The 576,716-nt window shown below is 39.4% G+C and overlaps 1 protein-coding gene across 10 annotated transcripts; it reads left to right on the forward strand.

Moving 5' to 3' along the window:
• The first annotated feature begins 26,149 nt into the window (after positions 1-26,149).
• On the forward strand, positions 26,150-462,821 carry KLF12 (Kruppel like factor 12). Of its 10 annotated transcripts, XM_032315082.1 has the most exons (10): positions 26,151-27,133; positions 172,147-172,210; positions 229,755-229,844; positions 259,978-260,038; positions 278,241-278,279; positions 323,391-323,937; positions 351,988-352,123; positions 393,613-393,675; positions 435,075-435,232; positions 453,996-462,821. In XM_032315082.1, exons 3-10 carry the CDS (start codon positions 229,792-229,794, stop codon positions 454,175-454,177), a joined length of 1,239 nt encoding a protein of 412 aa, XP_032170973.1. In that variant the 5' UTR covers positions 26,151-27,133; positions 172,147-172,210; positions 229,755-229,791; the 3' UTR covers positions 454,178-462,821. The 10 variants fall into 10 exon arrangements, with proteins under 10 accessions (XP_032170969.1, XP_032170973.1, XP_032170975.1 ...); XM_032315078.1 differs by lacking the exon at positions 259,978-260,038 and having other exon boundaries at positions 26,150-27,133; XM_032315084.1 differs by lacking the exon at positions 278,241-278,279.
• The last annotated feature ends 113,895 nt before the right edge of the window (positions 462,822-576,716 follow it).

The following is a 576,716-nucleotide window of genomic DNA, read 5'->3' on the forward strand; positions in this document are numbered from 1 at the left end:
GGTATGGGTCTCTTGGCGGTAGGATCAGGTAAGCCAGTGTTTGACCATCTGAACTCTGCCAGTTCCACTTTAAAGACTTGTCATAAAGAGGTAATTGGGGGAAAAAAAAAAAACAAAGATTCATGTATGAGAGTATTTGTTACAGGATTTTATACATTTTAAAAACGTAATGAATAAACCAAATGTCGATTGATAAAATATTAAACATACATATCATAGCACACTATGCAGTCATTAAAAGTACGTATATTTACTCATTGATAAAGTCCCCTGTGATTCATTGTTAAATGCAAAAAGAAAGTCAAAAAGCAACATGTATGATCCCATTTATGACAGGTATATACTGGCAGATATACACACAAAGGGGCTAATGAAAATATTGAACATTCGCTATCCAGTTTCAAAGTGGAATTTCAAGGTGGTTTCAAATTTTCCATTTCTATTTTGCCATTTTTTTTTAATTTTCTAGTATAAAATAAATCATTTTATAGGATTGGGGGAAAATGTTAATCAGCTTTTTTTTTTTTTTTTTTTTTTTTTTTTAAGAACAGGAAAAGGAAAATGTATGGCAGAAGTATTTTCAAGCCCGGACTCACACTACCTGTGTGACCCTAGGCGAGTCATTTAACTCTGCTAAGCCTCATGTGTTCACTTATATTATCACTCCTTACTTACCACAAGTGTTGCTTCAGGATAATATAACATAGCAGGGCAAAATGTTTTGAAATATTATTCAATGTGTCTTTCTCCCCTGAAGCTCCTTTTTTATGCTGGAATGCTTGTACTACTAAAGCTAGTGGAGAAAGCTGAGGCGGATGGCCCCGGAAAAGAGGAGACCTAGGAGAAAAACATGGGGTAATCAACAGTCACATTTTTGTTTTTGCGTACTAAACTACTGAAGTTTTGAAGAGACAAGGGTCTTGAAAAACAAACTAGTGTTAAAAATTTTCCTTCCAAGCTTTATGTTTTTGTATTATGATTATGTCTTTAAAAAAAAAAAAAAGATAGTATTTATTCAGAAGAGTGAGAGCAAGAAGGGGGTGGGGCAGAAGGAGAAGAAGAAGCAGGTGCCCCGCTGAGCAGGGAGTGGATGCTGGGCTGGATCCCAGGACCGTGGGATCATGACCTGAGCCCAAGGCAGACGCTTAACCAACTGAACCACACAGGAGCTCCATGAGTATTTCTTTTGAAATAAAATTCTTTAATTTTAAAAGAGTGGGTGAACCTCAAACTCCCAAACAAATTTCCAGATTAGCCAAGTTCAATTATTTGTTACAGAGTACAATACTTCATTCATTCATTCAATCATTCATTCATTCATTCATTCAACAGATACTCTTTCCAGGCACATGTTTCTAGGCACTAGGACTATAGCAGTAAGAAAACAAACAAAAATTCATAGTTGGTAAAATAAACAATACATTCTCTTTTTTCATTCTTTTTTGCTTTGATCAATAAGGACTCATTAAAAACATAGTACATAATCACCAATGTTAGATTGTACCAACAAAGTTTTCTTAGGCAAGTCTTTTACAATTTGTGACCTCTAAAATGTGAGGAGTCATTTGAAACTCTTTTATTTTTTAAATGTAGAACATTTACCTGTTTTTTATTTAGCTATAAATGACCTACACATTATATATTTTTTAAAATATTTTATTTATTTATTTGAGAGAGAAAGAGATCACAAGTAGGCAGAGAGGCAAGCGGGGAGAGAGGGGGAAGCAGGCTCCCTGCTGAGCGGAGAGCCCGACGGGGCTCAATCCCAGGACCCCGAGATCATGACCTGAGCAGAAGGCAGAGGCTTAACCCACTGAGCCACCCAGGTGCCCCATGACCTACACATTAGATTAGTTTCAGGTGTGCAATATGATGATTCAGTATATGCCTATATTGCAAAATGGTCACCACAATAAGTCTAGTTAATATCCATCATCACACATAGTTACAGTTTTTTTCTCATGATCAGAACTTTGAAGACCTACTGTCTTAGCATACGTTCTTATGATACATCATTTGCAAAGGGGGAGGTATAAAGTGGAGAGGATGTGAAGAAACTGGAACTAATGTATTTCTGGTGGGTGATTCTAAATTGATTCAACTCCCGTGGAAGAGTATTTGCTATTATACTGCACAGTGGAATATCTGGGTACACTATGACACAATTCACTCCTACGTATATTCCCAAGAGACATACGTGCAGGTGTCACAAGACTTATGCAAGAATACTTATAGCAAAAACATTCACAAGAGCAAGAAACTAAAAAAGAACCCAAATGGGACACCAGAGTGGCTCAGTCATTTAAGTGTCTGCCTTCGCCTCAGGTCATGATCCCAGGATCCTGGGACTGAGCCCAACGTGGGCTCCCTGCTCCGTGGGAAGCCTGCTTCTCCCTCTCCCTCTGCCTGTCGCTCCCCCTACTTGTGCTCGCTCTCTCATTCTCTCTCTCCCTAATAAAATCTTTAAAAAATAAAAAAAGAACCCAAATGTCCATGAACCAAAGACTGGATTAATAAACTCAAGCATTTTCAGACAGTGAGACAAATAAATAACTACGGCAACATTCAATGTTATGGCTGAACCTCTGAAAGATAATTGTGCCAAATGATATTTTTCCAAAAATGGCCACGATGTATTTCCAGCCTCAAATGTTCTTCCAGAAATTTATCATTCCCTTCTTCACAACCTCCCATGTCAACAGGTAGAGTCTGTGTTCCTTCCCTTTGAATCTGGGTGGGTCTTTTTGACCCCTTCAACTCATACAGGACAGATGCTGTGTGACTTCTAAGGACAAGTCATAAAAGGCACTACAGTTTCTGCCTGGCCCTTGGAAAATCGAGCTGCCTTGCATGGGGTCTGACAACCCTAATGCCACCAGACCCCACAGAAAGAGATGGAGGGAGAAGCCCAGAGAAATTCTGCTTGTTTCAGTCCCCAGCAGCTCGGTGTAACCAGCTCAGGCACTAGAAATATGAGTGGCCATGTCTCAGAGATGACCCCAGGTCCAAAAGCCCCATGGCTCCAAACACATGGAACCAGAACCCCCCAGCCATGCATTTCTTGAATTCCTGATTCCAGAGACACCGTGAGATATCCATTTGTGTCCATCAACTATCAACTATAAATGATGGTTGTTTTACACCAAGTTTTGGAGTGATGTGTAATACAGTGATGAATAACAAGAATGACATTGGCTAAAAGCAAAGAAAAAATCCCAGGAAATTATTATAGTCTGATATCATTTTCTTAGTGCTCAGAAATGAGTAAAATGAACAAGAAAATTTTAAGTCATTGAAAAAATACAGTATTTTCTAGATTTTGATATTCGTTTCTGATTTTATTGTGCTAGAATTAGAGAATTATTTGTATTATTTCTACTTTTCAATATGCATGAAGGTTTTCTGTGTAGCATAATACGTGATCAATTATTGTAAATGCAACTTTTATATTCCTATACTACTGAAATCTTTATAATTACAACAACATAGTATCAGCAGCCTTCCATTTCTTTAGACAATATCTATTAACTTTCTATTGTGAGCAATGATAAAGTTAGCATGCTTCCTCCTTCCTCTCTCCTACTTCCTCTTTATCTCTGTTGTCTTTTCTAATGTTTAATAGTATGGCTACAAACACTAATATTCCTGTTACTTGATCTGTCAACTTTAAATGCTATCTCCTGATTCTTAGCCATTACAGATGAAGCAATCGATAGACTTATTCTAACTCCCATTTCCCCTGCTTTGTCTCCAAAGTTGCATTAGTTATATAATGTCTAAATGGCCATATCTGTTTGATCACCACGTTCCCTCACATTTGGTTTCACCCTTGCCTACAGCTAAATAGATTAAGTACTACCTGCCCATACACCAGCCAGTTTCCAAAGTCATCTCCAGGGATTTCATCAAGAAGAGTTTATTCAAACAATATTCCCTGTGCTCCTGCATGTTCAGGCAGCCTGGACAGACTTTGGTCTTTATATCTCAAGGATAGTTTGGCTGGATATTTAATCTTTGGCTGACACTTTCCACTAAAGATACTGTATAAGTGTTTAAAATATTGACAGTTTGGTGCATGCTGTTTATCTGCTGGGAAAACTGGCTGTTCTTATACATATTTCTGTCTTGTAGAATATCTTTTCCTGATGCTATAGCACTTGGACATTTTGCTGGAGGTCATGAAATCTAGAAGGTACACCGGGGGGCCCTCCCAGCAGAAATCTTTTTCCTCCTGAACTCGCACAGAGGTTGCCAGTGTTCTGCAATTACCGCTCACTGTGTGACTCCTTGTTTAGCCCTACCTCTCCTGCTTAGCTGAACCAAATGGATCTAGAGGGCCTCAATGAGAGCCCTGCTCACCCCAGTTCCTGACCCCCATTCTTGTAAACAAGTGATGTAGCATTTGCAATTAGGGAGAGCCCCTTATCTTCGGGAGGTGGTTCCAATCTGAGCTCTGGCATACTCCAGGCTTTCTCTCTACTTCCTCCTGTGGCTTTGGCCATTCTTACATAAGTTTGAAGCCGGTAGGTTATACATATGATTTCACGAAAAGGTAAGCTTTGCAAGGTCCATTTTTTCTTCCTTAGGCTTTTGCCTTTTTCCTAGGAGAAGGGGCAAAAAAAAAAAACCTGAGTTGTGGGACCCTTTTATGTCAATATAGTGCAAAGTGTCAAAAGCACTTTTGGTTTATAAGAACTGGACTCAATGAGGAAGAAAAGGGTTTGTGGGTCCTAAAGATCCAGAGACTGGTTCCTTCAGAGCATCGATTTTAACTATACATTATATGGTAGAAAACACTCTCTGATAATCACAGAGCAGGTTCCCTCATTTCAAATGATGTAAGAGAAGAATCAGATGGCTGGAATGAATTGATTTGGAGGAAACATGACTAGATCATACAGAGCCCTCTGAGAAGTGCCCAGAACTCTGTCCCAATTTGGAAACTAAATTTTGAATAGAAATAGCAACAGAAACCCTCTGTTTGTGGGGAGAGTCTCAGAGAAGAGAGGACTACAGTTTTGCTTCCCAAGATATAACTTGGGAAGATACATTTTGGAGCAAGTCTCCAACATAGCATCTGAAGAGTGGGAAAGAAAGGACAAGAAAGTTTTCTATGCAAAACATTCCCATATGAGTGGAAGTGGCACAAACAAGAGAAAAACAAGAATGTATAGACTCTGAGGCTCGAGGTCACAGACGTCAGTCATAGATGCCCCAGGGCACTGCAGCAGAGATTACTCAGGGGCACTACAGCTCCCTGGAGGCCAGCAAGTTCAAGAGACATCACTTGGACCAAACACGCTTCACCAATGACAGGACAATGCAAAGGCAACAGCCTTCTTCCCAACATATATATCCCAAAAGAGATGGAAGGAGAGAGAGTGAATATAAAACCGACTGAATATTTAACTTGATTTGGCCACATGGAAGTTGTAAATAACTGAGTCATCTTGAATTACTCAGATTATCTCTTTGCCATCTCCAAAATGGGAGGTACACAACTGAGTTAATTTCACTTGCAGAGAAATAAACACTATTAGAATTTTATACACATAGGTTAGCGACTGTGAAACTTTAAATCTGCTACATGTGGGGCCTTGCCTGAAATTCCAAGGAACACTTGTGCAAGGCATACTTGCACCATGAACTAATTCAAACCCTAGACAAGAATGGAAGCAAGTCAGAGCTTCCATTCTGATGCTATGAGAGAACCGTGTGCAGAAAGCCAAAGTCTGGCCCCCCAAACTGATATTCACTTCACTGAACACCTATTGATAGTCAGCAGAGACAAAGAAGAGGGAACATCATGGAGAGTTATACTTGGGGCCATCAGCTCTGACTCTGAACTGCCAAAGAAATAAATCTCCTACTCACAGAGGGAAGGTTGATTCTAGGGGTACCAGCTTAGGCCATAAAGGTGGGGATGGCAGTATATTTAAAGAGTTTAACTTGGAAGAAGAAACAAGATCCCATGTTTAAGCTGTGAGGAGTACCCATAACTAGTGTTGTAGAAGCTAAATAGGCTAGGGAGGAACTTGAGACCTGCAGAAAAAAGAACACCATGATGATGCAAGAACCAAGGAGTGGTCAGTTCCTATCATCCCTCTAGCTGGACTGCCAGGATGCAGTAAATAGGATAGTCACTATTGCCGGGAACCAGTGGACATCCCAAGAGGCTTAGAGTGGTGTTCCATACATCATTTCCTACAACCCTCGGCAAAGACCTATCCTTAGTCCAGCTTCAGGGTAGCGCCTTCCATAGCATAGTCTACGCTGGAGGGGAAAGTGAACAAAGAGAAATCTTTGGGACAACAGTGATAATCCTATAATAGAAACAAGGATAACTTCACCCATGATCCCCGTGTAACTGCATAATCTCAGAAACTCTGAGAAGTAAGTCATGGGTAAGCAAAGTTTGAACAGGGACTTAACTATGATATTCCTGGCCAATATTTTCCCCCCTAGGGATGCAAATATTTACTAGGAAGATGAAAGAAGATAATATTTTTGGAAATTAACCAATGCAATTTATTTTTGCAGTCATTCTTAAGTTCTTAATGTTTTCAAAACTCTATGTACTGAGTAAATAATAATTATTTCAAGAGGGGGTCAGATCCAATTTAGAACAACAAAAAAGTCACCATTTCATTTTAAGTTTGAAAGTAGAAGTTTAAAAATCCAGAGTGAGCAAGGAGGAAATTAAATTCACAAGGGTCATGTCTAGAAACCCAAGATGGTAGGCAACAGGTTCATGGAGATTCTAAAACAAAAGAGTAATAACTCGGCTTTCCCAGGTAAAGCCCACAACACTACAAATGTTCTAGAAAAAGCTTAAATCCAGCAATGACCCAAATGCTATTAACTAACAAAGTTGAATAAGGTCTCTGAGTTCTTGAGTTTTTGACCTGAGTGTGGTGTAGAGAAAGATATAAGAGGCTTGCACTGAGAGAACAGGTGGATCAAAGGAGACTTCACGTTTGGAACAAAGAAGATAAAGAAGGATGGTCTGACAACTTGAGACCACTGGAGGGGTATGGACTTAACGGTGTATAGACCAGGTTTTCAAGTTCAGACAGGACTAGCAATAAATTGCACAGAGGATACCACATGGATCAGATGACTCATCCCTAGGCAGAGACAATTTCTTTTAAAATATTTTATTTATTCATTTGACAGAGAGAGAGATCACAAGTAGGCAGAGGGGCAGGCAGAGAGAGAGGAAGGGAAGCAGGCTCCCCGCTAAGCAGAGAGCCCGATGCGGGGCTCGATTCCAGGACACTGAGATGATGACCTCAGCCGAAGGCAGAGGGTTAACCCACTGAGCCACCCAGGCAGTCCCTCCCTGAGCCCTTTTTTGACCAGGATTTTAGTTCAACTCCTGGTTTGAAGTAAAAAATAAGGGAGAATCACAAACTGATTTGAAAACTTATACTGACCACATCAAGTTCAGGAAATTACTAAGTAAACTTGAATTGGCAATACAGAAATTTGCAGCATCAGAAAGACTGGAAATTCTTAAGTAGTTTCAGTTATCCTAGGAAAAAAGCATTTTCATTTTTAGCATCCAGATTTTGTGACTATGTGAAAATTAAGCACAATATACATACTAAGAGTAACAGGTATATAGCAAACATTTAATAAATGATAGCTACCAGTTATTACTACATTATTACATCATTCCACTTTCATCTGAACTTTATGCTTTGTTTTTTTTTAAGATTCTGTTTATTTATTTGACAGACAGAGATCACAAGTAGGCAGAGAGGCAGGCAGAGAGAGGGGAGGAAGCAGGTTCCCTGCTGAGCAGAGAGCTCAATGCGGGGCTCAATCCCAGCACCCTTAGACCATGACCAGAGCTGAAGGCAGAGGCTTAACCCACTGAGCCACCCAAGCACCGCTTTATGCTTTGGTTTTATCAACTTATAGGTCTTAAGAAGCAAACATCTTTAAAATATCCTATTATTTTATCAGGTGGCACAAAAGTACTGGCAAATAAAATCCTTGGTTCTGAAGGAGGTAATATAATTATGGGACTGTGGTGAAGTAAATGACTAATGTTCAAGAAGGGAGCATTCTAGAAGAATTGATTAAGTTCGTAATTTTGCCTGGAAAAGAAAACAAGCTCATCTAGCCCCCAAGTCACACATGAATTATTTGTACCAGGATGACATTTAAATAATTAATAATGAGAAACTTAGCTTAATATTCCTGCCAACCAGCCTGTATTGAGGAACCAAATTTTTTAAATATGGCTTGGGAAGTCTGGGATCAAGTAAATGTGTTGGGTGGTCTTGCAAGCTATTTTCATCACATTGTAGGAGCTCAGTGGACTGCTTTTCTCTCCATTAAAGGACTGTACCAGAACATCTATTTATATTTCCAAGTCAGGCCACCCTCTTTCTTGGAAAATACTGTCAAAAGTGAAACACTCTTCCATTATGAACTGCCTGATTTTACTCTCTAGGGGTGCCACAAGTCTTACTTTGTATTTATTTCTCATCCTTTTGAACATGCATTTTTATAGCATTGCAAGTTAATTACAGATAATTTTTTAGTCCTCATATTTTGGATTGGTAACTTTTATTAGCGTGTAAAGAGCTATCTTCATTCTTCACGTCACTGCCGCAATGACTCCAAGACTCACCGGGGGTGGGTTACTTCTTCCTGAATCATGTGTTTATGAGCTTCAGTCATTTCCTGGCCAGAATTGCTTACTGTTTATTTTGACTTTCTCCTCCATTTGAAGATTCTTCTGAGTTTGTGGCAGGTTTGTCTATTGACTATAAGTGCCTAATCACATTTTTTTTTTTTACCCAGTTGGAATTATAATTTTACATGTAAATGGTGATGTGAAAATGCCCCAACGTGCCACTTTTTTTGTGCTCTCAAGACTATTTCTTAGAACTACTAGTCTTTAGTCTTCACTCATCCCTCAGAACCTAAACTAATTCCCTATCCACACTTGTAAAATGCCTAAATGAGTTTATAGTCATATAATTGTGAATAAACTCATCACCTATTATAATCCTAAAATTATTAATCAGGACAAGCACTATTGTATTATATTATAACGGATTAATAATGCTACTAGGTATTTCGTTTTTTCGTTCATGAAAACAAAGCTTGCTTATTAAAGACACCAGTGTTCAATGTATGAGTGTTAAGCCTTTTCATGTATGATGATATTTGGGTAGACGAATTCCTTTGCCATATATTAGAGTGGTATTCATTAATTCGTTCAATAAGTTTAGTAGATAGTTATCGAGTGACAACTATATTCCAGGCACTCTCCTAGGCAATGTGTGTACATTAGCTAATAAAACAACAAAAGATTTATTCTTATTGAGATTACAATCTAGCTAGGGGAGATAGAAAATAAAAAATAAATTGTGTTTACCGTTGATGTTAACATATGGAGAAAAATAAGCCAGAGAAGGGAGATGGGACAAGGTAGGGAAGAAGCTGCTATATTTCAAAAGGTTTTAAGAGGGAAGGCCTCATTGACTAGGTGAGGAGACTACCAGAGGAGAGGATATGCACAGGCCCAGATCTAAGGGCCAAGACTATGAGGCAAAGAAACCAGCAAGTGCATAGCCTTGGGGCAGGATGGCCTGGCGTGTTCAGGAACAGCAAGGAGGCCAGAGTGGGTGGAAAACTGGGAGGGAGAAGAATGAGAGAAGGGATGTGGAGAAGGTAGCAGGTAACCCTGACATACTATTTAGAAGTCTCTGTGGAGGCTTTGCTTATAAAGAGTGACACGCCATTGTGCGGGCATTGAGCCAAAGAGTGATAAGATCAGATCTTCTGTTTTAAGAGGGTATCTCTGAATCATGTCCTGAGAAATGTGTGTAAGGAGGGGATGATAGAAGCAGGGAGTCAGTGTCAGAGGCTTTTGCAATAAACTAAGTAAGTAAAAGACGAAGGGTAGTACCAATGGACGTGGGGAGAGCATACCAATTCTAGATCGAATCTGAAAGTTGAGTCAATAGGAATTGCTGGTTGACCATAGGACAACTCTGAGACAGTGAGTCAAGAATGACACTGAGCTTTTTACCCAGTGAGGGGAAAGAAGTAATTGCCATTGGCTGGCATGAAGAAGGCTATAAGGAATAGATTTAGGGCTAGGGTGGGGTCAGGTAAGATCTGGAGCTTAGTTTTAGACAACTTAATTTTAGGTGCCCATATGCATAGGAGTTTAGCTATAGAGTTGATAGTAGAATATATCAGTCTGGAGTTAAGGGTCCTTCCAGATATCACCGTATTGATAGCCTTTAAAGCCATAAGACTGGATGAGATCACTAAGGGAGTAGGCAGAGATAGTTAAGAGATCCAACAGGGAATGTGGGCACTCCAGCTTTGGAAAAATGAGCTGGGGGAAGGGAGAAAAGAATGAGAGAATGTCTTGCTCTGGAAGGCAAGGGAAAAAAATGTTTTAAGGAGGAGAGGGTGTTAAACTCTCTCTTTACCCATCAGTTGATGTCAGTGTTAAACTTCATCTTATTGACCTATCTGTGCCAAGTTCTACTGATAGGTCAAGTTAAAGACTGGGCATTTGCCACTAGGTTTATTTTTATATTTTTTAAAAAGAGATTTATTTATTTATTTGTAAGATAGAGAGGAAGCACAAGCAGGGGGAGCAGCAGGCAGAGGGAGAAGCAGGCTCCCCCCTGATTAAGAGGCCCAGTGAGGGGCTCCATCCCAGGACCCTGGGATCATGACCTGTGCCAAAGGCAGACGTTCAACCGACTGAGCCACCCAGGCATCCCTTGCCTCTAGATTTAAATCCTACATTTAATTTTTATTGACCCTCGTGAGTGTAATTTTAGTAGAGTGGTGGGGATGGAAGTGTGAATTGGTTTCAAGAGTGTGGCAGAAGAGAAATGGAGTACAGAAAAAAGTGGGCACTTCTTGGCAGGCTTTTGTTATCACAAGCATAGATACGGGGCAGGAGCTGGAGGAGACTATGTGGTCAGGAGAATGATTTTTAAACTTGTTTTCTAAGACTTGGTAGGTGATAGGATGTTGTGTGTTGAGGGGTCATGACTCAGTGGAGGAGGAAAACCTGGCGATGCAGAAGTGAGGAAACAATTCCTGGAGGAATATCTATGATGGGGTGAGAAGACAGGGGTGTAATGCCGGGGCGAGGAGCTGACTTTAGAGAGGAGAACTGATGGCTTGTTCATGGTATCACAAGGGAAGGTGGAGCCATAAAAACATGGGTAACTGTGGAAAACCCACTCTTGAGGGCTTCTGTTCTCTCAGGGAAATAGGAAGCAAGGCTCTATCACCAGACAGTGAGCATGGAAGATAAGGTTTGGAAGTGTGAGATGAGATGGGTATAAAAGAGTCAATGGGTCAGGAAATGTCTAAGATTACCAGGCAGTGCTTATGTCCCAAGTAAGCATTGGGGGACTTCTATTTCTTGGGAAAATATTCCCAGATTATTAAAAAATGTGTTTGGAAAAAAATGGGTTTGATGGAATATTTTGGGGAACCATTGTATACTACGTTGGCTCTCTCTGCTAGAGTCAATGAACAGGTTAACAGCTGCTACCACATCCTCTTTAAGGAAAGATGTTTAACATTATACAACCAAGTTTTTTCCAGATGCTTGAGAGCACTGAAGTCTTAGTGTAGCACCACCTATTAGCACCCTCCAGAACACCGTTCCATGGAATCCAGTTTGGAAAATCACTGCCACAACTATAGCACCACTAAGGTGCCCCCCAGTACCCGACAGAAGCTCTGGAAGTCACCCCTATTCCATCCGCAAGGGGCAACATCTGAACTAGATGCAAAACTTAACTCTCTAGGTAAACCATGAGGCAAGAGGCAAAGAAAGTAGCAAGTGCATAGCCCTGGGGCAGGATGGCCTGGTGTGTACAGGAACAACAAGGAGCTGTTCTCTGAAGTTCCTCATCCATGAACCATGATGGGGTACAAGAAGCCTTCATGACAATTCAGGCCCATGGGAAGAACAACGTGCTCAGCTCCAGGAACTCAAACCTGACATGCACAGGCTGGGAGATCCCGGCAAGTCTTTCACACTTCAGTATCTAAGTGTCCACTGAAAGATTTCCTTCACAGTTGTGGGAACAGAATACACAGTGATTAAGACTGCTTACCGGAAGTCCATTAACGTAGGAGCAAATCTCAGCTTCATTTCCTCCTTGCCGGGTCACCTTGGAAACAGGTTAACCTCCATGGATCTCGGTTTTCTTCTTTGTAAAACAGAGAGGATATCCCCTACCTCACTGGCTATTGCAAGGATTAAATGAGATAAAACACATCAAGCACTTAGCACATTGATTTTTTTACATGCATACTGTAACAAGAGAATGCAGTAACTGATATGGAGCACTTCTCTAAATTAAAAGTCCTTTGAAATTGTAAAGCAGCAATGTTGGTTCTTTATTAACGGTGTGGGAAAAGGAATTAAATTAAGAATGTTTTTAAAACAAAACATGTAATACAAATAGATTTGGTTCTTAAAAGTACGATGCAAACCCACTACTCCTCACTGATTTTCTTCATCTGTTTTCTCCCCAAGATTTTGACGACAGTCTACTGTAGAGGTTTATCAAACTTGCGCTGCATTATTGCAGAAAGGAATGGCTTTTCTGTTGGGGATAATAATAGTAACAAAATAATATCATTTTAGATTTGTGGTCTCGCATTTCCTTTCCAAGCAGGTATTGCTCCTGATGGGAAAATAAAGGTTACTAAAGGGTTAACTGACTGTAGTAAAGGTCAATAACATGGCAAAATCATTCCACTCCCGGAGCAGCAGGAAAGCATGTTTCTGACATATTTATAACTCCATGGTTAAGATGTTCGTTTAATGTGCTTTTTTATCCAAAGGTCTCTGACCATTTAAACCTTTCCCCCCTTTAAGTTAGATGTGACTTGCTAGCTATTAATGTCCTTTAAGTACCTGGTTTATGCTCACTTTAAGATCTGGCCCTAAAATTTTTCAAAGAATGCTACCTTGACAAAATTCCAAGATAATTACGGCAATTGTGTGTGTGTATGTTTTTTTTTTTTAAACAAACAAACATGTTTGAGTTAAAATTAAAACCTCCCTTTAGATTTGAAGTTTAAAAGAATTAAGTTTGCTTGCTTGTTGTAAGAAGATATTTCTGAGACTTTGTGATACAAAGAATAAGAAGTACATTTTGAATATAGCTTTAAAATGTGCTTGAATATGTCTGCTATGAATCTTGGAAACTGATCCAAGACCAGGTTCAGAAATAGGAGCTAAAAACCTGAAGTCTAGGGCTTGTTGCCCAATCCAAGAGGACCGCCTTTCCCCTTTCTAAATTTGATGCTTCTAGATAAAATGGCATATTTCCTTGCAGCTTGATTACCTGTTAGTAAATAAAAGTGGTATTTATAAGTATTTGGGGGGTTATATTATATAAATATTTTCATTAGTAAGAAATACAGGTCCTAAATGTTGATGTGCACAAATGGATACAAGTCAATACACGTGCACACGAAAGGATAGAATTACGTGTGGTGTGCATCTAGATTTTCGCAGCAGACCCAGCCATATGTTTCTTGTCTAGGAGGCTGCCCAGTGAACTCATGCATGTGGATAACAGTTCTAGCAGGCAAAAAGCCATATAAACAATGGGCATAACTCATAATGAAACAAAGAAGCATGCTAATAGCAAATTGTATCATTATAGAACACTACTCAACCGAACTTTTTAATGAGTAATTTTGATAAATGAGCAAATGAGATGTTAATATAGCCATCCCACTGAAAAGAAATCGAATGTTTGATGGTGAAGGATCACATAGCATTTTGCACTGTAAGATGTGACAAGTCACTTCCTCTCCCTGACTTTTGCCTTTGCTTATCTTCTTTGCAACCTTTCTGGAGTCAGCCAGGACAGTACCAAGCACAGTGCCTGGAAAACGGTGGTTAAGTTGTATGAGATATTTTGTTTTGTCATTGCGATTGGAAAGAACTGCTTCCAGTTTCAGAGAAATAAAGAACGGGATTTAAATTCTTTGTCCTTTTATGTAATAAATAGAATGTGTACTTTGTGCTTAGGGTCGGGGTGGGAAGGGTAGTGTAATAAAACTAAGGAATTTCACTCATAGAGGAGCATTTTTGTATGTTGAAAGTAAGCCTTATGTTTCACCTGATGTTTTCTCCTGAGAAAATACAGTTGCCCTGCTTAATTCAATGAGGAAAATATTTAATAATTGATGAGGATTTGTGGAGTTGAAAATTGTAAACAAGGCAGTATTTCAATACAACAGCTCTAAAATAACTAAATAGACTTCCTCTGTTGTATTTATTCACCCTTTCTATAGCACCTATCATCTTAATACTTAGGCATAAAAGTACCGGGCATAATGTGAGGATGAAAATATTATGATTCCATCTCATTTTTCTCTCTCAGTAGTTAAAATATTGACAGTGTTCAGCCATACATTTATTCCGCCATGTTACACTGCTCGGTTCCTGAGACTAAAGAATTCCTTATGTACAACGAATATTTCAGTGATTGATGTGAAAGAAATACGAAGGCGTGACACTGTATTTTAGTTAAACAGTCAGTCAGTGGTTTATTTAAATAGAAGTAATATACAGATTTGTAGATACAGTAGCAATAGCCAATGGCCCTGTATTCAGTGTTCTTTGCCTTGGTTTCATTCTCATTTTCAAAGAAGCTCTCTCTCCTCTCATGATTCCACACCACCCAGTTAAGTTGCTGAGACCCATTTTTAGCTGCTGGGGCTGCGGAGGTTATCAAGCTCTTTCATGTTAATGAGCTACACAGACATGATTTATATCATAACAATTGATGACAGATGGCACAAAATCCTTGTAATTGTTGTTTTGAAGATAAAATGATGGGGCACCTGGGTGGCTCAGTCGGTTAACCCACGGACTCCTGAGTTTGGCTCAGGTTATGATCTCAGGGTCCTGAGATGGAGCATTGCCTCAGGCTTCATGCTCAGTGGGGAATCTGTTTCAGTTTCTCTCCCTCTTGCCCTCCCTCCCCCGGCTCATGCATGTGCATGCTGTCCTCTCTAAAATAAATAAATAAAACCTAAAAGAGAGAGGGAGAGAGAGAGAGAATGATATGGAAGCACCAGGTGCCTCAAAATCCTCATCTGTGCTGTGGGAATCATATTCCCTTTCAAGTATTTATTGAGTGCCTACTATACCAGGTCTGCAGCAGCAAATACCAGAGAAAAATCCTCTGCACTTTGGAACTCCCAGTCTTGGGGAGGTAGGCTGGAGAGGGATAGGCAGAAGCAACGACAATAAAGCAAAATGTACAGTGTATCTGATGGTGATGGTGAGAAGTGGTGTATGGAGAAAGATAAAGGGGAAGGAGGTTAGGAGTGCTTGTGGGGCTTGCAACTTAAAGTGGTTCGACAAGGCCAGCCCCGAAGAAGTAAAAACAATAGTAGAAGTTCATAGAATTCTGTATGTAAAATGCTTTGACCAGTGTGTGGCACATAGTAAAGAGTTAACAAGTGTCGGTTTCAAAAAGAGGTAGTGATGTTTAGTGTTGTCCTGAGAAAGGTTTTTGTTCTGTTCCTTCATTTGCCATGGCCATTTTTATCTGAAATTAGGAATGAATTTGTTTTCAAATTTTGTATAAAAGGTTCAAAAAACTAATTTGTAAACTAGATAAAAATTCAGAACTGGGAAACCTAAGTCTTAGTGGATAGATTATCCACAATTTGTCCCTGTCTTAAAAAGGGAGAAGGAGGAAGAGGAGGAAGGGAGGAAAAAGGGAAGGAGGGAAAGAAAAATTCTTTATTTAATGTCTATTTTTCAAAGAATAAAATTGTTTTAAGTCATAGATATAGTTTAAATTATTTGAACTTTATATGTAGTCTAACTTGAAACATAGGTCAGTTAAAACGGATGTATCCCAAATATGAGAAAATACTAATCTTTGCTAATTGAATTAACGGGGTTCAAACATCTTAGTCAATATGCAGAGATCTTGTATGTTCCTTTAGATGATTTTTCTTTATAAACAGCTTTACTATTCTTGTAGGCGTACTTTAATAGTAAATGAAGAATAAGTTATTTGTATTAAACAAGCTAACAACAAAGCTAATATAAAAGGAAAATAAATAATTATAGGGCACCACTTTCACCACTGTTGTTCAACATAGTACTAGAAGTCCCAGCAACAGCAATCAGACAACAAAAAGAAATAAAAGGTATTTAAATTGGCAATGAAGAAGTCAAACTCTCCCTTTTTGCAGATGACATGATACTCTATATGGAAAACCCAAAAGACTCCACACCCAAACTACTAGAACTCATACAGCAATTGAGTAATGTGGTAGGATACAAAATCAATGTACAGAAATCAGTTGCTTTCTTATACACTAACAATGAAAATATAGAAAGAGAAATTAGAGAATTGATTCCACTTACTATAGCACCAAGAACCATAAAACACCCGGAAATAAACCTAACCAAAGAGGTAAAGGATCTGTTCTCAAGGAGCTACAGAACACTCATGAAAGAAATTGAAGAAGACACAAAAAGATGGAAGAGCATTCCAAGTTCATGGATTGGAAGAACAGACATTGTTAAAATGTCTATACTACCTAGAGCCATGCATACTTTCAATGCCATCCCAATCAAAATTCCGCCTTTTTCAAAGAGCTAGAACAAACAATCCTAAGATTTGTATGGAACCAGAAGAGACCCCCAAATTGCTAAGGAAATGTTGACAAAGAAAAACAAAACTGGGGGCATCATGTTGCCTGATTTCAAGCTTTACTACAAAGCTGTGACCACGAAGACAGCATGGTACTGGCACAAAAATAGATACATAGACCAGTGGAATAGAGTAGAGAACCCAGATATGGACCCTCAACTCTATGGTCAAATAATCTTCGACAAAGCAGGAAAAAATATACAGTGGAAAAAAGACAGTCTCTTCAATAAGTGGTGCTGGGAAAATTGGACAGATTTGTGTAGAAGAATGAAACTCGACCATTCTCTTAAACCATACACAAAGATAAATTTGAAATAGATAAAAGACCTCAGCATGAGGCAGGAATCTATCAAAATCCTAGAGGAGAACATAGGCAGTAACCTTTTTCTTTGAAGATATGTCTCAGCATAAAAAATTATTAAGGTACGCCTGGGTGGCTCAGTTGGTTAAGTGGCTGCCTTCGGCTCAGGTCGTGATCCCAACGTCCTGGGATCCAGTCCCGCATCGGGCTCCTTGATCAGCGGGGAGCCTGCTTCTCCCTCTGCCTCTGCCTGCCTCTCTGTCTGCCTGTGCTCACTCGCTCTCTCTCCCTCTATCCCTGACAAATAAATAAATAAAATCTTTTTAAAAAATTATTAAAAAAAAGATATGTCTCAGCAACTTCTTTCAAGATATGTCTCCAAAAGCAAAGGAAACAAAAGTGAAAATGAACTTTTGGGATTTCATCAAGATCAAAAGCTTCTGCACAGCAAAGGAAACAGTCAACAAAATAAAGAGGCAACCCACAAATGGGAGAAGATATTTGCAAATGACACTACAGACAAAGGACTGACACCCAAGATCTATAAAGAACTTTTCAGACTCAACACACACACAAAACAGATAATCATGTCAAAAAATGGGCAGAAGACATGAACAGACACTTCTCCAAAGAAGACATACAAATGGCTAACAGACGTATGAAAAAATGTTCATCATCATTAGCCATCAGGGAGATTAAAATCAAAACCACATTGAAGACCATCTTACACCAGTTAGAATGGGCAAAATTAACAAGACAGTAAACAATGTGTGTTGGAGAGGATGTGGAGAAAGGGGAACCCTTTTACCCTGTTGGTGGGAATGCAAGTTGGTGAAGCCACTTTGGAAAACAATGTGGAGGTTCCTTAAGAAATTAAAAATAGAATTTCCCTATGGCCCTGCAATTGCACTACTGGGTATTTACTCCAAAGATACAGATGTAGTGAAAAGAAGGGCCATCTATACCTCAATGTTCATAGCAGCAACGGTCACGGTCACCAAACTGTGGAAAGAACCAAGATGCCCGTCAATGGATGAATGGATAGGGAAGATGTGGTCCATATATACTATGGAGTATTATGCCTCCATCAGAAAGGATGAATATTCAACTTTTGTATCAACATGGACAGGACTGGAAGAGATTACGCTGAGTGAAATAAGTCAAGCAGAGAGAGTCAAGTATCAAATGGTTTTGCTTACTTGTGGAGCATAAAGAATAACATAGAGGACATTGGGAGTTGGGGAGGAGAAGTGAGTTGGGGGAAATCGGAGGGGGAGACAAACCATGAGAGACTGTGAACTCTGAGAAACAAACTGAGGGTTTTGGAAGGGAGGGGGTGGGGGTTGGGTGACACTGATGGTTGGTATTATTATGGGGGCATGTACTGCATGCAACACTGGGTGTTTTGCATAAACAATGAATTTTGGAACACTGAAAAGAAATAAAATAAAATGGAAAAAATAATTATAGGGCACCCACTATGTGTGGGTATGTGCTAGATAATTTGGAAGTTGCTTTCATTTTTCCTTCATAAAGTTTTGAGGACTTGTGTTTTGGGCATTGCCCAAGGCACTGGTGGGACATCTGAGAAGTGTTTGGACACAGTTCTTGCCAGATCTCATAGAGCTTACAGCCTTATAGAGGAAGGTATGTACGGCCTCATTAGTTCTTCATCTCCTTATAAAGAAGGTACTGCCCCACGTGAATAGGGAGGAAAACTAAAACCAAGAAAAATGAGGTGAGCTGTCAAGGGCCACTCAATCAAGTGATGAGAACCAGAATCAGTTTAGAACATTCTGTTCACAGGTGCAAGCTCTTTCACTACTGACTCAGTAAAATTTGAGTGTGAAATACAAATACAGTTGGTATTTACCTTTCTAATTACAGCCTGTTTACTCAACTTTTAAAAAATTAATGTTCATTTCTCGATGTAAATCGATGCAGTAGGAAGATGAACCATGACCAGACTACGCAACTAGGTGAGGCAGAGCTGGGATTCACATTTTGCCTTAGGTAAATCATACATGGATTAATTTAGAATCAACTACATTATGGTTTGTGCACCTCAATGAATTTTTAAAACCACATTACGGGTAAAGAAGCATCTTTTTTTTTTTTTTTTTTGGTAGTTTATGAAATGATGTTTTTACAATGATGGGTCAATAACTCTTAAGCCGAATGGCATGTGTCTCCTTTTTTAGCTATCTGCCAGCAACAAGTCCAAAGAGACCATCAGCAACATAACGGTATGCATCTTGCAACTAAAACATTCTGCACAATTATGTAACAAAAAGGCAGACACTGCCCGATGAATGTCCCAGATTCCATTTCTCCTTGCCTACTTCCCTGCGATTGGTTTCCATGAAGCCATGTGACCCAATTTTGGCCAATGAATTAGTAGCAGATGGTAACAGGTGAGGCTTCTAGAAAACTTTCTAAAACTTGGCCTTCACCTTTAGCTTTTTTCTTTCTTCCTAGTGGGGCAGGAAAAAGAAGTTACACTTTAATAAGGGGAACAGGGAAACAAAATGAGCTTTGGGGCCTTGTGGCACCAAAGAGCAGCTGTACAGTCCCCAACTGGAGCTGCCTCCCTTTGGCTTCTTGTTTTGTTGAAGGAGAAGTTGAGACCAAAAGTATGTATCTTCAGCCACCATTAGTCAAGTTTTCTGTTCTTTGCAAAGGAAAATAAAGCGATACTTAATCAGTGATCTTCTCCCTTCCCTTCCTTCTCTTTCCTCCTAGATCTTCCTTTCCTGTTCTGTTATTCCCAAGTTTTAGGTTTTAATTTTTTTCTTTCTATTCTTTTCTAATCAGTTCTTTATCTTCCAATTGGATAGAATGAATGATCTATTCACATGACTTCCAGTGTTATCAGAACTGTAAACATGCCCGAACTCCTGAATTTCCTACTCTTCAGACCTTTCTTTTCACTTCTTACCAAGACTTGAAATATGAGACGTTGTTTCCTATTTTCTTTCCCTTGTACCCCTTTCCCAAAATAATAGGTTGTTGAATTTTAGTCTGAATTTGTAATATCTTTTGCAGCTGTTGCGTCATTGGTTTCCTATAGTAGCAAGTTGTGGCAAGAGCAGTTTGACTCAGCCCAAGCTTTCTACCTACCAGTGTTACCCGGTCCTAGAGTTCAGTTCCTACTAATCAAAGAATTAAAATGCAAGCCATTTCTGTTTGCTAATTTAAAGTTTGTTTTTTTGTTTTTTGTTTTTTTTCTCTGAAGCGCCACTCAACTAACCAGAACACCTTAGCCAGAACACAGGGAAGATGGTACTCTCAGATATATGATGTGGTCATTGTTAAGTTGGTAGAATAATTTTGAACAATAATCTGGCAGTATGTTTCTAGAACAGTAAAAACGAATTCATAATCTTTGTTTTGGGAACAACTTAGAGGAGACTATCTAAAAAAAAATTTTTTTTTTTTTAAAGAGAGATGCCAAGATAGTCACTATAATCTAAGTATAATTGTAAAAATTTGGAGAAAATTCTTGTAGTGGGGATAAGCTAAATAAATAATGGCAATTCACTACTAGGACAAATAATGATTATGATGACTTTATATCAAAATAAAAGATATAAAAAATTACAATAAAATTATGAACCCCAAGTCAGAAAGTACAGTAGTTACCCCTGTAGGGCTAGGAGAGGGATGTGACTGGGATGACCAGAGTGGGGGCTTTGAGTATTGGAAATATTCTATTACTTAAGCTAGGAAGAGGCCACAGGAACGTGCCATAACATATATATGTTATATATTATTTTACACACATGACATAGTTCATATTATTAAAAAATAAAAATGTCTTTTGAAGAAATTTTTAACCTCCACAAAGGCTCTCTCTCCATTCTTCTTAGTGTTACCTAACAGATACAACTTTATCCAGAGTATTGTAACTGTATTTTATATTATAGTTATTCATTACTTTTATCTAAGCTCATCTTCGTATGCTTATAATACTGAGGCTAGTGTCTTGTATATAGCATGAAATTAAAGTGGTATTCTACAAACTATGTACACTTTAGCTGAATTAAATTATTTCCATGGGGCATAATTTCTAATTATAAAAATAAAAAAGGCAAGGATAGCTATATTTCAAATCTGATAATGCCTCAATTTGTTATATTTTAAAAATGCAAATTATCTGTTTATTACATTATATCTCTAACATTTGCAATCTAAAGACTTGCAAAGTGCCTCTTTTTTTTTTTTTTAAGATTTTATTTATTTATTTGACAGAGAGAGACACAGTGAGAGAGGGAACACAAACAGGGGGAGTGGGAGGAGAAGCAAGCTTCCTGCAGAGCGGGGAGCCTGATGGGGGGCTTGATCCCAGGACCCTGGTCATGACCGGAGCTGAAGGCAGATGCCCAATGATTGAGCCACCCAGGCACCTCACAAAGTGCCATTTTGAAAAACAACTTTTCCTATGAATTTTCACTCTGGTTATGAAAATTAAATTTTTATTTAATACAATTCTACTTAAAAAATGAAAAAATAGTATAATTGATTGGATCATTTTTAAATGATTAAATATGATAGGGACAACAAAATTAGATAAATGTGTTCCAAATCTGATACATTTCTGTATGTAAAGACTTCTAATTCAAAAGAAAGTTGCCAGAATCCATGTTCAAAAGGTGTTTATCACATTTCAGTTTTGCTTGTTGTTTTTATTATGTGCCCCCAAATGGAAACTCAGGTTTTCAGCTATATTGTGTTTTAACATATGTCACTCCAATTTTGTATGTTATTCTAATTGGCTCAACAAACATTTCACTAATCATCTACCATGTACAAAATACTGTGATGGGGAAAGGCTAAAAACATGGTTAAGGTGCCTCTTCAGTTTTCAAATGGGTTACCTATCTAGGAGCGCCAATAATATTTAATGAAAGCAGGAAGGTGAAAGTACCCTAGTGATAAGTGAGGGAATTAACACTTGCTGGATGCCTACTTGGGCCAGGTTATCTCCTGCTGTGTATCTCATACTGGCCCAAGTGAGGACCCAATAAACGTTAATCCTTCGAAGTATGGGGAATATCATTTAAATGGGTGGAAAAAATGGAGAATCAAAAAGGTACTCTTTCCATTACATTAAAAGAAGCCTCAAGAGGGGAAGATAATTTTGTGGTGAGGGGATGGGATATGTATATCTGTGTGTGGGGTGTCATGGAATCATTTTGGGAAGATTCCACAGCGATGATGGGGCGGGGGGGGGGCGGGGCACGGGGCGGTGAACCATCTATTAAGGCAGCTAGGAAGGAGAGGGCATGGCAGGGTATCCACCTGGGTTTGAAGTCTGAAATACATGAAAATCTATGTGGGGCCCTCAAATGTCATGGTTATTGTATTGATGCTAATTTGTGTCACTTTGGGTTTTTAAATGTAAGTATGCTCTAATTAAGGCTTTGCTGGAGGTGAGGTGGAATGGACCTGAGGGAAGGAGGCCAGAGTTTCAGAGCTGCGGGGTGGGGGGTGGGGAGTGGGCTGGGTGGGGGGGGGATGGGGTGGAATGGGGAGGGGCGTGGGGGGGATGGGGAGGGAGGGTGGGAGTAGGAGCGCTGCAGGAGACTTGACTAGAAAAGACTATGCAGGAGCTTGGAAAAGAAGAGATACGTCTGAGAGCGCAATAAAGATATTTAAGCTAGAAGGACCCAAACTGTATTGATTGCAACAAAACAAAGTTATAAAATGTCATTTTCCTCTAATTTCCAGACAGCTCCTCACTTAAATCAAAACATGTTGTTTACCATGTAATCACATAATATCACCAGCTGTTTGCATTCCTAGTAAGGCTTTTTACATGCCTTTCTCAAACTCAAACAGGAAAACTTCCTTTTGCAGAACATCATTACCAAAATACGACATGTGAAAAAAATGGGCATGGAAACCTGACAATACACGTTCACTTCTGACCGCAGGGAAAAGTCAAAACTATAGTTTAAGATTTATTTATAGCTTTGGAAGTCACATTTATTTTGACTTTGAATCAAGTCTAGTCTTTCAACACAGCTTTTACTTCTGAAAATGGACTCAATTTTCCCCCATCCCTGCCTGAAATTGTATTAGTGTTAAATCATCCATGCGATCCTTGGCATCACTAATCCAAAGGCTTAAGAACTTTAAATATACACAGATACTGAAGAGAGTCTTTACCTTAGAGAAATCAGGGTGTGGTACAGATAATACTCTTAATACTGTAAAAGATTTTTCTATCATTGACACTAATTTTTCAGAGTATTACCACTGGTGAAGTATAATTAAGAAGATCTGACAAAAAGTTTGCAGGTAGGTAACATTTATTTTTACATTAACAACTTAAAATCTCTAGTTGTGAGTTCTGCCTTATCGTTTACACTGAGTGAGATATTACTTGCCTTGGGGGTGCGTGTATGTTCTTCTCTTTTCTGGGACAAGATGTTAGGTAAAAGAATACCAAGTTTAAAAAACTCAGAATACCAACCTCTAGCAGCCTTGTTAATCCATGCACCTTTCGGTACTTGTAATAATGAAGACGAAGTAAAAGAAGTATATGTATTTAGGAAAATGAGTCATCTTTGACCCAAATTATCTTGGTTTTAAACAGAATTGAAGTACCGTAAAGAATGGGATATGAAAGATACTTTCAACCCTGAAATTTTATGATTCTGTAATTTCAAAACATTCTTGTATGCGGTTAGAATTATACATTCCTGGTGAAAAACTGACATGTTTACATTCTCTGACTTCTCATATCCCTGCACACAAATGGAAGCGAAGGGTAAGGGACAAAATGTAAAGATGTGCACATATTTTTGTTAGGCTATGGGTACTATTTTTCTACCTTTTCCCCTTCTGTTCACACGTTAGTTGGCTTAACGCTAAGTTTGATACAGGGAATGAGTAAATGAACTGAATTGGAACTTCAGTTCATATACACAAATGTATGTACAGACACACACATAATTTACTGCAGTATCCTAACTCTCAGTTAGGATAACCATCTTCTTTATTCTTTGGTTTTGCTCTTCCCCACCCATCCCCAGATCATACAATGAAGTGATTCTGCCTTTTAATTTGTATCTTTTCTTCTTTCTTCCTTTCCTCTAAATCTGGGGAGTTGCCTTAATGGAACATTTCTGTTCTTTCTCATCTGTCAACAATTAAAAAAAATTGGCAAGTACTTCCCCCCCCTAATATTTGATGTACTCCCTTCTTTTAACCACATTACCCAGATTCTGGATATTAACACTGATCTTCCCCTAATTTCCTTATCTCTCCGGAATGGAGTCTTGTACTTTTCGATCTTTTGTCATTCTATTTACATGCCTTTGGCTGTTGCCAAAGGAAGGGAGTGCAGCTTGGAATGCTTTTCCACGTGCAGAAAAGCACTTGCTACAGAACATATTTATGGTCGGTCCGCCACTCAGCTTTGAGAAAGAGCTGTTAGTACAAGAACTGCCACAATGACATAATTTCTTACAGCATCCTTCCCTCTTACGGTTAAACTCACTTCTTTCACTCCCTGCCCCACCTAGAGGGAAACTTCACAGTGTTTCTAGTAGAGGCAAGTTTTTCGTTTAAACACTGCATTTGTTGATAGTCTACCGTTTTCCAAACACGCCTTTTCGTGTTTCTTCCAGATGTAGTGCAGTGTAAGGGACTGTTAACCGCGATTAGACCAGGGGGTGGGGTCCGGAGCCGCTTTCCCGAAATAGAGACCCCACCCTGCAATGGCCCCTCCGCCTCCAGGTCCCATTTTCTTTCGGGGCTCCTGATTCCTGCCGCACCCACACCTTCAGATGTGGGCATCCCTCGCCTTCCTGCTCTCACAGCTCTCGTCTTCTAAGACGACTTTGCTTAAGGAGTGGTCTGTGATTTTCAGACACTGTCACACTTAGGCCATTTGTGGTTCTTCGGAACCCCGAGAGCAGGGCAGAGCCCTCCTCTCAATACTGTCGGATGTCTAAGAGGCAGGCCCGCTGACTCGTCCAGTGAGGATCAGAAGTGGGCTGTGGACTCATCGTCCAGGCTGGACCACCTTTCCCAGCATTCCTCAAGCACAGACTGTGGCAGGTGGCAGAGACCGCACCAGGCGGTACACTGCCTTTGTTTTCATTAATAACGCACACCGGGCCTTTAGAGATGTTTGGAAAATGCCACACAAAATGTAGAACACGGCTTTTCCTGGCTAGAAGTCGTTCCTTTGCTCTCATTTCCTGTTTCTCGGCCTCTCCCTTCTCTTCCCACCCCACTTGGTGCCACATTACTTCAAATCTTGCTCTCCTAACATAAACTTCCCCTTCGCAGCCTTCCCACCGCCGGGGCGGTTTCCCGCGCGGGGCGGGCTCAGGGGCACCGCGCAGGGGTGTCGGCGGGCCCGGGAGCCCCAGCGCGCTCACCTAGGTTTGCAAGAAAAGTGGCGCTCGCATTTCCACCGCTGACCGCCGCGCCCCGCCAGCCCCCCCTCCCCACCCCGCCCGTCCGCTTCCGCCCGGTCTCCTCCCCGCCCCCGCCGACCCTCCGGCGCGGCGCTGACCCCCGCGCCCTTCGAGCCGCGGCGGGAACGGGCGCCCCGCCGCTGCCTCCTCTCTCCCGCCCCAGAATCCCGCGGATCTGCTCCCCCGGGCGCGGGGGCGGGGAGGGAGGGGCCGCTCGCTTCTAGTGCCTCCCTCCTGGGGCACAGGGTCGGGGGCTGGACTCCCCGACAACGCGGGCCCCTCAGCCCTCGGGGCCTCGGCAGGGGTCTGCAGCTCCAGCTTCCTTCCGCTCCTGCAAGTTCGCCTGCTTTCGCGAATAACTAACACGGGCTGGCGCCCCTTCTGCCGGGTTTCCCAGGCGAGGCATGCGTCTTCCCCCGCCCCCATCCATCCCAAGGTGAAGCACCGGGAGGGAGGACACCCCCGCTTCGCCCGCAACGTGCGCCGCTCCCGAACCCAAACAATGATCCCGCTTCCTTCCTCGCCCAGCCCTCCTCCCGCCCCACCCCCCGCGCGCACCCCAGCATCCAGGGCACCGCCCGCCCGGACTGCCCCTGCCCGGACCCCATTGTTGCCCGACCCGGGCGATGCCCGGCGCCCGGGGGCGGTCCCCGGGAGCCGCCGCGCCGCCGCGCCCGCAGCCTCGGCCGGCCGCTGGAGCCGGCTCCGCCCACACCTTTCCAAGTTAGCTGGCGGGTGAGCCGCGGGGACGGCTCGGGCGCCCGGCCCCCTCCCTGCACGCCCCCACCCGGGCCGGAGCGGGGAGGGGGCGGGCGGCCGAGCGGGCTCCGCGCTCTGTTTGCCTCCGAATTCTCTTCCTAAGGCTGCCTTGCGCGCTCTGACACAAAAGAGGGGACTTTCTCGCGGCTCAGCGCGAGTCCTCGCCTGGCGAGTTGCAATCCGGGGGCTCCACCCGCCGCGAGGCCCCGCGGGCCCCCCTCGGCCGGCGGCTCCCAAAGCTCCGTTGGCCATGTGTAGGTTATTTTGGGTGCCGCAGCAAGGTGGTGCAGGTGAAAGGGAAGCTCGGCCGAGGCCGGAGGCCGGGGGGCGGGGGCAGGGGTGGGGCGGGGTGGGGCGGGGTGGAGGCTCCGCGGACCCACCCCCCAGCCCGGCGGCCCGGGCGGCGAGGCGAGGGCCGGGCAGTGGGTGTTGCCTTCTACCTCTGCGAGCGGGGAGGGGTTAGTTTCCCACAGGGGATTTCAACCATCACACTCTGAGCCCGCCTCCTAATCCTCGGGCGGAGCGGCTCGGGGGCCCCATTTTATGGCAATAAAGCGACTTAGCGCCTGCTGAGCGAGCCCCTCCCCGCCGCCGCCCCCGCCCTCGGCCCCACCCCGGGGCTCGCCCGCAGCGGCGGGGCTTTGTTTCTGGGGAGGAGGACCCGGAGCTCTTTTGTTTGGGGGTTTGGTGTTTTCACCCCCCCCACCTCACCTCACCCCACCCCACCCCACCCCCCCGCGCCTCTCCGGTTTCCTGAGCTGCGGGCTGCAAGGGAGGAGAAGCGGCGTCTTGCAACCCCCTCGGCTGGGCCCCGGGGTAATTCGATGCGGGCCTGGCGAGGCTCCCCACGCTAGACCGGGGCTCGCGTCTCGGCAGCCTCCACCCACCGGCCCACCCTACATTTAGCGCATCATGTGATCCGGGTAAGTCATTTGCAAGTACAACAGTTCCCTGGGTTGCCCCCCATTCATTTCCTGAGAACTGCAGAGAGCAGCTGAGAGGCTCTGCCTGTGCGTGTGCGAGTGTGCGTGTGAGTGTGCGCGGGTGACGCCGTGTGTGTGCGAGAGTGAGTGTGTGCGCGCGCGTGTGTGTGCGAGAGAGAGAAAGGGAGAGAGAGGGGGACTCTGTGTGAGGGAAAGAAAACAATTTCTCCTGCTCTGCAGCTTCTGTTCAGGTCTGTGCCGATTCCGTTTCTTATCAAAATAAACAACCCCCTCCTTTTTTTTTTTTTTTTTTTGCCATCCCAAATCAGACCGTATTCTCTTAACATGTTTTATTTTCCTTCTGTCATCTGCTCAAGTTAAATCATTTTGGTTGGTCTATGTTCTTAAAGGGGGAAAGTGTTGGGAAGCGGGAGGGGGCCGAGGGAGGGCGATGCTATTGCAGAGCAAGTAGCGTCGGTCGGATATGTGGAGAAGAAAGAAGGACGTTTCTCCCCCCCACCCCCAAATTCTTTTTTTTTTTTAAACTTATCAAGTACTGTGAATTAAGCAAATGTTTTTCTACCCCTAGTGGAATTGTTGGTTGCAGTGTTTGCCTGACAGTTGCCAAGGATGAGAAATAAAACACCAGGGCTGAATTGGGGGGGGGGTGTTGTGGAAGTAGTTTGCCCCCGGGAATAGAGCGAGTTCGGAGAATAGCCGCCGCACCGGGGCTGTGTGGGCTGTGGGTGTGCACCGGAGAGAGTGGAGGGGAAGGGGTTAAGGCGGAGATGACACTGCTGGCATGAATAGTGGTCCTGGTGCTACATTCATTATTGTCTCTGGTCGTAATGATGTGTAACTGTCACTTGCTACGGTGCCTGGTCCATGGAAGTAGCCAGGGGCTGGCCCGTGGCTGTTATTTTCAATTACGGGGGAGCCGGCCGGAGTTGACAAGGGGCAACTTTGCACGTCCACGCGAGCCGGGAAGCCCGCGGAGACGGCCTGGGAGCCACTTCTTGCTTAGAAGCTCGCTCCCAGGACTCGGACTTGACCTCCGCGACATTAGTTGGTGTTCACGTTAGATGCTCCCCTGCGGGGAGAATCAATCCTGCTTTTGTTGGGTAGAGAACTGCCTATTAGAACTTTGAAAACTTTTATCTTTGGGGAAAAGGGTGGGGTGCACTCAACAGTTCTGTTTCGAAGTGCATTTGAGGCAAACGCTTGGAAAAAGTACCAATTCCTTTGTTATATGCCCTGCAGCTTCCCAACCCCCTTCCCCCTGCGCTTCGAGTTTTGCATACTTTAATAGTAATACCCTTAATTCAGCTGATAAAAACTGACTGTGTTGAGTTAAAGAGTATTAGTACAACGGAATGTGTAATCTGGATAAACAGTTTGTATGGTTAATATTGTCAGCTCTCTAATTTAACCGTACAGATTTTAAGTATCGTTCTGTATGGATTGTTTTAAGCAATTCCACTGGCTAATAGAATTCTCCGCCGAGCACTCGGGTATTTTATTTTAAATCAGCTTTAATATTCTGTTTCTCAGTAACACTGGGGAGGTGAGCAGCTCTATTTACATTTACTGCATGTGCATCCAGTGGCTTCAGTAGACATCTGTCAATCAAATAACGTCATTCTGCAAATCCACGAAGACGCCTGCAGGCCCTTTTCTTACTGGAGGATAGAGTTGTTTGGATAAGTAAATGCTTTGAAATAAATTTGGTGGCGTTTAACAGGGCGCAGCTCGTGATGGGAATAGGAGTGGTCACTTTGAAGAGTGGGTGTATTCCATCATCTAAGAAATGCTCTTTGGAATTGGCATTTAATAAAACCGCGACACCCCTTCCCCCCCAGGAGCCGGGCTGTGCTGTTTGTAGACCTCATTCCCATGTTGTTTACATTTGTTTAGAACCACATAAAAATTGGTTGTGATAAAGGGGTATACTTCCAGGCTAGAAAATGTTTAACTGTGGAAGCTCAGTGGACATGGGATGTTGAAGGACAAACATTTCAGTTGCATAAGTTGTATCTCTTGCTGCAGGCAGGTCAATGTGAAGACTAGCTTGAGTCTGGTAAGCTGCTTTGGGTTGGGGAGAGAGCAGTTAGAGCATAGAGGTATAGGCAGACGTTTGTCGTGTATTTTGGAGAGAGGTTTAATTCTGCCTTGTAATTCATAACTATTATAAAATATACGAAGGCTGGTAAATTTTGGGACTTTTAGTTTATGAAATAAAACTGTGTGACGAATACAGTTCTGCCAGGCTTGTCATTCTTGAGGGATTTCTGTTTATTTTTGAGTTGCTTCAGTTGATTTATTACTTGGTAATGCCTATTTGAAAGAAACTTCGTTCAGATAAACTTTATTTTGGAATGCTTTGTCTTACTATTTATTGAATGAAAATTGTTGTGCCGGTGAGCCCTTAATATATATATATATTTTCTCCAGAAAGTTCTTTTTCAGTAACCGAATGTCCTTTGGGAGAAAACTGGTCCTGCTGTAGCATTTGAGACCTTGACCTTAGCAACTCTTGGCTGGTGCTTGTTTACTACAGCTGCAGCCTATGTGTGTACAGAAAGGGAAGGCACTGCAAACACTCGTGGGCTCACTCTCCCCAGGCCAAGGGAAAAACAAATCAGGATGCTTGACGTTCATTCATTACGAAGAGTGTGCATCAGGCATAGAATAGCAATAGTGTTCTGGTCATTTAAAAATACATATATGTTCCTAGGGGATTACTTCCCCACCTCCTGTGAAAAGTAAACAAGTACTTTCACAGACTGAGTGAGTTTTACATGTTATATCATGAAGCAGGCTGTTAACAGCTTAATGAAATAATTTGATCTTAAACATAGGTGGGGTTTTTTTTGTGTGTTTTTTTTTTGTTTTGTTTTTGTTTTTGTTTGTTTTTCCTTTCTGCAAAGAGGACACAAGTGCTTAGACCTTTAGGCCTACATTGAGGGCATCTTGAACTGCAGCCAGTATTGGTTAATCTAGACTATTGAGTAACCTTACCAGTGAGGTGATATTGTTAAATAGTTGAACATATAAAGGCCCGGGATGTTTTTACCATCGCATGAGATGGAAAGTGTGGAATTTCATATTTATGTGAATTTCATTTGTACAATTCCATTGAATTGGGGGTGCTAAAGGTTTTCTTTGTATATAAGAGAAACTATCTTCTTAGAGTGTTAACTCCATAAATGCAACTGTCAGTGATTTGTGGATTAATGCAACATAGTTGTATCCTACAATACTAGAGGCACAGACTCATTTTTAAAGTTACTCTTTTTTTGGATAAGGAAGTCCCCCCACTCCTGCTTCCATGTTGATTAATGAACAGGAGCTAACAACCCCACACTGATTTATTTAGAATCCACACCCATGATGGTCTTATTCTTTGTTGAAACAATTTTCATTTTTATAAATAATTCCTAAAATAGGTTGCAGTTGCTTACCTCTATCATTTACATTTTGAAAATACTGTATGCCAGTAGAGTAGAAATATATGTATTTTTGCCTGGTGTCCGTTTATTTTCTGTGTGAAATTTTTCTTTTTATTTATTTTTCAGCCTACAAATTACGCACAGCTTTCAATCTTAAGTATGTACAAAATGTAAGGGGAAAAATATTAACATTAAATCACTGGCAACACCCTATAAACCACAGCCTTAACTCATCCACCACAACCACAGCTCCCAAAATCAAAATGCTAGTAAACAGATGGGCCTTGCCCTGTGCCCAGGAGGTCAACAGCCTTAGGCTCTGTGAGATCTGCTGTGTTTCTAGATCCCAAACCGGTCCAGAGAACTGTTTGACTTCAACAGACCAGAATTCATTTCCAGGGCCTAGACCGGCCACACCCCATCTGATGTCAGCTTTTGAGTTCTTGTGGTGGAGAACACATGCTGTGGATTAAATGGTTGCTTTCTCTATATATTCTCAGTAATTATGTTACAAAAGGATTTTTCGGTTTTGGGTGTTTATTGTCATAAAAGTGGCTACTTGAGTAGTCCTGTTGTTCCATAAAAATTTGTTTTGGTCTGGCAGTAGATTGCAGGATATTCACCCAAAACACTCTGCTCTGGTATGGCCTTTCTTCCTGTCTTTTTTTCAACTTAAAGTCCTGCTTCTCTTCTGTGGCTAATTCCATGGTATATAGTTCTGGATATTAGCATAACTGGACTGGTCCAAACAGAATCACTTTTTAGGTACAGATGGTGTAGTAGAAAGCCCTTGCCGCACTGCCCTCGTGTGTGGAAGGCGAGAACCATTTGCAGAGCTCTGGGACAGTTTTCCCAGTCCCATCAGAGTAACAGAGGCCGCCCCATTACGGCAGACTGGCCAAGACAGCCAGGAATTGTGTTTCCAGTGCTACATTCACCACACTTAGGGGTTTTCAGAATAATTCCTGTCATGATGTATATGTGTAGTTATATACGTGTGTGTGTGTGTGTGTGTGATTGCTATTTTATGTATGTACCTGTGTGTATACATACACAGTATTTATATTTATGAATGCGAATTTTTATATTGTCTTTCTATGTTGGTATATATATCCCCCATGCCACATACACTAAGACCAAGAATTATAGTAAAAAGCCCCCTCTCCCCATCATCGAATAAAGAGGGAAAGCACACAATTTGTTTTCTCAAAGCCTGTGTTTAGTAATATTATTCTCACTTGTTTTTTTTTTTTTTTTTTAATTTTAGCAAGCAAACTTACAGCATGAAAACAGCCCTTCCCCAAAGAAAACAAACCAGCAAAACTAAATGACAACCAGGAGGAAGGATTGTAAAAAATGAAATAAATAACTCTAAAGAAAATGTTTATTCATTTCCCAATCAGGTATCTGCTAAGGGTATATCTCCTGTTGTCTGGACGGATTTAAGGGGCAGAGATACTACAGTTTGAATTAGGGGCTCTTGCCTTCTGACTCTGAATGGCCTTGGTCACATTTCATAACCTCTCCGAGTCTAGAAAATGGGAAAAATAATGTGCATTTTACAGGGGTATGGTGAGGGTGAAAGGGGATAGTGTGGGTACAAATCACTTTGTAAAACTGGAAAGTACTGGCGTGGCAGCCGATTGGACGGGGAAACCACTCCCTCTCCATCCCCCGCATCCCTACGAGGGATGAACTTTCCAGCCTCTCAAAGTGAGCATATAAATTACACTTATGGAGAAGGAATTTCCGAGTGTGGGTAGAAAACTTCTGGCAGTCAAAGGTCATGAATTCCATTCCTGTCTCACCAGAGATTTGCTCTGTGACCTTGAGAAAGTCATTCTTAAAAAGTTTCTCTAGCTGGTAGGAAAGTCACTGACTATTAACATTTATATAATGCAGGTGAAGTATCCGAATAGGTTTTCTGAAGAAGGTCCATGAAAATACAGTTCCCATGATCATTTTACAGAAAATAGAAAATAAAGATCAACAGTGATTATTTAGGGATTGGAAACCTCCAGGCTATTTCTTCAGTGAGTCAACTGAAACTTCTATCAACTGGTCATTAAAAATCCTTTTAATTTTTATTTTTAATAGAATCATTACATTCATGCTGTTGTACTATGATTTAGAACAGTCTATTGAACTGCAAATTCCTAGTTAAGCCAAGATTCTGTTGATTAAGCTATGTCTGATTTATGGCTTAAGGTGTCTTGGTTAGACTCAAAACATTGTAACACAATACATGCACAGTAAAGAGAGGTAAATGATGGAGATATTGCATGGATATTTGAAAATCTGTGGAACACATTTTATATGCACACCTTTTCCTGCCACGCACATTTCTTTACACACATACATTTGAGAAAATTAAGAACAATTTTAATTTACATAATTTCTCCCCAGCTACATTTTCTTCAGTTAAGAAGCAAAGTATGTTTCACACTGTGTAAACACTATTCTTGCAAGAGCAAAGAAACACTCAAACTAGCTCATCGATATAACTCGTTTCAGGCTCTTTCCATGTGGCACAAACACCCTAACTCCTGTTCATGTTACAGCTATTACTGTAAACATCACTTTCTGTGGGACTCCATTTACCATCCCTTGCTTTGAGAACATGCAGGGCTCTAGTCTGTATTCTGGGGCCCTGGAGTACATGCTGTTCCATCTGCTTGTTGCTTTGCCTTGTCTACTCCCAGTAGTAAGCCCCTTGAGAGCAGGAAATGTATCTTCCTCAAAGTTGCTGTCCCGGCTTCTCACCCAGTGCCTACCATTGTGACTTATCATACAGGGCTAGGGCTAAAATACTCATGGAAAAAACAAATGAAGGAGTGCAGCCCCACGCTAACCCTTCAGTAGCTAAAGGGCAGTGTCATGGATATTTCCTACCTACATGTTTTCTAGCTATGTATATTCAACTCTCTTAGCCATTCTACAATTCACAATATTTTCTTGAATTTTTAAATTTTATTTTTGCAAAATGAAGCTTTGTAGTGGAGTCGAACAACACTGGATTTGAAACCTCAGACTGCTCAGGTTTTGGCTGTCTAACAGGGCAAGTTAATTCTCCAAGTCTCCGTTTACCCACAGATAAGTAAAAACAAGAACAAGTAATGTCAGCTTTGTAGATATGTTTGAGGACTAAAATTGTGGTGATGTCCATAAAACATCTAGTATATGTACCTTGTTCACATTTAGTGCTCTACACATATTAGTTTGTTCCAGGGTATTGGTGCCTCTCTCTCTTTTTGTAAGTTTTTAATTTCAGTTAGTTAACATACAGTGTTATGTTAGTTTCAGGTGTAAAATACAGTGATTCAGCATTTCCATACATTACTCGGTGTTCCTCACGACAGGTGCACACCTTAATCCCCATCACCTATTTAACAAAACCCCCCACCCACTTCCCTTCTGGTAACCATCAGTTTGTTCTCTATAATTAAGTCTGTTTCTTGATGTGTCTCTCTTTTTTTCCCTTTGCACGTTTGTTTCTTAAATTCCACATATGAGTGAAATCATATGGTATCTGTCTTTCTCTGACTGATTTCACTTGGCATTATACTCAGTAGCTCCATACAAATGGCAACAGCTCATTCTTTTTTATTGCTGAGTAATATTCCATTGTGTATTTGCGGCCTCTACTCGTATATCCGTGGACACTTGGGCTGTTTCCGTATCTTGGTTATTGTACATAATGCTGCTACACCAGGGGGCATGTATCCCTTTGAATTAGTGTTCTTGTATTACCTGGTGATGTGATTGCTGGATTATAAGGGATTTCTACTAAAAGCAGACAGTTTAGAATCATTGGTTTATAAAGTAATCCATTCGGAATGAAGGGTAGCAACAAAATAAAGTAGCTGCTCTTTCTTGTGCAGAAGTTAGGCGCCATGTTTCTCATGTGTTGGCTTATTTAGTATGTACTCTTTAGTATACAGGTATGTGTAGGTTGACTTCCAAATAATTTATACTATGAATATACTATGTTTATACTATAGTATGTGTGGAGACCCCTAGAATACCTTTTATACACTGGATCTTGACTTAGGAACATCAGTTCACGGGTGGTGTTTTTTTTAAAGCTATTGTGTGATGGTGCTTACTGCCAAGTAAGAGTTCCTTCCCAACCCCCGCCCCCACCCCGTGACTTTGCTACTTTTGACAATAATTTTAAAGATTATTTGAAAATTGTACTACTTTTGCTTTTCATTAACAAAATAAATGGAAAAAGGCAGAAAATGAAAGGGCTGCTTCTACTTATAAGAAACAGGGTTTATCATCTTGATACACAGTTGAAACAGAAATCATTAGATGTGTTGAAAAGTGACTCTTCGGAGGTGATTTAATGGAGTTAATCTGATAAATTGTGAAAAATAAGATTATGGAATATACAGAATACTATACATCTGTTTTTAGTACGGAATTTACTAGATTACATGTAACTATAGAGTCTGTAATTTTTCTTTTGTCTCTGGGTGTGGATCTCCTTTAAAACAGAAGTCTGGTCCCTTGACTTAGACTTACTTGGATTTTGTGTAAGTTTCCAGGAGTGCATTATATATTGAAAAACATGAGATTACTCTATTTAATATTCTTTGAGTACCTATATATGATATTATGGTTTCTATTTTATAGATGTAGGAACTGATTTTCACCAAATTGGTGCAATCGTGGTCAACAGCCAACTAGCGCCAAAGTGAAGATTTGAGTGCTGAAAGCCTTTGTGTTACTCTTTCCTCCCTGTGTTTCTCTGCTCTCCCTTTAGCATTAAGTATGCTATTCCAGAGTTAAACTTGTTGTAGAATCGAGCAAAAAAGGGGAATATTATACAAATATTGTGTTTAGAGGCTGTTATTTTATTTGTAGATTATATTGACATAGTACACTTACTAGAATACATTGACTAGAATATTTACTTTAATACAGAAGCCAGTTCTGTGATGGGTGATCCGTGTACTGAAACAAATTATGAGACCTCATCCAAAAAATTATTTTAGAAGGCAACAGCTACAGGATGTTTCCAAGTGATAGCAGTCGACCAGTAACTTCTGGCCAATAGACACTGTACCGTTTGATAAGGCTGTTATAGTCAAAGGTGTCATAAAAGTAAGAAAAAACATAATCGCTCTAAGAAATGCCTTACCTCTTTTGACATATATGTGTATATATATATTCAGTTCCTATCATGAATATGGAATCCTGTATAAAAATGGGTAGGACATCATCATTACTGAGCTGAAATCAAGGAGAGGAGGTAAGACTTAATGTAGAAAATTATAATAAAGTAATTTGTGATAAATGGACCAAGGGCTGTAAGTTACTTAAAGGAAATGCATAGGAAAAAATGGCCTTTATCTGCGAAATCAAGAGTTTCAGGTTTTTCATGGATATGTCAATAATTCTTTGTGGGAAACATTTACTTTCTATAGAAAAGAAAAAAGCAAACCTACAAGAATAAGAAAGCAAATTAAAACCGTATTTTGGCTACTGTGGTGATTTCACACCTCCTTTTCTGTTATCTTTTAGAGTTGATGGCTTTATGGTGTTTTATCATTTGCCTTATCACCAGAAAATTGTGATTCCCAAAAATAAATCCTGGGAAGTGCTTGGCTAGTAGGGCATGCAGTGTTATAATGAGTTTAGAGAAGGTTTATTTGGGCAAAAAAAAAAAAAACAACTTCACAAAAAAAACTCATATGTATGTGTGTTTGTGTGTGTGTGTGTGTATGTGATGATTGGTTAATAAAATTTTAAAAATACCCCTTCTGTGAAGCTGTCTAGTGAAATTTTTTCATATTGCTGAAGATTTGATGTATGATAATTTATGAATGATGAGAATTTTACCTTTGACCAAAAACCTTGAATATGAGAGTAAGATTTTTTTTTCTAACTTAAGAACAACAGAAAGAAAAACTTGAAAACCAATCAGTTTTACAGAAGGTCATAGTCAGTTGTAATTTATCAGAGGTGTGGCTTGAAGGGATATTTAGGAAGAAACTTTACATTAAAGTGGTTGGTTGTTCAGAGTGACACCCTCTGGAAAGTGCATTAGCTTTCTGCTTTAGGTGTAACTACTTACACTTAAGGAAACACACATTTCATTTTGAGACAATGTATAACAAGAAAGAAATCCACTCTTAATGAGTCTATAAAGGGCAGTGATAGAATTCCTGTTGTATACTGAGCTCTCTATTGAGTATATTGGGATCATACCAAGGCACTAGGCTGAAGCAGTTGTTTTCATTTATAAATAGCTCAGTAATTAAGACACTCCAGAATACTTGGGAAGTGTGGGCCTAACAAAAAAAAATTTGTTTAGTGGTTGGTGGTTTACAGGGTGGTTTTAGTTTCATCCTGACAATCCTATAAGGTAGACAGGACGCATGTCACTTTTTTTATTCGCGAGGATATTAAAGTCATATGAAGGTAAAATAACTAGAAGGTGGCCAAGCCAAAACTAGAACCTTGATTTCCAACACCAGTAACATAATTTTTTCCATTTCATTCCACTGCTGTCTTCCTAAGTTTCCTTTAGTCTTAGATTTTGAAAGTCTACTTTGCAAAAAAGAGGTGCCTGTGTCTAGCATCTAGCTCATGTAAGATAGTCAGTGAATATTATTGGATGAATTCTATCCCCTTCCAAAACGTACTTTAAAGGGGCATAAAAAAAAACATATACAATAGCTCAGATTTTAGAAGAGACTGTGCAAATAGAGGCATTTCTACTCTGAAGAAAATGAGACTATTCATCACTTACCATGTACCAAGGCTTGTGCTAGATGCTGAAAGTGCAAAGGTACTCTCTGTCCTAAGTGTGTGCAGATCAGGAGGAAGCCTCAAAGCTACAGCCAGAGGGAGGGCCATACTATACTATATTTCATTTTATTTTATTTTCATGTAGATCCTTAGTGTGCCTAAAAATAATACCTAGATATTTTTAGATTCATGTTTTAGTTTCTTTTGAGTACTTTTCATCTTATCAGAAAATCTTTTCCATTTAAGCATGTGATTGTTTTAGGTTTCTTTTTCCTTTCAAAAAAGGTATATTTTGTGCTTGCTGTACTGAAAATGTGTATGGTACACTTAAAAAGCATTATCTCATTTAATGCTTATAACCAACTCAAAGCGAGCTATTTACTTAAATGAATTTATTATTACTATTATTACTTTTATGAGTAAGGTTTTCAAAGGACAACTTAAGATCTGTAGGAAAGAAGTGTTTCGCCTAAACTCATTGAGCAGTGTTTAGAAATATATCTCTCTGATAAAAGTAAGTATGTGTGTGAAGACTTTAAACTTCATTTTTTTCTTTTTTTTCCCCTACTTCTCCCCTACTTCTTATAGCCAGCAATAACATTCCATTCCCCCGTAACTCATGTCATCAGAACTATGTGTCCTTTTACATTTTTCTCCATATCCTAAACATCATAAACACATTTGCACAAAGTTTTTTGATCACTGATTATAAAAATGGGATTAGACTATTGTCAGATTTGTTTTTTGGTTCAGTATGGCTTAAGGGAAATACTTGCACTCAACTGCTGTATCTCTACTCCATTAAAAAAAAAAAACAAAAACAAAAGCGAAAACAAAATATTGCCTGATATTCTCAAGTACGGTTACTTCATAGTCTACTGAACCATTAACTTATTGATGGGCAATACTTTTGTTTCTAGTTTTTCCACTAATTACACTATAGAAACTAATAACAATATAGAATAATTTCTACTAATAATATAGAAACAATAGAGAAATACCTTTATATCTACACTTTGACAGACCAATGGGACAGATTCCCAGGGTGGGATTATTTACTGCTTCAAAATGGTGCCACATTGCTTTGAAGAAAAAGGCTGTAGCAGTTCTTTTTACCAGTAATGCAGGCAAAATCCTTAACTTGAAACTCCATTAGGAAAAGTTGACACTTTACCAGTCTGATAGTTGTGCAGTAGTATCTCACAGTTACTTTAAATTAGTATTTCCTGACTGTTGGTGACATTGAACATCTTTTTCTATATTTGTAGGTACATTGGAGTTGTTCTTCTAAAAATTGCCCTTTCATACTCTGCTCATTTTTCTACTTGGGTTAATGTCCTTTTGTGGGAGTTCTTTATATATTATAGCTATTAACCATTTGATATCTGTATTGCAAAGACTTTTGTCAAAAACTGACCTTTTGGGGTGCCTGGGTGGCTCAGTTAGTTAAGTGTCTGCCTTGCGCTCAGGTCATGATCCCTGGGTCCTGGGATGGAGTCCTGCAGAGGGCTCCTTGCTTGGGTGTTGGGGGAGTGGGGAAGGGAGGTTAGGGGAAGCCTGCTTCTCCCTCTGCCTACTCTGCTTGCTACTCTCCTTGCTTGGGCTCTTTCTCTCTCTGACATGAATAAATAAAATCTTAAAAAAAAAAAACAAAAAACCCTGATCTTTTGTTTGTTCAAGAGGTATCTTTTGATGTATAAAATTTTTAATTTTTATATAATCAGTTCGTTCTGTCCTACTTAACTTTTTTTTTAATGTTTATTCCATTGACAAAACAGATGTGTAATCTACACTTACACTGAATTTTTCCCTTCCACTTTGATCTTATCTTTAGTAATTTTAGTAATTTGTAATTTTTAGTTAGATGTGCTATAGAAGAGGGATCCACTTTTACTTTCAGATGCATATTAGCATGATTTTTAAAGTAATGTATTCTTTTACCAGTAAATATAAATTCTGCAGTTGTATTATGTTCTCAGCTATCCTATGATAGTACCAGGGTTTTTTTTTTCCCTTTTAAAGTAGTAAAGTCCAAATCTAAGGAATGTGTCATCTATTGTCCCAACTCCCCTGGACAAAAAAATACACAAAAACCCTGTTTGATTCTAATGGGAATTGCATTATGTCGTATATACTCTGGGGACAATTGACATTTTATGAGACTGACGCGCTACCTACTGCGCTAACGAGGCACCTGACAATTGACATTTTAATATTTTTAGTTCAGTGTGTCATCCCCGTTCAAGAATGTGGATGTCTTTCTGTTTATATAGTTTTTTATGGTTCAAAAAGATCTTAGTATTTTACTTGTAATGGTTGTTTTCTCTTAAATTCTCGTAAATCTAAGTACTTTCATAGGTTTTTGGCTATTTTATATTTATTGAGATGATAAGATTTTCTGTTTTAGTCTGTTGGTATGGTGAATTAATTGTGTGGCTTGATTTTTTAATGTTGTGACACACTCTCATTACTTATAAAAGTCTTACTTGTTCTTGGTGCATTATCTAGTTATATATAGCTATATTTGATTTTCTAATATTTTGTTAAGAATTAAGATATGTGTTGGGGCGCCTGGATGGCTCAGTGGGCTAAAGCCCCTGCCTTTGGCTCAGGTCATGATCCCAGAGTCCTGGGATTGAGCCCCGCATCGGGCTCTCTGCTTGGCAGGGAGCCTGCTTCCTCCTCTCTGTCTCTGCCTGCCTCTCTGCCTACTTGTGATCTCTCTGTCAAATAAATAAATAAAATCTTAAAAAAAAAAAAAAAGAATTAAGATATGTGTTTATACTGTTCAGTTCTTTTTATTTTTTCTTTTAATATTTTTATCTGATTTTTGCTTTCAGGTTATTCCTAGCCTAAAATAACAATGGAAGTGTTCTATTATCTATTTTTTTGGAATAGTTTGTGTAGAATTATTTCTTCCTTAAATGTGTGGAAGAATTCACCAGAGAATCCATCTGGATTTAAAGTTTTTTTCCCCCTTTGCAGGAAGACTTTTAACTATAAATTCAATTTATTCAACACATACAGAGCTATTCAGATTATATGATCCTTTGTGAATTAAACATCTTGGTTTGTGTTTTTGAAAGAATTTGGCTTTTTCACCCAAGTCACAGAATTTATCGGCATAAAGTTGTTTATATTGTCCTGTTCTTTTAACGATTGTAGATCTGTACTGATAACTTGTTATATCTGATTTAGGTGACTGGTCACTTTTCTCCTTTTCTCCTGATCAGTCTGGCCAGGAGTTTAGTAATTTTATTGATGTTTTGAAAGGGCCAGCTTTTGGTTTCATTAATTTTTTTTTCTAATTTTTACTTTTTTTCTAATTCATTGATTCCTGACCTTTATTATTTTCTTTATTATGCTTGTCACAGGTTTAATCGGTTCTCTTTTTAGTTTTTTTAAGATGGACACTTAAAGTGTTGATTTGAGATCTTTTTTTTCTTACATAAGGATATAATGCCATAAATTTTCCTTTGAATATTGCTCCTTTAAACTTTAATTCAGTTAATATTTTCTAATTTCCATTGTGATTTCATTGTTTGCTTTGAATTGTTTAGATTGTGTTGTTTAATAGTCAATACTTGAATTGTTTAGATTGTGTTGTTTAATAGTCAATATTTTTCTGATACTGATTTATTTTCAGAGTATGTATGATTTTGATTCTTTAAAAATTTTCTGAGATTTGCTTTATCACTCAGTATATGGTCTGTATTGGTGAACATTATACATACAAACCATGTGTCCTGTCATTATTGGGTGGAACATTTTATAAACGTCAATTAGGTCTATATTTTGTAAATATTAGTGAGCCAAGTTGGTTAATAATGTTCGAGTCTTCTGTATTGTCAACTGATTTTTTTTTCTCTCTTTTAATCTCTCAGCTATTGGGAAAGAACAGTTTAGTATTTAAAATACAATCATGAATTAATCTGATTCTCTTCAGGTCTATTAGTTTTTGCTTTATGCATTTTGAAAGCTTTGTTATTAGGTGCATACATATCTAGGATTGTTGTGTTTTCTTGGTGAATTGACCCCTTTATCATCATGTAATATCCCTGTTTTTCCTTTATAGACAACATACAATTGTGCGTGAATTTTTAATCCAATTTTATGATCTCTAACTTTTACTTGGAATGATTTGTTTACTTTAAACATTATTTTGATATGATTGGATTTCAATATAGTAACTTGCTGTTTGTTTTCTTTGTCTCACCTAGCTTTTTTACTCTTATTTTTCCATATCTTGACTTTTCTGGGGCTTGATTATTTTCTAGTAGTCTATTTTATCTCCAGTAATTACAGGTCTTTGTTTTATATTTCTAGTGGTTACTCTAAGGTTTACAATATATGTCATTAATTTCTCATGGTCATATGATACAATACCACTTCCTGTATTTTGTCAGAAAGAAAGTTATAACAGTATACTGCCCTTTTTTTCTCTCCCACTGTTTGTTATTTTCTTAATACATTTTAACTTATACATATTATAAACCATATATTTCCTAGGTATTAGTTTTGCTTTAAAGATTTAGTTCCCTTTAATATGGATCATAAATCAGAATAAAAGGTCTTTGTTTGTATTTACTGATGTTTTTTATACTTCAAAGATTCTTTATTTCTTTGTTCTAAATTTCTGTCTGGTATCATATTATATTTGCCTAAAGAAAATATTTCTTGAAATGTAGGTTTGCTGACAGTGATTTTTCACAGATTTGTTTATTTGAAAAAGTCTATTTGCCTTTGTTTCTGAAATATTTTAGCTGGGTTTGAATTTTAGTTTGACAGTTTTCTCTCCATTCATTACTTTAGGTATGTTGCTATGCTATATTATCCTCTACTTTGCATAGTTTCCAAAGAGATGTCCTTTGTCATTTTGATTTTGTGGCTCCATATGTAACGTTATTTTTCTCTATCTTCAGGATATATTTTTTATATATCTTCAGGATATATATTTTAACTTCGGTTTTCAGTAAAACCAAATGTTTTTACACGTATAGGCTTGTTATCATTTGTAATTATCCTGCTTAGGAGTTCTCTTAGCTTCTTTGATCTGTAGTTTATTGTCCTTTCTAATTTTTCACAGGTTTTCCCCTCTATTTTTATAAGTATTATTCTGCCCCCTTTTTTCTCTTCTCTCTTTCTGGACCATTTGGACAAGTACATTTGTTTACTTCAAATTGTCCCTTAGGTCTCGGGTCCTCTGCAACTGCCACCCCCCCATTCAGTTTTCAGTCTGAATAATTTTTCTTGATCTATCTTCAAGCTCACTAATTCTTCCTGTTGTGTCTTCCTATCTTCAAGTTCACTAATTCTTTCTGTTGAGTTTTTTGTAAACTCAGTGAAAGAATTATCTTTGATATAAAGCTGCTTCTTTAGTGTTTTTATATCACTTTATAAAGTGTTTTTATATCACTTTAAAAAAATTACAGTTTACTGAATTTCTCCATTTATCCCTTTTGTCTGTCTTTTTTTCTAGATTCTTTTACATTTTAATTGTAGTTATTTTAAAGTATCTCTGGTAGTTTCAATATCTCTGCCATCTTGGGATCCAATTATATTGATAGCTTTATCTCTTGACAGCTAGTAACTTGCTTTGTTTTTGTGTCTTACAATATTTTGTTGACTGTGACATTTTGTATAAAAGGACAGTAGAGACTGAGGTAAATAATTATGCTAACAAATGGACATGTCTCTTATTCTGCAAGATATTAGTGTCTGTGAAGAGGGAAGATAAATTGTTTTGGTCAGTAGATGTGTTGAGTTATTACTTTGTTGTTGCTTTTGAACTGTCATATCACTGGAGACTTGAGCTTTCTTTAGGAATGCATTGCTTTTACCTTAAGACTTCAGTGAGACCTGAACTGTCACAGTGTTTTTCTTCTCAGTGTTCCTGCTCTACCCTCAAGTTTCGGTCAGCTCTGAACTCCACTGTCACAGGGGGCCTCCTTTTGTTCTTTTGCCTCTATCCCAGCAGTAGTCTGGGTGTACTTGTGGGTGGGTGAGTGGGTAGGATCTCAATTCTCTTATTCCAACAGCAGTCTTAGGCGAGCCTGGTGTACCTAAGTCTGAGTTGAGACTTTGATAGCATGCCTTCTTGTACCACAAGAAGAGTCAGACTCTCTTGTGTCAGTGGCAGGCTTAAATGTTTGTGTGCGCTTTCTGATTTCTTTTTTGTATTATTTTAGAATTCTGGATCTGGGTAAGTTTTCTGCCTTACCCCAGGAGCAGATGAGTTTTAACCTACTGTTCACTGTAAGGTCAAATGTGTGTGATTTCTGTCTCTCATCCAGTGGCTGTTTTTCTTTGAACTTGGGTAAAGAGATAGGCAGAGTCTCTCTTCTGGAGGCAGATAAATCTTCTCCTTCTCTAGCTGCAGTTCACCTTTGCATGGAGGAAGCTGGAGTATTTACTGTTCTTGTTCCTGTGGCAGATGGCTTTTGCTTCATTTGACAGTAGAGTCTGGGATGAGGCCAAGTTTTATCCTTGTGTTCCTGTGATAGCTGATGTCTACCTTTGTACCCCCTTTTAGGGTGGGGGCTTTCTTACTTCTCTTGTTCTTTCATTCTTTTGTCCTAGCACCTGGAGGACGCTTGGAAAAGAGCAGGGTGATTGGCTGTGGGGTGTCCTGGCATCAGGGGCTTCCTGGGATACTGACTGACTCATCTAGCCCACATTCATCTTTTAAGAATTTGTTAAAATGTCAGTGTTTTTGTTTTTGTTTTTTAATCTGCTTAAAAATTAGAAGAGGGGCAATTGGGTGCCTCAGTCATTTAAGCATCTGACTCTGAATTTTGCCTCAGTCATGATCTCAGGGTTGTGAGATCCTGCCCTGTGTCAGGTTCTGTGCTGGGCATGGAGCATGCTTAAGATTCTATCTCTTCCTTTGCCCTGGCTCTTACCCCCTTCTCTTTCCCACTCTTAAAATATTTTATTGCAATAAAAAAAATAAAAAATTTCCATATTAACTGTTTTTAAACCTACAGCTTAGTAATGTCATTTATATTCACATTGTTGTGCAAAAGATCTCAGACTTTCTCATCTTGCCAAACTGAAACTGTATACCCATTGGACAGCGACTCTCTATTTTCCCCCTTCCCTGGGCCCCTGGCAACCACCATTCTGCTTTCTGTTTCTTATATGCTTTTATGACCCTTCATTCTATTTCCATTATCGTGGTCAAAGGCAATGTCCTCTTTCTCTGTGAATGGGCTTGTTACCCATTGGAATTTAGTTTACCCTGTTGCCTTGTAACTTAAAGTCTTTGCTCTCAAAAACATGATTTTGTAGGATAGTTATCTTAAATATGTATTTTCTTTCTACCCTTGTGTAGCTTAAATGTGCTTAGATTTCTTCCCCCCCGCCCTTTTTGGACTGTTTGTTGAATTTTATGTAAGTTTTTTAAAAAATCATCTGATAAATCATCTTTTTTTCTTCTTTAGTTGACTGTTATAAAGCTTTTTATTAGAGGATTCATTAATATTGAACTATCTTTGCATTAGAGATTAAACCCTGCCTTTTCATAAGTTATTAGTTTTGTATAAATTTAATTGATTTTATTTGATAAATTAGTATGAAGCTTTGAATGAATATATATATATATATATATATATATATATATATATTTTTTTTTTTTTTTCCCACAAGTGGGGTTGGTCTATAATATTTTCCTTACTACTGAATCATGTTTCTGTATCGATATTTTGGTGGATATAGAAATTGAGCAAATATTTCTGTCTTTCTATGAGCTATAGTTGAAACTCACTTTCTTTCTTTCTTTCTTTAAGATTTTATTTATTTATTTGAGAGAGTGAGAGCCAGAGAGCAGGAACAGGGAGAGAGAGCACGAGCAGGAAGAAGGGCGGAGGAGAAGCAGACTCCCCACTGAGCTAGGAGCCTGATACAGGGCTCCACTCGGGCTAGATCCCGGAGTTCCTGGCTCATAACCTGAACCCAAGGCAGAGATACTTAAGGGACTGAGCCACCCAGGTGCCCCATGAAACTGTTTCTTATAGGCTAATACTTAGGTGTCAACTGTTGGGTCATGGTTTTTTATTTTTTCTAGTGGCAGATATGTAATCTTTTTTCTAGTTTCTTCTATGTATTTGTCCATTATTTTTGGATCAAGTTTTGGCTAGCAGATTGTCCATTCATTTTTTAAAAAATTGATTGAGATATAATTGACATATGACATTCTGTTCGTTTTAAGTGTATAGTGTATGATTTGATGTGTGTATGCATTGCTTAATGATTAACACTAGGTTACAACTGTTACTACACGGTGATAGTTGTTTCTCTTTCTAGGGATGAAACTTTCAAATATACAATACATTATTGTTATCAGTAGTCACCATGGTGTACATTACATGCCCAGTACTTTTATTTATCTTATAATTGGAAGTTTATACATTTTGACCATGTTTATCCCTTTCACCCCCCACCCCCCCACACAATACCCTGCTCTGGCAACCACCAATCTCTTATTTGTATCTGTGATCTTTGGCAGCCACTGATTTGTTATCCATATCTATGATCTCTGTATCTTTGTATATACCCATTTGTTTGATAAGTTTTTAAATTTGTTAGCTCAGGATAAAATGTAGTATTCTCTATTATGTAATTACAGTTCTACTATAAAGCATTTGTAACTTTTTTATTCCTACAACTGTTTATTTTTTTTACTGTTTTTTTTTTCTTAAATGTTCCATAAATTGCTTTGCTATTATGCTAATAATTTTAAAAAAGCTTTTGAATTTTTCATTATTTCTACTGGTTTTACTTATTTTCTCTTTTGACTTTTAGCACATATTTTCTTTTTTTTTTTTTTTTTAAGATTTTGTTTATTTATTTATTTATTTGACAGACAGAGATCACAAGTAGGCAGAGAGGCAGGCAGAGAGAGAGGAGGAAGCAGGCTCCCCGCTGAGCAGAGAGCCCGATGTGGGGCTCGATCCCAGGACCCTGGGATCATGACCTGAGCCAAAGGCAGAGGCTTTAACCCACTGAGCCACCCAGGCGCCCCTAGCACATATTTTCTTAATTCTCTTTTTTTCCTTTTGCTTAGTTCTTTTAAAAATAAATCTCCTTTTAACTAGGAAGGCATTGAAGTTAGATCTAAACATTTGCTATATTCTGTACTTTTTAGGGGAAGAATTATTTCCTTTTTCATTGTACCAAATTTTTGTGATTTTAATTGTAATTTTACTATAATTTAGTTTATAATTTTATTGATTTCTTCTTTGAGTCAAACATAGTGTTTCAGTGGGTTGTCTCTCTATCGGATGGGGTCCCTCAAATGTGGGGTGATGATTGGGTGGAAGCCAGTGACATACAAGGTGAAAGAATTTACTTGAGGTAGAACAAAGGAGATAGAAGCTAATTGAATACATTTTAAGGGAGCAGCGGGTTGGATGGCAGAAGAGAGGCTGTCTGCTGTGAGGCAGTAGGTGGGGGCTACTTCTGAAGAGGGAAGATGAAGAGGTATGGCAATGTATGGAATCTTCCCTTTTTTTTTTTGTAACTGTGACTAGTTTTAAGTGGCCCGTTCATTAATTAGAGCCTATGAATATTTTGAGGTGGATTGCCTGATGGACTTGTCTGTCCTCAGCCAGGGGGTCACTGTGGGTCTCCCCCCTTTTCTTTAAATTTTTATTTAAATTCTAGTTAGTTAATGTACAGTACCATATTGGTTTCAGGAGTAGAATTCAGTGGTTTGTCACTAATATACAACACCCAGTGCTCATCATAACAAGTGCCCTCCTGAATACCCATCAACCCTCAGTTTGTTCTCTGTTACAAGTTTCTTACGGTTTATTTCCCTCTTCCTTTTTTTACCTCCTCTTATATGTTCATCTGTTTTGTTTCTTAAATTCCACAAAGGAGTGAAATCATATGGTATTTGTTTTTCTGAATTATTTTGCTTAACATAATACCCTTTAGTCCCATCTGCATTGTTGCAAATGGCAAGGTTTCATTCTTTTTGATGGCCGAGTAATATTTCATTGTGTGTATATACCACATCTTTATCCATTCATCAGTCGATGGACATGTGGGCTCTTTCCATAGTCTGGCTATTGCTAATGCTGCTATAAATATCAGGGTACATGTACCTCTTTTAATCTGTACTTTTGTATCCTTTGCCTAAAAATACCTAGTAGTGCAATTGCTGGGTCATAGAGTAACTCTGTTTTTAATTTTTTGAGGAATCTCCATGCTCTTTTCCAGAGTGGCTGCACCAGTTTGCCTTCTCACAAGAGTGTAAGAGGGTTCCCCTGTCTTCACACCCTCGCCAACACCTGTTGTTTCCTTTGTTGTTAATTTTAGCCATTCTGACAGGTGTGAGGTAGTTATCTAGTCATGGTTTTGATTTGTATTTCCCTGATGATGAGTGATGTTGAGCATCTTTTCATGTGTCTGTTCATCATCTGGATGTCTTCTTTGGAAAAATGTCTATCCATGTCTTCTGTCTGTTTCTTAACTGGTTTATTTGTTTTGTGGGTGTTGAGTTTGGGAAGTTCTTTATAATAACCCTTTGTTAGATATGTCATTTACAAATATCTTCACCCATTCTGTAGGCTGCCTTTTCGTTTTGTTGACTGTTTCATTCACTGTGCAGAAGCTTTTAATCTTGAAGTCTCAATAGTTCATTTTTGCTTTTGTTTCTCTTGCGTCTAGTCACATGTCCACTAAGAAGTTGCTCAGGTCGAGTTCAAAGAGGTTGCTGCCTGTGTTCTCCTCTAGGATTTTGATGGTTTCCTGTCTCATATTTAGGTCTTTAATCCACTTTGAATTTATTTTTGTGTAGGAAAATGGTCCAGTTTCATTCTTTTGCATGTCCAGTTTTCCCAACACCATTTGTGGAAGAGACTCTTTCCCATTGAGTATCCTTTCCTGCTGTGGGCCCTTTCTACATTCAACGCTCAAGCCTGTTTGCCTAAAAGTGGCCTCTACATCAAGGATCTCTGAAACTGTGTTTTTAAATTTCTGAGTATTAACTATTTTTAAGTCTTTATTTTGTATTTATATTTAAATTTTGATTTATATTCAGAGACTAACTTTGTAAAACAGACTGATTTTTTTAAAAGATTTTGAGAGAGAGAGAGAGAGAAAGAGAGAACACACACACACACACACACACACACACACACACACGGGGGAGGAGGGTGGTGGGGCAGTGGGAGAGGGACAAACAGACTCCCTACTGAGCAGGGAACCCCATGTGGGCTCCCAGGATCCCAGGATCATGAACTGAGCCAAAGGCAGATGCTTAACCAACTAAACCACCCAGATGCCCCTGAAACATTCTCATTTTTAAAGAACTATACGTTCCTTTTCCAGTGATTTTAAATAACTATACTTTTCTTTTCCTATGATTTATTTTTATAAATGTTTTATAGAGACTTGAATAAGATATCTATTGAGGAATGTGTTATTCCATTTTTCATGTGCTAAATTGAGTTTAATGATTTTTTAAAAATTAAAATCTGTTTAAAAGATTTTATTTATTTATTTATTTTTTAAAGATTTTATTTATTTATTTGACAGACAGAGACCACAAGTAGGCAGGGAGGTAGGCAGAGAGAGAGAGGAGGAAGCAGGCTCCCTGCAGAGCAGAGAGCCCCATGTGGGGCTTGATCCCAGGACTCTGGGATCATGACCCAAGCCGAAGGCAGAGGCTTTAACTCACTGAGCCACCCAGGCGCCCCTTTATTTATTTATTTGACAGAGATCCCAAGTAGGCAGAGAGGCAGGCAGAGAGAGAGTGGGAGAGAGAGAGACAGAGAGAAGAAGAAGTAGGCTCCCCATGGAGCAGAGAGCCCGATGTGGGACTCAATCCCAGGACCCTGGGATCATGACCTGGTGGAAGGCAGAGGTCTTAACCCACTGAGCCACCCAGGCGTCCCTTGTTTTATTTTTTTAAAATATTTTATTTATTTATTTGACAGAGAGAGAGAGAGCCAAGTAGGCAGAGTGGTAGGCAGAGGTAGAGGGAGAAGCAAGTTCTCTGCTGAGCAGACAGACGCTTAACTGACTGAGCTACCCAGGTGCTCCTATTGATTTGTTTTAATTATTTTATGTTCTAACAGTTTTTTCTGTTAAATTTGATTAATTCAAAAAGTGGTGTATTGAGTTCTGTATTCTAGTCATATTTTTATATCTTTGGGTTTTTAAAATTCATTTTTTATTATTTTAAATTACAAAATACAAGTAACATAAAATTTACCATCTTACGCATTCTTAAGTGTAGAGTTAAGTGGTGTTAAGTATATTTACATTGTTGTGCCACAAATCTCCATAACTTTTTCATTTTGCAAAACTGAAACTGTGCTCCTTGAACTACTCCCACTGCCCTTGCCCCACCCCTGGCAACCACCGTGCTGCTTTCTGTTTCTATAAGTTGGGCTATTTTAGGCACCTCTTATAAGTAGAGTCATATGTTGACTTTCTGTGACTGGCTTATTTTAGTTAGCATAATGTCTTCAAAGTTCATTCATGTTATAGCATGTGTCCAGGTGTCCTCCTTGTTTTAAGGCTGTATAATGTTAAATTGTATTTATACCACATGAGCATGTGTGTTCAAATGTCTTCTTTGAGTCTTGGCTGTAAATTCTTTGAGCTATATAACCAGAAGTGGAATGCTGTATATTGTTGTAGTTCTGTGTTTAATTTTTTAGGAATTTCTGTAGTGTTTGCCACAGCACCTGCGTCATTTTGCATTTCCACCAGCAGTGCACAGGGGTTCCAATTTCTCTACATTCTAGCTAATGCTATTTTCTGGAATTATATTTTTTCTTTTGTTATTAGCTATTCAAAGAGGGGTGAAGTGGCATCTCATTGTGGTTTTGATTTGCATTTCCCTGGTAATTAGTGATGATGAGCATCTTTTCATGTGCCTATTGGCCATTTGTATATTTTCTTTGGAGATGTGTATATTCAAGTCCTTTGCTGTTTTTTTTTAAGTTGGATTTTGTTGTTGAGTTTTAGAAGGTCTTTGTATATTCTGGATATTAACCCCTTATCATATATACATGATTTGCAGATATTTTCTCCCATTCTGTGGGTTGTCTTTTCACTCTGTTGAAGTGTCCTTTGATGCCCAGAAGCTTTTACTTTTGCTTTAGTCCAATTTATTGTTTTGTTGTTGGTGGTGGTGTCCTATCCAAGATATCACGGGCAAATCGGTTATCCTGAAGCTTTGCACACCTATGTTTTGTTTTTAAAACTTTTATTGTTTTATGGCTTCATTAAATTTTTAATAGTTTTGCATGCATATTTATCTGTGTATTGTTTGGGTACATACAATTCCATGACTTTTCTTATAATTATCCTTTTTTTTGTATAGAATGCCTTTCAGATTAAATACTGACTGACATTAATATGTCATACTTGACTGACATTAATATGGTCATTTGTGTGCTTTCTTTTTGAGGAAGAGATTAAGTATATCGGATTTTATTCTACCAATCTATCTAGTCTGTCATTAGCTTTTCTTTTTAAATTTTGTTTTGTTTTATAAAGGAGTGCTTTTTTCAGTATCTAGGTGTTTATTTTTTTCAAACCCATTTTATTATCTCTCCTCTTTAATAGTTACATTTAACATGTCTGTATATTGTTTTTCTTAATTATGATTTTTTTAGTCATTTTTCCATCATAATTCCTTTTGTGAATGTAATCAAAGTGATATTTATTTCCTTTTATTTCTTACATGACTCCCATCAATTTGGGAGATACTCTGCACATTTGACTGATGGTGAGTAGTCCTTTCCTGGCTTGATGTTTGTGCCACCATTATTATTCGCTCATATAGTTCTAATGTGTGAGAAGGAAAATGCATTATTTCCTTAAGACTACTCTGACAAAAAATTGTTGTAATAAACTGCCATCACCAGAACACTTTAGTAACAGATGCACAGATCTCTGATGTCTACAGTGTGAAGGGTTCTCTGTTAGATGTGATGCCCTTTGCCAGATACAACTTGCTGTCCGTGGTAAGAATAGGGAGAAATAGATTTTTCACTGCACCTTGCAGCAAGGTGGCTGCCATCTTTCTTACATTTTTCTTCTGTGAATTTTCATTATCTTTGTTCTCTGGTATGGTGAGGTGTCCTAGGGATGCTTTATTCTAAGAATATGATCCTATGGATATTGTATTGCTGATAATTTGTGAGATTGCTGTTTTGATAGAAGTTCATTGGTGTCTTCAGTTAACAATGCAGACCTTGAGCAGAAAGATTATTTCAGTCCCAATTACACTTCACAGAAGGTTTGAAATCATTATCTTAGTTTTTAACCCTAATTTGAAAAGATGAGCAATCTTTGATTTCCAAATAGTTTAAGTATTTTCTGAAAAGTCTTACTATAAAATCATAAACTGTGTGCTGGCAACAATCCAGTCATGGAAATCAGCTAATTTTCATTTATTTATAGTAGTGTTCTTAGGATTGTGTTTAGATCCTGTGTTAATTTGCTTGGGCCCCCATAACAAAAGACTACAGACTGGGTAGCTTAAAAAACATAAATTTATTTTCCCACAATACTGGAGAGTAGAAGTCCCAGATCAGGATCAGTTTCTGGTGAGGACTTTATTCTTGTCTTGTCTTGCCATCTTCTTACTGTGTCCCCACATGGCAGAGAGAGAGAGAGAGAGAGAGAGAGAAAGCTTTTGGTATCTCTTGTAATTAAAGCCCTAATGACCTCATTTAACCTTTATGAGCAGGTCATATTTTCAAATACATTTTTCAAATACATTTTTCACAGGTCATATTTTCAAATACATTTATCACCATGGGGGTTAGATGTTCAACATAAACATTTTGGAAAGACAGATATTCAATGTATAACAGATCCGGAGCCTAAATTCTTTAAGAATAAGGCATTAAGTCCTAAATTTCTAGTAAAAGTGAGTTCTTAGTAGTTTGTACCACTATAGGAAAATTACACATTCATGGTGGTATGTGAAGAATTTAAAGAGATCAAAACCTCATCCAGAGAACATCTTTGCAGAATTACACTATGATCAAGAGTATTAGTTTGTGGGGAAGGAGATAAAACTCTGGGATTTATTCCCACAAGTGAAGAAATGATCTCCAAAGATACACTGTTGGGCATCATGTAGAATAATTCTTAGGGCTCGGCAAGGAAATGCTATTCAAGCTTCTGGCTGTGCCTCAGTGGTTGCTTTTCAAACAGGAGTTTGGCAAAGAAGGGGAGGAAATAGGATGCTTTTCTTTTTCCATATTTTGGGGGGGACAGTTATTTAGTGTATGTTTATTTTATTTGGATCTAAGGCAAGAAGAATGAACACGGTAGTTATTGAATATGCACTATAATGGGTTGAACGGTGCCTCTCAAGAGAGATATGTCCATGTCACTCTCTTGAACATGTGAATGTTACCTTTTTTTGGGAAAAAGGGTCTTTGCGGATGCAGTGAAGAACCTTGAGATAAGATCATCCTGGACAACCTGGACGACCTGCCCTAAATTCAATGGCAAGTGTTCTTATAGGAGTCAGAAGAGGAGAAAGCCATATGAAGATGGAGGCTGAGTGATGTGGCCACAAGCCTAGGGACACTAAGCAGTGCCAGCAGCCACTGGATGCTGGAAGAGGCAAGGAATGGACTCTCCCTTAGAACTTCCTGAGAAAGTGTGGCCCTAGGGGCATCTGGTGGCTCAGTCCGATTAGTGTTTGCCTGTGTTTGCTTTGGGCTCAGGTCGTGATATCAGGGTCCTGGATTGAGCGCCATGCTTCTCCCTTTCCCTCTGTGGCACCCCCTGCTTGTGCTCTTTCTCTCTTTTTCTGTCAAATAAATAAAATCTTTAAAAAAAAAAAAAAAAGAAAGAAAGAAAGAAAAGAAGCATGGGTCTGCCGTTACCTCAATTTTGGGCTTCTGATCTCCATGAAAGAGTGATTTCTGTTTTTGGCTACCAAGTTATTGGTGATTTGTTAGGTAGCCACGGGAAATGAATCTCTACCCGCTATGGGGAATTTGTTCTGCTGAAAGTGAGGGGTCCAAAATGAAGCAAGACAAGGTCCTTGCTACCAGGAATTCAACCTTTTCTTGAAAGTAGACAGAAACATAATAACACGTTACAATAAATTGTATAGTAAAATTTTGTACAGAATGTTCTGAAGGCCTCGAAGGGTACAGCTAACTTTGGGGGTTCTGGAGGATTTGTTGAGGAAGACACTTTGATCTGGGTTGGAATGAGGAGTAAGAAAGAGTGTCCTTAGAGGAAGGGTCTGGAGGGAGAAGTGTGTATGAAAGGGCCTTTCCCGACCCTTTCAACCCGGCTGGGAGATGAGCACGCCATCTGAAATCCCATCATCTTCACTTATGTAGAGCCGTTTCTTGAAGTCGCATTGTCAACTGGAGGCTGCTATATCTCAGCCTCCAGTCATCTGGCTCAGTGGTAAATAGAAAATGTATTAGAAAAAAAATCACTGTCCACCCATGCTTCATCACTTCATCTTCTGGGTCAGTACTTTTGGCAGCATAGAGTACAGTATGAGGTCAGTGGTCTACACATGAGGCCACAGTACAGTTTCTGAACTCTGTGATTGGGGGGTGGGGGGTGTGGAGAGTTGGCGAACTTCTGTGTAAAGGGTCAGAAAGTAAATGTTTTGTTTGTTTTGTTTTATTCAGTTATTTTTTCAAGTAAATATTTAAGATTTTGCCAGCCACATAAGGTCTCTGGGTGGGTGTGTGTGTGTGTGTGTGTGTGTGTGTGTGTGTTTGAACACCTACATATATTTACAACTCTTTAAAAATGTGAAAACTTTTCCTGGAGAGCAGGCCTTATAGAAGCAGGTCATGTGCTCTATTTGGCCTCTAGGTGCATAGTCTAGTGCATAGACCCTTATTCTATGATATATTGAAGTAGGGGTTCTTTTTTCTTTGTAAAGGACAGTGAAGTATTTCTGCTGTAAAGAACCTGTATAAATATGAACAACTTAAAATCTGAGCCAGGGTATTATTGATTAAAATTTATGATTTTCAAACCTTAAGCAAATATTGAACAAGTTTAGAAATGGCCAGAAAATGCTTAAGTTTGCTTTAACATCTTTGCCTCTTTTATAAATGGAACTTAAAAAACATTTCAAAGATTCAAAAAAAGAGGAAGCATGCTATCTTGATGATTTCTCTAATTACACCACTTTAAAAGGCTTTATTTCCAGTTTAGTAATAACATTTTTAAAAGATCGTTTATTTTTCATTAGCACAGTTGTGCTCTTATGTGAGTTGTATAGTATTTTTAAAGATATTTCAACAAAATTACGTTCTTTAGGACAAATGATTAATTGGGCATTTCAGATCATCTTGTGTGGGAGCTTTGTTTTTAGACTTTTTTTTTTTTCAACTAACAACTCCTGAAACTATTCCAAAGTGCTGTAGTTTTAGAAACTGTCAACAAATTATTTTAGGATTATTTTCAAATTTCTTAAGGTAAGCAAGTGTAGGTATTTCAAAGATGCCTTATTTTTAGTTCCTACAAAGCATTACAAATTAGGTATTATAAAAACCTTACACTGAGCTTAAAATAAAGAAAATATTAAGGATACCTCAGAAGATGTCTTACTAGTCAAACTTTCTTTCAGTCCGTGGTACAGTTCCCACCTGTTTTTTTTCTGCACTGGGTCCATAGAATTCAAGTAGATCAATAAAATTTGCTGAGGCAAAAGGTAAATTTGAATACAGATTGTGTTATAGAAGTCAATCTCAAATTGAAAATTAGGATCCCTTGTAGTTGGTCTCTTACGGTTCTTATGGCATTTATATTCTATGGTAGATTGTGAGCCCCAGATCCTACATTCAGACTGCTTGTTTTAGCTGTGGCTCTCATTCCACTGAGCTCCTTTCAGAGAAAGATTGATCCCAAGTCATGTCCTTTACATTCAGACCAACTGTAATATGGTTGGTGAAGTCTGGCAGAAAGAATCAGAATCCTGTTTCTTCCAGAGTTTCGTTATTGAACCCCAATACGTCAGCTGTGGAATGGGGTGAGTACCTGTTGTGTGCTTGTTGAGAGGGTTACAGAAACTGCAGGCCGTCCGAAGGTGCTTGCTTGGCGTAGAGTAGGCCAACGGGTTGGAGCAGGAGTTGTTGCTTGTTCCCATTCCCCAATGTAGGGGAAGGGCTAGAACACTTTGGATGACTTCTAGAGATAAGCTGTGATAAGAGCTGTAATCCTGGCCGGTACACGAAAAGTAATGGCAGTTCCTAAGAATGCTCCTTGGGATGGCCTACGAGCCACACCTTGATGGGTGGGTTGCTTTTCAATGGGTGGAGGGAGAGGAAAGGGCTGTCCAGGCACAGGAAGCAGCTTGAGCTCAGGGTGAGGCAGGAAGTGCTGGGTGTGTATAGGGCTGAGGTCCACTGTGGACCCACAGAAATGCTTTCCTTGGAAATATACAATGCTTTCATAGATTTAAGCCAAGAGAGAAACTTGAGAGATTTTGTTTTAAAAATCTAGATTTCCAGTTTCTTTTGAAAAATTTGAAGATCTTATAACCATTGTTTGAAACATCATCATTCCTTATTAATATAGTGGCCACATTAATGTAGTGACTATATTTCAGATGTTTTGGTATAGTTTGTTTATAGTATGTTTTAGAATAGTTTAGTTCAAATCTTCCATTTTTTTTTTTTTTTTCCTGAAATGTCTTGGCTACAATGGCCACTTTATTCCATATGACTTTTATAATTATATTGCTTCCATAGAAATGTGGTATGCATTTACAGTTTACTCCAACTTTGTTTTATGTTGTTTTTCAGTAAAAGGGCTTTCATGATTTGAGTTCTATAGATATTTTATACTTACAGTTGCTATTGGGAATGTACCCCACGACCCTTTATATTTTTTAACTAGTCATTGTCGGTATGTTTGTAGGAAATCTCCATTGGTTTGGGATGATCTTTTTATCATGTTAAGGAAGTATGCTTCTCTTTTTTGACTAAGAATTATAATCAAGAATAGATCTCAAACTTTATCAAATACTTTTGGGCATCTCATGTTATGATATTCCTCTTTGACATGTTCAATCATGGTAGGTGGCTTTTTAGTAGTAAGTAAGTTTCCCATTTTTTTGTGTGTGTTCTAGAGTAATCAGAGCATCTGAATGATGTGTTAAAAGTATTTGTAAAATATATTTTCTATTCTTTAAATATTGGGAAACTTGATGTTTGTACAAGTCCTTTTTTTTTTTTTTTTTTAAAGATTTTATTTATTCATTTGACAGAGATCACAAGTAGGCAGAGAAGCAGTCAGAGAGAGGGGGAAGCAGGCTCCCTGCTGAGCAGAGAGCCCTGTGTGGGGCTTGATCCCAGGACCCTGGGATCACTACCTGAGCTGAAGGCCGAGGCTTTAACCCACTGAGCCACCCAGACGCCCCTGTACCTGTCTTTTTAAAATAAATTACTTAAGTTCTCCTCTCCCCCTGCATCCCATGGAATCTGTTCTTTGGCATTCATCTGGTCAGATTTCCTACTTCTTTTAAATCAGTATTGATATTCCTGTTTACCTCCAAAATAATTTTGTGGTTTTCAAATTTCGTAGCATAAATGTAAATATGTATTTAAAAAATTTCCATTTGGTGGTTAAAAGCAATTCTTCATTTCATGGTTTGTGTGTTTTATATCTGAAAATTAGTTTATGATTTATCATTTACAAACCCTCAAGTTTAGTACTGTTTCCTGTTTTCTGTTGCATTTCCTAGTATATGTGCTGCCGAAGTGAGCACTCTGTTGCATTTTCTAAGTGGTTATTTGAACATGGTTGGAGTTTACATTTAGTTGTTCATTTTTAGTTAGAAAAGCTGATAAACACTTTTTACATTTTAGAATTTATTGAAAATTCCTTGTCACACAGTATGTGAGTAATTTATTATTTTTTAAAATATTTTTAAAAGATTTTATTTATTTATTTATTTTTTGAGAGAGAGAGAGAGAGAGAGAGAGAGACAGAGACAGAGATAGTGAGGGAGAGCAGGAGTCTGGAGGAGCAGGAGAAGCAGACTCCCCACTGAGCAGGAAGCCCGACCTGGGGCTTAATCCCAGCCCCCTGGGATCATGACCTGAGCAGAAGGTAGATGCCTAGCCCACTGAGCCACCCAGGTGCCCCTGCATATGAGTAGTTTGGAGAAAATTTCCACATATATTTAAAAACAGTGTATTAGCTCAAAGTAAAATTTGATGTGAATGTGTTAACTTTAGTCTGTTGCTCATAAGGAGTTCTACTTAGTTTCTGGAAGAAAGATATGTAAGTGAACCATTAGTTTCTCAAAGAGTTGCAGAGCATTCAGTAGGAATTCATCGGCCATCTGATTTCCTAGTAGCACTGAAAAGACTGATCTAAAGAGATTCTAAGAAAACCAGTAGGTAAATGATTATTGTTCCTGTTGCAGAGCACATAGCGAATACTTGAGGAGATGAGGGGCATACTGTAAAACAACGTGGAAAGAGACTTTTGAGACAGTCCTTATTAAGTGTCTTTGATAGATGCATTTAGTTTCTGAGATGACTGATGCTAAAAACAAAAAACAAAAACACCACATAATACATTGAGGATTTAGCATTTTTATGGAATGGAAATTAAGGGAACATATATATAGTGGATATGCTTGTTTAATTAAGACAAATAGTCTAACCAACTAAATATATTTGTCTTAACAGTTGCTTATTTCCCCTGAAACTTCTGTAACAATGTATCTGTCTTGACCATGTGTTGACTGTAGAATCTTGGATGCACCATCCTAAGATTCCTAGTACAGGGCAGGTCTTCATGGTTTTCTTTGGCTTTCTTTGATCTCCAGTTTCTGATATGCGGCTTATGTCTTTAAGCTATTTCTTATTCTTTAAATTGATACACAAACCTAGAGACCTCAAAGTCAAACAGGTAGAACGTAAAATGATCTAAACAGTGGCGAATTAACATTCCTTTTTACTTTTGTTTCAATGGAGATATTATTATCTTGAAATTCGACTTATTTCTTTAACTTAGTGATACTGTAATTACAAATTTTGACTGGAAAATTTATAGAAAAATCACAGAGAGACTCCCAGAATATATGCTCTTGGAAATGGAATCCTGAATACATGTGTGTCCCATGGAGGTATCTTTATCTTTTTTCCTTTGCGTTGTTTTGCATTGGAACTAACTCCCTTGGCAAGACTTTACTGTCATAATACAGAAAAAAGATAAGAAAATCTTTCTTGAATTGTTTGGCTTGGCTGTATTACATAGTTAGTGGAGAGCTAGATTTGAGTTGCTAAAACACCTTACTGTCTTTATCGATAGAGAAAAATGCCTCACAGTACTTGAGTGAGAACATCGATAGAGAAAAATGCCTTACAGTACTTGAGTGAGAACAGATGTATAATATTTATTTGCTTAGCATAATTAAATTATTTTCCACACAGTTATATTTTGTTGAATATGACTTAATTTATGGCCTTGATTACCCAGTGAAAAATGCAGAATTCCTATGAGCAGTTTTGTAAGTGTGCATTGATTTTTAACTCCAGAAAACACCATTGCTTATCAGTAATGTGAATATTTTGAAAAAATTCTGAACCATCTGAAAGTTTAAAAAACAAAATTTATGTCTTGAAATGTAGTGTTGAGTGAAAGAAATGGGAATTTATGAAGTGTCCTAAATTAGTCTCACTCTTATTATGTTAGAAAAATCATCAGTTTCCTTTTATAGTGAATGTACTCATCATGGTATCACCAAAATGTAAAATAATAAACAAACTTTACCAGAAATTAAATGAAAATTTTATGTTAAATACTTAAATGCAATTTTAATGTCTAAGATATCCAGTTAAAAAATTGGTACAGCTGTTGAAATACCTGTATTATCAAAACAGTCTCAAATGTGAGTTTGGATAGATACTTGTTTAAGACTTGCAAGCATTTCCTATATCCAGGTAAAGCATAGATGAAGGCTTTAATAGCTAGTAAGCACCAAATGTGATTATGAAATATAATTGACTATGAGTGCCTTGAGGACAGGAACAATGCTTTATAAATAGCCTTGACTTCTTAGCTACTGTGTGGTACAAGCTATATAGAGTAGGGGCTCAATCAAGTGTGTGAAATGCAATTACACCATTTCTTTTTAAGGCTGACAAGAAGTTGCTATCTCATAACTACCTTAATTTTATTACAATAAGAGATGATGCTGAGAGCATCAGTGTCTGGTCTTGAGTTTCTCTCCTTTCTTGCCCCTCTGCACACGGTGTCCTTACACATGGTATGAAAGGCGTTTTCTCCCTCTCACCTCACAAAAGCCTCCTTCCTCCTCTCCTTGGGAGATAATTAGGCACAGTGTGTATTAGTTTTTATCCTTTTATTTTCAGAGCTTGAGTATTGAATTATTTGAACAAGCACTTCATCCTCTCATAGAAGAGGTCCTTGATCGGAAGCTCTGTATCTGTTCACAGGTTGGAAGCCAAGTTAATGCTGTTCCCTCTACTTGTACCCTGGGTGAGAGAAGCCAAGAATACAGCCTGTGCGTTCCATTCCATAGGAATCTGTGAATTCACCCTTTTGCCAAAGATCCTTTCCTTCACTTGCTTTCTCAGTATTTTTTTTTTCCTCTTCGCTTTGTCAATAAACCTACAATACTGTCAGATAATTCTACTCTTTATTGTATGATGCTTCCAGTTATACTGTTTCAAATATGATATGATTTTAGTGTTTTTGAGTTTTAGTGTTTAGTTTTGCTTCTTCCCATTTTCGCTTCATTAATCAGATTTATATTTTTCAAAAAAATTAAACAGTCTGGTAGAGTTAGAGATAATTTGGGACAAAACTCAACTTTGTTTTAGAGATATGAAAATCATTTAGTTGTATTTCTAGAAAATACTGGCGTTTTAAGAATTCTGAAATGGCTAAATAAGTTACTTTTTTTTTTTTTTTTTTTTGGGGGGGGGGACACTGTATCTCCTGACCTTTCTCATAGGCCACTGGAGCTGCATAATGGTTATCAACTTTCTTTAGAAATTTATAAATACACTTTTCCAATAAACCTTGTATTTATCAGGTTGCTGACTGGCCCTGAAACAGTTATTTACTTATGCTGTCTTTGGCCCTGGTGATGTACCAAACAGAATGGTGACCCAGTCCACTGTGAACTGCGCAGCTTATGATCTAGAAGAAAAGACAGACATCCAATAAAATAATTTCAGAAATTAATTAAATGAATAATAGTGGATAGAGATCTATAGAGGAGAAGTACCCAGTGCCACTCTGCAGCCTCCACAGAGCACAAAGGGAGACCTAACCTACTTTAGGAATGTTTGTGCACCAAGTGTAAGTTATGAGTCCCTCTCCCCTTGCCCTATTTCATCTTAAAGTCACCAGTGCCTGTTAGTTTCCTATGGCGGTCCCCTTTTATGTTCCTAGTCTGTTGCTTCTTGAAATAAATCCAGTGCATTCAGAAGTCAGTAGATTTAAATCGGAACACTATATATGGTTATGAACTTCTGTGCTAAACTAGGAGAATTTTTTTTGATAGAACATTATTGACTCATGGACTCATATACTAGCTATCTCTAGCTCTATTATATTTTCAATCTGGGCGACTGGGAAAATGGTGCTGCCACGAACAGAAATCAGGAGGCTAAGAGAAATATAGGCGAGCTGGAGACAAATAATGGTAAAAGCCATACCTAACTTGACAAAGAAGGTGAGGTCCTGGTCATTTGGAACTTCAGATACATAGATTCAGCAGAACCAAATGATATTGAACAGCATTTAATCTTTAATGATTCAGAGGACATGCAAGTCAAGAAATTTTGGTACCATATTCATCTTTATGAATCTCAATTTATGTGAATGTGCAGAAATGTCAGGCTGTAAAGTTATGGTTCAATAAATGTCGGATAACAGAACATGAGTTTAATCATTCAGTGAATATCTCTACCTGTCCACAGAGGAATAATGATGCAGTGCTCAAAACTGTCTAGAAACAAAATGTACAAATCATTGAAGTAATGTACTAAAAATATGTTCAACTGTGATGATTCACCGGCCCAAAAAATACCTCATCTGGGAAATTTCCTTATGTATATACGCTTCTCTCTGTTTGAATGGGGTGTGCGTGTGTGTGTATCTATGTATGTATGTGTTTTAATAACAGGGTAAAATCAATTTTGTAACTCAGTTTTTGAAAGGTAATTACATCACGGGAAAAATTGTTCTGACCTTTCTCATATTAAATTCACTTTTTAGGATCTATTGCAATGATATTGTTTTAGCTAACTCCATCAACTTCTAATAAAACTTCTATCATTTATCTTTAAACCATTATATAAACTGTGATACTATGGTAAGGTTGGTCTCATTTGGTGATGATGAGTTATTTATGTAATCATTATACTTTATATGATAGATTCCTAGTAGGTCAAGCCCTTTTGAAATTTGGCAGAATTGAATTATGGTTCATCAATACATTTTGGTAGTGATTCTGAGGTTGACTCTTTCATTTCAGATCTTTTAAAGGAAAATTGAAGTGTTTTCTTAATTTTGATTATTTTTTTTTCCCTCAAAAAGATCTGTAAAATCAAATACAAATAGCGCATTATAACTTAGCCAAATACCTCTAATTAAAGGTGTGGACTCTGTTCTTCAGAATTCTCTGTGGGGTGTAGGTGGGCCACTTTGGGGGTTGTCTGCTTGTTAGTGACTGCTGGTAGCTTACTTATCCCTGTTTCTGCTCCGTCCTGCTGTTATTAGATCCAGGGGGCCTCCGAACAGGCATTTTCCATGTTGCATTGCTGATGGTATTTCTTAGCAGTGAGATTAACATCTCTGAAATGACAAAATTTTCGGATCACATCCTTGTTTTAATTTGACATCATGAAGAAGCCCTCAGCTGAAAGGAAACTCCTATTTACTATTCTTAGCAAATTTTAAGTGAAAAAATTTTAAACATCTGGAATGAAATTGTACAGTGGCCTAGAAGTAGTTTTCCAGTAGAATTTTTAGAAATAGTAATTAAAAAAAATTATTAGAAATGACTTTACATTTCTAATAAGTTGTATAAGCAGGGCAGTTGTTAGCATTTCAGCGTGTTTGCTGTATCATACACCTCTCCCATTTTTATTTGGTGTCTTAATGAAACATTTGAGAGCGAGCTTTGGACATGATGCCCCCTTACCCGTAAGTACTTTAGTGTATGCTCGCCCCAGATAGAATACTCCTATATAACTAGCATACACAGAAGGCCAAATCAGGACGTCCACGTTGATACAACACAGCCATCTAAACCACAGACCTCATTCATATTTCACCAACCACCCCCTTGCTTTTCCCTTCTGGTGAGAAACCCGTCCAAGGATATTCATTACAGTCGGTGGATATATGTCTTTGACTCCTCCAATTAGGAATATTTCTTAAGTCATTTCTGTTTTTCATATCTTTGACAGTTCTGTAGAGCACAGGCCTTACATTCGTTAGGATGATTCTGAGCCAATGATGATGTCAGTTTTGTTCATTGGGTCACGTCAATGGCTGCCAGATTTCCCTTCTATCAAGCCCCCCCCCCCCCCCCCCCCCCAACGCTGTGTAACTGACTAGTGCTGTGTAACTGACTAGTGCTAAGCTTACACCGGTATCCCTTCCCTCATCATAGTCCCATCCACCAGGTGTGTTTTCCATCGACTGCTCCGCCTGAATCAGCCCCTGCAGGGATAGTTGTTGCCAAGTAGTGATTTTAATTTTGTGTTGTTTCTTCTACTGGTAATCCGCTTTGTGGAAGAGCCTTTCCTCCTCCCTCCTTGATTTATTTTTTCATACATCTTAGATTCCTCGTTTATTCAGTGGGTACAGTATGTTGTTATCCTTACTTACTTTGATGCTCGTATTATCCCAGATTTGGAAATGGAAGCCTCTTCAAGGTAGCTCATGTATCTTTCAGCACACGCTGATCAATTTTGGAGCACTTCTTGATTTCTAGGACTCTAGAAAATGAGTCCTAAAAGCAGCCTTTTCTAACTTCAGGAAGTAAACACATGTTAATGAAACCTCAGTCATTTGTGTTATATGACATGGCCTATGCACGCAACCTTATCTTATTATAGTCTTATCTTGTACGTTCCTGGCCCCTTCCTTTCAATACGTTCTCTCTCTTCAGGCGCCTCTGGTTCCTTTTAGTGGACAATGGTATTTTGAAAGTCAGACTGGGGTGGATAGTTGTAAATAAATGTGGCTTTTGCTGTCCACTCTTTAAAATAAAACACAACAAAACAAGGCACAATTAAGTGGACCCACACAGTTCAAATCCATATTACTCAAAGGTCACTTGTACTCCTGATTCTAGTGCAACACTTCCAAGTTCTTTGTAGTCTTTACTCTTGCTGTGTTTGTAAATACCTGCTCCAGCAGAAGCCTGGACTTTATTAGCCTCGGCGCGTGTATTTATTTGCACAGTCGTTTTACCAATGTTCCCTATCCTCTGCATGTCTCCTTGCCTGGTATCACCTCACCTTCTGCTCCCAGGGCCCTGTGTCCTTGGTCTCCAGCAGGCAGCCTCCAGTGTGCCTCCCTGCCACTCCCCTCTGTCTGTCAGCACTCTGGTGCGTGGTCCCACTAGGCATGCTTCCCTGCCCGTGACATCCTCCTTTCCCCCACAGGACTCTGTGTCTTCTGGTGCCACTGCACACAAAACTGGGTTTTATGGTTGAATTGCACCATTTTATACCTTTAACAGTGTTGTTAGAAGATGTGTATGTGCTTTGTTTTCAGTTTCAGTCCACACTCAGCCAGCCCTGCCTGTTCTGTGTGCGGTGCTGGGCTAGGTATACTGCAGAAGTGAAGAAGGTCAGCAGTGGACAGTCTCCACTCAATTGGAACCATCACTGGGGGGTGAAACCACTGAATTACAAGTAATGAATTTTACAGAAAGGGGAGAATGAATCTTACGGAGAGGTACATTGGAAGTGCTTTCATGGTACCCTGTACTTAGTATTGTCTGTCTCCCAAGATTTACTGAATGAATTCCTTCGTATTTGTGGTGTGGTTGTACATCTATGGCTAAGCTCAAAGAAAGGCTCTGAGAGTTCCAGAATCTGCGTATAAGGCCAGCACTCTGATGTTATGGTTTCACATCGTCTTCTCTTGGTCAGCGGGAACAGGGCTCATGTTTCTGAACAAGGTAAGATTTGTATTGTAAAGGGTTTGTATGCTTATATGGCAAAGAGATTCCTTTAAAACCATTTGTAGAATAATAATTAGGAATAGAAGTTCAGCAGTAGAAAATGAGTCCTAAAAGCAGCCTTTTCTAACTTCAGAAAATAAACACATGTTAATGAAACCTCAGTCATTTGTGTTATATGACATGGCCTACGCACCCAACCTTATCGTTTAAAGATTTGAAAATATTAAGAATTCTGTGTGAATTTATTTGTTTGCTTAAAGATAAACCTTTTTACGTTTTGAATATACTTGCTTAATAATAGTGCATTGCTACATAAAGTGCCCAGTGAGGTATTTTCCAAAAAAAACATTAAGCCAGTGATGAAGACTCCTTGCATAAAGACTAAAAAACAAAGGTTACTAAGGTCTAATTTTTATAATGGTTCTTTCCTGCGGTCTTGACTAAATATCTGAGAAGTATGCACTCCTGTCTTGTGGCAAAACCTACATATGAAGCTTGATAAAGCCATTCACTATTCAGTCTAGCGACTTTAGGGCAGTAGGCCTAGGGAGTCGTGGAAGCTTGAAGGAACTTCAGAAAGTGTCTGTCTTAAGTAGACAAAAGTAATGACTTTACAGAGCCTGGATGCAGTGTACCAGGGTCCCGGATAGGAATATAGCTCTCGGGGCTCTCAGTCACTCAGTGCTTTTGGATGTGGCCATAGTTCTAATAATCGTAATTATAATGATGATGATGATTATAACTATTATTATTCGATTGACCTAGCAGGTTATAGCACCAAACTTCTGCCAGAAGGTAAGCAATACTGACAGTTAGTAATTACCCAGATTGTTTTTAGTACTTGATTAAACTGGGCCCGATGTTCTCTCATGGTGTGTGATTTCGAGATTCTGGGCAGTGAGTTCAGCATTAGCTGTGGATGAAAAACTGAACATCTGGAGACGCCTGGGTGGCTCAGTTGGTTGGACGACTGCCTTCGGCTCAGGTCATGATCCCGGAGTCCCGGGATCGAGTCCCGCATCGGGCTCCCAGCTCCATGGGGAGTCTGCTTCTCCCTCTGACCTTCTCCTCGCTCATGCTCTCTCTCACTGTCTCTCTCTCTCAAATAAATAAATAAAATCTTAAAAAAAAAAAACTGAACATCTGAATTACCTTTAGTATTATGGTTGAAATGGTTACATTCCTGGGACCAAGATTTCTGAGATTGTGTGAAGAGGTGACTGTTACAGAGAGAAATTTAGAGCTCAAGTGTGTAAGTATCGTTTGATAGTAGAGGCTAACTGGTTTACAAAAAGTCATTTAGCTGGTTGGTTATTTTCATTTCTTAGTTTTTTCTTTATTGGGTTTATCTGTATTATAAAGGGAAGAGAATAGAAGATTGAATTCTGAATATCTATGTAGTAGGCCAATAGATGCACCTAGATGTCAAAAAGAATATTTAAAAAAAAAGTATTTTGGGGAGCAGTTTGCAGAGTTGGGGCCTGAGTATGGAAAAATAATGAGTTACTGCTTTAGAAAAAAGTTGCTTTGCAGACATTTAAATCATAAAAGCACATGAATATATGTATAACATTTATATTTGAAAGTATGCTGTGTAGTGAAGTGTTTGTGAAAATACTGGAAACTTAAAAATGTGTTAAAAATGTTGGGATGTAGTGTCTGAGTCTTGTTAAGCAGCAAAACTCAGCAGCATATGTAGCGTTCGATCTTTGGGCCAGGGTTGTGATGCCTTACGAGTTACTGCGATTTAATAATGATTTTTAGAAATATGAAACTGTTTAAGCAAACTTAACTGTGCAGTCATATTTATAGCTCGTCCGTGCTGTGATTTTGTGCCCTGGTTTTCCTCCTGTATTTGGTTGTTAACTAAAGAAAAAAGCCAGAGCAGGCTTTAGTATGGTGGACCCAGCAAAGACAACCAGTACATACCAATCCCATTCTCACAGTGAAGAGTTCATTTACAGATGTTTGGAGAAGTGATGCTTCATTGTACTTTCTGAAAATGCCAGGTGTTCACGTAAACGCCTTAAGATGAGAGCTCCACAAGTAACTCTTTTACGCTAGTCATCTAATCTTTGAGAAAAGACCTGTTCCGCCATCTTGGAACATGACTCTTGGAGACTCTTCAAGATAGGAAATTAGTCTGTATTTCGCATTCATCTTTTAATCGAATTCTTATTACCACAATGGAGCTATCTATGTATTGTACTTTTTTGAAGAGGTAGAAGCTCTGGTTCAGGGAATTGAAGTAACTTACTCAAGGAAAGAGATTTGGAATTTGAGCTCCAAAATGTCTGACTTGATGTTTCGAATAAATCCAGGTTTTTCACCTTTTTTGGTCTTCCCATTCACATAATGAATTAGGCTAAGGCCACAGACTATGTTGGGTACTTCCTGAACTTGTTCATAAACCCCTTTCTAGTTTTTCAGAGCTCTCTGGGCAGGCTTTTATACTTTTTTCTTTTCCTTCACGCCGCTGGAGAAGAAGCAGGCTGAGAAGGTGGCGTTTTTGGCTCCCTTGCTTTGTTGTGATTTTTTCAGTGATACTGGAAGGTAATTTTTTTTCTTTTAATAAGCAGTTACCACATGTGTGAGCCAAGGATAGAAGGAAAAATGACACTGGTGGAGTTTTCTTGCCGTAGGTATAACCTACTTAGTTGCCTAGGAAACAGAAACATGATTTACAAATATTGATTTGAAAAAGCTTGTAGGAAATCCTAGGCGTCCCTGCCTTTAAAATAGTTTTTCTGAAGAGAGCAAGTTAAATAATCGAATCCTGAATGATCACATTTTATTTAGATTAGAATGTATTTTACATATTGAATGGTTCTCTAATTTAGATTGAGGTTCAGTATGGTTGTAATATTTGGTACCCATTGCTCATTTATGCGTGCTGGAGGAATCAGTGACCTTTTTCTCCTGTAGCTGGGTACAGTCTGCTCACCCACCTTTTGCTTTTCTGAGTACTCTGCTGAACGCCAAGGAAAGGATCCAAAGGAAGGTAGACTCCAGATGGAGCTAAGAGTTTAGTTAGAACAATGAACTCTCGTCGTCCATTTTGTGGAAAACTTGGAGTTTGAATTCTGCTGCTTCCAGTATTACCAAATTAAATGAAAGTTTTCTCAGTTTTATAGCTTGAAGGGGGAAAAAGAGAGCCACCAGGAAAAGCCTGTGAGCCCTTGTCAGCAAATTAACATAACTAAGAGGAACTGCTCAGAATGTGTGTAAAAGTTGAGGCTCTTCAGACAAGAAGAGCTAGTTCGGAACATGATGAAAGATGGTAAAAATCTAGATGGGGAAACCTACCTTCATCAGAGGATTCCGTGATGGTGTAAGAGAGATACAGGGTGTATTTTTGTGTGTTGCGGAACTGTGTGTCCTTGATGGCGTCCCTAAAACCTGCTGAAGACAACTCCGCACACCCAGTGCTGTCCTGGAATCTGATATTTGCCTTGGCAGAGGTCGTTCTCAAAGTAACCAGTATGCAAAGTGGTAACCTCAAGTCACTAAGAATAGTTAGTTGTTTTTAGCACATTCTTTGTAAGGAATTGAAACTGAATGCACTTTATCATCATTTAAAAAGATGACAATGACGGTGATGATATGCAAGTGTTCAGTGTATCAAAAGTATTTGGTATATCACTCTACCAAAGCCATTTTGAAGGTCATATTCTTTGAAGATTCCAAATAATTGAGGTTTTATGAAATACAGTTTCATTGTCATCAACCCCTGACATTTCTAATTTGAAATCCCATATGGGGTTTTCAGTCATATCCCAAGAATCTGAAAAAAGGGGGATGAGCTGATCTTTGTTCTGTCTGGAGATTTGAAAAAATGCAAACTTTTCAGGCTGAGGGATGTATGATCAGAGTCTATGAAATGTAGATTTTATGAATCACATCTCAAAAATCTGTGTTAGAACTGAGTTCTCCCATGCAATCTGAACAATATTAAGTGTGAAAACAAGTGAGAGGAAATAATGCTGCATCCAGTAAATATAATATTGTATAAAATATATATGTGAGGTGTTTTATGCTGATAACTCTTCAAAAATACTTTAACAGGGTAGCCAAATCAATAGGACAATGGACATAAAAGCTTTTCTGGTTGTAGGAAAAAACAGTTATTGAGTCCCTCCTATGTGACCAATGTTGTGCTTCATCTGGGGGTTCCTTAACCCAATCCTTTCCCCTTAGAAATACACAAGCTGGGAAGGAGACAACCTGCGATATGTATGTGATACATACATGACATATAAAGGAAAGGAGAGGGGGCTGTGGCAGCCCACTGTGCTCAGATCCTTTTTTCCCCCTCCATGAAGGCATGTGTGTGCTATTTTTTTTTTTTTTTTTTTTTTTAAAAGAGTGCAGTGCTTGTGAGTGGGGCCTGGTGGAGAGGGAGCTGGGGGGAGGGGGGGTGAAGGGAGGGAGAGGAGAAAAAGAGAGAGAGGGGAGAGAAAAAGAGAATCTTAGGCAGGCCTTGTGCTGGATGGGGTCGTATCTCATGACCCTGAGATCAGGACCTGAGCTGAAATCAAGAGTCAGATGTTTAACCAACTGAGCTACCCAGGCACTCTGCATATTCTTTTTTTTTTTTTTTCCCAAAGATTTTATTTATTTATCTGACAGACAGAGGTCACAAGTAGGCTGAGAGAGAGGAGGAAGCAGGCTCCCTGCAGAGCAGAGAGCCTGAGGCGGGGCTCAATCCCAGGACTCTGGGATCATGACCTGAGCCGAAGGCAGAGGCTTAACCCACTGAGCTACCCAGGCACCCTTCATATTCTTTTTTAAACCTATAGTTTCCAAGTATCTGCAGAATGTGTATTTTATATTTAGACATAACGAAACTACTGTCCTTTGCTTTCTCAAATGGTAAAGGATTTGATGATGGATAATTTGAATGAACATGATTTTAAACTTTTCATGCTATGTATGTGTACATAAGTGCATATGGCAAAGACTTATGAGTATGGTATATATATTATGTGAGATGTACTTAAAATATATAAAGTTATATATGTCAGAATCTATAAAATATACTGATTTAAATTCTGGAACTACATACTTGTGTAACTTAAACATAAAATACCGTATTTTTTTTTTCATTGCTTTTCACTTACACACCTAATGAGCTCTGAAATATTTGAGATAAATTGTCCTTCCTCAAGGAGGGAATGATTTTCAGATGTTTTTAGTTAGTAACTTATGTTGAAATCAAAGTGGTTTAAACAGTGGATTGCTATTTAAACCAAAATGTAATGCTCCTTTACATTAATTTGTATTTTTATTTATCTTACATACCTGGAGAAGTTGACCTGAGGAATAATGTATTGATTATAGGCCCTCTCACTATATATAATCTTTAGAGTCCGTTTTTTAAAAAATATTTTATTTATTTGACAGATCACAAGTAAGCAGAGAGACAGGCAGGGGGTGGGGAAGCAGGCTCCCTGCTGAGCAGAGAGCCCCATGTGGGGCTCTATCCCAGGACGCTGGGATCATGACCTGAGCCGAAGGTAGAGGCCCAATCCACTGAGCCACCCAGGTGCCCCTAGAGTCCATTCTTGACTACATTTTCTTTTTTGCATGTGATGATATATTTTGAAAAAACTTGCAATTAGAACTTTATAGCTAGAATGCTCTTTAAAAATTAATTTCATCGAATTCCTTCATGTTATTTACAACCAAATGACAATGACTATATTATGGTTATTTATAGTTTACAAAATTTTGTTAAATGGAACTCCAGCTTTGCCTAAACCTATGACTTCCACATATTAGTTTCTTTATTCTTTGTTTCTTGTTTGGGGCATTCATGGCGGCAAAGGCAACTTCAAAAAGTTGCAATTTAATCTCCATGAGATCTGGGACACTTTTTAGATTTTTGTACGTGTTCATATTCAATATATTGATAAATGGGAAGTAATTGTAAGAACTGAGAAACTGTATATGAATTTTTTTTATAGGTGCTAGAGGGAAAAGGAAAGACCTGGTTTTGATGAAGGAAGGACATGAGCAAAATGAGAAAAATAACAGAATATTTCGTGTTAAAGAAACATTAGGAGACAGAGTTTATAACCCAGAAGTCACTTTTTTTCTTTTTTCTTTTTTTTTCTTACCAAGTTTTGGTTATATGCAATCTGTCCCCAAAAGATTATTTCACCTCCTAAAGGTGTCCATGGTGTTGTCTTTTTGTTTGTTTGTTGGTTGTTGTTTCCCAGCTTCACTAGCGCAAATGAAACTACACTGCCATCACTACCATTATCCAGTTTACTTTTTAGTAGGCATTTAATTTAGGCTGGTGGAACTTTTCACTTTTCAAGTACAGCAGCAACAATGGTGAAGTAATGCAAAAAGCTTAATCTGAACAGCATGCAGATTGGATTTAATGGAGGAGAAGCTAGAGTCAAGGAGACCAAGTAGAAAGTAAAAATTGTGGTCTGCACTAAAATAAGGATGTTTTGGAATGCAAGCAGTAGGTAGAATTAAGAGCATTTCCCGAAGAATATTTTGATGCCAGAGAATTACAAATGTAGAGGAAGAGAGAAAGAGGATGCTGAAGTTTCAGGGCTCGGTGATTTGGAGAATGAAGATTCCATTCCCACAGGATCATTGTGGAAGAGGTGATTTGGGGTCATATTCTAAGTTCAGTTATTGCTTATATTATCTATAAGTTGATAGTAGGGCATCTGGGCGCATGCATGTGTGCTCACATTATTAGAATTAGGGAACTGGAGCTCAGGTAAGATCTTTGAGCTGGAAAAAGATTTGAGTACAGAGTTCTGGATGAAGCATTGAGACATGATTCAGTACTTGAGGGAGGAAGGTAGTTTGCCTTTCGTCAGAAACAGCTATTTCTTTTTTTTTTTTTAATTTATTAATTTGACAGAGAGAAATCACAAGTAGACGGAGAGGCAGCCAGAGAGAGAGAGAGAGGGAAGCAGGCTCTCTGCTTAGCAGAGAGCCTGATGCAGGACTCAATCCCAGGACTCTGAGATCATGACCTGAGCCGAAGGCAGCGGCTTAACCCACTGAGCCACCCAGGCGCCCAGAAACAGCTATTTCAACACTTGCCTCCAAGATTATATTTCTGTTACACTTATTCAGTAGCATTTCCTACCGATGTCATTCAGTCATTTAAGATGTGTTTGATTACAAGAAAATGAACGCAAACTGACTTTAATAATAAAAGGGACTGTGGTCATCTGATAATAGGAAATCCAGAGGTAGGTAGGTCTTCAGAATTGGTTTGGTTTAAGGGCGCCTGGGTGGTTCAGTTGGTTAAATGTCTGCCTTTGGCTCAGGTTGTGATGCCAGCGTCCTGGGATTGAGCCCCGCATCGGGATCCCTGCTCAGTGGGGGACCTGCTTCTCCCTCTCTCCCCTGCTCATGCTCGATCTCTTGCTCGCTCTCTCTCTCTCTCAAATAAATAAAATCTTAAAAAAAAAAAAAAGAGTTAGTTTGTTTTAACATCTCAGGATTATCAAGGATGGATCCAGTTTCTGTGTCAGCTTTAATCTTAGGCTGGCTCCTGAAGTTACAGGAATGAGAAGGGGAGGGTATCTGTGTTTTTCCTTGCAGGGTGAGAAGAAGTTGGCTTCTGGAATCTCTCTCAGAAAGTTAGGAAGTTTTCTTTCTCAGGTGCTACTTGTGACAAAGATGCCATAGTTCACCATGACCATGAGATATTTTTCCATTCATATGGGTCTCTAATTTCTTTCAATAATGTTTTGTAGTTTTTGGAGTTTAGGTTTTGTAATTCTTTTGTTCAGTTTATTCTTAAGCATTTTATTCTTTTTGATGCTATTGTAAATAGAATTTTTCCTTTAGTTGAGGTGTAGTTGGCATATAACACTGTATTATTTTCAGATGTACAACATAATGATTTGATGTTTGTGTATTCCAAAATGATCAACACAATGTCTAGTTAACATTCCTTATTACGCATAGTTATAGAATTATGTTTTCTTTTACAGATAACTGGTGAGATTTACTTTGTTAGCAGTGTTAAATATGCAACATAGTATTAGCCAGGTAGAATTATTTTCTTAATTTCATTTTTGGATTGTTTGTGCAAGGGTATAAAAATAAAATTGAGGGATGCCTGGGTGGCTCAGTTGGTTAAGCGGCTGCCTTCAGCTCAGGTCATGGTCCCAGCGTCCTGGGATCGAGTCCCACATCGGGCTCCTTGCTCGGCAGGGAGCCTGCTACACCCTTCGCCTCTGTCTGCCATTCTGTCTGCCTGTGCTCCTCTCTTTCTCTCTGTGACCAAAAAAAAAAAAAAAAAAGATCCTCTCTCCCTAGAATAAAATAAAATAAAATAAAATAAAACTGATTTTTGTATATTTATGTTGTATCCTGCAACCTTGCTGAACTATTTAAGTCTTTTTTTTTTTTTTTTTTAAGATCTTATTTATTTGACAGACAGAGATCACAAGTAGGCAGAGAGGCAGGCAGAGAGAGAGAGGGAAGCAGGCTCCCTGCTGAGCAGAGAGTCCGATGCGGGGCTTGATCCCAGGACCCTGGGATCATGACTGGAGCTGAAGGCAGCGGCTTTAACCCACTGAGCCACCAAGGCGCCCCTATTTACTCTAAGTCTCAAGATGAGTTCTGTAAGAATTTTGAATATACAGGCATGTCATCTGTGAATAGAGTTAGTTTTACTTCTTCCTTTCCAAACTGAATGGCTTTTATTTCTTTTTCTTACTTAATTGCCCTGGCTAGAACTTTTAGTACAGTGTTGAAGAAAAGTGAGAGCAGACAGATGTTCTTGTCTCTTTTTGGATCTCAGGGGGAAAGCCTCTAGTCTTTCACCATTAAGTATGATATAATCTGTGGTTTTTTGGTAAATGGCCTTTATCTTGTTGAGCACATTCTCTTCTATTGCTAGTTTTTTTAATGTTTTTATCATAAAAGGGGGCTGGAGTTTTTCAGATGCTTTTACTGCAGTTATTGATATAATCATGTGGTTTATAGTTTTTAGTCTGTTGATATGATGTGTTACATTAATTGATTTTCAGATAGTAAACGAACTTTGTTTTGTATGGGATACATATCATGACGAAGTGGATTACATATCATCACTTGTTCATGATACATAATCCCACTTGGTTATGATATGTAATTCTTTTTATATGTTGCTGGATGTGGCCTCAGTAGTATTTTTTGAGGATTTTTGTATCTGTATTCATAAGCAATAACACTCTGTAGTTTTCTTGAAATGCCTTCCTTGCAAACAATTTTTAAATGTCTAGATGTTTGGATTAACTGTGGAGTTTTTAACATGTAATCGATTATTATTTCTTTATGGGCTTATTAAATTACACACTTACTAAATAAATTGGCATATGAATTAATAGTGTCTACTGTTAATATATTTTGAAGATAAAAGGATTGGGAAGAGAACATGGTAACCTCTATTTTTACAGTGGAATGAAAGAAACTATTGTATTTATGAACCTGGTGTGTTTTCTGTTCTCTAGTTTTTTTTTTTTAAATATGGGTGGAAATGTTTATTGGACTCTGTGTGTGTGTGTGTTTATAGAACTAATTTACCCCATCATATACCTGAAAAGCAGTGAATATATTACAATATGAATAAAGTAAAAATGGATGTAATGGAGATTAAACTCGGAATTGTATTTAGAATTTTACTAACTTTTTTTAGTGATTAAAAGAGAATTTTATAAATGATAATTGCACAGTTCTACTAAATGTAGAATAATTGCACAGATTTCTTATTTTTTAAAAGCTTGGGACACAATACAGTAGTTTACAGTTTCTGTGGTGGATTAAGTTTCTCTGAAGAGATGGTATTTAGTGGAATTTCTGAACAGGTTTACCAAATAGTAAGAGTTGTTTGTTCACCATCTTCCATGGAGTTTTTAGCAAACTCTTTCCTCTTAGGGTCCCATGATGTTGAGGGAGATCGGGGCCATGCTTTTGTCTCCAGTCTGTAGGGTACCACGCCCTCCTCCAATCACTCATCCCTGTGAAGTTTCTAAGAATAAGGGGTGTACTGGTAAAACTACCCTGGGTCGTGCCCTCATTGTGTTCTCCTTGTGAAGAACGCACCTGGGTGTACTAACAGGTGTTTCTTTCTTTTCTGCTCACTTACTGTTCGTGCACTCAATGGGGCTTCCTATGTAGCCCACCTCGGGCGTCCTCTTCACCATGCACTGAGATTAATTACCAATTAATTATATAGTGGCACCTCACACGTGACAGAGATTCTCATTTGACACTAATAACTGAAGAACTTATTACCTCTACTTTACAAATAAAAAAACCCCTGAGGCTCAGGAACTTAAATGACGTGACCAGAAGCTGACATCAGCTGGGGCTGGAAGCCTCACTTCTGTCAGATTATAAGCTCCTTGAGAACAGGGAGGGTATTTTAATTAGTGATTTAGCTGCAGCATTTAGCACATATCTTGGCCTAGGCATGTGTTAAATAAATGTCAAGTCCCTGCTTCCTTCCGAGTGGCTGACCCCAACTCTGCTGTTGTGGGATTGTGGGGTTCTGGACTCCTCCAGAAAGGCCGAAGCTCAGGGACATCAGCTACTCTCAGAAGTGAGAAGATCCTCCAGGATTTATTTATTTATTGATTTATTTATTTATTTATTTAACCACTTTGCTGTTCTATCTCTGACCTGCATTAACTTCTGATGCAGGATCTCTGCCAACATTCACATCATGTGGTTTCTGGTCGCATGTGTTTCTGATGGTAGAATTCATGTGGCTGCTGCTTCCTGTCTGAACTTATACCTTGGGCTATGATCTACTCCTTATTCAACAAGTTGTGTTGTCACAATTAATTCCAAATGAAATTACTGCCTAACTATGTCACAGTTCCTCTCCAGCATCCTCAGTGGCACAGAAGTAAAATGTTCTACACGGTTACATTTGGAAGACACAAGGAGAGATTTACATCTCTATATTTACGCCTTTAAAACAAAAATGCTACCAGGTAGATCGTCAGTCTCTCCCTAGGCTTAAAATATCAGGGATTTATTTAGCTAATAATTTTCATAAAAATTGGCTTCTAAAATTTAAATCTTTTATTTTATATTTACATCAAATATTAAAAACCTCAGTGTTACTTCCATAGTTTTTAATGAATAAGAATATAAAGCAAGCCAAAAATAAAATTTATCTTGAAATCTATTGCAGCTTTTCCTCACTGAGGATAATCATTTGCTCAAATGATGGTCTTAGCAGGCACCAGCAGTTTCAACACGGGTACTTGGCTCCTGGCACGGATGCTATACGGAATTGTAGTATCTCTCAGTGTTTGTTCCGCGAACAGTTGGCACCAGATTTACCAGAAGTGTTTGTTAAAAATGCAGACTCCTAGGCATAGCCTAGGATGATGATTCAATCAGAACCTTTGAAAGTGGAACCCAGGAATCGGCATTTAAATAAGCTGCTTGTTGACTCTGGTGAATTCCAAAGTTAGATTCCCCTGGGCTGGCCAAGAGTCAGAGTCACAAGAACCTGGGTTTAGTCGCGCCACCAGTGAAGGCTGTTTGACATTTTATGCTGTGACATTTATATCTGAAAATAGGAATAATGGTAACCACGGTTAGTTACCTCAAGGAGGTGCGAGTTTTCAGGGAATTTTATGTAAAATAATTCCTGCAGTGACTGGTACATAGCAAGTGCTCCACAAATGCTACCGGTAGCAACAGTCAGTGTGGTGCTTGTTACTATTATCATTGCACCCAAACACTATAATAGCACTAGGACTCCTGAGCCCTTCAAAAGGAGGCTGTGAATGTTACTGGAAAAACAACTTTCGAGAGTTGAGAAGTCAGGGCCAGATGTTGGCAAACTATGGGCCACAGCCTGGTTTTATAAATAAAGTTTTATGGGTGCACATCCCATTTGTTTAAGTGTTGTCTGGGGCTTTTTTGGACTCTGGCCTATGAAGCCGAAAATACTTTCTGGCTCTCAACAAAAAAGGTTTGCTGACTTTTGCTCTGTACTAATGTGGATTTTGGCCAAAGCTTCATCTGTGTGGGTCTATGGTGCAGGCAGAGGCAGTCAGGTGTTGGTTATAAAAGTGAGTGCTGGTGACAGTGGCCAGTTTTCCTGTTCCTGGTTTCTGCTCCTACTACACCTGCTGTTCTAGGTCTTTCAGACGAACCAGCCCTTCACGGTGCCTTTCTGCCACTGCCTTCTCCGTCCACCTAAAAATCAGTGACAAGGTCCTGTACCGCTTTTGCATCTGGGAAGCCAGCTGGGTGACTACGTTGGAGGCTTCTTAGGACTTAGGTGGTATAGCCCCTACAAATAACAACCTGGAAAGTAAAATAGTATGTAGAGATCATGTAGACAAAACACAGTCACGTGCCCTGGTGGGTTTCCTAATTAGCAAGTTTGAATTCACATTAACTTCTAGAAACATCTTATCATTCATCTCTCACCACCTCTAAGTTAAAAACCAAAACCAGGGGCTCTGTGGTGGTTCAGTCGGTTAAGCGTCCGACTCTTGATTTCCGCTCAGGGCATGATCTCAGGGTCTGGGATCGAGCCCCGTGTTGGCCCCTTGCTTAGCAAGGAGTCCCCTGGAAATTCTCTTTCTCCCTCTCCCTCTCCTCTTCCCCACCATGCTCATGCATGCTTGCGGAGTATCTAAGATAGCTAAAATAGATAAATCTTTAAGAACTAAAACCAAACCCAGCTATCAGACCGTAAAAAATAAATTGACATAAAATTGTGGAAGGATCTTGTAAACAATCACAATCTAATTCTCTAAATCTAAAACTCTAAATGGAGATAAGACTGTTGAAATTTGTGGTTACATTTCACAAATTAAGCCTACCTCCTCTAACTTCTATGATCAAACTTTGTATCATGCTCAAGCATACAAACAATGATTAATTTACCACATTTTGTTATTTTCCAACATTTTCAATAGGAATATCCCATTTTCCCCAAGTACTAGCTATATTCTTCTTGCATTATGCCCTAATGTTTTCATGGGCTCTAGCTGAGAAAGAACCTTTAGAGTCAACCCTTAATATAATTTTATATGGTCTTTGATATATATCTATATATCAAAGATATATATGTGGAGATATATCAAAGATATATATCATATATATGATATGGATATATCAAAGATATATATATATATGTGGAGATGGAGATAACTTGTATCTCTGATATCTATGTCTTCAATATCTCTCTCTCTCTCTCTCTATATATATATCTCTATATATGGAGATAACTTGTATCTTTGATATCTACGTCTTCGGTATCTCTCTCTCTCTATATATATATCTATATATGTATCTCTATATATCTCTATATATATAGAAGACGTAGATATCAAAGATACAAGTTATCTCCATTTTTGCATATATTCATGAAACTACAATAGACAGCTAATAGACTTAAGCAAAAATGTTTTGAGAGATCAAGCAATGCTATTCTATGTTCTTGTGGGTTTGATCATAGGTGCTTTTCTCTGTATTTCTTTCTTTGATGTGTTCTGTCTTTCACTGTATGTGTGTCTTATTCCTTCTTCATGTGGTCCCTTAGTCTGTTCTTCCTCTTGTCCTACTCCTTTAACCGGTTGTGATCTTAACTGATTGTATCTCTTGGGTCAAATGTTTATGCAGTAGAACTAGCACAGCACCTAACATTACTCTTTAAAAAAAGTCCTGCCAAACAATAATTGTTTAATGTGCTCTTTGATTAATATTTTTATTAGCTTGCCGACTTTTCAATAAGAAAAAAATTCCCATCCCCTGTTTTCTTGGCCTCTCTCTGTTGCTGGCTCAGAGTGTTTTATTGTTTGATGGAGTAGATAAAATTCCCCTGAGGTTTCCTACTCACTCTAAATTTGGAATACACCTACAGTATTCTTTTAGGCTTTATTGTTTCCTAAACCATCTATTTAAATACTGTCCTAAAGCTTGAACGGAACACTGTTATTGTGGCTAAAAATAATATGTGTAATGGAGCAGTAGATTTGACTTCATTACCATCTTCATAACCATGCAAAAGCCAGCGTTCCCACAAAGCACTCCATAAGGTCTAGTGATTATTAAATTTTGCCAGTTCCATGGCAAATGTATAATGGCTACTTGTAGTGATTTGTAAAATAGAATGGTGGGAAGAGTTTGACCTTTAAATCCAGTGGGTCTTTCTAAAACCCTGGTGTTTGGAGGAAAGGCAGAGGCATCGATAAGGCCACTAGTCAGGGGGAAAGTTCTTGCTCATTAACGAACAGAATAGAATTCAGGGCACCCTTGTGCTGCATCTGTAGCAGAACAGGAGGAGCTTTTAGTCTGTTATTTTATATTGAGACGTCTATGAACTGGAGACTGTTCGCAGTTCTTTTGTCGGGGATGGTTGATTTGACGTTCCTATGTAACTTTTCTATCATTTATCAGAAAACCTTCATATTATTCTAGGTTTTTTTTTTTTTTTCTTTTTGAGTATAAGGACAAATCTGTTTCCCAGGTGAATTGAATTTAAATTTTGTTTTAATAAAGAACTTCACATCCTTGTTCTATGATATTAAAAAAGATAATTTTGCCATTTGAATTATTCTATTACACTTTATGATCCTGTACTTATGTTCTTGCTTTTCCCCCAGTCTAAAATTCCCATCTGCCACTTCCTCCTCACTATATTCCCTCTTCTAACTATTCCAACTCTCAAAACCTGATTCCTAGTTCAGATGCCATCTGCTTCAGGAAGCTGTCCTGCTTTTGCAAAGTCAAATGAATGAATTTGGGGTTTTTTTTTCCTTTTTTTTTTTTTGCATCTTAATTTCTGTACTTTTAGAGACATTTTGCCTAGACTTCTATTTCATAGTTATTTTGTTAACTTCCAAAGATAGGTGTTAGGTATCAAGTATATGAAATTACCATTATTCAACTGTTTTTGAGCTATAAACATGTCACGTTCATATGTCAGAACCTAATACTTATTTCAACATTAACTGCACAAATCTTTGAAAGTAAACTATGGTCTGAGTTCATGAAAACACATTTTGGACTGGGATTCATGTCTCTATCCTAGAGGACTTACAGAGTTTTATACATAACAAATGTATTCAAAAAATGTTTGTCAAAATCAGATTATCCACATTCCTATCACTTTGTATGAGATAACTAATAATTGATCTAGAAATGATACCTTTTCTGTGGGTCACACCGTTTGAAAACTGGGATATCTGAGTCCACTGTGCAGATCTGTCTATTGTCCACTCATTTCAATATTGTCAGATACCTAAAGTTAAACTTCTTGTCTGAAAGTTCCTGTTCCTTATGTTTTAGTTATATACTATATTAACTTTCTTGAAGCATTTTATTTTTACTTCATTGATATTTGCCTTATTTTGCTTTACTAATTGCAAAAGTAGTTCTTTTATTTCTAATTTTCCTCTCTCAAACTTTTTACCAACTTAAATCTTGGTTTAAGGACTGTTAGAGCCCGCCCCATCTGCACTGCCCCCCCCCCCCCACGCCCGCCCCGGAAAATATTCCCTGGCTTGTTTTGTTTTATCGTGGGGGGAAAAGAAAACTTTCCTTTGAAGTTATATTTTGTGCTTGCTAAAGGTCCAGTTAAATCACAGGAGATAAAAGTTGTACTGACAACCTTGGACATTCACTGTCCTTTGCCAGAAATAGCAAACTAGATACTCATCTTGTACAAAAATATGTGCATATTCATCCTTACTTCAAAACATCTTGTCTTTGGTTGGTCTTACAGTAAGCAGTAGAAGTCCCAGTCAGCTCACAGTGTGGAATCTGAGGGTTACTGGGCAGGAGGTAGGTTTGGAGGGGAACAAAATGTGGTGTGGAACAAATAGAGAAAATTGTGTTTTTTTACTGTGTTTTTTTACTTTACTGACAGGCTTTTGATTTTGATACCATACAATCTCTTTCTTAGCTACTTACAATACAGTATAATTTCCTCAAAACAGGTTTTTTAGCTCACTTAGACCTTTTTTCCTAACTGGAAGAAATTCTGCATGAGAAAATGAGATTTTGGAATTGTAGGCAAAGCCCAATTTGTGAATACACTGAAATATTTTATAGCATCATATAGAGATACATTTTTGTTTTAGTGATTTCTTTTGTCCTTGAATCAACAGTTTTGCAGTATAATATTTTTAATTAGGTGAAATTTGTGATGGGCTCTTCTACAAGTTATGGAGCATGGACAGACATTTTTTATATTTAGACCCCATTAGTTGAGGGTTTTGGAACATGAGACTCTGGTCTATGCATGTTGAAATCGGTAGTTATAATAATTAATTAAGGTGACTTATTTTCTTATATTTTTCCAGTCGGAGTGGAGTAGGGGAACAGGTTATTGTAAATCTATGGGAGGTGACCTTCTCTGCCTGTATGTGGTGATTTACACATGTGCATGTTTCTGCTGTTCCAATGAATAATTCAATAAAATGGACTAGATCTTACTGATCATGGTTTGTAAATGCAAGGGTAGAGATCAGTATGCTGTTCCCCATGCCGCGGATGGTGTCTTGCACATGACAAATCTGTAATTATCTGTTGAGTGAATGGTTGCGTTGATAAAATATCTACTAGTTGCTTAATACCATGTGTTGAACTCCGAGGAACAGAGAAGAACCATGACATTAAACATGGTCTTTAAGTCTGTAAATTAGAAGTAGAGACAAAAAATCAATGCATGTTAATAGAATGTTTAGTACTGAAATCTGTAGTACTAAAAGTAATTTTTAAATAAAAGCAGAGATAGACGAAAGAAGCAACAGTAGTGATGTCATTTTCTAATTACTGAACACCTACTTTGTACCACTTATTGCATAAGGTGTTTTACATGTGTTATCTCAGTAAAATCTTCATGGCAAATCTGATTATTATCCATGTTGTTCCTCCATGAGGTCATCGAGGTTCAGTATCAGTCTCAAGATCACATAGCAATTAAGTGGCAATGTTGGGGGACGCCTGGGTGGCTCAGTTGGTTGGACGACTGCCTTCGGCTGAGGTCATGATCCTGGATTCCCGGGATCAAGTCCCGCATCGGGCTCCCAGCTCCATGGGGAGTCTGCTTCTCTCTCTGACCTTCTCCTCACTCATGCTCTCTCTCACTGTCTCTCTCTCAAATAAATAAATAAAATATTTAAAAAAAAATTAAAAAAAAAAAAAGTGGCAATGTTGGGCTGTAAGACCTGTTCCGTCGGCCTCTAACAGTACTGTTACTTCATTGCTTTGTTGCTTCTCTGGTTTTCTAGAGCTGTCTGGCCCAGGATTGGCCCAGGGTGGTAGTTGGTTACCAACGGCTCTCTAGATACTTGCAGACCCAATATAAGACTTGGTGCTCTTCCTGAACCAGAAATTTAACACCCATACTATTGTCACTGGGGCCCGGCTCCACCCAAGGGGCTGGTTCAGTGATGGGAGGAGGGAATCCTATACAGAGACTTTAAGAGGCTTCCTTTGTCTCTGCCCTCATCAGTATTGATGTTAAAATCCATACATTTTTTAGTGGTATTTTCAGGCTCTTCAGTTTCCATTATAGGACATATTTTATGTATACCTATAAACAGCTGTTGAAAACAAAGTGCAATATCCATCATGGCGGCCGTCGTGTTTGAGGTTCTTAAAATTAGAAAACTGGTGTAATTGATGGGTCTCTGCCTGTCAGTTCTAGGTCTCTTGCCTGGGGAGCTTTTTACAAATAACAGTTGACACCCTTGAACAACATGGATTTGAACTGCACAGATCCGCTTCTATGCAGACTTTTTTTCGATAAATCAGTGCAGTTCTGTAAATGATTTAACATTTTCTTTTCTCTAGGTGACTCTGTTATAAGAATAAAGTGTATAATAAGCATAACATACAAAATACATGTTCATCGACTGTGTTATTGGGAAGTCTTCCAGTCAGTAGCAGGTCACTGATGAGTAGTCGGGTTTTTCGGGTAGTCAGAAGTTATACTTGGATTTTCAATTGCATGCGGAGTTTTTACCTCTAACCTCTGGTAGTTCAAGGGTCAACTCTACTAGTATCTTAGCCCAGTCTCCAGAATATCTAAGTCAGTAGGTTTGTGCTAGGGCTCTGGAAATCAGTCAGCCTATCTATCCATCTGAATAATCATTTGATTCTTTTTTCCTTTCTTCCTTCCTTCCCTCCGTTCCTCCCTCTCTTCCTCCTTCTCTCCCTCTCTCCTTCCTTCTTTCCTTTCTCGCACCATCTGATGGTTTTTAAGCGTATGGGTCACATTCTCTCCAGTTTCTTCCTCACACTTTTTTAACATCTCTGAAGACAACTTAGTATTGGAGAATATTTTGATTGACAGAGTTTTTGTTTCTTGCACATAAAATAATGGTACATTTTACGACCGATGGGAATTTATTTACAGTGATGGCAGGGTAAGGTGATTTCTATAAGGGAAAATGATTACCTAGGAAACATCCACTTAGGGATGCCCCTATGATTCCCAGAGTGTAAATGTTTTAATTTAACTAAAGAACAGAGAAGCTATTTGGTTTCATTAATCAGTACATTCGAATCATTACTCTGAATGATTATGCTTCATTTATTTTGTGTCAGAATGTTTTCCACACAATAATAGAGAATAAAAGTGCATCATTAATTATAGTTGAGCAGCTCACACATGTGTGGGTCTATATATTTCCATATCGTCACACAGTGGAGGAAATTTAATATAAGAAATAATTAATCCTTACAAAAGAATTGAAGATTCAATTAAATAATAGTATTAAATTCATGATCATTTATAATCATGCCTTATAACAGTTTTAAGTAATGCTTGAAAAAGTTTGGAGGAACATTTCCATTTGCCCATATCTTCCCTTTTTAAACCAAAAGCTTTTGTCATAATCATATGGTTGTTATCCTGGGGGCCTAACAGTTACTTGCTTTAGAGAAGAGTGTAACTTTTTTTGAAATGGAATTAACTCCTTTGCAGGGCTTCACCGTGATGGGGTTTCTGAAGGAGAAGACTAATTACTGTAAAAAAGTGGTAGTTGTGTGCACGGAAATTTGGATTTGCTCCTTGACTGTAAATAGGGACCCTTCCTGATAAGAACCTCTGTGTCAGTCTGCTCTTCTGGTTATTAGAACTTCCGTGCTCCTTCATAATGTTTCTTCTGGCTCTTTTCCTTTCCCCTGGCTGGCTGGGACTCTTGTTTAAAAACAAAAAACAAAACACAACAACCAACTACTGAAACCAACTATTATACAAAACCCGCTTACAGTATATAATTGCAATATCATGAAAACCCACTGTATCTTCCTGGGTCCAAAAGGGGGCGAAGGAAGTCAGTTGCCAGTTTGGTTCATTGACTGAATAAAGTAGAGGACTTGCTTTATAGTTCAGTAACTTTTTTTTTTAAAGGTTTTATATATTTATTTGACAGAGAGAGGGATCACAAGTAGGTGGAGAGGCAGGCCGAGAGAGGGTGAGGCAGGCTTCCTGCTGAGCAGAGATCATGACCTGAGCGGAAGGCAGAGGCTTAACCCACTGAGCCATTGGGTTAAGTGGGTGAACTAAGCACCCCAGTTCAGTAGCTTCTTAAAAAGGCAAATATGTCTCTCCCTTATAGAGGAGAAAATATGGAGACAAGAAAAATTTGAAGAGTTTAAGAGATGCTACAGGGAAAAGTGGGTGGAGAACAAAATTTTAGAGATTCTTGGAACACATCATAGTCTCTCTGAACTCCATGATCTCTCTTTTTGCAACAAAGCCAAAATAATTTCAACACTATTTTTTTCAAGCACCAAACAGTTTTCAAATGGTTTCTTAAACATTGCTTCAGCTTACTCTTAAAATGAATTTCTGACTTGGAGTATTTATGGCAATTTTGGGTAGTTTGTCTAAGAATACTTCACAAATGATGGGGTCAGATCTAGAATTTGGGATTTAGGACATGTAGGCCCATATCATTTCCACCACATCACACTTAGTGATTCATTAATAACTTAATCACATTTTATTCACTGCTCCCCGATGATGGTATCATTAATTTCAGTATTTTAGTGTTACTTTTTATAATTTCACGTTGCTTTAGGCTGTGATTTTCAAAAGCAGTTGAAGCCAAAATTCTTTCAGTATGGATTGCACCCTTGATTTTGGAGAATGTGAAAAAGAAAATTTAACATTAAAAATTGATTTATACTAATAGTTTGTGGAATAGCTACAGCCCGTGTACAACTATAAAAAAATTCAGTTTTAATATAATTGAGAAAATCTACTTAAATATTTCTTTTATATGTTTAATAGCTTTTTTTAAAAAAAATATTTACATATTTGACAGACAGAGATCATAAGTAGGCAGAGAGGCAGACAGAGAGAGAGCAGAGAGCAGAGAGCCTGATGTGGGGCTCGATTCGAGGACTCTGGGATCATGACCTGAGCCGAAGACAGAGGCTTTAACCCACTGAGCCACCCAGGCGCCCCGTGTTTAATAGCTTTATTGAGATAAGAGTCACATGCCAATTTAACCTGTTTAAAGTATACAATTCAGTAGTTTTGGTATTGTCAGAGAGTTGTACACTGCTCCACAATCAATTTTAGAACTTTTTTTTTATTTTTTAAAGATTTTATTTACCTATTTACTTGAGAGAGAGAAAACATGAGTAGGGGGGAGGGGCAGAGGGAGAGGCCAGCTCCTCACTGAGCAGGGAGTCCAATGCTGGGCTCCATCCCCTGACTCCAGGATCATGACCTGAGCGAAGGCAGATGCTTAACCAACTGAGCCACCCAGGTGCCTGTGGGGAGAGAGAATCTTTTATGTATGTATGGATGTATTTATTTCAGTGTTCCAAGATTCATTGTTGATGCACCACACCCAGTGCTCCATGCAATACGTGCCCTCCTTAATCCCCACCACCAGGCTCACCCAACCCCCAACCTCCCCCCTCTCCAAAACACTCAGTTTGTTTCTCAGTGTTCACAGTCTCTCATGGTATGTGGGGAAAGAGAATCAAGTCGATCTCACACTGAGCTTGGAACCAGACACGGGGCTTGATTTCACGACCCTAATATCATGACCTGGGCTGAAACCAAGAAGACGCTTAACTGACTGAGCCATCCAGGAGCCCCAAGAAAACCCATTTTTATAAAGTGGAGGTATTCAGGGATATCCTGGTTCTGTTTCAATTTGGGGCTGTTATGAATAAAGCTGTTTTTTTTAAAAAAGAGGTGATTTTAAACAAAATAAGTAATCTTCAAATTAATGTCAGAATCCTGTGTTTGAAAACCTTTAATTATATTGTAATTATTTCTGAGCTATTTAGAGACATTTTGTGCCAGTGTGCTGAGCTGGATATCTAAAATGGTTTTTTAAAATTAAAAAAAAATTTATTTTTGGTTTTATCAGTGTCCTAGTGTTTCTCCATTGCTGTTTTTGGTCAGGAGAGTAAAGTAGGTGATTTTTGCTTAAACCAATGAGTCTCATTTATTGCTGTAGAAGCTGTAAACATACTCATGGCTATTAAATGCAGCTTAGCTTTCTGGTATAGCTTACCAAGATCATAATAGATCCTGGGCTGAAAACTTTACCGTTATTTACTGAAGAATGGTTCTCATAATTTGATGCAGATTAGAATCGCATGTGTATTTAAAAATAGTAGTTATCTTTACCTGTTCCTTGGAGATTGTAATTTAATTGGTGATTTAATCCCACATGGGACCCAATAGCTAGCAAATTTAAGTTTCTTGCATGATTCTTATGTGTGGCCAGGGTTAAAAACTTGTTTTAGTTTCTTGTTTTCAGAATTTTAACAACAAAAGCCTGCAGCTTAATTTTTCCAGACTAGTTTAACTTTCATTTATCTGTCTGATGTCTCAAGAAGAAGAGCTCATTAAATCAAAGCTACTTTAGAAAATGGGTGGGGGGGGACTGATTAAATCTCTAGCCAGCACCTCTGAAATTCATTTGCTGAACTGTTGATCTTCGTATCCTCAGCACCAGCAAATGCCCACTCGGCAGAAGTTCTTTACCTGCCTGCCTCCCTGCCTTTTATCTTTTTCCTTTCCTCCCTTTCTTCGATATTTATTAAGTGCCTACTGTCTGTTCCAACACTGTCTTATATCCCAAGGATATAAATATAATTTGGAGTCCTTTCTTACGTTTGAGTTGGCAAAAGATGCATCATATTTGTGGAATTGAATAGAATCGCACCTGAGCCCTCTTGGCAAACTGCTGAGCTGTGCCTCAAATCCTGTCGAAATTAGGCCTTTCTGATGTCCAGGAACGCTCTAAGCCTCGTCTGTCACTTCCTTACTGGTTTGCTTCCCTGTTACATTGAGGGACATCCCAATTCTAGCCAGGCTTACGCCATCAGGATCACGTGGGCTAGAGCTAGTAACTTGGGTCTGACTTCTGCATGCACCACAGACTCACCTGCGTCCTACCAATGCCTGAGTCTGGGGTGAGCTCAGAGTCAAGTTAGGTCATAAATACAAGGGACACTGTGACTTGTGGGCTGTAAGTCATCGGAGCCTCTCCCCAGAGGACTCGTACAGTGTGACTGCCAGGTCTAAGGACCCAGCCTTTTTTTCAGCCCATGGCACATTTCATTTTATTTTGTTTCAGTTTTTCATCCATGATTTTGCTTTTCCTTGTTATTTGTGCTTTTTGCAGCCTCTCAGCACGTAGAAAATACCTTCTGAATGCGAGTAAACAGGTAGGGGGAGCTGGCGGTGGATCCTGCTGTACTGCTTCCGATGGAGATCTAAACTGGGGGAAGAAAGGCCCACTGCGAGGTTTAACAGCACAGTTCTGCCTGTTGAGGCTTTGATGCCACTCTTGGCAATGATAGATTATCCATGTAGTACTGAGTATTGTTGCCAGAATCATAGCAAGCCCCATGTTCCTAGGAAGGTATTTTAAGACATACATTGTGCTTTTTAAAAAAAATTTTATTTATGTGTTTGACAGAGAGAGATCACAAGTAGGCAGAGAGATAGGCAGAGAGAGACAGAGGAGGAAGCAGGCTCCCTGTTGAGCAGAGAGCCCAATGCGGGATTCGATCCCAGGACCCTGAGATCATGACCTGAGCCAAAGGCAGAGGCTTAACCCACTGAGCCACCCAGGCGCCCCAACATTGTGCTTTTAAAAGGAAGTAATTAAAGTTTAGGCGTTTGAGATGATTCTCCCCTCTTACTGCATTCCCTTCTGAATTCTTGTACTTTTTATTTGGGTTCTTTGGCTTGCTTATTTCATTTTGCAAATAATTTATTCTCTGGACCTGTGTGTATTGGTGTGTGCCTTTTAAAGGCTTTGGTTTGTTTGGGAAATACAACTCTACCAAAGGAGCCTCTGTGGCCACCATTAGAACAAAGCTTCCTAATTTCAATGTCATTAAGTGAGCAGCTGGTGCAGCTGAATTCAGAGGCACAAGCATGGTTATTGACTGTTTTCTCTGAAAACAGTCTTGAACAAAGCATTTCCTTAAGCAATGTTGAGCGGGATTTGGAACTTCCTATGCCTCAGAAATGTCTGAGAAAGGGTTACGGAGTTGCAAAGGTCAACATGACTGCTTGTGACTCCTCACCTCTACCCCCAGTCCATGGTATTTGACTCCTTTAAAAAATCTTGTATTTTAGAATCATATGGTCAGAATGGCTAAGTTAAAAAAAAAAACATTTAAATATATGATGTATCAGTTACTCTTCAATGTGTGATAACACACATGCTAGTTAAATTAAGAACAAGTGGGGCGCCTGGGTGGCTCAGTGGGTTAAGCCGCTGCCTTCGGCTCGGGTCATGATCTCAGGGTCCTGGGATCAAGTCCCACGTCGGGCTCTCTGCTCAGCGGGGAGCCTGCTTCCTCCTCTCTCTGCCGCCTCTCTGCCTACTTGTGATCTCTCTCTGTCAAATAAATAAATAAAATCTTAAAAAAAAAAAACCTTTAAATTAAGAACAAGAAAATTTTAAAAATTGGAGCTTGCATTAGAGCAGGAGTATGTTATTTTTACATATTATGGTATTTAGTTTCTTGTAGATAGTTAAGGAGAGTAATCTTTTATATAAATTTGTATATCTTCTGTGAATAGGTTGGAAACAGAGATTAGGAGTTGGCCCGAGTTTATTCATGCTTTTTTTTCATAATGATTTTGCTTTCATTATTTTTTATCATAATGTTTTCATTAATTTTTCCTTAAAGATATTGAAATATAATTGATATAACATGTTAATTTTAGGTGTATGACATAATGATTCAATATTGTCCAATATGTCCAATATATAGGGACACCTGGGTGGCTCAGTTGGTTAAGCGTCAGCCTTTGGCTCAGGTCATGAGCCCAGGATCCTAGGAGGAGCCCCTGCTGAGAAGGAAGGCCTGTTTTTCCCCCTCCTCCCTGCTCGTGCTTGCTCTCTTTCTCAAATAAATAAATAAAATCTTTAAAAAAATTTGTATGTATATTGTACACACACACACACACACACACACACACACACACACACACACATATGATTATCATAATAAGTATAGTTTACATCCATTAGCACTTACAGTTAACAGATTTTTTTCTTGTGAGAACTTCTAAGGTCTACTCTTTAGCAACTTCTGAAAATACAATTATGGATTTTTTTTTGAGATTTTATTTATTTATTTGACAGACAGAGATCACAAGTAGGCAGAGAGAGAGAGAGAGAGAGAGAGGAGAAAGCAGGCTCCCTACTGAGCAGAGAGCCCAATGTGGGGCTCAATCCCAAGACCTTGAGATCATGACCTGAGCCGAAGGCAGAGGCTTTAACCCACGGAGCCACCCAGGTGCCCCACAATTATGGTATTTTTATCTCTAGTCACTGTGCTATACATTACATCCCTAGGACTTATAACTGGTAATTTATACCTTTTAACCCCTTTTACACCTGTTTCCCACCCCCATGCCTTACGTTTTCTTTTTCTTTTCTTTCTTTCTTTTTTTTTTTTTTAAGATTTTAGTTATTTGACAGAGATCACAAGCAGAGAGAGAGAGAGAGAGAGAGAGAAGCAGGCTCCCCGCTGAGCAGAGAGCCGGATGTGGGACTTGATCCCAGGACCCTGGGATCATGATCTGAGCCGAAGGCAGAGGCTTTAACCCACTGAGCCACCCAGGTGCCCCTTAAATTTTCTTTTTAATGAACATCCGCCATATACCAGACTCTGTTAAGTACTAAGAGGTACAAAAGATAGGCATGATACTAAGCAAATAATTTATAATAAAGGTGGGATATATTTTGGTGAGAAGGTGGGTGGCATAGATGAGCTTTCATCTGTTTTATTTCCAGGTAACTTTGTATTTTCAGGGAAAATATCCTTTATAGAGAGAGAACTCAGGTTGAGTTGAGAAGGTTGAATACTACCCCCATAGTCCACTGATGGCTTAATTTCATAAACTCTTTTTTTCTATTGAATCTGTTTTATTTTGCCGTCCATTAATTTTTTAAATTTATGCAATTAAAGAAAGTTTACTCCCAGAGATTAAGGAAGTATTTTATGTGGGTTTAATACCTGCCATGTAAAATCGTGATTTTTCCTTTTCTTTGTGTTATTTCTATTTCTCTCAAGTTTTTTGTTTGTTTGTTTTTTAAATTTTATTTGTTTAACAGAGAGAGAGAGCACGAGCAGGGGGAGCAGTAGAGGGAGAGGAAGAAACAGACTTCCTGCTGAGCAGGGAGCCTGACGTGGGGCTCAGTCCCAGGAACCTGGGATCATGACCTGGGCCGAACGCAGATGCTTAACCAACTGAGCCACCCAGGCGCCCCAGCACCATCTTATTTTCATATAGCCCTCCTGCATTATCATAATCATTAAATTGTAATTAGGTGTCGTCTTTAACATGCATTATTTAGTAAGGTCTGGTGGTTAATATAGCTCTGCAAAGGTAACGTTGTATGCTTTATTTTCAGTTCTACTTGGTTAGTGTTTGTTTTTTTGATGTTTTATGTGGTTAAGAGTATATGAGAAGAATGTCTTCTGTAAGTTGTTCATGGTGACTTCTGGGCCTTAAGTTTATTAATAGCTTGTCATCCATGATCCTATACTCATATAAACTGATAATTCATGACTCGAATAGTCTTTTCCTTATCCATAAGGAAAATATTCCAGACCCACTCCCAGAGCCTCAGGACGTCCCCTGTATTGCCCATGGGGAGAGTTGTAAAACTTCATTGCTTTTCTCATTCCTTCTACTGAACAATGCCATTGTCATGGTCACCAATTAATGTTTGTGTCACTGAAACAGTAGGTGTCTTCCTCAGCTTCTCACCTGACTGGTTTGTGGCCCTATCTCCAAGGCAGGTGAGTTCCTCTGGATTGGGACTGTGCTGACATTCGGTCCTCTTAGAATAGGATTCCTTCTTGGCTTCTCTGAAATCAGTGGCCTCACCATGTCTCCCATGCCCATGCTCATCTCCACTGACTCCGCAACTGATAAGAATTTCTAAAGTTATGTTGTCTTTAAAAAAAAAACAACATCACCAACTTTTCTTTTACTTCGTTCCATTCTCAAGGAAATATCCTCTCTCTCTCTTTCTCTCTCTTTCCCTCAAGTTATAGGATAGCTTCTTAAAGTAATTTGTTTCCACTTCTTTATCTTCCAATTCCTACTCCAACTTAAGGCTCCTGAGTTTACTCACCTGCCTGCTACTGAGTTCAGACTTCTTTTGCTAATAGTCTCTTAACTGCTACATACATTGGTTTCACTAGTGGTGTCTTATTTGACCTTGCTTTCACATTTGATGTGGTTTACTACTTCTTTAATTTCCTTCCTTTCCAGTACTATTCCTGTGCTCCTGCTTCTTCCTTTGGGTTGATTCTTAGTCTCCTCTATGGGTTAATTCTTAGTTGCCTTTTCTTTTTGGCTCTAAAGCTCATATTTAGAAGTGTTTCCTCATTCTCCCTCCTTTCTTAGTGTGCCCATTTTTTGCCTGCGTCTTCAAATTCTATTCATGTATTCATGAATCCTAAAAAAAAAATCACCTCTTGATTGCTAGACCTAGATGGCCAACTTCCCATTAAATTTTCCAAGTGGATATATAATAGCATTTCAAAATCGTCATGTTCGCAACTATGTTCTTTATCTGTTTCTTCAAATGGCCTTCACTTCAGCTTTTTGTTAATTCATCTTTGACTGTTGATTGCTAAATTTCTGAACCTTGGTTTTCAGTTTTTGAGTCATTATCACTCACCCCTTAGATATCTCATCAGTCAGGCTGATTTTACCTCCTCAGTATTGTTGTTCTGTTATTTATTCAGTAGACTATTTTCATATTCTCATAACTGGTGTCTTGTATTACTTCCATTTATTTTCTAAACTGCTTAAAAAAGATGCTTTGCTGAAATGCAAGTATGACTCTGTCATTCTTTTGTTTAAAATATGATTCCCTATAATTTATGGTCTGATACTCAGATAACTTTGTCCCTCATGGTTCAAGCCCTCCCCTATCTTCCTAGTCTCTTTATAATTTGAAAACTTTGGTATCGGGGACCCCTGGTGCTTCTTGGTGCTACCCAGCTTTTGTACATGCGCTCTGTCAGAACTTACCTTCCTGCCTAATACAGGTGGTTTTTTTGTTTTTTGTTTTTTTTTAGACACTTAACATTTACTTATGATGCTTAGTATTTTTAAGTAGGCTCCACATCCAGTGTGGAGCCCAATGTAGAGGTTGAACTCACAACCCTGAGATCAAGACCTGAGCTGAGATCAAGAGTCAGATGCTGGGACGCCTGGGTGGCTCAGTTGGTTAAGCAGCTGCCTTCGGCTCAGGTCATGATCCCAGCGTCCTGGGATCGAGTCCCACTTCGGGCTCCTTGCTCAGCAGGGAGCCTGCTTCTCCCTCTGCCTCTGCCTGCCATTCTGTCTGCCTGTGCTCGCTCTCTCCCGCCTCTCTCTCTGATAAATAAATAAAAAATCTTAAAAAAAAATTAAAAAAAAAAAGAGTCAGATGCTTAACTGACAAAGCCACTTAAGCCAACTCCCCCTTTTGATGCTTAGTATAATGGATATAACGGATTGCTAATATTTGTTAGCATATCCTTCTATCCCATTAAATTTTGACTTTTTGGAGGGCTAAAACCTTTTTCTTTGTATTCACAGTCCCTATCATAGTGCATGGCACATAGTAGGCATCCGAATATATAGTGTAACCTTATCAGTGAGAGAAATAAAAATCAATAGTTCGTCAGTTAGTCAAAGAAGTTATAACAATAGAGGAGCATAAAACTGATGTATGCATATCTTACATATTTTATTCAAACATAAAACTTATAAATACATGTGTTTTGACAGACCTTTGTTATAAGACCTACACTTCTTTTTCCAGTATGGATCCACAGATGGGTTCAGTGTTTCTTACCAAAATCAAACCCATGTGGATTGCCTAATTTTTCCTGATTTGATTCTTTGAAGCAAAACCCTGGACACACTGTTACGGTTATTTAGGGTTTTTTCCCCCATTATTGTATAGTTATGATGCCCATACCCTATTCAATGCTAATTTTTAAAAATTCAATTTTTTATGAATTAATCTTTGAAAATTTTCAAGGGATTCAGCTATTTTGCATCATTCCATCCTCCTATTTCATTTATTTAGGTAATATAACACTTAATAAAATCCATTATAATGAGATGTAACTGCATCAACAGGTTTAGGATCAAAATCACTCTGACCACAAATGTAGTTCAGGTGACTGCAGGAGAGGTGCTGTTTGGAATGTTCCAGGTGCATCCGTCAGTATGATATACAAAATGAAAGGAGATCGCTGGTTAATCCAGACCATTGGTTAAGTGGAAGTTGGTTAAAAGCATTCTACCGTATTTGTCAGATTGTGCTAAGCGATGGTTATCTCTGTTACTTGGCATTTTTCTAACTAGAAAAGTTGAAAACAAACTTGCCTTCTTTCCAGTGCATTTTCTCATCCACATCATTTATAAAAATGTTAAATAAGACCACTTTGAGCACCTGTCTGCTGGAAGGGCTCATGCTTCTGTGTCTATTTCTTGGTCATTTGTCTACTGCTTTAACCATGGCAAAATGTAATTTTTAAAATTGGTCTTTGATTGCCATCAAGTAGAGTGAGTGCTCAAGCATATTCTTTCATTAATTCCTGTTTGTTTTTGTCCCTCAATATGTTGTTTTCTTCAGTGTTTGGAAGGCCTTCATTTTGACAGTTCTGAGGCTGGGCACCCTATTAGCATCCTTTCCTTGGAGTGGCTGATTGTAATCGAAATTTTATATTTGAGCCAACAGTTTAGAAATACTACCTTGAGTCTTTAACTCTGATAATGCCAATCACATTTTTGTCATATATGGTTTAATAATTAGGTCTAGGCTCTCCCTTACATTAAGCACTGTTTGATTTAGTTCCTGCAACCTGTTTCAAAATCTAAGTTGGGATTTGCAATATTCTTAATACTTTTCCTAATAGACACCAAGGAAACAGTTACTCAGTCTCTCTCTCCCTCTCTCTTTCTCTCATCTAAAATACATGCTTTACAGAAAATCTTGCTGTATTTCCAAAGGTTTTATCTTTTTAAGCAACATTTTTTTATTTGCTTTGGAGCACTTTGAAAGGTTATTCACGAATTCCTTCTTGTCAGGCCTGATGATTAGTTTGTCCTTGAACTGCTAATATTTGAAGGTTTCCCTATATTTCTTGCTAGGGCTCCCCTCCAGTTTTTGAGAAGCAGTTAGGTATTTATGTCCCCTCTGACTGTATCCTTTACGATCCTACACAGGACTTGGTCCTTTTGATCCATAGCAGATGTGGATCTGGGCTGGGGATGAGGTCTTCATGATGGTCTTCACTGTACCTGTGGTTTATTTTCTTAAAGCTGCATATTTCCTTTTTTGGAATCAAGTGCCGTTTTTAAGAGTTAACTAGTGACCTGTTAGAGCTGTCTTTCAAGGCCAGGGTGATGGTGCTATCTAGTTTGACGGACTTTTTCCCAAGGAGCAGCTGGTTTTGATTTTTTCAGTGTTAAGGGAAACTCTCCTGCCTGACAGCAGAGGTGTATACGCAGATTACATTACCATTTTCTTGGTGTCTGTGTGTGTGTGTGTGGGTTTTTTTTTTTTTTTTTTTAATTTCACTGTCTTAATTGAAACCTTGAGCCTATTATCTATAATGATTGTAAAAGCAGTACCTCATAGTTTGTCTATATCGGCTCTTTCAACATAATGTGTATGTGAGTTGGTAATGGCTCTATTTCATAATAAAGGGAAATTATTTATGGATAAAAAAAGCATACTAGACTATTAGAGCAAGTAGCTTAAGAAAGCAAGTGTTCAAAATATTCACCATCTGCTTCAGTAGACTTTTTGAGAATAACAGTACAGTCTGAAACCCCCACAGGCATCTCTATTTTCTCTTCAGAGTCTCTTCTGCTCAGCATCCTCTCTGGGTCCACCGGCCGTCCTAGCCTGTGGATGTGGACAGCCCACGTCATCCACCACAACCCATATGTTTTGTTTATGCACCTCCCTGCCTCTTGCAGGACTTCCAGCCCTTTTAAAATCTCCTCTACGGGTTGGGTCCTCAAGGCCGTCTTCTCTGTATTGATGAATCGTTCTAACAGCTAGTTACTGTGGTCTCTTCTTCCATTTTAATCTGTACTCAGGGCACAAGTCATCTCTTAAAAATGGGGCATTATTCAGAGAAGGAAACATACAGCTCTAAGAAGATAAACTATGGGTATTTTGAGGACCTTATCCATAGGTATTCAGGGCCATTTTGTGTGTCCTGATGAATCATCCCATCAGCTGGTTACTGGGAAGAGTCCCGAGTTGCTTGCTTGCCCACGTCCCCTCTTCTTAAACCTTCTTAGAGGGCTCACCATTGCTAATTCTAACTCCCCAGAGAACCCTGATTTTGTATATCTAGAGGGATCATTTCAGAGTTCTCTTGTATTGTGAGCCCTTGGGGGAATGTTCCTTTAGGTTGTACTCTGGAGCTGTGGTCCTAAGCCGTGTGGTTCAGGTCCTTCCTCTACATAACTCCTGCACTGCTCACAGACTGGAGATCTGTGCTGAAGCAAGGATGCGTAATACTGTGCTTCATCTCTGGGCGCTGTGCAAACCCACCCCCTTACCCTGTAATATGGAAATCAGTATAACAGAAACAATACCGAAATCTTCATCCTTGAGCCCAGAAGCGGAAGTGGTCATGCACATGGGCACCTGAGGGCTCACTGGATTTCTACATCATCGTATACACCTAGATACGTGTTATTTCCTGTGTAGTCCTTAGAGACTCTGACAGAGGTAAATGAGAGTCCAGATAAATTGCTATGTAATATAAATTACAATAACTTTGAAATAGTCACACGAGTGTCTTTCACATTTGAATTTCTATGTCTATATGTCTATTCACATTTGAATATATAATTTTGAATATGAACAGGATTTGCTATTACACATTTTAGTGTGTGTATAGACCAATATGCGAGAATGTGCATATAAATCAGATACGCAGTGAAGTGTGTGTGTATGTATATGCAGATGATGCAAAATAGAATGATACATACATGAGTAAGTTGTGTGTATGGATCGAACAGTATGGTGTACATACATTTATATATGTGCACATGTGTGCATTTGAATCAAACACAGAATAGTATAAGGTACATGTATATACGTGTGTGTCAGTAATGCAGTATATATGTGTGTATGGGTGTATATGAACCCCACACAGTGATACAGTGTGTGTGTTTGTGTGACTCAGACACAGAATAGTATATGTGAATGAATCAGAGGCAGGTGTGTATGTGTGCATGTATTTTGTGTATGATTTGGACACATGGTACTATAATGTACGTGTGTATGTGTGTGCATATGTGTGAGACAATTTCGGACACACAGTAGTATACTGAAAAAAACACAGGATAAATAAAACTCATGTTGATTCCAGAATAACATGTGACTCTGCACAAATCACACAGTCTTCCCAGGCAGCTTTAGTAAAAAGTGAGATCTTTAGTAGCTCTCAGTTCTTTCATGGTTTTGAAATTTGATGGTCACAAACTATCTAGCCTGTTCCATCACTGTGTGAATCATTATATCTGTAATGACATTTATAGTTGACCTTTTAGCATTCAGAATCTCCATTGTACCTCTGTTTATTAGCCTCTGCAGGAGAGCGACATAATAACTCTAATTTCATCGTTATTTCTCTGAACTATGCCCAAAATGGTCCTGGCTTTTATAATTAAGGGTATCGAATACTTCTTTGGCTGTACTATCAAAATCAAATTTTCTAAGTCATTGGATTAACATAAAGAAAAAATTGCAGCAATCTATGTCTCATCTTGTTAAGACTTCGTTGCTATATAATACCTAACTAAAAATGATTGAGTGAGGGAAATCCTTGAAGGCAGTGTTCGTCCCTATTGGCAGTAGATAGTACTTGCCGTATGCCAGATACTCAGCAAATATTAATGGAATGAACAAATCATTGGAAATTGCATTTTAAAAATTCATTCTCATATATGTACCCATGTGTTCTCTGAAGATTCCTGTGGGATGTTTTGGTTGGGACTGGTGGAAGGAGGTGATTTCCCGCCATCCCGTTTGCAAGATGGCGGTGCCATTGAGATGCTGTTTGTGACGGACACAGAGGAACTGAGGGGTGGTGGGAAGAGAACGTTAGTGCTTTTCTCTCTTTTGGGAACAGTGATCACACCCCTTTTAGACGAACCCTCTTAAACCAGTGAACCAAATTATTTCATTAGCTCTATGTCCATACCGTCATATGGAGCTTTTCCTCCAGGCATAAATCTTGTGTCCATTGGGCACTGAAGCAGTTAATCTAAATGTTCTCCTTCGGAATCAAAGTGCATTGTGGACGTAGCACTGAGTTATGATGCCAGAACATCAGAAGGTCCTATTTTTTTCCGTAGAATATTCTCTTCCTAGCATGTGGTATCTATAAAAGGAAGTGAAAAATTCTCTAAAGGAAAATTATAAACATCATAAAAAAATCGGGTGTTCTGATACAGAATGCCTTTTCTGTTGCGTGAATGCCTTACATATTATTATTATTTTTTTTTAATTTCAAAAATCATTTAAGCATTAATCATTAGCTGTAAGGGTAATTAACTTTTACTTTGACACCTTATGCCAGCCTTCTTGTGGAAAAGCAGTAAACATAAGAAATAGTACTTCAAAAAATTTGATTATCTGTTATCACAAGGATTCTTCAGGAAGACATTCGGCCCTAAAATGAGTGAAATAAGAAAATGTTATGTAAGGTTGGGCTACCTAGCAGTTTGGATGTCCTTGATGTTGAGCATACAAAATCCTAATACAGACTCTGGATGCTTGCTACTGACTATAGCTTAGCTCTTTTGGTTCCGGTCTCTTTGCAAGGTTTTGACATTTTTGCATGAGGTTTGTGCTGAATTTAACCTGACCAAGGAGGCTTCCTCTAGAGTCAAAATGAAACTGAATATTCATATTAAGGTGGTGGGGAAAGAAAAAAAAAAATGTCCTTCCATCAGAAGCAGACTGCACGAGCCTTCTGCCAACTGGCCTGTTTGTGAGAACTAGTGAAGTCACCAGTCCAGAGCTATTTTCATACACTGACACGGTGCTGCAAGGCGGCCGGAGGTGCCACACAGAGGAAGCTCTGAGAGAGAGGTTTTCAGAAGCAGAACATTTTGCTGCCGACGGACAGCCTCACCGTTTCACACCGGCTGGGACTCTGACATCTCTAGGAAGCAGGAGGGCTTGTGTGATGGCCCAGGTGGGAGGAAGGTGAAGAGGAGTTTTAGCTTTCACGGGCTCTCTGAAGCCGTGTCTCAAGATCTAGATGCCGAGGCCGTCCAGCAGAAGGGGTTGCCACCGGGAAGGGGAGTGGGATGGTGGAAAGCTGGAGATGAGCTCTTTTGTCTGTCTGTCGAACAAGATGGTTTCTTTTCCCTTTTTCTTTTACTCAGAAAGGTCGCAAATGGAAAGCCTGCTCTTTTGCTGACACAATCCTGTAGGAGATCATGAGCAAAATAAAGGAAGTGGGACTTGGATCATATATAATTTATCAGTGTGTGGAAAACAAACTGAACACTGTGCTGCGTGGTAAATTACTTCAGAACAGGCCCAAAGTGGGAGACTATCCTGTGAAGTTGTATTTTTAAACCCTTAAGAGAAAGATCTATCCCTTGTGAAAAAAAAATTTTTTTTTAACCTGAAATACATAAAATAAATGAAGTACATTTATTTTAACCTAAAATACATTATTTTAATTTTCTGATTATGGACTCTGGCCGGTGAACTCGGTCTTGAAAGATCCTTCAGGAAAGCCCAAGTGAGTCTTTGATTAGAGAATCATGTACCAGATGCTGTTTTAACCAGTTCCAGAACCATCCAGAAGTACACACAGAGCTTCATCCCTTCAGAAACTTAGAAGTAGTCCAAATACATCCACCAAATGGAGGTAAATTTGGAGATAATGAGATACTGTGTTTGAGTGTAAGAAATGAACTCTTTTTCTGCTTCATTGATGCAAGTATTTTAAATTGCCAAAGTAAGGTATTCTCTGATAAGTGGCTTCCTCCAATGGGGAGCAAATCAAAGCAGATACACTTTAGCCTGAGTGCACTCAGGGGTCATGACTGTGAAAGCTGCCATGATTCAAACCCTATTGAGCAATGGGAAGCCAGAGACAGGAAGCTGCCTTGTTTATTAGAAGTAGGGTAACCACAGTCTCAGACAATGGAGGAAGATTCTGGTACTTTCATTCTGAATAGCAAGCCCTAGTGCAAAAAAAAAAAAAAAAAAAAAAGGAAGAGAGAGAGAGAAATAAAAGAAAAAAGGAAGAAAGAAAGAAAAGAAAAGGCCAAAGTATTTGTCATGGGTGTTTCTCTATTACTAAAATGTACAGAGCTCCTGTGTACTTCTTAAAATTTTTGGTTAAAAAGGCACAGCCTTAACATATCTTATTCACAAACAGTTCAGAGTTTCACAGAGCTCCTCTAAAGTCAAGGTTGCAGTGAGTGCATGGCCTTGATTTCTGCAGTGTGAATTCAAAGTAACCTAACCATTATTAGGGGAGTGCGTCCTTCAGACTATTCCAGAAGACACTTATTTAGAGATTTCTATCATGTTTTCAGCAGGAGAAAGATCAGAATTGCTTTGGGATTGCTAGGAAGGTAGGAGAGGGATTGCAGGGTAATTTTCTATTTGATAAAATTTGGAACATCGTTTGGAACTTTTTCAATTACACATGAAGAAACGGAGACCCAACAGTGTCTTCCTTACCTGAAATCTAGGAAATATTTAGATTTCTATAGGAAACATCATGGAAATTAGATGAATGAACTTAATTGAGAGTTACTGTATGTCCCGTAATAAAATTGCCATTTTGAGGATTCATGAAATTTGATCTAGTTTTTAAAGGCTGGGCTTGAAATCTAACTCACCCATTGTCGCTGTGGGACCCTGGGTAAGTGACTTAACGTATTTGGGCCTCATTTTCCTCATTCATAAGATGAACTTAATAAGAGAACCTATCTAAAAGGATTATTGTGATGTTTTGAAAGATCTTGAATGGCTTAGCATGATGCCTGGTTTGTAGAAAGAGCAAAATAAAGGTAGACTGTTGTCATATGACTAATGCTGTTACTTTGTTGCATGTATCCTTCAAGGCCCTTATTTGAAAGATGCATTTTCATTTGTGTCAGCCACAAATGGAGGGACCAAGGACGAGAACTGGCCCACTGCCCTCAGCCCTGTGTATGGGAAAATCGTGTTCCTTCTGGTGGGCTGAAATACATGCTCTTTGAGGAATAAATTTCAAGATGTTAAAACCTGTGTATAGGGATCAGTGAACATTTCAAAGAGAGTAGATATTAGGACTAACAACTCCCAAGTTCATAGTAGCAGGTTTCATTTATGGTCCTTTTGTATGTTCTGAGTTCCTGTTTCCTTCTGCATCTTACTCTGGGCTGTGTGTGGCTATGCACATACTTTCATATGTTTTTAGAGGTTACTTTTGGTACTTTTGCTGTTTTTGATAAACTTATGAGATACGTTTCTTTGTATCTGTTACAGAGGAGGACACTGAGGCTCTAAGAAATTTATCAAAAATTACCTGGAGTTAATTTAACCACTTTTTATTTCATTTTGAAACTTGTCTTCCTTCGTGTGTCCCTGTATCTCCCCTCATCCCCTCATCCCCTCCTCCCCCTCATCGTACACCCTTGGCTTCCTTTTTTACCCTTCGTAGTTCTCTTTTCCCTTTCCATGTTACCATTCCTCTCTTTTATTTTTCCTAATTTCTCTGATGGATGGCAAACATAACTTTTAAGAAGTTGCTGTCTCTGATAACTTCTGAATTTTTATACCGATAATATGTTTTCTTTTCAAGGTGTTGAATTAAGTTGCAGTCTGTGGCCGGTGATTTAACTCGTCTCTCCTGTGTGTCCGTGACTAGCTGACAGGAAGAGTAATTTGCTTCACTTGTGTAAGAGATGGAGGCCACCCATTAACATATCTTGGGAATTACCTTCTTCACTGATGGATAATTCAACTTATACTGAGTATTCTGGTTTTGAAAATTTGATTAATTAATTAAATTTTAAAGATTTTATTTATTGATAGAGAGCGGGAGAGGGAACACGAGCAGGGGGAGTGGGAGAGGGAGAAGAGGCCTCCCACGGAGCAGAGAGCCCCAGTGCGGGCTTGATCTCAGGACCCTGGGATCATGACTCGAGCTGAAGGCAGACTCTTAACGACTGAGCCACCCAGACATCCGCAGGTGTTCTGGTTTTAAAAGGCCTCATAGCAGCCACCATTTTGACTGCTTTAAACCTGTCTTTTTGGTATGAAAGCTGCTGTAATCTACTCCCAGAGAGTCCAGTGAAATGAGCCCCTTTTCAGAGGTAATGGGGGTAGATCAGACTATTCTCTTGGTCTGTGGGGATGGGACGGAGGTTGGGGACAACTGGCCCTTGAGCTCTGCTTCTGTTTCAGCATCTCCAGCTGGCAGGCCCCGTTGTACTTTGGACCCACCTACACAGGCCCACAGCCCCTTGCCTGGCTTGCTTTTTTTTTTTTTTTTTTTTAATTAAAAGACCATGTGGAGTTAGCTTTAGCTTTATGGAGATAAGGGAAAGAGAAAAGTTGGAAGTTCAGGAACAAAGAAGCCTGAAATTGGATCCTAGCCCTGGTGTTTTAAAAATTCCCTCGTCAGGATTCAACAACTTGCGCCTGGCAGCCCGTCGTGGTCTGGAACTCCCTTTCTCGCTCTCATGAATGGCTCCCAGCGACTTGAAAAAATAATTCTGAGCTCTTAAGTTATGCAGGGCACTACACTACAACTTTTCTCTGGCTCTGGTGACCAGACCCAGTTCTGGACCTCCTTTTGCATGTGTAAAGACAGTATTTTCTAACTCTTCCATTTCCCCGTTTTTCACTAGGCCCCACAATGGAGGGGAAGAATGCAGGATTTTGTACATAGAGTTGAATTTCACTCCCCTTCCCTCCCAGAGGAGGCAGGCATGGCTTCTAAATATTTTTCCACTTCTCTTTACATGTAGGATTAAAGCCAAAACAAATTACGGTCATCTTGGCTTTTTGGTTGGGTAGATTTTTGATGAGTTGGAGTTGACTGTAACTTTGAAAGCACGTTTTTTAGTTTCACGAAATAGTTGGGTAGTGCAGTTTTTGTTTTCACAGATTACTTTTCTGATGCTATTTGTAGACCAAAGCATGGCAAATACTTGAATAAGTTTCACTTCTGTGTAGGAAACTCTTCATGTTAAATAGGATTCTTATACACTCAAAGGGATATACTGCATAATTTTACACCTAGTGCTATATAAGTTGGATTTCTTATTCATCACACACCATATGCAGTGTTATTAATCTTTACTGTAAGTAGAATGACAAGTGAGCAATAAAAGCAGGCCTTAAAAAAAAAAAAACTACCAACAAACATACAGGGGGAAAAAAATCTCTAACAGATGCTTCGGAAAGAAGTGACAGTCAGTGAAATGTGGGTTACATGTATGTTGCATAACTGATGCACTGATGTGTACGCTCAGTGCGGTCCTTGGTTTTCACTTCCTATCACAGCGTGGTCTTCGTTCTTTTCTTCTCTCGCCACCCTCCCTCCTTCCTCCCCCGCACCTCCCACAGCTCTTCGGTCCTATTAACACGTCTTCTCCGGGTGGGAGGCAGGTGTTGTATTTGACTGCGTCTCTGATCCCAAGCCCACCCATCTTCGCTGAACGGGGCGGAGGATAACCTTTGGACGTGGTTGGCACCGCTCATGCGATGGTCCCTGTTTCCTCTGCCTTTCTTGCCCATTTGTACGATCCACTGTTGCTTGCAGGGTTGTTTTGTCTGTCGTTATCCATGCTTGCTCCGCCAACTGCACCTGGAACTTGTTCCTGGAACTAATGCATGCAGCCATGTATCCTGGCCCTAGGCTGGGTGCTTTAGAGCTATTGCTTACTGGCCGCCTACTGCCTAGAACAACTGTGTTTAGGGTAAATTGATGCTGTTATTTTTCTTCCAACTCTCACCATCGCTTATCCATACCCTCCTCTGTTAAATGAAAAATATTCTGTGGACACGCCTTGACTGTTTCCTGTGCTGAGCCTTTGTGAGCCCTGCCTGCAGAGACTTAAGACCAGCAGCCCAGAGGCAGGAGGACTTTGTTTCATCAGCCATGGGTTGCAGGTTAAAGGTGTTGGTTATGCCTGCAGTTTGTTCCCATGCTCTGGGGATGAGCTTCCTGTGTTCACAGTGATACAGAAACCAGCCCAACTAGGGCATTGCGTAGAGAACCAAGAAAATACAACTTACATGTATCCTCCGATACTTTGCTGGCAAAGTAAGTGCCTTGCGTTGATTTGTTACTGTAGCCCGTCAGCACAAGGCATTGTTGTTGTTTTTGTTTTTCCTGCTAATCAATTACTTTGCAGCCCGGGTTTTGCTTTTTAGAGACATTTACGTGAAGGAACTGGGTTTGAGAAACTGATGTCTCAGTTTCCGACTTTGCTGTTGGTAAGACCACAAGGCATTTTGGTGGGAAAGTAAAGGCAGAATTTGACTTATTAAAATTTCAAATTAACTTGCCTTTGGTAGTTTTTTGTAACATGATTTTTCTGTGGCTTTTTAAATATTTAGTACTGTTGTCAATGGCTGGTGTGCTGGGACTGGAGATGTCTTATTCACTGTTGCCCATTCTGCTAGATGCTCTCGAGGAAGAAATGTACCGTCTTTTTGTCTTAACTTCCCTGTCCATAAGATGTTAATTATTATAATTATCCCCCACTTGCTTCATAGGGATGTCAGGATGCCTTGGCATAAATGCTATGTGTAAATACAAAGTATAATATCATAACGGGCTTTTAATTTTCTTTAACGTCAAATCTTTGCTCACTAATTTTTAATTAGGATGGATGTACATTGAAAATGTTCTAAGCTTCTGAGCCATTTTTCTTGATAAGATCATAGTCTTTTGTTTTTGTTTGGGGAAAGGAGGTAAGAAGCATTTCTCTCGAGAATGGAAAGCAGTCTATCCAATGAATGAAAGGCCCCAATGTTAATGCAGTTGGTAAAATATATAGGCACACTAATATGTCCAAAACATCAAAAAATTGCAGGAACAAGGCCACACAGCTGGGAGGAAGGCCTTGGCAGGGATATGGGGGCTCTGATCTTGACGCTGTCTGCCTTTAGCTCTGTGCTTTTAGGTAAGTCATGGGTTGTTTTCTCCTTGGTAACCTGAGTCCCTTGAGTTTGCTAATTTCAGGGTTCCCTTGTGTTCTGTCATTTTAACCCCAAGTATCCATTTCTTGCCCTTCCTTGCCCCCTTCTCCTGTCGGTGTCAGGTCTAGCCCACCATAAAGGAGCTGATGCACTCCTCAGTGAGTGGGACTCTCTGTGGGACTTCAGTTGCCAGTGAAAAAGTCCAGCTCCTGACGATAGAGCTCTTCCTTAGTGTTTGTTTTTTTTTCCCCCAACAGTAGCAAGAAATACAGATTTAATCACAAGAGAACTCTATGTGTTGGAACTGTCCTATACATAATACAAGAAAAACACATACAAAGTATTTAAAGAAATAAAGGATGCATTTAAAACTGTACTTCTACAGTGAGGGATTTGAACAGATAAGTTTGGAAAAGAACATTAAAATGGAACGTTAAAATATGAAAATTAAACACCTGTTGAAATAAAAACTCAGTGAACAGATTGGATGGCAGATTAGACACAGTTGAAAAAAGAATTAGTGAACTCAGAACCATGTACACATAATCCTAAGAAGGTAAGAAAACCTGAAGGAAAGTCAAGGAAGTATGAAGCATGGAGTAATGGCTACTTGGGGTGCTAGAAGAAGTGAGAAGAGAGAACTTTTAAACCATTATAGCAATATTTATAGAAAATTAAAAAGAATAATCCATCACGCAAGGAATAGAATGTAATTTTTTTAATCATAGGAAGATATACATGTCATTAAATTCGCCATTTTAAGCATTTTCAAATGTACAATTCAGTGACATTGGGTACATTCACAATGTTGTATTAATGTATTAAAAGATTATAGTAAGGCTCTGAAAAGGTCATTCTAATCTTTGTATAAGATTTACAAAGAATAAGGTAGTAGTAATAGTTGTTTACAGTTATTTAAAATTTTCAACAAAATGAGCAAAATTAATATTAAGTGTATTCAAGTTTACTTTCACAAAACACATTTTAGTAAAGAGAACTTAATTACAATAAAAGATATGCAAGTATATTTAAAATTATTACTTATCCTAGTATATTTTTTCATCTTCAGACCTTTTATTTTTTAATTTTTTAAGAATTAATTATTTTTATTAACATAAAATGTATTATTTATCCCAGGGGTACAAGTCTGTGAGTTGTCAGGCTTACAGACTTCATAGCACTCACCAGCCATATCACATACCCTCCTAATGTCCATAACCCAACCACCCTCTCCCTACCCCCCCCCCCCCACGCAACCCTCAGTTTGTTTTGTGAGACTAAGAGTCTATTATGGTTTGTCTCCTTCCTGATTCCATCTTGTTTCATTTTTTTTCCTTCCCTACCCTCCACAACCCCCTGCCCTCCTTCTCAAATTCCTCGTATCAGAGAGATCATATGATAATTGTCTTTCTCTGATTGACTTACTTCGCTCAGCATAATACCCTCTAGTTCCAACCACATCTTTGCAAATGGCAAGATTGCATTTCTTTTGATGGCTGCATAGTATTCCATTGTATAGATATACCACCTTCATTCATCTGTTGATGGACATCTAGGTTCTTTCCATAGTTTGGCTATTGTGGACATTGCTGCTATAAACATTTGGGTTCATGTGCCCCTTTGGATTGCTACATTTGTATCTTTAGGGTAAATATCCAGAAGTAGGTCTATTTTCAACTTTTTGAGGAACCTCCATGCTGTTTTCCAGAGTGGCTGCACAAGCTTGCATTCCCACCAACAATGTAGGAGGGTTCCCCTTTCTCCACATCCTCTCCAACATCTTTCATTTCCTGAATTGTTAATTTTAGCCATTCTGACTGATGTGAGGTGGTATCTCATCGTGGTTTTGATTTGTATTTGCCTGATTCCAAGTGATGCGGAGCACTTTCTTATGTGTCTGTTGGCCATCCGGATGTCTTCTTTGCAGAAATGTCTGTTCATGTCCTCTGCCCATTTCTTGATTGGATTATTTGTTCTTTGGGTGTTGAGTTTGGTAAGTTCTTTATAGATTTTGGATACCAGCCCTTTATCTGATATGTCATTGTCAAATATTTTCTCTCATTCTATCAGTTGTTTTTTTGTTTTGTTGACTGTTTCCTTTGCCATGTAAAAGCTTTTGATCTTGATGAAGTTCATTTTTGCTCTTGCTTTCCATGCCTTTGGCGATGTTTCTAGGAAGAAGTTGCTGCCCCTGAGGTTGAAGATGTTGCTGCCTGTGTACTCAAGGATTTTGATGGACTCCTTTCTCACTTGAGGTCTTTCATCCATTTAGAATCTATTTTTGTATGTGGTGTAAGGAAATGGTCCAGTTTCATTTTTCTGCATGTGACTGTCCAATTTTCCCTGTACCATTTTTTGAAGAGACTGTCTCATTTCCATTGGACCTTCTTTCCTGCTTTGTCGAAGATTAGTTGACCATAGAGTTGAGGGTCTATTTCTGGGCTCTCTATTCTGTCCCATTGATATATGTGTCTGTTTTTGTGCCAGACCATACTGTCTTGATGATGACAGCACTTTGTAAGAGAGCTTGAAGTCTGGAATTGTGATGTGACCAACTTTGGCTTTCTTTTTCAACATTCCTCTGGCTAATCGGGGTCTTTTCTGGTTCCATTTAAATTTAAGGATTATTTGTTCCATTTCCTTGAAAAACATTGATAATATTGTGATTGGGATTGCATTAAGTGTGTAGATTGCTTTAGATAGCATAGATATTTTCACAGTATTTGTTCTTCCAATCTATGAGCATGGAACATTTTTCCATTTCTTTGTGTCTTCCTCCATTTCTTTCATTAGTACTTTATAGTTTTCTGAATATGGATTCTTTGCCTATTTAAGTTTATTCCTAGGTATTTTATGGTTTTGGGAGCAATTGTAAATGAGATCGACTCTTTAATTTCTCTTTCTTCTGTCTTGTTGTTGGTGTATAGAAATGCAACTGATTTCTGTGCATTGATTTTATATCCTGACACTTTACTGAATTCCTGTAAGAGTTCTAGCAGTTTTGGAGTGGAGTCTTTAGGGTTTTCCACAGAAAGTATCATATCATCTGCAAAGAGTGAGAGTTTGACTTCTTTGCTGATTCAGATGCCTTTTATTTCTTTTTGTTGTCTGATTGCTGAGGCTTGGACTTATAGTACTGTATTGTATAGCAGTGGTGATAGTGAACATCCCTGCCGTGTTCCTGACCTTAGGGGAAAAGCTCTCAGTTCTTCCCCATTGAGAATGATATTTGCTATGGGTTTTTCATAGATGGCTTTGATGATATTGAGATATGTACCGTCTATCCCTATACTTTGAAGAGTTTTGATCAAGACTTGTCTAATTCTTTTTCAGCATCTATTGAGAGTATATGGTTCTTGTTCTTTTTTTTATTAATGTATTGTATCACATTGATTGATTTTCAGATGTTGAACCAAACTTGCAGCCCAGGAATAACTCTTTTAATGTACTGTTAGATCCTATTGGCTAGTATTTTGGTGATAATTTTTTCATCCATTTTCATCAAGGATCTTAGTCTGTAATTCTCTTTTTTGGTGGGAGTCTTTGTCTGGTTTGGGATCAAGACGATGCTGGTCTCATAAAATGAGTTTGGATGTTTTCCTTCCATTTCTATTTTTGGAACAGTTTCAGGAGAATAGATATTTATTCTTCTTTTAATGTTTGGTAGAATTCCCCTGGGAACCCATCTGGCCTTGGGCTCTTGTTTCTTGGGAGATTTTTGATGACTGCTTTAATCTCTTTACTGGTTATGGGTCTGTTGAGGTTTTCTGTTTCTTCCTGGTTCAGTTTTGGTAGTTTATAGGTCTCTAGGAATGCATGCATTTCTTCCAGATTGTCAAATTTGCTGGCATATGGTTGCTCATAATATGTTCTTATTAATGTTTGTATTTCTTTGATGTTGGTTGTGATCTCTCCTCTCTCATTCATGATTTTATTTATTTGGGTCCTTTCTCTTTTTAATAAGTCTGGCCAGAGGTTTATCAATCTTATTTATTCTTTCAAAGAACTAGCTCCTAGTTTTGTTAATCTGTTCTGCTGTTCTTTTGGTTTCTATTTCATTGATTTCTGCTGTGATCTTTATTATTTCTCTTCTCTTGCTGGGTCTTTCTCCAGCTTGCTGTTCTTTCTCCAGCTCCTTTAGGTGTAGGTTTAGGTTGTGTGCTTGAGACCTTTCTTGTTTCTTCAGAAAGGTTTGTATCACTATATACTTTCCTCTCATGACCGCCTTTGTTGTGTCCCACAAATACTGAGCAGTTGTGTTTTCATTTTCATTTGTTTCCATGAATTTTTTCAATTCTTCTTCAATATCCTGGTTGACCCATTCATTCTTTAGTAGGATGCTCTTTAGCTTCCATGTATCTGAGTTCTTTCCAACTTTCCTCTTATGATTGAATTCTAGCTTCAGAGCATTGTGGTCTAAAAATCTCAGGGAATGATCCCAATCTTTTGGTACCAGTTGAGACTCGATTTGTGACCCAGCCCTTAGTGGTTTTTAAAAAATATTCCATGTCACGTATAAATTATTTGGGGCCAAAGCATCTAGAAGTTTAAATGATCACCCTGAATTAGTTGCTTTGAATTCTCTTTATGAATTGTCTTATCTGCTCTGACCACCCTGGTGGTGTTCAGTTTTTGGAGTCAGGGGTCAACTTCGTAGGTTTTGTTTTTAGAACATTTCGGTCTAAGAATTTTGATACTGTGAACAGCCTGAAATACCTCTTGAAGATAATACGGGAACAGTTTCAAATTCAGCATACCTTAATCTTACTTTGTGATGGAATACATGGAAAAGTTGACTGGGATTGGAATTTTATTAAAAAAAATTACGTCTGAAATTTCTTATAACTAACAAATAAGCCTTCCAACATTCATAGCAACATTCTATAACTGTTATTCCCACAAAGTGAATTGATCTCCAGTTTCTCCATGCATCTGAGTTTCTAGGTCCCATTTTACATTTCATCCTGACTGAAAAGCAGAGATGCCAAAAGGTTTTCTCTTTTTCCTGCATGTCATTTCCCCCTCTCAACAATAGATTAATACAATTCTAAGCAATATTTTGAACGTGTTGTTTTTCATCCAAAGAGATTTATATGAAAATTTTAAGCTTTACGGCCGTTCATGTTACTTAGGGACCATCTGTTGTGTGCCAGGTCCGGTACCCAGATGTGAAGCCTCCACCTTTAATAGAGCCTTCTTTCAGCTGTTCCCAAAGCCAGTGGAGGCAGGATGTTGAATGGTTAACAGCACCAGCCTTGGACTTCTTGGCCTTGGGTCCCATTCCCCTGCCTTCTCAGCTTGTGACTTTGGGCACTCTGACCTTCCCTCTGCTCTCGTTGTCTCTTCTGTGAAATAGGGACGGTGGCTCTACCTGTAGGACTGGGGAGAACATTAAATGAATTAACACATGGAAAGGATTTAATGTCCCGTGCACAGTAGTCCTTTTCCATTATCACAGTATTAGTAGCAGCAGTAGGTAGTGGTACTGATAATGGTAGGTGGTATCTCTTGCCATCCGGGATTCTTAGAGTTTCGTGGAAAGTTGAGAGTTGTATCTCTTTCAAGGAATATGTACTAAATGTAAATGAAGTATGTTTAGAATACAGTCAGTTTTTCACCACAAAGGCCCAATGAAAATTTTTTGCCCTATAAATATTTTATTTAATAGCTTATATGGGAAGTGTGCTTTGATGCTTCATCTTTAATTATTTTAGGTATTTCAGTTTATTATAGTGTGTAATTTCATTGTAAACATATGCCCCCCCCCCAAAAAAAATCTAGAGTATAGAGTTTCCTGATTGATAAAAGGGCTTTCTACTGTTAGATTTAGGTTAATCTGCATGTACTTTTTTAATGGTTGTTGGTGTGGCTGTGGTGGATGGTAGGCAGGCAGGGGAGACTTTGGAGAAGGCAGGCAGGGGAGACTCTGGAGGCTTTAGAGGGAAAGCAAGACTGCCGATTAGCAGGGATGATGAAGAAGGGCCTAGAGCCAGGAAGTGGAGGATATTTGGTAGTTCATGAGGCAGAAATGAGCAGAGTACATGAAAGGGAGGGAAAGCCAGTTGCCCTCCAACTTTTATCTAAACTGTGGTAATGAACGAAAAGTACAGACAGCAGGCGGGGTGACTTTATCTAGAGGTGGCACATTTCATTCTGTCTCATTCATTACTCATGGCTGTGATGTCCCAGTGACATTCACTTGAAAATTTTGGAGACTGGAATGGAAACTTGCTTTGGGGGAAGAATTCTTCCTTTGAGTAGTGTGTGATGTGGTCTGGTCAAGATGTTGGAGTGTGGTGTTGGGCAGGGTCAACAGCCTGCTTCCTTGGCTGGTAACTTGATGCTCAGCTTTTTGATAGATGGACTCCTTGTTCTTTCCTTTCCATGGAGTGTCAAAAAGCTTATTTTTAGTAATAGTCTTCTCAAGAGTAGGGCTAGTAGCAAAATTAAAAAAAAAAAACTAACTTGGAATAATTGATTCAAAAATATAATTCTCAGAATGACCCAATGGGCAGCAGGTGGGCAAACCATGAGAATACCCAAGTGTGGTACCATATCCTGGACTTACACAGTGTGTGGCAGGTTTCTGATCTAGTTTAATCCTCATAGTCACTCTGAGAAGTTACTGCATCTTCCTTTTTTAACACATAAGGAAACAGATATAGAAAGGTAAAATAATTCGTTTTGGGTCATACAGTTAGAAGGTTTGGGAGTCTTTACCTTCTTGTTACAAATTCTGTTTTCTTTTTATATGACCTCACATTTATTTCTCTCTACTTGATTTCAATTCTTTTTCTCTTTGTGGGTGGGTTTGGCGTGAGCGGTAATGGTGCTTTTGATCTTCTGATGATGGTTAAGGCCATCTCACTACTCAGTCTGTGTTCCCCCTTCCTTCTGGTACCCTAAGGCTCCTCTCCTGTTTTGCTCATTACCCTTGCTTTTTCTTCAGTCTCCACTTGCACTCCTCTTTCCATTTTCTGCCCTGCTCCTCACCATCAGCCAAGCATAACTTCCCCAGGTCCCTAAAATATGTCCCTTGAGGGGGGGAGACTTGCAGAGTCATCTGTGGTGTTCGTGTATGTGTTTATAGCGATTCTATGCTATACAACTCATTTTTCTTACCATTTTCCCCCAGTACTGTACTTTAAGTTCTCTCTGTGTTGCTATTAGCTCTCAGTTCTGTGTAGTATTCTGTAACATTTACCAACCACCGTTAGTTTTTTTCATTCCCTAGTGGAAATCTTGAACGCTTTTAAGTCTCAATACCACAGTGTTGCCTTGAACATTTCCAAAAATGTGTACTTAAGAAGAGCAGAGATGCAGGATCATACTGGGCATAAACATACTTCATGTCACTAATCACTGCCGTATTTTTATTTTTTTCATTATTGCTGTGCTGGCTTAAATATCTACAAGTTGTCTGTAAAGTTTTCCTTTTCCCCTAACCACTGCCCGAACTTAGTATTATTCTCCTAATTGTCATCATCCTGATATGTATAAAGTCATACCTTGTTATTTTGATGTGTCTTTACTTAATATCTGGTGAGTTTTAACCTCTCCCCTCAATTTCTCTCTCCCTCATTATAACATCCCTTGCCATTGTGGAAATTCAGACCTTTATGAATTCTTACTTTGAACTATTGAACTATCACCTTGACTGGAGTCTCTGCCTCTCAGTCCCCAACTTCCCCTGCTTGCTAAGATTCATCATCTTATCTTAAAATTGTCACATGGGTCCTCTTCTCAAAATCTCTGATGGGTTCACATCCTCTTCTTCTTCTTCTTCTTTTTTTTTTTTTTTTAAGATTTTATTTATTTATTTGACAGAGAGAGATCACAGTAGACAGAGAGGCAGGCAAAGAGAGAGAGAGAGAGAGGGAAGCAGGCTCCCTGCTGAGCAGAGAGCCCAATGCGGGACTTGATCCCAGGACCCCGAGATCATGACCTGAGCTGAAGGCAGCGGCTTAACCACTGAGCCACCCAGGCGCCCCACATCCTCTTCTTGTGTAAATTGCTACCCCCCCCCCCCCCAACCGCCAGCTCCCACCACACACACTGTGGTGGGTTCAGAGTGTATTTTTGGTCTTGACCTCCCACAGCCCCGCATGGCCCCTGATGCCCTCCTCCTTCCGTCAGAAATCCTTTTCATTTTGTCTTTCAGTGTTGATGTTCATCACAATTTTGCATGCACACAGTTTAAAGAGTCAAACTGACCAAAAGAGCTTGTGAAGAAAAAAGCAGCAATTCTTTGCTTGTTTTCTCCTCTCGGTTTTCCCATCCTCTGAGGAACTTTTCTCAACTGCTCTTCAGGTTCTTTTGATTTTCAAGCATCGTATCCCTAGATAGCTCATATATGTTGCTATTTCTTTCTTTTTATTTCCTTTAGTGTTAACTCTTACCCGAGGGCTTGCCCATATGCAGTATGAGGACTTACCTCATTTCCTCTCCATGCCCCCCTGCCAAAAACACACAGCTTCTCTGTCTCTCCAATGTAGTTGTTTCAACGCTGATTAAATCAGTATTAAATGTTCACCTAATTATACCTATGGTGGTGTTAGTCACAGTTGTGCCATGTACGTTGATTACTTTTCCTTTCCTGTAAATTTTATTGCCTGATTTTTTTTTTTTTTTTTTTTGGTTGAGTTTTGAACATTCTCATTCCTGCTTTACTCTGGGCATTCCAAGTCATGAGAAGAAGGTTGTGTCCAGGTCCTTCTTGGGGCCTTCAGCCCCGTTCCAACTTGTGCTCAGCTCTCATCCTGGGGTCCTGCTATCATCCTTTCCCTCCTTGGGCCCTCTGTCTCCTTCTCTCCTCTTCCTCCTTCTTTATTTACCCCCTTCTTTCCTATGTATGTCCTCCTTCCTGAGTAGCAAGGTTGTAAGAGAGGAAAGTGTTTGACATCTAGCATGTTAAGAATATCTTCACCTTTATAATTCATGGATACTTTAGTTGGGTCTAGAATTCAGGGTTGAAAATAATTTTCCTTTGGGACTTTAAAAGTATTCCTCCACACCACCTTCTGTGTGGATGCCATTATGATTCCCAGTACTTTTGTGAATGACCTTTTCTCCCCTGACTCTTGAGTTTTCAGTGTCTGAAATCTTGTAATACGTGAACAAGTGTTCTTGTTCCAAATGTTCTGAATTTCCCAGTGATGTGCTTTGTGTGGTCCCTTTTCATCAGGTTTTGCAGGGTACTCAGCTGGCCCTATCATTTTGTAAATGATAAACTGTAAATCCTTGTTTTAGAGACTTTTTTTCCCCTCAAAACAGAAATCTCTTGTCATCAAAATTCATTCATTTCCTGGGTTCAGATAGCAAGCAGGCAGATAGGGACATATCGCAGGATCCAAGGTACTGTTCCCTCCAAAAAGTGCCATCTCAGAATTTATTTTGATCATCTATTCAGTTCTTGACGTAAGGGAATGAAAGTGGGGAGCGGGAGTGGGGGTGGTTCTCTTTTGGTTGATCTCCATTTTCTGTTTTCTTAACTCCCGTATTCCGACGTCAGATATTCTGGGATGAAATGCCAGTGTTTTTATTATTCTGCTTCTGTTTTCTGTCTTCTGTTCTGCTTTCTCAAAGATTGTCTTCATAGTCTTCCTATAGTTTTCTTATCTCACTTTTTTTTTAAAGTATGTATTTATTTTAGAGAAAGAGAGCAAATGGGGCGGGGGGTAAGGAGCAGAGGAAGAAGGACAAGCAGACTTGGCACTGAGCACGGAGCCTGAGCAGGAGCTTGCTGCAGGCCCCTGAGATCATGACTTGAGCTGAAACGAAGAATCAGGTGCTTAACTGACTGAGCCACCAGGAACCCCAATCTCACTTTTTTACTATCCTATTTTTAATTTCTAAAATATTTTTTGTTTTTGTTCTTACAGTAATCCTTTTAAAATGACACCTTCTTCTTGTTTTGAATGCATTAATAGTCTCTGTAATTTCTGGTTGGAGCACTCAGTAGCTTCCTGGATATTCTGAGCTGATCTGTGAGCATTTCAGCAGAGTCGCTGGCTGGGTTACTGTTTTTTGAACTATCTTTAGGCTTGAATCTAGGGCTAATTAGGTTCTCTATAGAAACACCACCCAGACTCCTGCTGATGGGTGTAGGTCAGGGATGTGATTCACACCCTAGGAAGAAAACTGGACATCTTAATAGACTGTTCGCTTTTTCACTCTGTTCTCTCTGTGATTCCTTCATCCACACCGTATCCCTGATGTCTCAGGAGCGGCTCCACGTTTTTCTCTCTATGGGGAATAAACTGCTGGTCTTCCAGGATGGGGATGGGTAGACATCTGCGTTCACTAAGGTAGTGTATCTGGAGATCTAACAAATTCTTAGAGAGATTGTCAGCCAGTCTCCCTTATTTTAGCTAAATCTTACCCCATTTCTAGAGTCATATGGAGCTGACAGCTTCCCAGATTCTGGAAGGGTTTTTCTGGGGTAAGTCATATTGCTTCTCGGTTTTCCTCACAATTGGCTTAGTTTTATTCAGCTTTCTAGGGTCTGCTAAATCATTTACCTTTCTTCCATCTGCTTTTTGCCTTTCCAATTTTTTTTTTCCCGTTATTGACTCATCTCACATTCTATGCCTAAAGAAAAATCTATTCCCTCTCGTTTTATTTGAATTGGGAAGAGAGTGAAAGTCAATGTATGTGATTGTCCTGCTTTTTTCTTTACCCAAAAGTCATATTCTTCTTGGTCATTTAAGTTTCCCTTTCTGCCAATCATTTATCCATATGTTTTACCAGGTTTTTCTATTGAGTTTCTGATTTTTTTCTTTGGAGAATTTCTTTATATGGTCTAGATTTTAATCCTCATTGAATTTCTTTCTTTCTGTTAACAACTTTGGGCCACACGATAAAGCTCTGCTCCCAGAATTTGAATTTTCTGAAGTGTGAAAATAGATGTTCATATTGCTGGACTCTAATTATGTGTCATTGTTGTGTGGAATATCCAGAACATAAGTTCTACAATGATTTGATGCCTTAAAGTTTCTCTCACTCCTTTTTTTTTTTTTTTAAAGATTTTTATTTTATTTATTTGACAGAAAGAGATCACCTGTAGGCAGAGAGGCAGGCAGAGAGAGAGAGGGGGAAGCAGGCTCCCCACTGAGCAGAGAGCCCGATGCAGGGCTCGATCCCAGCACCCTGGGATCATGACCCGAGCCGAAGGCAGAGGCTTTAACCCACTGAGCCACCTAGGCACCCCTCTCACTCCCTTTTTAAAATAATACAGTCATTGAAAGAACACCTGTGATGTAGCCATTGGATCTGTGTGAGTTGTTCTGGTTGGAAATTTTAGATACCCGGCTGCAGCTGTGGCAGAAGCTGATGGTCCTGCATTATTTGTTCTTTCTTTTATCTGTGGTAATGGAGTTTTTCCTTGTGTGCCTCGCTGCCCAAAGTAAAGATGACATTTTGTAGCCTTTATGCATAGCCGGGTGATTCCAGCCAATGTGATGTAAGTGGATGGAAGCTTCTATAAGCCTAGCTTGAAAGTCTGCCCATCTCTTCATCCTTTATTTCCATTGCACGGAAGGTAGGTAGATCTGGTGGCTGGAGGTCTGGCGGTCCTTCTAAACGGATAACATAAAGCCAGGCTCTGGGAGTGTGTTGGTGTGCATGGTGTCTGTAGCACTTAGGGGAGCAGAGCTTCTGTGCAGTTGTTGACTGTGCCTGACTTTGCATTCCGAATGTTAGAGACAGAGACTACCGTCCTGCCTAAGCCGCTGTCCATAAGGCTGCTGACCTTTGCAGCTGTATCCCATCTTGACTGACGGCCCAACTCAAACTCGCCCCATCAAACTCACCCCATGGTTTATTGGCTTATGAAGTGGGTTCATCCAAGAAGTGAAGCTGTTTTTAGTTACTGACGTATGCAGTAGTTGAAATTATGTCATGGGTACTCTGTTTCTTTCTGCACTTTTCAGTGCTCTATTCTCAGATTATTGAAGTACGGCAACAGTATGGCTGCTGGCTGCCTATTTTATAGACATTTTGTATTCTTAGAGAAAGAGCAAGCAGTTTTTTTGATAACAGTTATCTTGGTCACCTGTTCCCTAAATCAGCCAAGGTGACGAGGGGCAGAGTATTCAGATCGGTTAGACCGGGGTCAGATGCCCACTCCTGGGTTGGAGGGGAGGGGACTTTCTTACCCAGACAGGTGGACTGAGCAGAATTTTTCTCAGAGGAAGAAGAGCTGATTTTGAAAAGATGCTGGGAAGATAAGTGTATGTCTAGTTGCATTATATACAATTAAGCTTCATATGGCTATGATTTTCAAAACCAATATATATGTTAATTTCTTGTTTTTTTCTGTTTTTCAGTAGCTCTTTCCAAAGAAGATGAAGAATGTTTAAATAACTTACAGGAGAATCAATGACAATAAAGAGATAAAAAAAAAAGAAAGAAAATTAATACCAATAATGGTGTAGCAAGGGAGATTAAATGTATTCCTTGCTTATGTAGAAATAGAGTAGTAAGATAATCAGATGAAAATACCTGTGGTAAAAAAAAAAATTACAATAGTGTTTTCTAACTAGGGATGATTTCCACTAGTGATAATTAAGCATTCCTTGTTCGAGTGTTTACAGTGTATCTCTGCAATTGATCTCAGCCATAGTTGAAGAGTGAACATCCTGACGTGATTCATTTCCAGTTTGTTATTTCTTATGGGTAACTTCTTATTCTCCTCTGAGCCTCTCTGAAGGACCTATCCAGTGTCATCCTCGTTTCTTTCTTCAGAGGGGACATATATTTCTGGGAGTCCTTCAAAATAAAATGGAGTAGGTTGTTGCTTTTGCAAAACAAATGGGGAAGTAGGTTTCTTTTTTTTTAAATACATTTTTGTTGTTGTTTTTAAAGATTTTATTTATTATTTTGACAGACAGAGATCAGAAGCAGGCAGAGAGGCAGGCAGAGAGAGAGGGAGGAAGCAGGCTCCCCGCTGAGCAGAGAGCCCGATGCGGGGCTCAATCCCAGGACCCCGAGATCATGACCCGAGCCAAAGGCAGAGGCTTAACCCACCTAGCCACCTGGGCGCTCCTTAAGTACATTTTTAAAAAGAGGTATTGCAGCCTGTGAACAAACTGAGGACTGCCATGGACTTTTCTCAGACCACTATTGATATATATAAAAAGCTGTATATAATAATTTGCTGAATTTTGACATCAGCATCCACCCGCAGTACCATCACCTCTTGATCACTGTAATAAATTATCTATCACGTCTGAGAGATTGTGTCTCCTCTGCTTTTTTTCCCCCTTTGTGGTAAGAACACTTAAAATGAGCTCTACCAGGCACGTGAATGGGTCAGTGGGTTAAGCCTCTGCCTTTGGCTCAGGTCATGATCTCAGGGTCCTGGGATTGAGCCCTGCATTGGGCTTTCTGCTCAGCAGGGAGCCTGCTTTCCGCCACCCCCCCCCGCCCCCCCCCCCCCCCCCCGCGCTTGCCTCTCTGCCTACTTGTGATCTCTGTCTGTCAAATAAATAAATAAAATCTTTTTTTAAAAAATGAGCTTTACCCTTTCAGCGAATTTTAAATTGTATTTCTAACTGTATTTTATCATTGTACAGCACACCGCATTGTTAACTGTATGCACTAGGGGGTAAGATGTCTGGAATTTACTAATCATGTGTAACTGTAACTTTATGTCCGTTGAACAAAAACTTCTTCCATAAATTATTTAAAATTTTTAGCCTTGTTTAGAAGATGAGGCAGACATTTAAAAAAATAAACTTATATTCTTTTTTTACGTTTTAGATTTATAGAAAATTGTGAAGATAGAATTCTCACATGCCCCATACCCACTTCTCCTTATTACTAACATTTTGCATCAGTATGGAATAGCTGTTACAGTTAATAAACCAATATCGATTAATTTTTATTAATCTGAAGTCCATACCTGATTCACATGTCTTCAGTTTTTACCCACTGTCCCTTTTCTGTTCCAGGATTCTATCCAGCATCTCACACTGCATACTGTGGTCATGTTTCTGTCTTCTCTTGGCTGTGACAGTTTGTCTGAATTTCCTTGTATCTGATGACCTTGATTCCTCTTATCGGAGAATGATTTTAAAAACGAAGATCTGGGTGCTTGCTGTGCTTGATGCTGGTGAGATGTTGCAAAGTGGGCATTCGTTCAATGATCCCATTTTACAGACATAGAATTAGAGATCCCAGATAACCCTGCTGGTGAATGAAGAGGGCAGAAGTAGTTGTGGTCAGATTATGGAACAAGAGACCTTATTTCTGGGTTGTTTTCCTTTCGTTCCTCTGCAGCTCGGGGACTGATAGTTTTTCTCAGTCACTGATCTTTTTGTGAGGTGGTTTATTTTCCTGGGCAGTATGATGAGTCATTTATCTAAGGGCAAAGTATAAGAAGTTTTTTATTAATGTTCTGACTGGAGAAGTTACTCATTTATTGACCACATCTTTTTTTTTTTTTTTCCCCAGTTTGCCAAAAAGACACAGAAATGAAATATGATCTGCTGAAAAGTATTGTATATTGAATAAGAATAGACGCAAAATTCCTTGCAAGATTGTCTGTAAACACAGAATCCTTAAGGAGTGTTAATGGATATAATGTTCTCCCACTCTTTTCTTTCAGCCTAAACAGCAATTGCTGTGAGGACTTGCCAGAGTTATTATAACTAGATCCATTGCCCAGTTTTTACAATTTTAGTCTTCATTGAAGATATAAATATTGCCTTGAATAGAGAAATACAAACCTCCCTCAAGGAATTCTTCCCAAGTGAAAAATCTAAACCTGGGGCACCCAGGTGGTCAAAAGTCAGCCTTTGGCTCAGGTCATGATCCCAGGGTCCTGAGATCCATCCCTGCTTTGGGCTCCCTGCTCAGTGGGGAGAGTGGGGAGTCTGCTTGTCCTTCTCCTTCTGCCCCCTGCCTCCTCCCCAGCTCGTGCTCTCACAACTAAATAAAATCTCAAAAAACAAAACAAAACAAAACAAAACAACAAAACAACTAAACCCACAACAACAACAACAACAAAACAACTAAACCCACCATGTCTTTTACAGTATATACTACTTTTTTTTCTTTGCATTAACTAACCAGTCAGTTCTGTTTAGAAATGGGAGCTTGGTAGATTTTGCTAGTTGTCCTGGTTGAGGACCAAGATAATTAAATAATCTGAATTTACTATATTTTAGTAAAATATCAAGAATGACTGAAACTGTTACGAAAGCCCGAGAGTATGTGTGCGCACACACACACACACACACACACACACACACAGGTCAATCAATGTTCATGTTTCCAGTCAGGACTGCCACATGTTTATAGGGAAGTTGGAATGATTTTTGGAGTTGTCTTGCTCTCATTGCTCCTGTGTCGTCCCCGACAGAATGGCCCTCGATCAGGCTTCTGTGAATTATCTTTTCCTTGTCCTTTCCCACACCCATATTTAGCCAGCACTAAACATATTCTATTCTTTTGAAGCATTTGAGTGCATTAATTTTTGATGTTTGAAATGGTTTAATCTGTCAGAAGACGAGGGTCTTAATTTTATTTTCCTTCTGGCCATTAGTGGGATAATTAGAAGAGCTTGAGCAGCACTAGACCCTTATTTCATCCAATCTTTCAAGTTTATAGACTTAATGAAAAAATAATATTTCACGAAGGAAATCTCAGTTTAACCTTGTGGAAAGGTTTTTCAGTCAATTCGTCAGACGTTACTTATCATGCATGGAATCTTATTTACCTTTCTTCATTTTTCTTTTTCATTTTGCATTTGGATAATCTTGAGAAAGATCCTGACTAGTTTTTGCTGCTTTCTTGAATCTCAAATTCATAATTTTACTCTCTTTCTTCTTACTTCGCCTTGTATCCTGAGATACCTATGTACTAGAAAGTCTCCTTACCAGTGGAGATCATTGTGCTGTCTCAGTTTTAATTTGTGCCTCAGTTAATGCTTTTCTCATATTCATTTAAATGCTTTATGAGTTCCTTTTCTGTGAAGCACAGATCCTATCTGTTTGAGTGAATGACACATTGCAAATATTTGATGTTACATATTTATGAGGTCCTTCTGAATTATTTTATTACTCTTTTGGACATACTTATCAGATCTTACTTAATTGATGGTAAGACTCAGCAATCCATTAAGTCTTTCAGTTAATTCAAACTCTGGCTATAACTAGGATTCATAGAACCCTAACTCCAATATTGTTTAACGTAGCTGAATCAAAACAGAGATCCTATCCTGGGCTGGCTTCTTTTGAGCGCTCTTTTGGACCCCCTGGCCTTCCGATATCATTGTTACAGGAAAAACATGGAGATGCTACCAGGTCAGATCCCTTTTCAAGATTGGGTCCTTGTGCTGTTAATTGCACATGAAAGCCTTTCTGTTAAGAATTAGGCAGTAGGGGGGCGCCTGGGTGGCTCAGTGGGTTAAGCCGCTGCCTTCGGCTCAGGTCATGATCTCAGGGTCCTGGGATCGAGTCCCGCATCGGGCTCTCTGCTCAGCGGGGAGCCTGCTTCCTCCTCTCTCTCTCTCTCTGCCTCTCTGCCTACTTGTGATTTCTCTCTGTCAAATAAATAAATAAAATCTTTAAAAAAAAAAAAAAAAGAATTAGGCAGTAGATAAACTTATTCTCAATACTGAAGGAAGTTGTGAATGAACGATTATAAAGTACAGAAGATAGTCATGGCCAACGCCTATATAGCACTAACTCAGCACATAGATTTTTTTTTTTTTAAAGATTTTATTTTTATTTATTTATTTGACAGAGAGAGATCACAAGTAGGCAGAGAGGCAGGCATAGAGAGAGAGGAGGAAGCAAGCTCCCTGCTGAGCAGAGAGCCTGATGCGGGACTTGATGGATCCCACGACCCTGAGATCATGACGTCAGCTGAAGGCAGATGCTTAATTGACTGAACCACCCGGGCACCTCAATGTGCAGAACACAGTAACAAATGTGTAGGCAAAATCAGGCGTTCTGACTTAAGCCATTCAGCTGGAAAACATTACTATCTTGCCTTGGGATCTCCCTACCCGACCTTTGATGTGTGTGTGTGTGTGTGTATGTGTGTAAATGATCTGGGGAGTTTCATTGCCATATCTTTGATTTTTTTTTTTCCTCCTTTTTTAGGAAGTTGAACGTTGGATGCTTGTGAATTTGATAATGACTATTAGGAAATAACAGTTGCCATAATCAGCTGAACTGCTAAAGTTCTGTCCTCCTACTCATCAAAACTTAGCCATGTTTACACAGTGCTTGCATTTGAGAGTAAGTCAGTATCTTAACATGAATGTTCAAGGTCAGTTCCATCTGATAAATGTTAATTTATTATCTCCTGTGTATAGTGTCCTATCTGAGGCGCAGTACTCACAAAAAAACAAGTAAGATATATCCTTGAACTGGGTGGGACAAGGCCAGTCTTCTCCTTACATAAATACTTACATAAATTCTTCTATACTCGTGTGCCTATAGTTAGGTACCCAAGTAACTGCACTGCAAGGCATATGAACAGTACAAGGCATATCATGGGGGTTCAGAGATGATAGAGTTAGGTTTCTTTGAGGAGGTTGCCTTAGACCTCAGTTGTAAAGATGGGATTTCTTTAGAGAACTGAGGTGGGAGGAACAGTGTGTGCACAGATGCTAAGAAGGAAAGGTATACAAAAGTGGTATGAATATGGTTGTTGGGTAAGATGTGTACATGGTAGGGATTTGTTTTCGAGATATGGTGTAGGTTATGTTGTAGATTTTATTTAAAGCCATTCTGGACGTTGTGGCAGTGCAGATAGAAAAGAAGGGCTCAACTTGAGAGTGATTCTCAGAACCTATAGGACTTGGCCACTAGTAGAATGGGAAAGATCTGGGTGGACGAGGAGGGGTTAGGGGTGACATCAAGCTTTTAAGTCCAGGAGATTTTGGAGATGGTGGAGGGAAATCAGAAGAGCTGGTTTTCATTCTGGTCTGCTTTGCTGAAGCAAAGATTACTGTGATAGTTGGCATAAACCTTTTTTTTACAATCTCAGCTATTGAAAACCTGGGTTGTATGACTTAATATTATATCTAGGGTGTGTTTAAGGAGAGAGGACAGCTCTCAAAAGAAATTGTGGAGAAAACGTCTATTAATAACCATAGCTTTGTTGTGTAGTGCAGTCTGTCTATCTAAATGAAGTACTCAAGGAGTCTCTTATTCAGTCTTAAGTGGTTTGAAAATAAGGGAGAGAAGTTGTAGGCATACTGATATTTGTTCTGAGTGTAAAGTACTGGAAGTCGATTTCATTCTGAAACTGTTCTTGGCTTGAGGGAATTCCTGGGGTAGCTGAATTCTATGACCTGGTCTGGGATTGTACCATCCAGCGCATCCACTCAGGGTGTCAGTGTTTTTCAGGAGGGGTGGGTGATCCGATGGCCCAGGTCTGTATTCCGTATTCGAACGGCATGAAGCACACCTTGATCTTTTCCTCACAGGTGTTCTCTGTGATGGCATGAAGCCCGTCGATTGTGGATGACCTGTTGGATTTTTAGCACTGGGCATTATGACTGGTACTTAGTAGACTCAAAAAAATAAAATGAAGTGGTGATGAATTGTTTTCATAGTCTGTGACAGGTTAGGTTTTCAGAGACATGGTCTTCTAATGGCTGTTTAGTAGGCAAAGTTTGAATCAAGGGACCTGTATGCCTGGCTTACCATTTATATATTTTAATCTGTGATACCTGTAGTTGAATTCTTCCAACCAGAATGTCTGCTCTGCACCACGGTCAGGTTTTGACACTGATGAGTTTGGTTTTTGAACAAGCCATACTATGTACTTTATGCAATGACTCATTAGGTAAGGCACAATTTTATATTGTATTTATGGACAGTAGGTCCTATGTGAAAATTTTGTGGGCATCACAGGGTCTTGCTGGGGTAAAGCAACAGTTTCATATAGTAATGTTTCTGTCTTTGCCTCCCCTTTTGAGTCTGGTGATCATCTAAGCTAATGCTAAAAATACATGTAGAATTTTCATCTTTATCTTAATTGTATTACGTTTTTGAAACCTAACATTGGTCCTTCATTTTTATTTTTGCCTATTTCCGAAAGTAATACTTTGTAATAAATCTGTATTGATCTTAATGCATAATAGTAGTATCATTTCTTTATTTTTAAGTTTTTTACAGAATTATGTTTTCTTTTGTAGGATTTTGCAGGTATAATATTAGACGTTATGAGGGAACCCAAAGATCTGATTAGACCAGCTTGACAGAGAGACTGGATAAATGAAAACTAAAGTGTTGAGTGAAAGAAAAAAATTGAAGTGTTGAGATACGTTAATTCAAAATTAATCAGAATAAAGAGAAAGTATCTCTTACATAAAAGATCATACTAATTTAAAATGAAGTTGCTTACTTTTATAAAACTTTTCCAAGGAAACACATGACGTATGAAGTGAGTCCATGGCTGTATTTTTTTTTTTTTCCAGATTTATTTATTTGAGAGAGAGTGAGCGGGAGGTGCAGAGGGAGAGGGAGATAGAATCTCCAGTAAATTCTGTGCTGAGCTCAGAGCCCTGTGTGGGGCTTGATCTCACGACCTGAGCCGAAACCAAGAGTCAGATGCCCAACTGACTGTGGCACCCAGGCACCATCCCCTACCCCCAATAGCTATGTTTTGAAAAACAGTAACCTCCGTTCCAGGTTAATGTTCTTTCATTAGTTATAGATGTTTAAATTTTAATATCAAGCATTTCTATATCCCCAGGGAGACTATCACTCCTCAGTTTTACATGCTTTAAGCTGTAAATTTTCCTTGAACAATTTTTAATAACATTTCAAAGATGTATCTCAAAAAGGAATTTAAAAGAAACATTGAGCTTTTGAAGTCAAACACAACGCCTTGTCTTCTGAAAGCAGTCAACTTATTGTAACTCAACATTCTTTGCTCTTAAGATAGAAATACCTTCAGCAAAAAGTTCTCTTAAGGGTTGAGATTTTTAATGATGTGAACCTTAAGGTTAATATGACCATTTTATATGGACCATACATAATCATTTGTTTTGTGAATAGAATGGTGATTGGCAAATACATTTGCTTTCTCCTAAAGCTTGACTATGACGTGGGCCAATTACAGGCTGTCATGTGTCTTTTTCATATGGAGCATAATTGTATCTTCTCTTTCCTTTATATATGGCTTTTGTAGTGGTTATCTAAGCTGTGAGCTCCTAGAGATCGAAGAATTATTTTAGTGTTTATAGCCCCCAGCTATATAGAACAATGCCAGTTGCTTAGTAAATGTTGGTTGAATGAATACATGGTTGGCTAAATGTATATATGTATGCATGGGTGGACTGTTGGATGGATGGACGGATGGATGGATGGATGGATAGCAAACAGAGTTTGCAACTGACAGGTTTTCTTTTTGAAAAATTTATTTTTAAGTAGTTGTACATTCACAGGAGTTCTCCCCCTGTGCCCCCCACCACCCAAATACAGGGTGATCTCATGTCTTCTCACCCAGTTTCCCCCAGTGGTAATTCTGACCTCCTGCAGAATCAAACTCAAAACAAGGTACAATCTGCAGAACTTCTGTAGGTTCCCATAGTTTTATACTCACTCATTCATATGTGCTCATGTGTATAGTTCTGTGTGGTCTTGTCACGTGTACTCATGTTAACAATCACCACAGTCAAGATACAGAATGGTTTCATCTCTCCAAGGCTTTTTTGTGCTGCCCTTTTATCTGCCGCCCCCCATGCTGGGTTATGATAGTGCTGGCTTGGTGCTCTGTATTTGCTTATGGCTTAACTATGGTCTAGAAAAGAATTATGTTTCTGGGAAAAGAGAACAGCAGTGATAGCATTTGTGGCTGTTCTCCAGTCTGTAGGTCATCCCTCGCTCGTGACTAGTTTATATATATTTTCTTTTTTCTTTTTTTTTAAAGATTTTATTTACTTATTTGACAGAGAAATCACAAGTAGGCAGAGCAGTAGGCGGTGTTGGGGGCGCAGAATACTGGCTCCCCACTGAGCAGAGAGCCCGATGTGGGGCTCAATCCCAGGACCCTGAGATCATGACCTGAGCCAAAGGCAGAGGCTTTAACCCACTGAGCCACCCAGGCACCCTACACATTTTCTTTTTTAAAGAAGCATCTTGAAGTTGGCTTCTCCAAAGTTGTGAGTTATCAACATGATCGTAACGGGAGTTTACTCTCATTAGTTGGAACACAGGATCTCTTCATTACCCAGAAAACGCATGAGGTTCCAAAATGAAAAGAGAAGGCTAAAAATGGGGATCTGCAGTGTTAATGAGGTAGATATTGACAAGTACATCGTAGGAAGTGACCTCAAGAGCAGAAATTGATGCATTTTCATATGCAGTGAATTGGTGTGTCCAGTAAGTTTTAATGACCACGACTGTGGATGTCTTGTGTGTAATTGCGGCAAGAAATACAGAGCACCAAGTCAGCACTGCATGCGGGCTCCAGCCGGCCAAGTGTGTCTCACTGTGACTCTTCTGGGTTGAGAGGAAATCTGTGTCGAGGTGAACATACCAGGTTGGGTTGCAGATATAACCGCCCATATTTACATACACACATGGAGGACACTTTTGATATAGAAGGAGAAAAACAGATGCTAGTGGAAGGTGTGCTTTTGGGAAATAGTTTGGAGTTCTGGAAATGAACATCTTTTACTCACATGTCTCAAAGGTAAAAGTAGACCCTGTGACAGAGTTGGCACTTGGGCTATAAGTTCATCCACATGAGACCTGTCTTGTCTTGGGAGAGAAGGTACCATCTCTCCCTCTTCCCTCACCCACTTACTCTTTTACATTCCATGATGCCGGAAGACAGAACCATGGAAGTTTCTTGGGAGTTTCATCCTTGGGCGTGGAAGGGCCCTTCCCAGCTGTCTCTGTTTAGCACTTTCCTTCCTTTCTGCCCCTTCCTGCCTCACCCTGGAGCTCCTGTTGGGGCAGAAGCTAACGTGAAAAACCTGTTTTGTGAAGAAAAGCCTCCAAATGCCACTCCTCAGGTCTTGGGAGAGGAAAAATATTGCCACTTCCCAGTCCACCTTGGGAACACTGTGTTCCTGTTGGGCGTGTTCTGCGTGTGTGTGTGTGTGTGTGTGTGTGTGTGTACCCTGTGGGTGGATCTGGGAGCCTGCAAGTGGGTGAGGGGACACCGGGTCTGGGATGGTGTCAGGCATGGCCTTTCAGAATAGCTTGTTTTCATTTTTTGGGAACATAATCCCCTCTCCCCCCGTTCCAGTTTATTAACAATCAGTATTGAAGACTTACCTTAGGCACTGTGGGAAGTTAAAAAAGCTTTTATCTTTGAAGGACTAGCAATCTCTTCAAAAGATTTATCTACAAGTGGGAGAAAAAGAGGTTTGCCAGTAATGCAAAATAAGAGACTGTGGAGTATTTGAGCACGACAGAATACCCTGGGAACGCGGTTTGAGTGCAGTCTGTGAAGGTTTAGAGAACATGTGTTTTGGGATGTTTCCTAAGGAGGGGCTGGACATCACCTAAGGTGGACATGTTCGTAAGGTGCACGCTGGGCATCAAGAAGGGAACATTCAGAGAGGCAGCAGGTTGGGGTTGGGCTGTGTGCCTGGGCAGCTAGATGCACCCTGGGCAGGCGACAGGCATCCTGGGATCAAGTTCCTCCACTGACTAGATTGGTTCATTCTGGTGGAGTTCCTTCCCTGACTATAAAATCTCTGTCCTACACTAACATTGCGAATACTCAATAAAATAATGTTTATGACATACTCTGTAAACTGCAAACCCTACACGGATTTGCATTACTACTCTTCTTCGATTACCAGTTTTAGACATCAAACGTTGATCTCGTTTGTGTATGATTTAAAACTGCAGAGCATCTGAAAGGCTGCTGATATTTACCTATTTTTAAGAGCACAAAATGATACTGAAATAACACAATTCAGCGGATCATTTTGGGATGAGATATGTATTTCCTTTTCAACCCATCAGGAATGAATTTTTAGCACGATGATGAGCCTCTTCGGCTTTTCTAAAACTGTGTGAGGGAAAGACTGATGACTTCCAAAGCAGGACTGTCTGCCAGCTTTGTTTGGCTTCAATCTGACTTTATATTTTTGTTAGAAAAACAAACAAATGTTCCCTAACAAGACAAAAAGCTATATTGGGAACTTCCCTCTGTCCCTTGAGCACCTATGTATGTGTCATGCAATAAGGATCAAAAAAATAGTCATCTCTGTTATGGCTCAGGTAATCAAATTAACAAAATAAATGTATCCTTTCCAGCTGAGATCGGCTGTAGTATAAAAGGAAAAATTCTGAGTGCTTATAATAGGCACCTTGTGAGGCCATTTTCCCCAAGGAAGTAATTTGAGTACAGATGTGAGGTAAGCTGTGGGATAAATAGGCCTGGAAAGCAGAACAGAGGTATATGGATTGGGATAAAAATTAATTGCTAAAAATATGAAGCCAGTGTATATGACGTGCCTTTTTATAGTATTTTCCTCTGGGAGCTTAGATAAAGCCGCTTCTATATCATCCTTAATACAGTGGTTTGGCTAGGCATTATGCTTTGTCCAACCTGAGGTATTTTCAGAAATAATATGCTAAGATTTCAAATATATCTCCCTAAATACTTTGCCTTATAAAAACTGAATCAGAGTAATATGGAAAAGGTACTAAGGTAAGATTTAGGGGAGTTTCTTTGATAAATCTGTATGGAGGAGACATTTCTAAAGCGTGACGCCAAATCCAGAAATCCTAAATTGGAAATAGATGCGTTTGACTAAAAAAAATTAAGCCCATCTTTATAATAAATATTTGGCAAATTTAAATGACCGGGTATCAGCTGGGGAAAAAAAAAAAACCTAATTGTAATATATGTGAGAATGAGAAGTTCATATTCTGAAGGAAGAAATCTCTCAACCAGAATAAAACAGCTGCCCCAGTATAAAGATGGGAAAAGACCTGTACAGGGATTTCACAAAAGAAGACATAAATGAACAGTAAACCACTGACTTGGTGTGTAATCTTGCCAGTATTCCAAAAAGTACAGATTAGAACCATTTTTTTCCACTGTTCGATTGCTTACGATAGAAGATGGCCTTACCAACTGTTGGGAAAGCTGTGGTAAATATACGTGTATGTTTGTTGTGGAAGCATGTTGTCAACTTCTGCTTTTCTGTGGAACTATACATAAACTCTTCAAAAGTGAGTAACCTTTGGACCACAAGTTTTACTTCCAGGAATTTATTCCAAAATACAGTTTTGCAAAGAATTGGCTACAGTTAGGTTCACTAGGGTATTGTTGTCATTAAAAATTGTCAAGCAACCAAAATGCCGGATAAAGAGTTAAATAAATATGATACAGTGATAGCCTGCTCTTGAATTTATTGGTAGGCAAGTCTGTGTATGAAGTGTTGTCACCTCAGGGAAATAGTGGGTTACAAAATGGCGTGTATGTCAGGGATATACAGTTGACCCTTGAACAACATAGGATTCAGGGGAGCGATACCCTGTGCCGTCAAAAATCCATACAACTCTGACTCCCCTAAAACTTAACTGCCAATAGCTTCCTGTTGCCTGGAAACCTTACTGATAACATTAATAGTCGAATAGCACGTACTTTGTATGTTAATATGTGTTTTTCCCAGTGTATTCTTACACTAAAGTAAGCTAGAAAAAAGAAAAGGTTATTAAAATCTTCTATATGTACTCTACTATATTTATTGAAAAAAATTTGGAGGGCTTCTGGGTGGCTCAGTCGACTAAGCCAGCCAGCTCAAGTTATGATCCCGGGGTCCTGTTATCTAGTCCCACATCAGACTCCTTGCCCAGCAGAGAGCCTGCTTCTCCCACCGCCTGCTGCTCCCCCTGCTTCTGCTCTCTCTCTCTCTGACAAATAAATAAATAAAATCTTAAAGGAAAAAAAAGAGAAAAATCTATGTGTGAGTGGACCCATGCTGTCTAAACCCATGTTGTTCAAGGGTCAACTGTATAGTAACATTGAAATTTGCTATATTTTAGATGCTTTGTGAAGTGCTTTACATTGGTCATCTTATTTAATAATCACTGCATTCCTCTGAGGAAATATTATTGGCCCCATTTTACAGATTAGTAGACAGAAGCATCAGGAGGCTAAAGAGCTCAAGGTCACACCAGTAATAAGTGTGGAGACGGGACTTAACGGAATGAGCAGCTTTGGGAATTCATGCTTTTTGTATGTGTGTATACATGTATGTGAGGGCATATACCAGGTGTGGTAACAGTGCTTGCTATTTTGCTACTACTATTTCAAGTGATTTTAATTTTCTTAGTTACACTTCTAGGCATTCTTTGAGGGTTTTAGAATATGCACATTATATTTTCTAATCAGAAATAAAAGGGCCAAACTGGGGCGCCTGGGTGTCTCAGTTGGCTAAGCTTTAGACTCTTGATTTCGGCTCAGATCATGCTTTCAGGGTTGTGAGATGGAGCCCTTTAGGGGACTCTGGGCTCAGCGTGGTGTCTGCTTAAGTCTCTCTCTACCTCTCTCCCTCTTTCCCCCTCCCCTTTCTCATGTGCTCATGCTCTCTCTCTCTCTCTCAAAATAAATAAATAATATCTTGAAAAAGAGTCAAAACTATTTTTTAATGTTTATACTATACAATAAATAACAGTTTTTAGAAGGGCAGGCAGCACTTGTTTTAATTTGTGTACAGTGTGTGTCAGGTTTTACTTAATGAGGAAAAGATAAAATATATGAATGATTAGCATATATAGTTGACATTTTTAATAACACCCACAGGGCACTGCATATTAGGAAATTAGTAAATGATGTTTCCTGAGGCATGTTTAAGGGTAGATACACAAAATTGAGTTTTAAAGAATGCAAATAATGAAACATTAAACACCTACAGCAGTTTAAAAATTCAAATCTTTTTTGGAAAACTGAAGAAGAAAAAAAAAGTTCAGATAAATGTAGTTTTATCACTAAACCATCAAGTATTTACCAAATACCAAGAATTTCCGGACATAAAGGAGTACCAGATAGAAAATTAAGAGTCGAGTTGCGGAAGCAAAACTTCAGAGCCAAATAGTCCCTGTTTAAGAGAGTATATATTTCAGGAGGTAAATTGTAAGCCTCAGATGAAAATACTGAAGAAGTAGGTCTGAGTCAGAAAGGTAGGGCTCCACGTAAGATGGGTAGGGTTGAACAGTACTCAGGTGTAGTAAGTCAGTACATGGGGAAAGTATCGAACTGACACTGCACACTGGAGAGTTGGTGGCCGAGGGTGACAAGTAGCCTGAGCAGAAAGCAAGAATGAGCCCATTGGGAACAGGCAGTAGTTCAGTCGTGGCCAGCTAGGAGCCATGGGCAGTGCAGTAAGGTGAGGTCAGATTATAGAGTGCTTCCATCGTGAAGCAGTAATGTAGAAAACTTGACAGGTAAGAAAAAAGTTGTCAAGGCCTTCTCTAAGGCTTAATTATATTGGTTTTCCAAAGTTTCTCTTCAGTTTCATAGATATAGTAAGGAAGGTCCTTTAATCAGGAAACCATGCTTAATAGACTTGGAAATTCCTGTCACACATACTGTGTTTTTAATTTTCAGTTTTCAGATTGTATTTTTATAATATATTAACAGAATTCCGTAGATTTTTACATAAGAAATAATGAAGGCTATCAGTTTGATTGGGTTTCTACACACTTGTGACAGAGTTCTTAGTTAAGAAACTCTTTATTGGGGTGCCTGGGTGGCTCAGTGGGTTAAGCCTCTACCTTTAGCTCAGGTCATGATCTCAGTGTCCTTGTTCAGGTCGTGATCCCGGGGTCCTGGGATCAAGCCCCACATCGGGCTCTCTGCTGCGTGGGGAGCCTGCTTCCACCTCTCTCTCTGCCTGCCTCTCTGCTTACTTGTGATCTCTCTGTCAGATAAATAAATAAAATCTTAAAAAAAGAAAGAAAGAAAGAAAGAAAGAAACTCCTAATTAAGAAACTTTGGATGGGGCTTTGGATGTCATTTGGTTTGAGTTCCCACCTCAATAAAGAGATTTCTTGTGTAAAAATCCCCAAAGGTGATCAATTATTCCTTCCTATTTGCCTAAAATAATGACTAGTAGGAGGAAAATGAGGATTTGAGTTTGTTGCTTAGCCCAACATTAAAAGTAACCTGTTTTATCTGTGGAAATATATATTTATAACAGGATAAAAAATTTAAAAGCACACATTTTTAAAATAAGATTTGTACTAGGGCGCCTGGGTGACTCAGTCGTTAAGCGTCTGCCTTCGGCTCAGGTCATGATCCCAGGGTCCTGGGATCCAGCCCCACATCGGGTTCCCTGCTCAGTGGGAGGCCTATTTCTCCCTCTCTCATTCCCCCTGCTTGTGTTCCCTCTCTCACTGTATCTCTGTCAAATAAATAAAATCTTTAAAAAAAAATAAGTTTTGTACTTACTGGGATATGATCATGTGGAATTACCAGTTAATTTAATCTTTGAAATGCTTTTAAAAAAATTTATTTTTTTATTGCAACATGGAAGAACATATTTAATCTCTTAATCTGCCAAATTGAGAGTTTTTTTTTTTTTTTTTGGTCAGTGACTTCATAAATATTTTAGTTAACTTTGTTAAGTAACATAAATGTCAGTTTTTTGGGGGGTATGACTATAAAAATAATGTATATTAAGTAATATTTATATTTTATTGATATTAACTGTTCTGCTATTTTATCATTTTATAATGTTCTTTTTATAGATGAAAGAAAGTTACATCTGTGAGTCAACAGGTAGCATATTAAGGGTATATACGAAATGTAATAAATTCTGATTTGGTAGACGATCATATTTGTGCATTGCAATGATTTAAATCAAGTTGATTATGTTTATTAATAAAGTAACGAATGCTTGTGTGCCTCACACAAAAATTAGATTACTACCAGTAACCTGTACACATTCTCTTAGTAAAATAAAAGAGACTTCTGATGATAGTTTCTCATAAACCTAGAAATAAGAGTAATCCAGTTCTCTGCACCCGAGATCCCCCTGTCATATGGAATTTAATCTCTGCTTAATACTCAATATATAGTGTATCTTAGGGACAACTGGTTACTTAGAACAAAGTAAACCACAACCATCTCTGTATGTATCAAATGTAAGCTTAATGTATGAAGCCATCCAAACAAAAGGAATTACACAAATGAATTGTAAATCACATACAACATCAAATACAATAGCATTGCTGGGCCAATTGAGTAAAGGAGAATTAGTTAAGGTAGGCATTGTGGAGAAAGCAAGCAAGAATTTTGAGAGAGTTGGGGTGCCTGGGTGGCTCAGTGGGTTAAAGCCTCTGTCTTCAGCTCAGGTCATGGTCCCAGGGTTCTGGGATCGAGCCCCGCATCGGGCTCTCTGCTCGGCGGGGAGCCTGCTTCCCCTGCTCTCTCTGCCTGCCTCTCTGCCTCCTTGTGATCTCTGTCTGTCAAATAAATAAAATCTAAAAAAAAAAAAAAAAAAAAGAATTTTGAGAGAGCATAAAGATGGAGATTGGTGAACCAGATAATCCTCTAGAAGGAATGTCAAATTGTTGGAGTCTATGAACCCATCAGGACTTGGAACACTACCTAATCCATTGTAGTTCTGGGAGGTAGCATAGCGCCTTGTACATGTTGGTACTGAGTTCTTCCCTTCTTCCTCCTTTCTTTTTGCTAAATATAGTGCTTTCAGATATTGAGAGGGTAGGAAGTAGATTTTAACAAATTACAGTAGAGTGTAGCGGTTCAAAACCATAGTTGCGGATTGTGGTGAGTGAAATTGAGCCCTGCCTTAATCACTTGCTTCTGTTTCTGGGGTGTTAGGCAAGATTTGTACCTTCAAGTTACAGTTTGCTCATCTGTAGAGTGGTCCGAGAAGAGTAACTATATCTAAACTTGTTATTTTAATGAGATGAATCTTGCAGAAGCCTTTAGTACTGTATTAACTTCAATGTTGCCCATATAGTGACTTAGGGGGTATGGTGGATGCTACTTTTGTGGTTAACATTAACATATAAATGTATTCTTTCTGGTCTGCCATAAGCCTCTAAGATCTGACACTAAGTGGGTTAAGTATTATCTGTACAATATGATTATTTTCTCTGGAGTTTCTATCAATTGGAAGTGGGCCAGATATGGGGAGAGTGTGGGAGGTGAGCAAATGACAGCCAGGTTTTGTTCTGGAACAGTGGAGCTGTTCGGACTTTTTGTTTCTTTCTCATGTAGGTATTTAAAAATGTTGTGGGCCATCTGAAGGGGTGGTGAAATATCCTTTTACTAATGAAAGGAACTGGCATTGCACTGGACTAGAGATTGACACAAGTAAAGATACAGAGTGGAATCAGGTATAAGAAAAAAGAGGTGATAATATGGCAGGGAAATCGTCTGGGGCCAGACAGGCATTGGCTGCTGCTCCTAGCTCTTTTCCATTGACTTCTTTTTAGAAGTCTCTTTCATGCATCATCCCAGGGAAGCAGCCTTCTAATCTTCAGGGGACTCTTGTTGGTAATCTTCTCTTCTGTTTTCCGCTTTCCAGTAAGCCCTCCCCCATCCTGGAAAAAGCGAACACACCTTCCCCTCCCCCACCATTCAGCCCTGGCTTGGCTTCATTCTAGTGTTCAGGGTCCCAATCTCTGAGGGCATCAATTGACTCAGGGAATTTAAGACAAATAATGACTTAAAACATTTTAAATGTAATATAAAAAGATCTGCAGAGTTTTATGGAGAAAATTCACATCTATTTTTGAGGAAATACAGCATTTTAAGTAACTTCGACCCTTCCATGGATGACTCAGGTCCTACCTGCAGCACCTTCCTTTCCCGGCTTCCCTTCCCCCTGCCTTTCCCACCGGCCCCCGGTTCTGCACGTAAACTGTGTTCTAGAGGTAAGATTTGGCAAGCTATGCTTTTAGGGGATTACATTACAGAACTGAACTCCTAAGGAGCCACACATTTTATTCCAGAAGGGAGCTGACTGCTCAGGAGCTGGTTGGAAGGTGCTATTAACATCAGAATGCAAGGCTCTTCCTAGAGGCTCAGATGCACCTGGTGTAAAGGTGAGACAGGTGCGTAGAGAAATACTTGAGGACAAATGGTGGAATGATACTGGGCGCCCTGGATGCCCACATCCATTAATAGGTCTTCCTGAATACTTACCAATCACGAGTGACTTCACACTAAATAAAATAGATATATTCCATCCATTATATTCTGGCAGATTATTCATGATTTAGCTAAGTCTGACCTAAAGAGAACATGATCAGGAAACATGCCTGTATTAATTTTATGATTTTTTAAAAATTTTATGATTTTTAAGGATCAAGTTTCTATTTAGTTGGAAACATTTAATAGGAAACACAGTGAAAATGAATGGATGAAATTTTCTTGTCCTGGAGATAGCAATTCTTCCATTTAAAGGGGCTGATTAAAACAATGGAGGAAAACAAATCTAGTAGGATTACATAAAGAGATATAAGTAAAAATCCTGGTTTATATGGTTTATAAGTTTTTTTTTTCTTCTTCTCAACTTTGGAGAAGAAAGGCAAGAAAGGATCAGAATTTGGTTCAAGTCCCAGGCTTACCATTTATTATTGCTTGGATGTCCTCCATGTAACCTTGGAAAAGTTTTATTTCCTATGGGACCTTCAGTTGCCTCATCTGAAAAAATGCAGTTACTAAAAGCATCTAGTTAGTGTTGTGTGAGATGATAACTGGATATCTAGCAAGCTGTCTGGAAATCAGTATTCCACGGATGCTAACTATAAATAATAATAGGGAGAATTGCAAACTCCTTTTGTATATGTCATCTATGATCTCAGGCTATTTCTTTAGAGTTTTGTCATTGGTCATATAACATGTACTCTTTTTAAAAAAATATGAAAATGCTCTTTTTATTTTTCTTGTATAACGTAAGCTTATCTTATGATGCGGTTCTCATATATGTTGTACTTCTAATTCCCATTAGCGTAAGGAATAATTGAACATTTTTAAACCTTCAAACATTTCCATATAAGAACCGTGTTTATTGTATTATTTATCATATTAAGACAAATTCTAGGAGTGACCTTATTAATCTTTATAATCTTTTCAATAAATGTTGCTGTTTGAAATCTACTAATATTTCAAAATAATATGAGGAAATATACTTTAAAAATTTGTATCTGTATTTCTTAAGGAAACATTATGAAGTTTTATCAGGAATGCAAATGAGATAGGGAAAAATAACCATACTCAGAACACACACTAAACTTTTTCAGCAAATGTTTTCATATATTTTACTAATTGTTCTTCATATGCAGATCATTTTTACTTAATATTGCTTTTTATCCCATTTTTCTTTTTTTTTTTTTTTTTTTAAAGATTTTATTTATTTATTTGACAGAGAGAAATCACAAGTAGATGGAGAGGCAGGCAGAGAGAGAAAGGAAGGGAAGCAGGCTCCCTGCTGAGCAGAGAGCCCGATGCGGGACTCGATCCCAGGACCCTGAGATCATGACCTGAGCCGAAGGCAGCGGCTTAACCCACTGAGCCACCCAGGCGCCCCTCCCATTTTTCTTAATTGTAGTTTATAATGGCAACATATAATACGCTATTACATTGTTTTATTATAATCATATTGGCCATTTCCTTTTGATGTACTTGTTCTAGTTTTTAAGATACAAGTGGTGTTTCAATGAGCTTTTTATGCATAATTCACCTCCACCTCTGCCCCTTTTTTTTTTTGGAAGGGGGGAGGATTAATTAGGGAGCGTTACTAGTGTGTCAGATACTGTCAACTGTTTTGATTCTTGAAACATAAGTGCCTTTTAAAAGGGTTCTGGTTAGTTGGTGTTGCCAGAGGCAACACAGGAGTAAGGTCGTTTCTATCAGGTCTTATCAGTGGATGTAAGGCATTAGTTTTAAATTGGCTGATTTAATTGATACCAACCATCTCTCACCTTTTCTTATTTCATTACAGACAACAGATACATTTTAAAATCATCGATGATTAACAAACAGAACAAAACCAACCTTTGAAAAGGTATTTCTGGCTTATATATAACCAAGTACTGATGGTTTGACTTACTGTAACATTTCCTTTAAATTCTTATTATCTTAAGCCCCAGTCACCGAATGAAAAATTGGAAACCACTGTTTTGGTTTTACGGGCATTTAAAAATAGCCTTCGGACATCTTTATCTTGAGTTTTGCTATTAAAACAACTCTGCGAAGTCTTCCTTCGCTTGCTTTCTCTTTTACCAGAGCTGTAGGAGGACACATCTTAGTATTTACTCACTGCACCCCTTCCCCCCAAATGTAGGCATCATGAATGAATAGACAGAAATTTCCTTGAGATGCATAATTAGATGTGAAAAAAAGGGGGGGGTGTAGAGAAAAGTGTGAGAGCTAAAGAGAAAAAAAATAAGCAAATTAGGGAGGAAGACACGAAGGTATGAAGGGACTAGATTTACGTTGAGTTTCCATGTGTGAGTCGCTCTGTAGTCTGTAGGAAAAGCTATGCTTCTGGTTCACTGATGCGCAGTTGATTGTAATTTTGGTCCATCTAATTCTGTTGTCTCTTTCCCATTGCTCATTTCTTTTCTGAGTCTTTATTCCATTTTATTTTGAAGCAAAGCACTTTCTGACTTGCTGGTTCTGTTCCGTCTCAGTCCTGCAGCTTCCCCTCTGTGTAAATTTGCACTTCTGGGGCACTGTTTCCTGTCAGAAACCCAAGGCAGGCCCCTGACCTTTCTAGGTGCCGATTCACACAGGAAAGAACCTGACAAGTTTCCCAGGGCACATGACTTCACTGTGAGAGCTGATCCGGGGTGGTGCACAAATGGGCCCCCCCTTCCGATACCTCGTGGTCTCCCAGGGGTCCTAGACTGATTAGAAAATTTAAAAATGGACATAACCCTTTCCCAGCACAAATGACAAAGATTAGAATCTGAGATTTAGATTTGCCCGGATAGAAATCAATCAAGGCCAATGATAATGCTATTTGACTCCAGGATCAGGTGATATATTTTTAAAGATTGTAATAAAATATCCTAATATAAGATGTACTGTTTTCAGCTGTTTTCTTTCCATATATTTGGCAAGTTCCAAGTTTTCACACTGTGCAAAGCACTTTTCGAAATACCGGAAATTCAGAGATGAAGAGGAGGTACTTGTCCTCAAACAGCAAAAGTTGAGTTAAATCCGTATTTTTTTTCACATGACCATATCTAACTTGGAAATATGTGCAAGCATATGTAAGTTACAGAGCTGAAAACCATTCCTTCCCTATTTTGGGAATAGAAGAGCCTTTAACCCTTGCTTTATTTTTATTTTTTAATTGTGGTAAAATATACATGACATGAAATTGACTTTTAGGCATTTTTAAGTGTACAAGTCAAGGTGATTTTTATTCACTACACAATTTAAGCTTCAAGGAGCATTTATGTAGAGCTTTATTAGAGAAGTATAAAGCTGTAAAAGAAGTTGATGTGCAAATCTTCCACTTTTTTTTTCCTTGAATTAAAATAACTGGTTTTCTTTCCTCTTCCGCCTTTCCTCATTTTTTTACACATATATTTTGGTAGTTGAACTATTGCCAAGTTCCTTTAAACCTGTTTTTCCTCTAATGTAGAGATCTTTTTTTCTTTTTCCTTTGAGTCTTAAAGATAGTTTTCTGCACTGTATTTGTAATCCATGTTTAATCATTTGTACTAGTTTTATAATAATAAAAATGAAATTGGCATTTGTTTCATCTGATACGAGTTATAGTTCTTAATAAGGTCAAGTTTGGAATAAGGGTATCCAAACTTCAGCTCCTTCACTGGGAAAGGTTTAGCAAATCTACTTATTTTTAAAGGAAGTAACATTTATATTTTTCCAAATAATATTTTCCTCCCCATCACAGGGACTCTGGAGGAGTGATTTTATGTGGCAGTAGTCAGATTGGATGCCTGATATGTCTTCTTGGTGTCTTCATTTAATTCTATCTGTAGACCTTTCTTTATCTTGTCACATCAGTCTAATCTAATGAATTTCATTGCTTTATTCATGGCTTATTGATTGATGATATAATCTACATTATTTTGTATTCATGACGTTGACTCTTTATAAAAAGGCAGAGCATGAACTTGTGTTATTCTGAATTCCCTTGAGTATCATTCTTGCTCAGAATATGTTAGTAAACTATTTAGAGGCTAATAGTCCTATGGAAATGAAGTGTCAGAACCTTTGTAGCTACTTAGACTATTCGTAGATTTTTTTTAAAAACCATGAAGAAATTGAAATGTTCAACATGTATAATTTACTAAGGTTCATCATTAGTTGCATAATTAAGAATGTTCAAATTGACTTTGAAGCTATAGCTACATTTGATGGGGCATCCAATGTATTTGGATGCTTTTCAGGGCAGATGAGCAGCAGAGATTTCTTGGAAAATAGAGGTAGCTGGGATGGAATGACATTTGCATAAAGACCCTTCCTTTTGCTACCTTTGTTTGTTAGTTTGTTTGTTTTGTTTTGTTTTAGAAGCTTGGCTTCATCTTACTTGAGTTACTGAACTGCTTTAAGCTTCTTTCCGAGTATCACAGCCAAACTGAAAGATTTCCTCACCTGTATTTTAAAACACGGCTGTCAGACTGAGCAAAGGCAAGCAATAGAGATGCCTTTTTCTTGTGTTTTCAGTTTATTTGCATTTGTTCCTTACTTCTAAGCTATTTTATATCCCCGAAGGAGTTTGCTTGCTTTTAACTCTTTCATATATATATGTATATGTATATATATGTTGTTACCTGAAAGGGTCTGTAAGAGATCAAAGTAAACGTCAGCCTGGTAAATAGAAGAGATTTTTTTTTTCTCTCTGAGCTATGTTACAAAGGGAGATTTCTTTTGCCTTATTTATGTTGAGAACTCAATGTGGTTAGGAAGACACTGAGTCATTAAAGTTTGAGAAGTGCCAGGGAGGCCAGTCCTGTTCTGTGTAGAGTCTCCAATATTTGAAGTTTATTGGAACTGAAATAATTTAACCAATACAAATCTATAACTAATCGGAGTTTTTCCTAATTTCTTAGGATTTAGAGAGATTTTGTATTTTTCTTTCTTAATGCATCTTCACTCATGAAAACAAAATTTGGCTCAAATAAATGATTCTGCTCATCTTTTTAGTGGTTGAGTGATCAACACTAACTTGTTTATACTGCCAGTTATTTTATAAGATACTTATAAGGTCAAAGGAGATGAAATATATCTGGGGACCAAACTGATTTGTGCCTGAGGAATTATGATTATGGTCAGTAATTTTTGTACTACATGTATACTGGATGTGTTTTCTCTTTCGGATGCCCATTTATTCTGCTGTAGTCTAGCCGATTGCTGCTTTTATCACTGGGGCTGCTAGTGTATCACAGAGTGTTTGAGTGTGACAAAATGATACATGTACCCATCTATTTATTTGGTTATTGGGGAGCGGGGAACTTCTGTGCCACCCACCTATAGCTAGCGAGGACAATTCAATGTATAAACCATTAGGTGGACCACCAAGGCACTAAATCAAGGAGAGTTTACTACTTTGCTGGGTATTTGTTAGAATATGAAGTTGGGGGCACCTGGGTGGCTCAGTTGTTAAGCGTCTGCCTTTGGCTCAGGTCATGATCCCGGAGTCCTGGGATCAAGCCCTGCATTGGGCTTCCTGTTCCGCTGGAAGCCTGCGTCTCCCTCTCCCACTCCCAGTGCTTGTGTTCCCTCTCTCACTGTGTCTCTCTCTCTCAAATAAATAAATAAAAAATCTTAAAAAAAAAAAAAGAAAATATGAAGTTGGAATTCAGGAAGTATTTTCTCTGAAATACAGTTGGTGGTTGGGTATGAGTTTGTTAGAGGTAGTATATTCTACAAAGTCCATTTCCTCTAGAATGCGCCTTCCCTAGAACATGGTACTACCAGTATAATCCTGTGTGTGACAGTGTTACCTATTGGAAAATGCTTTTTCAGAGCATTGCTATAGCACCGACAGCAGAGATATGAATGTAAAAACTTCTAAGCTGTAGACAACTTGTTATTTTAGAGGCGGAATGTTGGAAGAAGGGTTCTATTGCTTTGGTGGTGATAAACTGTCAGGGATTGGAATCCCTTTCTAGATTAGTCTCTTAGGGACACTCTTGACTCTGACTATAATTTCCATACTCCATTTATTTTCTGTGAGGTTCCTAGAAACTTGGTTAATCGACTACCTATTCACAGTCAACACCGGATGCTTCATACCATAGTTGCTGTTCTCCGCTCCCTGTACCTCCTTTCTGCTGTATGGGGTTGAATAGTCTTCCCTCCCAAAATTCATGTCCTTCTTGGCACCTCAGAATGTGACCTTATTCTGGAACACTGAAAACGAAAAAACTAAACAAAACATGACCTTATTTAGAAATGGGTTGTTGCCGACGTAATTACTTAAGATGAGGTCATACTGGAGTAGGTTGGGCCCTTAATCCAACATGACGGTGTTCTTAGAAGAGGCATAGGCTACACAGGGAGAATGCCATGTGATGGTGGAGACAAAGACCAAAGTGGGGTGTCTTCAAAGCAAGGGACGCTGAGGATTGCTGGCAACACCAGAAGCTACGAGAAAGGCGGGAACGCTTTCTCCACTGTAGGCTTCAGAGAGAGCGTGGCTCTAATTACACCTTGATTTTGGACTTCTAGCTTCTGGAACTGTGAAAGAGTAAGTAACTGTTATAAGCCACTGAATTTGTGGTACTTCCTTACAGCAGCCCTAGGAACCTTCTACATCCGCCAGTTAACAGGAAGGTTCAGTCCTGGGTTTGTTTTGGATATGAGTGTTGAAGTAATTTTAATGTTGTTCCTGAAAGGTTAGTACTACTAGAAGTGTACTAGAAGTAGAATTGAATATAAAATCAGGAAAGAAATCAGAAGTTGAATATAAAATCAGGAAAGTTATCATAGTTGAGGGAATTCCAAAAATGAAATTTAGAAAGGATAAGGCGCAAAGGGCATTAGTTTCCTTTTCTTTCTTTTTAAGATTTTATTTATTTATTTGACAGATAGAGATCTCAAGTAGGCAGAGAGGCAGACAGACAGAGAGGGAGAAGCAGGCTCCCTGCTGAGCATAGAGCCCCATGCCGGCCTTGAAATCAGGACCCTGAGACCATGACCCGAGCTGAAGGCAGAGACTTCAGCTGGGTGGGCAGAGCCACCCAGGCGCCCCAAGCATTAGTTTTCAATCAGCTTCATTGTAGTCTCCAGAGAAAGTGTTTCCATTCCCCTGAGATGGTAATTGTGTTGTTTTAGGGTGGGGCCCCGGCATTTGTAGGTCTAAAAGCCTCAGGAGGGAATCTGGGAGTATATGACCAAGGTTGAGAATCACTCATGCAGAGTAAGAAGACAGACTTGTTAGGTGTAGGGCACGGGCTCTCGGGTCTGGCTGCGCACTGGGGTCCGCTGGATGGCTTTTCAAACCTATGGCCCACTGAGCGCCAGCTGCAGACATTCAGGGGCCATTGGTCAGGGGTTCAGATGGCTCAGAGTTTAAAAAGCTCCTGGTGAATTCTGATGTGTAGCTGACATTGAGAAATTTGGTCTAAAGTTCTTTATATTCCACTGAATAGCAGGGATACTTAAAATTTAAAACTTTTTGAGACTTGGTGTGTGTGTGTGTGCGTGCGCGTGCAATGGATAGATTTAGATATAGTTAGTTTCAGCGAAACCGAAGTCTGTGTCCTGATTCTAACTTCATATTGCATGGCTTTCCTGAACATCTTTGACAGAGAGGGGGCCGGTGAGGGGTGTGTGGGTTGGATGTGTTGGGGGATTGGTGTGGTCACGAGTGGTTGCACCTGGGTAGTGCTGGGGGTTCATGTGCTTTTTCGATTGACTTTTCTGCCTCCTTTTCTCTGCATCGTTCCTCGTCTTTTCCACTCTTAGAAAACCAGTCTTGGGCCTAGCACATTATGGAAACGAGAAGGAAAATGTAGACGTGAAAAAGCATAGAAGATGAGTAGATTCTAACAGAGGGGAAGAAACAGAATAGGAAAAATGTCGTCTGGCAGAGGTGGGGAGGCAAAGAGGTCCTGTAGCCAGGGGTGGCTGTTTAATTATGAGTGTGGGGAATGCCCACTGATTTTGTAGAGAGGGGACTTGATGTGTGTGGATGTGGATGTATGGACAGATATTTATCTAACGAGGGAGCGCTGTTCTTCTGTATGTAGAAATGTGTACATACCTACAAATGTGTACATAAAATAAGTTGTATTTTTTTCTGCATTTCTCTTTGAAGTGGATGTCATTGCTGTGTTTTGTGATGGTTTCATAAAAATGAGTTCCTCTTGGTCTTGCAGTTCACCATCTTCAGTGTAGACTTGACCGTTGGGTTGTACTCTCAGCGCTGATGGAGAGCTACGTTGTTGTTCATACCCCCAGTGCTTCCTAGTAACTTGCGTGACTTACGTTATAACTTCCATTGTGACTATTACTTATAGAGTGACAGCGTATTTGAAATATCTATGAAGACATTAAAACATCAGATTTAATATAGTTAAATTTCACATAGAAGGTTTGGAATGAATGTCCCTGTGTTGAGTTTTCATTTTGCGTTGGTTTCTTGTCAAGTTTTAGTGCTTTGCTCGCCTCCCTGTGATCATAGCTGTGTCCCTTTTTGTTTATTTATTTGTTTCTAAACTTCACTACTGATCTGGCTGCTGCTCTTTCAACTATTCTAAGCCTGTGGTCTGGCTAGTGCTACCATTAAGGAGAACATGGCTATCGGTGAAATTCTTAGAAGTTGGTTTCTATACTTTGCACTTAAAAGTGATAGCCATAGCTATCTGAAATTCTTCTATGCCTTTTATGCACTTTGCACTCTTGTATTTAGCTTTCATATGGTCCTTTGAGGTAGATGATAGCATTTCTGGTTTATTGGAACAGGACTGTCACTTAGCATTGTACTTTGGATCTAACCAGGGACATATTGGTAAACAGTATTTGGAGTAAAAAGCCCTGGTTAGTTGCATCTGCCAATTTCCTTGATACAAATACACTGACCATTATGGACCTCGAGCTACAGAAGTGCAGTTATGGGGTCGTGGACGATGTCCATGGTCAGCTCTCACGTGCTGTACTAGCCAGCCTCAAGCTCTCTCTCTGGGTCTTACACTAAAGCTGGTGTTGTTTCTGTTATCTTTCCTTCTTTCCCTCCCCGCCTCCGCTCCTTCCTTTCCCCCTCTCTCTTTCTTCCTCTTGGAAACTTCCCCTCCTGCCCACCCTCTAGTCATTTTCCAGTATCATTATCTCAAGGATATCATGTCTTGTTTGTAGCTTCTTCTATTAAAAGTTTCTTAGAGACGTGGAATTCTCATCAACCGTCAACTTTCAGGACCCTTATTTCCTTAGACCGAGGTAGAATTAATAGACGAGGATTTATTATATTAAGTCGTCTCTTTTTTATTCTTGATAACAATGTATCAAGTCAATTGCTATCAAGTCAATTGCCTGATCATTCCAAATGTGAGTAGCAATTTTGTAAACTTACTAGTAAGAAGTCAAAGTGATTTTACTCCTGACACCCAACTGATATTTCTGAGTGTAATTCAAAATGCTTTTTTCTTTTCATGCCTCCCTTTTCTCTGCAATTCCCTTTACCTGAAGGTACTTTTGTTCTGAGATATGGTTTGCTTGACACAGTTATGTAGTAGCAGACTTGGAAGGTGCTGGATCTTGATGGTAATGAAAACCCACGAGAATTGTCAGTCATCTTTCTTCACAATTGCAAAGGAAGTGGCAGGTGTTAAAATCTTTTTCCCATTCCATATTTTGATGGAAAAGTCTAAACACTTGTCTAATCTCCTTCGCCTTCTCTATCTCTACCTGATTATAAATCTCAGAAAACATGTGTCTTAGAAAGTTTTCATTTATCCTGTTTCTGGCTCTAACACTGACTTCCTTAAAAATTGGAGTGCATTCTAAATCATTGCATCCTGTCAAGTGTCCTGCCTGTACCCAGACCTCCAGTGTGATGTATTAGGCATCTGTAAAGTGCTGCTGCCTTTGTGGGATTTGTCCAGTAGTGATTAGGTACCCATCTTCTTTCTTCAGACACGGATAGGCTGAATGGGAGTAGAGCACTTGAATCCATCACTGGCAGGGGCCGCTTGCTTTTTTGTGTCGCTTTGACTCGATATAAGTTGCTTTAGTCCACGAGAACTGTGCGATTAACAAAGAATTGCTAAAATTTCTGGAATGGCTTCTTCAAAGTTTATATATGCATGAAAAGATATTTTAGCCAATATAAATAGGAGGCTTGTGAAGTGTTTTTTTTTTTTTTTTTTTTAAACAAACAAATTTCATGTAAGAATGACCTCTTTTAAAAGCAGGCTTTGTTTTTCTTTTCCAGCATGTCAAACCCCTGGAAGACATGGTCATAGGCCATGGGATTTCCCACTCAACAGAATGTCATTTTATGTTGATCCCCAAAGAGTTCTGAATTGTTGAGATTTTAGGACTGCCTGACATTTGTATTTAACGTATAGGCCATGACACTGAGCAGTGAGAGCTGATGGGCACAGGGACCAGCGACAGAATTTCTGTTACTATTACGGGGGAAGCGGAAAGAAAAGACCAGAAGGTTTCCATGTGGTCTGTAGTCCAGACCATTGTTTTTGCCTTTGCTGAGGACATAGTTAAAGGAGCAGATGTTTATTTTCCTAAAAATGTTAAAATTGGAAGCATTTTCCACCAGAAAAAGAAATTTCCCAGAAAAGAGGGAATTTTATTTTGCGATCTAATTACATGAAGAGATGCAAAGTTATATTGATCTGTTCCCTGCTTTGATTTAAACATACAGATCTTTGATTGCAAGGGACTTGTAAGTTAAAAAGACCTATTTTGAGTAAGCTTTGGACAGAGAAATCCAATTTTCAACACGAACAACATAGCTTCATTCTCTGTGTGATAGTTCTATAGTAATTGTACTGATTTATGATGAATATATTTGTCATCTGAAGAGAGTTTACAATGAAATAGAATTACTCTATAGCCAAAAAACTCTTTATAGCTTGAAGTCTTCATATGGAGAGTTAATAGTATGGGAATAAAAACATATATATATATATAAATAAAATGGATTCTGTTAGATGAATGAAACATGCCTGACATTGGTTTGTTTTTGTCGTTGGTAAAGAATAAAACATCATGTGGCTTCTCAGAGCCATAGGTCTTACTGAATGATCTGTTATAAGAGCAGGATGATGCCTAAATATTTGAATGTTAGGGAGTTAAACATAATTTCCAATGAAACAGACAAAATGTCTGGTAAAATCTAATTCCTGAATGTTTGAACAGTGACCTATTCCCAGAGGAGGATTTGCCTTCTTGAAATGATATGTATGGATTTATTTTGTATACCTTTTCAGCAGTGGTGAGCTCCCCCTTAGGGCATTTCTGCATATTAAGTCACTTTTGCAGGAGATAATTAGCCATGTATTATGCATAAGAAGGCAGAATAACCGGAGAGAGGGAGGGGAGGTTGGGAGAGCCTGAGAAATTTCTAGTGAGCAAGGGCTTGAAAATGAAGAATTCATGATGTAGCCCCATGTTACTAATTTAAAATTGGTAAGATCCTGTTGAAGTTTAACTTATGGAGGATGTTGCCTTTATGGTTCTAATTAAAAAAAAAAAGCAAAAGGCAAGAATTATAAGTACTTTCAAAGGCTTTCTCATAGCCTGGGCTATTCCAACCCCAATTTCTCACGTTTTTCCTATGCTGGCAGGTGCCACTGGATAATCCGGAGCCCTGTGCCCCCTCCCGGGCTGTGGCTGAGCTGGCATGCCTCCTGGTGACAGCTCTGGAACTGCCAGCCCTGAGGCTTTCTTATCCCTTCTTTGCTTCTCCCCTTAGCATAGGCCATCTTTGATACTCCAGTGCTCTGCTTTTCCAGGCCTTTCCCTGCTCTTTGGCCAGTTACTTCCAACCCAGACCATTTGTCTGAGATGTTTGTATAAGTATAAATATACATACATAGATGTATGTGTCTATCCATTTTCTCTCGTGACCGTTGCCAACTCATCTCAGGAAAACCTCCTCTTCTTCTTCTTCTTCTTTTTTTTTTTTTAACTTTGCAATAAAAAGATCATGACCCCGTTTCCGCTGTTCCATCACTTTTTATGGCAATAAACCTGTGTGTATGTAGTCTATATTTAGCAAACAGATTAAAATAGAATTCGTCAGGAAAGAGAGGAGTTAGAAATAAGATCAAGATGAGATCTCAGGTAGAATCAAGTGACTAGTCAAGTTCAGAGGATTTCAGACTTCTTGGAGTTGTGTGAATCATCTGTGTTGACTTCTTTTTTTTTTTTTTTTTCGGTGGAGGACCTTTATTTATTCATTTATTTTTAGTTCGCCTTTTCACCCAAGTGCAGTTCGCATGCAGAAAAGGGCACATATTACAGGGGTACAAATGGGTGAGCCCCCACAAAGTGAATGTCTACGTCCTCTCTCATTTCTGTTGCCATACATAGCTGTACCCCTCAACACGAGTATAACAGGTCGTCTTTTGAGTTAAGCTTCTTTCACCCAACAGGATATTTTTGAGATTTATCCAGAGTGTTCTTTGTTTCATTGCCGTATAATGTTCCAGTGTATGAATTTATTGAAAACTTCCACAGATTGATTTATCCACCTGACTGTTGGTGAACATTTTCCTGTTTCTAGTTTTCAGCGGTCAGGGATATTCTTGTGAAAGCTTTGTGATACGCACGTGTGTAATTTCTGCGTGGCGTATTCCTGGAAGTGGGATTGCTGGGATTGCTGAGTCTTAAAGAATATGCTTTCATTCTAGTAGATGCTGCCAAGCAGTTTTCCTAAGTGTCCCAATTTAGGTGTTCATCAACAGTATATGAAAGTTCCAGATGCCCCATGTTCTTGCTATTACTCATATTTTCTTGCTGTGTGTGTTTGCCATTTTGATGGCTGTGTCTTAGTGTCTCATGTGGCTTCAATTTACATTTTCCTAATGATTAATGTTGGTGCAAAGCTTTCATACATTAGCGGCCATTTGGCTATCTTTTGGGAGGAATTTGTCCAAGTTTTTTTTTTTTTAAAGATTTTATTTATTTATTTGACAGAGAGAGAGAGATCACAAGGGGGCAGAGAGGCAGGCAGAGAGAGAGGGGGAAGCAAGCTCCTTGCTGAGCAGAGAGCCTGATGCAGGACTCGATCCCAGGACCCTGAGATCATGACCCGAGCCGAAGGCAGCGGCTTAACCCACTGAGCCACCCAGGCGCCCCCGAAGGCAGAGACTTTTTAACCCACTGAGCTACCCAGGCGTCCTTGTCCACGTTTTTTGTTGTTGTTGTTCACTTAAAGAAATTAAAGAAAAACAAAACATCCTAAGTGTCTTTCCCTTTTTGTTCATTTCTAAAATTGATCCAAATACCAAATCCACTCTGATATTTGTTAGGGAGGATGGGAATCATGGAAATGTTACTCAGTAGTATGTATTTGTTCATTCATTAAACAAATGTTTTTTTGAACATCTCTTATGTTGTATATCTTTACAGTGGTAAATAATGGTGTCTACCTTAAAGAGTTTGCAGTCTAGTTGGGTATTAAGGAAAGTTAAAAAAAAAAAAAAACATCAAGAAGACTTGTTGTTAAGTGCTTTGACAGTTAGGAGCAAGAAGAGAACCCAGTGAAAAAGCATAAGCAGACACGCATAATGGGCTCTCAGCTTAAGAAAAGACTTCCCATAAGAGAAGAAAGGGAGCCAAAACTTAGACGAAAAGTAGGAGTTAGCCAGACGAAAATTAGGATGGGGAGTTGTGTTTCAGGTAGAGGAAACAAAAACACATTTGAGAGATGGCAGTGCTGATAGAGAGAACCCCTGTAATTTGCATGTAAGGGATGGGGGTAGGGGCAGGGGTAGGGAGTGTTGTTTAAAAAGTCTTAATTAAAAAGTATTTCTTTATTTAATTATTATTTACTGAGCCCCTCTCCTGTCCCAAACCCTGTGTAAGTCACAAGGACAAAGGGTCGGTAACACTATTATCAGCAATAACGACAATAATGACTAACGTTTACTTCTTCCTGTGTGCTGGGCATTGGGATAAGCCCTTCCCTTACATTTTTGCATTTCATTCCTGGAGCCATTCCAACGTAAGCGCTGTTATTATTCCTGTTTTATATTTGAGAAACCTGGGTCCTAGACAGGCTGAGCAACTTCAGTAAGCCTTCGAATGCCCCATGCCCATTGAAAATGCAGTCTAGTGGGGACTTTCAGAAATCGCACAAGGAATTATATGTACAAATTGTAATTGCTTTGAGGGTTACATACCATTAAGTTAGCCATTAATAGGAAGACTTGTAAGATATTGAAATCTACAAAGTGGATTAAAATCATAGGGAGGAGGGCCTGGCTAACTCCGTTGGGGGAGCATGTAACCCTTCATCTCATGGTCCTGAGTTTAAGCCCCACATTGAGTATAGAGATTACTTAAATAAATAAACTTAAAAAAATAAAATCAGGGATGCCTGGGTGCCTCAGCTGGTGAAATGGCTGCCTTTGGCTCAGGTCATGATTCCAGGGTCGTGGGATCGAGTCCCTCATCGGGCTCCTAGCTCAGCGGGGAGCCTGCTTCTCCCTCTGCTGTTCTGCCTGCCGCTCACCTCGCTCATGCTCTCTCTCTGGAAAATAAATAAAATCTTTAAAAAAAAAGATCAAATCATAGGTATATAATACGTTATATGCTATATATGGTATATTAATACTATGTATAAATTACTATCTATACAAATATTTTTATCAAATTATGATAATGCCAGGGCAATAAACTACAATATTAGGAGCATGAATCTGGAGTGAAAAATCCCTTGGTTTGATTGCTGGCTCCACTAGCTATTATTTCACTAATTGTGGCAAACTCTTGGCCTCTCTGCTTCACTTGGAAAAACCTTGTCTTAAATCCATCCCATATTCATTTCAAAATTTGGTAGTCCTGTGAGGAAAACCGTTCATATTTGCCATTGGTCTTTTCCCAGGAAGTTTGAATGTGCTGAACAGTACCAAAAAATCATTGGCAGACTGAGACCTTATAAAGTACATTACTTTTGGGCCTGGAGAAAATTTTTGGAGTAAACTGAAGGCACTGAAAATAGAAGGTTATAATTGAAATGTCAGCAAATATAACTTTAACAATTCTAGTCGATGCTACTGGAATATTAAATATACCTGTTAAATACATTTTTCTTTTCAGTATATAAATTTTAATATGCATCCCATATCTCTCCAGCCATATTTCCTATATCAATAGTCCCCTGTGGCAACTTTATCTTTGAATACAAACTATTCTTGTTCAATATTTGAGTAGTGATAATGGGTTTTATTCTATAAATAACAGCCTTAGTACCCTAAACTACAGCCAGCATAACTTTATCATTTGCAAGAATTACAGTGTTTTATATTCCAAATAGCGATTTTAATGTTTTATTCATTACCCATAAACAAATGCAGAACACACGAAGAAAACCATTTACTGGTATAGAAGGGGGCAAATTTGGTGCTGCAGTGGGGTGCCCTCTGTCCACTGGGCTTGCAGGCCTGAACTGCTGAAATTCAGTCTTCCAGGAGCCTTCTAGAACATTCTGAGGATTCAGATTACATTTGAAGTAGCAATCTAAATAGCCCAGGGCTGCTTAAAAACTTCAAGCTATGGAAGAAACCTTGAAAATCACTGTATTCAGAACCAATTTAAGAGGTTCTTGTCCTTTCTGACGGTTACCCAGTAGATTACTTCTCAAACTTTTTCCTCAGGAAGGAAATAATCCCAGGTATGTGGTTGAAGGTAGCCTGCTGCAAGTAGTAGATGTATTCTGACTCTCTTGTTTTACGTTACATTGTATAATTTTTGACCTGTATTCATAACATTCTCTGTTTTAATGTAAATTTTCAAAAAACATCTACAAGTGAAAGTGATGCTTCTGTAAGAAACACCGTGTTTTATTATGTGAATTTCTGTTTTTCTTGGCTCACCGTGGTAAAAGACCCCCACCATGGCAAAAGACCCGGATAAATCGAGGGTCTCTGTAATTTGTAATTCTTGGCCTCCTAGGCATTTTGAATCTGAAAATTAGATTTTGCATCTGTGTGCAACACATCTCATGAACTGGCCGATGTGTGGCTGTTGTTTTTGTTTTGTCTGGTTTTTGTCAGTTAAGAGGTGCAGCCATTGTTTTATTTTTTAATTTTTAATTTTTTATTTGCTTCTTTTGTTTTTAAGATTTTATTTATTTGACAGAGATCACAAGTAGGCAGAGAGGCAGGCAGAGAGAGAGGAGGAAGCAGGCTCCCCGCTGAGCAGGGAGCCCAGTGCCGGGCTTGATCCCAGGACCCCGAGACCATGACCCGAGCCAAAGGCAGAGAGGCTTTAACCCACTGAGCCACCCAGGCGCCCCTGTTTTATTTTTTTAATTAGAAAAGTTTGTAAAGGGCTACAGCGTCTTCATGCTGTCAGAAGTTGAGTAGCAGTGGCCTTCTCCAGAGAGGGCATCCCTTTGCCCTCCCATTTCTAGCTTTTCTGGAAAAGCTACACTCCTCTGTTTGAACCTTCCAGCTCCCGTTAGCAGTGAGACATGTAACTCCCTCAGTAAATCGGCCCAGAGCTTCCCAGCTGGCGTGCTGTGGTTGGTCACAGGTATACCAAGACATTAATGTCTTCGGACGGTTTGAGGATGATTTGAAAAGTTTGGGAAGCGCTGAATTCGCCTTTTGGTAACTTCATGCACAGCCTGGCATTTCCAGGTTGCCCTACGTCATGGGTTCAGAGAATCCTCTCACATGAGGGCCTCCCTTGTGTTTATATCAAGCTGTAGGGATCAGTCAACTCTTCAAGTCCTTCTGCAGATTCAGAAGAAATCAAGCCATGTGCTTTTTACTGGGTAGATCCCCTCTCTGTTGTCCAAGGTTTATTTCTGAGTGAGCCTTGTCTCTCGAGTGTAGCCCTGCTTATGTTGCCTGATAGGGATGGGTCCCCGCCTGAGCAGGGGAGAGATATTTGGTGGAGATCATGGGATTGAAGACATTGTCTCCACAGGCAAATCTGTTGGGGGGCGGGGGGAAGAGGTTGGGAAAAGCTAATATGTGATTGTTAGGTACTGTCACATTTAAAAGAGCTGTAAAATTTTTTATATGTACAATGAATTCTTTCACCAATTTGTACATTATGAAAATTACAAACTCTGTGATTCAAATTTGTTTACTCAGAGGGCTGCCTGAGAAGAAACATAGAAGGAGCAACAGTAAACACAGAACGGATGAAAATGTTATTGTCAGTAGGTTTGACATTTAGAAATTTAGGAGGATTGTTTGGTCTGTGTTTCCAAATGGTGCGTAATGTCATTTACTTGGCTGTGTTTGGTTTAATGATGTATACCATTCGATGTATTGCCCTTCCGCCACAGAGCAGATATGTGATGTAGAATATGTTACATTGTATTTTACCAGTTGAAATACGGCTATTTTTCTGGACATAACAGTGGATGCAAGGTTATATTTCTGGTCTTCTGGGAATCTTTTAGTTTTAATAGGCCTTGAGTGCTATAGAAAGTCCTTGACACTTGAGTTTGGGCATGGCTGTACACGAATGACCGTGCTTCTGGAAGAACACACAAAGCTTCTGAGATCACTTTGCAGAGTTTTCAAAGAACTGAAGATTAATAATCTGGTGAGATAAAAATCAGGTAGCAGCAAACATCAGATACATTCTGCACAATCATAGCTTTCCGAGGGGCTCAAGATTTTGCTCAATTAACAGTACAATGCTGTGATCCATTTACATCCAGATACATGAAACACTAGATTAAACAAGAAAACATACCTTTGGGGAGTTAAGTGGGCAAAGTAGACATGTCATTAAGGTCTATATAAAATATAATTAGAGGCCGGGAAAGTTACAGTGTGTTGTGCGAGGCTTTGAAATGTGGGACCTTGACCACTGCCCAGTAGAAATATAATGCATGCTACTTAAGTAATTCCTAATTATGACATTACAAAATAAAAAGAAGCAGATGCAATTAATTTTATTTTATTTAGCCTAGTATATTTAAAATATTACCATTTTAACATAAAATAAATATAAAACAATAAGTGAAATATTTTAGGGTTTTTTTGTTTGTTTGTTTTTGTTTTTGGTAAAAAGCCTCCAAAATCTGGTGTGTATTTCACACTTAGAGAAGAGCTTAATTTGGACCAGTCATGTTTCAGATGCTCAGTAGACAGACTCATGACTGGTGTGACTTCTATCAGTGTTTGGCCTTTAGTTTCTGTAGTACTGCAGGCAGAGATTTTATACTATTTCAATTCATACTTTCATGGCAGTTTTCTTTATTATTTTGCCGAAGTCTGTGCTTTCTGAAACCTGGCATCCTTTATTTTTAACTAGACTGGGGATTTAGTTGGAAAAAGGAAGAAGAAGGATAAGTCCTGTTGACTCAGTGAACGAGGGATTAAAGTTCATAGCGAAAGAGATCAAGATGTGGATTTCCTAGTAAGGGAGAAAGACCAATGATATTAAAGAGGCAATAAAAGAGAGAGTGAAGAAGTTATTGAAAACCAAAGTCTGACTAATTCTGGAATCGGTATAATGTTAAGTAATTAAGTTTTTAAAAATAGAGCCAAGTAATCTCCAGAAACAGGAATTCTGAATGATAGATTTTCAGAGTGAACTTTACCTCTGTGGGATTTAGTCTATTTGGGTCATGATATTATGAAAAATTATAAAGCCATCTTCTGTTGCCTCTGTCTCTGTAGACAAGAGAGTAGTAAGACATATTAATGTTTTCTGGGAATCTGGTTGACTTTAGTAACTACTTTTTTTAACTGGCATGATATAATAATAATAATAATAATAATATAGGATACCCAAGAAGTTCATATGATTTTTTTTCTCTGATCTGCTTTGGGCTCCAACACATTCTGTGGCTTAATGATATGACGTACTCCTGTGCTTTTAAAAACCAAAGTAGTATTTCTAAATTAAAAAGAGAATTTAATACTAACTACTGTTTTTATGGAGTGCCTTTTGCAAATTGCATTTCTTAGATTATCCAGACATGACAAAGATCCTGCAAAGTAGACGTTAATATTAGCCATTTCTATGGATGTGGAAAAGCTGAATTTTAGAGAGAGATGACTAGTCCACAGCCCTATAACTTGCTGGTAGAAAAGGTAAGAGCTACAGAAGGCTAAATCTAGCATCAGGTGAATAAAATGATTTAAGGAAGTCTAACTGGCCCCATGAGCTCTGCAGTTACTGTTTATGGTCTCACAGCAGGAGGGTTAACTTTCCAGTAACTTCTGGGCTTCTGCGATGCGTGGAATGTGTTTGGGTGGGTTCTTACATGAAGCCTCAGAGAAAACCTACATTAAAGACTAACCACCCTGGAAGATAAGAACTCTGCCACACTTTAAGTTAGAGCTCTTTTTTTTTTTTTTTTTTTTAAGATTTTTAATTTATTTTTTTGACAGACAGAGATCACAAGTAGGCAGAGAGGCAGGCAGAGAGAGAGAGAGAGAGGGAAAGCAGGCTCCCTCCTGAGCAGAGAGCCCAATGTGGGGCTCCATCCCAGGACCCTGGGACCATGACCTAAGCCAAAGGCAGAGGCTTTAACCCACTGAGCCATCCAGGCACCCCTAAGTTAGACATTTTAGTCCGTAGACCAGACATGGAAGAGGCTGCCCGAGCAGCAGCAGCAAGCAAGACTCACGCCATCAGCCACTCCTGCTCAGAATGGAGACGGCGAACAGAGGTCTCTCCCGTGGCTGCTTGATCCGGCCCCAGGAGGAGGCCGCCGTGGCGGTGTGTGCCGTCCCTGCGCTTGGTGGCACGCCTGAAATCTGGCCACGTCTGCAGATAAATGGGGTCTGGCCTAGCATGTCCCTCAAACTCATAGCTCAGAAGCTTCTTGGGGGAGGCACTATAGCGTGAGGAAAGAGTATGGACCTCGGGCTCAGACAAAAGTGCGCTCAGCTGTCGGCTGTGCCGTCTGATAACCATCCAACTCATCCCACTCCCTTTCTTCACTTGTGAAGCGGGGGTGAGTCATCCCCTCTCCACGGGGAGCGTTACCGAAGAGAACGTGTGACGTGCCTGCCACGGTGCCTGGCACATACCCGATTTACTGATTAGATTTTTACCGCAGACGTACTATAGTAAATAACATACTCCTTTAAATTACACGAGACAAAGTGGCGGTTTCACTTCTGGCTGTGCTAAGACTGTAGCACTAGAGATTGTTTACAGGCGCAGATAAAGTTGTTGCAATGCTCTGCTTTATGGAACTGTGCTTGGAAAGGAAAGCCCTTCGGAATTCTCCAAGGGCACCTCCGGGGCATCATTCATTCACTGCTGCTGTGTCCACGGGCTCCGCTGCAGCAATAGTGAAAATACTTCACTCTGTTGTCCCCTTTTGATCTCCTAAGAATTTCTCTTCAGAGTGCCATCTAGTAAAGCTATGTGGCATGCTAAGTTACAGTTGATGCATTAGTTACCCATTGTATTCCTGCGGAAAGTGGGGTCAGAGCTACTGGGAGTGAGCAGTTTGGTTAAATTTTCTAAGTTCAACCAATTCAGAGTTAGAACTCAAACTCTATCAACCAATATTTATTTATTCCATTTCATAGCTTTATGCCTTGGAGACCTGTATTTTCTTTTATCTTTTCTTTCTTTCCCTCCCCTCTCTTCCTTTTCCCTTTACTCCTCCTCCGTGCCTTTCTCCCCTCCCCTCCCCCCTCCTCTCCTCTTCTTTTCTTTTTTTTTTTTTTAAATTTGATTTATTCATTTGACAGAGAGATCACAAGTAGGCAGTGAGAGAAGGGGAAGCAGACTCCCCACTGGGCAGAGAGCCTGACACAGGGCTTGATCCCAGGACCCTGAGACCATGACCTGAGCCAAAGGTAGAGGCCTAACCCACTGAGCCACCCAGGCGCCCCGTCTCTTCTTTTCTCATAAGTAGACTCTACACCCAGTGAGGTGTCCCACGTGGGATTTGAATATATGACCCCAAGGTCAAGACCTGAGCTGAAATAAAGAGTTGGACACCTAACTGACTGAGCCACCCAGACACCCCTATGGATTCTTAAAATATAGGATTTGTAGGTTTGCAACCCTATAAATGGAAGAAGACTTGAAAATCTTTTCACCCTTTCATTTGAGGAAGCTGATGCCCAGACAGGTTAGCTAATTTACCAGGTGGTAATAATAGTTAATGGTAGTACTGCAGTGCTGTAAAGTTAAGGAAGAAGGGCTGTATTTTTTCTTCATCTAATTTGACACAAATCTCACCAAATGATGTTTGGTGATCAGTGACAAGATTTCAGCATAGTGCTGAAAAATGCACCGTAAAATTTGCTTTAAAAAAATTGCTTTTAAAAAAAATTTGCTTGCATTAAAAACTGCCACTAGGTGTCCAGGTTATTCAAAGAGAGTTGGACTGTCAGGTGTGTTTCTAATTGCTTGCTCTCCTGTGGCCAAGAATGCCTCATGTAGCCCTCTCTTAATCATTGATTGGTCTGTAGGTGATATCTCACTTTAGAGTGACTTATGCATACACTGGATAGCACCCGATAATAATTTGGATAATCTGACTTAAAATTATGTACTGGTATAATCCAAAAAGTCAACTTTTTAAATTTTTTTTAAAGATTTATTTGATAGAGAATACACGCCTGTGTGTGAGCTGGGGGAGGGGCAGAGGGAAGGAAAGAAAGAGAGAGAAGGAGAAAATTTCCAGCAGACTTCCTGCTGAGCACAGAGCTCAGTCACCGGAGGCAGATCATAGGATCCTAAGATCACGACCCAAGCTGAAATCACGCCCAACTGACTGAGCCACCCAGGTGCCCTGTAAGTTAGTTTTTATGAAATGAAAGATGTATATAAATTATGTTAATCATAAGGGTGTGCCTCAGTTAATTTTCACAGTTGGACACATTGATAAACCTACCACCAAGATAGAAAATTAAAACATTATCAACCCAGAAGTCTCCCCTGTATCTTTCTTTAGTCATTAGTACTCTCGAAGTATAAGTACTACTTTGACTTCTGTCACCATCAATTAGTTTTGTCTTTTTGAATTTTATATAAATGGAATCATGCTAGAAGTCCCATGGTAACAGTTTTTTTAAATGGTTTAATTTTATTTCATATTGTGTAATGAATTTTTTCCATGTTCCTCACTTCTTATTACTGTTGAACATACCATTATTTGAATATGCCCCAATGTATCCATTCTGTTGTTGATGGGCCTTTGGATTGTATATAGTTTTGGCTATTACACATAGGTCTGCTGTGTGATCTTCTTGTATATGTACTTTGTGAATATATATACTTAATTATGTTGAATATATACCTAGGGATAGATAGTGGAATTACTGGGTCATTAGATATGTGTATGTTCAGCTTTAGAAGACTTCTAGTTTTCCAAATTAATTTTACAGGTTACCCTTAAACCATCAGTATATGAGACTTTTAGTTCTTCCATATCATCACTAGAACTTGGTACTGTCAGTGTTGTTAATTTAATTTATTGAATTTTTTTTTTTTTTTTTTGAGAGGGAGGCAGTGAGCATGTGCATGGGGGTGGGGCAGAGAGAGAGATGGGGATTGAGAATCTTAAGCAGACCTCACACCCAGCACAGAACCCAGTGTGGGGCTAGATCTCATAACCTAGATCACAACCTGAGCTGAAATAAAGAGTCAGATGCTTAACTGACTGAGCCACCCAGGCTCCTCAGTATTGTTAATTTTAGGCATTCTGATGGATTTACAGTGGTATCTCATTGTGGTTAAGTTTACATTTCCTTGATGACCAAAGAGGGTGAGAATATTTTCATGTGTTTATTCGCCATTTTCATTGAGTCCCTTTTCAAATTGTTTGCTCATTTTTCTTTTCAAATTGTTTACTCATTTTTTTCTTTTGTGCTTTCTACATTTTTTTAAAATTGATTTGTAGAAATTCTTTATATATTCTGGATACTAATATTCTGTTAGATATATGTATAGCAGATATCCTCTCTCTGTATACAAGTTGCCTCTCCATTCTCTTTATAATGAATTTTGATGAAGATTTTAATATTATTCATTTTATTAGCCTATCACTTATGATCAGTGCTTTTGGTGTTCTGTTTGTGGAATCTTGGCCCCTCACAAGATTATGAGGATTTTCTCTTTTATTTATTCTAGAAACTTTATTTTTCTTACCTTTCATATTGACAACTATATTTATCTGGAATCGATTTTTGTGTGTGTTGTGAGGTAGGGGTCAAAATTCACATTTTTTCCAAATATGGTGTTCTTTTGACTAGCATCATTTATTGACAAAGCCCTCTTTTTCTGATTGCAGGATAGTGCCATCTTTATCTCAATCAAGTGACCAATTATGTGTGAGTTTATTGATTAGTTTATTTAGACTTATGTGTCAATTCCAAAATATTTTAATTATTAGGACTTTATAAGTCTTGATATATGAAAATATAAGTCCCCCAACTTTGTCCTTTTCCTTTAAGATCACCTTGGCTATTCTTATTTCTTTGAAATAAGAATATTGAATATTCTTATTTCTTTGAAATAAGAATAAGAAGGAGCATGAGAGGAAGGAAGGGCAGAGGGAGAGGGAGAATGAGCAGGGAGCCTGATGATGTTGGTCTCCATCCCAGGACCTTGAGATCATGACCTGAGCTGAAGGCAGTTGTTTAACTGACTAAGTCACCCAAGCACCCTTAAAGGGAATTTACATTTTAATATTGAGTTTTCCCACTCATGAACATGGTATAGCCTTTTTTTTTTTTTAAGTACTTCTTTAATTGCTCTCAATATTTTTTTTTTCAGGGTGTGTGAACATCTTTTATTAAGGTTATTTTTTGATGTTTAATTCTTTAGTATAATAAATTTTCTTGGCTTTTGATTTTTTGTTATAGTTAGATTTTTGCGGGTATATTTAGCTTTGTATATTGACCTTACTAAATTCATGTGTTAATTTTGTGCCTGTATGGTCTTTGTATTTTCTATTAATGCAATCATTCTGTGAATAATTATTCTGTGAATAATCACAGTTTTACCTTTTCCTTTTATTAACTTTATTTTTTTATTTTTAAAGATTTTATGTATTTATTTGACAGATGCAGATCACAAGTAGGCAGAGAGGCAGGCAGAGAGAGAAAGAGGAGGAAGCAGGCTCCCTGCTGAGCAGAGAGCCCAATATGGGGCTTGATCCCAGGACCCTGGAATCCTGGCCCAAGCTGAAGGCAGAGGCTTTAACCCACTGAGCCACCCAGGTGCCCCATCTTTATTTTTGAAAATTATTTTTTCTTTTTGATACTGGCTGAAACTTACAGCATAAGTTGAATTGAGACAGTGATAACAAATGGTCTTCTTCTGATTGCAGTGGGGAAAAGCTTTAAAATTTTACCATTAAATGTGATGCTTTTGGTAGATTTTAAAATAGCTACTCTACAACAAATTAATGCGGTTGATTTTTTTTTTTAAAGATATTTTTATTTATCTTTAGAGAGAGAGACAGCGAGGGAGAGTTGAGAGAGGGACAGAGGGAGAGAATCTTAAGCAGACTCCCCATTGGGCGTGGAGCCTGACACTGGGCTTGATCTTGGGACCCTGAGATTCTGATCTGAGCCAAAATCAAGAGTCACGCACTTGACTGCCTGAGCCATCCAGGTGCCCCTAAGGTTGATTGTAAAAAAATGATTACTATGGGTTCATTTAATCAAATATTTTTTTGTGTTTATGTGAAGAGGTGATAATGCTAGGAATTTGCCTGTTGAGAGTGATGAAACTCTTCATAGAGGAAGGAGGAGAAACTTCAGCTTCTTCTGAAGGGTCACGGTCGTCAGCAGGGGTCCAGACATTGCAATTTTAAATGGCAAGTTCTTGAGACCAGGAGTAACATGATGAAATTTTAAAAATATGTGTCTGTTTGTAATGTGCATTGGAAAGAGCAGAGGCTAGCGACAGATAGATTAATAATAATCCAGACTTGTTAAAGAGAGGTGAGGATGTGGAGGCGGTGAAGGAAAATTAAAGAAGTGAATCAGAAGTGGTTTTAGGAAGCATAAATATGATTGTTGTTATATGTATTAGAAAATAATCTTCAAATTGATTCAAAGATAAGGTTCCAGGGTCTAGATGTTAATGGTTTTCACAGACTGCAGTGGGAAACTGGGAAAAGGATTTTTTTGGGGAAAAGAATAAATCATGACTTCAGTTTTGGGTGCTGGTAAGTGAGGCTTTTCCCCCATGGTAAGATGGTAAGCCATTTGTGTGTAAGGGAGCTATCTTGGCTGCAAATCTCCAGTCTTTATCACAGTTCCAGACTTGATAAGACTATCTGTATAAAAATCACAGGAATCTAAGTGTTAGATTGTTCAGTGATAATCTAAGTGGGACAAGGTAGAGTGAGATTTAGGAGGGGAAATTAGGTTTAGAGATATTGATCTGGGAGATAATAATTGAGTCTCTGGTAGTTGAACTTCCTGAGAGATCAAACAGAGAAAGGACATCTTAAAACCATTGAGAATTCTGGAAGATCCCCCTCTGAATGTCATAAAATATTTTATGAACCTGGAAGGTGAAGCATATTGAAATTGGAGGTTTATGAGTGAAAATAAAAGAAACATCCTTATGGAAAGTAGGCAACCAGCAACCTTCAAGATGAAGGAAATGACAGTATCTTAGACAAAGTTTGCCATCCAGAAGGGTCGCCAGATAGCAGCGTATGGCTTGCTCTCATGTGACACTTGTGTTCATTTAGATGCTGGTTGAAAGCTGTTTTCAACTTAAACTACAGATTTGTGCATGTACTTCAGAGCCCTATTCTTGATGACTCCAGCAAGTTGTCATCTACTTGGTCCTCATGAACAAAAATGCAATTATTTTCATCCTCCAAACCATGGCGTTTTTGCAGAGATGAAGTATGTGTCAAACCACAACACCTGGTATCTACTGTTCCCCAGATTTACCAATGCTTTTTTAGCAGGCTCAGTGGTTTCCCAAATAGCAGCATGCCGCCTCCAACCTTTTTTTAGTCTTAAAATATATGATCTATGACGTCTTTTTCATTTTTGAATCCCTAGTGATTGAGAAAGTTATTTTTTTTTATAAATGGGAGCATTAATGACTACATATGATTAGGTAGGGACTTTATAGTTCCTTTATATTATTTTTTCTTTTCATTTTAATGGAAGTTTGGAAAATTAACTGTTTGAAAGCATAAATTATTTCTGCTTGGCTTTATTTATGTGGGTAAAGTCTTTATTATTTGGTTAATTTATTTAGATTGTTTAGTATTATGTTTCTGTCTATATCTTCGGAGCCAGAAAAGATTCTGTAATTTCATTTGAACACTGTGAGCTGATGGAAACATATTTAGCCAAAGTTAGGATAAATTTATTTTCTAATTAAGTATTTTAATAGCTGTTTGGGCTAACGGCCTCAAGCACAGGTCAGAAATACTTCTTTGAAATGTATTTTCAGAATTGGCTGTTTTATATTGAATGCATTATCAGAGAATACAGGTTATTTCTGATATGAAAAGTTAAGGGTTTTTTGTATCTGTGCATATGGTTAGGTCATTGGGAAGGAAAAGGAAGAAAGGATTTTCATTACATGAATCTTGTATTTCATGTAGAAGATTGTACAGAAGTTCTAAAATCTTAAAATCTCTAAAAACTTAAATGAGTTAATGAAAGTGTTACTTTCTAATTAGGGGGAAAAACCCTTTTAAAAATTGGCTTTAATGGGGTGCCTGGGTGGCTCAGTGGGTTAAGCCGCTGCCTTCGGCTCAGGTCATGATCTCGGGGTCCTGGGATCGAGTCCCGCATTGGGCTCTCTGCTCAGCAGAGGGCCTGCTTCCCTCTCTCTCTCTCTCTGCCTGCCTCTCTGTCTACTTGTGATCTCCCTCTGTCAAATAAATAAAAATAAAATCTTTAAAAAAAAATTGGCTTTATTGTAGTATTGGGCAAGATTTCAAATGACCTCAGATTTGGAATATATTTTCTTTCATTGGAGAACGGTCTAAGATTATGCCTTTAATTTAGAAATAACTCATTTTAGTCTGTTTAAGAGGAAAATACCAAAACCATCTTGTTTCATTTGGCTTGCTTGTGTATTTTGCACAAATAGAGATGCCATTGCACACAGAATGATAGCACGATTATTGATAAGAATCAGTATAGCTAGGTACCTAGGTGGTTCAGTGGATTAAGCAGCTGTATTTGGCTCAGGTCTTGATCTAAGGACCCTGGGACTGAGCCCCCGTTGAGCTCCCTGCTCAGTGGAGAGCCTATATCTCCCTCTCTCTCTCCTCCTCCTCCTGCTGTGTCTGTGTGTCTCTCTCTGTCTCTCAAATAAATAAGAAAAATTTAAAAAAATTTATCATCATAGCATAATATTTAAAATCATGAAGGCTAGATTTCAACGGCCTATTTTAAAATCATCCTTTTGCTGCTTATTAGTCAAGTTACCTAACTTCTCCGTGTTTCCACATCTGTAAAATGAGAAGAGTAATACCCCCAACCTTGCAAGGGTGTGAGGAATATACACGTAGGGTAGTTAGGAGTTAGAACAGTTAGTTCCTCCCCTGTGGAAGTCCGTGCGTTTGCTGATTCTGAAGCCAGTCCTCTTCCTCTTCCTCCTCCTTCTCCTCTTCCTCCTCTTCTAACTCCTGAGAAGTAACACCTTTCTCCTCAGACAACAGTATGAATTCCGTTCTCTGGCCAGCAGCTTTCCCTCATTGTATCTCCCAAGATGTATTTAGCTGCCTTTACGCATCAAGTTAGAGAATTTAAAGGACTATCTTTTAAAAATCAGATGTTTTTTGGGCGCCTGGGTGGCTCAGTGGGTTAAATCCTCTGCTTTCGGCTCAGGTCATGATCTCAGGGTCCTGGGATCGAGTCCCGCATCGGGCTCTCTGCTCAGTGGAGAGCCTGCTTCCCCCTCTCTCTCTGTCTGCCTCTCTGTCTACTTGTGATCTCTGTCTGTCAAATAAATGAATAAAATCTTAAAAAAAAAAATCAGATGTTTTTGAGTGATACCATATTTAAATTAAGAGTTAAAAATAGGGGCACCTGGATAGCTCAGTGGGTTAAGCCTCTGGTTTTGGCTTGGGTCATGATCTCAGGGTCCTGGGATTGAGTCCCGCGTCGGGCTCTCTGCTCAGCGAGGAGCCTGCTCCCCGCCGCCCAACTCTGCCTGCTTGTGATCTCTCTGTCAAATAAAAAAATAAAAGGTAAAAATACATTGCCCATGCATATTGGGGAAAAATACCAGTGACCACTGAACCTGCTTCCTCATGATAGTATTTGATAGTTTTCACTTGTGAATGTTTCTTAAATATTAGAATAGAGATTAATCTATATTTATTTATAGGACTAATTCTAGTTCAGTATTTTACTTTAATGTATGTCACCAAATGGGGTTTTAAGCCTCCATTTGACCAGTCTTTGTTTTGAATACGCTTTTGATACTCGTTGGCTGCTGCTATTTTTGAAATTATTCTAATTTTCTGGAGTATTAAAAAAAAAAGATAAACTTACTCATGTAACTTACATACACTTCAGGAATATTTCTCTAGTCTTTAATTAGTGGTGGGCTGTGTGTGTGTGTGTGTGTGTGTGTACATGCTCACACACGTATGTGCACGTAAATGTACTATCTGGGCATATTTTCATTGAGAATGAGTAATATTTTGAATATTGTCTGAACTTATTTGAATTTGAATAATATTTTGAAATATTTCATGTATGAAGGTTGGGAATGTCAGAAATATCTTAAATCATGGACCATAACAAAGTTTGTGAGAAAGGTCTTCTATGGTCAGTTTTTCTTGGAATGAGTTAATGAAAGTGTTACTTTCTAATTAGGGGGAAAAACTCTTTTAAAAATTGTCTTTATTGCAGTATTGGGCAAGTCACTTTAGTGTTCCTGATTGAGTACACCTAATATAAATCCCTTTATACTGTAAGACAGCCTACGTAAGACACTAGAAGTCACACTTTTAGGATTGTTTTTATTATTTATTTGCAACAAATCATCTTTCTACATTGTACACTTTTTTTCCATGTTAGAGCCCCTTTTTAGCTCCTAGAATGCTCTTTGGTGTGTGTGTGTATCTGTGTGTGTGTTTGTGTGTGTGTACCCACACATAGTAAATTTTTTGTGTTTGTACACACACACACACACACACACACACACACGAATGTTCTGAGACTCAGATTTAAACGTACTGATGACTGCCTGCATACCGAAATGTCTCTTCTCCCCCACTTTTCAAGGCTTCACTTTATTTCATCTTCCTCTGTGACACCTAGGTGGGCTCCCTCGACTTCCCACTCTGCTTTGTTCTTCCACAGAGTTCCTGTTTTGTTATGGAACGTGTGACTTGATACAGGCTAGAGAATACGGACTTCAGTCACAGTTATTTTTATTGTAAAGTGTGGGTATTTAATCCTAGGTCATCATGCTTTGTACATGAACTTATTAGATAATACAAGCAGCTAGTCAATGTTAAACTTATGGTAAGTAACCAGTAGATGGTAGCTATTATTGTTATACTTATTCTACTTATTTATATTTGTCTCACCTTCGTGAGCTTCTTTAAATTAGGTATTGTGGCATAGGGTTTTTAATGTCCTCAGTTCCTGGCATATAGGCGATCCACGGGTGAATTAACAGAATATATATACCATGGAAGGAATATCGCAATTACACATCAGCAGACCTTCATCATCTGCTAGCAATTACTTGGATTATATTTGCTTTGACTCCCAATATCCGTATTTCTCCAGCATTTAAAGGAGTCTTTGATCCTTGTAAACAAGAATCAACCTAATATATCATTTGTCATTCTCAACAAATAGTATTTTGATTTTCTGGTATTATTTAGTCATGAGAGAAGCATATGGTTATGCAATTTATTTGACGGTCTACTAATTTGCTCATCGTTGAGAAATACTAATTGATAATGTATTTATGATGACAGCTTGCTATCTGTGGTGGGCCAGATTATGAGCTACATAGGGTAATGATTGTGATGTCTGAATGCGCAAACTGAATTGATGAGTTCAGCCGGACAAAACTGTTGTTCAGTAAGGCACTTGGCAACCCGTAAGACATTCATTAAAAATATCAGATGAATCCTCTTGTTTCTGTATCATTGTATCAAAATGTCAGTAAAACAAATCTATTAAGCTCTCTGATCCATCCTTCAAATTCTATTTTAAAATCCGCCTATGTTAAAATTCCTCTGGGTTCAGATATTTGAAGAGATTGAACATGAAAGTACCCTAAAAATATCTTGTCTGATATTTTCTAATTGTTGTTAAATATTTTGAGATTGCAAATTTCATTTAAATGTCAACTGTAATTAAATGTGTGCCATTTGTTTTTCCACTCAGGTTTTGCAGTTTGATGAAATGTTTTCCCCCACAATTTAATAAATATTTGTTTTATTTCACATGAATTAATTCAAAACTGGATAAGAGCAACATATTTTAATCAACTATTGTTGTGATGGACTAGAAAATAAATTTACTCCCTAAGCACACTGTTTACTATGCACTTGAATGTAATTTATCTTGCTTAGTATTGGCAAGTTAAACATAGAAAGCAATAATTAATAGGAAAGCCAAATACTGCATACTGCATACTGAATAAGGCAACTTATTTTTCTTGAATATATAAAATTTGTAATTACCCCATAATATATATGCCTCGCTATGTACAGACAATGCTCATTGAACTAAAGTAGTAGAGAAATTATTAGGCTTGTGTGAATTATGCATTTTTAATTGGTACCAACTATGTGTTGATCATGATTGTATTTTCAGTTGTTTTCAAAATTGGAAGCTTGCTTTTTAATGTATAAATCACACTACCACATTATACTTGCATAATGTGTTAGGAAGGGAACGGCGCCCTATTATTTTGTTCCTTCCACCAGCCCCTTGGAAACTCCAAAGATTTGTAATATCTTTAGTATGATGGTTTAAAACACATCCTGATAGAAAGGATTGAGAGAAAGTCGTCAGTGCTCTTCACATGGGAATGCAAACGTGTGTGTGGCCAAGTCACTTTTGGCAGAATGTGGTGTTGTACGCCATCATTTCCCATACAAGTACGAATTGCATGTTCTCCTATTTGTGTTGTAATCTAAATCACATAAATTAGACATATGAAGACAAAATTTAATCATCTTGTCAGTTCTTTGCAATACAAATCAGATTTTTGACTGTGCAGCCCCAATAAAGTGGCAATTACACTTAAATATGAGCATAGCATAAATTACTTTTCAAACCATTATATTGAGCACACTGTATGTAAAAGAAATGCTTAATTCATTTGCTATGGTTACTTTCTTTTAATGGTTTATTTGTTCTCTGTCTGCAAAGAATGTGGGGATGTAATGGAAGCTGAAAACAGATTAAAAGAGTAATTTCCATGTCGGTGTGCTTTTGCTTTACCTCCTCCCTCTGAAAATGGGCTGTTGATTCAGTGAACTCTGTTCTTCAATGTTTGCTCAGGCTTTGGGCCATACCTCACTCCGAGTGAGACCTTAATTCGTAAAGTTTGCTCTTTCTGTGTTGTCTGCTAATAGTGAAAAATTTTGGGGTGGAAGCATAATTTCAGAGAAACATAAAGCTGGAAATAGGGAAGAACTTTTTTTTTTTTTTTTTTTTAAATGGAGCATTTTCATTTGATTTCTGTGTAACTAATAGAATTCCATAAGATTTCTGGTTGTTAAGGACCTGAAATTCCCTGTCTCCTGTGTCTCTTAGCTGTTACATCATTGAATTCTCTTAATGGAGGAATTGGGGACGCCGTACTTTGAGAGCCTAGGTGTGTGATCCTGTCGTCTGTCCTAGGACCCTACTATAAAAAACACACAACCAGGACTGACGGTAGTCTTGGGGAAGTGTAACTTGGATTCGAATAGGTCATTGTTTGTTCCCAGTTCTCAGGAAAGTTTAAGTGGAAATTAAAGTCTGTGCTTGACCATGAATGTAAGGAGGAGGTTTGGGACTGACATTTGTTGAATAACTGATAAGTACCAGAGTGTCTGCTAAGTACATTGTACATTCTCCTTTTCAACGTTCATAGCCGCCTCCCCAACGAGATTTTATTTATTTGAGAGAGAAAGAGTGCGCACAATCACAAGCAGGGAGTGGGTGCTGGGAGGAGGAAGTAGTAGACTCCCTATTGAGCAGGGAGCCCCATGGACATGGGGCGTCATCCCAGCACCCTGGGATCATGACCCGTGCTGAAGGCAGATGCTTAATCAACTGAGCCACCCATGCATCCCGTGATACAGGATTAGTAAACGAGGAACAGGGCACACAAAACTTAAAACAGCTTGCCTTAAGTCACATTATTGCCAAGTGTTAATGCTGGTGTTCTGCTGTTTGGTATTCATGTTGTGATCTTTTTTCAACGTGAGAAAGCACACAGTCCTTCTCAGATGGAGTGAAGTGTGTCATTTATTCATGTGAGATCCTGAAATTGTGTGTGTAGAAGAGTACTTGGTGTTTGTATATCATCACCTGAATTGCCTGATGGGTCAAAGAAAAGGGGTGGAACTTTGTGCCTGAGCTTTTGTCTCAAGGAAGTGAGGTAATACTAGAAAGTAGGTATGTAATTACAAAATATATCCAGGAAATAATCTGCCTTGAAGTTTTTTGCCTTATCTTTTTTAATTCATGAGGTCTTTGCTGTGATGGTTTTGTGTTAATAAATTTAATGGAAATTGGATTACTTATTGTAAAGATACTGCTCTCTCTGTGGACTCTACCTACCCTAGTTGAAACGATTTCTGTTAAAACTTGGGGAATTGATGAGATACAAAGAATAATGGTCACTCTTTAATAACAAATCATGAAAATTATATTTATTTCATATGTAGACATTATTTAGAATGCAGAACCACATTTCCCAAGTGGAAAATAACCAACTGTCTTTTCCTATTTGTGGTGAGAGGCATCTCTAAAATTGGATATTCGTATAGACATAACTTGCTGACTACTTACGGCCTATGTTAAAGAAGAATATCTGAGGACTAGTTTGCTTCTCTGTAGAAAATGATGTTTGTGCCATGGAAATCCGTGTGTCTTTTCTCAGCAGTGAGAAGTCTCATGCTGTACAAGTTCAGGTAGGTGTCACCTGTCACCTAGCAACAAGCACATTGCTTTGTATCTTCAGCGTCTCTTTTCATTTTTAAGTCAAAATAGCTATGAAAATGTAGCACTTAGATATGCATTTATCTCCAGAAATATTTAGATTAACCTTCAAATATTTTTAGTTCCAAGATAACTCACTGCGACAGGTAAAACAGAAATAACTTTAAATGAAGGAAGGCAATGTATATATTAAAAACCTTGAGGCACAGCAAGGCCAGGGTGGGTCTGTTACATAATACCATCGACTTAAATTCACAAAGCTTGCTTGTTGGAGTCCCTAATTGGCTTGAAAAGTTTTGTGAATATGTATATAAACCTTTGTTACCTGACTTTTTTTTTTTTTTTAATCAGCCCTTGAAAACACAAGATCACAGCTAATGAAGTAGTGATTTGTGAAACTGAACCTAGAAGACGGAATTCCAAATGGGATTGCAGTACCATTACCAGAATTCAATTTACTTGAAACAGAGCAACTAAATTACCTTTGGGCAGAGAGTAGAATACCCTGAGTAGTCAGATGTCTATAAGCACCTTTAAAAGGTGTCTTGCTGTCTCTGTTTAAAGATACATAAAAGGATTTTCAGAGGAACTGGCAACAAGTGTACTTAGGGTTCCTGAAGTATGCAGAATGTATTAAACACTCACCTTTAGAGATGGAGAGCATAACAGATAATTTCAAGTGTGACGAAGAGCTAGCAACCTGTTACTACAGGTGATGAGTTAGGGCCTGTACTCTAAAGTGTAACTCCTTCTTCATTAAGCTGGGTAGTATCCACGTCCGTTCTGACCAAGGACAGTTCTATTGTCCAAGATACTTAACTGTCTTCGAATTACAAAGGACGCTTAGAATTCCTTTTAGGAAATTTTAGGGGAGGGAACAAGTTCAAAAGGAACAGAATTTAGAAGACGATTCCCTATTGCTACAATTTCTCCAGACTCACCATTAAAACAGGAGTATTTACGAACAATTTGCTAGGCAGCAATTATTTTTGTTTAAAAGTAAGTCTAAACTTCTTTCCGAAATGTAATATATCATGCCTTTTCTTATTTCTTATATTTACTTTGTGTTGAAATAAGGGACCAACCCTTTGCTTTTTCTTTACCTGACAATTGAGAATCATTTTTGGAGCCAGGAAAGTAAGCACCAAAACATGTGTGATGAATTTTTGATGAGGACAGTGGCCTTTAAAACTTCTGTGCTTTGAGAAGATTTATGAGATAATTTTACAAACCTATTTGGCAGACTTAAGTAATATTTTAATTAGGAAATTGATGAGATATTAACTGTTGCTGGAAAGGTGCCATTTTCCCATTTTACATCATGGCTTGATTTTGATGGGGATTTGGGGCACAACACAAAGGCCCCTTAGCATGAATCAAGTTGACATTCATCTATTTTGTGGTCTCAATTTTGAGAAGTCCTGTTATTTTCTTGCTTAATTTGGGCCACTGATGAAGGAGTGAGAATTCCTGTGTGAATAACAGGACACATTGCTGCATAGACATGACCCTAGTTGGGGTAGGTGGTAGACAAACCGGTGTCACTGTTGCCCCTGCTTCTGTGGAGAAGGAAATGGGGAGGCCGGTTGGATGAATTGTTTCAGGTCAAATGGCCAGTGGGAGACAACGGTGAGCCCAGGGATTGGTCTTCTCAGCTCTCAACCGTGACTTCATTTGCTGTCACATGTGCTACTTAAAGTATTGGGGTACTCGAGGGGAGCTGCCGGTCAGGAGATGAGCTTGAACACTCTTTGAAGAGTGTGAATTAAACGGAAAACGAAAGTTAGCATTATATCAGGCTCTCAGGTTTGAAAGATACAGAGGTATATACATTGAAGTTATAGATGGTTGCAAAGATAAACCAAAAATCCATGCTCAGATGTGGAGCTAAGGAGTTCTAGAAGGACCCTGACATTATCTAACTGGTTAACCTTGGGCATGAAATTAATCATCATTGTCAAATCGATCTTAAAATAGTTCATGGACTCAAGTTCATAACTGCTTTCGGTACAAATTATATCACTAGGCTACTTTGTAAATCTCCAAATGCTGTCAAAATGTGGGATATTATGTTGGGTATAGTTCACATTATTTAATGCTTTAGTCAGCAGATTAATTTTATCTAAAAATACAAATTAGATAACGGAGGCCCTAGTTACGTGGATAGGAAGAATCCGCATGATTGATAGAAACATGAGTTTATTTTGTTTTTCTTCCATTTGTCATTACTACCTTCATTTACTCATTTGACAATATTTATTGATCCCCCTAAAATGTGTGAGGTAATGTGCTCTGTTTCCGGAAATAAAGATGGATGAGGCGCTATGGTAGCACGGGCTTCTGTTTCTCTGGGGAGCATAAGTTGGTAGAGTCTGTTTAAAAAGACGTTTTGAAAAACCAGGAAAAGAGTTCCTATTATTTTGATGTGGTAATTGCACTTCTATAACTATATTCTAAGGCAGTAATTAAAGGTGCAGACTCAGAGCAGCTAAGTATAGTAAATGAGGGTACCCGGCTCAGGGGGTGAATGGTGGTGAAGATCTGCCCTGGGCTCTGCTCATTGGGCCCTCCCTCCTGATTAGAGTCTGTCCCTGTCTGCCCAGAGAGGGCGTCCCTTCCAGTGTCACTATGTCATCACCCCGGCTAGCAGAGGCCCTGGTGGCTATAAGATTCACATAGAAGGATGTTTAAATGTTATCAGCAGTAGCACAAAATCGTAAATTATTAGACAAAAATTAGGGAGTAAATATATCTCTGCAGTGGAGTGTTACAAATTTTGGATTAAGCATCAGGAAGTTGAATATCATGTGAAAAATGGCCAAGATATATCAAAGTGTGGGGAGAAAAAAACCTACAAAATTGGAATGTAAGATTGAAGCCAGTTTTTGACGTACCTAGTACATTCTGCTAAGTTGGAACTGATCGATTTAGATATATTTTGAAGACTAGAAAGGACAGGACGTGTTTGATAAGAACATGGTGTTTTAGATGACTTTTTAATTCTTTCAAGGGAAACCATATTATGGTTTCAGAATGTAAAATAGAAGAGTTACACTCTGAATTTCCAGAGAATTTTTCTAGTTTGCCATTGCAATATTAAGATATTATTGGGGTGCCTGGGTGGCTCAGTCATTAAGTGTCTGCCTTCAACTTAGGTCATGATCCCGGGGTCCTGGGATTGAGCCCCACATGGGGCTCCCTGTTGCCTGCTTCTCCCTCTCCCACTCCTCCTGCTTGTGTTCCTTCTATCGCTTTGTCTCTCTCTCTCTGCCAAATAAATAAATAAATAAATAAGATCTTAAAAAAAATATTATTAAAATGTTACATTTACATTATATTGCTTTTCAGCAGCATTTCTAGTAGTAAAAACTGAAGTATATACATATTGAGATATAAACTTTTTTAAAATATGTATATATTAATTATGTATAGAGAGAGAAGTGGAGAGGAAGGGGGGGCAAAGGGGGAAGAGAGAGAGAGAGAGAGAGAGAGAGAGAGAGAGAAGGAGAAATTGGTTAATTGATTAACTTAAAACTAGAATAAAATTAAAAGCCAGTCTGCCTTACAGACCAAGCCCATGGAACTTGTGAATCGTGCTGTGTTTCATTTAAGGCCCTATGAGCGAGTGAACCCTTTTTCTGTTCAAATGTCTGGAGGCCCACGCAGAGGAAATCTGTGCCGTGCGGCAGGGGTGAGCCACCAGCAGAGTGGGTGCTGCTGAGAACACCAAGGCCTGTCCCTCTTGAGTGTAATTCCTAAAGGAAAAAGCAAAATCAATTATGCCTACTAAGCTGGCTTAACTGAATGCCAAAGAAAATTTGCCTCATGAAAAGGGAATTCTGAAGCAAGTTACATAATGTGCTGAATGAAAATAAACAGGAGGACTTTCAAGATACTTCCACATGAGGCAAATGCTTTATTGTAATCAGAACTCTCTAATCCAGCAATATTTAATTATATTCAGTGAGATCCAAACGGTCCTGGGGATATGGAAGCTTTTGAGATTAATTTTTGGGGGTACCTGGGTGGCCTAGTCAGTTAAGCATTTGACTGGACTCTTGGTTTATTTAGGTTCCGGTCATGATCGCAAGGTTGTGGGGTTGAGTCCTAGGTGGTGGGCTCTGCGCCCAGCAAGGAGTCTGCTTGGGAATTCTCTCCCTCTGCTCCTCCCCCCTGTATCTCTCTCTCTCTCTCTCTTGCAAATAAATAAATCTTTAAAATAAATAAGAAGTTGTTTGGGTATTGGTCGACATGAAGGCACCAAAAAGTACTCATATTAATTATGCTGCATATGTATCCGCTATAAAGAAGGAAAAAAATCATTTCCTCTGGAAAACAGCATTACTTAAAAATTCGTTGTTTGCTAAGAATAAGGGAGCCAAGTGCTCCAGTAAGAATATTTGTGACTTTCGTATATTAAATTTACTTTTCAACCAATTTCTGCCATTTTCTCCTCCCCTTTGTCTCTCTGGTGCCTCCCTTTCCTTTTCTTCCCTCCCTCGACTCTCTTTACCCAGATCCCCATTATCTTGTGCTCAGGAGCTGTCCTAGGTGGAGATCGTACTTTTATTCCCTCATTTCTCCACTTTGCCCTTTAGTGGCTGGTAAAGAGCAAGCAAAAAGCAAACAACCAATGAAAAAAAATATTCTGTGACTGTTGCTTTGATTATCTCATTCTACCAGTGAAGAACCCAAAGAGTTGCAGAATGAAATTGTTCACTCCCCAGTGGAAGAATGTCATCAACATGTGGAACTTTTTCTCATTATCTGTTTTTGTGTGTGTTTCTTGCAGGATCAATGTGACTCTAGAGACAAATGGATGAATGAATATCCATATGAAGAGGAAAACAATAAAGGTTGGTCAGTCAAATTGTATATAACTGCATTGAAAATCTTAGGTTGAACATGATTTTGGGGCCATTATTCTCATTAGAACACTTCTGTGTCTGGGTATGGGACAGAAGTCAATACTTCGATACGTACATCTATCTGTAAAGTGTAATTTAAAAATTTTAAACCCTTAAATATGAAGAAATTTATAAGGAAAACCCCCTTTTTTGTGTAAGTCTAGCTGTTATCAGTTTCATAGAACTTAGGCTGAAATTAAGGAATCAGCTTATTGATGAATATTGAGAACTGGAAGACCACTGGATACAACTGATCCCTGGGACAAAGAAAAACAAAAAAAGCCAGCTTTTGTGTAAATATATGTTCGTTCCTACAAGCATAATCCCGATACCAGCGCCACATTGCACAGGATTACTGTCAGATGCTGTTTTCTTTGTGCCAGCTGAGTCAGCTTTTCTCAGAGGAATGGGATGACTTTGAAGGGCTTTTCACAGACAGGTACCACTGTAAATTAGAGGGGGGAAAAAGTCTTGTGAATTTCAATAGTAATCAAATACTAGCTGTCACTTTAGGTGTGGCAGTTACTTGAGCTTTTCTCCTACTCTCTACTGGTTATGATATAAAAATCATAGGCAAGCTAAAGAGAATTACAGTATGTTAAACTATCTCTTTCCTAAGATTTTCACACTTAACAGGTCTGTTTCGTAGACATGTGCCTCATAACACTTGTGGAGCTGCGCAGTACCTGCCATTTCGTGTTTTCCTTCCTGCGTTGCTCCTGCTACTGTCGAGTAAATGTATATCATGCTGTGTCTTTTTCTGCCAGCCTACCTTCACAGTTGCTTCCAGATAATTTTCCAGGTTATATCTTTCATTTAACATTGCCTTCTTCCCTCATCATTGCTAAAATTACTCCTTTCTAGTATTTGTATCTGGAAGATTTTCAGACCTCTAGAGGGCGCATGGATTCACACATGATACAAGGGGGGCTTGTGGGTGTATGGTAATATTCTTTTTCTTGACCCCAGTATTGCCTACATGGGAGAATTTACTTTGTGAAAATTAGTTGTGCTGTGTATTTTTTTTTTTTTTTTAAGATTTTATTTATTTATTTGACAGAGAGAGATCACAGGTAGGTAGAGAGGCTGGCAGAGAGAGAGAGAGAGAGGGAAGCAGGCTCCTTGCTGAGCAGAGAACCCGACGCAGGACTCGATCCCAGGACTCCGAGATCATGACCCGAGCCAAAGGCAGCGGCTTAACCCACTGAGCCTCTCAGGCGCCCCTGCTGTGTATTTTTTTTAAAAAGATTTTATTTATTTGAGAAAGAAAGGAAGAAGGCATGTGAGCATGAAGGAGTGAGAGAGCTCGTGTTCATGAGCGTGGTGAGGGGCAAAGGGAGAAGCAGGTTCCCCGTAGAGCAGGGAGCCCAATGCAGGATTCAAACTTAGGACGCTGGGATCATGACCTGAGCCAAAGGCTGATGCTTGACCAACTGAGCCTCTATACTGTGTATCTTTATTTGGATCAGTGAGTTGCTATTAAACTGGCTTTGGGTTGGTGGGGGGGGATGGAGGGGTGTGGTCAGTATTGCTCGTCATTGCCCATGGTGTAAATACTCTAATTATGATTGGTTTCAGTGATTTAACAACTAGCTTGCAGGGATCTTTAATATTTAACAACTGGCACTCGTGAGCTGGGGATGAGCTAGCACCAGCACACCACTGATAATTTCATTCATAAAGTTAAACGGTATTATGGACTCCCTAAGGCAAAGGTAATAAATTTAAATTTTCTTGCTTTGTCCCTATGTAAATATGGAAACTTTCACTCCTTATCATGCAAAATATGTTTATCCCTTATATATGATGTTGGTATAGTATTACTTTATGTTTTCATTCAATTGTTATTAAGTTTTTTTGTTTGAGTGGCTCAGTATTAACTTTGTGAGTTTATTTATTTTGACAATGTCATTGTTCTGTAACTAATTTTATGACAACTGAAGATGTTGGCAAAGAGAATCATTGTGTTACTACTTACCCTGAGGAAAAACTCTGAAAATATTATCTTGATTGACTATAATATATGTGATTCATTCTAAATGATTGTGCCTCCTAGCTTATAAAAGTCTTATTCAGAAGTCTATATGGAGGAAGGAGCAGTGAGTATTTCACTTAATATGTTTGTCCCAAAGAATTATTTTTTTTTTTTCTTATTGCTGTTTTTCATTTTTTTGGTCTGTATTTTCAGTTACAGATGTCTCAGAACAGAAAATACATTGGTGCTTCTTTTTAAGCCTGCTTGAATCAGGTGCTGTTAGTTTTTAAATGATTTTTTGAAAAATTTTATTTATTTATTTGACACAGAGAGAGAGAGATCACAAGTAGGCAGAGAGGCAGGCAGAGAGAGAGGAGGCAGCAGGCTCCCTGCCGCGCAGAGAGCCAGATGCGGGGCTCGATCCCAGGACCATGAGACCATGACCTGAGCTGAAGGCAAAGGCTTAACCCGCTGAGCCACCCAGGCGCCCCAGATGCTGTTAGTTTTAACAATGTCTGATTCAGGGAGAAAATTGCAGAGCTTGAAAATTTATCTTTTCTATGTATTAAGTGTATTGACAAGGTCACTTTTAAGATGAAGTTTTAGAATGTCAGCAGTGCAAGCAACATTGCCACTGTCTACGTAATTGAAAAGACATTTGAATATCGCTTTTAAAACTATTTAGTATGTTTCCAGTTTGTGACTAGTGATAAAATCTTGCCAAGAGCCACAGAATATCATGCTGTGCCTTTCTGCTTAGGTTTGAATATTTAAACGGCCTAAATAGCATTTGCAGAATTCCTTTTGTGGCCACACCAAGAGTCTCACTTCCAGGAGCAGCCTTCATCTTCTCTTTGAAAAAACCTATATTTGCATTAAGTCGTTTCCCTTACTCAAGTGTTAAGTTCTTTTATTCACTTTCCTTGCACTTGAGTTTGTCCCCTTACGATCTGCCATTGGAAGACATCAAGGAAATTCAGAAAAGATCCCATCTTCCATCATTTTCTGTTCCCAAATATTGGCAGGAAGTATGTCATATATGCTCTCGAATGTATTTTACCAGTTGCTGTCCCAGTGAATGAGTTGGCTTGTTCAGGGACCGGGCTCCGCAAACCTGGCTTTGCCCCATCTGTCTTCCAGACGCTCCAGGGTATGTTTACCGAGTGCTTCTCAGCTGCTGGTTTAGAGCAGGTGTCCAGAACATGCGCACGCATATACATGAGCCCCCTTCACCAGAGTTCACATTCAGACTTCTGCTCTGTGACTACCTCTGTTGAACAGCTGCATACACTGTTCAGCACCAGCAGTGTATGACTTTTACTTCTTGTATTTGGAAACCACAAGGACAATAGCAAGCTTTGCTGAGGAATCTTGAATTTCCTACCAAAAAAGAGTTTATAGCATAGTGATGGGCATAGATAGTGTGGCTGCTTTAAAGTTCTTTTCCATGAAGTTCCAAGGCTCTTTCTTCAACACAGGATAGAAAGAATCACAGCAACCTAACCTTTCTTCCATTTTCAACTAAGTAGGCAGAGTGGCTCGGAAAACCCCAGGGTCATGTAAGTAAAGCGTGGTCAGCGCTGGGCTACTATACGTTTATGTAGAGTAGTTGCTTAGACAGTAAACATGGACTAGAACAAACAAACAAACAGAAAAACCTGGAAAAACAAGTCGTGATACTATAATGATTTGTCTGGATGATCGTGGACCAGTGACGACTTTTCTGAATTTTAATTTTCTCAACTGCATAGTGGAACTAATGACACTTGTCCTATTTCAATGGTTGTTATGGCGGAAAAGGAAGTATGATGTTTACAGGAAAACATTTTAAAGCGTAGAGTTCTAAATGTGAGTGTGGTACTGATACTATTATTTTTATAGCATGAGAGAGATTCGTGTCTTTGTTGTATGACTTCACATTATAAAGTCATTTTCAGAATTGGAAGCACCCTCAAACGTCACTAAGCCTAACTTGTGCTTGGGGTGTGGCAACCTTCTGGAAGGGTTGGTTGGTTCCATCAGCCTTATGTTGAGTACTCTTCGGAATTTATACTATATGTGGCAATTCATTCTACTGTCAGGCATATGTAATTATATTACAAGTTTATCCTCGTATGGAGCCGAATCAGTAGATGGGATAATGATGGAAACTAGTGGGTATATCACATATTTATTAAAATATCATCCTGAATTAGGTCACTCTTCCATCAAGTTGTTTCACCTTTGGGTATCTAATTTCTCTTATCTAGGAAATGAGAACAAAATAATATACAGGAATCTGAGAAATATTATGCAGTTATTAAAGTAGAATAATGGCTTTATTCTTTGAAAAGATGATGTATTGCTCATTTTTAAACACCGCCTCACACCTATTTTTTTTTCATTTATTTAAAAATTTAATTTCCTTTCAGTGTAACAGAATTCATTGTTTATGCACCAGACCCAGTACTCCATGCATTATTTGCCCTCCATAATACCCACCACCAGGCTCCCCCTATCTCCCACCCCCGACTCCTTCAAAACCCTCAGATTGTTTTTCAGAGTCCATAGTCTCTCATGGTTCATTTCTTCCTCCAGTTTCCCTCAACTCCCTTCTCCTTTCCATCTCCCCATGTCCACCATGCTATTTGTTATGCTCCACAAATAAGTGAAACCATATGATAATTGACTCTCTCTGCTTGACTTATTTCACTCAGCATAATCTCTTCTAGTCCCATCCATGTTGATACAAAAGTTGGGTATTCGTCCTTTCTGATGGAGGCGTAATACTCCATAGTGTATTTGGACCACACCTTCCTTATCCATTAGTCCATTGAAGGGCATCTTGGTTCTTTCCACAGTTTGGCGACTGTGGCCATTGCTGCTATGAACATTGGGGTACAGGTGGCCCTTCTTTTCACGACATCTGTGTCTTTGGGGTAAATACCCAGTAGTGCAATTGCAGGGTCATAGGGAAGCTCTATTTTTAATCTCTTAAGGAACCTCCACACTGTTCTCCAAATTGGCTGCACCAACTTACATTCCCACCAACAGTGTAAGAGGGTTCCCCTTTCTCCACATCCTCTCCAACACACGTTGTTTCCTATCTTGCTAATTTTGGCCATTCTAACTGGTGTAAGGTGGTATCTCAGGGTGGTTTTAATTTGAATCTCCTTGATGGCTAGTGATGATGAACATTTTTTCATGTGTCTGTTAGCCCTTTGTATGTCTTCATTGGAGAAGTGTCTGTTTATATCTTCTGCCCATTTTTTGACATGATTATCTGTTTTGTGTGTTTTGAGTTTGAGAAGTTCTTAATAGATCCTAGATATCAACCTTTTGTCTATACTGTCATTTGCAAATATCTTCTCCCATTCCATGGGTTGCCTCTTTGTTTTCTTGACTGTTTCCTTTGCTGTGCAGAAGCTTTTGATCTTGATGAAGTCCCAAAAGTTCATTTTCGCTTTTGTTTCCTTTGTCTTTGGAGACATATCTTGAAAGAAGTTGCTGTGGCTGATATCGAAGAGATTACTGCCTATGTTCTCCTCTAGGATTCTGATGGATTCCTGTCTCACGTTGAGGTCTTTTATCCATTTCGAGTTTATCTTTGTGTATGGTGTAAGAGAATGGTCGAGTTTCATTCTTCTACATATAGCTGTCCAATTTTCCCATTACCATTTATTGAAGAGACTTTTTTCCACTATATCTTTTTTCCTGCTTTGTCGAAGATTATTTGACCAAAGAGTTGAGGGCCCATATCTGGGCTCTCTACTCTCTACTTTGCTCTCTATGTGTCTGTTTTTGTGCCAGTACCATGCTGTCTTGGTGATCACAGCTTTGTAGTAAAGCTTGAAATCAGGCAACGTGATGCCACCAGTTTTGTTTTTCTTTTCCAACATTTCCTTAGCAATTTGGGGTCTCTTCTGATTCCATACAAATTTTAGGATTATTTGCTCCAGCTCTTTGAAAAATACTGATGGAATTTTCATCGGAATCTGCCTTACACCTTTTATCATTTGACGAATGTTATTTACAACGTCTCTGTGTGTATATACAAGTAAATAAAGGTGGTCTTACAGAAAGCATCATGATATTTATACTTCGTATTTCTAATGAAGAGTTGTTTTTTCATTTTGCTTCCAGTATAAAACGGAAGAAATAGAAAGTGGGCTTAAACTGAAGGAATTTGTGAATTTCAAATTAATGTCCTTTCACCAGTGTGTTGCTATTACTTGACAAACAGAGACTCTTACATATAGAGAACAAAGTGGTGCTTTCCAGAAGGAACGTTTCTGGGAGGATGTGTGAAATAGATGAAGGGCATTAAGAGGTACAAACTTTCAGTGATTAAAATACGAAAGTACCAGAGATGGAAAGTATAGCATAGGGAATATAGTCAGTAATACTCTAATAGCATTGTATGGTGACAAATGGTGACTATGCTTTTTGTGGTGAGCAATGAGTCAAGAATGAATTGAAACTAATATAACATTGTCTGTCAACTCTACTTCAATTAAAGAGTTAAGTGGGGAAAAACACTTTGAATTCTGGTAATCTTTTTTTTTAATTTTTTAAATGAATTTAACTTCAAAACAGCATCTTTTGACTTTTTGCTGGGGAAGATGGGAGGGGCACCTGGGTGGCTCAGTCGTTAAGCATCTGCCTTTGGCTGGGGTCATGATCCCAGGGTCCTACATCAGGTTCCCTGCTCAGTGGGGAGTCTGCTTCTCCCTCTCCCTCTTCCCCTGCTTGTGTTCCCTCTCTCACCATGTCTCTCTCTGTCAAATAAATAAATATAATCTTAAAAAATAAAAAAGGGAAAATTGATGGCGTTTCTTTCTATTTTTCCCTCTCCTTGTTTTACCATCTTTTTATAATTAAGGTTATTACCAGTGATTTCTTTATTTTTTGTGATTATGAACCACAATTACCAAAGCTTTAGTTCAATTTTTTTTTTTAATTTTTATAAATGTATAATATATTTTTATCCCCCTGGGTGCAGGTATGTGAATTGCCAGGTTTACACACTTCACAGCACTCCCCATAGCACATACCCTCCCCAATGTCCATAACCCCACCACCTTCTACCAACCCCCTCCCCCTAGCAACCCTCAGTTTGTTTTGTGAGATTAAGAGTCACTTATGGTTTGTCTCCCTCCCAGCTTTAGTTCAGTATTAAAGCTTAGTCTTACTTCTTCTTTTTCTGAGCAGTATGGAACTACTGCTTTCCTGCTATCTGGCTTTGGTGTCACTGTGAAGACTGAAGCAAACTGATCTACTTTTTCTTGTTTTGCGTTTTGTTCAGATATCTGTGGACTATTTTTAGTATGCTAGAAAGTTCAGTAACTTCATTGACTATGTCTTGGTTTTTATGATTCTGTATCAGTTTTTCTTGGATCTTGTCATTAAACTCTGAGATATAGAGTCTGTATGTATGTCTTCACATTTTAAAATAATATTTAAAATATATTTTCTTTTCGTTTTGTTCTCTTTTTTAGTAACCCTGATAATATATCTAATATTTCTCCTTGGTTTTTGCATCTGTGGTCTTCATCTTTAACTTTTTGTTTTCACTTACTGTGTTTTCCTAGTAAGCATTTTTTCTATGTTTTCAGTCAAGTTCTGCATTATTTTTTAGTAACCCAAGTGGTTTTCTTAAACAGTATTTCTGTAGTATTTCAGAGCTCTGTCAGCTTATTTTCATTGATTTCAGTTAACTTGTCTTTTTTATCATTTGAACGCTTTTACTTCTTCCTTGAATATTTTCGTTTTGTAGACATGCTCTTGTGTTCCCTTTTTTTTTTAAATTTGTGAAGTGTTATTTGCCCCAATTCTTTGTGTCTCCTTGGGTAATTCCTCCTGTTATGTTTGTTACTCACTGACCTATTACTTACATTTTTCTTGGTATTTGCTGCTTTTCTGCACGGTTCTCTTGTGGCCCTGGTTCTTCCCTGTCTCCGAATGGGACCAGTGTTGGCTAGTATTGGCCTGTATCCCAGGGAGTGTTGTGGGCAGGGGCACCACGAGTTTGGGTATGAACTACATGAGTCCAAATCTTTGGCTCGAGTTAGTTATTTCAAATACTCTCTAAGTAAATCTGTCATTTCCAGAGTCTTCCTCGCTTCCATTATACAGTGGAGGACTCTCGAGATAAAGGCTCCGACTCCCTTCTCACCTCAGGTGGGAACCTCGGTCCAGATGAATGAGCTGGACTCTAAAACATGCCGTGTCCCTCTGCTCGCTCTCTGACTGGTACTGTCTGCTTTCACTGGGTAGGCATTTCATAACTGTGATTATTACTTTTCAGAAATTCTATGTTTTGCTTAAGGCCTGAGGAGGTAATATGTCAGCTCCCAGCTGCCTCCCAGATTTCACAGTCTTTGACAGGTATGTTTTGTTTGGTGGTCTGGGTTTCTGACTGTCTTTGCTTTCACAGAAGGTGGAGGGTTCCCCTCACTCTCCTTTTCCTTTCTTCTAAATTTGCTCTGAAACTGTTCAATGAGTTTTAAAGGAAGAATATTTAAAATTCCGGGACATTGCAGTTTCCTCTAAGGGAGATTTTAGGGACTACCGAGCCTCCTGCGGCGTTGACAAGCGAGGCTCTGTGCTTGGACCTCCTGGTTTTTAATCATGGCTCAGCCAGGGCTCCCCCTTCACCCAGCTTCTCTCTCTCTCTCTCTCATTGTCACGTCTGCCATGTGGAAATGATGATGATGATGACGCCTCCTCTGTAAATATTGTTGTGAAGGTACAATGAGAAAAAAATGCTAAAGCATTTGCATATTGCCTGGCAGTCACTAAGTGCTCATTAAGATAGCTATTTTTACTATTTTAAGCCATGTTAATTGAGTTCAGAAGGCAGTCAGTTCTGCTTTAGGAAAATTCACTACTCAGACCAGTATTTGTATATGTTTCTTTCCCTTTGACTAAAGGTATGCTGGGATGTACCTGGGGGTACTGGGTGTCCTACTTAATATGTCAGCTTCTGGTTTTAGGGTTTGACTGTTCCTTTGTGTTGATAAGGAATTGATACATTAAGCTTTCTCTTGGAGGAAATAAAACTCTTGAAGATACTGGATATGATAGGGGAGTTGGTGTCGACACAGAGTGTCGACACCTTCTCTCATATTAATCAGGGTTCTTCAGAGAAACAGAACCAACAGAAAGTATATATATCCTGTATGATATATATGATTTATTATAAGGAATTGGCTCATATGATTCTGGAGACTGAGAAGTCCCATGATCCGCCATCTACAAGCTGGAGACCTCCCAGGAAATCCAGTGGTGCAATTTTGGCCCAAGTTCAAAGACTTGAGAACCAGGGAGCTGATGGTGTAAATCCAAATCCAAGGACAGGAGAAGACTGTCGTTCCAGTTTAAGCAGGAAAGGACTGGCGCCTCCCTTCCTTCACTTTTTGTTCTATTTAGGTCCTTAACCAATTGGGTGATACCCACCTGCTTTGGAGGAGGGCAGTGTGCTTACGGAGTCCTCAGTTCAAATGCTAATCTCATGCAGAAACACCCTTACAGACACACTGAGAAATAATGTTCAATGTGGGCACCCTCTGGCCCAGTCATGCTGACACAAAATTAATCATCACACCCACCCTGCAGTGTGATGAACCCAGCAATCCTATATTTAGAAGTATTATTTGTTAGACACAGGGCTACAAAGACAAATTAAATTTAGACCCTGACCTCAAGTCTTCATCATCTCAGGGACAGGCAAAATAAGTTACTACAATTTGGTGTGATTAATACTACAATATATTTAATGAAACCGAGAGAGTTGGTATGGGCCACGATCGGCTTCACATATGAAGTGACATTTGACCTGGGCCTTGAATGATCGCGTCATGTTGACTGGAAGAAATGGGAGCAAACAAGAAAAGTTATGATCTTTTGTTTCAAAAAAATCTTAGTAACTATGAACCATATTTTCTTTTCTTTGGCTGAGCATTAAAGTGCTCTGCAAAATTTCCTCTTGGAGTTAATGGTAAATGTGATATTCAGTGATGTCATTAAATATTTCAGCCAGAATCTATTGAGGCTCATTTATGTGTCCAAATGATTTTCTCTGTTTTTCCCCTCCCTCTCTGTCTCCCTTGCTCACATGCTTTCATGCTTTCTCTTCCTTGCGCACACATCTTCCTTCTCTGGACATTTGATTATAGTGGTTCTTCCGCTAAGCTTTATGTTCTTCTATTTAGAGTGCATTATCAAAGTCATTTATATAATATATTTTACCAGCAAATTTCAGGAGTGATCATAAAAATGATATGAACATCTTTTAAACATGACCATTTTAGTTAAGCAATGTTGATTTAATGAGAATATTATAGTATTAAAGCAACATAGTAATTGATTATTGGAAACATTTATGGAAGTATAGTATCTGTGGTTAATTTTATATTATCAACATCTGTACATTAAAAAAAAAAAAGCAACCTCCTTTCTTTCTCCCAAGCTGATGTTAGCTAAGAATTAATTTCCTACTGTTCTCTAAAGGGACTTTTAATACAATCATGAATAATTATTGACTGAACAATGAGTGGAGTTCTTTATCTTATACATAATTTAATCCTTCAGTACACCTTAGCCTAATGCAAGTAGGACTCACAGATATTCCAAGTGAAGAATCATTTGATTATTGACCTTCAACATGCTTTGTTTCTCAGAACTGGTTCTGTTACCAAATTCTGTACCAGTCATGAGAGAAATGGAACCATAGGAATGCTAGGGAATATGGGATTTATTCTCAGGATTTAACCTCATCCACTTGTTGGAGCTAGTTAAGCGAGTTGTGTGTGACTGTTACTTCTGTGTCGTTGGTGTTCGGCCAGAAGTCAGCGGGACAGGAAGGAAGGATGAGTGGGAACTTTGGTAGAGCAGGGGCACACAGGAAACAGTGAGGATGAGCCGATCTCTACACAGATTCTTCGCTGCTGCTAAGCTTCCAGTCTTGGGGATGCTGAGGACTGGAGGAGGAGCCGGACCCCCTCCCTGTGTTAAACACATCATGGCCCGGGAATTGGCTGAGCTCCCGGAGAGGTCCCGTAGGAGCCGCAGTCAAGGGGGCGGACCTGTCCTATTCTCAGCAAGGTGCACCAGCTGCCTAGTGGTGACAGTGTCTGTGAGCTGTGCCTGCATTTGGAGCTCTGCGTTGACCTTCTGAGTGTGAAACAGATGTGACTGCTGCTACATTTCTTCCTTCTGCGTCTTTCCAGAATGCCCCTCATCACCCAGGGACTGAGGGATTATGTGGAGAAGGCAGTGCTCGAGATGCACATTGAGCTCCGCTAAGTTGGGACAGTTCCTAGCCACCAGTGGGCATTGCTGGCTCTCCTTTCTCACGTGAAGCTCTCCTTCCTCACCTGCCCTCCCCTTGAGTCTCACTGATCATCTGTACTCTTTTGAGCTCTGCACTCTCTCTTGATGCTCCTGGGCACGTCTGAGGACTTGAAGCCCCGCCCACGGTACCAAGCCTTGTCGTGGAGACCAAGACACACACAGAAGAGCCCACCGGCCTGGGCTCACCATTTTCCCAGTCGACTCCTCTACTGAAAAACAGCGGATCAGTGTGGCCTTGTGTGGTCCTGGACACAGTTGTTGGCGTGGCTGAGACGGCTAGACTGACCGTCCGTCCCCGATGCCATACGCCAGTTGGGCTCAGATCAGGGCCATGTGGCTGCGGGGAGCTGCAGTTGAGGACACAAGACGGGCAAGACATAGCACAGGGAAAAGGGAATTCTGATTTGGTGGAAATATGTGAGTTGTCTTGACACCGGGGGCTTATCCAGGCAGTGGGACTTGGAGCAGTATTGTGAGTGCGAGTGATAGGAAGCGTCGGTGCTCACGGTGTGAAGGAAATGAATGAAAACTGTCAGGGAGAGCAGGAGCCGAGCGGCCAGGTGGCCAGGCAACAGCGGGAGGTCAGCAGCTCTGGGGGACGGTTAATAAGGAGGCGGGTGTTCATGCAGACGGGGATTCAGGAACTGGGAGGCTCTGATGCGGGGGCGGGGGCGGGGATCCAGTGTGGGTCGTTGGAGGACAAAGAGCTACCCCATGGCCCTTCCCAAGTAGAAGCAAGGGGGCTGCAGAAAGATGGTGGCCCAGACAACTTCTGTACAACACCGCTCGCTGGGCTGGCATGGCACGTGGTGTTTATCCCACACGTCAGCTCTCGTCTGGGCGAGCGGTGGGGGACTTCCTGGAGGTCTGCGTTGAGTTCCGGTGCAGGACTAGCGTATCCTGTGTGAGGGGACTTCCTGGGGGCAAGGGTGAAGGAGCAGGTGATGAGGTGAGTGACGGCAAAGAACTAGCTGCTTACTCGAGTCCGAGAGAAAAAGAAAAACTTTTGAAAACAACCTGGCTCAAATTCCTAAAATTTCATCTAGAACCCCAGAGAGGCTTAGACTCGAGTTTGTGACATAGAGTAAATTCAGAAGTAGAATTCTAATCCGAGAATAGGAATAATTAGATTGCTGAAGTAAGGTCAGGTACTTGTGGAACAGACCAGTTTATATTTACACATTTATGCTTCGTGTGTGTGTGTGTGTGTGAGAGAGAGAGAGAGAGAGAGAGAGAGACATTGCTTCTAGCTTATGGGTAAATGTCTGCTAGATTTTTAAGAGTTTTAATCAAAGATTTTAAAGTAATCCAATTACTTTTAAACTGAATCGCGAATATCATTCTCATTCCTTAACCATCAGGATCCTAAAAATTAAGACCCTTTACCTGGTTATTCCCTTTGTCAATTCCACTCTTCCCAGTGGTAACAACTTCTCCTGGGGATTACTGTTGCCAAACTGTAGATACAAAGGACAGAAAATGTTATCTGTAGCGTGTAATTGATGCTTGTAAATTCCTCCTTTCTCCATGATGCACTGATTCATTCTAAAAAGGAGAAAGCGGTGGAAAGAGGTGGGAGTGGGTCTGCTGGCCAGATTTGTTACTTCTGTCAGTAACAACTTTTATCAGTCTCTGGAATACTGAGGCACTTGTGTAAGGTTGCACAGTGGTTAGTAGCAAAGCTGCATCCTTCTCTTGTTTGTTTTGCAACAGTTATTTGTATATCATTTCTAAAAGTGCCACTTAGAGTAGAAGGCCCATAGAGAAATGATTCTGGAGATGGCCCTTGTGAAGTGTGGGTGGAAGGGAGGCTGACCACAGGTAGAGGATGGTAAGCGACATTTTCTTTTCAAGCAATTAAGTGATAGATTTATATTTCTAAGTTCTTCTGGTTCCACATCAGGACTTAAAAGCATCTTAAATGTTCCCTTGTCTAATTTGATAATTACTACAACCCCATCTTACCTCTCATCTCTCCCCATAGAATCTGAAAAAAATTGAGGGGGCAGACATTCAAAGGTGGAGGTAGCATGCAATTTTGGCAGCTCTGCAATCCACCTGTAGCTATCTTGGTGCAAATAATTACCAAGGGGAGGCAAAGAGAGCGAAAAGGCTGTGAGATTTTTGTGTTGCAGCTAAGAGTGAGATAGACTTCTTTTCCCCAATTCTAATCAATTCTAAAAAAGCTGCTTGTTTTTTGTTCCATTAGAAACAATGTATGTTGTTGTAATCCAAGAACTTGATTATAGTGGAAAAGTCTCTAATGCTTTCTGAGCAAGAAATTGATCTCAGTTGTACTTTGCCTTTAACTGTGAGGCTGAGATACTGCTATAGCCCTAGCAATTGCTCTTTCCACATGGAAACTTGTTGGCTGGGTAGGAGCTGAGACCAGGTGGGACCAGTGGGGTAGCTCATGTCATTCTTTTTATGTCTGCTCAGTCTCATTAAGTAGGCCAGGACGTATGGCTCTGCATCAAGGAGATGATGCTGTTGTTGGCATCAATAGCAACTCCTTTCTAGATTTTTATTCTTAAGTAATGCTGAAAATTTCAAACCTGTATCTTAGAAATGTGGAAATTTGGAGTTGGACAGTACTATAAGAATTATCTCATTCACCTGGATAATGCGTAGGAGGAAAAAGATCAATAAAAATCAAGTTACTTGCTCAAGGTTACATAGCCCATTATAGACTAGGAGGTTTGGGAGAAAGAAAGGCATAAAGGGAACATGGTTACTTGCAATTCACAGATTTTAAATCCAGTTAAAGCAACTAGAGTGACCTTTTGCCCATTTCTGAATTTAAAGCAAAAGGTACCCGATGGACATCATTTCAGCAAACATTTGACTAAGTGGATGGGTGGAGTGTAAATGAGAACAAAAGAAAGGGAATGAGAGAAGAAAAATGAGGATAGATTTCTCTGTTACTTTTTTCCATTTTTGAAGAAGGTGTTAAGGAGTGTGATCATCTAAGAAAGAAAGAGGAGATCCTGAGAAATGGAAACCTGAAACGTTTCTTTAATTAAGGTTGACTTTTGTAGTAAGTGGTAGTCGAGGAAAAGGGCTGATTTACAGACTGGAAAATGGTAAGATAAAGATTTTCCTAATCATGCTGATGTTACGGTAAAAATGCTCTGAATTTACTCTTTAGGGTATAGTTAAATATAACAAGTGTGGAGAAAGTACTTCTCTGTACTAAGTATATTTATGATGAATAATCTGTCTGTTTTAACACAATAAATTTATATTGAGACATCTAGCAACATAGACTTTTTTGGGATAATGTACTTTTTTTCTTTTATTTTGATTAGTTGAATGTTCTGAGGATTTCCCTCTACCCTCTGTTTCTTATGCTTTGGATAAGTTTCAATTCTTGTGTTAGAATAATTGCTTATGTTGTGTGATGACTATATTGTCTTAATAAAGCAAATTCTAGCCAACTATGTCAATTTTTTTTAGAACTGTAATTTTGAAAATTCTTATTTAATTAAAAGAATTTCTTTTCTAATGGAGAAAGTAAGGATAAAAGCTTTTTTGAAGTTATTAAGTATTTGGTAGATATAAAAGAATATATGTAATGAATGTATTTTATAGCACATATAACAAAAAGAAACCCGACTTGAGATATAGAATGTTTATAGTATTTTTAAAACTCTTTTTTAGTCCTAGACATGAACATGATCCTGAATTTTGCATTATTGTTTCCCTGCTTTTTATCAATTATAAATCTGTATTCTTGAGCTATATATTATTTGCTTTTGGTTGTTTGGGGAGATCATATAAGTAGTGCCATGCTGTGTATGTTCCTTTGTGATGTGCTTATGTTATGCAAAGTTTTTGGTTTTGATATGCATACTGGTGAGAATACTGATTTCCACAGCTGAGTAGAATTTTATTATAAGACTAGACCATAGAGGGACTGCTGGGAAGATGGTGGGGCATGGCAGCTGTAGCCTCACGGGTATGTTGTTGGAGGTGGAGCAGAGGGGCCATCTTCTTCAGCTTCCTCTGTAGCCTCAAGGCATTACTGGCGCACCGGACACCACGGGGGGCCTCCAGCTTGTAGACCGAAGACCCTAATCTCTTTCTTTTGTCAACCAGACCCTTCAAACCTGGCTTATGAGAAGCTAAAAGGAGCAAGTCCAGGAGTTATTTTCATTCCTGGCTCTCTTTCTAATATGAATGATACAAAAACATAGCAATTGAAGAGTTTTAACAGCTCTCTAGGTCATGTCGATATCAGGGGCCTCTATGTGTATTTTGCATCCCTATCATCTAGTTGGAGGACAGCCATACAAGACGGATGCAGTAAGTAGAGATGTCCAGTTGCCCACCCAGGGAGGGAAGGGAGAGTTAGCTGCTCTGCCTGCTCTGTCCCCTGGATTGAAGAGAAATAATTGTGATTGAGACATCGGCAGTGGCCTTGTTACACGGTTTCCCCAGGGTCCCAAATCATTTCACTTTATACCTAAAGGAAATTTTAATTTCTTCTTCCTCTATGACTTACAAATACCTAAAGGAAATTTTAATTTCTTCTTCCTCTATGACTTACAAATCCCTAAGAAAATGTGGATATATATGCTATATATCCACATGTTTTCTTATATGTACACTATATTTTTTCTTATATATGTGTATATAAGTATATGTCATATATGTCATATATATGTACACATTTTTTCTTATATGTACACTAAAAACACGAGGATTTATTAGTTTTCACCAGATTCTAAGAGTTAGAAAAGCCTGAAAATTTGAAATTTGAGTGTAGTGATTTCTTTCTACTTAAAAAAAACCAAAAAACAAAAAACCTAGGGGCTCCTGGGTGGCTCAGCGGGTTAAAGCCTCTGCCTTCGGCTCAGGGCATGATCCCAGGGTCCTGGGATTGAGCCCCACATCGGGCTCTCTGCTAGGCAGGAGACTGCTTCCCTTCCTCTCTCTCTGCCTCTCTCTCTGCCTACTTGTGATCTCTCTCTCTTTGTCAAATAAATAAATAAAATCTTTAAAAAAAAAAAAAGCTGTACCATAATTTATTCCTTCTTTAGCAGTAAGAATTTCTATTCTACCCCGTGTTTTATTATTTCATTTATTTTTCTATTATAATTTTTTGAAATTGAGTATAGTTGACACACAATGTTACATTAGGTTCAGTGTACAACATAGTAATTCAACGTCAGTGTTATTGTTATGTTCACCACAACTGTGTCTGCCATCTGTCCCCGTACGTCACTATTACATATCACTGTATTCCTTATGCTGTGCCTTTTATTCCTGTGACTTGCCCATCCCATCCCCTCCTTGCCTTTGACAATATCACTTTGTTCTCTGTTTTTATAGATCTGATTCTGCTTTTTGTTTTATCCTCCCCCTAACCCATAAATGAAATCCTATGGTATTTGTCTTTCTCAGTCTGATTTATTTCACTTTGTGTGACACCCTCTAGGTCCATCCCTGTTGTTTCAATGGCAGGAGCTCATCCTTTTTTATGACAGCATAGTATTCCATCGTAGATATATAACACATCTTTCTCATCCGTTCATCTCTCAGTGGACACTTAGGTGGCTTACATGTCTTGGTTATTCTAAGTAATGCTGCAGCACACACAGGGGTGCATATATCTTTTTGAATTAGTGTTTTCATTTTCTTTGGGTAGTTACCCAATAGTGGAATTAATGGACCATATAGTAGTTCTATTTTTAATTTTTTGAGGAGCCTCCATACTGTTTTGTACAGTGGCTGCACCAGATCACATTCCCATTGACAGTGCATGGATGTTTGCTGCTTCTACCTCTTCCTTGATAGGGTCTTCTCTTCTGTATACCTTCGGGTCCTTAATGTCTCTAAAGGATATCAGTACTATTGCCTTAAGGCTCACCCATTTTGCTTCATTTTACATTAATTCCTTCTTTAAAGGTCTGTCCCCAAATACAGTCACGTTCTGAGGTACTGGGACTTCATCCTAAGAACTTTTGGGGGTAAACAACTGAGCCCATAACAAGGGTGTTCCCAGTTGTCCATTAATTATATTTTTAATCTTGTTTAAAAAAAAAATCTTGTTTCTGTACTTGTATCTCCCTTTTCATCTACTTATTTCACAATGATTATTTTTACTTTCTTCTTTTTTTTAAAAAATTATCTTTGATGAGTCCTACCAGGCTATAGTCTTTTCAAAGAGTTCTTTTTTCTTTGTTTTTTTGGTCTATATTTTGTTAATTTTTTATTTGTCTTTATTCTCTTTACAATTTCTTTGTGCTCTCACATTCTTGTCTTACATATTTAGTTGCTGAGCTAATTGATTTCCAGTTTTTATATTCAAAGCATTTCTAGTGTGTAATTTCTTTTTATCATTTAGTCCTATTTTTTCTTTATTCCATTATAATTTCTTTTAGAATCACAAGTTATTTCGAAGTCTTAATTTTCAAATGTATCTTTAGTTATTTTTTTAGTTACCTTGTGTTGATTTCATTGTATTTATAGCATATTTACTGGATAATAATTCTATATGGTCTTGCTACATATAAGGACTATTTCTGTAAACGCTTTGTATGTTTGAAAAGAGTGTATGTTTTCTTCTTGTTGTGTACATCATTTTGTGTTTGTTCAATAGGTAAAGGTTTTTAATTATCTTGCTCTGTATCTCTGACCTTACTGATTTTTGCTTGGCTAATCTATCCACAACTGAAAGAGTTGGTTGAAATCTCTAATTACAATCATGACTCTGTCAGTTTCTTGTTATTCATGTAAATCTTGGCTTTATATATTTTGAACTACACTAAGTCAACGAATACTCATTTAGAATGGTTAATACTCAGAAAAATTGACCCTATGTCTCGTTAACTGGGTAATATTCCTTTTCTTTTATAATCCTTTTTGCCTGAATGCTTCTTTTTTTTTTGTCTGAATTTAACATACATACTCCAACCACTTAGTTACTTTCAGCATTGTGAGGACAGTTTTCCTTTTCACTTTAAATGCCGGCGGATTCACTGAAGAACGTAAGCAGAAGATGCACAGGTCAAGAGTTGTGAAAGAATAACATGAGCTTCTGCTGGAAAATGGATCGGAAGGCTGCAAACAAACTGGAGTCAAGGGAGGCTAATGGGAGGGTATTGTGAGATGGTGGGGGTTTGGCTTGGAAAAGTCAGACCTGAGATGGGGAATAAAGTGAAGTTGTATATTTCAGAGGCAGAATTGAGGGATATTGGTGAATGGATGTGAGAGGTGATAGAAGGAACGTGTGAAGCTTCGTTTTCTATCTTAAGCCACTTGTTACTTGAAGTCATCATTTATCAAGCCTGAAGTGATAGATGGACATGCTCCCAAGTTCACGTTTGTACATGTGGCATTTATTTTTCAAAAATATATTGATAGTCTCTGAACAACAATTTTCATATGTGCTGCTTTAGAGAGGATGAAATGTATATGGATATGCTGTGAATGCGCTTTTCTGTCCAGTCCTAGTCATTAACTTTTAAACTTTTTTTTTTTTTTTTAATGACTTTGTGCCATGCACAGTGCCAGTTCTTCTGGGCTTTCAATGGTGAATATGGTGAGATGCACTGCCCTGAGTTTATTAGCGAATGCAGACCAAAACAAAGACATTTATCACCACAGAGTGGGAAGTGCTTTGGCAAGAGAAGTACCTGGTTCTCTGTTAGAACAGAGCAGGGGCACCCAAGCCAGATTTGCTTGGGTAAGTCTTGGAAGACTTCCCAATGAAAATTAAGCCTATGTTTAAACTATGATACAAAGAGACCTGAAAATGAATAGGGACAAACCAGGGAATGGGTAGGAAGGGTGGGGAGAGAATACTGGCACACTTGAGGATCTTTTTAAATAAATAAAAGAAAGAAAGAAGGAAGGAAGGAAGGAAGGAAAAGGAGGAGAAGGAGAAGAAGAAAATCTATAGGATTTGAGAGTAGAGTGTTAAAAGGAATGATTACTGTTCAGAAAAAGAGGAGCCAAACTTCAGAGACTTACAGTTTAAAAAATTTGCTATTATTGTGAAAACAAGGAGGAACTTTTGAAGAGATTAAAGAAAGAAATTGACATGATCAGATTTGCATTTCGGTGAATTTCTGAATGTATGTTAAAAGGATTGGAATAGGAAACTAGGGAAGACCACCAGATAAGGGACTGATGATGATGCTATTGTGAATTGGGGCTAGCTGGGCTCCAGGGATAGAGAAAAAACCGGACGTACCCGAGGGATATTTAGGAGATAACGTCATGATGATTTAGTTATTTAGTATACTTGGTGTTGAAGCAAAAAAGACAGAAATGACATGAAGGTGTAGCATGGACTACTGGGAAGAACAGGTTTGCCAAATACCTTGAGATCTTTTAAACCCGTGAGATTGGAATTTCCTAGGAGAAATCCCAGAGGATTTTTCCAGTAGGTGTCCTTGAGCCTGTTGCTCAAGGGCGAGTTCCGGGTAGAAACTTAGGAAATCAGGGCTGTATTGATGGACTTGGAGCTGTGAGAATAAATGGGATCACCCAAGCCATGTTTATGAAGAGAAGAGAAATATGGGGGGGGGGGGAGCATGGAAAAACAAGCACAAAAGGCTATAATGCAAGAATATGATACAATGCAGTGAGGAGATAGAAACTGTGGGATTGTGAAGAAGGGAATGGACTTTGGTAAGAGAAAAGGAAAGTCATCTTCAAGTGAGATGATCACTGAAGAATGATGGTAAATATTGAACAGTTATGAAAGAGAACGATCCAGGCAGATAGAATCATACAAGAAGTTACCATAGATGGAGAAGAAAAGAACATGACTTGAAAGACTAATGGGTAATTTATTTGGGGACAGGACAGAAAGATCAGTCAGGGCCATTACGAAAAATATAATGCATTATAATATTAGAATGCAGGGCAAGATATTTGAATTAATGCCATTAGCATACCTTGTAACATGTCTGCCTTTTATATGTTTTATTAATCGTAAGGCCACAGTTAATAGTTTGTAGATGTTTTTTATTAATGTATTTCCCCCTGATCTTATTCATTAAATACTTCTGAGATTCTTTTTGAAATCTGTTTCTTTTTTAAGAGAAATATTCAGATTGTATTTAAGGAAATTTATTTCCTTTATTTAAGGTAATTTCACTCATTATGTTTAAGTAAATATGCATTCATTATTAAATTCTAGTGTTTAGAGTAAAAAGAGATGGTTGAAATAATGAAAATAAACTTTTTATATTTTTTAAATCTAATTTTTTACATTTTTACACCTTACAGTCTTATTTTTTATCATTTTATTTTTATAGTGTTAGTTTCAGATGCATGATACAGTGATTCAACACTTGCATACAACACCTGGTTCTCATCACCACAAGTGAACTCCTTAATCACTATACTTATTTAACCCCCCCCCCCATCTCCCCTCTGGTAATGATCAGTTTGTTCTTTGTACTTAAGGGTCTGTTTCTTGGTTTGTCTCTCTCTCTCTCTTTTTCTCTTTGCTTGTTTGTTTTGTTTCTTAAATGCCACATATGAGTGAAGTCATATAGTATTTTCTTAGCATTGTACACTCTGTCTCTGTTCATGTTTCGCAAATGGATACATTTCATTCCTTTTTATGGTTGAATAATATTCGTGTGTGTGTGTGTGTGTGTGTGTGTGTGTGTGTGTGTGTGTGTGTATGCCTCATCTTCTTTATTCGTTCATTAATCAGTGGACACTTGGGCTGCTTCCATATCTTGACTATTGTGAATAATGCTGCTGTAAACATAGGGCTGCATGTATCGCTTTGAATTCATGTTTTTGTATTCTTTGGGAAAATACCAAATAGCGTGATTACTGGAAAACAGGGTGGTTCTGTTTTTAACCTCTTGAGGACCCTCTATACTGTTTTCCAGAGTGGCTATGCCAGTTTGCATTCCCGCCAACAGTGCACAAGTTTTCCTTTTTCTCCACATCCTGGCCAACACCTGTTGGATCTTGTGTTGTTGATTTTAGCCATTCTGACAGGTGTGAGGTGATATCTCATTATAGTTTTGATTTGCATTTCCTTGACTGTAAGTGATGATGAACATCTTTCCATGTGTCTGTTGGCCATCTGGATGTCGTCTTTGGAGAAATGTCTGCTCGTGTCTTATGCCCATTTTTAAATTAGATTAAATGTTGAGTTTTATATTTTCTTTATATACTTTGGATACTAACCCTTTATTGGATATGTCATTTGCAGATGCCTTCTCCTATCCCATAGGTTGCCTTTTAGTTTTGTTGATTGTTTCCTTTGATGTGCAAAAGGGTTTTTTTTTAAAGATTTTTTTTTTTATTTATTTGACAGACAGAGATCACAAGTAGGCAGAGAAGCAGGCAGAGAGAGGAGGAATCCCTGCTGAGCAGAGAGCCCGATGTGGGGCTCGATCCCAGGACTCTGGGATCATGGCCTGAGCCAAAGACAGAGGCTTTAACCCACTGAGCCACCCAGGCGTCCCTAAAAGGTTTTTATTTTGGTGTAGTCCCAATAGTTTATTTTTGCTTTCGTTTCCCTTGCCTTAGGAGACCTATGTAGAAAAATGTTGCTGTGGCCAATGTCAAACAGGTTACTGTCTATGTTTTTCTCTAGGATTTTTATGGTTTCAGGTCTCATCTTTAGGTCTTTAATCCATTTTGAATTTATTTTCATGTATAGTGTAAGAAAGTGGTCCAGTTTCTTTCTTTTGCATGTTGCTTTCCAGTTTAATGAAAAGAAATGTTAGATGTATTGTATTATACTTGCCGGATTTCAAATGTTAACCAAAAATTAAGGATGAGTAAATGGATAAACTTTTGTCTTTTCAAACTTTTTTTTTTTTTTTTTTTTTTGGATAGAGGGACTTCTAGAGTTAGAAGGTTTACTTTTGTATTACATACTAAACATGCAGTTGATTAAAATTTTAGACTTAGATGAAAATACTTGTTTCATTAATGGAAGAGTTAATTTCTAATGAGCATATAGTGAAGAGTTACAATAGAAAATGCAGTTCTTAGTTTCCAGATTTTCTTGTACTGAATGAATGAACAAATAGCAAATTCATTCTTTGTGTAGAACTCTCTACCTAGTCCTCTGGAAAAGTAGGAAACCTGCACTGTGTTCTTAAAGTTTATCAAGTCGTCAAGCAGCAAAAGATTTAAATTAGTTTGATACTCATCCTGGTTCTTTCCCATGGCTTTTCATTAAGCTATTTCTTATAATTTATTTCCTGGTCAACTAAATTTCATTGTCAACTAATGTTAAGAAAATATCGTATTCCCTAAGATACTTTTTATTTGAGCATATTAATCAGCTACTTTTTTACTCTAAAGTCAGATTGATTTAATAAAATAATTGGATCATGCTTTTCCGTAGAAGTTTATAGTTCTGTAGTACCAAAGTAGTCCTTTTGTCACAGCTTCTGTATTAATGATGTGTTTGGCTAGATTCCATTGAATAATTTATTTTGTGAAGGGACTTATGGATGCTGCATTGCTTGATTTCTTGCATGTTAAAATATCTTTCTTTTACATTCATAAGATACTTTGCTTGAAAATTTTTGGGTCCCACTTAGAAATCTGTAGATTACTTGTCTTCTGGCACTGAGTATTCCTCATAGAACAGGGAGGCAAGTCCGATTTCCCGTGTGTAAATGAACTGTTCGTTTCTGTCAGAACACCTGCAGAATTTTTTTCTTTATCTTGAAGTTCAGTGACTTAAGGATATAACTTCTTTTGGATCATTCTGTATCATTTTTCTTGGAACACTGTCTGTTATTTCAATCTGTTCTTCCTTCATGTTAGGGAAAAATTCATACTATTATTACTTGAAATATTTTTCTAGCCAATTTTTGGGTTCTTTTCTACAGGATCAGCATTTTTTAGTTTGTTCTTTATGCCTCTTTTCTCCATTAAAAAATGTATTTGTCTTCTTCCTCTGTATTCACTGGATTAAATAAATCTTTTTTTCCTATATCAGTAATTACATTTTTAGTCATGTTTCCTCATTCCATTGCTCTTTTTTTTTCTTTGTTAGTACATAACTGATAATTTTTTGGACTTCAGTACACTTTGAATGCTCTGCAACACGGATGCCTGGGTGGCTCAGTTGGTTGGGCGGCTGCCTTCGGCTCAGGTCATGATCCCAGCGTCCTGGGATCGAGTCCCGCATCGGGATCCTTGCTCCGCAGGGAGCCTGCTTCACCCTCTGACTCTGCCTTCCACTCTGTCTGCCTGTGCTCACTCTCGCTCCCTCTCTCTCTGACAAATAAATAAATAAAATCTTAAAAAAAAAAAAATTTTTTTTTCTAGGGGCGCCTGGGTGGGTCAGTGGGTTAAAGCCTCTGCCTTCGGCTCAGGTCATGATCTCAGGGTCCTGGGATCGAGTCCCGCATCGGGCTCTCTGCTCAGCGGGGAGCCTGCTTCCTCCTCTCCCTCTGCCTGCCTCTCTGCCTACTTGTGATCTTTCTCTGTCAAATAATTAAATAAAATCTTAAAAAAAAATTTTTTTTCTATTGTTTTGTCACTTAATCTTTGAGTCCCTGTTCACTAGTAATCATTTTTTGAGGTTTGCCCAGTATGTGAAGCTTTTTGCTTTTAGGTTTTAGGTTTTTGCTTTTAGGTTTGCTTTTAGGAGCAAGAACGTTTTTCCTTCCTCTGCCTGCTTGTTTCCTTCCTTTCTTCTCTCTTTGCGTTTTTTCCTTTACTTCTATCCAGTGATGTATTTAAACGTTTCACTTCATCTTGGCCTGTGAGTAGATATTCTATTTGCTGGGCTACTCTGTCCTTTAATCTTTTGTCCCTTATTTCTTATTATAGAGGAGGACTGTGATTTTTCTCTTGGTTTTTACATTTTGAGAACTAGCTATTGCCTGTTTCCTTCTGCTGTAATTCAAGGTGAGGTGTGGGAAGGGACTTGTTCTGGGAAGTGGAGGAGGGCAAGGGCTTGGCTGGATGATGGGCAAGCTGTGTCTAAGTGTTCTCCCTCTTTTTGGCCCTACAGAGACAATGATGCCCTTTCCAAAGGAGCACTCAGGTATAACAGCTCCTTACAAAGACATGCAAACTATTTCTGCACCTTTGGCTGAGTGGCATGAAGCTTCTCCTCAGGGAACTTCCTGATATTTTGTTTCAGACTGTGGCTTCCCTCTTTACACCCATGAGCCCTGGTGCATAGATTTTAATACGTTAAAGAACTGAAAATTTCCCCACAGGGTAATGATTTGAGATATTTAAGATTACTTTGGGGCCTGTAGGAGTATCTTCACTGTTAAATAACAAGGCCATTTTCCATATTTTCTGGGGCAAACCCTAATCAGAAATACGAAGTGGGCGTTACTTTGCTCCCTTTCCCATGTCGCGGTTGTTCCATTTCCTGTTGCTAACCAAAGCAACTTACAAGAACGTGCATCCCGTTTTAAATGATCTCTCATTAGGCGTCCGGATTTTCGGTCGTTCTTGACGATTTAGTTCAAAATGATGAAGCATTTATAAAATCGGTGCATTGCCTGCATGAAATCATGATGCTTGAGGCCATGTAGAAACATACCCTGTACTTCACGGTGTTTATCTCACAAAAGGGGAATGATTCTTTTTTTGGTCCTGTTATAAGTCTGCTTCTCACATGGGTAAAATGTACACAATCGTCGGTGTCTTCCTGGTGATTCATTAAGTCTGTAGGGTGCAGAAGGGCAGTGGTGGGTCACCCCAGGGCAGGATTTTAGCCAGGAGCCTGTCACCTCATATCGATCTACCGGTTACTGGTTTCATTTATGTTTGAACTTGCTCCGCTGTGGCTGTGATTACGGTGAGTTCCATCTGAGACATACCAGATGATAAAAGTAAACTGAAATTTTAGAAAGTTTACAAAAACCTTCAAATCAGCCTTGACATCCAGTCTCTTATGTCCTGTTTAAATGCTTTTGGTGTATGTTTGCTTCTATAGGGATGATCGTTAAGGAAACTGTCAGGAATAACGTCTCAAAAATTATCTGTGAGTGAGAAACCACCATTTGTTCTAAATGGTTATTACTAATCAGTTGTCTTGATAGTTCTATTGATTGGATTCATGATAAGGAGTCAGACTTTGAAGACTCTTTTAAAGACCTCCCATGATTCTTTAATGGAACATTCACAATGATAATGTGTCAGGCTGATGGGGGAAGTTGCATTTATTGTCAATGTCGTTCTTTATCCTAGTAAACCAAAACCCACAATATTTGAACATTCTTAAAATCCTCATGCAGTGATTACGTTATCTTTAACAGGTTGCTGTGATTTTACATGCTCATGCATGTTAAGTTTTTTTCTCTTCTTTTTCTCAAAGTGAAGTGTTCCAACATTTGAAGGTTTTCTTTCCCATTATATCTTAGCATTTATTTTCCTGAGAGTCTCTCTGTACCATTCTCTTTGATTTGATAAACCTTTATTGATTGCATAACACCAACACTGGGAGTGTTTGGTTCGTGTAGTTGTGCAACCAGTTAGTTTGTGAGTGGAAAACAAACTAGCAAACAAACAGAAGCTTTTAAAGCCCTTATCAATTCGGGTAAAGAAATTTTGAAAAAGTATCTTTCATCTCTCTTTATTTGTAGTTCATATTACCATCACGAATGTAGTATTTTCGTTAGCATTAGTAGTCATACACGAGATCTACTAGAAAATTGGTAGTGAAACCTGTCTAGCCACAGTTAATTAAGGAGTTTTCTTGTTTTGAGCCTCAGGAGAAATCTACACCGTGCATTCCCCAAAACATGGCCTTATATTGTCATGGAGGTGGAACTAAACTGGGGGAGGGTGATGTAGCCCAGATAAATAATATATGCATTACATGGTTGCCTAAGAACAGGGGTCAATAGTTCTCCTGTCTGTTAGAGTATGTAATTGTGCCTGCATTGGATTCTGGCGGCTTATCAGAGGCTCTCTCTGGAGTTTGGTTTCGAAGTTTATTTTGTTAAAGAAGTTCATGTATTTGGATTGCATTATGTCTCTTCCCCCAAATTATTGACCTCAATATAAAACCCTTACATGTATTTGCTATTGATTGCTTTCTAAAAGATTCCGGCAAATGAAGGGTTTAATTTATCATGCTTCACTTATCGACTCCTTGCTTGACTGCGTCTTTTTTTTTTTTTTTTTGCATCTGTTTTTATTGATATATTACAGAATTTTAAAAGCAGCCCTGTTTTTTTATCCCTTGCCAAGTTCTGAGAACTTTCTTATTTTGTGTTATTTATGTTTATAATTTTTTACCATTTGCAATCGGTATAAATTTAATTGTGAAAACCCCTAACAACTCTTTCGGTTTTCAAGGGTGCTCTCCCAATTGCTGTTAACATTTTTTTATGCAGCTTATGTGATTTTGTTTAATAAACATTCCCCGCCCTTCTGCTTCTTCCAGCCCTTGATTTAACCCACTGAAAATGGGTACTTTTGACAGCATCTGCACTGGGAAATGCTTTCCAAATGAAACATTTGTTAGAACACACAAACGATTTATTTGAGTTCATCTAAGAGCCTAAATATTTGATTCTGCTGCCAGTACATGCTTTATTGGCTAATGTTCCTACAGTGTTTCCACATTTTTATAGGCTAGCGGCCAAGTTGTCCAACAGTCTGAATGGAAGTGGGTGTGTGCATGAGGAGCTGGTATCGCCAGCATGTGTAGCCAGTGGGCATGTTAGAACTCACGGAAGTTGATCCCTTCAACCTGGAAGCCTGTAGATACTAATGGGCTTTCTTAGTTGGTCCAAAGTGGCTTGAGGAAGCCCGCTCAGATGTCCTATGCCATTTACCCAAGAAAATGAGAACTGTTAGGGTAATATACTTGGTCGTGTTGGATCTAAGATAATCAAGAAATTTAGTACAACTGAGATCTAAAATATCATTATTGTATAAAGATAGATTTTGGTTAAAAAAAAAGACTGTGTAGTGCTTATGGTTTATAAAGCATATTGTCACGTGTCTTCTCATTTGATCAATCAAAAAAATATTTGTGGGGTAGATCTTGTTATATCCGTTTAACATATGAGAAATCACACAAGCTGGAAATATTGATGCTGTGGGTTTAAATCCTTATCACTAGAGTCTACCTTCTGTGTTCTCTCACTGTCCTATGTGGGAGTTAAAGCATGGCCAATGGAAGAGGGACTGACCTAATGTAACACCAGATTGTACCAGATGTATGCCAAATTAATAACCTAGGAACTCTGCATGTAGTACCAGCATCAGAATGTCAGTCATCAGCAAGGATTTGTGGATCCTAACCAAAGTCTTGATTACGTGACATCTGAAAATTTAAGTTGGTCTCCATTTGGTAAGAACAAAGAGTGGATAAGTGAAGATGCACATTTGCATATATCTAACAGTGTAGATATATACTCTTGCGTGTGTGTGTGTGTGTGTGTGTGTGTGTGTGTGGCATTGAAAGGAAGAAGATTTGATGGTAGCCCTTTGGCGAAGATTTTTAGAATGGCATATGTTAATTAACTGAGACCTGTTGCAAAGGCTCCTGTTCCATGCATGCCCAGAGCGCTTTTTACAGGTGTGCTTAGAGCCCAGCAATATGCTAGAGGTTGGGGATATAGGTAACTAACACATAGGGTTCAGCCCTGAGGTGGAATTTATAATCTAGTAAACACAGTAAAGGAAAGGAGTCCTTCAGTGTGGGAGATGCTGGGGATTGAATTGTCTCTCCCCAGAATTCATGTGTTGAAGCCCCAGTGGGACAGTATTTCCAGGTGGGGCCTTCAGGAGGTAATTATATCATGAGACTGAGACCCTGACAGTGAGGTTAGTGCCCTTAGTCCAAGAGATATGAGGGATCTCTTTCTCCCCATGTGAAGACACAGCAAGAAGATGGCCGTCTGCAGGTAGAGAAGAGAGGCCTCACCAGGAGAATTTTAAATAGACCCACACCTTGGGCTTGGACTTCTCAGCCCACCAAACAGTGAGAAACAGATTTCTGTTGTCTATACCACCGGGTGTGTGGTATTTGGTGTAGCAGCATGAGCTGACTACTACAGTAGAGATGGAGGAATCTCCACAGACCCGTGTTTGGATGAGGGTTTGAAGAATGAGTAGGAGTTCTGTCAATAAATAAGGAGGGAAAATGGGGCGCCTGGGTGGCTCAGTGGGTTAGGCCGCTGCCTTCGGCTCGGGTCATGATCTCAGGGTCCTGGGATCGAGTCCCGCATCGGGCTCTCTGCTCAGTGGGGAGCCTGCTTCCTTCTCTCTCTCTCTCTCTGCCTGCCTCTCCGTCTACTTGTGATTTCTCTCTGTCAAATAAATAAATAAAATCTTTAAAAAATAAATAAATAAATAAATAAATAAATAAATAAATAAGGAGGGAAGGGATATTCTTCCCAGGATGAACTCAGTGTGTATGTGCCCTAATGTGTAGAAGGGAATGTGAAAGATTCTAGTGGTAGTACATTGTTGAAGGGATAGAGGAGAGGTTAGAAGCTAATCTGGGACTTGTTTCCAATAGTCTTCTGGAATGTAGGATATATTGAAGGGAATTGCATTCAGCCTCTTGGCTTTTAACTCTTTTTTCTACTACTGTATCTTCATATGTTTGATTTAGTTTGGTCAGATACATTTTCATTATCCTCAGTAATTGTCTAGGATATGCTTTAGAATCTCTAAGAAGATAGACTTTGTATTCTGATCCTTCATAAGTTTGGATCCTACACCTCCCTCTCTAGACGTGCCCTACCACACACATGTTCATACACACAGTGGGAGTCCTAACTCAGCAGCAACCCAGGATTTCCCTTGGGAAATCCAGCTCCAATGTGGTGGAAAAAATTGAAAATCGTTGCCATAAGCGAAAGGAAGACTTTTAAAAATTAGATACATAATTATATATTTGTAAGTATAAATATGTATTATGTATTTCTGTCTTAATCATAGACTATATTAATTATGGTATAGATAAAAGTTATATATCGTATATTATATAGATTTTAATGTTTTGTATATCATCTCTTTATTATATATAATACTAATATATATAATAGGGAAGATATATATGAAATAGGGAAAAAAGTCAACCTTACGTGTTTTATAGAAGTATAATTCGTTGCTGATATGTACATAAACTGGAAGGGAAATTGCTGGCAGCTGGGAAACAAGGTATTTAATAGTTGTTAAGAGATGATGACGCGAATGAAGGCTCTAGCAGTGGAGATAGCATGAGTGGTGCGGAGAGAGAGCTCAGAGCTGGCATCCAAACCGCTCTGTCACAGATCACGGACTGAAGAGAATTAAGGAGTGCTCTTAGATTTCTCTTTTGCTATATGCTGATATCATTCACAGGAGTAGAGAACAATGGAGCAGGAAAGAATGTAGGTTTTTTGCGAAGTATGAAGTGGGAAGAGAAATGAGTGAGTGAGGATGCTCTATCAACTTTTTTACCTTCTAGAAAATCCCCGTAGAGGTCATGATAGGGAATAAAGACCTAGAACTCGAGAGAGATGGGAACTAGAGATGAATTACCTGTAGAGAGATGGGATTCCAACAGTGAGTGTGACCTGGATTTCTCAAGGAAGAATGTGTCCAAGGAGAAGGAGAAGCAGATGGAAGTTTAGCTTCTTCAGGCTTCTCATGGTAATTCTGAATGTGCAACAGATGGAAATCGTGCCTTAGGGATTCCAGTAAAATACACAAATAAATTCCCTTCCCTTAGAGTTTACAAAATCGTCTCTACATTTGCACTTTGTTTTATGTTTTGTTAAGTATTTTCACAAGACCATCTTTTAGAAAACTTCTAAATTCTGTCATCTCAACAATATTTAATAAGGCAAAGAAGGTTTCAAAATTAGAGTCCTCATTTTGCAATCAGTTTACTGACAGGCATAAATGATGACATACACAGATTCTGTTTTGGGGGGCCTGAAGTAGAGGCATATCGAATAATTATTTGCCCTGAGAATATTTACCAAATGACATGCAGAAATATAGTAGCATATCACCAGTAGAGTTTTAGTTATCTAGAGACCATAGCTGTCTGCGACCCCACCACCTACTGAGAATCATGCAGATAAGACCTCTGAGAAGACAACAGATGACACAATATAGGTTTACCCTCCCTTACACGAGCGTATGTTGCACACTCGTTTCTGTGTTACTTTCAGCAAGTTTTGCTGATTCCATTTTTTAAAAATATACAACAGATGAGAAGCAGCAAATTTGTAATAAGCATTTTAACAAAGGACCTTAAGAATTATCTGGTTGAATTTCCTCATTGTACTTAGGCCCAAGGATGCCAAGTGACATGTTCAAGGTCATTTAGCTAGAAAAATAACATAAATCAACTTGACTCTTGGTCCAGTGTTCTTTCTATTCCCCCACAGGGCAGAAGGAGCATCTATAAAAAGAACATGACGGTATTGAGAAATAAAAGGCTGACAGACTATGAAATGCAGATACACGAGCACAAGAAGCCCGACAGTTTCAGGTTCTGCAGTGTAGACACACTTCAGCGGGCCCTGCGGTTATCTCTGTGGGCAGCATTGCCTAGTCTTTGAGGGTCATAATTATTGGCCTGAGTCATCAAGAAAACGTTAACTTATGTCCCTTTCTATGTAAAATATGTAAGGAGTATTTCCATCCCAAGTGGTTAGTACTTTTTCTTTTACATTTGAACTTAAAAGAGATAAGCCCTTGAAAAAAAAGAGCTAAGCCCTTAGCCATAGGGAAAACTAAACTCTCCAGAATATAAAAAACTAAGCTCACCACAATACAGTACTCCAAGAAGGCCGTGTAAATGAGACTTATTGATAAAGGGGCAGACCTCTCTTGTGACTTACTTACTCTTTCATTCAAATGACCAGACTTAGATGCTTGGTGTACAGAATAATATGTTTTAAAAGTTACGTGACCTTATTTAGAACTGAAGCCCTCATGCTTACGGGAAGGAGTTGTCTGTGTCCGATGCCGTGCGTGTAATGTTGATGCCTTAAGTCTCATCCTTAGGGGAAGGGATAAGAGCCTCAGGAGATATTTTTTCCCCCCACTTGACTTTGCCTTAGAACCTTAAACCTGAGGGACCCTTAAAGACTCCCATTCATATATTATCCACCTCATTCTTCTGTCTTTGAATACCTGAGTTCTGTTCTGTAACTGTGTGTTTGTCTTGGCTGATTTCTTTATTTTGGTATTCCGTGGCATTCTGCACTTACTCAAACCCAATTTTCTTGGTTTTGGGGACTGGCACAACCCTATTTCACCTGTCATTCTCAGTTCAACCTATTTGGCTGTCAGTTTCTGAACCTATGATCCCTTTCATGGGGCCAGGAAACAAATATAAAAGCCAAAAAAGCATTTAAGTGTGGACTTGGGAAATGTTACATTTATATTCCTGGGAAGTGATCAGAAAACAAAATTGGTGCCTTTTTTAAAGCAAAGGAACTTGTCAGAATTCAGCATTTTTATTTGTCTTTTCCCTTGTCCTGTCATTTATTTTGGTCACAATTTATAATGTTTTATCTATAAAACTTGTTGGTAGACACAAAAAGTTTTAAGTGGAAGCTACCAGTTTCTTTTTTCCATTTGGGATATTGAAGTGTCTGAAATTAGTTAGGATTTTTTATTAGCGTGGAAAGTCAGTTAGATAGAGGTTATTGGTGCATCGTGGAACATTAACTGTTAACTTTCCACTATATTTCCTGGCTAAAATGCTGGCACATTGCTGGGCATGTAAGTTCAAGGTCATTGGGTTTCAGTGCTGATGTGAGACCTCAGGGGTTACTTTCTGTTGAATCGGGTAAAGGATTGTGGAGGATCGGGGTGACGTAAGGACCTGACTACCTTATGTGCCACTGAGTGAAAATTGTATGTTGGCTCAGTCCTTTTGCACACAGAGCTGTAAGAGGCCGCAGAGGTTAGGACTGCATTCAAGCTGTCCTCAAAGGAGAGTTGGCTACTCTTTCCTTACAGATCCCCAAGGAAAAGGGAGTCCATGACCTCCGCTGACTGCACATTTCAGAGCCTCACAATCACGCTTGTCAGGAGTTCTTCCTAAAGCACAGCCCTTCTACCTCTTTCAGTTAGTTTCTTTTCTGACATTTTTTTCCCCCTCACTTTTACAGGTTTTCCCCCCTTTAATTTCTTTTTTTCCCCTTTTAATTTCTTTATCAAAATGGTATGTCTCATTATGTGTTCATTAGAGAAATACTTGAAAATGTAAAAGAAGTCAGAGACCAGCAAAGCTACCATAATTTTCATTACATTCAGAATAATGAGGTAACTTCCTATATGCCATTTGTATTCTGGTTTGTATACTGAAGAATGTATCGTACAAACCTGTTCATGTCAGTGGACGCATTTCCCTGTCTTTGGAAATGACCCTTAGTGGGATTTTATTTTATAGCTTGATAATTTATTTAACCACTCTCCTATTTTTGGACACTTAGGTTGCTTCCAAGAGTCAGTAATTAGAAACAGCAGAGAAATAAATATTCTTTTGCACATCCTTAATTATTACCTTAGGATAAATTCCAAGAGTTAGAATCGCTAGAGCGAAAGGCCATGTGCATTTTATGGCTTTTAATATTTTCAGCCAAGTTGCTCTGAGGTTTATAGCCCCACCCACTAGAAGATGAGAGTGGCCTGTTCTTAATTAATTTACATTGCGGCTACATTGCAAGAACTTGGAAAAGGTAGCTCCGTGGTCTGAGATGGTCATGTCCTAGTTTGAAGAGTGTGCTGTCATTGGGGCTTAATAACCACATCCTTTTCCTCTGCTGAAATTCCTGTCACCTCATGCCTTATGGTTATAGTGGAAAATTTTAATTTATTTGGGCTTTTCGGAGAGGAGAAGTGAATGGTGAAGAACAGAAGGGGATTGTTGGAACAGTGAGCAGTCGTGTGTGTGTGTTCTCTGCACTTCCAGCCGTAAGGGTGTTGAATCAGTGTCTACGAGATGCCTTTGTGGATAGCGTGCGATGGGTCATGGAGAGCCATGTAGACTGAATGCAAGCTCTCTGCGTGGTGATAACTGGGATTCCTGTCCGTCATCCTGGTCTGCAAACCCGATCCGTCTCTGTTACAGGACGTTACAGGATGGAAGCCCTGTATATATTACAAAAATCACGTTGGGGCGCCTGAATGGCACAGTTGGTTGAGTGTCCGTTCTTGGTTTTGCTTCAGGTTGTGATCTCAGGGTCATGAGATCTAGCCCAGCATCAGGCTCATGCTCGGGATGGTAGTGGTGAGGGGGTGTCTGCTGGAGATTCTCTGTCTCCTTCCTCCCTGCCCGATGCCTGCACTCACTCTTTCTTTCTTTCTCTCTCTCAAATAAATGAATGAATCTTTAAAAGACCAAAAAAAAAAAAAAATCAAATGAATACACTTTCTAAATTGTGTGAAGAATGCAGTATGCTTCTAAAATATAAAATTTCTTATGGAGACTTGCTGGTAAACCTCTTCCCCTGAAGATTCTTCCATCTGAGGTAAATATGTAAGAGCTTTATTGTTTTAGAAAAGTGTCCTTATAATGGTGGCAGCACTTACATCCTAAAGCATGAAGATGGTGAGAGTGCTTTGATTTGCAGCACTGCTCGTTGTGGCAGTTTTGCTTGTGACCTTGTCACATCGAAGGTGTTCGATCCTAAGGCTAAGCCTTTTGACTGACCCTCCATAAAGTGGCAGCGATGGCCTGCAGATGGGTTACAGGTGTGCCGGCATTTCTATCCCTTGAGCCTTTGGGATTGGCTGCCATAGCCAGCCTTGTCTGGTCACCCCACAATGCAGTAAATCTGCCCCCTGTTCTGTATGTCCCATAATGTCAGAACACTGCTTACAGACCCTCTTTTGGCCTTTGGCTTCCCTGAAATTTTATACTTCAGGTTCAGATCAACATTCACGTGTCTGAGCATCTGTACCCCGCCTCCTATAGATTACTCTGATACTAGTTTGGGAGAATTGAGAGATCTAAAACATTTTTGGGTGTATACTAGAACTAGATTCTCATCGAGGGGTTCTGAAGTTCTAGTGTGGTTTTGCCATCCTCAGTGCTCTTTTGCCCCGGAAAAAAGGCCCAGCTAGGCTTGGTTTTGTACTCCTGTGTTCTGTGAACTGACCTGTGAACAGAGAGCAGGGACCGTCAGTCCCGGGTCAGAGCCGGTGGCGAGCTGCTTGCTGTGCCAGGGGCCTGCTTATTTCCATTTGTGTTTCCTTGCAGACTGGACCTCTGTGCAGCCTTGGCGGCAATTCATGTAGGTGTGAAAAAGTACCAAACAGCTCGGTTTCCTCTTAAAAGTAATGCCATAGCATGGATCTCTTTCTCATTGTCTGACTTCTGGATGGAAGATTCCAAATGATCTAAACGAGACCTTAGGTATTTGTAACAGTACTTTAGGAAGGATCTGTCCACCCTATCAAGTTAGTTTCTGTATTTGTTGGCTTCTCTGGGAATAAATTGTAAAACTAGGCCCACGTGTTGAGCAGCAGAAGCTGTGACTGCTTAGGTTTCTCTTCGTAATGGTCGAGTGCTAGGTTTTACCTCCTGCGTGTCAGTAAGAGGTGCCATCTCACTGCCAGCCCTTCTGGATCTTTGCACCAGATCTGAGCATTGAAGTTGTACATGGTTTCTTATTTAAAAACTAATAGCGTGAAGAAATGTAAATTTAGTACCAAGTGATTACATTTAGACAACTCTAATTGCATTGTATGTTGCCTCTTATTTTCTGTCACAGTACGAAAGTTTGCCCCATCAGGTATTTGACAATGAAAAGTTTATTAATGTTGCTGCATCACATCAAGTACTGCCTCACCATGAGACTTTTCCATATTGAGAAATGGAATTATTTTGTTGACTACTTTTTAATTTCAAAGATGGATGATTGGTAGAAAGAAACGTTCCAAAAACGTTGTTGAACAACCCGTACTGTTTGTTGAAAGTAGGAAGACTTACTACTGAAAACTACTTTTTTGATGTTCATATAATGTACTATATAATTGGAAATGGAGAAGTGCCTGGGTGGCTCAGTTGGTTGGGCATCTGCCTTCGCTCAGATCCTGGGATCGAGCCCGATGTCTGGCTCCCTGCTTCTCTCTCTGTCTCCCATCACTGCCCTTCCCCCCACTGGTACTGTACCTCTCTCACTCATTCTCTTTCTCGAATAGATAAAAAATCTTTAAAAAAGTTGGAAACAGATTGAAAAGTTAAGGTTAGGCAAGGCAGAGTGCTGTGACACAAAACCTGCGATTGTTTTTCCCATTAGACATTTTTCAGCAACATGCAAATCAGTATAACAGATATAACATATATAAACACACACAGGCACATATACATATACCCATATCCTTCTGATATCTTCTGGCATAAAAATAACTTTTATTGCCTTATTTAACTGTATTTTAGTCTTATATATATCAAATACATTGAGTCACAATTTTCTTTACTGCTAGGAGAAAAATGATTAAATACAGAATGATGTATTTGCCCTTGTTGCCTGGTATTTGAGATTATTAGCCGATCCCTTCTTTTGGTCTTGACAAAGTGTTATTGTTAATGTTGGATAATAGAATAACATTTGAATCACTGTTGTAAGTATGTTCAAACAATAAACAGTGTGGGAAACTGGTCAGTCTCTTCAAAAGTCTTGGGATAGCATGTTGCTTCTTTTGATAGTTTCATAGACTTGGCAATAGTGATTGCTTTTAGGACTTAGCCTTCTTGTGTATGTCTAGATGCTATTTCTGATGTCTACTGAATAAAGTAAGAGTACATTCTTGAATTGTCCATTTATTTATTTATTAAGATTTTATCTATTTATGTGACAGAGATCACAAGCAGACAGAGAGGCAGGCAGAGGGGGGGAAGCAAGCTCCCCGCGGAGCAGAGAGCCCCATGTGGGACTCAATCCCAGAACCCTGAGATCATGACGTGAGCTGAAGGTAGAGGCTTAACCACTGAGCCACCTAGGTGCCCCTGTCCATTTATTTTTTAACTGATTTTTTGGAAGCTGCTCTAAAGAATATATTCTTTTTTTAAATTAAAAAGTGGAATTTGTACAGCAGAGAATTTATAAAAATTAACTTTATTTTTAGGGCAGTTTCAGACTCACAGCAACACTGACCATTGTACTTCTGTATAGAATAGTTTTGCTGCCCTAAAAATCCTCTTTGCTCTTCCTATTTATCCTTCACTCCCCTTTTAACCTCTAGAAACCATTCCTCCTTTTTTACTGTTTCCATAATTTTACTTTTTCTGGAACGTCATGTAGTTGGAACCATGCAGCGTGGGTAGCCTTTTTGGATAGGGCTCCTCCACTCAGTGATACACATTTACATTTACATTTCTTCCATGTCATTTCATGGCTTTACAGCTTATTTCTTTTTAGCATTGATTATATTCAGTTGTTGAGATACACTATAATTTATACATTCACCTACCAGAGGCTGTCTTAGCGGCTTTCATGTTTTGGCAGTTATGAGTTAACACCACCATAAACATCCCTTTGTAGGTTTTTGTGTGAACGTACATATTCAGTTCATTTAAATAAATTCCAAGGAGTGTGGATTCTGGGTGATATAGTAAGAGTTCATTTAGTTTTGTAAGAAATTGCCAAACTGTAATCAAAGTGGCTGTACCATTTTGCATTCCAGCCCATTAAAGAATGAGAGTTCATGTGGCTCCACTGCATCCTTTTCAGCATTTGATATTGTCACTGTTTTAGATTTTGGCCAGTCTAGCAGATGTAGTAGCATCTAATTGTTTCAATTTGCAATCCTCTAATGACATATGATATTGAACAACTTTTCATATGCTTATTTGACATCCATGTATCTTCTTGGGTGAGGTGTCTTTTAAGGTCTTTCATCCATTTTTTTAATCAGGTTGCTTGTTTTTTTATTGTTGAATTTTAAGAATTCTTTGTATGTTTTAGATAACAGTCCTGTATCAGATGACTTTTTCTCCTGCATACTTTCCCCTAGTCCGTGGTTTCTGTTTTCATTCTCTTGAATGAGACTTAATGAAGTCTAGCTAAAGAAATACTTCTTTCATGGGTCATGCATTTAATGTTGTATTTATAAAGTTATCTCCATACCAAGGTCATCTGGGTTTTCTTTTATCTCCTAGGAGTTTTATAGTCATGTATTTTACATTTAGGTCTGTGAGCCACTTTGAGGTAGTTTTTGTGATGGGCATAAGGTCTGTGGTTCTATGTGTAGATTCTCTCTCTCTCTCTCTCTCTTTTTTCACGTGGATGTCAATTTGCTTCAGAACCATTTGTCGAAAAGACTGTTTTTGTGCCAGAGATTAGCATTTGAATCAATAGATTTATGTATTTTATTTATTTTTTAAACAGATTTTATTTATCTGACGGAAAGACACACCCAGAGAGAAAACACAAGCAGGGGGAGTGGGGGAGGGAGAACCAGGGGGAGCCCCTTGAGGGGCTCAATCCCAGGACCCTGGAATCATGACCTGAGCTGAAGGCAGACACTTAACCGACTGAACCACGCAGATGCCCCTGAATCAGTAGATTTAAATGGTGCTCTGTTTTTAGATTCAAATTCACTTGTTCATTGATGGTATATAGGCAAGTGATTGACTTTTATATACTACCCTTGTATCTTACAACCGTGCAATAGCCACTCATTACTATTTTGGATTTTTTTAAAATAAGTGATCATGTTATTTGCAACCAAAGACAGTTTTGTTTATTCCTTTCTAATCTGTATATCTTTTATTTCCTTTTCTTGTCTTAGTGCATTAACTAGGTCTCCCAGTGATGCAATGATGAGAGCTTACATTCTTGCCTTGTTTTGATCTTAGTGGAAACCTCCCCCTTAAGCATGATGTCAGCTCTAGGTCTTTGTAGATGTATATATTGCTTAGGATTCTTGACAGAAATAAAACATAAAGATATATATATATATATATGTATATATATGTATATATATACATATATATATATATATATAAAATGAGAATTGGTTCACGTAATTATGGGAGGATAAGATACACAACAAGATTTCATCTACAAGCTGGAAAAATAAGAAAGCTGGTGGAAGGACGCCTGGGTGGCTCAGTCAGTTAAGCGTCTGCCTTCGGCTCAGGTCAAGATTCTAAGGTCCTGGGATTGAGCCCTGCATCAGGCTCCCTGCTCAGCGGAGACATGCTTCTCCATCTGCTGCTCTGCCTACTTGTACTTTCTCTGTTAAATAAAGAAAATCTTAAACAAAAAAATAAGAAAGCTGGTGGTATAATTTAGTCTAAGATGGAAGGGCTGAGAACCTAGTGCAAGACCTTGCATCCAAAGGCTGGGTAACCAGGAGCTTTGGTGTCTGAGGACAGTAGAAGGTGAATGCCCCAACTCAAGAAGAGAAATAGAGAATTTGCACTCTTGCTTTTCTGTTCTGTCTGGACCCTCAGTAGGTGCTTGATTCCTGCCCACATAGATGAGGGTGGGTCTTCTTTATCCAGTCTACTAATTCAAATGCTGATCTCTTCTGGAACGATTCTCACAGATACACCCAGAAATAATGTTTTACCTGCTATCTCGCATGCTTTAGCTAAGTCAGGATGGCGTATAAAATTAGCCATCACAAATACTCTTTGTCAGGTTGAGAAGGTTCCTCTCTAATCCTAGTTTACAGAGAGTTTTATCATGAATGGATGTTGGATTTTGTCAAATGTTTGCATGTATTTATAGGATCATGTGACTTTTTTTCCACTTTAGCCTTTGAAAGGGAGGGATTATACTAATTGATTTTCTGATGTTGAATCAACCTTACATACCTTGGATAAATCGCACTTGTCTGTAGTGTATAATTCTGCTTATATATTCTTGCATCTTTTTTGCTAATATTTGTTGAGAATTTTTGCATCAGTGTTAATGAGAGAGATTGGTTTGTAGTTTCTTAAAATGTCTTTGTCTGATTTTGGTAATATGTTAATACTGGCCTCATATAATGAGATAGGAAGTGTTTCCTATGCTTCGGTCTTCTGGAAGAGATGGTAGAGTGATGTAATTTCATCTTTAAATTTGGTAGAATCAGCCAGTCACCAATGAACTCATCTGTACTTGTGCTATTTTGTGTGTGTGTGTGTGTGTGTGTGTGTGTGTGAGAGAGAGAGAGAGAGAGAGAGAGAGATTGGGGAAGGGCAGAGGGAGAGAGAAGAGAGAATCCTAAGTAGGCTCCATGCTTGTGGGGTGCAATCCCACCACGCTGAGGTTAGAACCAAGCCAAAACCGAGTCAGATACTTAACCGACTGAGCTACCCAGGTACCCCTGTACCTGGTGCTTTTGCTTTGGAAGGTTATTAATTGTTGACTCAATTTCTTTACTATATACATGCTATTCACATAACCTATTTCTCCTTTTTAAAAAATTTTCTCATTAAAAAAAGAATTTTTAATTAACATATAATGTATTACTAGCACCAGGGAACCGATTTCTTCTTTTGTGCATTTTGGTAGATTGTATCTTTTAAGGTTCTGATCTGTTTCAACTGGGTTATCAAATTTTGGGGCATACAGTTGCTCATAGTGTTCTTTTATCCTTTTATCATCCATAGGGTCTCTGATGATATCCCCTCTTTTTTTTCTGGTATTATTAATTTGCATCTTCTCTTTTTTTCTTAGTTAGTCTGGCTAGGCTTATTGATTTTATTGATCATGTCAAAGAACCAGTTTTTGGTTTTGTTGATTTTTTTTTCCCTATTGATTTCTTGTTTTCACATTGGTTTCTGCTCTAATTTTTATTATTTCTTTTCTTTCTTCCTTTGGATGAATTTGCTCTTCTTTTCCTAGTTTCCTAAGGTGTAATGTTAGAATATTGACTTTAGATATTTCTCATATATATATTCAATGCTATAAATTTCCCTGTACTTACTACTTTTGCTTTTCCTTCTAAGTACTTTCTTGGCATCCCACAAATTTTCATAGGTTGTATTTTCATTATTATTTAGTTTATTGTTATTTGGTTTTTATTGTTATTTGGTTCAAAATACTTTTAAATTTCTCCTGAGATTTCTTTTTTGACCCATTTGTTATTTGAAAGTGTGTTATCTCCCCCAGTATTTTGAAATTTTCCAGCTCTGTTACTGATTTCTATTTTAATTCCAGTGTAGTTTGAGGGCACATATTATATGATTTCTATTCTTTTAAATTAATTAAGGTGTGCTTGATAGCTCAGAATGTGGTCTGTCTTGGTGAATTCAGACTTGAAAAGAATGTGTAATTCCCTTGTTGTTGGATGAATCTATAGAAGTGAATTATATCCAGTTGATTGATGGTGCTGTTGAGTTCAACTCTGTCCTTGCTGGTTTGCTGCCAGCTGGGTCTGTCCATTTCTGATAGAAATGTGTTCAAGTTGCCATCTGTAATAGTGGATTCACTTATTTCTCCTTGAAGTTCTGTTTGTGTATTTGCCATATACATTGTGATGTTCTGTTGCTAGACACAAACATATTAAGGATCTTCATGTCTTTTTGGAGTATTTCGTCCTTTATTGTTACGTAATACCTTTCTTTATCCCTGATAACTCTCCTTGCTTTAAACTCTGATCTATTTGAAATAATAGATACTGCTCTGTTCTTTTAATTAGTGTTAGCATGGTATATATTTTTCTGTCCCTTTACTTTTTTTCTTTTTAAAGATTTTATTTATTTATTTGACAGAGAGAGATCACAGTAGACAGAGAGGCAGGCAGAGAGAGAGAGAGGGGAAGCAGGCTCCCTGCTGAGCAGAGAGCCCAATGTGGGACTCGATCCCAGGACCCTGAGATCATGACCTGAGCCGAAGGCAGCGGCTCAACCCACTGATACTTTTAACAAACATATGTTTTTATATTTAAACTGGGTTTCCTATAGGCAACATATAGCAAGGCCTTATTTTTTGATCCACACTGACATTATCTGTCCTTTTTTTTTTTTTTTTAAATGTTTTAATTTATTTATTAGAAAGGGAAAGAGAGAGAGAGAGCATGAACAGGGTGAAAGGCAGAGAGAGAAGCAGACTCCCCGGTGATCAGGGAGCCTGATGTGGGGCTTGATCCTGGGAATCCGGGATCATGACCTGAGCCAAAGGCAGATGGTTAACCAACGGAGCCACTCAGTGCCCCTCTGTTCTTTTTATTGGTATATTTAGACCACTAATGTGTAAAATAATTACGTATGTAGTTGGATAAATACTCACCGTGTTGGTGACTATTTTCTTTTACCATTGTTGCCGTGGTTCTTCGTTCCCGTTTTAGTCTTCCACAGTTTTTCTAGCTTTTGTGGTCTTAACTGAACATTATATATAATTGCATTTTCTCTCCTTTCTTAGCATATCAGATTTCTTTTTAAATTATTATAGTGGTTGTCCTAGAGTTTTCAATGTACATTTATAATTAATCCAAGTCCACTTTTAAATAATACTGTTCTGCTTCATGGGTAGCTTGAATGCCTTGTAATATCAAAGTATGTCGGATTCCTCCTTGCTCTTCCTCGTATTAGCCCATCCAGAGGGCTAGTGTTTTTGATCACTAGCATTTCTTTTTGCATCTTTTTTAGAATTTCCCTTTCTCTGCTTCTGTTATCCGCTTGTTTTTGTATGTTGTCTATTTTCTTCTTCTTCTTCTTTTTTTTAAATTAAACCCCTTAGCATATTAAGCATAGTTTTAAATTTTCTGATCTGATTATTTCAACATTCCTGCCATATCTGACTCTGGTTCTGATATTTGTTCATTGTCTTCAAATTGCTTTTTAGTATGCCTTGAATTTTTTGTAGAAAGGGAGATAAATGAACTCCAGTAAATAAGCTTCTAGTAATGGTAAAGTATGGGGAGAAAAGACGTGTTTTGTAGTCCTGTGGTCAGGTCTCAGTCTTTTGGTGAAACTATGCCTCTTGACTGTGAACTTCCCCAGTGCGTCTCACCCCCCCCCCCCCCCCCCCCGCTCCTCTCTTATATGAACAGGGTGGCTGGTGGGGACTGGAGGTATGTTATTTCCCTTCCTGCAGGTAGGGACGGTGCAGATGAGACCCTAGCAGGTAAGGCTCTGGTAAGAATTTTTCCCAAGGACTGGCCTCGCTGAGAAGAACTCAGTGGTCTGGCATATTTCACACGGAAATCCTCCCTCTGGTGATAGTGAGGGGATTTTTCTCTCATAGCCACTGTAAGGACATGGTACAGCTCCTACAGATAAAACTCACAAAAATGTGGGGACCCCACATAACTGCATTCCCCTGGAGCTCTGACTCAGGCTGTCCACCGTGTGCCTCCAGCCACTCTTTAATTGCCGTTCGGGGTTGTCTTCTCCAGCGCTGGTCCCCACAAAAGTTTTTGTTCAAGGATCTTTGTTCTGGCAAGTTGTGGTTTTCTATATCCTTTTGTCTTTCTCTCTACTTTTTAGGGCAGCAGTTTGCCTTACAACCTCATTTCTCAGATGGAGCTAACAAAAGTTGTGATTTTTGTTTACTTGGCCTTTTACTTGTATGATAGTTGGTCACTTTAGACTTGTTACGGGGTGGACTGGAAACTGAAAGTCCCTGAGGATACTCTTAGTTCTTCCAAAAATGCAGCACTAAGAATCCAGTTCTTGTCCTCTTCGCTCTCTAGGAATTTCCTCAAATAACAATTCCAGGATTGTTACGTAATCAGAAATCTGCACAATGGGCAGAATGTAATTGTCCGTGGTTATTACAAGATAGTATATTTTGTTTAAAAATCTGAGGAATGTTTTTGCTCCTATGGTTTTTCACAGAAGAACAGAATAGATTGATTTTTCCAAAGACTAAAACCTTTTAAAATATACTCTCTGCTGCTCTGTGTAGTTAAAAAAAAAAAAGAAAAGAAAAGAAAAAAAAAGTCTTTGGCCCATAGCTTCTTTTCTCAGGGTGCTAAACTCTTAGCACAAGATAATAGTATCATGTGCCCATTTTTCTATAGTCATGGAATTGCCTAGAACATAATTTGCAGATTGAATACCAATATATCACAGATCTGTGAGTAATGAAAATATATGCAGACAATTGATAGCCCGCGTGAAGCAATGTAACAGGATTCAGTGCATCAATTATAAATATAACTCAGTAAGTTACTTTCAATTTCATCTACATAGTTTTTAGATTTGTAGTAGTTAAATTTTACCGGTAGCATGAATATACCTGTGGCTCTGTGTGTGCGTGCGTGCGTGCACTGTCCTGGTTAGAGAAGCAAGGTGACCCTTTTATACTTTATGAGGGGATCTAGCTAAAAATGTTGATTTCTCTCCTCTGTTTTCCTTTTAATCTGTTTGGTTCTTTTTAATCTCAAAAGGTGAACACCCAAATATTTCTTTTAATTACACAGATAATCTATGAAATTCATGAGAAGTGAGAACATTTGTCAAAGCAAAAATGAAAAACATGACTCCACGTCCTGTCACCTGTAATTTTGAATGTGCATCCTTTTAGTTTTTTTCTGTCCGTCTCCCACTTGGTCCCTTTCCCTCCTCTTCTCTTCATCTCTTTCACACTCTCTTTGTTCTGAGCATTGTTTTTAAACGTATGGCAACGTATTCTCCTGTCCTGTCTTTTTTCACTAATTATGATCATTCATCTCCTTCAACACAAAAGGCACATATCATAAATTTAATGAATAAATATTATTCAGTGGTTTGTATGTCCCATAATTCATTCAACTAGTTTCCTGTTGTCCAGCATTTAGATTGATTCACTTTTTTAAAAAAATTTTTAAAAATACTGTAAGCAGTGTGGTGTTATACATACTTATGTATGTGCTTGTTCGGTGATTTCTCTGAAATATCATCTGCTGTCATTGTTTTTACCAAGATGCTCATAGGCCTTGGGGTTTCTCCTCTATTTGTGTGTTCTCAGTTTTTTTTTTTTTTTTTTAAGAATTTAGTAAACTTTTAAGTTAATGTGAAAGAGAAAATTGCATTTTATGGTATTTGAGGCTCTTGTTCTTATAATTTTATAGCATTCAAAAGGTGATGATGGTTCATAGTGGTCTGATCTTTAGGAATAAACCATGTACTTATGAGCAAGATAAACTTTACCATGTTTTGCTCTCTTAAAGCACAGCAGCAATATGTTTGATTTTAAAGATCTGGTTTATCCAATACTGTGTTGAAAAATAATGCTCCTAAAACAAATCTCTTTATATTTAATTTAAATGATCATACTTGCTAATTATGTAATATTTAAATATATTACATGATACATGTATATAGTACATAACCACATACATGTATTATATAACCACATATGTAATATATGACCATATATAATGCTTTAGCTCCTTTATAAGTCGCTTTTAATCATTATGTACTAATAGACTTAATTTATGTTTTTTTTTTTTAAGAAGATTTTATTTATTTATTCGACAGAGAGAGATCACAAGTAGGCAGAGAGGCAGGCAGAGAGACAGAGGGAGGCAGGCTCCCTGCTGAGCAGAGAGCCCAATGTGGGGCTCAATCCCAGGACCCTGGGATCATGGCCTGAGCCAAAGGCAGAGGCTTTAACCCACCCAGGCGTCCCTAAAAGGTCTTTATTTTGGTGTAGTCCCAATAGTTTATTTTTGCTTTCGTATCCCTTGCCTTAGGAGACCTATGTAGAAAAATGTTGCTGTGGCCAATGTCAAACAGGTTACTGTCTATGTTCTCTAGGATTTTTATGGTTTCAGGTCTCATATTTAGGTCTTTAATCCATTTTGGATTTATTTTCATGTATGGTATAAGAAAGTGGTCCAGTTTCTTTCTTTTGCATGTTGCTTTCCGGTTTAATGAAAAGAAATGTTAGATGTATTATATTATACTTGCCAGATTTCAAATGTTAACTAAAAATTAAGGGTGAGTAAATGGATAAACTTTTGTCTTTTCAGACTTTTTTTTTTTTTTTTTTGGATAGAGGGACTTCTAGAGTTTGAAGGTTTACTTTTGTATTAACCCACTGAGCCACCCAGGTGCCCCAGTTTATGATTCTTTTTATCTGACTTCTTTTGTTTAAGATGCGGTCAGATTTTCTTTTTTTTTTTTTTTTAAAGATTTTATTTATTTATTTGACAGAAATCACAAATAGACAGAGGGGCAGACAGAGAGAGAGAGGGAAGCAGGTTCCCTGCTGAGCAGAGAGCCCGACGCGGGCCTCGATCCCAGGACCCTGAGATCATGACCTGAGCCGAAGGCAGCGGCTTAACCCACTGAGCCACCCAGGCGCCCCGCGGTCAGATTTTCTAAGGTATCCTTTTGACCTTAGAGTCCTGGTTTCTATGAAGAAAAGTGAAGTGTAAAACATCATCCAGTAAATCAGATGTAGAGCTAAGAATTAAAACTCTTGTCTTCTAGTTTCTCATTGAAAGTTGGATTGCCATATGTGTTTAGATAGTTACAGTTTCTTACTTTGGGGATTTTCGAGGCTGCATGGTGGCCATGTCCAAGAATGGGTCAAGAGAGCTTCCTGAAATTGCTATATTACTATTAAAATCCTCACAGGTTGAGGAAATTCACATCTCTTTGCCCGGATCTTTGCATTTGTTTAGTGGGGAAATTTGGATACACAGAAAGGGGTCTAGAAGGAATTTAAACAAAATAAGAAAACCATCTTACAAAATGTTGCTGATTTCCCAGTGAGTGTATTTTAAAGTAAACTATAAATATTCTTTATATCGGATGTTATTTTCTTCTAATATTGAGGTAGTGTTTATATTATTGGGTAATAAAATTCAACATAAAATTAAAATTCTTTCCTAATGAATTCATAATATCAGTAATTACAAAACTAGTGTTTCTTAAGTGGGGGCACCTTCCTCCTCTCACCATCCCCCTCCCTTTGACATTTGACAATTTCTGATTAGTGCAGCTGTGGGGGTGAGAGAGGGCTACCGGGATCCAGTGCTAGAAGGCAGGGATGCTGTTGTACGTCTTACAGTGCACAGGGGAGCCCCAGCCACAATGATGTATCTGGTCTAAATGTCCATATTGAAGATGGTGAAAAGCCCAGGTCCAAAAGAATATTTGAGTCATGGCATTGGACTTCCTAAGGGGGCATATTTACTCTCTTTATAAGCAACATTTATTTTATCCATATTCAGTCTCAAGCAGCAGAACAAAAGGTAAAAGCAACTTCGGGGGTACCATAAGTTACACAGTTTCAAAATTACACTGTTTCTATTTTTATGGGTCAGATTTATGAATTGGCTGGCAGAAAGTTACAAGGCCTGAGTAAATGCTGTGCCATTATAGAATTCCTTAATAAAAACATGTACTTCAGATTTCTGTTGAATATATTTTGTTTCTTTTCTAACTTTCATTGTGTTACATTTTAGAATTTGAGAAAAGGGAAAAAATTAGCCCTGGATTTAGTTTACTTACACATGTGCAGATACACATACCCTATAGAAAGTCTGAGATGGGAAAAGGGTGGTTGATCAAATGAGCAAGTGCCAACGGGGAAGGACGAATGACGGCAGCTTGGTTGGTGACGTGGAGGTGTTCCTGTCACTGGCTTCCTCCTGCCCCAAATATGCAAATTGTTAGCCATTTGGATTTATTTTATCTTTGTTGTTCTTTTGTCCCCCCCCCCAAATTTTTCAACTTTTCTACCTTTCGAATTGTAGACTCCTCTGTAGATATCTTCTCTAGTAACATACATGTTAGATATGTTATAGTAGTGTTTTTCTTTAAGACAGTATATCTCTGGGCAATCATATGAAGGAGAACCAGAAGTAAAGGGTTTTTAGCTTTGAATCAAATAGCTCGTGGTTGCTGGGAAGGGCTGTCAGACACTTCAAGGTTGCACCTAGTAGTTAGAGATGTTAAACGCCCTCCCTGGGATGCCGGGGGAGAGGCAGGTCATGTCTGTATGTAATTGGTGTGCAGCCTTACAGTTTTAAACAGACAGCATAGTTCATTCTTGCCATTTTTCCTGAGAAATTTTATTTTAATTGTGTAGCTCAGTCTTCCTTCAGTTCCCATCATCAGTATTTTTTTTTTTAACAAATCTACCATTTCCATTCTACTTTTTTTTTTTTTAAAGATTTTATTTATTTATTTGGCCCAGATTGAGAGAGAGCACACACAACAATACAAGCAGGGGGAGAGGGAAACAGCAGCACCCGCCCCCACGGGAAGGGAGCCCAATGTGGAGCTCCATCCCAGGATCCTGGAATCATGACCTGAGGCAAGGCAGACATTGAGCCACCCAAGTGCCCTTCCATTCCACTTTAATGATAGTTCATAGAATCTAACACGTAAACCTCAGTGGTTCTTCAGAGTCAAACAAAAATCAGATTAGAACATCCACTATTAAAAGTAAGTTTAATAGAATGGCAAAATAGTATTACTACTAATTAAAATTATTTAATATAGCTCTTAACATAAAAGACTTATAAAGTACTGAAACACTTGGTGTGCATTATGTCATTGAAATCTTAAAACAATTCTGTGAAGTAGGAAGTTATCTGCACTTTACAGATAAGAAACCTGAAACCCTAAGAAGGTTATACACCAAGCAAATATGTGTTGAGTGTAACCCAGGAAGTGTATTTTACTGAGCCCATGTTCTAGACAGTATTCTATTCCTACTTACACTTCTGTGCAATTATAAAAATGTACAGAAAAAAGCAGAGATGTGGACATAGAGTGCTTTTAAAAGGTTAAAGATCAGGTAGTTTGAATTCTTGGAGATGGTATTGGAAAGAAATGAAAGTGGAAATGTAACAGCATTGCCATTAGAAATGTTGATTTAGCTTGGGATTTGGATGATACATAAAATTTAATTATGACACCTGAAGACATCATTCGGGGAATCTGGAAAAGTCATAGCTAGAGGTGAATATACTTGGAAATTGAAAGATAACATTTTGTCGAGCCTGTGCATTTGGCAGCCAACCAGTAATGTCCTCACTGCATCCCCACGATCCAGAGTATTGAAGGAAAAAGGGACAGGATATGCATGGCCACTTTGTGACCTGTCTGACATGGCTGTCCAGACAATGCCAACTATTGCAGCTTCGTCATCGTCAATAGAATCTTTTAATAACAATCACTTTTGTTACATTTTCAACCATACGACAAACATTATGTAGTGCTTTTACAGGCTTTAACAATCCTTCTTGGATGAAATAACCTGTAAAAATTATCTTTTACTACCTTTACTTTTTTGAAACATGCATTAAAAACCAATATTGTGCTTAGGGTTTTCAAAGAATATAATATGATATTTGGTATAGAATCTTAATATAAACCTAGTTTATATCTTAATATAAACCTAGTTTACTTGTTTGTAGCTTACATGCCTTTCTGGCTACGGAGGAGAACCTTAAGGTCGAGCTTTTGTCTTTTGTTTTCATCAGAATAGTCGAAATTAAAAAAAAAATTAACTTGGATTTTTAATTCTCCTCGAAGTTCTTTTACTTATTCCCAACTCCTCAGTGCTATTTCTGCAGGCTGTGCAGGAGACAAACTCTCAACAAGCCCATGTTGTAGTAAGATAATCCATTTGGATTTGATAAGGAACCGTTTAACATCATTGTAGACCAGGAAAGGTAGAAATATAGGTCAATAGTCATTTCCTTTGTTTCCTACAGAAAATAAATGACTTAATATTTGATAGTCATCTTAATTTTCTCTAGGCACAGAAGACCCGTGTTGTTATTTCATTACATAAGCCATTCAGTGCTCTGAATGTGTTTTCATTATTATCCACATGATTTTCATAAAGGGTAAATGACTGATGAGTATGTTCACGTACAGTCCTTTTAAACTTGTACTTTGGCATATATCTGTTCCTCCCTCCCTCCCTCCCTTCCTTTCTTCCTTCCTCCTCCTCCTTCTTCTTCTTCTTTTTTTTTTTGTAAGTTTCAATTATTGCAGAAGTCTGTAAAACATTACAAATCCTGCAGAGACAGTGTTAGTAAAAGCAGAGTCAGTTCTTGTCTTGAATACATAGCTAATAAAATGACTTATGTATGCTTGCTTTATTTCAACCAAACCTATGTTTCCAAGTTTGGATACATTTGACTTTATGTATCTCTCAGAAGATTTGAACACACTCTGCTTAAGGAAAATCTACCTCTGTGTGTCACACATCTTGTGTATACAAAAATATATTGGAATTAATGATATACCCAAATATTCATGTAATCCAGAGTAGAGTAGTTCCTTTTTTTTTTTTTTTTAAAGATTTTATTTATTTATTTGAGAGAGAGAACATGAGTGGGGTGAGGGTCAGAGGGAGAAGCAGACTCCCTGCTAAGCAGGGAGCCTGATCCAGGACTCGATCCTGAGACTCCAGGATCATGACCTGAGCTGAAGGCAGTCCCTTAAGTAACTGAGCCACCCAGATGTCCTAGAGTAGGTCCTTTAAGAGATATTGGATGACTCGGGGTGCCTGGGTGGCTCAGTGGGTTAAGGCCTCTGCATTCGCCTTGGGTCATGATTCCAGGGTCCTGGGATTGAGCCCCGCATCGGGCTCTCTGCTCGGCAGGGAGCCTGCTTCCCTTCCTCTCTCTCTGCCTGCCTCTCTGCCTACTTGTGATCTCTCTCTGTCAAATAAATGGATAAAATCTTTAAAAAAAAAAAAAAAAGAGATGTTGGAGGACTATATGACATGGTGGCTTTTCCTATTATGTTTCCTGCCTCAACTTTTGTGGACAGTCTGGAAAGATTCGTGCCATCCTCGACAGTCCCTCTGGCTATGTTTTATCACCATTCTTCCTCCTCCTTGTCAACCATCAAAAGCTGTTCATTCTGCCTCTGAACTTTTCTTCCTCCTCTTTCTTCCTGCTGCCATGGCGTTAGGTCTAGCTTACCACCTCTCCCCTAGGCTACTGGGGTGACCTATGAACTGGCCCTTCCTTCTGCATCCAAACCTGTATGTTCATGGAGCATCTTCCAAATTAATTCTAGTGCTGTCTTACTAAACACAAAGCTTAAACATACTGTGTTTTTGCAAAATAGACCTTCACAACTTCCAGTCTCATACTGTGTGACGCCCGAACACATTTCTTTCCTAGGTCCCTCCAGCTCTTGAGGTAGGGAGCTTTTCTACCTTGTTCACTTGTGCTCCTGGCAGGTAGCATATAGCAGCACTATAGAAAAGTTTTTTTAATGAAGTGCTGTAACCCATAAAGCCCTTTGCAACCTGACCTGATCTCTTCTCCAGTGTCTCCTTCAGTAAGCAGTTGCTCCAGCCACACCACAGCCTCTACCATTCTCCATAAATGTGGGGTATTTTATAGCCCTAATGAGACTGTGCTTATGCTCTCCTTCTCATCTGTCAACAATCAGTATCACCTGGGTCGGTTAGACCCAGGAGAACGAATTGACCTTATGTCTGCCTGCATTTATTATTCTCATTAGCCCAACAAATATTTACAGAGATATTACTATCTGTTAGATACAGTTACAAGTCTGGAGGTAAGGATACTGTTAGGAACAAGAAGACAAGGTCCTGTCCTTCCTGGAACTTAGATTCTAGTATAATGGCAAATAAAGGATTTGTCAGGTAGTGATGAATATGAAGATGGAATAGAATACACAGAGGCCCAGCGGAGAGGACATTTTTGACGTGGCTGAAATATAGCCTGAGCAGAATGGTATGAAATGGGGTTGGGTAGCTGGTTCGGGGCACCTGGGACACGTGGTTGGTGGTACCCTGTAGGGCAGGGAAAGGACTTTAGACGACCTTTGCACTGTTTGCCTTCAGTGTATCTCTAATCAACCTGCCTTTTTCCTTGCTGCTCCTGCCCAGCCCTGGTTCCAGCCTTTTGTCAGATCTCAGAGGCCTGAAAACGCGAGCCACAGTAGCTTGGGCGGCTTTAGGCCCATAGGGTTTGCAGCCAGAGTCTGAATACCCAGCGCTTGAGGCTCTCGGTCCCTGAAACCAGTGGAAGGTAGACTTAGCCCCAGAGTTAGACTGTCTGCCATTTTCATAATCTCAGGCGGATGACTTCATCTCTCTGCACCTGAATTTCTTGTCTAAAATGAACATAGTAAAAAAAAAGGGGGAGGGGGAATAACTGGCCAGAACGAAACTCTATGAAACTTTCTCCCTTTTGTTCACTGGTAATACCCTAAGTGCCTAAACAGTGCCCCATACTCAGTAAGTATTTTTTGGAATGAATCAGTAAATGTACAAATGAATGATTTGATGAATGTAAAACACTCAGTACATATACACTCAGCAAATGGTAGCTATTGTTATTATGGTTGTGAATATTATTATTTTTAAAATTGTGATCCCGGTGATCATGCTGTGGTTGTGTTGCAAGTGTAATTTTCCATGTGTGGAGCCTGTCTGCTCTGTTGTCCATTGTGCCCAGGCTCATGGTGCCTGGCTTCTGTGTGCATGGGTGCGCCTGGGGAAGGAGACTTGGGCTGGGCACGTGCTTTCTAATTCCTGTCTGCTCTGTTACCTAGCTCTGGGCTCTGCTGGGGCTAAATCCTCAGAATTAGATTCCACTAGCCCTGTAGAGAGTCTTTTCTGGAGTCTTTTCCAGGACCGAACTCACTTTTCTCTGGTTTTTATTTATTTACCGAGATATACTTCACGTGTAACGTTATGTTAGTTTCAGGTGTATAACGCTAATGATTCGATATTCGTATATATTGTGAAATGATCACAGTGGGTCTAGTTAGCCTCCAGCACATTATATAGGAAATGGTTTTCCTAATATCCATTCTTTTAGCAGTCTTCGAATACACGATACAGTTAGTACTAACTATAGTTACCGTGCTGTGTGTTACATCCCTGTGACTTACTTGTTTTGTAAGTAAAGTCTGTACCTTTTGACCACCTTCCCTGCTATGTGTGGATACATACCCCACCTCTGGCAACCACCAGTCTGTTCTCTGTATCTGTGAGCTCCCTGGTGCTTTTAGTTAGTTAGTTTGTTTGTTTTTTACGATTACACGTGTAAGCAAGATCGTTTAATTTTTTTTTTTTTTTTTTTTTTTCTGACTGACTTCATTTAGCATGATATCCTCAAGGTTGATCCATGGTGTTGCAAGCGGCAGGATTTCCTTTCTTTTTATGGCTGAATAATTCTTTTATCTTTACATGACGTCTTGTAAACTTGTTGCTTGTTGGCTCATCCTTGCGACCCCACACATGCTCCTACATGTTAGATCTCTCCCTGCAATGTTAATACCTGCCCGGCTGAGCCGAGGTTTTGTCCTCCCTCTGTAGGGTGTGGTCTGTGGTAGGCGAACACTTCTCTTGCCATGACAGTGTCCTGTTTTGTTGTTGTTGTTGTTGTTGTTATTGTTTTTTGGTTTTTGTTTGTTTTTTACATGGTTCCTGTTCTTCTGTCTTTGGCTTGCCCCTGATATTGGCCACAGTGCCTTGTGGTTCACAGATGTGGCGTGGGTGGAAAGAGGTGACTTTGGCACAGCAGAGACCCTCACTCCCTGTTTATGGAGAGATCTGGTTAACGGACAACCCCCAAGTGTGTGCAGTTCTTCAGAACAGGAATGATAAAACTAACTTTCTGTTATACTTTGTATTAATGCGGGGGTGGAGAGTGTTACTTGGACTCTCAGATGACATTTCTAAAATTTCAGTGTGAACTGCATTGTTGTGGTAATTAAGCACTTGCCAACAGAGGAAACAATGATCCTTGCTATCGGGAAAATACAAGTCCCCATGTGGCGAGTACAGTTTTACCAGTCCTTATGACAGACCTAATTCCATGGTTCAGTGGGAGGAATTTGTGGAAGAGTTTTGTCTTTTTAAGACTGTAGACAGATAGTTCAAAATAATGTATTTATGGCTCATCGCAACCACTGGAGGGGATTTAAGTCAAGAGTTCCAGCAGGCCTAGCTGAGTTCTTAGTTGTACTGATATGGTCATCAGTGTGACATCTCTCTTTCGTGCTGCAAAACAATGAAAGATGAAAGTCTGGGACGAAATGGCAAAGTACGTTTGAACTGATATTTATTTTGTACCATGAGAGGTGCTTTGATTAAGCATACGCCTTGCACCAGATTGATTGATCATTGTGAGGATATGTGAGCTTAGGAAAATACGCTCTTACACTTAATCTAAGAAATTATAAATTAAATGTGATGCCCAGGTGTATCTCCTTGAGTATCAAACATAGAGGGTAAAGTTCTTGTATCATCCAAGTGCATGAAACTGTTGTGTAAATATTGAATGAGCCACCAAGGGTATATGAATATTTTCAAAACACTGGATAGCAGATGAGTTTACCATAGATTTTTCTGGGTGTTGAAATCAGGATGGGTTGACTTGCTAAATTAATGATGAGGTATTTCTAGGATAGGATGCATAATCTCATCAAGGCAAGAAAATATGTTGAAACTTTAATTTAAAGGAAAAAAAGGAAATAGCTTTGAAACCATGGGCTTATTTGACCTCTTACTGATATTCCCCAAAATGTTGATACTCACCAGTGACCAGAATTTGCACATTTAATTCACTGACTAAATTAGCTTAGTCCTGAGAGGAGCTGTTAATGGAGATTCCAGAGTTCCTGAGAGAGGGAGAGAGGGGAGAGAGAGATGTGGAGGGGTGAATGGGGCAGGGAGGAGGGGAGGGGAGTGAAGGAGGAAGAATGGCGGATGGGGAGAGAGAGGATTGGTTTGGAAGAGAGCTGTACTCCCTTGATAATGTTGAGACCTTATACAGTTTAACCTTCTTATATCTCAGATGTCTCATCTTCAGAGAATGTAGCATTGACTTCTTGGGTTACTGCAAGGACTAAATGAGTATCCCTTAGCACAAGGTCTAGTCCTTAATAGATATGCACATATGATGTAATTGTGTTTTTTATTAAGATAACCATAAAATGCCTATTTTTATTCTGTGATGTGATTTGTTGTATAATGATAGATATTCGAACCTGTTGGCTCCGCCTGATTCTAGTCTTTTAGGTTTGTTGGTCCTTACCTGTATAAAACAAGATGAATTTCACTCTTTTGTGTTTCAGCACACGTTTGGGGGCTATGATAAAACAGTTATGTTTTCTCCAAAGAACTGGGTGACCCACAGTCAGGAAGAGGGTGAAGAAAAGGCTTGCATTTTGGGAATAGGAGGACAGATTCTAGTAGTTGCCATGGGGAAGTTCCACCCCATTCTGTTTTTATGAGATGATCATTGAACATCGGTCTCTATGTTTCCTGGCCATTCCATTTAAAATATTTTGAGATGTTAGGATCATTGATTGAAGGTTATGCTTGTCCTGGTTTTGACTAAGAGAGCTACCATCAGCTAGACTTCTGTGTTGCCAAATCTTATTCAGCAAAAAGGAAAGTCCAGAGTACTGTTCTCATTCAGTGTACATGTGGTTGGTCAACGGCCATCTAATAAGCTAATGGTTACCTTTTGCTTTAATTAATAAAGTGTATTCATACGAAGCACGCAGTGTGAGTGTATACACGTGTGTGCACATGTGTATATGAATGTATACATACACAAATGTAAATTATACAAGGTTGTATAATATCAAAATGTTCATCACAACCAAATATACAAAGAATACGATGTTCCTTAAATTGATGACTGTGTAATTTTATTTACCTCTTGGGAATCAGTTGAGCTATTGATTCCACAGCAAATGTGGTTTGATTAAGATCATGGCAAGATATGCTTGACAGCAATTGCGAATTATTAAAGGTTATTACATATTTAAAGTTTACAGTCAACTGAGATTGTATGTATCTGATTTTAGCTTAGGGAGATAAATCAATCGATATTTTATCCCAGGAACTATGTCCTCAAAGCTATACAATTACCATGTTCTCCATAAAACCATACCCTTTCCTGAATGGTCCGGAATATGGTGTGCTCACTGCTTATGTTTATACTAAGCAGGGTTGGAATCATGAATGTAGAGATGAATATGCTTTATATAAATTTATAATATCGCTTTCAGACGTATATATAAATTGAATCTGCACTAGTTGAGTTTAATAGTTAAGGATTGGTTTCTTAGCTGTGAACACTATTATTCATGGTGTTATTATAGTTGGGGCTGTGGCTGATCCTGGAAAATCATGGAAAGAGAAATATTTTGAGGGAAAACTTAATTTCTTTAAAAAAAACTCTCAAGAGGTGTTTTATTTTTCCACTTTTATAGTAAACTAACATCTACATCCTATCTTTAACACACATAGGCTTATTCAAGAGTAACAATAAAAAAAATCATGAAAATACAGTGATATTTAAATGTGCTAAATGGAACATGGGCCGAGTCAGGTTTTCATGATTTATCAGTTTTTAACTTCAAAGACTCTGGTTAGCTTGCATTTTTTAAACTAATGAGTTTATCACAGCCTGTGAGGAGAATGGTTAAAGTCTATCAGCTGTAAATTGGTACAGAGCACTGAAAGGGACATTAGCCTCTAATCAGATTCCAACAGTTCATTAAACCTGTCTTTCCAGAACCGTGCTTTGTCTTTTCCCTGCCTTTGCGAGGCATCTTCCCCTTTTCCTCTGGGCAAGACCTCCTCCAGGGTAGGAAGCAGTATCAACTCATTCTTCATTGTCTACCAACCAAACAGCCTACGGGATGCTTTGTTAGGGGAGATTTCTGGCTGCTGCGAAGGGCAGGGGCGTGGAGGGCTGGCGGGCTGCAGGAAGGCTTGCTTAAAACTGGGTGGTTGCAAGCCAAGCTGGCCGCTTCCAACCACGGAAGCAAGTGACACGTTAGGATTTGAGATCCATGCCTGATGTGTAAACAACCCACCAGCCTCCATGAAAGGATTTAAAGCTTTGAACAAATTAACTGAGCTTGCCAGGGAGACCACAGTTCTTTCTGCTTGAAGCTATTAGGATGCAAAATGCCTAAAAAATATGGACAACTCAAAAGCACAAATTTAAAAAAATGCATCCTGCCAGTTTTAATACTGTTGCACATTTCTAAGAAAAGAACCTGACAGTAGTTTTTCTTCTTTTTATTACCTAATAGACTAGGTAGCATGGAATTTTTAAAAGCTCATTAGTTAGCTCTGGAGTAAATTTGCCTTTTCTTCTTATTGATGTCTCAGAACAAATATGTGTGATAAGAGGTTCTATAAATTTTATTTCTTATTTTTCTTGAAAAAGATTGGCAAGAAATAGAGATAATTAGAGCTTTACTATACTGCACTCTGTTGGTATTATTTGGTAATAAAAACATTTATGATTTATCAAAGTGGGAGTTGTTTTTATTTAACTACTTGACAGAAAAGGAACCATGTGAGAGGCAAAAACCTGAAGGTGTAGAAATGATATTAATCTTTGTCATCAAAGGCAAGCAAAATATTTAGAAACAGATCTCTTTTTCTTTTGAGGAGACCACTTTAGAGTCCTGTGCTTAAGTTCTATGATTGAGCAAAGAAACCATTCTAAAAACTCAACCTTAGTCATTTCAGTTTCTGAGTTTGGTCAGTAGGGGAAGGGAAGGTTGACATTCTAAACGCGTTTTAAAACGGGATTTTGGCCTGAAGCAAGCAATCATAAGTGTCTTTTGAACTCTCTTCATAGGTTATTGACTTTAGAAAATCCCCAAAGCAGTGAAAATTAATAGAGAATAACCTCGATTTAATCTTTTCGTAAATATTGTTTGAAATTCTACTGAGTCACTATAGAAATAAGTAGAAGTTCTCCTTTCAAGAAATGGTAAATTCAGCCAAACAAATACCAAAATAGAAAACAAATTGTTATTTATTTTTTGGTTGTGACTTGAGCTTAAAACTTTATATGAGTTGTTTTTGAAATAAATGTTTGAGGTCAATACATAGAAATTTTCATTTGATCTGAAGTGCCATACTAAAATTCAGCGTCTAGAATTATATTATCTTGTTTTTAAACATTATTTAGATTTTGACAATAATGTGAGGATATGGTCATTTTTTATCTATTTTCTCCTTTGTGGATTTCTGCACACATACAACCTCTGGAGCTAAGGAGGAGAGAAACATCCTTCTCGTTCTTTCCACCGCTGTAAAAGTGTGATGAATCTTTCCAGCCCCATATAAATTAATGTTAAGGTTTCTCTACTCCAGTTTATTATCGTCTGACCTCTAACCCAGAGGTCAGAGAATCAGACTGATTAATTCAACTTCGTGGTCATTATTTCAAATGATAGTTCAGAATGGGGGGATAATTGGTTATGCTGATAGTCTCATTTAATTATACTTCATTGTTAAAAAAATTAGGTTAGCAGTACTAAATGTACTACCATGAAGGAAGAGTCTACCAGATGTCCTCATTTGAATGCTTTATGGCTGACTTTCTCTCTCTCTCTCTCTCTCTCTCTCTTCTTCCTCTCAGAATATCAACACCTTTGAGAACAGAATGTTAATGCTTGATGGGATGCCGTCAGTCAGAGTCAAAACCGAGCTTTTGGAATCTGAACAAGGGGTAAGTTTCCAACAGTGCCCCACCTTCTTCTCTACGTGAGCGCGGCAAGTCGTTTCCAGAGCATCCTGACGTTTGCTGACTTTCACTTGCCTGTGCCGTTTCTCTCGACCCACGATCATCTGCGGCTGGTGGATTCTCGCCCATTTGTAGCCTCAGCCATGTCTAGCTTGGAAAAGACAACTTCCTGAAACTAGGAAGGCACAGTGACCTTATAAGAACCATATGGTTTTATTTAAGTTAGTGAAGGTTTTTGAAAAGTTAATAAAAATCCAAAGCAAAGAGGGATTATTAAAAGAAATAAGATAGGAATATATCCTCCATGCCAAAATGGCTTCTTTCTTAGGAAGTTACAGGGTACAGGTATGGGAATGTTCCTCTTTGCTGGATTGGTTTCACTTTTGACATTTGTATTTACCCTTTTGTGTACCATGAGGACTAGACGACAGTTGACGAAATTCAGGTCAGTGAGTTTGAATTGCTAGTAAAGCAAAAGAAGGCTTAGCTAACAAGACATAGCAAAATTGACACATGAACATTGAAATATGAAGACTTAAGATTGGGTTGAAAATTGAAAATACGAAGACTTAAGAGCATAGCTGGATTTCTTTTTTAAAAGGACATGGGTGATTTTGTAATTGTTAACATCTGTAGCTTTCGTAGTTGAAATTGTAATAAGGGCCGTGTGACTGTGTGCGGCCTTGGCTGACCATGTTTCGTATATACGTGCGAAAGCACTGCTCGTGTGCCCGGGGGCCCGCTGCCTCCCTGTGTTACTAACCCCCCACCACTGAGGCACTCCAGGTAACCGGAACAAGGATGAATTAAGTAAATATTTCATCTTAATCTTATTAACGTATCTCTAACCACAAACAGCACAGCACTGGCCGTGTTTTATAAGTGAGCAACCAGAAGACATTTTAAATGTCGATTAAATTTCACTTGTAAAAATCTGTATGCGTGAGTTGGTGTGGGACCCCAATCGAGGGGTTCAAGGGGTTGGGATGCTGCTGGATTAGAGGGACTTCATTGTGAGGAACCGAGGGCATGAATCCTGCTGGTAGCATGTAGAGAGTTTCTGCGGTAACTTCCCCATGCCCGAGCAGTCCGGGGCAGGGCAAATGGCGTCACAGTATAAAGTTCTTTTATTCACGTGCAGCCTGTGTCTGAAACGGTTTGTAGTCAGTGTTGATTGTTGTCGCTCCGCAGTGAACTCTGTGGAGTATGTCAGCCGCTGACACGCCTTCCCTGCTCTGGGCGGGACATGTCCGCAGACCCACTTAGGGTCAACCTGAACACTCCGGCTGCGGAGCATCACGATAGAAGAAACCGGTTGGTGGCGAATGATACCATTTGTTCCTTGTAGACAGTGCCGCAGGAAAACGTCTTGTGTCCGCCTGGATTTTCTAGCCTGACTCAATCAAGTTAAACTCTACGTCTTCCAGACCAAGTAGTTTTTACCTTTGCTGTTGGACCTAACATGGGAAGGATTTGTTTGATTTCTTGGGAATTTCCGTTTTCCTAATTCAAGTGCATGAGCATCAGTTTCTGCAGGTAAATTTCTACACACCCCGTGTTTAAGTTGAACACACCACACAGACCACAGTGTCCCATTCACAGAGGATAATAGCCTTTTTCCACTGCTGGTGGAAAAACGATAAAGTGGTATATCCCACATGGTTGCTTTTATGTCACGAGATGTTCTTCAACTCGAGTAGCAGTAAATCTACTCGAGTCGCGCGTGTTGGAGGAAAGCAGGGAAGCACAGAAGCCAGAAGGTCCTACTTGTGCTGCTGCTCAGAGCAACGAGGGTCATCATTGCCGCCAGCTCTGGGAACCTTTGGTGATGTCAGGATACTTCCCCTTTACCGTCCGTTTTCAGTTGTGAGGTAAGGTTTGCATGAAAGATTTAGATGCACAAAAAACAAAAGCCAGGATTCCTAGGGGTTTCCCATTGTGAATACGAACCTCATGCTACTTGCTTTATAGAAAGTATTTACTGCCCTCAAATAAGGACAGGAAAAATGGTAGGTTCGTAGGTTTTACTTAACTCTTAGTCATTAAAATCAGTTTTCCTCCTGTGAATGGAGCTGCTGTTAATATTTTAACTCGCATTTAGATTGTGTATGTTGAAGGGAAGTAGAAACTTGATTTTATTCTTTTCCTTACCTTTGTATGAACTTCTTAAATATATGGCAGACATAATTTTGTTCTCTTTTACAGTAAAGCTTTAAGAGAAGCAGCCCAGTGTTTAATGGAATGTATTATGACCTCATTATTTATGGAATATAGTAATTTGTGTTTAATCATTTATAATATTTCAGTCCAATTTTTCTTTAAAATTAGGGATTAAAATCTAGACTTTTAGTGAACTTCACTTTTGTTCATTTTATTGGAGTTTTTAATTGGGGTATAATGGGGTTGGGTGGTACATAGTATCATTTCAGAATCAGAACTATTTTAGATAAGGAAAAACAGAATTCTAAAGATTTCCTTATTTCAGTCTTCTAGGACTCTCCTCAGTTCCTGTTAGAAGCTGGTTGAAATTTGACTATTTTTATAAGAAAGTGTGAACATTGCTGAACTTGATCAAATATGTGATTATGGGCTTTTGAAAAAGATGTGATATTAGTAACAATAAACACAAAGTCATAGAAATGAATCAGTGCATCACAGCAATGAATGAGAAAGCCTCAGCTTGATGTCAAGGATTAGATTCTGTAATCACTCTGAAGACTTAATTTCACGAGTGTGTTTTTAAGATACAGACATTAAACATTCAGTCTTTAGGGGAAGAAAAGTTTCATGTGCTTTTCAGGCTCCGGGCGGCATTGTAAAGATGCACTACATAATACAACCCCCCTGTTTCAGTGCGCCATGCACACATATGTCCATTCTCCTCTGCTGGTTATAAATAGTCCCTGTCAGCTGGTCTGTACATATCTCCCCACCCTTCCAAGGAATTCCAGACCTGATGACCACATTTCAGAGCTGGAAGAAAGACTGTGGAATGGGTTTAGGTTAGCTACTCTGCTTTCTGTCTTCTCTGAAAAGTTCTGGTTGCCTGGCCTCATTTTCTTAATAGTTTAATGGTGTGTGAAGGGGATGGTCACAGCTCTTCAATCAGATTGTAAGCTCTTGGAGGGCAAGAACTGTTCCTTGTATTTTTCTTGCAGGTCCCAGCCCCCGGCAAGTGGTCAGGAAATACATGCTTTACTTGTCTGGGTATTATAACTGGCATGGTGAAAAAATACGGAACCAGTGCGTCATTCCTTGTCATAAACCTGCTCTGTCGACTTCATAGGGTGGTTGTGAACAAAACAATAAAACTTGGAAATGCTGGAAACACACATTCTCATTGATGGTATAGTGTTGAGCTTGTAGCCCTGTGAACGGAATAGGTACAGTAACGTATCCACACCGACTCTGTGCCCCTCCCCGCCTTCTGTTTGGAATTCTGTCACTCCCGCATCCTTAGTTTTATCATATCTAAGTAGATTATTATTGTAGTCTCTTGAAACGGGACTTTGGTTTCCTTCGGGCTTGTCGGTAATACAGCACATGCTGCTAAGCAGTCCGTGGGAAGGGCACGTGCTCTTGTGATACACTTCAGGGGCACAGCAAGGAGTGCTTGAATGACTTTGACTGTGACCTTTGGTGCTTGTGTCCTGCTGTTACAAGAGCTTCCCAAATGCTGCCGGCCTTTGGACGTTCTAACATGTTATTAAGCAAAGGACGAAAGCAGGAAGAAGAGGACTGGACCGATTCTACCCAGAGATAAGGCAGGAGCAGAGAAAGGGTACTGCCTCAAAGATGTAAAATATCATTTTTGTTCCTGGCCTTGGCGCTCCCTGGCTTGAGTGGCCTTGGGAAGGGACTGCATAACTCCAGGCCTCTATGTCCTCGTCTGTACCGTGGGGGTGTTAAAGGCTGGCCCAGGTTCCAGCCAACATTCTTCAAGTCTGGTAATGGGCCAGGAGTGAGAAAAAGCATTTCTCCTTGGGACTTTAACAATCCTACCATGAGGAAGCTACCTGTGTGTGCAGGTAGAAATGCCTAGACTTGAAAGGGGGGCAGACCCAAGTTCAGATGTTCCCCGTGCTATGGGCCAGCTGTGTGGGACCCCTTGGTCTCTGTCTACCTATTTCTCCTCTTTTGGGAAGTGAAGTGAACCGTCCAGCCTCCGAAGAGCCTGCCTCCCTGCCTGCAGAAGAGCAGGAATAAAAAGGACCCGATTGCTTCCGTTTCTACGGATGCAATTCTCATATCATATTTAGTAGAGATTAAACAACTGGACTAATTTAGAATTTTATTTTATTTTTTTAAATTTTTTTTTAAAAGATTTTATTTATTTATTTGACAGATAGATCACAAGTAGGCAGAGAGAGGAAGGGAAGCAGGCTTTCTGAGAGCCCAATGCGGGGCTTGATCCCACCAGGACCCTGGGAACATGACCTGAGCCGAAGGCAGAGGCTTTAACCCACTGAGCCACTCAGGCGCCCCATAATTTAGAATTTTAAAAGAAGAGTTAAATCAGATCTCTAAGTCTAACCCTTATTTATTTATTTTTTTGAATTTTTATTTAAGCATATCTGGAGAAATATTTCAACTTCTGGTTAGATTTTATCACATAAGAAATGGGATAATGAAGCCAGAAATCAGTGATTCCATGAACACAAAAGTGACACCATATTTTGGTGTGACAGTGGCATTTGGCCACAATTTTTTAGCAAAGGGGTTCTGAGTGTCAGAGAATACTTCTCGATGTGTTTACCGGGGAGACGATGAGGTGTGTGGGATTTGTGGCAGAGTGAAGTGGGGGGACAGAATGCGCGGGGAGGAAGATGACGGTTGACGGGCCAGGGTTCCGTCATTGTTGAAGCCATGTGACCGGTACCCCGGGGGCTCGTGTAACCGTTCTGCCTGATTTTGTGTATCTTTGGGATCGTTGGAAGTAAAATGTTTAAAAAGGAAAAGAAGCTCTCTAAATAAAAATAGAAAAGTTCATCGGTGCACGGGCATCAGACGGAGTCCTCAGGGAAACTCGCCTCACCCAGCCACCCTCAGTGCCCGCTCCGTCTGTGGGGAAGGAGTGACAGCAGTGCTCAGGCCTGGGGTTCTCCTCTCCCTTCCGCTGTAGGGCACGTGCGTTTCTGACCTGTGGGCCTGGGGGTGCAGAGTGGTAGCAAGAGTGGAGCAGAGAGGGAGGGAGAAACGTGTTGGGTGTTTTGCCAATTTTAAGGGCTCCAAACAGTCCGTGATGGGGTTGTAGAAGACCTTCATGCGTTCCACGGGTGGCAAAGCCCAATGTGTCTTTACTGCAGCTGTGGGACCCCGAAGGGTGCAGGTGTGGCAGCAGATGGGTTTAATCATATCCTCCATGGCTTACTTGTAGGAAATGTCAGGCCAGAGATCCTTATGAGCACCCTAATTTTAGAGACAGGACAGAAGAGGGGCGCCTAGGTGGCTCAGTTGGTTAAGCATCTGCCTTTGACTTGGTCATGATCCCAGGGACCTGGGATTGAGGCCCACATCGGGCTCTGTGCTCAGTGGAGAGCCTGCTCTTCCCTCTCCCTCTGCTGCTCCCCTTGCTTGTGTTCTCTCTCTCTCTCTCTCTTTCAAATAAATAAATAAATCTTTAAGAAAACGAGAGTGAGAGGACAGAAGGGAGTAATGACCCTTCTTCTAGATGCAGCTTGCAGTAACTTTTGCAGAGCATTCTGCAGGACATTCATAACAAGGTGGTGAAGGCATTTCTGTATCACAAAAGACAGACTAGCAGCGTTAAGGTAGTATATTGTACCTTCCTGTAGAGTAGAGTTTTGCTTTATGCTTCTCACTGTTCCTCATCATCTCAGCACAAGGAGCTTACAGCTAGGCAGGGCTTGATGAATAGTGATTCAGATGCTATTTATTGTAAGTGAGAGCCAGGGCCAGACTGTAGAATATTGAGGATTTTGAGACAGGTGCTGTTTTGGAAAAGACCCCAATCTTTAGGCTTAATAAAGAAATGGAGACAGGTGCAAGTTTTGTAGCTGAACCGAGACATGTGCTATGGAATGTTTAAGACAGGCAGTTGTATCAAAATTTAGTAGCTTTAGAGAAAAACAACAACAACAACAAATCCTTTTTCTTTTTTTCAGAAAACTGTTATGTTTAATCTCACATAAAAGGTTTAATATATATCTGTGTGTAAAAGCTTAGCAAGACAGTGTTACTGTAATGACTTCATCAGAAGAAAAGAAAAGGCATTGTAAAAATGCCACTTGCATTACCCTTTAACAGAGGCTCATTATTACCTCCCCTACTGCAGAACAGGAGCCGGCGTAGCTAGTAAATTGCTAGAATTATCTTAGACATAGGAATTTGCTTATCATTTAATATTCTCCCATGACCCACGGCTTGAGATCTTTTGATCTGTAGTGAAATCTTTGCATATCACTACGTGGCTTCAAAGAAAAACATAGGCAGAAGTTGTGTTATTCCTAATCTGAGAAGACCATTTTTTAAAAAAAAAAGGGCAGGAAAAAGTATCTGTACTTGCAAAACTCATTTTAAGGAAGAGCTATCCTCCACTAAAGAAGCAGAGTTGGACTGATTTTAATAATGTCAGAATGGCCAATAAATGTATTAATAGAAAGAATTGAAAATCAATGAGCTGTGATAGTAATTACAGATAGTACCCAAGGGAAATATAGCAGGCAGGCAAATCCTTTCCCTTGGGGGCTGCCCTGGGCAAAGCTATGAAGTTGATAATTCTGCCCTCCCTCTTTCCCATTAGCAATGTACTTTCTCCTTCAACTTAATTCTTGTCCATTCACAGCCCAGACGTTCCCAGCCCTCCGTGCATGCGGTGATGGCTCAGGGTACCCACGGACCCACAGACCCACTGATGACCAGTTCTAACTGGAGTCTCTTTAATTGAGGAAAATGTAAAGTGCTATTCTTTCTGGGAGTCATTTGCATTTTTATAGGGTCAGTGCTTTCTAAAAAAGAACACTTCTTAAAGTGTAATTTGGAAATTTGGAGTTAGGGAAAATTAACCTCTCTGCAATATTTCAGTTTATGCATGATTGTGTTTTCCTCCATGTACTGGTCTTCATGGTAGAATTACAAAAACAAAATCTGGACCATGAGGCAAGAGTTGCTCTTTATCTAGATATGTTTTCATGTGCTAATATTTGCATGCTGATTCACAGTTTATAACTGTGATTATAGCTTATTTAACCCTTGGAGGACTTTTGCTTTGGACCACGGGGGATTAGTTACCATGGGAACTGACCTCTTACCGTAGACAATTAGAAAGCCAGATAAAATATATGAAATGCTTTTACATATTGAGCAACAGACAGTTAAGGACTATGATCCTTGGGAGTAAGGCAGAAAAGGAGGTGAACCTTACTGGTGCCTTAGCCTTCTGCCTAAGAGCAAAGCAGGGAGAAGAACCCAGATAGGGCCTAGCAGTCACTGAGTTAGGCAGCAGGGATTAGAATTTGGGAAAGATCAAGGCAACTGGTTTTTAAGGGGAACAATAATAGAGAAAGGAGTTGTACGGAGAGAGCTCCAGAGATCCTCAAAGTGACCCCCTAAGAAGGGTTTGGCTAGGTAACCATCTACCTGTGTGTGAAGGAAAATAAGAAAAGAGCAAAGAAGGCAACTGGCAAACAGTTCTTTTTCTCTTTCTTTCTTTCTTTCTTTTTTTTTTTTTTAAAGATTTTCTTTATTTATTTGACAGAGAGAGAGATCACAAGTAGGCAGAGCAGCAAGGGGCGGGGGGGGGGGCAGAAGCAGGCTCCCTGCTGAGCAGAGAGCCCAATGTGGGGCTAGATCCCAGGACCCTGCCTGAGATCATGACCTTAGTGGAAGGCAGAGGCTTAACCCACTGAGCCACCCAGGCACCCCCTTCTTAAAAAAGAAACTATCTATCTATTTATTTATTTATTTGAGAGAGGGAGAGAGACAGTGTCTGCCTAAGTGTGGGGGAGGAGCAGAGGGAGAGGGGCAAGCAGACTCCTCACTGAGCACAGAGCTTGACTCTGGGCTCAAACCTAGGACCCTGAGATCATGACCTGTGCTGAAGTCAGTTGCTTAACTGACTAATCCACCCAGGTGCCCCTCTGGAGCAATTCTTAGAGCTCACATACAGTTTCCACTGGCCAGAATGGAGAGACACCTTTGTACATGAGATAGAGGTCTCAGAAGGGCCACAGGTTAGTAATGGGACTGAATTCATCCCACAGTTGTCTCGGCTGGGTTTTGCCCTGATGTAGGTGAAAAGCAAACCCTGAAAATGTCAAACTGACCTGGAAGTTACTTAATTATACCAGAGCAAAATCCAGCACTCTGGAAGAAGACATAACAAGATCTAGCCCTCAGTGATGTAAAGGTTCCACCATCTGGAAATTGATCATAACCGAATCAATTGATCAGATAGCAAACAAGATGAAAAGAACCTCTGTGACCTGTGGAGGAATCTCAAGTAGTCTAACATATGTACAATTGCACTGTCAAGAGAGGCAGGGTCAGAAAAATCATTTGAAGAAATAATGGCTGGACATTATCTGAATATGAGGAGAACCCACATATCCAAGAAAATCAGTTAGCCCCAAGCTGAAGAAACCACACCAAAACATAAGATAATCAAGTTGCTGGAAATTGGTAATAAAGAATAGTCTGGAAGCAGCCAGCAGAGACGAGGGGACTATATCTGATATACAAAGAAACAATCAGACTTCTCACCACACAAGACAGAAGAAAGAACCTCCTTAGGTGAAAGGAAAAGGACACTGGATAGAAATTCTGGATCTACACAAGGAGATGGAGAGTACTCAAAATGCTAAGTGTCTAGGCAAGTATAAAAGATGTAAAAAAAAAAAATCTTTTTAAAAGAAAATGGTGCAAAGCAAACATAATAACACATTGTGGAGTTTATAACCTATTGGATGAAAATCAACAACAGCAGTAGCACAGAGATGGGGGTGTGGAAGGAAGTACACCATTTGGGATGGTATTATTTGAAGGTAGATGAGGAACCACACACGCGTGCACACACACAACACACCTACACACACATACACAGTAAAACAGCCAATAAAGTTAATAAACCAAGGGTGGAAATGAACTGGAAGCATTTTAAGAAATACTCCATTTTCTCAGAATGAAGGCAGAAAAGAGGAAAGATGAACAAAGAACAGGTAGAAAACAAAACAAAAAAAAAACAGAGAGAAAACAAAGCGTGAGTTGGTGCATTTAAACACTGTATGTTAAGAATTGTGTTGAAACGGGAAGAGTTTAAGCACTCCATTTAAAAGATAGATTTTCAGCTTGGGAATAAAAGCAAGACCTAAGTACATCCACCTGTAAGATGTTCTCCTTAAATATAAAGATACAGGTACCTGATAAGTGACAGGGTACAATCAAGAATAGTCAACATCATGAAGCAGAAACAAGAATGGTGGTTGTCAGGGGTTTGGTGGACCGGGATGTGGGCAATTTGAGGGTGTAGAGTTTCAGGTTTGCAAGATGAGAAAAAAGCTGTTCAAGAGTAACGTGAATGTGGTTAACACTACTGATCTGCACATTTAAAGATGGATGTGGGTAAATATATTTTGTGTTCATGACCTCAATTAAAAATAAAAATAAGTGTATAAACCCTGAGAGCTGATGATTCATAAGTGTACCGGAGAGCTGGTGTAGATTACTGTACCAGTAATCTACAGTAGTGGCTGAAGGAGAACTTCAGCAGAAATAATTTCTGATGGCCTCACATGGGATCTGACTTTTTTAGAAGGCCTGCTTGTTATAGCGGCAGTCATGTGTGAGTAAATGGCCCTGCTTTTACTTACAATAGATACCTCTTAAATAAAGGTTGGCTTTAACAATGCCCTTCTCCTGACTTTGGAGGAAAAAGTTTTGTGTGAAACGTGAGGTCACTTGGGTGTAGGTCTTCCCTGTCTTGTTGATTGTGGACAAGGCTTATCCTGCTCCAGATCAGACACTGGAATTCTTACGTCCAATAACATTTTTATTAATAAATAATTTAAGTATATATAAAAACCTTTCAAGAAGAAATTAAAGACATGATCACATTACCTTGCAATAAAAGCTGTTAATAGTTTAGGATATTTTCTTCCAGGGACACAATAAGTCTATACTAAACATTCTTCTTCTTCTTCTTTTTTTTTTTTTTTAAAGATTTTATTTATTTATTTGACAGAGAAAGATCACAAGTAAGCAGAGAGAGAGGAAGGGAAGCAGGCTCCCTGCCGAGCAGAGAGGCCAATGCGGGGCTCGATCCCAGGACCCTGGGATCATGACATGAGCCGAAGGCAGAGGCTTTAACCCACTGAGCCACCCAGGCATCCCTATACTAAACATTCTTTTAAACAAACAGAAAGTAAAAGGATAGAGAAGGATATGTATACCCTAAATCACAACACCGAAAACAAAGCTGTGATCCCTGTATTAATATGAGATGAAATAGACTTCATAGAAAGGAATATAGCCAGAGATAAAGTGGAACGTTTCATAATGATAAGATCATTTATTTATAGGACATAACAGTCCTACATGCTTTTGTATGCCTTGAGTATGTAATGTCATCCCCATTACTAAAGAAAATTGCAGAGCTCTTGTATGTCAAGGTCACATCCCCAGTAAGTAACAGGGATGGGACTGGAGTCTTGTCTTGCGAATCAGAATCTTTGCACTATTGTAAGCTTTCTTTGTTGTTCAGCTTTGATAGCTGTTGTAACTACAGTATTGCAAACAATCTGATATAAAATAACTCCCACTATAATATTCGTGTTTAAGAAGTATTTAAGCAGATCTTATGGAAGGTGATAGTTGAACATGCCAATAAATGCAAATTTACCTAGAGAGGCTCATGGCCACTCCAGTAGTCTGCAGTAAATAGGATCTCTTGGGTCTCTCTTTTATCTTAATTGTGTAGGATTCAAAAACAGTTTTTTACTATGTGCCATGTTTATTTTAATATAAAATAATGTTTTCAAGTATTTAATAATGGTAGAAATTACAAAAGTATTCCGTGACTATCACATGGACACAATTGTATTTTGCTGTTTGTCACTTTTGGAAATCTAAAGGAGCAGAGCAAAGCTGACACCACATATCAGGTTCAGTTTTCTAGAAAACTTCTTGGTCTCTGTTATAGGATCTTGAAAGCCCAGACTTTTATAAATTGTAACAACATAAAGACGCCCACTGTGCTTTTTCTTTTTTTGCTTTACAAATTACGTCAGCGTCATCACTGAGGACAATGCATACGTACATTGCTACCAAGGCACATTCCAGCTGGTGGAAAGTTTGATCAATTTAATATCTTGCTGACTGGTCTTGTCTGTGGCCTGTGGAGAGATGAGTCTGTCTCGATCCACTGGTTAGTCCTTTTTCTTGTCTGAAGGGAATACTGTCAGATTTTCTTAGTAAGAGAGTATCTACTTCTTGTCAGTCGTAAATGAACTCTGATGTTCACATGACTTAGGGTTCCCATGATCCATTCTCTTCCCACCTCTCCATCTTCAGTTTCATTGCTGTGCTCTTGTCATAACTAATTATACCTTTTTCAATGAAGCCATGAAGATGATGATTGAAAGTATTCACTCTTAAAGCCTGAGAAGACTTCAAAATTAAGAAAAAGAATATACTTTTCTTAGGTTCTTTTTTTTTTTTTAACCTCAATGTATACTATTTTTGTTTTCAGTATGAAAGAAATGAACACAGTTGTAGTTTATAAACCTCTAACCTCCTTTGTCTAAGTCTGCTCTAACCAAGAAGTAGAATAAGTCTCCTGGGTTGCTTCAAGTATTGTTCTGAATTTCATATGAAGAGGAGTATTCAAACCATTTAAAAATGGAACATCATGTTGCATCACCACTTCCTCATATCAGGGAGATCATATGATAGTTGTCTTTCTCCGCTTGACTTATTTTGCTAAGCATGATACGCTCTAGTTCCATCCATGTTGTCGCAAATGGCAAGATTTCATTTCCTTTGATGGCTGCATAAAAATATATGTTTATAAAAAATTAAAAACTAAAAAAAAAGAATACAAATTACTAAAATATAAAAAAAAATGGATCATCAATATATTGTTGTGTGTTTACTAAGAAAACAGAGGCAAAAAATTCGAAGTGAAGTATTTGCTATGAACAGTGTAGTGGCTTCTGGCACATTTTAGGGACCAGACAGTTTAGACATTGATTTTAGGCCCATACACATGATCTTCTCATGTATAGGATATGTTTCTCCCCACTCCCCCAGCAAATATTGTACTTAATGAAAACTTACTTTTTTTTAAACTTAGAAAAAATTTTTTTAAGTAAGTTCAACCCCCAATGTAGGGCTCAAACTCTCTACTCGGAGATCAAGAGTCCCAAACTCTACCTACTGAGCTAGCCAGGCACCCCAGTAAAAACTTAGATTTTTAGAAATTTCAGTGTTTTACCCTCAAACACTTTGTGTGAGAAAATTATTTTCATATACATCATCTTTATTACTGTGATAAATTAAATATCAATAATAGGTCAAAGCCCTTAATGTCTGTTCTTTTATTGAGTCATAAATTAGATATCCAGACCATTCTCTCCTTCTGTTCTCATTGCATGGCTGTATTCGGCCGTTTGCTCTTATCTCCCTCCCACCAAAGTTTATCGCCACAGTGGCTCCCCGTTTCCACACCGACATGCCGCAAATACGTATAAGTGGAGATGTTGCCTTCATTTCTCCTCCTTGGATTATTCTCCTTGGGATAGATTCACATTTCTTTGCAGGGTTTTTTTGAACTACAGAAATGTTTTTGGGAAGAGGTGAAGCCTTTTCCTATGTTTAAATTCAGGTACAGTAAGGGGTATAGAATTCAGCTAGAATAAATGAAATTGTATACATAAAGCTTAACACGGTGCACTATGCATTAGGTAAACAGTAAAATGCAACTGCTCTTGCAGTTGTTACTGTAGTCTGAATTTCTTCTTCATTTAATGATATAAAGTGATATATGTGTATGATACGGTGCATGTAAATTAAAATATATGCCTAGTTATTCACATAGATCTCAAAAGACCTAATGATCCTCCAAAGCTACATTCCATTATCCACTAAAAAATGGTACTGTCCATGTGTATGCTTACACAGTAAACCTATACTGATACTATGCTATTATGTACTTGTCTTTATCATAATGCACATTTAAAAATAAGTGTCTTTAGTTCTGTATTCTTGGACTTAATTCAGGGGTACTGTATCTCATCATGTATAACTAACTTTGCTTAAACATGAAGAACTAGAAACACTTGTTACTGTAGAAGGCATTTGAAATATTCAGAAACACATATGGCCATGATGGTTAAAGGAGTAATGGTTTAAAAATAACTCTCCATTTCATAAAACGAAACTATTTCTCTAGTGAATATTTTATTTTAAATTTCTATTTCCACAAAGATAGTTGTATTGCCACCATTCAAAATTTCCATTGTTTTGAAAAATGATCCTTACAAAAACAGGAAGAGAACTAGGAGAGGCAAAACTAGTATATGATATATAATGTGACTGATCTCTTAAATTAATATCTTTTGCCTTTTCTACAGGAAAAATGATGCATAATGTAAAGCTATAACATTTGGAAATAGTGGGAGAAAAGCCATCAAATAATTGATATCCCTAGTTTTTGAATTACATAAATTATCATCTTTATGCCCTGAAAAGTGACTTGCTATTTTAAGAGACCTATGGCCTTTGTTAGAGTAAATTGTTTTCAAATGTCGGGAAATTGTACCTACGTGATCTGACCTACTTTATGTAGCTGACATGATTCACCAAAGCGTGTTATCAGAGTGTGTGGTACTCTTTTGGGATTCCTTGACTTCTTTGCTTTCTCATCTTGACTTTTTGCTGGCTTCCCATGTTGTGATTCCAGTCCCCCAGAATAGAATCTTTAAAGTTAACAGGAACAGGAATCCCTCCACTCCCTAGACTCGTACGGCGAGGGTGTGGACTCTTTGCCAGTCCATGGCCCCGTGCTCTGGAGTGATGCTGAAGGTAGCCCAGCAGGGCCACCCGCTCTCGGGGCGAGCGCAGTGGCGGGAGTGTCTGGCTGTTTGGAAGAGGTTGTGACAGATGCTCTAACATCAAATGCTGGGAGACAGGAACAGTGTCTTTTCACTGGAAGAGCCTTGGGATGTGGTTTGGCTTCCTTCCACCTGTATCGTTCCTTGCTGTGTAGGATTTAAGCATGCTTCTCTGACCTACTAGGAGATTTTCTGAGTCGATATTTAAAAAAATATATATATATATATCTCCACTTCAGCTAGTCAGGGTGTCTTCTGTTGTTTACCACCGCTACTCACTTTCCTGCTTCAGTATGTTGGGGCTTAGCTCAGCGATTCTCGGGTTAAGTGCGTGGACCCTGGAGCTGGACGGGCTGTATTCATGCTCTGGCACCAGCATTTGTTTGGGACCCGAGCAAGCTGGTTCTCGCTCAGCCTTGGTTTCTTCGTCTGTAAAATGGGGATTATAGTAATCCCTACCTTGTGGAGTTTCTGGGTAATAAAGGAGTTAATATATATAATACTTACTAGCTGCTTGCTGTTGCTTCATCATAAGACCCTCTCCGTGACTGTAGCTGATTTTGGTCGCGGTTATCCTGCACGTCCCAGGACAACATTGCCTTTGCCATGAAGTACATTTCCATTGATTTCTCTCTTGTCTGCACTTTTGTTGAATCATCCTGTAGTCAGTGCCCACTTAATTTAGCACTTCATTGAGCTCAGATTGCAGTATGTGTATTAACTGTTTGATGTCAGGCACATTCATTTGTGAATTCAGTCTCAAAACCATCATTTGGGGTTCAAGTTGTAAGGGATCTAAGTAGGCAGTAGCCTAATATGAAGGAGTCCCCCGAGTTTATTTGGAAGATGATCCTAATCTTAAATACCCCAGTAGGAATAGCTCTACTTGTTAGGGTTGTGTTTAAGGACACTGACACAATGTGTCTGGTCACTTATATCATCTCCAAAGACGGTCCTGGTAATCCTACAGTGATCATCTCTACGAGTGAGGCCAGATGTAATTAACAGTAGTTAAGGAACTTCTCCCAAGATCAAGCTGCTTCTCAGTGTCAGAACTAGCTGCGTTTGAACTTTAAAAAAAAAAAAAAAAAAGATGTTTCCTGTTATATACTAGGTTGCCAGTTAACAAATGCTAGAAATATCCTAGGTGAAGTAATCATGGGAAATCATTGATTTTTGCAGGCCTTTGAAGAATCATTCTCATTATTTAATTGTCATGTTTCATGAAAAATATTTATTGAAATAATATCATCTGTTGATTTGTTGACTGAATCTGATTTGGTTCATCTAGACCTTGCATTTCTTCGTGTTAGAAATGTATTTTCTTCTTCAGAGTTGGTAGTCTGAGGAAAAGTGGTGGCAAAGTGCTACTTTGCATCTGTATGTATCCCTCACGTAAGTCACAGTACTTTATTATGTGTTATTGTTGATGTTTGCATAAATGTAACGAGAAGTGGTATAGGGTATTGTGATCACCATTTTTCCCATCAACAGTTGGCAACATAATAATGTGGTCATTTGCCTAGAGCCCAGACATCCTCCGTGGCAGTGGGAGATTACAACCTAGGCCTTCCAGCACTTAGCCGACAGCTCAGTTGTTTAGCCGTATGCACAGTTCAAGTGCCAATGTGTCATGTACATGGTTCAGGATCTTCAGCATTGCTGTGGATGGACGAGATCCCCAGAAATCGTCACGCACTTCAGTGATAGGTCTTAGTGAGTGGGACAAGGAAGTGCTGACCTGATGATATGGATGCAAGTGGAACTGAGTCTTGTTGGACGAGTTTGGAGAACAGCCATGGAGAAGACAAAGAAGACAGTCTTGGGTAGGTGGAAAGAGTGTGGAAGAACATTGATGGGTCCGGGGCTTACCCTTGGATAGGCAGCCATCGGAGAGCAGATTTTTCAGAGTGAAAGAGGGTATAATTCATCCTTTCCTGTGGACAACAGAGTTCTGTCACTTGTCATGTAAAGGAAGAATGTTGGCGCGGTACCGCTGTTTTGGGGAGATGGGCAATCTGTTGTCTCTGGGGCTCTCCTCACTCTTAGCTCATGTATTGGTTTCTCTCCTTTTCTTCTGTGCCTTCTCATTCATGCTGGTCCCCACTTCTTGCTGTGGTACTGAATTTTCAAGCCTGGTCTGCCGTTCCAAATTTCATTTAGACAGATTTGGAATTATTGATATTTGTTCACTTAAAAGCTGTGTTATAGTTAAGTGGTTAGACATTTGAGTTTCATGCTTCACACCCTTTCATATTCCTTATACCATTTCATTTATCTAATATAATTTCATTGTAATTCTGTGTAACACTCTGGGAGTAATCCATGGGATTACTTTGGGCCCATTATTTTTATGGACCCAGAGAGTTATTCGAGTGCTGCTCTGTCATGTTCTCAGTTAGAGTCTTAAAATGGTGTGTAAGTCTAGAGACACTCTTATTTTACGGAAATCATTCAGTACTGTAGATGTGCAGAGAATTTAGCCCAGTTCTGCCAGGGCCACCACTACTTGGGTAATTCATTCAAGCAGTGAAACACCATGTTCTTAAAACTACACCATTTGTTCTGTCTTTGATGAGTTAAAAGTGATTTGGTCTGATTAGTTTTGTAAAATAAGTGATCCTTGTACAACATCTTTGGTTCCTACTTATTTATTCACTTGTTTAAAATAAAAACAGAGTGGGGAGGGACATGGAACAGATTTACGTGGGAGAGCCCTGAAAATATGAAGTTATATGTATAATTCAAGTTTGAGGATTTTACACTTGGCTATGTACTGATGTGCTTTATTGTTTAAAGAGTTGGGCATGCTCTAGCTGAGTACCCCTTTACATCTTGTGAATATCCTTCACGTGCTTCAGAGCACCGCCTTGTGCCTTATTGTTTGCTATTGGTTACAATTCAGTGAGGAGACAGAATAGAACACACGTTCTGATCATCATTTTTCACAGTGGAAACAGAGATGAAGGTTTTGCTCAGATGAAGTATGGTAGCTGCTTCTAAGGGATGGCTGGAGAATGCAGGTGTTCTTGTTTGACACTGACAGTAAGACTGTGACCCAAGCCTGGGGCATGGAAGGTAGCCCTTTTCAGAGTGTGCTCTGCTGCCCGGGGCTGCCCAGAGATTCTGGGACCAGGGAAAAGGACCCTGGGTGTCAAGCACATCCCCCAGGGGATTCCCATGCTTCCTGCATTTTGAGAACTGCTGATCCAGGGTGAGGTTCTGACTTCTCATTAGGCTTCTTGTGACTGTGACTTCGAAGGTGGTACCATCTAAACTTAGGAAGCTCCCTGCTGTCACGGAGCAAAGGAAGGGCTCCTGTGGTGACCATGAGACCCCGTGGGACTGTCTGCCCCTGGCTGATATGCTGGACTGGGCAGGGGAGTACAGGGAGGGGCATGGTGGTCTGGAGACATCTTAGCAATTGTTAGTAACCCAGAGTGGATGAGTAGATGCGTGTGAATTCTGAATGGAACAAATAATTCGTGTAAAACTCAGTGAGATGATACGAGGAATTTGAGAAACAAGACAGGATCATAGGGGAAGGGAGGGAAAAATGAAACAAGAGGAAACCAGAGGGGGAGACAGAACATAGGAGACTCTTAATCTCAGGAAACAAACAGAGGAGGGTTGCTGGAGTGGGGGAGGGGGTGAGAGGGATGGGGTGGCTGGGTGATGGCCATGGACATTGGGGAGGGTATGTGCTATGGTGAGCGCTGTGAATTGTGTAAGACTGATGAATCGCAGACCTGTACCTCTGAACAAATAATACATTATATGCTAATAAAAAAATAATTAAAAAAAAAAAAGGAAAGAAATGACCCAAAAAACTCCCAAAAAACAAACAAACAAAACCACCTCAGGGAGAGTTGTGAGGAAATTTCCAAAGAAGTCAAGTAAGTGTAATTCTGATTGTACCGGGTCCACTTTCTCAGGCAGCCTTTGGATTCCTGTGGAGCCCAGTGAATTCCCATTGTCAGGTGCGGCATTGTATTTTCAAGTTCCAAGCCAATTACCATTGAATCATGAGAAATGTACTTAACTCTGTCTTTGAAGAAGTAGTTCACATTTTAGTCATTGACATTTTATTTTACCTCTTCTCTGCTAAGAGAGTGAATGACTCATTTAGAAGTTAAAAAATACTTGAACTGTTTAAAATATTGATGTTATAACTGCCATAACTTAGAAGAGGAAGCATGAAAATTGGCATTTAAATGATGTCTCTAAAGATCCCACATCTTTTGTGCAGACTGAGACTCGCTATTGCCGTGAGACTGGTGTCAGATTTGAAGCTCACTTCTGAAAGGCTGGTGGCCTGGCTACCGGGGCTGCTGGGGGCCTCATAAGGCTCCCCTGCCGTCGGGGCCTGGGGGTTAACAGTTACTCTGTGCTCTCTGGCCGGTCAGGAGCCCTAGCGCGTGATTTTCCTAGGGTAATTTTTTTCTAATTATCTGAAGAGGTGTCAGTTTCTAATTTTTTTTATGTTCGAACTGGGGTACTTTTGCATCAGCGGACACCTTACACAGCCCCTATGACAGTGCATCAGGTAGGCTCTCAGCAAATGCTCCTTTCATTGGAATGCACTCAGCCTGACTAGAAATCTGAGATTCTGTGCTTAAGCTTCTACGACACAGTGTCGTGACATTGCTCCGTAGGATCCCAGTTCTGTCACCTCTGGCATGGATGGTCCAAAGAGTCTGCCTTTCTCCTGACTGTGAGAAAAGATGGGTCACACCCTGCCCCTCTTCCCTTCAACAAAACAGAGGAACACATTTTATAAGATATGACAAGACTCATGTCCCACTCTTCTCCCTCTCCCTTTCTCCCTCCTGCTTTCCAAAACCCAGTCTCATTTCTCATAGTGTCTCTGCCTTTGTCACTCCTTAGCAGTCAGAGATGAGCATATGTGATAGTCGAATATTAACTTAAAAGTCCACTTAATTACCAACCCGTCTAAATAATAGGAATAATAATAGCCTAATTCTCTATTTTGCTTTTAATCCCCAGCAAGTGACTTTGCCACAGAACAGCCCTAACTTAGGAATACTCTTTGGAGATATGGGAAAACTGGTGACCTCTTTCCCTTGGTGTTATTAAGCCAGGCTGAGATTATCTTGAGGTGAGAACAGTACTGCTGTAGTCTGGATTTTTAGGAAAATTAAAATCATTGACAAAAACTCTGGCAAGCCCTTTGTCAATCAAATATCTTAAAACTTTTTACACAATAAACTAGCTTCTTGGTTTTATTGTTTTTTTCTTCCCCCCCTATGGTTACAGAGATGTTAAGCTCATCTTCAGTCCTGTAGTATATTTGAAATACGCAAGTGACCTATTTATGACACCAGGAAGATATCTGTAGGATTTCCAACTTAGGCCATTGAAGGAAAAAAAAAATGCAAACACAACTTTGATCTTCACTTCATTGGTAAAGTCTTTAAGGCAAGGACTGGGAAGAATCAAGTAATTTTTGGTACATACAGAATATGAAGCTTTTACTCCTCAAAGGTAATAGAAATTTAAATGGAAAACGGTGCAGTTGAAACTGGACAATAAATTCATTCAGTTAAATGGGAACTAGGTACCAAAAAACAACTTCATGCAATAGTAGAAATCCCTTAGATTCTCTGTACTGCTTAAAGCATATGTCTTCCCTACGGGGGAAAAAATCCGTTCAGTTAAAAACATAATGCTATCTCTTGGTCCTCCAGGCATATAACAGGAGTCCACATAACAGGTTCCAAAGCTCCTCTTATCTTCATAACTTATAGGTGTGATCATAGAGGTTCAATATTTTTTCTGATCCTGCCTTTGTCCTGAGAGTACAGTATAGAAGACAGCTGAAATAGCTTTGAGAGACATGGTACCTGGAAAGCTTACCTTATGGGTCTGCAATATGTGTGTTGTTCAGTCTCTAGGGAAGGAACTTATAAAGTCCCTGAGTTACTTTAAAGGTTTTCAAGCTAAAAACTTCTAAGTTTATGTTAGGAGATAAGAGGCCAGGTGAGAACAGTATTAATTAACAGATACTTGTAGTTCTTTAAGCACATATGTTTTCATTAGGTTCTTGGAACATTTCAGTTGAGGAATTAAGTGGAAGAATGAGTATGTGTCCATCTGATATCAAAACTCTGGAATGTTCAGTCTTTTTTTTTCTTTTTTTCAAGATTTTATTTATTTATTTGACAGAAAGATCACAAGTAGGCAGAGAGCTAAGGGGAGGGGGGGGGGGAAGCAGGCTCCCCGCTGAGCAGAGAACCCGATGTGGGGCTTGATCCCAGGACCCTGGGATCATGACCTGAGCGAAGGCAGAGGCTTAACCCACTGAGCCACCCAGGCGCCCCTGGAATGTTCAGTCTTAATCATATTTTCTGATAGACATGTGAGACAGGAGAACATATTAATGTGTAAGTATTCATAGCCTCTCTCTCTGTTTCTCTCTCTTTTTTTTTTTATTGCCAGCTTTTTTGTTGTCATGGGTTGTTACACAGAATCTGGATCACAGGAGAGAGATGACTTTTTGCGGATGGTGGAGGGGGGTTGGATAGAAGTGAAAAAGCAGGAAATCTAGCACATTCTGGTTTGTTCTGGAAAGGGCAGAGAGCTGTTGCTAAATGAGAGAATAATTTATTTTGAAGAAGTGTGTGGGGATGGAGGTAGGGAGATTGAGCCCAAGAGCCAAAAAATAGCTCTGACAAGTTTGGGTAGAGAGTTAAGAAGTTTGGTGGGCAGGAAGGGACAGATCTGCCAAGTGTTTCAGATTTTGAAAATGGGGAAAAGGGCATTTTAGAATGTAGATTGCGCATTATAATCACATTTTAATTTTTCGAGAGACTTGACTAAATATTTGAATTATTTTTTGAACACTGGACTGGAATTTTCCTGGAATGACCCATTGCTATGCCTGGCCCATAAGGCAGCTCACCTCCACGTAGATGTCAGCGTATTTTTAAAAATAAATGTGTATGTGTGCGCACACACACCCTCAAGACTACGTGTACATATATGTCTATAGTTATGCATATGTAATACAGATTGCATATTTATATGTATCATGTGTACATAAAAACAAAATATAAATCTATGTGCACATATTTACACATATGTATATTCATAGAAAGTATGCGTATTGTTATTTTATACATAAATAAATTTGTATGCACAAACACCAAATACTTCTCACATATTGGCAGTGCTATATTGTTTAGAACAGGCTTTTTCCACGACTTTTTCGTTATCCTGAATTTGAAAGGGAAACGATGGCAGCCATGTGGTCTCTGGAAGGAGAATGGAGGATGTCCTGACAGTGAAACCCCTCAGTGGAATCTGGAGTAACTTCTGCTGCTGGCTGGGCTTCCTTCCTTGCCATATAGTGAGGAAACGTAGGGAAGAAAGATTTGTAAAGGTACAGACTTGATGGGGACGCTCAGCGCCATTTTCTCGCAGAGAAGGGTTTAGAATCGAGGGATCTGCCAGAGTCTATCGGAGTGCAACCCTGAGGTACTAGAACACATCTTAGGTGAGGAATGAAAGCGTTTGCTTTTCAACATTGCAGATCTTTGGGGAGTTATTTTGCTTTTCATGGCACATTGATTACAATGCCCAGAATCCTGGTTTACATTCAAATGCAGTACTAAAGATGAATTCATGACAGTATGGTGTATTATGTTAATGATGTAGCTAGAAATTTGAAGATGGGTAAAGCACAACAATCAAATAAACATGATCGTTTGGCCCATTAGGGCAAGCTATAAAATGGTGTGTAGCCAATTTTAGTTTTAGAGAATTTTCAATGTGGAGGGAATTTAGTCTTTAAAAAAAAGAGGTTCGTTTCGTCTCTAAGTACTCTGTTGTATATTTAGGGCTTAGAGAAAGACTGCTTTCTTCCCTGTATGGAGAAAAGCAGGGTTCGCAGAGAGATCATACGCATGAGACCTTCTGGGCTGGTCAGTCTTAGGTCTTCCTAAGTGATTAGAATTCTGTCATGGGATCGGCAGATTTTCTGGGCTATTGATCCAATTTGTGAATGACCATTCTAGAAATCTTCATGGTACTTCTCGAGTGGCTCTTTATTAAGGAGCTTTCTGCGTTAGTGTTCTTGAAGCAATGCCAGAAACTCATCGATGATTCCTCTGTCAACTATGAGCTTTCCTAGAAGTGATCTTTTGACACCTGGAGGCCTCCTTTGATGTGGGCTGCACTGGAGGCCTCCTTTGACGTGGGCTGAACTGCTGGGGTAGTCACGAGGACTTCCATTGGCGCTCACAAGCTCAGGGGAAGAGCTGTTCTAGGAGTCACTACCAGTAGTTTGACGAGGTGGCACCCAGTTAGCGTGTAGTATTTGCAGGTATTCTCTGGAATCTGACCAGGTTTTCAGAAAGTCAAGTCGACCATCTATTCAGAGGTAATGGTGTGTTTCAGATCTTCAGGACTTTGGCAGCACAACTCAAAATGGAGAAATTAAGAGTAAATCAAGCAGCATTAAAGAGTCTAATAGGAAGGAGTGGTGTTTAGGGCACATCAGTGGAGAGCCTTGGTAGCAATTAGGGTTCCCTTAACTATTGCGAGATCCTGCATCTAGCCAAACTCAGGATCAGGTGGTAGGAAATGAGTCTTTGTTGGATAATTCTTCCACTGGCAGGCTTTCTTTTTCCTGGTTTTGATTGTTAAGTAGTTCTCTAAATGTTCTCTTTGTAGTGCGTAAAGTGCTCGAATCAGAACAAGCTTGAATCAAATGTAATTCTCATCCCAGAGTCTGTTTTGTATTTCTTTTGTTATCAAGTATTAAGATACACCTAAAATAGTTCTCTGTACAGACTCTTGTACAGTACAGGGGCCGAGGTGAGAAATGTGCCTAAAGTTGGTAGGCGTTTATGTAGTTCATCTACATCATAGAGGGGAGAATGGAATTTTTCTGGGAGCAATTTAAAAGAGAGAGCAGCAGAAATAGTTGTAGACCAAATGTAGACATTCCAGTGATGGAATTTCAAGGTGGAAGCATATTGCCATGGAAACAAAAATTTGAGTAGGAGGAAGAAATATGAAGGGTTGAGGAGGGAAGTCTATTTGGAAAAAATGAAGGAAGGAAAAATAAGTTTTCAGTTTAACTCATTTATAATTGTGTTTGCCAAGTCAGCATTCACATTTGGTCCTTTTCACTCAGTCTTGTAAGGGAAATATGTATGTGTGTGTATATATATACACACACACATGTATATTCTTAACTGGTGCCTAAATACTTGAAGATTAATGGCCCTTTAATTAGATTTAAATTTTTTAACTAGATAAGACATTCAAGACTTAAAGTGAATGTCAGAAATGCTGCCTTTTTCATCTCTTGCTGTGCCTTGACAGTGGAGAAGCCCAGCATATGTTTTCTGATGAATTTTTTTCATCCAGTTTCATTTAAAAAATGCCTTCTGAATACTTGTTGTGTGCCACATGCTGCCCTAGGAGCTTTAGGGACACAAACCACATAATACGTCATCTCTTCCATGAAGAAAGTTCTCATTTGAAAACAGGAGATCGCAGCAGAAAGAGTGATACTAGCTAACATGTATTGATCACTTATTTGCTAGGTTTAGTGTTTTCCATACATTATTTCACATAATTCTTCTGGCAAAATTCACTTAATTCTTCTGGTCGAAAGTTAGATGTTATCCTTTCCTTCTTTAAAGATACCGAATGTGAAGAAAAAGACCCAAACCAGTCATTGTGATGACTACATGTTAATGGCAGAGGCCACCTCAGTGCACAGTACAAACCAAAAGTCAGGCTCTTGACTCATTTTTTTTTTTAAGATTTTATTTATTTATTTGACAGAGAGAGAGAGATCACAAGTAGGCAGAGAGGCAGGCAGAGAGATAGAGGAGGAAGTAGGCTCCCCGTTGAACAGAGAGCCTGATGCGGGGCTCCATCCCAGGACCCTGAGATCATGACCTGAGCCGAATGAAGGCAGAGGCTTAACCCACTGAGCCACCCAGGCGCCCCCAGGCTCTTGGCTCTTAAGTGTACCTCTGTGTTGCCCTCATACATGTGTGTGATGAGCAGTACTGGCAAGTATAAAAATACAAGTAATTAAAAATAATAGGAGATTTCTGAACATGGAGGGATTTGAGATGTTTTAGAAGATCTGGGCTAGCTCCAGAGTGGTGATAAGTGACACAGACCCTGCGAGGGTCAACACAGGCACAAGAGGAGTTGTTCTGAGCTGACTGAATAGCACCAGGGAAGTTGTCGAGATTTATTTGCATGTTAAGGGGCCGTGTCTGTGTAAGAATGCTATATATCGGCTGTTTTCATAGCACTAGGAAAATGGAGTTTGGGGTTTTTGCTTGTTTGTTTAAGGCAGGACCAATCAGGTACGTGGTAGCAACCTGTGCCCAACCCTGGATGGTCTATTTGTGGGGATGCTTATTCAAATTTGGACAGTAGTCAGTTGCAGAGTTTTATTTAAAGATGTGACCATTGTTTGACTCAGTTGGGGGCAGGAGGAGTCCAGGGACAACCAGTGTACATGTTCCTACCTTTAGAAGAATTGCTGACAATATTTTATTGCTCTGAAAATGCGGGTTTTTTTACCTGTTAATTGGGGACAGATGAAGTTAACAGTCAAATAAAAACAATGACATTATCACAAGATCTCAAAGCCAGTCCCTGTACCTACAGCTTAGAATACTGACAGCAAGATGCAGATATCCTATTACTTTATCTTCCATTTCTTTGCTATTAATATACTAATTTATATGACCACAGCTTGTCACTAAATCTTCTGCTTCATCACCCCTCACATCAACGTTAAATGACAGTACTTAAGGCTTCAGTTACAAAAGATCTGGCATATTCTAGCTAATCCGTCATAATACTTCCTAAATGATTCTTATTTAAATATAATGATTCTATTTCATAAACAGAATAGGAAGCAAAGACAATTAATTTCATTCTCGATTTTTTTTTAACTTTTTTTTTGGATTGGGGGATGTTGAACGGTAGATTCTCACAGAGGAGAGAATCTCCTGTAGCTCTTCTGCTGTAGCCAGATAGAGATTTTGACAAGATGTTGGACAGCTCTGGTCCTTGTGGTCTGTGCCAATTCTGAAATCCAATAACTCTGTAGCTTAATGGGTTGTTATTTCTATGGTAATCTTAGCCATTAGGTTAAATCATTAACTTTTTAAAGCCCTTTTTGTATAGGTAACAGATCTGTCCCAAAGTAGAATCTGTTTATTTGCCTGTTTCACTCAGGATTTCTCTTTCTTAATTATGGCAGTTAGATTACTCCAAACATCATCTCAAAATCTGTGTAGATCAACAAGAACAGATAAAACTGTAAAATCCTATGCTTTAGGCCTTCCTAGGCAGTAAGACAGAGCACACTACAAACTTTAAATTATCTCTAACTAGAAAGGTAGCTGCCAATTTTTAGAAAAGATATTTTTTAAGTTACCTTCAAGCCTTTGTGGAGAACTGGGGTTTTGGAAAAATTATACAGAAAAGAGATGTAGGTGAAATAAAACCCCTCAAAAGAGAAAATCTGTGCTAAATTCAAATATACTTATAAAGAGGCCTGAGTAGATCAGAGGCCAACAGCAGGGAAAGGATTTGAAATGTGTGTGTGTGGCCCATGCAAGCAGTCTTGGGAAGGCAGCACGTCTGGGGAAGAGCAGGAGGCTGAATGTTGGCCCCCATGTCTGGGTCGCTGCAGCCTGTGCCCGATGCCTTGTTATCTGCCAAAAGGAGCTCTGTGGATGTGATTATTCTGAGGATCTTGAGCTGGGGAGATGATGCTGGATTATCTGGGTGACCTCTAAGTGAAATCACAAGTGCCTTTCCATGAGGGACGCAGGATAGGATTTCACTGCGTAGAAGACAGGGTGAGGACATGGAGCAGGTTTGGAGCAGAGATGGGAGTGATGTGGCCACAAGCGAAGGAATGCCAGTAGCCCCCCAAAGCTGGAAGAAAGTAAGAACAGATTTTCACCAGGAGCCTCCCAGAAGGGGCCAACTCTGCTGACACCTTGATTTTAACCATACATGACTTATTTGGACTTCTGGCTGCCAGAACTGTTAGAGAATATAAATTTCTGTTGTTTTAAGCCATTACATTTCTGGTGATGTGTTATCACGTCCAAAGGAAACTAATACAGGGCAGCTGGGTGGCTCAGTTGGTTAAGCAACTGCCTTCGACTTAGGTCATGATCCTGGAGTCCTGGGATCGAGTCCCACCATTGGGCTCCCAGCTCCACGGGGAGTCTGCTTCTCCCTCTGACCTTCTCCCCTCTCATGCTCTCACTCACTAATACAGAGGATAAAATGGGAAATTTACTGTTGGAAACTCTCTTGTGAAAGCATAAAGATGCAAGAGGAGAATTTATGACCTAAAGATCTAAAAAGTCTAAAATAAGTGGAAAACACCAAGCTCTCCTGCCCATCATACTCCACAAACCATATATGAATGAGGCTACGTTTTTTCTACACTAACAGAAGAGGGCACTCTTCACCTCACAATTGCATTAACCACTCCAAACTATCATCACCCTTGCTTATAAAACGCAGCGGTGAGCAGGCTTCAGAACTATTTTAAGAAGAAAACAAAATGGGAGTTCAAAATCTGTCAGCCGATGAAAATTCCCCTCACAGTGCCAACCATAAAGCAGGAGAAGACAATAGCAACACCACAAACAATTACTTGGGACTGGGGGAGGAGAGAGGGGAACACTCTTTTTTTTTTTTTAAAGATTTTGTTTATTTATTTGACAGAGATCACAAGTAGGTAGAGAGACAGGTGGGGTGGGGGGAGCAGGTTCCCTGCGGAGCAGAGAGCCTGATGTGGGGCCCCATCCCAGGACCCTGGGATCATGACCTGAGCTGAAGACAGAGGCTTTCACCAACTGAGCCACCCAGGTGCCCCAAGGGGAACACTCTTAAGGCACAGTTTTAAAATTTAAGAACAGGAATGGACTAAAAACCGGAAGAAGAGAGATATAATTTAATTGAAGTTAAGAAGGAAATGGGAAAAATAAGTAAAACTGGAAGCAGTAAAGACTAAATTCCAAGGTGTTCAAGGGGGAGCAGATTCAGGAGCGTCGAAGAAATGTCGGCATGTAAGAGAAAGAAAGAAAATATGATGACTTGCAGAAGAAAGTTGTTGAAATAAAAGCTAAGCAAAGAAGATCTAGTTTATGGCTGTGTGTTTTTCTTCTCCAAGAAGTGAATCTAGAAACACTTTCTTGAATTAAAAGAAGACCTGCAGGTTCCTGTTGGAAGGAGTTTCCATGAGCCAGAGGGATGACAGTTCTGTCCTGGTAACGATGGAAGGAAGGGAGTCTCATGTTATTTTTTCTTAGACTCAGAATTCTTCCTCCACGGGCCTGCCTGCTAATTAACAGGACAGTCTAAAGCTGAATGGAATACAGACCATGATTTACAGGCAATGATTAAAATTATGGCAAACCGAAAGGACAGCCCAGGTTCCTGGGGCTAGGCTCTGGCTCTCAAGTGTTGCATCAGTGGGCTTTTCCTAGAATTATACCTAGGGGTGTTCTCGAAGGAAACCCTAACATTATTTGCTTAATTCTAAGTTGACGATTAAGCGATGCATAGGGATGAGGCAGCATGAAGAAAGGAGAGACCGGAGTAGTTCAGCGGTGCCAGGAGTACTGGGGGCTGGCGTGAAGTTTGGTCCCGGGTGTACAAGGATGAGAAGCAGTCACGGAGGGTGAAGGGCTTGCAGTCTGGTGGAGAAGAGGGTCGTGTGTCCCCAGCGTGTGTACTGTGCTTGGGGGAAAATAGAAGTAGTCAGCATAAAGCCCGGCCTGCGAGGTGATGGTCAGTTACATGGAGATGATTAACACAAGAGGTGAGTTTTGAAAGACCAGTCAAAAAAGTGAAGACGTGGGGAAAGAATATTCAAGAGAGGAAGAGAGAACATTATAAAGAGGAGGAGGCACAGGGCTTCGTGCCGCGAGTGAGGGCAGGGTAGGAGCTGGGCACTGTAGGAGGAAATTAAGACAGTGAAGGGGAGAGAAAAGTCGAAGAGTTAAGATGGAAACGTGGTGTATGAGTTAATATATGGACTAGCTTTCTCCAGGGTTGCCTTCACAGATGACCACACACTTTGTGTCTTGAATCAACAGGTATTTGGCTAGCTGGAGGCTAGAAGTCCAAAATTAGAAGGGCTGGCAGGGCCGTGCTCCCTCTGAAACTTACACGGGAGAATCCTTCCTTGCCTGTTTTAGCTTCTGGAGTTTGCCAGCAGTCCTTGGCGATCCTTGGCTGTTGGAGGTATGACTTCAATCCCTGTCTCCGTTTTCTCCTTTTGTATTTCTGTCTGTGTCTCTTTTTCTCTTTTTAAGGATTCCAGTCATGCCGGGTTAAAGGGCCTGCCCTACTGTAGTATGGACTTCATCTTAACAGACTACATCTGAAAAGACCCTGTTTCCAAATAAGGTCACTGTGGGAGGTACTGAGGTATTAAGGATTTCAGCAAATCCTTTTGGGGGACACAACTGAAGCCAAAAGAGGATCCATAAAGGAGTGTTAAGTTTGAATTTTCTCTTGGGATTTGCTTAAAGGAAAACCACTCAGTGGGAACTGCCCTCGTGGGCTGATAAACCATAGTGAATCTTTAATGACATACAGAAGAAAAATGAGCAAACTTCAACAAAATGAACTGAGAAAAAGTACACTAAACATTAATAGCCTTAGAAGCCCTTGTTAATTAAATAATTACTAGCATATTTGTGAACTGTTATTTTAGAAACTATGTTTAGGGAGCTATTGTGAAGGAATAAGAAGTAGTTAGGACTCAACAGAGCCTTACCTGAGGTAAAAAAACAATACTCTGGACACATCCTACCCGAAATCATTGTTCCTCCTAGAAGTAGGAAAGAAATAGAAGCTTTGGAGCAAACCACAGGGCCTCTGACTTACAACAGTGTTTCATTTATAAGCTTTTATTTGTTTTGAAATAAGAGAGTCCTAGAATGGAAGCATGAACACACACATTTCTGTGGTTCAGAACATAAGGAGGGCAAGTTTTGGTAGAGTGTTTGTACTGTTTCTTATTATATGAATATTTCCTCGTTTCTGTAATTCCTGATGTATTTATTACATTCTAGGTACATTTTTTAAAAAAGGATTTTTGAAAAAGCTAATTTTTCAATTAGAATAAATGAATGAACACCTTCCCCATTATCAAAATTCATTACATATGCACTTTTTCCAGAACATTTCTATGAACTCAAAAACCAGTCTTTTGTAAGTGTTTCTCTATTGCTGACTGTAGGAGTGGTGTGTTTGGCTGTTAATCATCTGCTGGGTGCATGGGCAGTATCGAGGCCCTGAATTGCATTAAATCACGTTTTCAAAGATCATCTTGCGAGTTCACTGAATTTATATTATTAGACTGAAGCGATTGCTTCTTAACATCTTATATCAACCTTATGAACAAAAGTTGAAATTGCTTGTTAATGTAACTTTTTCGTTTAATAAGCCGAGACTTTAAAAAAAATTCTCATCTCACCGCTATTACCTTATCCTCTTATCTCTTATCACTATTGTGTTTTGTTTTGTTTTGTTTTTTTAAGAGTTAGGAGTTTGAATTAATTGCTATAAAGTTCAGTATTCCCATTAGCTAAAAATTTTGGGGTTAAGACACAAGCTGCCTTTATACAAGAAGCAGAACAATCTCCAGCTTTAGTTTGTTAGGTAATGTTACACTCGTGTTTTTTGTTTTTATTTTATAGATTTTTATTTATTTATTTATTTAACAGACTGAGATCACAAGTAGGCAGAGAGGCAGGCAGAGAGAGAGGGGGAAGCAGGCTCCCTGCTTGAGCAGAGCACCCAATGTGGGGCTCGATCCCAGGACCCTGAGATCATGACCTGAGCCGAAGGCAGAGGCTTAACCCACTGAGCCACCCAGGCACCCCACACTTGTGTTTTGATTACAGAACTGTGCCCAATATATTTCGATGCTTGTCTCCTAGTAAAAGGAAAAAGATTTATATGATCTGAAGAGAAACCAGAGTATTGACATTTGTCTGTTCTAACAGGACTAAAAGGCGGGATTCGATCTTCTTTGGGTGCTGTCAAATGTTCTACCTCTCCCTACAGGCAAGTGCATGCACTCCGAAAACTATAGAACATTTCGATTGTCGTCAGTCCCTGACAATTGTTTCTGAAGAACAGTACTAGTAGATTGTGTTGATGGGGCATGCTCGGAAGCTGGGCGAGGTGGAGGAGACCTAGTTCAAATGGGGAATTAAATGCCTTGGAATTTCATACTAGCCCTACACGTAACTAGTGGCACTTCTGGGAGCTCCCGATTACGCTTTTGTGATTGGGGCTGAAAACCGCTGTTTTCATTACCTTGCCGAGCCATTGGATACATCCAAAGAGAAAAGCTTGAAATCTTTCAACTTAAAAATGTATCAGTTATAAAGACTATGCAGGTATAGGGTGATGCTATACAGAATAACCTGATGGAAAAGATTCTTGGAATCGCAGATCCATGAAATAGCAGAGGACTTGGATTTCAGCAAGCCATTTAAGACAGTCGTAGAGGAAACTTCCTTTGGCTCATTTAAAGATAGAAAAATGGAGACTGAGAAAGAGTAACTGATGAATGCTGGGCTGGATATCACAACTCTTTAAAATGTCTTTGACTTTGTGCTGGAAATACTACATCTGGGCATTACATTAGGGCAGCACACTTGACTTTGGAAAAGTGGAATCTCTTCAGATAGAAGTGGCCAGGAAGGTGAGGGATTTGAAAATCATCTCACCCGGGGCGCCTGGATGGCTCAGTGGGTTAAAGCCTCTGCTTTCGGCTCAGGTCATGATCCCAGGGTCCTGGGATCGAGCCCCACATTGGGCTCTCTGCTCCACAGAGGAGCCTGCTTTCCTTCCTCTCTCTCTGCCTGCCTCTCTGCCTACTTGTGATCTTTGTCTGTCAAATAAATTAAAAAAAAAAAAAAAAAAAGAAAATCATCTCACCTGCAGCAACAGTGTATTTAGCTCACAGGGAAGCAGACATGTGAGGATATTCAACAGATTTACATATTTTTAAAAGATTATTATACATTTATTTCATGCATATTTCATTATGTTTAGTTCAGAAAGCAGTATTAGTTCAAACTTTGTATGTTATAGGAAGTCAAGTTTGGTATATATGAGGAAGCAAAACCCTAGTAACAAGTAGAATTACTTCAAAAATGAGATACTCTTTCTGACAGGTACTGTGTGCTCTGCCACTGGTGGTGGGAACAGAGGTTAGCTGAACACTGTACAAATTTTACTTGGGATTCTATGGACTGGGAAGGTTGGAGGTGATCTTCTAAGTTTAACTCCCAAATTATGTAATTCTATACAAGGTCTCGCGTGTAAATCCTGGGTCTCCTGAGCAAGGGCTTACAACTGGCCCGTTTTCCCTTGCACTGTGAGTTCTGTAGGAGTAAGCTCTGTGTGCTCTGGTGCTGTGGTGATGGCCGGAATGCTGGCACCAATAGCTGTGCCTCTGTTGGCCATTCATTCATTTGTTCATTCAGTGAAGGTTTTGTTATGCTTCTGCTAGGTCCCAGACGTTGTTTTAGGGAGTGGGGGATAAAACATTAACGTAAATAGTCAGTCATGTGCTTAATTTCTTGGGGACTGAGGCAGACAGTGGAGAGGTCAATAACTAAATATTTGTCAGACGGTGTGTGCTATAAAGAAAAATGAAAACACAGCGGGGCGCCTGGGTGGCTCAGTCGGTTGAGTGTCTGCCTTTGGCTCAGGTCAGGATCCCAGGGTCTAGGATTGGAGCCCCACATCTGGCTCCCTGAGCAGCAGGAGCCAGCTTCTCCCTCTGCCTCTGCCTGCCACTCCCTGTCATTGTTGTCTCTCTTTGTCAAATAAATGAAAAATGAAAAAATATTTTTGAAAGATTTTATTTATTTATTTGACAGACAGAGATCACAAGTAGGCAGAGAGGCAGGCAGAGAGAGAGAGGAGAAAGCAGGCTCCCTGCTGAGCACAGAGCCCGATGTGGGGCTCAGTCCCAGGACTCTGGGATCATGACCTGAGCCGAAGGCAGAGGCTTTAACCCACTGAGCCACCCAGGTGTCCCAAAATAAAAATATTTTTTAAAAAATGAAAACACTGAAGGGGATTAAAGATTGATCCAAAGGGTTGATATAAGACGCACAGGTATTGCTCAAAGCCTGAAAAATGTGGATGGAGTAAGCCACACAGATGTCTAGAGGACCACCACTCCAGGCTTGTGGGTAGCTAGTACAAAGGCTTAAAGGCGGAGTAAACACAGAACAGGGAAGAGGTATGGTAAAGCCATCATTGTGTCCAAGGCAGAAAAGCCAGCAGGAGAGAGGTGTGGGAGGGGGTGTGGCTAGAGAGGTTGGTGGTGGCTAGGAGAAAGGGCGGGGCCCGCTACTGTGGGTCATTGTCCGCACTTTGACTTGCTTTCCTTGGGGAAGCTTTGAATGCAGAACTCTTGTTCAGAGGGGAGAAGGAGGCATTGAATGACCAGTGAAGTATAAATGAAAAAAAGCCTCGGAGCGGTGAGGAGGAACGGGACTGATGTGGGCGTTGCCATTCAGCGCCTGGATGCCCTTCCGCACCTTTCTCTGGGTCTCAGCTGTTACCCATGGTAGGATCAAAATAGGTGACCTAGAAAGATCTTTGTATTCTTTAAATTCCTTGATTTGATGTCACTGATGTTACGTTTTGAATTAAAAAGCCTGTAGAAACTGAAGAGAGTGGGGAAATCCATGTTGGAGCGTGGAAAGTTTCATGAAAGAAAGTGGGTGTGAGGTGGGCTTTCAAATGGGGCAGATGTTAGAGGAGCCGAGAGAAGAGGATGGGAAAGGATAGTTCGGATCGGGAGAGAGGCAGAGTAGGCGCTGAGCTGGAGGGACCTGCAGAGGCTGCTTCAGTGACGGTGGAAAGAAGCCCCTAGAATTGTAGGTAGGTGTAAGATGTGAACGGATTATTGAACACTAAGCAGAAGATGAATATGTTCGAATGAGAAGAGAGCCATCAAGTATTCCATAGTAAGCACTAAGAGACTGACGTAACTGTTTAAGAAAATGATACGGATTTGGCTTCCAGTGAGAGACCAATCATTTCAAACCAACAGCATCCTTGATAAATTCCATTTGTGGTGCGTGGGTGGGGATTAAGTAGTGGAGAATCTCCGAAGTCTGTGCCTCCTCAGTCCTGCTTACCTAAAGAGAACAAAGGCCCCAGAATCAGAGCTGAGAACTGAAATGGCGAGTGCTCTAGAGGCAAATGTGTATGAATTCTGCAATCTGTATCAAGATTTGGGCAAACAGTGTGGAGGAGGGTTCTCAACCTGAAATGCTCACATGAAATTGGGACGTTTGAGACGGGCTGAAATGTTTTCAGGTCATGTCAGCGGTGCCCTGACTCTCAGCAGAAAAGTCTTCTCTCAAGCGTCCCCAGTAGAGGTTTCAGGATTTGAATGGGCTAAGATCAAGCAGGCCAGAATCATTTCTCACCAATTTTTCTTGGGGAGTCAAGCCATCTTGAATGAGCGTTAGCTGAAATAGCAACACTGAACATTTGGATATAGAAGGATTCAGGTGATGGAGTGATTCCATATATAAAGTGGAATGGCTGTGTATACATGTTTAAAGAAATAAAAGATGAACCGTAAAAGTGAACAAGTAGTAAACAGCTGTTGAGAAAGACCAGGAAGATCTGGAAAAACAACCAAGTAGAACCTCTAAAAATGGAAAACATTGTTGAAATAAAATATGGAATAGAGTGGTTAAGAAGCAGATAAAGTCAGAACTGAAGAGGGAATTGGTGAATGGAAGGATATTTTTAAGAATTACAAATATAGAGAGAAAAGGAAATAGAAACGTTAAATAGTGGTTGAATGTACTTGTTTTCAGACTTTGCAAAAGGAAGAAAACAGGGAGAATGAAGGCAAGCCAATACTTGAAAACAGGTTGGCTGAGAATTTTTAGAGCTGGTAAAATACCTCAACTTAAAGATTCAGGTTGTACCAAGTATCCCATGTAGGAGAAATGAAAATGTGAATATGGCAGTATTTGTTTAAAAAAAAAAAAAAATCTATCCTTTTTTGGGGGTGCCTGGGTGGCTCAGTGGTTAAGCCTCTGTCTTTGGCTCAGGTCATGATCCCAGTGGGATCGAGCCCCACATCAGGCTTTCTACTCAGTGGGGAGCCTGCTTCCCTCTCTCTCTCTCTGCCTGCCTCTCTGCCTGCTTGTGATCACTCTCTCTGTCAAATAAATAAATATAACCTTTAAAAAATTTTTTTTTAATCTTTTTTTTTTTTTTTATGAAAACATTTTGGGACTAAAGAACTGGAATCGGTGACAGCAGCTGAGAGCTTGGTTTTTGTAATTACTAGTGTAATAAGGTGATTTGAATTAATAGTATAACATAATGATGAAGATTCAGTCAGTATTCATTTTGAGTCAAATTCCAATTCATTAAAGGAATGATCTGATATGAAGGTACAAGACCAACTCAAACAGGGACCTTTATTCTGGATTTTATGACTGGAACAATTGAATTTAAAAAAGCTTGGAAGGTGAGATGAAATAACTGGGGGGAAATAGAGATGCTTCATTTTAGATAAATCTAGTTTGCAGTAGTGGTGGTGGCGCCATTTTGAAAATTTCATGAGGAGAAAGCATCTTTATAAACATTTACAATTTTACTGATGTTTAGTCTGAAGAAAAATGTATTAAACCTACAAAGTTTGTTTTATTATATATCCAGAGTTTGAGATACTACTTTCAGTGGAGCATTCCTTGGTGTTCTCTGTTTTTCTGTAGGTTTTACAATGATAAAATGAAAAGGGGACAATACAATGTAAGTTCAGTTACTAAATTAATGGCTAATTAAATCTCTGGAATTAGAATTTCCTTTTCAATATAATTTAACAAGGACAAGATTACAGGAACTAATACTTGTAGAAATTCTTGGACTTGGGCACAGATACTTTGGTTTTACTCTGCACTGTGTATTTCTGAAGTTGTACTGTTAGCTACCTAGCTTACTAATTGACCAATGGAACAATTCACTACGATAGCAGGATATTTTGGCAGAACCTCATGAAAATTTAAAAAGGTTTAGTGCTGCCTCACGTTTTAGCTAGGCCAGAAACAAAACAAAAACAACCCAAAAGCTTTTACTTGGACAATAAAACAATTATTTAGAAGTGAGAGGTGATTGAATAATGGAATTATGGTTAATAACAGGTTAAATGTGAGTAATGATTAGGTTCCTTCCAAAGGGAGGGAAAAAACCCCTTCAGTGTCTCTAAAATTGTATGTGACTTTTTCGTTTATAATATTTCATCAAGTGTGCCTTAGAAACAGGCTTGCAACCTCTGTGTAATAGGTCTCACGTAGCCATACAAATAAAACAGAGAAGGAGAAGGAGAGAGAGCGTGTGTGCACAGAGGGGAGCAGGGAGGGGCAGAGGAAGAGAGAGAATCTCAAGCAGACTTCCTACTGAACAGAACCTGCCGCGGGGCTCCATCTGAGGACCCCAAGATCATCACCTGAGTCAAAAATCAAGAGTCGGACGCCCAAATGACTGAAACCACCCAGGTGCCCCTGGCACAGGCTTTTTGAGTCTGACAGTCCTGGGCCACCGGATTCTATGTATTCCTTTTCGGCTTCTCAATTTGAACTACTAGGAAACCATCATATGGCTCCCAGGGCCACCATTTGGCCTGTGTTGGCTCGTAGACATCGCTGTTAATTGCTGTTGTTGCTCCCTTCCTCTCCCACTGATGGAATGTTAAAATTATATCTCAATATGTTGCTAGTACCATAGAAAATAAAGGTATAAACTCAGACACTGAAATCACATGACAGCCCTGTAATAAATAATCCAGAATATAGTGACAATAATTTTTATGATCATCATTGAAATGAAGTGACAAAAATTTTCTCAGAGGTAGTTAGGATTTCTGACATTATGTCCTTTGGCCTCTTTGGACCCAAAATGCACAGTGAGCTAACGGCATGAAAATTAAACAAACTGAGTGAGTAATAAGAAAAATACAAATGAGAAATCCTCATTCTGTCACTTAACTGAGGTCGATAAAGTTAGGTAGTACCTTATTCTGTGCTCTCCAGTAGAAATTGCATTTGCTATATTATATACTTAAAAATCCAAGGGAGCCAAAAGCTTTGGAGATGGCTACATAAATGAACTTGGGCATCCCAGAAAACAAATCTGTTACATTTGTGCTAGGTGCAACTACAAGACTGGGTATTCTTAATGACCCTTAATAGCTTTTAATAGCTAAATAGCTAAATAGAACCTTAATAGCTAAACAGAACCTTTAACCATATCTGACATTTTTCCCCAAAGTCCATGGTCGAGAATACTTGGTTTATTTCTGGTCTATTAAGTCTGCATTTCTAGTCTTCTCTTTGCCCTTACCTGCTGTCCAGACATTTGAAGGTTATTGATTGTGTTGTAGTTGTCATTAGAAAATATCTGGTTATTGTCCTTCTTGACAACTTTGTTGTATTCACTAGTATATCTTTAGTTGATTTTGTTATGTGCTGGGTCCAAGAGTGGTGGAAGATTTTGAAACTTCTGAGGCATTAACTTTTCCACATTCCCAGTTGTTAAAATTCAGTTGATCTACGTATGTGAGAATTGTGTGACTTGAAATATGGATAGCGAAACTTTGAAAAAATAATTAAATAGTCTTATTCTTGAATCTGGCTTGAGATACAAACCCTGTTCTTCTTCATAATAATATGAATATCCTAGAAAGATGGCCAGATTTTGATCCCTTTAGTAGACTTTCAAGTATCATGTCAAATTTATCATTCCCTTTTATTTTCCTTGTACTGCTCTCTACTTAGAGGCTTATCATGTATTTGCGGAATGCCATAATTAATACGACTTCAGTCTCTGTGGTTAATTTTAGTGTTTATTGCCCATCTCTTGATGTGAGGATCACTTCATCACCATCTCAGCGTGTTCTGGCACACTCAGACGCCACACACAGACAGCATCTTTTTTTTTTTTTTTTAAATGGTATTGCTTTAAAAATTAATATAGCAATTAGGCACTGGCCAAGTGAGAGGCTATCTTCTTTTAAGATCATGTTACATAAAAACTCTTGTTAGTACAGATGAAAAAGCATAAGGTCTTGATTTGTGGGCCAACTTTTTTTAAAAAAAAAAGTCATAGAGATAATTTTGCAGTGGCACAGGCAGAGGGGCTGATCTGAATAAGGCAGCTGTATCCTATTAGGATCAACTAGTGAAGACTGTACAGATGGATGCCTTAGTGGTTCTCCAAAAGAAATGACACGAACAACAACGACAACGACAGCAAAAACTCAGGATCATATTGCTGGAGCGCACTTATTTTTCGGTTGCTCCTTGTGTAAGACTGGCACCAATCATAGTGGTATCTTCTCACTGAAAGTAGCGTAGGGCGATTGATGGATTGGGTCTTTCTACTTCTGCAGTAAGGAATTATCTGTGAGAATACATTAAAAGGAGAGGAAGAATCTTTAATGTTTTTGATTTAGCAGTGAATCATTACCATGTGCTGACAACGTTTCTTCATTGTGTGGAGAACATTTTAGAATGAATTGTGTGGCTATCATGCTAAATAAAGTAACACCTAAAGGAATACCATAATGAAATCTGGAGAGAACGCAGGCTGTAGAGTTAGAATTATTTTTACTCCCTGGCAGCCCTGTGATCACGTCTGTGAACTTGGGCAATCACTTAATCTTCCTGAGCTTTGGTATCCGCTTCTGTCAAAATGGAAGGATACTCCGCTTCTGCCTCCATCCCTGGTCGAATTTTAGAAGTAATTGAGAGAACGAATGTTAGAGGCCCTGTTGTAATGCCTGAGAATCTTAAATTAAACAACTTGAGTGTGGGAAGTGACTAAGAAACACCTTGCCTCCCTCAGAGTAGTTCAGCATTAAAATTTTACATATTTCCCCCTCCCCCCACTGAGTTTAATTAAATCTGTAACCCTTCTAATGCGCTTCCCCATTCCTTCCCTCCTTACCTGCGCCCTGACATAACATTCGCATTTGGGGATCATAAAAGCCCCAAGTAATTATATTTTTGTTATTTTGCATTTTAAATTATCCTTTATATTTAGTTAGAATGTTGTGTTTAAATGGTCTTAAACATGCATTGAAATAAGCACTGTAGATTATCCAGTTCCATTTTGTACCTGCGGTCCCAAAAGGTAGGCCACAAATTTCCACTGAAAGAATTCACAGGTATGTAAAATAAAATTACATCTTTTAGCCATTAGTATACCTTGGGGAAGTTCATCTGATTCTTTTAAAAACAGCCTTTAATTATAAAACCCCACCCTTCGGTGAAGGCTTTTTAAAAGGTTTTTCATGTTTGGGTTAACATGATGAGATTTATTTCCCTGTTTCACAACTGTGGCTGATGCCTTTACTTTAGGAAGGCACTGACCCTTGAGCTTAGAATGAAGGAAAGGGATATGGAGAATTCTTTGCTGATCTTTATTGCTTTGCCGCATTATGGAAGTTTTCAATTGAGCCAAGGGAACAGGAACCCATTAGTCAGGGGCTGCTGTCACGGAGAAGATTTGTGTTCTCTATTTTGGGGAATGTTTTAGAACTGAGAACCACATATCATTTATAACCATCAGGACAGGGTGAGTTATCCTATAATTTGGGCTAATATATACCCCAGCCCAGAGACACACACACACACACACACACACACACACACGTGCATGTGCCCTTAATAGCAGGTTAATGTGGAGGTAATGTTTCATGCTGAGGACAAGGTGGCCTAAAGATATTTCTATGGCAACAGAAAGGCCCCTACAGATATCTGTCTTCTAAAGTTGCCGTCCTTTATTAGAGGCTGCCTGTTCTACAGACTGTAATTATCATTAGGTAGAGAAAAGGTTGTTGAACGTGGGTGGACCGCTTGGCTGAAGCTTTCTGACTGATTTGTTTAGCTCAGCTTTGAAATAAATTTCAAAGGAATATTAAGAACCTGAGATCATTGTGCTGCTTGTCTCTGTAGGTGAAGCCATAGCTAATTATAGGATGTTTGCTGAACGTGGCTCAGGTTTTTGGACAGACAACATATAAACAGCAACACAAAAACACAATTAAGGGTGATCTATGTTAAACTGTTTTAGCGTGTGTGCAGTTATACTGTTTAGAGAAATCTATTATTTCTTTTAGGGGAAAAGACACTTCAATCAGAACAGGCTCTGAATTAATCAAGTTGTCATTGGAGTGTTTTTGCAGGGCTAACAGTCTATGATTCAAAATTTATCTTCTGTTTTTACAACTAGGACTTAGAACTTCCAAGATTTTTCTTGGTTCTTGGCATAAAATTTATAGCAGATGGGCCAACAAAAATCTTACTCTGATTAGGACGTGTGTGGAGTGTTTCGTATAGCTGCGTTTAGAGTCAAGAGCAGTGCACTGAGTAAGCCAATAGAGTGTCCTTGCTAAAGGAAAAACCTGTAGAAATTAGGCTCATTTTGGCAGCACTGTTGAATTGTCTTTACTTGTTTTCCCCCCAAGAATGAGATTTCAGTTGTATTGTTGCAAAACCCAATTTTTTACCTATGTATGATTAGTTTTTCTTAGAAGTCAGAAATTGTGGTAGTTTCAGAGTCAGTAATCTATGTACTTAGTGAGATTTTTTTCAGGAGTAATAACAGAGCTGCAGAAGACTTTATTTGCATACCATGTAATCATCTCATTAAGGCATAGAACCCTGAATGAATTTCACTGAAGTTGAAAATTATTCTAAAATGTAATATATTGAAAAACATGTATTAAAGGGGTTAGGATGTGTCCTCACATTTTGGAGACACCTGTTTTGCTATGTGACTAGCAATTAATAAAACTTATTGGAAAGAGAGGTGGTTAGGAGCAGAAGGATTCGTCTATTGAGTATTAAGGAATAGCTTAAATAAATTTTGTCTTTAATATGTAGATATCTAGCAAGTCATTTCCTCCCTTGGGTAGTGTACTTTCGTGTGTATGTCAAACCCCTTATGATGACAGATCTCTAATCAGTTTATTGAACAATCTGAATTTGGTCAAGTATTAACGTGGAATTACTTTGTATTTTTCCCGAGGCCCCCCGGGCTCGCATTCCTATCCCTTAATTGACATTTCATTTTGAAGGGTTTCTGTAACTTCTTAGTGAATTTTAGTCATTTCAGTTTCATGCTGCAACCTCATACCCAACTTTAAGCTCTTTTCTTTTGCAGATGGCTCGGAAGAGGAAAGTGAATTCTGTGTTTTTACTTCCTTCTTATTTCTCACCTTGGAATATATCTTAGAGAAGGAGAAGGAGGTGGTGTTGGTCTCTGGGTCAACTTTCATTTCTTTCTTTTAATAGGTGGGAATAGGGGGTGGGAGGGCAGAGGGGCAGTAGTGAGACAGACTCCACAGTTTGATCTGGCTTGGTCTCCTTAACTGCCGATGGCCTCACTGATGCAGAGTTTTCCATATGGACGATGATCACTTTTCTTGCCCTTTCTCAGAGAACCTTCCAAAGCCGGGCAGCCATGTTTCCTTTCAGCCTGCCATTGGTCCCTCCAGCACCCTCTCTGGGCAGGATGCCTCTGGTGGTTGGCCTCCTGAGCAGCTTTGGAGGGTAGGACATCTGGTGCTGACATAACCTTTTCGCCCCACCTCCTTCGACAGCTGCCATCAGAAGAAGCCATATTTCATGGCTTCTTCCCACTGCTGTTGCCTTGTTTGGCCGGATAACTATTCTGAGGTGCCAGCCCAGCTTCCTTCTACAATGTCCCTTAATTCATAGGACCCTCACATAATGTAAAGCCAAAAAGTGGGAGTGTGGGCTGTGTGCTCATTCCACCACCCTTCATTACCTATTGGTCTCTAATTTCTTTTTCCCCGTTTTAGAAGGGTAATCCATAAGTGTATCACCTTAATATATGTCCAATCAAGGCTTGAGATATCAAATTTCACCTTCTTGAAAGTATTGTCCTATTTATGGTAGATTTTGTTGTTGTCCATCCCATTTACCTTTGGCTAAATTAATCCTCCTTTCCCTGCCCTGACAGCCTAGGTAGAGGACAGTTGACTCTCTGATTCTGTCCTTTTTCTCCTAACCTTTCTCTTAAGAACTTAAGAAGTGGGCCAGACTCAGATTATGGTTATGAGTAGCAGAGCTTTTTCAGCCACATTTTTAAAAAGCCCCGAGGGAATTGTCTGGCAGCAGATATTTATGATTCTGTTTAAATAGGAAGTGGCTTATCTTTCTGTCTTCAGCTTTGGGTTAGTGGACAAATCGAGTACAATAGAAAACATCCTACAGATGTCCTATAATAAGGCTTTCTTTAAAAAAGAAGAGGCGCCTGGGTGGCTCAGTGGGTTAAAGCCTCTGCCTTCGGCTCAGGTTATGATCCCAGGGTCTTGGGATCGAGCCCCACATTGGGTTCCTTGTTCAGCAGGGAGCCTGCTTCCCCTATCCTCTCTCTCTGCCTGCCTCTCTGCCTACTTGTGACCTCTCTCTGTCAGATAAATAAATAGAATCTTTAAAAAAATAATAAAGATTAAAAAAGAAGAGGGGGAGAAAAAAATATGCATTGCTGCCATTTGTATCTGAAAATTATTAACCTGATGATCACTTTTTAACATAGGTTAATTTGCCCTTTGAACGTTTTGCAGTGTCTTTTTGGCACAGATGATACAAAAGGGGAATAAAATTTTTAGTAAGAATAAGAAAAGCACTTTAATAGGAAATATACATTAGGGAGGGCTGTTTAACCCAAATTTTAGAGGTCAAGTTCTCTGTCTTAGAGGAAGTGAAATTTAAGTTCATGACTAGAGGAGAAATGGGAGTTAGGCAGGTGGCAGGAACAAGGGAGAAGACTTCACCGGCAGGGATCACCATCTTCCCTTGGGCCCAGAATGAAGAGGGAACATGGAACCTTGAAGGTCCAGAATATTCCATTTATAGGGCCAGTAGGGCTGATACAAGTGGACTAATATGATTGTAAAGAAATAAACAGAAACCATATCATAAGAAGGGTTTGAAAATTATCCTAAGAAAATTGGAGAACAGATGAAACACTTGAAGTAGGGGCCTGATGTTGTGAGATGTGTATAATAGAACGATTGCTGGTACTTTGGGAGATACGAGACTGAAGAGGACAAGGAAAGCAGGACACTGCCCTCGCTACATGAGTTTGAGTTAACAAAGTTAACTTTCATTTGAGGCAGTCTCTCCCCTCCCCCCACCATAAAAAAGCTTTCTTCAATTATTTCAGTATGTTGCGAATGTGATATTCTCTCCTTTCACCATGACTTAGAAATTTCAAGGTGATTTTGCCACGGGAAGCAGATTGAGAACACAAGCGTGAGTGTACATGAACTTTACTATCATGTCAAAGATAGACATGCCAGATCTAAAAGTAACTATTGGTTTCTCAGGTCTGGTGCATTTTGAGATTAGATGTGGAATATGACACAAGCCTTTGCTCAAGAGAGAATTTTTTTTTTTTTTTTTGTATTATCAGTTTAGAATTTTTAACCAATAAAACATAGATAGAATAAAGTGGAAAGCTTCACTTTCACAAACAATCCAATCTGTCATTCTCTTGGTGGGGAACCAATCATTAGTCTTTGTATTACAGCAGGAAAAAACTTGAGTCCGTCGTTCAGGGACCATGTTTATGGACTTAATGAATCTCCAAAACCAAAAAGAGTTTTTAGGTTCTAAGGTAAAGAACAAAATGTGACAAGAATTGCTGTTTTTAAAGAAGAGAGCCTAGATTTAGAGAAATTCTTATTAGACCTTGAAATGCTTCAAAGAAGAAATGAATTAGTTGGTGAAAACCGAATATCAGATCTAGATTATGCTGTTCTGATGATTTTTATGTTAACTTTTTTTTTTTTTTTTTTTTTTTTGGTAGATTAAGCTGAAAATGCCACACTTTTGCTATCAGCTTTTTCTAATGTCTTACAGCCTTGGAAGCTCACTGGTTCTGTGGCGGGGTTCCACGGTCGTCCTCAGCATATGGCTTGGCACAGACTGGACATTCAGGAAGTCTTCCCTTCTGTCACACTTCCTTTACTTTTGCTCTCAGTGTGATAGTTTGATTTCATCAGAAATTGTTTCTCATCCAAAGATATAAAATCAGTTAATTGGGGACTGTTTGTTCAATATAACCTATTATCTGAGTTCTAAGGAACTCATCAGAGGCAGCATGTCTTGCCTTACAGCAGATAATTTTGATATTACTTCTTTTGAATGTGAAGGATGCTTGGAGCATGATTCCTCAAAAACCCGTCTTTGATTGTAGCCTCTTGGTATGTTTCCCTTTTCCAGAATCCTATGGTAATTTCTCACTGACCTATTTCCTAATGAGCAAACTTCAGATCTAGGGCTGCAAAACTTGCTAACCTAACATCAGTACTACCTTATTTTCCATTCCGGTCAGGTCAGTCTTTTGCTGTGTCCTGTCATTCATTCTTCTCTGGGGGTATCCCCGACTCTCATCCCATGCCCGGGTACTGCCAGCCATGGCTGTCCATGGCTGTTCATTCAACACATGGCTCTTTATTCACTCAGTGACCTTTCTGTTCAGTGTCAGCGTTGCTCACTGCCCACCCTGAAGACAGTAGGTTGACTGCTATGGATCAAGGCACGTGATTTCCTTTTCTCATGTCTCAGGTCTTGAATATACTTTCATATGGGTGAAGTTCCATTGCCCGAACCAAACAGACAAGGGAATAATTATGGTATGTGAAAACTCCTACCTGGTTGGCAGGTGGAGATGTTGGCTACATGTCTACTAGGCATTTCTGCATACCACTGGAAAAAATTACTTAACTCTCTGGGTTTTGGGTGATTTGTTTTTGTTTTGTTTTGTTTTTCACTGTAGAATAAGGGCAAAAGAGTTCTAAGTTCTTTAGCAGTTCTAGGATATATAAAAATAAATTCATTTATGACACCGAAGTTAAACTTTAAGTAACCTCAGCCATTTAGGATAGCTCTGAATCTGGAAACTGAATAAAAGCGAGGATCTGGCAGCGAAGAAGCAGCTTCTCATTCATTATCCAGCAGGGGTGGAACTAGTGAGGAAATGTTGAAGAACCACAGATCCAACTCAGACTGGGGCTGCATGGCTCATGAACGGGGGGATAACCGCAAAGAAAGACTTTCGCTGGTTGGCTTTCTTATGACGCCAAGGCATCTTGGATATAAGCCAAGAAATATGGGAGGATTAAGAAGAAAAGGAGACAGAAAAATGAATAAAAAGGAAATCCATTGTTAAAGAAGAACTATTACTCTATAATCCTCTCAGTAAATCCTGACATTTGATAGAATTCAACAGCCATTCCTTATAAAAATACTGAAAAATGGAACTTATTTAATACTGGAATAGGAGTTTCTTCTAACTAATATTTAACATGATATTTAATGGAAAAAAATAACAAGAGTTTCCATCAAAATCAGAAAACAAACAGCCTATTAGAACAATCATCATTATTATTACTGTTCTTATATTTTGTTTTAGAATACCTACTCAGTGTCTACATGGAACACAAAAAGAATAAGCAGTGGATAATTTTAGATAAATATTTCATTAATTCAAGAGAATGTGATTGAGTACCTCAAATTAAAGAAAAGAGTGGTTAAATGACTTGAATTCAGTAAACTAAGGGTGCTTTTAAAATAAATAGCATATCTATGCTCCATTAATAGCTAAATCAAAAATATAATGGCGTTCTTGGTGGCAACCTATTACAAACTACCTAGACGTAAATTTTAAAAGAATAAAAAAGGCGATGAGATTAGGGGATCCAGAGAGTCTCTTAGATCCCCATAAGCTCTAAAGGCTGTACTCCGTAACCTCCTTATAGGGCATTATTTCATCGCTGGTCTGACTGGGCACATATATACACATGTGCTCTGTGCGCATGCGTGTGTGCTCACGTCTGTGGTTTATAGACATCTGGAAAGTGAGGGCAGTTTTACAGATTTTGAGACTCAAAGTGCTAATTAGTCCTTACTGAAGACTGAATGTCTCTTAGCATCATCCATTCTGTTGCAAATTATGTTTTCCAAGTTCTCTGGCCCCCTGGCTTTTCAAGAAGGTTGACCAGTGGGAGACATTGGCAGGCAAGTAGGAAAGCTAAATGAATAGAAAAGTAGGGTTCTCTCTCTCTCTTACATGCGCAGCATTTTCTAGCAGTGGCTGTCTCTGTCTCCCAGCTCCTGGGGCAGTCCCTACTGTTGTTCCAATTCCATTCAAATGAAGCCAGCCCTGGACACTTTCAACATCCTTTTCTCCTTTGCCTTTCCAGTTCATGGGATGAGACTGGCTCTGGGAGTTTCTGGTGTTGCTAATCTGGGTTACTTCACTATTCTTCACTATTCTCCAAGCTCTGTTGTTACCTGTATTATATCTCCTCTTTTTAAAATACCCAGCGTGGCACCTGTCTCTTTACTGGACCTGATTTAGAGAAACCCACTATTGTGTTTCTTTCTTTAAAAAAAAAAAAAAATCTATATAGAGCAGTATCTGGCACATCGTAAACACTCAATATTGTTGATCGAATGCATTCTAAAACAATGAAGGTGAGGAAAAATGAGCTGATCAAATTATTTTCAGATATTCAGCTAAAGCTAATGAAAAGATCTGCACCACACACATAATTAAATTAGATCACATGGATTGTGTTTATTTAGTCATTAGCAAAGAGATTGGAAGGTGCCCCTCTTTCTGACCCAGTGCTAATTGGAAGAGTAATGCAGAGGTGTGGGTCATGGATTTTTTGAAGCTTGCCTTTTCAAAATCAGATATTAGGAAGTCGGCTTCGGGGCTGAAAAGCAGTCAGCAAAATAGGAAACAACTAGAGGGTTGTGTGTGTGTGTCTTTTGTTTTTTATTTTTGAAGTTTTCTCTCTCGATCACTATATTATCTGAACCCATTTACACTGGCAGCAAAAGTGGTTGATTTCAATCATCCGTCTATTTTTTATTTTAACAAAAGCAATATGTTCTTGATATAAGAAACAATCAAAGATGGTTGTGGCTAAAAAATAGTAGCTTCACCGCACTTATCTCCATCCCCACAGATGTAACCAAGGTAGGTGGTGCGTTGTAACAGCAGGATGGCCTGTGCCTATATTAAGAATATGCAAATTGCTTCTTGCAGAATATACTCATTTGTAACTTTTTTTTTCCTTAACTGAAGAAGATAACTGAGACATCTCTCTCTAGCAATTTGCAGCTCTAAGCCATTTATTTCAATAGCTGTGTAGTACCCTATAGTATGGATATAGCCTAGTTTATTTGTCAGATTCCTAACTAATGGGCATTGGATTTTTGTCGATGGCTTCTGCCATAGCAATTTAGACAAGATAGGAATTTGGTTGGGGTGTGTGTGTGTGTGAATCTCCATAGTTCCTAATACTCCTATTTCATATAAACATTTTATCTGCCAAAGTGGATAAAAACCTTAGTGGCTATGATCTTAGAGTGTTCAAATACAACTAAATATATGTGTAGTCATTTGATTGTGACATTTTAAAAAATGTTCACTCAAAGTTCTTTCCAAAATTAGTTTTATTACTTGAGAACAGTAATACTGTTCTGTTGCAGTGAAGAGTTAGAGTTGATCCTGAAGAAGTGAGATCACTGTGTTTTTGTTTTTGTTTTTTTTTTAAATAATTGTACTCTCTTTGCCTTCCATTGTTGCCCCATTATTTTCTTGGGTTATTCCAGAATAATGTTTAGGTTATGAAACAGTTCAGAAGAGACTTCTGCTGATAGAGAAGAGTTTGTAGATTCTAAAACGAGTCCTTAGTAAGATATCCAAATCCAGAGTTTTTGAATTCTTTTTTTTTTTTAAAGATTTTATTTATTTATTTGATAGAGAGATAGATCACAAGTGGGCAGAGAGAGAGAGAAAGGAGGAAGCAGGCTCCCCACTGAGCAGAGAGAGCCCCACGTGGGGCTGGATCCCAGGACCCTGAGATCATGACCTGAGCTTAACCCACTGAGCTACCCAGGTGCCCCAGAGTCTTTGAATTCTTAACTTAATACCGTTAAAACAACAAACTGGGCCGTAAAGTAAATTCTTGCCACCGAGTTTCTTCTTGTACTACAACACAGGTGCCAATACCAGGAAGTTGTATTCTAGAAGGTTAGTGACTACTTGGGTGGGGGAGGATTAATTACTTTGGCTTTTGAATTCAACGTTTCAAACCTGTATTTAAATTTATTTTAACTTTTTTTGGAAGATAATTATGTTATTATGTTACGTTGCTCAGGAGTTTCTCATGATTACTCTGCCTAACTAATAAGAAAGAAAGAAATGATCCAGAAATACAAGCTATCAACAGAAACTTCATGAGAAATGAAACTTAGAGGAAAACTGTAGAGTTTACAAATTTTTGCCTTTCTTGTCATCTACATGTGCAACAGCAGCCACCTGTTCAGAAGAAGATAAAAGTTGATGTATATAAATGGGTCCTCCCCAAGAAAAGATGGTAATATCCCCATTTTGGTTAAGAAGGCAAGAAAATGCACAATTATCATAGAAGTTTCCTTCTAAAGCCAACTTTGAGTATGATTATTTGGAACATGTACTTGTCCAAAACCCATCATCCCCTATGGTTCTTGAAAGCTGTATTTCTGGGCCTTCATTTCATTTTTAAATTTCATTTTTTTAAGGCAGAAGTAATTCAGTTACAGCATGTATTAATATAAGAAATTATTGAAGAAGTGACCTTTATTTGTCCCATCTGTAATGTATTCAGCTGTTAGAGGACAGGAGATGGTTCTTACTCTAGGTCATTCTAGGCAAGTGGGATTTTTATCCTTATGTAGCCGCAATGTGGGAGGCAGTCTGCATTTTCTGAAATATGTGAAAATTTATTTTAAAAGAACATTTGATTTTTAATATAAAAATGTAAATCTTTGGACCAAAGTTTATTCTTGTAATCTTCCCTAACTTACCCCTACTCATGAAAATATGTTTATATGTATGTGCATGTTTCCTAAATGAGCTTTTAGCTTTCTATTGGAAGTATTTCTGGTTTTGTCCTTTCATTTTTAGTTTTCATTCATGTGAAAAGAAATGTTAGAATAGTCTAGGAAAATGCATTCCATATTTTGAGTTTTCAGCTAAAAAGTTAGAATTCAGATTCTTTGACATGTTTACAAGGGTTTTGAGCATTTTCAAAAAAATATGTATTGTTTCCGTTTTCAACATTTACTTTATCTTTGGAAGTGTAAAATTACTAGTTTCTTTTGAATTCTTTTAGGACAGTCCATTGGATTGCACATGGTTAAAGTCTATTGAAATAAGTGTCTGTTAATTTTTTAAAACTTCCATTAAACAATTTAACTTTGTCTCCCTTCAGTCATCATTGCCTACAATTAATTATACAATAACAACTCCACTTAAAATTATGTGATGTGATCTTTTAAAAATAAAACTTAATGGGATTAAATGGATTATTTTTTTTTCATGAGAAAATCCCGTAACCGAATGAATTTTTTCTGCTCTTTTTATGGAAAGAGTACTTAGGGTTAATATCAAAAAGTTTAAGCAAACACATAGAAATTTTATAAGGTTAACTACTTAGTGCTTACTAGCTAAGACGTTTTTGGTAATAATTTCTTGAATTATGGCCCAAAGTGATGCTAAAATCATTGATCCTTTACACTTACATGAGGCAGAAGATAAAGAATCCAGTTTAGTGAGTGGGGATGAGTCAAAGGAAAATTATTGTTATTTATCTGATAATAAACTACAAACAAGACTAGATACTGTCCTCCTATGGCACGTTGAAAGACACTGTGTGTGTTCTCTGCCTCAAATATATTCATGGTCAATATTTGATAAGTCAATGATCCTATTTTAGTGTTACTCTCAATTGAATTCCGTAAACCATTACTTAGAGGAAATCTTGTAAAAAGTAGGCCTATATATCCACTGTTTTAGTTAATTCTTTGATTTTTGTATTTGGAGAAATGGAAAACCTATTTCATATTAGAAAGTTTCCCTCACAACCAACATTTTGAAAAGATGTGATTATATTTAATTCCTTTTTTCTTACAATTTTCTAAAAAAAGTAGCACAGTGACATTTTGTTTAAATATTTTTTAAATTATTTTGTTGTCGACCCAACTTTTTACTAATTTTTAAAATTGTATTAACCCTTTATTTTATATTATCCTTGCTGATATTTTTAAAATAAAAACATCTCAGAAACTTAATTATACTATTGGGTCTTTTGGATGAAAGGTAATCTTTCAAAACTTGATTTTTAAATGTGTGTATATGCTGACTTTTTTTTTTTTTAAGATTTTATTTATTTATTTGACAGAGAGAGATCATAAGTAGGCAGAGAGGCAGGCAGAGAGAGAGGAAGGGAAGCAGGCCCTCTGCTGAGCAGAGAGCCCGATGCGATACGGGACTCCATCCCAGGACCTTGAGATCATGACCTGAGCCGAAGGCAGCAGCTTAACCCACTGAGCCCCATATGCTGACTTTTTTTAAACAAGTGAAAACAAGTTCATTAACGTGTGTACCTTTTGTATATGTTAACATATGTATATGTTAACAATGGGTTAAGTCCTTGATTTTCAAATTTAACCCACATATCTGTCTTTGGGTTTTCTATAGGTGTCTTAGCAATCAGGCATTAAAATCATAGCACCTGGTCATTGAGGAGAAGAAGAATAATTGCTTAGTAAATATGTATGTTGGGAAATTAAAAGGTTAACTTCTCAGATCTCTAGTTTCTTGATGTATATAATAAACATAGTTCCCGCATTGTAGGTGTTAAGCAGTTTTGTCCTGCCTGTGTACCTAGGTGTTCAAGGACATCGCTATCACTGATGGTTAGAGTAATTTGAACTTTGGACTCCTAATGTCATAAGTCATTATAAAGGGACTATAAAGATAAAATGGAAATTTGCCTTTATAGATGTATGTGCACACATACATATACAGATACATATATACACACATACACACTTACATACATAGATCTGTACATTGATATGCATACTTATCTATAAATGTAGCTTCTGCCCACCTAGTGGCATTCTGTGCCTCTCCCCAATCTTCCAACTCCCTTTTAAAAGTAGGGCACAGGTGCATGCTTTGATTTGGATTCCATTAGAAACTATGCAGAAGGACTTGTGATATGAAAAGATTCTGACAAGTCTAAATAAATCAGTCTGGAACTAAAATAATCTGTGAAGGTCCATTAGCTTACGTGATCAGTGTGGTTCCTATGTTGCAGATTTACAGAAACATGATACTAAAATTTTTAGTGTTCAGTGGTTTTTCACTTGTTGACCATATTTTCTAAATGACTTTTCCAAGCAGTGAAGCCTTCATAGTTAAGCTTTTTGAAAATAAAGGAAGAGTACAAAGCATGACAGCAGAAAAGACTCAAGTGTTGAGTCCTCTCAAGTCCCCTAAAGTCTTATGAGATTTCTTACTTTTCAAAAGGTATTTTATTCTTGTAAGAAAGGTTCATAAACCATAAAAACATTTATTTTTTGTGGATTGGTTGTTTCTTTTTTGACAAATCCAGTAAGTTTTGTGTATCTCTTTTTTCATTTTTCTCCTTTTGGATATTACTTACCATATTGTTTTTAAGAAACAGAAAGAAGCACAATAACCTTTTTAACTAATGCAGATGAAAGACAAAGAAAATCTATTCTTCTCCTGATAAAGTTTTCATGAAACAATAAGTAATAGAATTATGCATGCTGAATGTTGTCTTCGGTGCTTTGAATAGCAGCAAGATCTAATTTCCCCACCAAAAGCCTTCGTAATTCAAGGCAGCCTTAATGATTTAACAAAACTATTATAATAAAAATATTAAGAGATAACCTAACATCATCTCTAAAGTCTAAATTCTTTTTATCTAAAAATTATAAAGTTTTTCATCAGATATTTTAATTTAATGATCAATATCAGTGTTTGTTTTATTACAAATAAAACAAATTTACAAAAGACCATCATATTATTATGCATTCAGTCATTTGTCATACAGTCCTTTATTTTGGTTTGCCTGAGAAAACTGTTTCAGAATTCATTTTTTTTATTCATGGAAATAAAATTTGGACAACTTTAGATAAATATTTATTTGTTTACAAAGATTTTAAAGGTCAATTAGATGAATAGATGGATAGGAGTAGTATTTTTAAAATCAATTTAAACAAAACAGACCTTTTGTTAAAAAATGAAATGGACTTTTTATTAGCTTTGCTCTCTTTAAGTTTTTTAAAAATTATTTAGTGTGTGGATGGATGGCCTTAGAGTATCCATCTAGATTAAAATTGGGCAGCCCATACTTCTGCAGTGGCCCATGTATCACCGATTTCTGTTTTTGAAATTATTCGGTGTTTCTGATGCTGATTAATTTTGTGAGTGTGTGATCAGAGCTAGTGAGTGAGTGATTTTGATCTTGACACTAACAAAATTTATACCTTGATTTTCTTTTCTTTTCTTTCTTTCTTTATTTATTTTTAAACATTTGGCATTTTGAAGGTTCCAGTAGAGTTGTTTCTCTCTCTGGTGATATGGTTAATGCCATTATACAAGAAGAGCCCTTGCTGTGTACCCTGTTGCTACTAGTTAATTTTGTCATTTGGCTACAATTAAGCACAGATTTTCCAGCACTAAGCACCGATTTAATGCAGAATTAAAGGATGTCCTGGAAGGTAGCTAGAGAGAATCTGAGAGAGTCTGTGTGCTCTGTGTTTGTGTATAGAACTGGCCTCTCTACTTAACTCTCTAGCAAGAACGTCAGCCCTCCAGATCCAGACTATCAGGGGCATATTGTAGGTACCCGGAAGCTAGAATTTCAAAGACTTTCAACTTCGTCGCACTGCCATACGTTGGCGCCCCGTGACGTTTGTCCCTTTTTGAAACCTGTTCAGCTGATGCTTCTGTAAAACCTCCAGTACTACAGCCCGTCTGAATGATCGGTTCCTTACCTTGTCATCCCCGTCTTGGTGTAGGTAGCACCAACCGTTGTTGAATTTCGTAAGCTAAAACTATAGGAGTTATCCTGGATACCCTTTGCTCCTTCATCTTCCACATCGAATTCCTGACTTCTCAATATGCCTTACCTCTGAATTCCTCTCCACCTCCACAGTTTGCTCACCCAAACTGCACCGAGAGCCTCTTCAGGGGTACGTAACTTCCATGTTTACCCCTTCAGCCCATACTCTACGTAGCAGGTTTTTCTTCTTACTTAGAACTTTTCAGCATTTTCCCATTTCTCTTAGAATGAAAGCTATTTTTCATTCATAGTTTTCAAGTCCTTGGCCTGTCCCCCTCCCTGGATATCTCTTTTCCTGGGTATCCGACAACTTCTTCCTCTGGCTCTTACTTCAAGTCTTGATTTAAATGACCACTGTCACTAAGCCTGGGTATCTGACAACTTCTTCCTCTGGCTCTTACTTCAAGTCTTGATTCAAATGATCACTATCACTGATCCTTCCATTACCTCCTATTTGAAAGTGCGGCTGCTTCATTGGGCTGGCTGGTGATGAGAGCAAAGTGTAGAAGCAGGAAGACAAGTCTGTAGACTTCTTGGGAGTTGAGACTAGAGATGGGGGTGACTTGGACTAGGTTTGTGATATTAGAAGGTTCTAGAAGTTTAGTGAAAAGTGGTCACTGATAGATTGGGTTTTAGGGTTGATAAAAGAGAGAGGGTTGTTTGGTCTGGAGCTCCTAAGTAGATGTTGATAATGTAATGACATAGGGAAGACTGTAAAAGGAGATGACTTTTTACTGGGAAGAGAAATTAAGAGTGTTGTTCTGAGTTTGTTAGATTTGGATGCTAAGTGAAGATTTCAAATGAACTAATGGCTGTGGGGACCTGTGTTTGGAAATGGAGGTTTCATAGTGAATGCTATATGAGATTTCATAAAAGAGTGTAAACAGAGAAGAGGGTGCAGGACTAACCCTGAGGAATTTCAGTACTGAAAGCTTGAGCACAGTATGTGGAGTCAGTAAAGAAGACTACCAGGTGCACAGGCAAAAACCCAGGCAAGTACAGTGCTCCAGAGCTCAAAAGAAACAAAATACTTAACAGGTGATTATTCAATGTTGAATCTTATGAAACATCAAAGAAAATGAAAAAAAGCAAGTAAGCAATGGACTGGCAGCAAGGAGATCATTCATTGGTGGTCTTTTTTTTTTTTTTTTAATCCAGTGTCTTGATAACAGATCTTGGTAGCCAATATTGTGGTCAGTGGTTCCATGACCACTGGTTCCATGTGGCAGTTTAAGTTTAAATGTAAATCAATTCAAATAAAATAATTCCTCAGCTGGGGCTAGGGGCTACCATATTGGACAGTGAGGATGGCTAACATTTTCATCATTGCAGAAAATTCCATTGGGCAGTGCTGCTGCAGAAGGCAAGTGCAGCTCTGAGTGTACTCATCCTCTCTTGGTCTGGCAGACACCTGTCCCTTTGGGGAGGGGTTATGGCCAGAGGAAGACCAGAGCCAAAGGCTTTGAAGCCTTGGATCCAGGATACCCATTCTAAAGGGGATATTGCCCGGTAGAGCAGTGAAAAAGGAAGTATGATTGGTTGCGAGGACAACGGGAGTGATTATACAATTCTTTTCTTTTCTTGACTATAAATTCTCATTTATTTTATGCACGTGTGGGAGAGGTAAAGGACACTGGAGCAAATGGTTTTGGTGGCTTACGTTGTCTGAGAAAATTTGACTGAATAGGCAGTACTTGGGCTGGTATGAAGATGAATAACATTCAGATCCACAGAGGGTCAGGGGGTACTCTTCTGCCGAGGGAAGAGAAAAATACAGGTACAGTTGTGTTCTAGACATATCAACACATTTCACCCTCAGCACAAGTGTAGGAAGTAATGTTGTTAATATCCTCATTCTCCAGATGAAAAAAGAGTTGCGTCTTATTCTAAGAAATGAGACTGATAGGTAAACTGAAATTTTGTTTTGTAGAACTTTGAAAACCAAGGAGGGAACTTAAATTTTAACATAGTGTTCAAAGAAGACTTTGTTTTTTTTCAACTGTATTAAATTTGGGGAAGGTGCCCTGGAAAGGTCAGTGCTTTCTCCAGTAACTTGTATCTATAATTAAGTTGGCTCTTGCTCCATTTTCTCAGAATTTGTCCTTTAGAGTAGAATAGCCACTCAGTGGGGAATAGGAATGTGGTTTATCTCACCCATTGTCATCTAATACAAGCCCAAATTTTAACTTTTCTAACAAAATTTAACTTTGTCAAAATGTCACTTGTCTCTCAGAGGCAAATATCCTACCTTTTGTCAAATTGTGCCTTGCAAGTGAATTTGCTATGTACATGCCTTTTTTTCACGCTGGGTTGGAAGTTCTTTGAGGTAAAGGTGGGTATGCATTTGTTTTACCCTGGAGTGCCCTGACCCAAAGCTTGGCAAATAATTGGATGTTGACTAGATATGGGGTAGACTGAGTTGACTACTGTGTTTCGGCTGCTGAATCACTTTGGGCCAGCAGGACCCCCTCCGCTTTCCTTTCATGCATAACCTTACTGTGTCCTTCCCTGTCATATCTCTCCAGTTTACAAAAAAGGAAAAATCCCTAACTATACCACCTTGTATGCTCTGACTGAATGCCATCCTGCTTACGTAAGGCCCTTACCAATTTGGCAAGGACGTTTAAATTTATCTGTCTTCCGGAGCACTATGCCACACATTCCTAAGGCTGATATGATAAGAGTTGGTGCTTTGTCTTTTTCAACAAAGAGAAACTTTTGAGACTTCGATAGAATCACTCGTTTTTTTTCTCATGCAAATAACTCTTTTAATTTTTAATGAATTTACTGCTGTTCTCATTAAAGTTGCTTATTAGTAAAAAGATGTGTAATAAGCTATAATCTTTAATAGCTAACAACAAACTTCACAAAGTATTAAAAAGAGGAGGCAATGTAATGTTGGTGTTAGCTGTGGTAGTTATTTGGAAAAGGTATTCTTAATTTAGTGGTCATCCTCACACTTACTGTATTAATAATAAATTTTGTGTTCAAGGTTGATTTTTTTTTTCTCAGAAGACAGTTTACAAAGGCACTAATGTAACAATAGAATGAAAAGAACCATGAAGGATGAGTATGACCTCCTGCCATAAAGACAGTTTTCCTGAGCGTGAGATAGTTCCTTAGGTGGTTCTACATACGGTCCTTCCATAATTCTCCGTTCATATTAAAAAATGTATATCTAGGAGAGCCTGGGTGGCTCAGTGGGTTAAAGCCTCTGCCTTCGGCTCAGGTCATGATCTCAGGGTCCTGGGATCGAGCCTGGCATCGGGCTCTCTGCTCTGCTCCGCAGGGAGCCTGCTTCCCCCCACCCCCCCGCCTGCCTCTCTGACTACTTGTGATCTCTGTCTGTAAAATAAATAAATAAAATCTTAAAAAAATAAATAAAATAAAAATATATATCTATATATACAAATATACAAATGAACTCTTAATATATGTTAATTTATACTGCTTCTGGCTCAGCATATTTGCAGTTCTTTTAAAATTATTATAAGATGACATACCAAAGCATTACAAACTTTGATTTAGGGTTTTATCATTGGTTCTCATGGTTCAAATACTGTCATTTTTGTTTAAATCAGTTCTGAGTAATAAAATATGGGCTGGTGCAGTCCAGTTACTTAGATTTTTTTGTCATTAAAATAAACTTGAAGTCTGTAAAATTGAATCCTACATTTGACATTTCTCATAAAGATTATTTTCAAAATACAAGTCTTATTTCTTAATAATTTAAAACATATTTCCATGTTTGTTCACTAAATTCATTTGCTTGTTTTGAAATTAAAATTAGTTATTTAAGTCTGCATTCATTTGATATAATAATATCCAAATACAAATTTGTTTATTTTAGTATATTAGTTTTCTATATCTATGTCAATGTATTCTGAGTGACCATAATTTGGATAAAAGTCAAAAATAGCCCAAATAAAAATTATTGAGGAAGATAACCTTCTGAGAAAATGTGTGTATCTCTCTCTCTCTCTCTCTCTCACACACACACACACACACACAACAAGGAGAGGAATATTATTCATTCATAAGAAAAGAAGGAAATCCTAACATTTCCAACAACGTGTATTTATACTATGTGAAATATGTCACATTTCCAACGTGTATTTGACCTTGAGGGCATTTTATACTAAATGAAATACATCAGAGAAAGATAGATACTATATGATCTCACTTATATGTGGAACTTCAAGAAAAAAAAAAAAGAACCTATAGAAACAGAACAGTTTGGTGGTTGCCAGAGACAGGGGTTGGAAAGTGGGAGAAATGGGTGAAGGTGACCAAAAGATACAAACTTACAGTTATAAGTGAATTCCGGGGACATAATGTATACCATGGCGACTGTCATTAATAAGACTGCATTACATATTTGAGAGTTGCTAAGAGAGTAGATAACTTACAGTTATCAAAGAGAAAAATAGTTATGTGGGTGAAGGATGCTAACATTATGGATATTATTTTATAATATACACACATATCAAATTATGAACACCTAAAACTAATATGATGTTCTGTCTCAGTAAAACTGGAAAAAGATGTCATTCTGAAAATCCCCCAAAGGGTGGCTTCTTCCGGTGTTAAAGAACAGGAACTTTTAAACTTCAGGGTTCATCTGCAGTGGTATTTCTAGTGCCTTGGAGGGATGAAATCAGAAGGGCGAAACCAAAAAAGACAAGGAGAGCTAAGCTCCTGCTGTCGTCATCAGGCAGAACATATAACATGGTCTTGTAAAATGTAGTGAAGGCAAGATTAAATGAGCCAACAGAACATTACACAAGCCCATAGTTTGTAATTTCTGTTCATTTTTTTGGACAAAGCCATATATCAGTCTACTTATTTGGAGTTGTACCGATGCAGAAGCCTTGGTCACCTGACTTCATCTTATAATAACTTTTATTAATGTCTTATAGGTAAAATAATTCCACACCAACCAAGTTAAGATTTAGTTCCATCCCAATATTAAGACTATAAATAAAAACCTGAAGAAAAAAATTTATTACCTCGTGCAAGGATTAGGATCAGATTTCCAGAGTCATTAGTGAATTAGGATGGGAAGGACAAGCAGAGAATTTTTTAACTTTCAGTATAAATGAGGTCTTATACACAGTGAGCACTTTTACCTTTGCCTATAAACAACTTAGATGAACAACACAGTTTGCTTTTTTAAAAAAAAAAGTTATAAGGAAACCACCATGGTGTGCAAAAAACAAAACCAAAAACAAACAAACAAAAAACCTGGTATCTAATGTGTACAGAGGAAGCAAAGTTTATATGGCAATGAAACTATTTGAAAATCTTTTTTCTTTCTTTTTTTTTTTTTTTAAGATTTCATTGATTTATTTGACAGACAGAGATCACAATTAGGCAGACAGGCAGGCAGAGAGAGGGGAGAGGGAGAAGCAGGCTCCCTGCTGAGCAGAGAGCCTGATGTGGGGCTCGATCCCAGGACTCTGGGATCATGACCTGAGCCGAAAGCAGAGGCTTAACCCACTGAGCTACCCAGGTGCCCCTTGAAAATCTTTTCATATGGAACAATAATTCTACACAAAAAAACTAGAAAATGAAATTCTCTTGACCTTCAAACTGTAATTAGAACGGTATTATCCATTTTTTTGTATTAATTTATTTCCTTAGATTTATAAATCGGGAGAGCTTTGTGTTTGTGTTTGATTATATTGGTTGAAAGTTTTGGGCCTCTCTCATATTAAAAATAAGCAAGAAATGTATCTTGCTAATTAGATGAAAGCAATTATTTTACTGCTTTAAACATTTAGGAAGTTTTATTTGTTTGTTTATTTATTCTCTCTAGAAAATAGGATTTAATGATTATGTGTGGATGCCAAAATACAGCCATGAAAATGAAATCTATGGCTTTGTAAATAATAGTTTGTAAATCCTGAGTTGTAAAAATGGAATAATTTCCCCTAATATACCTTACATTTTCAAAGCTGCATTCTCTTAATTTCTGTTTAATTTTCACTTGGCAGTGACTCCTGAAATTTGACTTTTGTTATCGCTAGAGAGCATGTTCAGTAATTAATGATTATAAATAGGTACATAAAAAGAGTTCTAATCTATTTTAGACATGAACATTTTTAGGGTATCTGCCTTGCTAAAAATTGGGTTCATACTTTATTTTTTAGCATTGCAAAATATCTGTTTGCCAATACCATCAAGCCTATTCTTTTTAAAGGCAGAAGGTCTTTATAGATTTTTTTTTTTCTTTAAATAGGTCAAGGTACAGTTTTCCATTCCATAATAGGTCAGTTAATTGTACTAGGTTTCTGATTCAAGAAAAACACCATTAAGAACACAGCCAAGAATCTGGAATTTAGAAAAATTGTCTTTGGAAGAGCAGCCCTGTTCATGCACCTGTGAAAAAATCCCACAGGTCCTTAAAAGTCTATTTATTCTAATTTTAGACACTAGTTTTACCACATGTTTGTTTTGTTTTCCAGCTCTAAAAGTAGTTTTGAAGCAGCAAATTAGGAAGGGAATGGGTGAGTCATGGCCACAGGCATATGGAAGCAGCTGGAAGTGGCAGAGCAAACCTCCATCACAGGTTGGGGGTAATTCCTCATAAGGACCAAAGACCCTACATTTATGTTTTATTGGAGTAATTCTTTATGTGTTTTTTCTTAAACTTATGGCATGTAGTCCGTTTACCATGCTGACTGCAATGTGAGACAATGAACTGAATTTGAACTTCCTTCTGCCTCACTTAGCTCTCTTCTTAGAGTTAGTCTGCGTGTAACACCAAGTCTGCAAGTTGAAAAGTTTAGTATTTGTTCATTTGGAGAAGAAATGCCACGTCCATAAGACATTTCCTCTTCTCAGCAAATCTAACATTTAATAGGGGTGGCCAGAAAAGAAATAATTACAATCAAGAGAGCTGTGTGTGTGTGTGTGAGGCTCCAGTCATATATGAGTTGCTGTGGACCCAAGAAGGGTCTCTGTACACCCTCGACAGAGAGGAGCATTTCATTAGACAGATGGTCCCAGCAGGGTTTTAAAGGAGGAAAGAGTTGAGCAGGGTAGAGCAGGTGGGGAGCGCTGCTCCAGGTAGAAGGAACAGCACCCATAAGGAACATGATTTATTTGAGAATCTCAAGTGTTAAGAAGCTTCTGGAGAAGTAGGGTAGGCCAGGGGTCAGCAGACCTTTTCTGGAAAGAACCACACAGTAAAGATTTTAGATTCTGCAAGCCTTAAGGATCATATGGTCTGAAGTCATAGCTTCACTCTGCTGTTGTCCTGCAAGTGCAACCACAGACAGGATGTAAATGAGTAGACGTGGCTGTGTTCCATACTTACGGTTTTCAAAAATGGTCTTCTGGGATTTGGCCCAGACGCTCCAGCTTGCCAGACCCCTGGTGTAGAGCTTGTGTAAGTCATGACCCTCTACCTCTTTAAATAATTTTCTTGTTGTTTTGTTGATATTTTTGTAGGATTGATCTAGAATGGCAGTGTCGATGGAATTACGGAAAACTTTGATATACTTCCTCTTCAAAATATTTTATTTCTGTGTGTTATGTATTGTGGTTTTACTGTGTACTTTCATATCTAATATTTGCTTCTATGGAAATTCCAACATTTATTTGCATAGAGTTTTAGTAATTGCCTACAGTGTCTCATTATCTTCATATCCCTTGCTCTGTTTTCTTTTTATTCCCAAGGTTGTGTCACATTCAATGTGTCATGTCAAAAGAGTAGCAGGAAAAATATTGAATATCCCAGGATCATGGAGGTAGGGTTACGAACCAGTAACATTTGAGCTCACCCTTGAGGGATAAGTAGAATTTTGCCAAGCAAGGAAAAAAAGAAATGGTATTTTGGTATAAGAAATACCATCAGCAAAGATAAAATGGTGTGAATGGTGGAGCAGTACTCACTGAGCAGCAGGTAGTCCAGACTCTGAGAAAACCTGGAGGATTTAGGTCTGTCCTCTGTTTTAATGCCTTGATTGACATTCTCAGTGGTTTGGATTTTTCCTACAGTCTGTGGAAAGTTCTTGCTCCTCTGCAGAGTCTGTTATCCTCATCACAGCCAAGATGGTCCTTTTAAACATAACTTAGACCATATCACACCTCTATTCAAAGACTTCTCAAAAAAAAAAAAAAAATCACTGCCATTTCCTAAAAGATACTATGTGACCTGATTCCTTACTCCCCTGTCGGAATCATTTTCTCTCATGTTTTCCGCTCTCCCTCCACTGGCCTCCTTAAAACTTCTCAAATATACTTAGCCCACTGCCTGCTCATGGATCACTCTTCACGGGGTAGCTCCCTTATTTTACCCAGGTTTCCAGTCCAGTTTCACTTTATCAGCCTTCCATGACCCACCCCATCCAAATAGAAGCTTCTCCAGTGACACTCTCTGGCCTCTTCTCCATCTTACTTTTTCTGGTTAGAAAAATGTCCCTTTTTTTGAAAGTTAAATCTGATGTCAGTGGAGAAGTTGGGCTGCAACATAGGAAAGAGCTGTGGGTCAGAGAAGAGGAGGACAGCCTCGCCCGAGCAGTTATGAGAAGTAGACAGCACAGAGTAGTTCAGTCCGGGAATATTTGGAAATAATTAATAGGAGTTTTGCACCCTCTTTACGTTTTTATTGTTCTTCATTCCTCTTTTAATTTTGCTTCCTTAGAATAGCCCCATAGCATGTCCAAATGAGAAAGTACTTTTATGTAAGAAACATCAAATTTCTAAGGTTAAATTTTACGTCTGCTAACCCCTATAGGAACATGAAAAAAAAGTTTTTTCCCTTTTTATTAGCATCTGTATAATTTTATGTGATTATCCATATAGACTGTAATTTTCCATTGTGACTAGAGATTGTGGAGCAGGTAATTTAATTAAATTTACTTTGAGTTTATGTTTTTCAGAACCAGGTATAAGGTCAGTGTAACTCTTAAGATCCATGAGGAGTCTAAGATTCATGAGAGATACCCATTAACACCTTTGCAGAATGAAGGTCAAGAGAAAATGCCAGTAGAGTTATGACTCTTTTATCATGAAGTCCTTTATGATAGCTAAAACACTAAGAAAATCAACAACTAAATTGCATAATGAGGATTTATTAACTAGATAAACATCTGTTTGAGGAAAGTACTCAGATCCAAGAAAGGATATCTTGAACAACTATTTTATATCAAGTAAGCACTTATGTGTACCCGCTGACACTCCCTAGCTGCTTCTCTAGCACAGGGTAAGGTATGAGAATACCTAGATGAAGCTTAGGAAGCGGTGAATAAATATAGGAGTATTTACCGTCATTTTTGGTTGAGCAAACTTTTTTTTTAATCTTTATGTCCAGCCATATATATGAACAATGAACCATGATAGGGAAACATTTGAGGGAGAATACTTCAGCAGCACATTCCTGAATATAAAGTAGTGATCCACCCCCCCACTTTTGTTACCTGAATTACATCATTTTGCCTAAAGGAAATTTTGCCTATGATCATTTTGATATTGTGTGCAACGGTTGCTTTGAGGACCTATCTAGCTCTATCAGGCTGGTGAGACTCAGTATGCCGGGTCAACTCGGTTTTATAATAGGCATGCCCTTTATTCAAAATTGGGAAATAACTTAGAATTATGGGAAATTGTATTACATATGGCGCAAGTTGTGGTAATGAAAAAATCTCTGGGAGTAATGTAGGGAATAACTTCTAGAAAAAAACCCATGGTTAATAAAAATGACTTGATGAATTGTTCCTTGTGGACAATGCTACTTCTAGTAGTACAGTGGACGGGGAACTCTGAAGAGACATCCTGCTACCAAACAATTAGAGAAGAGAACGAATAAGGGAGATCTCCAGGTCCTTCTGCCATTCCCAGTTGTTCCCTTGCCGGTCAACACAAAGACAAATGCATGTGTGCATATACCCACACATGTTAAAACATGTTGAGGCCATGAACTAGAATTAACATGAGAACAGTGTCTGTATTAGAACTAAGGCTGACCCAAGATCCTGAACCAAATAGAATTTTTAAAAATAAATAATATGTAAATGATTCCATGGATAGGCTACACTTAAACTTAAAAAATGAGGGGTGCCTGGGTGGCTCAGTAGGTTAAGCCTCTGCCTTCAGCTCAGGTCATGGTCTTAGGGTTCTGGGATCAAGCCCTGCTTTGGGCTCTCTGCTCAGCAGGGAGCCTGCTTCCCCCCACCTCTCTCTCTCTGCCTGCCTCTCTGCCTACTTGTGATCTCCGCCTGTCAAATAAATAAATAAAATCTTAAAAAAAAAAAAAAACTCTAAAAATGAAAAAAACCCTGAAAAGTGACAGAGACAAAGAAATTCACAAAAATAGCAGGATAAAGATGTCACTTTACAAAGAAAACACCAATAGACTGACATCCAACTTCTCGATATTAACAATGGCAGCTAGGAGAAAATGGGGTAACATTTTCAAAATGCTGAGAGAACATGTCAACATAAAGCTGTGTAGTCACTCAGTATAATTCTGTGAAACATCTTTCAAATACATGAGCAAAAACAAGGATATTTTTGGTGAACAAAAACTGAGTACCTAAGTAAAGGAAATTCTAAAATATTCAGCTGAAAGATTCTGATATATTAATTCAGGAGGAAATCAGATTCTGAAAGGATTACCTGAAATGTAAAAAACATTGGTGACCAAAGAAATTTGTAAATGTTTCATAAATATACACTTTTCTTCTTAAAGTAATACTATTAATATTTGATTTGTATGGTTGTTATTAAGTGAGAGAACTGAAATATTGAAGTACAGTAACAGTTAAGTTTGGAGAGAAAATTGGGAGTTAGTTTGATGTTATTTGTCTATGACCTTGTTTATTATGCTTGGTAAGAATTCAGGAGTAGCTACTGAAAGAATAGAGGTACAGTACACAATTTCCCAAACTAGTAGAATGGGGAAAAATTGTATAAGACAACAGCAAACAAAAAAGTGTGTAAGCATCTCTCTTTCTTATACTATACATTTTTTGACATTGAACAAGAACAAATAAAGACAGGACAAATAAAAAGCAAAAAACTAAGATGATTTTTTAAAAAGCCAAATATCACTAATCATAATAAGTGTAAATGAGTGTGGTAGGCTGAATTCTGGCTGGCCTCCCAAGATTTTCTGTCTACCCCACCCTAAGGTACATGCTAGTTGAACTTGTAAATGAAGGTATAAGCTACTGAAGCCTTGATTTTAGCCTACGATACCCCATGCAGAGCACCTCGCTAAAATTTGCTAGATTCTCAACCCACAGAAACTGCAGGATAATACAGTTCTTTTGTTTTGAGCCATTGAATTTTTGATGAATTGTTAAGCAGCACAAGAAAACAGATGCAGTGGACTAAACACAAAACCAAAAGATGGAGATTGTTGGCTTGGATTTAAAGGCACAATTATATGTGGTTTGTAATAAACACACCTAAACCTAAAAACAAGGATTGAAAGTAAAGGAATCATGACAGATTTACCATGGAGATTTATCCATTTTATTTAAGACCATTTAGACTTTAGTACAGGAAATATAATTAGGCAGAGATAGAGTTTCACTACATATTTTATCAGGATGATTTAACAGTTCTAAACTTGTAAGCAACTAAAAAAGCAGCATGAAAATATATAAAGCAAAACTGATTAAATGTAAAAAATTGAAAAACCCTCTATGATATGGGGGGAGATTTCATTATATCTTTGTCAGTTGTTTTAATGTCACATAAAAAAAACTAATAAAGGTAATGATGATTTATGTAACATAGCTCTTAAGATAAATGGAATAAACAGAGATTCCTCCATCAACAATTTTAGAAAATAAGCCTTTATTCAAAAATCTCAAAACTGCAAAAATGTACCAAAAATAGGGAATAAAACCAAGCCTAATTAGATTTCTAAAAATTCCTATCACACTGAATATTGCATTTATTAGGAGTTGTAAGGTAAAAATATAAATTTTGAAATTTAATATCTTAATAAATAACTCCTGAATCAGACAAGAAATCATAAGGGAAACTAAAAAAATATTTAGAATTGTATAATAATGGGAATACTGTATATTGAGATAATGTAGGATGCTGTAAAAGTGTTATTTGTAACCCCTACTGGAATAAATGCTTGTATTAGAAAAGAAAAAAGCTGATGATGGGTGTCTATTTTATTATGCTTTATAGAGATTTATTTATTGAAATGTTTAATTAAATAAATTATTATTTACATATCATGCTTACCTATATTGTATTTTTTGCACAGGTTAAGTATTATAAAAGTAAAAGTGATAAGAAAAAATTCTTTAATATTGAGTAGTTGGTGGTCTAATTAGTCAATAATTACTGTGTTCTCTTTAAATAAGTATTCTTTTACATATGATATATGAAAAATTAAGATGGACAACTGTTGAGATAGTGGTAGTTTTGGAACAGTAGTTAGTAAATAATACTCACTGTTACTAATCATGTTTTTATTGTATATTCATCCTTGAAATCCTTAACCAAAATCTGACATTTAGCAATAGCTCTAGATATTAGCAACGTGATAAGGGCAAAGAGCTATGGCTCTTAAAATTTTTTTTATTTAATATTTAATCCAGGACATTTTTGTGAGGTTTTACTTAAAAGAAAGCTATCACTGTAAACTTTAGAACTAATGCCTGCTACTAAAGAAAATAATATAACTATTAAATTGTGATGGTCAGTTGTTCCACATCAGTGACTCGAACTGGTAGCAGTAAATGGTTTTACTCAGAGTAAGCCATTTGCCAAGTTGGTGTGTGGTATGATAGGGTGTTCCTGTCTGCTTCCCAAGTTTCACAAGTACTTTGCTTCTGTATAAAGTCAGTGCTCTGTGCTAAAGAAACAAGCCCATTATCGTGCAGATGATAATTCAGAATAGACTGGCATTGCTGCAGTTACATTTTCCTAAATAACTGAATTTATCGGTACTAAATTTTATTATAAAAAGGGCATCATGTCATTATATATGACTGTACTGCTTCTAGGAAGATTGATTAATTGATTTATAATCTATTCTAATTTACTGTAGTGCATAATTGCTTAAACTTATTGAATAGGCATGAAATGTTTCACAGGGGATACCCCCCTTTTCTCTTTTGATAATCTGAATGATTTACCTTTATAGAACTGCCTATTTTCCTCCCATAAAAAGCAATATATCTAGTATCCATAAAATGGTCCCAAGGTCAAATATTCAGACAATTCATAAATACCTTATCTGATATCATCATGGTGTGAAGCAAAGCTCAGTAATAAAAATTCAGAACTGCTGCTTCCTTAATAAGTAGTCCACAGCTCTGGAGGCTGCACTTGACCTCATCAGAATTCTCCCCTGTGAACAGTCTTCAACCTTGCCTTTTTCTCTGCTATAGTAGCCTTTGGTTCCCTGATGTGACTTTTCTAACCAAGTTCACTTGTGTTCATTTGCATTTTTAATGAATTATTTGCTTCAATGCCTTTTTTGAGTGGTGCCATATGTTTACTATTCACATTATAAATTCTGAATATTTTCTTAATTTAAATGCTATAGTAGGGGTTTTGAATACGTAGTGTGAATTATTTCTAGACATTTTGAAACACATTACTGACATTCCATAACCCTACATTTTCTTTCCTCTAAGAATAATGTATTAAATCTTTTCATTTCACATATTTTTACTTGGACCAGAAATAGAACATATTCAAGCTCATGTATTTTTTTTTTTTTTAATAAAATGGTGCACTAAAGAGTTCAGACTGAGCAAAGGTTTATATAGTTCTTAGAAAAATCTACAAAACAAATGTGAGCATAGGGAAAGAATGATCAATAGGGTTTTTAGTAACTCGAAATTTCCGGGTGCTTTGATCACATAACATTTTGGTCAGAGCCTTACACTGACTTTAAGTTGTGTAATAGGTAGTTAATTTCTAAATAGTAACAACTACAACATAACTAAAGCAAAAGAAAATTTGACAAGTATTTTGAGAATTGCCATCTATTTTAAAATTAGGCTAGTAATAAAATGATAGAAATCTCAGACAATATTTAATAAAGCTTTATTAGGAAGTTGCTCCTCAGTATCTGACAGAGGATTCTCTTGGCTCATTTCATGTTTAGGCTTATTCTCCCTTGTGTTTATTTTTAGAGGTTGAATCTACTAAAGTGAGTTCTCTCTCTATTGAAGTTCTCACTTAACAGGGAAGCAGAGATGAGAGCAAAATAGGTCAAATTGATCGTTGATTAGATTGTTTTAGCAGGCTATTATCAAATGGCCAAAACTAATAAAGATCACTCATTTAGATCAATTGCTGAATGCATTAGAATGTTCTATAGTAAAATTATGTGATGAGTTTTCACCTTTCATTTTAACATGATTCAGCTTACATCTGTTATTACACACATGTGTGCACAATGCACACATACATAAACACACAGATTTGACATAATGAAAATTCTTGCTTTAGGCTTAAAACCATGAAAATATGATAGGTACAGTGGTCAATTCAGTGACCAAAGGAGATAATCAAGAAAGAAATAAGCAAATAGGACAAAGAGAAGCATGTAACAACAGCAGTTTCATTTTGTTCATGTATTCAGCAAACATTCTGGGTATGGGGGATGTAACAGTGAAGGAAATAAAAATATCTACTGTGATGAAGTTTCATTCATTTCTTTGCCTCTTTTTGATTTTCATAGTAGAGCCTTTGAGAACTTTGATTCCTAAAGACTTGACTGTTTCCCAGAATGTTTCAAAAATTTATCAGACAATGCTTTTTAAATTCCATTTTTTTTTTTTAAGAGAGAGAGGGAAAACAAAAAACACAAGCAGGAGGAGGGGCAGAGAGAAAGGGAGAGAGAGAGAGTCTCAAGCAGCTTCCCTGCTTAGCATGGAGCCTGATGCAGGGCTTGATCTCACGACCCTTAGATCATGACCTGAGCTGAAATCAACTAAGCCACCCAGGCATAACTATTACACAATGCTTTAAAAAAAAATTTTTTTTTAAGTGTAGTTGACCCCACAGTGTTGTGTTAGTTTCAGATGTACATCAAGTGATTCAACAACTCAATACATTATGCTGTTCTCACCACAAATGCAATGACCATCTGCCACCATACAGCGGTATTACAATATCATTTTCTATATCCTCTGTGTTGTACCTTTTATTCCCATGACCTACTCATTCCATAATTGGAAGCCTATATACCCCACTCCCCTTCACACATTTTGCCCTTCCCCCATCCCCCTTTCCCTCCAGCAACCATCTGTTTGTTCTCTGTATTTATAGGTCTTAGTCTATTCTTTGTTTATTCACTTGTTTTTAGATTCCATTTATGAGTGAAATCATATGACATCTGTCTTTTTTGGTCTGACTTATTTCACTTAGCATTATACTCTCTGGGTCCATCCATGTCTCAAATGGCAATCTCATCCTTTTCATCCTTTTTTACGGCTGTGTAGTATTTCATTTTGTGTGGGTTTGTGTGCAGGGTGTGTTTAAGTCACATTTTATTTATCTATCTACTGATGGGCAATTGGGTTGCTTCCATTTCTTGGCTATTGTAAATAATGCTGCAGTAAACATATGGGTGCATATATCTTTTTAAATTAGTGTTTTTGTTTTCTTTGGGTAAACACCCAATAGTGGAATTACTGGATCATATGGTATTTCTGTTTTTAATTTTTTGACTAACCTCCACACTGTTTTCTCAGTGGCTGTGCCAATTTACATTCCCGCCAGGAGTGCACAACACTTTGTTTTCTCCAACTTCTTGTCAACGCCTGATATTTCTTGTCTTTTTGATTTTAGACATTCTATCAGAAAACACTTAATTTCCTTCTTTTCCTCATTCCAGGTAGTTCTCCCATACCTACTTTTTAAGGATATCTTAGCCAAGTGGGGTATCCAGTAATGGTCCATGACTTCCCACAGTACTTCCAGATTTATAGATTTATATCCATTTTTTTAGTTGGTGGAGGCTGACCCGTATTCTGTGTTCTATCTTGGACAATGGTCCAGGTTCCTGCCAGGGTCTAATCTCATTATCTCCCCACTGCCAGTTTTGTCAAGAGTAATTGCCCCCTGCTTTATTATACTCGGTCTTCAGGTAAGGCACTGAGGAGTCTTGGTAATCCAGAAACTGTCTGCAAAAACTTGAGTGTTTAGAATATTAAACAGATAACAACTTTAATCTTCTAGATAACAACCTTAATCTTCAGATAATGTGCACATGCTTTTGTTTAAAGGATCTGCAGAAAGGTCGAAACTAAGGGGTTGGCTCATGCATTTCTTTCTTTCTTTTTTTTTTTTTAAGATTTTATTTATTTATCAGAGAGAGAGAAGGGGAGAGAGCAAGCACAGGCAGACAGAATGGCAGACAGAGGCAGAGGGAGAAGCAGGCTCCCCGCTGAGCAAGGAGCCCGATGTGGGACTCGATCCCAGGACGCTGGGATCATGACCTGAGCCGAAGGCAGCTGCTTAACCAACTGAGCCACCCAGGCGTCCCGTCATGCATTTATTTCTTTTAGCTAACTTTCATTTTTTAAGTTGATATTATTACATTCACACAGAAAAGTGCCTGAATTTTAAGTGTGCTATTTGTGAAATTTTCACAGAGTGAACACAGACATGTAATTGCCACCCAGATAAACAAATAGGAATTTATATGTCCCATTCATATCCCATCATTGTCCAATTTAAAGAATCATGACCATCCGGACTTCTAAAATGGTAGTTTAGTTTTGCCTGTTTTGCCTGTTTTTGAATTTTGGCAGGTTTTGATAGCAACTATGCCAATCTCATAAAATCATTTAGAAATGTGTTCTTTCTTTTTTTATTCTTGGGAAGATTTTGTTTAAGATATGGGTTATTTCTTAATTACTCCATAATAATAGGTTTGAAATAATTAATTCATAAAACAAATCTGGGCCTAGAGATTCTTTACTCAGAAGGTTAAGTTGATTTCTGCAATAGATACAGGAACCTTCAGGTTTTCCTTTTTTTCTTTTATCACTTTTGGTCACTTGTTCCAAACAATTTCTCTATTTCATCAGAATTTTAAAATTTGTTAACATTACCCTGTTTATAACTCTATTTATAACATTCTCTTATTATGTTCTTAATGCCTGTGGTCTTAAATCCTGACATTGTTAATGGCTGCTTTCTTAAGTTTTTTTAAATAAGTTTTGTTGCAAGTGTATGAATTTATTAATCTATTAAATAACAAGTTTGGGGTTTTGTTGAGGTTCTCTGTTATATATTTCTTTCTGTTTAAGTAGTTTTGCTGTTATGTTTATTATTTTCTTCCTGTTTTTATTTAGAATTAATTTGCTTTTCTTTTTCTAACTTCTTTAGATCTTTAGATCATTGATTGTCCGCCTGTCTGCTTTTCTGATATATGGGTTTTTTTTTTTTTTAAGATTTTATTTATTTATTTGACAGACAGAGATCATAAGTAGGCCCAGAGGCAGGCAGAGAGAGAGGTGGGGAAGCAGGCTCCCTGCTGAGAAGAGAACATGATGCGTGGCTCGATTCCTGGACCCTGGGATCATGGCCTGAGCCGAAGTCAAAGGCTTAACCCACTGAGCCACCCAGGTGCCACCCTGATACATGTTTTAAGGGCAAAAATTTTGTTCTAATCACACCTTTAATTATATCCCAGTTTCACATATCCCATTTTTATTTTATTTTTTTTAAAGATTTTATTTATTTATTTGACACACAGAGAGAACTAGCCAGGGAGAGAGAGAGCACAAGCAGGGGGAGCAGGAGGCAGAGGCAGAGGGAAAAGCAAGCTCCCCTCTGAGCCAGGAGCCCCATGCGGGGCTCTATCTTAGGACCCTGGGATCCTGACCTGAGTGGAAGGCAGATGCTTAACTGATTGAGCCACCCAGGAGCCTCCCTATTTTTTTCAATATTTGTTGTAATTTCAGCCCATGGACTGACTTCAAGTTGTACCCCTTGATTTCTAAGTACTCCAGAATATACTACTTATTTTTTGGTAATTAGTGTTTAGCCTAATTCCACTGTGGTCAGAGAACATATGCTGAATAATGATAACTATTAGGATTTGCTAAGACTTACTTTATAGCTCATGGTATGTTCAAATTCTGATAAGTAGTTCATGAGTACTTGAAAAAAACTTTATTGGGAAGATCTTAAGCACATGTTCTAAAAGATCAAATAAAATAAGTTTATTAATTGTATTATCTTTATTAATTTTTATGTTCATACTCATTTTTTGTCCCTTGTCTTATCAGTTGTTGAGAGAAATGTGTTAAAATTCCATACTTCTTTATAGATTTGTCTATTTTTCATTTTAGTCTTTTATATTTTTGCTTTTGGTGGGTATTTTTTAGGTGGATCCAAACTGAGAATTATTATATATAGAAAGAGGTCACTTTCTGACCTCTTAGTTTGTATTAATTATTCTAGTTTAGTATTATCCATCTTAGTTTGTATTAATTATTCTAGTTTAGTATCAATTTTTTTCCTAGTGTTTGTATAGCTGTACCAGCCTTTCGTGGCTTAGTGTTTTCCTAATTCTTTTCATCCTTTTAGTTTCAACTTTTATATTGTAACATTCAAGATTTGCCACTTGTAGGTTGTTAAAAAATTTAAACTATAAAGATATGTAAAAACCCTAAAAAAGCTAGACTACTAAACTGCAGAATGTGGAATATTTTACATTTAAATATACCATCTTACTGTGTGTTTCTTATTTCCTTGTAATATTTTTTTACCCATCCCTGTGTTCTGTGTTAATCAAGAAACTTTCTTTTATTTTCCCTTTTATTATTAAACTTTGTAGCTTATCAGTATAAATATTATTTTATTACTTTTTTTTTTTTAAGATTTTATTTGTTTATTTGACAGACAGAGATCACAAGTAGGCAGAGAGGCAGGCAGAGAGAGAGAGAGGGAAGCAGGCTCCCTGCTGAGCAGAGAGCCCGATGCGGGACTCGATCCCAGGACCCTGAGATCATGACCTGAGCCGAAGGCAGCGGCTTAACCCACTGAGCCACCCAGGCGCCCCTATTTTATTACTTTTAATGGCATTTCCTAGGGATTGCATTGTCCCTTTGACTTGTTAATGACCACCATAGACATTTTTCTTCTTTATAGATAACACAAAGATGTTGAGACATTTTAACTCTCTATATCCCTCCTCTTCTTTGTCCTACATTTTAAACCAAACAAGATATAATTATTGATACAGAGTCATTATTCAGTTAGATTTACCTACCTATTTACCTTTTTATTTTTCTTAATGCTCTTTATTCTTTTCCTTCCATATTTTTATATGAGATAATTTTCCTCAGGGCTGAAAAATTCTCTTTAGTATACCTTTTGGTATTATTCTCCTGGCTGTGAATTCTCAGTTTTTGTCTAAAAGGTCTTTATTTTGCTTTGACTTTTTTATGACAAGTTATCAGTTATTTCATTATTTTTTCTTTTAGCAATTTAAAGATACCCTTCCGTTATCTTTTGGCTTTCACTATTTTTTTTTTTTTGAAAAGTAGCTCTCTAGTCCTGTAGTAACTTCCTTGTCGGTCATTCTTTCACTGACTATTCTTGAGTATTTTCCCTTGGACTTATATGGCTTGTGATCCTAGAGATTGTTGAATTTACAACTTAATATCTTTCCTCAGGTTAGAAAATTCTTGGCCATTATGTTTTTCAGTGTTACTTCTGCCCTATTCCCTATTCTCTCTCTCCTCTTTCTGGGCCTTCAGTCACATGCACATAAGATATATCCCATTATGTCTTATTCTTTTTAAGATATCATACTATCTGGGGTGCCTGGGTGGCTCTGTCAGTTAAGTGACTGCCTTTGGCTCAGGTCATGATCCTAGAGTCCCAGGATTGAGTCCCACATCGGGCTCACTGCTCGTGGGGAGTCTGCTCCATCCTCTGACCCCCTCCCCTATGCTCGCTCTCTCTCTGTGTCAAATAAATAAAGTCTTAAAAAAAAAAAAAAAAGATATCCTACTGTCTTACCTAATTCCCCATTCCAGACTTCATTCTGGCAAATTTCTTCTCACTTATGTTTCAGTTCATAATCCTTTCTTCTGCGGTGTCTGTTCTGCTGTTAAACACAGGTATCAAGTTTTCAATGTCAGGTATTACGTTTCTTTTTCTTCTAGAATTTATATTAGGCTTCTGTGTGTATGTGTAGATTCCAATTTTGGAGTAATATTTTCTCCTTTTCTGTTTTCTGTTGTCTCCTAGGAGGACAGTTGATCTTAAAAAAATTTTTTTTCTTGTGGTGGGGAAGAGTGAGGGGTAGAGGGAGAAAGAGAATCTTAGGCAGGCTCCACGACCAACACAGGGCTCAATGTGGGGCTCAATCTCACAACCCTGAGATGATGACCAGAGCCAAAATCAAGAGCTGGATGCCTAACTGACTGAGCCACCCAGGTGCCCCAGGAGAGCTGATCTTGTACAAAGTACTCTGCCTTAGAAGAAATGAAATTTACCCCTTTCTTCTCACACATTTTGTCTGCTATAAATTGTCTAGATCACGTTAGATTATTTTTTATCTTATTGCCTTAGCTCTTACCCATAAAGCCCTTCATGAAAAAGTTTTTCAATTTAATACATGCTTTGAACCAATGGTGAAAATGTGTCCAGTCCCTTTTGAGATAATCTGTGGAGCTGCTCATATGTTACTTTTTTATTCTAACAACAAGTACAAAGTCATATTTAAAATTCACCTATTAAATTGACCATAACATTTGCTTTATTTATAGATTCCTCTTTTTTTTTCTTGCCTTTATTCTCATTTTTAATTATTATAACAGCATCTATGTCTGTCATCCTGTATTTTCTATTAGGGTTTCCCTGTGCATGAACTTGGACAAATGAAGTCTTTAAACTTGTTGATTCTTATTACTCCTTAATGTTAGATTGAATTGAAAACTGTCATTCTTAACCAACCTTATGCAGAGTTGTCAACATTGTCTTCTTTGAAATCCTTGTATTTATGATCTTTTTTTAATATACCACTTGTATGACACATATATTCCATCATTCCTCTGTGAACTTCTCATGCCAGATATTCCACAAAATTTACCACACAGCCTGAAGGACGGACTTTTGTGTTGACTGATGTTCCTTTTGAACAGAATTTTTAGGAAGTCTTGCCTTGGCAGTCAGACTAACTTCTGAACTTCTTTGTAATTTAAAACCCTTCTGATTAGATATATTGGATTTATAGTCAGTAATGTTTTCCTCTACTCACAATAAGAATATTCATGTGTCGGTGAACAGGATAAACCCTTTCCTTTAATCTTTTATAAATATACATCAAAATGTCATCTTTCTACTTAATCTCAGGGTATATTTGTATTTGTGAGAAAATACAGCATGAGTCAGGTTTTCTCCCCGCCCGCCCCGCTAAGAACCAGCCCCCTTTCCTATCATTGCTCATATTCTGCCTCATCTATTGACCAGTGAAAGCATCACAAAATTAATAGCTTATTAAAACTCAAATCTGATAATTCAGCTCATCAGTAATGTATGGCTTTGAAAGAAATGAATTCCTAATTGAAACACAAGGGGAAAGGGACAGTGCCATCTGTATGTCACCCTTCTACAAATCAGCAGATCTGCTGGATCCTTTATAAAATTATGGAGCAATTATTTAAGCCTGATTTACTGTTCAGAGTTGCACTGACAAGAAATTATCCAGGACCATCTTGTGCAAACCAAGAAAAGGATTTGTTTTAGTCTTCAATTACCTTTCCCCAATTGCTAATATTCCAGTCTCACAATCTCTTGTTCATAATTCTGAAATCCTTTAAAGTACTGAAAAATTAACATTTTAAAAACTCATTTAGAATTAAAGCCTGGAGTAAACTGATGTGTAGATCTCCATAGTCTCCGTGTATAACACAGTGTAAATGCTTAGTTGTTTTACTGCAAAAATATTCAACTCTACCTCAAACCTGGAGGTTTGGAGGTGTGCTGTTACCTTCCTAAAATCCTAAACATATGAATTCAGAAACATATATGGCCCCAGTGGGGTTAAAACAAGAGATTGTGCATCTCTAATTTTTTCCAGTTAGTTTTGATAGTTATAATACATGTATGTCCCCAGATGTTTTTTGCTGGAACAGATGATGGACAGATTTTAACATTTGACCCTACAATGTGTTATATTTGATTCATTGAATAATAAAGGCCATGTCATTTTATGGAAGGTAGATGGACATAAGCTGTCAGATGTAAGTAATCTCTAGTTTTAGCACTAGAGTAAAATAGATAATAGCTAGAACAACAACCAAAAAATACAGCCGCAACTAACTCTGTCAGGCAGTGTGCGTTCGATAATTTAACCTTCCAAATTCCCTTCAAATGGTACAAATAGATACAGATATTAGCATAATTTTTAAGTGAAGTACTGACGTTTAGAAAGATAAGCAACTTGCTTGTGGTCACAGAACTAGTACAGAGCCAGGGCACAAACCTAAGTCTGCTAACATCCACAACCTATGCCCTTCGCCCCTCTGCTATAATGTTGTACTATATCTTTTTAAAATGAATCATATAAGACATTTAACAGATGTGAAATACGATTTCGTTGATCAGCTCTTGATTAGCTCCATGTTGATTACAGGAAAAATGCTAATAGCGAATCAACTTCCTTTTGTCATTCAGCGTTTATCTGGGATCCTCCCTTCTGCTGTCACTTGGCTTGTGCTCAGGAAATACAAATGAATTTTAATACGAGCCTGAGAAAAAGAATATAATTATGGCGGTAAATCTGCTGGAATCATATAATGAATTTAAAACCCAGCATAAATGCTTTTGGGATTATCTGTCATTTGGGATTATTATTCTGTGATCCCTTGTAAGACTGTAGATAATTGAATGTTGGCTATTTTACTGCAACTGAAAGCACTGATGCTAAGAAGAAAATGAACCATGTGAATGTGAGCTCGCTTATTTATTTAATAATTAATTTGGGATTTCATCACAGGAATCATTTAAAGCCAAAAAATACCACAGAGTAACTTTATCTCATGGGAATCAAAGTTCTATTATTTGGATCAAAGAAGTGATTAATGTACCTGATTTTTTTCTTTTTTTTTTATATATATTCAATAAATAATTGAGTAATGTACAGTTAGTGTTTTCTTAGAGATATTATAAGGAGAACTAATAGAGGAAAAATAATTCTGCTAATATATGTTCATGAAGTCCATGAAAGCTTTCATTTAACCTTTTTGACTTTCTTCTTTATGAAATGATAGTCTTTGAATTGCACAAAATGAAAGGAAAAAGTTTTAAGGGGGGTAATTACAGTGATTTCGGTCTTTCCTGATCTCCTGTAGGCAGACATGATCAAATCAGTCGTGGGAATGAGTACTGTGTTACCTCCGAGGTCGGGGGGGTTTTGTTGTCTCAAATGGCTAACGGTTCTCTGCCTGTTGCCACTCAGCACCTGTAGAGCCTCTGGCACATTTCTTAACCCTCCTCAGCTTCTGTTTTTCTTCTGTAAAACTGGTTAATAATAATTTCCTTTATTGGGATGTTGTGTTGATTAAATGAATATACCATAACGCACATACACACGTCTGTATGAGATACAAATGACTTCAAGCCCTTATATCTGGTGAGGGTAATTCAGGTCTGAGGCTTAGATTTAGCTGGCAGGAGCCATTGTTTGGCTGAGACCCAGATCCTTGCCAGAAAGGCAGATGCTTAATGGAGTTGGGACCATCAGTTGCATTTGTGACTTCAGCTCTCTGACCCAACCCCAAGCCCCCTTGGCTTTTACAAATACAAATATAGCTGAATTCTTCTTTTCTCTGTAGCACAAGTATGAAAGCCAAACAATTAAATATTTAAAAAGGAAAGCATATGAGCTCACACATATACAAGCATCTAATCTCTAGATCGTAAACTCCTCAAATTAATTTTTGTGTATATGCTCACTGCATGCTCACACTCCCATGATTTTTTTTTTTAAAGATTTTACTTATTTATTTGATAGACAGACATCACAAGTAGGCAGATAGGCAGGCAGAGAGAGAGGAAGGGAAGCAGGCTCCCCACTGAGCAGAGAGCCCAAAGTGGGGCTTGATCCCAGGACCCTGGGATCATGGCCTGAGCCAAAGGCAGCGGCTTTAACCCACTGAGCCACCCAAGCACCCCACGATTTTTAAGTGTACTACACACTAGGAAGTCCTGGGAATGTGGACATGCTAATGAGCATTCGTACCAATACCTAAACCACGCCCACCGAGATGCACATGCTGATGTTTGGACTGTACAGGTACATTTACATGGTAAATACATATGAGAGAATTTGAGGAGGAAAAAATGAGAAGAAAACAAAAGAATCCAGAAAAGGGGAAAACAGGATGGTAGAAGGAAAAAAAAAAAAGATTGGAAAGAAATGATAGTTTAGTGTAGGGTTTCTCAACCTTGGCACTCCTGATCTTTTGTCTTTGTTGTAATCTGTCCTGTCACCCTTGCTCTCTATTGTGATCATCAAAAATATCTTCAGACCCCAGGGCCACAATTATCCTGGCTGAGAACTACTCCTTTAGTGTAAGAACGAACGTCAGATACGAAGATGAAATTGGCGAACATGGAATGGAGCTAGGCAAAAGGTCTTATCTTCTAAAATTAACATAAGGGAACTGAGCACAGTCAGCGATAGGGGAAGAGGAGAAAGGGAAGGAGAATAAGATGTGTGGAGAATGTGCCGTAGAGTTTGGAGGGAAGAAGGAGCGAGTCAGAGCTGTTGGTGTAGGACATCTCCACTGAAGGGCTTAGAGTAGCCTTTTTTATTAATTACTGCAGGATGGAAAATTAACCAGGTCAGATATTTACATTTATCATCGTATCTCATTATAAAACTTATAATCTCCCTTTCATGTATTATTTCCTGATTGACAGAAAAAATACATACAAGAGCAGAACTAGCTTTGTGGAATTTGATAGACAATAAAACTAAATTTTAGAACCAGAGAGAACATTATCCTTTAACTGTTATGGTAATCTACCTAGCAATTCTACCTGTGCATTTTCCAGTTGTCAAAAACAAAAGCCCCCAAAGGAATATACTTCAAATGAACAGAAACAGGAAGTGAGACTCTGGCTTTATTAGGTTTTAGGCCCCCTGGAAGAGTGCATCTTTAAACCCCTCTTTTAAAAATTATTTTGCAGTATCCCGAAACTAGTCCCTTAAAGTTCTATAGTGAGAGGAATTAATAAAATGGCAATTAATAAATTAAATTATTTTTAAATGAAGGAATGAGCCAAGAGAAATGTTCAACTCTAATATTTGTATATGATATAATTAAGTTAATGTATTTACTGTTTGTTAAGTTTTAGACATGGGGTAATTTCATAGATTTATTCAATTTTAGAGTTAATAAGGGCTTTAGAGAGCAACTGGAGCTTTACTAATGAGCTTTAATTAAGAGCTTACTGTGGACCAGCGACTGTGATAGATTCAGGACTGCCAAAGAACTAGAAGAAATGGCGTCTTCATGGGCACCCAGGCTGGTTCGAGAAGGATACTTGAAGCTCCGAGTGTTTGGCAGAGGGAGGGCAGGATCTGGTTCAGGACAAGTGGAATCGGGTAGGGCTGGAGGACAGAAGAGGCCTAGGAAGCGGGCAGAAGCATACTCAGAGTCATTTTCATTAGAAATTAAGGGAAGAGAGACAATAAGTAGAATGGAACCTAAGCTAGAACTCAGGCAAGTGTGCTTTTTATAAAACCCCACTGCCTCTCACTTACTGTTGTTCTATTTACAAAAGTTACACCTTATTCCACTGCTTTTATCAGGAGATGTGCATCATTGGTCAAAAATATAATAATGTGTTTTTTTTTTTTTTTAATTTCTGAGTATTTGGCTTTAAAGTAAAGGGACAGAAGAAATTCAGTAAACAGCTGATTTATCCACTTAACATCCCCAGTTGTGCTATGTACAAGTCTTTTTAGGATTTATGATTTTCCATTTTATTCCGTCATGTTTTCTTATTTCTTTCAAACTTACATAATGTATAGCGTGGCCAGGGCACAAACTGTTGGATGCTGTTCCTGTTAAGAAAGATGTTTCTAGTTGCTGTTATTCTGAGGCTTACTGTGAAAACAAACAGGAACTAAACAAGAAATAAACACTGTGACGTGGGTCACTGATAGCCGCCTTATGCCATTAAGCTTGTTATGTGCCAAGGATATAAGGAAAGTGAGCGAATGCTTATTACTACACAGGTGTCCAAGCAGTGCTCATTTTTATCCTTTCTTCTTCAGTTGGATATTGCCACATACTGATTTCGCATGAACTGCCTTAAAAAATTTCTCCAGCGAAGACACGAGCGCACGCTCTCTCTCTCTCTCTCTCTCTCTCTCTCTCTCTCTCTCTCCTTCCCTGTTTGAGGGCTGATAAGGGCAGTCCTGGGGAGGAAATTTAGCCTAGGAATTCCTTTTGGATTTAGATCATACGTCCATATATGGGGCCTCAGGTGATTCTTTCAACTTCTGTGACACTGTATTTTTTCATCTGTAGAACTGAAGGAGAAAATTCTGCCAGATAACGCGGTACTAAATATTACATAAATGTTTATTTTTTTCTGCATTTTAAAAAAAATTTAAGTTTAATTTATGGTTATAAGGTCTCATACTTCTTTGAAGGTGTACTTGTTTTGTATATACACTGTGAAGAAGTTGATTTAAAGAGCACAGTTTTGTTTCCTCAGATTCACTTTTAATGACCTCCATTTTTTAAAGCACAATGTTGAAATAGTCCCTCTGCTCATATATTTCATGTTTTCTGAATGCAATTCACTAAAAAGTGATGAAATGTCATTAAAGCTCTGGGGTTAGGGTTGGGGGAGCAGCTTCTCCCAGGACAGACATTAAAATCCTTCTGTGGAGGTGTCTAGGTGGCTCAGTGGGTTAAAGCCTCTGTCTTCCGCTCAGGTCATGATCCCAGGGTCCTGGGATCGAGCCCCACATCGGGCTCTCTGCTTAGCAGGGAGCCTGCTTCCTCCTCTCTCTCTGCCTGCCTCTCTGCCTACTTGTGATCTCTGTCTGTCAAATAAATAAATAAAATCTTTAAAAAATAAAAAAAATCCTTCTGTGGCGTCCTCCCATTTCTCAGACCGCGGTGCTGATTATATACTGATGTTCACTAAATACATATTGATTGAGGGAAAGCTTTTCATCAAAAACCTAAAAAGCTTTGTAGTTCCCATGCATTGGTATATAATTGTTTTCAGTAACTTCTCAAATATGAAAATGTTTTCCCGGTAAACTGTAATGCAGCAGCTTGGAGTTTCCAGAGAAGTCCACAGTGTAAACCCACTGGGTTACTGCCCTCACATACCTTTAGTTTCTGATTGTATTTAGCTCTTGTCTTTAGTTTCATTCCAGTTACATAGGTAGAGACCTGGTTACGTAGGTAGAGACATGAATTTGTGCAAAATAGCTGTGCCGCCCATCTTTTCAAAACTGATGGGAGGAACGCCCTTGGCAGATGGGGACTGCAGTAGAATTTGTTATTTTCTTCCAAGGACATAATGGCTCAGTGGAATCTAGGGAAAGCCAGATTAAAAATTAGAAATGCCTCTGTTCCTTTTTTCAAATATTTTTTCCTGAAAATATATTTTGTACCCTCCTTATAGGTGTATCTTGAAATATAGCACAGTTCTTTTTATTTTTTAAAAGTACCACAGGTTCACTGTAGAAAATAAAGAAAATTTAAAAAAAAAAAAAAGGAAATCTAGATCACCCACGAATTCACCAAGTGGAGAAACTATTATTAACGTTTCCACAGTTGTCTTCTAGCCTTTTTCTTATTTTCATATGTAAGTAAAAATGCTGGTGGAGGCAACAAAATTAAGCTTATTCTTTTATGTAGTTTTGTATCCTAACATTTTTTTAGCTTAACGTCATAGAGATAGTATCCTCCGTGCCACTGAATATTGTTTCTCAAAGCTGGTGCGTCACTGGAGTCCCGTGTGATGCTTTTAAAACTACCGGCACCAGCGCCGGATCCCAGACTCACCACATCGCTTACCTTTGAAATGTTGCCTGGATGATTCTGTTTTTAGCCAGGGCTAAAGCCGTTGTTTCAAACGTTCTTCCGTTTTTATGCCCAATCTGTAGTTTCTAATGTTTACTCCTACAAAGATAAAAATGAATATCTGTGTATACCTGTTTGCCAAAATCCCTGATTACTATCTTTGTCTAACTACAAGTCCCTGCGTTGTTATCCTGTTTCCCCAGGAAGAAACTTTTGTACCCAGCTCGAATATATAAGCTCATAAATAGTTTAACTTTAGCAGTTATCATATCTTCATGTATTGAATTAGTGATAAAACAAACCACACTTCATATGAACTAGTGTATACATTTTAGAAAATATTGAACTTTTCCAACTCCCCAGTTGTCTGTGATTTCATTCAGTATCTTCACATGCAGGTTCGACAGCAGTGCTGGTGTCCTCAGGAGGACCAGTTTTAAGTCGTCATTAACTCAAACACCTCATCTCGACCGCTTGACACACAGCACTGTTTACATCAGTGGTGATGCTGCGTCTGGGGTTTTTCTCCAAAGCCATCTGAGGTGCTTATGGCCTGAACTTGAGATGGTTGGCATGTATGTAATCTTCCAAACAGAACAACCGTCTTTTGAAAGCTTGTTTGTCGTACCAGCGCTTGAAATCGTGAAGTCATTCCACATCCACATTCCACAGGAATCATGACCAAGTGTGCTGAATTTCTTTCCCTCCTCCTGGCTTAAAGCATACATATTCTCTCTGGTGATTTCGGAAGGCCAACAAGGCAACACTGGTATTGATTGAAGATTTTGATTCCAAATATTATTCTCTTTTCCCAAAAATACAGTAATTAGAGGTAAGCCTGGAATGCATCCTGAATATAAGGTCACTCCCTCTCAGCTTGGGAGGGCGATGTGTTTGTGTGTGTGTATATACATGCATATGTATTGGAGGGGAAGAGGAGAGGGTGATGGCAATGCCCTAGATTCTTAAAAATGTTATATTTGTTTTAAGGTATTTAAGACTCTTGAGGCGTAGTTCAACAGCATTCCTGTAAATGTGTACCCAGTTACCCTACTAGCCATAAAGTGTCTATTTTACTACATCCTTGACAGCATTACTATTAAGGTTTTTTTTTTTTTTTTCAATCCTTCTCTCATAAATAAATATCTCAGTTCATCTCCCGACTGAGGTGTCACCCATTGTCATTATAAGTATCTCCTGATTAGCAGGGGTCCTGGGTGGCCGGCAGGTTCTCTTTTTCTGTCACATGTCTTTCTGCTTTCCTGTTCCCATTTTTGTCGTTTCTGGGCCTCCAGTCTGACCCTTCTCCCCTTTTCCTTATATGCATTTCCTGGTAGGTATCATCAACAGGGGCTTGAAGGACCCGCCGTCGTCCACATGCACGTGGTAATTATGTACACCTGTGTGTGCCCCGTGGCGATTGCAGTTAAATGGGAGAAACACTTATAAAACCCGTGGCCACTTTCATCGTCCTTAGACCTGTGTGCATCGAAACCTCATTTAATAGGAAGCCGAAAGATGAGGCTAAAAGTGTGGGTTTGTATGAGAGCATTTTAGTGACTTTGTAGTGAGCTGAGATAGAATTAAATCACGAGTAAGTTTTGGGGCATTTCAACTCTTTTACCTGTCTACTTGTGCCATTTTCCCACTGCAGCCGCCTCTGATTCCAGGGTACATGGGAAAAGATCGATTTCCATTGTCTTTGCCATTAGTTTTGTTTTGGCCTTGCTGGTGATTTCTCTTCATAGGCATTTTCTCTAAGAAGGGGAGAATATGAGGCTATTCTTGCCTACTTGCTTGCTGTAAAGACCCACATTTTGTAAATATACCCCCTTTTCCATGAAAAGATGGCATTTTGGCTTGATGTGTTTGTAATGTGTTAGGGTTTCTAGGTGTATTGTTTGGCTTTCTCATCCTCTTCAGGTCAAGTTTTCTTGTCTCGGAAATTCAGTGCACTCCACCACTGTGAGGTATCATTATGAAATAATGACTAGCAAGGTCCAACTGGTAGAGGAGAAGACTGATCTATTTGAGAATGGGAAAGTTCATGTGTATTTTAAAATCCGCAGTGAGCACAGGGACGTTTGCCTCAGTACCGGGCTTGAGTCTGTAGTCTAGGGTAAAGATTCCAATGAACGTTTTTTCCCCCCAAGAGTCTATCACACATGTTTTTCTTTAATGCATTGTGAATGTGAAACTTTACTAATGTAAATTAGTCACTGCATAAAACCAAAGACCAAAAAGAATTCTAGCCATGAGGTAGAAAACATAAGCCTGAAACAGTGACTTCTTCTTCTTCTTCTTTTTTTTTTTTAGATTCACTAATGCTGTGATAATACTTTTGGTTTACTAATTTTTGTGAAGAATGATAAAATATGACAAAACTGGGTCTCGTCAACAGCATTAATATTGAATTCAGTTTCCTACAAATAATGAGGGGGGCTTTTTGTTTGTTTGTTTAGTGCAAATTTAGAATTACAGAATAATTAGGCACATTGTACCCAAACATGCCATATTCCTACCTCAGTCCCACCCCTAGTATGAAGTCTTGTGTTAGTGCAGCACACTGGGGACAGTGAATGACTTAATTTACCTGTATTGATGACGTTAGTACTGTCACTGCATTGAGGCTGTTCACTCTATGCAGTTCTGTGGGTTTTGACAAATGCAGGGCAGCACGTGTCCATCCGCCACCATTAAGGTTATGTTACGTTGTGTTATGTTATGTTGTGTTATGTTATGTTGTGTTATGTTATGTTGTGTTACTGCAGTAACGTACAGATGAGTTTCACTGCCCTCAACACCCTTTCCTTACTCGTCCCTCCCTCCCTTCCTCCAAGGCCCTGGCCACCACTGATCTTTTTACTGCCTCTATAGTTTTGTCTTTTCCAAAATGACATATAGTTTGAGTCGTATGATTTATTTTTAAGACATCTTTGCATGCTTTGTAAGGCTCAGTGTGACAGCAGTTGTTTAAAAAAAAAGGGGGGGGGGAACGAAACTGACTTCCTAGACTTCATTTTGACCTTTGTTTTATTTTTTTTTATTTTTTTTATTTTTTTTAAGATTTTATTTATTTATTTGACAGACAGAGATCACAAGTAGGCAGAGAGGCAGGCAGAGAGAGGAGGAAGCAGGCTCCCTGCAGAGCAGAAAGCCCGATGCGGGGCTCGATCCCAGGACCCTGGGATCATGACCTGAGCTGAAGGCAGAGGCTTAACCCACTGAGCCACCCAGGTGCCCCTTGACCTTTGTTTTAGGGACACTGCTTCTTTTAGATCATTTGGCCAGGGAAATAGGATTTATGTGGCTTAGTATCCTCCGCGCTATATTCGTGCCTAGCAAATGTGGTGAGTGTTCACTGATTATGTTATGTGGTAAAACAAAATGTTATTTATTTGCTAAATATCGGTATGTTTACATGTAACACATAACACATTATGCTCATGTCCAGACATTTCTGTCAGTCTTTTCGTTGCTTCATTTCATTGTCTGCTATTTAAAAAAAAAAAAAAAAAATGCGTTCACTGCATCTCCTCTGTCGTTCCCCACCCTATGGCAAAGGGAGCCTCCCCACCTCCTCCCACCCCAACTTCCCAACACACACGTGCCCAGCTGGAGTTTCAGTTTGGCGGTCCACGGTTCACATAGCTTCTGATTGCTTTGGATAAATATTATGAAAGTCCTGGGAAATAAATAGGTCATAGAAAAGCCTGACAACTAAGAAATAGGAACATTTGAGATGAATTTAAATGCGTATTGAATCCTTTTTTAAAGGTTTCCATTTTATGGGTGGTGGGTCTGAAGGAGGGCACTTGTTACAATGAACACTGGGCGTTAAGTGACGAATCACTAAATTCTGCTGAAACCGGTATTAAAGCATAAGTAAAATTTTGAAAAAATTTTATCTATTTATTTATTTATTTTAAAGATTTGATTTATTTATTTGACAGAGAGAGACGCAGCCAGAGAGGGAACACAAGCAAGGGGGCATGGGAGAGGGAGAAGCAGGCTTCCCGACGAGTAGCGAACCCGATGTGGGGCTCGATCCCAGGACCCCAGGATCATGACCTGAGCCGAAGGCAGTTAATGACTGAGCCACCCAGGCACCCCTGAAAAAATATTTAGAAAGAAAAAAAATAAAAAATAAAAAAGACTATCCTTTTCAATTCAAATGCAAAAGCCCCCAAAACGTAAATGTAATAGCACATAGTCTATTATGTTATGTGTATGTTCTGAATTTTCTGAAAGAACCAATCACGTCTTAAACTAACACTTGAGATACTGAGGTAACACAGTCGATATTCCTTCAGCTTACTTTCCCCAGCTTGCAGTGGATAGCTCATTTGATACTTTCTGAGCCCAGGTGCATATCGTCATGGTAGAATATTTCCAGTTATTTCCTTTTATTCTCTCATCTGTAGTTTTAGAGGGTTGAGAGTTTATCTCTCCTTTTCTTTAGTATACTTCGCTTTCATTTTTTTGGAGGGTGGTGAGTCTTATAAATACACACTTTGGGGATCTGGGTGGTTCAATGCAGTAAGCCTCAAACTCTTGATTTCAGCTCAGGTCCTGCTCACACAGCCCTGGGACCATGCCCCGCTTTAGGCTCTGCCCTTATGGGGAGTCAGCTTGAGTTTCTCCTCTCCTTCTGGCCCTACTCCTGTTCCTCCCCGCAAGAAACACATATTTATGTAGGTGACCACACACACATGCTCTCTCTTTCTCTCCAAAATAAGTCTTTAAAAAAAAAAAAAAAAAAGACACAAATCTATAGTATTTGCATTTAAGAGTTTGCCCTTGAACAGGTGGACTGAAACAGGGTGATCACTGGGCCGAAAGCAAGACAAACGATGACCTAAAGGGCATGTGTAAGATGAATCTTGGGGAAAAAAAAAAAAAAAAGGCTTTCCTTTTTAGGGTGGCTGGGTTACTCAGTCGGTTAAGCATCTGCCTTAGGTTCAGATCATGATCCCAGAGTCCTGGGATGGAGCCTCCTCCTCTGCTCAGTGGGGAGCCTGCTTCTCCCTCTCCCTCTGCCTCCTGCTCCCCTTGCTTGTGTGTGTGTGTGCGCTCTCTCTCTCTCTCTCTCTGTTTCTGTCAATAAATTAAAAAAACTTGGAAAAAAAAAAGAAAAATAGGCTTTCCTTTTTAGTAAAATAAAACAGAGAAGAAAGTACAGTGTATACCCTGTTCACAAGTGGTTGTTTGGTGACATATACACTCAGAGCAAAAATGGCCAGAGGTGTTTCTTGCTTGCCTTCAGCATTGTGCTTTGTGTAAAAAAAAAAGAATGTAGCTCCTTAATTAAATGTATTTCCATCTAAAATAATTCTGTATAACTTAAAACTTCCATGATCAAGGATATAGAATCATAAATAGAGCTTATTTCCTTTTTTACATGAAGTACACAGTACATTTCCTTAATTACTTCCTGTAAAAAAACATGTTGAATTTAATTAATCACCAAGTCAGAGAATGAAACTGACATAAACTTTGAGACTCAAGAAGAAAATAATGCTGTGCTGTTTCATTCCTTGGTAAGACTGGTCAGCATCTCAATAATTAACATAACTATATATTGTCATAAAGCTGAACTGTGGATTGGTGTAAATCATTTATATTGTGGAATTAACAAATGAAACCAGTTAATTAAAATGTAGTCCACTTTACAGATCATCCTATGGGTCAATCTAGTTAAGCACAAAAATAGAAAATTAAAAAAAAAGAACAGAACAGTGTCACATGACTGTCTTCTATATTTTAAGAGATGTGTTTGTTTAAAATCACGTGGACCCTAAAAGTCCTGTATTATTTTGACTTATTTAGCTACTTTTGTAGTGTATATATCTGTTTGGTTGATTAGTGAACACTGTACCTGTGCAATATAGTGGTTGCATTTCTGCAATCCCGCATCAGAATATCTTTTGTGCGGTGCATCGAGTCAAGTTACTTCTGAGAGTCAGAGTCATAGATTAGGTTGTGTTGGGATTTTTAGTTCTGGTTTTTTGGGTTTTTAAAAATTTTTTTAGATTTATTTATTTATTTTAGAGATAGAGCTAAGGGAGCAGGAGAGGGAGAGAGAAAGAGAAGCAGGCACCCCACTGAGCACCCCGAGGCTGGAATCAAGAGTTGGCGGCCCACCTGACTGAGCCACCCAGGCCCCCCTGGAATATTTAGTTCTGAGAGGGGGAGCTCGTTTGTTCCTGTCCCACCCTAACCGGTATTACTTAAAAACACTTAATACCCTTAATACAATCTATAAAACAATTATATGAGTTTGGAATTATATTGCTTTTTTGTAGGTAGATAAACTCACACCTAGAGAATTTTAATGGTGATATACCAAGATGGCACAGCTAGTAAGTGACAGGGTAAGTCATGAATTCTTTTGTGTCTAAATCGAATTTTCTTTCTTATAAAAACCACACTGCATGCTTATAAAGCAAAGGTGATCCTAGCAGTTAAACCATGAGCTATGTAATGTTAGGTGACTTTTATAATCTTTTCTAAAAACTACCATGAGATTATTTCTCAACAAGTTTATAAAGATAAGATGAGATATAATTTGTTTAAATGCTGGCTGGCTGGGTGAGTAGATGAGTGGCTAGATAAGTGGGTAGTTGGGACACACTGTGTGTGTGTGTGTGCGCGCGCGTGCGCGGCACATGTGTGTAAATGCTCTGCTTCTCTAAAAATCCCCAGGGCCATTAAAGATGAAACAGACGGCATGTAAATCTTGGATAACACTTAACAGAATACTGTCTAAGCAGCCCTCAACCATGACTACACATAACAATCTCTGGCGGGTTTTCCAAAGATGAGATTGTGTCCAGACATTTTTTCCTCTCTTGTTAAGATTACCAAGTGTTTAAAAGACATGACCAATATTAAAAGCACTTTTTAGTCGTTGCCAGAGCATAATAAGATTCAGCTGCTGATAACGGCTGACTATAGGAGACACATCCAGTACTACGGGTACCAGCATTAGGAAATTTTAGATTCATTTTTATATTCACTCAACAAAACGCCTAAAGCTTAAGTTACCTTTTAAAATATTTGTTCGGGAAAAACTTTATCTTGTTAGGAAAGCTCACGTGTAATCCCCAGATCACTGAAAGGAATATGTTCACTAGACTATTATGTATAATATTTTATTGAGTGGATATTATGATTAAAATTGGCTTTCGGAGTTTTGAAGAAAAGACTATGTGACCATATAATCCTGTTTGTATTTATCTTTATAGATTTTCACATAAATATTTTATTAAGTATATTGTTACATTTATCTTGTTCCAGTTGGTGTATATTCAGGCAGTAATTTGTTAAGACATTTTATTAAAAAATTTCTGTCATTACCCTTTCAAGGAATAATATGTAATCCTTTGGAAAGATCATATGTATATAATGATTTACATTATGAAGTATTTCTACAGTGATGAATTACACCCCAGCCCTTGGTTTGTAAACCTATGTGGGAATCTGGATAGGTAGGAGAGATAAATCTGTGGTGTAAGTAGTCACTGTTTCTAAAATTAGAACTCTAGATCTATCTAATACAGGAAAAAAAAAAAGAAAGAAAGAAAAGAAAAATCAAGACCGTGTTTGATGATAGCATGTTCTTCATGAAGTATTTTGTTCTTTTCATGATAAATCAGTCGAGATACTTCATGAAATTAATTATTCTCATGTGTTTAGGGGTGTTGTTTCTTTTAATGATGTCAAATATATTAAGTGTTTGATCATCATCTCCACATCAGGACATCAACAGCAAAATTCGGCTAAAGTCACCACTCCCAGACAAAAATCTTGGTGGGCTTTGGTATAAACAAACAACAACAGGGGCACTAAGCTGACCCTGAGATTGAATAGTCCATCTGTGTTGTAGCAAGAATTGAGTGGTTAGTAATCAAGGGTAGAATTTTAGCGTGGAATCCTTTCTTTGTTTTTTAACAGAAGTTTCTCTATGGTGCTTAAAACTTCTCGCTTCTCTTTATTTCTAATCTTTTCAGCATTCCTATCCCTTATGTTTCCGCATGCCGTATCTTCTCTCACTTTCTCAAGTAGCCTTACAGGCATTCCTCATTGTATCAGCTTTGCTTTGTCATGCTTCACAGATAGACTGGTTTGGTTTCTTTTTCTTTCTTTCCTTTTTTTTTTTTTTTTTAAGATTTTATTTATTTTGACAGAGAGAGATCACAAGTAGGCAGAGAGGCAGACAGAGATATAGGGGGGAGCAAGCCCCCTGCTGAGCAGAGAGCCCAATTCGGAGCTCAATCCCAGGGCGCTGAGATCATGACCTGAGTCGAAGGCAGAGGCTTAACCCACTAAGCCACCCACGCACTCCTGTTTTCTTTTTCTTAAACCAATTAGAGTTTGTGGCAAACCTGCATCTAAGCAAGCCTGTTGGTGCCATTTCTCCAAGAGCATTTGCTCACTTTGTGTCTCTGTGTCACATGCTGGTGATTTTCACAACATTGAAAACTTTTCATTATTATTTAGTTTTTTATGGTGATCTGTGACTAGTGATCTCTGGTGTTACTATCGTAATTGTTTTGGGGCACCATGAACTGCGCCCATATAGGACAGCACCCTTGATAAGGGTTGTGTGTGTTCTGACACCCCCCCACCAACAGCGGTTCCCCATCTCTCTACCTCTGCTTGGCTTCTCTGTTCCCCAAGACACAGCAATGTTGGAATTGGGCTAGTTAATAACCCTATTGTACCTCTGCGTCTTCAAGTAGGAGCAGGCATACATCTCTCACCGTCAATCCAGAGCTAGAAACGCATAAGCTTAGTGCAGGAGGCTTGTCAAAAGCCGAGACAGGTTGAAAGCCAGGTTTCTTGCACAAAACAGTTAGCCAACTTATGAATGAAAAGGAAAAGTTCTCGAAAGAAACTGCAGGTGTGAGCCAGTGAATGCATAGGTAGGAAAGTGAAAACAGCTTTATTGCCGATACGGAGAAAGTTTGAGTGCTCTACATAGAAGATCAAGGCAGCAACAGCAATCCCTTCAGCCAAAGCTCAATCCAGAGCAGGGCCCTAACTCTTGAATTCTATGAAAACTGAAAGAGGTAAGGAAGCTACAAACAAAAATTGAAAGCTACATTGGTTCATGAGGTGTAAGGAGAGAAAGAAGCCATCCCCAGATCATAAAAGTGAGAGGGGAAGCAGTGATTGCCACGGAGAAGCTGCAGCGAGTTCTCCAGAACATTGGGCTTGGATAATTCATGAAGGTGGCTACACTGAACGACTGATTTTCAACCTAAACAACCTTCTGTTGGAAGAAGATGCCATCTGGGGCTTTCACAGCTGGAGAGGAGAAGTCAGTGCCTGGCTTCAGAGGACCGGCTGACTTTTTAGTGAGGAGCTAACGCAACTGACGACTCTTAAGTTGAAGCCTATGCTCAGTGACCATTCCGAAAATCCGAAGGCCCTTGGGAATTCTACTACACTACTGTGTCTGTGCTCCGTAACTGGAGGGAGGAAGGCTGGATGACAGCCCCTCTGTGTACAACATGGTCTCCTGAAGTTTTTAAGCCCCCTCTTGAGACCGACCTACTGGTCAGAAGAAAGATTGCTTTCACAAGATGACTGCTCATCCACAGGGCACCTGCTCACCCAAGAGCTCTGAGGGAGATGTGTAGAGATGATTGCTGATTGTATCCCTGCTAACACGACGTCCAGTCTGCAGCCCGTGGATCAAGGAGTCATTTCAACTTCCACATCTTATTATTTAAGAAATACCTTTTGCAAGGCAGCACCTGCCGTGGACAGCGATTTCTCTGGTGGATCCAGGCTAAATAAATCGAAAACCTTCTGGAAGGGTTTCACCATTCTAATTGCCCACACATTCATGATTCATGGGAAGAAGCCAAAATATCAACATTCACAGCAGTTTGGAGGAAGTTGTTTCCAACCCTCATGGATGACTTTGAGGGGCTCAAGTGGAGGAAGTAACTGCAGATGAGGTGGGAATAGCAAGAGAACCAGAATTAGAAGTGAAGGTTAGCATTATTTTTTTTTAGCAATGAAGTATTTTTAAATTCAGATATGCACATTGTTTTGTTAGACGTAATGGTATTGTGCACTTGGGAGACTACAGCTGTAGTGTAAACATAATTTTTCGAAGCACTGGAAAGCCAAAACATTCACTTGACAGGCTCTATGGCAACATTTGCTTTATTGCCACGGTCTGGAGCTGAACCCACAGTATGTCTGATGTACGCTGTAGTCCTTTTATTTAATTTCTGGCTGCTCCAAATACCTCTCATTTGATGTTCCCGTTGGTTTCCCAGAGCTCTTGTTGTCGCTCTCGGCCGTGCGCTCCGTCCCATCACCTCACTGCCGCTGCGTGTATATGGATTCTTACCTCAGAATCGATGCATTTCAATCTTCACCTTTCTGAAAGTCAGGAAATGAATTCCAGATGACGATTTCAGGATCTAGTCTTTCAGGTCTTTGCTCTTTCCTAAAAGAAGGAGCGGAAGTGGGCCACAGGTGTTTCGAAACCATTTTGAAGTGGTATTGCTAGCTTCCCACCTGCAAATGTGTGGCCCGAAGCTACAGGGGGGCTTTACCTGCCGCCTCCCAGTAGGAGAGATACATATGGGCTCTGAGGATGTAATGTTATGTCAATACCGTAAACAGGGGAATGGTACAATAAAGACTTTGTTCTCTTTCTACTGACGAGGCATCATTTGGGGACATCCTGGGTGCATTTCACCTGCTATGTGGGAAGAAGGAACCAACATATGCCTCTGCGATGGTGGTCCTTGCAACTTCCTGCATAATGTGGCCAGCGTTCCAAAGAAAATGCGTGTAGTCCTTGTGTTGGATTTATCCTTGCTAATTATCATGACCATTTTCTATATTTTGGCTTAAGCTCATGTAAAAGCTAAGTAGTTCTCACATGTTTGAAAATAACCTGGAGACTCGTAATATTTGGTCCTTCATGGCTTTCCTAGGATTTGCAACAGAATTATAAGAGGGATACTCTGCTTCTGTTGTTATAAAACAGTTTAAGGGATAAATTTGTTTCTGAGGGAGGGAATAAGCAGATACAAAATGTGAACTCCTGTTCATAATCTAGAAAAGTCGAAGCCATTCGCAAAGCTCAGTGACACTTGATGTCTCAGAAGCCATCTCTACAAATAAGCCCCATCTTTCTCAGCTCTTATATTGTCGCAATCCGTTAGTCTTTTGTTTATATTATGATATGTTGCTACAGTGATGACTTACACCTCAGCCCTCAGTTTGTAAATCTGCATAGAAACCTTTTGTCTAATGAGACAGAAAAATCGCTGTTTCCGAAATTAGAATTCCGGATGTAGTTAATACAGTAGGAAGAGAGAAACTAATCAAGCCTATATTTGAAGTCAAACAGTGTTTTGTAACATGTATTTAATGACATATTTTATGATTTTAATGACAAACCACTTGGGATATTTTATAAAAGCAGCCTCAACAAAGAATTTCTATGTGAGTATAACACACTAGTAAGAAATATCTTAGATTGTTCTAAAAAGAAATTAAATGATAATGCTGGGAATCAATTGAAATACTGTTCTAGTTAGAAGAGTAGATAATGCTAATAGTTTTTTTAGAAGTAACCTGGTTTATGGTATTTGTGGGGTTTTTTTTGTTTTGTTTTGTTTCTTAGTGTCTGAAAAGATTTAAAGAGTTATTTCTCAGTTTCAATACAAAGAATGAAATCTTGGCACTGAGAATTTCATGCAGTAGATTGGATGGTTTATTTTTATATTTTCTAATTCTCTTCCTTTTTGTGTGTAAGTAACCATCTTAGTTTAGGAAAAAACAACAACAACAATAAAACATCAACCCGTTTCCCTTTTTAGTTGATCTGGTACCATTGTTGACTTATTATCTTGTTGAATAGAATTCCCTTGCACTACTGCCTATTGTATATTTTGAATGGAGCTATAATTTATATTCTATAAAGAAAGGTTTTAAGAAACATGTTTTGTTCCTTTAAGTGTATGCTCAAATTTTAGGGGGAATAGCAAACTAAGATCTTTTATTAAACAAAGAATGAAATGAACCAATTTAATATAATTTTAGACATTGTTGTTCTGATGCCATAATGAAGCTGAAAAAAAAGTTTTTGGTCTTTGTACAATAGAACATCAGTGCCTGTGTTAGCCTGGCCAAATTAGATATAACCAAAATAATCTGTCACAATCTAATTTTCAATGGTAAAGCTAGCCTGACACGTGACAATAAAATTGTTAGGCCATTTTGTTAGGTCTTGGAGGTGGGCATTCAATGAATACTTGTTGAATTTATGAATGAATAAATATAAGGATAAATCATATTTTTATCTGGTAATAAAAATGTTGAGTCCATTAGTCTGGGTAGAATCTTGGATTTATTATTATTAATTATTATTTTAAATTTGCTCATTAAAACTAAAAAGAATAAAACTCGTACAAAATGATCTTTATGTTAAGTTAAATAAAATATTCATAAACAATTTAAAATTTTCAGAATAAGTTTTTTCTAAAATTATTTCCTAAAATGTTTGTTGTGGTAGTTATGTACATTATTTTGAGAAGAAAAATGTTGCTATCACTAGAAGTTAAAATATAAACCAATTGTTAGAACACATTTATATTTAATAATTTAGCAATTGTGCTCCTTTTCAGTGCTTGTCATGAGAATGATATGGGAGCTCTTGCACCATATATGAAAGTTGAAATATAGTGATTTTCCCCAAAATTATTGCCCGGTACTTTTATGCCTCCAGATTATGATAGTGTTGAGTAAAGGTTAGAATCACGAAATTGTAGAATAGCAGAGCTGGAAGGGGTGTTTGAGTTTATCTTGTCAAAATTCCCATCGCTTTACAATTGAGGAAAGTGAGATTCACAAATGCAGAATGGGTCAAGCCAACAACATGAATGCTTTTAATTAGAATAATTGTTATTTTAAATAAATAAGCGGTTGTATTTATGTAGTTTTAAGTAGGTAATGCTTTGTATACTGCCCTTGTCTTTTAGAGATCTTATGTACAACTGCTGTTCATTTTGGGGTTCTTGTGGCCTCTTCTCCCCTCCATGGAGTACTTCTTCCACTGATTTTAACAACTGTGTCTGTCTCTCCCAATAGGATGAAAATGTCCTTATAGGAGAGGCCGTGTCTTACGCTGTTTTGTACTTTTGTACTCTCAACTCTAATCACGATGACTGTCACAGAGCAGATCTTCAAATATTTGGGGAATGAGTAGTGTCTCATAGCAATAAGGGAAAAATTAATAAGCACTCCAGTCATAAATCTTGCCATCTCTTCAGTATGTGATTAACAAGGATCCGTATGTGTCCCCTTTTTCTCCCCACAGTCTCCAAACGTCCACAACTACCCCGATATGGAAGCTGTTCCCCTGTTGCTAAATAATGTGAAAGGGGAGCCCGCGGAGGACTCGTTATCTGTAGATCACTTCCAAACACAAACTGAGCCAGTGGACTTGTCAATCAACAAAGCCAGGACATCCCCCACCGCCGTGTCATCCTCCCCGGTTTCCATGACAGCGTCCGCCTCCTCACCTTCTTCAACTTCAACCTCTTCATCGTCGTCTAGTCGTCCAGCCTCCTCCCCGACCGTTATCACATCAGTATCTTCAGCATCATCTTCGTCAACAGTATTAACTCCAGGGCCCCTTGTAGCCTCCGCGTCTGGGGTGGGAGGCCAGCAGTTTTTGCACATCATCCATCCTGTCCCGCCTTCAAGTCCCATGAATTTACAGTCTAACAAACTGAGTCACGTTCACCGCATCCCCGTGGTGGTCCAGTCGGTGCCTGTTGTCTACACAGCTGTGCGGTCACCTGGAAATGTGAACAACACTATCGTAGTGCCGCTTTTGGAGGATGGGAGAAGCCATGGCAAAGGTAAGGGACCCAATCGAAGCCTTGATTTCTTTCAGCGTGAGGGCTGACTGTGCCTTTATTCAGTGAGCTGCCCTGAAATCGTGTGCAAGCACACCACATCCAAAGAGGTTCTGTGCACCACGCAGACGTGAGCTGATGAGCACGGTTTAGGGCGAACCAACCGCGTGTTGGCATTGGTATTTGCTTCCGTGTTCTTCAGTCTATATTTTTACGTATCGAGTCATTTAGTGTTGGAATTCAAATGTCTTCCTTTGCAAAATGATGTTTACCTTCAAAGGCTCAAATGGATAGAATAATCTGTATTTAGCATAACTGCTTGTTTAAGTTGAGTCGCCAGTGAAGTAATTCTAAAGTTAGGTGTTTGACTATAAAAGTCTCATGTGGCTTGAGGTCTTATCTTAGTGGAAGTTACTGTCATTTTAAATACTGGTATGACTCGGTATGATGCAGTATTTCAAAATCCAATATTAAAATTTCCTTCCAGGATTTAGAAGGAAATGCTTTGCTACATAACTCTATTTAATAATACCTGGTTGCCTAATTTTGTATATGGCAGTTATGCAGTTGATCATGAAGTTGCTTTCCTACTTCTAAGCTCTTTTTTTTTTTCTTCAGTTTTTATTAGAAGGAATTAAAGTAGCATCACGTTGTCGATTTGGTCTTCCTTTATCATGAATCTATAAAATAAGCCACCCTTCTGTGGAAATGGAAAATGCCCATAATCATTGACTCGTTCCCTCTAAAACTAAACACTTATGCATGTATATTGTCTTCAGGGCCCAGAAATGATGAGGGTTTAAGATATGTTGTATTCCTTTTGCATTGATATCATATTACTACCGAGGCCCATCATTAAAATATGATTGATGAATACATAAACACATCGCCTTCTCATAAAATGCTAGTAAGCCTAGATTTTTATAATCCTATAAGGTAGGATTCAGTGCCTAGAAACAACAGTTGATTGTGAAGTTAGAGAGATTTTTGCAAACTGACTCTACAAAACTGCATCCGTCTTTGGCAAGTTATTGTCTTACCTGCATTGAGTTTTTTCATAGCTCACGAAATGAATTATACCTTCTTAGTATTACCAACTGAAAAATATCACCTGATTTACAGCACTAAGAGGTTTTGGTGTGCAGACTTGGGATGTAGTGTTCTGTGCTTAATGTGGAGACCTCTGTCTTTTGTGCTGTTTCGGGCAAAGGCCCTGAACTAGTCCCACCACCATCTGAGTGACCAAGTAGACAAAAAGGAGGTATGAAGTAGTCTTCTCTTGGATTTTACTTTAGTTGAACCCTCTCTGATGTTACTAACACTTCTGATCAAAAGGAGCTAACCGATGTGAATAATAGCATAACTGCAGGCCACGTCATATGATTTTATTGGGTTAGGTATTTATTTTCTTTCTTAATTTCAAGATGTGTTCACAATTTTTTTAAGAATTAGGAATTAACAAAGAGCAAAAGTGGAAGCTTGCGTATTGTGTTACTTTATCTGTATATGTGTATACCACAGGATACAGTCCTTATACCGTTCCCCTCAAGGGAGATACTGCTTTAATTGTGAAGATGATTGACGAAGATTTTAATGTTGTTCACGACTTTTTTTTTTTTTTTTTTTTACAATTTTGATGTACTAATGAAGGAAACATATTTGACATTATCTATCTTCTAAGGGAGAAGTTATTTTTATTTAAGGGGATTGATATTGAAAGTATATATTGCCAAAATTTAATTTTCTGGAAACTATGTCTCTGCCAAAGAACTTTGTTACGACTCCTGCTATAATTTGCTCTCAAGTGTGTTTGTTAGTTTCATGCCATGTTTTTTATTTAGCAGTTTTCTCATGCCCAGAATAAAAACTGATATAACCATAAATCCCCTGGACTATGATATGGACACTAGGAGCAGGAGAGTCAGAATCAGTTAGGCTTAGTCCCTTCACTTACAGTTTCGGACTGGGAAGTGTTATTCAAAGATTAAATGGGGATAATAACATGATCTATCCTTGAAGATTATTGAGGAGATTAAGTAAGAGCTTAATGTCTGGGTTAATCAACTATCAATAAAATGTTTGCAGTTACTTATTATTATTTATCTCCTTCCAAAGGTACTTGAAGCAGTAATGTTCAGAAATTTTTTCTCTGTTGTATAAAAACAAAGTTGGAAGGAAAAAAAATACTGAATTTACAAATGAAAAACTGCTCCCAAGAAGTTAGTACAGAAATGCTTCTCAAAATTGTTACTACTAGTTATAAGGGATGAGAGTTTACTATGAGAAATTATCTGGAAACATCCCATATTTTCTATTTTTATTAGTTTGTATTATGTTTTTATAATCACCATATTATACAAATACTGCTATAGCATTTTATAAGTTTTTTTTTTATTGTTTAACTGATTACTTAGATGATGGTAAAAGTGTCTAGTGGAGGAGGCTTGCCTACCTCACAGAATGAATAAAAGAAAGGGCATTTCAGTAATTCTTCAAGTCTTTATTTTGCACATGTGCAGCTGGGCACTGGGCCAACAATGAAATGGCTAAGTGATAAAGGGAGCCCCTATTCCATTCCCATGTTGAACTTGTATATCTGATATGGATAAGCAAAAGAAAATATGATAGGGGAGTTGGATTTTCAAAATGCTAACAATAAAATTATAAAACTAACCCATATAAATGCAGATGAATGTACTGGCTAATTATTTTTAAAGTTGTTATAACACATCTGGTCTCTGGTAGATAAATCGTTTACCTTATCTGTCATGTACACAAAGACCTGTGAACGTACCCATCCATGTTTTAAGATGACGTATCATGTGAATTGAGTCATTTGTCCATTCAAGTATTTATTGAGCATCTGTCATGTAGTGAGTATTTTATTGGTCCAAGGATACAGTGTTGAACAAAACAGATGCTGTTTCTATCTCAGGGTGCTCATAGTCTACTGGGAAGTATAGACATTAAACAAATAAACAAAAAAAATCATATAATTAACTGATAATTGTGGACATTCTGTGCTCCAGTTGGATTAAAACATAGACTACGCATGGATTTTTGCCGAGGAGAGTTTAATTATAATTGCAGATGGAGAAAGTTGTATTTGATAAAAGTATTTTTACATTGGTATTATATATGGTTAGAAATGTTTCCACTGTGATGCTCAGTGGGGTGGTTAGGGTTTGGGGATGAGGTAGAGTGAAATGTCCACTTGAGGGTGCTTGACTAACGACAGAAGGAGGTGAGAAAACTTTCCAGTGAGGATAGAAACTCAGCCCATTCATGTATTTGAAGAATATTGGTCTAAAGGAATGACAAGCTAGGTCCATGCACTGACATATCTCAGTTCGGCCTTGAACGTGATATGTGATCTGAAGAAAACAGCATGATACTCTGGACAAACACAACTTGGGCTAGAGCTACAAGAGGGAGGATATCAGAGAAGGTCTCCCAAGGAAGACATTTTCCCTCTTGATACCAAAAGGACAAAATGGCAGTTAGTCCCCAAAATGGTTGTGCTGAGAAACGGGAGCTCTCTATGTAGAGGGAACAGCCAGTGGACTGATCTGGCCCGAGTTTTGTTGCTATGTCACCTGAGACACATTATTTATAAACAAGACCCTAAAGGGATTATTTGACCTTATAAAGGAGTTTCAGTCCAGCCTGGGGAAGTTTTTGGTAGGTTTCCCAGGAGATATTTTCATTAGTTTTTACAGATACTTAGTAGCAGAAAAGCGTAGGAGTTATAACAGATCACAAGCAAAGTTGGTCATGGTTGGTAATTGCCTGGCTGAAAGCAAGTTTGGGGATCTCCCTCCCTCTTTTCCTTCTTTCCCTCCTTCCATTCCTCCTGTGGACATCCTATATGCCAAGTAACATTCTGAGAACTGAGGTTCCAAGATGAGCAAATGTCTACTGTAATGACCTTACAATTGAGGCAAGCAATTTATGGCAGATGGTCTAAGAGCTATAATGAAAAATAAGCCATGATAAGGGAACGGGAAGTCAAAAGACAGGAGTGCAGTTTTAGGTACAATCTGGCCTACCTGGAATGTACGTTATGATAATAATACCTGGGGAAGACCTTTACAGAAAGAGAGAACTGGAAGTTCAAAGACCCTGAGGCACGGAGGGTGCGTGGTTGGTGTGAGGAGGAACTACAGGGCCGCTGGTGAACAGGAGGGGAATGAGCGATGGGAGCGCAGTGGGATATGAGGCCGGAGGGGTGAGTCGGACTGGGTCATGTACGGCCTCAAAGAATTTGGTTACATTGTTTGTTTTTTTCCTAGATATGGTGGGAAGTCACTGAACTGGACCTTTGGGCAGGAAAGTGACATGACTACTTTTTACATTCTTCCTTTCACAAGAATCACTGAATCACTGCTTAATGAGGACTGAGAATTGGGAATCTGGCGGGGTGCAGTTCACCGGTGACAGTGACAGTGTGTCAGTGGAGTCATGGGGACAAAGGACTGACTGAAGTGAGTTTGCGTTCAGCTGGGAGGTGAGGAGGGGAAGACCGAAAGTCTAGGCAGCTCTTTGGAATAGCTCTGCAGGAAAGAGTTGTATAGAGAAATGGATGGCGGGAGAGCCTTTTAGGCTCTCAAGGGAAGGATTTAAAAAGAGGGAGATATTATAACCCATTTGTATGATATCAAGAATAATCCAATAGAGAGCTGAAAATGGGTAATTCTAGAGAGGAAAGAGCTGTAGAAGCAAAGTCTTTAATTGCACGTTCGTTGCTTATATGATACTGTGGAAGTAACCTACATCTCGCAGTAATTTATCGGAGTTCTAAAGTCAACTTAATAGATTGACAAAGTTTTTAGGGAAAAAAAAGAGACATGATGGAAAGTTAAAGGAAATACAAAAACAGCAGATAATCATCTAGGGTTATAATGAAAAGCAAACAAATTAATGTTCAATAAAATTGGGTCCATTGAGAGTTATAAAAGTGATACCAGAATTAATTCATGTAAGATCAAACATTTCTCATTCATCACCTAGAGGAAGGGATAGAGTAGTTGAAAACAAAATAAACCCAAAACATTTTGCATTGGTCCTTTAAAACTATTTTTTATATCTGAGTATTAATGAATGGAATGTTTTAGAAATTCAAAATACTTCAAGAGCAACACCATAACCAGTCTGTGGCCATCCAGCTGATGAGCTAGGGAAAAAAAAAAAAAAAGGACTCATTTCCTCCCTCCAATATGTGAGTTGTTCTTTCTCCAGGTAGCTGAAGGAACAGTCAGTCTCACCTTGATGCCTAAGAATGAGGCTCAAGCAAGAACATGACTGATCAATGGCTTTGGAATAATCAGAACTGAAAAAGCCTAAGGGCAGCAAGGGTGGTGTTCCTTAACCACCATCCCATTCTTCTGTCCCTGTGACTGTTGTAAAATGAATTGCCTAGAGGGCCGGTGTTCAGCTCCAGGTTCCTATATAGCCACTTTTTCTTACATGAAAATGCAACCCCAGCAGCCTGGTCTACCAGAGTTGTATAAAACATGTTTATTGCATTAAGACTCTTTATTATAATGGTGTCATACTTGAAAAACAACTCCCTATGGGTTCTGAGTGCATTATTCCAGACTTAAAACAATTATGCTGTTAGATCCTTGAGTAGAAAGTACTTTTTTCCCCCAAGATATCTGACGAGAGCATGTTGATACTGCTGTTAAGAAACCAGCCCCATTTGGGCATGTAATTCCTTTGGTCATCTTTTTTAAGAATGTTGTGGGTTTTTTTAAATTATATTTAGATGAAGTGAAGAATCCTCCAAAAATATACCTTATTTTCATAGCACTCATTCAGGAGTTTCAAAGGGATGTGGTCGTGGGCAAATTTGAAATACTCACACCCCATTTTCTTTCCTCCAGGCTGTTGCTTTTCTCAGCAGCCAACAGGAAGAAGCCACAAGTGTATTTTTAGTCCTGTGCCATTTCTATTTGTGAAAGGAAATACGGTCATTGCAGTGAACGCCGCAGTGCTGGTTGGAGACTAGGGCTCTAGCTCTGGCTTCTCCTGACCATGGAGTGTGGCTATGGTTTTGCTTGCGAGAAGCTCCCCCCTTTCAGATCTCTGCTTCCTCCATTGTCTTCTGCTGTCAGCTCTCTCACTTGTGGATGTTAAGGATGCCTCATTTCAGGTGATGTTCCTTCTGTCACCGACTCACTTCCTCTGTCTCCCTTACACGTGCCAGTCCTCCTTTAGTTCAGCGTTCAGTGGAATGCTGGTGTCATCAGTCCATACGGCAGGATAGTCCCAGGCAGCCGACCTATGCTTATGTGTATGGTTGTCTTTACTTTTGGAGTCATTGAACTACTACAGCTTCCTTTGGTAAATTTATTCTTCGACTTATGCTTAATTATGAGAATTTCCAAATATAGTTGACATTTTAGGCCTCCATTTATTTGGTTTTTGTTGATAAACCATTTACTTATGTTCTTTCATTAAAAAAAATTTTTTTTAATGCTGCCTTTTGGGAAGTGGGACTGGAGTGTTGCTGACTTTGGGTTTACACTTCTGAACTACAGACTTGCTAGGACTTGAGTGTTTCAGTACTATCATCGTAAAGCAAAGGCAGGAACTTGTTAAAGAGTGAGAAAGCCATTTAGCTAAGGTTAATGAAAAATGGAGTTTTAAATAAGAGTTCAGAATACTTTATGGAGAGATGCATGGGGCACTTGTTTGCATTTACCTGATTTGCAACAAGGAGAAGATATTTATTGGTGTCTTTTCACTTCTGGACATGTACAAGAAATTGAATATCTTCCTCCAAAACACTGGCTTCTTGAGTTCTTGTTCATCTGCAATACCTTCAATTTGTTAATTTCTCTGCTTCATCTAGCATAAATTGGTTTAGTTCAAAGATTTGATGATAATAACTGGCTCAGAGAGGAGACAGAAGTTACTGTATTGTGCTGAGAGAATTAGCAGAAAAGAGAAAATTCTAGATCAGCTGCTTGTAAACTGTACAATGTCAAAGAATGAGTTTAATTGGCTTCCCCCCTACACACAGTTAAATATTAAATAAAAGTACAAAGCACAAAAAAAGAGAAAAAGAAGAACATAAGGACAGTAGATGGAATCCACATTTAGAGAGAGATGATACTTCACTCAGAAGTAGATATTACTCAAGGAGAAGATGTAGATGATTGGAAAATCTATTTATTAGAGAAAGTAGTTAAATAAGAGTTTAACAAAATGGCCTCTGTATTCATTCTGTTGTAAATTGTTAGCCACCACACCAGTTTAACTTGTTGGGAAAGTTCCTCCTATAGTTAAAAAAAGATTGAATTTATGTATAAATAAATATATGCTTATAAGTGATATTTTACTAATAAATATTCTGATGTAGTTGCTACATTCATTTTTCACCACACCTGAGATAGTTATTGTAAATAATAAATATAAGAATTTAGTTCTTGCTTACATATAAATTTCACATAGTACAGGTGCTATTATGCCATAAGGAAATTTTTACTTTACCTAATAATTGCAGGTATTTATAGAATTATTTTGATGATATTTGGAGATATATACACATTGTGAGAGACCTTTGGAAATCTAGCATCTCTGTATCAAATGAGCATTTGCACAGCAAATGAGCATTTTATCCAATGAGTCTTAAGACCTATAGGAGCAAATGAAAGAAGGAAGACTCTAAGATCCAAGAGGGAAACTCAGTCTTAGAATCATTGCTAGCATTATTGTAAATTGGCCTCTTAATTATTTACAACTCTCTGGCTGCGCTTTCTGTTCCCTATTTGTTCTTATTCCCTTAACTCTTTTTTTGTTCCAAACTATTGAACTATTGAACTATTTTCTCAGCTTTTTCTCTTTGCTGGTTTTCCATTGTTAGTGGAGAATTTCATTAACTGGTATTCTACTTTGTGTTCTTTAGAAAAGAACAAGTTGATAGTTGTCTATCTGAGAAATAAAAGAAAAGCTATCAATTTAGAGTCACCATCATATACTTGATTTTTTTTTTCCAGCCACCTTTACATGGAGGGAATTGTGCCCTGATCACTGGTCAGTTCGTGTGTTTTTCATGACCTGGTGGCTCCACCATCTTTTTTCTTCTGTTAATTAATTTATTCAACAAATAATCCTTGATCCTATGGCCAAGAGTATCCCCTGATCCCAGCTGTGGAGATTTTTTAAAAATAAAACTCCACTTAAAAGGTAGCTTTAGTTTACAGTATAATGAAACAATATTGTTCATACTCTGGGATTTTTTCCTGTTGAATCTTAAAATCGATTTGGTAGCTTAAAATGGGCAATTTGAAAGAAATTAAATAAAATTGAGACTTTTTCTAAGTATATCACTGAAATAAGTATTACATAGTGAAACTTTTGTTCGGCAACCTATTTAGTGACATACATGCAAATATGGTACTGGGAGAGAGAGAGAGAGAGAGAGAGAGAGAGAGAGTGTCTACTGAGTCATGCTGAACTATGCATTTCTTGCTGTTGTTCCTGCTCAGAAAACCTGAAAAAGGCTACATTGGAGTTCTCACCCTTGCTTCAGCCCCTCCGTCTTCCCTTTCCTTCCGGCGTCTTCCCTTTCCTTCCCTCTCGAAGATCCGCCGTGGCCCCGCCTTTTTTCTCTGCCTTCTCACTCTTCACCTTCCTTCCATTTGCTTATGTTCTCCCTTCTCCTGGTTGGCCTTCTCTGTGTCCCTCCACCCCTCACCATTCTACCTACTTCTGACTCTCCACTCCATTTTCTCTCTGGTGTCTCACCCAGTCTCCTCTCCTAGAACTAATGTAGTGCTATGGAATTAAGCCACTTGTGTTGAAAATGACAGTCTTTGTACTGCCATCTAGTGGTAGAATTTTAAAGCAATGCAAGTGTCGGTAGTTTAGTTTCTCCCATGGCTTCCAGATTTCCCCCACTAGCTAGTTTAGGGTTGTAAGGCAGTACAGTGAATATGCCCTATTTACTTGAACCTAAATTTGAAATGTAACTTACCTGCTTCATTTTTAGAACTCTAGTATATGAAATGCACACACACACACACACACAAATATATATATATATATTTGTATATATATATATACATATATATATTTGTAATATATAAGTATATATATATGTGTGTGTGTGTTTAGAAAAGACTATATTTAACTTGGACCACACACACACACACACACACACACACACAAATGTCTAACTCCTACTCATTTGTCCCACTTTCCATCCTGTATATTTGTATGTTACTTCTGTTTAGCAGAAAGAAAACATTCCTTTCTGTGTATCTGTTCTTGTTTTTTTTTTTTAAACCATGGTTTATGTTTGTTGGATAAATAGAAACATATATGCCAACTTGTGGGCTAGCTAACAAGTGTTGCTGAATGTCATTGAGAAAAAAATAAAGGATAAATGGAGACGTATTTTCCACTTAGCAAGAACTCAGAAAGACAGAAAATAGGAGAATTTGGTGAAACTGGAATAACTGGGAGAATTCATCAGAACTACCTCCTTAGTTAGCTGGGGGCTTACGAGAAGGAGGTTCAGTAGAAACAGGGTAGCATTAGAAAGACAATCTCATGATATATGGGTTTCTGTTTCCTGGGGGAAAGAAAGACAGTGGGAGAGTAAGCTCCTCTGTTGACAAAAAGTGTAGTTGTTGTAAGTGTTATAAATGTTTACATAAACAGGGGCTCCTGGGTGGCTCAGTGGGTTAAGTTAAGCCTCTGCCTATGGCTCAAGTCATGATCTCAGGGTCCTGGAATTGAGCCCTACATCGGGCTCTCTGCTCAGTGGGGAGCCTGCTTCTCCCCCCACCCCCGCCTACTTGTGATCTCTCTGTCAAATAAAATCTTAAAAAAAAAAGTTTACATAAACATATGTCTATATGTAGGATACATTGTTATAAATCTCTACTCCAAGATTAAAATATATTGGGATCTCCCCAAATCCCTGCAAGCTTCAGTAGCTACTGTTTCTCCAACACATAGCATCGTGCCTGACATTAGTTAATGCTCAATAAATATTTATGGGTTGAAGATATGAACAAATTAGTAAATTAAGGTAGTCTGGTACAGGTACAATGTTTCACATGAGATGCTTAGGAACGCTGTGGCAGTGTTGGTCTGCCACACTGGTTAGACCTAAACTCTAACCTTAAAAGGATCTTTCTCTTACATGGTAAAGGAGATGAAACAACGTAACATGATAACCAGCAAGGCTCCTCATATCCTCAGCTTGGCTCCTTCCATCCCAGTCTGTTGCCGTTTTACCAAATACGTCTTGTGTCCCAGCTACAGTTTCCATTGCTTTTCATGACGACTCTTCTACTTTTACCCATAGACTTTCCTTTTCCTGGAAGACCCTTTCTTTCTCTGGCAAAAGACCTGGGGGGGAAATGTCTTTTTTTTTTCCTACAAAGGGAAATACTACATTAAAAGGCAATATATGAACTTTTATTTCTGTGTGTGTGTGTGTGTGTGTGTGTGTGTGTGTGTGTAGGCTCAATATATTTGGCTCAATACATAATATGTAATATAAAATTATATTATAATATCTATATCATGCATTGTTTTATTGCCTTATCAGTGTCCGGGACACAGTGAATACTAAGTGTCTGCAGAATGAATGAAAACCGTTCCTCCAGCTGTTAACTGTTTGATGTCATTGGGCCATCTGTAATTCCCTGGCATTCTTGCGTGCATTGTTTCTGTTTTATTTCATGGGACTTAATATTGAAGAATGATATTTGGTGGTAAATTACAGATGCTTGCTATGATTTAGATTGTAATCGTCCCTGGAGTTGAACCCCTGTGGGTGAAAAGTATTCTTATGACTTTGAAAGGGTCTTAATGAAAAGATATTGCCTTGTGAAAATTATAGTTCTGATTTATCCTTTCAACCCTCAGGTAAAATATTTTACCTATGAAACTAGGATAAATAATGACTTTGATTGGATTCAGGCAATTAATAGAGTCTGGTATAGGTTTCTTATATAACAGTAACACCAATTTCCTTTCCCAGTCAGGGTGAAACAATTATGCCTCCTACCCTACTCCAGTTAACTGCGTCAGCATCATAGTACCATAAAATCTCAATAAAATCTGAAAACTGTGGAGTATGGATAATCCCACTATAAATTGTAATAAAAATTACCCCTCCAGACTCTATATTCTCTCCATTAAGTTCATAGACACTGTCTCTTTGTACATAAAGTTTTATGAAATAAATCGACCAGTTCTCCTGTCCTTACTAGATAGCAAGCTGTTTTGATTTAAAAGCTGATAATGGTACAATCAGATTTTGGTGTTTGCAGTGCATTTTAAAAACATAAATTTCATCTAACGAACCTTAAGTAGAGGGAAAATGCTACTTTTATTTGCACTATGCAGTGAATGTCTCTTTGTGAGAAAGAATAAATGACATATTTCCCATGGTGGGCCTATTTGTTGCAGCCATAAAATAAAGATTTGGTTTCCTTCCACAGACCTCTAATCTTAAAGGTACATGAAGCAAACCCAAGCACAAATCTGAAAAGAGCTCTGTCTGAGTCGTTTCAAATCTTCTGTGTTTAGAAGGAATTGTCAATTTTGTGATTGCATTTTTGTCTCTCCGCGCTACATCCAAGGGCTCCCTCATCATCTCTAGTGTGGCCTTTGTCAGGAGTGGGTGTTTTAAATCAGTCCACTATAAACACACAGCCCTTTAAAACAGAGGAACCCTTCTAGAGACCTAGGTTGTAAATCCTCGGAGAACATGAATTAGACTCTAGAGGAAGTCATATGTTATAATGAAGGTAGAGTAGGTGGCGTTTGAGGTCGAAAGTTAAAGAAGCATAAGATTTTGCTACTCAGAGGAGGTAGGAGTATTCCAGACCAGGAAGAGAGTGAACAATGAGGGCTGAGGATGGAGAGTACATAAAGAATGAAAGATTGTGTGGTTTTCCCTGAATTGTAGGCTCTAACGCACTCACACACACATTCACTGCCTAGAGTGTGAAACACAAACTGTTTGCATGATATATACTAGGAATCACTTACAGGAGAGGGCCGGAGATCCTTGCCCTGAAAAAGAATGCCTTTTAACTCTTAGTTTAGATATACTTCTTACATTCCTTCAGGAAATGATTTTCCAGCTGTGCATAGAGAGAAACTAGTGAACGAGATCTGCAAAGGAAAAGGAGCCAAGAGGAGTAGATCTCCATTTTTTATTTTATAACTTGGGTCCCCTGGAATGTTGTCTCGTTAGATGTTTTTATGTTTTTCCCAGTAGCCGCAAAAATTGTGGAGCATTTCACTTTCTGTATTTTTCCTTACTATCAGAAAACAGATCTACTGATTTTGCGTTACTAGGCTACAAAAGCTCGATACCACCTCTCTGCTATGCCCCCTGCCCAAATTATGAAACTCCCTTTAGTCAGTAGGCTGAGAGCAAAAAGTGACAGCTAACAAAGAAGGTGTCAAAATTATTATTAAAATAAGACCTCGAAAAATCATAGCAAGGTCTTTTGGGATTAGAGTAAATAGGCTTACACAGCTCTTTAGTCCTTGGAGATAATACTTTATTACACCACAATAATTGCTTTTGAAATAATGACCATTAGCAATGAAAGAAAGGTTAAATTATGGTCAGTCTATTTGAAGTAGGCAACAAAGAAAGTATGTAATAAATCTAATACAGATATTTATTAAAAATCATTCAAATAATTAACCTTTATCGAATGCCTGTATGTTCTCTGTGCTTTACATACATCATCTTCAAGTCTTAACAATAACAGACATGTGGGTGTTATGGCCTTTTTTTACAGAGAAGGAAACTGAGACCCATGTTACTTCCTCTACTCCTTGTAAGGACAGAGCTTCTTAGTGATAGAGTCTTCAGTAAAATCAACATTTCTTAGTACTCTAAACCCATTTGCCATACTTGGACTTGATGTTTAAAGGGGTGTGCCTTATTTATGTAGAAAATTTGTCAGGTTTTTTTTTGTTTTTTTGAAATTTTGTCAGTGTTGATCCAATTCCAGATTTCTTCGAACTAGATATATTGTATTTTTAAATCATTTTATGTTATTGTCAAGGTTTAAAATTCGTGATATATGAAATTTGTATATCTGTATCTGTCTTTCTATCTGTAAATTGCATGAAGTAATTCTATGTTGCTAAATATCAGCTTTATGGTACCGTATTATGTATTTCCATTTCTCCAGCGTCTTGCAGCATTAAAAACAGCCTTAAGCTGTAGGTTAAACATTTGTAGGTGTAGGGAAATTTTGTCAGAGTGTGGTTCACTGAGTTTCAGGGATTGACATCTGTGTCATTTTTAGACATATCTGGTCTCTGCCTGGAGCTCTCTCGAGCCGAGAATTGGTTGGACAGACATATACAACACAGACGTGCCTGTTCTATCTTGCCTCATTTGGGTAGTGGTTATTTTCTGAAAAACACAAGTGGAAACCACAAAGTAAAAACACAGCCAGCATTTATTATCACTGTTATAATTATATTTATTTTTCTTAGATTAATGAGTTCAATAAAATTCCAAGCACTAGCCAATAGCTAATAATCATTATAACATTACAGTTTTAGAATTATCCTAGCTTATATAGCAGATGTTCCAAAATGCCTTCTTTAAAATTGGAAAATAAATTCCATAAAATGTGTCTTTGGTTACAGAGAATAGCTTCATAGTAAGATCTCACATTTTCCAGTTTGCGTTTCTCTTCGGAGTCTCAAATAGTATCTTTTCTGTGTTTTTGTAGTTCTCATGTTCTTGCGTTTGTCAAAGAGTAAAATACCTTATATGCTGTCCAAAGTTGATTGGCATCGTGATACGGGATAGCAGATATTTTCCAACACGTTCTCAAAGTCATGGCTATAATGAAATAGAATCAATGGATTCATCATCCTACAAATGAGCGCTAACTGGTGAGGCCCTGCTTGCTTAATGGCATTGTTGTACCCATTGGTATAATCTACAGTAATCAAGGTAGTTTAACCTCCAATTACGTGTTTTATTATCTCATTATCCACCTTGCAAGTAAAGTAACTACTGACAGGCCTGTTTCTTTCCTTCCTTGGCCACTTGCGATCGTTTTTTATAGTAATCATCATCACAAGCCCCTCACACTGAAAAATGCCCCCCCTTTCCATTATAACTTAAACCAGTTTTAACTGTATAGTCTTACATATCTGATATAAAGGGAAGATGACAGCTTTTTCAGTTTACAAGTCTAAATAAGCCATTGGATGGTTTATGGCTATTTTTCAGTGTTGGGCTCTGTATTTCTAATTAAGGCAAACATCAAGAGTAGAATTATCCTTACAGACAGCAAGCACAAGCCATCATGGGCTCATATTCTACTTGATAAGATTACTCGTACCATATCTTATTCCAGAGGAGATGTAAGGAGTATCAGCCACATTATTACTATATGCCAATGGGTGGTTTGTTTAGGGAGATCTTGCATTTTTGTAAGGTACAAGGTACAGTGGCCATGTCTGGGCATAGTAGAGTTTGCTCAAAGAAGAGCTTGGTACCATGCCTTATTTATGCACGAATGTATCAATTTACACATGAACATGCACAGAGACATGTGTTCATATATATTCACATTTTAAAAAGGATACTACCTAGAAATTGTCAGACTTAATAAACTGACTGAAATTAGTTGATTCATTATAAACTTATTCCCTATATTATACCATTTAAATAGGGGAAAGTTTTCATATTTAATATTTAAACAAATGGGATGATTGTAGCACCCGTTTATTTTCTTTCTTGCTTTTTTTTTCTTTTATCAAAACCTTGGAAAAAACCTTGAACTACCAGTACTCTTACTGAACAGTAATAAGAACATTTGAAATATTTTTATTTAAAAAAAAACTTTAAGCCTCATTTTTTTAACCTTTTGCCTTATCCAGGAATTTCCCGGTATTTTCCTTTCTATTTACTTATGCATTTGATTCAGTGCACATTTATCATTCAGCCGTCTTCTGTACTGTGCACAGATGATGCCCAGAGGAAGCTCATAGTTGAGTGAATGGAAGAGGCAAAGTAGCTTTCCTGAGAAGCGTCCTATAACACAGATAAGTGTAGACTCACAGAGGTAGGTCACAAAGGAAAGAGCACAAAGCTCAGTGCTTGGGAGGGGTTGGTGATGATTCAGGACAAGGATGCTTCTCACAGTAAAATGTTTACTTGCATTATCCCCATAAATATGAGGAAGGAAAGGCAATTATTTTAAAAAGGTGAAAAATCCTAGAAATATGAAAGAACACAGTGCATTCTGGTAGAGTTCTTGTCGGCCAATTCTGTAGTAAGTGAATGCTACAGGGAGACAGAGAAAGCTTGTGAGCTGGTGAGTATCATAGGAAGGCAGGCGAGAATTCCTAAAGGTGGGTGCAGAGGCAGTAGGAATGGAAATCTGATAGGTAGAACTTGTTGCCCAAATGGATGTTGAGGACAAAGGAAAAAATAAATATAGATAATTCCCAAGTTCTTGTTTTGGCAATTGCCCCATGTTGAAAAATTCTAGTGGAAGAGTATGTGAATTGAAAGACAGTACTGAGAATTTTGCCCAGAAAACAGTGTAAAGTGAAAAAACTGACAAAAACATGGAAGAAAAGATGCAAGACATGAATTGACGTGTTCCAAAATTTATCTGAAAGGATATCTATAAAATAGGAGTAGATAGGATGTGTTATACAGAGAAGCAATATTCAGAGAAATGTCTGGGTATTTTGGAAAATTAGGGAAGCCATGAATCTTACAATATAGATGACTCAGTAAAAATAGATCTGCATCTAGACACACAGCAGTGAAACTGTCAGGCATGAGTCATAAAGCAAAATCTCAACAGCTACCTACAAAAGAGTTAAAGAAAAACGAAGACTGTCAACAATAAGAAATGCCAGAAAGCAATGCAGTAGTCTCTTCAGAGGACTGAGTGAGGGATCCTAGAGTTTTGTTCTCAGGTAAATTCAATCAACAGTAAAATAAAGTTTAATTAAAGCATATATTGACTAAGAGCTTACCACCCACACAAATTTTCTGAAAGATCTAAAGAATATGCTTTTGGGGGGGGGGGGGAAAGGAAGAAGAACCCAAATGGAAAGGTGAGCTTAGAATTGGTTTTAAAAGTATAGGTAGGGGTGTTTGGGTGGCTCAGGTGGTTGAACAGCTAGCTCTTGATTTCGGCTCAGGTCATGATCTCAGGGTGCTGGCGTCCAGCCCTGAATCATATCTGCAAAAGGAAATAAATTTTAATTAACTCTTGGTGGTGAAACATGAATCAAAATTCTGAACTATAATGAATAAGAACATGGGGAAGGTGGGAATGTTCCTTGGGTGGTTATCACATGCTAAATCCTCCTTGTGTTGGGAGGAGAATAGATACACAGAATGACTTTAGACTTTAGAAAAATTTTAAATGAAAGAATGTAAATAAATCTCTAATGTTAAATGAAAATAATTGTAGAATATGATCTTCTTATATAGCTTTTAAAAGGGCAAAACTGTATTCATTGTTAATTGATATCTGTGTAGTTAAAGCATAAAAACTCTAGATACACCAGGATACTATGGAAGAAGGAAACAAACAGTAAAATAAAACAAAAAAAAAAGTCAGCTTTTTCTCTAATATTTTACCTTTTTTAATGACCTGAAAGAAATACTGCAAATGTTAAGGGTTTTTTTTTTTTAATCTTTTGAGAGAATAAATAGGTGTAGAATTCCATATATGTGAGGGAATTTTTTTTTCATAAAAGTGACATGAAAGGAGCTATAAATAATTTACCTCAATTTTTATAAGCAAGTTTCTGAGAAAGAAAATACTGGAACTTTTGTTGAATGGTTCTTCATAATTTATCTTTCACATTGTACATTGTTGGGTGTGAGAGACAATAGGAAGAAAACATTTTCAAGATTTGGCATGGTTGAAAGAGAAAAAGGAATGTAAATGCTGAAGAGTTACTTTGGCCTCTGACATCTTATTTAATTGATGGTATAAATGTGGTAGACACCAAGGAAGTTCTTTCTTATTAGCATGTGAACGTGCATGGATTATAACGAACCATCCTGGCCTCTCAGATCCGTGCTTGGCCTCAGGGACAGCTCATGTTTAGTGTTGAGGAGGTGGCTTGGCAGCTTTGGTTACGGAAATCAGCGTAAATGATGTTCGGAATGCATATTATTAGGGCACTATCAATTTTAAAAGTATTCTAACATAAATGTTACTGGTTTTTACCAATTTAAAAAAATAATTTTTTCTTTACTACCATGTTCAAAGAAAACACATCAAATCTTGGGTTTATTACCTAAATATACTGACCTGTAGCATCATCCAGACCTCACTCTCCGTGATAGCTCCTATATTCAGAAACTGTCTCTTCTTACAGAACCTAGACGGTTATTCATAGAGAAGTTAGTTGTAAACCCAGTTTAAAGTTAAGAAAGCCAAAAAGACTAGTGTGTGCTTCCTATGCCCTCTCTCAACGTAGCCTATATTATATAGTGTTCTCGAAACACTCATGTCCCCTGGCCTGACTCTGGGCAGAATTACAGTTTTGGCCTCCTTCTTCCAGAGTCGTTTCCGGAGACTGCACCAGCTGCCTGTGAGGGCTCCTTCCTTAACCTATGTCCAGGGTTTGCATCTCTGAGCTCAGGAAAGGGTCTGGGCAAAGGAGCCCCAATGTGACAGATGTTCCTGAAGCCAAAGGAAGTAGGATTCCATTTCCAGGTGTAAGGACCTCATCAGTTTTCTTAGAGACTTAGGTAATTTATCTTCTCTAGGGGAAGGAGGGTGATTAGCAAAGTATCAAAATAACGTCTCTTTAAAAACAAGTCAGAAAACAGACAATGCCTCTTAGGGAATCCCTCTTAGGGATTGAGGGAAACAAACAGAATTATCATTTCTTACAGAAGCATCCCAGACAGACTTGATATGGAAAATACTTTTAATCCAATTTTACAAAGCAAATTTCTCTCTTTGCAATTTGCATAAAATTAGGCCAGGAACTGGCATGTCCTTCAACCTGGATTGGAAACAGAGAAAAAAAATGTACCCATACTTGCTTTTTGGCCCAAAGATCTTTACAGGTCATTTTTGAGTGCTTATTCACCCCGGGTTAGGATGACGCCATAGCAACACATTGGAAAGAGAAGGGTCAGCACCGACTTTTGCTCTCATAAAGAAAACTTTCCTTCCGTGATATCAAGAGTAGCCTCTACTGGCATTCACAGGTATAACATCTAAGATTTGTATTTCTCAAGTGTCCCCCAGAAGTCTGGTAGGTACTACAGATATTTTGCTCAGTTACAGGTTAGAGTCACAGGGACATGAGAGACTGAGCCTCCAAACTACAGGATTCTTCTCAGTGCTGCTTTTGTGCCCTTTGCTTGTGGCCCCACAGAGTAAGGCTTGTGAGCTCTTTGTGGGCAACGGTGTGTGTGTGTGGGGGGGGGGAGGCGTGTCAATTACCCACTGAACGAGAAAGAAAACTTCCATAATCTTCTTTTAATGGGATGTGGGGATATGCACAAGAAATCTATACCTCCAGATGGAAATGCGTTCTAGGGTGTGAGGACAAGTGTGCATGTTCCTGCAGCCAAGAGAGAGAAATTCTTAAGAAGAGGCCGGAAGTGGCTATGAAAAGACATCATGAGCAACCTTGAAAACTATAAAGAGATTCAATGGCCTGTGGGCATAATTCACAGATGTGAGGATTTTTTATGCTCTTAGAACACGTCTTCAAGAATTCCAAGGGTCTACTGCCTGTCTCTGCGAGGACACATGAGATCACTATTACATATGAGGACATACTTTTAATTTTGCTGGTTTAAGAATATCCTAAAATGAGGCATGGAGAACACCTTCTTTGAAGAGGGAGAGGGGCAACAGCAACGTTAATTCTAAATGGGCCACAGGAGTTCTGTGTGCCACCTTTTTTTTTGTTTCCTGCATGCCACGGCACCTAAGACAAGGGCCATGATTCAGTGGTCCTTAAAATTATTATAGCAGATGTCAGTCTATGTCTTGAAAGATTCCATTTTATCCAGTCTATGGACCAGAAAACACAGATAATGCAAAAAGACCAAGTGAAATTAGAAAAGTGAATTAAAAGGCCGTGGATTATTGCCTAAAATCATCTCTCCGCATTACACATGAAAATGAGTTTGGTGATTTCATTATTTACCATATGCACTCACCACAAAATCACTTTATTATTAAGTATTTAAAATCATCTCTGCTTAAAGTGGATTCACTTCTGAATAAATCAATCGGGGCTGGTTAGCTTGGGTTTTGAGCAGTTGTAATGAATTGACAAAATGGAAAGGAACAGGAAATAGTGGCGTGGTCATATCTCAGAGGGTTCCTAGAGTTCAAGGCTCTTAGCTGACTCGGGAGAGTTGTATAAGGTTACCAAGCATAGTGTAAAAGCCCACTTATTAATGGAAAATTTTATGAACTCTTTAATCACAAAAGCCTTTTGTGCTCGAAGACGTGCTTCCAGTGAACACAAGACAATTGCAAATCTGTGTTCATTTTCTTTTTAGAAACAAGAAAAATAGTTTTAGTCATGATTCTTTAGAAAAATGAAACCCTCGTTGCTGTTGTGATAATCTCAACAAACATTCATTTTAAGCTGTATATTAAATGATTGAATTCCTTACTGAAGTTTCCAAGCAGTAACTCATATTCTAGAGATGGTAAGTATGTTGAACTATTTAAAATATTTTCCTAAAAGGAAAGAAAAGCCTGTTAAATCTAATTTAGCTAAAAAGCGAATAAAATTTCCGTTCCTATGTCATTCACTGGCTTTTTCAGACCCAAAATATAATTATCTAGGACTTTCCTGAGTCGTAGAACTGTAATGATTGTAACTCCCCTCCCCACAATGTTAATATTAAAATATAAGCCAGAATGTGATTTTTAAAATAAAATGTGATCTAGGTGCTCTCATCATTATATTGCAGAATCTTTTGCCAACTGAGAACCACTGTGACCATTTCAAACAGAGACCTGCATTTATTACCATCATCTTCATCAGCCAATGTTATATTTTACTGTGTACGAGAGTATAATGGATATGGCTTTCCTACTCAAGGAGTAGACAGAATCGGGCATATAAAATAAATATATGCTTAAGTATAATTCAAACTTATGCATGGGTACCATAAAAATATATAAAATACAAAGTATGGATTTTTTTGGAATCAAAAGATTGCGTTGCATTAGAATATGAAAGGGAGCTTCATGAAGGAAGGTGCCCTTCAGCAGGAAGGGGAGATTTTGTTGACTAAAAGAGGGTGGAAGGAAATAGCCAGATATAGCTGGATTAGGGAAGGAGCCTTGAGTGTAAGACTCCTCAGAGTTCCCAATGAAAAAAGAATTCAGGAATAGCTGGAGAGGACTGTTGAACCTTATTTGTTAGATGGTGGGAAAAATTCAAGGTTTTTAGATAAGGAATCTTTTGAGGAAAGCCCTGCATCCATTCATTTCCTGGAGAAATTCTCTATGAGACAAATGTACTTAGCAGTATCTTGAGAAAGTTCACTGAGAAGTAGTATAAAAGGGGTGGGAGGAGTTCCAGAAAAATCATGGGGTTAAAGCACTAGCAATAGTTGGTGAATCGTACTCATGTAAGGGGTACAAATGAAATGAGTGAATTCACCCATGAAATTAATGAATCTGGGTGACGAGGGAAATGATGGGTAAAATCAAGACTCTAGAGAAGAATTGGGTTTAGTCTGAAATGACTTTGGAACGTTCTGATGGACCGGGATGCCAGAAATAAGAGACTTGGAGTTGAGGGGAGTGATCAGAGCTGGGAACACGAATTTGGTATTCATTTCCTCTGAGACTGTAGAATTGTGGGATTGTGTGCCATTAATGAAAAGCTCACCATTAAAAAGAGGCAGAAGAGGGTAAGTAGTGGAAGCTTAAGGGGAAAAGGAAACTTTAGATGCATGCAGAAAGAGGAGATGAAAGGTAAAAGAGAGGAAGGGAAGGATGTTGGGGGAGGGGAGAGGGTTAGGGGATGGGGGGGGAGGGTCCAACTCACCCAAGAAAATTAGTGTACAGTAGAGTCAATAAATGCTTTCTCTAAAGGGCCACCAGAGATACAACAGATGAGTTGTGGTCAAATAAAACTTTATTTACAAAAACAGTGACAAGGCCCACAGGCCTTAATGTGCCCATCCCAAAACCAAGGGAGGAGAGAATTTTAAGAGACTGGAAGTGAAAATGAAGAGAGATAATCAGCAGTCTTGAAAGCTGTGGAGAGGTCCAGTAGCATTATAACTGAGATGCGGTACTTGCACTAGAGAATTATAAGAACATTATGAGGTTATTTTTTAATATAATGGGAGCAGAAGCCATTACCCTGTCAAGTGTGTGGGTAGGAATTGGGAAAAAATGAATAAATTGCCTATTATATCTACACAGTACCAACATCCCAGGATTTACATAATTGATTACATTTTTAAACCTGCATTTGGGATTATGTAGACAATCACAGTTGCCATTGTGCAAAGGCATACAGTTTCATTAGCAGTAGCAAAAGTAAAGAAAGTAAGAAACAGATTTTATTTTTTTTTTTTAAAGATTTTATTTATTTATTTGACAGACAGAGATCACGAGTAGGCAGAGGCAGGGGGTGGTGGGGGTGGGGGGAGCAGGCTCCCCGCAGAGCAGAGAGCCCGATGCGGGGCTCCATCCCAGGACCCTGGGATCATGACCTGAGCTGAAGGCAGAGACTTTAACCCACTGAGCCACCCAGGCGCCCCAAAAAACAGATTTTAGTTCTTCAGTAAGCAACGTGGGGCCCTGGAGAGCTGATTCTAATCTTGGAGTTCACCCTACTCTGAGTTAAATTTTATTTACTAATGAGTAAAATCAAAGATCATGATAGGCTAGAAAAATCAGGCATCTATTTGAACAATTGATATTCTGAAAGCAAAGGAGGTCAGGGTAGGTATTTTATGACTATATTATGGAGAACATACCTTGCAGGTCTTCGGGTGGTAACGCCCTGAGTTTTCATTGATTGCTGTATGTGCAGCCAGCATGAGGTGGCCAAAGAGAAAACAAGCTAGTGAGATTTTCAGAGAATATTAATGTCCCTGATGTTCCTCCCGCATGTCCCTCTAGCTGGATCTCTCCCCTAGTGCTTCAGAAGCTGGGCTGATTCTTCCCAGATGGCTTCCCTTCCCCCTCTGAGCAAAAAGCTCAGAGTCTTCGCATGTACTGTGCACCCCTTCCTCTGTCTGGCCTCATGCCCTCTGCTGTCCCGTTTTCAGTTCCAGAAACGGAACAGCCTCCTTGTGGTTCCTTGGGCACAGAACACCCTTTCCCACCTTGGGACTTCTTAGCCCTGTTGTTTGCTGTGCCCGGAAGGCACCCCCCTCTCCAATCTGCCTCTGCCTCCCCCACGCCCCCGCCCCTCGCCGGCCTCCTCAGGTCCTCCCTCGGCTCTTATTTTCTCCACGAGCCCTTTCTGGCCACCCCGCTCCTGAACTGTCCACCTTCCTCTCAGCAGCCTCCAGCGCCCCCCTCCCCAGCCCCACTTCCCCACTCTTTTTTCCTCTGTGGCCCTTCTCATTATCTGACTGCGTATATGTTTTTCTTATTTATCTTTTATCATCTGTCTCCCCCGACCCCCAGGCTGAAGGCACAAGTTTGTATCTGCCTTGTTCACAGCTCTCTCCACAGCACCCAGAAGAGTGCTTGATTCCTCATAGTTGTCCAGTAAATCTCTGTCGGCTGAATATATAAATGAATGTTTGGATCAAGAGGACTAGTGGTTTTATATATCATCCAGTATATATTCTGCCTCGGTGATGGTGCTTCCAGTTTAGGTACATTTCAAACAAAAACTGCCTAATTTAAACAGCCCAGGGGATGGGAAAGGATTTCGCAGCGGTGTCCTAGAAGGGATGGTGCGAGCGGCACTAAGTTTCCTGCCCAGACGCCACTGAATGGTGATACGCTCCTTGGCGCCAGGCGGGTAGTAAGTGCTCTCAGTGCCTTATCTCATTTACCCCTCAAACCCCCAACGGTGAGGAGGAACGGAGGGGAGGGTGGGAGAACAATCGCCCAAGGTCAGGGGCTGCAAGGGACCCGGCCTGACGTCCCACCCATGTCTCTGAAGCCAGGGCTCTGTCTTTCTCTTAAACATGGCAGCTGTCGTTTTTAGAGCAATTCTTGCTGGAAGGTGATGGAAGATGACTCTTTTACTCTGTGATGCTAGGCATGTTCCCCTGCACATTCTCCCTGCCCCCCACCACCATATACTCCTTTTCCCTCTCCCTATACCTCCCCATTCTCCCCCTGTTCTTCATGTCCAGAAGAAAGCAGCAGCAATCCTGGAAGCCAGGGTTTCTTTAACTGGGACCTGAGGAGAAAAGAAAGGCTGGTAGTACGCAGCCCCTGCCCCATCGGCTGCCTCATGCCCTTCCGACCGTGGACACCCCCCCCACCCCGCCTGCCCCAATGAGTCAAGGTGAAAGGCATTGCACAAACTTGTCTGCGAGTCATTCTGGCTAGGATGTGGTAGTCTTAAAGCCTCCGTGTATGTTCATAGATCATTACACTGTTTGCATTTCCGATGGTGACCGATGAAAGGACTTCCTTTCCTTGAAGAAGAGCTGAATGGGCCAGTTTACGTAAGATAGAGCCTTTAATCTTTGGGCAGTGCCCAGACTGAGGTGGACACGGGTGCTGCTGTGTCTTGTGTCAGTCTGCTGATAGTGTGAGGGAAGGTAAAGTGAAAATGCCTGGTGAGTTGAAGAGAGGCAAACATACGAAATCTGGCTTTGAGTAGAAGAACCCCCCATATAAGTAAGCCTCCTTTCAGCTACGAGCTTGAGGATAGGGGTAGAAAAGCTTTGTTCACCCAAGTAACAATACCAATGATGGCCTCTTCCAGGAGAAGCCTGACTGAGGCAGGACAAGGACCAAAGAAAGGTGCCTGTAAAGCCAAAATAACTGTCAATACATTTTGAATCTTTTGGATTGAGAAGTAAATAATAAAGAATATAATATGTGACTTTTAGTTTCCATATTTATATTGACGGCCCACTTAAATTTATGCTGCCTAAGGTCAGGTTGCCTCTTGGGAGGAGAATAGAGAGGAGTGTGACAGGCTGACCATAACTGTAGTAGTTTTCCACATCACTGCCTGAAATCTCCGAACGGATCTGGGAGAGTGCATTGATTTTGTATTGCTGAGAATAAATCATCCCCAAATCTAGTAGATTGATACAGTAACTTTTTCTTTTTTTTTTTGCTTATCGTCCTGTGAGCCAAAAATTTGGTATGGGTTTAGCCAGGCAGCTCTTATGGTAGTCTCACTGTGGTCACTCACACAGCTGTAGTCTTCTGGAAGTGAGAAGGTGACTGGTCATGCTCAAATGAGTCACTTACCTCAGTCGGGGTCGGCTGCCAGCAGAGCAACATGTATTTTAGGCTTCTTGGGTTCCTTCACATGGTGGCGAGGTTCTAGAAACAGTGAGCAATTGAGGGGAAACCCAGTATGCAAGTGCTTTTCAAGCTTTTGACTTTGTGTCATGTTGGCTGGTAGTCCACTGGCCACGTCAAGTCATGTAGCCTGGTCTGGAGTCATCCTGGGATGCAGCCACATGAGGGCATGGATGGGTAACTGGAGACATGATTCATTGTAGCGATCTTTGCAGGAACAGTTTATTGTATGTACATATTTGAAAATTAGAGTAGATATGTTCAACTGCAGGTGTTCTACCTTCACAGGGATTTTGTAACACACAAGAATGAAACTTACCAAGTATCATCATCCCCACCCTGCGGCCCGGCCCCCTCTCCCCACCCCCCCACCCCGCTCAGCAATGAGCTGGGATACCCAAAGCTCTCTCATCCCTTTCTCATTCAAAAGGAACAAAATCTCAAATATAAATTCTTTCCAGATGCTTATACTTGATTTGCTGCTCTTCTTTAGGAAGTAGATGATGTTTTTAGTTCTGGTGCCTAGGTAATGTTTCCATTTTCTCTGAATGGGTGCCCCCAGAGAATCAGTTGCTTCTGAAACGACTGAGGAACTCAAAGACTAATGGAGGTTAACTAGGGGAGATGTTCCTATCCCACATTTAATAAAAATAGAGTAGAGTTATGCAAGTATGTAGATAAGCTAATCATCTGACCTAATCAGCAATGCAGATTTTAAAAAGCCTTTCTAATTACTTCCTCAGCTTGGCTGAAGGTATGAGTAAAAAGAGTTTCCCAGCATGCTGGTAGCAGATGTATTTCATAATATTTATCGAAAATATTGGAAAGAAATCCTCAATTATGATGATCCTGAAAAGTACATCAAAAAAGATATCATATTTAACATATTTTAAACTTTCATTAAGATATAAACATAACATATTTTAGATCATCAACTCTCCCACCAGTTATTTGGAATCATTATTACAATTAGACTTCAGCTCTCAGAGCCAGATTGCTTATTGGTTAACTGCCTGTGTCTTCTCTGAGTTGTGTTACTTATCCATGAAAGCTCTAGTTCTCTTGGACAAAATGGGACCACCACGATAGTCTCCGTTCTTTAGCTGTTTGTTAATCTGGTATCTTGGCAAAAGAGTCCTAGTGCATGATGTTTCAACAACTTTAAATGTTAAGTTGCTGACATTTACAGGCATATGTAACACCACACAATATGTGATTTGGAAGCCTAGATAGATCTGATACTCATTTTCTTGGCAGAATTTGAGTAGTCATGAATGACTGTCAAATAAATCATTCTACAATAGAGTTGCCCAAAAAGAAGCTATCTATGAATTCCTGGTTGAAATGCCTGTGTCATTCCTGTGTGCTGTGCTCTTGGAGGGATAGTTGTTCATCTTTACCTTCTATTCTGTGAGCTGCTCGGTATCTTTCCAGCACATTCTGTTTAATATAACGTTGGCTTGAGTGAGTTGCCATTGCCCACAGTCAAAATAAATCTTAAATGAATTGGTGCGTTTAGTGCCTTTGGAGTGACTGAATGCTTCAGTAGCTCCCTGTTATCAGATGCTGTGGACCTGCTTACCGTCCTCTATAAAGCGCTTCTCCAACATCCGTCTTCTAGGGAATCTTCTTCAGAGATCAGATGGAAAATAAACAGTGTTTTGTGCCAGACAAAGACAACATTCAAAAACTCTTAATGAGTGTCCCTGCATGATTCTTGGCATTTGGGAAAGTGAATGCTGCGTTTTTGGAGAAGCGAATGCTGAGTCATAGGACGGTGACTGGTTTTATTTGAGGAAAGGCCAGAAAATATAGACAATCCAATATACAGTTTCCTTTATTGGCTAGTGACTTTGAAACTACAACATGTCATCAACTGTAAGTCGTAAGATGTGACACTCTTGTATGCCCAGACTGTTAAATCTCTACATCATAGCTTCTCAACTTGGGTGCTTTTGGCATTTCAGACTGGATAATTCTCTGTCATGGGGGACTGATTATCCTGTGTGTTGTGGTAGGTCTAGCACCGTCTTTGACTCGTGCCCCCTGGATGCCAGGAGCATTTCCTTTCTGTGGAGTCACTGCAGATCAGATTGTGACAAGTCAGACGTTGCCAAATGTCTCTGGGGGGGAGGGGGGCAATTTTGTCCTCAGTTGAGGACCACTGCTTTAGATTATTTGAATGATTTTCTCTTTCAACTAACATTTATGAGGCACTTCTTTGTTAAAAAATACATTTTGGTATGTTTATATTTACAGACAGAATATATGTCAAGTATACTAAAGCAGTGGGTTCAACAGATGAAAGTTTCTTCCTGACCAAGTTTAGTTAGAAATATGTGGAAACTCTCTTGATTTTTCTCTTTGTATTTTACGTATTGGGTAGAATCACGAGAAATTGTCTTTTTGTGGGTTTAAAAAAAAGGTAAAATATCACCATTTCCCAGTGTTTCTACCTAATGTATAATTTATAATAATAAAGAAATGATTTGAGAAAAAAAATTATAAGCATACCCAGATGTCATCGTAACCATGATTTTAAGTGTATTTTGCTTTCCTTTGCAAGCAGTGGTGGTTTTAGAAATTTCTTGTAGGCAGGTTTGAAGAGCCAACAGTCTGGCTGCCGCTGGCTGAGGCTGAAGTCATATATTTTAATAATGTGATTGCGTAGCTTGTGCAATACTTTTAATTTAGAAGCTGTGCTTATTTTGTGCTTGAGGTGAGGGCTGATGGAAATCTTAGATGGCGGTGGATACTAAAACTGTTCACTGGGAGGAGGAAGTGGAAATGAAATCTAAATTTTAAAAATATGCATTCACATATTAAATGTTGATGGCAATCCTTTCATTTGAAAGGATCTGATGGTCTCAGTCCACAGGGGTCACAGACCATCGGGCTATTTCTTGCTTTGTTGGCAAGTTTACAGAGGGAGGAGAATTGTATCTGGAAATGCCTTTCTGAACAATGAAATCGAAATGGAGATGAACACTTTCTAGCACATAAAACATAGCCACTGTCCTTTTTGTGTGCTCTAGATCTCTACTTAGAACAGTAATGAACTGTGAGACAGTATTCATTGAAGTATGAAAAATACCTAAAACTTGATGTTCGTCTTGTAAACCTTGTTCTTCCTTAAGCTTATTATGAGAGCTGCAGGCAGAGAAAACCTCTCCCTTGGCTCTCCACCTTCCAGGGAAGCGCTAACCAGTAGTGAAATGGCCAGAACTCTGGCCGCAGAAGCAAGAAAGAAGAGCCAGGGGGCTGCAGAGTAGTTCAAGAGCTACCTAATCAGCTTCTGACCACTCAAGAGTTGGTAATGTTGTAGATTTTATAGTTCGTCTTCTGTAATCGTCCCCTGAAACTGTGGAGAGCCGACGGAGGTTCTGTAAATCAAATGAACAAGGAAAAAAAAAAAAAAAAGTCCGTAAATGCTCAGTGCATAAAATGCACCACTTTCATGAATTCCTGGGATTTCTAGAGAGTTCCCTGTGCGTGATAGGCATAGGAGAGAGATGGCGTGCTTGATGTTGGTCCAGGACGAGGTGAACTTTGTGCACACTAATTTTAATTCATTATATATGCCTTTTTTCCCCAGCACAAATGGACCCCCGAGGCCTATCTCCCAGACAGAGTAAAAGTGACAGTGACGATGATGACCTGCCAAATGTGACCTTAGATAGCGTTAATGAGACTGGATCTACGGCCCTTTCCATAGCCAGAGCAGTACAAGAGTAAGTACCACGTTCTCAGGATGAAATGAGACTCGCCGAGGTGTGCAGTGGGTAATGGAAGCAGCAGTACCTCCTGTTCCCGGGACTTGCCCCTCTCGCTCGCGACGGGCTCGTGCGTCGGCATCCTTCCGCCCCGGCTTACGTTCTCTGGGAGCAGGTTAGGCATGAAGTATTTTGCGTAGTTGAAAATCTGTGCGTCTATTAGAAATGAGGCGTCTGTGCATCTCTGCTAATACCTCCTACCTCTACTCCTTAACTCTGAAAAAAATACATTGTTCTTTTTGAATGTCACCATCCAATTACTGCCCTCATTGTTATCGTTCATTTACAACAGTCGGGAGAAATAAAATATGGCAAGTATGATGATCTTGTTTTGATAGGAGAGTGCAGAACAGCTTTTCTGAAATGTTAAATTTGGAAGTTGATGTCTCACCACTTTGAAAAATCAGAATCGTGTGTGATTTTTGAAAAGATCTTTTCTCTCTCCTTATATCCGGGCCATCAAGTTAGATTTCATCCTTGTTATTCAAAGATAGTTGCTTTTCCATCATTGTCGATTCGGAATCTAGAATCGAACCGGTGGCTAGTCCTTGTATATTTTTTCTCTGGAATAATTTTTAATAACATAATCTTACATAAGAGTAGGACTTAAATCGCCACTGCTGTTGCTAGCACGTGAGTTATCGGGTCACTGAAAATGATCTTAGTCACTTTCCATATTTTAATTCATTTTCCCAAATATTGACTAAGTTGTGACTCTGCTCTGTGCTTTAGTCTTTGAAATCTTTAAAACACACACACACACACACACACACACACACACACAGGACTGACATTTTAGAATTTAAAGCATATGTGTGTGTGTAAAGTGAATAATATGTTTCTATGTTCCATGGGTCATACATAGTATATATTTATGTGATATATATCTGTGCACACATACAAATACATATGGTATGTTAAGGGAAATAGGATATAATGGATCTAAAATGAAATTTGGAGTCAGAAACATATAAGCTCTAATGGTTATGTGACTTTGGCAAGTTATTTAAGCACTCTGAGATGTTTCTTCATCTGTATAAGAAAATCAATATACTTACCTTGTAGCCTGGTATGAGGATGTAATATAGTAATAAGATATAAAAATCAAGTCACAGAATTTTGGTACATAGAAGGCTTCAATTGACTATGGACTTAGTATTATAATTATTTATATAATAGTGTGTAGTATATGACAACTAGGAAATTAATGTGTGGAAAATGTTGTTATTCTAATTGTACAAATGAAAACACTCAGAATCAGAGAAGTTAAATGACTCCTCCAAAGTCCTATAATAAGTAGTAGTAAGACAAAAGTTTGGACTTCTGACTCCCAAAACAGAGCTTTTCCTAACAGTACCTGTCGTGTTTGTTTCCAGTAATATTCTTGTACTTCACCACCTATAAAAAGCATTGTTTCACTCAAATAACTGGTTATAGTCACTTAGTTTCTCCAAAGCAAATGTTCATTTGCCAGGATAGGCATGGAATCAAAGGGGTTGCTGAAATCATGTTTGAAATGATGGCAGTCTGAGTCACCTCATTGCTCATTCAGTGATCAGCACAGTTTAATATGGTTTTGTGTGACCTAAATCTTAAGATCCATCTTTAAAATTAGTCTAAATGATGACAGGCTTCAATCCTAAAATGAATAGTACATTTCAAAGACATTTTAGTCATATTATTTTCCTATATCATTATAATACATGTATAATTTCTGTGTGTGTGTGTGTCTGTATGTGTATGTGTGTGCATGTGTGTGTGTGTGTGTTTACAGAGGTGGGTGTGTTTTTTGTTAATTCAGACTTTAAAGTTGGGAACTATAATTATGAAAATCTAAATTATGTTTACTTTATTTGGGACTCGGCATATAATGACATTAACTTTTTAAACATGACTATTTTTTTTTGCTTTTAATATTATGTGCTTATAATATGTAGTGTATTTTAATGTGAAATGTTTAATAGCAGCCTCAAGAACTGGAACCTCATTTTCAGCCTAACCTCTCAGGCTTGCTTTGTGAAAACATTTTCAAGGCACAGTAGCTTGTATAACTGCATATGCCTGCCTTTATTACTGTTTCAAAAGTTGCCTGTGTATCTAGGGAAATGCCAAATTCATTATTCATGTAAGTGTTTTCATTAAACGATTAGTAAAGAATACTGAGCCGTCACCTGGGAAGCCCAAGAACGCCAGGACCCATCAATAGTTAATTAAGTCTCATTCAAGACGCAGTGTGTATATGTAAACACCAGGAAGTGAGAAGATAGTGTTAGATGAAGCAAAAAGAATGCTCTGCCGAGACCTCTTAAATATGGGTGTATTTCAAAACTTAAAGTAATACATTGAGGAAAATTTTATTCTGGGACAAATAAATATATAATCCTTGTTAGACACATTAAAAAAAAAAAAATCTCTACTTAGGTTTACCCGAAGTTAACTTTCAGTGTATGTCTTTCTGCTTCTCTCTTAGTTTCTCCTTGATTCTTTAATGCATATTGCTGTTGGTGATTTTCTGTTTTCGCTTTTCCTGTTTGCCTTTGGAACTTGATGCCTTCTGTTAACTCAAAAGCTATCAAACAAACAAAAATTCCAGTGTACTAGGGTCAATAAAATAATGCATTAATAATAGTGTAAAACATCAGCTTGGCATATACGAGATGAAAGGATTTCAAAAAAGACACCTGTTGACCTCTTCCCTGTACTTGCAAAACTTTCTTGAGAGAGTTAGATTCAGGAGTCTGTCTACAGATGGAGAGGCAATGGCATCAAAGGGTTATGTTTATTAGAGGTAGCATACTTTCAAAGCCTTGGGCAACCAGGACACAGTTGGCTTTCCCATCAAAGGGAAAAGGAATCATGGTTTAGGAAGTGTTCCAAGGTGGGCCTCTTAATTCATTGGCCACCAGTGAAGTGTTAATCAAGGAGGAGAAGAAGATGAGGAAGGAGGATATTAGGGAAGATTGACACTAGAAATGGATGCAACTGCCTTGTCCTTGACCTGTCCTTACAACAAGATGCTACCCGCAGGGTAGATGTTCTTGTCTTCTTTCCCATTCAGGTGCAGAGTTTTGTCAATAATCACTGTAGTTTGAGTTTTTAATTAAGTGACTTACATTATTGGCATTAGTATATCAACATAGCATAAACATTAATATATAAATATATATATATTTTTCTAAATGACTGTTACTGTGCATTTTACTGTTTTTGTTTTATTTTGTTATGTTTTTTTAAGATTTATTTTTTCTGGGTGGGGGAGGGATACAGGGAGAGAGGGCAAGGGCTGAGCACAGACTTGCCACGGGGGCTGGATCTCAGCACCCTGAGATCGTGACCTGAGACAAAATCATGAGTTGGGCGCTTAACTGATTGTGTCAGCCAGGCGCCCTTGCGTTTTACTTGTGTTTTTTTTTTTTTTTTTTTTTTAGTGAACTTTTAATTCTTTAGTTTAAGAAGTGTTTCCTTTGATTTGAAATGCAGAAGTTGTTAGGCAAAATGGCATCCTCCCCGCCAGATATTAGATATTTCTGTCTTTAAATAAAAAAGAACATCACTTGGTACTAGAGCAGCAACCTGAGGTCACTTTGATGTATTTAGATTTATATAGTGAGGTTCCTGAACGATGCTTGGACTAATCATTTCAGCCATTTTCATTAATTTGCTTGATTATTGTTTATCATCTTGGGATCCGTGAATTCAAAGACAATGGAAAAAGCCACAGAGAGGCCCACACACAGGCTCTGCCCTTTTCTTGTTTTAACTGTGCAGATACTGTCCAAGTCAGAAACCGTGTGTTCAATAATTCTGACAAAGCCAAATTCCAGCAATTCATAGAACATCTGTTTTGTTTTGGTCTGGTTTTTTTTTTCCCCCCGATGGTAAAATAGGGTCGTTACCCTTAACAACTTGACAAACATAATTATGAAATAAGTGTTTGGAAAAAGAGAAGTACAGGCGCATGATGAGAGCAAATTATTGTAATTAACTCTCGCCCCAGGCAAAACAATGATATTTTTTTAAATAGGTACAGTTTGGCTGTGTTACCCAGACCCTCTAATTTCGGTCTCCCTTTTTAATTCTTTCTCTCTAATTCCAAATATTCATACTCCTCGTTGGTTAACAGGAGTAAGAATAATCAACTTCATACAAACCAAAGTGTAAGTGAATGAGACTATCTCCTGAGAGAAATTTCAATATAACCAGGAAAAAACCTTAACCTAGAAGAATAGGGACCAAGACACAGGCATGCCCTGTTTTCCTAAGTTCCCGTTACGCCACTCTGCTTTTATGAAAGACCTGTTAGCACCTGTTTTTGCTAACTGAAAGAAAGTGAAAGAGGATTTTCATCTTTACAAAAAAGATGAACAGCAAAAATAGTGTTCAGTGTGGGTTTTGTTGTTGTTGTTTGTTGTTGTTGTTGTTAGTTTGTTTTTTTGTTTGTTTTTGCAGTAAGCCCTTAGAGAGGCAACGCATACTCGAACCAGAGAGAACAGCCCCACCAGACTCCCTCTGGGAGCCACACCCCGCATCTCAGCACCAGAGCTTTGAGCTCTGTCTGTGAGCAGCCAAGGTTTATCTCCACTTACCATGTGCCTCCGTCAGCAAGATGGGTTCTTAAGGTGTCACAGAGGCCTAAGAGAGGGGGTCTGAGAGTCTGGGAATGCTCCAGAACTCTTCCATTTAAGTTAATGGTCATTGCCTCTTCGCTTTATGCCATTTTGGCTTAGAAAACGTTTCATAGGAACGTTCTCCTTTTGGGTATTAGGGGAATCCTGTATTAGTACTTTCAGTAAGAGCAAGAGTGGAGGAGGAGGGAAGCGTTTGAAGATGTAGAGGAAATATACCTGTGTTACTCAGTGTCAGTCCTTAGAGAATTGGTGCGTGCGTGTTCCTGTTTAACTCCCACCACAGCTGAGGAGCCTACCCTCTCTGATCTTTATTATAACTCTCAGAGGAAAGAAAAGCAAAAAATGTGTAGCATTAGTAACTTTGTGCTTTGGCTACCTTCCCTGATACTTGCTACTTAATAAAAGGATATTCCTTTTAAATGGTTCATTGTCAAGTACATTTAAGCTAATCAAAACATTTCACTGTCCTCCTCTCCCTGTTTTTATTACAGTTGACCCTTGAACACAGGGTTGAATTATGAAGATCCACTTACACGTGGACTTTTTTTGGTAAATACAGTAGAATACTGGAAATGTGTTTTCTCTTCCTTATGATTTTTCTTAATATTTTCTTTGCTCTAGCATACTTCATTGCAAGGATATAGTATGTCATACATATGCAAAATGTGTATTAATTGACTGATTATGTTACTGATAAGGCTTCCAGTCAACAGCAGGCTATTAGTAGCTAAGCGTAGAGGTAGTCAGAAGTTACCTGTGGATTTTTGACTGCACAGGGGGGGTCAGCATCCCAACCCCAGTTGTTCAAGGGCCAACTTGGTATTGCTCGTGTGAAGGTCCCTTCTCCCAAAAAACTGCTTGAATTTCTGGAAATGAAGAGTATTATGATCTTTAGCACATTTTCACTTGAATGATCTTTAAAAGAACAGGTATGGTAGAAAGTTAGATATCCTATTGTTATTTCAAACTTTGCTGCTAGTTCAGACATCATAGTTCTTAATTTTAGAAAAGTGCATTTAATGATAAAAGGTCAGAAATCGTGAGTGGTATTTTTTTGGTTTTATTTTCATTTTTCTTGGTCTGAACTTCTTGAACACACCCACTCCTGTTTCTCTTAATGTCCTCCCCTATGATTGTGTTAATGTCTTTTAAATTACGGTAGAGAGCGGTACAAGAAATGAGGAAGAAAAGTGAAAACGAAGCAATTGTAACTGACAGCCTACTTTTTGGCAGATACTATGAAAACTCATGTAGTTCTCATTTAATTTGCCCTGTGATCCTGTTTTTATCATGCAAATAAAGAAATGGAAACCCAGAGAGGTTTACTCTATCCCCAGAGGTCCTACAGCTGATAATTTGCAGAGCTCATATTCGTTTCCAAGTTTGTCTGACTATAAACCCATATTCCTTCATGAAGACAGCTACTGTCTTTATGTTGTGGCTTTAATATCTCGAAACTGCCAACTATCGAAAGCCAAGTTCTTTGAACTTCAAATCCCAGCAAGTACACATTTTTATAAAATAATTTCAGACTGTTTCATCTTTAAACTCATTGTTACTTTAAATATAATCTGATATGGAGAAAATAATTCTATCCTGTACCCTCTCAGAATTTTCTTTTCAAAAAGTTATTCCATTTCTATAAATCACACATTATATGGAAGTGTGAGGAAATAAAATATGAACATATTAGTGTTTTTCATTATAAACTTCACTGGTACTATTTTATTTAAAGAAATTGCTGGGGAAAACGTGGTTTCAAGTGTGTTTTAATATACACATACATGCTGACATTCCCAAAACCAAAAAATGAACATCCCTTATAGAATTGCTTTCTGCCAATCTATAAAAGGAAAAGTTTGTCCAAGGGTTAACATCATCCTGGGTCATCTTATTTTGCACCCTTCGACTGAAAGATTTGAGAGGACTTGGATCATGTGCCTCTCCTCATCTGCTGATTAGAATGAACCCAACTGAGCTGATAGTGCTTGGAGAAAAAGCCAGAGAGCACGACCTGTCAAAGGACTTATGTTTTTCTTCTCAAATCTTTCCTGGATTCTTACCTCCTTAAGAGAAGCTATAGGTCATTTAATAAGCCCAACATGTTTGGGTCCCCCCACTTCCTGTCCTACCAAAGAAATAACAATGATTCCCCTCAGTAGTTGGAATTCTAAATCTATCATGGCTGACACGGGCTCCACTGATGGGTAAATCTGAGAGGTGCCCATTCCCTTGCCAGGGGAGATAAATGTTTTGGGGTTGCTATTCTTTGAAAGAGCTCAGAAAGAGCTGCTGATTTTCCGTGAATGAACACAGACAAAGTCCAACATGTATGCTTAGCCTGCCTCTCAGCCCATCAGTCTCCCAGGCCTGAAAAATACAATTAAAATAGCGATCACTGAATATCTCAGTCCCTTGGGTGTTTAATATCAAAATGGAGCCCATCGCACCCACGCACAGTCCCATATATCTGCCTTTGGTGGGACACTCTTTGTCCCTCCTTAAATTAAGAAAAGCGGGGTGAGCTTTGGCCAATAATTTGATATTTGAATTGTTTCATGAAGTAACAGATTTTTTTTTTTTTAAGATTTTATTTATTTGACCGACAGAGATCACAAGTAGGCAGAGAGGCAGGCAGAGAGAAGAGAGAGCAGAGAGCCCGATGCGGGACTCGATCCCAGCACCCTGGGATCATGACCTGAGCCAAAGGCAGAGGCTTTAACCCCCTGAGCCACCCAGGCACCCATGAAGTACCAGATTAAGTGACCCGCTCATTTGGTGCATAGTTAATTACTTTATTCAACTCTGTGTTACACGCTGAGGACAGGATGAATGGTTCATAGTACCTTAGCACAGGGAGCTCAGCATCGAAATGTAAGAGGTGAAGTGAAGCACGATATGATGAAAGCATAGGAAGCGCTGCCTGAGAAAACAGAGGGGTACACATAGCTCAGACTGGAATAGGTAAGACCATCGATGTGCAGTAGGGGTGCAGCCGTTTCTGATGACTGGTGCAGAGGTGAGTGTAGCAGGGAGATGGGGAGGTGACTTCGGACCTGATCAGGAAGGGGGAAATGTATTCTGTCGACAATGGGGAGATGTGGATTTGTCAGCAAACATCGGTCTCAAGGAAGCTGCACGTGGTTGTGCAGGTGGAACACCGTGTGTCCCAAACGGTCCTATTTACATCGTTGTGGATGTGAATAGTCTGCCTGAATGTCCGCGGTTTCCATGGTTAGACCCAGGAGCCCGTGGCGTACAGGTATGTAAGAAGTGGTGGCGATGGGAGGAGACAGACAAGAAGCACCTATCTCTGAGGAAGGTAAGTGCGATGGAGGTGGTGCGATGGAGGTCGGGGAAGCCAGACGTGGGCGTTAGGCTGTGTGGAAAGAGAGGGTTCACTGTTTCCTTAAGATATTCCAGAAAGAGCTCTCTAATAAGACTGTGTTTTTGGGAAGACCCGAAGAAGGTCAGGGCACAAAGAGATATAAAGGGAGAACATTCAAGGGAATAACAAGTCCAGCGACTCTAAGACAGGAATATTCTGGAATGAGTAAACAAACTGACCAACTGGAGGACATTAGTTAAAATTCCTTGATCTTGGGGCACCTGGGTGGCTCAGTGGGTTAAGCCTCTGCCTTCGGCTCAGGTCATGATCTCAGGGTCCTGGAATTGAGCCCCACATGGGGCTCTCTGCTCAGCGGGGAGCCTGCTTCCCCTTCTCTCTCTGCCTGCTGCTCTGCCTACTTCTGATCTCTCTCTGTCAAATAAATAAGATCTTTAAAAAACAAAAAAAATTCCTTGATCTTACAGAAGAAACTGAGCTCCGTAGATACTGACGAATTCTTCCAGCATTCTGTCCCTAGGGAGAGGGGCTCAGGACTGAATTTTTTTATCCCTTCATACTTTTCCCTCTAGGCTGTGATAAAAATTCCCTTTTTCTAAGGGAATCTGCAGTTATTCAACCAAAAGAAGAATCAAAAAGCCACCCCCCCCCAAAAAAATGCAAAACCAATTTCCCTTTCAAAATATTTGTTTACTTTGTACTTCTTTCTGACTTGGGTACTCGAAACCTAGTTTCATATCCCCCTGCCCCCCACGATGATTCAAAAATATCCATTATCCCAGCAAGTTTTTTTTTTTTTTTAAGATTTTATTTATTTATTTGACAGAGAGAAATCACAAGTAGATGGAGAGGCAGGCAGAGAGAGAGAGAGAGGGAAGCAGGCTCCCTGCCGAGCAGAGAGCCCGATGCGGGACTCGATCCCAGGACCCTGAGATCATGACCCGAGCCGAAGGCAGCGGCTCAACCCACCGAGCCACCCAGGCGCCCCAGCAGGTTTTAAAAAATATATTATTATTGTACTTTCTGTAGCCATTAAGAACTTTTTCCCTAAAAATGATATAGCTATTGTTTCAAGTAAAAGCTTATCCTCAAAAATTTTTGTGTACAAATCTTTTTGATCATTAAAAAAATAAAATGAAATAAAAAAGAACATATCATATATGAAAGCCACTACCCAGGTATTACTATCTTCTGGGTACTATAGATATAAACAGATTAATTTTAGCCTTTCTAACCACTTGGAAATTATTGGGTTAACTATGTGTTGATTTTTTTTTTTTAACTGTCATGCCTCATTTTAATGTGAATGTACTATTTCTTGGTGATAAATTTAAAAATAGAAATCAGGCTTTTTAAGACCAAACTTTTTGTTTTATTTTTATTTTAAGGGGATTCCAAAGTTACATCATGGATAGAATTGATGAGCCACTTCTACTTGACGGTGGCTACACATTTTTGCTACTTTGATATTTATATATTTTTTAGTATTAGTAATTTCTGAGATGATTCATAATTTGAAATATGTTGACATTTCATGTGGTCATACAGTATATATATACTCCAAACTGATTGCAAGTATTAATATGCTTTTAATTGTTGACATACTTCTCTATGTGAGATCTTTATATAGCTTTTTTTTTTTTTTTTGGCTATATGTTCTACCTATAATCACATTGCAAATTTATGTACACCATTTATATTTCTCATATATATTCCTAATGGGTGTAACTTGTGAGTATAGATAGTCATTTCTCATGCATTTTTGATGTGTGTTGACATAGATACTCAGTGATAATGTTGAAATATTAATAAGTTTCGCTACAAGTTCCCAGAACTATTCATCACTATTTCATTTATTAATGTAGTCAGAGAGAGTACACATGATAGAAAACCATACTGTAATATATTTGAAATTAACTCAATTCACCAGGATATAATCTCTTCTATTTTCAGTCAAATGCTCTAGACACTCTCTTTTCTTATTACTCTTTATGAGTTATAGCCATTGTACCATAATTTTCCTTTACTTTATAGCACTTTCCCACACACTTGAATCTCATTGAATACATTCACTTACATGCATCAAAGGAAAGTAAAAAATTGAAGGATTTGTTTTCAAGGAGAACCTGCTGCTACACAGAAAAATCTAGTACAGATGGAAAAAGATAGCTTGGATAAGAGTGAATCTTACCAGGTTGACGTTTTACCGTGATATTTTGCCATCCGCTTACATAATTGCATAGTTGAGGGTCACCATCCAGCTGAGATGTAAGACATCAAGCATCATGGCTCATCTTAGAAAGTAAACCCCAAACCATGTGTGCTTAGTAATGGTAGAAATGCCAGAAAATATTCCTGATTGGTTTTCTGAAAAATTACTAGTGTGCAGGAAAGAATTCCACACTTAATTTAGAAGTAATGGGTGCCTCGGTGGCTCAGTGGGTTAAAGCCTCTGCCTTCTGCTCAGGTCATGATCTCAGGGTCCTGGGATCGAGCCCCGCATCAGGCTCTCTGCTCAGTAGGGAGCCTGCTTCCCCCGCTCTCTCTCTCTTTGCCTGCCTCTTGCCTACTTGTGATCTCCATCAAATAAATAAATAAAATCTTTAAAAAAGAGAGAGAGAGAAGTAATTACATATTCTTAGCTAAATGAATCATTTTACCAATGTAATTTTTAACATTAGACCTACTCAAATACTACTTCTGGATAGAATTCTGGATCTTGAATAAAATTCTTTCTGTGAATCTGTTTATGTCCCTAACCTACCCATCTACCCACCTCCATGTCGTTCCGAATATCAGTTACTTTTGGCTGCAAATAACAATAAGCCTTACTAGAGCACTTGAACATGGGATTCTTTTTTCCAGTGAACAGGAAGTCTAGGATAAACAGGACAGGCCGGTGGAGGTGTGCAGAATGTCCTGAAGGTGTCTTCTCTCTTCCGGTCTTGCTGCTCCTCCATTGTGGTTTCCTTCCTACTGGTTGCACAGATTGGCTCCATCTTCAGGCAGCCTGTCCTTATTCCAATCACAGGGGGAGAAGTGAGACTACAAGCCAAGTACCAGAGGAGCATACCAGCCAACTGTGGCACTTTTTTAAAAAAAGATTTTCTTTATTTGAGAGAACGGGCAAGTGAGAGAGAGCGCGAAGTAGGGAGGGAAGAGGCAGAGGCAGAGGGAGAAGCAGGCTCCCCACTGAGCAGGGAGCCCCAGGGCTCAATCCCAGGACCCTGGCATCAGGACCTGAGCCGAAGCCAGATGCTACCTGACTAAGCCACCCAAGTCTCCTTACTCTGTCTCTTTTCAAAAGTTGTCCCACGAGCCCCACCCTGTGACTTCTGCTGCATCTCATTGACCAAACCTGGTTTGCCTGTTCCCAATTATTGGAATATGGCTAAGGGGAAAGAAAACTATGGCGAGGACTGAGTTTAGTAAACCAGCATCGTCTGCCACCAAACTTAAAGTTTACTCCTTAAGAAAAATGTGGTACCACCCCAAACCCAATGTCAAGGTGTTTGGGTTTTTTTTTTTTTTTTCCTTTAAAAAAAAAAAAATCAGTCACCTGTTGCCACTCAAATGCTGTACAGACAGCCACTCCAGAACCCTGTGGTCTACTACTGTAGGGATTGACTTTTCTTCGATGCATCAGCTTGTTGGTTGGGGCAGGTCTACAGGTTGTTGGAGCAGCACTAGTCTTGTCTCTCATTTTTCCAAACCCAACAGATGACTTGTGTCATGTGTTTCTCATGGTGGTGGCTAGAGTGTAAGAAGGCAACCCAATTGTACAAACACATTTTAAGCCACTGCCTACGGCACTCATCTGCCAACATCCCATGGCCAGACCAAGGCCACATGACCTACCCTAGCATCGGTGTGGGAGGAACCATATTTCTCCCTGGAGATGGGAAGCTTTAGGACAGTGTTGACTTATGTACTAATATTTTAGAAAAGAATACGTACTAATATTTTAGAAAAGAAAGGCTTTTGTTTCTAGAAGCAATTAAAATTAGCTAATACACCTGTATTAAAAATCTAATTTACTAAGTTTTGGTAAATTTTAGTCATGTTTTCTGATAAAATTTCCAGGTGGTTCTGGTAGGTCTTGTAAATTCTTCCCCGTAGATTCACTTAATGTTGTATTTTTTTAAAATCAGTAATAACAAGTATATTTGTTATGTCTTTGTATCTAAATTTCATATGGTAAATTCTTATCTCCAGGGTTTATACTCTCAGAAGTGTTCCATTTTGCTAAGTATAATAGAAGGTATTACTAAAATGTAGTGCTTAAGCAGCTGATTCCAGCTGAATAAGCCAAATCTGTGAAATGTAATTATGATCAGTTTTTAAACCTAAATTAATGTTGATTAATCTCTTACCATATACAGAATGGCTAAAAATAGCCACAGCTTATTTGCCTTTTTCCTCTGATTTCTGGAATTCTATAGCCATGAGCTATAACAGAGACAAAACACAAATAAAGCAAAATTATACAGAGAATTTAAAATAAAATTTTGGAGCTAAAATTTCATAACCATTTAGCAAAATATGTATCGGTCTCCAATTCTGCATCTATTTTCCATTTTGTTCTATATGTGTAATCACTGTTATAAGTGAGAGAAAACATGGGATTGATTCTCGTAGAATTTCCACTTTCTGATGCAAATATAAAAACTAATTTCAAATTGTACATTTAGAGGAAATTTTCTAATACCTGATAGGAAAGTGCAAGCAAGAAAATTGGTAGAAAATATAAATGACTTTTTTTAGAATCAGGAGGTTAAAATATCTTCTTGCCAGCTTTTACTGGGTAGATTACATTGTGAGGTTACAATATTAATTTTTCACTATATCTTTTAATGAGCGTTATTTATCCAAGTCAAGTCAGAAGACCAGTAAATGTTTTATAATATAAGAATATACAGCAAAGAGGCGCCTGGGGTGGCTTGGTCGGTTAGGCATCTGCTTCTGGCTCAGGTCATGATCCTAGAGTTCCTAACTGAACCCTGCATCGGGCTCCCTGCTCAGTGGAGAGTCTGCTTCTTCCTCTCCCCCTACGCTCATGCCACTTGTTCTCTCGTGCTCTCTCTCTCTCAAATAAATGAATAAATAAAAATCTTTTAAGAAATTTCTTTAAAAAAAATTAAAAAAAAAAGATATCCAGCAAAATTAGAAATTGTTCAAGAAAACAAACAAGATATTTCCTGAATTGAAACCAGGTAATCTCTTTACATACTAAAATCAACCAGGTTTTTAAAAATATGATTATATCTTTGGCTTTTTACTCCTGCATTCTTACCCATGTTTCCAAACTGACACTACTTTGAAACAAATGTAGAGTTGTGTAAATTTTGCCTCATGTATATCTTGAAAAGTTCAAGATTATACTAGGGATTGCATTAAATTATTAGTCATAGAAATAACTTAATGGTCACATGCCCCCAAATCAGGAAGAATATATTGGAAGTTATTGAAGCAGTGTAGACATGAGTGACTCCAGGCCTGGGCCAGGGTGTCAGTGGCCTTTGAATGTGTATCAGTGACAGTAACAGTACATATTAAAAATGTAGTGTTTTGTGGTTCCCAATTTATTTTTATAAATCTGTCTCATAGTGATTCTTAATACAGCAATGTCTGGATTTTCTTACTTTACAGATGAGGAAAATGAGACTTGAAGTGGGAGCTGGCTGGCATCATAGACCTGATAAGGAGTGTTACCAGTGGTGCCCAATTAGATGTGATTTTCCACTACATGTTAAAAGGGCTCTTTCCTGTATTCTGTCTTGAAGGAAAAGATTTCTGATAAGTATTTTAAAGAAATGATGGATAGTTTGAGTGATAGCTAACTAGACGGAATGGTAAGATGAAGGCAGAAGGAATGGCTGTGCCCTTGAGCTGAATAACATAATTGAGAGGAGTGGGTAGAGGAGTTCAATACAACGAAACTCCCCAGCGGAGCCTTCCTATTGGTGTTTGGAGGTCTAGAACTGGAACTGATGAAAAAGGACTAGAAACACAGGAAGGGAGGCAGTGGTATAGGGACAATTAGTGAGGTTTATTTTTATTTTTTGAGGTATTATTTGTATATAATAAAACACTCTAAGGCTACAGTTCAAGCGGTTTCACAATTGCATATATTCCTGTAACTGCTACCCAAATGAAGATTTCATCAACAGGGAAGTTGCCTTGTATTCCTGCCCCCCATAAACTCACTGTTTCCTCCCAACCCCCAAACAACCACTGTCCAGTGTCTGTCACCATCATTAATTCTAGACCTTCATTTATGAGTTGTATGCGATGTATTCTTTTGTTTCAGTCCTCTTTCACTCGGTGTTTTTGAGATTCTTGCACATCATTGGGTTGCTCAGTGGTTTTAAGTACTAACTTATCCATGCACCTTGGAGCTATTTCCAGTTTGAGCTCTTATATAAAGGCACTATGAACATTCATGGGTAGCTCTTCTGTGGACATAACGTTTTTGTTTCTCTCAGGTAAACATCTAGGAGAGGAATTGCTGGGTCAAAGGAAGATGTGTGTTTATCTTTATAAGAAACTGCCCAATAGTTTTCCAAGTAATACATCTTTTTATATTCCCGTCTTCAACTACCTTTGGTATTGATCGTCTTTTTTTTTAAAGGCATTCTCTATATATTTAAAATGGGGTCTGTTTAATTCTTTTTTTTTTTTAAAGATTTTATTTATTTATTTGACAGACAGAGATCACAAGTAGGCAGAGAAGCAGGCAGAGAGAAAGGAGGAAGCAGGCTCCCCGCTGAGCAGAGAGCCCGAAGCAGGGCTCGATCCCAGGACCCTGGGATCATGAGCTGAGCTGAAGGCAGAGGCTTTAACCCACTGAGCCACCCAGCTGCCCCGGGTCTGTTTAATTCTTCACAGTGAAGAACAAGATGCCAAGGACTTGGTTTTGGAAGATCTGCAGCGAGGAGTCAGCTGAAGGAAGGAAAGATGAAGTTCAACAAAGAGAAGCACCAAGAAAATAGGGAAGAGTGATTTTCAGCCAGATCCTGCTCCCCTGAAGTCCCAGGAGGGTGAAAAATGAGAAATCTAATCAATTTAGGGGAAAAAAAAAAGTGAACTAGAGTGAATACAGATCTGCTTGAGTTGTGAAAAGGACCTTTAAGCTTGGATGAAGCAGGTTAATAGGAAGGAGTCCTGAGCGCTTAAGGAGCAGGAACCTAAGATTTTACGGAAGCAAATGCAGAAATGTCTCTGTGAGGGGAAGATGAGAAGATGATAATCAGAGCAGTGACAGTCATTTGTGGATAGACTAGACATCTACCCAGCATGAAAAGAAAGTTTGAATGAGTCATTCAAATAATTATGTTTGAAAAAAACACTTTAGTTACCACATGTTTTTGTCTACATGTGTAAAATAAAGTTGCTTATCTGATAATCATCTGGATAAATTAATTCAGATAACAATTAGGAATTTTCAAATTCAAAATATGCTTATTTAAAGGCCCAGTGTATGCCAGAGTCATTTTTATCTTCTTTCTATTTTCATTTTAGGTATATCTTTGTCTTCTTATTCCCATGAACTTTGAACTCTTCTTCCTTTGATCTTTTAACTTTAGACATGAATAAATATTTGTAAACTTTAAACCCAAAATGTAGGTTAGGTCTTGGTTCATTCCAGTGAGAAAATGAGCTTTTCTTTTAGGAATAGTCCTTTTATTTGGTAACTCTATAACCTTCTTTCTCTTCTGGATTAAAGATAAGAGAGTCTTATAAGTACTTTACATATTTCTGTGCTTTTAAAGTACCCAGCAACCACAGTTACTTCTTTATATTACATAGAACCAAGATCATAAAATCAAATTAGCAGATAAACATTACCGATTCATCAAGGTACTCCTAACAGATTGCTGTGAGTGGTAGCACTGTTCAACGTAATGACATGATAAGCATCAAAAGGGAATCACTTCATTCCTATACGTCATTCATTCAGTATTTCTTGAACATTTGCTGTGTGGAAGACACCATGCTAGACTTTGTGGAGGAGACAAGTAGAGAATGTCATCTGTAATATGCCAAGAGTGATTTCATTTTCTGTCTGCTATGATATCTAGGATATTTGTATTCAAAGAAAACTTCCGGTGAATTAAAGTTTTGCTATGCATTGCTGTAATTTCTGTTATCTTTCATGGACGCGCCCATTTATTGAACATTGAATATATGCCAAGAAATCAGCTGTCATTATGGAAGGTCTCCCTGGGTCAGGCAAAACTGTATCAAAGGGGGAAAAAAAACAATTCAAGATTGTCTCAAGGGTCTTCCCAACTTAGGGGGCGTAAAATCATCAGTACTTTCTTGTTAGCAAATTGGATGCTTGGAAAACCCAGACTTTGTTCATCTTGAAGCCAGTTTTAATGAAGTAGAGCAAAGCAGAATAACATGGCTTTAGCTGGAGGCAGAGGGTACAAAAATATATATTGTGCAGAGCAGAGCAAGAGTAGGTAAGCACTCTAATAAATTTGTTGATCTAATTGTTTCTTTATGTTGTGGGCCAGTTAAAAAGAAAGTAAACCTTGCACAGGGCAGGTTAATCTAAACATTCCTTCGTGGCCCTTACACCTTCTACATGTGGTATCTTCTAAGGAATATGGGGGATTGGAGATGGTACTAAAGGTCAGAATGATCCGCTGGCAGCTTGGATGGTTAAAGTTTTTGAAATTCCTTCATCAGAAAAAAGGAAAACTCAAGGATGTTTTCAAAGTTATGTTTAAACAAATTGAACGTTATCAGAAAACAGGCAGGGTTGAGCTGTGTTTCAATTGGGATTATTTATGGAGAGAGAGAGAGAGAGCAGACTCCATCTTTAGATGTTTAAATTGGCTTTGCTAAATATATTCATAGGTGTGTGCAACTGTGTACTTGCAATTTTTTTTAAAAGGCTATTCCAATATACGACAGAGAACGGGTTTAGAGGTGACTTAAGGTTGCTGCCTCTGCGCTGCCACTGTTAAGAAGTGGTCCGAGATAGAACATGTCACCTAATCTCTGGAGATCTTTTCTCTAACCAGAAAACAAAGGGTTTGGACTGAATTTTCTCTCAGCTCCTATTTAGGTCTGTTATATACCGAGTGAGGGACGTATTAACATACTTGAAAGACCTGAGCCCTCCTCAGTCATTGTAACTTCTGGAGACCATCCAGTGTCTTTTTCCATTGAATTGTGGGACTTTACTGATAAGTGTGTATTCCTCCTGCGCTCTAATGATACATGATAATTGTGTCTAGAATGACAGCTTCGCTTTAAGTTGGAAAGTGTGCATTGTGGTTTAGCACAGTTTGGTTCACATTTCTATATTTGTTCTTTAATAATCAATTACTTGAATTTAATCAATTTGGAGTTTGGGTTGTAAAAATAATGTCAAGTAAGATTTAATTGAACGGTAATAGGGGATTTATAAACATACCATTAAAAAGTGTCAAGAACCTTAACTTGTGAAAAATATTAATCAAGAAGACAGTAGTTGATAATAAAAAGCAATCCAGATCCAGGAAATTCATTGACATCACAGGTCCAAGCCCACTCACTGTTACTGTGAACTAACAAAGGGAGTTTGTAGACCGTGGACTCGGAAGGCGGAGATGGTATGCAGCGTCAGAAAAGCTGCTTTGGTGGTGTCTTTCAAGATGGCACTTCCAGAGTTTCAGGTTTTAAGTGTTTAGGGTTCATCTTAATAAATTATATCTATTTTTTAAACTACAGGTATAACACAATCACATATAAGTGAGTTGCCTACCAATAGTTTTACCAACTTGGAGCCTACGGCTGTGTTAGTTTACATGGCCAGATTATCTCATTTGAAGGCAGATCACAAAGCAGATCTCCTACCGTCTCTGTTCATATGTTTGAAGTTTCCAGGCATGCGGTTCTTGAGAGGGTGAATGCAAGAACTTGGCACATGGCCTGTAATGTAGTAAAACCTCAATAAATGTTAGCTGGGCTGCTTCCTGTTCTCGCTTTTACTATCTATCATAGGTTATAAAGGTTGTCACTTCACACTAGTTCTTTTCAAACTCATGTCTACAGATGTCCGCTCGCATAAAATCGCACAGCTGAGTACGTTCCTAACGCACATGTGTGCCACACTCAAACGTCAGGCCGTGTCAGGCACATGTGTCCAGCACGTGCCCTCGCTGTGGCCTCACTGTCGGTTGTATAAGGACAAGTGGATGTCAAGCATGTGTAACCAAGATAATACACTGTGGATCATCTGGGTGCCTCTTTTCTAACTTGAATAACAAGGATAAATGATATGCACTTTCATATTTCATAGAAATTTGAAATTTCATAGAGATTTTATTAATTCACTTTGCAACCAAAATTTCCATTACTCCTTTTTAGGCTTCAGGGTCATTGTTTTAGTCTGAATGTATGACACAAATGTCGTTACCCAAACAGGTCTTACGTGTACAGCATGACACGTGCAAAAGACCTTTGTACAGATCAAGATACAGAGCATTTGTCCTGGATGGTTCTTAAACCCCAAAATAGTCTTGATTATTTTAGTACTTTTCCACCCAGGGAGGATCTCAGTTACTGTAATGGAAGTGATTCTGAGCTTGCAAGATACCCTGTGCAACATTCTGACGTCTGTAACTGAATTTCGGGGGTACAGGTTCATTCATACTCTCTAATTGAAACAGAATGCAGGGTAATTTGGATGCTGGCATTGTTATTACAAAAGCTGTAGGATTTTAATATTTATCAAAACACATTGTTCTTTTTCTAGTCACTTAATGATAATTAAGGATTTTCCTTTATTGTGAGTAGATACTGCTCTTATCTCTTTTTACTTTGAAACTCCATGGACAATTTGATTGTAAAAAGACTTCTAGAATGAACAGTTTTCGTCCAAGTAACAGGTACACAGGGGTGGGTTAGGACTCGCCGCTATGTTGGAATCGGTCGAGAGAAAAGACTGGAATTGGAGCTAACTAGTTGGCGTGTGTAACCTGCTGTAGCCATAGTGAATGACCTTCAAAAGCTGGGTTTATTTATGCTTAAATTTGTCTTTGTCTCTGTAAGTATATAAATGAACATGGGAATTAAATGCCTATAAGCATGAGGAGTAAAAGCAGCTGAAAACAGCTGATTTTGATCAGTGGCTTGCCATGTTTAGTGTATACTACCGACCAAAATAGCAAATGCTGGGGAATAACTTTTGGGACTAGTCCAGGATGATGCCAGGAAGATAGAGTCCTATTTTGATGATTGTATTCTCTAGTCCACAAGAATTGTAATTCCAGAGCAGTACCCATAGCATTTGATCTGACAAGAGAATGGAACCTCTTTTGTCTTTACTTACTCCCTTTCCCATCTCAAAAGAAAATTTGGGATAATTTACATCAATGTATTACTATGGTATAATTGGAAGATTCATGACTAGGCAAATAAAGTATAGGAAAAATAATGTAACAACAGTTAGATAAGGTGAAGGAAATGTTGATACCTACACATGCAGAGCATAAGGTTCTGCATAATAAATACAGGCAGGAAGGGCACCTGGGTGGCTCAGTTGGTTAAGCCACTGCTTTCGGCTTAGGTCATGATCCCAGGGTCCTGGGATTGAGCCCCACATCAGGCTCCCTGCTTGGCAGAGAGCCTGCTTCTCCCTCTTCCTCTGCCTGCTGCTCTGCCTGTTTGTGTTTGCTCTCTGTCAAATAATAGAGGCAGGAAGCTAATGTGGCCCAGAATTCCTAAGGATCACTTCTGTAAGGCTTCACTCTAGGAGAATAGCCACAAAATTGCCCCAAAGAAACTGAATTTTTTGTTGACCTGACAGCTTTTTTGGAACGATAAACATTTAATATGGCAGGAAAAAAAATTCAGTTCAAAGAGAAAAGGTGAAAAATTGCATTGAAATTCTGGTACAATATCATTTATATAAAAATATTCTAATTTTGACTGCATCCTTAGATACTAGTGTAATAAATTGTAGCTTTTGCTGCATGTGAGTAGACATGTGAATATACGCTTGCATTAATTAAATCTGGTAAAAATGTCTATTCTGGCCTTATAAAATGTAAATTACACTTATCTACTCTATCATATTTTGTTTGTGTCTATTTAGAGAACTTTTCAGGGAACTTTAAGAAAACAAAATAAGTGAAATTGGGGATTTTTTAGGGATCTCGAGAGGAATGAAAATGAATTCTATTAAAATTTATTTCTGGTGAATTTGAAATGTAGGCGCATTTTCCCAGGGGCAGTTCCCCCTTTACATCAAAAATTTCTGGATCAGAATAGTGAATTTTTCTATCCATGCAATGTGTTCTTTTTATTTCCTAGAAGAACAGCAGGGAGTTTCATCTAAGAGAGAAGGTGATTTCTGGAAGCCCAGGGACTGGGTGTCTGTCCTCCTGAATTCCAGTTCGGCCTCTGTGCTTTGCTCCTGCTGTTTCCAAGCTGCCCAGCCTCAGTACTTGTATCTGCAAAATGGAGATAAGGACCCCTCCTTCCTCTCCCTTTAAGACTGTGAGGTGGCGAGTTCTTCCGCTTCTTTGTATAACTGGGCTTCGGCGCACTGTGGCATTCTATGAACATTCTCTAAGGATGCTTCAGTGCAGTATTTGACTCTGGGACAGTCCCAACACTGTAATATTCGGTTTCGAACATCGCCCCCCACCCCAAGAGCATTGGCATTTATTGCTACAAAGTAGTGTCAGCATGGGTCACTCCCCCAAATACTCAATAATTGGAAGGATTAACTTCCATTCTAATCGCTAAACTGTGCAATTAAAAAACAAAGTCAGAAAAACAAACTAAAGTTGTGACCGTTGTATTCGTTGGGAAAGACTGATGAGGGTTTCCAGTTACGTTCGGAAAGCTTCAAGTAAGAATTGTAAATTTAGTAAAATTTACAATTTTAAAAATTATAAATTTGACAAATTTACAACTGTAAATTTTACTGTTTTAAGGAGAAGGACGACATGTAATGAAAAGATTGAGCAATTTTTCTTTCTTAAATGTCAGGATTACTTGCAAAAGTCCAAAAAAGACATTTAAAACCAATTTTTGTAAGCACCTCTGGATTGCTAAAGTGTCTTTAGTTTATGAAATGAAACTTGAAAGATAGGCACCTGAATGTAAACAGTGAGTTGCAAAGAAGGAAGAAAAATGACATTTGCTGAGCAGTGGTCGTGGGCCGGGTACAACAGATCTTTTATCACCCCTGTATCTAGATGAGGTAGGTAATAATATTCTCACTTCCACAAAAAGAACCTAAAGTTGAATGAGTTTAGGCAACTCACACAAGATCACAGGTAGTGTGTTTTGGAACTACGGTCCACACCTAGCTCTGTCAGACTCTGAAATCCCTTTTCCTTTACCTTCTGGATAAACTTGGGAGTTCTTAGCCCCTGCATGGCCAGAGTCTCACTCTGGGACCCTACGCCAGTTCTGTAGTGTTATTCTCACTCACGAGGGCGGCATGGACCCGAGGATCTGCCAAAGGCTTTTGGCTCTAAATTCCATCTGGATAGGAGAAAAGGAAACATGCATAGATTAGGTGTTCATTTCTGTCGGACGGACACCGTTGGGACACCCAGCAAGCCCCCAAACTTCTTAGGGTGCTCGTTTACAGAAGGCAAATGGAGTAATTCCTCTGTTCCTGCTGCAAACTTCTGTGAGGATGAGATGAGCTAACATGTCTGAGGGTGTTCCGTAGATTCTAAGGTTCTTCCCAAATGTAAAGTATCACAGGACCAGCAGTCACAGGGTCACTTAAAGACCAACAATGGAGAATATCCATAGAAAAACAAAGTCAGGCAAACCTTCCCTTATTAGGATGCAATTTGTGAAACCATCGTGTTATTGGGAGCATTTATACTCTCAACTCACCATAGTAAAATGAAATCTCATGCCCAGTAGGTTTGAGTCTTCCTAATGACTTGAATTGCTATACTTTCATGAAAACGGAGTCTTAATGGCTTTCAAAGCTAGACAACTATTTTGAAATACACAAACAGTGTGAATTTTTTTTTTTTTAATTTTTTAGAAGGAAAACCAGTTTGGTGAGTCTACTGGTATAATATTGACTGTCCAGGCATGAAAACTCGTCAGTTTTCACTAGACTATAACTTTTATTCATATTGTAATTAGCAGAACATGTAGGTGCAAATTTCACACTTTATAAGAGCATTAATTACAGAGAATTTCTCTTTGTCTGACTGGTTATTTAATTTGCAGTCTAATACAGAAAGTTGAAATGTTCTGAAACAAAACTGCAAAAAGAGATGAAACCGATTTTACGGAAAGAACAAAGTCTTTTTGAAGAACCGGAAAGCGCACGCGTAGACAAAGGGAACGCGATGTGTGTTTGATACGTGAGCACAGAGGTGGTTTCTGTGTGCCCAGTGCCGACGTGTCCTGTAGAGAACTGTCCTTAGCCCTTGCTGGGAACCACCCTGTGTCACTGCTCAGAATGTTTACGCCTAAAACACACATCTGCCTTCACGTGCATCTGAGATGTGAGTATTGTTGGTTTCAATGTAGGCCATCATTTTGTGTCTTCATTGATTTCCTGAATGACAAAAAGCATGTGGAGAAAGAAACAAAAAGACCCTGAGAGGGATGGCAAATTTGGGTTGAATTAGAGCTAACCGCTCAGATTCCCTGCTGTGTAACTTATAGAGATCAGTTGCTTTGAAACCCAAGATTTGAAATAAGTTTAATTACATGTAAGTTTCAAAAAGGAATATAATCACCTGCATTTGCCAAATTTAATATAGCAATAATTTTACTAGAGAAAAAGGTATTATAATAACAAATAGATAGACAACAAATTGCAGATTTGCATATCAAGAGCAAGGTAAATAGGGAAAATTTTAGTCAGTAATTATTTTTAGTAAATAAGATGTGTGTGGGCTAGGATGGGGAGCACTGTTTCCCCTGGGTCCCTCTTGCTCTTCCTGCCTTTCTCTTTTCCAGGACTTTCTTCTAAATTTTAAGCTGTCGGCTATTTCCACTTCTTGCATATGAGGAATTTTTAATTATCATGGTAAGCACGGGGGGTCTTGTAGTAAAAAAAATGTACTGTGGTGTACCAAATTTTTGTCATTTTTTTGCCTAAAAATAAAACATTTTCTATGAACCATTTCATTGAATGGTCTCCCCATAAAATCACTGCATCTCTGAGAACAGAAGTGTTAGGTCTGATGCACAGTGCCTGCATTCTGGAGCCAAACCCTTGGGTTCCAGTCCCAGAAGTGCCATGTATCAGCACTAAGATCCTGGCAAGTCACTTAATTTTTCGAGGTGGCAGCGTGTTTGTTTTTTCCACCTTTGAAACATGTAAAGTATCTAACTCCTATGGTGGCTGAGTGGGTTAAGTAAAACAACACTTGTGCTTAGCAGAGAGCCTGGCAGATAGTGCTCAAGAAATGCTCCCTTGGAGAACTGACTGGTTATTCAGTCAGCAGTTGGGTGAATTAGCTGTGAGCACCATCTTTGTGAGACAGACTCTATTTTGCCCCAGAGAGACGACAGCTTGGGCGTACACCTGAGATTAGAATACCAATCCTGCCTCATACCCCGTGACCCTGAACAAACTATATAACTTCTTGGAACTTGTTTCACCATCCGCAGAGTGGACCAAAGTTGTCCCATGGTTATTTTTTTTTTTTTTAAGATTTTATTTATTTATCAGAGAGAGAGAGAGGGAGAGAGAGCAAACACAGGTAGACAGAATGGCAGGCAGAGGCAGAGGGAGAAGCAGGCTCCCTGCTGAGCAAGGAGCCCGATGTGGGACTCGATCTCAGGACGCTGGGATCATGACCTGAGCCGAAGGCAGCTGCCTAACCAACTGAGCCACCCAGGCGTCCCTCCCATGGTTATTTTAAGGGTGAGAGATGAAAAGTGCCTAGAATAATACCGGCCAAATAGTAGGTGCTCAGTAAATTAGCTATACAATTGTTAAATATGGGCTATATAACTCAGTTACTCAAGAATGAAGATTAGAGAGATAAGTCTTGTAAATATAAACAAGAAGAAATTACCAAGAACACAAAACATATGTGAGAAATACACAATCTGGGGGCCTGGGTGGCTCAGTCATTAAGCCTCTGCCTTCAGCTCAGGTCATGATCTCAGGATCCTGGGATCGAGCCCCGCATCAGGCTCAGTGGGGAGTCTGCTTCTCTCTTATTCTGCCTGCCGCTCCCCCTGCTTGTGCTCTCTCTCTGCAAATAAATAAAATCTTAATATATATATATTATCAGATATCAGACATATTATATTATCAGATATATATCTGATATGTATATACATATATACATATATATGTATATACATATCAGATATATATTATATATAATATGTTAATATAATAATAACATATATATATAATATATATGTTAATATAATAATATAATATGTCCTGTCTATTTAGAGGAAGTGAGACAGAAGAGTCACTCCTGCCTGAAGTGGTCATGGAGGACTTCATGGCAGAGGTGGGATTGTTCAGGGCTTTGAAAGACAGCTGGGATTTACGTGTCAGAGACAGAGAAAAAGACATTCACAATGAGTGAAACGGCATAAGCCAAAACCCCATGGAAGAAAAATGATTTGAGCCTAGGGTAAAAGGTTCTAATAGAAAGCCATGTGCTGTACTACCGGTGGGTTAGGGCCAGAACACCAGGGTCATTCATGTGATATTAAAGGAGTTAGGGCTTATTTCTGTAGACATCAGGAACCCCTTGATGGTTACTGAAACAAGGGTGGATAAAATGGCCAGAGTGGTTCAGGAAGGTGTTTAGGCTTCTTGATAGAATCCACACTGACAGTTGATGGTGAAAAGGAGCTATGATACCATGCCGACAGAGCTATCAGAGGGTATTTCTAACAAAAGACCTCTGCCACCTTCCCACCCACCAGTTACACTCCTGTATTGGAACTGGATGCAGGAATCCCCCCCCCCCCCCGCCCCCCGTCAGCACCAGAAGTAAGGCATCTGCAGTCCTGGTTGTCAGAAGACCTCACTTCCCTTCTCTGCGCTGGTGGAAGTTGGCTCATGCAGAGATCCATAATTACAGGGCTTTCTGGGAAATGCAGCTTTTAGCTTCCCGAACTCTCTTTTTTCTTTTCTTTTTTTTTTTAAGAAATTGGAAAACGGAGCTGGAATGGATCCTGAGTGAGCCAGCTTCCCTGTCTGTGCAGCTGGCTCATCTCAGCGGTGCGTCAGCTGCATTAGTAGGGACAGGGATGGAGGCTGGCTTCCCCTGGATGCAGGTGTACCAACTGTAAGCTGAGAACTGCCTCTTTTAGAGGGCTTGCGAGAGTGGTAGAAAATAAAAGGCGAGTCGAGACCGTTCAAAGTCAATCAACAATCATTTTCAGCTCCAAGGGATAAGGGAAAAATCAGCGGTACTCACCGAGCTCTGAACTCTACTAACCTGTTGAATAATTATCTTACTAACAGATAAATGGGTGGAGAATTGGTACTAGAGAGGAGATAAACCTGCTTCTAGGTATGTTGAGTTGGTTAATAGTTGGATATCTCTGCGAACATTTTCTGGTAAGGAGCTGAAAATACAAAATTACAATTTGGGCAAGATTAGAGGTAAAGATGTAACTTGGGGAGACACCAGCCTGATGGACCTTGAGGAAGCCCAGAGACAGGGCGCCAAGAGACATGCAGGTGTCAGCCCTGGTGTGTGGGGAGTGGGGGGTCAACAAGGCTCGTTCCTACTGCGAGTTTGTGCTGGATAGAACCAATACTGACATAGTAGAGGCAGCAGCCAGATCACAAGAGGTAAGAAAAGAGATAGTAAGAATTAGGGTCAGAGCTAGACTACCCGTTGCAAGGTTAAGCTGTGAAAGAAGCCATGGAAATTGTGATTTTTTTTTTCCCTCTTTTTATTTAAAATCAAGCATTTCTTATCAGAAATAAAAATGTCGGTGTCTGTTTTAAAAATGCTATTGGGATTCCAAGTTAACGTTGCAGGATTCTGTGAGCTTGTTACATTGAAGGTGATTTGAATTAGCATCCGTAAACATGTAGAGATTTAACATATGATAGCCAATACTGAGGCGAGGGCTGTGTTAGACTTATGTAGGGTTTCCAAAGCAGAGCATGTTAAAGTTCACAAAGATGTTAAGATTTTATAAAAGATAATAGGAAGAGCAGGATGGCATAATTTGAATTTAACATCATGCAAATGTACTTCCAGATTGCCTACTTGTGTGAATTAATTCATGGTCAAGCTAAAAAGGTAGGGCATACGCACATCCTAATGAGACTTCTCTGGCAAAATAGAAATACTCTATTTTCGAAGCCCTTGAACTCCCGTTGCTCATGCTGTTACCTAAAAAAGCCATGATTTAACCCATCCATGGTTTGCTTTGCATGGTATGACTGATTTAAACAGGGGAGCAGGCCTGTGTTTAGCATAATGATACACATGTGAGAGAAAGAGAATTTGAAGGTCCCTGCTCAGCATACAGAATACAGGAAATTCGTCCCAAATGACTGTCCTGTTTTGCCCTGCCCAGACTGATGATGCTTTTGTAAACACAGCCACAGTTAGGAGAGCGCTTGGCAAATGAGAGCACCTGACACCAGTAAACCCTCTTGATTCCCATGCCAGCCACTCATCTGAAATGCAGTCAACACCAAATTTGAAAATGGATAGACTCAAAAGTAAAAAGAAACTAACGTCACCTCGCAGCCACTGGATCATACTTCCTAATCAGATAATGTGCGTAGTTGGTAGAACTTCTTAATTTCCCGAATTCTGGTTATGCTGGGATTCGTGTAGAATGCGGCCTACTATGGCTACAAGGATTTGCATGTCTTGCTATTTGGCAGAATGTTGCAAAACTCTGATTACCTTTTTTCTTTTTCTTTTTTTAAGATTTATTTATTTGAGGGAAAGAAAGAACAAGGGCCGGGGGGAAGGGCAGAGGGAAAGAGAGGAGCGGCGCCACCCCCCGCCGCCCCCCGCCCCAAGCAGGACTCCATCCCAGGACCCTGAGATTATGACCTGAGCTGAAGACAGACCCTTAACTGATTAAGCCACCCAGGTGCCCCTCTGATTACCTTTTATTCAAAAACTAAGCTTTTCCATTTCTTCATGGTGAATTTCTCTCAGACACCATCACTACAACATGGGGACTCTTGTAAGTAAGGACAAAATCATGGCAGCCAAGACTTGTGTAGCACGTGCCGTACTCAAGCATTGCTCTGAATGAGAGGTTGTGAGTACCCCCCGCTATAAAGATGGCAAAACTGAGGCATAAAGGTGAGCTCTCTTACCCATAAACCATGAACTTAGTTAAATGGTAGGACCTCGTAGTGGTTGAATGCAGGTATCCTGGTGTCCAGAGTCTATACCCAACTGTACACCATGATGCCCTTCCATGCAGGGTCTATAATGCTTGAACTCTCTAGCCTAGAAAGTCCCTCAGGGTGGAGGCAGTATTTTATGCATTTTTACATTACTTATGCCTAGCACTGGACTTGCAAAACAATGGAAACTAAGAAATCATTTCAATTCTTATTTTTCAAATATTGGAATCATAATGCTTTCTTTCTTAAATCACTGAGTCTCCAGGGCAGGAAATGTAAGAATTTTAATTTAATTTAATTTTTTTTTTGTCATGATATTTCTGCTTTCCTCTTTGGTCATGTGCAGTTTTTTTAGGGCTGTACTATGTGTGTTGTTGTTTAGTACAAGCATATGACTTTTTTTCTGTTCTGCGTTAATTCTTCTTATTTTCTGCATGTATCTCAGGGACTCTGTGAAGACTCTTTTTTTTTTTTTAAAGCAAAAAGAATGCTCAATAATAAGGATGTATTTGTGGGCAATTTCCAGACCTAGCCTATTTTGTATAACATCTGTATTTAATCTGGGACTAGAAATTTAAACAAAGTGCTCTAATCAGATCTTGTAAATTCAGTTTCTCTTGATTATTTAAAAGAGAGTATCAGGTTGTTAGATTAAATATGGGTTAATTCCATTTTATGGTCATTCATCCTTCTACATTTTCTAATGATGATGATTGAGGGAAAATAGTCTCAGCAAAAATTGGAGGGAATTTTTAAAAGACAGTTTAATTTACAGACTTCAAAAATCTTAATCTTACTTGTTGACAGTGGTGTTATTTGCATTATTCTCATATTTGGCCAACACACATGGGAAATGTGAGTATGAAAAGCCCATTATAAAATTGTTTGGTTAATATATTGTGTGATTGTTTTTCAAACAACAACCAATTCTCCAGTCCCTTGGTGTCAGGGGTGTCTAGCCCCTCAGTTCAGTCTGATGCTAAGTATCCTGAGTTAGTCCCTTCAGATCAGGGACTCAATCCTTGAACACTGGCCAGCTACAAGTTTGAGGTTCCCAGGACCCCCTCTCAAGTTCGGTATTTTGCTGGAATTCCTCACAGAATTTAAGAAAGTGTTACTTACTATTACCAGTTTATTATGAAGGATACAACTCAGGGACAACCAAATGACAGAGACATATAGGACAAGACGGGGACGTGTGGTGCTTCCATGCCCCGTCCCAGGACACCATCCTTCAGCCTATCTGGGGGGTTCACCAATGAGGTAGCTCTCCAAATTCTGCCATTCAGGGGTTTTTATGGGCGTTTCATTATGTAGGTGTGATTGATGAAATCACTGGCCATTGGTGATTGAACTCCGTATCCAGCCCCTCTACCCTACACAGGAGAAGATTGAAAGTTCTGATCACATGCTTGGTCCCTCTGGTGACGTCTCATGCTGAAGCTATCTGGAGACCCCACCATAAGTCACCCCATTAGCATAAACTCACGTGGAGTTAAAGGGGCTTGTAATAAAAGCTACTGTGATCGCTTGGGAAATTGCAAGGGTTTTAGGAGCTCTGTGTCTGGAACCTCAGGCAAAGACTAAATATATATATAGGTGTATATGTATATACACACACACACATATATATATAAAATTGTATATATATATAATTTTATATATATATGAAATTATATATTTGCAGATATATAATATAGATGCATTTAGAGAGCTCAGACTACTTCATGACTACTTACAAACATAATTTCAGTTCTAAACATCATTTGGTAAACATGAAACTATAATTAAATTTTGTTATATATTCCATCTAATCTGTACTTAACATTTTTTAATAATGGAGTTACTTCCTTGGTCATGAAACAAACAGAGCAGAACATTGTTTAAGAATGTGATGTGGGAGTTTGTTAGGCCTGGACTTGATTTTCAACTCTGCTGTGTGACCTTGGGCTGGATAGAACAACCTCTCTGAGCTTGCTTTTCTCATTTACAGGATGGGAGTGATGCCACCCTCCCCATAGGCTGTTGTGTGGATAAGTGAGACCGTCTAGTAAAACTCTTTGCCCAGCACAGAATTCACAGTTAGCTCTCACTTTGAAGCCAGTATTTGCACGCGTGTGGCTGCTGAGTGTCGGGGAACCTCCTCTAGGACTTGTCCCTCAGTTTTTTCCTCCTCAGTCATTTCAGGCTCTTCTTTTCAGTTGTACCTTGCACCTAACATACAGAATGATTTCCATTTTCTTAAGAAAAAAAGAAAAAGAACAATCAAGTTACTGTTTTGTCCCACCTGCTTATTCCAGAAAGACCTGTTTTTCATGGAAAAGCTCAAACAGACGTTTCCCAACATTCTCTCCTTTATCCTCAATCTCAGGCATTCATCATGTAGAGCCTGGCGCCTGTCACTTTTGTAGCTTTCCCAAAAATCCATCCTTATCATGGTGCCTAACTGACCCACTGTAGTGATCTCTCCTCAGTTCTCTCGTTCCTTTTACCAAATCCGACAGGGACTGGGTCTTTTTCCTCCTGGTTTTCCTTGGTTGCCCTGATTCTTCCTTTGCCGCTGGCCCCCTGCTCTGCCCCTCTGCTCCTCTGCCCGTGGAGCCTTCTTTTCAGACACCCTCAGCCGCTTTCGCTGCCGTGTTTGTGATAATCAGATCCATTCCCGACATCTGCCCTCCTGAATTGCAATCATTCATCTGCAGCTGCCTAAAATTAAACCCACATTTCCCTCCGTTCTTGTAGCCTCTCAGAGTGTTAGTATTTGCTTCACCTTCCTCTGTCTGGTGTCGCTAGGTTTTGCCAGTGAACAGTCTCTTCCATGCACTCCATTCCCTCACGACCTCTCTGGCTTTGACTTTTGTCCCCTTATAAGTGAACCATGGCCCCATCCCCAAGATTATCGTGACATTAGTCTTCCTCACTTTCGGTCATAGGCCTGCCGCTCGCAGATGCATTCTCGTGCAACAACATTACTCCTCTGAAATGAAATCTTCCAGCAGCTTTGCACTTTCTAGAGCCGGAAATCCCAAAGCATCTATCACCGGCCCTCAGACATCCCACCTTCTGGGCTGCAAAAGGCATGAACTCCTTCCAGCTGCAATGGTTGCACGCTCTACTCGTCATATATATATATATATATATTCTGCCCTGCACACCTGCTACTTCTCCACATCAGCTCAGATCTGCGTCCTGTGAGACCCGGCCCAAATCCCATAGCATTAACTTGGAGTGATTTTTCTCTCCTCTGCTCTAGTGTTTGCATTATTTTGTTATCCCCTGTCTTGCAGTAAGTCCTCCATTTGGAGAACTAGCGCTCTTTTTCTTAACCATATATTGTTATTATTTAACCTCTCCCGTGCTATTAGATACTCATTTGGCTGAACGCCAGTCTTCGTTTAAAGTTAAGAAGCCACACCTTAGATTACGTGGCTCTTATCTGAATTGGTAGGCAGAAGCTGGGAACAGAGCAATGCTACTTTTTATGAGACTGACGTGCTACCTACTACACCAACGAGGCACCTGCAATGCTACTTTTTAATCACTTCTTTCCTCTTTATCATTTTTTTCATAGTAGGGGGCTTCATAAAAAACCAGAACAATAATGTGATCTCTATCAAACTCGGAAATAACCAAAGGAAGTGACCTGGCTGTGCCTTGATTTGCCCATTTTGTTAGTAAAATAATAGCCAGTACGTGTTTCTGCAGGAGAAACCCTGTAGCCTCTTGGGCCAGTACTACGGGAAGCAGAAGACGGAGGATACTGGGGGTTGACCCTGGGGCTGAGGAGGGAGTGGCAAATTTGAACTAACTGGGGGAAGTGATGTTGATAATTGTAGAGGGCCTGGTGCATTTGGGAAGTGCTTATATGGTGGGTGCGTTGCTGTTTGTCCCAGCCTGTTGGTGAGCTGATGTGTGATACTTCACTTATCCCTTGCCAATTTCTGCAGGCAACTTTGGCCTTGTGATGTATTGATTGATGTATTTGGCAGCTCTTGACCTCAATTGCCAAATTCTGAAATGCAGTGTCTCTGCATGAGCTAGTAGGTCGTTTCCTGGCTTCTTTGCCTTCAAATCCTCCAAGCTTCTTAACCCTCGGTTTGGGCAGTAAGAGGACTTCCTCTACAGCCATCTACACATCAGAGTGCTCTGTGATTTGTACTGAATCCATCTATTGGATACCATTGACTTTGATTTATTAGGTGTCCACTTAAAGGAAAGCATATCAGGATTCACACACACACACACACACACATTTGGTTAAACACATTATTTAAAATAAAGACAATGGTTACCGTATAATTACCAGATTGGGGTCTTTCTAGCGTGTGCTATTTTACTGTCAGTGAACTGTAAGCTATATTTTCTCCTTAGAGATGGCTTATCATCTTTAGAGTCTGGTTTATGCCATTGTCATTAGGCTTGTGGAGGAAATGATGTAAAATTTTGTCCTGCTCAAAGGAAAAATGGTACAGCCTACTGAGCTATAACACCTTCCTAAGAGAATGCTAAATTATAATAGATCCAATTTGGGGTGACAAAAAGCCCATACTACATACTTTAACTTTGCCTCTTTTTTTAGCCTAAATGAGGTATCTCAAAATTAATGTGGTCAGAAGCAGTAAAAGCGTTTGAAGTGATTTTTCAGCTGCTTACCATTCTTTCTTGACAGAGCACACTAAATAAAAGACATTACCAGTGTGACTAATAGAATAACTACCAATCAGAATGCCTTTCAATTCATGAAATTCCTCCAGCTCAGTCCATTCTAAGGATAGAATCAAAGGATTTCAGTTTACATGTTAAAAGACAGGAATCTTAATGCACCATACACTGAACAGTGAAAAATAATACATCAGACTTACACACATGCAAAATGAAGTGGAAAATTGAAGCAATTATCAGGGTATCTCAGGTTAAAGGACGAACTGGGGATCTGTGTCCTTTGGATAAATGTCAATTCCACAATATAAGTGTTGCTCTCTAGACCTAATCTAAAGTCCCTTTCCCCTGCCCACCACCCCCCCCCCCCCCGCCCGAATCCCATCACGGCATTATTTCTATTAACCTTCTAATGTGTCGTCTTCTTTTTTTCTTTTACTCCTTTCTTTCTCCCACTTTTCAGCATTTCTGCTGTCAGTAATTCTGTACCCAGTGCATGTGAAAACTGTGATGGCAAAGTAGCAGAATTGATTGATGAGTTTGTACGCTTAAAGAAAAAGGTGTGAGAGAATGTGTGCACACACATATACTGTGTTTATCAGTGCACCTTGAATGAATGTTATCAGTAATAACTTGAAAAGAATGAGAAAACACATCACTAAATAAAATATGAAAAAGCAGTTTTTAGACAATGTGTATCGCTTGTATTCTTCTCCCGGCAAAGAAATAGCACTTTAAAATGTTTTGCCCTGATTTTGGGAGTTAAAAGTTGCAAAAGTATAGACAGTTCGCAGATACCTTTTAGTTTGCTTCCCTATTGTTGAGATCTTACATAGTCATAGTAGCGTTATGCAAACCAAGAAATTCTCATTGATTCAACACTAACCCACATACCTTGGGTGAGTCTCAGCAGTCTCGTCACCCCGTCCGCCAGTCTTGCCCAAACTTCCCGGGAGGTGAGGAGGTGCTTTGGCCTCCTGGCCTGGATGGGTCCTGTGTGCACACAGCTGGACGCAGGCCTGAGCAGATGTAAAGGATCCTTCTCCTGGGAGGGTCAAAGCTTCTTTTGGACAACACCCAGGCCACAGCACTTTTCACCCACTGTCCCTTCTACTTTGTACTATCTGTAATATATATTAGAAATAAATATATAATCAATATTAAATTAAATATTAAATTATTATATATTTTATTCATTTTTCCAGATAGCGGAACAACAGATCTGAGGAAAAATGAAAAAGCTACTCTTATGAGTTCCTATTATCTTCTTTTATTTACAGAGCAGTGTTTAATAGATGCCTCCTTTCTACCAGATGTAGGACCTGTTACTGGGCATATACTGGAGAGCTAAGGAGAAATAGTTCCTGCTTTTCATCACATAATCACTTTTTCTTTTTTTTTTAAAGATTTCATTTCTTTGAGAGCGAGAAAGTGTGCATGTGTGTGTGGAGGGGGGCAGCAAAGGAAAGGGAGAGGGACTCTTTTTTTTAAGGTTTTTCTTTTCTTTATTTAAGAGAGAGAGAGAGAGAGCAAGAACATGAGCAGGGAGGAGAGGGAGAGGCTCCCCGCTGAGGAAGGAACGCAGTGGTGGGTGAGAGAGGGGGCTCTGTCCCCAAACCCTGGGATCATGACTGAGGCGGGAGGCAGACGCTTAACAGCCTGAGCCCCCCAGGGGGCCCAGGGAGAGAGAGTCTTGAGCAGGCTCCCCACTGAGCATGGAGCCCCTGGACCCCCGGCTCAGTCTCAACAATCCTGAGATCACAACCTGATCTGAAATCAAGAGTCAGATGCTTGACCGACTGCGCCACCCAAGGGCACCATCAAATAATCAAATAATTAGTATTATATACACTTATATATTATTATTATTATTATTTATATATTATTATTACTTGTATATATTATTATTATATACACTTATATATAAGTATATACACTTATATACACATGTACAAGTGTATATAAGCCTGATACGAGCTGTGAAGGACTAATGGAAAGAATGATGGCAGTCTGTCACACAGACACATGGTCCAGTGTGGGCAGTTAGGGAAAGCAAAGTGGTATTTGAGCTGAGAGCTGAGAATGAGGAAGGTTCTGGAGGTGAAGGGGCAGTGTTGGAGGTTATGTATAAAAGGAACAGCACAGGGGCGCCTGGCCGGCTCAGTCAGAAGAGCTTGCCAGTCTTGATCTTGGGGTTGCGAGTTCAAGCCCCACATTGGGTGTAGAGTTGACTTACATAAAACTATAAAAAAAAAAAATAAACAAATAAAAGGAACAACACATGCAGAGACACAGAGCTGAGAGAGAGAAGCTGAAAGGAGGCAGGGTGACTGGATCACAGCAGGGTGTGGGAAAGGGGTTATTGTGGGAGAGTGAAGCTAGAGCCATGAGCAGGGACCAGATCATTGGCACGTAGGCCCAGTGGAGATTTAGGTCTATATCAAGAGAAGTGAAAAGCCACTAAAGGGATAGTGGAGTGAGAACAGATTTGCCTTTTAAATATGCTTACTGTGGCTCTAGTACAGAAAATGGATCGGGAGAGAAGATTTTGGGAGGGGCGCTGCCAAGAGACAGGTACGGGTTAAAATAGGTCAGTGGCCATGGAAATGAAAAGTGGATTGAATGGAGGCAGTGTAGTGGACAGACTGGGCTGGATATGGGGAGAGACGTTCAGTCGAGGATGACTATGTTTTCTGGGTTGCACGATGGAATTGAAGTTGGGGCCACTTACTGCCCAAGGCAAAACTGAAGGAAAAAAACTATTTTTGGCTTTTCTGACATCAAGGGAAGGGTAGAACAGATCATGTCTTACCTCTCTTAAAAATGGTTATAAGATCTTACAAACCTAAATTGAGTCATGAAACTCCCAACTTCCAGTCAATAAGTGGAGATCTCTGGCGTCCCCTGAATGAGTAGGAAGAGGTTTAAAGTCATGCAAGAAAGGGGCGCCTGGGTGGCTTAGTCGATTAAGTGTCCAACTCCTGATTTTGGCTCAGGTCATGATCTCAGAGTTGTGAGACGGAGCCCTGCATCAGGCTCCGTGCTTAGCAGACGCTGCTTCTCTCCTTCTCCCTTTCCCTCTCCCTCTGCCCTTCCCATGCTTGCTGTCTCTGTCTCACAAATAAATATTTAAAAAAAAAAAATAGTAAAAATAAAGTCATGCAAGAAGTCCTGCATGGTGTCCAGGCCTAAATCTGCTGCTTTTCTCATTTACATTGTGCCTCCATGAAATTCATGGCTCATTAACCATTTCTCTGGTACGGATGCTCGCATCTCCAGCTCTCTTCTTAAAATTTTCTGCTGAACCCCAGACCTGTATAAGCAATGGACAGAAGCTTACTGTATTTTTTTAATCCCCATACATGATCTTTATTCCTTATATTGGCTCCTCTGATCACCCAGTTCACAGGTCTAGGCGTTAGCTAAAACTGCTTCCTTATCCCACCTTGCCTCCCCACATCTTACATGTATTTACACCAAATCCTGGGGATAACACCTAACTTAATACGTATCTGTCTTCCTCCTGCTCCTTCTCCATTCCCACTCCACCATGCCCACTACTGCCATCTTGGCCCCTGCTTTCACAGCATTTTTACTGTAGGCCTCCAGTGGTTCTTCCCGTATAATGATATTCTCTTCAGCCATTTTCTACCCTGCCACCAACACAGCTTTTCTAGTACACAAATCTGATGGTGTCCGTTCTAACTTTAAAAGCCTTTGGACACTGTCCTTTAATTCTTGGAGTTAACTGCTTCGCACAATACATGAGATCTACCCTGATCAAGGCCCTGTTAGTACCTAATCTCCTAACCCTCCAGACCTGCCACATCCCTTACTACAGTCACCCAAAACAATCTGTAGTTTTGTTGTTGGCCATTTCCACCCTTCAGTGCCTTTCTCTGTTGTCCTAGGGAAACTTCCGGGTCTACTCCAAAGCTTTAATAATTCAGATGCCCCTTTTATCTGCTCCCATGGCCATTTATCATGTTACCGATGATGACCATTTATTGTCCAAACTCATGGTTGTGCTGTAGGCACCCTGAAGTTGAATCATGTTTGTATAGAGGTAATATTCCCTCATTCAACACAGTTCACAGTACTGAAGAACCTAGAATGGTGCCTGACACCATAGATGTCCCATTAATATTTGAATTAATGCATAAATAGTAGGTACACAATAAATGTTTAAATTAAAGATATGAGTAGGGTGATTAGTTAAGGCAGTTGCTACTGAGAGTTTCAGAAGATGAGGACTGAGAATTAACCATTGGATTTGAAAACGTGGAGGCCATTGATGACCATGACAAAGATGGTTTCATCTCTGAAGTTAGATTGAACTTGGTTCTTGTAAAAAAAAAAAGAAGGGGAAACAAAAATGTAGATGTAGCTAGAATTAATTATACCATCTAACCTTACATGTATTGTACATGATATATTTAAATAGCAACACTTATAAGAAATTTAATAAGCAGTTAAAGAGAGATCAGTAGTTACTATGGCTTTCTTTTGAGTAGCATCTGGGTACTCAATCATACCCAGATGCTTCATGTTTCATCCAGTGCCGATTTTAGGTCAAAACACTAGTACATTCACTTTGCATTTATTTAATTATAATATATGCAGTTGGTCTTAAATACATGTAAGATCTCTCATTGAAGCCCCTGGTGCTAATACACTTTATTGCATCCTTTAGGGTTGTGTGGGGAGAATATGTATGAGTTCACAGGATTGGATGATAATGTGGAGTAGGACAAGTCAGACATAACTGTGTTCAGGTTCCAATTTTGCTGTTCACTAGCTGTGTCACTCTGGCGAGTTACTTAACTCTTGTAAGCCTATTTTCTGAAGAAATATGAACAATAAGGGTATGAGGATAAAATAAGATAATGTGTCTGATGTGCTTAGTATGGTGTGTGGCACACAGCATTGAAGTAGTGATTTTGTACTGGCGAGATTACTGACTTGTTCTCGAACGGGATGTAACTGAAATACCATGCAATTTAGTAAACAGAAGATAGATTTTCTAATAAAGAACAGAAAAATTTGATGTCAGAGAATAAGCCATACCGTAGAAATCACAGTAGTTGGTTCTTATTACTCTATATGTGTTCATTTCTCTTTGTTACTTCTTTGCCTGTAGTGAAGTCATATAAACATGGTAGTTAAGACTGCAGGTCTGTAAAGCACATTTGTCGTCTCAATCCTCTGGAATTAGCTGGATATTCCAGGTTCATCTTCCCATGCTTTCCTGTCCAATCAACACTGCTAGGGATAATAGCAAACGTGTATTGACTGCTTCTTGGGTCCCAAGCACTGTTCTAAACACTTGGCAACTGTTAAGTCATTTAAATCTCACAGCCCTTGGAGATGGCCACTATTACTATCTCCATTTATACAGGAGAGAAAACTGAAGCCCAGGGAGGTTAGGTAGCTCTCACCCCAAGATGACATGACCCTCTTGGAAAATGGTGGAGCTGAGATTCAGTCCCAGGCAGGCTGGTTCCACAGTCTGTACCTTAACCACATCATTCTATTTTCATTTGGGGCTAGAAGATTGGATTTAAGTTGGCCTCGCTTTTCTGTGGTTGGGATACTAAAAAAGCAGATGATCTTCCCCCAGCAGTTCATTAGTCATGAGTAATTTGTGTTGAGTATTAGCTTTTGTCTCCTGCCTCCAGCCACCAGCCATTCAGGAAGGTTCATAAAACCATTGGGAAGAACTGGGCGATTGCATCCTCTTGATAGACAACAAATGTCAGTCGTTAAATGATAAGATTTGAGAGTCAATTTCTTTGGACTTATATCCAAAGAAGGAAGAACCATTTTTGTATTAAGATATTTTAAAAGTCTCACATGCTTAGCAGGGAAGCTGAATTAAGCCCTGTGCTGGGCACAATTATAAACATGCTTCGTGCTTCAGATGAGGAAACGCGTGTCAACAGAACAGTTGGTATACGTGGCCTTACTGGTACGGCTTCCCTTTATTCTACGTAACGTAAGTCACCCAATGTGAGCATTTCCATCGGACACTAACTGTCAGTCTCATAAGAGCACATTGTAGGATTCGGTGCGTGTTGCACAACAACCCAAATTGCTCTTTTCTTTAGGGTGGTGATTTTTTTTTTCTTTCCATATCCAGCGGTTAGTACTAAGGCCTGAAACCCTTAGTTACAGAACAAAGTGGCTTAGCAGTAATCGAGCCTGTGTGAGGCTAAGAGAAGCATAATGAACACTCCCTGTAAGCTTCCTGCCCAGATGCAGGTGCAGGAATCAGGAGGTCATGAATAATGCATGACATGCAGATTAGGCGGTGGTTTCTCCTACTGGGGTTTTGACTTTGCTACCTGCCTGGCTGCTGCTATATGTGGAAGGAAGGGAGGCAATGGCCAGAAGTGCCCCAGAATAGCCCGAGCTCACAAAAACACCGCATATCTTTTTGAAGAAATAAAATTGGGGGAGGAGCTGAAATGCAAACCTTTATAGTCTACTTTATCGAATGACGTATGCTCCAGGTTATCCAATTTACCCCCTTTCAGAAGGGAAAAAAAAAGCTTTCTTGTTTTACTGGGAAAAAAATATCTTTCTTGTTTTACCCTTTTAATTTACGAAACCTTGTAATTATTTGTTCATATCCACGCAGTTGTGGAATTCTTTGTAGCCTGTTAAACCATTATAGGAATTGCCTACTTACAGTATTAGATCTATGGATCAATGAAATTGTGTTACAAGATACAAATACCTAGAGGATATTGTAATTATAAGTTAAACAGCCCCATTTTTCTCCACTGATATATGGAACGAGAAACATCAGTAAGAGAATACTTCCATTATCGAACATCACGTGGTGGAATTTCGATGAATGGAACTACGAAGGGTAAGGAGGAAGGAATACAGGACCCAAACATTGAAAGGATATGGAGTGAATTAAAGAACCGTTAAGTGTTCAGGCTAATACTCCTTAGAACTTTATTTAGGTGGTAGGACTCTGATACCCTAATGAGACCGTAGGGAAGGTTCAGAGGACTTCCTATATTGTCCCTTGGGTCAGAGAGATTTAAGTGGGGAGATGTTTTTTGGCTCATAATTCCATTTTGATGATTGTATTTCAAGCAGACAGACTGAAAAAAATAAGGAAAGAGAAGAAAAAATGAGCCTTGCTACCTTTTGTATAATTCTTCTGCATTTCTATTGCATGTTTTTTTTTTTTTTTCCCCTCTCTCCCCAATTTAGGGTGCCGGAATATGCGCTGGCTTTCATTTCTAGCTGAGTCTGTCATTTCCGCTAGGCCCCAGTTTGGCCAGATGCCAAGACCAACAGGTGATCCTTGTAGCTGCAAAACAGCAGGAAGTGAGCCGTGCTTGAATGAGACAGTTCACCAGAGGGGCTGTCTGGCCTCTCTCCATCTTTCTGCATAATTAACATCCCCTCCCCCATGCGGAGCAGAAAATCTGTGCCGAGCGGCTCAGCTGCAGCAGCCATTGAGAAGCGCTGTGAGGAAAAGAATGTTAATAAGGGATGTTGGAAGAAATAAGCCTTCCCAGTGCAAAGTGCAGTCTGGCTCTGGATTTACAGAAAGTTTGCATTTAGCCCTTCTGCAGAGCTGGAATGGTATTATCTGTTTTTTAAATGATTTTCACTTGCTCAATAACTATCTAAGACCGGGTTCTAGTGAATGTTGGAGCTGTTGGTTCTGACAAGGCTCAAAGACTCTTTTCTCTCCTGTACATGAGAGAAGTGTTTGGGACATAAGGATACCACAAGCCCAAAGACTGCCTAGATCTCACAAATTACGGTAAAGGTAGAGCAAAGCAGGAAGTTGGCCACAAGGAAGCAGGAAGTAGGGCATATTGTCTTGCCAGTTAGTGACCCACAAAGAGGTTGAGGTTCAGCAGCTAGCTCCTGATTGGAAGATATCAGCAGTGCTTGGAAATATAAACTCTTCTGATGGATGATTCTAACCCCGGAAACTTGTAAGACAATGTAATTTTTACTTCTCCGCTATTTAGCTAACCTCTTGAATTGACTGCCTTCCTCAAAGCCCAGCGGCAGAGCATCACATCTAGAAAGCTTTTCTGCTAGAAATAACTGTTCACCTTCCTTCCTCCCCCAGTCTGCGATTCTGTTCCTGGACATTTGGATGAAGTTCCTGCTGCAGAGGAAAAACCGAACAAACAAACAAAAAAAAACACCTTTCTTTTATCTTCTCAGGTTCTGTGCCTGGGGGCCTGCAAATTAAACTGACAAAAGACTAAATAAATAAATAAACAAACAGCAAAAGACAGATTAGCAAGAGGGGGAAGAAAAACCCCTTTATTACACATGCAATATACAGACTTGCAGGCCTGCTCAGTGATGAGTAACTCGAAGGGGTGGTTAAAGTGTGGTTCTTATATACCATTTTAACAAAGGGGGTAAATTATGGAAAAGTGAATAGTCAAAAGGGGGGTTTGAGCTTCTAGAGGGGGTGAATTGTAGGAAGGTGACCAGGAAACAGGGGAGTCTAATGGTAGATAAGTGTTATTACGTAGTCTCATGTCAGTACCACGTCCGAGTAAAGAGTTGTATGGTTGTATGTTGTGTTCTTCTTCCTGGTTTTGGAAGTGGAGGGGGGGACACCTTTACAAAGGAAAATTTGCTTTACAAACGGGAAGTTCATGTCCTGGTTTTCTGGCCTATAAAGGGAAAGTCCAGAGCTCCTCCTTTGCCTGCTGTTTCTTACTTGTTTGCAACTCAAAATAATCCTGAGGCCCAAGTATCATATTCTGGGGTAGCATATCCTGAGCTCTTTTCATTAGCTCACTTTTTTAGGGTTTGTAATCCAGCTGTTGACTCAGGGAGGGTTTGCTTGCTGTCTCTTTGTATCCCTGGTGGGAAGGGGCGGTAGAAGGGGCTCACCCTCATCCTAGGCAAACACCTCACCTTACATGACTTTTACCTACTTCTGCACCTTGCAAGGATTAGCTAGGCAGGAACTTTGTGTTGGACTGAGTGTATCTGTCATTTGATTAAAACTGGGGGTGGGGCTCTTGGGGCTCTTCACAGTGAACATTATGACAAGCCATTGTTACGTTAAAGGTGGTACAAAAGGAGGATGCCTGGGTGGCTTGGTCCTTAAGCCTCTGCCTTCTGTTCATGTTATGGTCCCAGGGTCTTGGGACAGAGCCCCGCATCAGGCTCCCTGCTCCTCGGGAAGCCTGCTTCTCCCTCTCCCACTCCCCTTGTCTGTGTTCTCTCTCTCTCTCTCTCTCTGTGTCAAATAAATAAAATCTTTAAATAAATAAATAATAAATGTGGTACAAAAGGAGAGAGACTGCAGGTTTACATGCATAGGAATTTAACTGTCTTCATTTACAAAGAGGTGATTAGGTTCTGGGGCTTTCTATATTAAGCATACCTACAAGAGATTGTTTATAAACAAGCTCTTTTTTCTCTGTTTTTTAATTTGTTCATTTGTAATCAGGAATGTGCTTTTTTTAATGACTGGATTATTCTCATCTACCTATAGGGTACATCCGTCCCCAGTATCAAGGGTCCGGGGAAATCGAATGAATAATCAGAAGTTTGCTTGGTGAGTATACCGTCTAAGTTCTAAAAATTTGTAAGTCTTAACGGGAAATTTTAATTGGGTAGTGTTAAAACAAGAGAGAATTATTTCTGCTTCTCTGTAGAGAGTACTCTTCAACTAACCAAATTACATAGTCTCCCTTTCCTTTGGAAAGTTCTAAATGGAAGCCATAAAGTTCCTTCTCAGCCAAAGACCTTCACTCACCAAAAACTGAGGCAACATTTTTCCCCTAACAGATATGACGTATTTTCCAGGATTATCCACTGTTCCATTATTTTTAAAGAATGTTTCTTTCTTTCTTTCTTTCTTTTTTTTTTTTTTTGAAGCTTTTATAAGTTTTTAGTGAGATTTAGGCAACAACAGAAATTTTTCTCAGATGCCAACTTCCACTTCTTGTAAAGATTTTTGTAGTAAATTGATCTATTATAAATTTTGATGATTATTATTTAGATGATTTTTTTCTTTTTTTTTAATATTTTATTTATTTATTTGAGAGAGAGACAGTGAGAGAGAGCATGAGCGAGGAGGAGGTCAGAGAGAGAAGCAGACTCCCCATGGAGCTGGGAGCCCGATGCGGGACTCGATCTCGGGACTCCGGGATCATGACCTGAGCTGAAGGCAGTCGTCCAACCAACTGAGCCACCCAGGCGTCCCAAGATGATTTTTTTTCTTATCTTAGCCGCAAATATCTAGGAATTTTCCTTCTTTCCTTATCTCTTTCTCCGTCTGTCTCTCTTTGTTTTCTTTCTTTCTGTCTTAAGTTAGGGCATATGAAGACCTTTTGTTTTCCTTTCTTCTTTCTCTCTTTCTTTCTTTTTTCTTCTGGCTTAAAACAACACACATTTATTCTTTAAAGTTTTGGAGGTCAGAATCCCAAAAGTGTCTTATTGGGGCTTAATCAAGGTGTCGGCTGGGTTGATTCCTTTTGAAGGTTCAAGGGGAAAATCCATTCCTGGCATTTCTGTCTTACAGGGGCCGTTCTCAGTCCTTGGCTTACGGCCCCACATCACATGCCTCTCTCCCTCTGCTTCTGATATCACCACATTGTCTCCTTCCTTTGTAGTCAGATCTCTTTCTGCCTCTTCCTTTTACCAGGACACTTGGGATCGCATCTCAGACCCACCATTAGTTAGCCTGAATGATCTCCCTATCTCAAGATCCTTAATCATATCTGCAAAGTCCACTTTGCCATGGAAGGTAACATTCATGAGGTCCAGGGATTGGGACATGGGTCAAAGATACTTGACGGACTGGTTCTTGAAAATAAATAAGTAAATAAATGGAATTTACCAAAAATGACGTGAAAAATTATTACAGTCACAAAAACATGGACAACTCATTCTTTGAAGAAGTGGTTTGAACTGTTTCACAAATGTTCGCGTGAAGCAAACAAAAAAAGTAATGTACCTTATTTGTTTATATTATTCCATGCCAAAAAATTAACCATTCCACACATATCTTCAAAAAAAAAAAAAAAAAAGGAAAAGAGAAAGGAAAGAAAAGAAAAAGAAAAATGTGAACCGTGCACTGCATTCCTTGGAAAGTGAATGGAAATTCACAGATCTCCATTTGTACTTCATTGGATTGTGCTTAGAATGGGTTTTTGATTAAAAACTATGGCTTTTTCTTTTTTAAGTGTGGGAAGATGATTACCAAAGATTGAGCTTCCAAATTAATTTTATTCCTAAATCAGGATTATTTTTAGACACAAAATAATGACTCTTTGAATTTGAATAGGGCGTAATCAGCTCACCTCCCTTCCCCGTTAAATCTAATTAACCCTCACAATAGCTTAGTGATGTTGTTAAATATTATGCTTTCCTTTTTCACAGAGGGGGAAATGGAGCACAGAGAATATAGCCATTTGCTCCTACACTGTCTAAAAGCAGTGGCATCCTTCATGGTTTCTCACAGTCACTAAAACATATTGTCCCCTGTCACACCTGAAAAGCTAAGAGAATAATGCTGACGCCCATCACACAAAAGGAAAGGGAGAAGCAACTCCTTTCTTGACTGCACCGATTGATATTCTTTCTCAGTACAAGGCATACTGTACCAAAGAAACTTTAGAACATAGAGAATATGAGATGCTCAAGTGAGCGACGTCAGCTAATAAACAGAGTACGACGTTGCCAGTTAGCATATCCACCTTCTAACAACCCACTTCTCAGTGGCCAGTGTGGATCCCTGAATAAATAACAAATATCTTTTCCTTCACTGTTCCTTCCTGAAGTATTGGAGTAATGGTAGCTTGTTCCTTCATAATTCATAGCACGCTATTTGGTTAGTAAGTTTAAACCACTTTTATCTCCAGAGAAGTATCCATAAAAAACAAAAAGGATTTTTGGTTTTTAGTCTTGAGAAAGTTCAATTTTTATTTATTCAGCAACATTTATTTACAGTCTCTGGCACTGTGAAAAGCACTAGATTAGAAAGATAAATTAAAACATGGTTTCTGCCCTCAAAAGGCTCACTCTCTTGTAGGTGAGGGAGGGGTGTGCATGTGTGAGAGAGAGAGACAGATACCACGTTACGTGTATGTAACACACAGTATCATATCATATAAACAACATATAATATGTAATAAAATGTGGGTAAGGCACTAAGAAGGTATACTTATATCAGAGGGAAATGTTACCAATTTTATTTAAGACCAGTTTGAGAGTAGATAGTGCGAAAGAGAACAAGTATAAAGGAAAAGAACTTTAAGAAAATCTGTCCCAGAGAAGCTTTCTGAGCAAAGACCCAGAATTAGTAGGAAAAGCAGAGCACTGAGTTACTGTTTCCATTATCTATTGAAACTCATATACAAGGACCGGTGGCATTTCTAAATTAAGTCTAGTAGGAACATACATGGATTTAAAACACGTGCTTTATTTGGTCATGAATTAGTTAAGATTCCTATTCTATGTACCATCTCGAAATTTCTTGAAGTAAAGGCTATGAGGCGGGTACATGGAAAGAAATCAGCTGGCTAGGAGGAAGCCAGTGACTCACCCAGCATCTACATCCAGTTAAGTGATAAACACTTGCTATTTCTTTGTGAAAGATTGGCTCTGGAAATTCGGAAACTTTAAATACTCATGCTAGCAATAGAGATAAAGGGGAAGTGACTGTTGATCTTCCCCAAAGAGAACTTTGGGATAATTTATAGAATTATAAGGTAAATTCAACACCGGCGTGGCCCTGGCTTGAGTTAGATCTACAGACACCGTCTGTGTGTTGTAAAGTTGGGTTCGCAAATGCTCCAATCAGTTAAAAAATACCGTTCATCACAAGAGCAATTAAGCTTCACTAAAACATGAAAAGCTTTGAACTTATAAGTTATGCATAGGAAGCGCGTGACAATTGGTAGGTTGTAAATGTCAGGGTCTGTGGTTGATCTATGAAACCAGTGTTTATTATTGAGTAAAGGTGGTTTAAAATTTTAAGTAGTGTTTTCCTCTGCATGATGTTAATATGGAAGGCACAGCCACTGGCCTCCTTCCTGTGGCAGCATCTCTTCTCTCTAGAACTGAAGTGACGTGTAGAAAAGAATGTCTGTTCAATGCGAACACACCTGCTTGAATGGAAAGAAAATCTGGTAACGAATATCCCTATCCAGGGACGAGAGGTAAGCACCAGGATGTGAGGGACAGACGTTCGGATGGAGGCAGGTTTGCTGTAACTCTCTGCTGACTTCCAGGGATTAAAGAATGTCAATAAGAACTTCATGGTGTTGGGGCGCCTGGGTGGCTCAGTGGATTAAAGTCTCTGCCTTTGGCTCAGGTCATGATTCTAGGGTCCTGGGATCGAGCCCCACGTTGGGCTCTCTGCTCAGCAGGGAGCCTGTTTCCTCCTCTCTCTCTGCCTGCCTCTCTGCCTACTTGTGATCTCCGTCTTTCAAATAAATAAATGAAATCTTTAAAAAAAAAAAAAAAAGAACTTCATGGTGGATACGTTAGCCCCCCCAGTAAAGAACACGAGATCATTGTATAACTCATTTAATAGTCAGTTAATCAAAGGTAGCAATCCAACCGGACATAAACTCTGTCCCTCAGAATGGCTCTTCCCTCCTGCCACCCCATTAGAGTAATATTTGTCGATTTGAGGATTGATGAAGCCTTAGAGGCTCAGCATGTGAATTCCATTCTCTCTTTCACGGGCACATCTGTCTCTTTCCTTCACCACTGACCCTAAGCGGAGGTAATCATACCTTCCTTTATCCTGATAACTATCAGAACCTTTTTTAGAGCATTTGCCATTCTTTCTTGCATGTAATAATGCCAGTGGGGGGGGGGGGTGCTGGTTTGCTCCATTAAGGGGAAATGGGGCAAGTTTTATTAGAATAGAATGTGCAGATCGACTTTTGTTCTTCACAGATCTTTCTGCGTGAAGCTGTTATATTCCGATATCAATCCCACAGAGAATGGCTTGTTTCCACTGTCATCTTTTGGTTGTTTTATGCCCAAACACGTAGTAGAGATCTGGAACCTGTGTGTAGTGTGTATGCGCAGGTGGGAAATATCTCTGAACTGAAGTCGATTTCAGGCTCCAGAAATTTCCAGGATCAGTGAGAGTATTCCGAAGACCTACACCTCAGTAGATGCTCAGTTTCAGCTTTTCACCCATGCTTCTCTCCTCTTCGCTGCACCCCCTCCCCTGCTCCATTCCCGAAGATTTAGAGGAGGTGGGTAGCTATCGTTTTTGAGTGATCGTCATCATGATGGTTATGCTAAGCCCCAAACATCCATCTAGGGCCCTTACGTAAGAGTGGTAGAAGACATGACGTAATAGAGATTTTATGGGCTATTTATATAATGACATAGAAAATACAGTATTATTAACAGGAATCACCAGCAGTCAGATAGATGTAATCTGTCCCAACCAGTTGGATGCTGCCGCCACCCGTCTCAGTTACGGTTTATTTCTTACCAACATGCCCGAGATGTTATGTAGCTGTATACCTCAGGAAGCTCCAGTTTTAATAGTGTGACTGCGCAAATTATGACACATTCCGAATGTGAATCACATTTCGCATTTGGACATGACAAAGTTCTGTGTCACGAATTTTTGTGGCAAGCAGGAGGAACCTTCTTGCACTGTGATGTTTTATTGTCGGCTCTAGAGTGCTACGGTGAACGCAGATATTTAAATGCACACGGTTGCTAGTGTTGGCTGTGATTTTCACAGAATCTTTCTCCGGGTATAACTATATCTTTGTCATAAAAATAAGAACACTTCTTGTTTAAACCTTTTGCCTTAATGGAGGAAAGCCCCGAAGTGGTCGGGATCCGAAACCTCTCCGAAAGCCGAGGCAGAACTGGTCCTTTAGGGAGGGATAGAGCATTTCCAAATGTAGGAAGACGTTTCAGAGCTGAGGGAAATGTAAGCATCATCAGGTTTAGTTCAGCGTCTCACTTTCCACGTGTGGAATTGGAGGCCCCAAGACAGCACGGTGACAATGGCAGACGTGGGCATAAACCCGGGGCTCTGCAGTCCTGTCCCGGTGTCTTTATGTGGGCAGCAGGTGCTACCAATGGGTGGAGCAAGAGAAACGCCAGTGATTAAGTGAGGAAGGCACTGAATTCATTACCAGTTAAGCAGAAGGCTTCTGTCTGGGAAATTCCCACAACACTAGTATGACTCCAGGAGCGAAGGGAGACCGAGGAGAGGCCCGACGGAAGACCTTGCTGCCAACTCCGCCATGCGGCAGTTACTCCTTCCCAGAGAGCTTCCTCAGCATCTTAGGGATCCTTGCATGCTCATTATTTATAGATAATATTGATTATATTATTTTAATTACCAGAGCATTCCACCGCTTTGCTGCTTGACTTACAGGGCAAAAATTACGATAATATATATGGACATTAATATGTGTAAATTTTAGTTCCCAGAGGGGCCTGCCTGACCTTGTGAGTTTTTTTAATCCATACTTACTGGCAAATAAGTAACCGCAGGTACCTTTGGATTTCATTTGGTGGCACGCTCTCTCTGGTGTTTGAGAACAGATTCGGAAAGTGGGCTGTAGTTCATGTAATCGTGAACCAGTTTGCAAGTTCTCTGTATTCGTACTGAATTACAATGAGAAGAAGTGCCTGTAGGGTGTTGCTACATTTTAATTCCCTCCAAATTCACATCTTTTGGTATGTTATAATCCAGTTTCAGCTATGAAATTCTTTAATTACTTCCACCACCTCCTCATAGCTTGGTGACAGTTATATGCACTTGAAACTTGGATACCATCTTTCCCATTGACCTTATTATAGACCTTTGGTCTCATTTTCTTGAATTCTCCATTACCCAAAATAGCAGCAAGAAACCTCATGATGAAAGTGTTTCACATTCCTGTCAGTATCAGCTGATTTTTGTCTCTAGTATTGCTTCTGTCACAATAGAGATGATTGGGGTGGGGGTGGTTTAAAGAAAGTTATTTTCTGCAATTATTTCCTTAATTGTAGAAGAATTAGGTCTATAAATCATGCTGAGCCATAAAGGTCACTACTTAGGAGACATTTTTCTATTAAAAGTCCAAGAATGTTTTGTTTTTGTTTTTGTTTTTTTTCCTAAATATTTTATTTATTTGACAGAGAGAGAGAGAGAGAGAGCACAAGTAGGCAGAGCAGCAGGCAGAGAGAGAGGGAGAAGCAGACTCCCTGCTGAGCAGAGAGCCCGATGTGAGGACTGAGTCCAGGACTCTGGGACCACAACCAGGCAGAGGCTTAACCCTCTGAGCCACTCAGGCACCCAGGAGTGTTTTGTTTTTACCAACATGTGACACAGAAGCACATTCGTGTCTTTCTGAAAACCCTACAGAAGAACAAACAGTGTGTGTCATCTATTCTTTGTTGATTCCTGGGATCTTTCCCCCACTGTAGTGAGGTGTGGCACTATTATGTAATAAAACATCTCTGTTTTATTAACTAATTTTATTTTTAATTAATTTAAAGATTTTTTTTTAATTTAAGTAATCTCTACCCCCTAGTGTGGGACTTGAACTCACAACTCCAAAATCATGAGTCACATGCTCTACCAACTGAGCCAGCCAGGTACCCCTTATTAACTAATTTTAGCATGACCGAGAAATATTAGTTTAGAATTCAAAAGGACTTCTTTGGAAAATCCAAAAATTCATGGAGACTGAACAACATACTTGTAGATAGCACACGGGGTCACAGAAGAAAGTTGAAGAGAAATTCGGACATCAATGACAATGCGAACACAACTTAACAAAATTTGTGAAATGCATCAAGAGAAGTGCTTAGAAGGAGACTTATAGTATCAAATATATTTATTAGAAAATAAGAAAGATCTCCAGTAAGTAATCCATGTTAGGAACTCAATAAGGTTCCTTGTTAGGAAACCAGAAAAAGAAGAGCAAACTAAATCCAAAGTAAGCAAAAGAGAAATAAAAAAATGAGTTGTTTGTAATCCAGGGCTTTATAACATTTTTCACGTAATTGTTATTTTTTTTTTAGGTTGGTTACGAATATTTAAAATTACACAGTCTGGAATCACGAGTTCTGTTGGGGGAAGCTACTTAAACCCTAGCTTTTTACAGAGGTTTAAATTGTGCAGTGTACATTACTCTATCACGTTCCCCTCCTAGTTAAACCTGTTCAGATGTAGAACTTGAAGGTAATTGTTGTGTTGTTAGGACACGTGAAGAACAAGGGTATGTAAAGTCATTAATGAATAACACAAGTGAAACTGTTTCCTTGTATGAAAAAAATATGTGTCTCTGAAAGTACCAGTACAAGCCATCTAGAAGAGCCACGTTCTCTTTTAGTCTTTCATAGTACTTTTCAGTGAATATATTTGGAATGAAAAATTGGCTAATCATGGTTGTCTTCTAAATACATATTTGAAAGATGTAATGACTAATATGGGGACCCAATCAAAAATCGTAATGTATTCTTGAATAAGTTGGGGATACTGCTCAGGATAATAAATCTGAAGGGGACTTCCCTGGGAGAATGCTGGATGTGTCAGTACTATCTTGATCTTCATTTATCAGTCATGTTTGCAATATCATCTTTCTAGTCATGGAGACTTCTCTGTCTGTATGTGGACAGTGAACTGGCAGTTCGATATATTTTCACCTTACTATGATTTTTCTCTGCTGACCACTAGATTTTCATAACGTTTCCTAGTAATTTCCTTAAAATTAGCTATTTATTATGTTTCTTAGTATAGCACTAGGTTACCTAAGATAGGCTCAGTATCCTCATAATTAATATATTTCTTCTAATCTGTTTTAAAAGGGCAATAAGATAGTATGTGATATCTTTATCCAAAAACTGTCTACCGGTTTGAGTCACATGTACTCCATGAAGCCTATTGTTAAGAAGTCGTTGGGGAGGGGTTGGGGTGGTTCCTGGGTGGCTCAGTCCATTAAGTGTGGGAGTCTTAATTTCAGCACCTCTTGATTTCGGCCCAGGTCGCAATCTCAGGGTCATGAGATCGAGCCCCACCAACGGCCTCCATGCTCAGCAGGGTGTCTGCTTGGGATTCTCTCCCTCCCCACCCCACCCCCCAACTCATGCGATCTTAATAAAGGAAGGGAGGGAGAAAGAAAGGAAAAAGGAAGGAAGGAGGGAAGGAAGGAAGGAAGGAATATCTTAAAAAAAAAAAAAAAGTAATAAGTAGCTGGAGGGCTGCAGACCCTGCTGAGACCCACTCTCTACTTGTAGCCATTGTCCCTGTTTGAATTTTCACTCAGTTTAGTCTCCTTTTTCAGGCAAGTTTCTTTGTCAGAAGTAATGGAAAGTGACTGAGTCTGGCCAGCTTGAGCAAAAGGTAAATTTGTAGAAAAGGACAGGAGGTGGGTTACAAAGTCCAAGGGAAGACAGTGGAACTGGGACTCAGGAAGTGTGGGAAGCAGGACAGCACCCAGGGTCCTCCAACTCCAGTGACTCAGCTCTAGCTCCTTGGCATCACCTCTCAAAACCATAATAGAGCCCATCAGACTCTGCCTGATGGGCCCTAGCCTGGCCCAGGTGCCCAGGCTGTGAGGTAGGAAGGTGCCTTGGTCTACAATCCCATTAAGACCACATGTAATGAGGAGTTTCCCAAAGGAGGAGGCGGGGCTGGTCCTAGACAGTCACGGGGAGACCCTGCTTCATAAATTAGCAGTACAGACTCAGCCTACGATTCTGAACTGCCATGAATAGGTAGTTCATGAACTTTAATGTCATTACTTGGAACTTAGCTTTTCTTATAGTTTGGATGAAGATAATCTGCAATTAGTCACTAAAATAAGTGGCTTGTCTCAGGTCTTCTTTGTGATTACTGAGTGGCCAAATCATAAGAACAGTGTTTAGTCAAAATAGACTCCAGGGCGCTTGGGTGGCTCAGTCGGTCAAGCGTCTGCCTTTGGGTCAGATCATGATCCCAGAGCCCAAGGATCAAGTTCCACATGGAGCTCCCTGCTCAGTGGGGAGTCTGCTGCTTCTGCTGCCCCTCCCCCCAACTTGTACACACACACACACACGTGCGCACTCATTCTCTCTCTTTAAAAAAATAAAGAAAATCTCTAAAACAAAACAAAATAATCTCCATTTTCCCTTAAAAGTTTTAAGGGAAACAAAACATCCATTTCTTCAGAAATCCTACTTTGCACTTGATCTTAGCCAAAAGGCTGAAAAGCAATCAGAAATCCTACTTTGAATTCCATATTTAAAGATGTGGCCTTTAAAACCGAACACACATAGTTATTGTGATAAGATACATAAAATAGAGCAGAGGAACCTCCTATGAAACAACAAAAGCTTGAGCCAACAAGCTTGGGTTCTGGTATAAATTTGTCATTTACACTAAATTAGTCTATGCTTCTCACATTTCAGTATTTCTATTAAACGAATGAATAAATGGTGTCTGACCCAAACTATTCAAATTAGGTCTTGGGAAGAGTGCAAAAGAGACAATACTCTTCTTAGTATCACCTTGAATGAAAGTATTTCCTAAGCTCTAGATATTAGCCCACAACCATATGTCAGCTTTTCATAAAAGGAATCTTTACTACCTCCTAAAAGGTTGGTTCTCTGACACACCCAGCATTTGTTACAGCTTCAGATGAAGCTATAGTTGACTTCAGCTCTCTTGAGTCCTTCTTAACCTAAGAGTTTAGAACCCGGAACAGGTGAGTATCTGTGGGTAGGCCTGTGGTTCAGTATGTGAGGTAAATACGTGCTCCAGAAAGAGCACATATTACGCCTCAGCAGAAGTCATAGCTTTGTAGGATATAGATGGAACCAGTTTACTCCAGTTTCTGTGAAGGCCAAATAAACAGAAGGGTAGCTCTCTGTATGTCATCGGTTTTGTATGGTCATTAAATCTTTTCTCCTCATCCTGCAGTATGTTTGGACTGCCTTCGTAAAGGGACATGTCAAATTACATCCTTTTGAAAAACAGTGATTTAAAATCACCCATAAAATTAAATTAACATTATTGTAAAATTGAAATATCTCCAATTCCATCAATTTTCTCATTCCTCTGTTCTTGGCCTTTTTTTCTCAAAAGTCTCTAAAGAAAAAACATGGCTTTCCTTAGAGTTTGCTGTTGATAGGTATGGTGAAAGAAAATAGCTTTTTATTATTTTTCACTTGCGACCTGAATTATTTTGTACTCTTTGAAGAACACTGTAGCTTAGCTGCAAGAACAGACTGATTTCTTACAGTGAAAGTAGCTTACAGTAATCTTCCCCAAAGTTTACAGGCTGTTAAGTATTTATTTGGGAAAGCGAAGGAAGTGTGGAATTAGGAGTTGGAGGCAGGAAACAAAGGCCAAAGGCGACCCTGTTGAGAACAGAAGGAGATTGCTGCCACCTAGAGGTAGAAGTTGGTAAATTCTGAGACCACTGAAAACTGGGAGAAGGATCTGGAGAGTAGGTATTCATGTAATAGTATAAAACCGAAATGCCGCCAGTGGGTTCAGTCTCTAGACTAGACTCTTCTGTCCCCTTCCCTCTTGGTAGAGCGCCAATGTTTCCTATGAAGTATTGCTGACCCTAGTAGATTTTTCTACTTCGGCAGATGATAACCTTGTTTTCTGTCATAAAATCTTACGTGAGGTCATCAGAAATCTTCCTCCTATACAATACAATCTCAGTTATTTGAAGGAGTCATTATGACCCAGCCTCACAGAGAATGTGTTTCCCCCATAATGCACACTATCTCCAGTGTTACACCAGGAGTTCCTGGAAGGCTACCTTCTCACTGACTCGTGTGGCTGAGGCTCTCCTGCGGAAAGTGCAGTGAGGAGAGGAACCTTTGAGATGAGAGCAGAAAGTTTTGGGGACATCCTCCAGAAGAAGGGAGCCAGAGACTTCCCAAGTCAAGCTAAAACCTAATCCAGCACTGCACCAGTCTCAGTAAGAGGCAGTTTGGCTCATTTTCATTTTGGTTCTTAGGAACTGACTGTACATAGCCCTGACATTTAAAAAAATTATGCCATGAGGACATGTTTAATAGAAAAGCTTCTCTCCTAAAGAAGCCTCGACAGCCGGAATGTGCCGCCACACTGGGCTTGCGATTCCCTCTTTTCAGGACCGCCTAGTGCACAACCCCAGGGGGCACTACGCACAGCGTCAGCTGTGTGAACGAGTGCCTCCTGCAGTACTGAAGAAACACAGAACCTGACCGCGGAAGGTGCAAAAATAGGAAGAGAATGTGTGTGTGAATTTCCATGTCCGCTCCTCTCTCTTCTCCTGAATGGGAAACTTGATTGAACGTGGTTGATGATTGTGATGATGGTGTTCAGGGGGAAAAGGGCTTCCAGAAAATACCCGAACATATTGGCAATACCTTTTAGAAAATGAGGATAGCAATCAGCGTGTTCCCTGTTTATTTTAAATCCTCTTGCCGCCTTAGCACACGTTAGCGGAGTCTGTTCCCTGCTTAGCTCCCTGGTGGGCCTTGCTGTCTGTGCCTTTCTCTTAGCCTGTATTCACTTTTAAGCTGCAATTTAAGCATTTACTTTCCGTATCACTTTTATATACCTGGATGTTTCTGAAATTGCCAGAAATTATTATTATTATTATTATTTTTTAATTCAGTAGCGTCATTTTGCCAGAATATTTTCATTCATTTGTTTGTTCCTTCCTTCCATAAAATTACGGCAACCACTTGCCTCCACTCTGGGGATGTTGTATTTGAAAAGACAAGGCAGGGCCTCTGCCTTCCTGGAGCTTAGCATGTAGCAGAGGGAGATGGACAACCAGCAGGCGTCTGGTAGTGATGAGGACGCTGCTGAAAACGCAACAGGGATATGCGTGGAGGTGACTGGAATGCCATTCAAGGGCTTGGCCGGAAAGAAGCCTTTGAGAGGCGGTGACACGGAAGCTGGGAGCTGGGTGAGAAGGAGCCAGCTGCATGAGGATCTGGGGGAAATTGTTCCAGGTGCTAGAAACAAAGGCCCCAGGGTGGGATCGAATTTGGAACATTCAAGGGACATAAAAAAGTGAGTGAGGGGGGCGCCTGGGTGGCTCAGTGGGTTAAGCCGCTGCCTTCGGCTCGGGTCGTGATCTCAGGGTCCTGGGATCGAGTCCCACATCGGGCTCTCTGCTCGGCGGGGAGCCTGCTTCCTTCTCTCACTCTCTCTCTGCCTGCCTCTCTGCCTACTTGTGATCTCTGTCTGTCAAATAAATAAAATCTTTAAAAAAAAAAAAAAAAGTGAGTGAGGGGTGGGTCTAAGATAAGCTCAGAGAGGTTGGCCAGGACAGAAGCACACAATCTCCAGTCAGTCTGAGCCATGGGAGTTAACGAAATGATCAGATCCCTCTTTTCAAGACCCACTCTGGCTGCTCTGTGGAGAAAGAATTCCAAGAGTAGAAGCAGGGGAATGAGGAAAGGAAGCTGGGGCAGTGAGTGGTTGAGGAGAAATGACGGTGGTTTGGAGTGGTATCAGTGGGGGGAGAGAGAGATCAAGTTAGGTTATGTTTTGAAGGCAGAGTCAACAGCTTATTGCTTACAGAAGGAAATGAGGGAAAGAGAAAATCAGAGATGACACCCAGGGTTTGTCTGAGCTTTTTGTTGCCAAGAGCTTGAAGAAGAAAGTTTGTCTGAGCTTTTTGTTGCCAAGAGCTTGAAGAAGAAAGCAAGTCTGTAGATACAGATGTGGGCACCATTGGCATAGGAATGCTATTTCCTGAGGGGGTGTGTGTGTGTGTGTCTGTATTCGATGATGAGGGACAGCAGAGTTTTTGAGGTGAAGAAAATCTGAAGTTAAAAATTTTGTAGAATATCAACCAGTTGATATTCTACAAAGAGAGGTTGAGCTACAGATAGCCCTGGGTCAGTCAGACCGAAGCTGTGGCATTGCATCTAAGGCAGCCCGTCAGGGGTGGGCGCCTCGGTTACGTTCTAGTCCATATGTTCGCCCCACCTCTCATCCTGTCAGCCGCCCCTCATAAAAGGCCACCTGCCCCAGTATCCAGTCCAGAGCTTCTTGGTGAGGCATCTGACCCCAGCTAAATAAACAGATCTTACTTAATACATGAAGGCATCTTTTTTGCAAAACACCAGGTACCCTGACTTTTCCAGACCAGCACTGGAAAAGAATGTGTTTGTTCATATTCTCCAAGCCCAGTTTTCTGCCTGTTTCCCGTCCACGCCAGAAGCCTCATAGTCACTCCCACTCGGTCAGAACCAGCATCCATTTGATTACCCAAACTAGCATTTCTCCTTCTAAATATTTCTTGGCAATGTGGGCTCTTCATCCTAACACTGGCTTATCATCTCTTGCCCAAAATACTAATCCGCATGCCTAACCGGAGCCTTTGGATTCAGATTCCTTCTGCCCTGCCCATATGCAGTCTTTGTCATGCTTGCAATGATGTCTGTAAACGGAAAGGTTGTTGCTCTTCTCTTCACAATTCCGCTGGACCTTGTCATTGTTCCAAAGTCCCAAGCCCTTAGCATAGCTCATGAAGTGTTTTGCAAGACGACTCTGACTGTTTCCCCACCTCTGTGGACCCTGCGTTCCAGCCACACTGAATGTGTGTTTTCCAAAAATACCTTGTTCACCAAGAAAACCAATTCTGAAAGGCTTAAGAATTCTCCTCAGTGCAGTCTTCCCTCCAGTCCCCCAGTCTGTCAGCCTCTTCCTGTCCGATCCTCGAACGCTCTGTGAACCAGATTATCATCCTCGTCACGATTTATGGTCACCATTTCGTGTGTGTATGCGTGTGATGATCTTCCAACCTTGTCATCTCCAGAGGGAGAAGCACCCCCTCTCCCATCATGAGGACCATGATTTCCTGGCTGCCAGCTCGGGGCGTGGCATGGCAGGCTGGAGCATATATACCGATCCACAAAATAAATCATCTCCTTCAACCTCCTCATTTTGATAATGGGAACACCAAGGCCCGGTTGAGGCTTAGTTTGCACAGTGAATTTAAGCTAAGATCAGAACTTCGATCTCTGGACTTTGGCGGATTCCCTCTTCCCTTTTTCATGGCCATTTCCCATTCCTTATTTAGTATTTTATTTTATTTTTTTATAGATTTTATTTATTTATTTGACAGACAGAGATCACAAGTAGGCAGACAGGCAGGCAGAGAGAGAGGAGGAAGCAGGCTCCCCGCTGAGCAGAGAGCCCGATGCGGGGCTTGATCCCAGAACCCTGAGATCATGACCTGAGCCGAAGGCCGAGGCTTAACCCACTGAGACAGCCACCCAGGCGCCCCCTTATTTAGTATTTTTAAAACGAGGGGAAATACTCAGATTCAGAGGGCAACAAGAATTTTGTCACGTTAGAAACGTCTTGAAACCTTGGTTACATCTTTTCTACACTTCCACTGTTTGTGATTATAATTATGACATTCGACGAAATGTTTGAAGGATAATGGTAGAATGCCGACCTGAATTTCAGAGATTTGAGACCTGTTCTGTCACTCTCTAATTATGTGATCTGGGGCAAGATTGAGTCCCTCATGTCTGCTCTTGCCTATACATTTCACAAGAATGATACAAAAATAAATGAAGGAGATTATGTAGGAAAGCTCTTTATGCCCTGGAAGGCAAGATGTTACAGAATGCTTCGGTGGTATTATTTTCACTGTTCACTTTTGTCTTAAATGCAGCCTCCTTATTGATGTTTTAAAAATGTATATTTGATGGCTTTCCTTTTCTCTTGTTTCCACAAACCATATGATATTATAAGGGATTAGGGTTCCGATTCTTACCTCCACCTGACTTTTCCGTATATGCCCTTCCTTCTGATCCACTCGATTCTGAATTTAATTATCAGGCTTGCATTAACACCCTGTCTCTTTGCTTTCTTCCTGCCTAGCAGTTCTTCATGGCTGAGTGAAAAGAGCTTGATTAATAAAAGCTTGCCCTTTTATATTTCCTTGTAATTAGTCCAATAAAAAAGGGTCACCTCCTGGATGGGCTTTGTGTGGGTAATTTTTTTTTTTTAATTCTTTGTCCTTTGGATGTGCTAATTCGATGGCTTTTTTGTTTCTTGTGTATATTGATGGATTTGAAAATCAATCTTCTAGTTTTTATTACCATGCCTTCAAAGACACAGGCATCCACAAACATCACAACTCTGGAAATAGGATTTGGAACAAGATTTAAATGTGGGGTCTGTGGTTTAACGGGATTAAGGCATATGACATTCTCAGCTGAACAGAGAATAAATATCTTTTTCTCTTTAATCTGTTAGTTGGCTCAACAGGTACTGAATTTTAAGTGGCGCTGGGCAAAATGTCAATCCATGTCGGTAGAAAAAGTTAAATCGTCTCTCTCTCTAAGAGCTGAAAAGCTGGACCTCCCCATGATCATATCAGCCATGGGCCCGGGGTCCCAAAGCACACATCCAAAAGTGCCTCCTGATGAAAATAAGGGAAGATTGTTTACTCTGTAGGAAATGCCCATCAAAGCAAATCTTGTGGCGTAATTGGCCACAGAGGGAGATGGAGCCTCTGAGGTACTCAATGTAGATTTCTGTTCTCCAGTAATTTTTAAGACCTTTAAAACTGACCCGGGGTGAATAAATATTTAAAAAAAAAAATAGAAGTCCAGGGCACTCAGTGGAAAAAGCAGAGGCTTTGGGATCAGGGGGATGCTAGTTCAAATTCTGTCTGCTACATTTATTGGCTCTTTGGCTTGAGGGAATCATCATCCTCACCACCATTTTCCACTGAGGTAAAATGCAACAAAAATATCTCTTTCCCAGAGCTCAGCAGATTGAAACTTCATTGTATTAATTCAGGTTAAAGGTCTGGGCAGAGCAGGGTCATATATGTCAGCTATTATTTTTATTAAAATGCCAACTCCTAATTACCCACTTCCTCAAGGACAATCATCCAAACGTCATTTGTGTCCGACTTTGCCTCCTGTGGGTTATGTGCCACCTCATAACAGAGGGAACCAGCTACGGAATTAGAAAGGGGCACTGAAATCAATAATTTGCTCCCAGGCATGCCTGGTTATATTGCTGGTAAATAATTCATCCTCTGGTGATAGAGGGAGGTCTCCAAAGTGATTCTCCACAAACTCCTCATTTTTAACACTTCTCTCCAAAGGGAAACAGTGAAGCCTGATTTCCTCAGGAAACGGACAGTGTGCTTTGGTAGAACCGCCTTTCTGTGATATTTTATATTCCTGAGCTGCTTACAGCTTCACACAGTTGCATACGTACCCTTTCGTTTATTCCTCATAACCATGCTGTGAGATGTCCTAAAACATACTATTACCTTAACCTTTAAAATGAGGAGAAGCAGAAGAGAGATTAAGGAGTCAGCCAGCTGGTTTTCGTATTTCAGTGACCACATATTCCCTCTATAACCCTCGGCAAATTACTTAATATCTCTGTGCCTCGATTTCCTAACCTACAAAGTAAGGCTTGCTATTAACCCCTGTCCCATGGCTCTTGTCAGGAATAAATGCGCTAATACGTATAAAGCTCTAAAGGACAGTGTTTCGCAGACTGAAGAAATACGGATTATTATTATTTTGAGGAGGTGGCAAAGCTAGTTTTTGTAGAACTAGAGTTATATATAGCCAATGTTAATTATCTCATTAATATCTAGAAATTGTTTTGTTTTGGCCTTTTTACAGATAACAAGATTGAGACCTAGGTGAACAGAATTCTCCGGTATGATGTATAAAACTGACCTTGATGCCTCTACTGTGTCCCTTCTTTTCATTCCTCTTCCTTTACCTCCTTTTAAACGTTGATGTTCTTCAAAGTTCCATCTCCTTTTGTATAATGTCCTTTAATGAAAACAGCCTTGTTCGCAACTTAACCCCCCACTTTTTTGCTGATGACATATGGCTTCCTCTTTGGGTCCCTATCAAGTATTTCTATCACAGCACTTCAGTGTGCATGTGTATGTGTGTGCACGGCCTTTCTCTTTTGGGCTCCAAGTCCCCAGTACCTTGCAAAAACCGTGGCCCATACATAATGGGCACTCAAGAAATGTTTGAACAAGGAAGACTAGAAGGGACGGGACATGCATTCAAACCGAAGTGTTCAAATTCTTGTAGAATGCTTTCTGGAATATTTTAACAGGTTTTCCAAAATTTGCTCTGTTAAGATATTAAGATAGTTTGCCATTGGAAGTCTGACCTGTTTTGAGCACCTTCTCTGCGCCAAGCCCTAGCATTTTTCACTGTTATTGATTCAGTTGTGTCTAATACTGGGAATATAAAGGTACCCTCGAGGAGCTTCTGTCTTTACAGGAAAAGTTCAAAGTCGTGAATGAGTTAGCAGGTATACTGCGGCTGTGTGCTTTTGGCCTTTTGTAAAGAGAATGTCACCTCTTTGTCATAGGTAGGGTTTTCAGTAGCTCACCAACTTAACATTTCAATATTGCCTCCTGTGTAGGCCTTCAGCATTAATATCATTTGAGGTCATGGAGTATAAGTTATTTACATTTTTAAACTTCATTTATCAGTTTTAAAGAAATGTGTCTGATCTCCATTGCTTTTGCCCCTTCCCTATGGTTTCCCATGTATATAAATTGAAAAATGACTGAACTAGTAAAATCCTATCATTGTTTGCCTGTGTACACATACACACACCTAATTGTGGTGATGCAGTATTTTTGTGTGTTGCTTTCATCTGTGGATCGTTACTAACCTGATGCTACTCCACTGTGAAGTGGTGTTGCCATGCTTCTTTCTCCCTGGGTTTAGAGACCCCTTCTGAAGCCGTCAGACATTCAGTAATGACATTTTTTTTTTTAAAGATTTTATTTATTTATTTGACAGAGAGATCACAAGTAGGCAGAGAGGCAGGCAAAGAGAGAGGGGGAAGCAGGCTCCTTGCTGATCCCAGGACCCTGGGATCATGACCTGAGCCGGAGGCAGAGGTCTAACCCACTGAGCCACCCAGGCACCCCAGTAACAACCCTTTATCTGGTAAAGGCAGCATCTGCTACCTGCTTAGTAGGACATTACGGTCCTTGAGAGGTAAAAATGATGTGCAGCATGATAACAAATGCCAAAAAAGGAGCATTTTCTTTTTCATTTCCGCACTTGGCACTTGGGCTCAGTGAAACATAGTAGTTCTTGCACACGACGCTCTCGCACACGATGAAACCAGTCGTTGTCACAATCTGGGTTTAACATGATCTTTTTTGGGATATGTACTGGGGATATAATAATAGCATTTAATATTTGTAAATATGCATGATTATAGTTATATCGGTTAGAATATACGTAAATATGCATGATTATAGTTATATCGGTTAGAATATACCCTTCAGTCCTTGTTCCAGTTGACCTCCATGCCACATGATTTCCTACACTGGAGGAGGAAAACCAGAGCCTACTCTGTAGCTGTTGACAGAGCCCCATTCACGGTGAGTTGTGTCACAACTTCGTGATTCCTTACTCACAGCTGGGTGGGAGTAGAGTCACCTGTTTCCTACAAGAAAATATCCTTTAAGGGAATATGCATTTGCACTAGGCATTCTCTGTTCCCTTATGTCTCCAGGGGTCAAAGAGCACATGCATAAAAATAACCCCACATTATAGACGATTTATGGGAAGGAGCCATATTTTTAAAATGAATACAGATGCATTAACTGCAACTTCTCATAAGGAATACATGAATAAGTTGTTTATTCGAATCAATAAATAACAGCTATTCTTGTAGGTACTCATAAAAAATGACTGATTATATTAGCAGGCTTTGGTCCAGAGGATGTAGCCGGCTAAGGCTAGAAGATCTGTACCTCTAGGGGCACCGGCATCTCAGGATTTAACACCAGGATGCATGAGTATCAGCATTTCTTCATTTCTGAAGAATGAGCCCTCCTTGAAGGTGAATTCAGGTGGCGACACTCAGAAAATAATGAGCTCAGATATTAAAGTAGAGAAACACACACACATTCACCTCTGCATGCATATCTAATTCTGTATTTGTAACTTGCATCTGTGTCTCACCCTGCAGTTTTATTTCTTCATCTTCTAATACAGATGTTGCAGGTGGTCACCTTGCTGGTGTCAGGCTCGCCCAAGGTGGACTTGGCTTCTCCTTTCCTTTCTGACCTTGTTCTTCTACACATTCACCCCCGCCCCTACGGCCTCACAGCCGTTCTTCCTGTGTCCCCTGCTTTGGAGTGGCTCACCAGTGCTGCCGCCACCCCTCCCTGTACTAGACCAACTCCCGTGGGGCGGACCCGGGCTCCAAGGTGTCCACCACCCAGCCCGCTTCCGCCCATTCTCCACTCCTCCCACTGGTTTGCCAAAACAGGTTCTATAAAAACCTGCCTGGAAGAGATACCTATCAGAAGGGCCATTCGTCTATTCTTTTAAAATCCTATTTCAGCCATTCTCTCCTGGGAAATTCACAACCCGCCTTTGGGACATTAACATCAGGTAGTATTGATCCCATTTTGTCAGGGATGAAATGAAGGGTCCAAAACAGAGATTCAGGGATTCGTGCTAGGCAGCGCAACCTCCGTGCAACAGAGCTGGCATATCTCGATCTTCCGATTCCAAATTTATCCCTGGTTCACCCTCGCCCCTGCTGCCCAAAGTCAGACCTGAATTATTATTTCTGGAAGGAGAATTTAAAAGCAGACAAGCCAGGTCTATTTTATTTCAGTACAGAGATGCCTTAGATCTTGGTATTTGGGTTTGTTTGAAGTAAGGAAGCGTATCTGTAGTTGGCGGAAAGAAGAGTTTCCAGATCAACAAGAGAGGTTAGTAGGGTTCTTGAAATGGCTTTTCAAATCCTTTTTAAAGGTGTAGATTGATTTTCTCTCTGCAATGCTTGAAATACAATTCTGCCTCAAGGAATTAGTGAGTTAGAAGAACTCTTGATGTACTTTCTAGTCATGAATTCTCTCCTTTTCTTGAACACCACAACTTTCTTAGAAACCACCTTGGTTTTTTCTCATTGTCACAGAGGAACTTTTTAAAAAGGTGGTTATTATGAAATTATTGGTGGTTCTGAAGCAAGCTGTTACCAAAACAATTTTTCAAATGTGCTTCTAGGATCAGCTTTTTTCAGACGCACGTAAAATCTCTGCAAACCACGTAATACGCACGCTCTATCCTTTGGTAGGTTTTTTAGAAGCCATTTCAAAGTAAGTTTCCATGTAACTTGAATCGAATGAGGAGACATTCCTTCCGGTACTTCTTTTCCCTCCTCTTGATTTCTAAATACAATATTGAAATTGTTACATAATCATATCGTAAGTCTTTAAGCAAAGCTAAATTCTCTGGTGCTTTCAGGATCTTTAAACAGTAGTCTATTTTATAGAAGATAGCACTGATCGGACAATAGAATTTAAGACTCTACATAAAAAGAGTTGATCCTGAGGAAAGTTATGGTAAACCCTTCTGCCAATATTCTGCAAGCGTGAGTCATGGTAACAACACCTGCCACATGCAGCTTGTAATTCAGAGAGGAATAGGCCCCTTCAAAGTCGCTCAGATTTTAGGCTCAGATTCCGGAAACAACATGCAGCCAGAGCTGAAGAAAGAGGAATCTGCTATCAAAAAAGGCTGATGTCCTCAGTCCACTGAAAATGTAACATGCTCCTGCCTGCCTCCTATCTAGGGAGTTTTCTCATTTATAAGTGGAGAAACTAAAGGAACCGTACGGGCTTTTCTTAGAGAACAAAACAGCAGAGGAAGAATGGGGCTAATGGCTAACTTTTTTCCTTATGCTGAGGAGAACCGTGAGTCTCCCTGACTTATTAAGAGGGTGGTGTGAAAGAAGTGAGAAATAGCCACCCCTGGGCGCAGTGGGAAGCTGAGCCATACTGAGTTCCTCACAGGGAGAGCTGACTGTTGTCTCTCCTGGCTGAAATGTCTCCTTCAAGGAAGTATCTGATTGTACTACTTGAGCTCTCATTCAGAAGTATACGTCCTACCATTCTGTATCCTCACTGCTAAGAGGGTTGGTATTAGTTGCTAACAATCTACTGTTTGACTTACTCATTTTAAGCCTACTTAATCTGCCTAAGCTTTATTTTACTCATCTGTAAAATGGGAATGACAATGCTGTCTTCTTAGAGTGTGGAAAGAACTAAATAAGATGATACATGTAAAAGATTCAACCGAGTATCTGGCAAACATTTGGTTGCTCCGTAAATATTAGCTATTGTTCACTGTTACGATTTAAATACCAAAATGTTCAGGGCACAGAAAATTTCCATTTGTCCTGCTCGGAGTAGAGACTGAAATCTCTACATGCCCTCTCTTTTAAACTCAGATTTGACTGGACTAGAGCTAGCAAATAATTTAAGAGATTTGGTTCAGTTCTTTAGAATGTTCTGCTTTTTCAAGTGAAAAATTGTGCATGTTCCACAGAATGCCCTAAATATTCAGGAATCTTCCCCTAGTCTAATGCCTGGAGCACGAACCTGAAATAATCAACACTGGCCTTTACTTCCGTCATTTTTTTCTTCTAGCACCATATCGATAGGCTTTCCACCCTCTCTTAAAAGGTCAGTGTAAGTGGCTGCAGGAATGGGACGTGTCTCGTCCCTTGGTAGCCTGTGTTGGATGTGTGACAGACGAGAGCAGGGATGGACAGCGCCTTCCTCCCGGCCTCCCTAGAGCCACGTGCTGTGCTCCCACATGGGAGGTGCTTGGTAAATGCTTGTGAAACTCACTCAGTAAGCGACCAACCTCATGGCGACATCTTCTTTCAGAAGTTTGTTAAAACTGAACCTGGAATATTTAAGAGATCAGAGCGGTGTTTTGCCTAGCATAAATTCGTTTTCTATAAATTTCGATTTCTAATTTATTGTTTTAAAGCCAGCCACAGAGAACAATGGAGCTGTTGATAAATGAAATTTATAACTGGGGGGTCCAAGAGGCGAATTAGAGCGTTGTTGGATAATCCTTACATACTTGAAACTGAAATAATTCAAAATAATGACACCGAGGCTCTGAAACTTCTCTGGAATGGGACTTAAGACAACTGCCGTGGAGTTAAGAGAGGATGCATTGTTGGCCTAAGAACCATAAGAATATGGGGTGCTTGGGTGGCTCAGTCAGTTAAGCGTCTGCCTTTGGCTCAGGTCATGACCCCAGGGTCCTAGGATCAAGTCCCGCATTGAGCTCCTTTGCTCATCTCCCTCAGCCTGCTGCTCCCCCTGCTTGTGTGCTCTTTCTCTCTCTGACAAATAAATAAATAAAATCTTTGAGAGAGAGAGAGAACCATAAAAATAACTGGGATCCAGGGGAATGCAGTAGAAGTCTTTACTGTTATTCTTTGCAAATCTGAGAGCAAAGTTCTTGTCCAACAATGAAATGAGAGTTTAAGGCTTCAAAACCATGGTTCCACCTGACCAACAGCCCCGAACTCGTGGGGCTCTTTGGCCGATAGCTCTCCCCCACCCGGGGGCAAGAACCAGTCCTGCAGGCGGCCTCACGGCCCTTCAGTTTTTCTCTCCTGTATGATGGAGTCAAGTTGCTCTCCGTTCCAAGGAGACATTGTCAGGATGAATTGGAACATTACAGACAAATAAAACATCTTTAGAGGAAGTTTAACTTCTCAGAGGAAAGATGCTATAGGAATGGAAGGAGTTATTATAAACTTTAAAAAAAAAATGGGATATGTAAAAATGTTGTTAGCACTTGAGACCGCGTCCCATTTTATGCCTTATGTTTTGCCTTTGCTTCTGGAATTTTTAGGCCTGTCTTATGGATGTGTAAATCGCATTAGCACTGGGGAGGCTTTTCATACATAAGTTGTACTGTCTGTCAGAGCAGATTGCTCTGCTGTTTTTCCTGCGTTTTCCTAAAAGTCTGCCCACACGCTGATACGCTACAGAGGCTCTCACACTTAGACATATGCTAGAGCACAAAATGCTTTCCCCTCAGGACTCAGAGAGGGTGTTTCGAGAACGCTTTCCTGATTCCTGCTTCTTGAGATAAAAGAACATTTGGCAAAGAAAGTCCGACTAGTTGCTTTGAAACAATAAATCAGGAATTGAACTCATTTAATAAAACTAACAGAGGCATGCCATGATTCATTCTAAACAATCTGTGATAAGGCTTCAGTGGGTTTACCTGGCAGCTCTCAAAGGTGAGGAGTCGTCTTGTTACTTCGGGAGCGCACAAACAGGTCACAGGTCTTGGTCACAAAGCCTATAAAACTGAACAGTTCTACAAGTGCTGGACCCTTGTAGCTCAGCAGACCAGCTCTGGACTGGACCCTGCTGTGCATCTTAGCAATTTTTAATTATCCCATTTCGGAAGGTAATGCGTTTCTGCTCAGAGGGAAAAGTCTTATTTGGATTTGAAACTTAGCTTTTTTAAAAAGTAAAGTTAGGGGTGCCCGAGTGGCTCAGTGGGTTAAAGCCTCTGCCTTCAGCTCAGGTCATGATCTCAGGGTCCTGGGATCGAGCCCCACATGAGGCTCTCTGCTCAGTGGCAAGTCTGCTTCCTCCTCTCTCTCTCTCTACCTGCCTCTCTGCCTACCTGTGATCTCTGTCTGTCCAATAAATAAATAAAATCATAAAAAAATTAATAAAAATAAAAAATGAAGTTATCCAAGAATGTGCTCACCGCAGATAAATTTACATATGTTTTTATCATTGGCAAAGCTGTTTTAGAATGTTTTCTGATTATTTATCATCAGCTCTGTGTAAATGTAATAATGACTCAAGAATTACTAACAGCCTACAGTGGTGCCTGAGAGTCTCCAGAGAATATCAGATAACAATAATGAGAAAGGCGGAAATGGTGTGTTCATTCTCCCCACCTTTTCTCCCAAGCATTTGCAAACTTTCTAGAGATCTAAAGCTCCTTGAATGTTTTATTGACTTTATGCTCCCACTTTTATATCCTATATAAACTATATGAAAGACATTTCATTATTTTTTATTGAGATATAATTGACATATACAACATGTTGGTCCAATACCTTTATGCAGCCCCAATACGATTACCATCTCACCATTAGCTGACACCTCTATCCTGTCACGTAATTATCATTCCTTGTTTGTGGTGAAAACAATTAAAGTCTAGTCTCTTAGTGCCTTTGGAGTCTATAATAAGTATTGTTGACTATATTGACATACATCTTTTTAACTGAATTTTATTGGAGCACTTGTGCCATTTCCCTCGAGGTAAACAATAATGCTTAACGTATTCCCCGTCAAAAACTGAGAGTCAGAGGGAGGTAGGATTTATCGAGGCCAGCCAAGTATAGCAAAGGCTAGCCAAGTAGCAGGAACTGTCTTAAATGCTTTACATGTATTAGTTCATTTAATACTTGTAACAGTCCTATAAGGCAAGGACATTTATTTGTCCCATTTTAGAGAAAGGAAACTGAGGTATTGGGGCCTTCAGGTACCTGCCCACAGCTTCACACTTAGATACAGGGGCTGGGAGATCCGACTACACAGCCCCAGGCACTTAACTACAACCCTGCTCCTCTCCGTAATAGATGACCAGCATCTGGGGTGAAAAAGTAATCATCTCATTGGGGTGCCTGGGTGACGCAGTCAGTTAGTGTCCCACTCGTGACTCTTGGTTTTGGCTCAAGGCATGATCTCGGAGTCGTGGGATTGAGCCCTGTGTTGGGAACTCTGCTTGGGATTCTCTCTCTCCTTCTACCCCTCCTCACCCCCTGCCATTTCTTTCTCTCTCTCAAATAAATAATCTTTTTTTAAAAAGTAATAATCACATAAATGGAAGGGGTATGAAAACCATTGTGGCTGTGTTTACCAAGGTCCTTATCCTTCATAGCCTGTCAACTATGTATACACCCCTTTCAGGGTGATGGTACACTCTCCTTGTATCCCTCGGCTCTCGTAGACGCTGTCGGAATCCCTCCACGGTTTCTCACACTTGGTCCTTGGACTACTTTTGTTGTTGCTGTTTTTTCACAAACATAATACACATTGACTCACCCAGATTTTAAGTTATAAAAATCAGAGACAATATCTTTTTCTACTTGCCTATTTTACACACACACACACACACACACACACACACGTACACACCACAAACATGGAAAAATGGATCTAAAGTGAACATTTAAAAAAATGCACGCTGAGTGAAGTAGATTTACGTAAGTTCAGTAATCTTGATTTTAATAATGATTTCTCACATCCGCCAATTGTAATTTTCAGATATTTTGGTGTCACTGGTTCACAGTCGTTTATTAATCCCAAAGTACATTTGGCCAATTTAGTCAAATTCTGAGAAATTCACACAGAAGTTTTTCCAAAGAAGTTGCTTAATTAGTTCCACTATACATATTCTTTAATCTTCTTGCTTTAAAAAAATGGGTTTCAGATAAAGCTAAATGAGACAGTTTCATATATTTTCACAAATGCATAATATTCATGGACAGAATTAGAAAAAGTCAAAGCCTTGCTATTCTATATTAAAGTGTGCTTTAATTACCCAATAAACAAGAAAAATTGAAGTGGTAATTAGTATGAACTTTATATCCGATTCACAGATGTTTTCTGATAACTCATACTTAATCCTTCTGTGTCATTGCCAGTAACGAACACATTGAATGCATTAAGCTTCTGGGTGATTTGTTAGGCTTATGAACCCATCAGCTTTTTGAAGGGCCTCAGAAGTTGGTCTCAGGTAGTCTAGCTAGAAGACCAAAGAAAAAGAAATGCATTGTATTGACTGGAAGGAAAACAGGGGATGAAATCTCAGGAATCAGTGAATCGTCAATTTATTTTTTTAATTGTCATCAATTTATTTTTAAGTCACCGATTTCTTTTTAGAGGTTAGTATATAATAGAAGAGAATGGCAGATCAAAAAGTGTTTCATTTATTGCTCTAAGTTTTTTTGAATGAAAGATGGAAATTGTGATATATACGTGTGTGTGTGTGTGTGTGTGTGTGTAGATACAGATATTTTAAAGTAGGCCCCACACCCAGGATGGTGCCCAGTGCAGGACTTGAACTCATGACCCTGAGATCAAGACCTGAGTTGAGGCACCCAGGTGCCCCTGTGCTAGAGTGTATTTATTAGTATGTAATTTTCCACAGGGAAGCACTAATGTTTTGGTCCCTCTTTCTTCATAAAAAAAAATCGGCACTTCATTTTTCTGCATACCTGCTTTGTGAATGCCCCTGAACTTGCCCTGAGGATGTCGGGCATGTTTGAACAGTGGATCACAACAGATCCCATTAATCCTTCATGGCAGCAACCCATCCAACAACTATCGTCTGTGTTATTCTACAGAAGCCATGCTATACATCTTGTGGAAAGTTGCCCGCTACCTCTAACGAAAGCACCACAAATGCTTGCTAATATGTCATGTTTCTGCTTGACAATATGATCCTTCACATGTAGCCCCATCACCTGAAACTGTATAAATGTGTGGAAATTATGAGCTAATGAGGTAATGGGGAAGATCATAAAATACTAACTTTTTAAATGTGTGAATCATTTTATTTTCTCTTGGAGACAGACAGATAGTCTTAAAGTCCTATGGCTTCTTTTGGCAGCTGGAAGAATCAAATATTTATTATATTGATAATGAACTCTCTGAGTTGGGAGGAATAGATTATAATTCACAGAAACTCTAGGCTTTCTGGAAACAATATCTTTAATTAATGTCACTAGTCTAAAACAGTTCTCAAACTGCACATCTGTTTCCCCTATAAATGAGTTATGTTATGTAGGCTTTGATGCCTGGAAGAAAGGTCCCTGAATGAAGGAACCAGGGGGAATGTTGGGACAACTAAAATTTTTCAATTAATTGGGCTTCAGGAATGGAGACCAGCCAACTTGATGAATGCGTGCTTAGTGGGATATTCAGGATGGCTTTGGAAAGGCAGGAGCTGCCACCTCTTAAGGCCACACCCGGCTAACACTGTGGGTCATCACGGACATTAATGGCTTCCTCACTAATGAATTCTACATTCGTAAGCCAGAATTTTCATTCTAAAACAAAACAGAAGTCCTGATATTTCCAGGACCTACAAAATGCAGTTCTTGGTAAAGGAACATTCCAAGTTGATGGTACTTGGGCCAGGTTGTCCTCTTTGGCTTTCTCTTTACCACTCACATGGCTGCTTATCTGTATTCTCCAAGACCTCCTGGTCCATATCCTACAGTAAGCTTCCCTGATGACTCTCTCTGTCGTGTTTACTATTTACTAGAGCGCGTTCACTCTCCCATTCCTCCCTAGTACTTTGTTACTCTTCTGTCACTTACAGTCTTTATGGCTTGTATAATGTGAATATACTTAATGCCACTGAAACACACACTTAAAAATGGTTACAAGGGTAAACTTAGGATACGTATATTTACCATAATAAACAAAGAGACTGTGGGAGAAGGGGAAAAGGTGTGGAAAGGGCAAGGATTCTGATTAGATGCTGTAGCAGGAAGCCAGGTAAGAGGTAAAAATGGCGGCGAGGATAATGAGAAACAGTCAAGTCTGGGATATATTTTGAAAGTGGAGCCAGTAGGGCCCTATGGACAGATTGTTGTAGGTGGGAGAGAATGAGCCCCCAGGAGAGTAGTCCGTTTTCTGTGGTTGAGAAAACCAGGGAAGGAGCTATTTCGAGGGAGAATATCATGTGTTCTGCTTTTACCTTGTTAGAGGCGTCTGTCTGACGTCTGAGCGCAAGGTCAAAAGATACGTGAGTCTGGAGCTCAGGGAGAAGGGGCCAAGGAAATAAAAATGGGTTTGATGCAAAAACATGGCATATGGAGCCGCCTGTACAAGTCATGGGAAGGGACACGCTCACCAAGGAGAATCAAAACAGCAAAAAGAAGTGGCCAGAGGACTGAGCTCAGGGAGCCTCCAGCATCCAGAAACCAAGAGAAGGGGAGGCACATAGATGTGAGAAACTTTTCATGAATAGTCCACAAGTTTCTATGGAGCACCTCCTCTGCCAGGCAGTGTTTTTAAGTGCTCGGGAGAACAATTCCTAAAGAAAAGGCATCATCCGATTCCCTTTGGTGCTCTCAGGTGAGTCACTTAGCGTGACTGACTCCCAGATTCCTCATCTGTAAAATGGGGTTATAATCGAGGTCAGCACAAAGTGACACAACAGTAACCTCAGTGCCTTCCTGAGTATCTACCCGTTTATATGCAGTGTTTCATTTTTATAACCCTAATCCTTCTTAAAACCCTGCAAGTTAGGTCTGACTGTTTTATAGAAAAAGAAGCCAATGTTTAGGGAAGCTAATAAGTTTTTCTAAGACGCAGCTAAAAATTCATCAGCAAGATTCTTAACCTGGTAGTTCTGAACTCTTGTCTTTCAGTCCACTCACTTTTCAAGCTGTTCTAATACGTAAAACACTCAGCAAACTGCCTGAGGCGGTAACAAGAGCTTCCAAAAGGGTTTCTTTCATCCTTGTCCTCCCCTCTACTTAAGTGGATCTCTTTGAGGTCCTGAAAAACAAACTCCTATAATTAAAACCAATCAGAAAAGCAATCACCTCGGTCATCAAGTATGTAAACTGCCAACTATAAACTTAGTAATATCCCCAAACACATTTAATGAATGTTAATTGACTGAATAAACAAAAACTGTGCATCTTTTAGTCTAATTTTCTCTACAAAGTACCTGGCCTTTAGAATTACAGATTGGACAGCACTTAATGAAATTCCATTACCATTAAGTTTGTTTTATAAGCTTTCTTTTAGGAAATCCATTCAAGTTATCCCTGAAAATACTTCTTTATTACGTAGTTTCTACTACCCTGTTGAATTATGACTGGCCTAGGAAATGAAAAGAAAATGCCACTCTATTGTCTTTTCAAAGTAAATCTATTGTTTATATGTAGATTAATTTTAATCATACCTTTTCCTATTTTGCCACTCTTCCTTTGGTCTCTAGGTAGGCTGGTTAATGACATTGCTATTATCTTGGTCACCCAGGCTAAGCCGCTGGGGCCACCTTTCATTCCTTCCTCTCTCTTATCTGCTATTATCCAACCAGTCACCAACCGACAGAGCTACTTCTGGAATGCCTGGGAGTCGGTCCTCTCTGATTCAGATTTAAAGACACTAGTTTGGTTCAAGAAGAATCTACTTCTTGGGTCATGGTAATAAATGTTCTCTTGACTTTTAATCACTTCCTCACCAATAAATCTTTTCATAAGCCAGAATTCTCCTAAAAAAAAAAATCCTGATTATTCTAGGATTTATGAAGTATGTTCGCTATAAAGGAACAAAGTCATTGGTACCTAGCCCATTGTCATCTTCTCGTCTGCTTCCTCTTTACCGCTTACATGGCCGTGCCTCACGATTCTTCAAGACCCACTTGTTGGTATCCTACATTAAGCTTGTCCTGATCTTAACCAGAATTAAATGCTCTCTCCCTTTAATCCCATAGTACTTAATTATTCCTCTCTTTACCACATATCATTTTTACGGCTTGTGTAATTATGATTTGCATACATAATAAGTTGGAGAAATGTTTATTATCTTAACAGCTGGCACCAAGTTCCTCCAGAACAAAACTCTCTTGGTGTGGAAAATGTGTCCTTAGAAATGGTTGGAGATGGACCGGAAGCTAAAGCCCACACCCACCTCCCAACCACAGACTCCTCTATAACAGTAGCCGCAAGGCTTTCTGTAGGAGAAAGCTGCTCTGCCTTCACAAAGGGAAGGAATGTGTTGTTTTTCTCTTGAATAAAGATGAGATGGAGGGTGGGAGCAGCAACCAGAAAAAAGAGGAGAGAGCCAGAGGACCCGCGAGAGGAAGGATTGCCTGAGGCTGGATGGGACCAGTGAGCCTCACAGAGGTGTAGCCCAAGGCATTCTGCAAATCTAGAGAACACTAGGAATAGAGAGCCAAAGCTCCAGGAGCCTCTGGACGTCTATAGTGAAAGGGATTCTAAACACTCAAGTGAGTTTATGTGGTTGTTCCTGATGTGAAGATTGAAGAATGTCCTGTTTCTAGCATCAGGAGTAATGCTAGCATACAAGGTAGCCCTGAAAATATAAGCCTCCCAGAAATCCACATCCATCTTTACAGGGTGGAGGCTAGACTTGGGCAGGTCCTCCAGCCAGCAGAGGTCTGCGTCTTCTTCACCTGCTTGAGCTAGATAAATATCCAAGTCTTATACCTCACCAGATTATAAAACTCCTAGAGGATGCCTTTGATGCCCACTTGCTTTGCTAGGGGGAACTCACAGAAAATATTTGTTGGCTTTTAAATATTTTTTCCATTTTATTTTATTTCTTTTCAGTGTTTAGCATTCATTGTTTATGCACGACACCCAGTGCTCCATGCAATATGTGCCCTCCATAATACCCACCACCAGCTCACCCAACCCCCCCACTCCCCTCCCCTCCAAAACCCTCAGCTTATTTCTCAGTTTTATTTTTTTGAGTAACTTCTACACCCGACGTGGGGCTTGAACTCACAACCCTGAGATCAAGAGTCGTATGCTCTTCCAACTGAGCCAGTCAGACACCCCTGTTGTTTTATTTTATTGAATCAACATTGTTAAGATGAAAAATACCTATACAGCTGACTATTACTAAATTAAGCTCTCTCGTCTTACTGATTTTCTCAGTTGGAAAAAGCCTAATAAAAAAATACCAACAGTGCAAATGATATTTCATCAGCAGCACATATGTGCAAGAGATTGAGTGAAAAGACAGTCCACAGATTGGGGAGAAAATACTTGCAAATCATATATTTGTTAGGAGACTTGGATCCTCGAATAGACAGAAATCTAACAACAATAAAAAAAAAAAAAAACCCACAATTTAAAAATAGGTGAAGTATTTGAATAGACTTATCTCCAGAGAAGATCGACAGTCTATGAGCCCATGAAAAGATGCTCAACTTCATTAGTCATTAGGGAAATTGCAAAGCTAAACCACAATGAGATACACACACTGGGAAGGCTAAAGTGTAGAAGACAGATACAATGTTTGGTGAGGATGAAGAGATAGTACAATTTTCAGTGCTGGTGAAATTAGTTACAAAATGGTGTAGTCACTTTGAAAAACAGTTTGTAAATTTCTTAGAATATTAAACTAGAATTACTATATAATCTAGCATAGTAATTCTGCCGCTAGATACATACCTAAGAGAATTAATAACGCCTTCACGTGAGAACCTGTACAAATGTTCAGATGTTCGTAGTAGCACTATTCATAATAGCTGAAAAGATCATCATCTAATAGGAAGTGTGATCTTTAGGATGGAATATTATTCAGCTATGAAAAGGAATGAAGTATGAAGTATTGATATATATAGCTACCATATGGGTGAGCCTTGAAAACTTTATGCTAAATTTAGGACAGAAGCCACACACAGAAAGCCACATGCTGCATGATTCTATTCCTACTGAATGTGCAGAACAGGCAAATCTATAGAGATGAAAATAGATTAGTTGTCACCAGGGACTGGGGGTGGGGGAAGGTGGTGTGATTGCTCATGAGTATGGCATTTCCTTTTGGGGTGATGAGAATATTCCAGAACTAGGCAGAGGTGGTGGTTCCATATCATTGCGAATGTAAGGAATGCGACTGAATTGTACAGTTTACAGGTTATGTGAATTAAATCGTAAAGTTATTAACCAAAAAAGGAAGAAGGAGCCCAAGGTTAAGAAGTATTAAAGATGTACTAGATGTTGAGTTAGGTTTACATGACTCGGCTAATTGTTCTGACAGCTCCACATTTGAATTATGGGCATCTGAAAATCAAAGAGATTAAATGTCTAAAATACCATTGCTTATAAGTTATAATTCAAAGCTAGATTTTTAGATTATGGTCTCTGCTGTAGTCTATCAGAATAGCAACAAAAAGTAAGATTCTCATTTTCTTTTTTTCTGAAAGATAATAATATGAGCTTATTGATCATGAAACTTTAGGGTTCTGCATATTAAAACCCCAGTTCGAATTTCAACATGTTTTTCTCTGTTTTTAAGTCCATAGTACCCTTTTGTTTTCCTTGTTTAACATAAGTAGTCCACCTAGTGCAGAAAGAAATTTATGAGACACATTTAAAAGTACTATATAAAATTTAAACTATATAGTTCAGGGTTGGGGTTGCACAATTAAGGTAGAAAATAAACACACCAAATCCTAGGCTGTTGTGGTTGAGTTTCCTGGCGGCCAAAGCAAAAAAATAGGATAGGAATTTTAGTCTATTTGGTAAGGGGAAAAAAAAAAAAAGAATATCAGTGTTGCCAAGCAGATTTTCCTACATACTAAGTAAAAATTATGACACAGATCTTTCCACAACCTCGTTGGAGAGTAGAAAGGTCCTAGCATGAGAGGTTAGGAAGCTGGGCATCTGGTTCCAACTCTGCCAGTCTTTAGCTGTGTGGCTGTGATGTGGTAATTCATCAACCTGCTGAGCCTGTTTCCTCATGTTCCAAATGTCTTTCAAATATGAATGTGGGTACCTTCATATACTTTCTTATTTTTTCAACATTAATTTTGGAGAGTATTTGAAGATGAAAGTTTTCAGGAAAGGAAATTAAAAGGTAAAATGTTTCTTCCATTAAATGGGAAGATTTTTGTTTTTCTCCAGAATTCAAGCACGTGCTATTTTGATGTTAGGAGAAATGCCTGTTTGTGACACCAGACAGCCCTACTGGCCAACAAAAACTCAAGTGCAACATTACCAGTGAAACCTACTTGGTCTTGTTATTTACATATCCCCTACGAGCAATAAAAACTGTTTCAATAATTTATGTAAGCTTAAGTACCAGATAGTTAACTGATATAATTTCAGTGTTAATAAAAGAAATCTCTAGAGTAACATAGACCTGGTTAATGATCAGCATAAAATAGATGGAGGCCTGTTTTGGTGGTCACTTCAAAAGCTTATTTATGGTTGCATAATAATATCTCACTAGAACTGTATATTTGAAACATTTTAGATATATTTTAGTATTTAAGACACAGAGTTTTAGGGATGCCTGGGTGGCTCAGTCGGTTAAGCGTCTGCCTTCAGCTCAGGTCATGATCCCAGGGTCCTGGGATGGAGCCCCGTATCCTGCTCAGCGGCGAGCCTGCTTCTCCCTCTGCCTCTCTCCCCATCCCGTTCATGCCTGCCCGCTTTCTCTCTCTCAAATAAATACAAATCTTGAAAATTTTTTAAAAATAAAACACAAGAGTTTTATCTAGACTGCACTTACCTGGGGGACCTCCATAAGGCTATCTTGTTAGTGAATCTGCCTGATAATAAGATCCTTCTGATGGAGAAAAACTAACTCCTTTATGGTGAGACTTCAGTGTCAACATTTCAGTAAAGTCTTCCCAGGGTTGACTGTGCTCCCCAAACTCCTTCCTTCCTTTCCCTTCACCCTTTCAAGCATCTGTTGCTGTGCCCGCTTCAGGGGGGAACGCTGAAGATTATATCTGCATTCTTGAGGAGTTCAAGGTTTCTCTTCAGTTAAATAGCTAGAACTTATTTTTTTTTAACTTAGCACGGTTCTAGGGGATCTCCAGATCAAATGGGTTCAGGGGCTGCACCAGTAAAATAAATGGAAGGTGCAACTCTTACAAGGCAACCTCGAGTGGTAGGGCTCAAGGCAAACTGAGGACAGGGCCTGTCTTCAATTCAGATGAAAATACTGCTGCAGGGTAGAGAGTGGGGGATGGGTAACTGGGTTATGGACATTAAGGAGTGCACGTGATGTAATGGCTATTCCATAAGACTGATGGAACACTGACTGATGAATCACTTTCAGAACCATTGGTTCTGAAACCAGTAACACTTTTTAAGTTAATTAATTGAACTAGAATAAAAATGTTTTAAAATTTCAGATTAAAATAATAACTTAGTAAATGGTAGGTTCAAATGATCCATCCAGCTACACCTCATGGCATAAAACATATTTTAAACCCCATTGTTTTCTGAAGAAATTCTGCAGCAAGTTCATCTGAATATTTCAGTACGTGATGTGTCTTCTGTTCAGTGTCGAGTGTCGAGCATATCTGAATATTTCAGTACATGATGTGTCTTCTGTTCAGTGTCGAGTGTCGAGCATAATTTGGAAATCCACACTTGTTTCAACTTGTATTATGGATTGATTTTATGGGGTAAAGTCTTTGCAAGTCATGCTTTGTTCCCCCAAAGTAACTATTTTGAGTAGATACTATTTATCGAAAATGGATCTCTTCTGTTAACACACTAGCTCCTCTCGGCTTGTAATCTAAATTCATCATAAGTATGAAAATAAAACCAATCACAGCTAATGCCATTAAAGGTTCATTTTTTCCCCCATTTTATCTTTAAGAATTTTGTTATTGCAGCTTCTGAACTTACTGGCTAAACTACCGTGAATAAAAAAAAGAGCAGAAAGATAAGCCTGTAGCAGTTTTGAGTATTTTAATGGTCTAGCAAGTGATGAAGAACACTGAGTGGCAGCTGCTATATTTAAGTAAAAACTGTGATACACTGAGTCTGTCTGCCCACCCCAAAAAAGCTCATCCGGAAACCTATTATCTGTATTTAGTAGGAAATTTTCCTTATTAACACAAAACAATAATTAGAACTACATTTTGGACATATTCTGTTTGTATGAAAAAAAAAAAGTGCCAAAATCTAGTTGAATATATGGTAAGATTGAGCTTGTTGACCTGTTTTAGTGAATGTATTACTCTTGATTTACAATTTGTGAAAGTGGCATATTTTTATTGAATCCAGATTTGAACGTGAAGTGGTCTGATGCCTTCATCACAGCTTCTGGAAAGGATGGCAACTGCTGATCTGACAATTTCAATCTGTTATCAAAAGTAGTTTTCCATAGGAAACCGTAGGTGGCAAGAGAAAAGAGGGGAAAGGAAAGATTTCTTCACGCTGGTAAATCTGTGCTGCCTTAAGGTGTAGCTTCTGGGAATTAGGGAGTGTATCTAAATAGCACCTTTTCCCCAGTTAATATCCTAGGAAAGACACTGATGTGGTTTGATAGCAGCTAGACAGAATCGGTTATCATGTGGCAAGATTTAATACAAAGATTGCTGCTTCTGAGAGCCATCTACTGGCTGAGAGAAAGCCTGCAAAAGAAAAAAAAAAAAAGAAAGAAAGAAAGAAAGGAAGAGGGGAAGAAAGAAAAAGAAAAAAATGCAAATGTCTGGCTTGTACAAGCAAACAGAAGCTCTTTGACCAAGATTTCTGTAATGCCTCGGTTAACTGAAAGTCTCATCAACTTCTTTTCTGGCTTCTGGCCTCGATATTTCATTCCCAACATGGTGTTTGATTTGCTAACAAGGAAGTAGTCGTTCTTACATGTATCCTGTGGCAGAAAGTAATTTACAATTCCAGTAAGTACTATGTTCTGTCCAATTCAAAATAATTTGAAGACAAACGTTCGAAAACGGTACAAAGTAGATTTTTAAGACTGAACGTTCCCCCCTTCCCTTAAGGTAACTGGCATGCAGCTGATTGAAAATCATTTTCGGTATCATGGTTAATAAACAGGAATGGCAGGGGAAGACCTAGTTCTGTGGCGGTGCTGGTCAAGGGAGACAGAATCGGCTTCCACTGGAAGATTCAGCCTTCTAAAAACATGACCTTGGCAATAAATATTTTTTTCACAGCAACTCAGGCAAGTGTTTTCTTAGGTAGATTAATAGTAAATAATGATACTGATTGCCTCGACTGGCAGCATTTATAAAGCTGTTTACCTTAAAATTCTCAAGAAAGAAGTATACAATTTATTATAGCAGACTCCATGTAAGAATGCTTTTATGTTTTTGCCCTTTTTTTTTTCCTATCCTTGAATGAGGGGGAAACTTTAAATGACACAGATTATGTTGTTGCATTTTCCTGTTTTACCAATTTTTTTTTAAGTTTTTATTTATTTATTTGGCAGAGATCACAAGTAGGCAGAGAGGCAGGCAGAGAGAGGGGAAACAGGCTCCCCGCTGAGCAGAGAGCCCGATGTGGGGCTCGATCCCAGGACCCTAAGATCATAACCTGAGCTGTAGGCAGAGGCTTAACCCACTGAGCCACCCAGGAGCCCCTCCTGTTTTCTCTTATGCTGGATGATATTAACCTGAATCTGAGTCCGTAGGAAGTAATAACTAAGATTGGGTCCTAGAGTCAGTTGCTTGGGTTCGAATCCGGGTGTAGTGTGGCCGCCCACTTTGTCTTACCCTCCCACTTCACTTGTCTGCCTCGGTTTCCCCATCTTTAAGCGAGGGACACCAATCACCCCGACCTCACAGAGTTGCTTTGAAGTTGAAAGCATTTAGAGCCGAGCCTGTGTGTGCTCGGCCTTCCGTAACTGTCAGCCATCACGTTATCTGCAGCCTGCTCCTCCCAGTTGAGGTTGAACCTGTGAACTTGTGAAACCACCCGCTATTCCACTGTTTTCTGCTCTTGTTTGAAAATTTGGGATGTGCATGTCCTCTTTCTCTTTTCCGCCTGAGAAGAATGTCCTGGTTTTTGTTTTTTTTTTTTTTTAAGCACCTATAGAAACTTCAATTTCATTGAAGGGCATCTCATCACACTGAGGTCACATGTGACAAATGGTCTTTTATTACCTGCTGATTACAGTTAACCTTAATTTCGTTCATGGCAGCCGTGTAGTGCCTTCTATTTTAATAGAGCTGTTCCTGGATGTGACTTCTCCAGCCTCTCTGGGTTTAATTCTAATTTAACTTGCCATTCCAAGTGGGACTGTTGTGCAACTGGAGTCATGATTCACTCATTTGTTCTCTCTAGATCTCATTATTACAACGCAGTGCCTAGGAGACCCCCTCCGGCGCTCATTCACTACTCCAAATGGTCTAACCTTCTGGGGAAGGGAGTGGGCCTTTAGTTATTGTTCTTGCGAACCATGCAGATGCCTTCACACTGGCGGCGGAGGTGGCCCTCCCATTTTCATCCTGTCAGCTCACTGTGAAGGATTATTGGAAGAATCCTATGTTGGTACATGCGGCGTTTCCACCTTTGGAACAAGACCAGCTTTGAAAGCACAGAACCGGTTTGCATGTATTTGGGGATACCTGAAGGGCCATCTGAGCGAAGGGCACGTTGCTCAGAGAACGTGGAAAGGGCAGAATAGACGCACCCGGAGAGCAATGATAGCTGTTCTGTTCCTGAATGCCCACGCGTGTGGGCCTTGGAGTGAGATGGGCCAGGAGGAGATCGCCAAGAGTAAGATCACTGTTCACCCTCTCCTGCTCAACACATGCTTGCTGGGATCAAAGGGAGGATTTTTATTCATTCACTGGCATCCTCTACACGTTCTGAGGGATCTCAGTGGCCTTCCCCTGAGAATTATAATTGTAAGGAATGCTTTAGAATGCCGTCCTCTGGAATTTAGGGCAAAGAACTGAGACACTTATGTGCATGTGGTTTTAATGGTTACCCAGACTCTCTGATACTCAGTAGCCACTTTTTATATAGTATTTAAAGTATGAAGTTTAGGGAAATGAGAGTAAGAGCAAAGAATTGAGTGACCATTATCTGAAGACTTGCAATTAAAGAATCCTAGTAAGGATTAACTAACCAATGAGTGATTAATTACTTGATTGATAATATTAAATTAAAAATTAGGAATACTTGACTTACTACACTCATCCATTCATTCATTCATTCAATTTAGCAAACATTGCTGGAATGCCCACAGTGTTCTAGGCTCCAGAGATGCTTGGCCCCAGTACCTTGACTGCCATGAATTTGGGTTGACCAAACCCCCACCGTTGATTGATTTTCTTCCCCCTCCAGTGCCTGCCCTCTGTGGGTTCTTGCGTGGACCCCCAACATAGCGGCAGTCCTGCACGGAGTTGGCGTGTCCACCCATCTTCCTGTGTTCTTTAAGTTCTTCCGCCATTTTGTTCTCTGTCTACCTCAGCCCACCTCTTATTACATTTCTGCAAAGATCAAATAAGTGCTTCTGAAAGGCACAGCCTGGCCAAAGGTTCTTCAGCATCTTCTGAGGATACCTCTACCGTTTTAAAAGGGGAGCCAGGGAAAAACTTTACCCAAGCTAGCTCTGCTGGGTGTGGCTGTTCGTGGTACTTACCTTTTTAATTTTTTAAAAATGTTTATTGCATAGATACCTTGAGGGAGTGGTTCTTCATAGTATCCTAAAATATATTACTTTAAAATGAAGAAAGTCAATGTGTGAAGTTTTATAGCATTAAGGCCGTCCCCTAACATGTCTTTCTTTCGGTGTAAATTCAGGAGTCTTGGTGAAGTACTATCACGCCGTTCCGTGGCCTTAACCTTCCTTAGCCACCTGCCAAATGGCTCCGTGATAGAGGGACCGTAGAGCAGCCTCACTTCCTTGTTCCCTTAAAGACCTGCTTAGTACTTACTTGGTTTTAAGTTCAGATTTATTTTTTCTTTCTCTCTATATACAAATACAAGGCAAAGTAAACAGCTAAAATAAACTGCAGACAAAACAACGTATTATCTGATTACGCATAGCTATATTTATACTTATTAGTCTGTAGAAAGTACTGCACAACACACACCGTTCTGATTATAGAATTTATAATTTGAAGGAAATAGATACCATATCATTTTCTCTTGATTTAAAAGATGTCAAACATATCATGACACAGAAATCTCTATTTTTGAGGCCCCCAAGGACCAAGATCCATGTTTATTTTCATGACTAGATATTCAAGAAATGAACTGCTGTTGTCCTATCTCCACACGTACAGTTTTGTTCACCAGAAACCCAGCCTAGGCCGAGCATACCTTGGCGGGAGCGACCAAAGCTGTTCCTTTGTGGGGCGGGCCAGGCACACTATTTTGACTTTTTCACAATAGGCTCCAGTTACCACAGCTGAGTCAGTTATGTGGAAAACCAGAAATCCACACTGATTCGTAGGAAGGCTCGAAAAAGTGGCTTAGCCATCCCGTATTTTCTGTCATTCTACTAATAAAGATCTTGTCCTAAACTCTTCAAGGCACAAGTAGAAAAACACCACTTATATTTTGTCTTAGCTAATAATAGAAAGCGTTGGCAGCTGAATCTGTTATTTGTACAAGTGAGAAGATACATTGAAAACTTAAAAGGCGCATATATAGAAGGATACATTGAGGGGGAAGAAAAGTTCACTGGAGCAATGTTCCAGTGAAGTTTCAGAAATGAGCTAAATGTCGATCGCTTAAGAAATAGACTTTAAAACTCTCAGTTGAATATTCCCTGGACTGTTACCATGTTTCATCTAAGTCATGCATCAACCACTGGCCCCAAATACAACCCATGTTTTATGAATATAGTTTAATTAGAACCATAGCCATACTCCTGGTTTACATATTGTCTATAGCTACTTTCATGCTACAGGGGCAGAGTTGATTTATGACATAGACTGCATGACTCTCAAAGTCAAAACCAACTATTTGCTATTTAGCCATTTACAGAAGAAGTTTACCAACCTCTGATCTAAGTTCAAAGTACCACATATTGTAAAATGCACCACTGCTGTATGTACTACTAATACAAAAAGATAATTTTATGCCAGTTAAACTATGACAAGCCATAAGTTGTATAAGAAGCCTCTAATTTTAGAGACATCAAAATATGAAAAAAAATCATCTTAGAATAGATGGGTTGTGGATATAGCACTTGAAGTAAATAAATGACAGTGTTGGCATAAACTGTGCTTAATGGTGAGTGAGCAAAAGGCAAGTGTAAAGAAATCCACAAAGTGATGTGAACTATATGATGGTATCTCTATGTCTCTCTCTCTTTTTTTAAAGATTATTTATTTATTTGACAGAGAGAGAGAGAAATCACAAGTAGGCAGAAAGGCAGGCCGTGGGGTGGGGGGGGACAGGCTCCCCACTGAGCAGGGCTCGATCCCAGGACCCTGAGATCATGGCCTGAGCCAAAGGCAGAGCCCCAACCCACTGAGCCACACAGGTGCCCCTCTACATGTCTCTTAAAGAACAAAACATTGTTAGGAGCTTCTGTGACTGTAGGTTTGTATAGGTAAGGATAATTGGAATGAATTGAAAGAATTTAAAGAAAATGTGTGACAGGTTTTCCGTGGGAGGAGAAGGAAGCGATGGGGGGTGGGGTTTTCCCTTTACCTGTAATCGGCTTAAGTGAAGCGTAAACGTCACTTTCTTCAAAGAACTCTTGCTCAGTCATTCAGGTTTTTGTAAGAGGTAATTTGCTAATAAACTTTAATTTTGAAAAACATCAACACATGAAAAAGCTGGAAGAAAATATGTCCAATATGAGCAGTGGTGAATTTTTTACATTAGAAATAGGGATGATCGCGTTTGTGCTATATTTTGTGATCATAGTAAAGAACTTCGTGGGTAACTGAAAACGATTAGTCATATGCTTCGTTTCTACCTCAATCAAAAGAGATTAAAGTTTGAAGAGGTACATGTTAATCAATTACCTGACGTTACAAACTAATCCTGTTTTTCTACTGTGGCATTAAGATTAAACACTGTGCAAGTCGGGGCCAAATTTCATAGTTGAAACTTTTTCTCATAGTGGTGGTACAGCTAATCTTTAAATACAATGTGCTTGATTCCTCACCATGAAAAACCACCAACTGGAAAAGTTAAATGTCAGGTGCATTTCACTGAACAGAAATAGCTTGTCATGACTCATGTTATTGATGTACTGATGTCATTTCTTTCAGCCTGACCTCACTTGTTTTGAAATGTACCTTGTGATTTTACTCAATTTTCTATGTTGTCACGTGCAGTTCAGACCCCCCCGTGTTACTTATGGAATGCCCTCATTTTGTCTGTCTGTAGCTGAGCTTCCAAAAATACTCTCTGTGTCCTTCAGTAGGATTCCAGATTGTTCTTTCGATAAGGAAGATCTCCTCACTTACCACTGATTTTATGGAGTTTTTGTTTCTATCTTGTTGTTTTAAGCATATCTTTGTCTGTGGAGGAGTGTTTTCTCAGAAGCAGGCCAAGCTGCCTGCCTTCGAGATTAAGAAATAAACCATGTCCAAGAAAGTGATGGTGGGAAATGTGGTCGTAGGGCCTCGAGACTGTAGCAAGCGACAGGCTAAGGCTGGGGTCTCCTGTCACTAGCACGAAGACGGAGCGCTGTGCTGGTCACGGTTTAACCGCACTGTTTCTTTCTCCAGTTCAATCTCACCGTTTAGTATTGAGAGCACAAGACGCCAGAGACGGTCTGAATCCCCAGACTCCAGAAAACGGCGTATCCACAGATGTGATTTTGAGGGATGCAACAAAGTATACACAAAAAGTTCTCACCTGAAGGCTCACCGAAGGACACATACAGGTACGCTGTCCCACGGTTCCTCGCTGGGCTGGGGCGGAGGGCGGGGGAGATGGGGCAGCAGGGAAAGTCCCAAAGGGGCCACTGTTCAACTTCGGGTCCTGAGTGTGCAGGAATGTGGTTTATACTCGCTCCTTATACTGCGGTCTACTGTTGACTTCCTGTCTGAGGGGAGTGCGTTCCCCTGTCTCAGTTGAAAAAGACTTAAGTCTTAGTGACCTTAGCAATGGTGAAGTTCATCGTCTATGTCTTAAGGACCTTTACGGTGGTAGGACTCAGTGATGGAGCCTTTTTTATAGTCAGTGTTGCCACTTAACCATTGTCTAGTTTCTCAGATTCTAAAAGGTCCGCAAAGCACACTGAAAAACGCTGAGCAAAATTGTCCTATCCTCTTAAAGGTAACATTATTTTTTTTTTTAAGATTTTATTTATTTGACAGAGAGGGACACAGCAAGAGAGGCAACACAAGCAGGGGGAATGAGAGGGAGAAGTAGGCTTCCCACAGAGCGGGGAGCCTGATGTGGGGCTCGATCCCAGACCCTGGGATCCTGACTTGAGCTGAAGGCAGCTGCTTAATGACTGAGCCACCCAGGCATCCCTAAATGTAGCATTTTAAGCACCACTTAGATCATGTTTTTCTCCCCTTGGTCTCTTCCCCCAAATAACCAAACAAATGAACCAAAAAAAATATATATATATATAAAATTGACATATATATGTATATATATGTGTGTGTGTGTGTGTGTGTATCTCTGTAAGGAATGTAAGAAATATTTTCATGTGATTCCATTTGATTTTCACTGGTATTTTATATGAGAGGGAGGACTTCTAATATTCAGTTTAGAGAGAAAGAAATTGAGATTACACACGACTTACTCTTGTCACTGTCCACCCCCCCCATCCATCCGCCCACCCACCCAGGAAATAACCTAGTGACTCTTGCCTTAGCCCCCTACCCACCCCTTCCGTCCTGTGCCTTATGTGTTCCTTAGCCCACATCCCCAGCCTCCTTGGCTCCTGGGTCCTGTTGGGAGCCCCCAGTGGGAGGCTCTGGGAAGAGACTGAAGGTAGGGAGAGAGCCCCACAATTACACTACCTTTTCTAGGAAAAGTGGTGACTGAAATGTGTGAAGCTCAAGGGAGCAGATAGGAGAGGGAAAGTCATTCCTACACACTCTTGGTAATTTCTGGTAGCAACGGGCCGCGGGACAAGCCGGCTGAGTCCAGGGTCACCAGACGCCAGCATCTGCCTCCACCTGGAAACTTCAAGTGGAACAGACTCCCGCTGAGATCTGTGAATAGTATTACATCTCAAAATATACTAAAATGATCCCACTATGAACACCGTTTCCCGGCCGAGGTAGCAAAATCATGTGAGCCCGCGTTCCTTGCCGCTTACTTCATCATGTCATTGGACGGTTTCTAAAGCTGCTGGGCAGAGACTGCGCCGTGAGTCCGCACGTCGAGCAGGCATCCTCTGTGTGTGTGGGATGCCGTGCTGGTGTAGGAGGCTTGTCTGAACTCAAAAACACGTTGCAGGATCTGGAGTTTACTTTTGCTCATCAAACGTAGAACATACACTTCGAATACCTCTCCCGATTCAAGGCGTTGTGCAAACTGCCTCTTCATCTCTCATTCCTGCTCCCAGTCCTTTTCCTTTTTCTGCTTAATTCCAGATTCTTGCCCTTTCCATTGATTCTGAGCCTCCCCAGGAGAGGTTTTCATCTATCTCTCTGGCACTATTTTTGAATCAACTTCTTTACCATTTCTTTTTTTTTAAAGATTTTATTTATTTATTTGACAGACAGAGATTACAAGTAGACAGAGAAGCAGGCAGAGAGAGAGGAGGAAGCAGGCCCCCTGCTGAGCAGAGAGCCCGATGTGGGACTCGATCCCAGGACCTTGAGATCATGACCTGAGCCGAAGGCAGCGGCTTAACCCACTGAGCCACCCAGGCACCCCTTCTTTACCATTTCTTTACCAAGAATGAGTATAAAAACATGAGGGTCAAAGAAGCGTGCTCCATCCTGTCAGTAGGTAATGAACAGCGATCACAGTCATAAGTATGATCAGGTCACGTGACTCACTTTTCACGGGAGCATTTCTGTTTTTAATAAATAAATAAAGGAACAGGAAGCTTTTTTCTGTAAATCCTCGTATGTTTTGAGTTATTCCTTGAACTTTCTGAGATACATGTTAGCCTCATTTGTACATAGACACCTCTGTTCCATTATCCAAGTGATGCATAGTGTATAGGAGGAAAGCAAACCCAGGACATTCGGGATTGTATCTTATAGGTCAGTTAACATAAAAATGAAAGTAGGGGAGACGTGATGCATGCATTACCATTCAAAGCAGTATAAACTCTGAATGTTGAAGCATCATTAATTAGCTTAGGTTATTAATAAGATGAAATCATAGACTCCTAGGGTCCGCATCAACCATATACGCCACAGAGTCTACTTTGTTGCCCAACTTCGGAAATCCCTTGGGTGTCATTGCTCACAAGGAACAAGTCCCTGCGATGCTGTTTTCTGCGCACGTACATGTCTTCTGTTTTATTTGATCCCTCACAACACCCATGGTTGCAGCTGTCTTTATCCCCTTTGTGCAATGGTGGCTCCTGGTCAGGTATTGTTCCTACACGAGTGAGCTCACTCCTCCACAAGACAAGCTGGGTGAAATTTCTGAGGGCAGAGTCCTCATCTCCTCCATATCGAGTGGCCTGTTATGGCCTTGTTTGGCTCCCAGTACCTTCAGGTTGACTGGAACAGCCCCAACTACCTGTTCAACCAGAGCTCTCACTGTTACTCCCTGGCCCCTGTGCCCCTCCCCGGCATGAACCACTGGCATCTTCATTTCTCCAAATCAGGTACCCTCAGTTGTCTTAGCCATCTTTTTCTAGATATCGTCCCACTTGTCACTGTGTCTTTTCAAGTTTTCACACCACAAATTGAAGGGAGAGATCTTGTGAATGGGCACCTCTTAAAATATAAAAATAGTATTAAGTCCTCTAGCAGTTGACTCTCTCTGTTAAGTCCTCTAAATCAAAGACTACCAAGATTACATCTTGTCCCTCCCTTGTACCTATACGTATTTTTTTGTTAAACCTCAACATGCAATGTTGCGTTGATAGTTGACCTGTCCCTCCCTTGGGAGTAGTGCATTTCCTCTCACTGGACATGTTTCACTGCTGGCTGGCTGATCTTTTGTGGGAGATACAGAGCAGAGCCAGTCTTCTGAGGGCTGTGGATGCCCTTTCAAGTCTGGGAAATAATGAGTCTACATCCATTTGGTTGACTTGGGTCCGTTCTTCTAAGAAGCTGAAATGACTTTGAAACCTCTCCCCGCCTACCTTGCATTTAGTATTTTAGCTCTCTCCTTCAGCTTTTCCATTTTTGCCAGGTATTAAGTAAGACAGGTTAAAGGAAAAGGCTCTGAGATGTGACCCCAAAGACTTCTATCCAACTGGGTCCTAATTCGTTAACCAGTAACTAAAAAACCACCTAACTATCCTACCTTTAGTCCTTCTTTCTCAGTATCACAACTACATCAGCAAATTCCTTGTGAAATTCCTACTCCAAACCAAGACATGCCACATCCATTCATCCACTTAACAGAGAGAGATTTACTCCGCAAGACATATCTTCCTAAATTATCAAGTAATAGTCCTTTTAAAAATAATGAGTGAAACTTGGTTCAAAGTGAGCCCTGGTGTGTTTCTATTTATAATTCTATGCAAGGTTTCTCAACTTTTTGTTCAAAATGAAATCAAAACTAGTTGTAGAGGGATTCAGGTTGGCTTGCTTTGCTTTTAATAAGTTCTCAGCCGTACCTTTGCTTCAGGCATTTTGAGTAAGTTATTTTTGTGTGACCAATAACAATGAATGTAGAGCTTGGGATTATAACAGATGACTTATGAGAAGTATGCACGCTATGGGAGGTAAGCAAGTAGCAGTAAGAAATTTCCTTTGATAAAGTCATGTTAATTTTACCTTTACCACTTGACCTTTTGTGCTTTATTAGTATGTGATCAATCATCTCTTTAGAATTTGCACAGTAAATTAAATACAGTTGAAGAAGTGTGAAAGAGTGCCTTTTTAAATTTGGAAATAATTTTGTTTTAATTTGGAAATAATTTAAGTGTATTGTCATGGCCATGCAGTTTAGATAATAATGTAAAGATTTGAGCAAACACTTTTAACTACCTTTACTAACACTTGCCTATGGTGAATTATTTAAGGCGTGGTAAAAAGGAAAAAAATATATGTATCTCCCCAATCCTGTACCCATGGTTGTCAGCAGGTACATTGTTCCTATTCACTGGCATAAATTGTGTCTCCCCTACATAGAGCAATGTACAGTCTATTTAAGTACATACGCACTATTATTAAATTAATGGTCATTTAAACCTTTGTTACACATAACTAGCATGTACTGTGTATTTCCCTCACTTCATTTTAAGATTTGTATTGCTTATTAAATGACTTAAATATCAATTTTAGGAGGAAATAGTCTTATGAATCTGGTATTGCTGTTCACAGTTCTCTTATTTTCTAAAAATATGTGTCCCAGTATTTCTAAAATGCAGAACAAGCAAGCAACATTCAGGCATCAATGATTCCTGTAGCCACTAGATGGCGCACAACAACCAGCTGTGGGGTTTCGTCTGGGAGGGTCTGAAAGTCAGGGAGAGCTCTCTGGTGGCATGGGGGCCAGGACATAATGATCAGTGTCCTGTGAAATATGGCCATTTAATGATAAACAAAGAAAAGAAAATATAAAGATAAATTTAAAGCCAGATTTTTAAAGGAGTAATTAACATAGAAAAATATTCAGTTTTGAATGACTCTGGGAGTATTTTATATTCCAGCTTGATACCCTAGTCTCCAAAAATCCGTGAGGCTTGTTCAGTCAGTGTTGTCTAATATTCATTTAATCCCTATGTAACGTACACCTAAATTTTAAAAATTAGTAACTGTCAAGCAAACGCATTTCTTATCTCTCTGGCTTCATCAAAAGTGAGTCGTATCTGAATTTTACACTTCAAATACGTTAACTCATATGGATGCTTTAAAATTTTTAACCACCTGTGATTTAAGTCTCTAAAACGTGTCCTTCCCTACCTTTTATAAATGAAGGACATGCTGTATGATTTAGCTCTTCCCTTGAGAAATGATGCCTTTGTAATTAATATCAGATAATCACGGTGCCTTTGGAACACACCCATGCACACACACACATTCAGACACACACATCAATCCTAAATGCTTGCAGATTCTATGCCTTCTCATTTTTTACTTGCCTCATCACTTTTCACTGCTATTCCTACATTTCTTTCTTCTGATTTGACATTATGTTGAACTGGGTGAGATTCTGAAATGGTTTGATGATATTCCTACAAAGAAATTCATGAGCTCTGTGACAGCTGTGCATATTAGTGGCCTTTCTTCATAGGTCTGGTAGTTGCTCGATCAGGTGGTGGGGTGCTACTCCTACTCCCACATCTGTCTTCATTCATTAAATAACTCACTCGTATAAAACTGTGTCAGGCCTGCTGTCTAGATTTGTTGTTAGATAAAGCATAAGGCTTAGCGATGCCAAGATAATTAATCACTTAAGAGCAAACTGAATTTTTCAGGTAAAAAATCCTTTCCTAACAAGTTGTTGGTAAGTCTTGGCCAAACCACTCGTAAGTCTGAGCATACTGCTACTTGCTGAGAAACAGGAAACTGTAGTAGGACTAGAACCACCTTTGAAGTCAGCAGATGAGAGTTTGAATCTGTCCTTGGCCCCTAACTGGTGGGCAAACTTAGACAAGCTACTTCACTCTGTGAATCTCAGGTTTTCTGTTTCATTTTTATCTTTGAACATAAACATAGCACTCTTTGGTATAATTACTGCAGGAGGCCTCAGTTTTATATCCCAGGAAATGCAGTGACTAAGCCATCGGAGGGACTCGGTGTTCAACTGGAATTGTGTATATGAATATTGATACAGATATATGTTGTTGCTGTTGCGACCAGTAGATTCAAGGCAAAAAATTGTGCCTCATTTGGTATTCACTCATCACAAGTAGCTATAATCATGTCATCTCTGTACTTCAGACCCTACTAATTTAACATTTTTATAATTCAGAAAAAGTGAAGCGAAAGCTGTTGCCTAAACAAGTCCTCTTTATCATCATTTTGGCAAAATGATGATACACATAATCTTATAAGGAATATATTTAAAGTACTTAGTAAAAGACAGTTTTCCATTTGAATCTGTGTAGACAGAATTAACAGGACACACACTTCTTGAGCATTTTCCATGTCTAAGGCATGCTGGGTTTTTTCTTGAAGAAGGCAAAAAGAGACAAAGCCCCCATCTTCAGTGAAGAGGTCCATAAGTAAACTAGATAAGATTCACATGAACAGTCATGACAGAGGCCAAGAGTGCAAAGCTGTATAATAAAGGTAGAAGCAAAATGAGAATAGAACACAGAGCTGTCTGTTATGGCTAAGGAGACTGGGGACACCATCCTACTCTGGGTGCAAAGCCCTTCTCATCTGACTTCTGTTCATCTGTTAAACCTCCTTTGCAGACCCTATCCCAATTTCCCTCTTTCCTCAGCCATACAAACGCATGAATCTCCAAATGTGCTAAACTCTATGGAGTTCAGTCTTTCATTTTTACCCCTGACGGCCCTCCTTTCTTCCTACTTTTTTAGAAACTCTATTAATTGTTCAAAATTGTTTCAGTGTCCCCTGGTCTGTTAGGCTGTCTGACTACCCTCCCTCCCCAGCCAGGTAGAAGCCTCCATGAGCCTAGAGCTCTTGGGCATCTCCGTGTCCCAGCACAAACGGAGCCATGTGGGAAATACGGCCGCAGTAGAAACAACAGGCCCACCGTCTGATGACATGAGGGTGGGAAGAGGGAGGCTTTGAAGATGTTGGTACGTGTGGTTTAGGAGTAAGAAATGCTGTGAACAGACATGGAGACCACAGATGGGATAGAGCTGACATTTCCTGAGGACCTGCCAGATCCCAGGTACAGTGCTCAGCTCAGCTCTCTTAGCGCTTGGCCTATTTCAGTTGCCTCTGTGAACTCCCTGGAAGGTTAGAGCACTCACCCACTTTCGTGCAGTGAACAAGCCGTGGAGCTGGGATTCAAGCTCCAGGCTCTCTAGAACCTGTCCCGTTGTCACGACACCGGGTCTCAGACACGTTCGCTAGGAACCTGCTAGCCTCCTCTCCACGCCAGCCGTCTTGCCCCGTCGGCTAGCCGGCAGCCTGTACCTGTTCAGTGACGGTCATGCAGGTCCTTTTGAAGTCAGAACATAACAAGGGACTTTAAATGGTCTATTTTGAAAGCTTTTCATTAATGTGAACTGGTCTTTCTTCTGAGTCTATTAAAATTTTACTTTGTTAGAAAGCCAGTGAGAAGACAAGGACCAGAAGCATTAATGATTAAATAGGCAGCTGTAGAGTGCTCGTTCTGTGGGAGGCTCTCTGCACAGGAAGGGGTCCGCCGTGAAGACAGCAGGGATTCCGAATGCGGTGGGGGAGACAACCGGGGCCTGGCGGCCACGTGCAGCGTGTCCGAGAGCCGCGGGTGAGCGCGAAAGCCGGGAAGGGCGGATGGGTCCTGCCTGGCGGGCTGGCGGGAGGCTGGTGGGCCTCCCCTACCCCCTCGAGCAAGCACCGGAGTGCCCTTTCTAAAAGAGAACCTGGGGGTGCCTGGGTGGCTCAGTCGTTAAGCCTCTGCCTTCGGCTCAGGCCATGATCCCGGGGTCCTGGGATCGAACCCCACATCGGGCTCTCTGCTGGGCAGGGGGCCTGCTTCCTCCTCTCTGCCTGCCTCTCTGCCTACTTGTGATCTCCCTCTGTCAAATAAATAAATAAAATATTTTTTAAAAAAATAAATAAAAATTTAAAAATAAATAAATAAATAAATAAAAAGGAACCCGAATCCTCTGGATGAAAAGCAAAGTGCTGTGGATGTGTGGCACTTGTTTTCATTTGTGGAGGTGTTACTTTAACCTGTCCTAGAGAGTGACCGTGTAGAAACATGCTGAGCCGGGATTTACGATTATCTGCATGCAGGTGCCGATGCCATGCATATTTCACTTGACTTGGTTTGGAAAGTGTTAACCTTATTTGGGTGTGCCTGGGTAACTCAGATGGTTAAGCACCTGACTCTGGATTTTGGCTCAGGTCCTGATCTCAGGGTCGTGAGACTGAGCCCTGCACCAGGCATGAACTGCACCAGGAGTGAAACCTGCTTAAGATTCTCTCTCTCTCCCTCTCCCTCTGCCCCTCCCGGCACGGGGCAGGTGCCTGGGTTCTCTCCCTCTTAAAAACAAAAACAAAAACAAAAAGTGTTACCCTATTTAAAATTTGTTTTAAAAATAAATTCATCTTTTACATAGCTTTAGAAAAGTAATGGCTTTTAAAACAGCCTTACCAATTATTACCCAGTTAAATAAATTACTAAATGAGTTCCCCTTCTTAATTCTTTTTTTTTTTTTAAGGTTTATTTTATTTATTTATTTGACGGACAGAGATCACAAGTCAGTGAGAGGCAGGCAGAGAGAGGAGGAAGCAGGATCCCCGCAGAGCAGAGAGCCTGATGCAGGGGCTTGATCCCAGGACCCTGGGATCATGACCTGAGCTGAAGGCAGCGGCTTAATCCACTGAGCCACCCAGGCGCCCCTCCTTCCTAATTCTTTTCGTGTTAGTGCACAAATTGTTAATGACAATGGAAAGTTCAAAACACCAGGGCATCTCATGACCATGCTCTGTGTTTTCCCTCTTTTACTTCTGGGTTTATTTTATCCATATTCCAGTCAAAATGGTGGTGTTAGCAGGAGTGGGATAGTAGTATCCCAACCCTTGTAACTTTCTCGTGTTCCATCAAAGAATGACTGGATTGTTTTAGTCATCCTGTCCTGAATGGCAAAATTACTACTAATATGAAATTCGTGAGTTTAATGAAATCATTGAAGATAAAAGATAATGAGGAGCTGTATCTTCGCAGAAACAATATCCACCCCTAAAGAATATATAAAAAACATTTATTGTGCTTGACTATTCAATAAAAGTCTTCATAACTAAGAATGAAAAGAATTATAAATATATTGTTTTAAAGATGAAAACAATTAATGCTCATTTGAGCAGCAAAATAGAAGGCCCCATTACTCATCATGTTACTAATTTTAAAGGTTTAAAATGAGATATTTGGGGCACCTGGGTGGCTCAGTGGTTTAAGCCTCTGCCTTCAGCTCAGGTCATGATCTCAGGGTCCTGGGTTCGAGCCCCACATCGGGCTTTCTGCTCAGCAGGGAGCCTGCTTCCCCCTCTCTCTCTGCCTGCCTCTCTGCCTACTTGTGATCTCTCTCTGTCTATCAAATAAATAAATAAAAATCTTTTAAAATTGAGATATTTGTTTGCAGACCAGAACTTTAAATGGCACCAGTTTTAAATGAAACCTCCCAAATTTATTTTCCTTCTCAAAAACACATATTCTAATTCATTAGACTAGAAAAGATGGTAGAATGGATAGAATGCTAGCAATAGACTCCCTGCCTCACAAAATAGATTACTCTTTTTTTTTTTCTTAAAGATTTTATTTATTTATGTTAGAGAGCACTCGAGCTGGGAGGAGCATAGGAGAGGAAGAGAGGGAATCTCAAGCAGACTCTGCGTTGACACAAAGTGTAATCTCATGACCCTGAGATTATGTCCTAGGCCAAAAGCAAGAGTCGGAGGCTTGACTGAGCCACCCAGGAGCCCCTCTTTTTTTTTTTTTTTAAGTAAGCTTTACACGCATTGTGGGGTTCGAACCCATAACCCCGAGGTCAAGAATCCCACACTCTACTGTCTGAGCCAGCCAGGCGCCCCCAGATTACTCTTTAACTTGGCTGTTGTATGTTATATTTTTAAAAGAACGCGAGGTATTTGAATTTAAGTAGTGTCCTCCATTTAACCAACAGCATTTGTTAGCACCAAGCTGTGTCGGCCCTGGGGACACAGTGATGAAGAAAGCGCAAACCCTCCTCAGTACAGAGCTGTTGAGTGGGGCAGGCAGACAGGAAAACCAGCAATCACAGTAGGGTGTGATGAGAGTTTAGTATAAGTGTGTCCAGGGTCCCAAGAGCTACATGATCAGGCTGTGTTTGAGAAAATGTTCCTCCAAGTAGTGCAGACGGTATTGGAGTGGGTAGCACATAAGACAGGGAAACAGAACCATTAGACGTTGGTTTCGGTGGAAGGTGGCAAGAACCTAAAGAAAGGCCACCTGCCACGGCAGGGATAAACTGGAGAGGACAGCCAGGCAGATACTTGGAAGGCAGCACAGACAGGTAGAATAATTAGGTTGCGCAGCAGAGAGTAACAGTGAGGAGTCCAAGAAATCCCCCAGCTAAGAGAAGTTCATGACTTGACTGATACCTGAGGAAGTAGGATTGCCTTTCTTTCCACTTAGCAAAACAGAAGGAGAAACTTGTCTTATTCAGATGGTAGATGCTGAGTAGAGTTTTGGTCGCAATGGTTGAGATGGCTTTTGAACTGCCACTTGGGAAATCTCTATAATGCTTAGGAGAGAGATTGAGGTGTCGACTCTTAGGAATCTTTTCCTTACAAGTTGTGGTGGAAGCCACGGGAGCCAAGGAGAACATGGGCAGGTGAGAAGTCAGTCAAAATCGTGGCAAACCTTTATGTGACAGGTAAAGGAAGGATACTGTGCAAAAGAAATGGAAAGGAAAGTATAACCAGAAACATGGGAAAATAAATATTGTCACTGTGTGGAAATAGAAACTCAGAAGAGCCAAACAGACCTTGAACTTTTTGCTTTCAGTAAAGTATATTTTTATTATAGGATATTTTGGTTCATTTATACTTGATTTCTACATGAGAAGGACTAGTATCTCTGTGTTAACATATTGTCTGTCCTGTAAGTACTAATTCACATTTTCAGCCTGTTTCTCCAGCTCTGACCAGATAGCCTGGTTTATTAAAGCAGTGACTTGAAGTGCCAGGAGGCAACATAGAAGAGAGGTTCAAACTGAGGGCCCTGGTGTCTGACTCCCAGGGTTCAAATCCCACGTCTACCACGTACCAACTCTGGGTGAAGTGGGGTTGGTTACTACAACTACTTCATTGGGAACTTCGTAAAGTTCGCATCCATAAAGTTCTTTAGAACAAAGTGTGGTGCACAGAAAGTGCTATGTGCTTTGGCACATCCTGTTTTTATCAAAGATAGCCATTATGGAATTGCATGGGGAAGAAAGACCAAATCCACTTGATCTCATTTACACATCGTGAAGAAGACAGTTAACTCAGACCAGACAATTCACAATTCAAACACAATGTGTTTGATCGACTTGATAAGGTCAAATTGGTCCAACAAATTATTGAATACTACATTGTTCTCTTTGGCCTATAAAGTAGATTTATATTTTAAAATGTTAGGAAAATCAAGATCAAATTGGTATCCAATTACCAGAAATCCCCTAATTCGTTTTTAATAGCAAACAGGATCTGTTTTTAACTTTATTTATGTCCTAGGGAAAAAAAAAAAAAGAAAAATCTTGAATTTTATAACTTAAAATTAAATAATCTATCATTTGTCAGTCACTGGCTACGTGGGCTTCTTCATTTCACAAGTGTAGGAATAGTGTGTCCATTTTACAGATGGGGAAATAGTGCTTCAGAAAGCTGAACGCTTGAGCCTGAGGTCTCATTGCTGGCCGATGACTGAGCCAACGTATGGCCAGGCTTTCTCCCTGATTTCAAAGCCTGTGCTATTTCCTACGGCCTTACCGCCACCAAGAGGGAAGGCAGCCTCAGTCTACCCGTCTACCCAGAGAACAAGTCAGGCACTGCATAATCTCAGCTCTAGGTTTCTGTGTCCTCATTTTAAAAGTAACTTATTTCCTCCCAGATCTAAAATAGGGTGAACTTTTATGAACTAATGTAACAGAAACCAGAAGACAAGATAGGAATCTTGATTCTGGTCCACTCCCCCCCCACCCCCCCATATGCAAATACCATTCCTCAAGTGAAACAGATTGTCACAGAAAATATGTTGAGCCTTGAGTGTAATGAAGCTCATTTGTCAGCATCTGGGGCCCCGTAACTTTATAAAAGTTAAACAGGGACACATTTCAGAAATGCACTTCTGAACTGAAAAAAAAAAAAAAAATGCCTCTGCTTCCTGTTGCAAAAGGTGTTCCTTTTCAGTTGCTTGAGAAAATATTAGAGAGAAGCTGATTTGAGAACATGGCTGTTTTGTTTGACCCAGACTTTTTCAAAGACGCATTCCTCTCCTCCGTCTTGCTCACACGTCATTTTAATATGAAAGGGCACCTGTCTTTTGTCTCAGTACACATTCACCTTTCAGCATTTCAGATGGTGAGATGGGAGGTACCTGAAAAAGTTATTTTTGTTTCGTGGGTTTTGGGAATCCATTCAATACCTGCTGTTTTCTTTAGACTTTATTATGCCTCTGCTGGGTAAATGTCATGGAAATGCATTTAGTGACTCTTAATCCTTTTCTTTAACCAAGATTGAAAGAGACAGGGGTTCTCATAATAAATCAGTTTGTTGACTGTTGCAAGAAAAAAAAAAAAAAAACCTGACGTGAGTTTTCATTTTCTCAGGACACTTAATTAGACTTCTGTTTAAATAATGCCTGTGACTACAACACACACACACACACACACACACACACACACACACACAGGCAGTTTTGCATAAAAAATTATACTTAACTTGAACCCCGAAAGTGCAGTTAAAAAGAGTGTTTTAAAACAAAACTTTGCAAACCTCCTCGTTTGTTCTTTTTTTTCCCCCTCTCTCTCTCTTTCATCTTTATAGGACTGTTCCACTTTAAAAAATAGAAGCTCTTGCTATTAGTTTTGGTTCACATTTTCCTTTTTCAGTGGTTCTCATAGTGTAGTCCAGGTTTTTTAAAGAACAGAGGAGGACAGATTGTACTCAAAAAATGGCCAGATCCTTTCTTTTCTTCTCTCTCTTTATTTTTTTTTTAAACACAAAGTGTGGAAATGGCTTGGATTTGTTATGGGACATGGAGAACTTCACGCTTTAAAAACTGAAGACCTACAAGTTAGTAAACTGCTTCCCAAGGTATGGCATTGGATTAAGCTACCAATTGATCACCCAGATGGTGTCCTTTGGTTTTCCTGAGACGCTGGCAACTTAATGTCTCAATTTAGCCAAGAAATACTATCTACTAAGACTTATTGGTAAAGACATACACGATACCATTTTCTGTCATTTCATTCATTATTTCATGGGATTAGTAGAAGAAACAAAAATCAAAGATGATCCGATGTTGGAGTCAAAACTTCCCATTATTTTGAGGGATATTAACCATGCTTTCAGAGATTTTGCCACTCGAGATTCTAAGTGTACTTGTGAATTAGACAAAAGGAAGAAGGTGGGCATGCTATTTTTATTTTCAGCTTATTTCTAGGGAAAACAGGTTTGAATAACACATTTACTGAAATCCAATTCAAACGCGTTGAAGGGCAGTTCACAATTCCTGCAGAAAGTACTGGAAATCGTGTTTACCGTCACTGTCAATCAGCCTGACGCCCAGCAGCTATGTGCGGGAGAAGCACAGATTGGGAGATGACTGAGTCCTCTCTTCCGTCCAAGCCAACCTCTCTCCATAGGAAAATTGTCGTGGAAAATACACTTAACCATTCTGTACCTACCACGCTGACTTCTTAACATTAAATTTAGTGTTCTTTATTTTCTAGGAAGATTTTAAAGGAAAGAAGACAGGGTGGAAGAAAGATTCTGTCTGCTCATTATATCCTTTTGGGGTTCATTTATGCATACTGCGGTACATCTTACAAACATATTTATCATTTAATAAGTTTTTACTCACATCAGGAAGTTTCTGTTACCCTGATTTGCTTGTAAGATCGTATCCTTTTAACTGCTTTAAGGCACAAGTGTAAAATACAATGTATAGTTGAATACAATACAGTGGCCACTAAAATTGTTCTTGTATCCACTTCTAGAACTTGAGTGGCCCCAAAAGAGCATTGATTGATTTTTTTTTTTTTAAATAAAATGCTAGGTAGTGGGCAGGTATAATCAAACCCTAGTTCTCTCCTGAGTGAGGGGCAGAGGTCAGCCCTGTACCTGGTCAGAGTGGCCATCTCCTCCCCCACCCCCATAGCTCAGCCTCTAATTTTGAAGAGAGATTAGAAGATAACCATTTTCTTTTTTCCCTCTTTTTTTTAAGCATGAGGAGAGAATACGCAAGCTCCAGTTTTATTAATGCAGCAGTAGGGGCAAGGAATATTATGCTTAAGTTTTCATGAATATTAAAAAGAAAGTATACCTTCTTATAAGAAATTTGCAAGGAAAATTCACTTATCACTCAGTTAAGCTTACTCTTTTCTGATAGGCTTTCTCCCTCCCCACTCCCTAGTGGAAAAGGTTTACATTCTTCATATGTGCCTTCATTCGTCGCTTAGCCCCTTAATAACTTATCAACTTATTTATCATTTGCAGTGGTTTTATTCAAGAGCGGGGACATGTCTGCCTCTGGTATTTTTGAGAACTATTCCTTGTCTTTCTTTTTTTTATTGAGATATAACTGACATGAAATCAGCTTCAGGTATACGACATGATTCAGTATTTGTATAGGTTGTGAAATGATTCCTACGGTAAGTGTAGGTAACATCTGTCAACACAGATACAGATGATTTTTTTGTGTGTGATGAGAACTTTTCATTAAGATCTACTCTCTTAGCAACTTTCAAATATGTAATACAGTGTTGCTAACTCTAGTCACCCTGCCATTGCTGTGTATTCCCATGACTTTGTTTCTCTGTAACTGACAGTTTGTGCCTTTCGACCCACTTTTCCCATCTCACCCAGCCTTGTCTTTCCGGATTGCTTACTGCCCTGGATTCCACCTCACAGAATACTTGGATTTTGCACTCACTTTTCCTGCTCCGCCTCTGTGGGCTCACAGAAGAAAGCCTTACCATCAGTTACTGCTTCCCCTGTGTCCCACCTCCTGAAATGTCCATATTAGAAATGATGCCATACAGCTAAGCTCTTTCTGACCCTTCCCTCCTATGCCTGCCTTCCCAGACTCAGTAGAATAGTAACTGGTCAAGGTTCGCAGTGGCCTTGTAAAGGGGTTGTGTAGAAGCATTGTTCTTTTGGTTACCAGATAAGAGTAAACTTAATTGTCTGAGTGATAAGTGAATTTTCCTTGCAAATTTCTTACAATTTATACTTTCTGGGGCGCCTGGGTGGCTCAGTGGTTAAGGCCTCTGCCTTCGGCTCAGGTCATGATCCCAGGGTCCTGGGATCAAGCCTCACATCGGGCTCTCTGCTCAGCGGGGAGCCTGCTTTCTCCTCCTCTCTCTCTCTGCCTGCCTCTCTGCCTACTTGTGATCTGTCAAATAAATAAAAATCTTTAAAAAAAAAAGAAAAAAAAGCTATACTTTCTTTTTAATATCCATAAAAGCTTAAGCATAACATTCCTTGCCCGTATCACCTTTTAATAAAAGTATATAGAGACATTCCTGACCCTACCCCGTCCTGACCTTCCTGTTATAAGAAAGACCTTCTTCATCTTTTAAGAAGCAGGGAAGATCCTAAAGATATTTTTAAAACTCAGATCAGATTGAGTGAGCCTTTTCAGAGAGTCACTCAGTCCAGAATTCTCAATTTAAAGTATTTGCCATGAAATATCATATGTATTTATTACTGAGTGGGCTCTTAGAATTTTAAATGGTGTCCTATGAGGAGAATAAGTGGTTGTTTTAAAGCCCAAATATTCCCTCACCACCCATCCCAAATTAACAATGTGCATTATGTATCCCAATTCAGTAAGTTAACATAATCAGGAAGCCTGCGGAAGGCTCAGGTGACCCCTTACACCAGGGGTCAGTAAACTCTCCGTAAAGGGCCAGATAGTAAATTTCTAGGCACCGCAGGCCATGCGTTCGTTCCCTGTCGCAGGGCTCGGTTCTGCCTTCAGTGCAGATAGCCTGAAACAGTATGGAGACTCCTGTTCCAACAAAAACTTATTTATGGATGCTGAAATTTGAATTTCATGTAATTTTCACATGCTGTGAAATAGCCCTCTTGATTTTTTTTTTCCCCAACCACGTACCAAGTATAAAAACCACTCTAAGCTCAAAGATTGCACAAAAAGCAGGCCACAGACTAGATTTAGCCCCGAAGAGCCACTCTCTGCTGTAGATTTTCGAGTAGAAAGGACATCAAGTGTCATTATTAAACAGCCAAAATGAAAGGAAAAGTTATACTATTATAATTGTGAGGAAGAAATTAGAGAATATTAAGTGTGTACAAGGTGTACACACACGGTATAATATTAAGGTGTACGAGGAAATTCCGAGAACACCTGAGACAATAAACTGTCCCCATGGTGGGCCATTCAAAACTCTACCATCCTTCCTGAGGTGACACTGGAGGCTCTCGTCCCCTCCTGGCCTCTGCTAACTTTCCAGGCTTATCCCACCTACGGGTCCCCTTCCTCCCTATCCAGAATGGCAAAGGGAGTCAAACATATATGACACTTTGAGCATCCATCCTTCAATTAAGAAAACCCACTATTCTTTCCTTTCCAAACCTTGCACTCTGGACTGGTTCCAGTCTGGAGAGGACTGGGAGATGCCTGTTAGTGACAGAGGCCACCAGCTGAGCACAGTGTCCCAAAGATTGATGTGTTTTTGAAGTCGTGATTTCTGTCCAGCTCAGCTTGTTAGAACCCATGCTCCTGATGTGAATTCACAAACGCACAGGGAGGACATGTAAATAAAAGCATGGTAACAGTTGTCATTAATATACTCTGCAGGAGACCCTCAATCTTTTTCAGTTAGGGGTTCTGATTTCTGTGTTTGTTTGTTTGTTTAATTTCTGTTCAACTTGGTCAGTAGACACCTGCAAATGAAGATTTTTGTCTCTGTAGGGCATCTAGAAGGAGTCAGCGGTTGAGGTTTTGGGTTATTGCACTCAGTAGGTTTCTCCTTGAAAGGAGCCCTTTCAGAGTAAGCTGGAGCTTTCTGAGGCCCACAGTTAATGCATCAATATTTCTGGATTTAACTGGTCTGTGCTATTCACTCCCTTCTGAAAGGGTCACTTGATCCTAAAAGGACCCGTATAGATAGCATTTATTTCAGGGTTGAATGGAAGTTGTTGGGTCCAGTTCAGACTGGTTCTCCCATGTAGACATCACCTGTCCGCTCATTTATAGGGCTCAGTCGTTCCGTGTGTGTGTGTGTGTGTCAGTTTCACTAATTCATACAAGCATTTGTTTGATACTTACTCTAGGCTCCAAAGATATTGAAATGGTAGAGGCACTGACCTCCATGTGTTCAGAAACGGGTGGAGGAGAAAGGCATCTGAATAAAACTTTTATGATACATTGCGGTACATGATATAAGTAAGAAATGAATGATTTGGGAATACCTGAGAAAGTAGAAATAACTTTGAGGGTGTGACAAAGTTTACATGGGAAAAAACTATGCATTCCACTGCAGCACAGTGAAAAGCACTGGATTTGGAGCCAAGTACATTTTTTTCTTCTGACACTGGCAAGTTACCTTACTACATTGAGCCTCAGTTTTCTCATCTGTAAAGTAGGGTTAAAAATACTCACCCTCCAGCTCTATGCATAGGAATCTGCAAAAAGCTCCCTTTCCTATCTTAGGCCCTTTTGACCAAAACTGTGTGTGGCCAGGATGCCTGTTGTTGACTATTTGATGGGAGGAACAGGAGAGATCACTTTTATGTGGGGTTGCATGGGGACAGGGCATCCATTCTGAATGAGAGCCAGGAAAAAAAAAAAAAAAAACAACCCACACCTGGGTCAACCATTGTCTCTCTCCCCCTGGGAGTTCATTTGGACAATGGATAGTGTATCTTTTCCCAGCAAAGCCTTTGCATATTTTACCATCCTTACAAGTTGACTGAAGGACCCGGTCAAATTACATACTTCTTCAGACGGCTTTTCACCATGAGTTTCAACACTGAAACCAGCTTGATGATTCTTCAGGGCTCACCCTAATTAAGTCACTGAAGAGAGTATTTAAACTTTACACTTGTAAGCTATCTAGGATTCTTTTCCAATAGACAAGCAAAAACTAGATGTTTATGACATGTGCTTCATTCATACCTAATTTCTGGTGAGCGGAGGAATGCTTTTGCCTTTCGACAAGATTTTGTGCCTATTCCCCATGACCGATAAATGGACATTGTGGCCGATAAATGGACATTGTGTCCTAAAATAGCCTTAAACCATCTAAGTGATGCACATTTGGGGAGGGGTATTGAAACCAAATGTAATTAATGACCCTATATAGTTCTTCATGAGTGTCAGCATTCGAGCCAAATCAGCCTAGGCAGAAAGCTAGAATGCCTCTTTAGTCAAGCGGTTGGGGTTATATCCCGTAGTGATCAGTCTGGCCCTTTGGATGCTTTGACCATAAAGTACCATCCCCATCACTGAGGAGGCAAGTGTTAAAGAACTAACTGGCCAGATGTCACCACGGGAGGGAGGCGATGGAAGGCGCTCCCTGTCCCCACCTGACTGACCCCCACCCCACCCCACCCCACCCCGCTGGCAGGGTGCAGAGGCTTCCCGACCAAAGATGACCACACGGAAACCCCACGGAGAGGGACAGTGACCCCACCCCTAGTGCTGGCTTGGTTCTTGGGGGCGAGTGACGGAGCACCCAAAGCGTGTGTCCCTTTTTCTTCCAGGAGAGAAACCCTACAAGTGTACCTGGGAAGGCTGCACCTGGAAGTTCGCTCGCTCCGACGAGCTGACAAGGCATTACCGCAAACACACGGGCGTGAAGCCGTTCAAGTGCGCGGACTGTGATCGCAGCTTCTCCCGGTCAGACCACCTGGCCCTGCACCGCCGGAGGCACATGCTGGTGTGAGGAGTGCTTCCCGTCCAGCTGAGCGTAAGAGCTGGGTCTCTTAGCGGCACCCCATTCAGCAGGGCTGAATCCCCTCCACAGTGTTAACGCAAAAGGGCGTCACCATCCCACGATGTCTGAAACCAGAGCAGGAACAAGAAGGAACCCTTCTCCTTTTCGGTCTGAAGGTAACCCCCATCGCGACTGCACGAGAAACGTCTTCACGCTGGCCTGGGAGATCCGTGACACAAACGCTGAAGAGACAGGCACTGTTTCCCCGTGCCGTGTACTCTGCCGTTTCAAGATGTTTGTAGCTTGTACGTTTTCTGAGCTGTCAGACGTTTTGTTATCGATCCCTTAAAGGTCACCTATCACCAGCCGATGGCTAGAGCAGGACCTTTCAGATTGGGATTCTTCTCCCGCACCACCCCCCCCTCACCCTGCCCCCTTCTTTTTACTGAAGTTTTAGTTCCTGTCTCAGTAAGCTAGAACACACATCCAGTCTGTTTCCAGCGAGCAGCATGAAAGTAGAGAAGAAGCAGCCTGTTGGAGAGTTCCATGACCTGAAAAGAAAGGGGCACTCAGGCGGCCCTTGGCAGTCGCGCCACCCGCCACTTGTCCTTAGGCCATGCCCTGAAGAGAAACCGACATTGAATCTTTCATTTGTTTGTCGTTGATTGTTTCTGTTTTGTTTCGATTCCGTTCTGTTCATCTGTCGGAGCAGAGGGGCAGCGACATTTCAGGTGGAGCTAGTGCCAGCGTCTGCCCTGGCGTGGACCGGCACCGAGGTGTTCTGTAGTTGAATAGGAAGAGCCTGTCTTAAAAAAAAAAAAACAAAAAACAAACAAACAAAAAAAAAAACTACTGCCCCACTTCAAATCGCAGTGTCCTGTCACCTAGGCATCATCTCTTCCTGCCCCTAGTATTTGATTACAAGGAATCAGGGGGAAGGAAAAAAAAAAAAACTTTCTTAGACACACTGGCACCAAGGTAAGAGGTGGGGCTGCTCGGGCAAAGTCAGTGAACATGAAAAATCAGACAAAGCAGAGATGGGATAAAGCGCCTCTTGAGGAGAAAAGCAATAATGAATAAAAGGACTTTCCTACAATAACTTCACTGAGGACTCACGTTACCACAATTTTCATACTTACTAAAGGGATTGTAAAAAACACCCCAGTGGTTTAGCGGTCTTGGTTACAGGGACAGCACTGAGGTAATCTTTCTGCTAATTTTGTTGTCCTGCTTGGTGGAATACCACAATTAAAGATTATGCTCCCCTTTTCTTGTTTGAAAACAGTTATTTGGTGAACAGAAAGGCCAAGGAGGCATAGCAGGGAATTAACCCTTGGGTTAAGGGGTCAGTCCTCCTTGGAACCGAGTCAGTGGAAAGGGAGTGCTCCCCGAGGAAAGCCTAACATGGTGCTAGTTTCCTCACTTGGAGAGCCAAGGCTAAGTGACTCTCCATTAGGTTCTTCTATACAGATTTCATTTTCTAAACTGTATCAGACCCCAGGGGTTCTGCGTTGACACAGACAGGGATGTTGAACCCACTCATTCCGTGCTGAGGGTGAGGGGAGATGACAGTCCCGTCAACCCCCTAAAATTATGAGCCTTTCTTGCGACTAGTGCAGTATACAGTAAACAAAGCAATACATCACCAACAAGCATTCTTTCAGAAAAATTATCATATTTTTTTTTCCCCACTAAAAGCTGTTCTTCTTTCAGCTGTACGTGGCTAAGGGGCTTGGTGACTTTTTCTGTTATTGTTGTTGTCGTTGTTGTTAAGATTTTTTATAGCTTAGATATAAAAGTTTGCCAGCATAGACCTTTGCAATGTATTTTAATTACAAACACTTGATTTGGGGAATTGCACAAATTAACCTCACAATATTCCTAGATCGTTTTTAAAATGTTTGAACATTCTGAAATAATTTCCTGTGGCAGAACTGTCCTTTTTAGGATCATCCCCTAATTCAGAGAATCTTATTCTGACGAAGCAAGGAACGATAAATCATTGAAACAAGGACAATTCATGTTGGATGGTATTAAAAGGAATTGTTTTAAATGTTCAAGCAACAGCATAATGATGTTCAGGTCAAATTCTATCTTCAAAACTATGTGCTCTGCATTTTCTGCCAGGTCTGGAAAACTCATCAGGCAATTTCCCTCGAACAAGGGCTTCGAGTCTATTGATAAATAACTTTTTTTGCTACATAATCTATTACCCACCAAGCACTGTTTTTTTGTGTGTGGTTTTTTTGTTTTGTTTTGTTTTTGTTTTTTTTGCCTTTTGTTTTGGGGGGGTTTTTGTTTTGTTTTGTTTTCTTTGGTTTTTTGGTTTTTTGGGTTTTTTTTTTTTTGTTTTTTTACCAACTGGAAAGTTTTTTTATCTGTACTGTATACAATTCCTACTTCTTATTGCCTGTGACCATTTTGGGTAGAAAAAGATCTCTTGCTGCATTCTAGCACTGGTTCCTGGTCATTGGCAAAGTACACGGAGAGTGGCCAACACAGCCAAGCCACCCTCGCTTTTCCTGGTCCTGGAACCTGGCTGGCAGTCAGTAGGTGAATCGCCCAGCAGCGGTATAGACTTGACTCCATTCTGCCTGCTCTCAGAGGATGGGCCGATCTCTTCTGTGCAAAGAGATGTCTTGAGAGTGTCACAGGTAGAAATGGTTTTTAGAATTCATAGAACTGACAGGCAGTGGGAGTTTCCTGAGTGACGGCTTGATTTAAATTTAGCACAGAGCTAAATGGGCTGCTCCTCTCTGATCACATAGGAAGGGTTCAGGGAAGTGAGCTTTTTCTCCTCACCCTCTGAGAGTGGAAATCAGACCGAGATGGTAAGTTTACCGCTGAAACTGTCGGCGTTCTGCCATCTCCCAACCCCCCTCCGCCCCCTTGACACGCTCGATACTTCTAAAGAGGGATCCAAGCACAAACAGTGAGTGAGTGAGTTGCTGATCTCACCCCAGGACTGGAACTTCCCCAGGGCTCGTCCTGGAACAGAACAAATTCTCCCTGGTGAGTTTTCTACTAATGTTTCCCCTCGGAAAGGAAAGCGGTTGGGGAGAGAAGGAATTGGGTTTTCAGGTAGGAGTATCTTCAGACGTGGAGAAGCCTCCTCATTTCATCTGTGTCCATCCTAGCCTCTTTTAGAAAAGCACAGTAGGAGATGATGAACACCAGAAAAGGCACAGAATCCACAGGACTTGTCCATCCCCTAACTAGAAGCATTCTTTGGTTTTAACTCTGGAGCTGTTCAGTTCGCAGTTGGACATGGGCGCGTGTTTGAGGACTTCTCCGCAGATGGCCGTGGTGGCTTGAGAAGCTGCAGGAGGCCTGGAGGTCTCTGTGCGTCGTAGAGATGGAGTTCAAGGCAGTTAACGTTCTTTGAAAAATTACAGGTTACCCTGAGGTTCTAACAGATTCCCTCCCCGTATTCTGACCTTAAGTTGTTAGGAAGCAGCCTCACGCTTCCCCATCGGCCTCTGGCCTCATCCTGTCAGTTATGTGTGGACTCCAGGAAGCCTTCTTGATGGCTTGTCTTAAGTTCTATTAAGACGTTTAGACTAAACTTCCTAATGGCTTTCCCATAAGGAGTATCCTACTTACTGCCTGCCGTCCCTTCGACAAAACACTATAGGACATTTATTTTCAAAAGCAGTGGAGCAACAGTAATACAAACTGCATTTTTAAAAAGAGCACTTTTTATTCACTTGAGAGTTTAAGTGGAAAATAGGAAGAGGATCGTGAGGGGAAAGAACTTATAAGATGCTACAGTGTTTACAAATTGCCAGTTCTAGGGGATTAGAAAGGCCATTCTCCTTGTGGTTGAAATTTGGAATAGCTTATACAAAGATTGTTTTCCCTTTTATACACCTTTTTTTTTTTTAACTTCAAATTTTGCCACTTGTGTTTTAAACGTAAATATAATTCTGCACTTTGAAATCAGTTCATTTGAACGGTGACATGTATATGGATAAAGATGCAGTATTCCTTATTCTGTACTTTATTTATTATACGTACCAAAGCTGCCATTGAATAAATCCGGTGAGGTGAGGCCTTCAGATATACTAACTAATCGCCTTTGTCCTGTTGTTATGACTGCTTAGAAATGTGGCCACGATGTTGTTATAAAGGTGTCCTCACACAACGAGGACGGACAGAGTTTCAGCAGTGTTCAGAATGCCAGCACCCACGACACGCTGAGTTTTCACATGAGGGACTGAGCGGGAGAGAATTCCCACGGATCACATTAGGCCCCGGAAGCCTTAATACTCATAGTCCATAGCCCAGCCTCTGCTTCCGCTCTGCACTCACGCCTGTACATGGAGGAGGTAAATGTCTTCTCTAACTTCATTGCCCAGATCTCTTCCTTCAGTTTTTCCGAGGTAGGGCATCTCATTAAAACTAGTCTTTCCATTTGATTTGGTCTCATCTAGGAAAGGGGTTTGGTAAGTCGTGTCTTCCGTATGTATTTCTGCTTGTCCCCACACTGCGTTCCACTTACCCATACAGGCACCCCCAACACACACGCCAGCACACACACGGCAGCCAGTGGGCCAGCAAATATCAACAAAGAACTTTTTTTAAAAGAATGAATTTGTAATAATCCATGCTGTCTAGAGATGTAAGTTATTTACCTTATTAGGGAATCAGCTTATGATGCTATATATGACTTTGCCTGCATTTTATAGTTAAGAGGTGTACATAAAAATTTAAAAATGCTATATTTTCACAGCTTCATTATAGAGTAATGTCTGTTTAGCGACCCATGTCCATTGGTACTTTATGCTGAATACTGTGCAGTTGCAATAGAAATTCAGATTTTCGTAAGAAAATGAAATAGGAGGATACTGCATCTTTAAAAAAAATAGAGTGAAAATATTTTGCTGTATTCGTAAACATATGTGATAGTGGAAAAGTATTTTCAAACTCGCAAATTTTACAGAGGTTGTAAATAGTTTGATGAAGTATGTTGGGAAAAAAAAAAAGAGCTTCTAGTTTTCATCACAATAAAAAAAAAAAGAAACTTGTTCAGATATGCCTTGTATATCTTACAATTAGCAATATTGCCATGGGAACTCTGTTCTCCTTTGGCAGAGCACATTCCTTGTGCTCTGACAAAATGGAGTGGCCACTCGTCTCCATTTAGCCAGGATGGTTTAAAACACAATGAAGTCATTTTAAGTTGCAAACAACTGATTCCAAATTCAAAATGTCTTTGCCTGGAAAGGGGGAAATAGCTGCATCGGATTTTACTTGTGCTAAAGAGAAGCTTCTAGCAATTGTTCTCTTTTCTCCATTATCTTCCTCCTCGATGAACTAGTTCTTCACGGACTGAGCCACCCAGGCTCCCCTTTTGAACTAGTTCTTGACGAGAACGGAAAACAAAACAACGGTGAGGTGTTTATTCTTGTTTAATTGCAGAGGGAATGAAGAGTTTGAAGAGTAGCTACATGTTGACAAGATGAAGAGCTATGGTTATGGCCACATGTTAAATGAATCTACACTGGCAATAGGAATAAGCTAATGCCCATTTTCAGAAATGAATTAAAAGCTGAAAGTGCCTGTCAATAGACATTATGACCAATGAGATATTCCTATACTTTTACACAGCAATAATTCTTCATTACACTGGGTTTTTCCTCCACACTTGGGAAACACACACACACACACACACACACACACACACACCCCGACTAAATATATGCACGTAGTAAACTGAATATGTTCGCATAATCACAAAAATTCTTTTGTGATTTTTAAATATTCCTAATCTTGTTTATGTTAGTATTTCTTAATTTAATCTTACTTACAGAACATAAGAATGCAAATCTGAATGTTAAGGTTCTCCTCAACATACATTCTGGCATAAGGCAATTATAATTGTCAGATAAAAACTTCACGGATTTGCCCCAAACGTGCAAAGCACTGTGCGTGGCTCAAAAAAGCATTGCTCAGTTAACAAAAGCCCGATTTATTTAGAGCAAAACACTAGAGAGATTTGTTTGTTCTACTTTGTTTTGTCCACTAATATCAAAGGCACAGATTCATCTTTACATTTCTTCATTTCCTTTTTCCCTAATATTTGCTGTTATCATACAAGAACCATTTTGGAATGAATATCCACACCATCATTTCTCCCCTAAAAAGTCTACTGAAGACTGCTGACACTCGGTCAGCCTAGCTTTAACCAAGATTTGGAGTTGGTCCGGGAAATTACCAGAGTTCCGTTCAGAACTTCCCGACTTTTTCCTATGATTATTTTACTTCTAGACGTGGAGTCATGAATAGAAATATACAATGCAATTATACGAATAGACAAGAACCCTGGAAATGTCCAGCCTTACCATCTCAGAGCACAAATCCACCCAAACAAGCTATTGAGGGCTACCAGTCAAATTACATTCTTTCAGAGCCAAACATTTGATAAAAGCAATTTTTAAAAGTCTAACTGTGATTAAACACTCAGGCTTTAGACAGTGAAGACCACCCTGATAGGTAGTGATCTACATACCTCTCTAGAACCAGACCATAGGTCTAGGAAATCATCAACCGTTTCCTCCTCTAAGTTTCAGAAAGAAGGAAATGTGTCAGGATAGGGTGTCAAAGAACGAATGAAATGTCAAAGGAAAGGTGCTGGGTTCTTTAATCTCCCCAAAGTCAAGTCTTCTGGTTGGGCTGCTTTCTGCAAGGTGTCTAGAAGTACCAAGCGAGAAGGTCCAAATTTCAGCAAACCTGCAAACAATAGCTCTTCTTTCTTAAAGCCTTACTCTACACCAAGCATTCACCTAGACCACTTTTGGACACAATAACCCATAGACAGGTCTATATTTCATGGTTGGGAAATGGAAGCACAGAGAGAGTTGGCTGAGTCGCCGGCAAACACAGAAACCCTGAACAGCAGAGTGGGAAGGTGAAGCCACATACCTCTGGCTCTGCAGCCGGGGTTCTTCCCCCTGCACTACACTGCACCTGCCTTCCCAGCAGCCATGTTGTCCTGTTTTTCACTGAAATTGTTTTATGGCCAGGTAGTCCTATTTCCAAGTACAAGGCAGCACATGATAGGACAGTGGTAGGTAAGATTGAAATCAGTCCTTTCCTGGAAAGTCATGCATGAAGGATCATTGTAAACAAACAGCAATGACCAGTCTCCCTGAACCTGTCACTTTCCTCCCAAATGTTTGGCCTAGAGATCCCAAATCATGAGCACTCTTCCGTAGTGGGTGGCATGTTGCCATAGTGGGTCTTCTCCATTCCCCATATTTCTCTGTAGGCATAGTAAAAACCTTTCCACCTGCAGACGTTCTAGAATCTGCTCAAATTGCATTTGAAGTCTTCACCTCCTTCGAACGCATAGTTACTGACAGAGCCCACTCTTGGTGGCTGTTTTTGGGGTGGCAATCACAACCATTTAGATGCTGAGCAATGAGAGAGAACGGAGAATGCCTTTTCCGATTTCTCACCTGACGGAACCACCTCAAAATGTTTTAAATAGTCTTATGGATAATTTGATTATAGTATTGTTGTTAGTTTAATTGAATTTTGTGTAAGAAGCTGTCCAACATCAGAGGAGTCAACCCCCACCCCTTTTCAGTGTTACAAGCTCCCTGACACTATTGATTCATGGAAATACTAATGGGCTTAGAAAACATCAAGAGAATGTCATTTCTCATGGTGTTTCTTTCTTCTGAAAATGAATCTCCTGAATTATGGTCTTTCTCCCTGCTCCTTGGCTAGGGAAGAGATAAAACCTGTATAAACAAATTCCCTTCTATGCTGAGAGCAAGTGTTCTGTGTGCACGAGCCGCCGCAGGAAGGGGCTCTCTTCCCCATTAATTGGGTTTCACAAGCAACAGTTTCTCAACAACCAAACCACAACTTGAAGTGAGTTGAAAGAGATGGATAGTGGCAATAGTCACATCAGGACTTTGTTTTTCTTTCTGGGTTTCATCTCTAGAAATTGTAAATGTTTGAGACCACAGAGTCTGCCCTTTGTACAAAGCAAGAACCAGGGACTGGGTGAACACAATCTTCCTTTTTCCAAAGTGGGCCCACCAAGACTTTGACAGAGATTCATTTTTGGGGAGAAATGAGGGTGAAGAGGAGGATAGGATTTGAGTCAAATTCTAGTCAAAATGCTCAAGGATTCAAAAAGTAAGACATTTTAGGGACACACTAACATCTTCCCTTTGCTAATTTCAGGCTCCAAAGATAGGCATAAAACATTACAAAGAAATGCTTTTGCCTCACTTGTGTTTCTAGTTTTCCCATTGCAGGATTTTGTAATTACATTAGACAGCAATATATATTTTGTTCCTCAAACTTCATTACTTTGGATGGGTATTGTTGAACTGGGGCACTGGTGCCTATATTCAAGGCTCTTTCCTATCAACTTGTCTGTCTGCAATTTGTTGTGTTTAAAAATCCATTTTTTAAAAAAATCACCATCTCCCCCCCATCCCCCGCCCATGGAACGGTGGCTGTATTGTTTCGTCCATGTCTATGTGGGACACATTGCATCATTGGCAAACCAGCTCTCTGTGGATGCGAGATCACTACTTCCAAAACCAGCTTGAAAACATCGTCTTATGTATTATGTCATCCTACATCATAATGCAATTATGTGTATCATAACATGCTCATTTAAAAAAAAAAAGAAAGAAACCAGCAGATTCGTGTTTGTCCATTGAAGAATGTACTCAGAACTTTCTGTGTTGTGAAACGATGAGAACAGACCACCTTCAAGATACCCACCTGCCACTTAAAATGACCTAGTTATAATTAGTAGTAGTCTAGACGCTGCTCTTGGCGTGGGGGGGTCAGTTCAGACGTCACGTTCTTCTGAATAAATCTCTCACTCATATTTGAAAAAAAAAAATAGATGGGAATAAAGAAAAATAGCATCTTTGGCCAATTCAAGCAGGTATCTTTTTTTCCTTTTCCTTGACACTTTGCTCATTATACATGATGACTGGATCACAAGATCCATCTGTGGAAAAATACAAAAACGTCCTTTACTTTACAAAACAGTTATTCTAGGCTCAAAAGCCTCTGAACAGCAAATTGAATAGATGTGCTGCGTCTCACTCACTTAACAGATGTAATTTCACAAAAGACTCTTGGGTCTCTGACCCCAGAGAGTTAGAATGCCCACAGGAGGTCCTACACATTAAAGGACACCACCACTCCCCCCTCAGTGATGCTGGCAAGCAAAGGTGTTCATTTCTTAGATCTTCATTTGGTTTTCTGTTCAGAGTTTTAATTGCAAATGAATTTATTTCTCCAGCTTATCTAAAGATCTAATTTCCCAATAGTTTCCTCTGCATTTATATACTCTGTAGTGTTTAGGCAACCCCTGTTATAAGTTTATTAATATTATGTAAGTGTTGTTCTTGTATTTATGTATAGTGTATGTATTGTAAATATACTCAGAGCTTTTTTCCTTTTACTGTAAAATGGTGATTTTCTTTTTTTTTCTTTTTTCTTTTTTTTTCTTTTTCTTTTTTTTTTTTTTTTTTTTGCCCTATGATGATGTAAAGGGAGACCCTCCTAATGAGATTCTCTCAGAGGATGATTATTCCAGTCTATTCTCAGAGATTTAAATGAACAAGTGTTATCGTTTTTAATGGTGTCTCAGACATATTCTGTTGGTGCATTGCTTTTCTGTATTCAACTTTCCTATGAATTGAGCTGTGAACCGAAATAGAGTTTAAACCTTAACTGTATGCATTTGTATAATTATCTGAATGAAGGCATGAAGGTTAAATAAAGCATTTTGTATGGAACAAAACTCCCTAATTATTACTAAGGCTGACTCAGACACTTTGGAAATCATAGTTATTAACCATTCTAATTAAACCTTTGTTATGAAAAGTTTTACCACTTGTGTATAGTGATTTGAAGCACAGAATGAGATACAGCGTGTACCCAAAAATGAACAGGTTTGGGTTTTTTTTTTCTCATAACAACGAGCACCTAAAGAAGGATTCCTAATGTAATAGTTTACTGAATATAAAACTAAAAAGTGGTCCAGAAATATGAAGTGATATGAAAAAGTTAACACCTTTCGGAGCCAAAAATGGAATCTCTATAATTGAATGAATTATTTTTTTCAGATTTTTTGTATCATCTACGTACAGAATGATCCATCTAGCACATGCCAAAGCTAATTTCTGTATATTTTTAAGAAAACTGGATTATGAGGCTTTGAAAATAAGACCATTAATGAGTAGAAAATCTTTGGAATAATTGCTAAAATAAGCACTTGAAGAATCTATGTAAGTATCTTCCTGCATGGTGTCTTTCCATTGAAGATCTACAAGAAAAATCCATTCCACAATGAGAATGCCAGTCAATACTACTAACAATTCTACAGAAAGGTGATAGATGATAATTAAAATTGTAATAATAAAATAAAACTTCATAGATGCTTGGCAATGTTCTAAGCATTATATTTGTTCCTCTTTATTCATTATGAAAGTTCTGAGTTAGGTTCTGTTATTTCTTAATTTTTACAGAAAAAAAAAAAAGTGAGGCACTGAGTTTAGGCAATTGCTCCGATCAGTCTGGTTGCAGGACTGGTGTCCTACGGGGCTGGAGACGGGGTGGAAGGTAGGGAGCAGGGGCTGAGGTGGGAGAGAGAGAGAGTTAAGAGCATTCAGTATTGTAGAAGCAGTCAACAAATACCTTTGATTATATATGTACCTACAAATATTAAAAAAATGAACAAAATACTACCCTTCATCTCAGACTCCACAAACCAGAGTGTAATTTAAGAACTCATAAAAATCAGAGACTGAAATCATTTGGGGCTCACTTTATTACTGACAGAACTCCATTTCCAAATGAACGTGGAGTTCTACAAAGTCGCTCTGTGCCACTCAAAGACCCTGTGGAGAGAGCCACGGGGGAGTGCGTCCCACCCCATCCCCATCCAAACATGCTTCTTTGGCATCAGGATGGAGATTCTGTGCCCTGTTGCTCCGACCTTCCCAAAGCTGGCTGTTCTGAGCACTCTGAAGGGGTCTCCCCCAGTCAGAACTTTCCTGATACTTCCATGGTGATCACAATCCCAACTCGGCAAAAGAAATCACTCACTAAAAGATTATAAGGCTTTTTTGAAAATTGAGGCAATAAACCATAAGTGCATTTTTGCTAAATTATTTGTGAAGATTCTAGCTGTGCCATGTTAGACATACTCCATTAAGGCAGAGCCCAACAAATTAGAGAGGTCTGTCTTGTTCTACACTGTGGTGAATGAAGCATGGTAGTAACTTGTAAGGCTGAACCTAATTCATTCAATTACTTCATTTTGGGTATGACTTTGTAACAAAACAGTAAGTTCGACGTTAAATTTATGTCTTCGACCTGATTTTCGAAAAGTCCGCTTTAGGCCAGCTAACAGTCAAACCAGCTCCCTAGTTACGTTTTATGTTTGTTTTTTCAGTTCATCCCAGGAAACTTTATCATAAAGATAGACCAATGAGACAAATCTCATGGAAGAAATCACATGATACTGTTTGACTCTCAAGGTAACCTCTTTGTTAATATTTCTTCTCTTGAGTGATTCCTGGATACTTCCGCAATAGGTGGGATTAAATGGGTGCTAGATAATTCTGTATCTTCCTCAGTCCTCTCCCTTACTCTGGGTGTTTCATCAAAGCTAGGATTTCTAGTCCAAGTCTTAATGATTTCATTGTTTCTTACTGTCTGCAATATAACGACTACAAAACAACAGCATGAAGTGGTTAAAAGTACAGAAACGGCAATGTGCTTAGAATTGAATACCTTGGGGCTTTATCAAAGAAGAAAAAATATATCAGTGCTAGAACAAAATCATGCTTCCTAAAAAATAATTTTAGTCCCAGGTGGCCACTGATGGTTTTCATACCATATAGTGTATTGTCTTCCCACCAAAGTTGCACGGTTTCTTTCTACACAATGAATTCCTTGTACTTTGTCTGACTGCTGTCTGGATGTAATATATTTCTCTCCCAACAGTGTAATAAGTGTAATTTACATCACTTCCTGTTTAGTCTAAATTCACCAATGAACGCCTACACAGCTCATACACTTGAGTGAATATCTATTTCTGAAATAAATCGCATTTTCCCTGTAGAGGAACATTTTTTACACGATCTTTTTCTTTTACAGTTTCATTGTGTTGAATTCCTGCGTGTGTGTGTGTGTGTGAGACAGAGAGAGAGAGAAAACTGTTTTATGAGCCCATGATGACATCAGCAACATTAGACTCCAGCAGGTATGCTAAAAACAGGTTCACTCAGGAATGTCCCAAAATTGCTTAAACATATGGATAGCCATCATGATGCCCCCTTTTGTTATAGCTACAGTTCATGTGAATATATTGGAATCCATTACCCTGGAGAGGATTGCAAATCTGCGCCACGAGCTACTGTAATATCTGTGTACCTTGGAGCTTTCAGACCATACCAAAGACTCTGGTCAGTTCTAGCATCTGGAGAGTGGCCTTGCTGCTGCCCCAGACTCCTCTGAACTCTTAAGCTTGATCATAGCCCAGGTCGGGAGGTAGATGTGGTCCTGAGGATTAACGTGGTTGATCATCCTCATGGCCCTTTAAGTTGACATTAACGTGGCCGGTACATTCTGTGGCTGATCTAGGATCTCTGGAGCCTACTTCACCTCTCGTTGCTGATCTGGGGCCATTGATTTGTAATATGTTTGACATGAATTCACATAGTCACTCAGGCAATGATCGTTGGTTCCTTGGTAATATATACAACAATATTCTGTAGCTAAAGTGAACATTGAAGTTAGAGTCGATATATCTACAATAAGGGGAGTGGTTGGGAAATTTCATGGTTTATTTGTTCAGACACTCATGCATGACATGTCAATGTTATTATGTTTACTAGGAACAATTTTTACATGCATAAAATAAGGAAAAGCACATATATGAGTTGTTAGTCTGTGTAGGTATTATACTAATTAAGATATAAAATTTGTACCTAAGACATAATCTCTAACCACAAGTAAGTTACATCCTACTAGGGTAGATAAATACACTAGGGTAGAAAATATAAATGAGGGGTGCCTGGGTGGCTCAGTTGGTTAAGTGTCTGCCTTCTGCTTAGGTCATGATCTCAGGGTCCTGGGATCCAGCTCCCCATTAGGCTCCCTGCTTCTCCCTCTCCTGCTCCCCCTACTTGTGGTCTCTCTCTCTCTCTCTGCGTCAAATAAATAAATAAAATCTTTACAAAGAAAGAAGGGGGGTGAAGGAAGGAAGGGAAGGGAGAGAAAGTGAAGAGAAAGGAAAAGAAAAAAAGGATAAGGGAAGGGAAAGGAAAATGGATTAGCACCACTAACACTGGCTACGGTGTCCTGGAAGTCTAGATGTAGACAGAAGCTTTTCCATAACACAGGCAATCAGCTGGGCCTCCATGTTCCCTGAGATCTATATAGCATGTGGATGCTCCAGTCCCTAATTCTATACCCAAGCCCTCCCCAAGATTTCTGTGAACTTTGAGGGTATATGCAGCACTGGGAGGAAAGGACGCAAGGCTGCTTGCGTTATCACAATCAACTCCAACTCTTGGTTTTGGGATCATTTTAAGGTCCGTCCTGTCAGCCTCTTCCTTGATTTACTACACAAATGTATACACATACAAACACAAGCATGTGTAAATTGTGTAGTTATGGTTTGCCATTGAAGCGTTGTGTCCCACTACTGACAACTGAATTCATTTAATGGGTCAAGATGAACATTTTCCAAAATTAGGTAAAGAATGAAATGGGACGGTGTAGGATAAGATGGAATGGAATGGAATGGGGGAGAAGAAAGAGCCGAGAAGATGAGGAGTAGCGTTTGTTTTTGTTATGTACACATGGGCATGAGAGTGAGGAGGCCCAATGTAAAAAGTAAAGTTTGAAAGTCTCTAGTTGACTGGTCTATCTCTCTCCTTTTGTCCTGCCCAACATCTCCCAGGACAAATCCCGGTGGGTTCATTTCTCACACTGAGCAGGGTATCCATTGTGATGATTAATTTTATTTGTCAGATTCGCTGGGCTATGGTGCTCAGATATTTGGTCAAACATTATTTGGGTTGTTTCCATGAAGGCAGTTTTTTGTTTTTTGTTTTTTGTTTTTTGTTTTTAAATAAATTAAACATTTAAACGGTGGGCTTTCAATAAAGCAGATTACCCTCCATGATGTAGATGGGCCTCTTTCAATCAGATGAGGGGCTTAATAGAACAAAAACTAACTGCCCCTAAGAAAGAAGTAATTCTCCCAGTAGACACCGTTGGATTTGAACTGCAGCCCTTCCCTGAGCCACTAAATCCCTAGCTTGGTAGCCTGCCCATCATATTTTAGAGTTACATGCCTCTGCTATTATGTCAGCCAATTCCTTAAAACAAATTTGTCTACAGATAGAGATATAGAGGTTAGAGATATAGAGATACACACACACACACACACACACACCCTGCTGGTTTTGGTTCTCAAGAGAAGCCTGACTAATGCTTCCTTCTATTTGATTTCTCAGGCTAGTTCTCATCTCCCCGACCTTACCTTTTCTCCGATGGGACCAACCCAAATATTTTGCCAAATAAAGGTAGTTCTTTCCTCATGAAAAATTCTGTGGCCAGTTACAGCTTGGAATGGAAATGGGAAGGTCATTTCATGAGGGATGGAACTCGCATCAGATGCTATGTTTGGCTGTAGTATTTCAACTGACTTAAATTAATTGATTTCCATAACTGGAAGAGCAAAGGTACTGTCATCTTTTGAGCCTTAGTTTATCCCTGAAACTCCTGTCATCCTTGCTCTTTTTGGCAGCTTCTACCTCAGGCTGGCTGTGAGATGGTTACAAAAGTCCCAGGGCTCCTACCCACGTACAAGCATAGCAGAGGAAAAGAGAGACTTGCTCCCAGAAGCAGCAACAGGAAGGAAAATCTGTAGCAAATCTCTCTTCCTATTTCATTGGTCCAAATTCTGAAATAAGCACAGCCCTGAGCCAGTCTTTGGCAAAGGAACCCTTAAATAAGGCTTGTTCCCTTGTGCCACAGGTTGGAGTCAACTTCTCTTGAGGCTCATGAGCTTCCTAGGGGAATAAAATGGGTTCAATGTGACTTGTGGTTTTTAGTCAATTGTTTGTTTTGAAAATTTAAAAACCTACCGAAAAGTTCAAAAATACAATGGTGAACATCCGTATACCCATCGACAAGTCAGCTAGTGCACTGTCTATACACATTTTTTAACTGTTTAAGTGCAAATTGTGGATGTCTTTTAGACTTCTCCCCTGAGTATTTCTACACCTATCCCTTAACCAGGATATCATCCCATCCGAGTTGTAAAAATATCTCAATAATGACCTCTACAGATTTTTACTTTTGGGGATCCAGATCCCGTCAAGGGAAGGGTCACACGATCACTAGCCTTCCCCACCTTCTCCTTCCTTTTTCCCCTCTTCTTTTTGTTTTTCTTTATTATTGTTTTTGTTCATTTAGTTTTTTGCTTGCTTGTTTTGATGGTGGTCTTTCATGACTTTGACAGTTTCAAAGAATCTAGGCCAGTTGTTTTGACTGTGTCCTTCCATTTAGATTTGTATCCTTATGATTAGATTCAGATTAAAAATTTGTCAGAGGGGGGCGCCTGGGTGGCTCAGTGGGTTAAGCCGCTGCCTTCGGCTCAGGTCATGATCTCAGGGTCCTGGGATCGAGCCCCGCATCGGGCTCTCTGCTCAGCAGGGAGTCTGCTTCCCTCTCTCTCTCTCTGCCTGCCTCTCCATCTACTTGTGATTTCTCTCTGTCAAATAAATAAATAAAATCTTTAAAAAAAAAAAAAAAAAAATTTGTCAGAGGGAACACTAACAGGTAATGTAGACTGAGTGCATTGCATAGAAGGGATATGGAGCAGGTTTCTCTCATGGTTGACAGTGTGAAATTTGTTCACCATTACAAAACTTTACTACTACTACTTCCATGTGGATTTCGTTATATCCTTGAGGTTTTTTTTGGCCCTTGAGGTTGACTTTACATCTTTAAAAGAGAATCTGCAGAAGTTACTTCATTTTTAAAGTTAATATATAATTATTAATGTAAAGATTCCAAAGCTTAGTTCTTCCTTAACCTTTTCCTTCAACATCCTAATAGTATTATTGTATTTATAAATCTAGCAAATGTAACACTTGTTGTAAGGTGATGAAAGCAATTCAATTCCTTGGAACATGAAAAACTGAATTTGTAAATTTAATACATATACTTTTTTCTTTTATGAAGTTTAATGGTTGAACAACAAGCCATTCCCAAGAACTAAATATTTTCATTAATCTATAAACTTTAGATATGATGATTCTTAAATTCTCTAAATGTTCTGACTTTGCATATAAATTTTTTATAAGATTTCAACTTAAAATTTAAGAAATTTAAGCCATTGCTTAAATTTCATGTTTCCAATTAGATTCATAAGGTTAGCTTCTAGCAGGACATACTCTGTTATACTCTTAGTTGCTGTAAGTGTCAAATATGCACAAATTTCTTTTTTTTTTTTAAGATTTTATTTATTTGAGAGAGAGATTGAGAGAGCGATCATGAGCAGGAAAGGAAGGATAGAGGAAGAAGAAGACAACCTCACTGAGCAGGGAGCCCAATGCAGGACTCTATCCCAGGACCTTGGGATCATGACCTGAGCCAAAGGCAGACGCTTAGCCGACTGAGCCACCCAGGTGCCCCTAGGCACAGATTTCTTACACAAAAATATTAACACCATAATTATTATTCTTAAATATTTCTATACTTAATCATAAACTGTCTTGGGGTTAAAGGGAAACAATTAGAACATTTCAAATAGTTTGGGGTTTACCTTCTCAGATAATGAAGTTGCTTGAGACTGGAGATCTCATTTGAGATACAGGTATAGTATTAACACGGATGGAAAACCTATTGGGTTATAAACATGGACCCCTATTCATAATGTAGAATAAGAGATCTATAACTTAGCAAGAGTACTTGGGTGGTTATGTACTTCACATCCCCAGGCTAAATTTTTTTATTAGCAAATTTTTCCATATTCTCAGGGAAGTCTGTACATACCCACATATACACACGTACACTCCCAATGCAATTCTACTTGATTGAATTTGCATTTATTTGGGTTTATACACTTGATTATACGCTATACTCCTGAAGACTTTGGAATAGGATGGATTTTTTTTCTTATAATCATTCCTATCAAGTAGGGTTATAACTCTCGCCAATATGAAAGTGACCATGCGAACACACAGATCTAAGACAGTGGTTCTTAATAAGGGCACAATTTGCATGGCCAAGGGATATTTATCAATGACTGGAGACACTCTGATTATCATGACTGGGACAAATAGCGCTACTGGCCTGTGGATAGAATCCCAGGATGCTACTTAACATGTAGCAATGCTCAGGACAGTCCCCCATAACAAAGGATTCTTCTGTCCAAAGTGCCAGAAGTGCTGAGCTTGACAAACCCTGGTCTAAGGTTATGTCAAAGTCATTAGGTTCCCAGACGCAACCAACTTTATTCACTCTAACCTGCAGAAATGGCAGTGGGAGCAATGAACAAAGAACTGAATAGATGGACAGTACTGGGGAGATGGTGAACCCCTGCACTGTGTGTTCCAGCAATAGTCAGACCTCTGTACTGGAACGGACCTACATTCCATGCCTACATACATGTCACCCTAGCCTAGAACTTTGTTTTCTGTGTGTCTACTTAGTGAATTCTAATGTATTCATTACTTCCCCTGTATAATCTCGGAATCTATTACCTATCCGGCTAGGAAGTGACAAGAATTTCCTCTTGTGCCTTAAACATACATCAAATATTGCACTTATAATGCTGTAAATACCTATTACATATCTTCTTTTTAGCTACATTGTAAGCTGTTTGAGAGCAGAAGTTGTGTTTTCCTTGTCTTAAATCCATAGAGTCTGGCACAACCTGCCACTCAATATATATTTGATGGGTACATAAATGATCCAATTTATAGATAGGACTTTAACAAGGAGAATAGAAATAATGAATTGGAAGGGTACTTTTGAACTAGATCACAGAGGACCAGAAAGGCTAAATTCTGGAATTTGGTCTTTATTATTTAGGGAATAGAGAGTGAGTGATATTTTTACTTCTGAAGATGAATGTTCTGGTAAATTTTTTGGAAAATTAAGTCATATTTTAAATGCACTCTCTTACACACACATAAATATATTTGATTTTCTTAAAGAAAGAGCATAATAATATAACTAATAACTTCAAATTATTCACATCAAAATTAACATCAGTAGGAGACTTAGCAAAAGTATTCCATAATCTTTCACTGCAACTTCCCGATATGTATTGTTATGATAAAATATGAATTTTTTAAAAATAGAAAATGGATTTTTATCAAAATATTAAAGCACTTTATGGGTAGAAATACTGTAAAAAGTTCACAAATTATTAAAATTACTGGGGGCGGGGGGCACCTGGGTGGCTCAGTGGGTTAAGCTTCTGCCTTTGGCTCAGGTCATGATCTCAGGGTCCTGGATCGAGCCCCGCATCAGGCTATCTGCTCAGCAGAGAGCTTGCTTTCCCCTCTCTCTCCACCTGCCTCTCTGCCTACTTGTGATCTCTCTCTCTCTGTCAAATAAATTTTTTAAAAAGTAAAATAAAATTACAGGGTGCAAATTTACCTGAAATTTTCTGCTCAGACTCTCTCCTAGTGCCCACTCTTGTTAGCATTTGATATTCTTTTCACTATTTCAATCCACACAGTCTTGTGACAATAAAAAGTCTTTAAAAAAAAAAAGATTTTATTTATTTATTTGTCAGAGAGGGAGGGAGCACAAGCAGGCAGAGTGGCAGGCAGAGGCAGAGGAAAAGCAGACTCCCCGCTAAGCAAGGAGCCCGATGTGGGACTCAATCCCAGGACCAGAGGCAGCAGTTTAACCAACTGAGCCACTAGGCGTCCCAAAAAAGTCTTTTTATTTCTGTTACTTTAATACTTCTGCATCTTTCCAAAGAAAATCTTCAAGACAATTCACATGTGGAAAGCCCTAAATTGATGCTATACCTGATATATGAGTCTTTATTTAGAAACAGCTTTCAGGGCACCTGGCTGGCTCAGTTGGTGAGGTGTGTGACTCTTAATCTTGGGGTTGTGAGCTTGAGCCCCACATTGGGTGTGAGATGACTTAAAAATAAAATCGTTTTAAAAATGGCTTTCCTTTGATTATTTGCTTATGAGTGGTTTTAAAAACATATTATATAATAAAGAATTTTAAAACTCAGAATGACAGCTGCTATACAAAATTCGCTGCAATCAGAAAATAGTTTTCTTCAAGTAAAAAAAAAATGTGTTGACTATAGCTCTTGCTGAGTGGGTAGAATTGTAGATGAGAAGTTCAATTTTCTAGTCAGAAATGTTGATTTCCCTCAAGTAGTAGCATCACAGGGCTGGGGAGCTTGCCCCTGTGGTAGAAGGGGCCTCTGGAGCAAGAAGGCATGAGCCTACACAGTACTTCCTCATAGACAAGGCAAGTGAGAACAGGCCACTTCCTCACACCATTAATTGTTGTTTTCTTTCTTCTTCCAATATTTCATGTATTTTATTCTAGAATTGTCATTTCCTGTCTTTTGTGAAGGTTTCTGTAATATTGGACTCATTCAGCCCAGATGGGGCCTGAAAAACTTTGCATTTCCTTTTTAAAAATTCATCTTCTACATTGATGTGGCTGCCTTTATTCACATCAAACCAAAATAATAGTCCCTTTTTTACGATGTGTAACTGTGATATATTTATTTACCAATATGTCGGCTGTATCGCGTGAGGTATTTAATTAACTTTTGTGCATGTGCAATGAAATGCTAATCATGGGCTAGTTATTTTTTACTATGACCCTGGAGAGCTGCTACTTCGATGGTTTCTTTGCCTTTATCTGGGGACTGTGCCTCGTGAAATGCTTGTCACCCTCGCAGGGGAGACAGGTGGCATTTTCTGTGGATCTCTAACTGGTAGAAAGGTATGCCTCTCTATTAAAACCTTAAGACATTAAAGATAACAAAGGAAACCTTTTGACTTCTTTTCATTGGCGTTCTGTGTATATAAAGACTATCACTGGACAGAGAGCAGTAATAAAGTCCAGAAGCAGATAAAAGCACAAATAGTGAAACCAAGGTATTTGTAAAGCTCGATGAACCTGTTAACCTGAAGTTGGAGTTTGATCTTTACCTATGGTCAAGTCTCAAGGTTAACTGCTCCATAAAGCTTCATGAGGCACTGGTGTTTCTATCTCTTCGCTTCCTTATCAACTACAGGGCTCTCCTGTCGTATTTCTTCTAGTCTTACTTCTTTTGAATGTATTATCGAAGAGAGATTCCTCTACCTTAGATTTAAGATAATGCCACTGGCCTGTTGGCATCAATTGACAAATTGGACATGTTTGATATCAGTGTAAAGAGCATTGTGAGTGGACCCGTCAGTTGCTGATAATGGTGTAGTCATAGCATTTTTGGTTTCATGATGAGAGATGGGGAAAAAAAAAACCAAAAACAAAACCCAACTGTCTACCAAACTTGGAAATGGATTTTCTCCATTTGTGCCGAAGGCAATAGGTAGAAGGTTGTAACTGTGCATGCTTTGAGGACAGAGGTTAAAATGAAACAAGATGGGATTGGGAGGGAGACAAACCATAAGTGACTCTTAATCTCACAAAACAAACTGAGGGTTGCTGGGGGGAGGGGGTTTGGGAGAAGGGGGTGGGATTATGGACACTGGGGAGGGTATGTGCTTTGATGAGTGCTGTGAAGTGTGTAAACCTGGTGATTCACAGACCTGTACCCCTGGGGATAAAAACATGTTTATAAAAAATAAAAAATTAAAAAAAAAAATGCAAAAAAAAAAAAAGAAACTTGTGATGAAATACGTTGGTAGAGTCTTAGTCTTGGTTACAGAAGGTTGAAGAGGTTCAAGATGTCAACTCAGTGAAAGAGCATTTGCTTTAAGGCCAGGAAAAGCTGTTTTTAGATCTTGTTTAGTCAGTTTACCAGCAGGATGAGGGACACCAGTGGCTTGCCTCAGGAGACACATCTTTACACCGATGGCAGGGGCACCACCCTCCTTGCCTTGCAAGCTATACACAGGAGAACACAGGCAAAGCACCCAGGGCAGGGCCTGTCCTAAAGTTGGCCTTCAGGAAGGGGTTTGTTGTTATTCTTGGCTCCTCAACTCCTTAGAGGGAAGGGATTTCTACTTTACTCCGCAGGAGGGAAATTTCAGGAGGATTATCTCCTGCCCTTCTCTACCCATCCATGTTTCCTCCCTGGAGGAGCAGGAGTCACTTGTGTGTTTTGTGAACTCGAGTGAGTGCGCACACTCCCTCCGTCTCAGAAGACCCTGCCCGTAGGGCTCCCAGGTTCTCAATCCCATCTAAAGCAGGGACCCTTTTATCCTCATCCTAGTCTTACGTGGAGTGTGGGGCCACTCCCTGCCATCTCCAGGAAGGGAAAAGTGGTATTTTTCCTTTGTAAGGGTGGGTTTTAAAAGCTAGAACAAAGAAGATCATGATTACTAAGTATGAACTTACACAGATTAGTAGCTGCTTTGCTGGGGCTCGGCTAGAAATACCCTTGCCAACCCACCTACCCAGTAAATGTGTTCCATATCTGGGCACGTAGTGTTTGAAATTACACATTAGACCTCACTTACTTGCCTAAGGCTTCTTATCACTTACTCAATACGCCAGGAAGGGCAAAAGTGGTAGCCTTATCAACAGTCACACCTTCTTATGAAGGAGTCTATGAATGTATTTAGAAGAGCAGGTTGGAGTCAAGAGGAAGAATGAAAATGGTAGGGTACTGTCGTCGTGGGACTGTGCTCTCCCTGTGATGGCGGTTGTGGTAGCTCACGGTACTTGGGAGTTACAGAAGTGGCAAGAGGTAAAGGGAAAAGTGTACAAAGGTTTGTGAAGGAGAGATAAGAGTCCTGGAAAATAATCTTTACCTAGTTTATGATTTTGCTCAGGGAAATTCGCGCCGAAGAAGGAAAGGATATATTACTCAACTCTACTTCCTGTTGAGTAGGAAGAACTGACAAAATACACATTCGTGCACCAGCGTCCGCACAATCTAATGCCTGAGTGGATTACTCCACGAAATACCTGCAAGGGAAATGTTCAGAAAAGAAGTTTACTACAAATTGCTTTATTCAAGGTATATCTCTTATTTGAGGGTTCTGGGCAAATCAAACCTATTTTGATACTAGTTTTCACTACTCAGTCCATTACTCAGTTGCAGACTGTGACCAAATACCTTTTCTTTTCTTTTTTCTTTTTTAAAACTAATGGGAAAGAGACTAGAAACACAAAAGCATAGGTTTGGAGAATTGTAGAGTGCTCCCCCCCACCCCCGTGACCTTCTGTTCTTTCCTCTAAAAGAACTGAGTATCTCTCTCAGGGGTGTGGTTGAGAACAGGTCAAGGCAGCAAAAGGATTAATAAATTTTTTTTTTAATTTGCTAATGTCTTGCCAAGAATATTGACATTAGAAATATTGCATCACAAAACAGATTTTAGATTATATATTTTATCTATTTGTCTATCCCATACATATATTTATTCTTATATTTGAAGAGTAAATTCATATTCATGAATTTATAAATAAATTCACTCAGTGTCCTTCTTAACTTTCTCAACCATTCTGTGTCTGTCATTTGGGAGGCAAAATTTTTGTCTCTATCTTTAAAAAAAGAATTTCTGTGTGATAGTATTAACGATCTGAAATTCAATGGGATGAATTTTAATGCTGTAAACATTCCATGGAAAGTGATGATTGTTTTTAGATATGTAAAACCCACATTGACTCAGCATACAAATTCCAGTCCTCCTAAATGTCTCTTCTCTGTATTAATCAGACTGCTAGGCTATATCTAAAGGCAAGTTCCCTCTATTTTCTCTCAAATTTCCTTGAGGACAATAGTCTTTTTCAGCTTTTATCCTCTATAAGGACCTTACCCAGAGCCTTGAGCACAGAACCCCCTTGGAAGCAATGGTTAACGTTTCTTGGGCATTTATCACATGCTGAGCTCTGCATAATTGTTTTTTTTTTAATCTGGCCAACAATCTTGTTCCCCATATTATCCCATTTTATAGATTAGGCAACCGACATTCACAAAATTTAACAAATTTGTCCAAGGTCGCACCACTAGTAGACAGAGCTAGAACTCAAAGTCTTGTCTAGACCCCATGCGCTGATGAACTCTCTACTGCAGGTGTTGAGTGGTACAATGAATACACAGCACACATGTACCCGCTTTTTTTTTTTTTTTTTTTCAAAAGAAACAAAGCATATTCACCATAGAGAGGAACGCTCAAGATCCGACCAGGCAGATAGACCCAAGCTTGGTGACAAACCTGAGGCTTACTAGCTGTGGGAGTCTTAGGCAAATAAATCGGGCTTGCTGGTCCTCGGGTTCTTTATTTGTAAGGTGAGGAAAATGTGTATGAACAGCTTCAGAGGATGTTAGGTAGTTTAATAAAATATGAGAACCGAAGTTCAGGGTTCTGCTCCTTTTCTCCTCATTTCACTCCCTTTGACCTTCTACATCCATGCCGAGGTCCTTCCTTCTCTGTGGCTCTAATAAAAGTAGAGGGCACCCTCGGGGGTCTTGCCTTTTTGTTGTTGTCACTTACCTAATTGAGATAGCTGCTTTTTTATTTGCAACGCAAGAAGCCATTTTTTGTTTCAAGACAATGGAGTTAAAAAAAAAAAAAGTTGAAATACGTTGGTACACGCTTGCCAAAACTTGCCATCCCTCTCTTGCTTTAGATGCGTTTCTGATTTTTTCCAGTGACCTTTATTTAACATAGGAGTGAATAAGCCCTGGACTTTCCCAGATTAAAAATACACATAAACCTGGAAGCGGCCACCACAAAATATCGCTGTGTAAACATGATAAAATGCAGAAGTAGATCATTTACATTCAATGAGTAACAAGGTATTTGCAGGAATTCGCCGTCCTTGACCAGCTCAATTCTGTTCATACAGCTCACGCTTTCACTTTATTGATGCCTATAAATGAACGTGTCTTGTCTCAATGTACCCTCGGCGTTTGGCACACAAAGGGCTCTATTTTATAGCTGAGGGCCACCACTCGACCTCCGGGGAAACTCCACAGCTCCTTCCCTCTCGCGCAGGTTGGTGTCCGCTGTGGAGGCTGACATCCTGAGACTTCCGATTAGAAGCAGTAATTTGTTGCTTGTGAGCCGGTTATCCGCAAACCAGCCCTCCCGTCCTTCTGTCCCTTCCGGCCATCTTTTGGGGATTCTCACCACTCTGCAAGGCACCCATTGTTCTGGAGAAAGAAGTGGAACTAGCATCTCTGAGAGCATAGGTTTGTGAGAAAGGCGGAAGGCAGAGTAGGTGGGAGATAGTTTCTGGTTTTGTTCCTGGATAATCAGGAGTTAAACACAAAATGCAGAGAACCCGAGGAGACCAAGCTCATATTTTGAGGATAATGTGATCAACAAAGACACCAAAACACAATGAAGAGTTTGGCACCAAGCTCTACTCACGAGTCTAAATATAATTTAGAAATACTCTATTAACTCTTACTTCCACACATGGAGCACTTAGTAGGTACAAAGCATTCTGCTACATGCCTGAAAAATATTGTGTCACTGAAAGCCCGACATATCTCTATGAGGCAGACATTACTACACACTCCTTAGAGCTAAGGACCCTGAGGCTGAAGGAAGTCGAGGAGCTGAGGAGAGACACACAATGAGTAAGTGGCACTTCTGGAATTGTCTGCCCCCAACCAGGATCTTAACCACACCAAAACTATATATAGTCATCAGGTAATCCAGTCTTAGTCAGAACCCACATCCTGACCCCAGTGAAAAAAATCACCCAGTTTACACAACGCGCAGCCTTCATACAGCGGTTAATCAATGGCGTTATCCAAGTTTCCCTAGTTTTATTTCCACCTCATTTTCCTATAGTTATAACATTTGTCTGGTTTAATTTAGGGACTTTTCAATGAAATGAGTTCCTTTAAGAAGAAGAAATAAAAAATCCAGGAAGATTTTTTTTTAAAGATTTTATTTATTTATTTGACAGACAGAACTCACAAGTAGGCAGAGAGGCAGGCAGAGACAAAGGGGGAGGCAGGCTCCCTGCCGAGCAGAGAGCCCGACGCAGGGCTCCATCCCAGGACCCTGGGATCATGACCTGAGCCGAGGGGAGAGGCTTTAACCCACTGAGCCACCCAGGCACCTCTCCAGGAAGTATTTCTTGAGGAGGAAGGATAATCACCAAGAAAGTGGAAGATGTGATTCCTGCCCTAGTGCATTGGTTCAACAAATGCTTACGGAGTCTCCTTTCTATGTGCCAGGTTTTGTTAAGACGTAAGGAAGGAAACAGTGTATATGACTGGCCTCCCACACTCAAAAAGACTGTAATTCCATGGGGAAGACAGGTCAGAAGAGATAAACTGGAACACAGTGAGACAACAGCTCTGGTTGCCACAGGTACATGGCAAAGGCCCTTATTCCAAACTGAGCAATCAGAGAAAACTTTTGGCAGGAGGTGATACCCGCAACTGAGTTGTGAAAGGCGAATATACCAGTCAAGTAAAGAAAGGAAAGGTGAGAGTGGGGGAAAGCAAAGGATTTGGTGCAGAATAAGAGAGTTTTGTGGTTTGGGAGAATCAGCAAAAGCAGTTCAGTATGGTTAGAATGTAGATCAGTGGTCTCAAAATGGCTAAAAGTTAGAATCACCTGGGGAGCTTTGAAAATGCCCCAGTGCCCAGGTTCCACTCCATATTAAGCCCAACTTCTCTGGGAGTGGCATGCAAATATCAGTCATTTCCAAGGCTCTTTGAGTGATTTCTTCGTATAGTAAGTTTAGGCAACAGTGATAGAGGCCAGCAGTTCTAAGAGTGCTCTAGAGCCAGACAATATCAACACCACCTAAAATGGAAAACCTGTGCCTTGTGTTGGAGGAAAAGTGATAAAGCCATTAACACACAGATTGCTCTGGGTGTTTATTACAAAGATACAAATGCAATGATATGAAGGGCCACCTGCACCCCAATGTTCATAGCAGCAATGTCCAATAGCCAAACTATGGAGAGAGCCCAGATGTCCAGCGACAGATGAATGGAGAAAGAAGATGTTGTAGCTATATACAGCGGAATACTATGCAGCCATCAAAAGGTGAACTCTTTACTATTTACACCAATGTGGATGGAACTTAAGGGTATTATGCTAAGAGAAATAAGTGAATCAGAGATAGACAATTATACTATGATCTCACTGATATGTGGAATTTAAGAAACAAGGCAGAGGTTCATAGGGGAAGAGAAGGAAAAAATGAAACAAGATGAAACCATAGAGAGAGACAAACATAAGAAACTATTAATCATAGGAAACAAACTGAGGGTTGCTGGAGGGAATGGCAGTGGAGGATGGGGTAACTGGATGATGGACATTGGGGAGGGTATGTGTTGTAACGAACACTGGGTATTATGTAAGAGTGATGAATCGCAGACCGGTATCCCTGAGACAAATAATACATTACACGTTAATTAATTGAACTTAAATTAAAAAAAAAAAGATGTGAGAGAAATGAAAAAACAACAACAAAAAAAATAAAACACAGACTGTTGGGAACACCACCCCAGGATTTCTGATTCAATAGGTCTGGGAAGCCTGGGTGTGTGTATTCCTAATGAGTTCCCAGATAGTTGATGCTCATGCAGCTGATTTGAGAGCCATGTTTTGAGCACCACTGGTCAAGACCAACACTTCTCAAACTCTAATGTGCATATGGTCACCTAGGAATCTTATTGAAATGCAGATTCTGACTAAGCAGGTCTAGGGTGGGGCCTGAGGTTCTGTATTTCTAACCAGTTCTCTGGTGATACCAATGTTGCTGGTCCTCAAATGACACTAGAGTATAAGAAGACAAATAAGGAGAAGTGCCACTGGAAAGGTAATTAGGGACTAGAATTTGAAGAGCCTTATGATGTTCAGATTGATTTCAAACCAGCTTAAAAAAATAAGTCACAGCATATTCAGGGTTGGTTGGTTTCTTCCATTATTTTGTTTTGTTCTTCACAGTATCAACTTCAGCCTACTAAGATAGCAGCCAAGAGTAATCAAGAGTAAGGTAGCAGCCTATTAAGATGGCACCCAAGACTACTTTTTTTTTCTTGTTTACTACAACATGGGAAGTGAAAGAACTCTCCTAATTGTGGAATGAAACTTTTCATTTCAGTCTTAGATTGGATCCACTTAGTCACCATATCAACATCTCCATCAATAAATGTTACCAGCAAGATGCCCTGCATCAATTGTCTCAGCTCTGGGAATTTCAAATCAATCATTGGCAAAGGTGATAGGGCCATCATTTTGGAGTAGACTAACCAGGATTTACCTCTGAAGTAAGTGTCCATTCCTAAAATCACTTTGCTGTATAATAGAAGGTGTCAAAAAGAAAATCACAGTTGCAAAATGGAGTCACTCATGCTAGGCTACATCACCCTGGGACTCAATTCCTAACCTACGTGCAGTTTCAACCTCCCCCAGAAATGTACTCTTAACCAGTCAGTCAGAAATTTTCTGGTCAGTACTGGTAATTTGTCACAGGGGTCCTCTCTATCCCCACAAAAGAGGACTAGATAACCTGCATGAAAAGAACCCCTGCTCTTCCTCCTTAGGGAGTTGCCTGAAAAAATCCTTTGTTTTCTTTTACTAATAACTCCCTTTCCCACCCTCCTTCCTATAAAAACTTTGCATTTTGTGCCATTTCTCAGAGAGCCTTTGAATTTGCGAGATGACACGCTGCCTGATTCACATACCACTTAATAAAGCCAATTAGCTTTTCACATTTACTCAGCTGAATTTTTGTTCTTTAACAGAGGATAGGATTGGGAATGGATGTTGAGCGGTCAGTTACAATTAGCAATAACAACAATGGATGTCTTGCTAAAGTATATTTTTAAAATATTTTTATATTTATATTTTATAAATTTTTATAAATTTTATAATTTTATAAATATTTATATTTTATATTTATATTTTATAAATAAATAAATAAATATAACATAAATTTTTTATTTATATGTTATATTTATATTTTTTTCTGAGCACTTTTGGAAATTATTGAAATTAAGTAGAAAGATAGCAATATCAGATATGCCTTTGAACAAGAACCCCAGGTTTGAGGATAAATAACTTGTAGTGGGGCAAGAAAGTTAACGAGGAAGAGTCAATGGTGTCTTCATCTTAAGCCATGGGATTGCAAATAGAAGAATCTAGGAGACTAGGTGATAATTTGATGTGGGTTAGGGAAAGAGAGGACCTAAAACTGCTCACATTTTTCTGGTTTTGATAAAGAGAATAAAAGGAAGGTTTTGACTTGGGATGGTGGAAGAGGTAGGGGACAGAGCAAGGAGTAAGACGAGTGGAAAGTGATAGTTTTAAGCATGTCAATTTTGAAGTTCCAAGGAAACTCCAGGTAAAATCCAAAAACAGTTCGATGTACTTGTGTAGCTCTGGGAACCAATGGCAAGAACAAGCCTTAAGATGTAGAATCAAGGGGCACCTGGGTGCTCAGTGGGTTAAAGCCTCTGCCTTCAGCTCAAGTCATGATCTCAGGGTCCTGGGATCGAGCTGTGCATCAGGCTCTCCACTCAGTAGGGGCCTGCTTCCTGCTCTCTCTCTGCCTGCCTCTCTGACTACTTGTGATCTCTGTCAAATAAATAAATAAAATCTTTAAAAATTCTAAATCTAAAAAAAAAAGATGTAGAATCAAAAGTCTATATTTTATAGATGGTAGTTCAGAGTATGAAGAGAGGCCAAGATGGAGCCATGGGGAATTGTGGCATTTGAGGGGAGGACAGAAAAAGGGAGGCTTTATGAAAGAGACCGAGAAAGGCCAGATTGAGAATCAGACCACTGAAGAATGTGGCATTGCAGACACTAATGGAAGAGTTTCATGACACAAAAGTTTATGGTAGAAAATGCTACCATAAGTACAGAAAAGTGTTCAGGGAATTTGGCCACCACAGCCTAATTAGCTAATGTACATTGCAGTGGATGGACTTAGAGTAAAAATGAGGAATGAATGATTTGAGATGGTGGAGCTAACAGGCACAGACAGTCTTTCCATTACAGATAGCTGTGAAGGGCTGTAACTAAAGGGGACAGGAGATTTTTTGGGTGGAAAAGGAGAAATCAAGCTTATAATGATCATTCTATTTATTGCAATGGTTTTAAGGAGCCAGCTCATACCAACTCATGAGAAAGGATTGAGTTCATCTCTTCCCAACTGTGTGTTAAGAAACATCACACTGGTAGCCCGAAATTCAGCATGATAGGATACTGTCGCCCAGAAGTTGGCAAATGCTGCAGATCAATGCCTTTCCCCGACTGGAGTGCCAATTATTAAACACTTCCTAGCATGTTCCTGCCTTTTAGTAAAATTTTAGAAGCTACAATGGTTTTTTTCATGTTTTTGGCTGCCCAGCATCTGAACTCCCATAGCTGTTTGGGGAGTTCCTGATTTCAAAAGCCCTGGTGGGGACTAGAGCCCATCTCCCACATCCAAAGCTAAAAAGATCCATGCCTGTGGCAGCTAGGGTTATAACACATGACACTCCTTTCTGAACTTTAATTTTGAAATATAGTTCTGAAAATATAATTTTTTTCTATGCAATGAATAAAAAAGGACAGTGGAGGGTCTCTTTCAGTAGGGGAGGCAGCAACATGTGGAATCCATAAATTCGGAGGCATTCATATAAATGAAGATGCTAATTTTTGTAGCAATGTCCTCACTGTATGTTTGAGTTTGGCCGTGACCCTGGCTTCCAAAACTTTTATTTTTTTCTGCTCTTCCAAGCCTATGTCTCTGGTTTTCCCTATCATTTCGGAGCCATCCTATATGCCCTCAACGTAGTTTTTTTTTTTTTTCCTTCGTGCATGCATATGGCACACTGGTACGTTAAAGAGGTGAACATCCCTGTATTCATGGAGCTTACTTTCTGCCTAGACAACCTAGAGACATTCTCTGTTGCTTGTAACCTAAATTCTGATTGATAGGTATTCCATTCTAAGCTCCCAGTCACTGTATCATAGTTGAAGTTCTGGGAATAGACTCTGAGATAGATTTTGGCATGCCAGATCTTCATTAAGAAGTGCCCTTGGGGGGGCACCTGGGTGGCTCAGTGGGTTAAAGCCCCTGCCTTCAGCTCAGGTCATGGTCCTGGGGTCCTGAGATCAAGCCCTGCATCGGGCTCTCTGCTCAGTGGGAGCCTGCTTCCCCCTCTCTCTCTACCTGCCTCTCTGCCTACTTGTGATATGTCAAATAAATAAAATCTTAAAAAAAAAAAAAAAGAAGTGCCCTTGGGGTCAAGACCAATGAGAGAGTGGGGAAGGAAGAATGATTGGGTGAGGGAAACATTGAACTGTGAAGTAGATCCAACAACAGCCACAGCCTGGGAAGCTATGGAGCTAGAATGACTCTTCTGATTTGTCCCAAGCTGGACAGATCCATACCATTGGATGTGGTAGGGTCCAAAGAAGAGATGTGACCTTAGACAAGAGGGATCTCTGTACCTGAAGCAATCTTGGAAGGAAGGGGCTCACCAAGTGAAGGTTCCCTGCTGGCAGTGCTCCCAGCAGGTGGAACAACAGGTTCGTCCTTGAAAGGGCATCTGGGCAACTCATCACAGTGTTTTTATACATCACTGCTATTCAACGTGGCAGCAGACAAACAAGGACAGGAAAAAGAAGTAAGATAGAGAAGGATTTGAAAACTCAAATTGTCATTTGCAGTCAATAAGACTGTATACATAAAGAACCCAAAATATTTTTGAGGCAGTAAGACTTTACAAGATTTGATAAGTATCAACATATGAAAATTGATAGCCTTCTTTAGCTCAGTAATAACCAAGTAAAAATCACAATAAAAGGATCCAATTTGTGACAGCAATAAAAGCTACAGAAACATATCAAAGTATAAATTTTAAATGTCTAAAATTATGTGAAGGATCATCATGAAAGACCTAGATAAATGCAAACTACTCCGTATTCAAGAGAGGAAAGGCTCAATGTCTTAAAGATGTCAAGGAGTCTACAAATTCAATGAAGTTATAGTCTCAACAGAATATTTTCATCAGACTTCACTAATTGATGCTGGAATCCACATGAAATAGAAAAAGTCTAAGAATAGTCTATTCCAGTTCTAGAAACAAAAAACAACTTAACATAAGCAATGAACCTGGAAGCTGTACCCAGTAGTACTGCTCAAGAACTTACAAATTTAAAAGACTAGCAACAGACTGGGAGAAGATACTTTGTAAATAGAGAAAAAAGAGTATTACACAGAATATATTTTGAAGTCCATCTATAAATCAATTAGAAAAAGATAAACACACCAACACAAACATAGGTAAGAAATGTGAACAGGCAACTTATGGAAGAAAAAAAAACAGAAGGGAAGAATACATGACAAAATGCTCCACTTCACTAGTAAGTGGAATATAAACGAGTATCATTTAAAATGCAATTTCACACTGGATTGGGAAAAATGGAAATGTCTGACAATACCACGTAGTGACAAGAAAGCAGAAAAAAAGTCTTCCCATACAGGTAGTATAGGAGATAGGTCCTGCTACACTGGGGAGCAATTGCACATTACATAATCAATTGTGAGATACGCATTCCCTCTTACAGGTTTTCTACTTCTCACCCTAGAGCTACAGCTCTCCACTGAAGCTGTTCATTAGTATTATCTGCAAGGCTTTCAAGAAACAGCCTTGGAGATTTTATCTTGATAGACCTGGGATAGAACCCTTGAGGACCTCTGCCCTAGAAAAACTGTCAACACTTGTGGGCAAGGACACAGGGACATGTTCTTAAGAGCAAAACTGTCTCAATAAACCAAATGGCTATCGACAAGGGAATGTCTAAATAAGTTGCAACAAATACGGGTTTGTATATGTATTAATATGTATATATGTGTCCACACACATACGCCCATTCCCATCAGAGGAAAGAGCCGAAACATGTTGATTTGTTAATGGGAAAAACTGGAAAGAACCAGGAGAAATGGAAGCTAGGCGAGAGAAGGATTGATTGAGGGAAACAGGTCCCCAACGAGGGAGGACCCAAGAACTGCTTTGGAGGATGGAGCTGTACCCAGCTGTATCCAGCACCGGTGGGGGGCTTGGTCACCAGGAGGCTGAGCTAAGCTCAAGGAGAGGCTCTCTTTTACTGAACAGAAGGAAAGGAGTGGAGAATGGGGCTGTGCATTCGCCTGTCCATTCCTCGTCCAGCAGCCATTCATGGAGCCCCTGTAGGTAAGGTTTGGGAAATGAGTTTGAAGGCATTTTGCCGGGGGTGGCCTATTTTCTTAGGGAAGGAAGGTAAATGATCTACCGAGGAGCAGGGAGGAGAAGGAAGGTGGTTGGCAATTGTATTTCTGGAACTCAAGAGTGTTTTAAATTAATTTTTATTGTTTTTCAATTTACTTCTTGGCTAAATCCAATAAAAGTGCTTTCATTTTTAAGTTTAAAATTAACCTTCTGTTTTTAATTTTTTTCACGTCCAGAGCCAAGTTTTGTCTCACTTGAGCCATTGGCATTTCGTAAACTGTCCACAGGACAATCGCTTACGAAAGAATCCGTTTCTCCATGTGACTCATAACATCAGACACATATGCATTTCTGAGTAACACTACCCAACTTGACTTCATAGTTCCTGATACAAGGACTTCACAATTACTCTGAGACAAAAATAGATTTATTTGGGCAACACTATTGATATTTTCAGCTTTATTGGCATTGGAAAATCAAACCAAAGCAATTGAACATGAGTCGGAGGCAGTCATGTTGAGAAGCTACACTTCCTGACTCAAAACCGAGGCCACACATCTTTCCCCAAGGGCACATACAAAGGTTTGAGCTCTCTGAATAGGAAAGCCAACAGCATATGGAGAGAATGTATTAAACAAAAGAACCAATAACGTGACTGCAGTGTTTGAAGTCTCCAAAAAGAGCAGTTGCACTAATTTTGGCATTGGCTACTTTGCAAGAAAACAAACTCTAAGAGAAGGGAGATCTAAAAATGTTCTTTCACTGGAGACCTATTATCCATTGCACACACAGTTACTGAAGTTGCTCTGAGTTCTACACCTGCAGCATTGTGTGAGATAATTATTTTATTCTTTGCTCATTAGAACAAACAGACCTCCCACAGAGTAATGTGCATTCTTATTTTTTTTAATGGATTTATGGACTCAAAGTATTGAATACCAGATTTTCTGTGGGTTACTGAAAAGGCACAGAGGGATTCTAGAACAGACTGGTTGTCAGAGTCCAGGCGCTTTGTATCCAAGGAAATGGACTTAATTTAATCCAGGTGACTGGCTATTCAACACAATCTTTTCTTAATTAGTGATACCTTGACCTCTTCTTGTGGAGTCTCTTTCATGAGCTACATTTCTTGCAACCAACGGGTCTTATTTTCCCACATGACTTCCCACAGTTTAACTGTCATAGAAAAATCTATTTTTTGAAAAAACAAGATCCTCTATTTGAAGAATATCCAAGTGGCCAAAAAGAGGCAACTTTTCTCTGCAGTAGTTTTGTGAAGATAATTTTTCCCCAAAATGGATAGTGAAAGGCAATTCTTGGATCTTCAAGAATCTCAGCAGCCACACTGGTAGGAACAAATATTTAAATGTTTTTCATCTCAAGTGTGGGGGTGGAATTCTAAGACAGCCCCCAAGATGCCTGACTTCTAGAATGTCCATATTATCTCAGTTATTCAGTCAAACAATATCTAGGTATAGCTGTGAAGAAATTTTTCACATATAATTAAAGTCCCTAGGAGTTGACTTTAAATTAAGATTATGTGGAACTTGACCTTTCCAAGTGAGCCCTCACAAGAAGTCAGAAAGATTCTCCTGTTGGTCTTGGAGAAGCAAGCCGCCATGATGTGGAAGGAGTCATGAAGTAGAGGACTGTGCGGGTTCTAGTAGCTGAATACTGCAGTTCCAGAGCCACCAGGAACTGAATTCTGCCAATAACCAGTGAGTTTGGGGAAGGACCCTGAGCCTCAGATCAGATCCCTGGCTGGCCGACACCTTGATTTCGGCCTGGGGAGACCCGGAGCGAAAACCTAGCTAAGCCATTCCCAGACTCTTGAACTGCCAGCACTGTGAAGTTAAAATTTTTGTTTTGTTTTAAGCCACTAAGTTTGTAGAAATTTGTCATGCAGTAATAGAAAACCAATACGCTAAAGAAGTATCAATCTAGCTTCTTGACTTAAAGAGACAATACTCACTTTTTACTGGTCTTCTGGTTTCCGGAGAAGGTAGAATCCAGCCTCAGGAAGAAATATGTTTTTTAGAGAGTGTAACTTCCAATTGTCATCTGCATAGCCCTCTCAAATGCCTGACTGAGAGAAATGACAAAGATAGTCTAAGACAGAATTCTCATGATGGAGGAACCTCACCTTCTAGTTACCCTCCCATGACTGTTCCCAGTCCAGTTCCCACTCCCAGGCTGGAAGGACACCTCTTTCTCTCTCTGCTTAAATAAGTAAGTGATTGAAAGCAACATCATAATGATGCTAATCTTGAATCCATTCTGATTTATTTTTTTAAAACAATTTGCTTTCAATGTTATGACAGACCTCGCAACTAGTTTCTTCATCAGGACTGAGAGCTGCTTCTTTTTTCCCCCCAAAGATTTTTTTGATTTATTTGAGAAGGAGAGAGAGAGAGAGAAAGATTGATTTATTTGAGAAGGTGGGGGAGAGGGAGAAGCAGGCTCCCCACTGAGCAGGGAGCCTGATGTGGGCTTAACCAACTGAGCCACGCTGGTGCCCCTGATGCACAAGCTCTTGGTTTTTTTTTTTGTTTGTTTTTTTGATGCACAAGCTCTTGTTTATTCCCTGGTGGATCTTTTTTTCCTCCCTGCGGGGAAGTTCCCTTGCCTTATATAGGGCATAACAGCCAATCACAGAGGTGTTCACGTGAAAGCTTCTTTTTTTAACATTCAGTGAAGAATGAGAATTTCTGGGTAAAGGATTATAGTAAGTACTATAAAAGTGGCTTCTTATGTTCGCTACCCTAAAGTATTCTATGCATAGAATCAGGAAGATCTGCGATCTCCAAATTCTTTTTCCACTTCTCAACCCTGTCCTCAACTTTCTAGTCATTTCTTGTCTTATCAAAACCCAAGATGGGGCAACTGCAGACCATAAGCTCCTTTAGACTTCTCTTATTTGTCACTGGAATATACACAATATTTGAAGAATACTGCTTGGCATGAATGAGTGACTGAGTGGCTAGTGGAAAGTGTTCTTTCCCCAGGAGGGTCTGTTCAGAGATTTTTGTTTGATTGTTTTAAAGCGTTTATTAATATTTAAATAAATAACAACATGAACGTACACTATATACTCTTTCATCTACATGATTCATATACAAGAACAGAAAAGAAAAAAATACATAGTCATTGAAATGCAGTAGAAGAGTGGTTTCTGAAACCCAAAGAAGGCATTAACATGGTGTTTTGAAATTAAAGGTGTTCTTTAATATCAGGGAGTGAAGTTGTAATGCCATTAAAAGCTTGGATTGTATACAGGAACTAGGTGATTGAACAGAGTTAAACTAATGCTTAGCCTTTTGGCATGTTTCATTAGTTATTTAGTAATAGTTTCTAAAAAGCAAGCCATTCCAGGGGAACAACATGAAACAGAATAATATTTCCATTCAACACATCCAAAGCAACAGTTCTCTCATTCTACTCATTTTTGGGTTTCATTTCTGTTTTTGTGAAACCAAAGTAAAAAGAAGAACAAAGGTGTTTGGAGCAAGAATCAAACTTATTTTATGGCAGAATTTTGAGAAAATACTCTTCTCAATGACAATTATTCTGGATCCTTGGTGAAGTTTTTTTTTTTTTAAACCACTTTATTGAGGTTGATTGACATACACAAGGCTGTACATATTTAATGTTATGCAGCTTGATGAGTTTGGAGATAAGTATATACTCATGAGACCACCACCATAATCAATACCATAAACATATCCATCACCTTCGAAGTTTTCTCCCTATGTATGCATGTAAGTATGCAACAGAACACAGAACACTTAACAAAGGATCTGTCTTCTGAAAAAATTTTAAGTACACAATATTGTTAAGTATAGGCACTGTGCTCTCTAGGACTTTCTCATCTTGCACTACTGAAATTCTGAACCTTTTGATCTAAACCTCCTTGCTTCTCTCCCCTCGCCCACCAGCCTACCACATTATCCTGCTGCTAGTAATAACAATTCTATTCTCTGCTTCTATGAGTTTATTTAAGATTCCTCATGTAAGTGGGACCATGTAGTATTTGTTCTTCTGTGTCATTACCATAGTGTCCCCCAGGCTTATCCATGCTGTCACAATTGGCAGAATTTCCTTCTTTTGAAAGGCTGAATAATATTCCATTGTGTGTAAATACCAGATTTTCTTTATCCATTCTTTATCCATTCTCCCATAGGGGGACATTTTGGTTGCCTCCCTATCTTGATTATTGTGAATTGTGCTATGATGAACATGGGAATGCAGATATCTCTTTGAGATCCTGATTTCAATTCCTTTGGATGGGTATCCAGGATTGGGATTGCTGACCATACGGTAATTCTATTTTTAATTTTTTGAAGAACATCCATATTATTTTCTATAGTGTTTGCATTGATTTACATTGCCACCAACAGCGTACAAACATTTCCTTTTCTCCACATCCTCACCAACACCTAACGGATGTGAGGTAATATCTCGTTGTGGTTTTGATTGGCATTTTTCTGGTGATTAGTGAGGTTGAACACCTTCTCATGTATCTATTGATCATTTGTATGTCTCCTTTAGAGAAATATCTATTCAGGTCCTTTGCCCATTTTTTAAAAAAAAATTTTATTTATTTATTTGACAGAGAGATCACAAGTGGGCAGAGAGCCAGGCAGAGAGAGAGGGAAGCAGGCTCCCCGCTGAGCAGGGAGCCTGGTGCGGGGCTCGATCCCAGGACCCTGAGATAATGACCCGAGCTGAAGGCAGAGGCTTAACCCACTGAGCCACCCAGGCGCCCCCCTTTGCCCATTTTTAAATTGGGCTTTTCATTTATCTTTCTACTGAAGAGTAGGAGTTCCTTATATATTTTGGATATTAATTCCTTATCAGATATAGGATTTGTAAACATTTTCTCTTATCCTGTAGGTTATCTTTGCACTTTGTGGATCATTTCCTTTATGCAGAAGCATTTTAATTTAATGTAATCCTCTTCACCTATTTTTACTTTTTTTGCTTATGCCTCTGGTGTTATATTCAAATCTGGTCAAGGCCAATGTCAAGATTTGCCCCTCTGTTTTCTTCTAGAAGTTTTATAGTTAAGCCTTATATTTGAGTCTTTCACCCATTTTGAATTAATTTCTGTATATACTATAAGATAAAGATCCAATTTCATTCTTTTGTAGGTGAATATCTAGTTTTCTCAATAGCTTTTATTGAAGAGACTATTCTTTCTGTATTGAATATTCTCAACACCTTTGTCAAAGATTAGTTGACCATACATGAGTGAGTTCAGTCCTGAGCTCTCTGTTCTGTTCCATTAAGCATATGTCTGTCTTTATGTCAGCACCATATTATTGATAACTACAGTTTGGTAATATAGTTTGAAATTGGGAAGTGTGCTGCCATCAGCCTTGTTTTCCTTGTTCAAAATTGCTTTGGCTACTAGGGGTCTTTTGTGGTTCCATATGAATATTGGATTGTCTTTTTCTATTTCTGTAAAACATGCCACTGAGATTTTGATGAAGATTGCATTAAATCTCCAGATCACCTTGGGTAATATGGATGTTTTAACTGTATTAATTCTTTTCATCCATGAACACAAGATCATCTTTACATTTATTTGTGTCTTTTAAAATTTCTTTCACCAATGCTTTATAGTTTCCTTTTTTATTTTTTTAGGACCTTATTTATTTTAGAAAAAGAGAGTGGGTGAGCCCATGACCAGGGGGAGGGGCAGAGGGAAAGGGAGAGAATCCTTAAGCAGCCTCTTTACTGAGCATGAAGACTACCCTGCAGGGCTCAATTTCAGTATCCTGAGATTATGACCTGAGCTGAAATTAGGAGTCAGACACTTTACCAACTGAACCATCCAGCCACCTTCAATGCTTTATAGTTTCCATCTATAAAGTTCACCTATATAGTGTTCACCTTGTGAAAGACAACAGGGTCTTTCACCTCCCTGGTTAAGTGTATTCCTAAGAACTGTTCAGGGAAGAAAGCTGGTCATAATCTCTCCATGGTTTTCTTATGGAACCTGAGTTGTAAATGGAAGGAGTAAGGATAACAGAGGAATCTTAGAGCTCAGAGCTAACCAGGGGATGTTTCAGTGTGATATTGTCTTGACAGGCCCTACACACAATGGGGCATTGGATGCCTGGGAAATGCTAGCACTTGAGATCTGCTAAAAGGCTGGAAAGAACACAGTTCACAGGTTGGGTTAAAAAACAAGAAACCTTGCTGTAAGAAACACAGATTCAGTGGCTTTGAAAATTGGCTAGAGGGAACATGGTCCAAAACCCATCCACTAGTTCTTTCTCCACTGAACAGTGGAGTTGCTGCTACCCATCAGGTTGTGGTGGTTGGAGCTGGGAGAAATCTGAAGAAAGTGATTTTTTAGGCAAGGATCAGGGTTCCACAAGACTCAGTTCACTGTACAAATGCTACGTGAGCAAAGCTCTGGGTCTGAGTGGGTTTTTCAGGAGATATGGAGGGACAATCCCTCCAGGGTTTTTAAGGAAAAAAGAGAGAGAGAGAGAGAGAGAGGGAGGGAGAAAGGAGATGTGGCCCCTCACAGTAAGGGCTGAGCTGAGACAGAGCACACCTGACTTTGCAGGGACTGGATGTTTGGGGCCACAGTGCATTGCAGGGATATGGCATTGAAGGAGTGCAGAGTCATGGTGAAGCAAAGAGCAGAGCTGGAGGGGTGGGGCAGATATGAGCAGGTAGGAGCATGACTGGATGAGAGGAGCAAGACCAAAAGGAGGGAATGGGGTGTGGCTATGGTGGGAAGAGAGTGACCATGGACAACACAGGTACTAGCAGGAAAGGGGCTTTAGAGGGAAAGGAATGGCAAGTGAAGGAAGGGACATGGTTAGGAAAGAGAGCATTTGCCAAAACCCAGTAGGTAGGGACACGGCCCTATGGAAGGGGTGTAGTGTGTTGGAGAGGGCATGTTTCTGATGGAACACAGGGAGTGAGGCCCAAGGGGCATAGATGTGCCCACAGCTGAGTTCTGGAGACTCAGCCAGGCCATAGTAAGAGGGCAATAGGAGGTATGGAGCATCCTAAGGGAATGAGAGTAACTTTGTGTGGAGGTTGTGGTAGGAATAAGGCAGAATGTGGAGGATTGGTCTGGACAAGAGAAGCATAATATATGGGAAGAAGGGGTGTGTCCCAGCTAGAAGAAGTGTAGCTCTGTGGAACCAAGGGGCATGGCCTCAGAAAGTTAGGCATGGCCATGAAGAAGCACAAGAGTATATGGGTGGTCAGGGCCCAAGCCTAGAAAGGAGTGGGTGGGGGTGTAGAATGTGTGCAGGGGTATAGCTGTAAAGGAGGGGATATGTCTCCTACAGGAGGGAGCACACAAAGCACAGAAAGCCGTTTATCCATATCTACAATTTCTTCTCTTCCCAAAACCTCTGTTTCTTCCGTAATTCTTCTTACCCCCAAGTCTTTGTTCTCTCCCATAATTCTCTCCCCAAACAAAATTCTCTCTGTTCTCCCCTAATTCCATGTCTTTCCTACAGTTTTCAGTGGCCATGCCGGAGGGCTAGGTATAGCCTTGGAAAAGCACTGTGTGTGGTCCCAGCAGGAGGAGTTGTGGGGCTGGAAAGTGAGTGATCACGAAGGAGCCAAGGCGGTGTGGCTTGGGAGGGAGGCACATGACTCACATAGACTGCGAGGGGAGTGTGTGTGCAGTGGGTGTGTATTCTATGGGAAAGGTGGGGAGAAGAGTAGCAGGTTAATTATTTAATCTCTCCCACAATACTTTTTTTCTGTAATTCCCTCTTCCACAATCCTCAGTGCTCTCCCACAATTCTCTGTACTCTCCCACTATCCTCAGTGCTCTCCCACAGTTCTCTATACTCTCCCACAATCCTCAGTGCTCTCCCACAATTCTCTGTACTCTCCCACAATCCTCAGTGCTCTCCCACAATTCTCTATACTCTCCCACAATCCTCAGTGCTCTCCCACAATTCTCTATACTCTCCCACAATCCTCAGTGCTCTCCCACAATTCTCTATACTCTCCCACAATCCTCTGTACTTTCCCACAATCTTAGATGTTCTCCCACATTTCTCTTTTCTCTCCCAGAACTCTCTTTTTTATCTCTGAAAATGTTCCGTTCTCTCCCAAATTCCCTATGTCTCCCAACGTCCTCTGTTCTCTCTTACAGTTCTCAGTGACATCTCAGTAGCAGTTGTGATGGTGCACTAGTGGTGCACTTCAATGCTGCACTAGTGGTCCTGAATGGAAGGTGTGGCTATCAAAACACCTGGTGAAGTGGCCCTAGTGGGAGAGGTAGGTTTGCAGCATTTGGGATCATGATGGTCATGAAGGCTCAAAGATGGCATGGCAATGCAGGAAAAGCAGGTGAAAATACCCAAAGCCCCAAACTTCTAATTTAGGAATCATTCCCTCCTTTCTCTTTTCCTTAAAGTAGATATGTTTTGTATTTGATCTTCAAAGGCTACATAGTTGAAGCAATAGGATCCCTTCCATATTTAATAGACTTGGGCCCAGAATTTACAGAGAAACAGAAGTAGTTCTTCAGATCAGCTCCCGGGGGTCTGCTTCTGCATGTGTGGGGAATACTGCCATTGAAGACAATTATTCTTTCTTGCAATAAATATTTACTGAATGACTGACTGTCTGTGCCAGACATGAGACTCCATGCTGGGAACAACTGCTGAATAAGACACATCTCTAACTCAAGAAAATATGATTCAGTGCGTGATAGCAGTCTTTCAAAAGGCACATCCAGGGTGCCATCAGTGGTCAAATACAGTCTGGTCATCTTGGAGATGTTTAGGCTGTCTTGAAGAAACAGTATTAACTAAGAAGACTTGAAGGGGGTTAGCAGTGAGCAAGGACATAGGGAATGGGGGAATGCAGAACATGAAGGAACAAAGATGATGTCTGCTTGGGGACTGGCAAGTAGGTCTGTGTAGCTGGAGAACGGGGGAAGCCTAGTGGCCAGTGGTTGGAAATGAGACTCTAGACATGGATAGAGGACTGTGATCTTTGAGATAATGAGGAGCCATTAAAGTTTTTTCACTCAGTACCTGACACAATCATATTTGACTTTTAGAAAGGTCATTCCTACAGAAGTGCAGAAGCTAGGAAGGAGGGGTAGGGTAAGACTTGATTGAAAGAAACCAGTTATAGTTGAGCCCAACAACATATCTAGGCAATGATGAGGTCTGAAACTAAGGCAATGCTGTATGTCATGAAGAAAAGAGATATTTAACAGATTTAGAGTATCCTTGACTGTCCTCTATAACATTTTAGAAAAACTTTGTCTGCTTTGAATTGAAATGGGCATGGATCTTAGAATTGTACAGTCCTTGGTTTAAATTTCAGCTCTCCACAGATTAGCCAAGTAGGGAAATATCTCAAATCTTCAATTTCTTATCCATAAAATTGGAATAGTGATATCCAGCTCACAAAGCTATAAACATTAGTAACAGCAATATAAAGTGCTTAGCATGTAACTGGAGCTTTGTGGTTGACCTGTCTTAGTTACTCACAAATTTTAATTGTTTTTTGGTTTGGATTTCAGGCACTGCAGAGTTAAATGTACAGGCATACCTCAGAGATATTGCAGATTTGGTTCCAGACCACTGCAATAAAGTAAATGTTGCAATAAAGTGAGTCAAATGAATTTTTTGGTTTCCCAGTGCCTATAAAAGTTATGTTTATACTATTCTGTAGCCTACAAAGTGTGCAATAGCATTATATCTAAAAAAAAAAAAAAAACTAGTGGATATACCTTAATTTAAAAATACTTTATATGCTAGCCATCACCTGAGGTTTTGGCATGTCATAATCTTCTTGCCTCCAAGTCGATGACTGCAGACTGATCAGGGCAGTTGGTGAGGCTGGAGTGGCTGTGGCGATTTCTTAAAATGAGACAACATTGAAGTTTTGACACACAGATTGACTCTGCCTTTCACGAGCTATTTCTCTGGAGCGTGGGATGCTGTTTGATAGCATCTTAACCACAGTAGAATTTTTTTTTTCAAAATTGGAGTCAATTCTCTCAAACCCTGCTTCTGTTTAATATTTGAAATTCTTTGTGGTTATTACAGCAATTTTCACAGCATCTTCACCAGGAGTAAATTCCATCTCAAGAAACCACTTTCTTTGCTCATCCATAAGAAGTAACTCTTCATCTGTTAAAGTTTTATCATGAGATTGCAGCAATTCAAATATAATAATAATGAAAAAGGTTGAAATACGGTGAGAATTACCAAAATGTGACTCAGAGACATGAAGTGAGCAAATGCTCTTGGAAAATGGTGCAGATAGTCTTGCTTCACACAGGGTTGCCACAAACTTTAAATATAAAAACACCTTATGTGTACAGCACAATAAAGCAAATTACGCCTATAATGTTAATCACTAACAATCCTATTAGACTCCAAGACCACGATATATGCTTTCTCTTATCTTTAATATTTCTATTAACTTTATTGAGTATCCAGTCCTTTACTGTAAACAATCTCATGTTCTTTTTGGGGAAAAAAAGGTAAGTAAGAAGTAGGAGTGTGGATGGATAGACAGATGGATAGCAAATCTATGGATGTCATTCAGAATAACACTGATTATAAACCAACCCCAAATGTAGTGGTTTAAAACAAAAGAGCTTTTTTTAGCTCATAATTCATTAGATCAGCAATTTGTGCTAAAATGGCCTCAACTAGTTCATTTGGGGTTAGACCTAAATGGCCTCACCTGTTCATTTGCGGTTAGCTGGAGCCAATCAGGCTTCGTGGTCAGTTGGAAGCCAATGTCCTCACTCATATTTCTGGTTAGCTGTTAGCTATTGGCAGGGACAAAGAAAGTAACTGAGCTACCTGAGGCTCTTTTACACGGTGGTTGTGGTAGGGTTCCTAAGAGTAGCACAAGAAAGATATTCCTACTGGAAGTACTTTTTAGGTCCTTTCATCATGTTTGCTACTGGGACACCAGCCAAAGCACGTAACATGGTTAATTCTAAACTCCAGAGGTAAAGCAAAGAAAACTCTGCCTTTGATGGGATGAGATGCAAAGTCATACTGCAAATAGATGGGAAGAACTGGTGGCCATGTTTTGTAATCTACCATCATGTGGGCTTAGCTTACACTCTTTCCCATGGTGGCTGTTGACGAGTTTCTTGGGCTGTTTTCTTAGGTGTTATCCAATAACCTTTCACCCTTCCATCTGCTTTCTGAGGATCTCCAACTTTTGTAAAGTCCTGAGAGTCCTTCCTGGGGTCCCCAAAGAGTGTCTCATGGTTTTCAGTTGCTTCATCTCTGGGGCACCTACACTTCCTCTCATTGGGTGTCCCAGATCTGCCAGACACTGCTCTCCTCAAGTGCATTTAATTTTGCTACCACCAGCTCTTCTACCACGGATGCAGCAGTCTTTCAGGCATGAAGCTACCCATGTCTGTGGTGCTGCTCTTCTGAGGAATGCTCTTCTTCCCTCCATGGAATTCTAATACTCCTTGTTCCTCAGTGTCTCAGAGTGTTTTGAAAACACCCTTGTAGATTTTCCATGTAGCTTTCTTCCCACGCCAACCAACCACAGGTCCATTGGCTGTAGAGGAAGAGTTAGAAGGAGCCTTGAATCTGAAGCTGAATCCAAGTTTATGATCGATTCATCTTCAGGTAGCCCCATTTGATGACTAAGTTTTGGCCACCATATTGGTCTATGTCACAGTAGCAAACAGGATGAAAGGTCCTCCAAAGTGCTTTTGGTAGATTTTATTTGTTTCTTTGTGGCCTATAGATTCCTTGAGAGAATGACATCAATTCACTACATGTAGCTGGACATGTCTGAAACTCTCTCCTCAACCTGTAGATGAGGAAGACGAGGCCTAGAAAGAAATTCAGAGAATTGCTCTGGGTCTCCTAGCAAGTACACAACACAGCTGGGATTTGATCCCAGGCACTGTGACTCCAAAGTTCGTTCACTTAATGGCCTCACTGTATTCTGTTCCTTAAATGTAAATCATTCCATGAGGTACAGAGTTCAGAATTTTTGCTTTAAAATTTAAGTATAATTATATTGCAGGAGAGCTATGATTCCTTTCTATTAAAACAGGACAACTGAAGCCAACCTGAGTAAAGACAGAAAAGTTTTAAAGGATAAATTCAGATGTAACTGTCATAATAAAATGGAACCTGTTTGATATGTGGCTCTGTATTCTGTAATATAGTAAGTGGAGTATAGCACTTTTAAGTTTGCTACTCTGGGTAGCCAGCCATGGACGAGATGGCCTTGCTAGAAAAGAGAAGGAAGAAAAAGGAACTATTTAGGACATGTCTCCAAATTTTAGGGCCTTGTGTGGTATGTTTAAAAAGAGCATGGGGCACGAATTCAGATTCTCGTGGGTCCAAAAACAGATTTGGCCGTGACTAGCATTTAAACCCAATTTTCCTCTACTGAAAAAAGAGGTTACATCACCTTCTGTATATGGTTCTAAATATTAAATAAGTTAATGCCTACAAAGCATTTTAGCTCAGTATCTGGTCCAGAACATGTTCTACTCAAAAACCACAACTATTATTATAAAACTTAAACCTTTTGAAACAAGGTGGAAAAAATAAGTAATTATTATAATACCAGATATAACTAAAACGTTTCCAGCCAACAAATGCAGCTTTTTTCCTGCTTTAGTGCCCTTATAGTCAATGTGTTCTTAGCCTGTTTCCTATATATTCTTCTCCATATTTTTCCCCCAGTCTTTGCTCTATTCATCCATATTAGAGTTCTTATTCACTCTAAGATCAGTAGAATTTTTCTTTTACTTTCCCTTTTCTTCTTTCTCCTTTTCTTCAAATACTACCCCATGAAGTCCTTCTTTTGAATGGTAAAGTTTCACTGGTTCCTGAAGAATTTCAGTGGGTAGAGGATGCAACAAATCTGAGCATCTATGATATTTGCAGAGACTATGAGCAGTTTAGTGTGTCTGGAACACAGGATATTACTGGAGGAATTTTTTGTAAAGGTAATTAGAAGCAAAGCGATAAAGGACTATGAATCCCAAAGTAAGAAATACAGATTTAATGTAGGCAATGAAGGCTTTTGAAGGTGTCTGAAGTGGCAAATGACATGACAGATGTGCATATTAGGAAGGTAATTTTGGCACCTGTGTAAAAATTAGATAAAAACGAATAATGAATTCTAGGGCATCTGGGTGGCATAGTCGGTTAAGTGTCTGACTCTTGGCTTGGGCTCAGGTCATGATCTCAGGGTCGTGAGATCGAGCCCCACATCAGGCTCTGTGCTCAATGTGGAGTCTGCTTGGGATTCTCCATCTCTCCCTCTGCCCCTCCCCACTGCACGCCCAATCTCTCACATAAATAAATAAATAAATAAATAAATAAATAAATCTTTTTTTAAAAAAGTGAAGGTGAATCATGAGAGACTATGGAAAAATGAGAGACTATGAAAAACAATCTGAGGGGTTTGAAGTGGCGGGGGTGGTGGGAGATTGGGGAACCAGGTGGTGGGTATTATAGAGGGCACGGATTGCCTGGAGCACTGGGTGTGGTGAAAAAATAATGAATACTGTTTTTCTGAAAATAAATCGAAAAAATTAAAAAATATATATTATATATAAAAAAAAAGTGAACAATGAATTCTAATGAAGAGGGACTGGAAGTAGGGGAGATCATTTAGGACCATTTGGCATCATGGCAATGGTCCTGACAAGCTATGAAGGTGACATGAAGCGAAGCAGAACAGCGCCAATGAAGAAGGCACCATGGATCCAAGAGGCATTTGCCACATGGAATTCAGGTTTATCAAATATCCACAAAGTATCCATTCCCTTTAAATGAATATTCTAGGTACCAGGGATAGAATGGGAACATAGTTGCTGAAGGTCATGCCTTGGGAGAGGAGGACTAATGTGCTGCAGGCTAATAGAGCTGGGAAGGGGGAAAGACAGCCCTGTCTGGGGAGCTTCTCTGGGAGAGGTCACACAGAGGAGGGAGTCTTTCATGCAGTGACACACAGAAACCGTGGGGGAGCATCCGTGGGGACGCACTCAGCTGATAGGTGTTTCCAGGAAATTAGCCAGCAGGTGCCAAGCCAGAAGCTTCAGTGTGAATTTCTGGATCAGCAAAATAGACTCTGGGACAGGGCGTAGGATGGTGCAGGCACTGGGCGAGAAGCAATGAGGCATGTTTAGAGGCCAGTTCTTGGAGGTCATTTAAAGGCTATTTGGCTTTTACTCTGAGTGTGATGGCAGTCGTTTTGCCTTACAGCTTGTCTTACAACGTCCTATGCCACTAATTTGTTTAGCCATGCTTTGGTATATAAAGTGAAACTTTCTGAACCTTAATTTTCTCATCTTTGAAATGGGCATAAAACTATAAACCTTGTTTGGTTGGCGTGAGCCTTACGTGACTGTGCAAAGGCACCTGAATGTTGACTGGGTGTGTGGACTGAATGGGCCGGGCCGGAGGATAACTGTTTCTCCACTTCTGGCCAACACAACCGGATCGTGGTGATATTTTCTGGGAGGAAACATAGGAAGGAGCCAGTTGGGTGAACGAGAGGAGGAGATCATGAGCTCATGTTGGATCCTGGGGTGCTGTGTTGGATTCTGGGGTGCACTGGGGAAGAGGGTAGTGCCTTGCGTTGTGGATTTCATTAAACCACGGCAGAGAAGCAGTCAACGCATTTTTACATCTCTTTCTGTTTACCTTGTGCACGGGGCCATAAACGGGTGTCCTGGTGGTGGCCTGGCCGCGGAGCGGAGAAGGCTGAATGGACTTTGCCCTCTTTTCTATAGCAACTTCCAAGTCCCGCTGCCCTTAGGTACTTTTTCCATTTGTTTGTTTCTATGTCCCCACGTCTCTGTATCTTCTCCCCTGTAAAGTGTACACTAAAGAACCAACTACTCTTCCTCCATTCTTTCTCTGACGCTTTCACTGTCCCTCATTTTGACGGACTTGTCTTATGTTTAATTGACTCCGGTCTCACAGGTCACTGTCATTCAAATACACATACATAAGTATTTAAACATTAGGGCATGACGACACCTGCCAAAGATACCGGGGAGTGGTGTCCATGAAAGATTTCCTTTCTTTAACTTTCCCAGGCGGTGCCCTCATGGTTGCTTGGTGGGGTGGGGACTGGGGGGCGGGGGGAATCCACCGAGCCCAGAGTCAGGAGGCTTTTCCTCCTGAGAGCAGATGCCCGTCTGTCCTCTGGCTTAGCCACATCCCCCATCCTCCTGCAGTTTTAATCCCTCTCCCTGGACAACCTTAGTTTGCCTAACAAAAACATTTTCTTGCTCGAACCATAATAAATATTCCTCCCACCTCTCTTATTTAAGTAGACCACATGATTTTCTCTAAACCTCCATCTCGAAGTTCTGCGTCCCATGATTTTATAACTACTATCTATCCATTTCTACTACCTTCCTTCTCTGTCTTTTTCTACCCCTCCCCTGCCAGCCAGGACAGCATTCCTTCTGTCAGGAGGCTGGTCATTTTCATCTTTTTCCTTTGTGGTTAAGGAAGTGGCTGAAGGTGTGGGCCGGTGGGCAATGCTTCAGGAGGCATTCAGCCATGTTGTCAGGCCACCCCGGAGTCTGCTTCTCTGTGGGGATTTCTGCTCCTGAATCATTTGCTTTCTCTTGTCTCCGATGCCTTTGTTAGGAGATTGAAGCCAGCCTCCTTCCACCCCCAACCTGCCTTAGCCATTCTTTCTTTTCTTTGTTGGGGTAACTCTCCCTTGCTCTCAGCTTTTGTAACCTCAGAGATGCCTTTGCCAGTAAGTTCAGCATCCATTCCCCTCCCCCAAGGCTGGGATAGGTGCTTCCGCCCCTGTGCGCAGAACACTGTGTGTGTGTGTGTGTGTGTGTGTGTGTGTGTGTGTGTGTGTCTGTGCATACATCCTCCCCAATTGCCCAATATCATATTGTCATTGTCCTTGGGCTCATCTGACTAACCAGGCTCCTCAGCACTAACCCCACTATTGACCGCGAGTGGATGTTGAAATAAATGCTTATTAAATGGATAGGTACATTTCCTCAATCTCTCACCATCATGCTAATAGAAATAAAATGTTGTATATTAAATACTTCACCCAATAAGACTTCTCTTTATTCTTTTACCTACTCTTGATGTCTTTTTCCCTCCAAAAATCATTTCTTAAAGGAATTTTCTGTTGTATGAAACTTCTCTCTCAATGACGCCATAATTTGTCTATTTTTACATCTGAAAATGAGCGCTCCTTTTTTTTTCTTTTTATTCTTGCATACTTTGAAATATTTTGAGGTATGCTTTTATTTTTACCTAGGTATCTTCATCATCTGATCACCCTGAAACCAGTGTCCTCAAACAGTAGAGTAAGTTGTCTCCAAATCATTAGGCTTTTTTAAAACTACAGAACCTCAACAAGAAACCTGAGAGTCTCCAGGATTTCCCACCCCCACACCCTGCCCCCTTCCGTTCCACCCAACCCATGTGTTAGAACGAGCCATCAATTTCAGATCAAAGTTCGTTATAGCTATGAAGTGTGTTGGGACTAAAAAGGTAAAAAGTTGAACAGTGCTCAGTACTGTATAAATGTCTCCCGACTGAACTTTCAATTTGTGAATGATTATGAAACTCAAATCATAACTCAATTTGCAAGAGGAAAAACTGTCCTTGTTTGTTTTCATACAAGTTCCTTTGCTCTAGGAATAGCGGGAAGTCAAGTGTCATCTCTCTGGGGTTCCATCCTTTTTGTTCCAGAGCTTGAAGGAGAAGGGCTTTGGCTCCTCTGACATTATCCCTATATTTATTCTTTGAAGAAATACCTATTTAGCACTTACTATGTGCCAGGCAGTGTTTCAGGCTCTGGGATGGAGCAGAGAACAAAACAGTTTCTGCTTTCATGGAAACAAATATATACACACACATGCATATATAAGTAAATATTGTTTAAAAAAACAAAATTCAACTGAGTTAACTTAAAAGACTTAATTGGCTTTATTCAGTGATTCAGGGATCAGGCAGCAGCTCCTCTAGCAAACAGGAGGGAGCTTTGAGGGTTGCACAGAACAGAGGGTTTATAAAGGCAGAAAGAAGGTAGGTCAAGGAAGTCATAAACAAAAGGATTATTTCAGGCAAAGTCACTTTCCTTTGGGGGACAGAATGGGGTCCATCATGCTTATTCCCTCTGTAGTGCTGATCAAGTAATTCCAGGTTGACTGCTTAAAGGTTACATTCCTGGGAGCGGCTAAAATTGCCATTTAGTCTTGTTCCGCTGTCTGTCACAGGGATAAGTGACTCCATGTTGGGTCTTTAAAACAAAAACAAAAACCAAAAAAAAAATAATGTACATGTATGTACTGTCAGATGCTGATAAATGTTGGGGAAAAAAATAGCTCAGGGTGTATGGGGACAGGAAATTCCTGGTGGGGCTGCTGTCTCAGGTAGGTTGTCAATTCTCATCCAAGGAAGACAGATTCTGATTTGTGTCTGTGTGATTCCAAGGCACTGAGTGGAACGTGTTTTCTGCACCCCCCCCCCCCACAGCCATCTACTCTCTGTTCTTCCCAGCTGAGTCCAGCCAGACCCGCTCACTCAGGGGAGACTGTGGGGTCTTCTGATCCGGCTCTGGTTCTGGCTCTCTCTCCTTCAATGGTATTCTCTTGCTCGGTGCTGTAGCCAGTCTGAGACTCCGGCTACTTCCCAGGTTGGGCCAGCCTGGTCCTGGACACTCGAGGTAAACAAGCTCCTTGTAAATTTTGCTTTCTTTTTTTGCTACTGCTTATTTTCTTCCTGATTTCCGTTTTCCCTGTTGCTGGCAGAAAGACAAGACTATATCATCTCCTTCCATTATTAGCAGGATAGAGCTGAGTTTTGGCTTTAGAATGAGGGACAGTGAAGAAAAGAAATAACCTCTGGGTCTGCTGTAAACCAGACCTTCTTATTTTTAAAAATTTTTTGAGATATAACTCCGTAACACAAAATTCACCATTTTAAAAGAGTGGTTCCGTGGCTTTTAGGATAGTTACCATGTTGTGCTGGAATTGACTATCTAACTTCAGGACATACCCATCGCCCCCAAAAGAAACCTGTTATCCACTACAAGTCCCTTCCCAATTTCCCCTCCCTCAGCCCCTGGTTATCACTAAGCTATGTGTCTGTGGATCTGTTTGTTCTGGATTTCACATCTAGAGAATTATATATGGGGGCTCTTTGAGTCTGGCTTTTTCTAGTCAGTGTAAGGTTTGTATCTTATTAGTGTAGGGCGAAGGAGCCCTCTTCTGCCTGGCCCTGTGCGGCTCATTAGAAGTCGGTAGGGGAGTTCAAAACCCAAGACTCAGAATGTCAGAGGGCAGCACTGTGCACACATTGTGTTGTTTTTTTTGCCATTGTTCTGTCAACGCCAGTGAATCTGCAGTGGAGGCTGGCTGTGCCTTTGGGTATTTGGGGATTTCAGTACAACTTGACCATAACAAAGGATACCCTTTCTGACAGAAATGAAATGCTTCATGCCTTCTGTGGAAATCACTTAAAAGAAGAGCATAAGTCCATACCATAAGTCATACTTTGAACATTTTTTTGTTATGTATTTTAATGTGTCCCATTCTAAGAGGATTTCCTCATCTTCCTAAATCTTGGCCAAGTTTCTTGGGTTTAAAGAGAAATCAATGTAATTGCATGTTTGGGAAGTGTAGTCTTTACTACTTTCTATTTTATACAAACTTGATTTTTTCCTTGAAGCTTTCCAACAGTACTGGACCACTCACGTATGACACGTGACTTGTGTGTTTACATGTATGTATGTCCTCGTTTGAATCTACATAGCATACATTGTTTGTTTCAGACATGTCTGCTCACATGTGACAAACTGGTAGGAAAATCCACACAAGAAAACTGTCTTACATAGAAGCACGGGTACATCATGAGACATGTTAGCCAAGGACTTGGTCTACTAAGAATGCCTCTGGTGGTCAAAAGCAGGCATGTTTGTGCTTCCTGGTGGTGGTCTACCTGGTCCATGACCCAGGAATAGTGCCAGCAGCACTGGCAGCTTTGAGGGCACCAGAAGGCCATCTGTGCTCTCCAGGTGGGCATGGGTCCTATGAGGAGAGTGAACCCAATTCAAGCAACTCTGCTTGTAGAGCTGAGGACCCAGCTGCTGATGTCAGCAGAATAAGAGGGAGGAAAATGGTGAACGCCACACAGTAGATGAGAAGACTTGCTAGTGAGCTCACAGGAGATACCCTTGAAGACTCTGTAAGAACTGAAGGTGGTCATGGGGTGCCTGGGTGGCTCAGTGGGTTAAGCCGCTGCCTTCAGCTTGGGTCATGATCTCAGGGTCCTGGAATCGAGTCCCGTGTCAGGCTCTCTGCTTGGCAGGGAGCCTGATTCCCTCTCTCTGCCTGCCTCTCTGTCTACTTGTGATCTCTCTCTGTCAAATAAATGGATAGAATCTTTAAAAAAAAAAAAAAAAAGAACTGAAGGTGGTCATAAGCGGGCTTAAAATAGTATCTGAGTATGAAAGGCAAAGAAAAATGATCAGTATAATCTCCCTTTTACCTCCAGACTGATGCTCTTGGGAAAACACTGATCAGTTTTATAAACAAAAGAGGATTCGTATGTATATTATGAATCATATATATTCATATGTATTATATGATATATATAGCATATCATATATAATTACAAATAGTGATTATTTAAATTCACAGACTCCTTTTAATTATGTCCAACCAGAGACCTAATCAAGCTCCAAAAAGGTCACTTAAAACAGCAATAACTCAAGTAACTGGAGAGGTCTGATCTCATTCAAGCATTCCTTATTCAGTATGAGGAAGTAGCCTTGTTCCCTAAAATTCCCTATTCTCCTTTCTTCCTCCCATCATTTAAGAGATAGCATCTACTAGAAAAACAAAACAAAATAAAACAAAATGATAGAATCAGAGACAGCTGAGTAGCTCTACTTCTTACCAGCTGGTCATCTTGAACAAATGAATTAGTATCTCTAAATCTCAGAGTCCTCATATATAAAATGGGGAATGTAATACCACCTACCCCTAAGATATTTGGGGAAGTTCTACCAGATTAGATCTGTAGAGTGAGCAGCAAAATGTCTCTCATGGTAGGCACTCAGTCCGGAGTCACTCTTTGGTCTTTCTCACCGCTGTGGGTTGGGCCCCAGAAGAAACCACCTGGAATGGTGTCAAAAAGGCCAGTCCCCAGGAGAACGCTTAAAGAAGCCACTGCATTAGCATAGTTTTTTCTTGGCTGCTCCATTACCTGTTGCTTCCTGGCCATGACCCATTTGCTGCCTTTCTTGCCGCTTCTTTGCATCAGTCATGGCGCCATGGCCGCCATGTTGCCTTAGACTTCTTGCATCCAGTCAAGTCAAGAAGGTCTGCCCAGGTGCCCACATGCAGTCCCAGGGCAGCCATCTGCACCTTGACTGCACCCTCTCTGCCATGACTGTCTCACCAGAGGGGGGGGTCTCCATCTGCCTCACCACTCCTGACTTATCACGGGTGACACTTCCTACACCAGCAGTGAAAGACTGAGGGTAAAGCCTCGTCCTCTGACTTCTTTTCTCCTCCCTTCCTAGATCCCGCCTTAACATCTTCCTTTCTCCCATTTCCTAAGCTCTCTTTTGAGATTGATGAGGGCGAAAATAAACCTCGAGAAACAATGGAAACCATTGTCTAAGTATTTCCAGAAATGACTGATTAGTAGCAACTCTGCCAAACTGAAAATAATCATAGTTTTTGGCACTCACCAAAGTTTGTGTAGACAACACTAAACAGTCTCACCCTTGCATGAGAAAAGATCCGAAGATAATTCCTGAGGAAAAATCTGACTCCAACGTTAGGCATCCCATGACCCTTCTCTATAGAAGGTGCTTAGCTCTCTATCAGAACGGGGAGCTGGGTCAGCTGCAGAGACTTGCTCACACGTGCCCCTCACTGTATGGCTGGGATCCAAAATGCAAGGGGTTTACCTGCAGCCAAGGGCTTGGCACCCAAAGTCTCACGCAGTACTTGAAAGCCCAGCACCAGGCTGCTGATATTTGAAACACTAGCTTATTGGCCATAGGAAAATACACTAAAATCCTGGTTTCTGGTGTATAAAATAGATAAGATTTGTTGTCTTATAAGTTTGCCTGAGACTTCTGTGCTACAATCAAGGCCTAGAGCATGGTAAGTACTCAAGAGCATTTGCTGTAATTGTTGTTGTAGATTTAATTGTTATTCTCTAAGATGAAGCTAGACAACATCAGGCTGACTATATTTAGCTTAGCTGAGAGAAGTAAAAGAATAAGTACATACTACATAAAGAAGGTATGTGAGGACGATTATTTGAGACAGTGGTTCTCAAACTCAGTCCGCACTAGAATCACCAGAAGGCCTGTTAAGATACAGATTGCTGGCTTCCAATCCCAGAGTGTCTGTCAGTGAGTCTGGGGTGGAAAAAGAGAATTTGCATTTTGACCTTGTTCTCAGTTGATGCTGGTGTGACTGGTCTGTGGGCTATACTTCAAGCAGCACAAATTTAGAGTATTTCTCTTTTAGAAAAGTAGTTTGATTTCTTTGCCAATAGTTGACTCCAACCATGGCCACATGCTTCTATATTTTGTCTTCTGAGAAAGCAGGGTTGAGGTGTTGCTCACCTGTTTTCAATGCCCTGAGAAAACACCCACATTAGGTTGAAGCTTCTCATTTAATAAACTTACAAACAGAGCATCTGTGATGGGCCAGACACTGCATTAGGTCCTGGAAATGCATCAGTGGGGAAGACAGACACTCCCTCCGCCCTCAGAGAGCGAATGGCCTCCTGCAGTAATTAAGCATTAAGCACATGACTACATAAATGCAAAATTCCATTCACTATTGTGAAAGAAGAACTTGAATTCCCATACCCACTCTCTGAGACAGATGGTAACGATATTATGCTTCCTATTTACAGCTAAGGAAGCAGTATAGAATCAAACAATTTTAGTTTAAGTCTAGCATTTGCTCTAGACGTCATTGAAACTCTTAATGCAGATAGAGTTGAAAGACTTTCTTAAAGTCAAGGAGTAATTGGCGTCAAAGCTGAACTTAGACTTTTATTTGAATTTTCACACTGTCTGAAAACTAAAAACAAGGCCTTAGTGTTTTATAGCACATATACTATATATAACCTCCCAACTATGTTAGTAAGAACAAAATAATAACAAGGGAGCTAGAAAGCAACATAAATAGACTTTTGGCCACACGGATATAGACTACTGTGTGGTATTTGTAATGTAACTTCATGTCTCCTCCTCTTGGTGGCCCAGAAGACAGTCATTATTCTTTTATTATATTACTTGGTGGGTGTTTTTTTTGCTGAAGTTTGGAATGTATTGTCAGCAGTACCCTTGACCGTGTCTGATGGATTAGTGGAAGTCCTTTATTCTTAAAATTAGAGACTTTGTTTAAAATAATTCACAATTCCAAAAGCAAATCACTTTTCAAATGTTCATAATATAATTGTGATTCTTTTGTAAAACACCTCTCAGTCAGGTACTTGTCAGTTTATCTCCCAGTTCTAAAAACAAGGAAACTAAAAAGTTCATACAAAGTAAATAAGAATTATTACTAATACTATTACTAATACTATAACTAATACACATTAAAAGAAGGTGATGAGAAACCTAGGTATATTTGAAGTCCCAAATTTTAGAGAATTTAACTTCTAAGTTACATTGGACAAATCCATTATGTGGATTTTTTCCATTATGGAAATTAGATACTAGCTTTAATTTAATAATTCAGAATGTGGGTGAGGGGATCCTACTTCTACATGCTGCATATGGGTGGGAGTCAAGTGTAAATCCCCTGAGTATATGATCACAGAGTTTTAAAGGCACAGAACTAGATAAAAACTTTCCCCCCAAAAGCAATTAAAGTAACATTTCTAGAGTCAAAAAAGAACATGGAAAATTGTCTCCCCTTACTTCTTATGATATGAATGAAGAAACCAAGGCCCAGAGAGGAAATGATCACATGGGAAATGATCACCTCCTGATTCTCTGATGTTTATCTCTGAACTATGACAGTGACACAATGTTTTGCAAGTTTGACGGTATCCCTGCCTCCTCCCACCCCTATGGCTATTCCTTTAGCACAAGAAAGTTGAAAATTTCATGTACACAGTGTCAGAAGAGACAGGAAATTATAAAGTCGAAAAAGTCTAATCTTGGCCTTGGTGTTTCATAAACTTAGACCTTAGAATGAAGCAAAAGATTAGGAACAATGCATAATTATATAAGAGCCAGACTTCTTGCCCCACGTTAGATAAAGATGCTCTGGGAGGAGGAAGGAGAAATTCAAAATGTAGGTGCAGGGAAACTTACACATTGTTGATTTCTGAGGGGGGCAGGGGGGCAGTGATCTGCTTTTCTTTAGCCAAACACCTAGAGGAAAGAGTGCCACAGAAACCAGGGATACAGTTGGAATGTCTAAGAACAAGTGGATCTGAGTCCTCAGCCATTGGATAGGGAGCAAGTTTCCAGCATCTCTAGATTTCATGGCTGGATGTAGAAGCAGTGTTGCACAGACAGGCCCCAAACAGCTGCACCAAGTTCTCCATTGTCCCGTGGAACAACTGTTAGAAGGATCCTCAGCACCCAAGAGGGATGGGCATGACACAAGAGTGGGAGAGACAGAAAGGGTGTGAGATTGTGAATGAGGAGGGAGACAGCAATACCTACACAGATAGATGTTGACTGGAGGCAAGATTGAGACAAGGACATCTCAAAGACGCCAGTGTTGGTGTTGTTGCCCTCTCTTGCCCTTCCTATGCCTCAACATCATGTCAACCACCATAAATGTAGACCTAATCCTGGGAGAAGCCAAGAGTAGGTGAAGTGGGAGTAGAAGACCCCACTGGGTAGACTGAGATCAAATTTCCAACCATTGGGCCCAATGAGAACTGAAGCATTAAGTTCAGTTGTAACAAATAGAAATAAACAGTAAGTTCACTTACAGAGAAATTTCTCGTACAAAAGAGTCCATGGGTGACTTTTTTGCCCACTAAAAATATTACTGCTTATTTGGCATGAAATGTAGTTTTCCCAAATGGCAAAAGAGTTGCTTTTCTGAATTCAACTTAAAAATAATGATTTAATCCAGTAAGTTCACATGTAAAATGGCCTTAAATATCATTTTAAGAAATGTGGCAACTCCTCTTTTAAATGAAAAACTGTTGTGAAGAACAATTTATGTCTTAAAACATTTTAATGCAAAACTTGTGTTGGTATTACATTTTGGAGCTGAAGACCAACTCAGCCCCCATACATTCCCGTCTTACATCCTGTGTTATGAAGCTTCCAGAAACTCTACTGTAGTGAAACAAGACCTCCTAGCTTCCTTTGGGACACACCCCCTGCTCACTCAGTAGAGTACATTATTATTTTCTTATTTTAACCCAAATTTTTCTTTTTACTTTGCAATGTTATTATTTACACATTTCCGATGTTTCTATATTTATTCCCAAAGTACATGCTATTAATTTTCAGCTAACATTTACACATGCCTTGAAGATTACCTTTGGTATCTTCTCTTTTTCAAAAAGGCACTGGGGGTCCAAACTCTTTTTTTTTTTTTTTATGTGGAGGAGGCGTCAGGAAGCAGCATGTCCTGATGGGCAAAACCCAAGTTTTGTAGCCCCTCCAGACTCCGTCACTGACTGTCTCTGGGTCTTTAGGAAAGTCACTTACCCTCTCTATGCTCTTCTTGCCTCATTTATAAAGTGAAGAGTGTGATGTGTCTACATCATAGAGCTGTAAGAGATAACTCTAACTGTGAAATACTTAGTGCAATTTCTGACAAATGGTTAGTGTTCAAGAAATGTCAACTATTACTATCACGTGACCTGGAAAGATGTGTTTGCCACATCTATTCCCCCACCTACACACACACACCTGCACATGTACACACACACACACACACACACTCTCACACCCTAATTTTCCCCCCTTTGAGCTGTTTTATTCCTTAATAAATACTTGTTGAATATATTATAAGTGAAACATTTGCTTTCAGTTTTCGGTTCAATAAATTTTTTTTAAAGATTTTATTTATTTATTTGATGGACAGAGATCACAAGTAGGCGGGGGTGGGGGGTGGATGGGAAGCGGGCTTCCTGCTGAGCAGAGAGCCCAATGCGGGGCTCTATCCCAGGACCCTGAAACCATGACCTGAGCTGAAGGCAGAGGCTTAACCCACTGAGCCACCCAGGTGGCTCAGTAAATTTTAATTAAACACATACCATGTGCCAGACATTATGGTAGTGAGGCAACAGAGTAAATAAAATATAGTCTCTGCTCTTCATCTTACAGTGTAGGAGAGACTTAATTAATAACTTCAGACATGCACACATTGAGAGGGAAGGGACTCTGGAGAGTCAGCAAAAGCTTCCTGGAGGAGGCAACCACTGACCTGAATCTTGAAACATGTGTGAGAGTTAGCCAGGTGAAGAATGGAGGAAACAATATGAAGACATGGTATGGGAGGAAAAACACCCTTGACATTCACAGGGATCAGGGCAAGGGTAAAAATGGAGGCTACATACCTTGTGTCAAAATATTTAGAAGTAAAATCAAGCCAGCACCCTGCTATGTAAAATAAGTTTTATCCTCCTACTTTGACAAATGTACCTTCATAACAATGTAGAAGGCCAAGTTCTATGTTGGAATACTAGAACTTATTGGAATCCCAGGCTAGAAATATGATGGCGAAGAGTGAGTCAGCCCTTAATCCATCACCTGCCATTCTCTTTTCTCACCCTGGTTCCATCTCCCTCCTCCCTTTCTTTGGCAACAATGGTAACATTTGCCTTTGGCTAGCCCACCTCAGACATGCCAAGGGTTACAGTCTAGTCCTTGGAGCATAAACTTAGGGGAAGAGACCCATGCAGGTGCTGGAAGGGTTTTGGCCTATTTGTCCAGGGAATCCAGGAGACCAGACATTAGTAATATGGACTACAAGGAGGAAGGATGGATCCCGTTAGTCACATGGATAACTCACCTGTGAGGAAGACCAGGAGAACCAGGCCCCCTGAAAAGCAGAGATCTTAGAATAGATACCCTGTATGCCCACGTCTAAGAGTGATAATTAAGGAAAACCACAATACTCCATCATGAGAATGTTAAGAATAAGACAGAGAGTGGGATAGGAGAGTAGAAGGTGGGGGGAATAAGAGCCATGTGATGGGCATTTTTTATATCCATGACGGCTGAACTTGTATCTGTTGATTTAGTAGAATTATTGAAAGATTTCACAAAAAGAAATGTCATGATTACATTTTTTAAAGTGAAGTATTGACAGTAGTTTGGAGAACAGATTAAGGATCAGGAGTCAAAATAAGATTAGAGGTAGAGGGTCCAGTTTCGGGACTGTCCAGTTGAGAGATGAAGTTAACTTTTGCAGAGATGAGAAGATGGTCAATGCCTGTTTTGGAGGTAAAGTTGATAGGAATTATTGGTTTTTTGGAGTTGAGGGTGGGGGAGTGTGAAAGATTGAAGACAAGGGTAGAGGATGACTCTGCTGTTTTCACTCAGTGGCTGTGTATTGGTTTTCTATTGCTGTCACAACAAATTACCATAAGCTCAACTTTGAAACAACATCAATTTATTATCTCCCAGTACATCTTGGCTGGGTCCCTTGCTTAAAGTCTCATAAGGCTGGATTCCATTTCCTTCTGGAAGATTCGGAGATAAATCTGGTTCAGGTGGTGGGTTAAATTCAATTCCCTGAGGTTGTGTCACTCAGGCCCCCATTTTCTTGCTGTCTGTTAGCTTGGGGCTGGTGGTCTTTGCTTCTAGAGGTTGCAGGAATTCCTTCTCATGCTTTCCCTGAGGACCCCTTCCAGCAATAGCAGATAGAGTTCCTCAGGTCCAGAATAATTCTCTGCTTTTAAGATTAATGGGATTAGATTGCATCCACCTAGATAATCTGGGATAATCTTCCCATCTCAAAGTCCTTAACCTTAATCATGTCTGGAAAATCCTTTTTACCCTGTGACACAATGTATTCACAGGTTCCAGGGATTAGAGGGGGGCTAAAGACTAGTGGGGGGGGGAAATTTTAGGGGAACCATTCTTCCTACCATAGGCTGTAAAAAGCTCCTGGAATTATTTAGTTTAACCAAGCTGCTCATTTCACAGGTGTCCCTTGTTTAAATCCAACCAGTTGGTTGGTGGCAGAAGTTGGGTAAAAATCCAGCCTTCCTGATTTCTGGGCCAAGCCTTCCATGACCACACAATTAGTAGCTGCTGACTCTACCTCCTTCAACCCTACCCAGTTGCTGTCTATCAAATCACCTTGCTTATTTCCTTCACTGAGTCCATGAGACCTTCAGATAATGTTATTCGTTACTAGTTTATTTACTTATGGACTATCTTCTCTTACAAGTATTTAGCTCCCAATTAAGGTAGAAGTCTAAAGTAGGGATTTTTGTCTTTTTCCTTTTTTTCCACCATTGAATCTGCTGTGCTGAGGACAGTGTTTGGTAAACAGTAAGCTTCAATAAATGCTAGTTGAATCAATAAATGAATGAATGATGGTAAGATTTGGACTGAGTTTGTGAGTCTTTGGAAAAACAAGTAACATTACAGTCCAGAATTTTTTCAGTCTTCATGTTGTTTTACTTAAGATCCAAACATGTCCAGTCATTCTCTAACTCATTTGGCAAATCCTCTTGATTTCAAATATGCATTTGCAGTGTACCCACTCAAATAATAATGTCAACATCCAAATCAGTTGAGATTGACTGTGGTTACATTTTCCTAGACTATGTATTAATTTGTGCATGCAAAGCAGGCTATTTTAACCTTCTACAGTAATATGTCTTCCATGAGTGGTCTTATTAAAATAAATCAGCAATATTAAGGCATAATTTTGCTTCATATTTAACATATCAATGAGAGTTACTGGGGCCAGCTGGACATTTGCATGTGTTTATATTTCCCATGGTGTTTTGTTATAAATTTTACCTCTATTTAAACCTTACTTGTCACAGGGGTTTGGCAAAAGCTCAAGAGGTCATCTTGTCCATACTCTCCCTTAACTCAAAGATATATGTAAACCATAAAGTCAGCTGAGTTGCTATTTCTGAAGCAATCTCCAAAAAATATGGTTCCTTACTAAAAGTTCCACGTTGTGTAAAACAAGTATATTCTTTATAAGGCTTACTCTTTCTTCTTTGCATTGATTTTTAAGTTGCATTGACTTAATTATCCTCTTGTATTTATTCCAGTGAACAGAGTAACATAATTTATATCCTTTATTCTTCTTCAGGCTTCCATTGTAGATGATAGCTATAAAGTTACTTTTTATTTACTAATAGTTTCTTTTTACAGAAATGATTACACAATCTTCCAAGTTACATCACATTTATGAGACCTCAAGTGAACATAATATTTTTAAAAGATTTTATTTATTTTAGCAAGAGGGAGAAACAGAGAGAGAGGGGGCAGGGGGAGGGGCAGGAGGGAGAGAGAGAGAGTCCAGAGCAGACTCCACGCACTGAGTGCAGAGTCCCATCCTGCAGGGCTCCACCCACCGACTGTAAGATCACTACCCCAGCCAACACCAAGAGGCGGACACCCAACCTCCTGAGCCATCCAGGCACCCCTTGAACATAGTATTTCTCATGAGATCCTAGTTAATGGTGTGTGTAGTGGGTGGGTGCCTTCTCCTCTCCAGAGACAAATTCCTCAAGAAACACAAGCATTTCCTTGTTGATCTTTGACTCTTCTTTTTGTCTACTGTGGATTATAAAGTAACAGGGCCCCTTGAAGTGAGTTCTAACTGCTTTTAGGTAGCAATTCATTCAAAATAAACTCCAGAAGCTAAAAACAATCAGCACAGTCAGTTCATCAATATTTCCCTGAATATCTGCTGTGATCCGTTCTCTGCTTGCTTATAGGCCAGTTTTTAAACCTCAACATTTACATATAAGTTTTCTTCCTTTGGTGTTTCACACATTTCTGACTTCCTTTTTTTTTTTTTTTTTTAAGATTTTATTTATTTATTTGACACACAGAGAGCGATTACAAGTAGGCAGAAAGGTAGGCGGAGAGAGAGGGAAGCAGGCTCTCTGCTGAGCAGAGAGCCCGACGCAGGGCTCGATTCCAGGACCCAGATCATGACCTGAGCCAAAGGCAGAGGCTTAACCCACTGAGCCACCCAGGTGCCCCTTCTGATTTCCTTTTAGTAGGTGTAGGCTCAGAATTGGAAACTCGTTAAAGAAATGTACACAGCTTCTTGTAGGGTGGGATCTCACCACTGAGGGGCCACTAGGGAGTAGCAAACATGCAGCGTTGATGCAGGAGATGTTCCTTGGAACCTCCATGGTCTGAACAGACTACTCCAAGAATAGTTTTGTAAACAGAATTTAGATTCGGATTTTTTGTTTCTTTGTTTAATTGGCTGTTTTAGAAGCAATTTCAGGCTTATCTGGAACTATCGTTCCTGGACACACACACCCCTCCCCCCCATTTGGCTGTAATTTTCTTCCTTGTAGCTTTACATTCCGCAGAACTGAATTTCTGCTATGTACTATTAAAGAGACCACTAGAATGCAAGCAATGCTAGGCTTGGAAATAACTCCACAGTCCACTAGTTGATATTACTGTAACCTGCTTTAGGAATAATGTACAGAAAAAAAAGGGAGATGGGTCTCAGAGCACCATCTGCAGCCTTAGGTTTCTATCATGTTGCTGGATACCCGCTTTCCTTACAGATGTCCCTTTAATTTGGAATGTGACCATAAAATAATCAGGTACAAATTTTGGCTGAGTTTCACTTTTCATATGTAATTAATTCCAATTTTATTAGATTCCACAAATTTTTAAAATATGAAGTTGCTATGATTTCTTGAACTCCGTGTTGATCTTTCCAATGACAAGATGTGCTAGCTACTATTATGGATTAGGTAAAACACTGTTTGACCCAAAATATGAGGAAATCTGTGCCTTTACTACACAAATATTCTGGATTCTCCTTATTCCTCTTTAATGGAAGATTCTGATTCAAAAGAATATATTAATTCTATTCCTAAATCCTTTTTCCTTCTGGGAAGTTAGTTAGTGAAACTTTTCCTGCATTTTGTATGTTGCTGAACAATTCCTACTTAAAAGTTTTGCTTTTGTTTAATATTTACAACTTCTCACAACTAATGCCAAGACTGACTTTCTTTTTATATATCTATAGGGCTATGTGCCCAGAACTGGAGTGCTGCTTGTTATCAAAAATGTCCCTTAGGGAAATCTAATATATGGTCTCTTTGTAAATAATATCTTCACCTTCAAAACAAGGTTCTTTCCTATTGAGTAGATAAAATATACACAAGAAAATGCATGTGCACTCTTTTTGTACCCACAATCAGCTAGTATTTTTTAAAAAATATTTTATTTATTTATTTGATAGAGAGAGATCACAAGTAGGCAGAGAGGCAGGCAGAGAGAGAGGGAAGAAGGAGGTTCCCTGCTGAGCAGAGAGCCTGATGCGGGGCTCGATCCCAGGACCCTGAGATCATGACCCGAGCTGAAGGCAGAGGCTTTAACCCACTGAGCCACCCAGGCGCCCCTCAGCTAGTATTTTTTAATGCCTAATAAACTACAGCCCCTAACCTTCCCAGATCATGTGAAAGGAGACAAGATGGATAAACATTACAGATATAGACACCTATCATGAACCCCCTTTGAACCATAATGTAGCATATTATTACTTGCATGTCACTAATTGTTATACTTTTTTCTATACCTCAAAGCTTCTCATACCCTCATGCTTTATCAGAGAATCTGGAATAAATTAGATTAGAAAGAAAAAAAAACTACTGAAATCTGGAGAATTGGGTAAATAGGGCAAAATGTTTTTACCCTGTTGATTAAAAAATTGGGAAAATGTACCTTTTTCTGAACCAATTCATATCCCACTAGTGTTTTCAAATATTTCAAAACATAAGATAATTAAATTATTATTAGAAAGTGCCTCTCCCTCCCCCAAAAAACCCACTTCAATTTAGGAGTACAGTTGTAGAAATCATTTACCAAAGAGGACAAATAAGTGTTGATATTTATTGAATAAAAAAGTGGATAGCACCTTTAATTTCACTAAGACAAATGACTGAAAGAGTAAAACTTGCACCTTGCTCTTTCTCATATAATTATTTTAATTTTTAAAATTTATTTAAATTAGATTAATTAACATATAATGTATTTTTAATTTCAGGGGTAGAGTTCAGTGATTCATCATTTTCTGTAACACCCAGTGTTCATTATATCACATGCCCTCTTTAACGTCCATCACTCAGTTACCCCATCCCCCCACCTCCCCTTCAGCAACCTTCAGTTTGTTTCCCATGATTAGGAATCTCTTATGGTTTATCTCCCTCTCTGATTTTGTCTTGTTTTATTTTTCCTTCCCTTCCCCTATACTCCTCTGTTTTGTTTCTTAAATTCCATATATTAGTGAAAACATATAACAATTGTCTTTTCTGATGGACTTATTTAGCTAAGCATAATACCTTCTAGTTCCATCCATGTTGTTAGAAATGGCAAGATTTCCTTTTTATGGCTGTGTAATATTCCATTTATGTTTTCCTATCTATACAGACATATATATATATACACACAAATACAGACATTTATATATATATGGTATATATGATATGTACACATACACACACACACACACACACACACACACACACACATTCCACATGTTCTTTATGCATTCATCTGTCGATAGACCTCTGGGATCTTTCCATAGTTTGGCTATTATGGACATTGCTACTATAAACAATGGGGTGCAGGTGCCCCTTCAGATCACCATATTTGTATCTTTAGGGTAAATACCTAGAAGTGCAATTGCTGGGTTGTAGGGTAGTTCTATTTTTAACTTCTTGAACCTCCATACGTTGTCCAGAGTGGCTGCACCAGTTTGCATTCCCGACAGAAGATTTCTTCACATCCTCACCAACATACATCGTTTTCTGACTTGTTAATTTTTGTCATTCTGACCAGTGTGAGGTAGTATCTCATTGTGGTTTTCATTTGTATTTCCCTGATGCTGAGTGACGTTGAACATTTTTTCATGTGTCTGTTGGCCATTTGTATGTGTTCTTTGGAGAAATGTCTGTTCATGTCTTCTGCCCATTTCTTGACTGGATTCTTTGTTCTTTGGGTGTTGAGTTTGATAAGTTCTTTATAGATTTTGGATACTAGCCCTTTATCTTAAAAGACATTTGCAAATATCTTCTCCCATTCTGTCGGTTGTCTTTTGGTTTTGTCGACTGTGTTTCCTTTGCTGTGAAAAAGCTTTTTATCTTGATGAAGTCCCAATAATTCATTTTCGCCTTGGTTTCCATTGCCTTTGGTGATGTTTCTAGCAAAAAGTTGCTGTGGCCGAGGTCAAAGAGGTTGCTGCCTGTGTTCTCTTCTAGGATTTTGATGGATTCCCCTCTCACATATAGGTTTTTCACCCATTTTGAGTTTCTCATGTAATTCTGAAAAGTTACACATGAAAATGAGATGCTTTAAAGGTGGAAGGTCTGAATAGAGAAGAGTTGGGGTTGGATCTTGAGAAATTGGATTAGCTGGGCTCTATCTTCTGATAATTGCTGATACCTGTGGATGGTCAGGAGCTGGGAGAGAGAGAGCAAAATGGATACTAACATCTGGTTGATTGAGTCCTGTGGTCTTTAGCACCTGGTCTGTGAGGCTCTCCCATCCAAATCTGAACATCTTTCTATCCCTCCTAATGTATTAAGTAGCCTTCATTTCCCAAGACTCATAAAGATAAAAAACTAACAGTTACAATCCATACTAGAAACAATATTATGGATGAAGGAAGATGAACACTGAGACTGTGAACTTGTGACACACCCATGACCGATCGTGTACATCTCTCATGTGAATGTGGAGGGGACTGGGTTGTGTTCTGACATGGTTTATCATGTAACATGTACAAAGGTCAAGACTCACTAGTCAAAGTCAGGAGTGGATATCACATAAAAAATATAAGGTTTTTCTTTCTGTCCATCATCAGGGGGAGGTGGATTCTACATATAGGAATTCAAATACATGAGACAAGTCAGACTTTAGGGGGATCTGGAACCTATGACTGTGTTTCCAACTACTAGAAAATCCTCTACCTTTAGGAACTATGGCTTTTTGGGTCCTGTGATTAAAAACAAGACAAGACAAAACAAAACAAAACCAAAAAAAGTCCCACAAAAGCAAAAGTAAAACAGATTTTCCTGAACTGAAGACTCTTGGAAGATTTTGTTGACTTACTTAAACCTTCTTTTGTTCTAGGAATGGGCTGTGAATGTGTCAAATAATACTTCCAAAGAATTTATTTTCTATTCTCTCTCTTTCTTTCTCTTATGCATACATGGACACCACACATAAACAAAATAATAATCCTCCCCTCATTTTAGCATTTTCCAGTTTCTCTCAGTTCCTCACTCACCCTGTTACCAGTATAATGCATATCCCGTAATAAACAGCAAGTTATCAGCAGAGATAACAATGTGATATTTACCACCAATTTGACCTCAGAGTTCTTTCTTATCTTTTTTCTTGTGGGCTTTGAGAATCTCATTACAGAGAATGCATGTCCCTGACCGTTGAAAATATTTCCAGATAAATCTACACCTGAATCTTTGTACTAAAGATGTCTCCTGGGTTCTGCCTTGTGTCCCACATCAGGAGATCAAGTGAATATCCAAATTACATTTATCTTACATGCCACCTAGGCAAAATGGGAAAGCAACTGTTCTAAGAGGGAGTACAGCTTATCACTAACAGATAAGCACAAGCAGTGTGGAAACCAGTTGCTACAGTGCTGGACCTGAAGAACATCAGGAAGATAAGCCAATTCAGATCTCCGCACTTAAGCAGCAGAGCAGCAGAGCTCTTCCAATTGTAATAGAAGCCCCCCCACTCAGCACTGCTCCAGCATGGGAAGGGATGTCAACCACTGTCAATGACACTAGAAGCTCACGGGTAGGAGACTCAAGCAGGATGCGCTTTTTCTTCCTAGAGTCTCATGCATAGGGGAAATGCAGCATACCTCTTGGCCAGGAGAAAATTTTAATGTTCCATGTTCTAGTGTCTGGAGTCAGGTGCTGTCTGTATTTATTTCTCTTGTTTTCATTCCTTAACCAGTGGTTCCTTCTCAACCAAGCCTGAATATCAGGGAGATGCCAAGTGAGATTCTTCACAAGCATCCAGAATCCTGGGCCCCACCACAAGCTTACTATATCTCCGTCTCTATAAAGTCAAAGATTAAATTCTGTTATGGGTTGAGTCGTGTCTCTTCTCCAAAAAAATATATAGGGTATGTTAGTGTTGTAACTCTTAGTATCTCAGAATGTGATCTTACTGAGGGATAGAGTCTTTACAGAGGTAATCAAGTTAAAATGAGGTTATTAAGGTGGGTCTTAATTCAGTATGATTGTTGTCCTTATGCAAAGGGGAAATTTGGATGGAAGCAGACAAGCACAGACAAAGACAATACAAAGAAACACAGCGAGAAGACGGTCATCACAAGTCAAGGAGAGAGACCTTGAAGGGATCATTCCCTCACAGCCCTTGGAGAAAACTAATCCTCTGATGCCTTGATTTTGGACTTCTAGCCTCCAGAATTGTGAGACAACAGATTTTTGTTCCTTAGGCCACCCAGTTGTGATAGGTTGTTACAACAACCCTCGGAAACTAATACAAATCTCATTTTAAGCTTTATTTCTAGCGTCGATGTGGTTTCAAATGGAGGAAAAATGTATGATTATAAGTGTAGTCTACTTTTGTAGAAGTCAGGTGAACTTCTGCTAATGGATCCATCGTGTATCTTGAATAGGGAGATTGTGAGCAATCCTGGATTTCTCTCTCACTTTCATTTTCTAGCTAAGTATATTCAGGAAATGACTTTATTTCTCAGGACATTAATCTGCCTGCCTAAAAGAGGGCTAAAATCCCTTCCTCTAGGTATTTCTTTGGGTTTCAATGAAGTCCTGAGTGTACTCTGCCTAGCAGGTACTAGACACTCAATGCATGTTAGCTCCTTTTTCCTTCTGTTCCACCTTTCCCACCAATCCAATTTAATAAACACTCAAAAGTCTTTCTAACCCCACTTCCTCATGTCAGAATGACGGTAATAACGGAACTTATTTTGGGACCCCTGGGCGGTGCAGTTGGCTGAGCACCCGGCTCCTAGTTTCAGCTCAGGTCATGATCTCAGGGTCTTGAGTGGAGCCCCACCGCAGCTCCGCACTCAGCTTGGAGTCTGCTGAAGCTTCTCTCTCCCTCTCTCTCTGTCCCTCCTCGCTCTCTCTCTCATTCTCTCTCAAATAAATAAATAAATCCTTTTTAAAAATTGAACTTATTTTATGTTTGTAGTGTGGTGTAGGAATGCATGAGAAATTATACGTAAAAAGCATGTAGCACCGGGCCAGGGACAATGGAGCACCCAGGGGCTGTTCACTGATATACTTTCTAGTGTGGCCCCTGAATGACTAGCTCTCAGTGGATAGAACAGCCGCCATTTAATGACACAGCCATTCATCTGAGAATGAAACTGTCAACAGGAAAAATCTAATGAACTAGGCAAATTAACGATTATTTCTCTAGATGGGTATGTCCTTTACCTATTCATTCAGCTAAACTTTATTTTCCTGTGTCAAGGACTGACAACACTTGATGCCTATTCAAGATAAACAGAGAGTCCAATATCCTACCTTAGCAGCCCTCCCAAGTCCTTTTAGTATGATTTCACCTGTACATAAAGAGAAGGGAAAAGCCTGTGGCGTAATGGATGTGGGGATTCTGGATCCTAATTTCTATGTAAGTAGACTACGATTATGGTAAGAATTTCTTCTTCATTGGGAACCAAGTTTGCTCCAAAGACTGAATGGAATTTAACACATCCTGTGAGTCTAAGCCCCAGGACCCAAAGCAAGACCCTGGAAGTTAGATCTCAAGTTAGATTCCAGGCAATTCTTCTAGAAAATAACTAAATGTAAACATCATCTGTCAAGTGTGGAAAACTTCCCTGTAAAATATTTTTCTTCTTTCTTCTTGATTCAGTTCTATTAAATGGTGTGGTTTGGAAATGTCCACATAACTGCAGTAATTTCCATAACAAAATTGAAATGGGAAAGAAAAAATAAATAATCTTGAATGAAAAAGAAATGGAGGGAAGTTTCAACAGTTTTAATCTCAGGTGGAACTACTTTTGCAAAGTTACGTGGCTTTGAAAGAAAAACATGAAAAAAGCTGACTTGCTTTTGTTTCAAATAATCTAAATACTAACCAGAATGATGGGTAATTAACTCGATTCTCCTTTTTATTATTTTCTTTTTGGTTTATTTTTAGCTGATATTTAGGTAGGCATCAATACGGTGGGAAACCTTTTCCTAAGTAAAGCAAAGAACGCTGCCTACAATCATGAATGAGCATCATTGCCAAGGGATGAAAAGCCCTCATGGGTAGTGTTATTTAGGTAGATCTATCACCATGGGGACGTCAGAGTGGAGAACAGTGGGCATCTTGTGAGATCCTCACCTGAGGGAATGAACTTTGCCAGCGCCTCTGCAAAGGAAAACATTGAGCATTCTACTTGCACAGGTCAGTCTTGGACACAACAGGGTTTTATTCCTTTTTCAAGTCTAAAGGCAGCCTCTGTGTTTGAGATCTTCCATACATCACTCAGTCACTTCAACATGGACTCTGCTTCCTCATGGAAACTTCTCCTCAGGTTACAAAGTACACGAAAACAAGAGGGAGGGCGCCAGGGGGGGAAATTGCACTCTATAGTTGGTTCACTTGCAGAATTTCAACAACAGTGACATTGATCAGGTTTACTCCTATGGGAAAATTACAGGAGATGGAATTATTGCCCAGTGGTATAGGCTGACTTCCACTTCTCTATTTTGGGAATAAGTACTCTTTGAGAAATCATTGAGGTGAATGATTAACACACGCAGATTGCCAAACAACAAGACAGAAGATTTGCAGACCTGGGCGGTGGAACTTCCCATCTGCTGGCTCAGGTTAAAGGGGGCGGTAAGCCGCTCGGAGTCGCACAATGCATAATTTCCCCCACCCAGCTCCCGAGGTACTTCTGTTGACCTGAGGTTTCCACCAGTAGTATAAAGAGACATAATGCTTTACTGTTTGTTGGAGTTTGTCTCTGATTCTTAAAAGGGTAATTTCAGTCCAGCTAAGAGAGCATTTTCCAGCATGCTTGACCAAACAGGGGGCAAGTGGAACATGAAACTCTGGAGAGATTCATTTTACATAATTTTACGGTATAAACTTCCTTATGAAATATTTTCTTTAACATAATTCTCTTCTGCAAAAAGACATAAATTGGGAAACAATGTGAAAGTGACGAAGCCGAGCCTAGTAAAAACTGCCAATTTCAAAAACCATTTTTAAGATAAAATTAAAGCAGTCTGAAGGATCCGTCATCGACTTCATGTGTAGCCATGATACGCACTCTTGGTGTGTGACCTTGGGGAGATATTTAACCTTTCGTGGTATCCGTTTCTTCATCTGTAGGCTGGCGACAGTGAGAGAACTCCAACCCGGGGTTGAGAGTATTGAATGAGACGAGGTCCTGCAAAGGACTTAGGACAGTGCTTGCTATGTGGAAGGGGCTAAATAAATCCTTTCTAATATGATTCTTTTAAAATATGAGAATCAAGTCTATTGAGAATATCAATTGACTTGCCTAATGGGAATGTGAGATGTAGCTCATCTTGGGAAAATAGACAAATCTAGCCAGTGATGCTGTGTGCCCATAGAATTCGGCAAATCTGGACATGTCTGTGGGACCACAGAGGTGAGCCCTTTAAGGTTGAATGAAGGGCCAAGGGGGATCCTATGAAAAAAGACTCATTCTAGATAATAGAGAATGACTCAACGGCACAGGGCTGATGTTGGAGAGGGAGAAGGATTGTGAGAGCAATACCATGCCTGTTGTTATATTTGGCCCAGTGCCTAAAGAGACCTTGACCCAAAAAAACAGGATGTATCAATAAAAGTGTCAGAAAGTCAAAACAAAACAAAATCATCGGGGAAGGACTTCCTAAAAGTAGCCGGAAATATTAGGAGAGCCAAGTGGCAGCCCCTGTTTACCAATGCTGGCAATGATGAAGGACCTTGCCAGGAGCTCTGGAAGATCAAGCCAGCCTTACAGGGAAACCAGTGTCCTGGACATTCATGGTTTCAGGATAGACACCATAGACAGCTGTTTTGTGGATGTGATCAGTGGGCTCTGGTGAGGGATCGTTCGAAGGGCATCGGCAACATAACGGATGTGGCTGGTGGCAATAGCATCATCGGGCTCTCCTACAGGGACCAGTGCTGGGGAGAAGGAGATAATGGGAGAGCGCCCATGCTGAGGTTCATTATGGCAATCAGTACAGAGAACTCCTAACGGTCCGGCGGCTTCTCCTGTGCTCAGTCAGCTGTCCCTCTTTTTTGCTACATAAAAATATCTGTGCGTCAAAATTCATATAACTGTTCATAAAATACTTGATTTTATTGTATATATTTTTAAAATAATATTAGAAATTTTCAGAAGCACCTGGGTGGCTAAGTTGTCTGTTAAGCCTCTGCTTTTGGCTCAGGTCATGATCCCGGGGTCCTGGGATGGAGTACTCACCAGGTTCCTTGCTTAGTGGAGGTTTTGCTTCTCCCTGTCCCCTTACCTCTCCTCCTGCTCATGCTCTTTCTAGTTCTTTCAAATAAATAAATAAAATCTTTAAAAAAGGAAATTTTTTTTGAGTAAATAGCTCATCAGTGTACTTCTAGTCACCATTTCGTAAGTTTCTAAACGATGTATAACTTTTTCAGAAAATAATTAACACACTAAAATGCATAAATTGTATCAGCCAACACCTTTTTGCAAACTTAACAGATGTAAACCTTTTGGCATACGGTTCTAGATCTGCTCCTTTTGAGAAACGTACACATTTTATGTCATTTTTTTTCACTGTGAATGCTATTATAACTCAGCTCGGTGATGCCAGGACATCTTATTTTCTTATGATTTCATGTTTATTTGTCCTACTATTCAATCATTTGATCAAGAGTGAAAGTCGGTGACTTAGTTAATCCTCATCTGAATGAATACTTTAAGGTTGTATTTTACCTTTTTAAATTTTTTTTCTTGTATTTTACTTTTTCTTTTTCTCTTTCTATTTTTCTAGTATTTTACTTTTTCTTATTTCATCCATAGTAAGACCCCACATTTTCATTTTATTTTTAATATAATAAGTACACCTTTGTTATATTAATTTATAGAAATTTAGCAGGCTGCATTACAACTTTATGTGCTCAGTGTTCAACAGAGATAGAAGACTGTAAAACCAGCTCTAATTAAGTATAACAAAACATAGCAAAATCCTTTGTTACATAAATATATGGCAAAAAAGAAACTTCTCCGACATATTACATCTTTTTTTCTATATGACTCTTTCAAATATATTGATAGAACATTGAGTTTTTGGTTAAGATCATTATAAAAATATACAGAAGCTTTATAACCAATAACTTGCAGCATGGTAATATGAAAAGCTTGACCCAAAGAATCTAACTCAGTGGTTAAGAAAATCATAAATAAATGTTGGCACTTATTTTATCCAGACTCAAATAGATTTGTAGTCAGGAAAAAAGATAATCGACTAGCTTAAAAAGACCACAAATGAAATGTAATAAATTGTATTCAAAGACAGTGAGAACTACATAGGAGCCCATTCAGATAAACACTACTCTTATACAGTTTTGGTTTTTTTTCCACATTTTAGCCCTGAAGAAATCTAGGGACAGGACCAAACCTGTTCTTTAACCAGTCCAGCAAGTAAAAAGTATGATCGATACTGTAAAGAGAAATTCTAACCCCAGCAATTCTTGGATAACAGGCAGGACATCTCTTTGATCAATGGTTTAACACTTCCCAGCATCTAATTGAGACTCTCTGAGATGTACTGTTAACCTGACCAGTTAACCTATTGGCCTCTTCACCCCGTCTTCCCAGATTCAGAATGGGCTGAAAAACAGGTGAGCGTTTCCAAATGTGCAGCCTCTCCTTAGTGTACTGGGAACAGGATATAATTTGCTCCCTCCTCTGACTTCCTCCTTTTTACTTATTATCAAAATGATAAGTTGTACATATAAAATGGAGAAGTCCTCCACCCGAATGAGCTTGATGCCCTCAGATTCTGTAAGAGGCACCCACGTCACTCCCCAGAATCCTGGCAGCTCTGGCTAGAGGAGGTGACTTGTCTGTTCAGGCTTCTGCTGAAATACCACCGGAAGAAGTTCCTTTATTTCAGAACTTTATAAGTAGAACAAAATTCGTTAGCTTGATTGAGTGACTCTCTCCTTGGGGATCAACTGTAGCGTACACTAAGCAGTCAACCTGAGTGTCAGTATATTTACAACAAAATGTGGATCACATACGGGGCTGTTTCTGTTTTAGTCCCTACGCCTCTTGACAGGGCAATTGGCGCCATAGGTACTGCAGCAGGGATGGCTAAGGGAAGTCCGTGTTCTCTTCTTGTCCCCAGGACTTTCCTCCTAATGGCCAAGCAGCATCAGTCTCTCTGCAAATAATCCAAGTTCAAACTTCGGGTTCTCCTTTCACGAGCTGTGTGAGACTTCAAACAAAACGAAATGAAACGAAATAAAACCTATTTGTGCCTCAGTTTCCTTGTCTGTAAAACGCTCATAACATCTGTCCTATAGATTTATTGTGGAGATTATGCAGAAGAGGTTGTACAACAGAGCCCCGTAGAGCATGGGCCCCAATTCATTTCAGCTATTTATTTACCAAATCATGGTCCACGTAAAGCGTATGTAGAACTAGAGTTCTGGAGAGCGTGGGCCCAGGGAGGACAAAAAAGGAAAAAAAAAAAAAAAAGAAAAAGGAAATAAAAGGAAGACGGAAGAAAGGGAGGGAGGGAGGAAGGAAAGAAAAGAAGGAAGAAAAAGAAAGAAAGAAAGAAAGAGGATATGAAATAGAGCTCCGTGGTTCCGACTTTAACCCCTGTGGGATTTCTCTTCTGTGAAGAAATTTTTCTCCTGGCGGAAAGATGTTTCTGAACTTTCTTACTTCGACACATCGGAGTGACAGCAGGAGAGGCTCTTATTAAGCGTTGTGCCTTTAGTGCCTACAACAGGGCTGAGCATATACTAGACGCTCACGAGAAGGTTCCTGAATGAAAGTTGCCGGCAGTATGGGTGGGACACTGACCATGCCAACAGTGCTCCTGTTCTTAGGTCCAGCTCTACTTCCTTTGTTGAACAGGGGGAACATTAAACTCAATCGACAGGATCCATGTGAACAGTGTTGGAGGGGCAGGCGCCTGCCCGCAGAGGTGTAATTCCAACAAGTTGACCAGATGAAAATGTCACGAGATGCAATCAACATAGGATCCAGCCTGAGAGGCTGTTGACATTCTGTGTAATTACCGCAAGTGCACCCTGGGTAGTCCACATTATTATAAACTGCATTTCCAACACTGTATGGTATTAAAAAAAAAAAAAGGCAACGAAGTTATAGCCATTAGCAAAGCTGAATTGGAACTCGTAGAAAATGTCAAGGAGATCTTAATTGTACTTTATATAATGGTCTCCTAGGCTAATAAGATATGATCTAAAACCATTAGGTATGAGAAGGTAAACATTTTAAGAGCACTTTTTTTGCCAAAAGGCTCTTCATCTCTATTTGACAACTCTGGCTCGGCCTTGAGGGAAAGCATTGCAGCATTCTGAAAGAACAGATATTGTTCGTGACCAAGGAGATGAGGCTCGGTAGGGGGGAGAGCACTCAAAGGTAATGTACATAGCGCGAGCATGTCTCTAAATTTGCTTGTGAGGTCACACATCACCGGTCCCCACCTCACACCACTGGCTGAGGGGGTCGGCAGGTAGCCCTCCAAGTCCTCCCTCTACCACACAGTACGCACTTCCAGACTGCTGGGAAACACCTTTTATGCTGACGAACTTCAGAACACATAAATCTCTTGAGCCTTACAAGTGACTGGGCCTCGTTCTCTCAAGGTCGGAATCACGCCAACAGAAAGCCATATATTCATGTTTTGTATTATCAATGAGCTTCTGAGCGAAGACAGCAGACCCATGAATCCCCGCCGCTGCTGGAGGTTTTATAGAGTCCCTGCTCTCAATTATTGATGAAAGTCACCAGCAATTTAATCTATAGGTCAATGTTACTCTGTCCCCTGAGCTCCGTATAGTTCTGTCTTCTATTTCAGGCTCAAAGAATACACTGTTTACCTTGGTTCTTATTTTTAATTGGTTTGATGTTAAAATCACATGGAGAAATATTATCTACTCCTCAATGAGACATTTATCTGAGTGAGAGCAGAGGTTTTTTTTTCCACCTTCTTCACCGTGCAGTTAACAAAAGTGATCATCGACTGTCCCTAGGGAGGTAAATATGAGAAAATCAGCAAAAACTAATATGTGTTCATTCTATAAGTGTGTTCAATTAAAATTCATGAAATGAAAATACAATCACCAAGGCAGAACGTGACTTAAATGGAGACTTCGGTTTGGGTGAGTGGCTACAACTTGCAATTTTCTGTTTGTAAACACAGTTTAGAAATCATTGTTCAGACATGTGGGCTATGGTTCCCATTCGTCTCAAACTTGTGTGTACTCTGGCAAGCAACCTAATGCTTCTTTATACCTTTGTTTCTCTATTTGTACAAGGGAGAACATTACCACTAAACGAAATTTGTACAGTGCTTTGGGACACCTGCACAAATTGTGCTGTTTCAAAGTGATATTAAGATGGTATTTGTTTAATCTACTGCAAAATCAGATTAATACTTTCTTTATTGCTAGTTGGTACTGTTTACTAACGTGTGTTTGTTTCATTAAACATTAGCTCTTCAGGATTAGATGTTATATGAAACGGCCTACTTTGTTAAATGGATGAAACCCTAAGGTAAACAAAATTAAACAAAGGCCTTTGCTACAGGACTTCTCAGAGCCTTTAATATCCCGATGAGCATTATGAATCTCCTAGAAGAGTATGGTTTGTGGTATTTCCCAAACTTATTTAACAATAGTATTTTTTTTTTTGAACTTTTCTTTTAAGGTCAGAGGAAGGCTTTTGTGAAATGCTTGGCAGAAGGATAAGCACCATTAATAAGTATAGTCCAAAAATCTTAAAGAGGAAGCACGGAGTTGAAAAGCAGCTCTGGTGAGCCTGGGTGGCTGAGTCTGTTAAGCATCTGACTCTGGGTTTCCACTGAGGTCATGATCTCATGGTCCTGGGATGGAGCCCCACAACCAGCCCTGCTTTGGGCTCCATGCTTAGCTAGTAGCCTGCTCTAAGATTTTCTCTCTCTCTCTTTCTCTGCCCTTCATCCTGTTCACAGCTCTCTCTCTCTAAAGTAAGTAAATAAGTAAACAAATAAGTAAATAAATAAATTAGTAGCTCTGTTCTTTTATTTATTATTTATTATTATTATTTTGCTTTTTTAACATTATAATTGATGCTGCCTTAGTTAACCTGCACTAAACCCATCACTCTGTGTACTGGCTGGACCACATTGAACTGCTGGTTTTGCAGGTCAGAAAAGGATGGCATACCAGCAAGTTCATGCATTTCTACCTAACATCCATGTCCCCGGCGACTGAACTCTTGAAACTAGCAGGCTAAGTTCCAGCGTGCCTACAGACTTCCATTCCCAACAGTTAAATTATATGTTTTGTCAAGACTTATTACAGCAAGATTTAAGAATTGCTGTTAAATGAGTTTGAGGTGAGCTGTTCTAAAAGTTTGGGGTGTGGGGAGTGGAATCTTAAAATTGTGATGTCTACACTACATTTTTTTAAAAGATTTTATTTATTTATTTGAGAGAGAGATCACAAGTAGGCAGAGAGACAGGCCGAGAGAGGGAGGGAAGCAGGCTCCCTGCTGAGCAGAGAGCCCGATGCAGGGCTCGATCCCAGGACTCTGAGATCATGACCTGAGCTGAAGGCAGATGCTTAACCCACTGAGCCACCCAGGTGCCCCTTGACACTCCATTTTAACTGACTTTCAATGCTCAGGGAACACTAAAGGTACTAATGTTGGAAATTGAGGATGCTATGTTATGGGTGCAGTTCATGGGAGGAAAGAATCAGAATTCCTATCAGAAGACATAAAGTCAAGAAATAATTTTGATCCTATGTCAAAAGATGGATGAATATAGAGGAATGATAGCCAAATATTTCAACAGCCAGTATGGTCTTGACCCTGACCGATCAAAACAAATGGCTGTCCCAGCAGAAAGGATCCTCAGATGATTGCAAGCTGGTTGAATGTCAGCTATGTCCACAAATGTTTCAGGTTAAAATACAACATTTTGGGGACACCTGGCTGACTGGCTGACTCAGTTGGAAAAGCATGCGACCCTTGATGTCAGGGTCGTGAGTTCAATCCCCCTGTTGGGTAAAGAGATTACTTAAAGACAAACAAACAAACTTTAAAAAATACAACATTTTGATATATCAGTTTTAAAACAAATTTCTTGTTTTAGACAGATGTTTTGATTTTCTGGCCAGGTGCTACATCTGATCACCTCAGAAGACTTCTCATGAGTTCCCACCACTACCAGCAACAATGACGGGACCTAGCATAATATGGCTCCAAGGTACTTTCCACAGGTCTTATCCCCTTTAATAATCAGGAACTAGAGTAGAGAAGGTTGGCTCCGTCCTGTAAGCAAATGTCCTGGAAGAAACCCCTTTGAAGCTGCCACACAAGCAGGTGGGGGTTATAGAAATCAGAATTTAATTATATAAATAGTTTTCTTGTTGATGAATCATCTGATGAAAGGAAAAGACACAAAGAGAGCAGGAGGGGAAGAAAGAGCTGGAAACTGGACTCCAGATTTGGGCAGAATATTCAAGTATCTGCTGCCAGAAGACGGCTCCTGACCAAGATGAGTACTCAGTCAGGATGACTGAGGGAAATCGAGAGATTATTATGCTGAGTATGAGACTGCCCCGATGCCTTTACATTCTAATTGTTGTTGATCCACAGGGGCATGTGGAAGGCTAGCTAGCTGTGTCTCAGGACCACTACTCTGCAACTTAACCTGTACAGTAAGAGGTTCAGAAATCAGGAATAAATCTGATATAAAGAAAAATTTCACATTATATTCTGACTCTCAAATGACAAAATATACAAAGGTCTATCCACAACTGTCACTTTTTTTTAATTTTTTTTTTTTAATTCGAGTGTAGTTAGTACACAATGGTACATTAGTTTCAGGGGGACAACAGCTATTTGACAAGTTTAAACATGATGCTATGCTGACCACAAATGTAGGTGCCGTCCCCACACAAGGCTATTACGATACCATTGACTCTGTTCCTTATGCTGTACCTTTTAGTCCTGTGACTTATTCATTCCATAACTGGAAGCCGGTGTCTGTCACTCCCCTTCTCCCATTTTGGGCATCTCTGGCAACCATGAGTACGTTCTCTGTGTTTACAGGTCTGATTCTGTTTATTCATTTGTTTTTTTGTTTTTGTTTTTAGATTTCATGTAAAGTGAAATCATATGGTGTTTGTCTTTCTCAGTCTGATTTTTCTTCTCTCTCTTTTAAAAAAAAATTATTTATTTGAGATGGAGAGAGCATGAACAGGAGAAGGGGCAGAGGGAGAGGGAGAAGCAGACTCTCTACTGAGCAGGGAGCCTGATATGGGGCTTGATCCCAGGATTCTGAGATCACGACCTGAGCCGTAGGCAGATGCTTAACTGACTGAGCTACCCAGGCGCCCCTCACTCTGACTTTTTCACTTAACATAATCCCCTGTAGGTCCATCCATGCTGTTGCAAATGGCAGAATCTCATCCTTTTTTTGGCTGTGTAGTATCTCATGGGGTATACACACACACACACACACACACACACACACACACACACACTCACGCACACAATATCTTTTTTTGTTCATCCATTGATGGACTCAAGATTGCTTCCGTATCTTGGCTATTGTAAATAATGCTGCAGTGAACATACGGGTGCCTGTATTCTTTCAAATTAGTGTTTTTGTTTTCTTTGGGTAAAAACCCAGTGGTGAAATTATTGGCTCATATGCATTTCTATTTTTAATTTTTTGAACAACCTTCAGATTATTTTCCGAAGTGGCTACGGGCTTTGTAGCCTAGCACCTAGTTTTGTACTGGAATCACCTGGGAGCTTCAGAAAAATACGTGATGCGATCGTGCTCATGCACTGGGTTTTAAAAGCTTCTCACCTCAGGAGTCACCTATGGCCCAGCTCTGCTCACGGGACCTGGGAACCTGTTAGAAATGCTGGAAATGGAGTTCTGTCCTAGACCTATAGGGAATCTGAATGTGGATTTTAATAAGACTTCACGTGAGTCCTAGGCACATTTAAACTGGAAAATCTAGAAAACTGTTTCTCAAAGTATTGCCAGAGGACTTACATTAAAATTTCCTGAGGCATTTTTTAAAAAGAAAAAGCAGGGTTTTTGCTGTTGTTGTTGCCCCCAGTTTAGCTCCTGAATGAGACTCTCTGGGGAACTGAGAAGGTAGGGGTGGGGGTTGGTGGGAGGTGAGGCTGGAGCCTGAGGAAACAATGGTTAAGCGATCACACAGAGAACCTTACTAGCCTCTAAGAGAGAACCAGCTGGTGGGGGAGGTAAGGGGAATAGGTGGAAAGGTACAAATCTTCAGCCCTAAGATGCATAAGGTCTGAGGATCTAATGTAGAAGGTAGAGACTCTAGCTGGTAACACTGTCACGTATAATTGAAATTGGCCGAGAGATGCTGTCAACAAAGAAAAAGGGTAAAGTGACCGAGGTGGCGGGGTGGGGGGCAGGGGGTCTTCCATAATAGATACACATAGCAAATCATCATATTGTACATTTTAAATATCTTACAACTTATTTATCAATTATACCTCCGTAAATGGGAAAAAAAAGCAAGATGACAAAAACGGTTATAAAGAATGTGTCTTAGGACTCTTCCTGAAACTGCTAAGGTCCAGGATCTGAAGGGCTGTGGGAGGGGTCGGAGACGGAGGCTGGGGCTGTTGTATTAGCAGGCGTGGGTACTGGGTCGGGAAGCAGCATGCTCGCTCCCTAAGTCAAAATCATCCTAACTTTATTCTTTTTTCAAGATTATTCATTTATTTATTTGACACAGAGAGAGAGAGAGAGAGAGAGAGAGTAAGTATAAGCAGGGGGAGTGGCAGGCAGAGGGAGAAGGAGAAGCAGGCTCCCCAGCAAGGAGCCCAAAGCAGGGCTCGATCCCAGGACCCTGGGACCATGACCTGAACCTAAGGCGGACACTTAACGACTAAGCCACCTAACTTTAAAGAAGATGCTCAGACCATCAATTCTGGGGCAATTTGTGTCCACCTTTTTTAGAAACAAGTCAGACTTCGGGGTCTAATCTGAGATTCTCACCTTTCCTCAAGCATCAACAGTTAACTGAAGTTTGGGGCCAGTTGGAGTGTTTTTGTTTTTTAGCAAAATTTAATATCTCAGAAATACAGCTCATCGACAGGGACCTAAGAACCTCTTGTAGAAATGATTGACACAAACTTGTCTAAACATTTTTTTTGGCGCATACCCTGATTAAGCAAGCTTGGGCTGTGTTTCCAAGTACAGAAGGAGTACCCTTCTGTGGTAGCTTCTCTTCGACAGCCACGAAGGCAGCATCAATCAGACCACAACCTTGACAAAGAGCAATTCTATGCAGTACAAGTCTTAGATAGCATGCTGCTGCCTTCTCACACGGGTGTTGATTTTGTTCCCCAGATCCAGAACAACAACAGAATTCCACGGCAGCCTCTATTTACCCTAGTAACATCAGTTCACGGTCATTATCACGGGTCTAGGCAGGACTTTTTGTTTTCATTTTTGGATTAGTTTGCTAGAGCTGTCATAACCAAGTATTATAAATTTGGTGGCTTAAAACAACAGAAATTTATTGTCTCACGATTCTGGAAGGGGAGATCTCTGTAATCAAGGTGTCAGCTGTGCCATGCTTTCTCCGAAGATTCTAGATGAAGGTTCTTTTTTTCCTCTCCCTGGCTTCTGGTGCTTGTTGGTAATCCTTGGTAGTCTTTGTCTGTAGGTAAGCCACTCCATTCCGTCCCCATTGTCATGTGCTGTTCTCCCCGTGTATCTCCGCACTGTCCTCCCTCTATGCGGGTCTGTCTCTGCGTCCCTCCTCTTCTTAAAACGACATAAGTCACATTGGATTAAGGAACCCCCCATATTTCGGTATGACCTTGTCTTAATTACATTTGTAACAATCCTATTTCCAAATAAAGTCACATACTGAGGTTCTGAGAAGGACATGAATTTGGAGGGGGTGCTATTCAACCCCGTAGAGTCTGATATTATTTCATTATTTGTTGCTGATTTTTTTTAATCCTCCCTCCCATTCTCTTTCGTCCCTATTGATAACAACCTCTAGTTGTATTTAACATATGTCCTTCTATTTCATTTTCCTTCTTTACTTAGATAAATATGCATCCTTGAAAATGTAGTGTTATTAAATTTACATAAATGTTGTTTTTAAATGGAAATGAGTGGATTAGTGCTGTAAACTTCATTCTGTCTCATACTTCTATCATTCCATATTTTATTTTTGCGATCTTTGATGTTGATATGTGTCCATTTAGTAAATTTCTTCTTAGTGCTACATATTCCATCAGGAACTATGACTTTTCCATGTAGAATCGATTAAAATTAGTAATATTATATGCACTCAGTAATTATTTTTAGCTGCATGATAGACTGAATGGAATTTTTTAAAAACAATTCTATAGCAAAAAGTAAATTTTCTTTGAGAAAAAAGGTAAAAGTAGAGTATGAAGGGTGTGTGTGTGTGTGTGTGTGTGTGTGTGTGTTTGTAGGTACAGGTTGTGGCATTAACTAGGATAGTCAGAGTAGGCCTCATTGAGATGAGACCAAAGGAAAGAGTTAAAGGAGACAATGGAGTTAGCCAAGAGGATATCTGGGGGAGGAATATTTTAGGTGGAAGAAACAACTAAGGACTCTGAGACAAAAGTGTATGTATGTATGTATGTGTGTGTATCATATCTAAGTATATATATAAGGCAGGAGTCATATATATATTGGAGTTAGTGTTAGAGATATAGAAGGCATGCAGAATGACCACATGGAAAAATAAAACTTCCAATTGTCTCAGTAATACCATAAGAGGTTTTTCAAATTTTATTTTAATTCCAGTATAATTAATGTGCAGTTTAATATTCATTTCAGGTGTACAATATAGTGAGTCAACAATTCTATACATTACTCAGTGCTCATCATGTTCATCAGTGCCAGCAGATTTTTGGTGGAGTTTTCATGTCTTCTGCAGATAGTAGAAGTTTTACTTCTTCCTTATCAATTTGGATGCCTTTTATTTTCTTTTTCTTTTCTAAGTGCTGTGGCTAGGACTTCTCGTACTGTGCTGAATAAAAGTGGTGAGAATTTAGGGGAAAATTTGTTCTTGACCTTAGAGGAAAATCTCTCAATTTTTCACCCTTGAGTATGATGTTCACTGTGGGTTTTTCATAGATGGCCTTTATTATGTTGATATATGTTCCTCTCTAAACCTACTTTGTTGAGAGTTCTTAGCATGAATGAATGTTGTACTTTGTCAGATGCTTTTTGGGCATCTATTGGAATGATCATGTGGTTTTTATCCTTTCTCCTGTTAATGTATCATATTGATTGATCTACAAATATTGATCCATCTTTGCATCCCAGGAATAAATTTCACTTGATTATGGTAAATGGTTTTTTATTGAATGTATTTTTGGATTCCATTTGGTAATATTTTGTTAAGGATTTTTGCATCTGTCTTTATTGGCAATATCAGCTTATAGGGCTCTTTATTGTGAATGTCTTTATCTGATTTTGGTATCGGAGTAGCACTGGCCTCATAAAATGAATTTGGAATCTTTTATTCCTCTTCTATTTTTTCGAATAGTTTGAGAAGAATAGTTATTAATGCATTTAAAATGTTTGGTACAATTCACCTATGAAGTTCTCTGGTCCTACGTTATGTTAGTTATGTTTTTTGGGAGCTTGAGGGGGGTGTTTTTTTTTTTTTTTAAAAAAGATTTTATTTATTTATTTGACAGAGAGAGGGAGTGACAGCAAGAGAGGGAACACAAGCTGGGGGAGTGGGAAAAGAAGAAGCAGGCCTCCCACTGAACAAGGAACCTGATACTGGGCTCCATACCAGGACCCTGGGATCATGACCTGAGCTGAAGTCAGACACTTAACAACTGAACCACACAGGTGCCATCATGGGAGACTTTTGATTACAGATTCAATTTCATTGCTGATAATTCATCTGTTCAAATTTTTTTTTCTTGATTCAGTTTTGGGATGTTATATGTTTCTAAGAATTTATCCATTTCTTCTGGGTTTCCAATTTGTTGGCATATAATTTTTCATAATCTCTTATAATCCTTTGTATGTCTGTGTTGTTGGTTGTTATTTCTCCTCTTTTACTTCTGGTTTTGTTTGAGTCTGCTCTTTTTGTTGTGTTTTGGTTTGGTTTTGTATGGTTAGTCTGGATAAAGATTGATCAATGGAGTTCTTTGTCTCTGATTGGTTCTTTTTATGTTTTCTGTATCTTTATTGGGGGGATGGTTCTTTTTATGTTTTCTGTATCTTTATTGGGGGGACTCACTGAAAAGTCCACTCTTTTCCAAAGTCCAGTGAGGGCAGGCATATTACTTATCTCTCATTTAGCTCTCTTGCTGTGATTTTGTCCTGTTTATCCATTTGGAACATCCTCCACTGTCTCCTCATTTTGTTTAACTCTGTGTGTCTGTTTCTTTGTGTTAGGAAAGTCAGCTGTGTCTTCTACTCTTGAAAGTAGTGGCCTTATGAAGAAGAGATTTTGTAGTGCCCTGCAATTCAATGTCCTCTGTTCACCAGAACCTAGCAATTCAGGGGTGTCTCCTGTATGTGCTGTGTGTGCCCTACTTTTGTGGCTGAGCCACCTTTGTCTTCAGTCTGTCATCTGAAATGTTTCTCTGTCTGTTGTGAGCAGTTGGGTCCCCATGTTTTTAGTGGGGGTAGTCTGGGGGCTTCTTGGGTGTAAGCTGAATCAGATCAGGCATTTGTCAGCTATGTGGTAGCACTGAAATTTAGGGCACTCTCTCCGTGTTGTCCCATGAGAAGCTTTTGTTGGCAGGGGGAACATGCAGTCAGACCAGTCATCTGCCCCCAGCCCAATGCTGGGACTGCAGTCAGACTAATGTGTTTGGTTATTTTCTGCTCTCTCTGGGGAAGGAGTCACTTTGGAGTTGTGCTGACCCCATAGGGATGACTTACACAGTATTAGGTTTGTGGCACCACCTTGGATGGACTCCTGTCAAGGGTATGTTTGAGGGTGGGGGCCCACAGGGGAATGAAAGGGCAGAATGTGAGGTGCTAGCAAGGTCTATGCTGAGGCCACTGGGTTGGAGAGGGTGAATCCAAAGAAACCTGGGGAGGCAGAGTGCACTGTTAGCTAGCTGGAGAATGTTTCTGCTCTGCTGGTTCCCACAGGTGTCCGTGTATCTAGGCTGGAGGGGAGAGGAGGAAAGTGGCCCCTGCCAGCTCCTTTGTTGTTGGAGAGTCTCCAAAGATCCCTGCTACTCCAGCACATGCTCTGGGAGATAGTAAGCAAATCTCCTTTCTGTATACCTTAGGCATTTTTCAAACTGTGGCTTCTGTGCTCTCTCTGTGGAGCTGTTTGTTGTACTGTCTCCGTGAGGGAAGGGACTCATTTTCTTGCGCTTCTGGCTCTCCGAAAGCCTGCTGGTTTTTAACGTTCCAGGTGCTAAGCCCCACTGCTGGTAGAACTCACAAAGCCAGGCCTCTTTGGTTTTCAGGCCTCTTGGTTTGGTTTCTTTGGTTATGGGGATTCATCTTCCCAGTGTCGGTTCCCTGTGCCTAGGGTGACGGATATGAGGGTTTGTTCTTTCCTCTCTTTGAATCCATAGTTTCCCTCTCTTCTGTGGATGGTCCTGCGGGTCCTTTTAGTTCCCAGCTGTGTCTCTGCCCTTTCTATCCTCCTCAGTATGGTCTCTTCTTTACATTTAGCTGTGGAGAGTCTGTTCTGCCAGTATCCAGGTCATTTTCTGGATTATTTATGCTGATGAGGGTGTTATCTAGGTATATCGGTGGGACAAGGTGAGCCAAGGATTCTCCTATTCTGCCATCTTCCCCAGAAGTTCAGAAGAGTTTTTGTTTGTCTTTAATAAATTGTGTGTTGACTATGATATCTAGCTTGGAGGAAAATGCCTTAGTTAGAATAGGCTAGGTAAGTCTGCATTAACAAACAAATATTGTCTCAGTGGCTTATGGTAAAAACAAAGAAATAAACCAATTCTTCATACAAAGGAGAAGCTTCTAGATCACCAGGATGTCTCACCTTCAAATAATAACTCAGGGATTGAGGCTGCTTCTATTTTATGTCTCTGCCATCTTGATATGGAACTTTAAGGAGCTTTCCAGGGCAAGGAAAAAGAGACTGCTGGAAAACTCTACTGTTCTTTTATCCTCTGGCCAGAGAGTGGCTCGTATCACTTAGGCCTGAGTTTGTTGGCCAGAATTAATTGCGTGTCCCAACCTAACTGAGAGGGATGCTGAAAAATATAGTCTTTCTGCGTACTTAAGAAAAGGAAAAAGAACGGGGCCTAAGAAAAAAATAGCATTTTCTCTGATATAGAGAAATAAGTCAAACTGTATTTGAGTTCATGGCACTGCCAGTCCTATTAACCTTGAGTTCAGTACTGAATGGGAACAATTTTAACCAGTTTTAAAGCGATGGGTTTTGATAGTAAAAGTGTGTGTTTATATTTGTTTGCTTGTTTAATTTGACTTTGATTTTTAATTCTCTAGGTTTCTTGCATTCTTTTCCTCCTGTAATTCTAGATTCCCTCCTCCCAAAGGTACTGAGCACATAATACACAATCAACAGATACACTAACTTATTGAACTAAGGAATAAAAACTTTCGACTCAATAGGCCCTGACACTTGTTAATTTTGTTAAAGACTTAATGAGAAGGAGATAAAAGAATAAATGAGTAGAATTTCCACTAATAACTAACAACTTAATTTATCTGTCTTTCATCTTCCCCCAAGTAGCCATAATTAAGTGTCGATGATGTCACATCTATAATAATACCTCTATTTGTAGCTCCCTTTCAAGTTTGCAAAGCCTGCTACATCTGTTATTTCACTGTATCCTCACACCATACAAGGGGCAATAAGGCAGGTGTTATCCCCATTTTGCAGATTAGGAAATTAGAATTCTGTGTTGTTAAGTGAGCGGCCTAAGATCTGCAACCAGTAATGATGTTGTCACTTGAACCAGATCTCCTAACTTCCTGTCCTGTGTTTTTCCCCTGACCAGAACATAGAGGCTCTCTCCAAATGGAAATCTTCCATATAGGCAAGACAATAAGGTCTACTTCTTAACCTTTAACACAAAGAAATCCAATCTGATTATAATAACTTAGTGAGAGTGTAACTTTCAAAAATTTCATCCCAATGGGTGCCGTTTTATAAACTGTTCTGGAAGCAAGGAGGCTTAGCTGTACAGAGGCATCTATACGGGGACAGGAAAGTTTTTCTGTAAAGGGCCAGATAGGAAATGTTCGTCTCTGTAGCCATATGATCTCTGTTGCATACTGTTCTCTGTTATTTGTTCACTATTTTTTAAAAGATTTTATTTATTTATTTGACAGAGAGAGAACAGCAAGAGAGGAAACACAAGTAGGGGGAGTGGGAGAGGGAGAAGCAGGCTTCCCGCTGAGTAGGAAGCCCAATGTGGGGCTCGATCTCAGGACCCTGGGATCATGTCCCAAGCCAAAGGCAGCTGCTCCACGACTGAGCCACCCAGGCACCCCTTGTTCACTAGTTTTTTTTTTTTTTTTTTTTTTTACTATATTCCATTTATTCAAAAGATATAAATCAAGGCAACTTTTTTTTAATTAAATTTATTTATTTTCAGCATAACAGTATTCATTATTTTTTCACCACTCCCAGTGCTCCATGCAACCCGTGCCCTCTATAATACCCACGACCTGGTACCCCAACCTCCCCCTCCCCCGCCACTTCAAACCCCTCAGATTGTTTTTCAGAGTCCATAGTCTCTCATGATTCACCTCCCCTTCCAATTTACCCCAACTCCCTTCTCCTCTCTAACTCCCCATGTCCTCCATGCTATTTGTTATGCTCCACAAATAAGTGAAACCATATGATAACTGACTCTCTCTGCTTGACTTATTTCACTCAGCATAATCTCTTCCAGGCCCGTCCATGTTGCTACAAAAGTTGGGTATTCATCCTTTCTGATGGAGACATAATACTCCATAGTGTATATGGACCACATTTTCCTTATCCATTCGTCCATTGAAGGGCATCTTGGTTCTTTCCATAGTTCACTATTTTTTAAATGTAAAAATCATTTAAGTTCACAGGCTGTTCAAAGTAGGCTGTGGGTTGGATTTGTTCCACAAGCCCCAAGTTTTTAGGAGGCTGTTTGTCCATGAACGCTGACCGTGACCATGAAACAGACTACTTGTTGGTCTTGCCGGCATTCAGCCTGCATTGCATTGTCTGCTTGGCAATTTTCTTTCGGGTCACAAATTACCCACTTCCAGGTGAGATATGCCACATTCTGTCTCTGAATGTCTTACCCTGCCTGTTCACAGTTCGCAGTGTCTCCCTTCTGGTACATGGCTGGGTCTGTGACTTGGTGTCTTGAACTGTCTTCTGAGCAGCTCTACTCGCCACTGGAAGCCATGGGGCATGATGCTCCCTTTCTTTCTTAAAGAGCTTAACTTCTGCTGCCTGTTTGCTCAAGTTGGACCTCTCCAAAGTGCCCTTCTACCTCATTATTCTAAATTTATCAAATTTCTTCTTTGTTATCTTTTGGTAAAGCCTATGAAGGTGGAATTTGGGGTATCCAGGAGGTCACTCAAGGGCTCTGAATATGCTACAAGTCATCAGAGAGCCTCCCCAGCCTCATTTCTGTCTTTCTCCCTGGAGTTCTGGCAGTAGCAGAAGGCAAGAGCCGTGTGACAACTTTTGGAGGTCACTAATCTCGGGAAAATGAGGCATGCCTATCAGAGCTCCATGAATTGCTTTAATACTCAAATGCTCTGTGATGGAAACCAATCACTTCTTTATAAGTTTCTCCTATGATTTTTTTTTTTTTTTGGCTAATTTCTTTCTAGGAAGAAGATGCTTCGTTCATTAAACAGATATTTGCAATCTTCTGTAAGTCTGACACTATATTAGTTGCCAGGGCACAAAGATAATTGGTATGTGGTATCTGCTTAAAGAGCTTATGTCTTTCAAGGAGATAGATGCATCCATGGGCTGTGAAAATACAGAATAGTGCAAATATTGAGCTTTGTATAGGGTGGCAAAGGAGCATGGAAGACATTCTTAATTCTTCAGGGGAGAGGGACAGCTAGGAAAGAGTCAGAAAGGAAGTGATGTCTGAGTTGAGTAAAAGAAAGAATGAGAAAAAATGGTCAAGATGGAGGGAATAACATGTCACGGAGGTGTGGTAGAGGATGGTGTGATTGAGAACTATTGAATGCATAATGTGACTTACACATGTAGTGCCTAAGAAGGAAGGGTATAGTGAGGCACGGATGCAGAAATGTGCCAGAATGTATTCCATGCCAAAGTGTGAAGTTTGTTTGTTGACCTGAAGGCAGGGGTGAGCAAGTATAGAAGCACAAAGGCTCCATAAGTTTCATGTTTTTGAAAGATCTCAGGCTGGGATGTGGAAGTTGGACTAATGAAATCTAGGACTGGAGCAGGGAGTTTTTCCATTTGTCCAGCAAGAGATGGTAAATATCAGAGTTAAAGCAAAAGGAACAAGTTCAAGATGATTAGGAAACAACAGCACTTGGAGACCAATTATGAGTATGAAATAAGGAAAGTCCAGAACGATCTCCAGGTTAATGGCTTGGCAGTTGAGAAACAATGTCGTAATCCAATAACATTGGAAACACTGAATGAGGAGTGAAGAGGAAATTAGAAGACTGGATGATTCATTCCATTTTAGGCTGTGAGATCTGAAAATCCTCTGGGATGTCCAAGTGAAGACGTTCAGTATACAGTAGGAAAAACAGGTTTGAAGGTCAGTGACAGTGACTCAGCTGGAGATATTTGGGAAACATCAGTACCTAGTCTTTGGATTTAGATGTGATTGTCCAAGCAGCAGTTGAAGCTTGAGAAATAAACAGGACCAAGGACAAAACCCCAAGGAACCCTAACTTTGTCAGATGCAAGAAGAACCTGCAATCGAAATAGAAGATCAAGAAGGAATGGACACAGAGAGAGAGGGATATAATTGGAACTGTGTGCTGTCATGGAAGGCAGAACAGGAAAGAGTTTTGAGTTTCATGAGACAGGATGAAAAAGAATTGATTTTATGTAGAAAGTTAGGAGGTCACTAATTAGAAACAATTCAGGAGAGTAGTGGAAATTAGAAGCTGGGTTGGAGTGACTGGACTAGTGAATAATTAAAGGAGATAATTTAATATTAGATGTAAAGTCTGCAAAGACACTTTGTATATTTTAAACATACAAATATACAGTAGGCTTTCATTAATGTGTAGTCTAAGGCATAATCTCTAGATTTGGACTATCTTTTGAAGTAATTAACCCATCAATATTTAATTTTCATGTCTCAATGACAAAAAATTGATAATAAATCTATTGATAATAAAATCAGTAGATTCATTATAAAATCTACAACCACGCTTATCATCAACATAAACCCCTTTACAATTTTATTCATTTCTGCAGGGAACAAATTGCCTTAAAAATACTCCTGTCCATTTGCTAAATAATTCCAGTTATTAAAGGTCCTGTCAGGATTTTCGGTTTTTATATCCTACGTGCCCCCTTCCCTGCCCTAGCTAGTTCATGGGCCTTTCTTTCTTGCCTGCAAGCAGACCTTAGACACTTGGCCTTTGTAACCAGTCACTTTGCTCCCTGGGATCTTCCTATCACCTCTGCCCCAGAATTTGAGGAGCAACCAACCATATCCTTAGCACTTCTTAACTTGCTCTTTTCATAGGCCATCGTGTAGATCCTTTGAGATTTCAAGGGTTTGGGAATTTTCCTGCTAAGGACTAAAAAGAAATAAACAAGATTTTTTTTTTTTTTTAATGAGAAAATTTCCAAGCTTCTGAAGTCTTAGAGTTAAGATTTTTGGTTCACAAGTTTTGGTGTTAAGTGGGTCTTATCCTTCTATGCCTATGTTGGGGCTTACTAAGTCAGTTCTTTTATACCTCTTCTGATTTCATGTCCTCATGTCTTTCATGGCCTTTCTACCAGGAGGACTGAAAGATGACATCAAGACAGACCATGAGGCCTCTCTTTGTAACATCCATGAAAACCCACAGGCTAAGTGATCCCCATTCCACTGGCCTCAGTCCTAAAAGAAATGTTCACCTTTGTGTATTCCTCACAGTTGCTTCCCACATAAAGCTGAAATACAAATCCTAATCCTGAAATACAAATATTTTCCATCTTTCCCAGTTCAATCTCATGTGTTCATTTGATAATCTTGTTTGTTTATGTTCTTATGCAAATCACTGATTTAAATATAGAGTAGAACAGGACCAGGGAAAGAGTCCCTTGGCATGAGAAGTGGAAACCGTGTTTCCATGTGATAATAAGTCCATGAGCTGACGTTCTTTAGGAAGAGTCATCCAAAATGTATAGACCTACTTAATTGTTTTCTAATTTATAATTCAGTTTCTATTCTATCATTGTGTTCATGGGACATTATGAGAAGCGCCTTGCTGAGCTTCAGACATACTTTGTTGCGAGAGAAAGTGTAGTGGTTAAGAGCTTTGGATTCGGAGCCAGATATGTTGGTTTTGAATCCTGTCTTTTCAATTTACTAGCTTTGAGACCTTGTGCAAATCACTTAACCTCTCTGTGTCTCAGATTTCTTGTCTATAAAATGAGGATAATATTAATATCTTATCGAATTTTCTCATAAGATTTTCATGAGGATTAGATAAAATAATACACATTAAACACTTAACAGTACTTGACAATAGCAAGTGTCCAATAAATGTTAGCTCTTCAAAAATGTATGATGGGGGGCACCTGGGTGGCTCAGTGGGTTGGGCCTCTGCCTTCAGCTCAGATTGTGATCTCAGGGTCCTGGGATCGAGCCCTGCATCGGGTTCTCTGCTCTGTGGGGAGCCTGCTTCCCCCCTCCGCTCTCTGCCAGCCTCTCTGCCTACTTGTGATCTCTCTCTATCAAATAAATAAATAAAACCTTTTAAAAAAATGTATAATGGTAGCTCTCTCCTGGAGCAGGGAGAGAATAATGAATAATCAGAATCTTTATGTGGGTGATCAAGACAGAGAAAATATTGGGAAAATTCCGGTTGATTTTAACATACCATGCCTACATCTTGGTGAGGAACCATTGTATTAGTTTTCCTCTTTCCAGGTGTATTGTTATTAAGAATGAAAGAAAAATCTGACTTAATCTGTTATGGGCCGAATTGTATCCCCCAGAATTCATTTGTTGAAGTCCTAACCCTCAGTGCCTTAGAATGTGACTGTATTTGGAGATAGGATCTTTGAAGCAGTAATTAAGTTAAAATGAGGTCATTAAGCTGGGCCCTAGCCCAGTGTGACTGTAATCATTATAGGAAGAGGGAATTTGAACACCGGTTCAGAGGAGAGACCACATGAAGACAAAAGAAGATGGGCCACCTAGAAGCTGAGGAGAAAGCTCTCAAAAGAAACCAACCATGCCAACACTTTGATCTCAGATTTCTTGTCTCCGGAATTGTGAGAAAATCTATTTTTTTAAAGTCACCCAGCATAGGGTGCTTGATTAGGACAGCCTGGCAAACTAATACATAATGTAATTGATCCCACTCTGTGACTAGGGCATCTTTGAGGATTTCTAAGCTCTTCTTTATTAATCCTTTCTAGACTTATGTCTAGAATCAATAGCTCAGTTTATGGCACGTGGTTTGCAAGATCTGTTTTCTTCATCTCTTTAAAGATCGGGTATGTACATACACACAGCCGTTCAGCACCTCTCTTGTCTACCACACCTCACCAACAAGAGCTCATTTTGTATCTGGGATATAATCTGCATGGGTAATGAGATCCAAGCTCATTGAGAGTAATTACATTCACTCTTTTTATCCCTTAACCAGTCTCAGGCTTTAGTTAACCCTTCTGAAGTGTGATGCCTCTTTTCAGCCAATCATGTTATCATGTTGATGATAAAAGCAAATTAGAATGTGGGCAAGCCCATCTTCTCTCTGTCGGCTTTTACAAGCAGCAAGCTTATGAAATTCATGTTTTGAATATATTTAATTTTGAATATATTTAATTTTGCAGTCTGTTGAATTTTTGTTAGCTTTTTCTTAATCAGGGCTTTACTCTATCTACCTTGTTATTACAAGTTAAAGACGCCCTTCAGTACTTTCTGGTCTATCTCTTCTATATCTTTTGTATGATGGAAGCACTAAACTCAGATTCAAAACATTAGGGGCCATCTGTTGCTTGGGACCTGGGTCAAGTTGCTTAATCTAAATTTCTTTATCTATAAAATATAGTTTAGTAATATTCCATCTTATAAGGCAAGCCATTATAGAATTATTATTAAATTATAAAATATATGCAAAAGCACTTTGAAGTTATGGTTTCAGATATATACAACAACTTGTTGTTGATATTACTATTATTATCATTAAGGCATATCCTTTCATTTCTGAGTTCAAGAGATAGTTATGAAACCACATCGGTCTCTTAATTTAGTTTTCATTTTTATTTACGTTTGAAGGAAATAGTCTATAGTACACAGCTAATTTTGCAAGAGTAAGAAGACAAGTTGCTTTCCCCTCTCACCTTCAATGGAAGAAGAGAAAAAATCACTACTTTTGGCAGCAAGAAGCATCATTCACTTCTTGCAGACCAAATGAGGGATCTAATTTTGGACAGAGGTTTATATTTTAATGTTTTCATGAAAGATATTATGGCACAGAGGAAAGAGGTCCTTCTCTGGAGTCAGCCAGACATAAAACCTGGCTCTGCCGCAACTAGACTGTTCGGCTCTGATCAAGTCTCTGAACTTTGCCTCACTGAATCTCCATTTCCATACTGAAAAGTGGAACGAATAAATAATTACCTCAGGGCTCAAATACAGAATGTATATCTAGTGCCTGGTATATCATGCGTCTTTCATAAAACCTGATCTTTGTACTAATAGAATTTACATGACTTACATTAATTATCTTCTCATTCTGACTTTTGATAATTTTCATTGAGCAAATTCCAAATCATAATCAATAATTATTTCTTGCTTATCCACTATTCAGGGTACTGGTCTGCAAGGTAAAGAAACAAAGAGGGAAAGGCATGCCTCCCTTTCTGCAAAGGGATTGTCATCTAATTGAAGAGGCGAAACATATCCAAGAGACAGTAAGTGACAGAACGTGACTATGTTTAGACACGGAATGAAATAATTTAATGGGAAAAATAGAAAGAAAAGGCTTTAAAGTGAAGGAATGAAAGATGAAACCATGCTAAATGTAAAATGCTGTGTTATAATATCTGATGCTGTTATTCAAAAATTACGAGTGGCTCAATATTTAGAGGAGAAGGCAATAAACAGAAAATCAATGCAATGAAAACAACAATTTATACATATTTCTATTCGATTTTTCTTACATGAGAAATATTCTCCAAGATCTCATTATATTGGAACAAAATTAATTTCCTTTCAGCAAGAACTTAAACTATTCCTTTTTATTGCATTATAGAATGTTGGAAATTTACTGAAGATACAGACAGCCTAAATTTAAAGACTTTGTTCCCTCTCATTTGAATTCAGTGTAGTAAATATGAGACATAATTACACTAACAGTCAATGGAAACTCATTTCTTGTTGACACAGCTACATTTCTGTAAACTCTCATTATTGAAGTTATTTATCCAGGGTCTTTAAAAAAAAAAAAAAAGCCAGCTGATGAGTAAGACAGTACTTACTAAAACAAGAACCGAATAAACTTGCCTTGATCACATTCATGAGGTCATTCAATTGAACTACATTGTATGAAACCTGGAACACAATAGCACAGATCTCTGAATGCTGCGGGATAATCAAGGTACAGAATTTATTGTGGGGGCGATTAAAAATTGCATCAGAGAAATAATGATCCGTCCTTTAATTACTTTCCTTTGTAGTGAGCTTAGATCAATATCAACTGTTTGTTTTATTCGAGCTCCTTTATTTTTCCTTTTTAGAGAAGACATTGCATGACTATGCAAGTACAAGAACTAAGAGAAAGTCCTGAGCACTTGGCGGGCAAGGTAGAAAGCATGGTAAAGTTTCATGCATTTGGTCCCTGCAAAGGAAGCCTTGTGCTGTGGCAAATACATCACAAGTCATCCCGAATAAAAGTCAGAATAAGATCATCATGTTTTACCCAATTGTTACTGAAGGATGGTAAAATCATGATAAATATAGGAAAATGGAAAAGTTTGAGACTTTGTACGGATTGGTGTTTTTACGTGAATTTTCTGAGTCTTCTGGAATTCAGCTATTCAGTGGAGTAGCCTAATTAATGGCCACTTTTAATCTATCTCTGGGTTCTCATTGTTAGCACCAAGTGTTAATACGATTAGTGTTGTTTTATTTTTTGCCAAGAAAAATGAGGAAATGGATATTAGCTTTTTAAAAACAAAGGATTCTCCAGAAGCAAACCCAAAGTTTCCATCCCATGCCAAGTTGGAAAGAACCTATGGAAGTCAAAGAAAACATCCTTTGAGGGTGGCCTGTGTTGAGGGCATATCTTGTGATCTGCTAGGGACATTGCACCTGGTTCCCAACACTGATGCCACAAACAAATAAAAGCACATACTTCTCTTGGGTGTGGTATCATACTGAGGCAAGGGCTTCTTTAAACTAGATTCCTTTGAATGGGAAAATTTGTACATGACTTGGAAGACAAAACAGAAACGGTCTAGATGTTTGTGCTAATGATTTAATGGGCATAATTCCTCCCTGAAATGGTAATAGAAGTGTCACCTTCTTTACAGGATTGTGTCCCTGCACTGGAAGAGGCACTCTGTCACCCAGAGTGGTAGAAAAGTTTTTTAAAAAGTTACTCAGCCATACTGTTGGGTCATGCTGTCCTTTCTCATCCCAGCCAGTGGTAAATTTACACAGGGATTTCCCTTGTGATTTTTGTGGCCTCACATTTTCCAACCCATTGGTAGGTAGTATTGTAAAAAATTAAGAACATGGGCTCTGGGGGCAGACAGTTTGGATTTGAGTCTTTCTTTGCCATTTCCTGGCTGTATGACTGAACCACTACGTGCCTCAGTTGCCCCATCACTGCCTTTTTCATTATGTTGTTATGAAGAGTAAATAAGATAATATACCAAAAGTGGTAGAATACTAACCAGTATGGAATGTGCTCAGTAGTGTAAGCATAAAAGAAAGACTATAAAATCGTGTTTCATTTAACTGCTCAGACAATGAAGTATTCTGTAAGTAATCAAGAATTAAATGGAAACTTGTTTTTGTCAAAATCCTTGTAAATATTACTCCAGTCCTTCTAGAAAAGTACTCATGACATTTCCTAAGACTAATATAATAAAAATAATGTAATTCCTGATGGTAATCTCGCAATGCCTCAGGACATCCTTCTAGACCCAGTGGATCATTATAAAGAACTGAAACAGTGTGAGGATTTGGAATCAACAGTCATTGAACCAAGTAGTCCCCTTGAAGATTTTTAAAAAATTGAATATATATCTTATGTAATATTGCCACCCCAATACAATTTGCCTTTAAAAACAGAAACCAAGACACAAATCCAACTGGATGGTTTGTTAGTTGTTACAGCTAAAAGAAATTTCACTGTACTCTCAAATTGTTCAAACTTTCTTTCATATTTACATCCTTTGAATATAGGCTTTTGGGTACATTTCTCAAAAACTGACATTACAAACATGCCTTGTTTGTATATCAACTCATATACAAAGGATGGATACTTATAATGCACAGCCAAGATATAAATATTCAGAAATTTACACACCTTATTTGATAAATAAGAATGAAAAAAATTACATAAATTAAAGCTTCAACCCAAGAAGCTAAAAATATAGGAAAAAAATAAATCCAAAAGTAAGCAGGAGAAAAGAGTTCATAACTATAAAAGTGAAAATAACATATTAGAAACTAGAAAAAATTGGATTTGCAAAAAAATCTAAGATCAGCTCCAGTAAAAAATATAGAAAAAATCTGGCTGTTAGAATCAAGATAAACAGAAAAATTTGTAAATATACAACATATAACTATAACTATGAACTATAACTATAGTTCATATAACTATAGAGCCATAGGAAATTAAAACTTACACAAAGACACTATCCACAATTCCTTGCTAATCTATTTGAAAAAATGATGAAATATATAATTTTCCAGGAAATATATAAGTTAAAAAAAAATCAACAGAGAGAAGTTAAAACAAAAACAAAGGAAGAGGTAACCACAAAGGAAATCAACAAAATTGTCAGAAAACTGCTTCCTTTCTTGAGCCTCCCCATGGGTCTTATGATAAACTGTTGGAAAATTGTTTTAGAATATGCCAATGAAGCTATTACAGAGTACATAAAAGTATGGACATTGTCGTTCATTCATTACATGTGGCTGGCATAATCTGCTACCAAAACTTGAGATAGCAGAAAAAAGATTATAGGGTAAAAAAATCAGAAATGAAAATTCAATGTAGCGTAAAAATATAGTACTTTAGGAATATAGTGATAGGTCAACATTAGGAAATATATTAATATAATTAACCATATTGATAGAACAAAAAAGACTAATAAAGAAATAAATTTATTACAATAAATGTTAAAAATGCCTTTCATGAAATTAAAGTCTTAAAAATGACCTCTCAGTAAACTAGAAAGAGAAGGGTGTTTATATAATGACAAATCATATTTATCACAAATCAAAGCCAACATGATTATTTGTATGGTGAAAAAAAAAAGAAACTTACAATATCATGTTTACTATTTTGTTTACATAATTTGTTTATTTTGTTACATAAAAATACAATACATTTAATGTTTACATAATGTATACTATTTTCCAGTATTATTCTGGAGGCTTACCTGAGGAAAAAACCAAGCAAAAGTAGTAAGTATATCTCTTGTTATACAAAAGTATCAATTACAGAGTGTAAATTCACTACCTGGAAAACTCAGGAGAATTCACTGAAAATCACTAGATCTGGTAACCGAGTTTAGGAAAGACATCAGATACAAAATAAAGGTAACAACACAGTGAAGAGCTTTCCTTGTGCCAATGAATAATCAATGGGTAAGTAATAAAATTGTGAGCATGTAAGATTTTCTAAATGTAGGAAACATTGAGTAGAGAAACCAAATATAGTATAAAAAGAATCACCACCCATATTGGTCAAAAAATAGAAACTGAGATGACAAATAGTATTTTGTTTTCTAAATTCACAAAGATCAGAAAGTGATCATTACCTGTGCTGGTGAATGCAACAAAGCAAGCATTCATGTATCATTTGTAGGGATGTAAATAAATACAACTTGATTGGAAGGCAATTCTAAAATTAATGTAAAATTTATAAAATAGGTATATTTTTGACATAGAAATGCTGTTCTAGAAACCTGTCCGTTGTTTCAGCAAAGATGGTATTCTATCATTTTCTAGCTTTCACTCCCATTAAAAAATCAGACATCATGCTATTGTTTTAATGTAGCTTCTTTATAGCTTACGTTTCTTTTTTTCTCTGGTTACCTCTATCATGTTTGGTTGGATTTTGGACATCAGTAGTTTTACCATGCTGTGACTCAGCGTAGTCCCTTTATGTTTCTCTGATCGAGGTTGTATTGCTTCTTGAATCAGTGGCTGGGGAGTTCTTACAGTTTTAGAAAATTTAACACCATCACAATGGTGCTTCTCAGCTTCTAGGCTCTTCAGAAGCCTTCTTCCTAAAAGAGAAAGTGACACCAAATGCTTACATCACTTTTTTGGTGTCTTTTTGCACTTTTCTGCTGTCTGAGGTCTTTTCCCTCTACTCTTGTCTGCCTTCATAGCTTTGAACTCCAATTTTTGTCTCTCTAGCACCTTGATGCTTCTTTGCCAGTTAGCATCACATTTCTGCTCAGCTTCTCAGTTCTTAGACATGCCCCAGTTATAAACCAGCACATGACCCAAAGGACAAAGTAGCATGAAGTGTTGGGCTCCCCTTCATGTGTTTTCTTTCCCTTTGGTATCTTCAATTCTCAAATCCTAACTGTCCACATTGGGAGTTTTCTGCTGCCTTCGAACAAATGTTTTTGGCTGTGTGTGTGTGTGTGTGTGTACATTTTATTCAATTGTCTAATTGTTATCTAGGGGAGAGTTTGTCTGATTAAAGCCAGTTATTTTTAGCAAGAAGGGATATTCTGTTTGGGACCATTCTTGACTCTTCTCTTTCTCACACGTGTTGGCTCAACCTTTCTAATATGCGCAATCTCCCTACTTCTTACCATCTCTACTGCTACAACTCTAGTTCAAGCCACCTTTACTCTCACCCTGTTACAACAACGACCTCATCATTATTGACCCTCTTTGAGCTCTTGCTCGCTGTCACCTACTTTCAACACAGAAGACTGCATGACCTGTTGAAAACGTCAATCACTCCTCAGTGACAATGGTCACTCCTTTCTCTCAGAATAATTCCAAAGCTATTACTGTGGTTCAACAGATTGTATTTTCCAAAGACGATCACATAAGATATCTCTCATCCACATGCTTTTACGGAGCCTTGTCATTCCCCCACCAGGAAGTGAAGTCTATGACCCTTCCCACTGGAACTGTACAAACATTTAAGGCTGACCTGACCAAGAAGCACATCAGCAGTGATACTCTGTGACTTTAAGACTAGGTCATATCAAGGCCATGCATCTCTTCCTTATTCTCTTGTAAGGCTCACACTTGGAATGCAGCCAGCATTCTGTGAGGAAACCCAAAACACCTATGGAGAGATCATGAAGAGAAGAAATAAGGCATAAGGCCATAGTTCTGACTGCTCCCGGTCAGCACCAATTTGCCAGTCATGTGACCAAACTGTCATTTGATGTCACTGACTCGATGCCCCCCCCACCCGATTGAGCAGCACTGTTTGATGCCATGTGGAGCAAAGATTAACGATTTTCATAAACCCCTCTTGAATTGCACATTTGCATGCAAAATAAATGATTACTCTTGTTTACTCTAGTCTTGGGGTAGTTTGTTATATAAAAATACATAACTGATATTGAAGACCTACAATACCTGTCATAACAAGATTCCTCATCACCTTTTTAACCTCAGTTCTTCTACATTTCTCTCATCTAGTCTCCTTTGATTTCATTTTTCAAGCATTCCCCTACCTCCAAGCTCTTATGCTTATTCTTATGTCTGCCTAGACTATTTTTCTCCCATTTATCCCCATGCTTTCCTCCCTTACCTCCTTCATTTGAGCTCAAATATGACCTTATTCGTGAGAACTTTTTTGGTTGCTTTGCTTTTCTTAAAGCGTTTATCACCAACTTACATATTATACATATTTTACTTATTTGGGTTAGTCACCTGCCTTATCCCATAAGAACATAAATTAAATGAAGGAACAGATTTTTCTGAGTCCCAAGTGTTTAGAATAAGTAAGTAGTAGGGAATTAATAAAATGTTTTGAAGAAATGTTTACTTTTCATTTCACTGTGTTGACTATTTGTTATTCATCCTTTTTGCTGTACATAGACTCATGACATGAGTAGATTAGCTATAGATACTGAGAATTCCTGAGAAACCTTAGTCTGCAAAATGGATTCACTGCTCTAAGATGCTTTGTTTAGTTTTCTCAAACATGTACATGACCTCAGGATACATTTACTTCTGTGTTCAGCCTGCCAGTTTCCCAAGACCAAACTGCATCTGCGTCAGTCTCGAAGTCTCTAAGATCTTCCTTAAGGTCTTTTCTGTCAACTCTCTTCTCTTGACTGGTGCTGGCCCTTTCTCCTTCCCAACCTGTCAAGTCCCAGGATAGCTTCAGATCCTGTCTTTTAGGAAAGCCTGGGTTGCACAGTTGTTCTTACTTATGTTGTCTACTTTCTACCTGTCTTCTCTCCACACCTCTAAAGCTGTCAGGGCGAAGGAAAACCGAAATCCTTCCCCTCTGTTGCTTATAGTCTCCCTCTATTTTCCATCTACATTTCCTATCTGGGCCAGACTTTCTTCTGTTTCCAATGAATTCTAAAATGTCTTTTTATCTGTTTAGTTCTAACCTGCCCTCTCTATCTTACAACCATATTATATAGTCTTGTTACCTTATGTAACCAGAATAGATGAGCAACACTTTCAATTTATCCCTTGAATATTGAGAAGTAAAAAACCAGTAGGGGTCATTTGGTTGGATCAAGTACACTTCCATTCTGCATGTAACTCATTGATACAAAGAGAAAAGTAAGAGGGAACTTGCATGAAAAATGTCTGAATTGTTTTTATTTGCTTTTAAAAAGAATCCTACCCAAGAATATTTGCTGTAGGTTACAGACTATGAAGGTTACTATCCCTGGAGCTTAAGAGCCAAAATCATCATAGACTCCAACCACTCAAATCCTAGCATCATAGTCCAAAAGAGCTCCTGTTTCTAGTCTCTTTATTAAGACAGATGGACATAAGGATTTATTTTACTTAGGAGATTTTAAAATAGAAGTAAAGAAACCTTCCAGATCTGATTCTGATTCTTTGCTTACTCTCTGATTAAGGCTCTCCAAAAAGAACATTGCTCTTGTCTCTAAATTTCCTTTTAAGTCAACTTGTCATCCTAAAACTAATCTATTGGGTCAAAAGATATTAAATTAAAAAAAAAAAAGATTATGTGAGAATGGCCAAGAGGTTAGACTGACCATCAAGTGGCAATAATATTACCATACTTAGCTGGAACCCATCATTTTCTTAGATGATTATAATGAAATTAACATTTGAAAAACATATATCTGAAAAATGAATTTGGGAGCATGACTAACTTAATGTTTAAAATGTGTGAAGGTCAAGTATTGAAAAATGGATATATTAGAGGTATAGATCCAGTGTAATTGAAGAGTTGTGATTATACCAAAGAACAAAGATCAGAGACACAGAGAGTACTCCTAGCAGACAAATTTCATATCTATTTAAACATTAGAAATTAAATAAGACCCGACATCTTATTTGAACAGTATACACCAGTCTTTTTTCCATGATTATTTTGGGGGCTTCTTAAAAGATTAGGGAAACTACTGCTCTTCTGCTTTGTTTTGGGAGCTATATTTTTTAAAAATCCTTTCACAGGTGCCAGCAATAAGCCCTGCAAACTCAACAGTTTTGCAGGGTTGTACTTCAAATGGAGAAGAAAAGGACTATTAACTGAAGTTCTGTTGATTTTCATACAAGGTTACAAGAGCAATGGCTTACCACTTAGCTCCTTCTATGAACACAGTCCTCTTTCCTGAGTCTTTTCTCAAGGCTGAGAAGCTGTGAGCAGATCTCTGTGTTGACTTAAGCTGTAACTCGGAATTTTTGAGGTTCCAACTCCACTAATTTTTTAAAAAGATTTTATTTGTTTATTTGACAGAGAGAGATCACAAGTAGGCAGAGAGGCAGACAGAGAGAGAGAGAGGGAAGCAGGATCCCTGTTGAGCAGAGAGCCCGATGCGGGACTCGATCCCAGGATCCTGGGATCATGACCCAAGTCGAAGGCAGATCCTTAACCCACTGAGCCACCCAGGCGCTCTCCACTAATTTTTTAACAAGAAAATTTACTTTTAGCACCCTAGGATGATAAATAGAAAATGTAGATTGCCTTCCTTTTTTCTTGGGATAAACTTATCCTAAAAGAGAGCTGCAGGGAAGAAGTCCTCTCTAGTGAACTTCTTATTGTGATGCTCCTCAGTCACTCCCATTGGCTCCCACTTAGAGTTCCCATGGCAGCTCCTACCCTTTGAGTGGGCTTCTTTGAGTAATGGTTGATAATAGTACTTCTCTTTAGCTAAATCTCCTGTAAGCTAGGGTTGTCACTGTTTCTCACTTCCTCATATACCAAGAACTGCCAGAACCCTCTGGGAGTATGACATCACCATACAAAGAGAGCCATCCTTACTCCATTCAGCCCACTGGGACCAAATAATTCTTACAAAGAATGTCCACAGTCTTACAAAGTTGCTTGGGGAAGCAAATCAATGTGGAGCCGCAAGACATCACACATTTAACAGCTTTTTAATAATCATTTATGATTCTCAGAGGCAGATTTTAGATTCCCTCTTTTTCAGCTTAGGGTGAGCTTTTATACTTCCCAAGAATATACCTTCAAGGGCAAGATAACGTAGAACTCTTCACTTCCTCCTAGAAGTGGTGGACCTCAGCTATCTAGAGTATTTGGCAAACAAACCACATTCCTCTTCAAACATTCCTCCATAAGGCACAGGAACAGCAAGTACCCAGAGCCTAAGCAAAATCGCCAGGTATCCATAGTTCCACAGGATAGGTATGCAAAATAAATTCATTACATTCAATGGTACAACTCTGAGCCCATACACACATGTACACTGTGACATTTGCCTCTATCAGTATGTATATGTGTAAATACATAGGAAATATTTACTCTTCAATTGCAGGTGCGTGTGTGCATGTGTGTGTGTATTTGTTGTGTTGTAAGTCCCTCAAAGCACCATGTACTCTTTCTCTCTCCACCCTCCCCATCATGGTTATAATCAGATTCCAAAACTAAGTCTAAGGTTTCTATCTGAGGTCTAAGGCACAAGCAGGAAAAGAAATATGGACTATGAGGACGAGAGGCAGCAGAGTCTACACACTGGGCTGAGCTTTAAAAGAGGTTTAGTGTCTGCCGTGTCATGGATATTGTTCTGACTTTGATGATTTAGTTTGCTTATCTAGAAAACAGAAATGATGATATATATCCAACGGGGTCACACATGTGCTCAAAATGCACTCCAATGTATAGAGAAAGTGCGCTTTCTATATTTTCCCACAACTGATCTGATTTCCTTTGTAAGTTTCCCCAGCACTAGGTAATGAAATATGATAGACCAAGTCACTATTTTCTGACACAATAATTTAAACAATGTCATTAGATAAACTCTCAGTCTCATTCAGATAAAATTCATAGACTCTTTTTTTCTGAACTCTCCTCTGCTTCTTTCAAGGATGGTTTTCAGATACAGAAGGAAATATGGTTCAAGTGACCTCATGGTGGTAGGGGAGACGCAGGTCCTCAGTTGCTCTGGGCTGTGCCTGGACTGGTCTGGGAGTATCTGCAGTTGAGGTCTGTTACTTGCATAACTTGTGGACTGGTCTCTCAGTTTGATAAGGCTTGGCCGTACTCTCCAAAAGCATGGCTCCCTTTATCTCTTTTATGATATGGTTGTAACTTTAAGCTGTCCCTGTCAGCTCTCTAGATGTTGGCTTTGGCACCAGTTTGCCCCCACAAAGGCAAATCCAACCAAAGCTATCCATTTCAACTCTCAGATAACTGCACCAAACCCCCACTCCAAAGATCCCAAGGACATACAGGATCTTTGGAGTTCTGTATATACCATTTGTGACTTGAGGTCATCTTGTGCAAGCTCTGTCCCTGCATCCATACTGTGCTGTGTCCCAAGATTGCAAAGACAACCTGCAATAGTATTTCTTCCACGAACTGTAAATAGGAAGCTTATCAGAAGCCCTTCTTTCCTGGCTGTTTTCCTCATTGTATTTCAACTGCTTTTTTCCTTACTCCTAAACTTCAATCAAGAGAGGGGAGATTGGGAAAGGTTGACTTTTGCTCTGCTTCTTCTAGTGCTCTCTACTTTTCTTTTTTACAATATATGTACTACAAGAGGAAGGAATACCTCTCCCTCCTCCTGTAGTGACAATTAAGCCAACCTAAACATGTAGGCTCAAAATAATAAGAGCTACAAAAGATCCTAATTAGCTAAAGTAATCTTGAGAAGGAAGAACAAAGCTGGAGATATCACACTTCCTGATTTCAAACTAGTTATGAAGCTACAGTAATCAAAACAAGATGGTACTAGCATAAAAACAGACACACAGACCAGTGGAACAGAACAGATAGTCCAGAAATAAACCCAAGCACATAGTATCAATTGATCTCAACCAGGGTGCCAAAAATACACAAGTGGGAAAGGAGAGTTTCCTCAATAAATGGTGTGGGGGAAATTGGATATCCACATGTAAGAGAACAGAATTGGATGCTTCTTTTACACCACATGCAAAAAAATGAACTCAAAATAGATTCAAGACTTAAATGTAAGACAAATCACAAAACTCATGGAAGAAAATATAGAAAAAAAAAGCTCCTTGATGTTGGTCCTGGCAGTGATTTTTTGGATGTGATACTGAAAGCACAGGTAGTGAAAGCAAAAATAAACAAGTGGGGCTACATCAAACTAAAAAGCTTTTGCACAGCAAAGAAAACAACACAATGAAAAGGCAGCCTATGCAATGAGAGAAAACATTGGTCAACTATGTATCCAATAAGGGGTTAATATCCAGCATACCTGAGGAATTTATGTAACTCAATAGCCAAAAAGCAGATAACCCAATTTTTAAAAATGTGTAAAGGATCTGAAAAGACATTTGTTTGCTTTTTTTTCAAAGATATACAAATGGCCAGCAGATATACAGAAGGTGCTAAATATCACTAATCATCAGGGAAATGCGAATTAAAACCACAGATATCACCTCACACCTGTTAGGATGGCTATTAGCAAAAAGACAAAATATAAACTGGTGAGAATATGAAAAAAAGGAAAGCTTTGTACATTGTTGGTGGAAATGTACGTTGGTAGAGCCATTATGGAAAACAATATGGAGCTTCCTCAAAAAATTAAAAATAGAACTACCATATGATTCTGCAATCCCACTTCTGAGTATATACCCAAAGGAAATGAAATCAATATTTAGAAAAGATTATCTGTTGTTCTATATTCACAACAGCATTATTCACAATAACCAAGAATGGAAACAAACTAAGTGTCTGTTGATGAATGGATAAAGAAGTTGTTACATATACATACAATGAAATAATATTCAGCCATAAAAAAGAAGGAGATCTTGCTATTTAGAAAAACATGGGTGGGGGCACCTGGGTGGTTCATAGGGTTAAAGCCTCTGTCTTTGGCTTAAGTCATGATCCCGGGGGCCTGGGATCGAGCCCCACATCGGGCTCTCTCCTTGGTGGAGAGCCTGCTTCCTCCTCTCTCTATCTGCCTGCCTCTCTGCCTACTTGTGATCTCTCTCGGTCGAATAAATAAATAAAATCCTAAAAACAAACAAACAAACAAACAAACAAAAAACCATGGGTGATCCTGAAGGATATTATGCTAAGTGAAATAAGCCTGACACAGAAAGACAAATACCATGTATTTGTCTGTATGGTATTACTTACATGTGGCATCGAAAAAAGTCAAGCTATAGAACCAGAAACCAGAGTAGTGGTTCCCAGGGGCTGGAGAGTTGGGGAAGAGGGGAGGTGTTGGTCAAGGAATACAAACCTTTGCATATAAGATAAATAACTTCTGAGAATCTAATGTATAGCATCATGATTGTAGTTATTGATAGTGTGTTTTATACTTGAAATTTGCTGAAAGAGTATATCTTAAATGTTCTCACCAACACATAAAAGGCAACAATGAAATTAACAGTGTGTTAATTGAGGATCATGGTAATTATTTCACAATGTATATTATATTAAATCATTACGTTGTATACACAAAATGTATATAATTTTATTTGTTAATTATAGCTAAATAGAGATGAAAGAATTAGAAGCTTATTGTTTATATATATACATTCCAGTGTGGTATTTGGGTAGAGGTAAGACAATGTTTTGGTTTTTTATTGACATGTAATAAATTATGTCAAAATTTAGCAGCTTAAAGCAGTACTCATTTTTATTATATTTAACAATTTTGTGAATTCAGAATTTGAGATCTGCTGGTCAGTTCTCTGCTTTACATGATATCAGCTGGGGCAGCTCAGCTGGGGCTAGAGTATAGCCTTCCAGAATAATTTACACATATGGCTGGCAAGTTAAAGGTAATTCCAAGGGACCTCTCCACAGGGCTCTTTAGGCTTCCTAACAGTGACTGAGTTCCAAGAAGCCTTCACAGAAGCTGCAAGGCAATCTCACAATGACATTTCATTCTGTTAAGTGGTCAAGCCAATTAAATTAGCCCAGATCACACAGAATTAGAGGAGGTGGCTCTATCTCTTATTGGGGAACTCTGCGTACATGTGGGTAGGGAAGAAACTGATCGTGGCCATCTTAGAAAATAAGTGGCTATACACTCCATGTAGTCATTCAGGGATTCAGTGTGGCAGTTGCTCTGCCGTGTAGCTCACAAGGTCATCTTGAACGTGTCCTTCATCCCAGAAATCTGTAAGAAGAAAGGAGCATCTGTGGGACATTGTTTAACATGGTCTGGAAATGACACACAGCACTTCAGGTCATCCATGGGCTAGAATTTAGCCACATGGTCACACCTACCTGCAAGGAAGGCTGGGAATGTAGCCTCTCTCTGGACACAGGACAAAGAAGAGAAAAGGTCACTGGTGGTCAAAAATCGCCACATACTCTGTCATAAGATCAGCTGGGCGCATCTGTTGGTATAGTGTGCAGAAGGACCTGAAATAATTTACAAGGAGTCTACCTTTCCTGGCAATGACTGACCTTCAAGCCCATTTTCTCACAGAAGGATTTTTCTTTTTAAATCTACTTTGCCCCTCAAATCTGAGCACTTACACTGAGGCAGCCTGCTACAGTGGATGGGAAACACTGGAGTAACACAATTTACAGAGTGTGGGAATGTACCTGAAAAGACTTAAAAATTTCCTAACTTCACCATGAATATTTTATATGAGTGTCTTCAAAATAAATTCATACAAACATTGTTTATAAGAATTGCATACATACAAAATTTTGTTGACTTGAAAAAAGTAAAATGAAATATTTATTTTGAAAATTGGTTTGCTTTTAATTATCAAGAGTAGAATCCTCTCCAAATGCTCTTCAGACACCCTAAAGTAGACAGCATATCCATCTTTCTATCCCTCTCTCACTCCTTAGGGCATTACTTATTTATACAACAAATATTTATTGAGCACCTTCTATATTAGGCACTTCTTTAAATAACTGAGAGTCCAACAGGGACAATTAACTTTGTTCATGTAGGTTACATTCTACTGTGGGACTTATATTTTGGTTGACTTACACTCCAGTATCTAGTCCAGTATTTAAACTTTATGAATACTTGCAAAATGGGATAGAATTGATTTCCTATTAACTATAAAATGTTAGATGAGTTTAGGCTCTTTAACCCTCTAGAAAAAACGGAATATGTTTAACCCGATGAAATGAAACTTGGGGAAAAAAAAGTGAAAACACTTAGTTTCTTACTAATAATGCACTTTCTACTTCCACACAAAGTTATTGAGATAATTAATAGCTATCAGGGGGTGCCTGAGTGGCTCAGTAGGCTAAGTCTCTGCCTTCAGGTCAGGTCAAGATCTCAGGGTCTGGGGATTGAGCCCCACATTGGGCTCTTTGCTCAGTGAGGAGCCTGCTTCTCCCTCTCACTCTGCGTGCTGCTCTGCCTACTTGTGATTTCTCAAGTCAAATAAATAAATAAATAAAATCTTTTATTTTGTCAAATAAATGAATAAAATCTTTAGAAAAAAAAAGCTATCAGAATTGTGAAAATACCTTTCAGATTAAGGATTTTTCTCGTTTTTCCACCCAGTTGCTACTCAACAATAAATTATAATTGTTAATAACAGGTAGTGTATCAATGAATAAATGAATACAAACATATTCTAGGAAAGAACATTATGTTTTTAATTTAAAAAAGGTGAAATACGCCCTTCAATATTATTTTGGTAATTTACATAATTTCCAGGGAAAATCTTAATAGTTTTCTGTACTTAATTATACCTGTGGTCATAATTGCTTTTATTACAAAACAAATGTTTTAAAAAATAAGTGAATACTAGCCAGAGTTGAACCATAATAGAATCATGCCATTACTCTGCATGGAGCACTTTTAATGCTATTCTGTACATTCATACGCATCTTTCAAGGTCAAATTACTTTGCTATTCAATGATTTTGAAGAAAAGTGAGGCAACTGTAAATAAACTCAAACTCAGATAATAGGTTTGCAGCTTAAACTGTAGAAAGTGAACATTGGGAACACTCAGTATTATTCCGTCACTAAATTACCATGTCACCTTGAGCAGGTTCTTTCATTATCTTCTCCTTAATCATTTACCGTCTGTTAGATGGGAGAACTTCCTCCATGGTTTTATAAAGATTAGATAATAACTATAAAGTAATTTCTGGGTAAAAACTCTTGGCAGAGGTGTAACAGGCGTAGATAATAGCTTATCATTAACCGAGAAAATGGACTCAAACAATCCAAGTCATGGGAAGCAGTAATGGCTAAGAGGTGCAGAGCATTACATTGTGTGTAATAGGTGTGAATCAGTAAATATGAGGATGAACAAAAAGAATGTGACACATGACACTGGCCCCAGACTTCTTCGTGCTACAGAGATGTCTCCAAATTCAACCTGACACGAGTCATCTGGCAGTCATAGAGTAAGGGGAAAAATTGAAAATATGCTTTTCTAGCATGAGCATTTAAACTTCATTGGGAAACAGATTAATTAAGTACTCTTGTAGGAGAATGGGAGGTTATAGAAGTGTCTCTCTTCCCACTTCTAGCCAGTATTTCTAAGACCAACCAACAGCCTGGGAAGGAGATGTGGAGAGCAATCCACAGCGGGGAAGAGTGTGCTTCAGACGTGGAAAATGCTTCTCCATAGTAGGTAAGCATCCAGTGCGATTTTCCAACAGCAGCCTTTGAAAGAAGAATAGTTCTCTTGAAGGAGATGAGGTCACTGAATCAGAAACAAGCTGGGTACATCTGACCTGAAAGTGAACTTAGATTAGCGAGGGAGACTATAGATTAGATCACCTCTCTGAGAGCCAACCAGGAAGTCTCCATCGGAAAAAAAAGAAGATACGCTATTATTATTATAGAGCCAGTATATTAATTGGCCTTATATTTATTCCCAGAGAATCCCAACAAAAACATGGTATTATCCCAAGAAGTCATAATCCTGGGGTGGTTGGTGGATACAGGTGCATGTTGTAGGCGGGTTTTACAGAAGTTCCGTGTGATAGTGTTTTTATTTAAGCATACTGGCTCACTTCCCTATTGGAGGAATCCTACTGTGAGTTCTTTCATAAAGAATAGAAACTTTCCGGCAAGGAGAGACTTACCAGCCAGTTGACTTTTTGAAGTGTGATATTTGTTTAAGGTGTGGTATACACTAATGAGTAGTAAGAATCCCTCTATGTAGGGAAATTTAGTCAATAGATAATCTATATGAACACCTACTGCAGGTAAGTCATTGTGTTTGACTTGTAAAGTACAAAAGAATGAATCAGACATCACCTCTCATGGAGCTCACAGTTTAATGTGGAAGGTAGTCTTTGTACAATTTATAGTGTGAAATGGAACACAACTTGAGGTGCACCTTAAAGAATGAGTAGGATTGTTAATAGGTAAAAGAAGGAAAGAAGGGTATTCACAGTAAAACAAAAAACTGTATCAGCCAAGCCAAGTGATCTGAAAGCCCATTGTATGGGCTTGGGGAGTGGTGCATTGTGGCTAGATTATAAAATTCTGTTATGGCGAGTGTGAAGTCAGGGGTGTGTGCACTTTGATGAGTAGCTCTGTTACTTTCCTTTATTACTTAGATATCAGGAGATCATTAAATGTCCTTGGGCATGAGAATGGCATCAATAGATTTGTGCTTTAAAAAGAATTAAGTGGCAGTGTGGTAAAGGAATTGCAAGGTAGAGGGTTTGTAAACAGAAGTATTTATTAAGTTAATTGGGTAATGTACCTGAAAATATCAACATAATTTATAAAGAATCAAATTAAGTGTACATTGCTATTATAATTGTATGCCCAGGAAAGAAATGATGAGTACCCAAACTACTGAAGTGTCAAAGGCAATGGAAAACAGCAAATATCTGGGACATTTTATAGTTAACAATAATAATAATAAAAGGGGCATTTGCTAAGGGCATCTGGCTGGCTCAGTTGGAAGAGCATAGGACTCTTGATCCTGGGGTCCTGAATTCATGACCTACATTAGATGCAGAAAGTACTAAAAATATAAATAAAATTTTTTTAAAAAGTGAGCATTTGGGCCCCTACTTGGCTCAGTCATTAAGGGACTGCCTTCAGATCAGGTCATGATCCCAGAGTCCCGGGATCAAGCCCTGCATCGGGCTCCCCGCTCAGTGGGAAGCCTGCTTCTCCCTCTCCCACTACCCCCGCTTGTGTTCCCTCTCTCGCTGTGTCTGTCTCTGTCAAATAAATAAATAAAATCTTAAAAAAATAAAAAATAAAAAGTGAGCATTTTTTGAGCATTTGCTATGTTCCATATTCTTTGTGCAGCGCATGTATTAATTTAATCCTTATAATCCTTTAATTTAAGAAGAGTCAACGATTTTAAAACTTAGAAACTGAGCAAAGAGAATAAATAACTTGCCCCGATCTCACAATTGGTAAGTGATGATGTCAGGAAGGAGATTTAGGAAGATTCTGGCTCTAGATATACCCTAAGGTATAACTATGCAAGAAAATGATGGATTTTAGTAGTGATTAAGGGATAGGAGGAGTCAAAAATGATCTACAGTTGGCTGTTCTCAGAGAATCTTTTGTAAAAACTAGTTTTTCAGAATGTTAATAGATGTTAGGCATGAAAGGGGTCCAACATCAAATAAAATTCTGAGATAAAACAAAATAAACCTATTTTTCTACTGAAGTAAAACTAAGATCCTTCAGACGTTTAACTTTCACTGAGTATATCTAAGAATGTATGCTAGAGTATGTAGAATTTATAGAACTTATTTGACCATAAATCTCCTTTTTAACTTTAGCTTTTTGGGGATTGGTGTTCCTGGAAAACAATCCGGCAAATGCTGTTATAGAGGTCCTACCTTGGTTACCAGATGCAGGAGCAACAATATTGTTGGTAAGATGGTAAATATGGTTTGGACATATGGAGTGTTAGGCGCCTGATGGGGAGACACATAATAGAATATCGTAGGTCTGGGTCTCGAGAGATAGGTCAGAATTGGAGACTCAGACATGCAAATCCCTCATATGCAGGTGACAATGAAAATATAAACTTAGTGGCAACAGCTGAGCTCATTGAAGGGAAGAGCAAAAGAAAGGAAGACCGAGGAAGCTATTTCGGGGGCTGCACACATGCACTGTCCATTTGTGCAGAGCTCAGATGAAACTTAGTTGATATTTAAATTTGATCATATTTTGTTATTTCTGATAGTGGATGGTCTGTTTAAGCTTTAGTATATCTCTATATAAAATTTAAGCCATAGATATTCTTCTAAAAACCGTATTTTTCCAGTACAACAGACCAACTAGAAGCATGAATTTCTTAATTTATAAAAACATTAGCCTGGTTGATCTCTCTCTCTCCTTGGGGGAGATGGTCTTTATTTGAACACAAAGTAACTCAACCTTAAGTACAATGATGTGGAGCTACAGTTAAGGTTCCAAATGTCACTTGTCTCCATGACAGCCTTATATAAATTTTAAAAAATACTATTATTTCCTAAATTTGAGTATAGCCTTGAATTTTAAACAAGATCTCCTATTAACTTAATCCATGGTAACAAAGATTCTCTCAAACCAAACAGTTCCAGGAGAATCTATTTTAGCAGCAACATCTGTGAACGATTCCAAAGGCTTGCAATAAAAAAATAAAATCATATAATATCTGACCAGAAACAACAAAAGCCAAATTGGATTCCTCCCTGGAAAATGAACTTCAAATTATCTGTTAAACCTACAGACTTTTAAGGGAAAAGGTTGAAGAAAATCATGTTTAATTCACTTAAAAACAAGCAACTTTAGGCAAATACACTCTTGAATCCTTAATTTCAACAAGTTGGGGACATGTTCACAGTGTCAAGGCCAATGTTAACATGAAAAGAGAATTAAGGAGAGAGACACTGAGTTTAGTTTTGTTTTTTATTCTCCTGAACTTTGCTAAGTTCACCTCATATACCCGAAGCACAGCTCTTGGTCCTGTAATTTCTCTGCTCAAAAAATCTTTATGGTTCTATCCCCCTTGGGTAATGAAAGTCATACCCCTTAGATGGACATCTGGGTTCTGGAGGCCCAGGTCTTTGTGTGGCTCTCTGATCTGATCTCCAGTGTTCTATTTCTTGCCTAGAAGATTCCAACCAACCCTACTGCTTGTTTACCATATACAAACCCTGCCTTCCTCCTTCTGCTTCCTTGTTTATGTTGTTCTTCCTTCTTAGGTTACTTTTCTCACCTTACCAACTCCAGCTAGAGGTAAATCTCTATTTTTCCCCTTGCCTGTCTTAATTCATATAGAGTTCCTAACACATTCAACCAAATTCTAACTTGCTTTACTGTTACATAGGAAGACCAGGGGGGTGTGATGATAAAATTCACACATCTTTGGGAATCAGCCAAATGCTGGTTTCAGATAAATCTGTGTCTTATTAGCTAAGTGGTCTTTGCCACTTTGACATGGTTGACCTTCAATTTTCTTATCTGTAAAATGGAGAGAAAATGTCACGTTGAAGATTCTTTGGCACTCTGCTTGGCACACGAACATAAATACATACTAATTCCATTGTTAGTAGATCTTAATTCTATTTTCGCTTTCTGAGTGGTTATGTGTCAAGTCTGCTAAAAGACTGTAGAACCAGACAAAATTACCTACTTCATTAGGTTGTTAAAAGGATAAAAGAGGTAAAGTATATAAAAGACATAGCAGGGGCACCTGGGTGGCTCAGTTAAGCATCTGCCTTTGGCTCAGGTCATGATCCCAGGATCCTGGGATTGAGTCCCACATCAGGCTCCCTGCTCTTTAGGGAGTCTGCTTCTCTCTCCCCCTTGGCCTGCCACTCACTCCCCCTGCTTGTGCTCTCTCTCCTTCTCTGTCAAATAAATACATAAAATCTAAAAACAAAACAAAACAAAAAACCACATAGAATAGTTTCTGGTACAGCATAACCCAATAAACAGCAGCTTTATTATTATCATTGTTTAGGTATATAAACTTTAGTAAGTAATGGCTTGTGTGCAATACATCTTTATTTCTGCCAGTGCTTAGTAAACAGTTGGTGCCCAACTATTACTATTATTCATGGAATGTATACTTCCATATTACGGGGATCAAGTCTGTGAAATAAGAAATAATGATTTGGGCAAACCCAAGATAGATCCACTACTAGATTCTATTTATAAAAGAATTCGGATGAATTAACATTTGATTAAATTTGGTACCTAATTCAATACCCAAAACCATAAAGGACAGAGCTCAAGAGAAAAAAATGTGTTTTAAACTTCCTTATATTTAAAAAAAAAAATTGTGGTTAAAAAATAACATAAAATTTACCATTTTAATCTTATTTATTTATTTATTTATTTATTTATCTTTAGTAATCTGTCCACCCAACATGGGGCTCAAATTCACAGCCCCACGATCACAACTTGCATGATCTTCTGACTGACCCAGCCAGGCGCCCCCAATCTAAGCATTTTTAAAGTGCACCGTTTAGTAGTGTTAAGTATATTCACATTGTTGCAAAACAGATCTCTAGAATTTTTTTCCTTCTTGCAAATATGAAACTTTATACCTGTTAAACGACAGCTCCTTCTTTCCCCCTGCTCCTAGTCCCTGATGACCACCATTCTACTATCTGTCTATAAGGAGAGAACATTTTTATTTATTTATTTATTTTTATTATATATTTTTTAAATATTTTATTTATTTATTTGACAGAGAGAGAGATCACAAGTAGCCAGAGAGGCAGGCAGAGAGACAGGGGGAGGCAGGCTCCCCGTTGAGCAGAGAGCCCGATGCGGGGCTCGATTCCAGGACCCTGAGATCAAGACCTCAGCCGAAGGCAGAGGCTTACCCCACTGAGCCACCCAGGGGCCCCAAGGAGAAAACATTTTTAAAAGGAAAGAAAAGAGAATTCTATCATAAGAACCTCACCCACTGATTATCAGAGGAAGTGGTGGGGAGGAAACAGAGAAAAATAATGAAACAGAGAGATGTCCCCAGCACAAGGGAGCCTGTCACATGCTAAGTTAATAAGACCGAAACTTGGAGCAGGCTGGTCCTTGGCTGAGAAGCCCGGGATGATTATCAGCCCCATCTGGGAAGCAGAGGTGGAGTAGCGCAGCAAGGCCAGAAGGGGTTTCTGAACATTAGAACAGAGAAGAGCCAAGAGCTGAAGTAGGAGAAGTACCAGAACACTAGTCTTAGGGCAGACATGAGACACCAACAAGAAGACAGGCAGGAAATGGGGCGAAGGGATGGTGAAGAGCAGAGCAATAAATAAACATAATTCCTGTGGGTGGGTCCGTCTTGGGCATCTTTTAAAAGGCTGAACACGGGTCTCTAGGGCAAGGCTGGGAGGGCCTGATGGCACAGGCCCCGGGTTGGCTGAGGGAGGGAGTGAATGAACGGAGGCTCCTTCCCACCTCTGCATCCCGGCCGGTTGGTGCTTATAAGAACTGAGGTTCATCAGTCACCTGATTTCACCAGTATAAACACATTTTTTGGAGGAATGGGAGAGAAGTGTTGAAAAAGGCCAATAGCCTGGATTTGTCTGGGCCTCACCCACTTTCAGATGGGCCTGCTGGGGAAAGATGGTTTTTAAGGAAAACAAGGGAAAAAACCCCCAAACTTCTAAACTGAAAATCATGACTCCTGGATGCTTTGTTCTAGCTCCACCTAGTCTTTTTATATATGACCCTTGGCTGGTTCAGTCTTTTCGCTTTGAGCTCCCCTTACATCAATTTCCTTGTAATTTTTAAGGCCTCTATGTGTCAAGTTGATTCACTGAATGAAAGCAGATACTTTCGTGCTGCTGTATGGTGACTATTTTAGTCTTTTCGTTCTTAAAATTGTTCCATGATCACGTTAAAAGTTAGTACTCAATGGTTTACGGATCTGAAAATTAAGGTTAACCCCAAAGGACAAAATGAACTTTAATAAATGATGTAACGGCTGTAAACAAAGCCATTCCTCGACCATGAAGTAGTGAAGGACAAACGTCCTTCTTTATTTATAACTACGTCCTTGGAATGGCCTAAGAGGACAGTAGAGGCCTGGAGGGATCACAGCCTCAGAAGACATGGAAATGCCCCCATTCACTCGGCGATGAATGAACAAGGCAAATAGCATGATGAATGGATACCTGTAGTCCTTCTGTTCTTGGAGCTTGCAGTCTAATGTGGAATAAGGAAGCATATATTCAAATATGAAATAAATTATTACACAAATAATCTAGTAAAGAAGCAGAATGGTGACACCTTATGAGAAGCTCTAGGAAAATTAAAAACAGCAACAGTGATAAAGAGTAAGGACAGGGATCTTTGCAGAAGAAAGGCTGCAGAATGGAGAACCAAGTTCTTCAGAAGGGAGTAAGCATGTGTACAATGACCTATTATAGTTCAATAGCCAGCTCTGTTTCCGTCCACAGTCCACCACCATGGAGATCATGCTGCGCAGTCTTTGGATCAAGGAGAGGGATTGACTAAAGCAACCTTCTCACTGCTCTGCCTTGACCCTTCTTCCTCCTCCCCATTTGCCTGGAGTTCTCCCTTCTGTGTCTCCCTCCTTGTCCCTCTCTGTCCCTTAATTTTCTATTGATGCTGTAATAACTTATCACAAATTTATTGGCTTAAAACAATATGGATTATTACTTTATAGTTCTGTAACACCAAATTCCAACACAGGTCTCACTGGGGTAAAATCAAGGCATCAACATACTATATTTCTTCCAGAAGCTCTAAGAGAAAATCAGTTTCTTCACCTTTTCTGGCTCCTGGAGGCCCACACATTCCTTGACTCCTCCTTCTTCAAACCCAGTGTCGCATCTCTCTGACCCCTGCATCCAGTATCATGTGTCTTTCTCTGATCACAGCTGAGAAAGTTTCTCTGTTTTTAAAGAACTGGTGTGATTAGATTGGGCTTACCTGCATAGTCCAGGATAATCTCCCCATCTCAAAATCCTGAACTTAATCACATCTACAAAATCACTTTTGCCCTGTTTAAGGTCACATATGCACAGGTTCCGAGGACTAGAACCATCTTTTGGGGCTACTCTGTCTACTGCACGGAAGTAATTAGAGCCTTCAGTTTCCTTACATGAGAAGGCCAGCAAATCTCATTCCCTCTGCTGTTGGCTAAGGGAATTATGGAGAAAGTAGTGAAATAGATTCACATGGTAAGATTATCATAGTTGACAGAGTCTATTTTTTCTTGTGGCATTGGGTTATAAACTTAAAAAAAAATCCTAACAGATCAAGGTAGGTATATACTTCTTGATTTCAACTAGATTGTTCTCTTCAGAGTAGAACTGTCTCATAATGGGGACAGAGGAGGGAGGGGAGAAAAAACCTTGTAGACTTTTCTCTGTCGTAGGGAAGGGGCAGGAATTTCTCTGCTTTCCCTTCCTCATCCAGTCCATTTTGTTTGGAGCTAAGATCTGCCCAACCCTGGTAGGGGCCTGGCTTTAGCATCTAAATGACTAGAGCCAGAGCACCAATGAGAGGAGGAGTTCAAATAAGGAAACTATGCATGAAATGAAAACCTGTTTTAACTTTGCCTGGTGTTGGGTTCCTCAACTTTACAGAGGCTCTGATTTTTGATAATCGTTCTACAGAAGCAGGGATATCTGGCTTCCTCTGTAAAGCAGCTGAGAGCAATTTTCTATGGTACTTCCAGTGTTTTCTTCAATTCCAGTTTCAATACTACCTTTCCCCCTACATTTGAACAGTCTATAGCCCATTTCAGCACCTTAGTGCTTAGCTCTTAGTATGTGCACAATAAATATTGGTGGGATAAATAATTGACTTCTTATCTAGGAACCATATAATTATATAATCATATAAGAAGCTGTGTGGCAGCAACTATCATTTATTGAACACCTACTCACTCTACTAGGTCAGCTTCCACATGCTTTCTAGGTCTTTCTTTGATCTTCACCACATTCTGTGAGCTTGGTATTATTGTCTCTATAAAGTCAGGGACTAGTTCAGAAACCTGACCAAATTGTGGAGCTACGAAAGTTAAAGAGGCAAGACTCAAAATGAGGTCTCTCAGAGCCCAATTGTTCTTTGTGACTCTGTATTGTTCTCCTCCTCCTGACCATCCTGTTCCAGGGAGAAACCCAGGATCTGTCCTGGTCTCCAAATCTCCAGTCTCAGCCCTCTGATGACAGGGTGCAAGAGACAGAGCTAAGGGCCAAAAATGATCCTGGGCATAATTGTGTGCAAGACTGTTTTTGGAATCCTCCAGCATTTCACACTACCTAAGCATCATATCTTTTTTTTTTTTAAACTTTCTTTTTTTAAGATATTTGGAAAATGTATTTATTTGAGAGAGAGAGTGAAAGCAAGCACAAGCAGAAGGAACAGCAGGCAGAAGGAGAGGAAGAAACAGACTCCCCAGTGAGCAGGGATCCTGATGTAGGACTTGATTCCAGAACCCTGGGATCATGACCTGAGCTGAAGGCAGACGCTTAGCCCACTGAGCCACCCAGGCGCCCTCTGTGCTTTTTATCTTAATAGTTTTGTAAAGATTACGTATAGTGAGGTCAAATCAGTATTTTGGCAATTTTGATTATTCTCTTTATGGCTACATGGCCTCTTCAGGTGTATGACTATCTATCTGCCCCAAACACAAAAATTTTAGTAAAAATATTAAAGGCAAATCAATGGCCAAGCTTTATAACTGGGTCCTGGCTGGGTTAGCCTTTTAGAGGTTCTACCACTTGTCACTCACTGCTGCTCCCTTGCCCCCTGCTATGTATAATTCAGAATTTGTTTAAATCCCTGAACTATAATATAACAGAAAGGATAATCCCCCCAAATTCTGACTCTTGGGATGTCTGTTTTGAAATTCTTTTTGAAATATTATTTTAAAAAATAGTTTTTGTGCTTCTTCTTTGCTATTGTTCTCAACATGTACTAACAATGTCAACAGGGCAATCCAGCCCTGAGCTCTGCTGTGAAGTATCTATGTCTTTAGTTATCCACAGGGAAACTGGGAGAAACCTGGGGTGGGGGGGTGGGGGAGACAAGTGAACTGAGCAAATCCAGAGACTTTCTGAGGTCCCTTGGGGTTTCTTCATTATTTGTTTTCCTCTTCATACCATTTCTTCCTGTTCTTTCTTTGAAAAGCTACGTTTGTAGAATGTCACAATAGATAATTTTCCTTTATGTTCTTAGTATTTCTTTAAATGATGTGGAAAAATGTCCCTCGTGAGGATCCATGTGCTTTTTCCCCCTTGGATTTTCCATCAGTAAATTTGTAAGAATTCTTTTTCCGTAGAGTTTTTATGATGAATAGCCAGTTTGTGAAAACTACCAAGTGGCTTGCAATTACAAATGGCTATTCAAATGCCAAGAAATAATTCAGTCATGCTAATCTTTTACGTGCAAATTTTGTTATTTGTTACAGGAGTGGAAATATGTAGTCATAGGAGATCCTTTCAGTTATGTATTTAGGGATCCCAAGAGGATGCACTGGATGGAAACTGATATTTGTTTCCACAAGCAGTCTCTGAGATTCTCTTAGACAGCAATAGCTATGTTAGATACTGAAGATACAAAGATGAATGGTTCTCCAAACTGATCAGCCAGAACATTGTTTTCCTTTGAAATACAGGCTAATCATTGGCCTTTAATTTCTTGAGGCACACATAAACACCATTTTCATAAGCACACACGAGTATCTAGTTATTTGTGAAATAGTCTTATTGGTAACTTAGGTGTAGAGCTCTGGTGAGTTTCTGGATTCCTAGCTAACCCACATTTAACTGTAAAATAATAAAAAACATAGCTGTAAAAACTGCATTGAGCTAATTCACGATAATGAATCCCTGGAGAATTATCTGAAACATTATCTGCCTACACAAAAAAGAAAATAAAGAAATACATTTGCCAAAAGAGGAGGAGGCTTGGAAGTTCATGGAGCACAGACCTTCATCTGGATGATGTTTTTGTTTAATTAATGTGCATCTGTTGCATTGGGAGCCTAACTAGTTCTTCTTGTTAGAATGATGGCCTATATATTGCCGTGAGATGATGAGTAGAAATGTTGTAGAAGAATGCTAAAGGGAGAGGGGGCGGGAATAGGGTCAAGGAGGAAAGAACCTGGGGAAATTGATGGAAATATGAGGACACACCCAGATATTGAAGAAAATAGGATAAGGGAGACGTAGCAGAGGATAGAAAGAGGGCAAGTGGGGATAAGAAGGAGAGAGACCAATGGGGATTGATAGACAGACAATAATGAAACAGTGGAAATGACAGGAAAGATGTACAGATGACAATGAGAAGGAAAGTCGGGGGAAATGGAGGGAAAAGAGAGAAAGGAAAGATGTTTTAAAAGTGGAAGACAGGGTTCAATGAGAAAGACAGAATGAAATGCTCTCAACGCTCTCCCCCACTGTTTGATCCTGGGTTCAAATGTCTGTGGCTGCCACAGTCCACGGACCCCACTTGTTCAGGGACCTGTTAATAAGGGTCAAATTCCAATTCTGAGCAAAGAGGACAGACTCTCAGTGGTGTCTGTGAGCCAAGGAGGAAAGCTCAATTCCACCAGCTGTCTCAGGAGTCCTGCTGCCATTTTAACCTTGACCCATGGCTTTATTTAGGAAGCTAAAGGAATGGGACAGTGCTCTCAACACTAATGTGGTTGAGGATGAGATAGTCCATTCCTGCCTAGAAGGTCCTCTGCTCCTCACTAGGTAGAAAACCAGCCCCATACAGGCAAGTGGATGATCTTCAGCTTCCATGACTATGAAATCTGGTAAAACAAAATGAGCTTCTCCCTTACTTTGAGAGCAGAGGTGGAGCAAGTGCTCCGTAGATCAGAGTAGGAGAGTGAGCTGAAGCAACGGGACCTTTATAATCCAATTGGCCAGCAAGAATCTTCCTGGACTAATAAAAATCTCCCAAAGAAAACTTTTCCTAAACTTTTCGTACTGGTCAATATTTGTGAAATGCTATTACAGCAAGGTCAGCTGATGAGGGAAGGAAAAAGTGCCTTCAATTTTCCAGTACCTACTTAGAAACTGGCACAATTTAATGTGGCTTTTGTTAATACTATTTTATATTAAAAAAAACACAAAGTAAATGTTTGGCATTGGTTGTTTCTAATGTAATGAATCAGATAATGGGCCATGCTTGGCATAATGTTATGGCTGCCTTAGAAAAGAATTGACATCATTTCTAATATTGATTCCTCTTATTTCTGAACACAATCTATCTCTCTCTATACTAAGAGCTTCTTTAATATCTTTTGGTAATTTTATAATTACTTCTAAAAAGGTCTTGTACACTGTTGGTGATACCCAGATTTATTCCTAGGTATTTCGTTCTTCTTTTTAACCTCTCTTCTTATTGTGCTGGATGAATGAGACTTCCAGTTTAAAATGGTGACAGTGGGTATCATTTTCGTGTTCCATATTTGCCGTAATTTAAAGGGGGGTTCTAAAATTTCCCTAAATTATATGTTGGTTATACTTTTTTTTTTAAAGACACTCCTTGTGAGGATGACACAGAACTCTTTTTCCTAATTTGCTAACATTTATCAAATCAAAAGTTGTTAAATTTTATCCTTTTTTCTGTATCTACTAAGATAGTCATATAACTTTTAGTCTTTTAATCTGTTAATGAAGTGAAATGTGTTTAAATAAATGTATTGCTAGGTTTTCATTTACTCAATTTGAAAGAAAGTTTACATTTATGAAGACAAAGGAGATCAGTATTTTCCCTTTCTCATATTACACTAAATGGTCAAGTTCTACATGAGTGCATATAAAGTACAGAAGGCTTTCTCTTTGTTAGTGTTCCTGGAATAGTCTGATGTGACAGGGGTGAACTGATTCATGACTGTTTGGTAGAACCTGTAAAGTGGTCTGGGCAGTGTTTGGCATTTATATGTGTGTGTGTGTGTGTGTGTGTGCGTGTGTGTGTGTGTGTGTGTGTGTTGAGGCGTATATACTATTTAGATGTATTATTTTTTCTTGCGTCAGTTTTGGTAAGTTATTTGTTTTCTGGAAACGTGTCCATTCATGAAAATACATAGATTAGTAGCACAAATTATGGATAGAATTTTCAAAAATTATTTTCTATGTAGGCTGTATCTACAGGTCTGCCCTACCTTTTGTTACCTTTTTCTTTTCTTGGCCAGTCTCGTATAAAACCTGTTTACTTTATTTGTGTTTCAAAGGATAAGCTATTGATTTTTTTGTTTTTCTCTAAGACACTAAATGTGTTTTAGGTGATTTCTGTTTTTCTTGTTTCTTCTGTTTCTTTTTTCTTTGTGTTTACTCTTTTGGATTTTTTCTAACTTCTTGGATTGGCCATTGAACTCATTAATTTTCATTCTAGTATACATTTGAAACTAAATTTTATTACTGCTTTGGTTTCTTCCCACAAATTTTGACATGTAATTTTTAAAATATTTCTGTTCTAAGTATTTTCTAATTTACGTTATGATTCCCTATATTATGTCATATGCATTAATTTCCAAAGGTCTTGGATTTTTTCCAGATATATTTTCATTAACTATTTATACTTTAATTGTGTTTCTGGGTGACAGAAAATATAGTCACTCAGAGCATGGCATGTCATGATTTCCAACTTGGATGAGGCCGTAATGCTAGCTGTGGTTTCTGTCTGGTTTTAGTCCTAACATTATACATCTGTTATATTCCTGAAAGTAAGGGAAAGAATGCTGTATTCATCTGGGGAAGTGCTGAAGAGCTGAGCATGTTAAGTGGCATGGTAAGTCCTTCTGTAGAAAAATCACTCCGTCAGGTCACGTTTCATGCATACTCTGTGTCTTTTCACTTCTCATGCTGATACTGAGTCCTCTCTCATCAGGGCCAGCCACTAACTGCTTATAGCTTTCTTAAATATTCATCTTTCCCTACTAACTTCAGAACAATAAAAGGTCTAGGATATTTTTCACCCAGATGAAAGCTGATTTTCCTTCTTAAACAAACAGAAGAAATTCTTTCGAGGCTGTACATCACGTCAGTGTTTGTGAAAGGGTATTATCTATAGGATCAGTTGGTCAGGGGGAAAAAATGCCCTCAATTTTTCAGTAACTACTTAAAAATGGACATAACTTGATTTGTAGGCAATGTATGGCTGAAGACCCCAAAGAAGGATCACTTAGTTTTGAAAAAGACAAAAGTCTATTTATGTTTCTCCTCCACGTCAAGGAAACATACTACACTCACCAGCTTGAGCAGGAATTTGAAAGAAAATTATTAAAAATTTTTGTTTGTTTTGTTTTCTTTTAGTGCTAGAAGTAATTTTAGAGGTCAGCCAAGACTCTTGCTTAACAAATGAGGAAACTGAGTCCTAGAAAGGTTTAGGTATTCCTCCATGATCACACCCCTTATTCCTGGAAAAGCTGGAAATGGATTCCAGTGTTTTGCCTCTCTCACCACACTGCCTTATTTGAATGCTCCTTATAAAGCTTCTAACTAAAGATAAAAGGATTTCTTTTTTCCACAGCTCCACAGTTAGCTTGTAAATATCCTGATGAGCTACACAACTTGGCAGAGTTGCAAATCCTGCAGAAGAGTAGGAGGTGGGAATTTTCCATACTTCTTGGATTATCAAAGGCTGAAATTAATGACATATGCCATTGCTAGAGATCCTCAGATCCTGTCAATGGGATGCCGAATGTTTCCATTTTTTTGTTAGAACATGAAGAAGGCTTCTTTACTCAGTGGGAGCAAATATCAGATATGGTGTGAGATCAACCCATGGGCCCTCAACAGCTAGTATAGATAAGATTGAAGGCTAGGAAAAGAACATCCAGTAATGACAAAATTGAACAAAATCTGTAAGTCAGAGTATATGCTGATGGAGGCAGAGAAAGTATCATGCCTAATTTTTTTAAGCATTG

The sequence above is a fragment of the Mustela erminea genome, chromosome 15, assembly GCF_009829155.1.
Source record: "Mustela erminea isolate mMusErm1 chromosome 15, mMusErm1.Pri, whole genome shotgun sequence".
In the NCBI taxonomy this organism is placed as follows: Eukaryota; Metazoa; Chordata; class Mammalia; order Carnivora; family Mustelidae; genus Mustela; species Mustela erminea.

Excerpts from the sequence above, each read along its gene's own strand:
- KLF12 (XM_032315078.1), top strand. The coding sequence starts at position 172,178 with ATGAATATCCATATGAAGAGGAAAACAATAAAG. Across the intron at positions 278,280-323,390 it reads CATGGTTAAAGTCTATTGAA|TCTCCAAACGTCCACAACTA; the intron begins ATAAGTGTCTGT and ends TTCTCCCCACAG. Across the intron at positions 323,938-351,987 it reads TGGGAGAAGCCATGGCAAAG|CACAAATGGACCCCCGAGGC; the intron begins GTAAGGGACCCA and ends TTTTTTCCCCAG.